We start from the raw sequence: 576,716 nt of genomic DNA, 5'->3' as shown, positions 1-576,716 counted from the left end.
TTAAAATGGCTAATTAGTCTAATGAGTTGCAGATGTTTTTTCCTGCACAGTTAGGCCCAATGTCCACGGGCGGGTTTGATTTGCAGAAGATCCGCAAAACAAGCAGCCCATACGTTTTGCACCGCTGGAGGTCCATTGCACGAAAACGCGGGCACAAACATGCCTGTGTGAGTCCTCTCTTAAGATGCCATTGAAAACAATGGCTGAGGCGTTTTGAGAGAACGCCCACAGTTAGAACTTGCTGCAACTTTTATCCTCACAGCATGGCTGTGAGGGGGGAAAAATTACTCATGTGAAGACTAATGAAGAGAATGGAGGTCATTCGTGAGAGTTGTGTGCTTTGCACAAAACTCAAACAAGATTCTCACCCGTGTGAATAAGCCCTTAGGCTACATTTACAATGGCAACTGTGATATCAGTCTGAGATATCACTTATAGGACAGACTCACACGCGTGTTGGTCTGGAAAATTCGCGTGCACAATACGCAGAGCATGCAACTCATTGATTGCAATGGGTTCAATCTCATAGTTCATTTTTGCATGTGCATTACGCACGATCGAAAAAAATGCAGCATGCTCTTTAGCACGCACCAAAGACCTCATTAGGAGTCTATGGGCTAATGCCCACAAAAGGATTTCTGCGGCGTAAATCCGCAGGCGTATCCCGCTTCGTCCGTGGACATGAGCCCTTAGGAGGTTGCTCAAATGCACATCCGATACCTGCACAATTGTGCAATATGCTGCACAAATCTGCAGGGAACAGAATGCATCAATAACTAATTAGGCCAAATAGGTATTTAACTCGGTCCGGACCCAAGTGAAATGGCCCAGTAATAAGTGCAAAAGCACATGCAAAAAAAAACTCAAAACACATCGCAGATACATTGCGCTACCACGTCTGTTTTTGTGCATACGCCGGTGTGAAGCCGCCCTTAAACATGGAATTTTCACTGCAAATGTGATAACTTTTATGAGATAATGGCCTCATGGTACATGGAAGTTTCACGTGCGTTTTTCACAAACTGTTGAAAATAAGTATGGATTTTGCTCATTGAGGCTAACCGCATTGCAGGCCAGGCCCTATTTTGAATAGTATATGTGAAGCAATTTAAAAAGGTTGTCCAAGAGTTTTCTTTTATCAACCCTTTCCAATCCACTTTCTGATGTCTAAAGACATTCTGATTGAAGGCTGTACAGCTCCAATGTCGGAATATGTTCGGCAGGGTATACTTACTGTATATTACTAGCTGCTCTGTTGTCGGGGCCTCTCTGTCATGTCCCATACCGCAGTACTGGCTCTAACCAGCAGATGGTGCCATTGTATAATAGCAGAAAGAGAAAGCCTCCTAGGAAACCCTGAATCCAAAATTGGATTGCAAACGGTTATTCCCAGCTCCCCCTGCCATATCACAAAGGCTTCTACTCTCCTCTCAGTATCCTGTATCGCTGCTCTGGGTCTCCCCCATGACATCAGGTAATGGCTCTACTAGCCTGTGTATGGGACATAACAGGATTCTGCAGCCAATGACAGCTCAGCAATTGAGCACTGATCTCTGTCATTGGTTGCAGCAGCCTGTGACATCCCATAACCAGATGGGACTGGAGCTTGTAAACAAACCGAAGCAAGGACTGAAGGGCAACGCAGGACACAACAGGGAGTGCGGGAAGGTTAGTATATGTCTATTTATTGTTTTAATGCAGGGATTTATAGAAAACAGAAATGCAGGGACAACAGAAATATTTATGTTCATACTAATGCCAACTGTTAACATTTTCGAAAATTATGCTACAATACAGAGCTCCTCGACTTGCTAGCTTGTGAGCCACTTTCAGATATGACAGCTGCTTCTGTGGTTAAGGGCCACTCTATATATTTGAAAGGAAATTGTCTACTAAAGCAATAACCTAGAAAATAGATTTTACCCTAGTGTTATTTGGCAGAGCGGGTGCCAGTCTTCAGTAATGCTACAACTCCCGGGTAACATTAGTGCAGGATAAAGTGTGCAGCTGCCAACAACGAACCACAAGCAATGAGCCTCAAAGCCAAATGTGGATCCAAAGCCACTAGTTAGAGAACGGAGTAATGGGGCATCATTAAGAGTTAAAGCTTGTAGGACTATGACCAGTGTAACAAATAGTAGCTTGTAGTTAAAATTGGACTCAGGCCTAATAATTAATTTCAGCCATTGTACTGGTTAACTTAAGCAGAACACATTTATAAGGCTTAACAATGGAAATACCCCAACGCTGACTATTATTTTACAAGTCCCTTTATTTCAATTAAGTGATTGGGTAGAAGTTGTCCCTGGGATGGTTGCTTGGTTTACGGAAAGATTAATGTCCTCCCACACATGTGGCATAACAGCACAATGGCAATGGTAGTCCCAATTCAACACGGACAAATGTAGCAGCTTCTTTATATCACTGTTGTCGACGGACTCCTCTGATCTGCCAATGATGTCTTGGTTTCTTCTCTCCTCATTCTTATCATTAATTTATGACCACAACAAAGGTAAACTTGCTTTGGTCATAAATTAGCTGATAAGGACTTCCAGCAGAGGATAGATAAGGGCTTGAAAGTAAAGCTACTTTAACACAGAACTAATTATCGGTCAAAATATTTAAACAACTGAAAAGGAACAATAATTGTAGTGTGAACATGGCCAACGATTGAATGACGATTGGTAATTCATTCACTGATCATTCATTTTATGCAGACATAAAAATAATTGTTGGCTCGTTCACTGACTGTTCAGCTTAAACACCAATCATTGAGTTGTTGACCTTGCAGGAGACTAAGAAAAAAAAGTTAAAATAAGAATTATGTTTTACTAAGTATTAAAAAAGTTAAAGAAATTTGACCCCCCCCCCCTCCTTTTGCCATATTTACAATAAAAGAATCTAAATAAAACAAAAATACATATTTGGTATCACTGCGTCCATAAAAGTTGGATCTAATCAAGTAACGCATTTATCCTGCATGATGGTCATCAGAAAAAATAAATAAATAAGAAAAGCAGAAATGCGCTCTTGGTCACCCTGTCTGCAAGAAAAAAAAATGCAATAAACAGCGATCAAAAAGTCGTATGTATTCCAGACGCAAACTACAGGACGTCCTGTAAAAAAATTAGCCCTCGCACAACTACGTCGACTGAAAAAAAAAAGTTATGACAGTCAGAAGATGGCGGCAGAAAATTTTTTACAAGTACCACCTTTGAACAAAAATAAAAGTACAGCAAGCACTATATAAAGTTTGGTATCGTAATCGTACTGACTCATAGAATAAAGTTATCATGTCATTTTTGTTACAGTTTGTGTGCCGTAGAAACAAGACACCCATAGATGGTGGATTTTTGGAGGCCACACCCCTGCAGATAAGCCACACTTGCTTTATTTAACCACTTCCTGCTCCAGGGCGTATGTTTACATCCTGGCAGCGGGGTACTTTCCACAACAGGGCATAAACTTACGTCCTGGGGATAGCACAAGATCAATTATGATCTCGCGCTATCCCACAGCGGGGCTGCATCGGAAATGCGACCCATGCTGTTAACCCCTTCCCTGCCACGATCTATGTAGATCGCGGCATGGGAGGGGTTCACAGAGGGAGCACACTCCCTCTGGGACGTCACTGGGCTCTCGAGATATAATCTCAGAGAGCCGGGCTGGTTGCTGGCGACACTGGCGTCCTGTATTGCCATAGCCTGTGATCGCTGTATAAGCGATAAGGCATGGCAGGGCAGTAGCCCTGCCATGCCTTATCACAGCGATCATCAGTGCTATACTGTAAGTGTGCAAGAGGGACACATTGTGTAAAAAAAAAAAAAAAGAATGATGAAGAAAAATGTAAGTAAAAAAAACCCTTTTTATGCTTTTTCTCATATTAGCATTAAAAAAAAAGGTTAAAAAAATGAAAACCCCACATATTTGGTATTGTCGCATCCGTAACGACACGTACAATAAGTTGCACATGCTTTTGACTGTCCAGGGGGGAAAAAAAAAAAGTGTAAAAAAAAAAAAACACTAAAAAACTAATTTTTAGCATTTTGCCTCCCTAAAAACACAATAAAAGTGATCAAAATGGTACTAATAAAAACTACAGCTCGTCGCACAAAAAATAAGCCCTCACAGAGCTCCGTACATAGAAAAATAAAAAAAAAGTTACAGGACTTTGAATGCAGAGATTTTGAAAAAAAAAAGACTTCCAAAAAAGGTTTTTATTGCAGAAAAGTGGAAAAACCTAAAAAAGTAAGAATTTTGGTATCGTTGTAGCCATACCGACCCGCAGAAAAAATTGATTGTCCTTTATGCTGCATGATTAACGCTGTAAAAAAAATAAAAAAATCTATGGCAGAATTGATGCGTTTTGTCTATAATAATAAGTTTTACAATATAGTCCATGTACCCAAAAATGGCGCCGATAAAAACTACAGTTCGCCACACCAAAAACAAGCCCTTATACGGCCGCGTCGACGGAAAAATAAAAAAATTAAGACTTTTGAAAAGTGGAGAAGAAAATACGCCAAAAATCGTTGCGTCCTTAAGCCCAAAATGGGCCATATCCTTAAGGGGTTAAAAATAAATTTAACTGATGTAAACGGTGTAAATTTAAAAAATGTCTACATTTTTTGGTGAGAAAAATGTAAACATTTCGGTGAAGCTTTTTGGACCAAAAATGTTATTATACTTTGGGCTATTTGCAGCAGTTTAATTTTTTCCCATGAAGTGGGTGTGGCTTATCTGGAGAGGTGTGGTTAGCAAATCTTGATAGATTTAAGCACTATTTCCATCAGAAGCTGTCATAAATGCCGGCCTCATTAAATCACCCCATAGTATCTTGCTCAAGTTCTTTATATATAACTAAATGAATATGAAATTTGTCTGCTACTTTCTGAAATAGTCAGAAATAAAATTTTCAAATGAAATTTTATCGGCAGCTTGCGGCTGTTCAGAGCGTACAAAGATTCTGCCATAACACAGATCAATTTTTGCTTTTATAAAGGACAGATTCCATATCCTTTGAAGCCACTAAATAGCCACCAATTAGGTTTTTGCCTTTGGCTTTAAATCACATAGAACATATCCTTTAGCATAAATTGATTCTTTCGAAAGACTCAAGTCATTTGTAATGTAACAATTTTCCTTTGAACGTGTCCTATAGATGATACAATCGTATTCTCCTTCTGGTCTCTTACATTCGTATTTGGGGGATGTGCTTTGTTTCTTTATATTGCTTCTTCGATTAATGAAAGTATCGCTCCGTTCCATTAAAACTTTACTTCTAGAGAAGGAATAATTCATGTATTATGGAGTCAATATTAAGCTACTTTGGTCGAATACGGATATCTTTATGTTGAAACATCAGCCGATGCAGAAGATGTAACAATCCAAGTGAATTAAATATGTAAGGGCCATTCACATCGCATTTGGCCATCCTGTTGAAATGTACATTAGATGCTTTTTTATTTGCCAACGGATCATGTGCAGCAGAGGTCCCCAACCTTTTATACTCGGTAAGCCACAATCAACTTTAAAAGTAGGTCTGGCTCACGTTCAAGTCAAAATATGCAGATAAATATTTTAGTTTAAAATTTGAAGTGGATATTTCACCAATAGTGACCTGACAAAGTGCCAACTCGGGCACAAAATGCCTTGTCTGTGATTGGCTGTGTGCTGTCATAATATATGCAGTTATATAGTTACCATATATGACATCTCTACAGAAGTCGCTACCTGCCAGCATTTCCTTCCCTTCTAATAGCACTACATCAGATCGGTAAATAAGAGATTGGCTGGTGCTTGATCCAATCACAGAGCTCGCTTTGCTGGAGGCGTGGTATTCAAAGCCCTATCACCAGAAAAAAGCTGAGATGTCAGCGCGAAGGACACTGTTGCTTGCCGCATTGCCGCCGGAGACCTTTGCGAGGCATCAGGACGCTGCGGACCGAGTATAAGCACACCCCCACTTCCCCCCCGAAAAAAAGACACCGTGCCTCTTTATCACAGTGTCTTATTTTCAGGGAAACACAGTATATTGCAAAAAGTACATGTGGGAAAGGAGTTGCGAGGCTCTAGGTGTGGACTAGTTGTGTATGGGTATACAATGGCACTAACCCATGCTTTACAGTGTCTATTAGCTTCTTATTAGCATGTTTTAATCAAGATCCTTGTTTTCAACACAAGAAACTTCGGTCTTTCACATGAGCGTTATTTCAAGGCTAAGTTAGCCACTCAATAAAATCACGACCATCAGAACCAATGGTTTTCTATGGATTAATTCAAATGAATGATTTTATGGCATGCAAAAAAAACTGGACCAAAAAAATAGCACATAAGCACAATTTCAGCTACCGAAATTCCACGCTGCTGAAAAATATAGGTCCTGCCCTATCTTTGGGCGAAACGCAGAAGGCTCTATAGACTCCTATGGGAGCAGTCCGAAAAACAGAGGGGGAGGGAGTTAAGCAGAGTCCAGTGCTACTAAACACAGTCAGGTGCCTCTAGTTGGGGCATTTAAAGGTGAATCGTAGTTCTGCCGACCGAGGGATTTCAGGGCTGTGGTGTAATTTCCCTGCATTATGTTGCAGCCAGCCATATGAACAAACAGAAAAATCACGAACAGCTGCGACTTGGTCGCGGCTATTCTTTATTCATGTGATTTCAGTTTCGATGGTCGCAAATTTATTGCACGGCTGACTTGGTTTTACTGACTGCTGTAACTTTCTGTAAAAAATTATTATATTAAAAGGGTTTGTTCAGGCAGCAAAAGACTTACCCAATCCAGTCTGCTCCAGTGGTGCCAGCACAGCCATTTTCTGCCCAGTCCCAACATCGGGTCATGTAGTTGCAAGTCTCCCTCCACCTGGACATTTAAGGGGCTGGCTTAGTTATTGAAACTCTCCGAACAGCCAGCCCCCCCTGTGATGACATCACCGAAAGTGAAGAAAGACTGGCAACCACATGACCAAGTGTGTCTGCACTACACCGCTAAGAGTCAAGTTCAACTTGGCTACATCTGTAGAAGCCTATTGAAACTAATCTGTTTCTATGCCCTCCATAGTATCCAATGGGTAAGAGTCAGTGTTCCTTTACAGTAAATACACCATACAATGTCTCAATCAGCAGTTGGCTATACAGCAGGAGGTTTGAATAACCTTCCGAAATCTGACTGCCATTTATATGATATATACCCAATATATACATAATATCCTTGTGGATATTGATCATCAGTATAGAGTATACTAATATTCCTAGGTAGACATGAAAACGTAGATGCATACAATTTTTGCGATGTAGTTAGGAGTATGTTTAAATATTGCGGTTAATTTATGCTGTGCATTATTCAGCAGCGTGTGGATGAGATGTCTATAAAGTTCATTGATAATGCCTGTGCTCTAAACTGCTACAGATTTTTCACAGCCAATTCCACTGTAAAAAATCCACAGCATACGCACATATTCAAAGACTGCAGATTTTACATACCTAACGTCCACATAGAAAGTTCACAGCACTTATAGGATGAGCCATATGGATGACGTTTTAAATGGTGTGGAAAAAATCTGTGCAGAATTGACATGTGATGCAGATTATAAATCCACAACATAACAGGGGGGGATCACAAGATGGGAACATTGTTCTTCCTCTTTACAAGTCATTGTTTAGACCACGCATGGAATATTGTATACAGTTTTGGGGACCGGTACTCAAGGTACTCACGCTGGCTAGACACAATCAAGGTTGACACGAACATGACTGGAAAATCTGAAGAAAGCGGCCAAAGACAGGGAAGCATGGCGTATGCTGATCCACAAGGTGACCGAAAGTCAGCAACCGACTGAACGGATAAATCATCATCACTCAAGGACATATCTGAGCTTGAGCGGGTCCAAAGGCGGCAACCAAAGTAATAAATCGAATGGGCAGACTGCAATCCCCGAGAGGGTATCAAAATTGGGGTTATTCGGTCTAGAAAAGACAGCTGAGGGGCGACCTAATAACCATGTATGAATATATCAAGGAACATTACAGAGATCTCTCCCATCATATATTTATACCCGGGACTGTAACAAGGGGGCACTCTCTACGTCTAGAGGAAAGGCTTTTACACCAACATAAAATGGGGTTCTTTACAGTAAGAGCAGTGAGACTATGGAACTCTCTGCCTGAGGATGTGGTGATGGCGAACTCGATAAGAGTTCAAGAGGAGCCTGGATGTCTTTGAGTTATAAAAGATTATATGTTATAATCATTACTTCAAAACGGGCTGGTGATTCGGGGATTATTCATATTGCCAGATTGAAGCAAGGAAGGAATTTTTTCCCTTTAATGGGGAAAATTGGGTTCTACCTCCCTGGGGTCTTTTTGCCTTCCTCTGGATCAACATTAAGCATTAATAAGCTGAACTGGATGGACAGGTCTTTTTTCAGCCTTACATACTATGTAACCTGTCAATTTATTTTTTTCCCACGGCAGAATCCCGCATGCAAGGAGTGAGTTATTAGGTTCGATACAACCTAATAGCTGCGTTATTCCACCCTGGATGTACACCGTGGGGAACGTGGCATAAATCCATCCGTTAGCATTAGCCCTAATGGATTTTACCCATGTGGTGGTTTTACTGCACAATTTTTTTCTTTACCTACCAAAATTATTTTTGCTGTTTTATCCTGTCACATTGGGCCATTTTGTATATCCTTTTTCACTATTTTTCTCAGTTTTTTGCTTTATTAGAGGTAAAAAGCTAAAAGTTTACATTTATAGTTTATTTTTAAAATAAGTTTACACTAAGTATAGTAATGGGTTCCTCTTTTTGCAGACGTTTTGATATACAATTTGTATAGTCTCAGATTACAGGCCACATGTAGACGGAAAAGGAGAAGGCAGAAGCAGTTAAAAACTTCTCCTTTCTCCTCCAGTTCCTTGGCTGTGTCTGACAGCCCAAGACCCAACCTTCTCCTGCTTGATTGTAGGAGCAGAGGCTTTAATCCCATGCTGCACTTCTACTATCAACCGTGGTTCAAGTCAGCCATATATTTATCACGCTTAGTCCTTAAGGGGTTAAATAAATAGAGAAGTTAAGCAACAACAATCTCATATAATTATATTATACCTGGCGGTCACGCCACACACCCGAATAATTTATTTTCTTTTTGTATATATGGTTTAAACATTAACCCAGTTGGGTATAACAGTACTTGGGGTGGGCTACTATACATAGGCAACCTATGGGGAAAAGAATCCTCAGCTTACTACCCTTTGAAAAAATAAAGAGAGGACAGAATTCCCAACTTCATATTTCCATTTCTTACAAGGGTTGCGTCACCATTTTTTTCTTCTATCCTGCAATCTCCTAAGAAGTGATCAAACACTTGTCTGCTACTATATTCAGCTTCTATTAGATTCTATTGTTACCACTTGTACAATAAATTAGCATTTCCCTCATGTAAAACATGTACATCCTAAATGTTCTATCTTTTATGTCATATTAAAACTGACAACAAGTGCCATCAGGGCTGGGATTAGGCTGCCAGAAATACTGTTATTTAATTTTCTTTCTGGCAAGCGACTGTTAAACGCTGCGTTCATCCACAGAACGCCTATAAAATACGCTTAATACTAAGACTGAATAATGTGATGCCGTGATACAGTTTTCATCTACTGTAAATACATGGAATGCTCATATGGAAGGGGGAGAAGGATAAACACTTATCCTTTTAAGACTCTTTAGTCTGTAAGGCCACTCACGCATGGCATTCGTAAAACGCCACGATTTTGATAGCTGTGTTTTACCACGATTTTTATTGGCTTTTTTCAACACTGGTAACTGCATTCGACAGCTTTTAACAGATACTACCATTCTCATGGGTGGTGAGGTGCGTGGAACGCAAAAAAGAGCCAACGTAGAGGAGACTGCGCTCGAAAATCATGGTGTTACAAACCTCCACGTTTGAGCGCAGGTCTGCGAGGCCCTACTGAAGTCAATGGGAGCGTTGCATCGTGATTAGTGCTGTGTTCAAAATGCCATGCTAATCGCAGTAAAAAGCGCGTGTGAGAGAGTAGTCTTAGTCTCTTACAGCAAAATAATGGAGGATAAGTAATATGCATATCCAAAAGTTATATCTGCTGCTTGCACATATCTGTTATCATAGTATGTAAGACCAAAAAAAAACAAGTCCATCCAAGTAAGGCTATTAAGCCCCAATGTCTTTCCAGAGGAAGGCAATAAGCCAGAATGAGGTAGAAACCAGCTCTTACAGTAAAAAACCTCCTATGTTGCTGTAGAAACCTTTCCTCTAGATGTAGAGAGCGCCCCCTTGTTACAGTTCTGGGTATAAATAGATGGGAGAGATCTCTATATTGTCCCTGGATATATTTATACAAAGTTATTAGAGCGCCCCTCAGCTGTCTTTTCTAGACTAAATAAGTTTGATAACCTTTCTGGGTATTGTAGTCCACCCATTCCATTTCTTTAGTTGCCCGCCTTTGTACCCACTCAAGCTCTGATACGTCCTTCCTGAGTACTAGTGCCCTAAACTGTCCACAATATTCCATGTGTGGTCTGACCAGTGACTTGTAAAGAGGAAGAACAATGTTCTCATCATGTGCTCCTAGACCTCTTCTGATACACCCCATGATCCTATTTGCCTTGGCAGCAGCTGTCTGACCCTGGTTGCTCCAGTTAAGCTTACATCTAACATCCCCCAAGTCCTTTTCCATAAGTGTTCCCCAGTGTTTTCCCATTTAGGCCCCCTGTCCACGGCCGTGACAGAATATCACTAGCGATATTCCGCGCTGCGGGGTATAACTGTCAGGTCTCCGTGCTGAGCCTATCTGACAGATAGGCTCACCGTGGAGAATGGTGGTACGCCGCGATTTGAATCCTGCGAGTGGAAATTCGATAGGATTCTCCCCTCGTGGACGTGGGGGTTGCGCTTTCCATAGTAAGTCTAAGGAGAACATTCACTGCGTTACCCCGTGGCCGGATTATCGCCACAGATAACGCAATGAACTATCGCCTGTGGACAGGCAGCCTTAGTGTGTAATGGTGACCTGTATTTTCCTGCCCATGTGCAGAACCTTACATTTATTAGTGTTAAACCTAACTTGCCACTTTGCTGCCCAAACCTCCAATTTATCCAGATCCTCTTGTAATCTCCTTGCGTCCTCTCTCGTGGTAATTTCTTTACATAGTTTTGTGTCAGCCGCAAAAATTGATATTTTACTGCACAATGTAACCAGCTCATTAACCCCGTCCGGCTCCAGGACATACATTTACATCTTGCAGCTTTGGGATATGTATGAAGAGAGATTGCGGAGAGACCTCTCTTCATACAGCGCAGGCGTCAACTACTTGTTATAGTTGACACCCGCGGGCAATAGCTGCGGCCGATCGCAGCTATTAACACTTTAAATGCCGCTGCCAATTCTGACAGTGGCATTTAAATCCCCTAAATGATGTTTGGGGGTTCCGTACGCCGCTGTGCCCTCCATCCCCCTCACGCACGATGATATTGCAGGGAGACATGCGGGCGTCATAGTTGCCAGGGGGCCTTCTGAAGGGCCCCAGGGCTGCCCATCAAGCCATCGCCGTGGGGTGGCTTGAGAGATTACCTGTCAGATTGCAGTATGATGTAATGCTATGGCATTACATCATACTGCACAAACAATCAAAGCATCACTAGTTGTGATACCCAAGTAGGACTTAAAAGAAAAAAAAAAAAAGTAAAAATAAGATTAATAAAGTTTTGCAAATTGTAAAGAAAAGTAATAAAAGTTAACATTTTTATTATATATTTATAGGGGTAGCACTTTTGCCATATCTAGTAAAAAAAAATCTAACTCAAAGCAAAAATACATATTTAGTATCACCGCATCCGTAAAAGTCCAATCTATCAAAGCAGCGCATTATTTAGCCCAGATGGTGAGCGTCGTCTGAAAAAAAAAAACCCGCCAGAAATGCACTTTGTCACCAGTCTCCCAGAAAAAAAATGCAATAAAAACCGATCAAAAAGCCGTATGTATTCCAAAACTATACCAACGTAAACTACAGGACATCTCGCAAAAAAAAATGAGCCCTCGCACAACTACATCGACAAGATATTGCGTGCAAAAGATGGCAATAGAAAATAATTTTTTAAAAATTAAATGTCTTTGAAAAAAAAAAAAAAAAGTACAGCAAAAAAAAAAAAAAAAAAAAGAAAACTATACAGGTTTGGTATTGTAGTAATTGTGCTGACCCATAGAATAAAGATATCATGTCATTTTTGTTGCACTGAAAGATGGCGGATGGTCTTTTTTTCATTTTACTCCACTTAGAATTTTTTGAAAGTTTTTCAGTACATTACATGGTACCTTGAAAAGTACCATTGAAAAAATACAACTTGTCCCACAAAAACAAGCCCTCATACAGCGACGTCGATGAATAAAGGAATTACGATTTTTTGAGGGGGGGGGGGCGGGGGATGGGGAAGAAAAAAAAACGAGAATAGAAAAAAAAAGGCCATGTCATTAAGGGGTTAAATAAATTCTGTCCTAAAAAACAAAAAAAAAATACTTAGCTATTCCTCCACAGTCAGTATCCTTACCAGATCTTCTGGCACCTTCAGTCCTCCGGGTCACCTCACCTCCAGATCCTCCTCTTCCTGTGACGAAGCGTTCATTGCCAGCATTCTGCTTCCTGCAGGGCAGTGAACACTACACCAGTGATGTAGAGCTCACTCCCTAGCAGAGAATGCCAAATCCTCATCAGCCAGCTTTAGCGCAACTGTGTATGTGCAATGTTTATATACTATATGAAACAATAGTAGCGAGATATCTTGCATGTGCGCTAAAGCCGGCTGCTGAGGATGTGGCATTCCCTGCTAGGCAGTGAACACATCACTGGCAGCGGTCACTGCCCTGCAGGAAGTTAACTGCAGCTAATGGACACTCCCAAACAGGAAGATCAGGCCTTTCTCATGCACGAATATGCTGCAGCAAACACTTGTGTGGCGCCAGCCTAAATAGAAATGAAAACTGAACGTTTTCTCACTTGAGCGAGCCAACGATGTATCTGCCTGTGTGAACTCTGCCATTCACTTATTCAAGTGATCATTTGGTGTAAGCTAAGGCCACTCACCCAGGTGGTTGTTTTATAGTATTACACACCCACTAAAAACACTGTGGAACACCTCCAAAAATTCCAATGGGCCGGCTCAGATAAGCATTTGAGTGCAGCATTTCTAACGCCACAGTTTTCACATGCAGTCTGCTCTAGTTTAGTGTGTTTCAGCAATTTTCAACAAATCTTTTCACCCATTTCAGTGATGGGGTGCAGTAAAAACACTGTCAAACATGATACAAAAAGAAAAAGCTGCAACACGCTACATTTAAACACTCCATTTTTTCTAACACATGTGTGAGCATGGACTAAATGTGAAGCTTCAGATTTCCAAAAGGTCTGCAGCCCTTGCTTTGGTGAAACCAATATGACACTTATTAAAAGCAGCACATCTTGCATGGACAACCCCGTAGAGCTCTTAACTCCGCAACCCCTTCCTATATACAGTCTCTAGAACAGTGACCCTCTGATTGCTGTGTGTGGCCCTTTTATCTTAGTGGAAACTCCCACAATCCTTTGCAGTGTCTCTATAAAATCATTGGATGGCTGTTAGTCTGCCTCATGTAGATTTGGAGCAGATACCTGGCTGCAGCTTCAGCTGTGCTGGCAAGTGATCTCACACGACACACATTGTCTTTCCTCTATTGTAATACACCATTTCATAATAACAAAGCCAGAAAGGAATAGATAGCGCATTAGATGGCCGGGCATATGAGAAAAGAGTTCACACATGAGTTTGTCTAAACAGGGGAACTCCTGCCCTACAACTAATGCCCCATTTAGGCAGGACAAAAAGGGTAAAAGCCTGCAGAGCGCTGATGTCATTGCTACCGTGTTTCCCCGAAAATAAGACAGTGTCTTATATTAATTTTTGTTCAAAAAGGTTTAACTTTTTTACATGTATAGCTGCTTGGACACTATTTAAATTGACTTTTTTAATTAACTGTTAGTAGGGCTTAATTTTGGAGTAGGGCTTATATTTCAAGCATCCCCAAAAAGCCTGAAAAATCATTCTGCATCCTCAAAAATTCAGGAAAATCATGCTATGTCTTATTTTCAGGGTATGTCTTATTTTCAGGGAAACAGGGTAGGATTGTTAGACCTTGCTGGATTGCAGTTTTCTTGCTCAGAGCTTTCTCCCGCTGTGAGAATTCTGTGAGGCTCGCACACAAATAGGACCTGCTGTGATTTGTTTATCGTGTGAGTTTTCACACGGTCAAATCGCGGCTGTCTGCATAGGATTGCATAAACCAATGCAATCCTATGGCAGTGTGCACGGGCGGAAATTCTGTGGGAATTCTCGCCGTGGAATTTTCGCCTGTGTGCTTTCACCCTAACACAGAACAACAAGCTCACCATTGTTTTTGTTTTTTGTTTGGGGTTTTTAATGCAGTCTGAAAGTCAGCAATGACAAATGTTAAATGATTTTTTTTTTGCATTCACACTAGACAATTGCTCATTTTTGTTTGAACAAATTTTGAGTAAGTCATCCCATGTAAATGGGCCTTAAGAGATCTCATTCACAAGCCTATGGCTTCATGTGCACAGGCACATCGGATTCTGCTTGTGGATTTCTGCAGCGAGACCTGCAAGAACTATTTGCAGGAGATTGCGGATGTAACGGTTTTTCTGTGTAGATGCACCGCCGATCATCTGCGCAGAAAAGAAATCTGCAATCCCACCTCCCAGCCTTTTCCCCACCTCCCTAATTGATTTTAACCTTCAAATCAGCAGTGCATCTGCAATTGTATATGCAGATGAACTGCGGATCATCCGCACAGATTGCCTTCTATTGAGCCCATCGGTACGGAATCCGCACTGAAATGGAGCATGCTGCGATTTATTTTCCGCACCAAATGATCTGCAAATCAAATCCATATGCTTAAATTCAGTTCTGGATGCCAATGCTTCCCTATGGGCACTTTGAATTGCGGATCTTTTGTGCGGGTGATCTATGTAGATTCCGCAAATCAAATCCACCTGTGGACATTGGGCAGGGAGTGTGCGGGGCATGACAGCGTATCTCTCACACACGGTCATGCGCAGTGTGATTTCTATCTTTTTTTAAAATAATTTCTCACTCTCATAGCAGTGTTGCGTTATGTATGGTCGCCCATATGCAGCCCATAGAAAAAAAGGCTGTCTTCACCTGCTATGCGGTAAAATAGAGCATGCTGCGATCTTTTTCATGCTTGCATCTACATTGTTCACACGCTAATGTATCAATGAATATTCATTCACCGAGTTTCACGCAGCTGTGCATCGCGTGCATCATATGCGGTAAAATCATGCTTGTGGGAATGAGCCTTAACCCCTTAGTGACCAAGCCTGTTTGCGCCTTAATGACCAGGCCAAATTTTGCAATTCTGACATGTCACTTTAACATGGAAAAACACCAGAAAGGTTTTGCATATCCAAGCGATTCTGACATTGTATTTTCGCCACATGTTGTACTTCATTTAGGCCGCCTGCAGATGGGCGGAAATCCCGCGTCGGGATTTTCCGCGGGATTTCCACCACTAAAAGCCTGCATAGGAGTGCATTACAATATGCACTCCTATGCAGACGGCCGCGCGAAATGTCGCGCGGCAAACAAACCGCGGCATGTCCTATCTCTGTGAGCCCCGCACAGAAACGTCACTTACCCAGCCGGCGGCTCCAGTCTGCGCATGCGCCGGCTGCCTGGCAGCCGGCACATGAAAGAGCCGAGGCCGCCGGGCGCGGGTGAGTACGCGCTCCTGCCTGCAGGTGCTGGGGTCGGGTCCAGCGGCGAGAATTCTCGCCACCGGATCCGACCCGCCCGTTTGCAGGCGGCCTTAGGCAGAAAAAATAGACCGATAAAATATGTGTTTATTTATTAAAAGCGCCAAAATTGGGAAGATTTTGAAAAAATCGTCATTTTTTTCACATTTCCAACTGCAATATCTTAAATATGTGCAAACATAATATAGAAATTTTTGCTGAGATTTATATTTCCTCCCGTTTACTTTATTTTGGGCGCACATTTGAAAAACTCTCGGTTTTTTTAGCCATTTAGGAAACGTACAAATTTAACATTACTTTTTAGCATTTTGAGGAACACTTTGCTTTCCTACACCAAGCCAAGATTGGAAAGGCTCATGAGTGTCAGAATAATAGATACCCCCACACATGACCCCATTTTAAAAACTACACCCCTTAGTGTATTCACTGAGGGGTGTCATGAGTATTTTGACCCCACAGTTTTTTTTCAGGAATTAATTCAATTTAGAGGAGAAAAAGTAAAATTTCATATTTTTGCAAATCTGTCATTTTAAAGACATATTTTTTTCCTATAGTTTACATGAAAATGAGGATTTACACCCCAAAATGGATACCCCTGTTTCTCCCGTGTTCAGAGTCCACAACGGGGCCCAAAATGAAAGGAGTAGTCAGTGTCTTTCAAAACAGAAATTTAGCTTTAAGTCCTTTTAGACCCCATAGCACATATGTAGAGTTCTTGAGCACCCAAAACCATAGAAAACCCCCACAAGTGACCCCATTTTGAAAACTAGACTCCTTAACGAATTTATCTAGGGGTGTACTGCATATTTTGACCCCACAGTTTTTAAATAAATTCAAGCAAAGCAAAAGGAAAAAATTAGGACTTTCGTTTTTTTGGCAATTCTGTCATTTTAAAAACAGCTTTTTTTGTACAGCACATATATGAAGGAAGACTTGCACCCCAAAATGGATACCCCTATTTGTGCTATTTTCAGAAATATACCCATTGTGGTCCTAATCTTATGTCCGCATGCACAACGGGGCCCATAATGAAAGGAGTAATCGGTGGCTTTCAGAACATAGATTTTGCTTGAAGTCCTTTTAGGCCCCATTGCCCACTTGTAGAGTTCTTGAGCGCCCAAAACCATAGAGGACCCCCACAAATTACCCCATTTTGAAAACTAGACCCCTTAACGAATTTATCTAGGGGTGTACTGTGTATTTTAACCCTACAGTTTTTGAATAGATTAAGTAAGAAAAAATTACGATTTTCATTTTTTGGGCTATTGCGTCAATTTAAAAACAGTTTTTTTTGTACAACACACATATAAATGAAGACTTTCACCCCAAAATGGATACCCCTGTTTGTCCCGTGTTCAGAAACATACCCATTGTGCCCCTATTAGACTTACAGGACACATGGCTAGGCCTACAATGAAAGGAATACCCGTTGGATTTCAGGGTACAACTGAATAAATTCCAGGCCCCATTGCCCACTTATAGAGCCATTGAGCGGCCAAAACTATAAAGAACCCCATTTTGAAAACTAGACCCCTTAATGAATTCATCTAGGGGTGTACTGCGTATTTTGACCCCACAGTATTTGAATGAATCTAAGCAAAGCAGAAGGAAAAAGTTACGATTTTCAAATTTTTTGGCAATTTTTTAAATTTAAAAACAGTTTTTTTGTACAGTGTACATAGGAATGAAGACGTTCACCCCAAATGGATACCCCCATTTGTCCCGTGTTCAAAAACATACCCATTGTGACCCTAATTTACTAACAGGACCCATGGCAAGGCCTATAAAGGAGGGAACACCCGTTGGATAAATTCCAGGCCCCATTGCTTATTTGTACAGAATAAAAATTGACTCCCTAAAAATTCCCCCACACACACACACACTCCGCGCCCTTTTCGGCGTTCGCAAATCTTAGATAAAAGTAATAATGTGAACTGTGTAGTATTTCCGAAGACAGGGGTAATTACAGAGGCTGGTTGGAATGGGCCCATGGGGCAATAAAACCGGGTATCCCCCCTCCTCTCATGCTTTTTGGGGGTCATTTCTTAACCTCAGTGGCGGGTATGGGGTGTAAAAAGTGGTGTTCCGTGAGTCTCCGTAAGCTTCATGAGGTGCGGTCTCACATAGAAGGCGCTCAACAAGCTGCTCCTGGAACTGCATGAAGGCGAGCGTTCCTGGGGCTTCTTGTAAAATAGGTATTACAGGTAGCGGTCTGAATAACGCCGGGCTCACGCAGCCGTAGGCGGAATCTGCTTGCGGAGGCCCGCAGCAGATCCCAGCTATGAGCCCGGCTGTGACCCTGCGTACGGCCGCGTAATGTACTGCGCATAACTGCGTACTTACACAGGCGGTCATGCGCAGTACACCTTTTTTTTGTTTGTATTTCCTGCACCGTCGCTTAGCGATGACGCGGGTACCCGCAGCCCGTATACAACGTAGTTGCGTATGGGCAGCGGGTATATCCGCGACCATGGAGCACAATAGGCTCTATGTTGCAGATAGCCACAGTAAAATAGAACCTGCTGCGTTCTCTTTTCTGCGAGTGGATTCTGACCTGCTAATGTGAGCGGAATTGTGTAATCCAATGCGATTGATCTGCGTATTAGCGCGGATCAGACGCATGCGGAATCCATAATTCCTATCCAGTCATGTGAGACTGACCTATGTTAGAGCGCTACTTTTTTATTACGTGACCAGGGACCGCTCAACGAGGCCACCCGTCACTGCTCCATGCTCTCGTTGGTCGCCGAGAGCAAGGAGATTTTAAGTTTTCTGGGCTCTCCGACTCCTGCGCATGTGTCCGGTGTTTTGCCGGCGGTCGCATGTGCAGAATCCGGGTAAGTTCACGGATGAGGATCGCGTCGGAGTGCAAATACGGAGGCCTCTGGTAAAAAGTTTCATCTCCTCTCACCAATCGCATCGGTGAGGGGAGATGAAACTTCAATTGTTTTTTTAACTTTTACGTGATCGCCATTATCCATTGGATAACGGCGAACACATGATCAGGAACCGCTCACCGCAGCCCCCCGTGAAATCTCCAGGCTCTTGGCTCAGTTTTGTAGCCAGGAGCAGGGAGAATTTCAATTATCCTGGCAATCCACAGCTTTTGCGCATGCGTCCGCCATTTTGGCGACGGGCCTGTGCGCAGAAGCTGGGGTAAGGTCTGCGGATAAATCTGGGGGCCTTATGTACGTACTTTCATCCTCCCTTACGGATATGATCTGTGAGGGGAGATGAAACGTACGCTTTTTAAACTTTTTAAAACTTTTTTTTTTATTACTTTTTTACACTTTTTTTAAACTTTACATGATCACTGTCATCCATTGGATGACAGTGATCATGTCCCCAGTGACATCCTTCTGCTCCTGGCTACACATGGCAGCCAGGAGCAGAGGGATTTTGAATTTCCCGGGGCTCAAGCCCCTCTGTGCACGCGCCCGATGTCAATCATCGGGCGCGCATGCGCAGAGGGGGACTTCGGGTCCCTGAACACCAGGGACATCGGCGGACCTGAGGTGAGTATTTTCACCTCCCCTCATGGATCCGATCCATGAGGGGAGGTGAAACTAGCACTTTTTAAAAAACTTTTTAAACTTTTTCGCGATCGCCACTATCCAATGAGCGGTGAGCGGTCCCCGGTAACACCTCCTGGTTCCCGGCTACCTTCAGGAGCTGGGAGCCAGGAGATTTTGAATTTGCCGGGGGCTCCCGGGCTTCTGCGCATGCTCGTGACGTCATCGTCTGACGCGCATGCGCAGAAGAGCGGCGGCGGGTCCGGGAGGACCAGATCTTCAGCGGGCAGCGTGGAGAGGGCGTGTGAGTATTTTCAGCTGAAACTTTAACTTTTTAGGCACTTTTATTTACTTTATTGCGATCGGTGCTATCCATTGGATAGCGCCGATCGCAATGCCGGGGGGTGGTCCCCGCAGCCCGGGATGACAGCTCCATGCTGTCGGCTACCCGCGGGCACCGACAGCATGGAGCTGTCACGTCCATAGCCAACGGGGCTTTATTCCCTGTAGGACGCATGTTTTTACGTCCTCAGAGAATAAAACCCACTTGGGCAGGACATAAAAACACCATGGGCTGGTCGTTAAGGGGTTAAACCACTCTCGCACATGCCCTTTTTACCACCATTACCGTGGCCTCTTGAACACCATAGTGATAGCGGTGTAACACTGCCATTGATTTCAATGGTGCCTCGCAGACATAGATTGAACACGGCGTTTTCTAAAGCAGTGATTTTCGAGTGCTCTCTGCTCTATTTTGCTGCATTTTTGCGCTTTATAACGCACTTCTTCCTCCATCACAATGGTGGGGTGTGTTAAAAACCACTGTCAGCAAGTCCGAAAATGGTAAAATTGCAGCATTTTGCCAATGCTGTGTTTGAGTGGTCTTAGAGTTACAAACGAAACGCCAATGTTAAACAAAGAACAATTTCCTACACACTAAATACGTGAACACAAGTGATTGCTAAAGTATTCATCTTAGACTAGTGGCTCCTACTATTGTGCTAGTGTGTTTGCTTGCATACACTACGATCCTGATCAGGATTTCTTTCTACCTATATTGTAATTACCCGTAAATACCCTTCAATGTTCACTGAACATAAGTATACTGCCCGGCTGTATTAGCGGCGCTGAGGCCGTTTAGTGGTGCCTGGCCTGCTGGGCAGAAATTCTTCACAACTACTTTAGCATTTTGGCTGTTGAGGGATGTGGTTCCTCTACTTGCCCTCTTGTCCCCGTACACTGGTAAGTGTATGGCCGCTGACTATTTTGCTGTATGTTCCCTTTTTTTCAGTGATTTTTAAACTAATTGTAGAGTGACTTACAAGAGAACGAGGACCCTTGATGTGGGCTGTGAGCTTGTGTATTTTGGTCAAAATATTAACCATTGCAAGGCCTCATGTCCACGACACGTGCGGATTCCGTGCAGGGAATCCCACACAGAATCCGCCCAAGGCCAGTGAGCCCTGCCTAACTGATTTCTCCAGCAGATTCCTCCACTTCTGGGTTCGCTGTACTGTTCATGGTCCTCATGGCTTCCCATCAGACATGTACAGTGCAGTTTTGTTTTTAAATCTCCTGCTTTCCCGCGGATCCACGGCATGTCTGCAGTGTCAGCTGCAAGTGTGCCGCGAATTAGACGGCTTCTATTGACTTAAATGGAAGCTGTCTCTGCGATATCCGCAGAAAAATAAAGCACGCTGCAATTTGTTTTCCGGACCACATGCCTCTAATCCATTTGCAGACGACCATGCATCTCCACGGGCAGCTTGATTTGCGGATCTCCCGCAGATCAAATTTGCCTATGGACATTGGGCCTTAGGCTTCTGGCTGCCATGGAAACCTATTGGTACTTTGCGATCACATTGCAGGGTGCCGATTAGTGAGACCCCTTCCCTTGTCATCTGCTTACATGCTGAAGGTGTTAAACTGCCAGGATCTGAGGTTTCTTTGCTACTGGCTGTTATAGCAGGAGCCTGGCTGTCAGTAGTCAGCCAAGCCTTAAAAAGATGTATGTGCAAGTTTAAAGCCAGTTAGTGAGGTCAGTTAAAAAGGCGCATTGCAGTCCATAATGAGTAAACAGTAGAGATGAGCGATCACGCTCGGTTAAGGCAGTTACTCGAGCTAGTATTGCTCTTAAGTAACTGCTTACTGGTCCGAGCAGATTCGGGGGGGGGGGGGGCGGTGGTGGGGAGTAGGGGGGGGGGAGTGAGAGAGATCTCTCTCTCTTCCCCAAGCCACCCCACCCGAGCCTGCTTGGACCAGTAAGCAGTTACTCGAGAAGAGCGATGCTTGCTCGAGTAACTGCCTTAACCGAGCGTGCTCGCTCATCTCTAGTAAAGAGCTATTCTTGTTTGACAAAGTAATGGCGTATGTGGTTTAGCACTAAACCAAAACTGTGGCTCCTTCATACTTGGGATGCCACTATGCAGGGGAAAAATGATTTTTCATTAGTATCAGTAGGGGTTCCCTGGCAATCACTAAATTATCATATCCTAGCAATATATAGACCAATATTAAGGAAATTATGGTGGTTTGAAATTTTTATTTGAGAATCTGAAGGCCATTCTTTCACCGATACAATCGTCAAGGAGGAGCGTTCTTCTAATGCTCTTTGCCAAGCAATAATTTAGATTGAGCACCCAGAACGTGTGTGGAGACACCTAGGGGGTGAGTGGGTCAGGGGATGGTATAGTCTCTCCCCAAGGAGAGCACCCATAAGGGGGGTGAGGACACCTAAAAGATGAGTAAGGAGACTTATAAGGTGATGCTAGCTCCTCTGGGAAATTTATGCAAATAAGAAAGATGGAAAAATACCTCCACAGCTCCATCTATTGGATGGCAGCATTCCTTCAAGTCAAAGTGACTTTATAACAAGTCCTATCAATGATTGGGAATAGGAAACCAAGGCAGAAAGCCATGCACAGACACTGTTTCGGGGCTTAGTCTGTGAGAGGCCTATGATGTGGGTCAGAAGCGGTGTCGTGTCTTCTTAAGGAGAGCACCCAAAAAGTGTGTGGATACACCTAGGGGGTGAGTGGATATGAGGATGGTATAGTCTCTCCCCAAGGAGAGCACCCAGAAGAGTTGTGGGGACACCTAGGGGGCTTGGTTTCCTATTCCCAATCATTGATAAGACTTAAAGTCACTTTGATTTGAAGGAATGTTGCCATCCAATGGATGGCACTGTAGAGGTATTTTTCCATCCTTTTAGCATAATTTAGATTGATGCACAACATCCAGTAGTAGCAACTACTTACATCATAGTTTTACATTACGATCGTGCCATAGAAATGCCTGAATGAAATGCAGGAATCCACATTTTTTCAGCAGTTTTATTTTTAAAACCAAGTTGTAACTTTAAGGAGCCTTCACACTTGCCATAAAATTGCACCATGCAAGTGTGTGAGAATGCATCATTATAAAACCAATGATTTTCAATGGTTTACCTTCACATTTGCAATATTTTCACTCCTGCGATATTGCGAGAGAAAAAATCGCGGCATGCCCTATCCTTTTGTGTTTCCCTATGGAGCCACTTTTTTTTATTGCATTGCAAAGCACGAACTTCCGATTTTCGTGTGATGCATTTTTAACATAAGAAAGTCCTATTGACTTTCGTGCTAAAAAAAATCGTGGCAAAATGGCGAGAAAATCGAAAGCTGCAGTGAAGTTTTTGTGAGAAAAAGCAGCGCTGAGTCTCAGAAATTGCAGGAAAAAAGTTGAGATTTTGCCGTGATATTCTCGCGGCGATCGCCAGTCTAAAGGAGCCCTTACTTACATCAATTTAAAACAATTAGTGTAGAATAATAAAATACTTGTTTCCCTCTTATAATCCATTTCAGTACGGAAAATCTATCTTTAGTGTTCATTAGAGATGAGCGAACGTACTCGTTAGGGCGATTTCGCAATCGCTTTTTTCGAGTAACTAACTACTTGGGTGAAAGGATTCGGGGGGCGCCGGGGGTGAGCGGGGGGTTGCAGAGGGGAGTGGGGGGGGAGAGAGCTCCCCCTGTTGCCCACTGCTACCCCCGGGTCCAGCACGCCGCCCCCGGCGCTCCCCGAATCTTTTCACCCAAGTAGTCAGTTACTCGAGACAAGCGATGCTCGATTGCAAAATCGCCCTTAACGGGAACGTTCGCTCATCTCTAGTGTTCATCAATATTATATATTTACAAATGATATTAGCAGCTTTACTGATGAGGTAAATGCCTCTTTTAGATAATTAGTAAATAAGCCTCTAAAACAATAGGAAGGGTGTTTTTAGCAGTAAAGTTGAAGTACATTATAAATCAATGTTATTTACAAAATATATATTTGCGTCCCTGTGTAATTATATTCCTATTTAACATTAGTAAGTGACTTTTACATCTGGAAGTCCAGAAAACATGCGGAAAAACCAAGTGATGCAGCAGATTGCGTCCCACACTGGGATAATTGTCAGGTATAAAACAGCACATTTATTCATTATATTCCCATTAATACCTCTCTAAGTAGGAGTGATGATGGAACAGATGTCTGCAGGCAGATGAAAACCAAATGTCATGTTGAACCTATCTGTTATGACAAGACAGACCTGCAGCAGCGCCACCACACCTCTCCTGGGCATGCAGTGCCTCGTCCTTGGAAGGCTGGCGTCTGACAATGCTAACTTGTAAGCGCACAAATGACATTTTCGTTTTTACCTCTTAACAGTCACAATAAGTTAGGGGGAAAAAACCCTCCCAAAAATGTCACTTTTTTATTGTAGATTTTTGAATTGTTCTCATAGAAATATATTTGGTGCATAACTTGCACTAAATATGCCTAAATATTGCCTTAAGTGCATTTTTTACCCCGTAATGACATAAGTAATTTTATTTAGCCTTAAAAAACAGTAAATTTTATCCCCTTTTATGTTCCAGTGGTCATGATTCTTTTACTCTTTTAGTCAATGTAACTGTATGACACCTTGTATTTTGCAGGACAAGTTAGTTTTTAGAAGAACTAATTTTCAGTTGCATATAATGTATTAAGTTTTATTAATTTTTTACTGCAGGGAAATGGGGAACTATTTCATCATTGTTTTTTGGTATTTTTACGGTGTTCACCGTGTGACATAAATTTACACCAAATCTATAGAGGTTTTACAAATTTTGCACAATAATTTTTTTTTTTACAAAGACTTATATGGCGCCTCATTCCAGGGCTAAAACATTTTTATTTTGCCTAGACACAGCTGTATGAGGACTTGTTTTTTGTGGGAGAACTTTAGTTTTTATTTTGTGGTATATACAACTCTTTGATTATTTTTTATTTCTGTTTCATTGAAGTGAGATGAACAGAAAACTATTTTATTTTTTAATGTTTGTAGTTTTTAATATACTTTACAGTGTTGGATAAATGTAGTATTTTATAGTACAATTTATGGATGTGGAAGTACCAAACATGTGTTAAGGTTTTTTGTTTTTATTTTTTCAATATTTATAGCCTTGTGTGAGGAGGAAAAAAAACTAAAAATGTTTTATGGAAAAACATTTAGATGCCACGGCAGTATCTGCAGGGTTAAATCATGTAGAAAAGTGACTAAATAAGCAAATTCTCATTTTGTTTTTCTCCATTTCTGGGAAAAACCCCATATGTGATAACTGGAGAGCAAATATGATCTCTGATTGATGGGGGTGATAACATGGACAAAAATTAGTGTCACCCCTTCCCTGGGAGAGAGATGTACATACGAAAATCACAGCTGGGGTAATAAGGAACTTTTTAGATTTTATGTAGACAATGAATAGATCATTCTAAAAAATGATTGCTGAAGTCTTTTAGTCATCCCGCAACTTCTGCTAACCACTTGACTGGAACTATTGCAAGAAAGATTGTCAATGGGCAGATGCTCAATTCTAATTATTTTCTACCCTTCAATTGCAAATTAATCATTAGGAACAGTCTACTATGGGGAAACAGTGTTGTATATGTGTGTGTGTGTGTGTATATATGTGTGTATATATATATATGTATATATGTATATATGTGTGTGTGTGTGTGTATCTCTCTCACAGATTATACAGACAATCGCTTAGCTGCCATGTATGTATCACTAATGTGTCTCATGATCTTATTTACTAGCTTGGTTAAATGCCTAAAGTCCGTAAACAACAATGTTACAATTTGTATCTGTAGACAATCCTTGCAAATTCAGTTTTCCATGACTTATCATTTTTAGGTCTGTATCCACAGATGTAACTAATTTGTACTGGATCAACCAGGTTAGCCACTGTTAAACAAGATCAATTACTCTGTCATTTATTTACTAGATAAGAACACTTTTATTGCAAATTCCCTTAAAGAAGCATTCCGGGTGTTTTTCTTTGAGAAATCCATCACAATATCAGTGACCTCTGCAGTGAAGAATCCAGTTCTGTAGCACACTTCTTCCAGCCTCCAGGTCACATGACTATCACTCTGATAACTCCATGGGGTCAGATTTGTGAACTGGCATAAAGACTGTCTTTCTTGTCCATAGCAACCAATCAGTTCAGCTTTCATTTCAAAGAACGGAATACAAAATGCTCTGTGATTGGTTGCTATGAGTACAAAAGACAGTTTTCCATTATGATGGTTGATGTAAAGTTGACTTATTAATTGCAGGACACAGACCATTGTCAGAGTGCTGGTCATGTGACCTGGAGGCTGGAATACATTTTTAGACTAGAGCCACACAAACTTTTTACTGTTCAAAAAAAATTGCCAAATCGTGCCTCTAGGGATGTATTAAGTCATATGAAAATCTCTTGCAAATCAATGCAGTAAAGTGACACCCTTGTGTTTTGTTTTGGTGCTTGGAGTAAAAATGCAAATTGCCTGAAAATCACTTGGGATTCTTGAAATGAAGTAGATCTGTTAGGTGTCCTGTGATGCTGTATAGGGGAGCAGCATAGGTTAGCAGACGAGATACTAAGCTCAGGGATATGTTTTCTATTGTCTCCCTCAAATTAAAGACTGTTTAATGCTTCCTTCATATGCAAACATTTTTATTGCATTTTTTTACAACCTTTTGTATAGCATTTTAGGTGACAAATAGGAGGGTTTAGCTATTTTCCTATAAGGAAGCCTATGGAAAAAAGGCAGAAAAAAGCCCTACTCAGAGCATGCTGTGATTTTGAAGAAATGCCAGAAAAAATGTACTGTTTGTAGTGCATTTGATAATTTCCTGTTGACCTACAGCTAAAATCTGAATGCAGCATTTTTTTTTCTGCCAAAAACATGAAAAAACTAAAAATACCTATTTGTGATATACACCTAAATGCAGCTTACCCCTCCTACAGAGTAATTGACAGATCTCGCTGCATACAAATTCATACAGCGAAAGCTATAAATCTCTATGTGGGATGGAGGTATACTCTGGCAGCATTTAAATGGCATTCAGGATGCTGTGCTTATCGCGGTAAAAAGCGGCTAGTGTGAGATCGGCCTTACACTTCCTGGTAATCTACCAGCACTCTAAATGAATGAAAAACTCCAATGCCAATATATCTTTATATAGGGGCAGCATGGTGATTAGCACTCTTGCCTTGCAGCACTGTGTGGTACTTGTTTCAAATCTGACTAAGGACAAACATCTACATAGATATTGCATGTTCTCCCTGTGTTTGCATGGGTCTCCTCAAGGAATTTAGATTGTGAGGCCCTATGTTTAGACTAAAGGTTTACCCACATCGTCATGACAGCGTACATTGGAGGTTGTCCTCTGATGCCCTGTGGGGACAGGAAGCTGCAGAGCATAAAAGAGCTTCCTCCTCCACCAAACACCAGTGTCTTCCTGTCCCTACGAGACAGCAACGGAGAACTCCATTGTACGCTGCCTAACCTCCCCAGGGGAGACTTGCCCTCCTGGGCCTCATTGGGGCTAGCGCGGGCAGGGTCCAAAGGAAGGGCCTTCCTGTCTGCTGGGACCGCTTGTCCGGAGTGATCCCTCCACTAAAGCCCAGTTTCAGCAGTGGGTAGTACCTCACCTGGATTCCAACCGGTGATTGTGTGGGCCGGAGCCCAAGGAAGGTTGACATCAGACGCTATGCAAAAGGGGCATACACTAAACTACTTTGTGCATCGTGTACGTCAAAAATTTTGCAGGAGGAGAAGGCATCTATAATGACGGATATTCGGGCTATAGTGTGAGAGGAGGTCCAATCCTCCTCTAACCTCCAAACAGGCCCCTCCGCATCTGCAAGGAGGACAGTTCTTGTGGCATCAGACTCTGAATCTGACTGAGGGACAACCTTTCTATAGGGAAAGTGAGTGAGAAAGTTTAGGAGGAGAAAAAGTATTCTCCTCTGCCGACATGGACCAGCTCCTTAAAGCGGTGTGAGAAACCATGCAAGTAGAGGAGGAGAAGCAACAGCCCTTTTCTACACAGGACAAAACGTTTTCTGGACTCGTGCCACGGCGCAAATCTGTGTTCCCAGTGAACGCAACACTAAGACGCCTGATGCTAAATGAATGTCAGTACGGGGAACATAGTCCAATAATGTCAAAGGACTTTAAAGAGCAACTTCTGTTTTCCGAAGAGGACATAGCTACCATCAAAAAGGTTCCCAAAGTGAACGCAGGCATTTCAAAGATTACCACAAAGTTTGGGTTACCTCTTGATGATGGGTCCCACCTAAGGGACCCCATGGACAGCAAGGTCAATGCAGTTATGCGTAAGGCCCGGACCACGTCTGCCCTTACTATCAAGTCTAATATCGCTGCCACTTCTATAGCTAGGTCAATGTCTGGTCAATGCTAGTTCACGAGAAGGCCGGAAGAGAAGAGATTGCTAACTGTCTCCCACTGCTACAGATGGCCACCTGTTTTCTAGCAGACTACTCGATGGAAGCGGTCCACTTTGGGGCCTGTTTGATAGCCTTGCCTAGCACCACTTAGAGAGCTGTTTGGGTGAAGGCCTGGTCGGGAGATGCCTCATCGAAGAATAAACTTTGTACGCTTCCTTTTCGGGGTCATCACATTTTTGGCCCAGATCTGGATCACCTCTTAGAGAAGGTATCGGACAAAAGTCAGGGGCTACCAGTAGATAGACCCCCCTAAGAGGCCATTAATACCTCGTCCCTCATCCTCTGGATATGTGGGGAAAGGGAAAACTGGAAGATGGTCCTATCCCAAAGTAGGAAGATTCCATCAGACAATCCCGGTCCTACTGCCCCCAACAAGTGGGTGGGAGATTATCCTCATTTCATAGCGAATGGCGACACATTACTGCTAATGAATGGATATTAAGTCTAATTGCTGAAGGGTATAGGATTGAGTTTAGCTCACTGCCTCCTGGGAGATTTCTGGTAATTCCTCTATAATTACCCTCCCTCCAACAAGCCTTGCATACAGGGGTACAGAACTTGTTAGCGCTAGGGGCCATTATTCTTGTTCCTGAACAAGACCACCGGAAGGGGATTTTATTCCCCATTATTTCTAGTACCAAAACCAGATGGTTCGTATCGGACCATAATAAACTTGAAAAGCCTGAACGACTTTATTGTATACAGGAGATTCAAAATAGAAACTATTAAAACTACACACCGCTGATCAGTGTAGATAGCATCATGACCACTATTGATCTAAAAGATGCCTATTATCACGTCCCCATCCATTCCAATTCCCAAAAATATTTGAGATTTGTGTTAAAGATTGAAGGGTTAGTTCATCATTTCCAGTTTGTCGGTTTGCCTTTTGGGATCTCCTCCACCCCACAAATTTTTCTATGGTAGTAATAGAAATGATAGCACATTTGCACATACTGGGGATAATTCTCCCTTTTCTGGATGACTTTCTCTTCGTGGCGGAATCCCTTACAATCTTGGATTCCCAGTTAGAGGTCTTTTTCTTTACTGCAGGGTTTAGGCTGGCTCATCAATTCTCAGAAGTCCAACCTAGATCCTGAACCTAGGAAAAAGTTCTTGTCATCCTAGATTCCCACCTTCAGTGCTCTTCCCTAACCCCTCAAAAAGGCAGCATATTTTAGGTGCATGTACAACTCTATATAAAAAACGGAAGTATCTATTAGGGAAGCCATGCGTGTTCTAGGCTTTATGACATCCTGCATCAATACTGTGCCTTGGGCTCAGTTCCATAGCAGAGACTTGCAAGCCCTTATCCTCAGAAAGTGGAACAGGACTCCTGCTTTGCTAAATGAGATAATCTTAATTTCACCAAGGGTCAAGGACTCCCTACGGTGGTGGTCAGTTGACACTCTCTAAAGTCTCCGAATGGAACCATGACCCTGCTGTAATGGTCAAAACCAATGCCAGCGCTATGGGCTGGGAGGCACATACTGGGCACCTGGGGTCCTTATGAGGTATCTAATGCCTCCAACTTAAGAGTTAAATGCCGTCTGGAAGTCCCTATGCACCCTTCATGCAGAGTTAGTTGGGAGACATGGTAAGATCCCCTCTGAGTATGACTGCAGTATCACTCATTCGCCACCAGAGTGCCAACAGAAATCCTCTTCTCCAGTAATTGGCAGGGAAGATCCTACGCTTGGCAATGCAAGCAACCCAATCTCTGTTGGCCTTTCACATAAGAGGAGCCAAGAACATGACCGCGGATTGCCTCAGCAGAAAGGCAGTGGACCCCGGAGAATGGGAATTGCATCCCGAGGTGTTTAGATCACTCGCCACAAAATGGGGAACACCACAAATAGATTTGTTCGCCTCCAGCAGGAACAAGTGTCAGCTATTCTTCTCTCGGGGTGTCTAGGTTCAGGCAATAGGCACGGACACCCTCTTACATGCTTGGGACTGGGTTCTAGCTTATGCTTCCCCCCTCCCCCCCTGCCCCTGATACCACTCGTATTGAGGAAGGTACAGGGATGGAGGGCTGCGGTAATATTAGTAACTCCCTGTTTGCCCAAGAGGCCCTGGTTCCCTCTGTTAAAATCCCTCTTTGTCAAAGATCCCGTTCGCCTACCATTGAGGCCAGACCTTCTACATCAAGGCCCACTGCCCAGAGGTCCAGAGGTTCAAATTTACTGCCTGGATGCTGAGAGGGTAAAGTTCTTAGGACTAGGTCTATCCAAGAAGGTGGTGTTGACCCTCTGCGAGAGCCTCAAGCCTTCGACTAGGAAGATCTATTCAAAGGTTTCGGGAAAATTTTCAAAATGGTTGGGGCAGAATATTGAGGAATTAGATCTGCCCCGACATCCCCAGGATTCTGGACTTTCTTCAGGAAGGTCTGGATATAGGGTTTAGTCCGAATACCTTAAAGGTTCAGGTTGCGGCCTTAGGGGCATTCTTCGAACCCTCACTAGTGGACCATAAGTGGGTCAGGAAGTTCTTGATGAGTGCTAGTAGGCTTCACCCATTTGTTAGGAACACCTCTCCTCCCTGGGAGCCAACCATAGTATTTTGTGATCCGCCCTTTGAACCCCTGGCGGACTTATCTATTTCCGCCCCTTAGGTATAAGGAATCCCTTCTAGTGGTAATCTTGTCAGCTAGGCGGGTGGGTGAGATCCAGGCCCTCTCATAGACCTCTCTATATGATGGTCCACCTGGACAGAATCACGTTTACATTGGATACTTTCTTCCAACCAAAAGTCCTAATAGACATTCATAGAGGCCAAACAATTACTCTTTCTTCTCTCTGTCAGGATTGCCGGAATGAGAGAGAACAAAGTATTTCATAACTTAGATGTTGGGAGGGCTGTGTTAGTGTATTTAGAGGCAACAAAATCATTTAGGAAATCTGATAAACTTTTTGTTCAATTTTAGGAGCCGGCCAAAGGAAAGGCCACATCTAAGGACACGATTGCCTGATGGGTCAGGTGAGCCATCCAAAATGCCTACAAGTCCCAGGGCAGTTTTCCCTCCTGAAGGACTGAAGGCCCACTCCACTCGAGCCATAACGTGTTCTTGGGAAGGGAAAGCCCACACTTCTACAGATCAGATTTGCAGGGCCGCCACGTGGTCTCGTAGCCACATATTTGTAAAACATTACAGACTTGACCTAGAGGCCAGTCAAGATACGGCCTTTGGACGGAAGGTGTTACAGGCTGTAGTCCCGCCCTACGCCCTTCTTATGACTTGGTATTCCTCCAGTGTATGCTGTCATGATGACTAGAGGAAAATAGGAATTTATCCTACCGTTAGGTCCCTTTCTTGAGGTCATCATGAGAGCATATGGGCTCCACCCCACCCCCCGCCTGTATAATTTCAATTCTCCTCACATGAAAATAATGTGTAGACGTATTTTTTCTGTTGAAGGTGTGCGAATACAATAAAACACACCTTCTGGTTAAGAAACTAGTCACTGTGGTTATTTGGGACACACTGGTGTTTGGTGGAGGGGGGGGGGGGTTCTTTTATGCTTTGCCGCTTCTTGTTCCCACAGAGCATCAGAGGACAAACTCCAACATATGCTGTCATGATGACCTCAAGAAAGGGAATTAACTGTAGGATAAATTCCTATTTTCTACACCAACATAGAAAAGGGTTCTTTAATGTAAGAGCAGTGAGACTATGGAACTCAGTCTAACTGATGGAGAACTCAATAAAAAAAAGTACAAGACAGGCCTGGACACGCCTCTTGAGTGTTAACATATTACATGTTAGTAACTAATTACTTCAGAAGGGTTTATCTGATTGACAGATTGCAGTCTGGAATGAATTTTTTTTCTCCTAAATGGGGAAAATTGGCTTCTACCAATTTTTTTTTTTGCTTTCCTCTGGATCAACATTGGAATGCAAATAAACTCAACTAGATGGACATATGTCTTTTTTTTGGCTTAACATACTATGTTACTAATGTGCTGTAGGATAGGTATGCATCAGTAAAATAAAGTATACGGCATACAGTAATCTGTATGCTCCATGCCTTTGTTTAGATTGAATTGAATCAAGAAGCCGCAAGAAAAAAAAAACATCCTATGTAACTGTAAAATGTCCTAAAGTGTTTTTCTGTACTCAGAATGCACATAATTAGAATAATGTAATTCAAATACCATTCAAGCAAGGCTTGAATCTGTTAATGTTCTAAATATGTATGTCAATTTATCTATATAATAAGCCCGGCGTAGCCGTATCTATACCGGGGTTGACCATATTTGCATGGGTGACATAATTATATAGAACTAAATAGCAATGGTAGAAGCAAAGTTATAAGAGCTGGACAGATTTCTGTCTGCCTTTTTAATGAGTCGTAAATTGAGGAAATGATTTCAAAGGTTTCCATGTTCTGTATGATATTAACAGTGCTCTGTATATTAATGTTTATTAGTAGCAATATTCTCACACCACAGGAGGGGTGGGTGCTGCTTGTGCAGCACTATCATTTGCACCTCATTACTCTGGGGCTGGAGCTTTCAGAAAGCTGATATCCTCTTTACATTTTTACAGATGCTTCTAGTTTACCAGTTCATGACTGCTGTACGAAGAAGGACTTCCTGCCACTAAACTGCTTGCTGGCATGGGAGCTGAATTTCAAAAAGCCAGCAGAAAGTAAACCTTTGTGGCATGCGTTTGCCTTCTATCTGAGGGTTGAAAAAAAAATCTAAATACACACACCTTAAACTAACAGTCTGCATATTGAAGTTTGACTAGTGTGGCCAAAGCTAAATGACATAGTAACATTTCATAGGAAACATCAAGTATGAACCTTATGCAAATTTGTCAATTCCTTCTGAAAAAAAATAGAAGAAAAAGTGCTATACACTAATGTGTTGCATATGTCTGCGTTTGCTACAAATTGCTCCATTTGCCATCAGAAAGTCAATGACAATAGTAGCTAATAAGGGGCCGTCTGGATTAGCAAACCTATGTTCTAATGCCTAATTAGAAAATTATAAATTAAGAGAGGAGCCTTTGTTACAGACCTTCCCTCTATTACTCTAGAGCTTCCTCTGCGGGGCATTACATGTCTTTGCTTTGAATGGACAGCCCAATTCAGTCAATTGTTTAACTGCTTCATGCGTTCCGACTTTAACAAACAAGGGATGTGAACAGGGTTAATATGGGATGGGCTCAGGCTTAGGTTCTAGGATCACAAATAGAACTTATCTTGGCCAAAAACTTTTTACCCCTGTGGGCTGCATTCACACGAACGTATATCAGCTCGGTTTTCACGCCGAGCCGATATACGTCGTTCTCATCTGCAGGGGGAGGAGAGGATGGAAGAGTAAGGAGCAGGAACTGAGCTCCCGCCTCCTCTCTGCCTCCTCTCCGCCCCTCTGCACTATTTGCAATGGGGAGAGGCGGGACGGGGCGGGGCTAATTCACAGAACTTTGCCCCCGCCCCCGTCCCACCTCCTTTCATTGCAAATAGTGCAGAGGGGCGGAGAGGAGGCAGAGAGGGGGCGGAAGCTCAGTTCCTGCTCCTGGCTCTTCCATCCAACCCCCCCTGCAGATGAGGACGACGTATATCGGCTCGGCGTGAAAACCGAGCCGATATACGTTCGTGTGAATTCAGCCTAAGGCTGCATCTGCACGAGCTATAAAATCTTACATGGTTTCCAATGGGTCCTTTCAAAAGAACAATGTTTTGTAACGAGATTTTGTGGACCGTGTGGATGCAACTTAAGGCCCAGGCTGTTTTGTACCTAATTGACCAGACACTTTTTAGGGATTTTACCTATGTGGTGTATGTACTGCCCTTTTTTTCCCTTGACATATGGAGTTATTTTGATATCTTTGTCACTGATTTTTTTTTCTCCCGTTTTTTAGTTTTATTGGGAGTAACAGGCAAAAAAATTGTGTGCTAAATTTACACTAAAATAAAGTATGGGAATGGGTTCCTCATTTTGTTTTAGCCGTTTTGATATATATGTATAGTTTCGGATTTTAGGGCGACTGTTTTAGTTGGCATCAGCTTTGGGTCATTTTGTTTTTTATACATATATTTTTATTTCATTCTGTAATTTCTTTTTTTACTTATTTATGTAACGATTATTTTTACCATCTATGTTCCCCCATGACATCATATAAGACCTCTGAGGGTCATTCACATGGTCTTTTTTCTTTTATATATATTTTTTTCTATTACACACTTTACCACTACAGCTGGGACAATCAATGGAAGCCACATCCATAGGAGCCCCAGTTACAGAAGAAAATATCCTCCTGTAGTGATGGCAGTCACTGTCAAAGCTGCTCAGGGTCAGCCAGGACCCTGCAGCTCTGCTGTAACGAAGAAAACCTGCAGTCGCATGATCGCCTGGGTGGCGTAGTGTAAGAAACACTTCCACTTCTTAGTACATAGCACCCATCGAGCGCTATGTACCTGGGAAAGGGAAAAACAGAAGTGATTAAAAACCACTTCTCCCTACTCTGGGTTCTCAGCTGTGACTAACGGCTGAGAACCCTGACCTGCTTCCTGCTTGATTGCAATATTCCATATTTTTTCTATCAGTTTATTAAGCTCTGCCTGTGGAAGTGCTTTATAGGATTCCGGCAAATATGCTATATAATGTAAAATATATGCTGGCAAGTATTCATTATATTGTGAAAGCAATCAAATGATTGAAAGTTAAAATCCCCTACGAAGAGTAGAGAGAAAAGTAAAAATAAAGTTGATAAAGTTTTATTTTAAATTAAAAAAAAGTATTAGAATTTGAGGAAACTTTTTTCCAGGTTTAGACATAGAAAATAATCACTATTAAAAAGTTAACATAATTGGTATTGCAGCTTCTGTAAAAGTTAATTTTATTGAAATATATTTTGACACAAACTGCACAGTAAAGAAAAAAAGACTATGCAAGATTGGTGCTTTTTTTTAGTCAATCTGGGTCCACAAAAATAAAAAAAAGAAATTAAAAGTTGTATATATCCAAAATGGTACCAATAGAAACTACAGCTTGCCCTGCATACAAAAACAAGCCCTCATTCAGCGCTGATAAAACAGAAATGTTATGGCTCCCAGTAGACAGGAAGATGGGAACAAAAAAAATTTTTGTTCCCTATTAACAATTTTTAGTATTTTTTAGTACAGCATAAAAAACTAAATTAATTAATATTGCCATAATTGTAGTAACCCCCAGAATAAGGTCATGTCACTTTTACTGCATCTTGAACACTCTAAAAACAAAATGACACATTTGCATTTTCTCCTATTTCATTCCACTTAGAAATTTTTCAAAGCTTTCCAATGCATTATATGGTACCAATAAAATACAACTTGTACTACAAACTCTTATAGGGCCAAATCAATGAAAAAATTTAAAAAAAGTTTTGAAAGTGAGAAGGAAAACAATGAAAAATCTCTGATCCTGAAAGCGTTAATGCTGTATTTCTTCCGTGGTGACGTGGAGAGAAACACGAACACTTATTGCCAGGTTTCCCTAAAGATTACAGCTGTTTGGAAAGTAAACCAGTAACAGGACTCCCCATAATCAGGATATTGTTGGGGGCCCAACTAAAAGAAAGGGATTATCCAAAGTAGACCAGCTCTTTAATAGCAAACAAGTGTTCTGTCGCACATCTATAAGGGTGCATTCACACGGGCGAGTGTAATATCGGTCCGAGAGACCCGAACAATATCGTGCTTGTAAATTCCGGATGCTAACACAATGTGTTTTTGCTTGAATAATGCATTTTCGTCTGTGTATGTGATTTTTTTTTTTCACGTGCGTTTTTAAAGTTTTTAATGGTAAAAATGGCATGCTCATGCAAATCACATGGCAATGCGAGTCAATGCAATTTTTTTTTAAGATCACATCGTAAATAAAAGGCGAATCCTCGGGAATTGCCCCAAAATAAGACAATCATTGCAAGCATGTGTTAACACACCCGAGTTCCGTCCATATCGCTATCGGACTCGCGCGTGAAACTTGCCCATGTGAAAACACCCTAATACAGATTTAGACGTGTTACAGATGATGCTGCAACCATATGTCAGTATTTGATCTGTATTTGCTCATTTAAATGTCTACAGGGCAAATATGGATTAGTAAAGGTCTGGATCGGGGGCCACATGCCTGAGTGAGGAGGTTTGGAGGGAAGGAACAGGTAGTTAAGGGGTTAGTTAAATAGAGTGCAGGGGCAAAAGCATTTAGGAGGATGTAGAAGAGGCTCTGAGGGGGAGGAATCAGTGTGGAAGAGGACAGTTGATTAAGTGGAGCACAACCTTCTACATCCTACCTCCTTACTAGGATGGAGACTGACTGCATCCTGGAGCACCTCTGCACTGTTGCGGGTGTCCATGGTAATAACCAGCTGGTACATCACGTGGTGGGGGGCATTAGCAAGCATTCGCATGAATATTTTTGCTGATTTGCCCCAACGGCACTCACACTGGGCTCGGCTTTTCATGAGTCCCAGAGTGGCACCCAGATCGCGTCACCAGCCAAGGAGACCCTCCAAGCTGTGTTCCTCTGTCCTCCAAATTGGGCAGTGTGGGCACGGCCTGGGAGAAATCAAATTGGGCAGGCGAATGGTAGGCCTCCTGGCTGGCCCGCGGTGAGGCCTACCTCCACTAGTTTTTCAGCGGAGGTTCTCCTGGTGTCATTCCAGTCAAGGAGCCTGCCAGGCATTACAGTGTAGTGGTTGACAGCATGGGATCACGGTTTCCGGCCTTGCATTTGTTAATGCAGTGGTCTGTTCCCAGTGAGCATCAGTCGGCTAGCCCCTCCCCCTGAGATGAGCCTCCTCCGTGGGCCCAAAATGTTCAATTTGCTTCCTCCAATTAAAGCTGCTGAACTTCTGCTGTGATTGTGCTAGTGTAAATTCTGCAGCATTTACTGCCTGTGAAGACGGCCTTAGACTACTTGCGCAGAGATGCTTTTTCCTTACAATATTTAGACTAACAAAATTGGTCTGAAAATCAAACAAATAGCATCCATTCATTTGAAGGGGGAGGGGGTATTCACGCGGGGCATTTCTTTACTCTGATGAATAGTTCCATAAAAACACACAGCAAAATAAGTAGGCTACCTGCAGATTTTGATGTGAAATGAAAAATAACGTAAAACCTGCCTGCAATTCCGATTGAAAAAAAATCTGCAGTTAGACCTGCGTATTTTGATGAAGAATTCCGCAGGTGCGGCTTTGGCTGCATCTAGCAGTGTAAGGGCAGATTCAGACGAACGTGGTTTTGCCGCTTATATGGCCATAATCACAGCGGTATAATTGGAGAATGCGAAACACTGATCTCTATGGGATTTCAGTGTTTTGTTTTCACCACCTCTTCTCCTGGCCGTGATTTGGACGGCCAGGAAAATATAGGATCTTACCTTTCTTTCCTGCACATAGTTTAACTACATGTGTAAAAGATCTATCGGCACATATCTTCCTGCAATTATTTTCAAACACCTGCACTCAGTTTTTAAAGAAGGGAAAGGGATTCCCCTAGTTCGTGAGCAATGTTTAGGGATTCCCCTAGTTCGTGAGCAATGTTTAGGGATTCCCCTAGTTCGTGAGCAATGTTTAGGGATTCCCCTAGTTCGTGAGCAATGTTTAGGGATTCCCCTAGTTCGTGAGCAACATTTAGGGATTCCCCTAGTTCGTGAGCAACGTTTAAGGATTCCCCTAGTTCGTGAGCAACGTTTAGGGATTTCCCTAGTTTGGGAGCAACGTTTAGGGATTCCCCTAGTTTGGGAGCAACGTTTAGGGATTCCCCAGGTTCGGGAGCAACGTTTAGGGATTCCCCTGGTTCGGGAGCAACGTTTAGGGATTCCCCTGGTTCGGGAGCAATGTTTAGGGATTCCCCTGGTTCGGGAGCAACGTTTAGGGATTCCCCTGGTTGGGGAGCAACGTTTAGGGATTCCCCTGGTTGGGGAGCAACGTTTAGGGATTCCCCTGGTTGGGGAGCAACGTTTAGGGATTCCCCTGGTTGGGGAGCAACGTTTAGGGATTCCCCTGGTTGGGGAGCAACGTTTAGGGATTCCCCTGGTTGGGGAGCAACGTTTAGGGATTCCCCTGGTTCGGGAGCAACGTTTATGGATTCCCCTGGTTCAGGAGCAACGTTAAGGGATTCCCCTGGTTCGGGAGCAACGTTAAGGGATTCCCCTGGTTCGGGAGCAACGTTAAGGGATTCCCCTGGTTCGGGAGCAACGTTAAGGGATTCCCCTGCTTTGGGAGCAACGTTAAGGGATTCCCCTGCTTCGGGAGTAACGTTAAGGGATTCCCCTGCTTCGGGAGCAACGTTTAGGGATTCCCCTGCTTCGGGAGCAACGTTTAGGGATTCCCCTGGTTCGGGAGCAACGTTTAGGGATTCCCCTGGTTCGGGAGCAACGTTTAGGGATTCCCCTGGTTCGGGAGCAACGTTTAGGGATTCCCCTGGTTCGGGAGCAACGTTTAGGGATTCCCCTGGTTCGGGAGCAACGTTTAGGGATTCCCCTGGTTCGGGAGCAACGTTTAGGGATTCCCCTGGTTCGGGAGCAACGTTTAGGGTTTCCCCTGGTTCGGGCTTTCACATGTGCCAGAATATTTTGCAACACACTTTGGAATAATCTGCCACAGAAATTCAAACTTAAAATTTACATGTCTGACTTGCGGATTTTGACATGGATATGTAGCAGAATTTAGCAATTTTCAAACCCACATCAGGATCCACCTGTTAGACATGTGGATTTTGTAGCAGATTTTTCAGCACAGGGCAATAATCTAGATAGGGAAACATGGGCGATTATAAAAAAAAAAAATGCAGAAAGATGGGACATGCGGCATTTTTTTTTATTGCAACATCGAATGAGTGAAAACAAAGCAAAATATGGAATGTGTTGGAACCTATTGAAGTTAATATGGAGCCCTTAGAGCAGCCCCACATGGTTGTCTTTGCACGTGCAACATTTGTGCACAGAGTATAATCCATTGATAGCAATGGATTGAATCAAATTTCTTTTTTTTTTGCACATGCATTTCTCTCATGTGCAAAAACAAAATCCTGCTCTACTTTTGTGCACATTTGCACACCAAAGATGCCCATTGAATTCTATGGGGGTGCGCAAATGTGTGTGCAATGCACAATGGGATGTGTGAAACACTACGTCAAGAAGAATACACCTAGAACTAAGTAGGCTAAATAGCCATTTAAATTGGTGTGTATCGGTCTGCCATGCGCAAATACACATGTCCTGCGTGCGCAAAAAGTAAAATGTGCCGATACTCGTACAAATACTCTTTCATAGTGCAAAGACGTTGTGCTGAGTCACACACACTGATGCCCGTGTGTAGGCGCCCTATGAGCCTCATGTCCAAGGGCTTCAACAGATGAACGTATGTGCAAATATGCTCGCCGCAATAGAGCGTATTTGCGAATGATCAAGGGTTGTCCACATGGTCACACCCTTCTCCTTGATTTTTTAAAAACTGCCATAGACTTCTATGGCAGCTTTATGAGTAACATGCAGAAAGCTGGGGCAGGGTTTGCGCGTCAAGAAACGAGCTCATGAGAAAGAACCCATTGAAATCAATGGCTTTGCTTCGTCAAGTTTTGCATGCGTGAGTTTCATTATCGTTCATGTATCAAAAAATAAGATATGCAAAAGAAAAAAGTACCTCCTACAAAAAAAAGCAATTTTCAGCAATACAAAACATCAGAAACAAAAGTAACCCTTGTAATAAAAAAATCTATTTCTTTTGATTTACTGCCATATTTATTTATTTTTGGGTCATAAAGAGTTAAGGAAGGGGACCGAAATCCTCTGCTAGAAGAGAATACATTCCAAACCTCCTCGACCCACTCAAAGCCCTAATCCCCTGCAGCTGGAGCGAGCTCACCACCAGCGTGCAGCTAATACATTTTTTAAAAGCTAGTCATTGGTCACAAATGTAAAGCGGACCGCTTCATTCTCCTGCTACAAGAAACCATCAATTCTTCGAAGCACTAAAAACATCTTTTCACAGAATCGAAGCATGTCTGGCTGTCAAACAAACAAAAAAATTTGAAACAAAAAAGTCTTAAAATGCTTTACTGTCCGGATATAAGCCACACTAGATAGAAAAAAATAAACACGGGCGTCCATCAGCTGACTTATCGCTGCCATTTTGAACACAGTGTTTATTTAGACAAAACACATGGCCATCTGCGCGGCGGTATCTCGTACTTGATGGTGTTAAGATGGCTCTGTCTGTGCACTGTCATAATAAATAAGCCTGGAGCGCAGAAAAGAAATGTGTAGTATTCTTCACGGCGTAGAAACTTCTTGGAGAGAGTTATAAAAGTTCCGAGCGCTAATTCAGACTAAGCAAACAAGTGCATATTTTGCTGTTTTTGTCTCTCCAGCTTGTTTTATTTCAAATTCACCAAGCTAAAAAGGTTTGATTATCAAAAAATAAATACACAAAAAGAAAAGTGCGATCCAACTGGCAGACGAGAAGCGGCCTGAAACTGCAGTTCAACCTCTTCACAGATTTATTTAATTTTCCAGTGTCGGTGTAAAGTGAACGTGGGTGAAATGCTCCAATTTCATTGTTTGTGATGCCGAGAATAAAAAATGACTGTACGGCTTTGAAAGAAATGGCTTGGAGCGAACGAATACTAATGACTCAATTAGAACATAAGGGTCTCGTTCACACAAGGCAGTTTTGTAGACCTTTTTTGGAAGACCTAGTGGGATTATAGCCAAAAAGTGGAGGAGGATGTGTTTTACTGTTGAGTTTGCTTTTTGGCTACTACGGTAATACCACAATGACCAGATGCTGCCCGATGGGATTGTTGAGTCGCCTTAAATTGATTTTTGTATTTGACGAGCAGCCAGTGCAGTGACCAGCACAGGGCAGAGGCATCCGAGTAGTGGCTGGACAGGAAGATGAACCTGGCTGCCGCATTCAGGATGGATTGGAGAGGGGAGAGTCTGGTGCAGAGGAGGCCGATCAGCAACGAGTTGTAATAATTGAGTTGCATAATAATGAGGACAACTGTGAACATTTTTAGCGTGTCCACGGTGAGAAAAGGGTAGAAATATGCGATGTTCTTGAGGTGCAGGTGGCACATTCAGGCCTTAGATTGGATGTAGGGGGTAAAGGAAAGATCAGAGTAGAATATAACTCCAAGACAGCGGGCTAATGCAGCGCCAGCTTTCATTGGCTGACGCTGCCTGAGTTAGGCAATCACAGCATTAGCTTTGTGGAGGCAGAGATTTCAAGCCCCGCATCCAGAAAGCAATGCTCTGTCGGTGAGGAGGAGGGAGCAACAGCCTGCAGCAGCGCCGCAGAACGCCGCGGGAGGTGAGTACTGTTTCTTTTTTTCTTCCCACACCATATTCCCAGCGTATAAGGCGACAGTTGGGGGGTCGTCTTATACGCCCAGTCGCCTTATACGCCGGAATATATGGTAATTTATTTTATCTTTTAGTTACCACAAAGGACTTAAACTTGTAATAGTCTGATAATCTGTACAATATACTGCAATACTTCAGTTACCCCTACTGTTTCCATCAATTGATTACCTCATGTAACCGTTGTCTTGTTTCATTTCCCCTGTATTGTAAGCACTGCGGAATATGTTGGCGCTATATAAAGATTATTCTTATTGCAGTATATTCATTTTATGTTAATCTATAAAGCCCTGTCATAGACAAAGCTTATCAGGCTTGCCATGGCAAGTGAGCGACACCCCATAGTCTCATCTAGCGAAGAAGTGATCAGTGACATGATGAAGCTGAGACTTAAAGTCCATTCAGACGAGCCGAATGTTGAGCAAACATTCGCTTTGTGTCCTCTCTCGTGCTCCTGCACGGGAGCTAGTAGAGCTGGCTCACTCACAGAGCGGCAAGCAGGGGGAAATGGCGGCAGCAGGAGATTTCCCTCCTCACGCTCCCCCGCCCATCTCCATTGACTTAACATAGCAGCTGTTCAATACTAAACTGCTGCTATTTACACTGAGCGATCAGCTCATCGTTCATCGCTTATGCAGCATAAATGCTGATCGTTCACTGTAAATAGCAGCCGTTCAGTACTGAACGACCACTATGTGAAGTTGATGGGGAGGGGCAGGGGAGAGCAAGGAGAGAAATCTCCTGCAGCCTCCTCACTGTAAGTTAACAATACTAGTTCCCATGCAAAAGCACGGAAGCAAGTATGTGCGGGGACGAGTGTTGGGCATCGTTTGCCTGATATTCGTCCCGTTTAAAAGAGCCTTGTGTTATTTGATCCTAGCCACTGTGGGCAGGTGTCAAAAGGGTTTAACAGCCAGCACCCATCACACATGAAGTGGACTTGGTTATGGAGCCTACTGCATACCAACCGCATATCCATCCTATGTATATGTATGTTGGGTGGTGCAAAGGGAAAAAGGGACATCCCTACTGAGACTTTCATGACATATCTACACAATATGCCTTGAAAGTCCGATTGATGCAGGTCATTCTGGAACCTGCAGCTTATCTCTAGTTTTGTCCTATACTATTAAAGACCTGGCTGAATGTGGTGGTCAGGGGTGCTTGGGGCATAAAGAAACAGCCAAGAGGGCTGCGCTACACTACTCCCATCACTCCTAAAATAGTCAATGGGAGTTAGAGAAACTTCCTGAGAATATGTTATCAATAGTAAACCCCATTAATGTCAATAACCCTTATATAACACAAAACCACAACATCAATTGTTAAGTTGAGAGATCATTAAGCTTAATTGCAAAAGATACATCTGGAAAGAGAGCCAGGTATAATGACGCTTCAACATTCATGCTGCGTTTACTACAGTGCATGCCCAAAATAGGATTTATATTACATATAATGATACAGACATCTGTAACAACTACACTCAACCAATTTAGAAGACTGGATCTATATTAGATTCTATGCATTTTTACATTTTGAAAATAGTGTATTATTACTAAAATTGTCAAATGTCAAAACATTTAATGTATACAAATGAACAAGAAACATGTTCATTGTCTTTCCCAGTCTGGCACTGTATATGATTTGATATTACTTCATTGTTTCATCTTCCAAGAATCCCTTATATGCCATGTCTTCATGATGGTGGTTATGATAACATATTTCATATTATTCATTACATAATGTTAAAAAATATGAAGTGTTTTAAATGTCTAAACATTAAGGACTATAGGGTAAATAGACACCCTATATAATAAAAGCATATAAAATATTAAAGCGGTTGTCCCAGAATTTAATGTTACATTTCTCTGTTAAATCATCTATTAGGATGAATTTAATAGGTTTTTGCATCTGGATGTGGCTGCTATGAACTTCTGATGCCTCCTGGTGTCCTATTGTTTTTCTGTTAGAGTGCCACCTAATGTGTCTAGTGGTAGTCTCACCGCCCAGATCCTCTTGTACACAGGAAGCAGAGTAATTCCTTCTATTGTGCAGGCAGCCAATAAGAATGCACTAGAAGCTTCTTCTCAACAGCGTTGAAGACAATTTACAGTATGTAGACATTCGAGACAGAATCAAAAGAAGAGCATCTTAAAAAATTATATCAATTACAAAATTGGTGCTCTTGGCCTGATTTAACAGAGAAATTCTTTATTTTATGTTAAGGCAGCGGATATAGACCTTCAGTGCCACAAAACTGATTTGGCTTGGGGTCCCCGGGTTTTCACCCTGCAACTCCACCAATCATTCTGGTCTTCGATGCAGGGATCTGGTCAGGGTTATGGTAATGCAGTACTACAGGAGCAGGCAAGAACCTGGTCGCAAAAAAAAGGCATGGTCAGAATAGATGGACTTTTTGCTTAGCCATGATTTAGGCTAAAAGTCATGGCAGGAAACGGACAATATAAGTATGCTCAATAAACAAGCTTAGGTCAGGAGTGGAGAAGATGAGAAAGCTCCACTTACTGACTCTGGGTCTGTGCTTATTTTGGAGTCTGACATGGGAGTCTGTATTCTAGGTTACCTATTTGTTCAGGAATCTATTCTGTGGTCTACTATGATATGGGGGGCCTGATCTAAATCTACTCTGATCTAGGACTCTATAGTTATTTTTGTGGTTTATTTCGGGGTCTGTTATTATTCTAGTGTCCATATTTATTCTGGGGTCTAGTCTGAAGTACAGTATGTTCTGTGGTCTATATGCATACAAAAAGTTTGGCTGGGATTGATATTCAGGGGTGGTCCTTATGTCTGTTTATACAGGGTCTGGTTTGAGTCCGCTACCATGTTAATGTGATGGTATTCTTGTATATTGACGCTACCAGCAAATACAAGTTGAGACAAGATTGACAGGGGGGTGCCGCCCCCTGAATGTGATTGGCTGGAGAGCTTGAGGGGCTGCAGGTCCTGCCAAGTGACTAAGAAATACTGCAGCTGCAGTACTTTACATCCACGGCATCCGCTCCTTGCCCCGCGAATTCACCCAGGTGAAAGCCCCTTCCCCGATGGTGGTTGTGAAAGCAGCAGCGGTCCTGAATGCCACACCCCACTCTGTTGATGGGCACAGCGGGGTCGGCATCACAGAAGGCACACTGCCGTGAAGCGGCATTGCCAGTGGTGCTGCAAAAGGGCCCCCCTTGTGTCTTTCACATAGCGGTGGGCAGCAGGGAGGACAGATCGCTGGGGGACAATCACTCACACGACGGCCATACATACCAGGACAACACTACGGAGCCGTCAGCGGCACAGGACTGTCTGTGACATGTGTCCCGCGCACAGTTCCTTCCCACAGCAGGGAGCCAACATCGTCGTGGCAACTCAGTTATAGGCAGCACCCACAGACAGCTGCAGGAGGAGCACAGCAAGAAAGCCACAGCACTGGGACTGGGGGACAGGCGGTTAGCTGTAGGAACACGGCTCACTGTCATGGAGGCATGCATACAGTGTAGCAGTTTCTAGGATCTTAACCTCTTGAGCCTATCAGGAGCTAGGGGTGTGACAGGGGCGTTCCTCAATGGAACCCCTGTCAAACCCCTACTTTCTAGTGGCATCAAGATACAAGAATACAGTTAATGGTTGGGGCAACAAACAGCACCGAAATCTGAGGTGATGCATAATCCCCTGAACACTAGGTATTTGACTAGGTAATGTTCCTATCAACTCATCACTTATATAGACAACTAGTGATGTTCCTATTAACTAGTGATGTTCCTACCGATGATCCAATCACTATCATATTGAATTGATTGTATTACTTAGAGGATATCATTTTCCTTATATGTTGGGGCATCAACATGTCTTGCCCTGCCTGTGTTCTTCTATATGTTTTTAGGAACTATCTCAATGCTATCTCAAGCAACCTAAATTCTGAATAGAAACATATTCCTCTATCTGTGTGCTGTCTCTCATACCCTATAGATTGGCCGAGGCAGTTCATGTGCAGAGAGAGACAAAGCACTGCATATTTCTTCCGTCGGTCTTGAATCCTTGATTGACATCTTCCATTCATACTTTTCTCATGACATATAGCAATAGTATGCAATATTTCATTTTTGCGTTTGTAGATCTATGTGGAGGTTCTTCAATGGAATATAATTATCTGGAACTTTTTTTTTAATGCAACTAATAGTTGATAAATAACCTAAGGGATCTATAGTATCTCAGAGGTGTGCATGGCTTTTGTCAAGGAGAATTTGTGGCTATTAATATGCAAGTGTATACAAATACATATGGACACAGCTTGTCAGAATTGTTGTTTTTCTCAGGATTGACCACTAGTGGGTGTCATTTTACTGTGAAGAGTGTGCTGTACCTCTACATTTAACCACTGTAGGCTGCTATTGTGCCCTTAAATTTGCCTTTTAGCAGATGGAAAATGTTGCTGATAAAAGACATCTACATTTTTGTGTGAGCAATGTGGACAATCGACACAGTGCTTATAGGAGTTGTTCCACGTCTACATTGAAAAGTGGCCAGGGTTGGTACTGCAGGCCAAGTCCCATTCACTTCAATAGGATTCGGCCTGCAGTACCAACCTTGGCCACTATGCAGTGTACGGAGCTGTCTGAAAACAGCTAGAATTGGGACAACCCCTTTAACTATTGTGACTTCCATGCTCTTGTGTCTTGAGAACTGGCTTTGCCAGACTAAAACACTCCTTTGCTGGATTTGCTTCTACCTTCAATCCACCTTTCATGCAGGTCATCTGAGATGGGTTTACCAAGTTCTTCACTGCACTCTGTTCACTCTTTTCAGGCCATTGAATTTCAACAGTACATGACCCGTATCATTAAACAGGTACTTGCTAGGCACAGCAAGTGATCCTTTATTAAAACACTTTTATATAACAAATGCATACACCTAAACAATGCAGCCATACAGTCAGCTCACCCAGTCTTGCAATTCCACTCCACCGAGTGCATGGAAGCAGAGAGCAACTAAGCTGTTTATAACAAAAGGAAAATTTTCCAGCAAATACTTTATTTTAGCATTTTAGTAAGAACATGGATTAAAAAAAACAACATAGATGGTTGAACGCCTACATGTTTCGAGCGAGAGCTCTGACATTGCCTGTCTTTTATGGTTTCCAAGTTGCTTGAAAACTTTCATCTTCAAAGAAGCTATGCAGTAACATAAGCAATGGCAACCTTCTTTATACCTAAACCTTACTCTGCACCTAAACTTAAGCATCAAACTATACACTTAAAAGAAGTCGCCATACTGTACAAATAAAAATGGCACCATGTGATGCACATCAAAAGTGCCAATGTAATACACATAAAGAATACAGAAATGCAGTTTTCAAGTAAAAGTATCATGCAGCAGCACCACTTAACTGTTATTTTAGCATACAAGTATTGTCCTGGTGATGTGTAATCCTGCTGGTTGTACCTACTGTGTACATTTCTGGTGATGCACGCTGTCTATGCTCATACTGTATGGATGCTGAAGTTTAAAGACAATTATCTATTTTTATTGATATTTTGAACCTATTACTATTGCGTTGAAAACCCCTTTAACCCTTTAAGGATCAAGCTCCGTAAATTTACAGTGCTTGGTCCTGGGCTTTAATCCCAGCCAATAGTAAAAATTCAGAATTAAAGCTCCTGCAATGTAGCAGGAGTAGTTTGGGTCCTTAGTTCTTAGCCACACCTGAGGACCCAGAGGATAAGTAGAAGCGGTTTTTAACAGTTTCCGCCTTCTCTCTTGCAGGCTACATAGCACTTGATAAGCACTATGTAGTAAAGAGAAAAAACTAGGATTCATTTTACCGTTAATCCCTTTTCCATGAGTCCAACATGACAACACACATTGAGGTTGCCCTCTGACCTTGCTGGGACAGGAAAATAAGAGTTCAAAAGGCCACCATTCTCCAGTGATTTAAAATTCACACATCAGATACATGGCCCAATCTTTTATTGCTGCTAAAAAACGGATTGTGTAACATGCATAGTATACAGTAATCTATAAGGATGGGTAAGTATTTGCAGACATGAGGGAGGGACTCATGTAAAAGGGATTAACGGTAAAATAATCCTAGTTTTACCATTCCGTCAGTCCTGACAGCACACATGGAAGCAATACCAGATTATAACTGTACCATTCGAACGGGCCACGGCCTGGAGGACCTTCCACCCAAAGGCTAGTTCTCTACCAGAATGAAGATCCAAGCAATAATGCTTAGAAAAAAGTGTGCACGCTAGACCATGTTGTGGCTTTGCAAATTAAGGCCTCCTTCCCACGAACGGATTTCTGCCGCGTAATTCCGTTGCGTTGCCCGCAGCTATTGGGTTTTATTGAACCTAATAGCTCAGTGCTCACGGTGCGAAATTCCACCGCGGAATTCCGCACCGTGAATTCACCTGTCCTCACCCGCGGCATGCTCTATTTGCCGCGGGTGTACGCACGGACGGCTTCCATTGCAGTCAATGGAAGCCGTCCGTTCACACTATTTTCCGCTGTAGCACAGCAGATAATAGCGTGAAAACGCTTCGCCGCCCACCGCCGCCGCGTCATGTGACGCGGTGGGCGTGTCACATGACGCGGCGGAGGTGGGCGGGGAAGCATCATGCGGGAGCGAGGACGTCTGATCCGCAGGTAAGTATGGGGTCTCCTGGGGAGGCGCCTGTCACGGCCGTGTGCAGCCGGCCTTACTCTGACTCTTCACTGCGTTCAGCCAATGAGGAGGTGAGACCCATGTAGAGTGGGCTGTCATCCCCTCCGGGTAAGGCAGGTGTTTGGCTTTATTTGCCTCCTGGATTGAGGTTTTTTGATCCATCTAGCGATTGAGTCTTTTAAGGCAGCTTTTTCCTTATTTTGGCCCTGAAACTGAAGAAATAAGTTTTATCAGATCTTCTAAAAATCTGTGAGACCTGTAAATAGGTTAAGACTGCATGTCTGTTATGTAGCCTTGTCATTTTTACTGTCCTGACAGAAGGAAGGTAGAATTATTTCTTGTTCCATGTGGAACTCCGATACCACTTTGGGGAAAAAGGAGGGATCTAGTCTCATCTGTTCTAGTCAGACTGTTCTATCATCAAGCACTTTTAATTTAGTTTTTTTACAAGACAATGCTTGTATCTTACCAATCCATCTAGTGGTTGTAATTGCTACCAAAAAAGCTAGTTTGATGCTCAGGGTTTTTAGTCATACTGATTGTATGGGCTTAAATGGAGGTTTACAGGGACTCTCTAACACGAGTCCACATATAATGCAGCAGAGCAGCAATTTTGGGAAATTTGTTTCCATATATACTCACACGAGGATCATAAGATCAAACTGTTTATTCAAAATATGTGTTCCACAGCACTGCAACGTTTCGACCGTTGTCCGGTCTTTGGTAAGCATATACAAACAGGCTGATAACCATTAATTATATAGAACACAACCACTAATCATCTTAATCTGCTAGACATAGGACAAAGCTATGTCTCAATAACCCACCTACCAGGGAAGACCATAAATTAGGTGGCAGCTGGAATCGATTAACTATCCGGAGAGACGCCCCAAAGAAATCCACCTCAGCGTTAGGGACCGCCGGCTAACACTAGGTTACGATCCCAGGAGGGAACGGATTTCCTAACGAAAGGTTTGAATCTATCTGCTCCTTGGAGAAACCTGTGAACCCACCTATTCTCTTTGGGTATCAAAAAAAAGGACTAAGGACTATTATCTTGGACGATAGTCCTAGGTCTCTCAATCTCTGCCTTTCAGCAGTCAAGCCATCAATTTCATCCATGCGGCCTTTATCTCTTGACTGATTACTGGGCCCTGGGCCAGAAGGTTGTGCCTGAGAGGCAGCAGGATCCTGGTCTGAACTATCAGTGAGGACAGTAATGGGAACCAGGTTCTTGTCCATGCTAGGGTGATGAAGGTTACCCTGGTCTGGCAGTTCTGAATTTTTTGTAGGGCTCGGAAGATTAGGGGGAGAGGGGAAAAGGAATATGGCAAGTCCATGTCCCATTTTTGGGAGAATGTGTCTAGTGCCAAGGGATTGTCTGCTAGGTTTAGGGAGAAGCACCTATGGCACTTTGAGTTCTCCTTGAGGCAAAGAGGTGTATCTGGGAACTGACTCCACTGAGACGTTAATTGATTGAAAACTTGCACGTACAGAGACCATTCCCCTGCGTCTAGTTTCTGTCGGCTCAGAAAATCTGCTTTGTTTTGGTAGCCTTTTAGATGAATGGCTGATAAGGACTTTATTTTGCCGCCTTTGACAGATGGAGACGTGGATGTCTAATGCTGCCCTGATGGCAAGTAAAAGACCTTGTAATATTGTCGAAAAACATTTTAACATGTTGACCACGTATTGTGTTCTATGAGCATCAACATCTCCCATTCTGCTTTAAGTTCTCTAGTGTCTGAGGATTGAGTGCGGACGTGGGAAGGCTAGGAACCTTGAAGTTTCCTATCTGCCTTTTGAGCACCCTAGCCAGACTGATTAGTATCAGTGGTTACCAAAATAGATAGGGATTGGGACCATTGAACCCCTTTTTTAAGGTTACTGGGCGACAGCCACCATTCTCAATCATAACTTTGGAAAACATTTTAGGTGCAGTGGATATACCAAGGGCAGACAAACTGAAAATGAAAGGCTTTTAAACCCATTTTAACTGTAAATCCAGGATATTTTTGGTATGTTGGGTGGATAGTAATATCAATAGAAGCATCTTTGAAGTTCATATGACGCTGTCTTGATTAAACAAGGGAATCATAGACTTGATAATTTCCATTTTAAATTTAAACTCAAAAATGTACTGATAAAGGAACCATTAGGTTTGATAACTAGAAACAAGGAGGAGAAATAACCAAAACCCTGTTCCTCTAAAGGAACTGGGATAACAGCTCCCAAATGTACTTAGTCCCAAACTCCCTGCCCCAATCTCTCTTGCAGAAGAGGGGACTGGTCTGGCATAGCTATAAACCTTTTAGGGGGAAGGGATGAGAATTCTGTACCCACAAATATTATCTATAGTACCCCAGGATTCGCAGTTATCTGGTTCCATCTCCCCGAGAACTGAGAGCCTACCCCCCACAGGCGTTCCATTTTCATCTGGATTCAGGGTGTCTTCGGTGACCGAGGGAGCTCTTACCATTGCTTCCTTTTGGGCAGGACCATCTATCCATTTTGCGTTTGCCTTTCTGATCCCTAAGCTGGTATGCCTGCTTACAAAAGGAAGGATTCCTCCTGGGTAGGTAATGTGTTGTAAAACCTTTTCCCTATCTCCTGCTTTCTTCAGCATATTGTCTAGTTCTGGCCTGAATGAATACACCCCCTGGAAGGGAATGGACCATTTACACTGAAAGATGATTGCTCAAAAATCGTTCAAATAACAGTTTTGAGCGATCATCTTTACATAACTCTTAAGTAGCTAATTAGCTACTTAGAGTTAAATGCAGGTGGAGCGGGACCACTGACAGCTCTGAGAACAGCAGCTGCTTTGTATATGCCACCAGCTGCTTTGATCTTGGAGCTGTCAGCTGGTATCCCGCTGAGCTGATAGGGCTGAGAACAGCAGGAGCTGCTTTGTTCTCAGAGCTATCGCTGAGAGCTCCATGCAGGATATCAGCTGAAAGAATACTATCAGTCGGTATCCCGCGAAGAACTCAGTGTGCATAGCTAATAAGACTTTTAAGCTTACTAAAATTCAGCGATGAATGAATCGTGCACAAAAAATGCACAATGGCCGTGCATTTAGAAGCAATGGTTAATGCTCAAAAGATGGCTGATTTTTTTTAGTCCCCATAGTAGACCTGAATTTGCGATAGTTAAATTGCTCCAGCAATCTGATGTAATGCCATAGTATTACATTATATGGCCAACTGACATGCATGGCTTGATAGGCAATCTGCAATGGCAGACCTTGGGGCTTTCAGAAGGCTTCCTAATCCCATGACAGCTGAACGGCACCCCACAATCTCATCACGGGGGGCTGTTAGAGACCTCCGAACTCTGATTTGGACATTTACATGCTGCTGTCAGAATTGACAGTGATATTTAAAGGGTTAACAGCCGTGATCAGCATGAGAGATTATCACAGCTGTTTCCGGAAGGTATCAGCTGTCAGCAGTCACATTGGAGTGGGATCCCCCTCCATAGAAAGCCCAAACCACCAAGATGTAACTGTACATCATGGAGCATTGATAGACCCTACAGACTTTATAAATAAATAAAATACAAAATCTTGTACTTATTAATTGTATGGCGCTAACTTATTCTGCATTGCTTTCAGGTAATTTATTACCCCCCACCAAGCTGGGTACTCATTTTACCAACCTCAGAAGGATGGAAGGCTGAGTCAAATTGAGCTGGCTACCTGAACCATGCAGGGATTAAACTCACAACCCTCAGGTCATGAACAAGAGCTTAGAACTGCATTTCTGCTGCCTTAGCAGTCTGTACCATGTGGGACTTATTCGTGTAATGGGGTCCACTGTTCCATTGTGGTGTCTGTTTTCTCAGGAAGAATAGACCTCCATGTTTTGCTATTCCTAACATCAAAGCTGGAGTTTAAGATTGAGCTCTGAACAGAGCCTACCATGCAAATATGAACAGTATTAACATATTTTTAATATTTTTATGGTAAAGTTCTGAATTTGTCAGGCTTTGAAAGACTGCACTGTACATAACTCTTAGGGTGAAACAGATGTATGGCTTTTGATGACACTTGAAACATACCTAACTTTTCAGGTGATTTTCCAGGATAAGCTGCCGTGTGTGTGTAAATAAATATTCTGCGGAGATATGGCCAAAATGTGAAATTAGGGTTTTTCCGCAGGTCCATACACATTTACCCCACCCTTCTCTGAATGACCTAAGAGGGGGCAGGGGGAGGTGTGTTCTGGGGAAACTTTAGAACTAGGCTCGCAGAGAAATCCAGTTGTCAGACCTTTGGAGATACACCACAGGGTAAGGACCGTCCCATTGCTTCAGTGACTCCGCACGAATCAGAATCTTGGGCCAAGTTTCCCAAATCTGGTACCTTTCTTTATTTTCTCCTTGTTTTATTTTAAAATACTGTCTGTTGTGTATGCCTGTATACCTTATCTCCATTGTAGCAATTTTTTCTGTATATATTTGTATACTTATAATTATTTAGCACTGTTATTTTTTTTTTTAGAATAAATCTGCAATTTATTAGTCAAGCCTTGCCCGTTTTAAAATGAACCAGAACTCTGAAGATTGTGTTTATAATTCATATTCTGGGTTCCAGCTTACCTTGAACAGCTGGTGGTGGCAGCGAGTGTGTGTGGGTATTGTAGAGTGCGGGAGCCGTTAAACTGGATCAGATGGTGATTTGAGCTTTCATTTTACATGCATGCAGAAGCCCGGGAAAGCTGGGTACAGATCAGCCTATATTCTAGCAACTTAAAGCCTGCAATCCACTAGAGTGAGTGATTGAGGCTCTTCCATGACCAGTGTTTGCAGCGGCGAGAGCGCTCGTAATAGTTGATCTGTGACAAATCGGTGATAGAGGCAGCATCAGTCGGGCCTCCCCCATACGTGAGGAGCAGTGCAGATGCGATTTCAACACTTAGTATTAGCTGCAATAGTAAATCCATGCTTACCTCTCACTTTGCTCCTCTTCACTCTTCTCATCTCCACAGTTTTCTACGGATGAATGTTTGTATTAAAAAATTGCCAGACACCTGGGCCTTTCTGGCTAGACTGTTAGGTGTTGGGACCAGTGGATATCTGAGGAAAAGCATGCAAAGCAAGCCAGCTCAGAACACCCTCAACAAACCCCCTGATTAGAGAGGGATCGTCCGATCGTCCGAAATGCACGAGCAGCTCCAACTGATTCGTCGTTCATCATCCAGAGACAGGTAGGACCATTATTACAGGCCGCTATATCTGTCACAACAGTATTCAGGTGATTGGCTAAATATAATTACATGTAGTACCTTTGACACCCACCCACCGTCAAATTTGTTTGCAGTAGTGCTGTTAATGCTGGGAAGCTGTGATGACTGGGGAAGGAAAGCACATAAAGGCTCTGACTAAGGGGAAAAGGCTGTACATGGGGGCTGTGATGGGATGTGTGCATAATATATGGGGGACTGGGATGACAGGGTGTGCATAGAACATAATGGGATTGGTTGACTGGGCAATGTGGAACCCCATGCTATATGTGTATCTAACTAAAGTTCATATCCCATTCTTTTATATAAGGGAATAGCATACAAAGCATTCCTTTATTTCTGATTATCAGAACTATCCCATTTAACTCTGATAAAATTAGTGTATACTGTATTAACGAATTCTGTATGTGTAAAAAAAAGTTGAAAAATAAAAAGTTGAAAAGAGATTGAAAAGTTTGCTCAGCTCTACGCACAAACAATTACTATATATTATATATAATATATTATATGAGCATTGGATCACCTTTCGTTAAACTATAAGATGGCAGCATGATTCAATGCCTTGTTGATTACTAACAACCAATTATACCACTGCATGCACTATAATCATATCTAGTGCTGTCATAATATATTGTGGAGTAGGTTAGGACTTGTTTTTCATAAGAACCAGATGATTTATTCACACAGGTTATACTGCATCCACTGATGAAGTTATATGCAGCATAATAAGCATTTATCAGCCACCATAAAACACCCTCTAGCAAATGACACATATTAGCTGTTTTGTAATCATTGAAGCCAGGTCTGAACAATAAATAATTAACACAAATGAAATAGAATGAATCACATTTTCTATCTCAGTCATCTATTATATTTAGGGTTCATTGTTTTTCTGTATTTTATTGCATTGTGTAAACTAGTAAAAGCTAAATATTAGGAGGATGATCTGCAATAAGAGTAATCTAAAGTAATGCAATCCTCTGTACATGTTCAGCATTTCTACAGTACAGTATGAATAACAGATACATGATACAGACAAAAGATACAAAGTAACACTGAGCAAATACGAACATGTGACTGTAGGTCTTATTATATACAGTGTATAGTATATGTACAGTGTATATATAGAAGCATCTTCGCTGAATGTATGCTGTAATTAGACTGCTGTATACTCATCCCTTATTAACTAGCCCTCCTCCCTACTTGTACCTCCTTCCCTACTGAGATCCAAGTTGGATTTTGTCATGCAACTTGAAAACCACTGGAGGGAATAGGATCGCCATAACAACTGCTAGAATGATCTTGTGGAATGTGTCTAGTGGCACTAGAATAACCTGAATATGCGCTCCAGATGTGTCCGCTGTCATGGAAGAAGTAAACATGTCTGATGGACAATGTATGACTGGATGGCCTCATGGGTGACTCCTGAGGATTGGGATAGTGGAGACGAGAAGGACTGAGGAGGGGAGTAGAGATGGGAGGGTGGATGAGGGTCTGGAAGAAAGAGAATATAAGAGGATGGGAAGTAGTCAGGAATGTCATGGGCTACGCATGAGTCACCCTGTGGACCTGTGCAGCCTGGCAGACTAAAGAGGGAGCCAAGAGGTGATAACTGGGCTTGATTGTTCCTTGTGTGTCCCTCCTACATGTGGCCTCTCGGGGACTTCTACAAGACTCTGTGAATTTTCATCTGCCACAGTCCTGAGCACTCCGGGGAGCAGAGAAACATGAACTTGCGGAAGAAAAAATAAGAAATGAATATGTTGTGCTGCCGATGATAACATACAGTATTCCAAATAACAGATCTGTGAAGCTTTAAACATCTGTACTCATTTGCTGAAAAATAAGTTCAAAAGAGGTTATTTTTGCAAGTAGCTCTAAAGTTCTTGTCCTGAAATGGTAAGGAATACAATATGCAATGAAGACAGCCTAGTGAAGGTCTCAAGGAATGTACAATAACCAGACCTGAATTTACATATAAGGCTCTGTTCACATTTATACCAGAGGCTCCGACAAATATCCAGCATGAAACGCAGGACTTTTTCAAATGCTAAAGTGACAGACAGGGTGACAGGAGCCAAACTGACCCCATTTATAGTCAATGGGGTTTATTCAACGCTGTTCGGTTCTGTCATAGAACAGAATCATTCAGCCTGGGGATACCATTTTCTTGCTGTTACGACACAGATGTGAACAGTGTCTATCGGTCCTTATAGACAATCTGATTTATTCAGATTGATTTAGCAGTGACGTTACTCGCCCATGCATTTGCTCAAATGAGAAAAGGCTTTAGCTAGGGACATTAATAAGTTACTTTTACATGGACCCGATAATTGCCTGAATATTCACTTAAACTAGCGATTATGGGTGACTGTCAACCCATGTAATCATGGTATTCGACAAAGTTCTGAGTGAGCAGTCGCTCAGTAGTCGCTATTCGTTCCGTTTCAGCTGACAAACAGAACTAGTGAGCAACTTCTTACTCAGAATAAACAGGCAGTTCATCACAGTGAATGGAGTTGGGTGGGACGGCTGGAAAAAATCTCCATCACGCTCTGCCGCCATTCACTGTATGACTATTGCTCCTGTGTGAAAGCCACCCTTAGGCCGCCTGCACATGGTGGATTTATATTGCGGAATTCAAAGCGGGCATCCGGAAGAAAAATCGCAGCATGCTCTGTTTTTGCGCGGATTGCTTCCATTAAAGTCAACGGAGGCCGTCCGATCTGGTCGTGGATTCCGGGTCATCGCTAGGCGATAACACAGGAAAATCAGGAGTTTAAAAAATGTCTGTGCTTTGCATGTCTGGCAGTGAGTCATGCGGACTATCTGCAGTACAGAAAAAGCAAAGAAACTACCGGTACGCGCGGACGCCACTGCTGCTAGGGTCGTATTCTGCTGCGGGATTACGCATATGGAATCCGACCCACCCGCCTGCAGGCGGCCTTAGGTACTCAGAGTGCTGTTGGGAAGACTGTAAAGGATGCAACATGTTATGAGGCTCAACAATATTTTTGCTTCATTGTGTAAAAGCATTTTAGAGCCATACATCATGTAAGGTGTGGCCTGTGCTGGAACCTCCATTCAGAGGTTCCCTTGTAGATCCGTCACAAAACACGGGATGAAATACTGCTACACAGCGCTTTATCTTCCGGGTAAATGCCGGGCAGCTGAGTGGAAACCGAACGGACACCGTTTTAGTTAATCGGGTCCGTTTGGCGCCTTTATTCCGCCATAAGAGAGATCCACTCTGCCCGGGTATTTCCCCGAAGCAGAAAACCTGAACTCTGGAAGCAGATGTGAAAGCAGCCTTAGTCAGTGTTTAAAAAGTGGTGGGTTTCATATGGTTTTAAGTTTTGACTTTAGGGCGCGTTGTATGCCAGAAAAGCAGTCCTAGCAATGCGTCTTTGCGTGTAAGGACCAGTGATTTCATGAGGCAGTAATAACATTTCCAGTTCTTTTAACATGATGATCTGGATCCATTCTCTTCCGTACATCCGATGTTTATCAGGACATAGTCTGAGCACCAGGATTGATCGTTTATGATCTATAGTCAAGCTGGCTTCACTTTTCTCTTGCAACCTATTCTATTCCCTAATATATAGTAAGAAATTCTAATTAAAGAAGTCCTATTACAACAGACAATCCCCTCATTCTAAGAGCCACCGTAGTGATCGCTGCGGGTCTGGGTCCTGAGACCCTGACAAAAAATGGGAAATGCTATAGCCTGTTAGCTGGTCCCTATTCTGGCTCATAAAGGGTGGTACCAAAGAGGATCACCGTTGTGAGGTCCATTTACCCAATACTGTACATTTAAGATCCTCTAAACTGTTGGGATTTTGACCTTTTTGAGACTTTGCAACTCTTGAGTAAAAGAACAGCTCTTATGTTGCTTATGATTTTGTATCACTATTAGACATACACTACTGACATTCTAATTAAAGTAAATGATCCCTGAAAAAACTTTTGAAAACACTTTTTTTGCATTAAAGTGGGCAATAATTAGAGTGGAACAATCAATACAAAACTATATTCTACAAAATTATGTATCTTGATCTAATATTTTTCATGTAAAAATGAATGCTTACTTACTGAAAATAACTGAAATATATCCAAATTGTGCAGATAAATAACGGTTAATTCAGCTAAAAAGTCCATTTCAAGGGCAAGGAGATTATCAGTGGAAATACTGGCACAAAAAAAGACTTTATTTAAATAATGTAGTTTTTAATGTCTTTTTAATTCATAGCCTGGTGCGGCTATGCTCATTATAACTATGGATGGGAGTCATGAAATTGTTTTTGACACTATGTAATTTCAGAGTAACAATATACTTGGTAATGATACTAAAGTCCAAAATCTTTACAGTAGCAGACAGAAGTATTTGGGTTCACATATATAGCGTGTATATGCGTGTGTAATATATATATATATATATATATATATATATATTGTAATATATATATATATATATATATATCAGACGCAGCCCTCTCCCCCATTTATAATTATGGCCAAATACCTTTGGCAGCCAGAATTAGGCTGCAGACAATAAAGGTACCAGCTCCACCTCCTGCTGTGCCCAGGGCAGGCTTCCACCTTCTCAGATATCTTGGTAGTAAGAAATTGTAGGAGACCTCTGGGGTGGTGTTTGGATGAAGGATTTGCATATATTTTCCAGAAGAGAATGGATGGGCCATATAAGTCTCACCCACCTTCTAGGTGCTCTCCTTAAGGAGTGATGATACCCCTCCCAATCCACATCTATAGGCCTCTCACTAGCCAAGCCAGAAACCTACTGCATACTGATGAGGGACAAACACTCCAAAACAGCTGTCTGTGTATAGTTTTTGGCTTGGTTTTCAATTCCCAATCATTGTTGCATAGACTTGTATAAAAGACATTGATTTACTGGAATGCTGCCATCCAATAGGTGGCGCTGCAGAGGTATTGTTCCATCTTCCTTATTTGCATCTATTTCCCAGAGGAACATGGATGGTCTTAAAAGCCTCCTCGTTCACCACCTAGGTGCTCTCCTTAAGGAGTTATGATACCCCTCTAGACTGGATGTATGATGCCATGGAATGTCCTGTATCCTCCTGGGAAAGGCAACAACAGAATACTGCTGCCCTTCCCACAAGAAGCTACACTGTGGGCTGCAGCACACCAACATCTCTATCTTGCTAACTGCACCAAACTAATCCTCCTCCTCGTGAAAATGCCCTAAAATAACCAGCGTCCATAGGAAGGTCTCTATCTTAAGTAGATTTTGTGAGTCACAATGCGATAACATTGGCTTCTGTTAGATTACGTGGTCACAGGGCTACACTGCCATTGTTTGCTGTGTGGCCTGTGTCATGGCCAAAGTTGCCATAGCCTTTGAACCCATTCACGTGGGCACACTTCCTGCCCATGTGCTAGCCATGTATTTCACAGACAGAGCATAAAGCTGTAATAGCTAATTAGTAACTATGCTATTAGGGCTTCACACAGTCATTGCATGGTTATAGCAAACGCAAAATCTGTGTGTGCAAAGCAGAGAATAGAACCATTGATTCCAGTAGGTTCACTCTCAGGAGCGCATTTTGCGCATGCGGAAAAAGTAGGATCTGCCGTTTTTCTGCATTTTGCTCAGCAGGGAACAGGGGGCTGGGTGGTGGCTTGAGATGAGGGAGGCAATGTAGGGCGGTACCGTACTGGTGAGAACTTTGTTGATGAGGCTGGTGAGTTTAAATTGTGTTCTATATTTGACAGGCAGCCAGTGCAGTGACCGGCACAGGGCAGAGGCACCCGAGTAGCGGCTGGACAGGAAGATGAGCCTGGCTGCTGCATTCAGGATGGATTGGGAAGGGGAGAGTCTGGCACAAGGGAGGCAATAATCGAGCTGAGAGTGAATGAGGGCAACAGTGGGCATTTTTAGCATGTCCATGTTGAGAAAAGGGCAGATTCTTGCAATGTTCTTGAGGTGCAGATGACCTGTTCGGGCCAGAGATTGGATGTAGGGGGTAAAGGAGAGATCAGAGTCAAATATGACCCCAAGAAAGCAGGCGTGATGGGAGTTATGGTGCCACACACTGAGATGGAGATGTCAGGATGAGGTCGGTTAGTGGAGGGTGGACACACCAGTAGGTCAGTTTTTGAGAGGTTCAGTTTTAGGTAGAGAGAGGATATAGTGTTAAAGACAGCGGACAGTCGGTGGTGTTCTGAAGGACCAGTGCTGTGATGTCATGGAAAGAGGTGTATAAATGGGTGTCGTAGGCATAGATGGTACTCAAAGCCAAATCTCCTGATGTTTTGTCCAATAGGGCCTGTGTTTGTCAAATACGCAAGGGGAAGCATGAAACACTGTGCAAAACCCTGGAAAGAACACATCTGGACCTAATAACGTTAATTAGCCTTGTAATCCATGAAAAGGGTGTGTTGCGCATGTTAACTGACCCTGCGTGCGCAAAAAGTACAGTGATATGTGCAAATGTACGTCATCCGCCCTCATTCATGTGAAAATATGCTGCACGGCAGCAAGCGTTTTTGAGCATGCATTCATGTGAAACTGCCCTAACATGTTTTTTTTTTGTTTGTTTTTTTAACACTGACCAATGATTTGTGTCAAAAAAAACATCACAGTATGTCCTATCCTGGTGCATATCAGGGATGAAAATCAGACGTTTTATGTCCATTGCTGTGGAAATCGGAAAGCAAACAGACAATGTCCCCGCATGCTGTTCGATGCCAGTCATGTGAATGGGCCCTTTAATGTTATCTAAAGGAACTCTCACTCCTGCAGATGGTAAAGGAAGGCGCTTTGGGAACTTTCACAATGGGCGGAATTGGTAGTGGAATATACAGAGAATTTTGCACCAAAATCTCCTTGTCTTAACATACGGGTGTTGATGCAGAATTGAAAACAGCTTAATTCTGCATCAAAATTTGCATTTGGACTTGAAGAGTTTGGTGCAGATTTCTGGATGTGGTAAATTCTACTATGTTATGGAACAATTCTGTTCTGTATGAAGGAGCCCTTTCAGAGATTCCAACTGTTCACCATGAGACTTGGCATCTGGGATGCTTCAGCATTTCAGCTGACACAAGAAGTCCTTGGACTAATAAACTGCGTTGAGTTTGGTTCTGAACAAAATTTGGTCACTTTTGCCACCCCCCAAACAAGCAGAAAGGAGAACAGAAATAACTTTTATAGCACTACAGAATATTGCAGCAGTATACAAAAATACAATAAATAGCACCAGAAAACTATCTATTATGCTTCGCACTGCATTTGTGTTTTAGACAGTGGGACATAGTTACTTATTAGCTTTAAGCCAGAGCTGGTTTGTGCTCTATTTGCCAGTTTAGGGCGCTTACCTTACAGTAAGTCCAACATGCTGCATGTGGCCTCTCCCCCTAAAGCGAGGCTCCACCCACTTTTTTGAAAAAGTGGCAGCCTGTTGTAAAAGCCCAAAAAGCAGTAATTTTAGTGCATGCACCAAAATTTCAACTTTTGCACGCCAGAAATCAAAGAGTGATAGATGTGCCCCAATGCATTCTGATGAATGGAGCATTATGCAAAATGATTGAACAGTTGCGATTATCAGGCGTAACTCTCCGGACAGTACTTTGAAATCCCATCCGTAGTGTACTGTCCGATGTGCTAAACACAGCACACTGACGTGCTATAATGGTCAGAAAATCGGATAAGAATAGATTTACTGCATTTTTTGTGAGGGAGGGGGAGGAAGTTGTACTCTGGCGTAAAAACTTGGCACCACAAATGAGTGGGTGCCGTTTCCATCTAGTTTTTGAACCAATGTTTCGGTCTAAAAATCGGACCACAAAATAGCCCATATGCAAGTAGCCTTGGTAATATTCCTTCTGAAGAAATAAGCCAGCTTGGTTGGTGTGTAAGCTGTTTTGCAACATTCCTCAAAATAATTCAATACCATAAAAAAGGAAAAATATCTATCCAAAAAGGTCACAAAATAATATCAACCAACGTCCAGCCAAAATTGTGCAGCACGCCAATTTGCTGCAATGTTACTCCTAAGCCCATGATCACCTACTTTCTCCCTGGACTCTCCTCCAATTATAGCCCAAGAATCTGGACAGTAGAGCAGACACCTGAAGATGATGTGATAGCTACAGAGTTGTAGGAGTTAATTCGCCATTCTACGGTACATTTTCCAAACCGTCAAATAATTACAGCTCTTCAGTTATGGACCACACAGCCTTTCAACCCTATCCCTGTCAACATCCAGGAATGAGTTATCAAAGCTTACTGGGAAAACAAAAATACCATCATATAGCAATGCTACTCTTTTCTTCAAAATAATCATTAATTTCACATTTAATTAGAGCTAATTATACTTAGAAATGTGCTTAATCGCATGCCATTAAGGATGATTGTCATCTTAACAAGTAAATTATGCAACAAAACTGCCTAAACTATCATTAATATAGGAGGAACTTATTAATATCTGCTCCTAGGAGATGGCTGGATGATTATAAAGATAACAAGACATTTGTACGGGGCACTGTATAAATTGAGTTTATGCACCTGGGTAAAGCAGCTTTGGAGAGGCACATTTGTGAAGAATGTCTGCAAGATACAATTTGATGCAACTAGTTCATTTGTGTTCTTATATTGTGGTAGTTTTAGCTTACGGTGTTCACTTTCAATGTGGAAGCTGGAGAAAAAGCCTTGTAGTAGGGGGAGTGAACCATCCAAGCAAGAAAAATGTTAAAATAGAGGAATTCGGAGTTATAAATCTCAGATGCTGTGTGGTGGCAATACAGATACTAGTAATTGGAAATTAATAGTAACAGAGTTTTTGTGGTGGCGTAATGCGCCACACAGCTGTGCTACATAGTACATCCATTATGATTCCCACACATCACACACAGCTCTACTACATGCATTCTGATTCACACACATCACACACACGCCAGACATTACCAGCTCAGTAGACTCCAGGATAGAGTGATCAGCCCCTGGTCATGTGATCCCTGACTCCACCCACACAGGTGATCACATGGCGGTGATGTCATAAAAGGTCATGGTGGCTGCTGTCTGCTTATCCATTATACAATCCTTTCTACCAAACTGCACAATGGCTCCTCCCACAACAGTGACATCACCACAGGTCCTTCAGCCCACCTGATCTCTGTGGTGGCGGTTGGTTGGTGTCTTCTGTCAGGACCGCTGAGTTGTGTCAGAGATAATAGCTTAGTTGTATTCTCATTTTATTTTTGTCCTCCCTATCCAAGAGCCATAACTTTGTTGTTCTTCTGTCGGTCGGTCTCTGTGTTTTATATATGTTTTAGGACCTGTGATGATGTCATCATGGGCGGAGCTATGGCATCACCAGGCATGAGAAGCACACACATAAATACATAAAATGGACACGTGATCGTTAGTAGTTTGACTTATACCAGAGTAAGGCCCCCACTATTGATGTGACTGTCTGGGGGAGCCATTGCATTGAACAGTCTGTCATCCCTAGTAGTGGTACGAGGGACCGTGACAGCTCAACGATATTTTCAGGACATCCTGCAGCTACATGTGTTGTGTCTCATGGCTGGCCTTCCAAGAGGCATTTTTTAGGAGGATAATCCTTGCCCGCACATACAAAGGTATCAAAGGAATGTCTCCACAACATTGTCACACTTCCGTGGCCTGCTGAGTCAAAAGATTCATCACCAATAGAATATTTATGGAACTATCTGCCATGTCAACTTTGATAGCCTATGATTTTGCTTGATCTCGAGGTTTCGTTACGGCATATGTGGACTGATATGCTGCAGGATACCATATGGAACCTGTATGCCTCCATGCCCGCCCATATCACATCTTGTATCCAAGCTAGGTGGTACAACAGGGTACTAGAGCCTCCATGCCCACCCATATCACCTCTGGTTTTGAATCTACAGGTTGTACAACCAGGTACTAGAGCTTCCATGCCCAGCAGTAGCACATCTTGTATCCAAGCTGGAGGTGGCCCTACAGGGTGCTAGAGCCTCCATGCCTGCCCATATCGCATCTTGCATCCAAGCTAGAAATGGCCCAACAGGGTACTAGAGCCTCCATGCCCAACAGTATCACATCCTGCATCCAAGCTGGAGGCAGCCCAACAGGGTACTAGAGCTCCCATGCCCACCCGTATCGCATCTTGGATCCATGTTAGAGGCGATACTACAGGGTACTAGAGCCCTCATGCATGCCCGTATCACATCTTGCATACAAGCTGTATGCAGCCCAACAGGGTATTAGAACCTCCATGCCTGCCCGTCTCACATCTTGTATACAAGTAAGAGGTGGTACAACAAGCTACTAGAGCCTCCATGCCCAGCAGTATCACATCTTGCATCCAAGCTGGAGGCAGCCCAACAGGGTACTTAGAGCCTCCATACCTACCCGTCTCACATCTTGTATTCAAGCTAGATGCTGCTCATCTGGGTACTAGAGCCTCCATGCCTATCAGTATCGCATCTTTTACCCAAACTGGAGGTAGAGCTACAGGGCACTACAGACTCCATGCCCACCTGTATCACATCTTATATCAAAGCTAGAGGCGGTAAAAACGGGGTACTAGAGCCTCCATGCCCGCCCGTATCACATCTTGTATTAAAGCTAGAGGCAACCCAACAGGGTAATACAGCCTCAATGCCTGCCTCTATCACATCTTGCATCCAAGTTGCAGGCAGTACAACAGGGTTCTAGAGCCTCCATCCCCAGCAGTAAACATCTTGTATACAAACTAGAGGCTTTGCAAAAGGGTACTAGAGCCTCCATGCCCACCTATAACTTTAATGTGACTCAATATGTAAAGACCACTTCATATCAACCGCTTAAGGACTAGACACTTTTTAGGGATTCGGCTACCAAAATTATTTTTGATGCACTTTTTTTTTTTCCTGTGACATATTGGGCCATTCTTTTTCTCTTCACTGATTTTTTTCCTGTTTTTTTTAGGTAAACATTTTATTTTCTTTCTTTTTAATAGTTTATTTTTTAAATTAGTATACTCTAAAATAAACTACAGGAATGGGTTCCTCATTTTGTGTTGGATGCTTTGATATACAATTTGTATCATCTCAGATTACGGGGTGCATATGGAGACAGTTTTTGTGAATGTCTGCATTTGATCATTTTTAAAGAGAAAATTTTTGTTCAGGCTTTTTTTTTACTTATGTAACTTTTTTTTAAAACATCCATGATCTCCATCGTGTCATATAAAACCTCTGGGGAACATTCACATTGACTTTTTTTTTTTATTTCACACTTTTCCACTCTGGCTAGGGCACCCATAGGAGCCCCAGTTACAGGGGAAAACATCCCCCTGTAGTATCAGTAGTCACTAACAGAGCTGATCTGGATCTGCTAGGACCTTGCAGCTCTGCTGTAGCAGGAGGCACCCAGCGGTCATGTAATTGCCGAATCGAATAGCAAAAGTGAAGGCGCTATGTAGACTTTGAAAGTGAATGCCAAGGACCCAACCTGACCTGCTCCTGCTACATTGCAGCAGCTTTAGGCCTCCCACACACAGGGCGTTTGCAGAAACGCAGCGTTTTTCAACGCTGCGTTACTGCAGATTCCGCCCCGTTTAAGCAGCACTGGCATACTTTATGCCAGCGTTTTGGCTGCGTTTTCAGCTCGGCGAGCGGTTAACGCTGCCAAAAACGCGGGACCAAGTGTTGCTGCATTTTCAGCAGTGCTAAAACCGCTGCCCATTCATTTTAATGGGCGACGCAGGGCTGAAAACGCCCCAAAATAGAACTTGCATCGCTGTCAAAGCGCAGCGTTGCAAGGCGCTGCGTTTTCATCCCTGTGTGAGCAGCCCCATTGAAATGAATGGGAGTGTTGTACATCGTTTAGCTCTGGGCTGAAAAGGCAGCGCTAAACGCTGTATAAAACGCCCTGTGTGAGGGAGGCCTTACTCCTGCAGCGTTTGGCTTTTTTTAACTATCGGCCGGGATTAAAACCCAGGACCAAATGTCATAACTTTACTTTGCTTGGTCCTTAAGGAATTATTATGGACATGTTATGAGGATAAATGGTGGGATACTGTATGAAGGCAGTTGTCATACTACGGACAGTAGAATAAGATGGTGAAATGGATTCTACCAATACAGACTCATTACTAAAAAAAAAACATGCACAGATGCGGAGGTGGTTGAACCTGCACCGTGGCTGTTTTGAAGAGGGGATATTTTACCTTGGAAATGTATACATATTTCACAAGCAGGAAATATTTAGTGAGCAACTCTCTATCCAGAAGCCGGAGCATTTACCAAAAAACCACTGCAACTTATTTCAACAATTTGCTTTTCTTCAAAGCTCACTCCAAGGAAAAGCCGCCGCCATAATGCAAAGAGCACATACGTTATAGTGTTCAGTCACCGGTCAGAAGCTACGCGGGACTGCATATTAGTAAATAAACACCCAACTGGTGACAGGTGCTTACACTCAGTCACATTATAAATATGACTGCTACATATCCCATAGAGAGGAAGAAAGGCCTTGTGAATTAGTAGGCTATGCCCTGCTCATGTTTATCTAAGCTTACCCAACCGCTTTCCCAGCCTGTGCGTTGACAGCAATATGAAAAGCAGAGCTCAAGTTAATGCTGGGGAATAGGTGTTTGGAGGAAATGTCTTTTTTAAAATAAATTGGGTTAAATCATTCTTTTTGTTTCATAATAAAAGAAGTGAAAACGGTTCCACCCAATACCAGCTTCCCACTTTCATCATCTGCCAAGTAATCAAGTATTGGCGTGTTCACCAAAGCCTAGTTGTGGCTACACAGTACAGGTATTAATGAGATATCTCAGCTTAAGAAGTAATGAAACAATATATATTAGGCTGCTTGTGGTTTTTATTATGGTGGTTATAGAGTTAATTGAATGCAGATAATCTATTTCCATTCCATAAATTATTATTTTAAACATTTATTAAACACCTATATTAAAGCAATGTTACGTTGCACTCTAATTAGAGTGCGGCAACTTATTTATCATAATCATTATTATTGTACAGCAATTTGTTGTGTAGGCTAAAGGTACTTTACAATGGAGTATATCATATGCCTCATGCAAATCTGCTAATTGTATTTTGGGGGCAAAAGTTTATGGGCATCATAGACTGAAGTCAATTACTAGATACAGGAAGTTGTGTAATATAATCGGTGCTTATTTACTAAAGGCCCTTTTACACGCAACAATTATCGTTCAAATGCGTGAAAGTGAATATCGTTCAGTCTAAACATGAGCCAATGACTGACGAACGACAATTGTTCATTTTTCGATCGTTTATTTTATGCAGACATAAAAAATAATTGTTGGATCGTTCACTTATCGTTTAAACAGCAATCATTTAGTCTTTCTGAACGATTCTCGTTTAAACAAGCCAACAATGAATCTGCCTGTCTAAACAGGCTGCAAGAGAATGAAGAGCTAGTAAGCACATCGCTTGCTCGTTCAAACAAAAATCTGCTCGCCTGGAAGGACGCTGAAGTTCCTTCACATGGGTGTATTTGCAGTTTTGCCCACGCAGAATCTATGCATGCAATACGCAGAGAATTGCATCTATTCATTTCATTGGGTTTGTACACATTCCTGCATTTTGTGCACCAAAGGTTCCCATGGAAGTCTATGGGCAATGTGCAAATGCATACGCAAGCAGATGGGCGAAAATCGTAATTCTGCCGGAAAACACAAATCTGGAACTCATTAGATTAGCCATTTAAATCAGGGTGTATTTGTGTGCTGTGCGCAAATGAACACGTCCTGCAGGTGCAAATAGTACAGTAAAATACACCAATATGAGAGCAAATATGTAGCACTGATGCAGCATCCGAGGAGCTGGCCCACAGCTGAGGAGATAGCGGAGTAGAGAAAGACTTTGTCACGGGGCTCTAGCATCTCCTCCCCTGGGGGTAGCTCGGGACCCGACCACGTTACTGCTGGGGGAGTTCGTAGGGGAAGTAACCAGGGGTTACCTTAAGTCCATTTGTCACACGTGACGCCACCGTTCCGTTCTCTGCCATGAAACTTGACAATGAAATAAAGTATTCCACATACAGGAAACTTTCTGAAACAAACCGGAAACGGTCGGTAATATCAGTTTACTGTAACTTGACAAAGTCCAAACCGCATCAACAGTCTTGGCACAGATACAACAACTCAGTGTAAGGCCGCCTGCAGACGAGCGGGTCGGATCCGGCAGCGAGAAATCTCGCCGCGCGATCCGACCCCAGAGCCTGCAGGGACGAGCGCGTACTCACCCGCGCCTGGCGGCCCCGGCTCTTTGATGTGCCGGCTGCCGCGCAGCCGGCGCATGCGCAGACCAGAGCCGGCGGCCAGGTGAGTGCGTGCCCCGCAGAAAATTAGAACATGCCGCGGTTTGTTTGCCGCGCGAGATTTCGCGCGGCCAAACCGCGGCCGTCTGCATAGGAGTGCGTATTGTAATGCACTCCTATGCAGACTTTCAGCGGCGGAAATCCCGCGGGAAATCCCGCGGCGGGATTTCCGCTCGTCTGCAGGCGGCCTAACAGAGAGGATTCTCAGGGTATCTCGGATGATCCACAGTTCAAGTTATCTGTGATCCCGCACCCGGTGACTTTCTCTCACTCTACCGGTCCACACTCACATTAGGTGTGCTCTCCTTGCTTTGAAGTGGCTTTTCTCACTGTCAGTACTCAACAGCTGTACCGAGGCTTCCTGGGTAGGCTGGCCCAGGCTAAGCATCAGACCATCACTCAGCCTCCTCCATGCTCCACACACGGACTGATCTCCAAAGTCTCGGACGCTCACTCGCTAACCAACTCAACTTCTCCCTCCATCTGTCAGACTTCTACTCCCCCCTCATTGCATTCTTGCAAACACATATAACAAGCAACATCACATGACTCACAAAACAAAATATTTTAAAGACATGACCCAGACATTAACCCATTCAGTACTGCAGAAGTGCAATACACATAAATCTAATGCATACTAGACATACTGACAAAAAACATTATGGATGGGCCCCACTAACTCTGGGCCATTACTCTGAGGCAGCGCAATTGTGCATATGCTCGTGTGCAGAAGCCCTAAGGCCTCATGTCAATGGGGAAAATCAGGCCCACTACGGATTCTCCATGGAGAATCCACAGTGGGTCCCTCCTGCCCCGCGGACATGAAGGCTGAAAATAAGAATAAACTCACCTGCTGCGGGCCGTACGTGTCTTTCCTTCTTCGCGGCCGGATCTTCTTTCTTCGGCCCGGCGGATGTGCTCGGCACGCCGACTGAGTGCCGGGCACATCCGCCGGGCCGAAGAAAGAAGTTTCCGGCCGCAAAGGAAGGAAGACATGGCATCGCCCAGAGCAGGTGAGTTTAATTCAGGTGCAGGTCTCCTGCGGATCCGGACGGCTTCCATGGGCTTCAATAGAAGCCTGCGGGGGACCCGCACCTAAATGGAGCATGTCCGGATTTTTTTCTAGACGCGGGACCCGCACCTGCAGTACAAAATGACATCCGCAGGTATTTAACTACCTGCGGGTGTCTAATGCATCCCTATGGGGCACGGATCCGCGTGCAGGAAAAACACTGTGGATTTAAATTGTTAATTTGCCAGTGGACATGAGGCCTAAGGGTCAGATGATTACAGCATTTCACTACTACAAACCTGCCAATTCGACAAGTTCAAAATTTTATCAAGACGAAAAAATATAAACTGTGAAATGGTTAACTATTGCCTCATTTGGCAGTTGTAAGGGGATAAAAAGGTTAACAGTACAGTCAGGTAAATGATAGAACTGCAAATGTTTATGGAAAGAGATGACATAGTGCTGTTACTTGGGTAAAGTGATATAAATGAGGAGGATTATTAGAAGAAATGGTGTCGCGAAGGAAGATTATTGCATAATTTACGAGGGATGATATTGCATTGCTAATGTGCATTATGCAACTGATTATTGTAAAAGTCTCTCTTGTGGCCCGTGTGGATATTGTGTGAGTGGTCTTGATCCCAGTCGCTGTGGCCATGAGATGTAAGAGACGATAAAAGGGAAGCTGTCACTACTCAATAGTCTAGATAAATCAGGCTGCACATCATCTTCCACTATGGAAGAAACCAAGACAAACACAGATGTGCAATTAATGCTAAGATTATACTTAACAGCAATCCTCATCCCCTCTGCATACATTAAGGTGTCATATGGATGCACTGTTGTTCTATATTTTTTAATATCTGGAAAAGGTACAGTTTTTCCTGGAAGGATATCCTTGGTATTTATATCACAATCTATCCATCCACAGGACTGTGACTGTAACAAGGGGGCGCCGTCTACGTCTAGAGGAAAGAAGGTTTCTACACTAACATAGAGGGGGGTTCTTTACTGTAAGAGCAGTAAGACTGGAACTCTCTGCCTGAAGACGTGTTGATGGCGAATTCACAAAGAGTTCAAGAGGGACCCGACTCTTTTCTTGAGCGTTACAATATTACATGTTCTAATCACTAATTACTTCAGAAGGGTCAGTAATCCAAAAATTAGTCCAATTGCCGGATTGGAGTCAGGAAGGAATTTTTTTACCTTTTTAAATGTGGAAAATTGGCTTTTACCTCATTGGGTTTTTTTTTGCCTTCCTCTGGATCAACATTGGGGAGGAAACAGGCTTTGAACTGGATGGACATATCATTTTTTCATAGTATGTTACAAACGGAGCTCCAATAGCTTTAATAGTCTGACTCCTAACTCCAATCAGGAGTCTACATGGTTTTCCACAGTTCCCACTATCAAGATATACCTATTCTACAGCAGGTTTCCAGGGGTTCTCTTTTGACTAACGACTCAGGCCCCACCCTGTGACCGGCTGAATTGTTGAGAGTGAGAGAGTAAGGCTGTCTGTCCACGGGTGTTGCGAAGTCCTGCGCCACATCTCCGCCGTGGGAGCCGCCACCCGGGAGCAGGAGCTGCCGCTGAATCTCCGCCGGTCAGCCCTATCTGATAGATAAGCTGGCTGCAGAGAATCGGGGCAATTCGCAGCATTGAGATTCGAGAATCAGAATGATTCTCCGCTCGTGGACAGGGGCCGGCGCTTTCCATAGCAATGCTATGGAAAGCGTCAGCCAGCATGATACGGACAGCGAATACACATCCGTGGACAGAGGGCCTTAAGGCACATTAGACGGGATGAATGTTGGGCAAACGATGCCTGATACTCGTCCCCGTATATGCTCGCTTCCATGCTGTTACACAGGAGCGAGTATCGCCGGCTCGCTCACAGAGCGGCAAGCAGGAGGCGTGAGGAAATTCCACTCCTTGCTCTCCCCCACCCCTCTTCATTCACTTAACACAGCAGCCGTTCAGTACTCCTCCAGCCGCATCTTTTGCCCAACATTTGTCTCATGTAAATGGGCCTTTAGTCCAGCATTTAAAGACTGTAAATGTGCAAATTGTTGAGTGTCCATGGAGTCAAGCCAGGTATAAAATGTGTACCAGTACTAAGGGGAGTGCAGCTCAAATGAGCATCTATAAGAAATCTAAAAAGGCAGATATTACATAAAGGTTTTTTTGGGGGGGGGGGGCACAGAAAAGTTAAACAGGCTCAAAATAAAGAAAAATTCAATACCTATGCCAGTGGCTCTCCGTCCAGCGCTGTAATCCCGGTGCCGCCACACTGAACCCAGAAGAAGAGGTGGATGGTCACATGTCATTCATTGAGGTTTCAATGGCCGTAGAAGAATCACCGCTGAAGCTGAACAACTTGATTAAGCAACATGAGAAATGCACATTGGGGTGAGGCAGGTCGGTAATGACGTATGTGTTATGTGAGTTTGAAAATAGAGTACATTTAGTGGCTGCGTAAGATGTAGTAATCTGCCTACCTGCTTTTTGAATATCTGCTGTTATAAAAAAAATTATTATGGAAATATTTGAATTAAATAAAGATGTGTTGTATGGTTAGATATTGGCCCTATCCTCGGTGTATTTTTTATTCTTTTTTTTTTATGTTAAAGGGCACCTTTCATCTGCCTAATGCTGCCCAAACCAAATGTAGCATGAACCAAGGACAGGTCTGCACTTCTATGAAAGTGGTAGTCTGAAACACTATGGTGTTTCAGAATAAGCCCACTTTAAAGTTTGATTCGGAATGGAGCTCTCCAGTCAGAGTTGGCCACACCAACTTCTCCCTGCTTTAATTATGTAGATTGTCAGCTCTCTCCCCATACACAAGCTAGTCTTCATGCTGAGGGCACAAGCAAGTCGGTATAGCCCACCTTTTTTTCTTGAGTCAAACTCTAAAGTGTGTTCATTCTGAAACGCAGCAGTATTTCAGAATAACACATGGTTGTGTAGTACATATCTGTCCCAAGTTAACATTGCCTGTGGTTTGGGCAGCATGAACCTGGTCACCAGTTCCCTTTAACATAAAAAGTAAGATAAACTAGTAAGTGCCCATTTGATGGATAGCTTCACTTGTGATTTAGTAGATCTCATGAATTGATGAGGTATGCTCTTATACAGCACATAACATGCTTTCTAAGGCCGCCTGCAGACAAGTGGGTCGGATCCGTCGGCGAGGATTCTCGCCGCAGGAGCCGACCCGAGCGCCTGCAGGGACGAGCGCGTACTCACCCGCGCCCGGCGGCCCCTTCTCTTTCATGTGCTGGCTGCCGGGCGCAGACCGGAGTTGGCGGCCCGGTGAGTGGCATTTCTGTGTGGGGCTCTGCGAGCCCCGCACAGAAATAGGACATGCCGTGATTTGTTTGCCACGCGAGATTTCGCACGGCCAAACCGCGGCCGTCTGCATAGGATTGCGTTTGTTAACGCAATCCTATGCAGGCTTTGAGCGGCAGAAATCCCGCGGGATTTCCACCCGTGTGCAGGCGGCTTTAGGCTGCTTTCACATCTGCATCAGTTTTTTATCCACTGAGACAGAAACTACAATTGAATTCTAAAGCCCTTCACATTATAGACTTGACGTAATTAAAATAACCTTTATTATTCTAAATCTAAAACCATGGCTAAAGGCCAATTTACACTGAAAGATGATCGCTCAAAAATTGCTCAAACGACCGTATGAGTGACAGTTTTGAGTGATCATCTTTGCATAACTCCTAAGTAGCTAATTAACTACTTAAATAGTTGAATGCAGGTGGAATGGGACACCACTGATAACTCTGAGAACAGCAGCTGTTTTGGATATGCAAACAGCTGCTTTGTTCTCCAAGCTTTCAGCTGCTATCCTGAGAAGTGCCAGCAGGATACCAGCTGAAAGAATGCTATCGGCGCCACCCGCTGAGAAAATCAGCATGCAGCTCTGATAAGTCATGGGTGATTTCTAGCTTGCTAGAAATCAGCAATGAACGAATAGTGCATGAACAGTGCATGATCGCCTCACATTTAGACAGAACGATTATCGTTTAAAAGATGGCTTTTGAGTGAATTTTGAGCAATATTGCAGTTTAAATGGGCCTTAAGGGCTGACAAATATTTAGCAGACCAAACAATTATTTGGGGGGAATGCAGTAAACAGAGCACTGTCCAGAAGGCCAAAAGTAAGGGGCATATATTGGATAGTGGTAACCCCAAAATTGACACAATGGTCACACACACAGGGTTAGATGGCGAGAGCTATGACGCAAAGGTCAACTTTTTGCTAGCAATGTTATCACCACTCAATTTCATGAACCTGGACAAAAGAAGGGGGCTCAATTAATCTAGAAGTGAAAGAAATACATTTTTTTCAGGTTTCACACGTTTCCCTGCTTGTAAAAGCAGTTTATCAGGAACCAATTAAGCATAAATATGCTGTCCGGAAATCCCAGAAACAGGAGAAATTTTGAGCCAACATAGGAGATATAGCTATAAAACTCTGAGGTGCTCTCAAATTAACTTTGGTAACACAACAATGGTCTACTGGTGTGTGAGGCAATATTAAAGATAGTTGTGATGAGAGGTTAGCTTGCCCAAATGTAAGGATACTGTCAGGGTGTAGACCGTACTATACTGCGATGGAGTCGATATCTGTGGTTAGTACTCTCCCTAAAAGTTTAAGTTCGTGCAAACCCAGATCAAATAAATGGGTTAGTAGTGTCTACATAGTGTGCCCAGCTGATAAATTCTTGCCCTCCGCTGCGACCGTTATAACTTCTCAATTAGCCTAGAAAGGTAGTTACTGAAACTGGCCGACCCGGGGGTACCAGTTGCACTACGCTGCTTACTGAGTGGTGCATAGTGTAGATGGAAGATACGTTCCGTCACTTCTCTACTCTAGCTTCTAAATTCCTTGAGAGCTTGCACTAGATTAAGTCTTTTTCAGTGCTAAGGAGCAATGCCCTGCCTCACAGTATGAATAGTGTCAGAAAATAATAAACCAAAGATGTAGAGAGAGAGCCTCTGGATTTCCAGACGGCATATTTATGCAAAATTGGTTCCTGATGAATTGGATCAGGAAAACGCATCGAACCTGAAAAAAAATTGAACCTCTAGATTGATTGAGCCCCCTTTCGTCCAGGTTCATGAAATTATGAATCCTACACCTTTCTAGTTGAGTAGTGAAAGCATTGCTGGCAAAAAGTTGACCTTTGTGGCATAGCTCTCGCCATCTAACCCTATATGTGTAACCATTGTGTCAATTTTTGGGGGGTTACCACTGTCCGCTATATGCCCCTCATTCTTGGCCTTCTGGACAGTGCTGTTTACTGAATTCCACACAAATTATTATGTTTGTCAGCCCTCAGCCTTGGTTTTGGATTTACAATATTAAAGGTTATTTTAATTATGTCAAGTGTATACTGTGAGGTGCAAATCCGCATCAGGGGTTCGATTTTCCTGCTCTGTTATGGGAGCAGGAAAGGAGAATACCCTGGCCGAACGGATCCATCCGATTACGTCCGGACCACGGTCATTATAGTTGTTTTTTGCTCAGCATGCAGGACTCCCCCCCCCCCCCCCCAGTATCTTATACTAGATCTGCGACAAACTCTGAACGGAGTTTCCAATGCAGATGTGAAAGCAGCCTAAGCCTATGTTTATACAGCTGAAGTCTTCCATAGATAAAGTTGATCAGACCTCTTTGGTCAAACCCACATAATGCAAAAGGAATCAAATTGCCAACTCTAGCTCTACTAGGCTGCAGTCCATACTACATCTATTCCTTGTTAAAGCTTTACTCGGAGTGACAGTGTTCCATACTTTTCCTGTTTCTCCTTATAATTACCTCGTCAATTACTCAGTCAGACATCGTGATGAAAGTAGCTTGCTTACAGCGACATTAGTTCACCATGATTTATTTAGTCACTATAGATGAGATTAAGGGGGAAAATAACATTGCTTTCAGTTTAGTTCCCACTTACATAAATAATGTGGTACCATGAAACTTCCTTAAAGAGCCTTTATAAATCAAAGGGGGAGAGTAAAACTATATTCCCCTGTAAAACTTTCAGTGCATTATGCCGTATGCAAATACTTTAGACCCTAAAGAAATTAGGACCATCAGCCACCAACTTAAAAGCAAAGAAGTTAAAACTAAAGGAAACAACACAAGTAGAAGTCGAGGTTTGCCAATGTGGATGACTGCCGCTGTAGCAGCTTGCAATTTTGCCCTGAATCAGTACATCCTTTGCATGACTTTGGCAGCTACAACATGTAGCACTTGTAAAAAGAGAAACAAAAAAAAGACCTTGTAGCTAAATGAGCATTGCAAAACTGCAATGTTTGTCTTGTTACATTTTACTTACAATATCAGTGTATTTTGCAGGTAAATCAATTGTGCTAAATAAACAGCACATTAGCAGCATTCACAAAATACTTTCCCTGCAGACAAGTTTGCTGTTTTTGTAGCTTCGAAAGCAAGATACATCGACACAGAACAGCTTTTAATGTGGAGATTGTAAATGAGCTGTAAATGTAGAATCAGAACTCCAGCTCTAAGCACGCACAGGCAATGATCATACCTTCCTGCACATGCTGTTACATATACACTGTCATTGTTTGCTGCTCCCTTTATTTCAAACATGGGGACAAGCCAAGATATGTAGATGGCTGTCTCTTAAACCCTGGACTGCCACGGGGAACAAAATAATCACTTCTCTGGAAGTAAATGCTGCCTAGTGCACCAACTAAATATCAGTATTCCTATTCTTGGTAATTATCTTCTCATCAGTTTTATCATTGTTACTGTATATAATGTGGTTTAGCTATTAACACTCAACTGAAGAGGGCATATCGTCTGTACATATTTAGTGTTTCCTTTTTTAAAAAGATGTCAAGTGGTTCCAATTCATAGAATCAAAGTCGTAGAGTTGGAAGGGAGCTCCAGGGTCATCGTGTCCAACCCCCTGCTTATTGCAGGATCACTAATTCCAGACAGATGTCCGTCCAGGCTCTGAAGACTTCCATTGAAGAACTCCCCACCTCCCATGGCAACCTGTTCCACTCATTTGTCACCCCCACTGTCAGGAAGTGTCGTCTAATATCTAAGCAAATGAGAATAGGGCTGATCTCTCTGCACTGTGACAGCCCTTCAGATATTTGTAGACCGCTATTAAGTTTCCTCTCAGCCTTCTTTTCTGCAAGCTAAACATTCTTAGATCTTTTAACCGTTCCTCATAGGACATGGTTTGCTGACCACTCACCATTCTGGTAGCTTTTCTCTGAACTTGCTTCAGTTTGATGTCTTTTTTTTGTCCAGAACTGGACGCAGTATTCCTGATGAGGTCTGACTAAGGCCCCCTGCACACGGGCGGAAATTCCGCAGCGAGATTTTCTGCAGAATTTCTGCCAATGGCTAGTGCCATAGGATTGCATTAGAAAATGTAATCCTAGGCAGACAGCCGCGATTTGTCTGTGTGAAAACACGTGGAAAACAAATCGCGACATGTCCTATTTCTGTGCGGGTCTTGCAGAGGCCAGCACAGAAATATCAGTGTTGACGGGCCTACTCCTCTCTGCGCATGCGCCGTCTGCTGGCACACAGCGCAGAGAAGAGATGCTATGAGCGGGTGAGCCACAGGGCTATGCAGGGGCACAGGTCCGCATCCCACTGCGAGAATTCTTGCAGCAGGATCTGACCCCGCCGTCTGCAGGCGGCCTAAGGAAGAGTAGAGGGGGATAATTACCTCACATGCTCTAGACTCTATGCTTCTCTTAATACATCTCAGAATTGTTTGCCTTTTTTGCTGCTGCATCACACTGCTGAGTCATGTTCAGTCTGTGATCTATTAGACTCTACCAAAGTTTTGTTCACATGTGCTGCTGCTTAGCTCAGATCCACCCATTCTGTATGTGCTTTTTCACTCAGCAAGTGGAGGAGGTCTCTGGATCGCTGGGCCCACCCTCACATGTACAGCATCCCTGTGTATGGGCCGATGTCTAATAATGCGGCGTTCAGCACAGGGGCACTCTGTGATGACATGTCATGCTCCAGTGGTGTCAGCCCAGTCAAATTTTAAAAAAGCAGCAGCTCCACTACCCCAGAGAGCTGTTCCTGTGGGATTACGGCTTACAGTTTACCTCAAACGTTATAAATAGTACGAAGGTGACAGGGGAAACCTACATACCATGAGTAATCGAAAAGCCAGATAAAAAAAGATAAAGAAATGTGCATTATGTTTAAAAAAATTAGACAAATGCAAAGAAATTAATTTGCACTGACTATGGCAAATCTTAAGGAAGGAGCAAGAATTCTTAATGAATAATCTCCGCCAGATGGTCCGAGAAGAGGTTCAAGCATTAAAAGTGGAACCCGTCTCACAGACCCAGCCAGGCCCCTCTGGACCAGTAAAAAGGGCCCATATTCAGGGTTATATGTCCTCTACAGCCAAATTATTGTAGATAGTTATCTAAGGGAGAGCTTCCAAATCAACAGCCCCCCCTGACTGTCGAGGATGATAAAAAATATTATTTTTCAACCATAATATCAAAGAATTGCTAAAGACTGTTCAAAATGCTATAGGAGTAGTTATACGTCCAACAATTGCGGTCGGTCCAGGACAAAATGTTAAGGGGGTTTAAGGTCACACCACAAAATAGTCTTCATGGTGAGCGAGACACTAAAACACCTCTCAACAAATGAATGGGAGAATGCAGAAAAAGGGCTAGCAGAAGATGCAAAACTCTGAAGTGAAGTCCCCAAAGTAAACATACAAGTGACAAACGTAATCAAGACCTCTTTGTCATTTGAAGATTCTTCCCAGCTGAAAGACCCCATGGATAAAAAAAGCCAAACTTCTCCTCAGAAAATCATGGGAGACTACATCTAATCTTCTAGAAACAAATATAGCAGGCACCTCTCTGGTGCACTCAATGTACTTGTGGTACTCACAGCTAGAAATCTATCTAAAGCAGAGGAAGAAATGAAGTGTCATCGCTTAAAATGGCCACCAGATTCCTGGCAGATGCCTCAGCAGAGACTGTACACTTTTCAGCCAAAAACGCAGTGTTGGAAAACTCTGCAATGCATGCCCTACAGCAGTTTGAGTGACAGTTTTGAGCGTTCACTTGTAAATGAAGTGTGTAAATGAAGGCTCACGCTGTATGCAGAAGACAAGCAGGACCGCTATCTTCTGCATACAGCTGTTGTCTTCTCGGAGCGCTCAGCTGATATACAGCTGAGTGCTCTGAGTGGGGTAGACCGAAGACAGCTGGGGCGCTGTCTTCTGCATACTTCTGCTGTGTCCACGGAGCGCTCAGCTAGTATACAGCAGAGCACTCCGAGTGGGGTGTGCAGAACACAGCTGTAGTGCTGTCTTCTGCATACTCCTGCTGTGTTCTCCAAGTGGGATACCAGCTGAAACAAATAGTATCAGCGGTATCCCACTGAGAACTCAGCATGCGGCCCTGATAAGACTTATTGTTGTTTTTCAGCTTGCTCCCAAAACGTTGTAGCAGACTTTCTGAGCCGACAAACTAGACTCATGGGAATGGTTTCTGAACACAAAAGTTTTCAATCTGTTAACATCTCAGCGGGGTCGGTCGCAGATAGACCTCTTTGCATCAAGGAGAAACTGAAAGTGCCACAGGTTGTTCTCCCTAAACCCAGCAGACAATCCCCTGGCACTGGACGCATTCTCCCAAAAATGGGAAATGACCTGTCCTCCACTTTATTTAGACGTGCAGTCTTAACCTATTTACAGGTCTCACAGACCTTTAGAAGATCTAATAACCAGTTTCTTCAGTTTCAGGGCCAAAATAAAGGCAAAGTAGCTTTGAAGGGCTCCATCGCTAGATGGATCAAAACATCAAGCCAGGAAGCATATAAGGTCAGAGACCTGCCTCCCCCTTAGGAGAATAAGAGCCCATGCCATGATGGCTCTTGCTTCCTCGTGGGCTGGACCCAGCAACGCCTTAACAGAGCAAATTTGCCAAGCCGAAGTGTGGTCTAGCCTTCACACCTTCTCTAGGCATTACTGCTTGGAACTCTGTTCTGGTAGGGAACTGGCCTTTGGGCAAAAGGTCTTCCACCCCCACTAATGGTACCGTTTTATAATTTGGTATTGTGTGTTGTCAGGATAGACAGAATGGTAAAACTAGGATTAATCTTACCGTTAATCCCTTTTCCATGAGTCGATCATGTCAGCACATACTGATAGATTACTGTATACTATGCATGTAACAACAATACATTGTTGTATCAGCAATAATAGATTGGGTCACGTATCTGTTCTGATCATTTACAGTCACTGGAGAATGGCGGTCGGAGGTGGCCTTTTGAACTTTCCTCTTCCTGTCCCAGCGGTGTCAGAGGGCAACCTCCATGTGTGCTGTCATGATGGATTCATGCAAAAGGGATGAACAGTAAATTTAATCAATTTTTTACCTCCCATATAAAAAATGTATAAACCTAAGGAAATGAAAACTTAAAAAGAGACGCTTAGTATTTGTATGTAATGTATCAGTTTTCAGAACTGGAGATAAGTGATGTATGGCAGTGGTTAAAGGGTTTTTTCAAGAAAATACTATTTATGACCCATCCTCAGGATAGGTCATCAATAGTCGATTGGGTGAAGCCGACTGCTCACCACTACACACAAGGGTAGAGAGCGGAAGCTGATGCTCCAACCCTTGTGTTGTGGGCAGTGCTGGGAATTGCAGGCACAACTCATTAAAATGAATGACAGCTGCCCTTACAATTACTAGCACTTGCCACTACACTGGGTTCAAAGCAGCAGCTTCCACTCCATACCCTGTGTGTTGTGGATCTGACAGTGGGCACCTCTTTGACCGGAGTACTGAGTGGCAGACCCCAGACGATCAACTATTAATGACTTATCCTGAAAATAGGTCATCAATAGTATTTCACTGGGAAAAAAAACTTTTTAAGGCCAGATGTACTCACCAGAATATTTGAGGACCCTACAACGACTTTAGGCTTACACATAATTATGGGCCTAAAGGTCCAACAGTAGTCAACCCCACTAGGAAATTACTTGAAAGCCAATTACTTTGTCACTAGTGTCTACAGTATATGGCTTTATGCACTGATAACCTTTACTATTAGACCTTATTGATCATATGTCCAGCATGTGCAATGATAACAAAGGTTATGATGCAAATGGATAAGTGGATGTTCAAATGCAAGAAGGTGGCTCTCAGAAGCAGATCATCTAGTGAGTCTAAAATTATGGGGGTCACTACCTTAACCAACTTCCCAGCCCAAAATGGCTAATAGCAAGGAAGAATAGCTTGAATCCAGCTGGGTATCAGATGCAGATATGATGGACTGTACTTTCAGTACTCGGAAGTATGTGGAGTTGCAAAATAATGTTATCATGGGAACAGATTCACTCTGTGAACTAGTGGATTAGGAAGAGGTTTAGCAGAAAGTACAGGCTATCTATTTCAAATGAACACTGACATAACACCTCAGCATCTGTTCTGTGGTCAATAGGACGCTGCACAACTTGTAATTTTGGTAAACACAAGCAGCACACCACAGCCAATTAAAACAGAACGTATTGCGCAACATGTTTGTGGATGCCGCGAACGAGGCTGCTTCTTATACATCGTGCAGCGTTTTCAAATCTCATTCATGCCTCTGCCTTACGGTTGCCTTATTAAGAAACAACATAGCGCATTATAAATGGGTATAAAGCTGGCATATTTGGTCACACACCCTGTACCCATTGAGTAAAAAAACTTCATGACAATTACTTTGTTTGGATGTTTCAGACATCTACAGATTTAAAGCACAAAAGTGAAAATGAACTTTAAGGAGCTGATTGCATCCAGACACAATGTTTCATTGCCTTTAATATGACCCATCATTATAGTGTGTATTATACTGATGTGGTACATCATCTGACTTGCTGGACCCGGTTCAACTCTACGCACACTGTGCTCTGTTGTGTATATACCCTTATTAAAAAAACAGTCCCTCCTGTAGAAGAAGTTGTCGGAATCGAATGAAACTTTCTCTGTGTAATTCTAATGTGGATATAAGTAACTGATTAAAATATCAGAGCAAAAGGATCACTTATTGTGGACAACTGACCCCTTAAAGGGAGGCCCTAGTACCCTGTTGTAGCGCCTCCAGCTTGGATACCAGATGTGATACAGGCAGGCATGGAGGCTCTAGTACCCTGTTGTACCACCTCTAGTTTGGCTACAAGATGTGATACGGGTGGGCATGAAGGCTCTAGTACCTTGTTGGCCAACCTCTAGCTTGGATGTTAGATGTGATACGATCGGAAATGGAGACTCTAGTACTTTGTTGGCCTACCTCTAGTTTGGATGCAAGATGAGATATGGGCAGGCATGGAGGCTCTAGTACCCTGTTGTACCACCTCAAGCTTGCATACAAGGTGCAATACGGGCAGGCATGGAGGATCTACTATCTTGTTTCACCACCTCTAGTTTAGATACAAGATGTTATACAGGAGTGGGGGGCGGCATAGAGGCTCTAGTACCCTGTTGCACAGCCTCAAAGGAGAAGCTTATAGTAGACACAAGTGGGAAAGACACAGTTCCAGTAGTGACATTCTGGGTCATCGGATACATTACATCTAAAAATTGAAGTATAATTTAGTAGTTTTCTATATGTTTATATGCTGTTACACAGTACTATCTCCACCATCATATTCAGTAATGAATAAAGCCAGATGGTTTGTAAGACCAGGTAGAAAAAAGTAAACAAATACTTATTCCTTTACTACTCCGTAAAGTGCACTGTACTGGGCACCTTCCCAGTTTATCTCTAATCTCTCCATTAATCTCTCCACAAGCCAAATCCATGATTTCCTAGATTTCCAGGGATCCTGGCCATGCTTTATTCTGTAAAATCCCCAGTTCTTAGGGGTGCCATTATCTGAGCCGAGTATTTAATGTAGTATATTTTCTATTCTGTGACTAAGAAGCATCTCATTATGTTGCCTTGACCTGGAATATGCTCCCCTACTTGATTGGTGGAGCATGATGACTACAGTCCGTAATGGCATCCAGCTAGTCCATGGCTGGAGAATTTATAGGCTGGTTTCAGGCAAGCGTATTGTAACACATTTATAATACAGGTCCATAGTACAGACGTTTTACAGATGACATTACAACTGTATGTCATCAGTATTTCTTCTGTTTTGGACTCTATATTTACTACTGGACAAACACTGATCCATATTTGTCCAATAAAAAATAGCAATACAGAGGCAAAAACTGAAAAACAGCTATGCTAGTGGTTAACCTAGTGCCTCTGCTGCCTGGGGCAAACTAGAGGAAGGTACTCCGCTCCAAGCAGAGGGGTATCTGCCATGAGGCATGTTGGGCCACTCGCCTAAACCAGTGCCACCTTTCGGGAAGTGGGGTTTGGGTTGGTGGGCATACCTTTATATAAAGTAGGTGCAGTGTCAGTTTGAACTGTTTGTACATAACCAGCCAGTAAGAGCTCCATCTACAGAGCTCCAAGTGCAGCATGTGGGTTGCAGTGGCAACCTAGGGCTTTTTGAAGGATCCTACGCATGCCATATATTCCTGCCCATTAGGCTGCTGGGTAAAGTAGGGTATATTATAGTACAAAATTATTGCAAAAAGTACAATATACTGTAGTACAGAAGTATTGCAGTATATTGTACAAGCGATCAGAGACAAACCCGATGCAGGGACCTAAAAAAAAATCCGTACAGCGCTTACCTGAATCCCCGCGCTCCGGTGACTTCTTACTTACCTGCTGAAGATGGCCGCCGGGATCTTCTCCCTCGGTGGACCGCAGGGCTTCTGTGCGGTCCATTGCCGATTCCAGCCTCCTGATTGGCTGGAATCGGCACGTGACGGGGTGGAGCTACACGGAGCCGCTCTCCGACACGAGCGGCCCCATTCAGAAAAGAAGACGACCGGACTGCGCAAGCGCGTCTAATCCGGCGATTAGACGCTGAAAATTAGACGGCACCATGGAGACGAGGACGCTAGCAACGGAACAGGTAAGTGAATAATTTCTGATAACTTCTGTATGGCTCATAATTAATGCACAATGTACATTACAAAGTGCATTAATATGGCCATACAGAGTGTATAGACCCACTTGCTTTCGCGGGACAACCCCTTTAATTAAAAAAAAGTAAATGAAACCTTTTCCCAGTAGTAGCAAAAAATCGAAGCAAAAAAAAAAAAATTGGTATTGTGACAAATGTGAAAGTCTGAACTATTAAAATTGTATTTACACGGTACACTAAATGTCGCAAAATTGCGCATGTTCCCCACGCAATGGAATAATGGTTTGGTATAAGACAGGGATTCTTAACGTTGATAACTTTGATTAACTCTAAAAAGCATTTAAGAATATATATCAATGCAAAACCAACATTGTAGAGGGGGAGGGGCAGGAGGAAACAGTGCAATACAATATAAGGACTTGGTTGGTATAACAGAGAATGTCACTGTATTTTTTTTTTCTTAATCTTTCCCTTTGATGTTAAGCTCTGGGTTCAATTAACCAGTAAAGTTTTTGTGGAAGGGTGTGAACTTGTATTTTTCGATTCTGCACCACATATTGTATTTTGGGATGATTAGAGTTAGAGATGGTATTGAAGATTAGGGATATTGACTTAGGTGATCCATGAATCCCAAGCAGACTCAAATTGGACTACTGTGTCCTAGCAAATGGCTATCAATTTCTCATTTAGAAGTATCTTGTTAATTCAGGCAATGAGTGGATTGAAAGGTAGTTGTGGTTTTAGACAATTTTGAGCAATGTGGGTACGAGCTGCCATAGTCATAAATTATATAAGCTTAAAGGGTGCGTTGCATGTGTTTTTGGATTAGTAGTAATTAGAGATGAGCGAACACGTTCGGCTCCGCCCCTTTTTCGCCCGAACACCGAACTTTGCGAACACTTCAGTGTTCGAGCGAAAAAGTTCGGGGGCCGCCGTGGCAGCGCGGGGGGTGCGGCGGGGAGTGGGGGGGAGAGGGAGAGAGAGAGGGCTCCCCCCTGTTCCCCGCTACTGCCGCCCGCGCCGCCGCGCATCTCCCCGCCCCCCGGCGGCACCCGGACACTTACGCGCGAACACTGCAGTGTTCGGCAAAGCCGGTGTCCGGGTGCGGATGTGTCCGTAACGGACACGTTCGCTCATCCCTAGTAGTAATACATGTAGGCCTAATCCCAGAGAGGGATCCATGACAGAGAAAATACGGTGGGTAACCTTTTTCCAAGAGGCCTGCACTATGGGACAGGACCACCAAATGTGTAGATGGGAGCCAAAGTTGCACCCTTTAAAACACAAGTTGGAGATCTCAAGGTGGATGGCATATATTCGGTTTGGCACTAAATATGTTGTATGTAGAACCTTTAAAGATATCTTCATAAGACTAACTTGCCAACTATTTTTACTTAGGCTCTCACTGCAGTGGTGTCATTGTTCTATAGTTAAAGGAACGTTCAAGCCTGATTCGCATTGGGTTTTATAGGGCAATTTTTTTTATTGCATTTTATTTAGTGTGCTATAGAACTGTGACACCGGGCCTGGGTAGTTTGGGCCGTATTTACACAATGCCTGCAGTGGGTTCAGCCCCACCTTAAAGGGGTTGTCCCGCGCCGAAAGCTAAAATTCTTTTTTTGCCCAGTCCCCCAGTACCTGTAAAGGAAAAACGCTGCCATGTGTTAGTAAAAAAAAAAATTCCCTTACCTGAATCCCCGCTCAGCTACTTAAAAAATCTTCTGTCCAAGATGGCTGCCGCTGGTCTTCTCCCACAGTGCACCGCGGGTCTTCTCCCATGGTGCACTGTGGATGTTCTTCTGCTGTCTGCGTTCCACTGCTGATTACAGCCACCCCATTGGCTGATCGACACCATGTGACGGGGCGGAGCTACGCGATGACGCTGAGAAGGGGGAGGAGCCAGGACGCAGCTCGTGAGCCCGGAGCCTCCAGGAGATGGTTTTTCTCTGACTGTTGCGGCGACCAGAGAAGAAGGCTTCAGTCGTCGCCATGGAGACGGGGACGCCAGCACCGGAGGGGGTAAGTGTATAACTTCTGTATGGCTCATATTTAATGCACGATGTATATTACAAAGTGCATTAATATGGCCATACAGAAGTGTATAACCCCACTTGCTGCCGCGGGACAACCCCTTTAACTTCAGAAGATAAAAGAGAAGATCAAAAGTGGAATACCTGTAGTATTCTCCACCACTCTATAGGGGGAAGCTCGAATCATCTTGAATGGTACTTGTTGCCATAGCAAAATGGTCAGAGTTGCATTTTTTGAGCACTCCTTCCACCCAAAAAAGAAATGCGAATAAAAAAAAGTTATCAAAAAGTCATATGTACTAAAAATGGTACCAATGAAAACTAAAGCTCACTCTGCAAAAAGTAAGCCCTACCACTGCTCCATCCAAGGAAAAATAAGTTATACGTCTCAGAATATGGTGACAATGAGCAATTTATTTATTTTTTTATAAATCAACATGCGCTTTTTTTTACTCCATAAGAACAAAACCCAAGAATCAATGGCACAATTGCATATTTTTCTATTACAGTCCACTTAAACATTCATTTTTAAAACTTGTACAATATATTTTGTGGTATATAAAATGGTACCAATGAAAATTATAAATTGTCTTGCAAAAAAATAGCTCTAATGATTCTTGAAAAGCAGTAATGAAAAAAATATAAGGGAAAAACCTAAAAAATGTCAGGTCTTCATGGGGTTAAGGAAGCACCTTTGTTTTTTTGAAGATAGTAGCACAGACTTGCACAGTAGCTGCTGATAGTCCTTCAGCCAGTAGCTCTTAGGATCCTTTTACAGGGGAGGACTTGTCAGGAGCAAATGCCCATAAGGTCAGCGCTTTTACACAGGAAAGCGCATCGCTCAGCGGAGCGGGGCTGGGGATCGTTCCAGCCCACCTGTCTCTGTTCACAGTAAACTGACAGCCGTTTACATGGGCCAATCTGTCCAATTTTCTGCATGCATAAACTAAATGGCAAACAAGAAGTGAAATTCACCATTCAGTCGGTGCATGTATTTAGACTGAACCACAGCTTGTGTAAAAGGGCCCTTGGCTGTAATGCAGCTCACTCTGTGACGCTGCAGGGTGCCGCCTGAGGCCGGAGGTTCGAGTTGCCTCATGATAAGAACATTCCTGTTCTGTTTTTTTTTTTTTTTAAATACAGCCATGTGAATAGATGCATAGATTTACATTAGCTCCGCATTACAGTCCACAAAACAGACCAAATAAATTCACTCAACTGAAAGCAGCCATATGGTTAATATAGCCAAGCAATATCTTCACCTTTGAACACTACTGGATAGTGGAAACCATGGAAAGTGTATATTATCAAAGAGTCTTTTTAAAAGTCACTGCCACAAAACAATGTCAAACTTAGTTTTTTAATCATTTCCTAACAGCCTAAGGACCACTTCACACAGCAATATTTTGAGGCCATGTGCTGTCCATGTATTCCGCAGACAGTACACAGACCCATTATAGCCTATGAAACGATTTATATGCACCAATAGTCCGTGTTGGAAATAAAATTGCTGCATGTTCTATTCTTGTCTGTTTGCATAGATAAGACTAGGAAATACAATGTGCCGTGTCCGTGGAGATTGGACAGCACATGAACTGGGGTCCATGTTCTATCCGATGTAAGTTGTGCTTGGGTTTAATGGATTAGATATTATAGAAAACTTTCGGACAGTGAGGGTGATCAATGAGGGGAACAGGTTACAACGGGAGGTGGTGAGTTCTCTTTCAATGGAATTCTTCAAACAGAGGCTGGACAGACATCTGTCTGGGATGATTTAGTGAATCCTACACTGAGCAGGGGGTTGGAATCGATGACCCTGGAGGTCACTTCCAACTCTACCATTCTAGGATTCTTTGAATCCAGGAAGAACCATAGTTTACTGAGATACAATGAAACACTCATAAAAAAGCGGAAGAGTGGTAGGTCCCCTTCAAACTGGATGAAGTCAACAAACTTTCAGCATAGGGGCTCATACTAATCACAGAATGATCATAATTCAGGATAATTTATGCATACAGTTCTATGGTAATTGAAGTGTGATTCAGTAGAACTATAAGGGCTCCATCATACGGGCATTTACGCAGTTGCGCATGCCTCAATGCAACGTATTTGCGCAACGAGAGTTTCTTCAGATGGCCGTATTTGTGGCATTTTTGCACGCACAAAATATATACGTGGAATATGCAGATAATGGAACCCATGGATGTCAGTGGTTTCTTTCACATAAACGAATTTGTGCTCATTATGGTTGCGCGTAATAAAACAGAATCTGCTCTATCTTTCCGCGCAGCAACGATTTCCATTGAAGTCTAAGGGAGGTGCGCAGTTCAGTAAAAAGAACACATCTGGACCTCAAGTAGCATTTTAATTTGGGGCAGAGGGGGGGCCCGCATGTGTACAGGCCCTGCATTGATTAAAATCAATGGGTTCTATTCTGTGTACTGCACCCGTGTGAAGGAGTCCCTAAGGTCCGGGTATTTGGGTGGTAAATTGGGAATTAAATTGGGTCTGTATTCTGTCCGTTTTGAAATCGGCCTCCATCAGGAAGTTCATTTTACAGTGACAGGAAGCCATCGGGTCTAAAAATGTCTATAATATATATGCAGAAGGTGAAACGGAACATTACAGTGATCGTCTAATTGGATTGCACTATTAATATTAGATTTTTCAAAACTGCATGACAGGTACACTTTAATTAGCAAACCCTAAATCCAGCGCATTGCTAATTATAATAACTTCACTCATTCAAGATATTTTGAAAATCTGCACCGCAAGCCAACTAAGGTGAAGTTTACTGGCAATGTGCGTAAAGAAATTATTTGAGTATTTTTCTTTCCTTTTTTTTTTTTAACCAAGCCTCAAACAGTGTGTCCCAAAGTAAAGATTTAATGCGTCCCAAAGTAATAATAAAGTCACACATTTTGTATTATTACACGCAGCTGCATTGCCATAAAAATATAAGTGTTTTTCGAGAAATTGCGATTCTAAATGTTTGTATTTAACCCTGTCCGTCATGGAAGTTCTTGCTCAGAACGGTGATTAGGAAAATAGAGCCTTTCACAATGTTCGTAGGAAAATACAGCAGAACAAAAATGGATATTTTCAGTCTAATCGTTAGATACAAATCCTTGCTTCCCTACGAATTGGCAGTATCCATTCATAAGCATATGTCTAATAAGCTACAGTATATGACTGGAGAGCTCACTGGGTCTCCTGATTCGTCAGCAGGAAAATAATTATTGCATTGAGTCCTATTCTCTTAATTAGCACTATGGCATGTTATCATTCCTCATAATGTCTGTTAAATTAAACTAATGATGACTTATCATTTTACAACCATGCGCTGTGATTCATTGTAGCTTTATACTGTATAAGGGAACAGAGAAGCCGGCCTCCGATTCAAAGGGACAGTGGCTCCAAAATGGGACTGTTTCAACTACACGTTTAGCACTGATTCTCATACATTAAGTTGTAGTAGTCGTGAGTGGGACACCCCTAGTACTCAAACAGTATTATGTCTGAGTTCTCTTCCCAAAAACGAAGAGGAAGATTTTTAAAGTTACGCACCTGTCTCTTGTAGTGGGCAGTAGTAACAAAGAATGTTACGCCGAAAGAAGACATATGTCTATTCAGTACAGCCTGTTACCCACTCACCCCCACCCCCCCCCCAAGGTTGATCCAGAGGAAGGCAAAAAAAAATTTAATTGAGGTAGAAGTCAATTTTCACTATTGAAGGGAAATAAATCCTTCCTGACTACAATCTGGTAATGAGAGTAATCCCTGGATCAATAACATTTCTTATTCTGTGTATGCGGCAGTCAAGGAGTCTCCCCAAGTGGTGGCCACTTTACCTTGCTGCTACTTTCTAGTAACTAGCCATAAGTGACTTTATACCAGTCACTAAGGGGCCTTAGACTAAGTCATCGTAAAACATGGCAGCCTAGTCTAGGGCAAGTAAGGGGGAGCGAGGAAAGGAGGGGGGGCACTGTGCCAGGAAGAGCGAGGACTTGGTTCTCGCTTTAAGGCTGGCTTCATACGGGTATGTTTGCATGCTCACAGAATAGAACCCATTAATTTCAATGGGTTCGTTCACATATGTGTATTTTTCCTGTGCATTTCAGTTGCGCAAAAAAGTAGAAAGTCAATGGGGATGCGCAAATGAGTGCAAAATACACTAGGAGATGCGTGAAACACTATCTAACTTCCTACAAGCAAATGAACATGCCTCGCGCACAGAAAAATTACAGTAAAATAGTAAAATACACCGATGCGTGAAAAAAAAACTTGTTCATTACTCAAAAACGCTTTGTTCATGCTTGCAAATACACATACTCTTGTGTGCCGTAAGCCTAATAGCATGGAGTGGAGGGACTTGCAATCCCAGCTCTTTTAACCCCTTATATGCTGCATCTTTAAGTCCTCTGGAGAGGAAAAAAATCTAAAAAAAAAACCCCAGAAAGTATAAGGGCTCCTACACACTTGCGTTTGCGTTTTTTGTTACCGCAATTGTCAATGGGACTTTCTAATGTTAAAAACGCAACGCACCAAAAACGCAAGTTGTGTTGCGTTTTTAACATTAGAAAGTCCCATTGACAATCGCGTTGACAAAAAATGCAAACGCAACTGTGTGGGAGCCCTAAAAAAGAAATCAGAGTAAAAAACACATTTTTTCCTACAGAAAATGCACTTTTTGTGGAAAGAAATATACATTAGGTATCGCTGCATTCCTAATGGCTATAAAAATATTCTGTCTGTTATCAGTCGTAGTGAAAGGTACAAAAAAAATTACTATTTTTCATTCATCCACCTCCCAAATAAACATAAGTTACTTTAGAGTCACATGTACCTCCAAAAAGGTACCAATGTTGAAACTACAAGTCATCCCACAATAAAGCCCTCACACTGCTCAAGTAGCCGAAAAATAATAAAACCCATAAAAATCTTATGGGTCTTGGAATGCAGTGAGGAAAATACAATTATTTTATTAAAAAGGTTTTATTGTGTAACAGTAGTAATAGATAAAAATATAAACGGGGGTCACTGTAATCCTATTGACCCAAATAATTAAGTTATTTAGGTGAGCGCTGTAAACAAAATGCTAGAATTGCTGTTTTACATTCATCTACCTTGCGAAGAGTGCAAAGAAGACGCATGTAGCCCAAAAGGAGGATGATTAAAACTACAACTCATTATGAAAAAACAAGACCTCACGCAGCTCCCTTGTTGGGAAATGTTATGGGTCAAGGGATGTGTTAATGCAAATACAAGTATTTTGTTTTAAAAAGTTCATTGTGGGAAAGTAGCAACACATAAACATGTTAATTCGGTATCTACGAAGGGGTGCAGTTTTAAAAATGGGGTGATTTATGAGGATTTCTAATATATAGATCTTTCAAATCACTTCAAAATTAAAAGGGTCTCTTAAAAAAATGACTTCTGATAACTTTTCATCAAAATGAGAAAAATTTCTACTTTAGTTATACACTTTCTGACATCCAAAATAAATAAAAGGCTGCTTACAAAATGTTGCCAATATAAAGTGGACATATGGTAAATGCTATTTATTAACTATTTTGTATTGTATGATTTTCAGTCTTACAAGCAGAAAAAATCAGATTTTTAAAATTATGAATTTGTCAAAATGTTCTGTAAAATGAGGATATTTTTCACAAATAAACACACCAACCAAAATTGACTACTAGAATAAAGTACAATTGGGGAAATGTAGTATTAGGGGGATTTTTGACGCTAGTTTTCGGCAGCTTTTCTTCCTTTCTCCAGTTTAAAGATATGACAAATTTATCAAATGTTACACGTTGATAAATTTCTCACACTCCCAGGGAGCAAAGCCTTCTATTACACCTCCAATGCATTCATCCCTGTTACACCCACAGTGGGCTGGAGGATCAGCTGATTAGCAGGGATCCTAAGTGGTAGACCCCCGCCAATCAGCGATTGATGACTTCAGTAGTAAATGCCTGTCAGTTTGTACACCAACTAGCTACTGTAATGAGATTGCAACAAATTTTTCTGATGTCATGGTGCACACACCATGGACCAAGGCTGTGATGACATGGAGAACGTCTCGATATTGGACCAATTGCCTGATATTTGCATGTGGTGCGGGGAAAATAAGTCTTCAGGTTGCAGCTTTGCTTGGCACAGGTTGGACAAAAAATTTTTAAAAACACAAGTCATCAGTGTTTAAATGGTGCAGGCAGATTAATGTGTGAAAAAGTGCTGACAGAATTTTTGTTGTGTAATACTAATGGGGTTCAACACCATCACTTGTATTTGGATGTGGCTCTCAGGTTAAAGTTATAAACTTTTTTTTCAGCGCCAGGAACTCAAAATATTCTGTATGTTTCGTAGGATTTTTCAATGCACTACAGTTGTCTTGCAGGAGCCGGTCAATAAAGGCAATGAGGGGTCCACTATATTCTCCTCCCATTAGGGTGCTTTCGCATTGGCAAATTGTGATATTTGAATAATTGCAATATGATCAGAGATCGCACATGAAAACGACCAATCGATTTCAATTGTTACTTATTTTTGGGCTTTTGTTGTATTAAGACTTTCCTATGGCATGTAAAAAAAATTATACTCACACGTAAACGTGAGTTTCGTAAGAGTGCAATGTGATTTTTCTATCTTTAGTATTGGGAAAAACACAAGATTTTTCATGTACGTAAAAAAGTGTGAAAATGACATGTACTGCGAGGCATTTTCTTGCAAAACACATTGCAGTCGCAGGCAAAAATTGCAGGTTAAAGCATGCGATATCGAACAAAATATTACGCTCACCTTGTAAATGCAGTCTCAGTCAAATGACAATATCTTTCTGTGATTTTGTCTGACAGAATAACAGATTGGCTATAAAAAAAATGACTGCTGTGGCCAGTGATTGGCTGTAGAAGTCACATGTCCAGGTCAGCAGCAACAGGGAAATAAGAAGTGGTTGTGAAGCAATTATAAGTAGTGGGAAAACCCCTTTAAGTAATTGTCTAACATATTTTACTAGTTCCTTTTTTTGTAAATTCAGGCGCATTGTGGGCAGATGAGGATAAATCAACATGTGTCAAGTATGTGTGGAAAAGCTAAGATGACCTCTAATAGCAGCATGATCTTTTCGGTATGGAAGAGATCATCACGTATCCGCAATACAAGAGCGCTGGATGCACTGACAAGCCAGTATTTTCAAATAGTTCTTCTAATTAGGTCAACGTAATGGAAACATATGTTATTTTGTGCTGAGGATTATACAAAAATGGACGGCCTGCATTGCCCGATGTAAAAAGAGCCAATTTGGAGTAAAAAGGGATAATTGTTTAAGTAAAGCTGATAGGTGTTCATGTTTTCAGGTACAGTTTTAAAAAACGGAATAGACATTTTCAGGACTTGAAGTCAAACTTGCTGCCATATTTTTATCTTTGTAGGTGAATAATTGGTGATATATTATAACTTTCTTCTATGAAAGTGCAAAGAAATTTGTCCCAAATATCCCCCACATTAAAGGGATTCTGTCACCCTCTTTATGCTGACCTCTCTGAGGGCTGCATAAGATAGGGACAGGCTCACTGAATGTAGTGATGTATCTGCTAAAAACTATTTTATCAGTATCAGCCACACATACAGGACTACAAGAAGTAGTCCTCGTTATTCATGAGCTGCAGTTAACCCCACTCACCCTCCCTCCAGCCATTGATTGCCAGTCTATTAGGTCGTTCTCACAAGGGTGCATTGTCATTGTGCATCACGGGGTCAATTTTACCCGCATGCAACAGACGGTGCAAATAGACAATTAATTTGTATTTCGCCACTAACACCATCATTTTCTTGTACAAAAAAAATTGCAGCATGCTCTCTCTTGGTGCGTATTGCGCGAGCATATGCACCAAGGTAGTGCATGGGGATTGGCGGCACACAGAGTACAAATGTCATCGCGTACTTACTGTGTGCCCATGTGCAAGAGATTCGCGCATGGCACACTGGCTGTCTGAGCCCAGCCTTATTGTGCATAGGTAGATGGCTGGCAATCAGTGGCAGGGCTGACTGCAGCTCATGAATATTGAGGACTACTTCCTGTAGTCCTTTACGTGTGGCTGCTACTGATAATGTTTCTGAGAAAAATTTCTCAGATACATAAGACAGACATATTGCTGAAATCAGTGTGATTGTTACTACCTTATGCTGCCCTCAGAGGGGGTATCATAAAGGGGGTGACAGATTCTTTTTAACCACCATATAGAGCTCTGCTGAACACAAAATCCTTGCCTCTATGCCAGGAGTGGCCAAAGTATGAGATCTGCATTTTGTGCAGCCTGAGTAAGGTGATATTTGCAAGGGAACAGGGACACATGCATGCATGCAAATTAATTTCTGCACACCTCTTTTCAGATACCCTTCATATCAGTTGCTGCAGTCACAGTTAGGTCTCCCTCACACAGGGCGTTTGCAGGAACGCAGCGTTTTTCAACGCTGCGTTACTGCAGATTCCGCCCCGTTTCAGCAACGCTGGCATACTTTATGCCAGAGTTTTGGCTGCGTTTTCAGCTCGGCTGAAAATGCAGCCAAGGATGCTGAAAAGAAAAAAAAAGCAATACTCATCTAGCCGCTGCAGTCCGGGTCGCGGCCGCTGGTCTCTGCCGCTGATCCGGGCTTCCCCGGCACTCCCAGGTCTATTGCCGGAGGCCAGGTTTGAGAACCCCGCCTCCGGCAATAGAGTGCTGTGATTGGTTGTCGGCGCTTGCTCGATGCCCAATCACAGCCCTTCATTGACTGTCTCAGCCAATCAGAGCTTGCCGGCGCTGATTGGCTGAGACAGTCAATGAAGGGCTGTGATTGGGCATCGAGCGTGCCGATAACCAATCACAGCACTCTATTGCCGGAGGCGGGGTTCTCAAACCTGGCCTACGGCAATAGACTTATGAATGCAGGGGAAGCCCAGTTCAGCGGCAGAGACCAGCGGCCGCGACCCGGACTGCAGCGGCTAGGTGAATATTGGGTTTTTTTTTTCTCCACCTAGCAGGGACTGATTTTCGGGGTAGGGCTTCTATTACAAGCCCTCACCCCGAAAATCGGCAAGCGGTTAACACTGCCCAAAACGCAGCACCAAGTGTTGCCGCGTTTTCAGCAGTGCTAAAACCGCTGCCCATTCATTTTAATGGGCGACGCAGGGCTGAAAACGCCCCAAAATAGAACATGCATCGCTGTCAAAGCGCAGCGTTGGAAGGTGCTGCGTTTTCAGCCCTGTGTGAGCAGCCCCATTGAAATGAATGGGAGTCTTGTACAGCGTTTAGCGCTGGACTGAAAAGGCAGCGCTAAACGCTGTATAAAAACCCTGTGTGAGGGAGGCCTTGGGGGGGGGGGGGTTTCACACCTGCACCAGGAGTTCCGCCTTTCTGCTCTGTTCGGGGGGCAGGAAAGGGAAATCTGTGCAGCCAAACGGCTCCGTCTCAGGACTGAACCGAGAAGCACTCAAGGACCCCTTTGACTATAATGGAGTCCGTTCACTTTCCGCTAAGCTGCCCAGCTTTTAGACAGAAGGAAAACTGCTACATGCAGTGGTTTTTCTTCTGGTATTTTGAGACGGATCTGCGGTGGAACCCGTGACCTGAAGTTTCAACATAGATATGAAACCAGTCTTAGTTGTTCCACAGCCATACCGCCTTCATACCTGACCATGCAGCGCCTTCCCAATCTGCGACAGTGCATTTTGAGCTATGTTCACACTGTTGTCATAAACTCCATCCAGTGCCTTTGTCAGCAGTCCAGGTAGATTTGACAAAGTGAATAGCAATGCATGGAGTCATACTTTATCTGTGAAAATGAACAAAATCATGATGGAACTCACTGAAAGTCATCGAGGTTCTTCATCTACTGTTTGGCCACAACTACTCTACAAGATACACAAGCATAACCTGAAATATAATTCGCAGCGCTTAAATCCTTCATAAGAGGTGATATAATTGGCAAATATGATACCATATGGAAATTCCCAGCCCTCAAGAGATCCAAAAATCGTAGGGAAAAAGACTTTAACCCCTTCCTGCTCCATGACGTACTGGTACGTCATGGAGCAGCGGGGTATGTATGAAGAGAGGTTGCGTGGCAACCTCTCTTCATACGGTGCAGGCGTTAGCTGACACCCGCGGGCAATAGCTGCGATCGGCCGCGCGAGGAAAAAACGAAAATGGAAAAAGAAAAAGGGGCCGCGTCATTAAGGGGTTAATAGTCTTACATCTTCCTCTACTGAAAGTGACAGTTACATAAAGTTTTCTAAGGCTCCTTCTACACTGCACGATTGTTGTTTGCAGAAGCTGGGGAGATCACCAGCTCATCCGCGCCCGTGCAGTTGCTTTAGACAGGCAGATTCATTGTTGACTCGTTCAACAAGAGTCGTTCACTTCTCGATCGGTGTTCACATTCCTTATGTAAAACACTGAATGGGAAGTGTTTAACGGGCCCGACAAGTGAATGAACCAACGATGGTATTTAGTCCTTCAGAAACTGTACGACGCGCGCGATTCTTTATTGTTCAGTCGTTGGCTCATGTTTAAACTGAACGAGTTTTTGAACAATAATGGTTCCATCTAAAAGCACCTTAAGACAAAGTTGTATCTGTTGCCTTAGAAGTTTGTGAGGGTAACAGTGTAGTGTAATTGGTGGGACTGTAGGCTGATGCAGAAAGAATATTTGCCACTCGTAGATTTAAGACTTAAGTCTTTAACATCTAGGACTTGTAGCAGGCTTCATTGTGTTCTGTTTTAGAATTTATCCCATTTGCAGCTAACAATGACCTCTAAATGTATGACCAGTCCATGCTAAACTAAAACTATTACCGGTAATTTTACTGTATTAACACAGATGATTAAGTAAAGCAGGGACATGATGTTGCCCATCTTTGAATATTATTTTGAACTAGAGTATTTTTGTGTAGAAAGTACTACCGTATTTAGGATCCAGGTATCACAGGGTGGTGGCATAGATTGGCATGTAGACCTATATGGGATTTGTTAAGTATTCATACATGGCACTTTGGAGTGAAGAATGAGGGAAGATGGGCAAAAAAGGGACTATTCCTTGTAAGTAGAAAATGCACCAGGTGTTGTAGAATCTTCTCACTGAATAGTAATAGAAGAATGTTACTGGTTACTTTTATTGTTTTATTCCTTAGATTCATTGCATAAAATAATTCTTTGTCTCGGGTTTGCGGTAGCTAGGGGGTGGTCAGATGAAGTAGACAACCAAGAGGTCTTTCTTATGCCATTTCCATGAATAGGAGTTATGTAAACCATGCAGCACAGCAAGCAATGTTGTTTCCGCAGATCCTGAGTCAGGAAAACAGCTTAGCTGGCTGTGCAATGGTGTTTCCATGATTCCCATTCATGGCCTTTACATAAACAGCATAGTGCAACCTGCTTGGCTAATTCCATACTTAGGGCTTTTACCCACTAGTGGGTTTTTTTAACGCTGCAATATCGCTGCATTTTTTAAAGGGACTTTCTAATGTTAAAATCGCATCGCACACAAATCGCAAGTTTGTGCTTTTGCGATTTCTCATTGAAAAAAACACTAGTGGGTAGGCACCCTTATAGCAGAAAAGTCTCCAATGGAAAAATTCACACCAAAATCTGCACGCTTAACCTTTAGATTTCTCCTTATATGCCCAGACTAAGCAATAATGCCCTCTCATGAAACACATTAAGCAATTATGCCCCCACTCAGCTGTAATATTCACCCTTTGTACATTATAATAAAAACAGCTTATACTCACCTCCTGCCATTGCAGTCCACATTGCTCTAGTCCCCTACTGATTTTTGGGTAACATGATCACCAACGCTGAGGTCAAGAATTTGCTGTTCACAGCAATCACATGACCACGCTACCCAGAACTTAGTGAGGGACCAAAGTGACCCATATTGCAGCAGCCAGGTAGCAAGTACTGAAAAAAATTAAACTCTGGGTGGCCCATTTTCCATGCCGGACCTGGCAGCCTGGGCCTCCCTCCCCGCCTAGGCCTCTGTGCAGGTGGACCAGCTGTACAGATGGTATGTTTGCCTCTAGTTTTAAATCATATAAACCTTTTTTCTGGGGCTGGTATGCCCCTTTTAGATCTAACTCTATTGCCAAAATGGACATTTTTTTTGTCATTTGACCCTCAATAAGCTGCGTATTATCAGCATTACCCAATGAAAACATTCTAAATTTGCTAATTTTATGTCCAAATATAAACTTATTTCCAATAAGGAAAAAGTGAAAAGAAGCAAATAGAAGTAATCAATTTTTTAATTCCCTCAATTAATCTTCAAGGAAAGAAGTTGGTAATGAAATTCAATGAAATGTGGAGTGTGTAATTCAGCACTAAATAAATCTAATGCGGATAAAGTGAACTATGAAGAATGTACAACTAGAACTATGAATGTAACGACCAGGTGTGAGGCGACAGGATTCCATAAATACACGTGTGCAGAACAGAAATCAGCAACTGCGGATGACAAATAAAGACCGATTGTTCTTACAGGACCACTCAAACAGTGTTCTCCATAAAACAGTTATTTCATTACCGCTGTCAGTTCCAAGACACTTCGTGATGCCTATATTACATCTAGAGCGAGGTTCACACCTTGTTTGGTTGAGGGAAACATTTATTATGTATTACATTTACAGATACATTTATTACATTGTTTTAGCTTGTGGTTTTCTTCAAACTGAAGATCTATGGTTTGGATACATCTACATTTATTTCCATAATTTAAGAAATATGAACGTTATTCTTTATATTTTTTTATTGTGCTGTTTTGAAAAATTCTGCAACTCGTATACACAGCCAAGAAAGGTATCCAAATGGAAACTTTCCAGATGTAAGCTTATAAGGAGACACTTTTGGCACATGTTGTCCCATAGAAGGCTATGGATACTGGTACAATAGATGCAAGCATATGGAAAAACAAGATACGACTTGATCCTAAAGCAAGTATAAAAAAAAAGTTACTTTAAAACAGCCAATCAGATGACTGCTTTAATTTTCTAGTACAGGTTGGAGAAAAAAAATCTAATTCTTTTCCATGGTTTGAAAAGATATGGATTGTTTCCTGTCCCCACTTTCAAAAAAGCCATAGCTTTTTTAGTTTTCTTGCAATGTAGCTTGTTTTTTGCAGAAGGAGTTGTAGTTATCAATGGTACCATTAAATGTACCGCATACCTTTAAAAATTTGTAAGTGGTGTGAAATAACAAACAAAATGCAATTGAGCCACATTTGGGGGCATCTGGTTTTCCTTTCATCTGGTGTAACTATCACGGAAGCCATTGCTGGCTGTCAGGGAGGCCAAGGCTTACGACAGGCATGCTGTTTGTTGTGCCCCAGCACAACCGGCTAGGTAACATTATTCTTTCTCTGCCTTATCTTCTGCCACGCTGCACTATGTAGCACCATTTTTATTTGATTTAGTTGTTTTTATGGCATTCATAGTACAGTATAAATAACTGTGGGTCATAACATTTACAGCAATATCAAATTTAGTTTGTTGTGCTACAAAATATAAAATACCTTTATTTAGTGTTTATTTGTACTATTTTGAGGGCACATATGACTTTTGATTTTTTTTTTTCCAGTTTTTTTCATGTAAATGGGATGACCAAAAAAGTGCAATTCTGTCACTGTAGTGTTTGCCGATAGTGTTCACTATGTGGAATAAATTAGATATTTTAAGAAGTTAGACTTTTATGAGTGAGGTGATACAAAATGTATTTTTCTAATTTATGTTGATGTAACATCTGGAAAAAATGTAGTTTTTTAAACTTTTACAATTTTTGAAATGTACTAATTAAACTTTCTTAATCCTATTTTTGCTGTTCTCTAGTCCCCATCGAGAACTTGAATTGTTTAATCACTTATGCAATATACTGCAGTATTGCAGTATATTGTATTTCTGCAGGGAATCTATTAAGTCATGCTACTGGCATGGCTTAATAGATAGATAGAAATACAGGCCTTAAACAACAACCCATGATCTTGATGTGGCAAGCTGTTCAGATGACAGAGGAAGTACCCTCCCTCTGTCAAGCCTTTTAAATGTCGCAATTAGAGTTATTTGCGGTCTTGGGAGTTGTGGCTGGATATCAGCTGTGAGAGACAATGACACGTGACATTGACCATACATGTACAGTGGATGTTGGTAAAAAAAGGTTAAATAGAAGTGTACATGGCAGTGTTTACAATCATTTGAATTCTAAAATGTGGAGCGTGTTAAACCTCAACTCAAAACTGCCCAAAACACTCTTTTTGTGTAAACCTACTTAAAAAAGACAACCCTCCTGACATGCCTATTTTAATAAATCATATAAAGAATAAAATAATTTGTTTACAGCGCTATACTGTGAGGGACTCGTCTATGAAAAGGAGAATGGTAACACCCAATTGTCCGTTTACTCTAAATTTCTAGAGTAATAACAAAGAAAGAACATAATAGAGTTCTAAGAAAAGATGCTCCAGAACTGTTATTTTATGGGCAATACAAATATTTATTGCAACAGTCCTGTTACGATGCTTTCACAGAATATTTTGCAACAGCATTGAGGAATGTGCCGTCCTGCAGAATATTCTGCACCACAATCTGCACTGCTAAGCTGTAGTTTTCGATGCAGAATTAAAAAATAGCAGAATGCTGTTGGCAATTTTGTATCAAGATCCTCAAATATGGAGATTTTTACGCAAAATTCAGGGACTGCATATTATGCAACGCTGTTCCGGCATATTCGATCCTATGTGAAAGTATCCTTAGAAATGGCAAATCCTCTTTTAGGAACTTCCTGTAATTTTCTTTTTGTCTAACAGTTCTGAGAAAACAAGAGACTATAAAGAGGTATGACTTTACTTAACAGTAATGAATGCCTATATCTTTCCTGCATGTTGCGCTCAATTGGATCCAGAAAGTTGACATAGGCAGAATACCTTTGTGGAGTTCCCACATTACAAAGCTACAATAGTCACTGTGCCTGCCTCTGACAGAGTGAATACTGTGGCTACATATATTCCTGACAAAATGGGGACCATTACTATGTTAGTCATGAATACTGGTGACCACCTTGGGACAGGAACTGCTAAAGGAGCTTTATAGCATAAGGATCCCAATAAAGTCTACCAAATTTCAGATTCCCGCCCCTTTGAAAATGGAGCATGGAGGAAAGAGGGATATTGGGATTAACTGCAGTCCCCTCTGCATTTTTTTTTTGGCCATTATTATACCAGACAGAAATTATTAGTTGGCGTAATCCAAAAAATTGACACCAATATATGTTGAAGGCAACACTTAAGGCCCATTGATTATCGCTAAAAAGTCCTTCAAAAGACATCTTTTGAGCGATAATCATTGTGTGCATTAACACGCCAAGATGATCAGTCAAACAGTTTTGAGTGTTCACTTTGCATAAGTGTGTAATTGAAGGCTCACACTGTATGCAGAAGACAAGCATGACCGCTATCTTCTGCATACAGCTGTTGTCTTCTCGGAGTGCTCAGCTGGTGCCCAGCTGAGCCCTCAAAGCAGGGTATGCAGAAAACAGCTGCAGCGCTGTCTTCTGCATACTCCTGCTGTGTTCAGGGAGCGCTCAGCTGGTATACAGCTGAGCACTCTGAGTGGGGTATACAGAACACAGCTGGAGCGCTGTCTTCTGCATACTCCTGCTGTGTTCTCGGAGCGCTCAGCTGGTATACAGCTGAGTGCTCCGAGTGGGGGATGCAGAACACAGCTGGAGCACTGTCTTCTGCATACTCCTGCTGTGTTCTCCGAGCGAGATACCAGCTGAAACAATAGTATCAGCGGTATCCCGCTGAGAACTCAGCGCACGGCACTGATAAGGCTCATCGTTCTCTTTCAGCTTTCTGAAAGAGAACGATGAATGACTCGTTCACGAAAACTGCATGATTTCTGTGAGTTTAGACCCAATGATTCTCACTCAAAAGACGGCTTTCAGCTATTTTTGAGCAAGAATCGTTGGGTCTAAATGGTCCTTTAGTAACTTTATGTAAAATACATATAGAGCCGAGATAAAGCAGATCATGAAAGAAGCTTTTTTGGGGGGGAATTGTATCCGGCCAAACATTTTTACTTTTACACAACATAAAATTCAATAGTTGACTACTTGACAATTCTGCCTCCAGAATCAACACTGTAAAATGTATTTGTATTACGCTGACTTCAGCGAGACTAAAAATCTGAAGGGAAGTTTACTGAAAACTGTTCCTCTTTTAACTGTGACATATTTCTTCTTCCCTTTTGTATACTCAATATTTAATGCCACCTACCTTTCCCTGCCAGCGTAGAATCTAGAGAAGTGACTGCATCCCAGATTTCTGACATTAAAACTACATTTTCCAGAACTGCTGACGTGCCCCCATTTTAATCAATAAATATGCAGTTTCAAGAGACATGTATCACGTCAGAGGATAACGGCGAGTAAACCTTAACGTGTGTTTCTTGCACATAAAAAATATCTTATTCTTTTAGTGCTTTGGCTTTGACTATATAGATTATGCCTACAGGAAGATGAAAGTAATACTTGATATATATCTGGATTCTTCCAGTTTTATCGCGTACAACAATAGCATAGGCAGACACTAAATTTAGCAGAGGTGTTGCAAAAAGATGTAAAACCATCTTTGGTTATGTGATACGGAGACCTTTGATTTTCACTTTGTTACTCTACTACATGGACTGTGATCAAATTAGAGTTACGGGGGACATATGACAGGTATAGATGAAGCTCAGCTACAGTTGTTACATTTATCATTGGGCTGCTGATAAACTGACCAGGAATTCTTTAGCTCATTGAAGGTACTGTTTATCATTAAAGAGATGCAGCTGGTGTATGGAGAACTACTTTTAGGCAATGCTTCCTGGGAAAAAGTATGCAAATTAGCTATCCTTCAAAAGGAAGAAACTATTAATATGAGCCAAACTATTGACTTGTCCAAAAGGAAGATGAATCCATCTGCAGACAGACTGTAAGGGTTGTTGCCCCTCATTAGTACAAAGGGAATGGTTTGACCTGGATGGAGTACATTAAATGTGGCTCAGGGGCTTACTGCTGCTCCTTGAAGAAACTGAAGTATTTCCACCTTCTGAGCAGCATCTATGGCACCTCATCCAGCCAACCAATATCCAGCTCTGTACTGATGGGGGCCAATAACCCAGAAACAGCTGCTTGCAGATTGATCCGTCTTCCTTTTGAAGGCGACACAATCTGAAATTAGTTGGAGGGAAGATCATATAAATGTAAAAGTATTATTTTTCTGAAAGAGTAGTAGATGCTTGGAACAAACAACCAACTGATGTGGTGGGAAAATGAATAGTAAGTAAATGTAAGCTTGTCTGGGATAAATATATCTGTTTGACAATAAGCCTCCATACACCAGCTACGTATCTGCAATGCAATCCATTAACCCCCTCATCACCCCAAAATGCTTTGATCGCTTCTGCAGTATGATGTAATGCTATAGCATTACATCATACTGCTATCGGGCAGGCAGTCTGTCAAGCCACCCCACAGGGATGGCTTGATAAGCAGTCTGCTAAGACAGCCGTGGGACGTTTCAGAAGGCCCCGGCTGCCATGACACCTGCGCGGCTTCCTGCAATCTCATCGATGTTCAGGCGATTTAAATGTTCCTCTCAGAATTGACTGCGTCATTTAAAGTGTTAATAGCGCCAATTAGCTATTGCTGCTGGGTGTCAGCTGTAATAAACAGCCGATGCTCACGCTGTGTGAAGAAAGGTCTCCCCCTGTGATCTCTCTTAATATATACCCCCCATACTGCAGGACGTAACTGTACGTCCTATAGCAGGAAGGGGCTAAAGACTGATCGTTAAGTGTTTCACATAGGAATATGGGCCAGGAAGGGTATCCTCTTTCCTTAGGGAGAGCACCTGGAAGGTGTGTGAGGAGACTTATAAGATCATTTATGCTCCTCTGGGAAATATATGCAAATAAGGAAGATGGAACAATACCTGTGCAGTAGGTTCTGTCTTGGCTAGTGAGAGGCCTGTGCCGTGGATCGGGAAGGGTATCGTCCATAAATGGCGCTGGAGAGGTATTGTTTCATCTTTCTTATTTGCATATTTCTCAGAGGAGCATCAAGGCCTTACAAGTCTCCTCACACACCACCTAGGTGCTCTCCCTAAGGTGAAATGATACCCTTCCCGGCCCACGTCATAGGCCTCTCATTAGCCAAGCCAGAATTGATGAAGTGCAAAACCCGAAACAGCTGTCTGTGTATGTTTTTCTGGCATTTGATCAATTCCCAATCATTATTATAAAGACTTGAATAAAGAGACTGACATTTGCAGGAATGCTGCCATCCAAAAAGTGGGCACTGAACGAGAAGCGAATGAGAAATTAACAATTCCCATTGATGATTTGACTGCCTAAACAGGCTGCACAAGCGCAAACGAGCTGGTGATGTCACCAACTTGTTCCCTCGGTGAAATGAGAATTGTAAGCTACTCGTTCAGTGTAAAAAAAAAAAGGCCTATTAGATTGGCGTGTGCAATACCAGTCTAAGTAATTCCAGCCCCCTTGTATCAACAAGGACACTCTGACACTTTTGGTATGAGGGTACTTGCAAGGAATTACAGGGTTGGTAAAAGCAGTTGAGGGCCCCATGTGGCACAGAGTGATAAGGCAGCAGTATGCAGTCTCACTCATGACCTGAAGGTTGCGGGTTCAATCCCTGCCTTGTTCAGGTTGCCAGCTCAAGCCTTCCATTCTTCTGAGGTTGGTAAAATGAGTACCCAGTGTTTTACGCAGGGATAAAGATGACTGGGGAAGGCAATGGCAAACCACCCCGTAAAAACAGTCTGCTAAGAAAACGTCATGATCTGATGTCACCCTAGGAGTCAGTCACGACTCGGTGCTAGCACCAGGGGTCTTTACCTTTTACATAAAAGCAGCTGAGAGCAGGGTTTATGCATGAATAATTTGTGCTCTTAGAGTCCTCATCTATTGTCCCCTGCAGAACTGTCCTAATTTATTATATCCATATATGAGAAAATCAGTCCAAAATCAAAAACAAAAGATATTTGAACAAACAACCCCTGTACATTTCTAGGAAATACAACATATACTAACGGGACTGCTGGAGATAACTTTCTGCACATAACAGTTTAAATCTGAAGTACTAAAATTGTTGATTCTGAAATAGTCACACACAGTGTGTTTACAGACGGCCTGACCGCGTGGTTTTGTCAGTGATTTGTTTGTCCATATTTGGTCTTGATTTTTTTTGTCATCCACATATAAAGCCTTATTTATGTCTTAGCAATGTAAAGGAGTACTCCAGTCATAACACGTCCTTAGGCTGGATTCACACCAGCAATTTTTATGCAAAAGTTCAGTCCGATTGTAATATGGACAGAACTCAGACGTGAAAATGATACATTGAGTTTTCAAAAAAAAAACTGCATGTCCTATTTTTTTTGGCACTTCCTCACAGGGAACTGCCTGTTAGTTCCCATGAGATTGTTTTAAAAAAAAAATCACATGCTGTGCAATTTGCATGCAAGTGCAATATCATTTTTACCATTGCAACTATTGGAATCACTTATGATTTTTTTTTTCACGCACGTGAGAGTTGGAATTACTTAGATGTGATGCAGTGTCTTTTTAAGCAAAAAAAATAAACAGATTGCACTCACAACAAATATTGCATGTTTGCAAGTGAGATATTGGTCCGAGTATATTGGACCAATATTACACTCACCCGGATGAATCCATCAGTATTGTTGTATCTTGTCTCCACCATGAAGAATGGGTGGAAACAAGATGGACACCCACAATTTTATTGGCTGGGCTGGAGAATGGGTGGGCATTATCTCCTTTCCAGCGTTGTGCCACTCAGCCCTCTGGCGCTGTGCCTTGTGCTCTGTGCTGGCTTCTGCACTGTGGGATTCCCAGTGTTGCCTCACAGGCAGCCAAGGATAAGGTTTTTCATGTCACTTTTCAGGCGCTAGGAAATTTGGCCCCCCGGAAACAGCGGCATGCAGCTGCTGATCGTCCCCGTACCGGAACCCCCTGATTCTACTGCTGTATAGAGAGCAGATGCACCACAGTACTGGACCGCTCAGCATGGGAGACTGCAGCAGATGCCAGGGTATGGAGGGTAAATTACATCGCTGAACGCAGTACCGAATGCTCAGCTGGGGGAATGAAGCAGAGGGGAGGGGTGGGGATGTGGGGGCATGGTGCAGAAGCCCATACAGGGCACAGCGCCAGAAGGCTGAGTGACACGAGGCTGGAGGGGAGATAATGCCCACCTATTCTCCAGGCCAACCAATAAAATTGTGGGTGTCGCTTGGGGGGGCGTTCATTTTGTCTCCACCAATTCTTCATCATGAAGACAAGATACAACAATACCGAATTCATCCTTACCAGGAGATATATGAAAATGAATACACAGTGAAATATACCTATACAATTATAAGAAAAACTAAGTGTGCCACCTTTTATTTTTATGTTTTTATATATTAGAACATAATTTAAAAAATCTTTGACAGGTGTTTTGGCCATTGTCAAAGTCACTCAGATCCTTACTTACCTACTCTTGTACCAACAAGGCGACTTTAAGGACTGATTGTTCACTTTCTGCTTATTACAGTGGATATAAAAAGTCTACGCACCCCTGTTAAAATGCCAGGTTTAGGTCATGTCCAAAGATGCGATCTACAATCGAAGGTCGAACCTAGAAGAAATGTATCCCGCACGATGACTGGTGACTGGATTCAGATGATCTGCCCAGCATGGCCGCTACCAGCAGTGAATGTGGGTGTAATTAAATCACCTAGGAAAAGCCTATCAGGCTATCTGCCTTGCCCACCATCTTGGATTTTGGCTACTTAACGAAGTTGAACTAGTTTGATCAGCCAAAATTGGGGATCAAATTGAACCTAGATTTGAAACAAGATCAGCAGCTAAACCCTGTTGGTGCAACATTTTTCTACTTGATCTCAGATTAAAACTTTGCAACGGACTGTTAATGTTGTAGCTTATCGGTATACAATGCAAATATCAGTGTCACTGTTTAATAACATTGTTGCGGTGATATACAGTAATGTCTATTTTCTATGCACAAAAGGATGGATCTCATTGCTTGCTCAGAAGTAGCTTTTTCCGCCTTGGCCATTAGGGATTTTACAGTTTTACGTCAAGCTAAATTAGTGTATGAAAAGTTATACAACTTTCTCATATGCTAACAGTTTCACTTTTTACCATTTTATGATTTCTGTTTGCTGTCAGTGACTGACACCTTTCTTCACATCCAGAGGTCAAATACCTGTCCTGAGTAAATCCAACTGACCCGTTCGTGTGCAGGCGGCCTAAGACCAATTCTTCTAGAAGACCATTTTCGTCCATACAAATAAGCAAGTAGTCAATAGTACGTCTGTGGGGACTAGAAAAGGACCAGGACATAACTGTCACAATAAATGCCTGGTGACAATTATACCCTATAGAAATAGGTGGGGCAAGTGCCCTGATAAGGGTAGCTTCACATTGTCCCTAAAAACCCTCAGACCCTGTTACAGTCCTGGGGCAGACTCTAAGGCTAGAGTCACACAGCCATATGCGTATTTGTATAAGCGTGAGCGCAGCATTTTTGCAGAATAAGCAATAATTTGATGAGTGCATCACTGTACTTTATTGTAAATTTTCCAAGCACAATTTATGTGTATTTGCGCGCCCCCAAAAAATATGCACCGATTGAAATGGCTAATTTAATATGTTCCAGATATATCCTTTTTCCTGCGCAATTACAAGAATAGTAGGGACAGTTATATCCTGGTCCCCTTCTTGTTCCCCAGGTGTACGATTGTCTGCTCAATTCATATGGATAAAAACGGTCTTCTGGAAGAATCGTTCGTCTTGCACAGGAAGCGGTAAGACTGTTTGTATTCTCATGCTATTGTGGCATTCATGGAAGACTTATTTTTAGGGATTTTTTTTTTCAACTGTAATTTTTATTAGAAATTTACAAGGTTTACAATAATTCAGTAAACATTAACTAGAATATATGTCTCAATAATGCAAATCAAAAGCCACTCGCAATTATACAGATTGGGGGGTGAGAGAAGAAAACCTGGCTGAAAATACAAGTTAAATTATAATCTTCTTTTTTGAGTCCCGATCCAATTTTGAAGTTGGACTGTTATAGAAAACAACCAGGAAACAAACGGCCTGGCCAAGGCCTGAATTGAAGTAAACGGATATAGGAAATGTATGGGCAAGGGTAGGGACTGGGAAAAGGGGGGGCTCCTGAGACAGAGGGGGTTTTTCCCATTGGATGAACACTATGAAGGACAGCTTCAGGCTGTAGGGTGAATATTTTATAGCCGTCATATGTTTCTGTTATTGTCAAAGGGAGGCTAGAGATCTATTACTTTGTGGGGGCAGAGTGTATTTTAGCCATGGGGTCCATATTTTTAAAGAATTTTCCATGTTTGTCGGCTAGATTAGAGGTCAGTTTTTCATTTATTAGATACCAATCCATCCTGCGTTTGACCTCAGTAAAGTCCAAGGAAGCTTTGCGCCATGAGGGGCCAATAACTTGTTTCGTGGACAGAAAAAAGAGGGAGATTAGTTCCCTGGAGTCGGAGGGGATATTATCTATATGTTTATTTAATACAGTCTCCAAAGGGTTTTTGGGTATATCATGGCCTGTGACTGAATATATTAGGGAGTAAACTTAAACCCATAGTCTCTTAACCAGAGGACAGGACCACCAAACGTGAATATCATCTCTCCTGGAGCTGAGCATCCACAGAAACAGTTGTGAGAGTGTCCGGGTATTGCATGGGCCGCTAGGTCTGGGGTTAAATACCAACGGAATAAGATTTTTAAGGTAGTTTCTAGCATTAATATATTTCTGGTGCTGCTATTAGTAGACTCCCATATCTGGGCCCAGTCCTCTTCTGAAAGCATTACACCTAGGTCCTTTTCCCAAAACGCAATGTAGGGTAATTGTGTACGATAGATAATTTACTCCTAAGTAAATTTGCGAAATGAGGCCTTTTCCATGTGGGTATTTATAACAGACTCTTTCAAATGGGGTTAAAGGGGTTCTGACATCAAAAAAAAAAAATTGTACTCACCTTGCCTGGCCTGGCCCGATCGCCAGGCATGTCCCCTCCAGCCGGCATCTTCTTCTGTGCCTTTAAAGCAGAGCAGGAGCGGTCAAAAAGACCGCTTCCTGCTCTGGTCCGTCCGTCAGGCACTTCCGAGGTGAACGGACGGGAGCTACGTCACAAGCAGTGCTTGCTGTGGGCGGCCCGTCCGTCCGGCTGAACTCCGGAGTGCTGCGCATGCGCAGTGGAGACGCAGCCCGTCCTGACTCCTGCCAGAGGGCACCTCTCCACTGCGCATGCGCGCGATCCCGGAGCGGCGCGGCTCGTGCAGACAGAAGAAGAGGAGCAGCGCCTGCTGGGAGATGACCCCCCGATGTCAACAACAACAGAACAGGTAAGTGTTATCTTTTTATGCTTTAGCAGCCATTAAACCATGGGTTCCCTGGGTCCATTAGGCAGACCAGGGAACAATGGCTGGTAAAGCATAAAAACATTATTTATGTGAGAACGCCTTTAAAGTCAATGGAAGACCTATTTTTAGGGATTTTTATTAAACCTTATTGCATTTGTTATATTTATGCGCTTTAGTGTATATTAGACCTATAAGAAGTTTTTGGATTATATCCTATGTCGGTTGTATTTTATGAGGGAGTGTCCTGGGGTCTTTATTTACTTGTATACTGTGGGAAGACAACTCGGTAGAGTGCGGGTTTGCGGTAGTCAGAGATGGAGACAAGTATTTAAAGTCCAAGTACAGGCGTGACCTGCGTTTATTTCAATCCAGAAAATCAAAACAAATCCAGCCTTGGCTTCAGGCAAGAAAACAATAGTCCAGCATTAGGATAATAGGCAGTCCCTTCCTGTACAGGTCATGTTCAGCAGTTGCACCACACAGCAGGGCTTTTACCTCCAGCAGGTATCTCAGGTTGCCTGGGTCCAGCACTTTACTTCGATTAACTCCCAGCACTCCTCAGGATTTTTAAACCTATTAAAGATGACTAACAAGTCAATAGGATGCACGCCAAACATGTAGGGGTAAGAGCTCCAGAAACCCCAAAAAGATATACTCCAATGTCTCAATAAAGGAATGGCAGCATCCTGGGCGTAATGCAAAGCAGTAATTTATTCCTCCAAAATCTTGCCTGGGTCCAGCAGCCATCCAGTCTCTCCCTGTGTCAGTGCACACTGCTACTTATATACACCTCTTCCTGGCCCACCCTCAGCACCTATGCTGATTGACCTTGCACATAACCTGGAGTGGAGGAAGTGGAATGGATGGCCCCACTACCAACCTGTCATCCATTCCAAAAATCCAGGCCCAAAGACTTTTAAAGAAAAGATCTCCAGCAACTACTTGCTGGAGATTACATTGCACTCCTGGATTTTCATGGCTCAAACAGCTGGACATGGACTTCCTCCAGCCCCACTAGGCATAATAACGGAACCTAGGGGCGACGTAGCGACCATCCACTATCACGCCCCTCAGTACCTCACAATACACATTGTATAAGGGACTGTGTTGAATATGCCCTTTACTATATTGGCGGTTCTTGATGCATTCAAGATTTCTTTGCTTTTTAGCAGTTTTTTACATTTGCTTCTGTTTGTGTTTGTAGGCATAAATGTAACACCCTGGGCAATTTGGTAGTGCCTGCTTTATACCTTTTTCCGTCTTATACCTTGGCTTTTTATACTGTTCATCAGAATAAGGCCGGATTCAAATGCATGTATGTGTTTTTATAGAATGAACATTGTTTTTTTGCACGTGCATCAGCGTTTTATGCTGTATTTTTCTATGCGCAAGGTATGTTCTTTTTTCTGAGCAATTATGCAGTGTTTCACACATATCCTAGCGTATTTTACACCCATTTGTGCATCCGCATTGACTTCTATGAGGGCTATTCCTGTTATTTCAGCACTTTTTGAAGTAGCACATAATCAGGACACATTTTTTAGCCTCTGACTGTACACAATGACTACCTCTCTATTCACTGGCAGCATGCAGTGATCTTGAAAACTCGGAAAACAATACAAAAACTTTATTAGAAACTTGCCTAACTGTACCCTACACAATGATTATTTTATTTCCATAAACAAGAAGCGCAATCTGTCTTAGGCCGGCTGCACACAATCGGGGTTGGATTCTGCCGACAGCAGAACTAACCCTGTGCCCTACCGTTGAATCCTGCGTACCTGTCTTTTCTTGACCTCTTCTGTACTGCGGATGGTCTGGCTAGCTTTTTACAGATTTTCCCGAAGCCGTTGCCTGGCGATGACGCAGAATCTGCAACCTTTCCGCAATGTTAATTGCGGAAGGGCCACGGGTCTGACGACTTCCATTAACTTCACCACAAAAAATAGAGCATGCTGCGATTTTTCCTCCGCAAGTAGAAAATCGCAATTGATTTTCGCTCATGCACAGGAAAAGTGCTTTTCCATAGCGTGCTATGGACGGTATTTGCTGCGGAGTCCAGAGGTGGACACCCACTCCGGATTCCGCAATGCAAATCCGCCCGTGTGCAGCCGGCCCTACACAACATTCATTGTGCCTCTGGTCATAAAGTAATTTTGTCAGTGCGGCTCTCACATTTTGACAATCTGTTGTGTAGCCCGAGCTTAAGTAAGTTTTGCTTTTATCGCATAGTTATGCTATGTTTTTGCAGAGTTTGGCTACAGCTGTTGTGCATTACTTTTATTCACTAAGACAATATTCTGCTTCGCTGTAGAAACCTTTCAGTGCAAAAAAATGTTAAAAGCAAATAAACATACCTTATTTCATCAAGTAAATGCTTAAGAAGGCAAACAAGGAGTTATACTGGTGAGTGCTTTCATTTTATTGCAAGTCCTCTACAACTTGTTAAGCCGCGCTGATGCTTTATGGTCATAATAAAGGGAACATTTAGGTGGTAATGCTAGCGGTGCATTGTAGATAAAAAACACAATGGTGAAATGACAAGCAAGCCAATAATGGTTTTGGGACAGCTGTATAAATGATAAATGCTACATATATTTGGTGCGATGATGTTTAAAGAAGAAAATGCTTTCGGTTTTATCTTCACAGCTTTGCTTGCAAATGGCTCAGCTGAGGGTAGGACTCGTATTTTCTCACTTTTATATAACCTTAAAGAAGTCACACTTCTTATCATCTTGAATCAGAAACTCAAGTATTACCGAATGTGCTTTGTAATAAACAGCAAGACGCTGTCAGCATTGTGAGCATCAGTTGTGGTCAATAGCACAACGGGGATGCGAGAAGTACAGTTATCCAGTACATACATTATTATATATGGCGCTAACATGCTCCATAGTGTTGTATACTGAATGTATATAAGACAAGCTACAGATACACAAGCATTTTTGGATCGGCTAATGTGTACAGTATGTTTGCTGCTATAGCACAAAGGGCGGTACTTATCTACCGGGGAAACAGAGGATCACTTTGAAAATCTTACATGTCTGATTCTTGTCTTCCATTATGAATCAACTGAACTATAGATTCTCTCTCCATTTACGTTCAGTTTAAAATACTTTGTTCGCATATATCCAAATACAGCACAGAGCAAAAAAATATGTCCGCTATATGAGCTACAGTATATGTACTAGTGATCTCGCTCCAGGAGCAGGAAAAGTCCGACGGAGTCTTTTTGCTGTTGCCCAAGGAGGGTCTACGTCCGATCAGGCCTCTGGCCACACACTTGAAAGTTATGGTTTGGGGTCCTTTTCAAACAATATTGTATAGACAGATGCATATATATGATATGCACTCATTGTAAAAAAAAATATATCAAGCACCTAGTAGTCAGAATGGAATGAAACTTTCTCTGTGGGATTGAAACATTGGTATAAGTCAGTGATTACAATATCAGAGCAAAAGGAGAATTTATTGTGGAAAACTGAACATTTGAAGGAAGGCTCTAGTACTCTGTTGTACCGCCTCAAGCTTGGATACAAGATGTGATACAGACGGGCAGGAAGGCTCTAGTAACGTGTTGTACTATCTCTAGCTTAGATACAAGATGTGATACGGGCATGGAGGCTCTAGTACCCTGTTGTACCACCTCTAGCGTGGATGCAAGATGTGATACGTGTGGGCATAGAGGCTCTAGGACCCTGTTGGGTCGCCTCTAGCTTGGATATAAGATGTGATGCGGGGGCGATCGAGGCTCTAGGACCCTGTTTGGCCACCTCCAGCTTGCTTACAAAATGTGATGCGGGGAACATGGAGGCTCTAGGACCCTGTTGGGTCACCTCTAGCTTGGATACAAGATGTGATACGGGTGAGCATGGAGGCTCTAATAGAAATAATAATTGTATTATTTATATAGCACCAACATATTCTGCAGTGCTTATAAGACAGGGGGAACATAAACAAAACCACAGTTACATCTAGTGATCAGTTGATGGAGACAGTAGGGGTGAGGGTCCTGCTCCTATGAGCTTACATACTACAATTAATGGGGTGATACAGTAGGTAAAGGGGCTGGAGATATGTAAATTATGGTGAGGTGGAGAGTGTGGGATGCTATACACATAGACAATGGTCAAATTGAGCTGTATAGTGGCCGAATCAGTATGACTGCAGGGGGTGGTTGATGGCAGCTAGCAGGGATTGCAGTCACTAGGGCAGGGAGCATGTTACCAGGCAGAGTCAAGAGGTGTTTGGTTTAGATGTGGTATGTCTCCCTGAAAAGGTGAGTTTTTAGAGCACACCTGAAGTTTTGTGTTGGGAATTGTCCGTATAGTATCGGGTACCATGTTCCAGAGGAGCGCTTAATCTGTTTTTTCCTGCTTATTGGGTTAAATATCTGTCTAGCAACAGTGCCCTTCGTGATTGGCTGCCTGCAGCTAATTTTTGGGTTGGGGTCAGCCTTTACACATTAAAGGATTTATGCTACTGAAGGAAAATGGCCGGGTAACTCGAGGAATAAAGCCTCGGTGATTGGAGTGGGAGGAGTCAGCGGCAAGCCTGGAAAGTGAGCTAGTGCGGGAAGGAAAGAAATTGGAGAGAAAGCTCTGGGGAGAGGAGGTGTACGTGCAGAGGAGCCAGCATCGGGTAGTGCAGTGGCCCATGGCTGGGAGCGGACAGAGCCCCGGGCGGGAAAGGAGTCTTCTGTAGCTCTGCCAGTAAGCCAAGCATGAGCCGGAGGAAAAGTCAGACACCACAGCTGAGTTGGAAACATCCTTACACAGCGAGGAGTTAGTTGTCCCTCATGAAGGCCTTCAGTTTCTCCCCTCAGCTCCCCCCAGGGTGTTCAGCACTGCAAGATAACTCCCTCCTTACAGCGCCAGGTCAACTAGTACAAGCATTTCAGAGTTTCAGCAAGAGTCCAATTCAATCTAGTGACCCAAATCTCATCTTGCAGTTGGGGTTGAAGAATTAATGGTGATCATCCAATATGTTAAATAATTATGTGGCAATTTTCATTGTTCACTGTAACTTGAATCTGTGCACTGTATTCCTTTGCCAAGTTTCAGTAAACTGTGTGCCTTCAGTTTTACTGCATTACCATCTGACTTGTCACCTTATTCTGCTAAGAAAAAAAAGGCACTGGCGTCACGAAAAAGTAACTCTAATTTCATTGACCAAAACCCCTTTGTAATCCCACCTGCTGCACGAGCTACCCTTGTAGGCTGAAAAGCCACCACCATGACCAGGCCAGATTTATCACACCTACTCAAGCTACTCCCGCCAACTCCTGCTCACTGCACATTTGTCCACCCCCATAGACTCCGTCGCTGATCCAGCAAAAAATACTGGAAGAAATAGGTCAGCTGAGTGAAATCCGAATGAATCTAATTGTAGTTAATGGGTTCCATTTGGTGCTATTCGATTCCATCATAAGACTGATCCATTCGCCCAGGGGATTCCCCTTTCCTGCTCTCCGAAAGGACGTGAGCTCTAAGATCAAGCAACTTGTGTCTATTGGAGAACATGCTGACTACTATTAGGCCTCATGTCCATGAGCGGAGTCAGATTCCATGGGTGGGGAGCCTGCAGTGGAATCCCACCCTGCCCGCGGCAAGAGGACATCACTAACCCTTCCGGATCCTCTGTGTGGCTGTGTGGGTCTTCCGTCTTCCGTGGTTCATTCGCAGTGGAGATTTGAAAAAAAAAATCTCCTGCTTTCCTGAGGGATCCGCGGCCCATCAGCAGTGACAGCTGCAGGTGTGCTGTGGATCAGACGGCTTCCATTGACATTAATGCAAGCCGTGACTGTGGGATCCGCGGCAGAATAGAGCATGCTGCTATTTGAATTCTGGACCAGGAGGTCCGCAAAACAATTCTGCATGCTTTAATTATGCTGCAGACGCCCATGTCTCCCTATGGGCGGCTTGAACTGCGGATCATCCGCGCAGGTATCCCGGAATTCAAACCTGCCCGTATTCATGAAGCCTTATTCGCAATGCCCGTCATTCTTCATGTACTTTGCATTTCTTGATTGTAAATTGTTGCAGAATATTTTGCTGCTTAAAAAATTTTACAAAAATATGCAGAATATAGTATTGCAAAATTCCATAAAAATCACTTCTATTTAACCTCTATTATTTACATATAAATGAAATATAAAAATGAGGACACTGAAAACCAGTTTGTTTCACAGAATATTAGAAAACTGATGTTTAAGGAATCGGTTAAGTGTATTTCAGTCTGTAAGTCTCTAAGCAACAAGAAGAAACAACATCAACTCCCTCAATTACAGAGCTTTGTAATGTAACCAGATTCAAAGATTGATACTTACAAGCGCCCAAAGACAAGAGTGTTTCTTTGAAAGTACTAAATTCAATTAGAGGTGAATTTAACATAAGTTCCAATGTGTAACAAGTAGAGCTTGTTACTAGCTAGGTACATAATAACTACTATTGTATATTGGGGAAAAGGGGAAATCCGGTAAGTTATTTAGTTCAATTTTGTGACTTCCCGACCAGTGAGTTTATTTTTAATAAGCCCTTTTCTTTCTGCATTTAGTAGTACTACATTGATGAAAGACTTGCCTTGGACTGTGCCAGATACTGTTCAGTTTTTCATAGGTCCCTTTGGTTACCCTATTATGCCATCATCTCTTTGGCATGTGGAAAGGTTCACTTTTCACTTTTTTTGACATACATTTAGGAATATATAGAGTCGTTGTTTTATGAGAAATTAACTTTACTTTGGCTGTAAAGGTTGGAAATAATGCATGTAAAGATTCATCCTTGGTGCCCAGGCTTAGTTACTGTTGAATGGTGTAAAGGTAGCCATCAACTTGGAATATCTACTGCAAATATAGTGTTATTGTCAGACTGCCCCTTTATTAATGGAAACCTATTGATTGCCTATGGTAAGCAGTCAAACGGAGCTGTTTTATGATACGGTAGTAGCCTGCAGTCTGCTGAAGAGTAATCTTATCATTCAAACATGAAATAGGTCATCAATATCTGAACGTTGGGTTGCTGCTCTAGTGTATGGAGCCAATGTATTGCTGGAAGCACGCAGCTCCATAAGCTCTGTAGCTGCTCGGGATGGTACTGCAGGCACAATTCCCATTAAAGTGCATGGGAACTGTGCCTGCAATACCATCCCAGGCCACTGCAGTGTGTACAGAGCTGTGTTTCTGTAAACACATCAACTTCATACAGTTTGGCAGTCAGTTGATGATTGGTGGGGGTCCATCACCCAGATCCCCTCCAGCCAACTATTGATGACCTATATTGAGGATATTATGATAGTTCACTCCTGGAAAACCATTTTAAAGTTACAGTGCCCATTTAAATCAACGTGCTACCTATACAATGCAGGAACAGGTGTGCCAGAATGACATAGGCTCTATGAAACTGTTCAACACTCTGACCAACCCTCCTCTATTGACTCAAAAGTCTCTAATAGAGTATATGAAAATCGATTTTCTAAAACAGACACCCCTTTAAGCTCCTAAATGGAGTAAATCTCATGATGATACAATATTAAGCAATTACTATGTATACGTTTAATTCTAGTAGGGTCTCAAAAGGCAAATTAGAGTGCAAAGAGGTTTTATGAGAATTTAATATTGATGGCCTATTTCTAGACACCTCCACCAATCAGCTAAATAATGGGGCCTTGGTATGCCAGTGCTTGGCATGTCTCCCATTTCTTACCCTGGCATAGCACTATGTAGTTACATTCACTTTAGGACTCAATCACACGAGCCTATTTTTATGCCCATTATACATAGTACTAAAACCCCATTTATTTACATTATACCATTCAGACCTGCGTTTTTCTTGTATAATGCGTGTTTAAAAAAACGCAGCATGTCGTGTTTTCGTGCGTATTATGTGCTATTATAGTCTATGGATGCATGAAATATGCAGTGAATATGCATGTTACACATGTATTTGCTACGCACCGTGTATTGCGCAAGTAAAAAAAGGCAAAATACGCTAATGTGAGAACTTAGCGACAATAATGCCCGTTTACATTGTAAATGCCCGTTTTACAAGTGCGGCCGAGTTGGTGACACCAACTCGGCCGCACTTGAGCAGCGCATTTAAACTACACGATTTTCGTACGCTAATCATTCCCATTTCTGTGAAACCCTGGACATTTATTGTTTAAAGTGCACAATAATTTAGTTTTGCTCGTTTGACTGATTTTCTGAAAAATCGTTCCGTGTAAATGCATTAGAAGTGGCAGTGATGTGAAGGATGCTGGGTTTGGGACCCGACTAATCAAATACCACGAAGAATCTCGAAAACTTCTTCGGAGGATAAACGGCTCAACGCAGCTTGGGTGTCGCTGAATAAGTGAAGAACTGAAATAAACAGAAGTAAAATATTCCCAGTAAACGTGCACTAAGCGCTCTTTCACACGGGCATAAGCACAATTGCGCGCACTAACGTATTTGTCCTATGAACAAGGTGGATTTGAGCGCATGTGTGTACATTGTACTGTACTTTGTTGCCCACGCAAGGCCAGTTCATAGGCGCACGGAACAAGATCTTAAAGGCTATTTAGCCTTATGAGGTCCAGATGTGTTTTTTTCCTGCAGTTCTCCGCTGTATTTTGAACATCCCCTTGCGTATTGTGCGCACATTTGTGCACCCCCCCCCCCCCCCCATAGATTTCTATGGGACCGCTTGGTTTCAAATAAAGCATGACTAATTTTTTTTTTGAACTTGCAAAAAAAAAATCTTTATATATATAGCGCCAACATATTCCACAGCGCTTTGGACCCATTGAAATCGGCAGGTTCTATTCTCTGCGCATCGTGCATGCAAATTTCAGCATAGCATTTTTGCAGAATGAACAATGGTTTTTAGCGTGCGAACTGGAATATTTTACTATACATTTGCGCTCGCAGGACATGTTAATTGTACATGGCAAACAAAGATGCGCCAAATTGAAATGGCTAATTAGTCTTAATGAGTTCTAGATGTGTTTTTTCTCCAGCGCAATTACACAGTATTTCACGCATCTCCTTGAGTATTGCTCACGCATTTGCGCACCCCTCATTGACTTCTATGGGACCTTTGATGCACAGCTATACAGAAAAATAGAGCATGCTGAATTTTTTGTGTACAACCAAAATGCGTGCACCAAATACGGAAATGCGAATGAACCCATTAAAATCAATGGGTCCTATTCTCTGCGCATGTGAAGTGGGCCTGAGGAATGGATTTAATGTTACTGTTTCCACAATATATTCCTAATGAGTTCTGAAACGTTATTTTAGTGTTATCTGCACATCTTTATAGAAGAAAACCCCTAAAGATCCCAAGATACAAAAAGAATGGTTTATGACATGTCGAACAAATTAATAAAGGGCTTTAAATAACTTGACTTCCTCAAGACGTAGATAGAACTTTATCTTCCTACTAGGCTACTTCACAAAAGACAGACTTGGCTTGATCATGTGGTGATGCATGAGCTGTCACATGATTCCGACATCCATTATACCCGTCATACTCTGATTTATACCGTATCTGTTATACATAGTAAATTATAAATATGACATCACATTTCAGAGGACTAGAGAGAAAATCCAAGCATACCAGGATAAGTACAGTTAAGTATTGTGCTCAACAATAGGGTTAAACTAAGTAACCCCTGGATGTGGTCTAACATTACAATATTAAAACTAATATCCAAAAATTATTTTAAAAATGCTGTAAAATATTATATCTAAAGATTATATTATAATATAGCGCAATCTTATTATAATATAGCGCAATCTTATATTATAATATAGCGCAATCTTATATTATAATATAGCGCAATCTTATATTATAATATAGCGCAATCTTATAATGAGAGTATGATGTGGGTGCTGTACGATGGACTGACTTGGGCATACTATGGCACTATTATTTGTGCAGTACTGTTGTGGTACTACACTTTATTGGTCTTTTTACAAAAACGTCCCTGGTTGTTTGGTGACATTACAGATCACTTTTCCTGACACTTTTGCGAAAGCTGGCTCACTACTTCAGAGGATATAGTGCATAACTGATATAATTAGGTTACACTATTACAAACAGAAAAGTAATGCAAAATTACACTTTAATAACACCTTTTATGCCCTGATGACCAACATTTTTTTGTCAGTTTTTTCGTTGTCGCATTCCTAGAGCCATAACACTTTAACTTTCTCGTCGACATAGCCTTATGAGGGCTTGTTTTTTTGCAGAAAAAGTTGTGTTTTTTTAATGCCATCATTTTGGGTACATATAATGTACTTTATAACTGTATAACTTTTATAAATTTATTTTTTGTGGGGGTGGTATTGGGAAAAAAGAAATTCCGGTCAGCATGCAGAATAAATAAGGTGATTACATTATTCTCTCGGTCAGCACAAATCTGGCGATACCAAGTTTATATGTTTTTTTAAATTTGGTTATTTTGTAACACTAAAAACACATTTTTTTCTTAAAGATTTGTTTTTGTGTCCGTTGCATTCCAAGAGCCATAACATTTTTATTTTTCCATTGATGGAGCTTTATAAAGGATGAGCTTCAGTCTTCATGTATGCCATTTTTGGGAATATTTTGATCACTTTTTATTCTGTTTGCTCTAGAGGCAAGATTAACAATATTTGCAATTCTGTTAGTTTTTTTGTATTTTTGCGGTGTTCACAATGTGGCATTAATAGTAATTTAATTCTACAGATCAGAAAAGCTTGTTTTTTAACATCTTGCTACTTTGTTACATTTTACAAAGAAAAAAATATATATATATATATATTTTTTTATGTGGTATTCAAAGACCTCTAACGGTGCTATTTGACAGGATTTTTATTCTTGCGTGATGAATTGTACTTTTTGTTGCTACCATTTAGTGATCCATATGATCTTTTGATCGCTTTCTATTCTGTTTTTTTAGTAAGGCGAGAAATACAAAATTAGCAATTTTCATAATATCTTTATTTTATTTTTTTCACAGCGTGCACCATGCAGGTTAAATAATGTACTAACATTTTTTTCATGGGATATTACAAATGCGGCGATACCAGTTTTCAGATGATTTTTTAATTTTTTTTTCTACATAGTGAAGGGGGAAAGGTGGGGGTTTAATGTATTTATATACACACACACATTATTTTTTTTTTCCTTTTCTGTTCCACCATGGGACTTGAATATCAATACCTTTGATCGTTCTCATAATACACTGCTATACTTCAGTATAGCAGTGCATTATATGGTCTATGAAGCTCAGCATTTTGCATGCCATGGTCAAGGGTTAAACATTAGTGATAGGTGATTTCTCCAGTCCCTGCTGTTAGAGCAGGTGCTGAGCGGTCACTAAACAGCCAGGCCCCTGTTCCTACTGGAACAAGAGGCCTGTATCTTGGTTTTCTGATCCGGCACCGTAAAAAGATGCTGCATCAGAATAAAGCCCATTAGTGACTGCAGTAAAAATGTGTATGGGCAGTCACTAAGGGGTTAAGGTGCTCAAAATGAAAACTGCAAATAATTCACAGATGTAGATTTGGTTAGTTCTACACACATATATATATATGTGAGAAGAATGAAAAGAGCGGTGCTGCTATAATGTATGGTAGAAGAAGCTATTATCAGTAGGTCAAGGCCAGACTAAATTCATGCACTTAGTTTCACTTTCTTCATTGCTGGCCTCATTTAAACTGTCTTGCAGGTGGAGAAAAAATAATGTCATATACACGAGAATAAGAAACCAGAGCCTTTTATAGTTATTAATATCAAATGATTAACATAGACCTTGCTGGGTGGCATTTTAATGACATGCTCATTTCTTCCCACATTGCAGGATTTGAGAATTTTTTAGCATTAGCCGCTTGCTCGGTGGAGTAAAGTACGATTCTTGAGGTTTCATTTCATTTAAAAACGACGATATGGAGAGCAGAATGCAATTTATCATTCAGAAGCCGTACTTCTCCTCGCAGTTCTTAAAACTCTCGAGGACCTGTAAGTGATAAACAAAAAGCCTTGTATTGGGCTCTTGGAAATACGACTCGGAATTATTTGCTGTCTCTGCATCTGGTTGAAAGAATTTGTACAATTCATTCAGATTTTGTATCTCAAAAACATTCTCCCGTTGCCAGACTGGCCTTGACTCTGCAAAAGCAATCTGTTTTCATAATGAACATCAACTAAATTGCCAACATACGTAGATTTAACCCTTTAGCCCAGTAAAGGAGAGGTCGTCTTGAACACTAAATAAGCAATCTAATACGCCGATGACACAAATATAAAATATATGCACGCGTAAGGAAAACTCTTCGGCATAAAGGCCGTTTGTCACTTTTATTGCTGCAGTTTTGCAAATGTGTCATAGGGCTTCATGTAACATTTTGTTTTTAAGAAGTGAAAATCTATAGGGCATTAACCCTTACCCATCCAATTTTCCTGCCACCCGCACACTCCCCAGCTCTTATTTGTTTTGCGGATTACTTAGAATAACTCAACAGAAACGCATAAAAATGAACGGTTATGATGATTTTATTAGCAGTTTTATGAAAATTAACAATTTCTAATCCAGTCGACCCCTGTCCGACATTAAGATTTCCCTACATAGTTCTGATGTCGGACGAGAGCTGACACATGTTTCTTACAGTATGCAGGAGGCTGTTCTGCATATGTATGCTACAGTATGCAGGACAGCACTCCAGCGCATACATATACAGAACAGCCTCCAACATCGGAGCGCTGTCCTGCATACTGTTAGAAACTTGTCAGCCCTTATCTAACATTGGATCTATGCAGGGAAATCTCAATGTAGGACAAGGGCTGATGCTGGATTGGAAAGTGTTAATATAGCATTGTAGAAGAATACTGTTATATGAAATTATTGTCAGTAGTATGTGATATTATAGTTCATCTCAAGATAAGAAAATATAGAGGAATCTCTCATGGAAACAGCCCCCCATGGGCTCTTACTCTGCCTTCATGTGTCTCCTATCATTCAAAGCAGAAGCCCTTTTCGCAAAACTGGTATGTAATCTGTCAGAAGAAAAGGTTTTTGGTTCTCATAAATTTTATTGAATTTTGAATAGAGTAATAAGACATTAAAACATATATAAACAAAACAGTCATTGTTTGATAAACTTCGAATATAGGATATATCAATGAAACTTACAATCCTGATAACAGGCCATTTGTACCTTGTCAAGATATAAAGATAAAAAAAAAAATCGTTAGGAATAATTATCCAGAGTTATGACTGACGAAACATTAACAACAAAGAAAAAACAAAAAAAAAGGAGGGGGGGGAGAAAAAGGGGAGGGGGGTTATTGAGGATAAGACACGAGGTTTGTATGTGGGGCTGGGGGATGGTTAGAAGTTGGGCACCTTCATATCTGCCTGGTCTATAGAGTTCTTCTAATCTCATGGTTTCACTTGAGCTGTGTCCTTTTAAAGTGGGGGTGTAGAGGAGGCACTAATAGGCTGACTCAGATCGCAGGGGGTAGTCTGGGCTACGGCCTTGGGGGTCCAGATCCGCATAGTTAGGGAATATTGATACCAGGATGCCCACGTACGATCGAAGAGTTTCTGGTCCATCAGGAGGGAGGCCAATTTCTCATTAGTCATTATCCAAGATAATTTAACCTTAACGAGGTCAATGCTGACCGAGGCCTCCCTCCAGGGGTGCGCAATAGCCACTCTAGTGGATAAAAAACCCAAGGAGACCCATCGGGACATATGTTTGGGTATGTCAGGTATCTGTCTTCCCAAGAGTGCCTCCCACAGGGATTTACGTAGATTTACATTTGTGATAGAGAATATCAAATTCTAAACTCATATCCAGAATCGTCTTAATCTAGGGCAATTCCACCAAATATGTAAGTACGTGTCCTGCCCGCCGCAACCTCAAAAACATAGACCCGACGTCCCTGGGAACATTTTAGAGAGCCTCTGGGGGGTTAGGTACCACTGCATAAGGAGTTTATATCCTCGCTCTGTTATAGATACGTTGATAGATAGTTTTGCTGTTGTCTTAGCTATTTTATGCCAGTCAGGGACTGATAATTCCTCCCCTAATTCCTCTTCCCATTTAGTCATGTAAAAGAGTTTACTCCGCGGAGTCGCAACATTGAAGTACAGCTTGGAAATGGTTCGCGCACCACCTGGGGTTGTGTTGCAGATACCTTCGAAAATGGACATAGTTGCTAATCTGCGCCTATCCTCTGTCAGGGACAACACAAAATGTTTAATCTGCTGCAGGCGAAAGATTTCCACGCCTGGGATAGAGTGTAGTGCGCAGAAGAGTTCCAACGGGCAGAGTCCTAGTCTGTCTACTACGTCTGCGATCCACGTAATACCTTTTGCAATCCAGCACTTACATTTATTAATATCCTGGCTAGGAGGGAATGCAGGATTACCGAAAAGATTCGACATCGGGAGGTGTTTTGTTATAAATTCATATCTTTTGGCTAGTCTATCCCACATCTTGAGTGAGGCGGAGAGAGCTGGGCACATAACTGCAGGCCTTTGAAGAAAAGGTTTTTGGCATGTTCTGTAGGTATTATATCATGTAGGTATTGTTCCTTAGAACCATTGCTTCTATGGAAGAAGATGGAACTATGGAGACATCATATTGTGATACACCGAGTGCCTATGAATTTGTAATATTTGGCTGCGTATAAGAGGGGCCTGAATATTATTCTTTGAGTTGTTCTCTTCAGTCAAGTTGTTAAAAATTGTATTCAACCATTTCTTAACTGTAGTCCCAAAATGCTGAGTGACAATAAATATGGCCACTATTACACAGGGGTTATCACCCAGCCTTTAGAGCTTAGAGTACGAGTGATTCTAAGCCCTAACAGGGTACTGAGCGAGAAATTGTTGATTAGTCGTTAATTGCTTCATTTCAACTCAATGAAATAAACAACTAGTGAGCAACTTCTCACTGTAAACAGGCAGTCACTCATCTTTGAACGACTGCCTGTTCATAGCAACTGGAAGTAGATGGCCGGAAGAAATCTGATGTCACCAGCTTGTTCACTTGGGCAAATGAGAATCATAAGATTCTCGTTCTGTCTAAATGGGCCATTAGAATGGGAAGTCTGTATACAATAGTATTGTAGCATGTGTGTGTCATAGATTACAAACAAGCTTCAAAACCATATAGATGATGTGTGAGTCGTATGATGTCATATTACTACTAAAAATCTCAATGTAGCTTGCAGTTGATTAAATCATATCATATCCATTTGGGTAGATATACTTAGTATAATTGCCAGCTGACCGCTATTATCTCCAATCTCCCTGTAAACCTGCAAGCCCACAGAGCTTGCATGTTCAGGCCTCACGTCCATGGGCAGATCGGATTCCACATGCAGCAGCTCGCAGCGGATTCCGAACCTTCCCGTGGCCGAGGACATTGCAGGACTTTTACTTACGCGTCCAGGTCTTCTCTTTTCTTCACTGTGGATGTGTGCGGAAGCGCTGGCCAGCATGCGCAGTGGAGTTTTTTGGTTTGTTTTTAATCTCCTGCATTCCCGCGGAATCCACGATCCGTCCGCAATTCAATTGCAGACGGGCCGCGGATCAGACGGCTTCCACTGACTTCAATGGGACTTCAAGCCATGCGTGCAAGGTCCGCAGTGAAATGCAGAATGCTGCAATAATTTTTTTCCGGACCAAAAGGTCTGCTAATCAAATCCGCATGCTTTATTTCACTTGCAGATGCCCATGTATCCTTATGGGCGGCTTGATTTGCCGATCTTCTGCAAATCAGATTTGCCTGTGGACATTGGTCACTACCAGCTATTTCAGAAAGTGGAGTAGCTCTCAGCAAAAAAATAAAAGGATAGGCAAGTTTAGGGGGGACAGCTGTAGGGTATATTTGTTAAGGTACTTTTACCCGGACTGACTAGCTGGAGCATAAGTGCCCCGACATGTTCCAGCAACTTTTGCTCCTGTACTTTACACAGGAGTGATAGTTGTTTAAGGGAATGGAGGTGGGGCGGGCTAGTGATCGTTCAGGACAATCCGGCTCCATTCACAGTAAACAGGAGTTGCTCATTGAGTGACTCCTATTTACACTAAGTGAGAAGCCGCTCAGTAGTCGTTCTGTTTCAGTGAGCTGCAATGGAATGACTAGTGACAACTAACGGACAAGAGTTGCCTATAATCGCTTGTTTAAGCGATTATTCGGGCAACTATTTGCCCATGTAAAGGTACCTTTAGTGCACTCAAAAATACATAATCTTATAAATGATAAATTAGCACAACTAGTCTAGATTAGAGATGAACGAACCTACTCAGCCACGCCCCTTTTTCGCCCGAGTACCGCGATTTTCGAGTACTTCCGTACTCGGGTGAAAAGATTCGGGGGGCGCCGTGGGTGAGTGGGAGGTTGCAGCGGGGAGTGGGGGGGGGGAGAGGGAGAGAGAGAGGGCTCCCCCCTGTTCCCCGCTGCTACCCCCTGCTCCGCCACGCCCTCCCCCCCCCCCGGCGCCCCCCGAATCTTTTCACCCGAGTACTGAAGTACTCGAAAATCGCGGTACTCGATCGAGTAATTACTCGAAACAAGTAGGTTCGCTCATCTCTAGTCTAGATGTATATATGTCTATGAACATAACCATGACAACTGAACATGCATTTTTACGATGTAAATTGAAAACATACAAAATAAAAAGTTTATCTTACAAAGAACAACTTTAATTGTCTCCTATTTTCCAAATGTATATTAAGAAGAGCATATTACGGATGTAGCAGAACTTTAGGGCGCATTCAGACGGAATGATTATCATTAAAAAAAAATTGTTGAAACCAGCAAAAGTAAATGGTAATCATTCAGTCTAAAAGCAGCCAACGGCAAACGAGAATCGTTCACTTCTCACTCGTCATTCATCTTATGCAGCATAAAAGTCATCGTTGGTTCAGTCACTTATCGTTCGGTTTAAACAGCAATCCTTCAGTCTTTCACATTCACTGAATTGAAAGACTGAACAATACTGAATGATTCTCGTTGAATGAGTCAACTATGTATCTGGCTGTCTAAACAAGCTGCACAAGTGTGAACGAGCCAGTAATGACGTCACTAACTTGTTTGCATTGTGCTAACGAGAATGGGCTGGTTTAAAAGGAGTTAGCCTTTGGACAGGCAGAGTGTCACTCACTTCTTGCTCAGTGCTTTGCATTCTATGAGCGGGGAGCGTTTAAGCGCAGCGAGAAGTGAGCAAACCAGCGATGATTTTTATGCCAGTTGAAAGTGAGCAACAAACAAAAAGTAAACTAATAGTAAATGATGACTTTGTATTTAGACGTAACAATCATTGCACAATTTCATTCTTTTGAATCTGTTGGACATGTGCGGTCATTCCAGTGATAATGTCTCCTGTGCTTTTACACAAATCACTCAGTAAATGGAGGCAGAGCGGGCTGAGGATCGTTCCTGTACGCTCACCTCCATTCACAGTAAACAGGCAGTCATTCATAGATGAACTGCCTGTTTACATGGGCCGACCATTGTTCAGTATTTGCGCATGCATAAACTCAATGATAAGCGAACAAATTATGGTTTGTCGTTCAATCAGTACATGCATTTACACCGAATGATCATTGTTCAGATTCCAGCGATCCAGCAAGAATCAGAACCATGATCGGCACTTGTAAAAAGGGCCCTTAAACTTTCTCACATCGATACCATAAAACTGTAAAGCCTGGCAATCATAGCGATCAAATCTCCTGTTAAAGGCAGCTACAACACTGCTTGCATCCTGTTGACGTTTCCTGAATAAGCAGGGAAATGGCAGGGGATTCGCTTTCCCTGCAGCTTTTCAGGCTTACCGTATCAGAATCACTGCCGCTTGTGAAAACAGAGATTCACATAATATCATACAGTAGTATTAGAGCATATCTTATAACAGACTTTACTGGAAAAAAAGCCCAATAACAATTTGTAAAGTGATTGAGACGCTGGTGATATGTAGAAATAGGCAAAAATGTTCCGAAGAGTAAATGCATTGTAGTAAAGGGGTTGTCAAATATTAAAAGACTGCCTGTATTTTTCCACATTTTTACAGTGCGACTTTGGGTTGTGAGTGCTATTGACTTAGTCCTACCTAATGATACTTATAAGCATGTTAAACATACAGCCGCTCAACCACTATTATTTACAGCATACCTTTATATATGACAGCTATTCATGGATGTCCAAAAAGTGCTACATTTCATAACGGGCAGAAACTAAGAAAACAATACAGTATCAACAGAAGTATAAGAATTTATGGAATTACATTCAAGAGTATTACCGGCAAATACATAAATAATATAATATGGGTAATTTGGATTTCTGCATTAGAAATAATTTCTAAATGCATTTCCTAATTCCTCCTTGGTTACCTTTTATACAAATTTCCAAATAGTGTATGTTATCCGTAACTCAGTACAAGATACAGCATGCAGCTGGTACTTAACACGTCACCTCATCTCCACAAAAGCTTCATTGTTGACAAAACAGTGAATGTAGAAGAGCGTACACCTCAACCATGCTGCACATAATGTGCGTTTAACCCTGATTTTTAATACCCTGCCACTAATACGTCTTGCAGAAACACATCCTCTTTATTGCGCACTTTATTTTATAACAGACACCAAGTTGTTTTTCGTCATCGCTGTCTCATGAGGACTAATGCGAAAGAGAAAAAAGATCAATTCACTAAGAAAGATCAAATAAGAAAACTGCAGGGACAGCACCAGGTCAGAGAGCGGGGAACTCCGCAGACCTTCTCTTCTTTAACAAGTCTCTTTGGGGATGTTACATTGTACCTGTCCATAGGCTTATTGAGCTACATAACCCTCCTGTGTTGTATTTCTCTAGGCCCAAGTGAATCACATTCTGCTGCTGACAAGTTTGAGAGGGACTAAGGCAGTAACATGAAAGAACTTTTTCTTTCTTGTTTTAAGCAAACATATTTTTTTCCCTCTTTCTTGAAAAGAGGACATAGTATTGACACGTGACATGGCAAGATGAAATGAGAAGTCCAGGATGGACTTGGAGCAGAGCAGATAAAAGTAATCAAATGACACTCCTGGAATGCAAATTGGCATTCTTCACTACAGCAATTGCACAACCATGAAACATCTCTGACAGCAAGCAGGATTAGGACAGAATGTTATGTAAAGCACAAAGAAAAAGAATCTAGCACACTCCGAAACAGGCTTTAAAAGTTACATCTCACCACTTTATACTTCTACGACTTCTACAACTGCTGCTTGGGAATTGTTCATTTACAAGCACTTTTTAAAAAAAAAACACAAAAATAATACATTTTTTTACTGACTTTTTCCCACTAAACAGTGGGGGTCAGGAGCTGTATAGAGGAAAGCGCTCCACATTTGCAACAAGTCTGTAGACCATTTTATAGGGTTTTTTTTATAGCTACCTTCCAATTATGTTCTACGCGGTACAGAGGTCATCTACTTTTAGTTTTAAAGCTTAAAATTTTGGAAAACTAGGTTAGTTCTTGACAGACATTATATCCAGATTTCTGGACTTCACACTCTCCTTGACAGCAGCAATGACTAATATACAACAACCTGCCTAGGAAGAGGGGACATTCTTATATCCAAGTGGAGACTGACAGATTGTGATTCATTTTGCAATTTTTACTTACTTGTATTTTGTCTTATCTCTAAAATATATAAAATAAGTAAAAATAAATAAAAATAGTGTAAAATTCTCTTGCAGTGTTTGTAAACATAGTTAGCACAATAACATATATGCATTACAGTGTATCCTGCATTAGCTGCATTAACCTGCAGTCTCATTCGTACAATGGACGCCGCTGCTACCCTGGCTAATGTTTTCGACTTAAATTAAACATCCATCTCTGATATAACATTCCTTAACTAAATAAAGACTGGACCCTGGCATAACAGACTTGCTGAGCTATGTAAACTGTGAAAAACACTAGCAACGGACTCTAACGGAACATGTGACACGGGTTGTCTTCCTAGGGACCTGGAAATCTATAAGCAGCATAGAAGATGTGGGGGGGGGGGTGATGGGGGGGCAGGGGGTATGTATAGATGCCGTGAGTCTGTCTCACGGTTGATAGAATCAGAAGATATTGCAGCTGTTGATGCATAGAACTTGGACACTGTGTAGGTTTCCTTATTGTTCATGGCTAAACATTAAGCGAATACATTTATAAGTCAAAATATAATTATAATGTGCCCGGAGAAATAAAATATTTTTGAGCATAGCCTAGTACTATATAAAATACATGTTCCATAAAGCACTGGAAAGTGTTATATATCTAAAACAGGTAATAAGTTATAGTCCTCCTGTAAAAAGCAGTGTATACAGCACCTAGTAGTGTCTATGATATCAGAAAGTACTCTGCATAGTAACTACATTGGATATATTTAAAGATTTTGAGCATTTTTTTCAGCATTTTGCACATTTTGCTGTCACTTTAGTGCATTTTGACGATTTTATGACATCTTTTGTCCATCAAGTTTACAACCGCTTAACTGTGGGGTTAAACTGAATCCATCATAAATCTGAAGTTGCTTTCAAATCCACTTTTATTCCTGTCTGCATTGCTGTGTAAGGGCAGCTCACAATCCTTTCTTTCCCTATGTTTTGTTGCTTGCATTTTTGACAGGCCTATCTCCCGCACTCCACCCGGCCCTTTGATCAGTGGAACAAGACATGTCACATTAAGGAGAGTAGAGAAGCACACAGAAGACAAAAAAAAATCTAAGCCACTGTATCTGGCCTTTGCCACTTAGAAGAAGTGAGAGGAACCCATCCTCCATCCCGGTCTCCTGTGCATTCTACATGAACAAGCAAGCATGGATAAGGGGGGGTTGATTCTGTAAACGGGGCATCAACATCTGACTAAGCACTGGCAGAGATAACCACTATGGCAGAACAGATTATACAACTGTGAAGGGGTGAAAAGATCATTTCAGAACAATGAAAACCGTCAGAGAAAAAAATATCACTTATGCTAAAAATGACTCTTAGCAATGAAATGAAACGTCACCTCCATGAGCCTATCGCGTCAAGAATTTTGCAAGAAGGTGCGATGCAAAAATGATTGCTTATCGATGGGATCTTCATAAACTATCTTGCGCATGTATGGGATGATTGGATGAACTACTAGACACTAAATGTGTTCATCTATGAAAAAAAAATCTGTCAATGTCAAACCCTGATAAACACACAAATGATCAGCAATGACAGAAGACTTTGTAAACTGTGCTGCCACTTGCAGGCTTGTTTATGAAACTTTAGAAAGGCAAAAAGAAATGAAAAGTAGACTGTTGTCAAAAAGAACAGCCTATATGTAGTTTTAATATCTGTCTATCTAATGCATAAATAGAGGACATACTTCTCAGACTACATTGTTACATTGTTGCAGTGTCACAGTGCCCAGAAGTTAACATAGTTACACAATAAGTTGTAAACATTTTACATACCGACAGACACAGAATACATGCTATAAATGTATGCCCAATACTGTGTACAAGTAGGCAAGTTAGCAATGCTTTGCCTATGGTATCATAATGAGGCAGTAGCTTACCATGACTGCATGCTCCTGTGACTTTCTCTGAACTTCTGTGTGACTTCTTCCCAGTAGCTGAGGCAGGAACAGTTTGTCAGTGTCTGTCCCAACTTTTCTCCTGTCAGTAAACTTTCAGATCCTCTCTTGCTTCGAAGGCAAAATTGTTATTAATCTTCAAATATGTAGTCATTCAGCGTTATATGGGACAGGCAAGGCAGGGGCTACCTCTGCCCAAAGGAAAGTTGAAGAAAAGCTGAAGACATCCAACTGCAGAGGGTGAGGGAGAAGGGGAGTATGTAGGAGATGGGCGGAAAAGCAAAGCAATTCCCTCTGCCTGTGGATTTACTCTACCTAGTGTGACTTAAAAAGGATCTGCAGCACATCAGCTCTGGACACTTTCCTGCAATGGAGGATGAGTTTATGTTGTGCACTCATACACTGTATTACTACGATTCAGTAGAAGTATGACTAGGAGAGTATGAATTTGGTGGTGGGGAGGGGGGTGTGGAGGGTTGCTGCTGACACAAGGGGACAATAGTAGGATATTGAGGTCTTCAGTCTGACTCCATGCTGATCACAGACAGACAGACACTTTGCTGAGTCTGTATCCTCCTTATCAGCACAGCTAGTCCAGACAATGCACCATACACAAGGGGATGGGAGGGATAGAAGCTCAGAAACATTGATTGTACACAGAAAGAAAGTTGCCTCCAAACTTGGCTACTCTGAAAGAAGTTTTGGTCCTGTTGCCTGTGGCTTCTCCTCAGCTTCTGTGTCTCAGTGTGTAAATGTAGGTTTTTGAAGAATTTGTCTTTATTTCTTTTCTGTTTTATGCTTTTCCTCTCCTCCTCCTCTGCCGTCACGGTGTAAGTTTGCAGGGTAAAGAGTCACATCTGTGTGTGACACTGAGCCAACCAAACTAACCCTGCCCTGGAGACACAAGAAAAATACAGAGGAGTCTGCATCACAATCTCCTACATACTGTACATGTATTAGCAATGTGCACAACACACCCTACGCTGACACTGCAAGAAGAAAGGAGCTATTATAGTTAATGATAACAATGACATAATAATGAACTGACTCCTCAATGCAACAAGTTTACAGACTATCATACAAACAAAAACATTGTACACTGCAATAAAAAGTTATCTGGCCCTAGACGTAACCTTACAATCAAGGCAAATTTTAGGGAAGATGGGGCTTTGGATGGGACTAATGTTACCATATAGAGCCCACATAATATTGAAATGCAATATCCAACTAGTACTGAAAAACATTGTTACTGCATGGTTCTGGGAATAAATAATCATAATACCTGGTGATCAAGGGTGGTGAAAAGACTGAGATTAGAATTATCAATGATATACGGCACTGAAGAAGTTAATGTTAATTAAAGTGAATTGAGGCAGTGAAGAGGCCAATTGTGCATTTTGTGGTGGTCTCCAGTAATGAATTGATTCCTTATGAATTCCTTGGTAATATAAGGCAGTAAAGGGGTTAATCGTAAAATTCTTGGTGGTCTATGGTGGTGCCGTAGTGGAGAGGTTAAATGGTAAATCTCTGGTGTTCTAGGGCAGTGAAGGAAGTATATGTTACCTCTTCTGGCCATGTAACTAAATAAGACTGCCTTCTCATCTGGGTTGGGGGGTTCCATTATCCTGCTGCATTCGGGGAGCAGGAAAAGTGAAACCCCTGGCCGAACAGATCGGTCTTATGACTATAATGGGGTCTGTTTGGTTTCCACTCACCTGCAGGCATTTAACCAGAAGAAAAAGCACTGTATGCATCTGTATAAGTTGCAGCCACATTTTGGATATACTGCCCTTTGGACCCACCCCAAGGCATGCCCTTTAAAAATGTACATTATGTGTTTCATAATTATTTAATGAAAGTGTTGCTTATCAAGCATGAGAACCCAAAACATGAAAATCATATAAAAAGTAGAATAAGGATGGTTTCACATCTGCGTTGGGACCTCCGGTCAGAGGTTCCGCCATAGATCGGGCTCAAAAGCATGGAAGGAAAAAAGCATCATGCAGCGCGTTTTTGTCTTCTGTCTGAGCTCTAAGCAGCTGAGCAGAAATGTAGTCTATTAAGCGCTGTTCAGTTCCATCATAAGACGAAGCCATTTGGCAAAAGGGATTCCCTCGAATGAAGCAAGAAACCAGAATCCCAAGCACAAATGTGAAACCATTTTAAAACATAGAATTAGATTCAAGGACCTTAAAACATGAGTGCTATGGTCTAGATTTCTGTTCTGTAAAACTGTCAGTATGTCAAGGTTGTAGACATGTCACTTTGCTTATTTACATATATGATATGCTAGCTAATATACCTGGCTTCGCCTGCATTAATCTGATACCGGTGTTTACGTGTTGTTTGCACAGAAAATTTTATGAAGTTGTGGTTACTTCAGAGGAACCGATGAATAAAATATGTACACACATAGAGGAGCATTAGATTCTCCTCAGACTGCATGTACCGATGTCCCTCTGCAGAATGTGCCACCTCTCCCATTCTCCTCAGTTTTTACCCTTAAACGGGGGTAATGCCTCTTTTTATTCAAATTTATTCCCAGACTGGAGGTTGCAGCCCCTTCTTAGCCTTAAAGGCATGCTCCATCCCTGCAGTCCATGGCCGCTTTCTTCTGCTCAGTAAATGCACACAGAGGTGACTTAGATTCATTTTAGTATATACACATAGAGGTGTGGTAGATTGTCCTCAGTATATACACGTAGAGGTGAGGTAGATTCTTCTCAGTATGCAAATCATTTCCCTAGGCTTCAAGGTTTCTGAGAAAAGAACTATGTCAGGTACTGTGGATCTTTTCACGCTTAGAACTGATTATTGACATTGCGCCCCTTTTACTTTTCTTATTTAGGATTTAAGAATGGATGTGGCAAATTTCATATTTGTGAGGTTCAGATGTGTGTTATTAATTACATTACATAAGGGATCACTTAGTTTTGCACTTAGAATTGAATAAGTTGTGACCTCTTTACTTTTTCTATTTAGGACCTAAATAATGCTCGTACCCAATTTCACACTTGTACGACACCAGGAAGTTACATTACATAGGAGTTTCACTTACTTTTGCACTTAGCATTGAATAATTAAGTTGTGACGCCTTTACTTTCCTGCTTAGGACCTAAACAATGCTCCTTCCAAATTTTATCTTTGTACGACACCGGGAAGTTAGAGAATTAGATTAGGTTCCTTACATAGGGGTGCCAATACTTTTGCAATTAACATTGAATGATCGAGTTGTGACCCATTTACTTTTCCTATTGTGGACCTAAATAATGCTCCTGCCAAATTTCACATTTGTACGACACCGGGGATAGAGAATTAGTGGCCTGTCAGTCAGTGAGGGCTTTCACCTTTATATACATAAATTTACAAAACTCTCCAGTAAGCAACCAAATATTGTATAGCCTGATACCTTGACATGCATGCCACTGCTCGGCGCAACCTCATACCTGAATTCAGTCCAAATGAGCTCAACATTAGAACTTTAAAATAGAACATTTCAGTCTTCTTGTAACTAATTATTTATTTTCCTAAGTTAAAACAAGGATTCCTGGCTGTGTTACACATGCATGTGGTTGGTACACGCAAGGACTCTGGATAATGACATCCAGGTGTACAAGGAAAGTATCACAGTAGTTTTCATAAAATAAAAACCTGCTGATGTCTTCTAGGTCAGTGTCACGCAAGAGTATTGTCAGATCCCCAGTCCAGGTCACCCCAAAGAGACTCTACCAGGTACTTTTAGCCTTGTAAGCTAAGCTTATGGGCTCAAAGTAGCTGATATGCTGAGTCCAGTGATGTAAGTTTTAGCCTTACCTTCTCTGCCGTTCCCTCATTGTCCGCGCTCAAACCCGCTGCTAAATGCATTGAGCATGCTAAATCGTTACACGCTAAATAGTCCTCCCATTCTGTGCATGCAGCTAAGTAGTCCACTCAATGCATTTAGCAGCGGCTGGTATGAGCGCGGACAATGAGGGAATGGTGGGGAAGGTAAATATAAAACTTCCGTTCCCGGGCTCAGCATGTCAGCTGCTCTGACGCTATAAGCTTATCTTATAAGGCTCAAAGTAGCTGATTACTTTTTCGGCAGCTGTCTGTGGGCTTATTCACATGGGCCATAGTCTTGTGGGAGTTTTGTGCAATGCCAGACACCTAATACTAGCACTAATATAAAATCCATCCTTTTGAACAGGTTTATTCACATGAGCGATTTTTAGCTGCGACGAAAAAGATTTGCAGTGTGTTTTATTTCTGGGTCTTACCGTGGAAGGAAGAACCCATTGTCTCTTATGGGATCTTAAAAAAAAAATTTAATGTGCATGCAAGTGTGATACGATCAAAAAATTTTTCCCATTGAAGCACTTGTGAGCTTTTTTACGTGCGTGGAAATTTCACAGAAGCAATGCCATTTTTAAACTACAGCACATCATCTCGCGGTGAAAATCACAGGTGTCCAAGTGCGATATTGTGCTCACCCGTGTAAATGTAGCCTATGACAGATACCCAGCAGTACTTTGTGATGTTGGTGAAGTGCATAGAAGAATACAAGCTGCCTGTGAAATGGTGACCACAGAAGTGTGTGGAAATATCTTTCTATAGCCGCCGATAGCGGTACTTTTTATAATTGTTTGTAAGATTATAAATCTTTTTTTTTTTTGCTTTTTGCTTTCAAGTCCTGCGTTTGTCTTTATCCTTTACAGTCAAAAAATGCTATGCTAATTTGACTTAAATTAATTCTCTTCTGTCATTTTAGCTCTGCAGCAAGCAGCTCCTCACACACACCCTCGGGCAATAGAGGAAAGATCTTCTGCGGACACCCTGTCTATCTAAGTGCAGAAGAAGATTTACACACCATCAGTGCAACTACGCTCACCACTATGGAGTGTGCTTGAACATGAACCCGGAAGAAAGGTCCTGCACTATCTTTCCCACACGTAGCACTAACTATGTGCAAGAAAGACAAGGCAAGTCCCATCTTTTCTCACCCGTACTATGTACAGGTGAGAATACCCCTATTGAAAACGAAACCATAGAAAAACACGTTTTTTTCGCTCTATTAGACGGCCATGATTATCACGGCCGCATAACGGGACTAAAACACGCCCATGTGAAGACCTCAATGTGCATTAAATGGTTCTTTATTTCTGGTAGAATAGTCTTCATTCAAAAATAAAAGCTATAACTTGTGGCAAAATGCCCGACTGCTCGCCGGATCTCGAACGGACCCCCATTATAGACAAATAGGGGCCACCTGGCGTCATTGAGTAAGGCCATTCGGTAAGGGGGTGTCGGTTTCCTGTTCCTCGAACGAAGCAGGAAAACTGAATCCTCTTAAGCTGATCCCTGAAGTAGTGACACAAAGGATTCAAGCAGTATGTAGAGAAACAGAATATAAAGTAGATTTAGGGCAGTTTAGGGTAAGTAGAGAAGTAGAATATAAAGTAGATTTAGGGCAGTTTAGGGTATGTAGAGAAGTAGAATATAAAATAGATTTAGGGCAGTTTAGGGTATGTAGAGAAGTAGAATATAAAATAGATTTAGGGCAGTTTCAGACGAACCTGATTTTCTCCCCTTATAATCGGATAAAACAAAAAACCACTTCAATAGGAGTTCAGTAGTTTCGTTTCACAAACTCTTTTCTAGGCTGTTAAAACTACGTCGAGAAAAGATAGGACCTGCCCTATCATTCCCGCATGTAGTGAAAGCATTGTGCGGGAATGATTGGGGAGCACCGATCTTCCTGCTGTTATTTACAAACTGCTGCACTCTGGCCCGGAGTTTGAAAGGCCGGTGAAAAACCTTGTTCAGGCTCAACTGTGCTTCGTAGCAGCGAGTCTCGTTGAAACTGGCCTCAGATTGCAGACAAACAGGAACCTTTCTGATTTATTTTGTGTTTTTCACAAATTCTAGTTAATGGGCAGATCTAGAGGTCTTACGGTGCATCATTAAAAGCTGAAGATATGGAACGTGGATCGTGCTGTAACTGGTAGCACTTGTTATGTGCCGCTTCATAAATTTACAAACATTACTACATGACTGTCAGAACTGATTATAATGGAAACGTTCAGTCCACAAATTACCAGTGCAGCATTGGAATAAGGAAAGCAAATGAAATGTTCAGTTTTGGACTACTTTAAATGACTATTTATTAGCATGATAAATATTTGAAGTGAAATATTTAGATTCTGCTGATATTATCATTATGAATTCCAGAAAAAAAGCACTGCTGAGACAAATAAGGATGGTTCCAGAGATCTCACTTGGAAGGGTAATTTGTTCTACTGAAGCTCCTCACGATATCTGCTTGGAAAAATATTTTGAAGAACCACCACAGTCCTATTGCTTGGAGCCAAAACTATAGTCCTCCACTTCATATACTGTGCAAAAGAAAAAGAGTAACTCAACCCTTTGGGACTAGTGCCCTTTTACACTGACCAATAAATTGTTTCGATTCCCGCATCCTGCAGGAATCTGAATGATTATGATTATCATTCAGAGTAGATTAATTCTTTCCAATCCACTGTCTGACGACATTCTGATTGAAGGCTGTACAGTGCTGATGTCGGAAGATGTGCGGCAGGGTATTCTTACTGTATATTGCTGGCACATCTGTTATCGGGGGCATCTCCAGCATGTCCCATACCGCAGTACTGGCTCTAGCGAGCAGATGGCACCATTATATAATGGCAGAAAGAGAAAACCCCCTAGGAAACCCTGAATTCAAAATTGGATTGCAACGGCAAAGGGTTAATTCTTTTCTTGCTTATCACTCAATTTCTGCATGCACAAAACTGAATGATAGATAGGCTTGTGTCGCTGATTTATGAATAACTGCTTATTTACTGTGAATCGAGGTGGAAGTGTTGGAATGATCTCTGGCCCCACTTCGCCTCCATTCACCAGCGATGCTCGTTCCTGTGTAAAAGTACAGGAACGATTATCGCTGGGACCAACCTGCCGGGCATCTGTACCAGATAAATTGTCCAGTGTAAAAGAGCCCTTCGTTAATTACTAATTAAATGTGGTCTGATTAACATCTAATTCCCAATTCTAGACAAACATAATCATGCTAAACGAATAACGCACCATTGTACTGTTGATGTCTTTTACTGTGCACAGTGCAGGGAAAAAAATTAAGTGAACCTCTATGTTAATAACTTCTCCAAGAACTAACTTGCAAAAGGTGTTCCAGCTGAGTAGATGAGATTGGAAGTGTGTGTTTCACCAGTGCTTTGCTGTTCAAATAAAGGCTCTCAGAGCCTAGTTACTGACAAATCTGTTCTTCTCAAGAAAGATTGTTTTTTTGTGATCCTGATGCAAACAACTTTCTGAAGATGTGTTATAAAAATGCATGAAGCTGGACAAGGCCACAAAACTATTGCTAAAAGAGTTAGATGTACATCAGTCCATAGTTAGAAAATTATCTACAAAAAAACCTGCATTACTAAAGAAAAGGACTGTAAAGAATTTATTTATACAGTACAAGAGAGACTTACTTTGTATTGTATGTCAAAACGTCTTTAAAAAAAAATTAATAAAAATATTTGAATTAAAAAAAGAAAGTTATCTACAAATGGAGAAAGCTCAGTACTCTCCTTAGGAGTGGGCATCCTCTTAAGATACTCCAAGAGCACTCCTGAAAGAGGTGAGATAGAACTCAAGGGTAATGGCAAAATATCCACAGAAGACGCTACAAACTAAAACCCTCTGTACACATGCTCGCTATTACAAAAACACTGAAAAAAATGGTGATAATAGAAAATGTTTTATGGACAAATGAGACAAAAGCGTAACTTTTTAGTATAAATATGAGTATAAGAAAAAAATAATGGCATACCAACACTAAAACCTTGTCCCAACTGTAAACAAGATAGAGGGATAATCATGGTTTCAGGTAGCAGGGCCGGCATTAGTGGGTGGGGGGCAATCTGGGAAACTGCCCAGGGCTCCCATCACCAAAGCAACCCCCTCTCTTCAGGGCCACTACTACCATTCAGCTGCAACGCTGTCCGTTCTTGAAAGGCAGTGGTCAAGCAGTGCTGCAGCTGAAAATCAAGCATTGCGAGAGTCTGTCACAGGTCAACAGAGGAGAATGATGTCACAGTTGCTTGTCCGGACACCTGGGCACCCCTCCAATGTTTTTTTCTGACTTTTTTGGCTCCACCTCCCATCGATGTATGAGAACTTAGTTATGTTGCCCCTATAACGGTGCGTTCAGGTGTAGCAGGATTGGTGCACATTTTCTACAGTGGAAAATCCACAGCAAAATCTGTACTATTGGTGCGGATTTTGAAACAGAGTTTGACGTGGATTCGCAGCGAACTTCACCCCTTCAATTGATAGTGTGAAATCAGCTGTGAATCTATGTGGAAAAAAAGAATCAAAATCCCAAACAAATAGTACGGATTTTGACGCGGCTTTTGGTGCGGATTCACACTAAAGTCCGCTATGTTGTGGAATTTCCTGGACGGAATCTGTCTGTAAATCTGTGGCAGAAAAATGCTGAATTTTCAAAGTGCTTTCACACAGATCTGGTTGAAGAAGTTAAATGTCGACGTGAAAATGCACTGGAATTTGTGCATAGTTCTTTTTGATTGCTTTTTATTCAATTTCTTTGAGGAGCCGAGGTGACTTAAAAAAAGTACAATTCTGGCATTGCATTTCTTTTCTGATAGTGTTCACCCTATGAGATAAATAATACAATAATTTAATAAATCATACTTTTACAGACATAGCAATATCAATGATGTTACATTTTTGGGGGGCATAATTTTTTATGCTTTTAATAAGTTTAATGTTGGAACAAGGCCTCTAGAGCACCACCTACTGGAAGGCAACATTCCTGCAAGTCGATGTTAAACCTTTTAACAATGCCTGGGAATATGAACCAAATGTAGAAGAAAAAGATAACCATACACAGACTTTTTGGGGTGGTTTGCCCCTCATCAGTGTGCAGTAGGCTTTTGGTTTGGCTAAAGAGAGGCCTATAGGTGTGGGTCAGGAAGGGTATCATTTCTCCTGAGGGAGAGCGCCTAGAAGGTGTGAGGAGACTTATAAGGCCATCCATGCTCCTCTGGGAAATATGCAAATGAAAAGATGGCACAATGCCTCTACAGCGCCACCTATTGGTAGACAGCATTCCTGCAACTCAGTGTCAGACCTTTTAACGAGCCTTGTAACAGTGACTGGGAATACAAGCCAAATCTAGAGTCTTCTCTGGATTTCATGAAGGGGCTAATAGCTATTAATGATTCTTTTATTGACCTACCAGAAAAAATGATATTTACAAGCTTTTGGGGCAGAGAGGATCTTCTTTCATCAGGCAATGTTAACGAATGACTGAGCGCTAAGATGTTACATCAAGACATCTCTTAAATGTTATGCTTTTCTCTCAGTCATAAATTTGCTAACATGCCTGATGAAAGAGCTAGTGTACTCCAAAAGTTTGGAAATATAGTTTTTTTGGTTAGCCAATAAAGGTGTCAACTCTGTAATATGTTTATCTTGTTTTTCACAAAAGCATTCATCAGCACATAGGGGCATATGTATTATCTGGCTCATGCCATAATTGTGACATTAATAAGTCACAATTTTGATGCATGTGCCAAAAATACAATGTTTTGAGAATTTTTGTCAGCCCCTGGTACTTAAAAAGTGGGTGTGGCCTAATGCTAGGGGGCATGGTTTTACAGCCGATTTACTATAATTTACTCCAGGAACTAGTTGAAATTATAGCTGAAACTTAAACCAGCTTGTGCACAGGGTTGGTGCCAAAAACACTCTAAGTATGCTGGTATAAGTAAATATGCCCCTTAGACTTCTCTGGCTTAACATGGTGTCATTCTATTTTTTGCTAGAGATCCTGATCAATAGCAAACTTTGGAGAATACTCAACATCTCTTCATCAGGCATAGTTTCACTAAACATCTGACGAGTCATATATTTATACATCAATGGAGATACTGTGGTAAACCCCGAAACAGCTGTCTGTGCATGGTTTTCTGGCTTTATTTTCCTATTCCCAATCATGGTTTTACAGGCTTATTGAAAAATCGTACATTGATTTGAAGGAATGCTGCCATCCAATAGCTGCAGAGATATTGCTCCATCTTCCTTATTTGCATAAATTACCCAGAGGAGCATGATGGCCGTATTAGTCTCTTCAATCACCTCTCAGGTGTCTTCTTACACCCCTTCTGGGTGCTCTCCTTGGGGAGAGATGATGGCATTCCCCAACCCACTCATCCCCTAGGTATCTTCACACATTTTGGGTGCTCTCCTTAAGGAGAGACGACACCCGTCTTGACTAGTGTGGTAAATGAGTCGGTGATGTAAAGCAGAACTGTCAATAGTTCAAGGAGGGGAGTGAACAGCTGGAGCAGTAAATAGCTGGACCATGCCATAAAAAAGGAGAGTAAAAGTTTTATTGTCCTATGACTGAGGTTTACAATCACAGAAAACGGCCATTACTTACTGACTAAGGAGTGCATATAGATGCATCCTCTCACCATGCAGGTAGCTGACTACCAAATGAGGGAGCAAATTACACCTGTCCTCTCCACCCCCTCTCCGCCCCTCTGCACTATTTGCAATGGGAGGAGGCAGTACAGGGGTGGGGCTAAGTGCCGGGAATTAGCTCCACCCCCATCCCGCCTCTCCTCATTTAAAATGGTGCAGGGGGGTGGAGATGAGGCAGAGAGGGGGTGGGAGCTCAGAGCACTGCTCCCGGCTCTTCCAGCCTCCTCCCCCTGCAGAGAGAGACACCGTATATTGGCCGGCGTGAATACCCAGCTGATATACGGTCGTCTGAATGCACCCTCAGACTGTAAGAGCTTCTTGGTATTCTAGTGGTTCTGGAAATTTGCTTTTCAATGGTTCTCAGATGGTAACTCTGATTAAAAAATGTCTTTCTGAAACATTGTCAAAAAGTTACTAAAAAGTTACTAAAAAGAGGCATGTGTGGCAGCAAAGACTTTCTCAAAGGTTGTTATGGTCGAAACATTGCTACACTTCATGAGGAATGAAATTATGCTGCCACGAATGCCTCTTTTTTGAATGTTTACCTGGAGCCGTGATTTAGGCTCCACTGTAGCTATCCATTAAATATTGCCTTGTTGTGAACAGCTTTCAGGCTGTGCTTCTGGCATACTTTCTTCTTTGTCAAAAAAATGTACTGTCCTGTCTTCCAACAGCAAGAACAATTCCCAACAACCGCATAAAATGTAAAACCTGTCCATAATCAATGACTATGGACAAAATAAAGATTCCAAACACACATCAGGGTTACAAGATCTCAGATGCCTTTACTTACAGCAGACCAAATGTGGTCTACTTAAAGGGGCTCTCTAGACTTTAAAAACTGATGGCCAATCTCCTGAATATTATCTGATCTGTGGGGGTTTGCCACTCTAAAACCTCCCAATCAGCTAATTGATGAAGACACTGCACTTGTGAGAGCGCTGTAGCCTCTTTAATGTCTACTGAGTCAGATTATATCAGTGCTCAGAAAGTTGCATTCTTTATAGTGGCCATTCTGAGTACTGCAGGCTTCTCCCATTCACTAAATAGGACAGGTCTGTAGTACTGAGAACAGCCACTATAAATAATACGGCGCTCTGAGTAGGAACAGGATCATACTTAGATGTAACCATTCTTTGAAGAAGCTACATTTCCCCTTAAAATCAACTAATTGGAATGAGTCCTGAGCAGCAGCCCCAACCGATCAGATATTGATGGCCTATCCAGCTCTTTACCTCCTGCTTTCCATGTCCGTTGGTGTATAAACATGTGACGCTAAACCTGCTTGATGAAGAGACCTAATTAGTCTTCAACGCTTGCCATTTGTCATCCTCTTTGATTGCCCCAACATATTACAAGGTTTAACATGCATTGCATGTTATATTAGACTTCTGTATGTATGGAGGTGTTCCCTAGGGAAGAATACCTTCACGGAGATGGGTCCCGACAGCACTTCTACGGCAGTGCAAGGTTGCTCCAGGTCCACATACTAGAGCGCTGAATCACGAGACCGCTTTCAGATTCCTCTTTACACGGCCGCTTTTATCGCACGAGTTTTGTGCGTTTCGAGATGGACAAAAGTCACAGGAAAATAGAAGCCGTTAATTGCAATGGACCTATTTACATGGGTAATTTCTCTTACAGCATGTCCAATTTGTGTTTTTGTTTTGTGCTAACACAATTTTTCATGTAATTTTCATTTTTCCTATAGAAATAGCATGCGATTTTCATGCCAATGAAAAATGTATGTAAAAATCGTATGGTCAGCAATGCAATGCGTTTTTCTCGCTAAGTGAATCACATTTGCATGGAAAATCAGAGGAATACAAGCGCCATATCATGCCTGCTCGCACAAATACGGCCGTAGGCCTGAACTAGCTGACAACTTCATAGTAGTGTAGCTATTCATACAACAGACTCCACGAGAGACACCCCAATACAAGTTCATGAGAACCAAGCCAGTTCCTCAACTTTTCCCATCCACTTAAATTGGACTGTGACTTGAATCGCGCAAATAGTTATAATCTGACCGGGCCTTAGGCTAGATTTACACGGGCGTATTTGTAAGCGCAAAATTTCCATGCACAATATGCGAAGAATAGAACCCGCTGATTTCAATGGGTTCATTCACATCATGTATTTTTGTATGTATTCTAGTCATGCAACAAAAAACACAGCGTGCTCTATTTTTGGTGCATTTCGGTCACGAAAAAACCCACCAGCACACTCTATTTTCATGCACATTTAGGGAAAGTGCACGGGCGTACGCGCAAAAGCGCTCACTGCTGCGCAACGTATTTACGCAGTGAAGGAGCGTTTTTTGCAGCTGTGCTCTCCTTGCACAAATACTGAGCGGCACCGCTTGTTCATACGGGTGGGGGAATCAATTCTGCCCTGATTTAAAAGCGCAATTAACTTTGTGCCCAAATGCGCACAAAAGCAGTGCAAGTCATGTTTTTTTTTGCGCTTGAAAAAAGAACCATGAGAGGGAACCCATTAAAATCAATGTGTTCTATTTTCTGCATATTGCATTCCTTTCAATGCCCACAGTTCACCGTGGAAAGTCGGTGCGGACACTGACCGCGGAATCTGCGATTCATATCCGGTCGTATGAGCCAAGCCTAACCTGTATGAAAAGTAGACTTGGCCTTGGTGTTATATACTACTGTCTGTTGTCGTTAAAGATGTATATTGGGCTCCGAGGACAAGTTTTCTGCTGCTCCCTTATAGCCGTTTGTAAAATACTTTAAGAAATTATCTTTTCTAGACTTGAAATCTAGAAGAAGTTATAGTGAAACCCGTCTGATATAACAAGCGGTTAAATCCAAAGCTGTGAACATATAATCCATATATTACCACAAGAGGGGGACCTTCTTTTACCTAGTTACTGCGAAGGAGATCTGCAGTTTGCTGGCAGCCCGGCATCTTCTCATCTTGTATTAAATAAGAACGCTGGAAAGATGTCTATGTAAATAAGAAAGCAGGTCGGGTTCACACGGACGTAATTGTGCGCAATTTGTACGCGCGAAATACGCAGAGAATAAAACCCATTGATTTTAATAGGTCCATTTACATGAGTGTGTGATCTCGCGTATTTCACAAGAAGGCACAGCATGGTCTATTTTCCTATGCATTTGCGCAACAAAGTCCCCATAGAAGTCAAGGGCGGGTACACAATACGCAAGGAGATGCGTGAAACGCTGCGCCATTCCACTGGAAAAAAGAACACATCCTGAACTCATCAGACTAATCAGCCATTTTAATCGCTGTGTCTTTGTACAGTAAAATACGCCAATGTGCCCAAAAAGCACAATTCGTTCCACAAAAGCACTACACTCATACGCGCTCAAATACACATACGCTTGTGTGAAGGGGGCCTAAAACATGATATCCAAGAGACTTGCTGATTATTGTCAGAAACCAGGAACTCAGCACGATTTTTACCAGACTTGGGGAAAAGTTAGAAACCTTGGTCATAGGCCAGCGTCACACGGGCATATGAATTCTTGCGCACGCCTCGGCGCAACTTTTTTTGCTCACTGAACAAGGCTTTTTACGCCTGTATCGACATATTTTACTGGACTTTTCACACCCACAAGAAATGTTCATTTGCTCGTGGCAAACAGATGCACCAATTGAAATGGGTAATTAGTGTAATTGGTCCCAGATCTTTTGTCAAGCACTGTTACGCAGCATATTATGTATCTCCTTGCACATTGTTAGCGCATTTACTCACCCCCCCCCCCCCCCCCCCCATGGACTTCTGTGGCGATCTTTAGGTGCATAAATGTACAGGAAAATAGAGCATGCTGCATTTTTTTGCACAACCGAAATGTGAGCAAACCCATTGAAGTCAATGGCTTCTATTCTCTGCACATTTTGCACATGCAAAAAAGCCTGTGCAACGCCGGCCTAAAATACATTTCCCCCATTCTTCCCTCTAGATGTAAAGGATGCCCCCTTGCCATAGATGCAGTCAGGACTGTAAATTATTGGTGTCCTATTTAACCCTTTCATAAGCAAGGGTCATTGATGCACCTGCGCCAAGGTCACATTCTGCAGTTCTGAAATTAATATTTGCAAAAATGTATAACTTTTTTTTATTTTTGAGGTAACTTTTTTACATGAGGGCTTCTTTTTTAATGATATTATTTAACATACCATATAAAGTATTGGAAGACCTAACATTTTCAAAGTGGCGCAAAATGGAGAAAAATCTCGTAATTAGAGCAATGGGGGATATTTTTACGGCATTGCATCAGTACAATTACAGTGATACAAATGTATATAGATTTTTACATAGTCATTCTTAAAAGAAAAAAAATCTATATCTTTTTTATTTATTTATTTTTTTTAAGAATTGTTTTCTGTTGCCATATTTTGATCCCCCATAATTTTATTTGCTTTTAATGGCACTGAGAGGTGAAGTGTAGTTTGTATTATTTATATCAGTGTTTACGGTCGTGCAATGCGCCACTTACATTTATAAAATAGTGAAAGGGATTGAAGTTGGTTACAGGTCCTAAACCTGCAGAGCCGGACAGCAGCTGTATGCATACAGGACCTGTGATGATGTCACCATCATGTGATCAGTCACCAGGACTCTGACCTCCGCCCCTGATCACATGATGGTGACATCACAAGTCCTGTAAGCACACGGCTGCTGTCAGGCTCTGCATGTTTTAGGACCTGTGATGATATCACCGCAATGTGATCATGGGCAGCACTCAGAGCCTCGGTGACTGATCACATGACGGTAGAAGCATAAAACAAAAATGGCAACAGCACCAAAATACATTTACTATCAGAGGTATACATACCTATAATCTATGCTCTAACCACATTAAATAATGCAAGGCTCTTGGTATATAATTCGATCGAATCATATTGGCCCATCTACCAACGTCCAGGTGACCAAGCTCTCAGATGGGTCCTAACACTAATACCAGGTAGTAAATCTCAACCTGGGAAAGCTGAGTTCCTACCTCTCAGAATGCTCCTCTCTTGGATCTAAGCCTACAAATAAAACCAGGGAAGGTAGGGTACTATTCAAATGCTCCAGTAGGACGGACAAACGGTAAATGGGCAGCAGGTGTGCACGACCAAGTGAAGGCAGCCAAAACTTCACAATATTTGTACAAAAAAAAGATAAAATAGGTCAGCACTACCCAATGGAAATATATCTCAATAGAAATATATAGGTGCACATTAAACCATGGCTGCAACATACAGTAGAAGCAGAAACCAAAAATGGCAAAAGCACGCAAAATAAATTTACTATCAAAACATCATAACATGTAACTCACACAGTCATTCAGTCACCCACAGACAGGTGGTCATTCGTATTTTGGATAACAGTGATCATGTGACCGGGGACCGCATACCATGGTCCCCGGTGACATCTCACTGCTCTTGGCTACTCATGCTAGCCGGGAACAGGGAGATTTTAAATCACCCGGGCTACCAGTCCTTCTGTGCATGCGCGCGACATTTTATATCTAGCACGCATTCACAGAAGACGGTCTCAGGTCCTGAAAGGACCAGAACGCCGCGGGACATCACAGAGGATGGAGGTGAGTAGTTTCAGCTCCCCTCATAGATCCAATCTATGATGGGAGTTAAAACTTTATCTTTTTTTCACTTTTTAATTACTTTTATGCGATCATTTCGCTGCCCCCCCTGACAGCTCAAGCTTGTCAGCTACCTCAGGTAGCTGTCACGTCCACAGTCCCCGCAGCTTTAATCCCCAGAGCAGGCTGTTTTTACGCCCCTGGGGATTAAAGCCCAGCATGGCAGGACGTAAAAACACTATTGGCTAGTCACTAACAGGTTAAAGTTCATCTGTGCTACAGAATGATGAGTTGTGCAATTGGGACAGATAAGATTAAAATACCAGTGTTGCATTTAGCTGCAATTTGATTGACTGTGCACCAATTGTTTGTCAGAACAGTTCTTGACATCTTCTTCTGACCCCTTTCATCAAAGAGTTGTCCACAGGATTCACTCTGTCTGGATGTTTCTCCTTGATTATGCCATTCTCGGTATACTCTAGACACCGTTGAGTGGGAGAGCCCCACAAGACTGGCATTTTTGACATACTGCCCATAGCTGGTATAACACCAATGACCATTCATCATTTGAAGTTGCTCACATTGCTCATTTTTCCCATTTTAACTGAAACTTGTCCACAAAAAACATACTCACTTGATTTTACGTTGCACTCTATCCAGGTCACATGTCTAATTTCTATGCAGGGCAGCACCAGTCGTGAAAGCGCAGTTGTCTCTAATGTGACCATTCAGTGTGCAGCTTTACTAAGTGGAAAGTAACGCATGTTCTTTGTTAGTATGATCTGTGTTAATATAATTATATTGGATAATGCATAGCAAACCCGTGAATAGATGGAATCAGCCAAGCAAATAACAATGCGGCATACATGAGCTAACCATTAGAAGTCTTTTCATTATGATCCCATTAAGGTTTAATGGTTTCGAGGCATATTTCTGGGATCATTGTCTTTGGGGGTCATGTTGTACTAGCATCTCTTTGCTTATTAAAATAACTAATGCTATGGCCATGATAACTGTAGCTGTCACGATCCTCAGGTATTGTGCAAAAGTTGCTTTGAAACATTAGGTGCCATGGGAGAAAAGTGGCTAAGCCCTGAAGGAGGGTTTATCATAATAAAAATCATCTACCTCTCCCGTAGGAGCTTGAGGGGGGAATTTAAGCACATAGAAGTGTCACGGATGGAGAAGAAGGGTTGTGCATGTTATGTGTATGGCAGAAGCCTTAATGAGCAAGCTGAAGATTCATGAAATAAGGCCTAAAGGGGAAGAATTAAATTAATAGTCTAGGAGGAGAACCTTGACCATAATAGGTGGAAAGTCCGTAACCTGGTAAACTGAGAATATATTAAATGGATCCTAGAAGGTGGGAAACAAAAAATTCTAGTTTAATTTTTTGAGATATGTAGAAATACCATCCAGAACTATATATTTTAAATCTGTTCATTTTTATTGAAATTTTTTTTTAATACAATTATCCTTTATTTCATGACACTTATACATACATAAGTATAATATACATAGAACATAACATTACTCCACAAAGGCAATACAATCAATAAATCATAATTATACTTAAGTAGGGTAGGGGGTATTCTCTCTTCTTAAGGAGAGCACCTAGAAGGTGTGTGAGGAGACATATACATATATTTCTCAAAGGAGCATGAATGGCCTTATAAGTCTCCTCACACACCTTCTAGATGCTCTCCTTAAGGAGTGATATCTCTCCCGACCCACGTCACAGGCCTTCCACTAGCCAAGCCAGAATCCTTCTGCACACTGGTGAGGGGCAAACAACCCGAAACAGCTGTCTGTGTATAGATTCCGCAGTGGTTTTCATTTTTCCCAATCATTGTTCAAAAGACCTGTATAAAGGGTCAGACATTGATTTGCAGGAATGCTGCTATCCAATATGTGGTGCTTCAGGGGTATTGTTTAATCTTCCTTATTTGCATATATTTAAGCAAATCATAATCAACACGACCTCGATCTCAAAAAATAAAAATAGGCACATAAAAAAAAGAAAAGCCTAATTCTTCTCCACCTTCTCACTTTTCTTCCTTACTACCTTCAAATCTTACTAGCTTTTCCACAATACCTCAATGCAACAGCGCTCGACATAAACTATCCCTTATATATATCAGAACATTCTACCCGAATTTCCTCAAACAAAGTGAAAGAGCCTCTTTTTTAATAAATCCCCCTTTCCAAGGATATAACCTCTCGTATTTCTTCAACAAATTCTCCCACTGTCTGGAGGGCAGGCTGCATCTAACGGGCAGTAATCAGCATCCACGCCTGATACAATGCTCTCTGAATTCCCAAAAGAGTATGTCCATCAAGTCTATCAACAATATCCAATATACAAGTTCTGGGATTAAGATCAATAACAATGAGATATTTTCTTATCTCTAGTACTCCATTCCAAAATTCACGCAATCTTTGCACAATCAAAAACCATTGGCATTAAAACTGCAGCATCCATATAACATTTTGGGCAGTCTGATTTTAATCTGCTACCCATATTGAACAACTTTTAATGGAGTACGATGAACTTAATGCAGTAAATACACTTGTGATACTCGTTGACTTTCGGATAGAGAAGTCATTGGAATCATACGCAACACTGCGGACCATTTATCGTCACTAATCTGAACTAAATCTTTTTCCCAATTTTCTTTTAGTTTTTTTGGAAATTGCTGTAAATAGTAATAGTAAGAAAGCATCTGTCTATAGAAATAAAATATTACACCCTTCGTAGCTCCAGAACACCCAAGAAAATTCACCAAAAGGTGTTGAACTACATTTTAGTTTACTGACAGCTCCTTGTTTATAATTCTACTGTATAATATCTTCTAGTGAGGTCAGTTGACTTTAAGGTTTATATCTTACGAGTGAAGGAAGTTGAGACCTGAGAATGGGGGGATGAGTCGGACTCCCAAAGTAGCAGCGCTGCATGAATCAAGGAAGTTGCGAGTGAAGATTCGGACTTGCGGTGTGGGCGCCGGGCCATGGAGAGATGTGAGTTACGTGGAGGCACTGTAGGAGCACAGAGGGTCTGCTGTAGACTGTGGCTGTGTAAGGGCACTCAGGAGCCACTGTGAAGTATGCAGAGGCATGCATGGGCCACTATGGGATGTGTGGCGGGCACCAGGGGTACTACTGTGAAATGTGTGGGGGCACCAGGGGTACTACTGTGAAATAAGTGGGGGCACCAGGGGTGCTACTGTGTAATGTGTGGGGGCACCAGGGGTACAACTGTGGAATGTGTGGGGGCACCAGGGGTACAACTGTGAAATGTGTGGGGTACTGCTTTGGAATATGTGGGGGCACCAGGTTTACCACTGTGGAATGTGAGGGGGCACCAGGTTTACCACTGTGTAATGTGTGGGGGCACCAGGTTTACCACTGTGGAATGTGTGGGTGCACCAGCTTTACCACTGTGGAATGTGTGGGGACACCAAGGAGTACTACTGTGGAATGTGTGGGGGGTACCAGGAGTACTGCTTTGGAATGTGTGGGGGCAACAGGTTTACCACTGTGGAATGTGTGGGGGGTCAACAGGTTTACCACTGTGAAATGTGTGTGGACACCAGGTTTGCCACTGTGGAATATGTGGGGGCACCAGGGGTACTACTGTGGAGTGTGTGGTGGCACCAGGTTTACCACTGTGGAATGTGTGGGGGCACCAGGTTTACCACTGTGGAATGTGTGGGTGCACCAGCTTTACCACTGTGGAATGTGTGGGGACACCAAGGGTACTACTGTGGAGTATGTGGGGACACCAGGGGTACTACTGTGGAATGTGTGGAGGGTACCAGGGGTACTGCTTTGGAATGTGTGGGGGCACTAGGTTTACCACTGTGAAATGTGTGGGTGCACCAGCTTTACCACTGTGGAATGTGTGGGGACACCAAAGGTACTACTGTGGAATATGTGGGGACACCAGGGGTACTACTGTGGAATTGTGGGGGGTACCAGGGGTACTGCTTTGGAATGTGTGGGGGCACCAGGTTTACCACTGTGGAATGTGTGGGGACACCAGGTTTGCCACTGTGGAATATGTGGGGGCACCAGGGGTACTACTGTGGAATGTGTGGTGGCACCAGGTTTACCACTGTGGAATGTGTGGGGGCACCAGGTTTACCACTGTGGAATGTGTGGGTGCACCAGCTTTACCACTGTGGAATGTGTGGGGACACCAAGGGTACTACTGTGGAGTATGTGGGGACACCAGGGGTACTACTGTGGAATGTGTGGAGGGTACCAGGGGTACTGCTTTGGAATGTGTGGGGGCACTAGGTAGGTTTACCACTGTGAAATGTGTGGGTGCACCAGCTTTACCACTGTGGAATGTGTGGGGACACCAAGGGTACTACTGTGGAATATGTGGGGACACCAGGGGTACTACTGTGGAATTGTGGGGGGTACCAGGGGTACTGCTTTGGAATGTGTGGGGGCACCAGGTTTACCACTGTGGAATGTGTGAGGACACCAGGTTTGCCACTGTGGAATATGTGGGGGCACCAGGGCTACTACTGTGGAATGTGTGGGGGCACCAGGTTTACCACTGTGTAATGTGTGGGGGCACCAGGTTTACGACCGTGGAATGTGTGGGTGCACCAGCTTTACCACTGTGGAATGTGTGGGGACATCAAGGGTACTACTGTGGAATATGTGGGGACACCAGGGGTACTACTGTGGAATGTGTGGGGGGTAACAGGGGTACTGCTTTGGAATGTGTGGGGGCAAAAGGTTTACCACTGTGGAATGTGTGGGGGCACCAGGGGTACTGCTTTGGAATGTGTGGGGGCACCAGGGGTACTGCTTTGGAATGTGTGGGGGCACCAGGTTTACCACTGTGGAATTTGTGGGGGCACCAGGGGTACTACTGTGGAATGTGTGGGGACACCAGGTTTACCACTGTGGAATGTGTGGGGGCACCAGGTTTACCACTGTGTAATGTGTGGGGGCACCATGGTACTACTGTGGAATGTATGGGGGGACCAAGTTTACCACAGTGAAATGTGTAGGTTCACCAGGTTAACCACTGTGGAATGTGAGGGCGCCACTGTGGAATGTGTGGGGGCACCAGAGATGATAGTGATAGCAGCAGGAAGACGACAGTGACAAGAAAAGAAGTTTCTGTGGCGGTCTGTGACGGGATAGAGAAGAAAAACTAAAATGGACATAAATCAGAGAAGATGTCACCTGTGATCACTGGAGGTAACTGCACTATGATTACTATCACTGTGTAGCACTGGTATCTTCTTATTATGTGCTCACTGTATTATTTAGAGGTACTAGAGCTACGCTGCTGTATCTGAGTGCATTATGTAAGTAAAAGTGTCTTATATATGTGCTGTCTATGAGTTTATATACTTTATTACTGGGGACAAAAGGGGTGGAATGCCTGTGCTTTGGAGCATGCGCCCCTAACCTTTTAAGACTAACAATATCTCCTGGCTGCTAGTTCTGCATGGACGGGCCTCTTAAAAAACCCAGCAATACAGTGTAAAACTCAGGCGGACCATGGTCAACGACCATGAAGAGCAGGGGATGGCCCAAGCTAAGGTGACCAGCTTTTCCCAGGGTCAAAGCGAGACAAAGGGGTGTGACCATGGGTGGAGCTTATCACGACGTATGATTTTTACCTCCATCATTATAAAAAGTACAGGGCCAGTTTTAAAAAAGACAGGAAGCAAATTACACCACATTTCTGCATCCAAAAAAGTCAAAATTTGTACCATTGCTGCAGATTTTGACTGAATATTGCAGCGTACCAACAGCTGATTTCATACTATGTGGCGCTCTCTCTCACTAGCTTTGTAAGCTTCACGCTGTCAGCACTCCCTAGCTTCCGGTTCCCAGAGGCCTGTAGGGGCCTCACCTGACCAGCACCGCCGCAGCTGGTCAGGCTGCTGGGAACTGTGGAAGCTGAGGAGCGCTGACAGCGGGAAGCCTTTGCAGGAGGTGAGGGGAGCGCCACAAAGTATGAAATCAGCGACGGATACACAGCTGATTTCCGGTCAAAATCTGTGAGCCGCTCAGCTCACTTCGGGGATCCAAGAAAAAGTTAGTATGATGTTTTTTGTTTTATTTTATATCGGGCCTAGCTGCTGAAAAAATATATATATATACTCATGATAAAAAACCCTTTAAAAGTCTTTTGCTTCTTTTTTTGTGACATTCCGCATTATGTGCTGGGAGATAATTTTGGATCATGAGACTTTCTGGACTATCAGATAATGTAATAAGGAAATCTCCCTGTATTTTATATGCAGTGGAGTAGAAGCTCGGCATCTGAAATGTGATATTATTCTTTTAACACAGCAGTCAGTGAACCTAAAATAAGTGTAAAAAGCCATGAGGGGTGTCTGCTTCTCAGGACAGTGATACAAATGTATTCATACTTAACTACCCTAACTAAATCTGTATTGCGCAAGTGAAAAGTACACAACATGCATTATTTGCCACCAGGCTTGAAAATTAGAGACTGCTTGATCCATATGTGAGTCCTAAGGGAACTCCCTGCAGTGACCATTCTCACTAACAAGCTATGGCTAATAACAAAAAATGGACATAAGATTGTCTTTGTGTGGGTTATGATAAGATATCTAGGCTGCTTCAGTGATATTGATTTTTAGCTCGGATGTGATATGTCTGTATTATTTCAGTGCTGCTGGAAATTAAAATAGATCCCATCACACATGGGAGAATATATTGTGGAAGAAGTTGCTGGAAGCTTTTGTGCCCTGCTGCTCCTTGGGACAGTCTTACTTAGAGCAAAGCAATATTTTGTCTAATGAGTATAGTTTTTACAGGTGTACAGAGGCAGGATAGCAGTGTTATCCTGTCAAACAGGACGTGAAAACCTGTACTTATTTATCCATGCTGTTTGTTTGGAGTAATAAAGTTTTCTGTAGTTACAGTTTCAAAACATATCATTCAAAATTGTTAGAAATTGTTAGTTTTTAAAAAAAATATTTTAAATAGAATAATGCTGTCTTGTACTGTAATTACAATTTAATTAGGCCAATGATGGTAATATATGATGTATTCCTTATGAAGCATAACAAGCAATCAGGCATCTATGTACGGATCTCATACAATGTTTTCCCGAAAATAAGACCCTGTCCTATATTAATTTTCAAGGTAGGTTTTATTATACTTACCTAGAGGGCTCGGTCAACATCCCCACCCATCTGCTCTCCACAGCTCTAAAACATTTCCCACAGTCCTTAGCCGCTCATGCAACATCACTTCCTGGTTACGGGATTCATAAATCCCACCTCCAGGAAGCGATGGCTGTGATTGGTTCTTCGACTGCTGCTCAGCCAATCAATGCAGCGCAGGATGAACCAATGCGATGGCTGTGATTAGTATATCCAGCGCTGCATTGATTGCCTGAGTATCAGAGGAAGAACTAATCAGCAGCCATTGCGTTGAAGAGGCGGGATTTATGAATTGGCTGAGACACTGCCAATCACAGCCATCACATTGGTTCATCCAGCGCTGCATTGATTGGCTGAGCAGCGGTCGAAGAACCAATTACAGCCATCGCTTCCTGGAGGTGGGATTTATGAATCCCGTAACCAGGAAGGGATGATATACGAGCGGCTGAGGACTTCAAGAACCGCTCCGAACCTCTAGAGAGCAACAGGAGGGACTTAGACCAAGCCTGCTAGGTAATGTATTCTTTTTATGTGGTGTACTAGGACTTATTTTTGCGGTAGGGCTTATATTTCAAGCCTCCCTAAAAGTTAGGCTAGGTCTTATTTTTGTGTAGGTCTTATTTTCAGGGAAGCAGGGTATCTATCATGTATGGATCTCACATCTATCATCTATTGATCTCATTTATATAATCTATCGATCTACCTATCTCATATCTATTACCCTCTCATCTAAAGAATGTAAGAAGTCATTTTTTGGTTTTACTAAAAACATAAGCATCTTTGACTATGTGTTTAAGTGTGTAAAAATTTCAATAAAAAAAAATATTAGACATAAAAACATAAGCATATCAGATACGGCTTCACTCATGCATCAGTATTTTGCATAGCTATTTGTAAGCTGAAACCAGGAGTGGAAACATAATACAAGTACCAATGCAAAATATTGGCCAAAATGTTTTTGTGTGCACCGTATAATAAATATTAGGGTACTTTCGCATCTGTGTTAGAACTTCCAATCAGAGGTTTCATCACAAATGTGTCACAAAATACTGGAACAAAAAGTGCTGCATGGAGCGAATTTTCTTCTGGTTAAAGGTCAGGCAGCGGAGTGGAAGCCGAATAGACCCTATTATAGTCAATGGGGTCTGTTTGGCACTGTTTAGTTCCATCATAAGATATATCCGTTAGTCTCAAGGATTCCCCTTTCCTGCTACCAAAATGGAGCAGGAAACCGGAACCCCCAACACAGATGTGAAACCACACTTAGCATGCCATTTTAACCCTTTGCAACCCAATTTTGGATTCAAGGTTTCCTAGGGGGCTTTCTCTTTCTGCCATTATACAATGGTGCCGTCTGCTGGCTAGAGCCAGTATGGCGGTATGGGACATCCTGGAGTGGCCAATAATATACAGTAAGAATACTCTGACAGATGTCTTTCGACATCGGAGCTGTACAGCCTTCAATCAGAATGTCTTCAGACATCAGACAGTGGATTGGAAAGGGTTAATACCATATTATATTATTGGAAATCATCACTAATTGATCGATATGTAAATACGGTGGGACTGTAACTGTAAACCGAGCACCTCGCAGGACACAAAGGGAGCAGGGAGGGGTGAGTATATGACAATTTGTTAGTAAAAAAGAGGTTGTACCAAGATTATACAACTCGGACAACCCCTTTAAAGGACAGAAGCTCTATGTCACTGTAATGAAGGCAGTCTGATACTAAACTGCAGAACTTGGCTTCACCTTTAGTATTCACCTTTCCTGGATACTAACAATGTCTTGTAGTATGCAGAGTTATAGCAGAGCTGAATGGCATAATAACCGGACATTGCAAAGAATATATATATATAATATATAAAGTACGTATCGACAGTATCTGCTGTTCCAGAGGAGAGGAGAGTAATGAGGATATTGCTCAAATAAATCATCACAAATTAACATAGGAAATCTCTGTACACATCTTTCCTGAGAAAACGAGGGTAAGGTCCAGACAAGAGACTAAAGAAGCAAATGCTGCAATAACCCAAGGCAGACAGAAACAAACTATGAGAAATTAAACTACAAACTAGGAAACATAGGATGGACAAGAAAACCAAGGAGCGAGATACACTGACTGAAAAGACTAGACAATACTAGACTAGAACTGGGTTCTTGAAAGTAGAATAAGCAACACTGCATAGAATACATGTTGTCATGACTATCAACTGCACCACACTGTAGAAATCAAAAGTATTTAAAGAAAGGCTAACCAATCCTATATTCTGTGTAAAAAAGCTAGGTAGAGAAGTGTGTGGTCAGCTGATATCTTCTAATGGGTTACCTGTGGTAGCAGTTGCATAGCAACTCCTCCAGCAACAAATTAAGGCCATTAACATGGAGCGATGATCGCTAAAAATCGCTAAAAGGCGATCGTTTTAGCGATAATCGTTGAGTCTAAATGTGCGCCAATCGTGCACTTTCTGTGCACTTCTAGTTGATCGTTAAATTCAGTCCAACCTAAAAATCGTCCTGCAGCCTTATCAGCTGTTCTCCACAGAGAGTGTTGATAGCATTGTTTTTCCCTGGAGAACAAAGGATCTGAATGCAGATAATAGCCATTGGGCTATTAACTGGTTTCAGCTAAGGCTTCATTTGCACACTTAATTGCCCTTAAGTAGCTGAGTAGCTACTTAAAAGTTTATGCAAAATGATCGCTGAAAGCCGTCACTCAAACTGTCCTTTGAGTGATCTTTGAGAGATCATCAGCCCATGAAATGGGCTTTTAGAAAGCAGGAGATACCATATCAATGCAGCAGGGTTTCCCCTGCTGATTGTACAAGTCACTGATCTATCCCTTGCTGAGGACTCATAGCAGAGCGAGTGTAGTGTTATGAAAATCCACCCCATTGTTTTCTGAAAAGCTGTTAACCCTGTAAATGCTGCAGTCAATTCTGACAGTGGAATTTAAACGTCCTGATCGATGTTAGCGGGTCCTGCACTGCCCTCCACGATGAGATTGCAGGGTGCTGTGCGGTTGCCATGGCAGCCAGGGGCCCTCTGAATGATACCAGGGCTGCCATTGCAAATTGCCTATCAAGCCATGCCTGTGGAATGGCTTAACAGACTGCCTATCAAATGGCGGTATAAAGTAATGTTAAAAGGCATTACATTATATGGCAGGAGTGATCAAACCATCACAAGTTCTTGTTCCCTGTTGGGACTAAAACAAAACCTAAAAATTAGTTTTAAAAAGTTTTACTAATTGCTGAAAAAATAAAAGGTAAGTTAAAAAAGCCCCCCATTTGCGGTATTTATAATAAAAAAATCTAAATAAAACAATATTTGGTATGGCTGCGTCTATAAAAGTCTGATTTACCAAAGTCATGCATTATTTAGCCTGTACGATGAACATCATCAGAAAAAAAAACGCCAAGAAAAAATGCAATGAAAAGCAATCAAAAAGGCGTATGTACTCCAAAATAGTACCAGTAGAAACTATAGAATGTCCCACAAAAAATGAGCGCTCGCACAACTATGTCGACGAAAAATAAAGTTATGGCTCTCAGAAAATGGCAGAAAATAATGTTAAAAAAATTAAATTTTTGGAAAAAACAGCTACAAAAACTATATAAATTTGGTATTGAAGTAATTGTACTGACCAATAGAATAAAGGTGTCATGTCATTTTTGTTGCAGTGTATACTGCAGAATTAAGACCCTCCCAAAAATCGCTGAATTTCTTTTTTTTTCTATTTCATTATACCTAAAGTTTTTCAGTACATTATGTGGTACATTAAATAGTATTGAAACATTCAACTCATCCTGCCATAAAACAAGCCCTCAGACAACTACATTGATGAATAAATAAGACTTAATTTAAAAAAAAAATCAAAATAGGAAAAATAGGGGATAAACTAAAGAAAAATAAATTATGTAAAAAACAAATAAAAGCAACGAAGGTGGAGACAGAGACTTATGGTAAGGGTAACCCTAAACTGTTCTTCAATAATATAAATAGTAAAAAGATTAATAATGAAAGTGTTGGAAAATTGTAGAGGCTGATGAGGTCAAAGCAAATCTATTAAATAGTTTTTTCTCTAGTGTATTCACAGAGGGGAAAAAGTCAGATGAGATGCAGAATGATAAAGTAAACTATCAAGTAAATGTCACCAGTTTAACCCAGGAAAAAGTGCAGAGCCATCTTAAAAATATTAAAATTGACAAATCACTAAATCCCAATCGCATATGCCCTCAAGATCTAAGGGGAATTAGATAATGTTGATAGGCAAACCATTGTTTCTTATATTTAACCCCGTAAGGATGAGGCCCCTTTTTTTCCCCATTTTCCTTTTTTCTTCACCACTTTTGAAAAATCATAACTCCTTTATTTATCCATCAACATAGATGTCTAAGGGCTTGTTTTTTGTGGAGTGAGTTGTATATTTCAATGGTACTATTTAATGTACCATATAATGTACTGAAAAACCTTTTATAAATTATAAGTAGAGTGAAATGGAAGAAAAATGAAATTCCACCATCTTTGGGTGTGTCTTGTATCTATGGCGTACACACTGCAACAAAAATGACTTGATAACTTTATTCAATGGGTGAGTACAATTACTACGATACCAAATTTATATCGTTTTTCTTTTTGCTATACAGTGGTGCCTTTGGTTAAGAGTTTAATTCATTCCGTGAAAGTCAAACCAATTTTTCCTGGCTGCCATGACAACCACACAGCAAGCCGCGATCTTATCACATGGGCGGCCATACGGGACCACCGAACATTGGTCGGGGCATTTAAATGCTGCTGTCAGAATTGGCTGTGGCATTTAAAGGGTTAATAGCTCTGATGAGCGGTGCGGCTTTTCGCAGCTGTTGCCGGTGGGTATCTGCTGTAAGAAACAACCGGCACCCACATTGTATGGAGCGGGATAAGGACTCTATAATGACAGGGTCTGCTCCACTGGATTGTCACATAGCCAATGTGGTGCCGATATTCGGAAAGAGATCAAAAAATGAACCTGGAAACTACCGACTGGTGCTTCTTACTTCTATTGTGGGTAAAATGTTTGAAGAGTTTCTAAGAGATGCTATCCTGGAGGACCTCAAGGAAAATAGCTGTATAACTTCATCTCACCATGGGTTTATGAGGGGGCACATGTCAAATGAATCTCATCAGCTTCTCTGAGGAGGTAAGTTCTAGACTGGACTGGGGAGAGTCATTTGATCTTGTGTATCTGGACTTTTCCAAAGCGTTTGATACTGTGCCGCATAAAAGGTTGGTATTAGAGATGAGCGAACACGTTCGGCCCCGCCCCTTTTTCGCCCGAACACCGAACTTTGCGAACACCTCGGTGTTCGGGCGAAAAAGTTCGGGGGCCGCCGTGGCAGCGCGGGGGGGTGCGGCGGGGAGCGGGGGGGAGAGGGAGAGAGAGAGGGCTCCCCCCTGTTCCCCGCTACTGCCGCCCGCGCCGCCGCGCATCTCCCCGCCCCCCGGCGGCACCCGGACACTTACGCGCGAACACTCCAGTGTTCGCTAAAGCCGGTGTCCGGGTGCGGATGTGTCCGTTACGGACACGTTCGCTCATCTCTAGTTGGTATATAAAATGAGAATGTGTGTAAGTGGGTAAGTAACTGGCTCAATTATAGAAAGCAGAGGGTGGTTATTAATGGTACAGAAAAGTGCAAAATGAGGTTTAACACGGGTAAATTAAGTTATGCACATTGGCAGGGGAAATACCTGTCACCATTACACACTAAATAGGAAACCACTGGGGAACACGGACATGGAAAAGGACTTGGAGATTTTAGTTTACTGGAGCAACCAGTGTCAGGCAGCTGCTGCCAAGGCAAATAGGATTATGGGGAGCATCAGAAGAGGTCTAGAGGCACTTGATGAGAACATTGTTCTTCCTCTTTACAAGTCACTGGTCAGACCACACATGGAATATTGTGCACAGTTTTGGGCACCGGACTCAAGAAGGACATATCAGAGCTTGAACAGGTACAAAGGCAGGTGACTTAAGTAAGAAATGAAATGGGCGGACTATAATACCCAAAGAGGTTATAAAAATTGCGGTTATTTAGTTCAGAAAAAAGATGGCTGAGGGGCGACCTAATAACTATGTATAAATATATATGGGGACAATACATAGATCTTCCCTATCATCTATTTATACCCAGGACTGTAACAAGGGGGCGCCCGCTATGGCTAGAGGAAAGAAGGTTTCTACACCAACATAGAAAGGGTTTCTTTACTATAAGAGCAGTGAGACAATAGAACTCTCTGCCTGAGGATGTGGTGATGGTGAACTCTATAGAAGAGTTTAAGCGGGCCTGGACACGACTCTTGAGCATGACAATATTACATGTTATAATCAATATTACTTCAGAAGGGTCGGGGATCCGATGATTATTCTGATTGCCAGATTGGAATCCATAAGAATTTTTTTTCCCTTAAATGGCAAAAATTAGCTGCAGATTTTTTGCCTTCCTCCGGATTAACATTGGAGGTGTGTCGGGGGGGGGGGGGGGGTGTTATAGGCTGAAGTGGGTGGAGGTATGTCTTTTTTCGGCCCAACATAATATGTTACTATGTTAAAAGACTATACTGCACTATATAGACAGAAATAAATTGCTGGAACTCTTCTTTAATAAGCTTTTAGTTCAAACTAAAAGATCTTTTAGGGACAAATCGGTGTCCTTGAATGAAATGTGTGAGAAGCAAAGGCAGACAGAGACCTTTCAAGGCCTTGACGTTAGCCATGAGAATTTTTAGTTTTTAGAGTTCATTTACTGCTACAGTAAGTTCTGTACATAATATTATAATTGATATCTCAGGGGTATATTTATAGGAGCACAGCTGGAATCAATCATAGATACCCACAGCCATATGAAGATAAAAAGGGTGTGTATTGGAATGAAGATCTAGATGTATATACATGTATAATTTATACATAATCCATGTAGGGAAGTAGACAGTTTTAATAAAGTTGCTATCTCCTTGTTGTAAGTATAGAGATGCACTAACAGTATAGATCTTATAAGGACCACTGCTCCCTGAAAGCCATCTTGCGGCATCACATGACAAACATAGTGCAAATGCAGAACAGTTCAGCACTTAAAGCAGAATACTCACTTTGAAACTTATTTATAATACTCTTTGTCAAAAAAAGTCAAGCACCTAATAGGAGAGGAGTATTGCTGTAAAACTCAGCATGCAGTTACATTTCAGGCAGATATAAAAATGATTAGAGCTGTGGTATTAGATGAACGGTCTTGCTCCCTGAGGTCCTAAAAGGATTTCCACCCTTATCCTATAAAAAGTGCTCTGAGGCTCCTTGAGTGTAATGAATCCTTTTTCCGCTTGTGTAGAGCTTGTTGACCACTAAGACGCCTCTATGATGCAATCCAAGTGACTTCACCCAGTTAACAAAGTTTGAGAGAGGCACATTATTGGGATATGAGAAGCTGGATAGTCGTATCGATGAATTGCCGCCACGTGGACCATTCTGACCAGACTGTTAGGAGGTGTTGGGACCAGTGGATGCATGAGAGCACAGGAGGCATCTGGGCTTGGGACCCTCTCGTTATGCCACCATTAGAGAAGATTGTCTGATCGTCCAACACACATGGGCAGACGCCTGCGTCTGCCAGAACCATTTACAGGTGCTTTGATGAAGGATATTTGGTCTCACAATATTACTGCCTTTGACACCCACCCACGGTAGCCTTCGTTTGCAGTGGTGTCATGAAGAAGGAAACAGGACTGCTGCGGAGTCTGAGTTGTCTTCAATGACAAATCCAGGTTAATTTGGGCACTGATGATGGCCGTGTTCGTGTCTAGGGACCTCGGGGTGAGCACCTCAATCCTGCCTTTACTGTGAAGTTGCTGGTGTGATTGTCTGGGGAGCCAATACATATGACAATTTGTCACCTATGCTTGTGGTGTGAGAGACAATGACAGCTCAGCGATATGTTCAGGACAACCTGCAGCAACATGTGTTCCTCTCATGGCGGCTTCAAAGAGGCATTTTCCAGCAGGATAATGGTCAGCCGCACACACAAGGGGGTCACAGAAATGCCTCCACAACATTGCCCCACATTTTCGTGGTTTGCTCTGTTACCAGATTTATTGTTCAATAGAACATGTATGGGACCATTTGGGATGCCTACTTTGATAGCCTATGAGTTTGCATGATCCAAAGACTCAGTTAAAGTAATTGTGGACTGATATACTATAGGATACCATATGGAACCTGTATGACTCCATGCCCCCCATATCACATTTTGCATACAAGCTAAAGGCAGTACAACAGGGTACTGGAGCCTCCATGCCCCTCATATCACATTTTGCATGCAAGCTAGAGGTGGTACAACAGGGTACTAGAGCCTACATGCCCGCCTGTATAACGTTTTGGATCCAAGCTAGAGGCGGTACAACAAGGTACTAGAGCCCCCATGCCTCCCATGCCTCCCATATCACATCTTGCATCCAAGCTAGAGGCAGTACAACAGGGTAATAGAGCCTCCATGCCCACCCATATCACATCTTGCATCCAAGCTAGAGGTGGTACAACAGGGTACTGGAGCCTCCATGCCCGCCCGTATCACATCTTATATCCAAGCTAGAGGTGGTACAACAGGGTACTGGAGCCTCCATGCCTAACTGTATCACATCTTATATCCAATCCAAAGGCGGTACCACAGAGTACTGGAGCTTCCATGCCCTCCTGTATCACATTGTGTATCCAAGCTAGAGGTGGTACAACAGGGTACTAAAGCCTCTCTTCAAGTGTGGAGTTTTCCTCAATAAATGATCGCTTTGCTCTGATATTGTAATTACTTACTTTAATCAATATTGCAATCACACAAAGAAAGTTTCACTCGATTCTGACAAGTCCTTTTCGGTGGTTGTTGTTTTTTTGTTGTTTTTTTTTACAATGAATGCACATATGTGGACTACTTTAACTTCTGGTCCTATCACTACATCTCTGGCTGACACCAACTCTTAAAGCTAATCCCAGCATAACTCGCCTAATGCTACTTATAAAATTCTGATTGGGACTTATTTAACCCGATTAAAAGTAGATATCCACTTGCATATTATTTTTTTGCTTTTATCTAAATAGGCAAAAATTCTCTGCTGATTAATTTTTTATATCTATAGTGAGAGTTAAAGACCACAAGTCAGTGATTCTTGAGTTGTGATCAATGCTATGTTCCAATATATTCTCATTTGACCAATCTGTTAAATAACACCTCCTATACTTATAGAAAACTTTACTTATGAGTCTAAGGGATTTTCTTTTAGAGTGAGTCTAACAGTTGGAGCTTCATCAATGGCTTTGAGCAAAAACTGTTGCACAGAAAAAATGGGTGGTCACTTGTCTGGCGAGTCAGCTCGGAAGTTAATTTACACACTTGAAATCTGTGGAAACCCTGATAAATATTGAGCAGTTAAAGGGGTTGTCCCGCGCCGAAACGGGTTTTTTTTTTTTTTAACCCCCCCCCCCCCCCCGTTCGGCGCGAGACAACCCCGATGCAGGGGTTAAAAAAACAAACCGGAGAGTGCTTACCTGAATCCCGGCGGTCCGGCGTCTTCATACTCACCTGCTGAAGATGGCCGCCGGGGTCTGCTCCCTCCGTGGACCGCAGCTCTTCTGTGCGGTCCATTGCCGATTCCAGCCTCCTGATTGGCTGGAATCGGGACGTGATGGGGCGGAGCTACACGGAGCCGGCATTCTGCACGAGTGGCTGCATTGAAGAGGGCAGAAGACGCGGACTGCGCAAGCGCGGCTAATTTGGCCATCGGAGGCCGAAAATTAGTCGGCACCATGGAGACGAGGACGCCAGCAACGGAGCAGGTAAGTATAAAACTTTTGATAACTTCTGTATGGCTCATAATTAATGCACAATGTATATTACAAAGTGCATTAATATGGCCATACAGAAGTGTATAGACCCACTTGCTGCCGCAGGACAACCCCTTTAATTTAATTGAAGTACTTAGGTGAAGTTCAGCTGCATTACAGTGTGAGTTTAATGAAAACAATCTTCTTATAGTGCAGAACCTACTCATTGTATTACTCTTCTAAAATAATTTGTCTAGAAATATATATTTTTAAAAAAGCATTTTTGTGACAAAAACATGTACAATTCCGTCTGTGTGTATGTCACAGGATACGGAGCACGACGCAGGTTTCAGGATACGATGGAGCCAACAGAGAGATAAAAAACATATAAGGTTTATTCAATAATACAAAAATGTAAATAATACCGGTAAGAGTAAATAAGCAATCTGACTTTCACTGTTATTACTGCAATACTATCAACACAGTATGACTAAACACAAACACAGCATTTTTTCTCCAAGTGCTCACATCGGTGTTTTGCATCTGGATATCTTTCCTTTACTTGCAAAGAGTATCCCTTTGCTGCCCTAACACTCTGCGCTCATGACCTGAAGCTTGCTAGTTCAATCCCAGCGTGATTCAGGTAGCCAACTCAAGATTGACTCAGCCTTCCATCCTTCCGAGGTTGGTAAAATGAGTACCCAGCTTGCTGAGGAGTAAAAGATGACTGGGGAAGGCAATGGCAAACCTCCCTACAAAAACAGTCTGACAAGCAAACATCACATGTGGCATCCCCCTTGGAGTCAGTCATGATTTGGTGCTTGCACCAGGGGACTTTACCTTTACCTAGTGTCCCTCTGTATACAACAGACCTGTTGTGAGTCTCTATCAGTGTGCACATTTATAACCTGTGCTGCAGTCAGTCTCACTTACAGTTTGTCGCTTGAGATGGAGTCACTGTCCCAATGTTTCCTTAACCAGTTTCTGATTGCACAGTCAGTAATTCATGGGCCTTGTTGGAGCACCGCTAGCAACTGCCTTCTAGCAACTGCTTCCCTCTCTGCAGATCATTGCTTTGTTACACACCATTCACAAGCAATTCAGAGGGGATTCCATTGTCTTTCTCTTATGAATTCGTCTTACACCCAGAAATGTGCTAACAGCATTACTTTCATCAGCAATTGAAGTCTCTGCTCTGATGTGTCACAACAAACAATACATTTTATAGTCCCAGCAGTCCATGCTCTCCTGAGCATGTTCAGTGCAAGTGGTCACAAAAATTGTTGTACAAATTGTCGCATCCCACAGTTTGTTGTCACGGCGACCAGTTAATCCTTTTTGGGCAGCCCCTTGTATATAGACACTAGAGATGAGCGAACGTACTCGTCCGAGCTTGATGCTCGGGCGAATATTAGGGTGTTCGGGATGTTCGTTATTCGTAACGAACACCACACGATGTTCGGATGTTCGGGTTACTTTAACTTTCTTCCCTGAGAAATCATTTCTATATGCGCTCAATGGGGCCGGCGGCAGCAGCGCCAACCCCATTAAGAACATATAGAAGACAAATCCTTCTTCTCTGCCACAGCTGTAACAGCTGTGACAGAGAAGAACGATGTTTGCCCATTGAATTCAATGGAACCGGCAATACAGCCGACTCCACTGAATGCAATGGGCTGCCGGCGATCGCGGGATGAATTGTCGGAAAGGGGTTAAATATATAAGCCCTTTCCTGCAATTCATCCAGAAATGTGTAAAAATAAAAAATATATATATACTCACCTGGTGCCGACAGACGGAGTTCAGCGCGGCAGGCTGCAGTTCTCCTGAACTGCTCTGAACAGCTGTGAGTAGTATTCAGCAGCCGGGGATTTTAAATCCCCGGCTGCTGAATAAGATGCCTCTGAATGGTCACAGCCTGACCAATCAGAGGCCAGCCCTCACTCACACCCATTCATGAATTCATGAATGGGTGTGAGTGAGGGCTGGCCTCTGATTGGTCAGGCTGTGACCATTCAGAGGCATCTTATTCAGCAGGCGGGGATTTTAAATCCCCGGCTGCTGAATACTACTCACAGCTGTTCAGAGCAGTTCAGGAGAACTGCAGCCTGCCGCGCTGAACTCCGTTTGTCGGCACCAGGTGAGTATATATATATTTTTTATTTTTACACATTTCTGGATGAATTGCAGGAAAGGGCTTATATATTTAACCCCTTTCCGACAATTCATCCCGCGATCGCCGGCAGCCCATTGCATTCAGTGGAGTCGGCTGTATAGACGGCTCCATTGAATTCAATGGGCTAACATCGTTCTTCTCTGCCACAGCTGTTACAGCTGTGGCAGAGGAGAACTTGCTGTGTGGTTCCCATCATTTTCTTGAATTGCCAAGATTTTCACACATGAAAACCTTAGCGAGCATCGGCGAAATACAAAAATGTTCCGGTCGCCCATTGACTTCAATGGGGTTCGTTAATCGAAACGAACACCCGAACATCGCGGGAAGTTCGTTGCGAATAACGCGAACCCGAACATTTTGGTGTTCGCTCATCTTTAATAGACACCAGTTGTGAAGAAAAGGACCTCACTGCTTGCCACTCATATATTGAACATATGTTTAATCTGTTTGTGATGTTTATTAATATTTCTAAAAATCTAACAAACAATAAGAATACACAATTGAGTGCATGCAGAGTAGTATACACAAATTTTAGACACAAACTTCAGTAATTTCTCCTGATGTGGATGTCTCAACAAAGTATCCACTGGAGGATATTATCCAGGATCATGTCTCCAGGAAGGAAGACCAAGAAGACCAGCCATCCAGGTTATGTGAGTCCGGTGAGTCTTTAGCTATTCTTCCAAGTGATTCACCTCCCAAACAAATTCTACAATGAGGGGAGGATGAATATTATGACAAAGTCTAGGGACAAGTGCCCTTGCTGCTGTAAGAAAGTGACGTTAAAGACCTTTTTAACTAATAAGAAGCTGCATGGGATGATGGAGATCAAAGCGAGTTGTGGAGACTGCATGACAGGGTACTGGTGTATCTTGTCTACACTGGAAGCGAGGGCTTTGACAGCCCTCAGCAGGAGGGAACGCCCCTGTCCGGCCCCTAGCTGACAATTGGCTGCATTGCTGTCCGGCTGGTAACACACTTACAGCCCAACCCAGCACACTGTGGAGGGTGAGGGGGAGACTCACTGCCTGGCCGTCAACAGTCTGCCGCGAGTAGATGAGACGGAAGTGTGCCATTCTGCTTTCGGCCTGTCCGGCCAGGGACAGGCTAACAGCGGACCAGGGACCACACTGTGGAGGCAGACAGTTACAGCGCAGTGCCCAGCAGAGTTCAGAGGCCGACAGGGGGAAGAGAGATTGTCTACGTGTCAAGAGCCTGCCACCAGTAGCAGCGAAAGGAAGTGTGCAGGCATTCTGTGTCTCCCCCCCCCCCCCTCCCCCCCAAGGCAAGCCATCCATCGCTTAGAGGCTTTCCAAAAAGGCTTTGTGTTTAGACACTCCCACGAAATGTGCAGCATCATTCACACCGCAAAGCCACAGTGCCAACACAGATCAGAAATTGTTGGGTAGATGCGGTACCATCTAGAGAGTTTGGATTTTTTTTTTTGCTTATACTGTACATTCTACAGGCAGTTTGTGCAAGAGTGTAAATGCCCTGACCCACTCAGTTTGGAATAGAAACGGACAGCTCCTTCTCCTATCGAGAAACAAGTTAGGGGTTCCAGGGGAGGTATTTGACAACAAGATATTGTACATACTCAAGAGGCTATGGACAGGGAGGCCTTTTTGTTGCAAGAACAAGATCTCTATCTCTGTAGGTGGGGCCTGTAGTTGGTAAAATTCATGATGGGATTTCAGGAAGGAGGTCAGCTGTTGGTATTCCATCCAGGAGAGACACCTTTCGGGATAATTGGACTGGAGTACCAATAAAGGAGGTAGGATGCCATTCAAGATCAAGTATATCAACCAAACGTTGTCTAATGACTGCCATCATAAAAACATATTTACTTTACTGGGGGAACGCCAAATTGTGTGAAAAGGGGGGCCAAGGATTAAGAGATCCCCTTGGCAACAAGACTATCCCAGGTGTCCAAACAAGTAGTCGCAAGGAATATTGTGAGATTGAAGGGCATCTGTCCCTGGGAGAAAGCCATGGCAATCTGTTAATGTGAGGCCAGGTCAGGACCACTTCTAATCACACCCATTGTTTGGATTGCTGGCAGAAATCTGGTAAGAATATCTGCAAAATGATATAACTTGAGATCAGGTAACCCCACACCACCTTTGGGCAAGACAGTGTTTGATAACTCAGTTTAACCTTACACACACACTCTTATAGAAAGTTGTCCGAATCTGTTTGAAGAACTGAACAGGAAGTTTAATGGGAAGCATTTGGAAGAGGTATAGGATTTGTGCAACTATGGCCATTTTGAGGATGTTAATCCGCCCAAGCCAGGACAAATGCTGCTTGGTGTACGTGTTCAGGTCTTGTATCATCCATTCCAATAGGGGGGAATAGTTGAATTGATATAATGGAGACAAGTCAGCAGAGACATGAAGTCTGAATATTGTATTTAGGATAATCTCCATTTGAAAGCAAAATGGCTAGCTAAGTGTTCAACAACTTCAGCTAAAAGGGACACACTCAACATCTTGATTTTATCAAGGTTCACCTTAAAATTATGTAAATGGCCAAAGCATGCTAATTCATGAAGGATGACTGGAAAAGTTATACGGGGCTGGGCAATGTTTATAAGGAGATTATCTGCATACAGAGCCACCTTGTACTGTTGCTAGATAATGGTTACACCATTTTTAATGCAAAATGGTTCGGATGATAGGCCATTAATGTGAATCTAAGCTATGGGGTCATTATACAGAGCATAAACTTTGTTTGGGAACTTGGGACCTAAGTTGATCTGTTCAAGGGAGGACCACAGAAAAACCCTGCGACGTCTACCAAGAGTAAGCAGAATGACTGTTTGAAAGGATTGGATTATTGTAGTGAGCAGGGATTGGGAGATCAGCTTGGGCTTAGGATAGCTAGAAATTCTGACTCCCATCCACTCCCACTACAAGTTGAAGAGGTGAAATAGTGGGCAATGGTGGTTGTAGTTCATGATGCCAGTCAGCAACAGGCTGGAGTGAAGGGTAGCTTGATAGTTGCACTTCCACCCAGTCATGCTATAAACAAAGTTCATGGTTGGTGGCAGGCTTTCTCTAGTAAGAAGGATCTTCAGGAGTCCAAATGGGACCAAATGTTTTTGTGTGCTGTCTCCAAAGTGTTGAGCTTGGACAGCAAATCAGTTTTTTTTAACGTATATTTTCATTCTTCAATCATGTCCCATGTTTAATAAAAATTATTACTGGGGTTGCTTGCATCGCAACAATAGTCAGAGTGGAGGTATTCTCAAACACTGGAGGTGGGGATAGCGACCGTTGCGGTAAGAAATTCAGTCCCCCAGAAGCAGAAGATTGATCCTGGCTCAGGTCTCCAGGCCCACTAGGGCCAGAATGCTGGTGAAGAGGAGGGGATCATGAGGTGCTGTGGCTGCTTGGTCATCACTACACTGTGGTCTCCTCTGTGCTTCTGATAAGTTGGTGAATGGTGCTAGCAGGACAGGGGATTTGAGAGGTCTTCCAGAATCCCTTGGTCATTTTGTGGTTTCCCATGATGCGAGAAGGGTCCTTGGAGTGTACAGATGGCATAGTTCTTGGACTAGGGCCAGTAGTTCAAGCCAAGTGCATCCTCACTCCTGCATAGACAGGCTAGCCCCCATAGATTGAACTTAGTAATAACACAGTATGCAGCAAACACCTGTGCTCCTCCTAGTGGTGGCTCGAGGTAGCCAAAATGTAAAATGTAAACTTATACCAATGTAAATGATTTGGACCTCCATGGAAGAAAAATATGGAGTTTTTACAGATGTTGTAAAGTTTAACTCTCTGCCACTGTAATGATAGTGGTTTAGATGGCTAATTGTAGCCTCCATTTCGTATGGTTACAGCCATGTATGTAATTTCTATAAACTATGCTTTGTAGGTAGCTTGTTGTATATTTCCTAGGACCTTGAAAGCACCTGGGCATAGTGCCATTCTTGTCTGAGGCTAGTCTTGTGATCCTGATTCCCTCCCAACTAGTAATTGGCCACTAGCGGGTGCAATGGCTTCGGTAAGCAACACATTAGCATTGATACGTAAGCACTTGGTTCAGTGTAAAATAAGCTGCGAAGCCCCGAATGAGTTACAAGCTCTGTACCCGGGGCCGGAGACGTCTGCCCGGCTTTGTGAATTTCCCAGGGGTTCTCTGTCTATGCTGGTGCCTCCCCAGCGGATGTTCCAGACAGATGATGCTTGTAACTGCCCTTGGTGATATGTAAGTAACTAGTTAACCTTTGCTAGAAATTATTGTAAAAGTGTCCGCGATAACATTTACTATATGCATGTGTATTACAGCTTATTCTAGTAATAAAATTGCATTCGATTTAACTCCTTGTCCTTCTTAAAGGCGCATCAGAACCTCAAACACAAACAACTTGGCAATACAGCCACAAGTTCTTATGCCATTAAAAAACTATTGTCCTCTTATTTTAATACAACAGAATTCATTGCGAAGCAATCAAAAGGATAAGAAAACTGTGTCACAGAAAGTTATCATAAGGTATTAAATCTCTACTACATCTACGCCTCTGTAAAGATATATAATTAAAGTCACCAGTAAAGATTGATGGAAGTAAAAATGTGATGCTAAAATGTGGGTGGTTTTTAAGGTTTCTTTGTGCAAAATATACACTTTTTCATAAATACATATTCAGTATTTTTAGGGGGGGTTCACACAGCGCAGATTCCCGTCGGAAATCTCGCGGTTCGGCCGCAGCAAAAACGCGGTGGCTTTGAAGCGGCTCGACTGCATGCTTTTCCGTTGCGGCCGTCGCTCCCATAGAGGAGAGCGCGGCCGCAACGTAAATAAACAAAAAAGGAAAGGTAAACAGACATGCTCAATCTTTGGAAACCGCGGCTGCGGCCGCCACAGCCGCTGCTTCAACCGGATTTACCGCAGCGGATTAGCCGTCCCGTGTGGACGAGATTTCTGAGAAATCTCATCCACATGGCTGGCTAATCCCGAGCTGGCAAAACCGCGGCAAATCCGCCCTGTGTGAACCCAGCCTTAATGTTCATGTTACCACAAAAATCAGCTGAATGCAAGAAAAACTGTAAGCAGAGCATAGCAATAAATCACGATAAATTAGAGGAGGTGCTTGCATGCTTTTAGAAAGCAGGTACACAGGCCGCCTGCACACAGCAGTACCGGATCCCGCATGCGGGAGCCCACAGGACCAGATTCAGCATGCGGGGGCCCGCAGCACCCGATTACGCATGGGGGAGCGCACAACGGAATCAGACCCTGAAAGCAGTGTCTGCGCGTACCTATCTTTTTTCCTCTTCATCCGTACTGCGGATAGTCAAGGCGAGCCACCATCAGACATGCGCAGTACAGATTTTTTTCCCGAAATGTTTATTTTTCCTGCGCCATCACTAGCTGATGACGCAGGAATCGCGGCTTGTCCGCAATGTTAACTGACTTCAATGCAAGCCGTACACGTGGAATCCGTGCAAAAATGGAGCATGCTGTGATTTTTCTTCTGCCGCAGAAACTGCAATTTGTTTCCGCGAGTGTGCAGGAAAAATCGATTTCCCATAGCATGCTATGGACGATGTTTGCTGCAAATCCGCGGTGCAGACACCTGCCGCAGATTCCACAGCAAAAATCCGATCGTGTGCAGGCAGCCTTATGCTTAGTCTTGCTGTTTCTAGTGATTTTACCTGATCGTTACTAAAGCAGCAGTTATGTGTGATTTGTTTGTTGTTAGACACAGAGCAAACTTGTAGACTTTGACAATGGAAACGCATTGTGTTTCCATAGCCTGCATTTAATGTCACTGCCTAGAGAATGATCCCTGTTGTGATTGAAAGACTTTCAACCTTTATAGTAGCTTGCAGCTGTAACAAGAAATACACTTATTTTCAAAACAAGGGTACAAAGCAAAGTTGTTAAAGTTTGTAGAATTCTTTACAGTGGGTTATGTCTATCAAAAAATGTTTCTTCTTTCAGAACAAAGTGGAAATGCTGCAGAGTAAGTGGGACTAACTGGAATAATGATCGCAATGTTCTACTACAGTATCTGTAAAATATAATAGAAACCAAAAATTGAATTCCAATGGGTCTCATTTATCAAATCTGATGATAATCAATCAGAGCTTAGCTTTCCTTTCTTAAACAGCTCTAATATAATGAAAGCCAAATTGTGATTGGTTGCTATGAGCATCAAGACCAGATTTTTCAGTTAAATTAATAGATCAATACATTTTGATAAATAGGATTTACTATTGTATATTGATGCATTGCATTGGATTATATTGAATTTACACTATGCGCACCATGCCATATATTCATGATGATAGTATGATGTTCTCACAATTTAAGCAACATTGCATTAAACGGTACATACTTATGGCTAGGGTAAGAGTTAGTCAATAAGATGCCTTGTTGGCACAATTTCAGGGAGGGAAATTTATGGACTTAAGAGACCAAAGCAATCCTCTGCCTTTTTATCATTGTATATGACAAAAATAAAGAAGAATGCTAGGGATTGGTGTAGAATGATGCAGCAGAGGTCAGATGATTGTTTGACTGTCTATTGGAGAGCTGAATTTCATGGTGATGGTGAAAACTGTCACCTTGAGGGTGCATTCCCACGAACGTATATCGGCTCGGTTTTTACGGTGAGCCGATATAAGTTGTCCTTGTGTGCAGGGGGGAGGATGGAAGAGCCAGGAGCAGGAACTGAGCTCCCGCCCCCTCTCTGCCTCCTCTCCGCCCCTCTGCACTATTTGCAATGGGGAGAGGCGAGGCATGGGCGGGGCTAATTCTCGGAACTTAGCCCCGCCCCTGGCCCACCTCTCCCCATTGCAAATAGTGCAGAGGGGCGGAGATGAGGCAGAGAGGGGGCAAGAGCTCAGTTCCTGCTCCTGGCTCTTCCATCCTCCCCCCCCCCCCCCTGCACACGAGGACAACGTATATCGGCTCGGCGTGAAAACCGAGCCGATATACGTTCGTCTGAATGCAGCCTAAAGGGGTGACCTATAAACATTACCCCTATCCATGGGACAAGGGGATAGCTTTCTGATTGGTGATGATTGTAGCAGTCGAGGCCCCACCAAAGAAATAGTTTTCCTGTGGATACGAGATAACTTATTACAGTCACAGTCCTGGGTATAAATAGATGATGGGAGATTTCTGTATTGTCCCCTGATATATTTATACATAGTTATTCAGTTGTCCACCAGCCGTCTTTTTTCTAAATGAAATAATCCTAATTTTGATCACCTGTCTGCAGCACCACCTCTTGGAAGGCAGCATTCCTGCAAGTCAGTGTCAGACTTTTTAAAAAACATCTTAAAACAATGAAAGGGAAATGTAAGTCAAAGCCAGTATAACCATGCACATGGTTATTATGGCTTTGGCTTACAATTCCCAGTCATTGTTAATAAGCCTGTTTAAATAGTCTGACATTGACTTACAGGAATGCTGCCTTCCCATAGGTGGTGCTGCAGAGGTATTCCATCTTTTCATTTGCATATTTCCCAGGGGGAGTATGGATGGTCTAAGTCTTCTTACACACCTTTTAGGTGCTCTCCTTAAGGACAAACAATACCCTTGCTGACCAGCATCATAAAGTTGTATGTATATATATATATATATATATAATTTCATATTATTTCATTTTTATTTTAATGACTCTCTAAAATTACCTTATTTTCTGACTATTTCAAAACTTAATTCGTTCCTATGTAACAAACATTTCATTCCCAAAAAAATAATTTAACATGGGTGTTTTACAAGAAAATCATTCCTTCCTGATCCTAATTGAAAGAACATGTAGATATCTAGATTGAAACCATCGCTGCATTAAGGCTATAAAGTTCAACCTCAGGCTGATTATCAATATGGCTTTTTCCTTTATGTTTGGCAGATCATTTCCAGATGCAAATCTGCTTTGTCCAGTTGTTATTGTCTTGCACTTTAATGCTCTAGCAGGATGCAAGATTAATGCAGATAAAAGAGGTATTCCAGGAGACCATTATAGATTGAAGTTACAGATGCGGCAATGCTTTTATTCTACAAAATTCATTCAGCTTACCATATAAATGCTCTTTTTCGCTGTTATCTCACAATTTCATGCATCACTGCACAAGATTTGTCAAAAATCTGGAATCTAATTTGTTGCTCTGCAACTGTTTCATAGATCTGAATAGGGTTTGCAAAAAAATCGCATTCCCATTCACATGTATGAAACAGAATTTTAGTCACAGAAATTATTGCAAAAACATTTGTCACATGTGAACATAAACGTAACAGCAATTATGTCTTTCACTTTTTTATGAAGTCTAAGTGGTTACACACAGTGTTTTTTGAAAACATGGCACTGCAGTTTTTGAGCCAAATCTAGAACTGTATCCAGCAGGAAGGAGAATACATTTTTCCTTTATAATTCTCATTTCTCTTGAATCTACCTCTGGCTATTGCTTTAAAAAAAAGGCATGGAAAGCTTCCACAAAAACAGAGGCATTTAAAAAAAAAAACACGGTGTGTGATACCACCATTAGGCCAGTTTTACACAAGCAGATTGTCACACGGCCATAATACAGATACGTAATACGGATGTGTTATAGAGGACATTGCAACTGCATGTTATCAGTTTTTCATTTTTGCTTGATCTGAATTTGCCTTTGTATTTGCTGTCATTGATTTTATTTTCTACTGGGGCAATACAGGTCAATATTTGCCCAATAGAAAAATTCAAATATGGAAGGAAAAATGCACAAAAGTAGCACATGCTATGTTTTTAAGCATGGTAATAGCTTTGACACACTGCAAAATTGTTCAGGAATAGTTTAAAGGGGTTCTGTCATTAAAAAAAACTAATCTCATCTTCTCCTGTCTCCTGCAGTCCCGGGGTGCTCCCCTCACCTCCAGCTGACTGTTTCTTCTGCTTCTTGTAATGAAGTGTACATTCACAGGCAGTCTCCTTCTTGCCTGGCAATGTACACTACGTCACTAAATCCTAGTCTAGCAGGGAGTGCCGAGCTTTTGCAGAGACTGCTCATGCCCGCTGTCTCTGCAGTAGATCAGCATTCCTCCCTAGCCAGTGAACGCTATGTCACAGGGATGTAACCTTCACTGACCTGCAGGAAGAAGAATGCGAGGAATGCATACTTCATAACAGGGAGAAGAGGATCCAAACGGTTTGCAGTGAGCTGATTCGAGGGACTGGAGAAGATGCGGTAAGGAGTCTGCCTAGGAAAGAATAGGTGAGTATAGATTTTTTTTTATGACAAAACTCATTTAAGGAACATGACAAACAGTTTCAGGTGTTGGCTAGGCCTCCAAATTTAACAGATATCAATACAATCAAGCATCTATGGCATTTTCTGGAAACATAAGTCTAACACCATGAGGTCCACCCTAAGCAACTTACAGTGCTTAAAGGATCTATTAGTGCCAGATATCCCAGGATATGTTCAGAGGTCTTGTGAAATCCATGCCTTGATTAATTAGAGCTGCTTTGGCAGCACTAGGGGGTCCTAAATAAAATAACCGATTGGTTGTAATGTTATGACTGATTGGTGTATATTGTAGGCAGTCGGCATAAAAATTACCTAATGGTAGGCACTTGCAACTGAGGCTACTATTCTCAGTAGTGTGATTGCGAGAAGGATTTGGTGCCCAAGAATGTTAAGTTGTGGTGTTTGGGTGGATTCTAGGATCTGGGATTGAGGAATGACTGTAGCGAATCATTACCACAAATACATTCTATGCTTTTGCCCTGCTGAACTGAGTGTCCAAATAGGGTTCGGAAAACAATATAATAAGGAGGTTGTCTGCAAGCAATGGGAATGAATGTGTGGGTTTTAAAAGAAGTTGAAAAGCTGAGTTCTGCTGTAGAGACTACTGTGTATAATATACCCCTGCCTGGCACTGACCTGGTTTCTGGAGCACAATAATAAAAACATATAATACAATGCCTATGCTATTTGTATAGAGCAGCGGCCATTCAAAGTGAATGGCAATGGCCACACTAAGCAAAAAGCATATAGATGATTACTGCAAGCCACACTATTTGGGTAGTACAGTATGTGAGTGATTAAGCTGGCAAGTGCTTCAACTATATGATATGTTTTGCTAAAGAAAGCTTTATTTCTGTTGGACTTTATTTGCGGCTGGACAAGCCTCCAGTTCTTTTGCTTTAACGAACCCTCATTTGTGAACTTTATCCCACCTGTGTGTTGCCTGGTTGTCATCTCTGGCCCATGAAAGCATGGACTCTACAAGACCTTTTAAGGTATTTGAGTTACAGTAGCTCCTATGGGATAGGGCCAATCAGGCTAACATTTGAACCTCACAAGCATCAGTGAGCCTTGGGTGCCCGTGACTCTTGCTGGTCCCTAGTTGTCCTCCTTCAGGTAGGTACCAACCATTGCTCTGACCAGTCATCTAGTCATCACAATTTGTTTGCCGAATTTGCTCAGATCCTTACGCCTGCCCATTTTTCCTCCTTCCAACGCATGAACTTCAGCAACCGGTCCAGGTATCATTGAAATGAAATCAATGTTAAGTAGTTTTCTTGTGTGTTTACTGGTCGCAGTAAAGTCCAAGAGGATTAAAAAATCTCTCCTTATATATTTATAAATTTTGCTGCATTGTTGCCACCTATTTCATCCATTAAAACATAGAACTTTTTCTATTTAATTACGACAGCTTTTGAACACTTGTGTAAATGGAAACTCTTATAACTAATCTAAAACCCCTTCCAAAGTAATTATCTGCATTCTTCTCTCAGTATAACAGAGTATGAGGCATGTAATGTTCTTCTTTCTTAACAGAGATCAATAAATTCCCCAGACCCTCAAAACTATATTAAATTCAGTAAGGGCCTTATAGAATATTGTGCCAATGGCAAAAGGAAAAATAATCCCCCAATGAGACGCCTTTAAATGCAACTTAACTATTTTGGCTCCAAGAGACGATGCAATTGCCTTCATCACGCCAAATATTTGGAAGACTTGTGTAAAGTATAGTATTCGGGTTATGTTTCCAAGACAGAAAAAGAAGCCTTTTTTGCAGTAGGATTTCCATGCACATTTTACTGTCAAACAGCTCCTTCCTTTTTTAATCTAGCAGGCTGGTGTAAAATATCTCAGTGCATACAAAACATAATCACAGGGCCAGGGGGATACCAGACATTTTTGGAATAGCAGTGGAATAAAGCCAAGTCTGTTCTTTTGTGAATGGGAGTTTAAAGAGTGTGTCCTGAGTTTTGTTCCGCTTGGCGTTTACCTGCCTTGGCACAAGGATGACACAAACTGTAAATTATCGCCTCACACTGAGGAGCTCAGAGGATCACAACAGAAAATCTGTTTGCATTATTTAAAGAACAAAACGGAAGAAGCAGAACTTTTCTTAACTATACAATAGGGAGAAAGTTAAGCAGTCAGTTGATAGCGGTAAAGCCGTATCAGTAACATAGATAGAGATCACAGGAACGGCTGGAAAAAAAAGAAAATAGGTAAAAGTTTACTTAGTGAAAAGTATCTTTTCTACTTGCTGTATTTTAATGGGCTAGATTTGCACTGTGTAGATAGTTTTTCCAATTAAACTATCAGGACCAAATTTAAACCATTCAAAATGTGAACTTTTTAGCCCCATCTATAGTAAATGATGCAGCCCCGTTTTCATAGTACATAGTTTGTAGAGTGAATCCATTTTTTCCATGTTCAATGTAAACCACAAATCTGATAAAGCTGATTCCTCATATATTGGAGCCGATTTATAACTAGTGTCTAAAATAAAGAGCATAAACCTAGATGAAGCAAGCAGGAAATGTGCCAAATTTATCACAGTAGCTCATGATAGAGAGAGATTTGACGCGTCTTGATATATCTTTTAGACACTGTTCTGTAACTTACGCCACCACTTTGACTTATTTTAATCAGTATCTTGTACCACAATTATGGAGCACATCATTAATGAATTTGGTGCATTTTAGGACTCAACTAAGCTGTGCCTTGTCTCCTACAAGTCTTTAAAAACACTGTCTAGTGGGATGCAAAAAAGGTAAAAAATGTAGCAAATCTGGGACATAACGTGTACACAAGGTTTTTGAGGCAATTTATACCAGAATTCTGGTATATTTGCCATAGTAAATCTGACCCACTATGTTTAAAGATACATTATGAAAGGCAAAATTAGAGAAAGGATGGTTACACATCTGCATCTGAACCTTCGGACTGAGGTTCCATCCCAGATATGGCTCAAAATATCGGAAGATAAACAGCTGCATGCAGCACTTTTTCTTCCATCCAAAAGCCAGGCAGCTGGGCGGAAAGCGGACAACTCAATGGGGTCCATCCAGTACTGTTTCATTCCGTCCTAAGACGGAACCATTTGGCCGTGGTGATTCCCCTTTTCTGCTCCCCGAACATAACAGGAAAACAGATTCCCCAATGCAGGTGTGAAAGCACCCAAAGAAGCTCATCTGTTCCCAGTCTAAGTCTGTTCTCCTAAACAACTGTCCTATGACATTTATTTACCCCATATCACGATCAATATCATAAAAATTGCTAGTAGATGAGATTCTTATGTATCTTAACATATTCCTTTGAACTTTCACAGTCATATGATTTCAGCTATTGTGCAGCAAAATGCATGTATGGAAAGTGCAAAATGCAGGAAAGGTTAAAATCTTTCCATTATAATTATTCTCTGTGCAGATTCTAGTATTGGCTCACAAACGGGCATACCTAAAGGCTCAAGAGAGCTTTTGCAATTTAGCAGAATTAGATTTCATTCGATGCAACACATAGGTAGGCTCCATAGAGAAACATTGGCTACAAAACCTCGCAAATCGTGGCAATATTTAGCAACCTGCGATTTTTTTTTTCCTCGCAATGTCACATGCTACAAACCATCAGCTAATGTGAAGGAACCCAAAGGAAAGCATGAGCTTCTCAAACATGCGATCTGTAGCACTGTCGCATCGTGAGAAAATCATGTGATTTTGTTGCCTGTGTAAAACCGGCCTTACAGAGCCTGCCTAGTGTTTGTTCAAAATGGCCGCACCGATTGTATATTTGTGACAGACAGCAAAAATATCTCTTTTGAATTTGTATTCCTCTGATTCTCCAACTAGTTCATAATTCTCAGACTACTAACATTTATTGGTTTGATCAATTTTTGAGATTTGCTTTTGGTGATTTTAAGAGAATGATAGGAAAATTATTTGTCTAATTGAATTCTATGTCCGGCAATATGTGAACTATTTGTCGAATATGCGAAAAGCAAAACAGGCTCACCTTCAATATTTAAACACTTGAGTGTTGTGGAAGAGAGAAAATGTTAAGCAAAAAGTTTGCTTTAAAATCATGTCCATTGTAACCAAGCTTCAATGGCAGCAAGAAAAGAAGTATATGGAACCTGTAAAGCAAACCGAAAGAGGTTGTCCAGCTCTTCGTAGTCGAAAAGTAAAAGTTTTATATTTAATCTAATTGTTCATACAAATATAACCAGGCAGACAACTAAAACATTTTGTGATCGCAGCCGGTTTATTTTTGTGTAACCAATTGTATTAAATGAAGAACTTTTATTCTTCTACTCTGGAGTGATGGAAAACTCTTTTGGTTTTGGTTTGCATCTCTTAACTACTCCTTAGGGACATCTGTATTCGGAAGAAGTTGAGGTTACAAAGGTGTGCTAATGTTTGGCTGAGCTGATCTTTTTAGGTTATATTATGCATATGATAAAGTAAACTTGGCTTCACATCTAGAACTGGTCATCAATTCCACAGGTAAAGAAGTGTCTGTTCTAGGTTGTACTGGAAGAATGTTTTTCTGTTGAATGCTATTTTTGTCCAGCTATTTTATCATGAACCCAGTGAAGTTTTATTTATGAAATGTGATTCAAAGAAGAACTGGTGCTGCTGCGGCTTTGAGGTTTTCTAAACTAGAGCAGAGGTCCACAACCTTTTATAGGTTTCAAGACACTTTTCGATATGACTGATGGTGTTGAGCCACACTGGATATTAACTCCTTGTTGACATCTGTCGTACATGTGCATGGGGTTTCTATGGAGTGGACCTGGGGGCTGAGTCAGCCCCTTACGTATTGGGTGTTGGTTGTCTTTGACAGCTGACAACTGGCCACTCCAGCTGAGATGAGAGATAACCCCTATCTCAACCGTTAACAATTTAGTGGTCACTGTCAGTTTTGGCAGTTGACTTTAAAAGGGGCTGTCTGAGTTGTAACATCTGTGGACAGCCTCTTCCGCTTGCAGTAAGATAACAAACAGTGATATACCTTCCTCTTCCTGCTCCTACTGTGTCCTGCACCAATGCTTCGGTCTCTGTTTAAGGGACGCCAAAGAGGCTCCAGCCAATAATACAGTTCAGCAATCAATCATCCATATATATTACAACTCGGACAAGCCAACAGAAGGATGGGGCTGCCCCGGTCTCCCAAATGACTGTAGCTCGATATTATGAGGTGCCATTTGGGTATCCTGACAGCCTGTGGTCTTGTGAAGTCCGAAAGAGCTGCCACCAATTTTTGCCTATTAAGCCCTTCCACAAACTGGGCTTAAAGTGACCCTCCAGGTCTGTAGAAACAAATATGGTCAAATTGCTTCTCTTGGCACCTGATGCACTGCCACAGCACACCGCCACTGTTTTGGTACGTGTGTTGCCTGCCGTGACTCAAGCCTGTTTAGTCAGTTGAGGCCTCCGGGTACCATACCTTGGCTCAGTGCAGCATCAACAGCCACAGAAACGGGACTATCTGTATGTGTAACAGCTTGGGGACCCCACAACAAAGCCGCTATCCCACTTGGAGGGATAAATAATATATAAACATCTTTCAGTATCACCACATGCGTAAAAGTCAGATCTATTAAAATAATGCATTATTTATCCCACACAGTGGTCACCCTTTCTCCAAGAAAATATTTAAGAAGAAGCAATCAAAAAGTCGCATGTACCCCAAAATGGTACTTATAGAAACTACAGGTTGTCTCGCAAAAAACACACCTCTACATAACCCAATCAAAGGAAAAATTAAAAATGTTTTGTTGGTCTGGAAATGGAGAGAGAATTTTTTTTTCGAAAAGGGATATTTTTTGAAAGTAGTGCAAGGTAAAGAACTATAAATTTGGTAACACCATAATTGTGCTGATCCAGAGAATGAATTTAACATGTCATATTGGCCGCATCAGGACCAAAGGGTCTGGGTGCTTATATATAGTCAAATCATATCCTTTTGTTAAGCCACATCCTCAAAACCACACCCCTTTTTTAACTTGGCTGGTATTTTGGGGGAGAAAGTTGGCAATCCTAGTTGTATAGTTTTAATCCTGTTAAAGAGTTCTGTAATCTGTGCAAAATAAAGAACTAAGTTGCATCACTCGCACCAGAACAATCAACTGGATGAAGACCTAACAGCCCATTTACACGCAAAGATAATCTTTCAAACGACTGAAAAATTGAAAGTTTTAGCAATCATTTTATATAAAGTGATGATGGACACTAATGTCCATTAACACTATCATTTTCATTTGCATGTAAAAGGGCCTCCAGGAGCTTTTTGCAGAGCCCACCATGTGGGCTGGGCTCTGCACACAGCTGCATTGTTCTCGTTGGGGCTGCTGGCAGAACACAATGTAATCTCCTATCTTTGCATGCTGCTGAAAACACAGCATGCGGCCTATTGAGAGATACTTTATCTTTCTGTGGCTGATCAATGCATTTTAAGCTCACCTTAAAATCATCATTCAGAGGAAAAGTGCACAATGGCTGAGTTTACACGCAACGATTATCACTGATTAGTGGTCGTTTGAACGAATTTTGAACGATAATCGTTGCATGTAAATGGACCTTAAGGCAGTGCATAGCTATCGAGAAAAAGTATGCATCTGTAGTGAGATATAGAGCTGAAAGATGATGCAAGTTATTACATTTTCCATGTAGTTTGTCATGAACAATACTTTATTATTGTACATGGCACAATGATACAAGAACAAGTAATATAAAAATGGTTCATTTAACAAATGTCAAGTATACAGGGTGGGCAATGGGAAAGTGGCCTGCCTCTGATCCCAGAACTATATCTAAGGGCTTATTCACACGAACACATTTGTGCTGTGTGTTACATGTGCAAAATTTGCATGCCTAATACACAGCAAATTGAACTTCTCACTGCCTTTCCTGTGGAGCGGCACATTGCCCCCACTGCTGGTGTGATGGTCTGGGGAGCCATTGCATACAGCAGTTGGTCGCCCAATGTATTGCCAATAGAACATGTATTGGACCATCTGCAATGCCAACTTTGACAGCCTATAAGTTTGCACGATCTAGAAGCTCAGTTTTACCAGATGAGGACTGTACTATATGTGACCTGTATGCCTGCAAGCCTATCCATGTTGCATCTTGCATTCTAGCTAGGGGTGGTACAACAAGGTACTAGAGCCTCCATGCCTGCTCATATCACATCTTGTATCCAAGCTAGAGGCGGCCCTACAGGGTACTAGAGCCTCCATGCCCACACGTATAACATCTTGTATCTAAGCTAGAGGCAGTACAAAAGGGTACTAGAGCCTCCATGCCCGCTCATATCACATCTTGTATCCAAGCTAGAGGTGGTACAACAGGGAACTGGAGCCTCCATGCCCACCTGTATCACATCGTGAGTTCAAGCTAGAGGCGGCCCAACAGGTTACTAGAGCCTCCATGCCTGCCCATATTACATCTTATATCCAAGCTAGAGGCAATACAACAGGGTACTAGAGTCTCTGTGCCCGCCATATCACATCTTGTATCCAAGCTAGAGCCAGTACAACAGGGAACTGGAGCCTCCATGCCCGCCCGTATCACATCTTGTATTCGAGCTAGAGGCGGTACAACAGGGTACTAGAGCCTCCATTCAAGGGGTCAGTTTTCTGCAATAAATTCCCTTTGCTTTGATATTGTAATCACTTATATCAATGTTACAATCACACAGAGAAAGTTTCATTCCATTCTGAAAACTCCTTCTACGTGCTCGATTTTTTTGACAATGCGTATATATCTAAAATATAAAATATTATATCCACATCAAATACATACACATATGTTTCAGCTATACATTTATACTACTTTGGATGATTTCCAGTTTATTTTCCAGGTTATTTATGTATTTTTTAAACCCTTCCCTCAAATGACCCCAGTCACCCCTGATTGCAGGTCCTAGCAGTCAATTAACAAGGGTGACTCTAACCACAGTTCATAAATTGCCAGGTTAAACAAGGATACAGCTGAAAAACAACTGTAGATCGTTGAAAGACATAACAGAAAGGACTGCAGCGGTACAATTTTCGAGGAATATCTTTACTAACAGAGGAGATATGACGGTTACTGTTTCTAGCTTACTTTATCTATTTCCGAGATTTAGATTCCATGTTCTGTTAATTCACATTGTCTCTACTACTTATATTTGTATTACATAATGAAGATTTATAGCTGCAAGTACTTTTTACCAACTTTGCCAGTAAAAATAAAAGCAAGTGAAGTAAGTGAGGCACACTTATGGTTCAATTTGATAATCTACAGCAGGGGAACCCAACATTTTGGCATCTCAGGACCACATTGGAAGAAGGAGGAGTTTGGGCCTATACATTAAATACACTAATGATGCATAGCATCGTCCTGCACAGTTTTTTCTCAAATACATTCATGAGAGAAAAAAATGTCACATAACAGGATAAAATGACCCCCCCCCTTCCCCCATTAAATATTACCTGCCTAACGCAGGAGGAAGTGCAGAGTTGGCTAAAAAAATTTGACAAATCACTTGCCCCAGATGGAATACATCCAAGTATTCTAAGGGAACTAAGTGACGTGATAGCTAGACCACTATTTTTTATATTTATTGTCCCTATCCAGACCGGGGTTGCACCACTGGATTGGCACATTGCCAATGTGGTTCCAATATACAAAAAGTGATCTAAAAGAGAGCCTGGTAACTACAAGCTGGTAAGCCTCACTTCAATAATTGGCAAAATATTTGAGGGGTTTCAGAGAGACGCCATCCTGGAATACTTAAAGGCAAACAACAGTATAACCCCTCATCAGCACGGGTTCATGAGGGGTCGATCATGTCAGACCAATTTGATCCGCTTCTACAATTAAGTAAGTTCTAGGCTAGACCTGGGAGACTGTATTGATCTTGTATATCTGGATTTTTGGAAAGCATTTCAGCATTTGGGATCCGCAAAAAAATAGAGCATGCTGCGACTTCTTCCCGCATGTGCGATCCACACGCCAGAAAAAAGAATCACATCCGCATGCTTTAAATTGCTTTGCGGATGCTAATGCATGCCTATGGGTGGCAAGAGCTGCAGATCTCACACGCGGGAGACACACACGTATTTAAAGATTAAAATCCACCTGTGGACATTGGGCTTTAAGAGTGTGGTGTCAGCCAGATGCTATGGTGATGATGATTGAGTGTAAGGCATAGTGTGTAATTACATAATGCATATACATAAGTTTTTTGATTAAAAAAAAACATACAACATCAGGCTAAGATGTGTGTTGTAAAAAAAAAACATGCATTTAATAGGAGTTGTTATTTTACTGCAAAACTCGGCATACAGTTCCATCTCAGGCAGATATGTAAATGATTAAAGTTGTGGAGTGATTAGGTAAACGGTCTTGCCATCTGAGGCCCTAAAAGTGGTTCCCCCCTTGGCCTACGAAAGGCTCTCGGAGGCTTCTTGTGTGTAGTGACCTCTTCTTCCGCTTGTGTAGAGCTTGTTGACCACTAGACGCCTCTACGACGCAGAGAAGAGATTTCACCCCGTTACCAGAGTCTGAGAGGGGCGTATTATTGGGATAAGAGAAGCTGGATGATCGTAGCGATGAATTGTCCCCCACCGGCCGTTCTGTCCAAACTGTTAGGAGGTGTTTGAATATGGAATATAAAATTCAAACATTCATCCATTAGAGTTGGTGGGAGACTCTGGCTATCATGTTCTGTATGAGCAAGGTTGTTCTTAATGTATTACTTTGATGCCAATTTTATTTTTGATAGATCCTATCCAAGATGACTGCTGTACTCAGCATGCAGTATGGCTGATGTGCAATTCAGTGAGATATACCATGATGGCTTATTTAGATGGGCTGTGTAGGGATATTTAGCTCTCTATGTGTGTAATATAATGAGGGCTATGTAATTAATTATTTATATGAAATTTAAAGTACTTTAGGAGTGACATTTGCAGAATTGTTTTTCAAGGGGAGTAGATTTGGCTCTGGGTTATATGTTATCCTAATATAAGTAGTTTTAACAAAATCATTAAAAGTGGGTGTTATGATAATTGCCGGTTCATTGCCCATTTTTATTGTTCACACATTTGGAGATAGATCTACCTATAGTATTTTCTTCATGCCCTGTTACATAGTATGTTAGGCTGAATGAAGATAATGTCCATCTAGTTCAGCCTATTTTAACATCTCCATTGTTTGTCCAGAGGAGGGCAAATTTGGAATAAACAACCCCGCTGGTCACGTAATGTCTATATTCTGTAATATCATTGAGTTCTAGAAAGACATCTAGTTCCCTCTTAAACTCCTCTATGGATTTTGCCATCACCACATCCTCAGGCAAAGAGTTCCACAGTGTCACTGCTCTTACAGTAAAGAATCCCCTTCTTTGTTGGTGATGAAACCTGCTTTATTCTAGATGTAGCGGATGCCCTCTTGTTACCGTCACAGTCCTGGGTATAAACAGATCATGGGAGAGATCCTTGTACCGTGTTTCCCCGAAAATAGGGCACCCCCTGAAAGTAAGACATAGTAAGACATTTGAAGAACTCCCAAATATAAGGCATCCCCCCCGATAGTAAGGCATAGTAAAGTGTGTTTGTATGTAAGCATGTCTGCCGAACAGAACACCAGAGCATGCAGCTGTGATGCTTTTTAGCCCGCCCCCGCTGTTCCCTACCTTCACCGTCCGTTGCAGAGCAGCTGCATGCAGGACATGAAGACAGTCACCTGCCGCTGATCCCGATGTTCCCCTCCGCGGCCATCACTTGTAAATGTGCAGATATGTCAAGAGGCCCGTCCCCTGCTGCCATCCCTGTTGTCTCCTACCTCCAGATGTATCGGTAGATCTGCAGACAGTCTGCCGTTACCCCTTCTCCTGCCGCGCTGTACGAGTGTGCTGTCGTGGGCTCCCCCTGCTGGCCGGAAAATGCCATACTGTACATTCTGTTCCTGCTGTACACGTCTGCTGTGATGAGCTCCCCCTGGTGGCCGGAAACTGCAATACTATCCCTGATTACAAGTGGTACAGAACCTTTTGTCGGTGATATGGTGCCGGTAATTAAAGTCTGCAGACAGGTACGTTACTTTACAGCCCTTATTTTTTTAAGGCTCTGTGTGTGAGTCAGGCAACCTGTGTGTGATTCTTAAGGCTGTGTTCTCACAGAGCGTATTTCCAGCGGAAATCTCGCGGTTTGGCCACAGCGATAAACAGCGAGATATCCGCCAGGAAAGCGCTGCTTTAAAACCCACGGCACTTAGCCGCGGGTTTTGAAGCGACCTAGCCGCACGCTTTTCAGTTTCTGTGGCCGGTGAATCCGCACCACAACGCCGGCTTCTCCCAGCTTTGCCTTGACAGATTCGCTGTCCCATGTGGACAAGATTTCTGAGAAATTTCATCCACAAAGCTGGCCAATGGAGGGATTAGCGGTCACAGACGGATTTGCCGCAGCTAAATAAGACACCCCCTGAAAATAAGACGTAGCGCATATTTGTTAGCAAAAATTCATATAAGACACGTCTTATTTTCGGGGAAACAGGGTATTGTCCCCTAATGTATTTATACATAGGTATTTGATCGCCCCTTAGCCATCTTTTCTCCAGAGTAAATAATCCCAATTTTGTTAGCCTCTCTGGGTATTCCAGTCCTCTCATTCCGTTTATTAATTTAGTCGCCCTTCTTTGTACACCCGCAAACACTGCAACATCTTTCCTGAGCACCGGTGTCCAGTACTGTACCCAGTATTCCGTGTGCCTTATATAGTGGAAGAATAATGTTCTCGTCCCTTGCCCCTATACCTCTTTTGATGCACCCCAAGACTTTATTTGCTTTTGCAGCAGCTGACTGGCATTGTTGCCACAGTTAAGTTTACAATCCACTAGTACCCCCAGGTCTTTTCCCATATCACTTTTCCCTAGCAGTACCTCATTTAATGTATATTGGTGACATCTGTTTCTCCTACCCATGTGCATAACCTTAAATTTATCAATATTGAACTTCATTTACTATTTTTTTTACCCACGCCCCCAGTTTATCTCGGTCCTTTTGTAGCCGCACATTATCCTCCATTGTAATAATTGTCTTCTATAATTTTGTATCACCTGCAAATATTGATATTTTACTGTGCAGTCCATCTATCTGGTCATTGATAAATGTATTGAACAGAATGGGGCCTAATACTGAACCCTGTGGCCCCCACTAGCGACGGTGGCCCGATCAGAGTATGATCTATTAATTACCACCCTCTGCTTTCTATCTCTAAGCCAGTTCCTTACCCAAAAAGAGATGTTTTAGCCCAGACTGAGCTGTCTCATTTTATATATCAGCCTATTAGACGGCACGATGTCAAATGCTTTAGAGAAATCCAGATATATGAGATCAATAGACTCTCCTGGGTCCAGCTTAGAACTTACTTCATCGTAGAAGCTGATCAAATTGGTCTGACATGATCAACCCCTCATGAACCCATGCTGGTGAGGAGTTATTCCGTTGTTCTCCGTAAGGTATTCTAGGATGGCGTCTCTCTGAAACCCCCTTGAATATTTTTCCAATTATTGAAGTGAGACTTACTGGCCTGTAGTTACCAGGCTCTCTTTTAAATCACTTTTTGCATATTGGAACCACATTGGCAATGCGCCAATCCAGCTGTGCAACCCCGGTCTCAATAGTGTCCATAACTATAAGAAATAGTGGTCTAGTTATCACGTCACTTAGTCCCTTAGAACCCTTGGGTGTATTTCATCCAGGCCTGGTGATTTATCGAATTTGATCCTCTTTAACCGATTCTGCCTTCCTCCTGTGTTAGGCATGCAATATTTAGTGGGCGTGTTCGTTTTATTCCTCTGCATCTCGTGTGGCATTTCATTTTCATTCGTGAATACACTAGAAAAAAAAACTATTTAATAGCTCTGCCTTCCCCCTATCGTCTTCTATGGTTTCTCCTGCATTATTTCTTAGCGGGCCAGTGCTTTCTGTTACCATGCGGCGGTTGCGGCTCCTCCCAGGGCGGCGGGGTACTGGGTCCTGCGGTCGGGGCGCGTCCCCCCGGCTTGTGGTCTGGCTGCCAGGGACGCGGGTGCCTAGCCGGTGGTGTGCTGGTGGCTCGTGGGGCCGTGCGCGCACGCACCCGTGAGTGCAGCTGCCATGCACTAGCTTCCTTTTTATATTGCCTGTTGGGAGTTAGCTTCTCCCTCTCTCTGCTCCCAGGGTGGAGGCTTTTGTTTATAAGTCTGGAAGTGACTTACAATCACTGCCAGTTATTGGTTTCCCTCAGTGAGCTAGCTAGCCTGCCTCTGTCGGTCTCCTGCTCTTGTCAGTTTGTTTGCTATTTCTGCCAGGTTATTCCATCTGCCTCAGGTCTGCTTTGTATTTTTGTCTCGGTTTATTACATCTGCCTTATCTGCCGTTATTCTGCCCTTTCCATCAGGTACGCCAACGTCCCTTCTCGGTCCATAGCAAGAGTAGGGACCGCCGCCCAGTTGCCTGCCTGGGGTTAGCCAGGAGTGAAAGCAAGTAGGCAGGGACAGGGGTAAGATCAGGGCAACCTGCGCTGGCATATCAAGAGCAGTATACCATAACATAATAACTGGCACTTAAAATTGCCCTGCGGGGTTTTGTTTTTGCCCTCCAATGGAGGCCATGAGTACCCTTACAAGTCAGTTGCAGGATTTAGTGGGCGTGATCCAAGACCTGTCTGGTTGTATGGTGGCCCAGGAGCAGTGGGAGTTTGTGCATGTTTCTGACGACCCTTCTATTCCTGAGCCCAAGTGTCTTCTTCATGAGGTGTTTTCAGGGGAGAGGAGCAAGTTTTTTGTTTTCCAGCATGCATGTAAATTGCACTTTCGGATGCGGCCTCGCTCATCCAATTCAGAGTCCCAGAAAGTGGGATTGATTATGTCCTTACTTCAGAGTTCCCCCCAGACATGGGCCTACTCCTTTCTCGAGAGTTCGGTTTGCCTGCAGTCAGTTGATTTATTTTTTCGGGAACTTGGAGGTATTTTTGATGAGCCGGACTGTGCAGGCTTGGCGGTCTCTCATCTCATGTCTCTCTAGGGTAGCAGTGGGTAGAGGACTACTGCTCTAAATCTAGACAGTATGCAGGTGAAATCTCTTGGAACGATGGCGCCCTTGGAGACGTATTTTTGTTGGGGCTGTCTGACGCTGTCAAGGATCTGCTCATTTCCCATCCCGCACCCGTAGCACTCAATGATGTGATGGAATTGGCAGTCAAAGCAGACAGGAGGCTAAGATCTAGAAAAGAGGAACGTCAGGCCCGCAATGCTAGGGAATCCAGAAGATCTGCTTCCACTTTTCCAATGCCACCTTCTGGTGCCAAGCCTATGGAAGTGGACCAGCTAAGTCTTGAGGAATGGTGATGGTTCCGGATGGCTCAGCATCTCTGTCTCTATTGTGGGAAAGCCGGACATCTGGTAGCGACCTGTCCTCAGAAGCGAATGCAACATCAGCCTGAACCGACGGAAGAACTTCAGATCCTAGGTGACTGTCGGGAGGGTTGCCTAGGATCACAGGTACTCCCTAAGTTGTTGGTGCCTTGTCAGATTGGCTTCCGGAATTTTACTCGGTCTGGTCAAGCTTTTATTGATTCGGGTGCTGCCACCAATTTGATTAATTTACATTTTGTCAGACCTCTGATAACTGAATTCTCAGCGTTAAAGATGCCCATATGCTTCACTAGTATTGATTCTCCCCCTCTGTCTGCAGGTGTTATACAATGGAGGACTTCCATTTTAAAGTTTACTGTGGCTGCTCTCCATTCAGAGAAACTGTCGTTCCTCATAATGGAAAGGATGTCTGTTGATGTAGTGCTTGGTATGCTCTGGTTGGCACTGCGCAATCTCCGATTTGATTGGTCCACTCGGGAATTGACACATTGGAGGTCGTCCTGTCATAGTCACTTAACTACTATACCTATGTGTTCAGCAGATGCCGTACTTATCCTGGAGTATTTGTCTGATTTTCATGACGGATTTTCCAAGAACCTGTCTGAGACTTTGCCTCTCCATAGGGAGTGGGACTGTGGCATTGATTTGATCCCCAACAGTCCTATCCCTATGGGAGCCATTTTCAATTTGTCGGGGCGTGAGCACGAAGCCCTTAAGTCCTATATCTCAGAGTCTCTGGCCAAACAACATATCAGGCCGTCCAGGTCCCCTGCCGGGGCAGGTCTCTTCTTTGTAGAGAAGAAGGATGGGACTTTGAGGCCTTGTGTGGATTATCGAGCTTTGAATAAAATTACAGTGAAGAACCAGTGCTGCCCCTGATTCCTGACTTATTGAATCAGGTGGTAGGGGCCCACTGGTTTTCCAACTTGGACTTAAGAGGGGCTTACAATTCAAATCGCATCCGAGATGAAGATGAGTGGAAGATCGCGTTCAACACCCCGTTAGGACATTTTGAATGTCTGGTCATGCCCTTCGGACTTTGTAATGCCCTCGCTGTGTTTCAGGGTTTTATGAATGCGGTCTTTCATGACTTCCTGTGGGTATTTTTGGTCATATATCTCGATGACATTCTGGTGTACTCCCCAGACTGGGATTCTCATGTGCGGCATCCTGAAACATGGACTGTGTGTCTGGTTTCACCTTATATGCGGCTTGAAAAAGACCTTTAATGGTCGAAACGTTGTCTTGCCATTTTAAGATGAAACAAAGTCGATGTTTTCCATGATACTGTGAAGCACCGTTTATATGCTGCCGCCCTCCCAATCTACAAAATTACCTATTCTTTGGTTGAAGATCCACAACCTATTTGGTGGCTTTGCATGTTTTGTCACTTTGTTTGACGCAATTTTTTCTCTCCCCCCCACCCCCCACCCCCCATCTTGACGTGTTCAGTTGGGGGTAATCTGAGTGCTGCTGACCTTTGTTTGTTATATACAACACCCCATTAGGACATTTTGAATGTCTGGTCATGCCTTCGGACTTTGTAATGCCCTCGCTGTGTTTCAGGGATTTATGAATGTGGTCATTCATGACTTCCTGTGGGTATTTTTGGTCATATATCTCGATGACATTCTGGTGTACTCCCCAGACTGGGATTCTCATGTGCGGCACCTGAGGCTGGTTCTGACCCTTTGCGTGAGTACCAACTTTTTGTCAAGTTGGAGAAATGCAATTTTGGCACTAAACAAGTGTCTTTCCTGGGTTATGTGATTTCACCGACGGAGATTCAGATGGAGTCTGATAAAGTGGCAGCAATCTCCCAATGTGTCAGACCAGATAACCTGAAAGCTCTCCAGCGGTTTTTAGGTTTCGTGAATTTTTATCGTAAATTCATTAAGAATTATTGTGTTATTGCACAGCCCCTGACCCATCTGACCAAGGGGACCGACTTGGTAAGATGGTCGCCAGAGGCCCTAGAGGCTTTTAGTCATAGTAAGAGTGCGTTTACTGCTGCCCCGCTACACGTACAGCCTGACAAGCAGTGACCGTTCTTCATTGAGGTCGATGCGTCTGAGGTAGGGGCGGAGGCTGTACTGTCTAAGGAAATCAGCGAGGGCTCTGGGTATAGCCCATGTGCGTTCTTCTCGCGGAAGTTCAGTTCGGCGGAACATAACTATGGCGTGGGTAATCGTGAGTTATTGGTGATCTAGTGGGCTCTAGAAGAGTGGCGTCACCATCTTGAGGAGGCAAGGCATCCCATTACCGTATATACCGATCATAAAAACTTGGTATATCTCGCCAATGCTAAGAGACTCACAGCTCGTCAAGCCAGGTGGGCATTGTTTTTCGCCAGGTTTAACTTCATCATTATGTATATTCCAGGGGAGAAGAACGTGAAGGCGGACACCCTCTCACAAAGTTTCGGTTCGCCGGAAAGTAAGACAGTGGCTCCCGAGAATATCTTGGCACCTGGGGTGGTGGTGGCAGCTGTAGAATCTGATCTCGTTCCTCGTCTATGGAGTTGTCAGCAGGAAGCTCCCTCAGGGGTGCTGGAGGGCAGATGGTTTGTGCCAGAGACCTTGCGTTTCAGGGTCATTGAAGAGTCTCACTCATCTGTTCTCGCACGTCATCCGGGGTCTGTGCAGGCACTAAAAGTCGTCAGCGTCATCTGGAGGGGCCCCTGAGACTGTTACCCATGCCGTCTCATCTGTGGTCGCATTTATCGGTAGATTTTATCACCGATCAGCCTGAGTCTCAGAAATTCACCACGATTCTGGTTGTGGTGGACCGCTTCTCTAAAATGGCACATTTCGTGGCACTAAAGAAGCTAGCTTTTGCTATAGAGTTTGCCAAGATTTTTGTAAAAGAAATCATTCGTCTACATGGGGTTCCTGAAAAATTGTATCTGATTGCGGGGTTCAGTTTGTTGCGCAATTCTGGCGAGCCTTCTGTAGGAACCTGGGAACGTTGCTACCCTTCTCGTCAGCATTCTACCCGCAAACTAATGGTCAGACTGAGCGGAAGAACCAGGATTTAGTGCAATATTTACAGTTGTTTGCTAGCGAAAATGCTCATCAGTGGACAGAATTCCTGCCGCTGGTAAAGTTTGCGCTAAACAACCGTACCTGTTCCTCCACTGGGGTGTCTCCATTCCGTTGCGTATAAGGTCAGCATCCTCGCTTCCTTACAGCTATTTCGACTCCGTCTGCCTGTCCTGCAGCTGATGTCGCCACAGATGTGCTGCAAGAAGTATGGAAAGAAGTACAGAAGAATCTGGAAGCAACGGGGGCTCATATGCAGTTGCGTAGTGGGAGGAGTCTGTCAGTATCTGAACCATATTGGGTGGGACAGAAAGTATATTTGTCTTCTAGAAATCTCAAATTGAAGGTTCCGTCATTGAAACTGGCACCACTTTACGTGGGTCCCTTTGTCATCACGCGAGTAGTAAATCCGCTCGCTTATGAACTTGAGTTGCCAGCTACATGGAGGGTTCATAGGGTCTTTCACAAGTCATTATTGAAACCTTTTATCCCTTCGGTGAATAGTTTTGGGTTATGTTTGCTCTCTTTTGGCAATCAGTCTTTCTGCCTCCTCCTTAGCAATTTTGATCTTTTCTTTAGATGATTTGGTTTTTTTTCCCTGTACGATTTTAGTGCTGCTTCGCTGCCTTCTTGTTTTAGCAGTTTAAACACCTTCTTTTTGTAGAGATATGTATGATTTTTCCAATCATGTGACACATTGGGGGCAGCTGACTGGTGTTGGTAGGTGGCCAATTGTGTATCTTGTCTAGTAGGTACTTGATATGTAGGCATTCATAGTATTATGGGAGCTGATAGTTTGTGCGCTCTTGTGATTGCATGGACATGATGCGGTGTGGTCAGGGGAGCAATCCTTGCTAGGACATCAGCAATGCATATCGCTCATTGGCCTGTAATTGTGCAGGCACTCTCAACAGAGGGCCAATACCAGCATGCTGATGGGACATCGGTCTCCTGGGGGCAGGTAAATGTGATTTTATAATTGTACATGCATCTGTGAATATGTACATGTATTGGTTGACTGTTTTGATTTATTTTGGTATTTATAAGATGCATATACTGCTTGCTTTTATGCTTGATAAATACCTGTGAGGTCGAAACATCGTACGTGAAGGAGGAATGAAGTTTTGCTTTTAACTTCTGCACCTGACCTGCTGTGGTAAGAACATTCTTTCACTCGCTGTTACACTTAGACAATAGGATAGTAACAGCATGAAAAAAGACATATCTCCATCCAGTTCAGCCTACCCCCCCCCCCTCCCAATGTTGATCCAGAGAAAGGCAATAAACCCCTCAATGAGATAGAAGCCAATTTTCCTCATTCAATGGGAAAAAAATCATATCCAACTCCAATCTGGTAATCAGAATAATCCCTGGATGAACAACCTTTTTGAAGGTATTATAACATGTAATATTGTAACGCTTAAGAAATGCATCCAGGTCTCTCTTGTACTGTTTTATCGAGCTCACATCACCATGTCCTCACGCAGAGAGCTCCATAGTCTCACTGCTCTTACAGTAAAGAACCCCCTTCTATGTCGGTGTAGAAACCTTCTTTCCTCTAGAGGAATCACCCCTTGTTACAGTCAGTCCCGGGTATAAATAGATGATCATCCATAATGCCATTAGAAAGAGTTCATATAATTCAAAAATAAACCTATACGTAGCTCTAAATAATTTTTACATAATCTACAATTCATTCTGCTTAAGTGAGTCTCACAGCTGTGTAATGTAGATTAAAAAGAGTTATGGTTGACAGAACGAGTATGACAAAACGAGTATCCCCCGGTATGAGGGATTGTTTTTTCCAGGAAGCCTTGTAGTTTTCATTTAGTGCACATTTAGTTGTGTGCCTAACTTTCCAAAATTTTTAAAGGGAAAAACACTACAGTTCCGCCATTGTTCTTTGCACGCCATACATCATGAGGTGTACATAATATGTTAACTTTATTCTACTTTATCTTTATATTATTGATTTTTTTAACTTGATTTAACTTTTTTCTGCCTTCCTAGTTGAGTCGGAGACCTATGTAATCCCTGTGTGAAGTCAAATCCTGCAGTCACGTTTTAGGGTGTTTTTAGACTAAACAATTATCATTCAAAATATCGTTCAATCGAGCAAACAAATATCGTTCAATACAAACACGAGCTAGCGACGAACAACAATCGTTCGCTTTTCATTTGCCGCTCATTTAGGCAGGCATAAAAATCATCGTTGGCTTGTTCACTAATCCTTCAGTCTTTCACATCCGCTAATGTGAAAGACTGAACGATACTGAATGATTCTCGTTGAATAAGCTGACGATGAATCTGCCTGTCTAAGCAGGCTGCACAAGATTGAAAAAGCGATCGCTGATATCACTCTGTCATTCGCTCGTGCACTTGTTCCATCGGAAAGGAGCCTTACTTTACACCCTCTGTCTTTCTCTATTGTCTGTTGATTAGCAAGAGTAGGCGGATGGAAGAGAATTATAAGTTTACATTGCGGAAACTTCTGTAATTAAAAAAAAACTGGCCAATAAACAGCTTTAACAAGGATTTTTTTGTGGCTACAACAATCACAATTATTTCTGGCCCACTGTGTAAATAGCGTAGGCATGCTATGATCTTTATATTTGCATAGTGTGGTCATTGCCATTCACTCTGCATGGCCGGTGTGCAATATAAATGGTGTGGGCTCACAACACCATCATCGTAGTATGCCATCCAGTAAAAAAGAAAGTGACGCATACATTTTTTTAACATAGATGACCATTGGTGATGGATGATAACCATTACACCAATCCGATATAAAAGCATCCATTGAATGTATGTGTTTTTTCACATTTGTTTAACTCCTCACATCATACATCTCCCGATGTTTTACGTTCAGAGACAAGATAAGGATGGACGCGTCTGCATGTAGCAGATTTTTCATTCACAGAATATTCTGCAATGAATCTGACATGTGAATATAACTATAAGATCAGACTACACACACTGAAAGCTCTTTGCAAAGCTATTTACATTTTTTTTAGCTGTGTTCTGGCAATAAAACTTCTTACAAAAATTCAGATGTCACTTAAGTAGATTATGTGAATCATGCTGTTCGTATGGACAGGTCGTTAAACTTAATGGTCAGTCAGCATATCAGTAAAGTTGAAAAGGTCTAAGGCTATAAAGTTTTGCTTACGTGATACCTGAGGACTCCCCATTCTGACATTATAGCAGTGAAGGAAAGGTGTTGGTAAAGTAGTGTCTGTCACAATGATACATGTATGCATGAGTGAGATTATAGGTCTATATGTATGTGTGCATGTCTACTTCATTTTCATGGGTCTTGGCATGTGGATTTGTTTGCATATTCTGCAAGTTCTTATGTATTTATTTTGTGTATGGGTGGCTTCAGACAAGCATAAGTACAAATATGCTCGCCTCAGCGCATGGTATTTACGCAGTGAACGAGGCTTCTTTGCGGGTGTGCCTGCATACTTAACTGTAAGCTTTTACACAGGCACAGTATGTTCACATGGGCCCCTGCTCTCATTTATATGGCTTTAAAGCCTAATGAGGTCTTGGTGTGTGATTTTAATTTTTTTTTTTCCCAGCGGGTTTGCGCAGCGTATTACGGGCACATTTGTGCACCCGTCATAGACTTCTAGGGGGCCTTTGGTGCACAAATACGCAGGAAAATAGAGTAGGTTATATGTTTTGTGTATGCGAGAAATTAGAATGAACTCACTAATATCAATGGCTTCTATTTTCTGTTTATTGCATTCATATATTTTGCATGCGCAAATATGTCCGTCTGAATCCGCCCTATGTAATAAAAGCTGCTTTTGCTCAAGCCATAGCGATCAGTTTAGGGTTTCCATCTCTTTGCTCACTTTTTGGGTAAGAAAGACTGAAATAAAACAGAAAAAACTGAGCCCCTTTTTCCGATTGATTTCAATAAAACAGAAAACAAAGAGAAAGGGACGTGTTATTTGTATAGCAGCAACTTATTCTGCAGCGCTTTCAGGTAATTTATTTATTACCCCCCACCAAGCTGGATACTTATTTTCCCGACCTCGGATGGAAGGCTGAGTCAACCTTGAGCCAGCTACCTGAATCACGCGGGAGTTAAACCTGCAACCTTCAGGTCGTGAGTGAGAGCTTAGGACTGCATACTGCTGTCTTAACACTTTGTACCACACAAGGCTTCAGTTTGCTTCCATTCCATTATGTTTCCATTTTTTTGGGATGGGAGTATAGTGCATACCACAGCGTTTTTTTTAATATATTTATTTTACGTTATCTGTGTGTATGTACACTACCGTTCAAAAGTTTGGGGTCACATTGAAATGTCCTTATTTTTGAAGGAAAAGCACTGTACTTTTCAATGAAGATAACTTTAAACTAGTCCTAACTTTAAACAAATGCACTCTATACATTGCTAATGTGGTAAATGACTATTCTAGCTGCAAATGCCTGTTTTTTTGTGCAATATCTACAAAGGTGTATAGAGGCCCATTTCCAGCAACTATCACTCCAGTGTTCTAATGGTACAATGTGTTTTCTCATTGGCTCAGAAGGCTAATTGATGATTAGAAAACCCTTGTGCAATCATGTTCACACATCTGAAAACAGTCTAGCTCGTTACAGAAGCTACAAAACTGACCTTCCTGTGAGCAGATTGAGTTTCTGGAGCATCACATTTGTGGGGTCAATTAAACGCTCAAAATGGCCAGAAAAAGAGAACTTTCATCTGAAACTCGACAGTCTATTCTTGTTCTTAGAAATGAAGGCTATTCCATGCGAGAAATTGCTAAGAAATTGAAGATTTCCTACAACGGTGTGTACTACTCCCTTCAGAGGACAGCACAAACAGGCTCTAACCAGAGTAGAAAAAGAAGTGGGAGGCCGCGTTGCACAACTAAGCAAGAAGATAAGCACATTAGAGTCTCTAGTTTGAGAAACAGACGCCTCACAGGTACCCAACTGGCATCTTCATTAAATAGTACCCACAAAACACCAGTGTCAACATCTACAGTGAAGAGGCGGCTGCGGGATTTTGGGCTTCAGGGCAGAGTGGCAAAGAAAAAGCCATATCTGAGACTGGCCAATAAAAGAAAAAGATTAAGATGGGCAAAAGAACACAGACATTGGACAGAGGAAGACTGGAAAAAAGTGTTGTGGACGGTTGAATCCAAGTTTGAGGTGTTTGGATCACAAAGAAGAACGTTTGTGAGACGCAGAACAAATGAAAAGATGCTGGAAGAATGCCTGACGCCATCAGTTAAGCATGGTGGAGGTAATGTGATGGTCTGGGGTTGCTTTGGTGCTGGTAAGGTGGGAGATTTGTACAGGGTAAAAGGGATTCTGAATAAGGAAGGCTATCACTCCATTTTGCAACGCCATGCCATACCCAGTGGACAGCGCTTGATTGGAACCAATTTCATCCTACAACAGGACAATGACCCTAAACACACCTCCAAATTGTGCAAGAACTATTTACAGCAGAAGCAGGCAGCTGGTATTCTATCGGTAATGGAGTGGCCAGCGCAGTCACCAGATCTGAACCCCATTGAGCTGTTGTGGGAGCAGCTTGACCGTATGGTACGCCAGAAGTGCCCATCCAACTAATCCAACTTGTGGGAGATGCTTCTAGAAGCGTGGGGTGCAATTTCTCAAGCTTACCTCAACAAATTAACAGCTAGAATGTCAAAGGTGTGCAATGCTGTAATTGCTGCAAAAGGAGGATTCTTTGACGAAAGCAAAGTTTGATGTAAAAACAATGTTATTTCAAATACAAATCATTATTTCTAACCTTGTCAATGTCTTGACTCTATTTTCTATTCATTTCACAACGCATGGTGGTGAATAAGTGTGACTTTTCATGGAAAACACAAAATTGTTTGGGTGACCCCAAACTTTTGAACGGTAGTGTATATGTTAATATCTGTGTATGACTGCATGCACGTCATTTATATGTATATTCCAGAATATAAAATAAGTTTTACTAATAAATGTCTTTGCTAAATCATTTCCAGAAAACATGGACTATATATAGATGCCTATAACGTGCTTTAGTTAAATTAATGACAAGTTATGTGTGTACCGTATATTTAGTGATTTACCCCAACCCGTCCCAAGTTTATGTATTCATTATAAAAATTATGCTCAGGTGATTTTTAGCTTTCCTTGCCCACAAATTTCAGCGGAGCTGAAGAGAGTACAAAATAATATAAATATTACATGGCCAAATGATTTCATATCTTGAATACCCAGCTGTAAAATGAAGCCGCACATTGTCAAGTCTGCTAGTAGACAATCCTAGAAATGGAAATGTGTATTTTATACACAGATAGATAGCAGCAGGAGGGTTAAAAGAGAACAGAATGGAATAGTTCATAAATAAAATGTCCATACAACTAACTTGAAGAAATAAAAAACATGAGCCTTGTAGAACACTGGATCATTCTTAGCGGGTTAGATTAGGGGAAAATGATGGTTATGTTCCAAATTCCTCTTGTCCAGATCAGGATTCAGATTTCCAGCTAATTTAATACAGCAGCCATTTCTACAGTTACCAACAGAGGCACACAAAATGCTCAAGACAAATATCCAAGTCGAGATAATTATGACGGGGGGGAAAGAGCCGGTCACAGAGCTGCACACGAGAAGCAGGCTGCATGCCACCAAGAGGAAAAGTAATACGGCTAGTAACTGACCTAGCCATCCATCATCACCAGGATAAAATACAGCCTGGCATCAGATATCCACACTAGAGCCTACTGTTCTCCAGCGCGGTTTCTCAGCTTCTGGCAGTGGGTTAGCAATCACAGATGTGACATCTGACTGTTCTCAGGTTCATAATTCTAGTGGGGCAGAATTGTCTCCCTTCATTCGAGTTCCTTCTACAACTTATTCACACTATATATTTTATCATGAGATCAAGGATGATACTGGATGATGGCATTCATTCATGTGCTTGATATATTATGTAACGGATGTCTAATAAAATGTGCTAATGTCAGGGCTTGTAAGATAGAACCATGTCCAATATATACATTCTGAACCCTTTACTGCTGCAAGCGAATGATCTCTCATATACCTCATGGAATGCGGAAAGGTCCGTAAGAAGTAGCTTTGTTTTGCTGACTGGTGGAATTTCCTTGAGCCCGGTTTTCGAAAATGTACTATTTGGGTTCATCAAGCTGTATAGTTTTTGCAGTTACATTAACTAAAGAAGCTAATGCTTTGATGATCTGTACTAAAAGTAGAACTTAGGTTGGAATGAAATGCATTCTCTTCTCAAGCGCTCTCCCAGTGGGAAGCATTGATTTCTTTGTTCTTGGAATTTCAACAGAAAACATTCATCAGCTATCCGCTGGATATGTGATAAATGTTAGTTTGGTGGGGATGTGAATGCTGGAAGCACCACCTATCTAACATTTATCACCTATCCTGTGGATTGGTGCTATGCTTTTCTGCTGGAATCCCCCCATTTAAAAGTGCAATTCTTATTATTCCTACAAAACCCAAAATCATGTGGGGCTTTTAAGTAATTGCCGACTAGCACCTTCCTAGAGACATTTACCTGAAAAAGCACAAAAAACCCAAATCAACTAAAAAGTGTCCACAAAAGCTACTGGCCACCCTCTAAGGCTCTTTTACATCACATTTTCTACAAGTCCCCTCTGGATTTGGTCCTCCATGTAGGGGTATGAAAAATGGACGGAACCATAGGCTGTAATAGGTAGACGGAGACCACTTTCACTATATTTCCATCACTGTAAACTTTTTAACAGAACCTAAAAGTGCTGAGGTAGGCTAGGTCAGAAACCTAGTGAACAGAGAACAAAAAGGTCTCTAGCTCCCCTATTGCAGCCTATGGTTGTTTCAAGGTTCATCCTCGTTTCTGCCAACATTTTTTACATAAGGAGTGAAAACCAAAACAAAACCAGCACTGCATCACAAAGGCTTCATGTTATAAGAGCCTTACCAATACTATTAGTTACACAATTTCCATTGGTAGGTTATGCTAGTAATTGTGGTATATCGATCTCTGTGTGTCAGAGCTATAACTAGTTTGTCATGCCTTTTCCTGTAAAAATGTTCTCTAGGCCTATCAATGTTTATTTATCAGGTACAAGGATCTGAACATCAACTTCATATCTGATAGGGCTGCAGACTCTGTCTCCTTGTGTCTTTCTCAGTCAAAAAGCCTGCATGATTGCATCAGCAAGGTCCTTCAGTTCCCAACCCCTTTTTTCTCATGTTTCTATCAGAAAGTGTTAAGGCCTGGATTCTGAGTTGGTTTTCAATTCCCAGTCATTGTTATAAAGACCTGTATAAGGGGTCGAACATTGATTTGAAGGAATGCCCCCAACCAATAGGTGGCACTGTAGAGGTAGTGCTCCATCTTCCCTATTTGCATATATTTCCCAGAGGAGCATGCATGGCCTTATAAGTCTCCTCCCTCACCTTCTAGGTGCTCTCCTTAAGGAAAACCGATACCCCTCCTGACCCACGTCATAGGCCTCTCACTAAGCCAGGATCCTACTGCACCCTGAGAAGGGGCAAAACCCCCAAAACAGATGTCTGTATATGGTATTCTGGCTTGGTTTTCAATTCCCAATCATTGTTAATAAAGACCTGTTTAAGGATCGGACATTAATTTGAAGAAAGGCTGCCATCCAATTAGTGTCGCTGTAGAGGTATTATTCCATCTTCCTTATTTGCATGCCTTCCAACTGGCATACCCCCTCTGCAGACATGTCAACTCACCTGGTTTTATAGGGAGTAGAGATGAGCGAACGTGCTCGGCCACGCCCCTTTTTCGCCCGAATACCACGATTTCCGAGTACTTCCGTACTCGGGCAAAAAAATTCAGGGGGCGCCGTGGCGGCACGGGGGGTAGCAGTGGGGAGTGGGGGGGAGAGGGAGAGAGAGAGGGCTCCCCCCTGTTCCCCGCTGCTACCCCCCGCACCGCCACGCCTCTCCCCGCCCCCCGGCGCCCCCCGAATCTTTTCACCCGAGTACTGAAGTACTCGAAAATGGCGGTACTCGGGCGCGTAAGTACTCGAAACGAGTACGTTCGCTCATCTCTAATAGGGAGTCATCCTATTTTCAGCCTCCCTCACCCAGTCACCGTGTGATATCTGCTTTTCATATCTGCTTTTTTGCCAGGGAAGAAGGATAAAAAATACTTTGCAGGTGCACAAAAAAAGAAATGTACCAGATCCCTAACTTTTTTTCAGACCTCAGATCAGACAAAAATAATTTCCAGTCCCTAGACTAGACTATATTTTCCCTCCTTGTTCCTGTGTCTTATTAAACTCTGGACACTGCTGCACTAGGTCTTGACTCTATCCAGCATCAGGACATAGAGTGTGAAGGTACCCACAATATCCTGCTGCTATGTGGCCATCAAGACCCAGGGCAGTGGTGTCCAGATTGGAGCAGGAGCTGGGAGCGAGGAGAGGAAGTATATAGTTTGATTTAGGGGCGGAATATTATTTTTCTCTGATCTCGTGCCTGAAATTAATGCAGGGCATTCTGGTTTGGAGTGTGAATACATGTAAGGGTTTGGCTTGGGTTCTGAATTAGGTTAGCGTGGTCTGATATAAATATAGGTGGTCTGAATGTATTTAGGTGGTCTGAACTGGCGCCAGCTCATGTGTCACCCTGTGAAGGTATCTCCTGGGTTGACATCTCTGCCTGTGCTTTCTATTGAGTCCAGCAAGATATGTACAACTTGTACATGCACAAGGAGAAACAAGTAGTGTCCACTTTTTTCAAGAATGGTGAGCCCCACTCCAACTTGTGCAGTAGTAGTTGTATGGCAATGTTATTGATGGGGACTAAGATCCTAGCATGGCTGTACTTTATCTCCAGTTGCAATATCTGTAAAAATCTGTGAAGCACATACCTTGGAACTAAAACTCTTAACTGCTATTTTTTCATGTGATGTAATATGTCACAGGAACTATAACAGGAGGGTTGGACCAGATGACCCTGAAGGTCCCTTCCAACTCTACCATTCTATGAAACACTATAATATTATGGCACAACGATAGAGCAGGCACAGGAGATGTGTCTGGCCATCACTTGAATTTGCCAGTTGTATAATATAGCTAATATTTTTGCTCTAATGCCAGAACCACAATAATGCCAATCTTGGCTCTTAACCCCTTGGATGCTATGGCTTCTGTCACCCCATGGACTCCTGGACCCTCTCTGGAATGTGCTTGTGGAGTGCCAATAGATTGCTATGGCATCTTGGGGCATAACTATGGCCACCAGGTCTGCCATGTAGTACTGCCTGTCAGTTTTATACTTACTATCATAACACACTGAAATACAGAGTTACTGCAGTGTATTATGAGATCAGACATTCAAGTCTCCTATTGAGACTAAGAAAAGTGTAAAAAAGATATTAGAAAAAGTTTTAAAAAGTCACTTTTCTTGAATTACACAGTCTTAAAAATCTAAAGGACTATACATAGCTGCTGTCACCACATTGATGACAACCCATACAATAAAATGAACACACTATAACACAATGCCAAATTGCTGTTTTTACCTTCACCCACCTTCCAAAATCAGAATAAAAAGTAAACAAAACATCAGATGTATCCCAAAATGGTACCAATGAAAACTACAAGTCATTTTGTAAAAAACAAGTCCTCATACAGTTCTGCTGACCAAAAATAAAATAATGTTATAAACCTTTGACTGTACCAACACAAAGAAATAATTTTTAAAAAGTTTTTTTTATTGTGCAGAAGTAGAAAACATATACTATATATTTAAAAACACAATTTGTTGTACAAAAAAAAAGCCCCCATAGGGCTCAAGCAGACGGTCGGGTCGGATCTCGCTGTGAGAATTTCACAGCAGGACGCGACCTGTGCCCCTGCAGTGACCTGCGACTCACCTCCTGCGGCATCTCCTCCTCCGCTCTCCTAAGTGCCGGCTGCCGCCCAGCTGGCATATGTGCAGAGCAGAGTCGGCGCATCAGCGTTGCCGTTTCTGTATGGGCCCCTGCGAGGCTCATACAGAAATATGACATGGCGCAATTTGTTTACCGCGCAAGTTTTCACATAGTCAAATTGGGCCGTCTGCATAGTATTGCATAAAGTAATGTAATCCTATGGCAGCGTGCACGGGCGGAAATTCTGCGGGAAATCCTGCTGCGGAATTTCCGCCTCTGTGCATTCACCCAAACACTTAGATCGACATGCAAATGACAACGTTATGGCTTTCAAAATGTGAAGATGAAAAAATAAAGCAAAACAAGAAAAAAAATCATTGCATCACGTGTGAACTGTATCTTTAAGCGATTAAACACAAGTTAGAGACAATAGTTTCTCTTAACAAATATTAAAACCCACAAATTTACATGGAAACTTTTTGGAAAGCCCTAAACTATTCTAGAAACGCGCTGTATTCAATATATAACACGATTTATATTTTTTTCAGCTCTGCAAATATACCCTTAAAAAAAAATCAGCAAGAATTAATGATATGTAAAAAGGTCAGCTCTCCATTTACTAAGCAGATGTTGACATCTTAAATATGTTTCTACTTAAATACAGAAAAAAGGAAACATTTTATTATAGCAATTGATTGCAAGTCTGTAACAAATATATAGGAAGAATATCGGAGTACATAAAATTAAATTATTTTAAAAAGTTTAATCTTCTAGTGAAGCTGGAGGCTTCATGCTCATTAAGTGTACAAACTAGATAGCAAAGTCTGCCTATATTTTAAGGATTAAAGTATTTATACTGTATGAACTTTATGCCATACAGAGGTGTTAGGCTACCAACTCCCCACAGAGCCAATACCTGGGGCATAGCAGAGTATTTCCACAGATGCAGTCAGCACCGCAATAAGATTAACAAAACACAAATAGCAATAAAATCACGTATGCAAGAGCTACATAATTATGTAGAAACATACAAAAATGTGTCCATAATGTGTTGTGTGAAACTGGCCTCAGCATTCCCCTTGATAAAGGGGTGTGTCCACACAGTATGGCATTGTCAGAGCTGATTGGACAGTGTCCAACTGTGTAGAGACACGCCCCCAACTGATAACACCTAGTTGTCAATTTAGTCATAAATTTCTCAGGGCAGTAAGAGACATTTCACACTGGCGGCATTTGCCACATTTCACAACGAAATTTGAGGTAAATTCCAAACAGAAATCTGCATGGTTCTATGTGGGTTTTGATGCAGAAAGAAAATGGCTTAAATTAGCCCGTAATTCAGGATTAAAATTAGCAATTACTCCTGTGGACTTAGGTGCAGAATTCCACAGCGGCCTGGCGGAATTATTCCGCCATCTGAAAGGTCCCTAATAGAGAAGCAACGCAATTCAGAGTTCTAGAAGAGATGCTGTAGAAATATTATTCAGGCTAGATTCACAAGGACATATTTGTGCACACAAATGTTACGCATGCAGTACGCAGAGAATAGAACCCAATGCTTTAAATGGATTCACTCACATTGTAATTTGCGCACGCATTTTAGTCACGTAAAAAAATGAAGCATTATCTACTCTTCTGTGCATTTGCGCACCAAAGGTTCACATGGTAGTCAATGGGGGGCGGGGGGGGAATTTGCACACAATACACAAGGAGATGGAAAAAGAACACATCTAGAACTCATAAATAAACAAGCCCTACGGGCAGAAAACATACGTCAATGCGCGCGCAAAAAAAGCCTCATTCAGTGAACAAAAAAGTTGCACTGAGGTGCACACAAATGTGCATAGGCGCGTGTGAATCTAGCCTTTTTGAAGACTACAAGTATTTACTAAAATATTGTTCATGTGAATAAGTCCTAATACAAATTTATTAACACGTATGGCATAAATAAAGTTATTCATCCCGCAATAAATATTGGATATGTCAGGTCAGTGATGACAGCAACTTTATGGCTGTGCCCTAAGCTTTAGGCTGGATTCACACGAATGCATATCGACTCGGTTTTCACGCCGAGCCGATATACGTCGTCCTCATCTGCAGGGGGGAGGGGAGGATGGAAGAGCCAGGAGCAGGAACTGAACTCCCACCCCCTCTCTGCCTCCTCTCCACCCCCTCTCCGCCCCTCTGCACTATTTGCAATGAAAGGAGGTGGGGCGGGGCTAAGTTCCGAGAATTAGCCCCACCCCTGTACCGCCTCTCCCTATTGCAAGTAGTGCAGAGAGGAGGCAGAGAGGGGGCGGGAGCTCAGAGCACTGCTCCTGGCTCTACCATCCTCCCCCCTGCAGATGAGGATGATGTATATCGGCTCGGCGTGAAGACCGAGCCGATATACGTTCGTGTGAATCCAGCCTTAGAAAGATATACTATGACTAGAGATGAGCGAACGTACTCGGATAAGCACTACTCGTCCGAGTAATGTGCTTTATCCGAGTACCGCTGTACTCGTCTTAAAAGATTCGGGGAGCGCCGCTGCTGACAGGTGAGTTGCGGGGGGGAGCAGGGGAGAGCGGGCGGGAGAGAAGGAGAGAAAGATCTCCCCTCCGTTCCTCCCGGCTCTCCCCTGCAGCTCCCCGCTCCGCGGCGCTCCCCGAATCTTTCAAGACGAGTACAGCGATACTCGGATAAGGCACATTACTCGGACGAGTAGTGCTTATCAGAGTACGTTCGCTCATCTCTAACTATGACATTAAAGTTAAGGCTTACACAGATGGGTGTGATTTAGTCCCATTATGCAGGCGTGAAAATCATTGATTTCAATGGTTTTGTTTCCACGATCGGGATTCTGTGGTGTTATTACCACACACAAGAAAGATAGGGCAGGACTTATCTTCCCACTTTTTTTTCGCATACGCCCGTGTGAAGCCCTTAGATTTTATAAAATGGTAACTACACACACATGATAAAACATTGTAGACATGTTCATATGTTTAGAATATCATATGCATGGAAATGGTAGCAATTAAAATGATGGAAAACAGGGCTTTTCTCTTCCTGAAGACCACTGAATGCTACTCATCTGATAATAAATAATCCCTCACACAGCGCTATCAACAAAAACATAAAAATAAAAAAGCTACAGCAACACAAAAGCAAATTATGCTGCATTTAGATGGAACGCGTATTGTTCACCTTCACCCGTTTGAACGATTTTTTGAACGATAATCATTCAGTTTATAAAGCAAGAGAACGACGAATGAGAATGGTCCACTTCTCGTTCATCGTTAAGTTTCAGCAGGACTGAAAATCATTGTTGGCTCGTTCACTTCTCGATGCGTTTAAACACTCCTGTTCAGTGTATCACATAGGAATATGAAAAACTGAATGAGAAATAAAAGAACAATTCTCAACAATGATCTGTCTGTCTAAACAGGTTGGATGAGAGTGAACGACGTTACTCAATCATTGGCTTCATCTTTAAACGAGAATCTGTTTGTCTAAAAGAGGTGTTTAAAAGAAAAATTAAGTGTTTTTATTGTTCAGAAGTAGTAAAATCCTGTTTAAGGGCTTATTCAAAGGAGCGTATATTGTCCGCCGTTTTCACGGCTGGACGATATACGCTACTATCTGAGCTGTGTTCCCTTTCCCTCCCCCTCGCTGACTCTCCACCTCTCTCCTCCGCTCTGGCTGTTTGCAATCGGAGGGGGTGGAATGCGGGCGGAGCTAAGCTCCCAACCCCTCCCCTTGTCCGCAGCCAGCAATGGAGGGGGCGGAGCATAGCTCCACCCCCACCCCGCCCTCTCCTATTGCAAACAGCCGGAGGGGAAGAGATAGGCAGAGAGACGGCAAGGGGGAGGAAAGGGGAAGGCAGCTCAGATGGTAGCGTATATTGGCCGACCGTGAAAATGGCGACCGATATAAGCTCGTGTACATAAGCCCTCAGAAAAAATGTGAGAAATTGTTGTTCACATGTGCGAGTGCAATATTGGGCAAAGAAACTGAGCCCAATATCACGCTTGCCAATGTGCGATTTTCACAGTGATGCAAAGTGTTTTGATTAAAAATTGCAGTGTTTCTGTGAAATTCCAATCGTCATGCGCTTGTTCAACGCGCATGACAGGGTCGCATTGGTTTCATTGGGAAACATTGCATCTAACTTCCGAGGGAACACCAAGGATAGAATGTGCTGCGGCCTATCACATTCAAAAGAATGGATTTCACATTCATGCCAGGTTTGTGCGCATCTTACAAAACACGCGCAATAATAGTGTTCATGTGAATAAGCCCTAATACAAATTTTTTAACACGTATGGCATAAATGAAGTTATTCATCCCGCAATCAATATTGGATATGCCTACAATAATATTATGACTCTCAGAATGGGGGGAATGAAAAAGCAAAAAACACCCAAAGTGTCATAAAAGCTAAAACTGGCTGCAGCAGTTAAGGGGTTAACTGACATTCCAAGTTTAAAAGTTACAAGATTAAAAGTTGCTAGCACTGCTATTAAACTATAGTATTTCACAAGTTCTAAAATGCCATTAAGTGATGGTGAACACTGCAGAATCCAGTCAGTACAATCATTCTCCTTGCATGCTGTGTGCCTCTTTCCCCTTAGAGCAGAGGTCATACCAAATGAGGGCACTAAAAAGTATAAGATAATTAAATGAGGGGCTGTGTGGCTAAACTACCGTCAGTTTGCGCTTATCTAAATGTTACTTTCTTTCTTAAGCCTCTTTTCTTTTGTGCCATATTCCCCTAAGCACCTTTCTTCTGGAATTCCTATAAACTTTTTTCTTCATCTCTTTGGACAGGAACTCTTCATTGGCCTTGAAGCCTGACAAAATAAACTGACTAATTAATTGGGAAACATTAATTATAATGCTGCCACGTACGCTGGATATTTAGCATACACAAGCCCAGTCTATAAAAAGTAAAGTTAGTCATAGTTCAAACCTAGTGTTTACAAAGTAGCTGCTAGCACCCAGCAGTCCCCTCTGGGTACAATTTCTGGCAAAAATAAATAGAATCATCACACTTAGCGGTCAGATGAGTGTGGGGGTTTTTTTGCGCGTCTATGTGCGCAAAACAATTTGCGTCTATTAGAACCATTGGTTTTGTATGAAGTTTTTACGTGTCCCTTTTTAGAGGCGCAAAATACTCACACCTGCAAAAAATGGGACATGCGTGCCTATAATGTGGGCCGGTAAGGTCCGGGGTGCATGTAAAGACATTGTGTGCTGTTACAGAGGTGAAAGAAGATGAGAGGACTCCCAGAGGGTTCCATTAATCCCAGCGGGGAATCCCATCAGCACTGTCACAGTGTTCAGTGAGGAGGGGTCTGCAACAGGAACGAAAGAATTCCCAGTGACAGAGGACAGCAATGCTATCCCATTGCTGTCAATAGGACCGGCACTGCTTCCGCCCCTTTGAAAGCAATGGGATGAAGTCAACCCTAGAGCAATGATTTTCAAGGGAGGAGGAGGGGGGGGCTTGAAATATAAGCCCTACCCTGAAAATCATCCCTAGCTGTTGAAAAGATTAACCTCACCTAGAAGCGCTGTCCGGCTCTTCTCCCCATCCCCTTCAGTCTTCATCTGTCTTCTGGTGGCAACGGATCGAAAAATCCATGCCTCCAGAAAGCGCTGACTCTTATTGGCTGAGCGCTGTGACCAATCAGAGGCGGCGCTCAGCCATTCATTGAGCTTTTTAACCACTTACACAGTCATATGCACAATGGCGCACACTCCATCGCTGCGTTTTTGCATGACAAATTAGGCTTTTTTACAGGTGTATCTGCTTATTTACTGCACTTTTTGCGGGGCTTGGCTTTTTGCAGACTGGAACAACAACACCTCAAATAAAATGGCTATTTTTCCTAATGAATTCCTTGTGTTCTTTTGCTCACTGAATTGTGTGGTATATTGTGTATCCAACTGCGCATTTGAACCCCCCCCCCCCCCCCCCCCACACACACACACACACACACCTGTAGGCTTCCATTGGAAACAATTCAGGCAGCTACCAAGCATGGGTGAGCATGAAAAATGCTCCGGTCTCCCATTGACTTCAATGGGGTTTGTTATTTGAAACGAGCTCTCGAGCATTGTAAGAAGCTTGGCTCGAGTAACGAGCACCCGAGCATTTTGGTGCTCACTCATCTTTAATTAACCCACAATGCTCAACTAACTACTGATCAACATATCAAGTACCTCCCTATCATCTGTAATTAATTGGTAGGTATATTTCATTTTACCTTAGCTGACCTTCAAAAATAAAACAAACCCCAAATGCGTTTCCGACGCAGCCAACATCCTTATTCATGGTCAATGAGTAGCTATGGGTAGGAGCGTTGACTGCATTAGTAAAATATTGCCAAGGATTTTTTTGGTTTACATTGTATGGGAGGACAGCTCGGTAGGGTGCGGGTTTTGCGGCAGTCAAAGATGTAAACAAGTTGGTAAAGTCCAAGTACAGGCGTGGCCTGCGTTTATTTCAGTCCAGAAAAATCAACACAACTTCAGCCTTAGCTTCAGGCAAGAAAATAACAGTCCAGTAATCGGTTAACAGGCCGTCCCTGCCTGTACAAGTCACGCTCAGCAGGTGTACCACACAGCAGGGCTTTTACCTCTAGCAGGTTGCACAGGCTGCCTGGGTCCAGCAGCCATCTTTTCCTTCCCCCTGTGTCAGTGCACTCTGCTATTTATATACACCTCATCCTGGCTCAGCCTCAACACCTGTGCTGATTGACCTTGCACACAACCTGGAGTGGAGGAAGTGGAATGGATGTCCCCACTACCAACTTGACATCCATTCCAAAAATCCAGGCCCAACAACTTTTAAAGAAAAGACCTCCAGCAACTACTTGCTGGAGATTACCTTGCACTCCTGGACTTTCATGTCTCAAACAGCGGGACATGAACTTCCTCCAGCCCCACTAGGCATAATAACGGAACCTAGGGGCGACGTAGCGACCATGCACTATCACGCCCCTCAGTACCTCACAATTATTGAAATACTTAAAAAATCAAAGCTACAAGTCTTTATATTCACATTTCTTGTGGAGTTGGGTCATTTCTGGTTTGCTTCTACAAAGGTTATCCTGAGCCTACTCAGCACCCAATGCCAGCCCTGTAGTGGATAAATTGGGGCCACAATGCTGGGTTTGAGCATCAGAAAGGGGACAGATTTACCATTCAGGAGGGCGAACACTAGCTAGTGTTAGCGCAATTTATCGCTATTCGATATACTGTGTGGTCCAAATTAGATAATATGTGCAGGCCTGGAGAGCCTTTCAAAGACCACACATCTCTACATCATGTGTCCCAAAAGAGTCTGTCTTTATTAACGCGCGTAAAAGTTTTAAATGTTTCAACACAGGAAGTGAAGTAATTTAGGATACAGTTACATTATTTAGCGTGCTGATTGGTCGTTCTCAGAGGGAGGTATTTGTGAGGTAGCTTGTGATGTCATCCATCTGGGAGGAACTTCGGTGAGCACGCTCAGTTCATTTTTGAATTTGGTCTCATGAGAAGAACATCCTGTTTCTCCTCTCTGCTTGTCCAAGAAACATTCCTAGATAGGTTTTTGCCAGTTAGAACTGGTTTGACCAGTTTATGGACACAAAGCACTGCTCTTCCAATTCTTGTGGAGGTGGGGGGGGGGGGTGATGTTCTCTTCCCCCAGAGTTTCAGACTGGAAACACAACATAGCATCTTCACAGTTGACAAAAATACAGAAAATACATATAGGACATCTCCCACAATTCCCTTCTTTGTTGTCTGTATTTTCATTCTCCTGGATAGTTTTTCCTTCCTATTTGTGTTCTCGCGCCTTTCCCTACCGCCTACAGGGGTCCCTAGCTGTCACCTCCGCCAAGGGAAATGCCTCCCGCAAGGGTGACAACCCCCCTTTCCCTAGCTCCTACTTTATCCCTTCCTACTGCTGTGTGATATCCAGGATAAGGAAAATACCTCACAACACGTTAAGTTTTCCCAACGATTATTTTAGGTAGATGGCTCCTAAAAGATTGATCTTTTTCACATTTTCTGCATAAGCCACCTTGTTCATAGTTTAGATGCCATAACATGTCTATTGTGATCGGCTTACCAAGGTGTGATTTTAGGTTATATTGTTTGTTACATGTTAACATTTGTCTGATTACACAATATGGCTGAATCATTGGTAGATTTACTGCTACCTTATTGTAGCTGTTGACATTTTCCGATCTTTGACACATTACCAGGGGCGTAATTATAGAGGATACAGGGGATGCGGTTGCAGCCGGGCCCAGGAGCCTCCGGGGCCCATAAGGCCTCTCTTCTCCATATAGGGATCCCGGTACTATAAGTAAAGCATTATAGCTCAGGGCCCTGTTCCAAGTTTTGCATCGGGGCCCGGGAGCTTCAAGTTACGCCTCTGCACATTACATATGAAACAGTAATAACCCTCTTCACAGGATGTACGTCTTCTGTTACCCTTATGAGGAAGAAGAGAAATGACAGCCCACTGACCCCAAGGGTCCTACATATAACAAAGGATTATGGGCCACATTTGTCTCCTCCCTTGGTAGTCTTTATTAAATGTCTGACATGAACCCAAATTAGCTTTCTTCAAGTTTCACTGAGATTGTTGTGATTAACAGCACTTGAAAGGGTTCTTTGCATTTTGATCTGGAAACACAGAGAATACACATTTATGACTGACAGATGATATAACTCCCGATGTTAAGCACTCACATGGGAGGTAAGGCCCTCCTTTTTGGCCTGGAATAAGCGTAGGCCTATTACAGCAGCATTACCAAACAAAACCTTCATAGGGACTCAACTTAGTCTTATATTTAGGCGTGGCTCTAACCGAGTAGATGACTATTAAAATGTTTACCTCCATTATTTATTATTACTTCTGGCGTATCCAAATATTCAAAATTACTTTCATAAAACATATTTTTTTTTGTCATATTCTTGGCATGTTAAAAATTATTTTTATTTTTTTATTTCTCAAGCCACGCCTCCAACTAACATGAAAAGAGGTCTATGCAAACAACAACTCCAAACACCTACCTTTGGTAGATGTATGCTATCATCCTGCAGTCACTGAAACAGATAGTCTGGCTTGCAACGAGAAGGTACCTTGACCAATTGGCCTGGATTGTAACGGGCACATATCATGCATCCCTGTACAAACCCTATTGCAGCAGGGTTGAACCCTGGGGTAAGCCAAGCAGAAGACACCATACCACACATTACCTCCTTGGATGAATGGGTTAGCTCATAGATCAGGTGTGACATCATGGAGTACAGCATGCAGGGGGGAGGTACAGGCTTTTACCTTTCTGCCAGACCCCAGTAGCATTCCGCTCGCTTTTCCACTCCTCCTTTTTCTTCTTTTGAAGCCTGTTCCTGCAATTCAAGCAACAGAGAAATATCTACACCTGTTTCAGGTGCAAGCAGGTTACCAGCTGTTACCTCATTCAAGGGAAGTCAGGCTGCTTTTCCACTCCTCCTTTTTCTTCTTTTGAGGCCTGTTCCTGCAATTCAAGCAACAGAGAAATATCTACACCTGTTTCAGGTGCAAGCAGGTTACCAGCCGTTACCTCATTCAAGGGAAGTCAGGCTGCTGCGATGCCTGCTCTCTGGTTCCTGCCAGCCTCAGTAGTTGTCTCTTTGACATAAGCCTGGATTTTGATGATGTCACCTGTGCGGAAAGTGCTAAAACCCTGTAACACAAAAACACTGCTTCTGCATTCTGGATTGGCTTACTCAAGGACCCCATGAAACTTCCACTGCGCCACATAGGATGTGAAATCGTATACGATTCCAAATGTGTACCTTAAGTAGGTGCAGACATAAACAGTCTTACCTGCAGCCAGCTTACATATTTCAGTGAGCGCCATCACCTCTATTTCCTGAGTAACTGAGTTTCTCAGGAGAAAAAGAGTGGTTTCTGTACAATTACCTCTTTCTGCTGGTTACCATTGCATAGCCTGTTTTGCTTGTCATTTCACCGATATTTGGAACCATCTATGGGTAAAACTCAAGATTTACATTAATCATGGCAGTTACAACATTATTGTTAGGACCCCTAGTTTCTGTTTTCATTAATCTTCCGACAATCATACAATCATGTGCTTGCTATTTAATGTCATGGTCTGTGCCTGCTGCCCCTTCCTCTCAACCTTCTGAATTCAGTAAAAGACATGAAACGGCATTTGAAACTATACCCCTCTTGATTGCGATATGTGAGGGTGCTAGCAGGGCAGTCTCATACTTAGCTAGTCTGGAAGCTGAAAGATGTTTAATTTGCACTCTATGCAGTATTTTATGACCCTTTGAGGGAGCATGACGTTAAGGGGCCCCACACCATCTCTGGTACCTGCACAAAAACATACTGCAAACAGGAGAGGAAATATTGTTATTACAATCTGCAACCATAACAACGGCACAAATGATGGTTAACTACTGGTTTACTAAGGGACTGGTATCCCTGATACCATTTGGGATATACTCAATTACCGGCATCCAAAATTTACTTATTTTTCAAATGTAACTATTTTCACGTGAAATACTGTTGTTAATTGAAAATGAGATACACTCTAAAATAAAACTTTTGTTACTAAAGTACTTATCGGGTGTTTCAAGTACACAATTTTCTCATTTTAGTATCTTAATTCAATGATATTCAAATTAACACAACTCAATATTTTTGAATTCTCCACATACTCCAAGAACTTATAATATAATATATAATATATATATATACACACACATACTGTGGCAATCCTGGGCTTTTATCTCACACAACTAGTGAGAGACTTAACATGGAGTCTAAGAGTGACCTTCCCTCTATACATTACCACAATATATATATATATATATATATATATATATATATATATATATATATATATATATATATATATATACACCAACATCCACTTAAATGGAGACACACTTCTCACCTAGGCTGGTCTGTGTTGAGGGTGGAGCAAGACTTCTTCCTATTGTTCTTCCCTCCCATCTCCTTAAATCACCTAACTCCACCCCCTGTGGCCTGGCTCAGCGTTTGGTCTTTCTTGCCTCATTTCATTTCTAGCCACCGGACAGTACACACCATATAACACAATCTAACTCTCATACGGGCCCTTCCATTTATACACACAAATTCACACTCACTGGGGTTTTCATTCACTCATGCACAGACTGATAAGTATCTCATGTGAAGTAGAAACTGGGATTGTATTTACTGTACATAGAACTCCCCATATTGAACAAAGTATATATATAAGAAAACTCTTATGTACCACGGTTTTTACATATTTTGTTCAGCATAGGCTATCCAATGACAAATACAATACAACTTATGCCCATTTCCACCCACATACTTATATTCACCACTCCAGATAGCAACCATTATCACCGTTCATTGTTAAACCTTCTACCTTTCCTTAACTCATTGACTTGCTTTTTCCTTTCCCATTTTTGTGTGTGTAGTTGTGTTTACAAACATCATCTCATTGAATTTGCTTGCGAGTCTTTGATTTTTCCCACACCTCACGACGCAGGTTTGGCTTATCTCACTAATAAGCACTTACAGTTTCGACCCTGCACTCTCGTCGTAATTGAAAAAATCCTTAATTAATTGAGATTCTCTACTCCTGCACCTCATGGCACAGATCTGTACTTTTGGCACCACATTGTGGAACCTCAACAGTCCATTCGGCCTGCCATAATCGGAGCAGAATCTCTGGCTAGCCCACATCTTTACTCCAAGCCCAAATCCCTTTGAGTGGATGTTTGCTAACATGGCAAATACAAGCATTCCATGTGTACCCCTCCCCCACATAACAAAGGGAGACCTCATCAACCACATGTTGAACAATGGAAACTCTCTCACCACATGGACACACTACTGCTTTTAACTAGCAACTTTAATGACTACTATAACCTTTAGCTAAAATTGCTTACATCAACTTTCCTTTTTCCTTTCTTTTAATAAGTTATCCTACACATTTCTTGTTCCTTATTAACCTGCACAGTCTGTTCACACCATTCACTGCTACAGAGACAATATAAACCCCTCATAGCTCACACCTTCGTACACTCAGGACATTACTTCACAGACAACATAAAAACCACACAGTATATCTACTTCATAGTTCTTTTTAATACAGACTTATCATATTTCAACTTACCCGGCCTGGGGCGGATCATAGCAGAGAGGGAGAGATGGTACAGGTACAAGAATAACTTATTACCTTGTTTGAGCTCATTATCTGTCCGTCTCTGCTTCGAAGTCCCCTTGTGTCCGGATAACAATGAAATATCTTCATATCTCTGTATCTTTATTATCTCAGCAGTGCCTCCAAATTTGTTAGCGCAATTTATCGCTATTCGATATACTGTGTGGTCTAAATTAGATAATATGTGCAGGCCTGGAGAGAGCCTTTCAAAGACCACACATCTCTACATCATGTGTCCCAAAAGAGTCTGTCTTTATTAACGCACGTAAAAGTTTTAAATGTTTCAATACAGGAAGTGAAGTAATTTAGGATACAGTTACATTATTTAGCGTGCTGATTGGTCGTTCTCAGAGGGAGGAATTTGTGAGGTAGCTTGTGATGTCATCCATCTGGGAGGAACTTCGGTGAGCACGCTCAGTTCATTCTTGAATTTGGTCTCATGAGAAGAACATCCTGTTTCTCCTCTCTGCTTGTTCAAGAGACATTCCTAGATAGGTTTTTGCCAGTTAGAACTGGTTTGAGCAGTTTATGGACACAAAGTACTGCTCCTCCAATTCTTGTGGAGGTGGGGGGGGGGGTGATGTTCCCTTCCCCCAGAGTTTCAGACTGGAAACACAACATAGCATCTTCACAGTTGACAAAAATACAGAAAATACATATAGGACATCTCCCACACTAGTGAGTTGTTTCCCCATTAGATTTTTTCCCTACTTCTCAGGAGGATATCCACTCCTCTTTCAGGACAGGAAACCACATGAAAGTCCTTAAAATGGCCCCTCCATGTACATTCTGCAGTAACTCTCTTAGTACCTTGAGATCCTAAAAGGATAATTTCCCAACCACAAACAAGTAGACAAAAGGCTTAACAAAAAGTAGACCCAATCTGAGTAGTGTATATACCACCATGCTGTTGTAGGCGCAGAAATGGTTATTGTTGAAACAGCTCTAACGATACGGAGGAGGCCTGTCCATGAACTGATAGCATTTTTAAATAACTAAAGTAATCCATCTGGCAATGGTGACTTTATTGACTCTACATTCTTCTTTGGGCCTTTGACACTGAATAAAAAGATGATCATGTTTCCTGAAATCCTTTGTCTTATTAAGCTATTGCAGGACACATCTTCTAACGTCTAAATTGTGGAATAGTTTTTCCTTTTTATTTCTTGCATCTTAACATAAAGTAGGGAGAACTGGAAGGACACTAACTGTAACTGCTCGTTATAATTTGTCCTAGGTAGGATGAGTAAATGAGCCCCTGAGTTATAAATTTGAACTGCATCTCTTCTCTAACTCAAGCGGTATGTGCATTTTATATGATACATAAATTGAGTATGTTCTACCTTCTCCCAAAGTTTCCAACACATGGACTCTAACGTCTACTCCCATGGTTACTATATATACAATGTACTTTGCATGTGTAACATCTAATTAATATCCATATTTATGTTTGTGACAGAACCATAAGAAAAAAGTTGAATTTAATGGGATCTAGATCTAAAAGAACCAAACAAAAACAGAAGAATGGTCTCAGGGGGCTAAAGAGAAAAAAATCATGGGGTGTGAGTGCATGAGAGTGAAATTCAGTGAGATATCAAAAATCTGCATTGATGCAGGAAATTGGTGCCAGTGTAAGAAAATATATATAAGTGACTGTCTAAAGAAAACAATCAACTTACCCCACTCATTTATGATATGCATTATTAAGCGATGTAAAGTGCTGCGTAATATGCATGCGCTAAATAACTAAAGGTGATTAATGATATAGGGGCTAAAATGTCAGATATGGAAATGGAAATGATTACCTCAGTAGTCCATGCACAGGTGTACATAGAAGTCTTCAGCACTTTTCTCATTCCTTCAATAGAAAATAGGTTTAGCAATGAAGTCATTTTTCAGCATGACAATGCATCTTGCCACAGATGCATGTAAGGTTCCTGCACATGGGCAGGGAAATACATGTCACCATTACACACTAAATGGAAAACCACTGGGGAACATGGAAAAGGACTTGGGGATTTTTGTTAACTGGAGCAACCAGTGTCAGGCAGCTGCTGCCAAGGCAAATAAGATCATGGGGAGCATCATACAAGGTCTATGGGGACATGATGAGAACATTGTTCCTCCGCTTTACAACTCACTGGTCAGACCACACATGGAATATTGTGTACAGTTTTGGGCATCGCTACTCAAGAAGGATATATCAGTGCTTGAGCAGGTACAAAAGCGGGTAACTAAAGTAATAAATGGAATGGGAGGACTGCAATACCCAGGGAGGCTATCAAAATTAGCATTTAGTTTAGAAAAAAGTTGGCTGAGGGGCAACCTAATAACTATATCTATATATATTGGGAGTCAATACAGAGATCTCTTCCATCATCAATTTAGGCTAATTTTACACGAGTGAGAGCGATATCGGGCTGTGAAGCTTGGCCTGATATCTCACTTAGGAACGTGTGATTTCCCCGTGGATGTGAGGCAATTTTGTGTCAAAAACGCCTCAAATCACTTTAGAGAAGTAGCGATCCAGGGAAACCACACATCGCAATGGAATGCCCAAAGATAGGGCATACCGCAATTTTTTTCCTGCACCACAATGCGGGGAAAAAATTGCTCATGTATGGGGTTCCTTTTCGAGCGAGATCTGTGCATCTCACAACGCACAAATCTCATGCGATTTTGTTGCCTGTGTGAAAGTGGCCTCATACCCAGGACAGTGACTGTAACAAGGGGGCACCCTCTACGTCTAGAGGAAAGCAGGTTTCTACACCGATATGGAAGGGGGCTCTTTACTGTAAGAGCAGTGAGACTATGGAACTCTGCCTGAGGACGTGGGGATGGTGAATATAATAAGAACTGAAGAAAGCCCTGGTTGCCTTTCTTGAGCAATACAATATGAGATCTCTCTCACTCTCCACTCCGCCCCCCCCCCCCCCCCGACCCCCCTCTGCATGGTGCTCATATGAGTAATCAGTTACTCGAAAAGACCGATACTCGCTCGAGCATCAGCCTTAAACAAGCGTGCTCACTCATCTCTACTGCTAATCGAAAGCTGAAGGTACAAAAATAAATTCCAAGAATCCTAGAACATGAATACAACAAAAGTTTTCTTGCGATGAGATGTTCCTGGACATTCATGCTGGATGTTTCACCAGTAGTCCACCATCATATGTGTATCCCATCGTGCACAGCACTGTTCTTCCACAGTTCTTATTTTCTGGGGAAGTTGTTGACCCTGTTTATCACCTACATCACCAAGACAATCTGGAAATCCATCCAAAATGACTGCAGGTCCTACAATCTGATAAAATAGAGAATGACATCAGGATTATCTCAAAAACTAGAAATCCTAGACGAAATGGATGTTGTTTTTGGAATCTGCGGCACAAAAATAACCAGAATAAGATTTAAAATTTATTTTTTTTGTTCCCCAGTGTAATTGTTCACTTTTTGTTCATCATTCATTTTATGCAGAACTAAAAATCATCCTTGGCTTGTGCACTCATCATTTAAATACCGATAGCTCAGTCATTCTCATTCACTAATACAGTGAACATGAATCACCAAATTATTTCTTACTTGAACGAGCCAACGCTTTATCTGCCTGTATAAACAGGCTGCCAGACTCATAGGGAAAGGTCCTGAACGGATGTTCATCATGTATAACGTCAATATGACCTAGTAAGTCTTATGGACAGGGGGTATTTTCATTAGAAAACCCTTCTAAATGGTTTATATTAAGAATACCGTATATTCCAGCGTATAAGGCAACTGGGCGTATAAGACGACCCCCCAACTGTCGCCTTATACGCCGGGAATACAGTGTAGAAAAAAAAAAACAATACTCACCTCCCGCGGCGTTCTGCGGTGTTGATGCAGGCTGACGCTCCCTCCTCCTCGCTGACAGAGCAGTGCTTTCTGGATGCGGGGCTTGAAATCCCTGTCTCTAGAAAGCTAATGCTGTGATTGGCTAACTCAGGCGGCATCAGCCAATGAAAGCTGGCGCTGCGTTAGCCAATCACAGCCATTCAAGGACGTCACACAAAAATAAGTTTAAAAAAATTACAGAATAAAATAAAAATATAAGTCTAAGGGCCTATTCACACGAGCGTAGGCGTATTTACGTTCGCACATCCGCAGTGTATAATCACGGCCAGAGCTAGTTGGCGTATATTCGCCTGTTCATACTTTCAGAACTGTCTTTTTGGCAACCGTATATGCGTCGGCACGTATTTCGGATATTCTATTTTCAGCAGGTCAACGTTTTTACACGCCGTATAATCGCTCCTGTGAACGAATACATTGGAAACCAATGCCTCAGATGGTCGCGTATATACGGTCAGGCGTAAAAACACGCCGTATATGCAGCGTGTTTTTACGCCCGACCGTATATACCCTCGTGTGAATAAGCCCTAAAAATGATGACCCACTGTTCATGCTAACCAAAACCATCGCAATATGCGCCCTGTAATCCAAGATTTTACAAATTTGTAAAACATCCGAAACAAAATGAGATACCCATTCCTGTAGTTTATTTTAGCATAAATACTTTTTTTTCAAAACAAACTATAAATATAAAAAACTTTTTATCTTTTCACCTTTAATAAAAATAAAAAATAAAAAAAAATGAAGAAAAGATATTAAAAATAGTCATATGTCACAGAAAAAAAAAAACGCATAAAAATTTTCATAGCTGAAGAAAATAACATAGGGCTATAAAAAACCACTACATGGGTAAAATCCCTAAAAAGTGTCTGGACCTTTTGGACCAAAACACCAAGTTCCTTAAGTGGTTAAAATAATGCCGTCCCTATGGAGCCTATGAATTGCGCACCGCTGTATAGAATTTCATGTATGTACCTGTAAACTTTACAGAGAGGCTTTTTTGCGGTGGCCTGTACATTGCACAATGAGGGGTGCAGTGGGCAATGTAGGGAGGGAGGGCATTTACCCACAAAATATCCCTCACAAATAAGAGGGCTAAAGACAAAAAACATGAGAACCATATAAGCTGATTGATTGCCAGTATTATATCTTTTTCACAAACTTTTTTTTTGTTTTTTTTAGTTTTATTGGAGGTAAAAAGCTAAAAAAAATGATTTTTTTTAAACAATTATAGTTTTTTTCATATTCATATATTTACACTAAAATAAAGTATGGGAACAAGTTCCTCATTTTGTTTTGGATGTTTTGATATATAGTATGTATGGTTTTGGATTACAGGGCACATACAACGATGGTTTTGGTTGGTGTCAGCTTTGGGTTATTTTGGTTTTTATGTATATAGTTTTATTTTACTCTGTAATTTTGGTTTATTTATTTATGGAATTTTTTTTTTACAATCTATGTCCCCCATGATATCATATAAGACCTCTGGGGGACACTGACATGTTTTTTTATTTTTTATTTGACACATCCATGGGAGCTTCAATTACAGGGAAACATCCCCTGTAGTGACAATAGTCACTTACAGAGCTGATCAGCTGATAACAGGGGATGCCGATGGTCATGTGACTGCCAGCGCGTGTGGTTGAAGATATATATATATATATATATATTTGCCCTTTCACTTTTTGGTACATAGCACTCATTCGGCGCTGTGTACTTGGGAAAGGAAAAGGCAGAAAGGGTTAAAACCCCCATTCTGTCTTCTCCAACGGGTTATCAGCTGTCTCTAACGTCTGACAACCCGGCATGCTTTTTATTTATTGCAGAAGCAGAAGCTTTAATCCCACACTGTATTTTTACTATCCTCTGGGTTTAAAGCCCATGACTAAGCACTGTAAATTTACTGTGTTTGGTCCTTAATGGGTTAATAAAACATACAGGGGTGGACAAAAATATGGAAACACCATATGAAATGCATGGGATTTAAATCATTAGCACTGAGCTGCCCTTTTGACTGCTGCTAGGCTGAGAGCTTTCCTGCCTAATTTGTGTTTGCTTCACCTCTTGCCCTGCTCTGGGTGACTTTGGGTTCTAGCTGGTAATAGCAGCTGAGTGGCTCAAACCCCTGAACAATGGTACCATGTTGCTCAGGCAGATGTTCAGTTCTACCCGACAGCATCTGTGTCATATTATCTCCACTTATAATCAGTCTCTACTTGTCTTATAAAAATATGATTTATGTTCCCATGTAAAGGCCCATTTAGACACAACGATTATCATTCAAAAGATGTCTTTTGAGCAATAATCATTGTTTGCATTTACAGGGCATGTTGATCAGTCAAGCGTTGAGCGATCACCTTGCGCTCCGAGCGGGGGATGCAGAAGACAAGCGGGGTGGCCCGGTTGTCTTCTGCATACAGCTCTTCTCTCTTCGGAGCGCCTGGCTGCTATACAGCCAAGGGATCCGAGCGGGGTATGAAGAACGCAGCTGAACAGCTCTGTTCTTCATACCCCAGCTGTGTTCAGGGAGCGGGATACAGCAGAAATAATAGTATCAGCTGTATTCCACTGTGAATTCCTGATAAGGCTCATTGTTGTCTTCCAGCGCGCTAAAAGGCAACAATGTGAGCGATGGCTTAACGAAAACTGCACGATGTCCGTGCAGTTAGACACAACGATTATCGCTCAAAAGGCAGCTTTTGAGCAAATTTTGAGCGATAATTGTTGCGTCTAAATGGGCCTTAACTTAACATTTCGTGCAGTGTTTCCATATTTTTGTCAACCCCTTGTACTTAATACGCTGCTGTTGCTTGTGTCACTTGTTATACGGCAGTAGCAAAGATGTTTCATAAATGCTCCAGATTTAGGCCTCCTTCCCACGAACGGATTTCCGCCGCGTAATTCGCGGCGAAAATCCGCTGCGTAGCACGCAGCTATTAGGTTCTATTGAACCTAATAGCTCCATGCTCACGATGCGTAATTCCACCGCGGAATTACGCACCGCGATTTCTCCCGTCCTCACCCGCAGCATGCTCTATTTTCTGCGGGTGAGGACGGGCTGTACGCACTGACGGCTTCCATTGCAGTCAATGGAAGCCGTCCATTCACGCTATCTCCCGCTGTAACCAGCGGGAGATAGCGTGAAAAAACGCTTTCCCGCCCACCGCCGAGCGTCATATGACGCCAAATGACGCGGTCCGGCCGCGTCACGTGACACGGCTGGTGACGCGAGAGCGGTGGGCGGTGACGAGCGGTGACGGGCGGGGAAGCGATTTCACGCTATCTCCCGCAGGTAAGTATAGGGGCTCTGGGGGGCGCCGTGACGGGCTTCACAGCGGAATATTACGCTGCGGAGCACGTCACGCTCGTGGGAAGGAGGCCTTACAGGCTTACAGAAGTTGCGGGCTACGAGCGTGTGCTTTTAGCTGATCAGGCCCTGTTTACTAGGATTACGTATGATGCGCTTGCCGCCTCGGCTATAAAAGTCAGAATCTTTTAACTTAATCTTGGTTTTTAAAAGATCACCTTCCGTTCTTCGTGTTTGACAGATATTTTATGTTTAATCTAAAGTGTTGATGTGGTGCTGCACAATAGAAGGGAATTCCAGTCACCCGCAAGTGTCATCCGTCTTCATAAAAGCGCAGCCAGATGAACTGCGCGCCAGATGAGTGACTTCTACCACAGCGCATTGTAGATTTTATATGTTGCTGCATGTAACCTTAACCGTAAGACATTTCAGGGGGACCGAGCATAAAAGTCAATGAAGAGGCCATACATGATAACTTTTTATTACAATAGAATCAATTTTACAGCTTGTCAAAAATATTCTTTTGCAGGTAATAATTTGTAAGGCTCTGAGGCTCGCTGGTTACGACTCCGATCCCCCCGCCGCGCCCGCATCTCGCCATATAAATTCACACTGACTAAACAATTATTACGGTGGCATACAGAGGGATAGAAGAGCCGTTGGTAGTGTTATATGGCTGTGTTCATGAGGCCTGCAGCTAGTTAAAGCGGCTATCCATTGAAGACTATTACGCTTATTTAACCCCTTAAGGACCAGGTTCTAAAGGACCAGACACTTTTTAGGCATTTTAACCATGTGGTGGTTTTACTCCTCTGTTTTTCTTCTTCTGCTACTACAATTATTTTTGCGGCAGTTTTTTTCCCATGACATATCTTTTTTTCACTAATTCCCCCTCCCCCCCCTATTTTTTAGTTTTTTGGGGTGTAAAAAGCTTTAAAGAAAAGTTTTTTTTTCTTTTTCTTTTTAAAATGAAAATAAAGTACCGGACGGGTTCCTCATTCTATCTCGGACATTTTGATTAGAGATGAGCGAGCCTACTCGGTAAGGCAGTTACTCGAGTGAGCATCGCTCTTTTGAGTAACTGCTTAGTGATTCAAGCAGGCTCAGGTGGTCTGTGGGGGTGGGCTGCGGGGGGGGAGAGATATCTCTCACACTTTTCCTCCCGCTCCGCTCCCCCACGCCCCCCACAGACTCGAGTCACTGCCTTACCGAGTAGACTCGCTCATCTGTAGTGTTGATAAATAATTTGTATAGTCTCTGATTAAAGGGCACATATGGCGGCGGTTTAAGTTGGTATCGGCGGTGGGTCGTTTTCTTTTTTTTCTGTAATTTTTTAACTTATTTTGATGAGAATGCATATTTTGAGTTGCAGTAGAAATTATAAGTGTCAACGTTACAGAGTACTGTCGCTTTAAGACTACAGTCACTTTCAGGGGTCTTTCACACGAACGTAAATATGCAACGTATTACGCACTTATTTTTTACACACATAATATGCAGTGAATAGGGCTCATTCAATTCAATGAGTTCATTCACAGCTGCGTATTTTTCATGAGACTTTCGATGATCGCAGGATGTAAGCAGTTAAGAGCAGCAATCGATGTTCTCATCCAGTTGTAGCGGGAGGCCGGCTATCAGTTACAGCTAGCTGCCACTGCTGGATGGCGTGGGCTTACTTCTGAGCCTGAGATGTCCATAGCAAGGAAGTTTATGTCCTGTTGCGTTAACTACTACCCTTCCAGGATGTAAAATTACGTCCTGTGATGTTAAGGAGTTAATGCCAGGTATTACATAATGTTAGAAATAACCAAACCCTCCTACGGAGTGCAATTATGTTTCTGTAAAAGTTCAGTAAATGTTGTTTTTGGGGAAAAAAAGTGCCACCTCTGATTGTCATCGCCGCACCATCGTGAATCTGTGTCACACCACCACCCGCCACTGGTTACATCCACACCAAAACCCACAGCAGATGGTCAGCCATCTATGAAAAGGGTTAGCCAAAAGATAATGAAAAAAGATATTCTTTAGGACTCCTTCAGATGAGCGTGTTTCGCAATACGCTCGCTCCCGCGCAATTTTTTTGAATGGAGAATGAGTGTATTTTGCATGTGTGTCTGTACAAATACTGCCCATAATTGCGGAGACAAAACTCATTCACACGGACGGGAATCACCCTGCTCTGATTTAAATGGCTAATTAGCCTAACGAGGTGACGATGATCACAGGTATGCGCAGCATTCAGCGCATACCTGCGCGTGCAGATGTGTGTGTGCTTGCGCACCTCCCATAGGCCTTTATGGGGTGCTCTAGTGCGTAAATAGGTACAAAAGAAGTCCAATTTTTTTGCACCCATGAAAACAGCGAGCACAAAAGAAAGAAGTGAGAATGGTCCAGTTCTCCGTGTTTTGCAGGTGGGATTTTCCCAAACACAAAAAAAGCAAAAACAGTCTCATTCTAAGAAGCCCTCGGGCTAGAAACGCTGCAAATTAGATTAAAACAGCTATTACTAGCCCTTCTGTACGCCGTATACTGAGTGTATATGTAGCATTCTCTTTATATACTGGGACTTGGAAAGGAATGACTAATAAAGCAAGAATGGGTTACCAAAAACAGGTTAGCATAACATATCATTTTTTTTTTTGATCCACCATGTAAATTAAGTAGCAGTATACATTCTCAGCCTTATGGGAGCTGAACTGCTGGATTTCATCCATTGTGATATATTTTCAGTCAGTAGATGGCGTTTGGTGAATTAATATCTATTTGACCTTTTGTACCTGATATTTTGGCTTCTGCCACTGACACATTTTGGGAAAATATCTCCAATCTGTATAAAACATAAAGTACTCACTCAGTGCGAACATCACAAACAACTGTCAGCTTTGACTTGTTTTTCTACTCAACTGGATTTCGTTTTGTTGACTATCAGCAGGAAGGTGTATCTCCGTTCTCCGTTCATACTAGATGCCGAATTGGGCAGGAAGCTGAGTTCAGTTTATAGAAATGATAATAGTAACATTTCAGTTTTGTACAAATGGTTGAATGACAATAAATATGAACAGATCTTCCAAATAAAGAAAGGTTAAGGCCGGGTGCACATCTACGTTTGGAGACAGTAAGTTTGGGGGTTCCGTTGCAGATTTGGCATAAAATACAAGAAGAAAGAGTACTGCATCTGGCGCTTCTTCCTCCGGCTAAAAGCCATACAGCTGACCAGAACCCAAACAAAGCCCATTATGGTTAATGGGGTGTGTTTGGTGCTGTGGGTTCCGTTTGGCCAGGGGATTCTCCTTTCCTGCTCTTGGGTGCGTTCACATGTGCGTATTTTGCGCACACATTTCTGCAGTGTGAAAAAAAAGCAGCATGCTTTTCTTATCTATGCATTTGCGCACCAAAGATCTCCAGTCAATAGGGGGTGCACAATTACGTAAGGAGGATATGTGTGATACGCTGTGCAATTCTGCTGGAAAAAGAACATTGTAACATAGTATGTTAGGGTGAATGAAGACAATGTCCATCTAGTTCAGCCTGTTTAACCTCCTTGTTGATCCAGAGAAAGGAGAAAAAAAAACAAGAGGCAGGAGCCAATTAGCCCTTTTGGGGGAAAAATTCCTTCCTGACTCCCTAATGGCTGTCAGACTAATCCCTGGATCAACCTCTAATAGTTTCTACCTGTCTGTATACCCGGATCAACAACCCGCTGGTCGCCTAAAATTTATATCCTGTAATATCCTTCCACTCTAGAAAGACATCAAGTCCCCTCTTAAACTACTCTATGGATTTTGCCATCACCACATCCACATTTATTATGTGTTTTAGACAATTTCTATCTAGAAAAAGCAATGTGGCTAATACTGAGATTTAACAATGTTGGTGTGGGTGGCAGGTGACGCAGGTACTACAGTAGGAAGTGGACAGCAGAACTACAAAACTATACATTTTTATTGTTACAGACAGTTGTAAAAGGATAGTGGTTTTGCAATTGGAAATAATGAGAAAAACCACATAACTTATTTGGTTCTGTTTCTCAATCCTAACTATTATTTAGTAGCAGCAACAACTACTGTAGAAGACGTTCCACAGTGCAACACCCAATCAGTGCAGCACACAAAGAACCAATCACAGCCATCACTTTGTGGAGGTGGGATTTATGAAGTGGCTTAGCGGCATTCGTCTTTGCATCTCCGGCGGCGATAGCAATCTCTGCTGAAGAGTGAGGATAATCCGCCGCTGGAGATGCACAGAATCCGCTGAGACGAACATCACTCAGCCAATTCAAAAATCCTGCTTCCACAACGTGATAGCTGTTGATTGGCTGAGCAGCGCTTTAAGAACCAATCAATGCAGCACTCAATGAACCAATTACAGCTATAGCATTGTTTCATTGAGTGCTGCATTGATTGCCTGGCAGCACTCAAGAATCAATCAGAGCCATCACTTTCTGGAGGCGGGATTTATAAAAAAAATTTATGTAATTCATCTAGGGCTTATTTTTAGGGTAGGACTTACATTTCAAGCCCCCCGAAAATCCTCAAAAATTAGGATAGGGCTTATTTTTAAGAAAACACCCTATATCCATTATTGAAACCGGCACACCACATGTCACGTCAGACAAAGATATCATGTTGCATCGCATTCCGTCTTACACCAATATGGATGTATTGTGTTTTTACCGTACTTTGCAATGGTTGTTGATTCTGTTTTACTGCAACTAAAATCACTGCAAATCGCTTTAAAAACTGTATGCGGTTTTCTTATAAGGGCCAATTTACATCTGTGTTTTAAGGCTTTTCATCTCTCTGTTCTGTTTTCTACTTTTTTACTGGAAGGTATAGCCCTGCATGCAAATGCTGCTGACCGGTCCGGTGGGTAGACCATCCAGTCTCTGCTGACTTTATTATTACCCATAGACTCGCTCCTCTAATCTGTTGTGATATGGATGATGTAATAGAAGTCATCCATGGCGCGATGCAATTCTCTGGTCCGTGAACTAGTGGAGCATGCGTGAGATTTGCTGAGATATGCTTGCAAGTTTTTTGAAACATAGTTTTCAAGTTACAAGATGAACGTTTTAAAGTTAAGATTTTTAAACGTCAGCTGTAGGCAGCAGAAAAGAAGGAATCGGGAGGAGAAAGATGCAGGGCACACGGTAAGTCTTACCTTGTCTAACATTAATTATACATGTAATTACATTTGTCAACAAAAAAATTTAATTTAGCACCTAAATTCTTCAGTCTAAGAGACGATGGCTGCTAGCTAATATTTTTAGTCCAGATCCCTGATAAAATGTTGGTGAGCTTTTCCCACAATGCTCCCTGTTTAGAAAAAATACAGGAAAAGTCTGGCTGTGGAAGCCTCCATGATGATGGAGTCAAAGCCATGATGAGCGGTAGCCGATTGCTTGGGGCACCAACTTGGGGACACTTGGGGCACCAACTTGCAAGTAAAGAAGAGGGTGGAATTCGGTTAAAGAAAAATTCCTTGGGGTGTTGCACCACTAACTTTATCTTCTTGGACTCCCCTTCTGGTCAGTGTGGCTGTCGCCGCTGAAAAATGCTTTCCTGTTTGCACCCTTGTCCCAGCCTCAACTTTGTAACTGCCAATCTTACAAAAGCATTGCAAAGATTCAGGCACGGGTTCAACAGTGTAAGGCAGGGGTGTCAAACTCATTTTCACCAAGGGCCACATCAGACTTATGGTGACCTTCAAAGGGCTGATTGTAAGACAGTATAGTAAGGGCTCTTTCACACAAGCGTATTTGCATACATAATATGCAGTGAATAGAAGCCATTGATTTCAATTAGTTCATTCACATGACTGTATATTTTCACACAGCATGACCTATTTTGTTGTGTACTAGGCACCCCAATAGGCCATTGAAGTGAATGGGCCGCGCAAATATGTGGTGAATGCGCAGGAAACCTGTGTATTCACTGCATATTTGCTCACCATTTCAGTGGGCCCATCTGCATTCTTTTTTGCGTGCCCAAATATGCAGGCATAAGCGATTTTCGATCGTGCAAATACGCAGCGTATTTGTGCGACTGAAATACGATTACGCCAGTGTGAACGAGCCCTAATAGTGACCCCTATAGTGGTCGCAGTAGTAATAGTGACCCCTATAATGGTCGCAGTAGTAATAGTGACCCCTATAGTGGCCCCAGTATAAATAGTGACTCATAGTAATCCCAGTAATAATATTGACCCCCACAGTGGCCAAATTAGTAATAGCGACCCCCACAGTAGCCAAATTAGTAATAGCGACCCTCACAGTGGCCAAATCAGTAATAGCGACCCCCACAGTGGCCAAATTAGTAATAGCGACCCCCACAGTGGCCCCAGTAATAATTACAACCCCCACAGTGGCCCCAGTAGTAATAGCGACCCCCACAGTGGCCCCAGTAGTAACAATGACCCCCACAGTGGCCCCAGTAGTAATAACAACCCCCACAGTGGCCCCAGTATTAATAACGACCTCCACAGTGGCCCCAGTAGTAATAGTGACCCCCACAGTAATAATATTAACCCCCTCAGTAGTAATAACCCCACAGTAGAATTATCCTCCTCTGAAATTTTAACCCCCCACATAGTAATATTAACCCCCCTCAGTAATAATATTATGCCCCTTAAGTAATATTAACCCCCCCCCCCACAGTCATATTACCTCCCCCCTCAGTAATATAAATCCTCCAACCCATATACTTAACTCCTCTTTGCTGTCAGCGCCGCTCCCCTTCTGCTCACACTGATCCCCAGGTGCACACTTTTGCCACAACACTTCTGCCGTATTCAGCAATTCCAGCAACCTGATTGGTTGTTTGGTGAATCAGCCAACCCAAACAACCAATCAGGTTGCTGGAATTGCTGAATAGAGCAGAAGTGTTGTTGAAAAAGTTAATATGCGCCTAGCATGCTTCCTCCCTGAGTCCTCTGAAGAGCAGGAACTGAACAGCAGGGGACTCAGGGGAGGAGGTTCCCGGCTGCACACTGATGTCAGAGTGTGCGCCAGGATCAGCGCTAACAGTGATTACCAGCAGGGAGCTGCGGCACCCCAGCTGGTAATCGTTTCAGTGGTGATCGGCCGTCAGCACTCCGCGGGCCACATAACATGAGGCAGCGGGCCACATAACATGAGGCAGCGGGCCAGATTCGGCCCGCAGGCCTTGTGTTTGACACATGTGGTATAAGGGCTAATGCCCACAGAGGGATTTCGGCCGCGTTTCCGGCAGCGTTATTTCGATATATTAGGTTCTATTGTAATAGATTTCTGCCCTCCAATGCTCACACTGCGGAATTCTACCGTAGATTTCCGCAGTGTGAAAGAAATTGCGGCATGTTCTATCTTCTGTGGAAATATGCGCGTCCGGCTTCCATTGTAGTCAATGGAAGCAGTCTGTCCCGCGATACCTCCACTGTGAGCACAGCAGAAGTATCGCGAGAATACATGTCGCCGCCACCGCCGGCGTGTCGTGCGCTGCACTGCGCATGCGCGCCATCTCATCAAATGGGACTCTCGTGGCAGATCCAGAGAGGTGAGTATGGGGTCTTTGGGGGGGGGTTCCATGTCGAACTCTGCTGCAATATTCTGCTGGCCGTGTCTGACACGGCCATGGGCATGTGGCCTAAGGCCAGCTGTCCACAGGCGTTGGGGATTTCTGCTGCTGGAGCCTCTGCGGGGGAGCACTAATGTCACGCGATTTTCCGCGATGAACCCATCTTAATGATAGAGCTATGTTATCCTATGGAAAGTGGTCATTGCGTTACCCGCGGGAGTAATGCAGTGAAATATCGCCCGTGGACAGGAGGCCTTAAGCCAACCAAACACTTAAAATCAGTGTCTGTTTCACTTCAAGTGGAAGGACGGTGCTGGAGGCTCAGTATTATAGTTTTAATTAAAGGGGTTTTCTGCCATTTTAAAAAATTCTCCACCAAGCAGATAAGTGTGCAAAAATGAGAAAAAACCATAACTGACCCTTTAAGTGTTCCTCTTGCTTTCCCACTCTGATCCTGGAAGCTCCTGTAGTGGTCATTTGTTGTTTACGTGACTGCTGCAGCCAATCACTGTTTAGATGCTGGGAGTCAGGAGAACGGCATGAGTCCGCTGCAGCCTTTGATTATCTGCAGCGGTCAGGTAGTAGCCATTCGCAAAGAAAGACCGGGAGGACTGCTGGAGCTGCAGCGCTGGATCGCAGGTGGAACAAACTGGTGAGAAAGTATGTCTCATTGTTTTAAGTGGAAGTGAAAGAAAAATGGCTCAAGGTGCAACAACTCCTAAAAATGGTGATGATGGTACGCTATAAGAATATTTTATGATATTAGGAGTATAACCAGTGGAAAATGCTGCTGGTTCTCTCCCTGTAGTTTCCCAATTGGCCGTGCTGGTATGACAACTTATGTAAATACTCACCGTTGCCATCCAGCATGTTATGCCCAAACATTTACTAAAGAAGATGTTTTTCCTCGAAATGCGTTTTTCTACTGGTTACACTCATATAATAAAATCTTCTTATAGCGTACCATCATCACCATTTTTTGGAGTCGTTGCGCCTTGAGTAGAGATGAGCGAGCATGCTCGGATAAGACAGTTACTCGAGCGAGCATCGCTCTTAAGTAACTGCATTCTCGTCCGAGCAGGCTTGGGGGGCGTGGGGTGGAGAGTGAGAGATATCTCTCCCCCGCTACCTCCCGCCGCCCCCCTGAGCCTGCTCGGACGAGAATGCAGTTACTTAAGAGCAATGCTCGCTCGAGTAACTGCCTTATCCGAGCGTGCTCGCTCATCTCTAGCCTTGAGCCATTTTTCTTTCACTTCCACTATGTACTTTTTGACCTGCCTTATACAGGTCTACATCTGGCGGCAGCACCTCCCACGTACACTTGTGCCACTATTCACCAACGAACTTTGTCTATCTACCCATGGAGTAGCTCCACCACTCTCCTTTTTACCCTCCTATCTCGTATTGTTTTAAGACATGTATAGCCATTAAAAAAACTATCTATCTATCATTATATGTATATTAGAAAATGAAGATTTTTTTTTTTAACGGTACATGATTGGTCTTCATTGTAAAAAATGTTAACTGCTTACATAACTTCCTCATGACTAGAATGTTTAATAAAAGTAATACTTGCAGTCTATGGCAATTAGTGAATCCGCATCCCTATAAACAGAGGCAAAAGGAACTTTGTACCTTGATGGAAATGATAAAGATGTACAAAATCTTTTTATGAAATTTGCTTGCAGGCCAGCTATTTTCTGAAAGTCATAAAAATGTGTTGTGCTGGAGGCAAGTTTCAGCACAAGCGCAAATGTTTAGATGATGATTCTTGAAGGTTTCATGGGAGACTTTTTATTCATGTATTGATTGGAATGCCGCAGATTGGGACTGCAATCAAGTGGAGGTGTTCAATATGTTTTCTACAATTTTGAGATACCTTGAAAAATCCTCAGAGAGCTGATTTATAAAGGTTGGTGAAAAAAAATTGCCTGAGCATGGGGAAAATTTGCTGTAGGGCAAAAAGTAAGGATTTATCATTGTTGTTGCATCACATTTTATATCAGGCCAGTCCCTTGATGCATTGCAAGTTTATCCATATTACCATTAGCAGTAACTATGTGACCGTAATCTAGTCTACTGTGCACCCTGCCTCATTAGCGTTCTTACAGGAAAGTATCCTGCAATTGTGGCCCTGGCTCAATCTCATTAGTATTTTAATACAACTATATATTTCTGTTATCGTACACTAATGCTAGCTGTATCAGAATGTGAAATAGTATAATCATAGGGAAATAGCTGATATTTCAGTCCAATATAATAGTGTAAATAGGGTAAGGGGAATTTACAAACTCACTTGCACCATAAAATCACAATTTTGGCACGCACTGGGTATATACGCAAAAATTTGCAGCTTTTTACAATTTTTCACATCTCTCACCACTCTTCCCAAACAAATTTATATAGTTAGAAAAATAATTTTGTCCGAAAATGACCATATTGGCTGCTGTATAACTTTTTGATAAGGGTGAACGTACTTTAAGGGTAGACAATGCTACAGCTATGGGGTCCTTAAATAGTGGGTCTCATCCCCTTTGCTATTCAGGACAGGTCCTGGGATATGATGGTGGCACCCACTCACAGGCCCTAACAGCGAGTCAGCTACACTCTGTGGCACATATGTATGCAATCTCAGTTCCCTAGGCATAACTTCCTCTCGCAGTAACTCCAGATACCTCTCTATCAGATGGACACTCTCTCTGGGTTGTTACCACCATGCCTCTGGACTGAAGCTGTGTCTTCTGATCAATTGCGTCATCAGTCCCATGCCACCACATCTCATCTGTCATGTACCATTTAACACTGCATGGAGGGAGCCTCATTCTCCTCCCACACGTGGATCCTTTACGTAGAGTATGCCGCGCGAGATTTCACGCGGCCAAATCGCGGCTGTCTGCATAGGATTGTGTTTGTTAACGTAATCCTATGGCAGCTTCCAGGGGCGGAAATTCCGCGGGAAATCCCACCGCGGAATTTCCGCCCGTTTGCAGGCGGCCTTATAAGAGTATATCCGTAACATCAGCTGCATGTACGTTGGTGAGCCCACTGCAGGTTTTGCATTGGAGCTTAGGAACTTCAGTGGCGCCCAATTCATAATTCTACTTTACTGAACAGTCGAACAATGAAAGCAAAAAAAGATAATAGCAAAGAAAGTAAAGCATGTGTCATATTTAACTTTATTAAGTACTTTTCAATCATTCTTCCTTAATGTATAAGAGAAAAGTAGCTAAAAATAAGCGATTTCACTTTAAAATGCATCCTAAGGGTATCAGTCAGACGAGCATTTTTTCCCGCATCTATAGATGTGAAAAAAAGGCGGCTTTATTAGAACCAATTCTTTCCAATGAAAGCAGTCACATTAAAAACATAGTGAGAAGATCACGGTCCTCTCCTACGGCTGTGGCAGAGGACCGCTTCGTCCCCATTGGGAGTCCCTTTATCACTAAACACTGTGACAGCACTCTCAGTGTTCACTGAGGAGGGAACTTCCTGCAGTGTTGAAGGAATTCCCTGCCACAGCTGTGGAAGAGGACCGCGATGCTATTCCATTGCTTTCAATGGAGCCGGCGGCTGCTGCCTCCCCATTGAAAGCAATGGAATGAAGGCAGCCCCTACAGCGATGATTTTCGGGGGAGGGATGAGGGTTAGGCTTGAAATATACGCCCTAACCTGAAAATCATCCCTGGCTGCAGAAAGAAAAAAAAATCTTAACTCACCTAGAAGCGCCGTCCGGCACTTCTCCACGGTCCCCGGCACCCTTCTTCTGTATTTCTGATGGCCTGGGATTGAAAAATCCTGCCTCCATAAAGTGCTGCCTCTGATTGGCTAAGCGTTGTGACCAATCAGAGGTAGCGCTCAGCCATTCATTTTTTTTTCTGCAGCTAGGGATGATTTTCGGGGTAGGGCTTATATTTCAAGCCTAACCCCCATCCCCCCCGAAAAGCATATGCAGAATAAACAATGGTTTTATGCGGGTGCATCGGCATATTTTACAGTACTTTTTGCCTCCGCAAGGCATGTTCATTTGCATGCGGCAAACCAAAATGCACCATTGGAAATGACTAATTAGTTTTAGTTCCAGATGAATTACGCAGCATATCTCGCATCACCTTGCGTATTGTGCGTGCATTTGCTCACCCCCCACTGACTTCTGTGGGGACCTTTGGTGCACAAATGTGCAGAAAAGTAGAGCATGCTGAGTTTTTTTGTGTGACTGGAATGCACACACAATATATGAAAATGTGAAAGAAACCATTGCAATGGGTTCTATTCTCTGCACATTACGTGCGCACAAATACGCCTGTGTGAAGGAGCCCTAACTATGCGAGAAGCAGTATTACTGTCTCCGAGTTAGGCTTGGCTCACTCAAACGGGTCTGATTCCGCATGCAGCAGGCCTGCAGAGGATTCTGGCTGTGAGCCCTGGGTACTCCCATTACTTCCACTGCAGATGACCGCGGCAGACCGCAGGCGGTCATGTGCAGTACAATTTTAAATTATTTTTGGGGGGTTCCTGCTCCATTGTTATTTGTGTATGGGCTGCGGTTCAAATGCATCCATTGAGCATGCAAAATAGATTTTGTTTGCGGAATACGCAATTCGTATTTGCGAGTGTGGACAAAAAAAATCGAAAATGCATGCCTTTCAATGCCCACGTTTTACTGCGGAATGTCCACGTGGACGGTGATTGCGGAATCTGCTATTCCAATCGCCCGTGTTAGCCCAGCCTTAAAGAGATAAACAGCATGAATGTTTTGTGAGCGCCGCAGCCGAGGTGAATGCCAATTCCCAGGGTTCACTTGATTAAATTTCACTCTATAACATTTATCAGACACTGTCGCTGTGAATTAATTTGCAAGAGATAAGTCACCTGCAAACTCGAGCGGAGTGATAGCGTAATGATGAAAGCTTAGAAGAGACCTATGTAAACATTTACAACATCTGCTGAGTGAGTAGCAACAAAATGCCACCATGGAAACTCTCAGGGCTCTATTACCGCTGCGCTGCTTGTTCTGACACTCCGCAAGCTGCACAAAGGGGATTACTCAGCTCCCTTCACAATTCTCTGTAAGAGCCCTTTTACACGGAACGTATCGTTCAAAAACCGTTGGATCGTGCGAATTTGAATGATAATCGTTTAGTTTAAACACGTCCAGCGATTGAACGACTAAAGAGAATTTGTTAGCTTCTCGTTTGTTGTTCATTTTATACAGACATCATTCGTCTGCATGTCATTGCGTGTGAACAGCGATTGTTTAGTTCACATTCCAAGTAGATCCAGATGTGTTATTTTCCCCGTGGTCTTGGGCTGTTTTTCGCACAACCCTTTGCGGACTACGTGCACATTTACGCACCCCTTTGGACTTCTATGGGGCCCTAAGATGTGCGAATGCACAAAAAATGGATCATGTTTAGGGATGAGCGAGTATACTCGCTAAGGCTCTACTCGCTCGAGTAATGTGCCTTAGCCGAGTATCTCCCTGCTCGTCCCGAAAGATTCGGGGGCCGCCGCAGCTGACAGGTGAGTTGCGGCGGGGAGCGGGGCAGAGCGGGCGGGAGAGAGAGATCTCCCCTCCGTTCCTCCCTGCTCTCCCCCGCAGCTCCCCGCCCTGCGGCGGCACCCGAATCTTTCGGGACGAGCGGGGAGATACTCGGCTAAGGCACATTACTCGAGCGAGTAGTGCCTTAGCGAGTATACTCGCTCATCCCTAATCATGTTCTATTTACTTGAACACGAGAGAAATGCGGGTGAAAAAAGGGAATGTGAGTGAACCCATAGAAATCAGTTTTGCGTGCACAAATACGCCCATATGAAGGAGCCCTAAGATTATACTGCTCAGAACCTGTTAAGTTTGCATGGCAACAAACTCCCAATACTGCTTTTTAGGCCAGATTCACATGTGCATAAAAACGTTTGCAGACGCATGAGCGTAGCGTTTTTTCAGAACAGACTATGCTTTTTTTGTGCGCACATCCACATATTTTACTGTACTCTTTCTGCAAGCAGGGGCATGAGCACCGATTGAGATAGCTAATTAGTCTGAGTTCCAGATATCTTTTTTTCCTGCATAATTAAGCAGTGTTACGATATTAACGACACAGGGCGTAAGATTACGTCCTGCACATTCAGGGTGTGTATGGAGCGCAGCGATCTCCCTCAACACAACGCGGGCAACGACTGTTTCTTACAGCCGACACACGGTGGCAACAGCTACAATGAACTGCACTGCTCATCGGAGTTGTTAACCCTTTAAATGCCGCCATCAATTCTGACATCAGCATTTAAATCCCCAGGCCGATGTTCTGGGGTCCCATACAGTCCCCTCGCGATGAGAGGCCCCAGGGCTGTCATGGCAGAATGCCTATCAAGCCATGCCCATGGGGTGGCTTGATAGACTGCTTGCCCGATAGCAGTTTGATGTAATGCTATGGCATTACATAATACTGCAATAGCAATCAAAGTATCACAAGTAGAGATGAGCGAGCATACTCGCTAAGGACAATTGCTTGATCGAGCATTGTCCTTAGCGAGTATCTCCCCGCTCGGAAGAAAAGGTTCGGCTGCCAGCTCGGGTGACAGGTGAGTTGCGGCCATGAGCAGGGGGGAGCAGGGGGGAGAGAGGGAGAGAGAAATCTCCCCTCCGTTCCTCCCCGCTCTCCCCCGCCCGCCGTCGGCAACCGAATTTTTGCTCCCGAGCGGGCAGGTACTCGCTAAGGGCAATGCTCGATCGAGCAATTGCCCTTAGCGAGTATGCTCGCTCATCTCTAATCACAAGTTGTCGCATCTGGGGACTAAGAAAAAAAATAAAAATAAGATTCATAAACTTTTACTAATTATTAAAAATAGTAATAAAAGTAAAAAAAAAAAAAAACCTTTTGCCATATTTATGATAAAATAATCTAGATAATAAAAAAAAATACATCTTTGGTATAGCTGTGTCCGTAAAAGTCCTATCTATCAAAGTAACGCATTATTTATGATGTACATTGTCAGAAAAAAAGAAAGAATGCCAGAAATGCACTTTTTTGATCACCCCCTCTCCAAGAAAAAATGTAATAAAATGCGATCAAAAAGTTGTATGTATTCCAGAATGGTGCCAACAGAAACTACAGGACGTCTCGCACAAAATGAGACATCACACAAACATGTCGACGAAAAAATAAAGTTATGGCTGTCAGAAGATGGCAGCAGAAAATAATTTTAAAAAATTAAATATCTTTGAAAAAAAATTAAAGTTGCACAGCAAAACAAAAAAACTATATAAGTTTGGTATCGTAGTAATCGTACTAACCCATAGAATAAAGTTATGTCATTTTCGTTGCAGTGTGTACGCTGTAGAAACAAGACGCACCCAAAGAAGGCGGAATTTTTTTTTCCATTTCACTCCACTAAGAATTTAAAAAAAAATTTTCAGTACATTATACGGTACATTATATAGCACCATTGAAAAATACAACTCGTCCAGCAAAACACAAGCCCTCAGACACATCGATGAATAAATAAAAGTTATGCTTTTTTTAAAAGTAGTGCAGAAAAAACTAAAATGGAAAAAAAGGGGGACTGTTCTTAAGGGGTTAAGCGTGTATCTCCTAGCGTATATTGCACGCATTTGTGCATCCCCGTTGACTTCCATGCAACGTTTTACTTCCACAACGCAGGAAAATAGAACATGCAGTGTGTGGTTTTTTTGCATGACCAAAATGCGCAGGAAAATTCCCGCATGTGAACAAACTCATTGAAATACGCCAGTGTGAAGCCAGCCTTGGTGTTATCATTATCTCCTAAACTAGCTCCAGTGGCTTATAAGGCATGCTGCCCGAGCTGCTTTATGATGGCTAAACAGAAAAAGTAGTGCAAATTGATGCAAATCTAGTTCACAGCAGGCAGCGATTTAATCTCCTGTCTTTAAGACAGTCAAGACGTGCCACATTTAAGACGTATGTTTTTAATAAATTTGGAGCATTTTACTCCAATGTACTTTAGATTAAGATGGCCATATGAAATGCTAATATTAATTAATCTCCTCCTGTCTCTTCTGCAAATATATATCCAATTAAATAGTTACCTAGCTCTTTAAAATTGATGACCTATCCTTAAGAAAGACCATCAATATTAGGCCTCTTGCACACGGGTGAATGCTTTTTACACTGGCTGCATTGCCATGAACAGGAAAAGGCCGCAATAGAATTCCGGATAAAATCAGTCTTTTCACACGGCTGGTTGTAGTGTATATACGCTGCATCCCGGAACTCCCCCGGTCGTCATAAATCCTCGGAATTACTTCTAATACCTAAATAGAGGCACCTGTCATGTTTTAGCAGTGCTGACCCTAGTAATATTTGTTATAACACATCTTTCCTGTGTGCTCCAAGACTGGTTGTCAGGATGATCATAGGATTGGGACATGAACCAATCAGATTTCGGTGACATCAGCAGGACCAGAGGTTGTTAGTAACATCACAATCTGGGTATTGGTGCTGCTGCGTGGGATAATCAATAGAAATAGCATGCAAGTATGGACTACATTTACAGTGGGTAATTCTGAAGTGGTTGTAGGGGTATTCCAGGCACAAGCGTATCACCTATCCATTGGATAGGTAATGAATGCTAGATTGGAGGGGGTCCAACTGTTGGGATCCCCAGAATAGTAGAACCCAGGGGTCAGACCCCGACGAATCTAGCATATATTACTTATTTAGTGGCTACTGCAGAAATCCTGTATGGCTTAGATGCACCAAGATTTTGGCACAAAGTAAACCAACCAGTAAGTGGTATTAAGATAGACAACTGTGTCTAAAACATATTTTAGATATTCCAAGATATTTGGAACATTTTAGAACTAACCTTACACTGTCTATTGTTTTTCCATCCCTGTCTTCCTTTTTCCATTATATATCATTGCTTGTTTTTAGCAGGATGAATTATATTTTTAATGGTATCGTTTAACATGCCAGTTCATGTACTGAAGATCTTTGAAAAACATGTAAATGGGGGGGGGGGGGGGGAATGCAATTGTACCATATTTTGTGGGGTCTAGGTTTTACAGTGTTCAAGGCGCAGTAAAAATAACGTGAACTTTATTCTGTTAGTACAATTATGGCAATAGAAAGTTTATAAAGTTTATTTTATGTTTTACCACTTTTAAAGATTAAAGAAACTTTTTTACAGCAAAAATTGCTTTTCCCTACCATTTTCTGAGACACACAACTTTGTAAATTTTTTGTTGGTGATTAATTGTGTGACGGCTGTTTTTTGAGGGGTGAAATTTTTTTATTAGTACTGTTTTGGGGTTCATATATCTTTTTAATCACTTTTTATTCAATATTATTGGGAGCTTGGGTAACCAAAAAAAACACAATTCCGGCATTATGTCCATTTCTTACAGTCTTTTCTGTGCAGGATAAATAGTGTCAATAGTGCAATATTTTAACAGTTCAGACTTTTACAAAAAAAAAAGGAGATACGAAATTAGTGGGTTATTTTAGTCTAGGTTTTTTATGAGCAAAATAAAAAAAGTGTTTTTGTTTTCTTTATTTTTACATTTTTTTACTGCTTTTAATATTTTCTTAAACTTTTTTATACATAGGAGACTTGAACTTGCAATCACTCGATCACTCGTGCTACATACTACAATACTTCAGTGTTGTAATATATATTAATTCTCAACGTGCCCTGTTAAGCCCTGCCACGGGCAAGGCTTAATAGACATTCATGCATGACAGCCAAAGGAGCCTTTACTATGTTCCAAATTGCCATGCTAACCCATTAGCTCCTTTGCAATTCCATCCTTGACGGGGTCGATGGGGTGTTAGAGGAGGCTCCCTCTTCAGCTAGCTATTTAGATGCAGTCAGTTTTGACTGTGGTATCTAAATAGTTAACTGCTGCTATTGAAGCTAAAACCGATTGCAGCATCTGCCGGCTGTCAAAAACAGCTTTGAGCTACCAGGTATGCTCCCAAGCCCACTCCATACAATGTTTAAGACCGCATGATGTGTATTTACATGATGTGGTCCGGAATTGGTTAAACACTATTAGTCAATCCACACCATTGTATATTAAAAAGTTGCAGAATTTTTCATTGTACAGTGAATATGAATATGCTATACATAAAACCTCACAAAATAAATGAGAATAAACGTGAAAATGGCCAAAGGATATATTGAATATATAAAATCAATGCTGAGCAGGCAGCATTATGAATGGTGGAAAGTCGACGCTGTGCCAAGAGCAAGTGTTGTAAATAAACCTTGTTTTATGGTCTATTATTACCCATTAAGATAGTGTTTATTCAATGAAACAGAATAATCTTGAGCCAGAGCTTGTCTTTGGTATATTACTGGATGTCTCTTATTCCATTAGCAATACACAACAGGCCATGTCAAAGGAGATTAATATTGTATCCATTGTTACCCTTCAGACTTAGCTTCAGCAATGTATCAGCTATTTCAATTCGACATTAAAGGGTTTTGTTAGGAAAAGGGTCTTGGCTCCTGCGGAATCTAATACTAGGGAAGTCACCTGCATTGTGTAACAGTGATAATTAGTAGCAAAATGTACAGCAACGTCTTTTAAACTATGAAAAGGAAGAAAATAATCGTGTTTCTCTTAGGTCAATTGTTGGTTGAGCTCATTCTTCGAGGGCTAAATTGGATGATAATTGTTCCCTTTATTATAACATAATTGCTTAATTACCGTAAGTAGCGATGTTTTAGACTTACAGTTCATTCTATATGGCTTCTGTTTATCAGGTTATTAAAAAGAAAGTTATTAAGTAAATAACATTCAGGCAGATGAATAACTTTGGCTTCAGAGCAGCGTTTCGCTGTTGCTGCCATCAGAGTGTGACAAATACAATACATCTCATCGTGACCTATAAGGAAATTATCACACAATGTAAATAATGTCTAACAAATAATTAGGGAATTAGTGAGCTAACAATTAGGCGGCTTTCACACCTGAGTTGGAATCAGTTCAGGGTTTCGGGGTTTTTTTTCTCGTTTTTTTGAAACCCCATTGAAATCAATGACGAAAAAAATGCCATTTTTATTTTCATTTTATTTCAGTTTCTCTCCACCACAAATGGAGTAGAGAGATGAAAACCAGAACTGACCTTAATGCAGGTGTGAAAGAAGCCTAAATTGTGTATCATTAATTTTGAATTGTTGGTTTACTCTACATTCAAGTGTCAAATGTGTGTACCAGGCTTGTAGAGCTTCCACTTTGTAGAAAAATGCAGCAGGCATGGATTCTCAGTATGGTTAGCATGTAATTCAGATGACAGCAAACCTGGCACAACACACTGTAGCAAGGATGCTCACATTCTACATTTAGGCCTTTTGCACACAACCATGTATACCAAAAATCGGGCAAAAATTACAACCATCTGAAGCATTGGATTCCAATGTATTCCATCAGATGAGCGATTTTTTAGCTGTGTAAAAAAATCACGCTGACAAAATTGAAGTTCGGCGACTGAAAACGGTCGCCGATTTTAGATGTTGCATCCAAAGATAGGTCGTGTCTAGAGATGAGCGAGCATACTCACTAAAGGCAATTACTCGAGCGAGCATTGCCCTTAGCAAGTACCTGCCCGCTCGGAAGAAAAGATTCAGGTGCCGGCGGGGGGTGGGAAGCGGTGGGGGAGAGCGGGGAGGAACGGAGGGGAGATCTCTCTCTCTCCCTCTCTCCCCTCCTGCTCACTCCCGCAACTCACCGCTCCCCCGCGCCGGCAGCCGAATCTTTTCTTCCGAGTGGGCAGGTACTCGCTAAGGGCAATGCTCGCTCGAGTAATTGCCCTTAGCGAGTATGCTTGCTCATCTCTAGTCGTGTCCTTTCTTTGGTTGATATATGCTGGAAGCTTAAAAAAGGGAGGGAGTTTAGCTGCGTCCAACGCTGGGCAAAGAGGACAGCTGCCCTTTATTTAAGCATTAGCAGTCATTCCAAGGATTTCTGCTGACCGAGGGATTTTCGCACTGCAGCGTATTTTTTTGCCGATACGCTGCAGGCACCCATGAGAACGGCAGAAAATACGCGGCTAAAAATCAGAACTTTGATTGTGGCTGTTCCTCCTTCATGCAATTTTTTAGTGCATATTGGTGAACGTAAAAATGCATACAGTCGTGTGAAAGGGGCCGGAGGGTGAATGCACATGGGTCCTGTTAGCTGCAGACGGAAGTGGCGAAGCTCAAGTGACCAGTTCTGGAAGGAGTACACAACTACGCTGAGAAGTGGAGCGGGAGGTAAATGGAAGAGGCCATACGTTTACTTCCAGCTGATGTATCTGGCATCAACTCTGGAACTGCGTCCGTAAGTACAATGTAACATAATAAATGTATTACGCCTAGTGCCAACCTGCAGATATACAGAGCCTGCACTACGACCCGCCTGCTAGGTTAAGGAAACGTGGTCAGTGTAGGTAATTTATTTGCTGCAAAATTTTTTTATTTGTAATTGTTAAGACATTTGCGCATCTATCCTGTTCCATGAAAGATATATGCGTATCGCATAGCTTTCCCCAACACTGTTCTGACTGAGGCCGCCTGCAGATGGGCGGGTCGGATCCGGCTGCGAGGATTTTCGCCGCGGGACCCGACCGAGCGCCTGCAGCGCGTACTCACCTGCGCCCGCGGCTCCGGCTGTTTGATGTGCCGGCTTGCCGGGCAGCTAGCGCATGCGCAGACGAAGCGGTCCGCCGGGCACTGACGTTTCTGTGGGGGCTCTGCGAGCACCGCAGAGAAATAGAACATGCTGCATTTTTTTTGCCGCGCGAGATTTCGCGCAAACAAACCGCAGCCGTCTGCCTAGGATTGCGTTTGCTAACGCAATCCTATGGCAGCTTCCAAGGGCGGAAATTCCGCGGGAATTTCCGCCCATCTGCAGGTGGCCATAAGTAGTATGTTGCTGTATTGCTGTTAAGCCCTTTGAGACATATTGAAAGACACCACACTTGATGTGATTGCATGCCAGAGCTACACTACTTTTTAGATGCCCGAACGGTGAAATTAGTAGCTCAGGATGGCGGTGTTAGTATTACTCCGCAAAACGTTATACTGCGGCCTTGCTGCTATATAGCTTGTTCTTTCCTCTCTATGGCGTCATTCGTGTAGTGTAAAAAGCATTACGATTACCAAAATGTCAAATTTTGTATAGTGGAACTGTATCCTAGGTCTTATCTTGTGTCTCAACCCCACCCCACATACCTTCATCAGGCTCTGCATAGTATCCTGCTGCATATCCCTCCACATTTGCTATAACTGAGCCTCTACATTTTGCAAACACATTGGCTGTCGATCCGGAGATTTTCTGAACGCTAATCATTCAGAGTAAACACTCCTTATGACCACCATACTGTTACTGAATAAAAATCACTAGAAAGACAAATGTTATCAAAATAACACTATATGAGAACCACATAATAACCCCATTCTGTGACCACAAAGTACCACCATACTGTTACTGAAAAAATAGTATACACAGTTCAATATTACTATTACATGGTAGATATCAGCTCTACATAGGCATTCTACAGACCGTATAAGCTACTATAATAGAGTAAAACTATTGACTCACTTTTCCTTTGCTTCTTCATCTGGCTCAGGTCAACATGGTGACTTTCACACTCAAAAATAATGCCCCCTTTTATGTTGCCACTCAGTAAAAATGCCCCCTTCATGCCCACACTCAGTAATAATGCTCCCCTTTTATACTGTAAAAAAACATAGTTTGCTTACTTCCTAACTCCCCCCACACTAGCCCCCCCCCCCCTCCCCTCCCAACCCCCATCCTTCTGGTCCTCCTTTTGCTTCCTGGCAGTAGGACACGTGGCATCTAAGCACTTGAATGCTGAGGCTAATCCTATGGCCTGTGACTGGCCAAGCAGTCACAGTAATAGTGAGGGATGGTTGCAGCAAATTCCTGGTACTAGATCTGCAGTAACAGAGTGCCTGGGTACATCTGACCAGTGACTATACCTTAGTTTTCCATTTTGTGCCCTCCCCGACTACTTTCTTTTTTACAAGCATTAGAAAACTCTTTTTTTTAAGCTGCTCAATTGTTTAAAAAATAAGTAGAAGGGAAATGTTTATACCCATGTGGCTATATGTATGATGTGCTACTGAAACCTCTGGACATGCTCCAAAAGTCTATTAAGTTGTTGAACAGTGATTTCAAGCAAGCAGTCTCTTTAACCTATTAGTGAGGCCAATATGCCTTTTTACTGACCTCACTAATGGGCTTTAAACCTGTACATACATCTTTTTAAGGCAGTGGCCTAGCTGACTACTGACAGCCAGACGCCTGCTCTAACCGCCAAGAGTGGAGAATCCTGGCAGTTTAACCTCTTACATGCCACAATCCATAGCAATTACAGCATGTAACCAAATAACAGGTGGAGTGGGTTCCTTTTGTCCTCAATCAACAAGGCAGTGTGATAACAAGGTACCAATGGGTTTCCATTGCAGCGATAAGCCTGACAATGGCCTTCATATCTGCCATGTAACTCACCCTATTTAGTCCCGCCTCCTGCAGAGTCTTATAGGCTGCTGTAATAGGCTTAGTAGAATGTACTACATTAGTAAAGCAATGTAATATCCTAATGTGATCTCATCTTCAAGTCCCCTTCAGGGACTAAAAAAATAGTGTTAAAAAAAAACAGTTTAATGGCTTATATACGCTTCCATCTAAGCAGTTCCCCCCTTCCCTCCCCCTCACGGGCTCTATTCCTCTGTCCTCCATTCCGGCATTTGCAATGGGGGAGGGCGTGATGGGGCAGAGCTAAGCTCTGCTATGTCCCGCCCACTCCTATTGCTGGCTATGGACAAGGGGTGGGAGGGGCGGAGCTAAGCTCACTTCCGCCCACTCACATTGCAAACCGCTTGGAAGGGAGGAGAGAAGCGGAGAGACGGTGAAAGAGAGGGAAGGGGGGGACTGCTCAGATGGAAGCGTATATCGGTCGGCCGATATACGCTAATGTAAATAAGCATAAGCCCTAAAAAAATACACATTTTCCTCACAAAAAAACCCATTTAAAACAGATAAAATCCCCCAAACAATTTTAAAAAGCATGACATAATAAGTATTACTATGTTCGTAACTACCCAGACCATAAAAATATTGTTATTTATCACACATGGTAAACACTGTAAAAAGTATTTTAAAAAGTAATGCCAGAATTATTGTGGTTTTGTTTGTTTACCAAAAAATGCAACAAAAAGCAATCCAAACGTCACAAAATGGTACCAACAAAAACTGCAACTCTTCCTGTAAAAAAAACAAGCCCTCACATAGTCAGAAAAATAAAAATGTCATGTCTCGTAGAATGTAACGCTGCAGATTCAATTGTTTTTCTGTAAAAACACATTATTATTGTGTAAAAGCAGTAAAACATTAAAAAACCTATATAAACTTAGTATCACAGTAAGCGTTATGCTCCAGATAACAAAATTCTAATGTTTTTTTTACTGAAAGGTGAACGCTGTAAAAATAAAATCTAAAACACTTTTGGAGTCTCCAGGGGTGTTTTCCCATCCCCCAACGCCCCCCACCTCAACAAAAAAAGTAGATAAAAAGCTATATAACACATGTACATTAATGTGGTGCCATTAAAAATGCAACTCGTCCCACAAAAACAAGCCCTTGTTACGGCTATGTCTACAAGTCATGGTTACAGAAATGTAACAATGAAAATCGCTTGGTCCTTAAGGCACGCGGTAGGCTGGTCACTAAGGGGTTAAAGTGCTCCATATACAGTATCAGTAGATTTCTAGCTTTTAATTGTTCAGGACAAGTATGCTAGTCACAAAATCTTATGCATACAGATATAACAGATCAATAGGGCTACACATTGGATGTGTCATCTTTATACTAAATGTGCGGCTGAAAAAATATGCACAGTCCATAGGGAAATTACAGAAACCACCTGTTACATTATCCGGCTCTGAAACAAGACAAATGAATACATTATGTATATTTTATCTGCTACTCAATGTTGGCGATATTGACACCCACAGCAAGCTTTGATTCTATGAAAAATCCGACTGATGTATGACTTAAATGTGCTTTGCATAGTAAAGTAGCAGATATATTTTACTCCAATAACAATATGCAGCGTTTATACGCTATATTAGTTTACATAAAACTGGTTTATACCAAGTCTTCAGTAAAACATGATACATTTTTTCCATGTCAGCAGATTAAAACACGTTTATTTGTGTGTGTCATTTCTAGGCCTGGTAAATAGAGGTGTGCCTTGCATGCAAGAGAAGGACCTGCTGAAGATGTTCTTAGCAACTATTGTGTTTCCCCAAAAATAAGACCTACCCCGATAAGCCCTTCCCTGATTTTTGTGGGGGGCTTGAAATTTAAACCCTACCCTGAAAATAAGACCTAACTACACTACATGGAGAAAAAAACAATACTCACCTAGCTGGTGCAGTCTGGGTCTGTCCTCTTGGGCTGTGGCACTCTGGCAGGCTTCCATGTAGTCCTCAATGCAGACAGAGCATCTCCTGCTGGTGACAGGGCTTGAATTTCAGGAGCACCGTCTCAGCCAATCAGAGCCAGCGCTCAATGAACCAATCACAGCTATTCATTGAATGACATCATTGAATGGCTGTGATTGGTTCATCGGCTTTAATTGGCTGAGGCGGTGCTCCTAAACCAATCAGAGAATTCTCTTGCTGGAGGTGGGGTATTCAAGCCCTGCCACTAGCAAGAGATGCTCCATTGGCATTGAGAACTACACGGCATTGGCAACTGCTAGGTGAGTATAAGACACCCCCCAACAATAAGACCCTGTGCCTCTTTTGGGGCAAAATTTAATATAAGACAGGGTATTATTTTCAAGGAAACACAGTAGTTCCAAGTTCAGCCACAGGGTAAGTAGGCCAGTAAGTTACTGTAATCTTCCAATTTCTTCATTGGGACCTAAAGAGATAGGATCCATCTTTCTTGGAAATGCACCCGGTTGTACTGTAGCTTTGTGAGGTGTTGACCAGATTCTACAATAATTTGTAATAAGCCGAAAATGCTTGAGCATTCCTGGACGTTCCTTCTGGTGATTGAAGAAGTGCAATATTCATTTTCTGGGTGGTCTCCATGTAGGGGACCTCCTGCACAAGTAAGTCACCTGCATTTGAAAACTCTCCAAGTACTTTATTGCTTCTTTAACCCCTTAAGGACCAGGCTGCGATATAATCACTGACAGAAGTCCTGTAGTGCCTTATCATAGCGATCATAGGTGCTATTGTACAAGTCCCCTACAGGGACTTAAAAAGTGTGGAAAAAAAAAAAAAAATAATGTAAAAAAAAAAGAAAAATGTAAAAAAAAGCAACCTTTTTTTTGTGCCTTTTCCCAAGTTAGCATAATTTAAAAAAAAAATTAAAATCCCTTATATTTGGTATTGTCATATCCGTAACAATGCGTACAATAAGTTGAACATGCTTTTTATCCTGCATGGCAAAAAGCGTAAAAAAGCCCCTAAATTACTGAGGCAAAATGCAAAAAAACGCCCTATGTACTCCAAAATGGTACCAATAAAAACTACAGTTTGTCTTGCAAAAAACAAGTCCTCTCAGAGCTCCATCCATGGAAAAATAAAAAAGTTAGAGGACTTTCAATGCAGCGATTTAAAAAAAAATTCTAAGGAAAGGTTTTTCTTGCAGAAACGTGAAAAACCTAAAAAAAATATAAGATATCTGGTATCGTTGTAATCATACTGACCCACAGAAAAAATGTATTGTCATTTATGCTGCATGATTAATGCTGTAAAAAAAAAAAATCTGCTAGCATTAAAAAAAATGAATCAAAGTTTTACAATACAGTCTATGTACCCCACATTGGCACCAATAAAAACTACAGTTTGCCATGCAAAAAACGAGCCCTTATACGGCCGTGTCGATGGATAAGAAAAAACGTTACAGCTTTTGAAAATGAAGCTGAAAATTCACCAAAGATCGTTGCGTCCTTAAGCCCAAAATAGGCTATGCCCTTAAAGGGGTTGTCCCGCGGCAGCAAGTGGGTCTATACACTTCTGTATGGCCATATTAATGCACTTTGTAATATACATTGTGCATTAATTATGAGCCATACAGAAGTTATAAAAAGTTTTTTACTTACCTGCTCCGTTGCTGGCGTCCTCGTCTCCATGGTGCCGACTAATTTTCGCCCTCCGATGGCCAAATTAGCCGCGCTTGCGCAGTCCTGGTCTTCTGCTCTCTTCAATGGAGCCGCTCGTGCAGAATGCAGGCTCCGTGTAGCTCCGCCCCGTCACGTGCCGATTCCAGCCAATCAGGAGGCTGGAATCGGCAATGGACCGCACAGAAGAGCTGCGGTCCACGGAGGAAGAGGATTCCGGCGGCCATCTTCACAGGTAAGTATAAAAGTCACCGGAGCACGGGGATTAAGGTAAGCGCTCCGGTAAGCTTTCTGTACGTCCCTGCATCAGGGTTGTCTCGCGCCGAACGAGGGGGGGGTTGAAAAAAAAAAAACGTTTCGGCGCGGGACAACCCCTTTAAGGGTGGCTTCACACCAGCGTGTTTTTGTGCGTGCTGCTGCCGGCGGCTCCATTGAACACATTGATCTGCCGGCACCCTGCATTCTTTTTCCAGGGAAGAGCTTATATGTAAAGCGTAAAAAAAATAAATGAAAAATATACTTACCTGTCCGCCGCTGCCGTGACCTCCGCAGGGATGAAGAACACATCTGCTGCGTGCGGCAGATGTTTCCTTCATCCCCGCTAGTTAAAAGAATTCCCTGCTGCTACATCTGCCACATCTGTAACAGATGCAGCAGAGGAATTCTTCAATTCTCTACCGCAGCTGTCACACATGTCAGCTGCAGTAGAGGATTCTGCTGCTGGCAACCCCTTCAATGAAAATCCAGAAAAAGGTATAAAAAACAAAAAAGATACATACTTACCTCCCTTCGGCGGCCGGGCCTCAGCCACATCTTCTCCTGGCTGTCCCCAACTCTCAAGTGCTGATCTATCAGCAAGCGGTGATTTAAAATCCCCGCCTGCTGAAAGAGCTGTTTGTGATTGGCTGACGTGCTCAGCCAATCACAGGCAGATCTCGCTGAATGTACCTATGTACGCACAAAAACACACTCGTGTGAAGCCACCATAAGGGCTCGTTCAGACGAGCGTATGTGCTAATCCGCGCACAAATGCGCGCATTTGAACGTGCGCGCAAAAATGCACGTGAACGAAGGCCCGTGCTTTACATATGCGTGTTAGCAAATGTGATTTTGGCTGCATGGAGCCCATGTAGATGCGCTTCATACCTGGAGCTGTATCAGCATCCCAGCCAATATACACGGTGCCAGTATTTTAAGTATTGATAGTTGTGAGACACACGATTTTTCGCGCCCCAGCGAACTTTGGATTACTAAGTTTCTTCCTTTATATAACAGGCTGCACATCGTTTATTGGTGTTTACAACCAAACACATCCGGAACACAACATGGAGTGCTTTATGCCAAGGGAAAGACACAAAAGCATTTAGCTTTAGCATAAAAAAAAAAATTTACATTGCTGTCTATTGGGTCGTTCACACGAGCGGACTCGCGTGCAGCGTGTCCCATAGGAGCCAATGCTAAGAGCAGCGCAGTACGGACCAAACTGCCACACATGTCCTTTCTTCATTGCTGCGCGTGTTCGCACGCAGTAAAAACATGCCCATGTGAACACTTCATAGGAACTCCATGGTTTTAAATAGGCGCGCAGTTTTGTGCGCGCGTATTTGCGCGCGAAAACACGCTCGTCTGAACGAGCCCTAAAGGCTTAAAGACCAGACACTTTTTAGGGATTTTACCCATGTGGTGGTTTAACTGCCCTATTTGCTTTCTTTCAGCTACCAAAATTATTTTTGCTGTGTTTTTTTTCTGTGACATATAGGGCTATTTTTTTTTTTAAATCGGTGACGGTTTTTATTGGCGTCGACTTCGGGTTATTTTTAGAGATGAGCGAGCATGCTCGGATAAGTCAGTAACTTGAGCGAGCCTCGCTCTTCTCGAGTAACTGCATTCTTGTCCGAGCGTGCCCGGGGGGGGGCGGCGGGGGGTAGCGGGGGAGAGAGTGAGAGAGATCTCTCTCTCTCTCCCCCCCACCCTATCAACATATTCATTGATCCTCGCTGTTGCAGTCGAGAGGCTGGCTATCTGTCACAGCCAGCTCCCACTGCGGAATGATGCGGGCTCACAATCCACAGGGTGTAAGTTTGTGAATCGCAAACATCATTGTCAAATCCTACTAATAGAAATGAGCGAGTACCAAAATGCTTGGGTGCTCGTTATTCGAATCGAGCTTTTCGTAATATTCGAGAGCTCTATTCGAGTAACAAACCCCATTGAAGTCACTGGGAGACTTAAGCATTTTTGTATTGGACCCGCTGGGTGCTGAGCACTTTTTAAAATTTTTTTATTTATTTATTTTCTCTCTCTCTCGCCTCTCTCCCCCCCACATACTGCTGTGGATGTGCGCATGCTGGCACGTCACAGCAGGAAGTGGTAATGCGGGGAGCGGTCAAACACGGCGTGGTACTCGCTCGAGTAATGAGCACCATTGAGTATGCTAATACTCGAACGAGCATCAAGTTCGGACGAGCACGTTCGCTCAACTCTACCTACTAAAGATTTTTCAAGGGGTTCAAGTCAGATACCTGCATCGGCCACTCCAGAATCTTCCAGGGCTACTTCTGAAACCAAGCTTTGATGGATTTTGAGGTATTCTAGGGATCATTACCTGATGGCAAGTACTAATAACCTAATCACTGTAGCATAAATAACATGATATATTTATCCTGCGACTGGGTCAACTATGATAAAACCAAAATTATTACTCTTTTTTTGACGTTTTTCGACTTTTGAACAAAACTACTTTTCTTTAAATCGTTGCATTTAATGTCCCATAACTTTTTTATTCTTCCATGCAGGCTCCTTCTTCCTTCCAAGAGACATATTTTCTCTTAAGATTTCCTGATACTTGATTGAATCCATCTTGCCCTCCAAGACACTGCAGATTTCTACTGTTTAAAACAAAAAAATCACAGAAAACTGCCAAATATACTGATACAAAGATACAAGGGCAAACACCAGTTCCCAGCAGCATGCTGCAAGGCAAAATGCTATATTGGGAAGTTAGCAGAAGTGCAAAATAAGACTTTTCATAGGGTGCTAGAGGAAAGAAAGCAGCCCCAGAGCATCACTGAGCCACTCCCACGCTTCACTGTAGGCAGGGTGTTTTTTTCCGTGTATGACTCATTATTTCCTTCCCAAACATATCAGTGGTCCGTAGGCCCAATGCTCCACTGAACGGAATCACAAAATTTCTGTGGCTTGCTTATTTGGTTTTGAGCATATTAGAGCCAACTTATCTTTTGCTTTTGGATCAGTAGATGTGTTCATTTTGAAAGTTAGGCATGAAGACCGGCAGTGTTTAGTATGTGCCTTACTTAATTCTGCCAGGTGAGCACAACACTCAAGCATGGACCTGCTCCAAGGAACAGCTGTAGAGCTACCAAAAAATGTGCCAAGATGCTTTAAAAGCAATGTCATAAATGTTACAAGGACAAATTCTACCAGGTGAACGTAACATTCAAGCATGGACCTGCTCCAAGGAACATCTGTAGAGCTACCAACATTTTTGCTAAGCAAGAGAGCAGATGTGCTGCTTTTTTTAAAAGCACTGAGGAGAGCAGCAGCACCTTGCAGTCACAATGTTGTCTCTTTTTATAAATCTATGTCAGTTATCTGTGAGTAAAAGTGACAGTGTGCTAACTAATCAGTGGAATCTGAAATGGAGGTGCAGAAGTCAGGTGAAATCCATGCCTGGTTCACTTTTATAAACATTAGGCTATCCACATTGTTTATGGACAGGCAGATGTGTCTGTCAGTTATAACTCAAGCTGTGCTGAACACTCTTTTGCAGTGGGGAAGGCAAACACATCTAAAGCATATTGTGCAAGCTCCAGCCACTCATCCAGCTTAGACATACAGAAGTCAAAGGAGCCAACGTCATGTCTGAATACATTCACGTGGGATCAAACTTAAGGCCCTCTTACAGGGGACAAACTGTAGAGTAAACTATGCCCGACAGTGCGTCCCAGAGAAGCTCGCTCCTGTGCTGTGACACAGGAGCGAGTATCGCTGGATCGCTCACATCATGGCCAGCATGAAGGCGGGTGGCTTGGAAGTGTTCTCCCCCCACCCGTCTCCATTCACTGTAAGCAGACAGTCCTTCAGTCAGTCTCAGTATGTGTTTACATGGGACTACCATCGCTCAAATACCTACGGAAGTGTGAGTATTTTAACAACTAGGAACTATAATCGTCCTATGTAAAAGGGCTTTTACTCTTGGACCATCATGGATAAGTGCTGCCTATGACTGTGAGTCCTACCTTGTGCTCTTGTCACAGGCTGCGATGGTCTGTGGCGGCTTCCTGCTTGTCCACCATAAGCTACAGATTTGCAATCCATTGTGGATACATCCATGCAGCCTTCGGGAAATGCTCTGCTCAAGCTGCTTAACTGTCTGTCCTGATAGTGCTGCATTTTGAGGTCCCTCTGCACTGCTGGAATGAGAGTTGATATTTTGGTCCTGTAGCTGGGATCTAGAAGGGTGATGTGTAGAGATGAGCGAGCCTACTCGGTAAGGCAATTACTCGAGCGAGCATCGCTCTTTTCGAGTAACTGCTTAGTGATCCGAGTAGGCTTGGGTGGGCGGCGGGGGGGGGGGGGGGAGCGGAGTGGGAGGAAGAGTGAGAGAGATCTCTCCCCCCCCCCCCCCCCGCCGCCCACCCTAGCCTGCTCGGATCACTAAGCAGTTACTCAAGAAGAGCGATGCTCGCTCGAGTAACTGCCTTACCGTGTAGGCTCGCTCATCTCTAGTGATGTGATGTTTTAATGTGGGCTATGTGACGTCCTTCTGCAAGAACTGTAGCATAAAAGGACTCAAATGCTTCAAAGTGCCTAAGAGTGATGGCCTATATTCCTCATGGACGGGTCTAAGAGTATCCTCAGGCATGTCACAGAGGAAGCGGTTGGGTGGTAACCCAAACTGTTGTTCCACCTCTACCAGGTAAAAGGTGGCTGGTTGTGAATGCTGAAACTGCAAGCACAATTTCCTGGCTTTTTCCAGCAGTGGATGTAAGGCTGGGTAATTATTTAGGAAGTGCTGCACTACCAGGTTCAACACTTGGGCCGGGCAAGGTACATGCATGAGATTGTCAAGGTGAAAGTCTGACAACCGGTTGGTCCCATTATCACACACAACCATGCCTGGCTTCAGATTGTGCAGGGTCGGCTACGTGTCAGCCTGGATCTGCAGAGCCATCAAGAGCTCTTCACCTGTGAGACTCCAATCCCCTAGACAAATAAGTTTTAGGACAGCATGATGGCTTTTAGCATGTGCAGCACTGTATGGAGACCTCTGTAGCAGGCAATATGGAAAATTGGATTTTACCACAATTTTTGCCAAAAATCACTTCAGACTTACCCGATCCCATTTAGTGAAAATCGGGACACTTTTATCGCTCGACTGAACGAGACAAGTGACACTACTCCTCAGGAATCTGGTGTCAAACGGTGATAACTTCCTCTTTCTGCCGTGTCCAGGTACTGTAACCAGTGTTCCTTTAACCCCTTAGTGACCACCGATACACCTATTGACGGATTGTACCGGCGGCCTATGTATGAAGAGAGATCGCGCTGCGATCTTTCTCCATACAGTGCAGGTGTCGGCTGTTTCCTACAGCCAACATTCAGTGGCAACAGCTCAGATTAGACACGAAGTTAACCCTTTAAATGCTACTGTTAATTCTGACAGCGGCATTTAAATCCCCTGAACCATGTTCGGGGTCCCTAACGGCCCCCCGTGATGAGATCGCAGGGAGCCGTGTGGGTGTTCTGAAAGGACCCAAGGCTGACATGACAGAAGGCCTATCAAGCCATCCGCGTGGGGTGGCTTGATAGAATGCCTGCCCGATAGCAGTATGATGTAATGCTATGGCATTACATCATACTACAGAAGCGATCAAACCACCGGAAGTAAAAATAAAAATAATAAAGTTTTACTAATTATTTAAAACAAAAAAGTAATAAAAGTTTAATAAAAGAATCTAAATAATAAAACAAAAATACATATTTGGTATCGCTGCATCCCTAAAAGTCCGATCTATCAAAGTAATGCATTATTTACCCTGAACGAAGAACGTCAGGGAAAAAAAAAGGATGCCAGAAATATGATTTTTTTAAGTCACCTTGACTCCAAGAAAAAATGCAATAAAAAGTGATTAAAAAGTCGTATGTATTCCAAAATGGTACCAACACAAACTACAGGACGTTCCTCAAAAAATGAGCCCTCGCACAACTATGTTGACGAAAAAATAAAAAAACTATTGTGCGCCGAAGAAGTAGTACAGCAAACAAAAACTATGTAAGTTTGGTATCGCAATCGTACTGACCCATAGAATAAAGTTGTCATGTCATTTTTGTTGCAGTTTGTGCACTGTAGAAACAAAACGCACTGAAAGATGTTGGAATTTCATTTTTTTTCCATTACTCTCCACTTGGAATTTTTAAAAAGTTTTTCAGTACATTATGTGGTACATTAAATAGAACCATTGAAAAATACAACTCCTCCCACAAAAAACAAGCCCTCATACAGCGATGTCGATGGATAAATAAACGAGTTAGGATTTTTTTAAAAGGGGGAGGAAAAAATGAAAATGGAAAAACGAAAATAAGCTTGGTCACTAAGGGTGCATTCACAAGAGTGTGTGCGTACATAGGTGCGCACAAAACTGCGCACCTACGTACGTGCAGAAACCTGCATGAATGCAGGTCCATGCAGCATTACTTTCAATGGGGCCGCAGCTGCTGCCGGCGGCCCCATTGAAAGCTGTAGGATGTTGTCAACTGCTGCAGTGATTTTAAGAGAAGGGCTTGAAATATAAGCCCTTCCCTTAAAATCATCCCTGTGACAGCTGTGGCAGAGGATCGCAATGTTCTCCCATTGCTTCGATGGGACCAGCGCTTCTGCAGTCCCATTGAAAGCAATGGCTTGCCGGCAAGCCCTGCAGGGAGTTTTGGGGAAAAGCTTTAAATATAAGCGCTTCCCCGAAAATCATCCCTAAAATGTGTTAAAAATAAAAAAAATATATACTCACCTCTCAGCAGCTGCCGGGCTCAGGCGCGTCCAGCAATGTCTTCTACCTGCACTGCTCTGAATCTCTTTCAGCAGGCGGGCATTAAAAATCCTCGCCTGCTGAAAGGGCTGTATCTGATTGGCTGAGCACTCAGACAATCACAGGTAGCACTCAGCCATTCAGCTATATTTCTAACATGCAATTAAATGTCATAGTCAATCAAGCCCTAACCAGCACAGGGATATGATTAGAGATGAGCGAGCACCAAAATGCTCGGGTGCTCGTTACACGGGACGAAATTTTCGCGATGCTCGAGGGTTCGTTTCGAGTAACGAACCCCATTGAAGTCAATGGGCGACCCGAGCATTTTTGTATTTCGCCGATGCTCGCTAAGGTTTTCATGTGTGAAAATCTGGGCAATTCAAGAAAGTGATGGGAACGACACAACAACGGATAGGGCAGGCGAGGGGCTACATGTTGGGCAGCATCTCAAGTTCACAGGTCCCACTATTAAGCCACAATACCGGCAAGAGTGGGCCCCCCCCCAACAACTTTTACTTCTGAAAAGCCCTCATTAGCAATGCATACCTTAGCTAAGCACCACACTACCTCCAACAAAGCACAATCACTGCCTGCATGACACTCCGCTGCCACTTCTCCTGGGTTACATGCTGACCAACCACCCCCCCCACGACCCAGTGTCCACAGCGCACACCAAACTGTCCCTGCCCAGCCTTCAGCTGCCCTCATGCCACGCCACACTCATGTCTATTTATAAGTGCGTCTGCCAGAGGAAGAGCAGGCACACACTGCAGAGGGTTGGCACGGCTAGCCAGCGACCCTCTTTAAAAGGGGCGGGGCGATAGCCCACAATGCTGTACAGAAGCAATGAGAAATATAATCCTGTGCCACCGCCATCAGGAGCTGCACACGTGGGCATAGCAATGGGGAACCTATGTGCCACACACTATTCATTCTGTCAAGGTGTCTGCATGCCCCAGTCAGACTGCGGTTTTTAATTCATAGACACAGGCAGGTACAACTCCCTATTGTGAAGTCCCTGTGGACCGACAGCATGGGTGGCTCCCTGGAACCCACCGGCGATACATAAAAATATCCCATTGCATTGCCCAACACAGCTGAGGTAGTAATGTCGTGCTTAATGCAGGTGGGCTTCGGCCCACACTGCATGCCCCAGTCTGACTGGGGTTCTTTAGATGTGGAAACAGATGCATTTATAATTCTCTGTGGACCCACAGCATGGGTGGGTGCCAGGAAGCCACCGGCGGTACATAAATATATCCCATTGCATTGCCCAACACAGCGGATGTAACGTCAGCTGTAATGCAGGTGGGCTAAAAATTCATTTGATTACACTGTAGGCGAGGGCCCACAAAAATTGCTGTATCAACAGTACTAATGTACATCCAAAAAATTGGCCATGGCCAACCAAGAGGGCAGGTGAAACCCATTAATCGCTTTGGTTAATGTGGCTTAAGTGGTAACTAGGCCTGGAGGCAGCCCAGTTTAACGAAAAATTGGTTAAAGTTAAAGTTTCAACGCCTTTAAGAGCATTGAAACGTATAAAAATTGTTTAGAAAAATTATATGAGTGAGCCTTGTGGCCCTAAGAAAAATTGCCCGTTCGGCGTCATTACGTGAGGTTTCAGGAGGAGGAGCAGGAGGAGGAGGAGGAGGAATATTATACACAGATTGATGAAGCAGAAATGTCCCCGTTTTGGATGGTGAGAGAGAACGATGCTTCCATCCGCGGGTACAGCCTACGTATTGCTTAGGTATCGCTGCTGTCCGCTGGTGGAGAAGAGAAGTCTGGGGAAATCCAGGCTTTGTTCATCTTGATGAGTGTAAGCCTGTCGGCACTGTCGGTTGACAGGTGGGTACGCTTATCCGTGATGATTCCCCCAGCCACACTAAACACACTCTCTGACAAGACGCTAGCCGCAGGACAAGCAAGCACCTCCAGGGCATACAGCGCGAGTTCAGGCCACGTGTCCAGCTTCGACACCCAGTAGTTGTAGGTGGCAGAGGCGTCACGGAGGACGGTCGTGCGATCGGCTACGTACTCCCTCACCATCCTTTTACAGTGCTCCCGCCGACTCAGCCTTGACTGGGGAGCGGTGACACAGTCTTGCTGGGGAGCCATAAAGCTGGCAAAGGCCTTGGAGAATGTTCCCCTGTCTGCGCTGTACATGCTGCCTGATCTCTGCGCCTCCCCTGCTACCTGGCCCTCGGAACTGCGCCTTCTGCCACTAGCGCTGTCGGATGGGAAGTTTACCATCAGTTTGTCCACCAGCGCCCTGTGGTATAGCATCATTCTCGAACCCCTTTCCTCTTCGGGAATGAGAGTGCAAAGGCTCTCCTTATACCGTGGATCGAGCAGTGTGTACACCCAGTAATCTGTAGTGGCCAGAATGCGTGTAACGCGAGGGTCACGAGAAAGGCATCCTAACATGAAGTCAGCCATGTGTGCCAGGGTACCTGTACGCAACACATGGCTGTCTTCACTAGGAAGATCACTTTCAGGATCCTCCTCCTCCTCCTCTTCCTCCTCCTCAGGCCATACACGCTGAAAGGATGACAGGCAAGCAGCATGGGTACCCTCAGCAGTGGGCCAAGCTGTCTCTTCCCCCTCCTCCTCATCCTCCTCATGCTCCTCCTCCTCCTCCTGAACGCGCTGAGATATAGACAGGAGGGTGCTCTGACTATCCAGCGACATACTGTCTTCCCCCGGCTCTGTTTCCGAGCGCAAAGCGTCTGCCTTTATGCTTTGCAGGGAACTTCTCAAGATGCATAGCAGAGGAATGGTGACGCTAATGATTGCAGCATCGCCGCTCACCACCTGGGTAGACTCCTCAAATTTTCCAAGGACCTGGCAGATGGCTGCCAACCAGGCCCACTCTTCTGTAAATAATTGAGGAGGCTGACTCCCACTGCGCCGCGCAAGTTGGAGTTGGTATTTCACTATAGCTCTACGCTGCTCATAGAGTCTGGCCAACATGTGGAGCGTAGAGTTCCACTGTGTGGGCACGTCGCACAGCAGTCGGTGCACTGGCAGATTAAACCGATGTTGCAGGGTCCGCAGGGTGGCAGCGTGCGTGTGTGATTTGCGAAAATGTGCGCAGATCCGGCGCACCTTTCCGAGCAGGTATGACAAGTGGGGGTAGCTTTTCAGAAAGCGCTGAACCACCAAATTAAACACATGGGCCAGGCATGGCACGTGCGTGAGGCTGCCGAGCTGCAGAGCCGCCACCAGCTTACAGCCGTTGTCACACACGACCATGCCCGGTTGGAGGCTCAGCGGCGCAAGCCAGCGGTCGGTCTGCTCTGTCAGACCCTGCAGCAGTTCATGGGCCATGTGCCTCTTCTCTCCTAAGCTGAGTAGTTTCAGCACGGCCTGCTGACGCTTGCCCACCGCTGTGCTGCCACGCCGCGCGACACCGACTGCTGGCGACGTGCTGCTGCTGACACATCTTGATTGCGAGACAGAGGTTGCGTAGGAGGAGGAGGAGGGTGGTTTAGTGGAGGAAGCATACACCCCCGCAGATACCACCACCGAGCTGGGGCACGCAATTCGGGGGGTGGGTAGGACGTGAGCGGTCCCAGGCTCTGACTCTGTCCCAGCCTCCACTAAATTCACCCAATGTGCCGTCAGGGAGATATAGTGGCCCTGCCCGCCTGTGCTTGTCCACGTGTCTGTTGTTAAGTGGACCTTGGCAGTAACCGCGTTGGTGAGGGCGCGTACAATGTTGCGGGAGACGTGGTCGTGCAGGCCTGGGACGGCACATCGGGAAAAGTAGTGGCGACTGGGAACCGAGTAGCGCGGGGCCGCCGCCATCATGCTTTTGAAAGCCTCCGTTTCCACAAGCCTATACGGCAGCATCTCTAGGCTGATCAATTTTGCAATGTGCACGTTTAACGCTTGAGCGTGCGGGCGCGTGGCGTCGTACTTGCGCTTGCGCTCAAACTGTGGCGCTAGCGACGTCTGGACGCTACGCTGAGAGACATTGCTGGATGGGGCCGAGGACAGCGGAGGTGAGGGTGTGGGTGCAGGCCACGAGACGGTAGTGCCTGTGTCCTCAGAGGGGGGTTGGATCTCAGTGGCAGGTTGGGGCACAGGGGGAGAGGCAGTGGTGCAAACCGGAGGCGGTGAACGGGCATCGTCCCACCTTGTGGGGTGCTTGGCCATCATATGCCTGCGCATGCTGTTGGTGGTGCCTCCCCAGCTGATCTTGGCGCGACAAAGGTTGCACACCACTGTTCGTTGGTCGTCAGGCGTCTCTGTGAAAAACTGCCACACCGTAGAGCACCTTGACCTGTGCAGGGTGGCATGGCGCGAGGGGGCGCTTTGGGAAACAGTTGGTGGATTATTCGGTCTGGCCCTGCCTCTACCCCTGGCCACCGCACTGGCTCGGCCTGTGCCCACACCCTGACTTGGGCCTCCGCGTCCTCGCCCGCGTCCACGTCCTATAGGCCTACCCCTACCCCTCAGCATGGTGTATTACCAGTGATTTGATTTCCCAGGCAGGAAAAAAATTGGCGCAAGCCTGCAGCCAAAATAGAATTTTTTCCCTTGTTTTTCAGAGGACAAGCCACACTGCGTGTATTCAATGAATACTACTAAGTTTAATAACTGTGTTGTGGCCCTGCAAATGTGTCAGAGAACTGCAGTGATGCAAAGTTATTCGCTACAGCAGATCAGGGATTTCCCATGCAGGAAAAAAATTGGCGCAAGCCTGCAGCCAAAATAGAATTTTTTCCCTTGTTTTTCAAAGGACAAGCCACACTGCGTGTATTCAATGAATACTACTAAGTTTAATAACTGTGTTGTGGCCCTGCAAATGTGTCAGAGAACTGCAGTGATGCAAAGTTATTCGCTACAGCAGATCAGGGATTTCCCATGCAGGAAAAAAATTGGGGCAAGCCTGCAGCCAAAATAGAATTTGTTCCCTTGTTTTTCAAAGGACAAGCCACACTGCGTGTATTCAATGAATACTACTAAGTTTAATAACTGTGTTGTGGCCCTGCAAATGTGTCACAGAACTGCAGTGATGCAAAGTTATTCGCTACAGCAGATCAGGGATTTCCCATGCAGGAAAAAAATTGGCGCAAGCCTGCAGCCAAAATAGAATTTTTTCCCTTGTTTTTCAAAGGACAAGCCACACTGCGTGTATTCAATGAATACTACTAAGTTTAATAACTGTGTTGTGGCCCTGCAAATGTGTCACAGAACTGCAGTGATACAAAGTTATTCGCTACAGCAGATCAGGGATTTCCCATGCAGGAAAAAAATTGGCGCAAGCCTGCAGCCAAAATAGAATTTTTTCCCTTGTTTTTCAAAGGACAAGCCACACTGCGTGTATTCAATGAATACTACTAAGTTTAATAACTGTGTTGTGGCCCTGCAAATGTGTCACAGAACTGCAGTGATACAAAGTTATTCGCTACAGCAGATCAGGGATTTCCCATGCAGGAAAAAAATTGGCGCAAGCCTGCAGTAAAACGTAGCTGACTGCGTCTGATTTTTTTTAACGTTCTGCACGCAGCACACACGTACCCAGAGCCCTGAGGACTGTCAGAGGCAGGCAAAATAGAATTTTTTCCCTTGTTTTTCAAAGGAAAAGCCACACTGAGTCTATTCAATGAATAATGTATGTCTTCTGGCCCTGCCTACACAATTCTATCCCTGTAGTATTAATGCCGGGTGCAATGGTCTGCACAGTCGGTTTTGAGAAGAAAAAAAAAATATGCAACACTGCTAACAGCAGCCTGGACAGTACTGCACACGGATAGATGTGGCCCTAGAAAGGACCGTTGGGGTTCTTGAAGCCTACACTCACTGCTAACACTCTCCCTGCCTAACCACCACTTCTGTCCCTATTGCAGGGCGCAATGCTCTGCAGATCCAATTTTGAAAAAAAAAAAAAAAATACAGTGCTAACACAGTACTGCACACTATTAGATGTGGCCCTGAGAAGGACCATTGGGGTTCTTGAAGCCTACACTAACTCCTAACGCTCTCCCTACAGCAGCTCCAGCACGATAGCACTTTCCCTCAGCTAACTCACAAGGCATCTGAGCCGAGCCGCGGGAGGGGCCGATTTTTATACTCGGGTGACATCAGATCTCCCCAGCCACTCACAGCAGGGGGGTGGTATAGGGCTTGAACGTCACAGGGGGAAGTTGTAATGCCTTCCCTGTCTTTCAATTGGCCAGAAAAGCGCGCTAACGTCTCAGAGAGGAAACTGAAAGTAACCAGAACATCGCGTGGTACTCGTTACGAGTAACGAGCATCCCGAACACCCTAATATTCACACGAATATCAAGCTCGGACGAGTACGTTCGCTCATCTCTAGATATGATGTATTTTATCTCAAGCACACCTGCTGCAAACTACTAAAACCCTTGATTAGTTCACTCAGATGTGCTTGGGACAACATCTGATTTGCAAATGTGTGATCGTATAATGTATTCTATTCAGGGGGTTGAATAATTCTGAGACAGCAGTAGTCAGTAATAGTCAGTAAAAGTGGAATTCTGTGCTGAATTTGGAGAAGCCACTTGTTATATTAATTGTGTTGAGCTATGTAAATTGTTCTTGTTTTTTTCTTCTTGTAAACAGTTGACAGTTTTTAAATTTGGCAAATAAACCTAATTTTTAATTTTGATTGCAACCGTAGATGGTTAGAGTATAAAATCTTAGACGCTTTTCTATTACCTCGCCTGTAGCCTTTCAGGGCCCCTTTAGGGTGAAACAGTTGAACAGTACTACAAGGATTTATAGAATTCAAATAATAAATAAATGGATTCAGTCAGTGTCACATAGCTTCCCTGTGCTCTACAGTAGACCTCTCCTGCTGTCATCTGAAAACAGCCACTGCTGAAACTCACTGGAGTTCAAAGATAGGCCTCAAAGATTCAGCCAAAATACACTGATCTTTCCATATGCTCTTCAACAAGCCCTGCTGTGATGATAGAGATCAGCCCTGGGCAAGAAGTGAACATGACCTAACTATGTGCTGTAATGTAGAATTTAGTGCTGTGAATGTAGCAGTTATGCACAGTTTGCTTTTTTTTCAAGACACTTTTGAAATACTGGTCTGTGCAAGTTCCTGTTGCAGAAATACAGATCGCAGTTACCCGTGTCCAAAGTGTTCTCTTTTGTACTACCCCCATAGAATTAGCTGAGAATTGGTATTACAGTGAACTGGAATATAATTCTAGTTTTTGGGAATTAGAAATAAGAGAAAAGTTAATACTGTGCTCTTATATAAAGTGGAAGGGCGCTCATCTACTGGGTTACCACATATGTATAAGAAAATACACCATCTGAATGCTTCAGAAAAGACAGAGATCCAACCCCAATTCCAAAAACGTAAGACACTGTGAAAAATGTAAATAAATAGAGTTGAATAAACATACTCTGCCGAGATTGATGCGCGTTCGAGTATTAGCGTGCTCAATGGTGCTCGTCACTCGAACGAGCATCAAGCCGTGATCGACCCCGTCCCAGTTTTTGGCTCGTCCCTGCTGTGACGTGCCTGTTGAGAGAGAGAGAGAGAGCGAGCGCCCACTAGGGGAAAAAAAAAGCAAAAAGTGTGGCACTCGGTATCCCACATACAAATCCTCAAGTCTCCCATTGTAGTCAATGGGGTTCGTTACTCGAATTTTACAAAAAGCTTGACTCGAATAACGCGAACTCGAGCATTTCGGTGCTCGCTCATCTCTATAAATAAATATAAAGAAAAAAAGGATGCAATGATTTGGAAATCTCATATAACCATGCTTTATTCATAATAGAACACATATCCGTTGAAAGTGAGAAATTTTTTCCATTTCATTCAAAAAATGATAACTTCCGTATATACCAAGTATTAGCCGAGCTGAGTATAAGCCGAGTCAATAAGTTTTACCACAAAAAAATTGTAAGCCTAGCAATACTCGAGTATATAGTAGGTAAAAAAAAAAGCAATACTAACCTATCAGCCCGCGTCTTTGTCCCTGGCGTGATGCTCTCCCCGGTGGTGTGACCAGCTGCTGCAGTCTTCTCCCCGCTGTCTTCTCCCTGGCTTGCTTTTGAAATCGCCGCCCTCAGCGCTGTGATTGGATCGAGCACTGGCCAATCACAGCCGGCGCTTGATAAACCAATCACAGCTATTCAGAATGACCACTGAATAGCTGTGATTGGTTTATCGAGTGCTGGCTGTAATTGGCCGGCGCTTGATCCAATCACAGCGCTGACGGCGGGAATTTCAAAAGTAAGCCGGGGAGAAGACTGCAGCAGCTGACCGCACCGTCAGGAGAGCATCGCGCCAGGGACAGCATCGTGTCGGGGACACAGATGCCGGCTGATAGGTGAGTATTGAGGTTTTTTTGTTTTTTTTTACCTCACTTGAGTATAAGCTGAGGGGGGCTTTTTCAGCACATTTTTTGTGCTGAAAAACTCTGCTTATACTCGAGTATATACGGTAACTTAGAAATTGATGGCAGCAACACGTCTCACAAAAGTTGGGACAGGGGTAACAAAAGGCTAGAAAAGTAAGTGGTATACTAATGCAAAACAGCTGGAGGGTCAATTTTCTACTAAGTCACATGACTGTATAAAAAGAACATGTTAGAGAGGCAGAGTCTCTCAGACGCAAAGATAGTTAGAGGTTTTCCAATCTGTGAAAAACTGAATCTAAAAATTGTGGAACAATTTCAGAAAAATATTCCTCAATGTAAAATTGCGAAGAATTTAAATATGCCACCATCTACAGAAAATAAAATCATCAAAAGGTTCAGAGAATCTGGAGAAATTCAAGTGCACAAGGGACCAGGCTGATGGTCAATATTGGATGCTCAAGATCTACGGGCCCTCAGGTGGCACTGCTTTTATCACTGCATGGGCTCAGGAATACTTCCATTAATCATTGTCTGTGAACACAAATGCAAGTTAATGCTGACTCATGGCAAGGAAGAAGCCATTTATCAACACAATCCAGAAACGCCGCTCTTTTCTCTGGGCCAAAGCTCATTTAAAATGAACTGGGGCTAAATGGAAAACTGTTATGTGGTCAGATGAATTAAAATTTAAAATTATTTTTGGAAACTGCGGGCACCATGCCCTGCACACTTAAAGGGGTTTGGTCATTAGAAAACAAAAAATCAATACTTACCTATTCCTCCCCATGCAGCCTACTTCTCCTCGCCGATCTTCTCCTGACTCCTGCAGTCCCCTGGGTCATGTCACCTCCAGCTGACTGGATCCACTTCTTCTGGTGACGAAGCGTCCATTCTTGGCAGTCTCATTCCTACAGGTCAGTGTACGTTACTAGTGATATAGCATTTTTTGCCAAGCAGGGAGTGCGGCGCTATTGCCGAGACTGCGCATGGACGCTGTCTCACTGTAATACTATGTGAACACTCACAGCGAGACAGCGTGCATGCCCAGTCTTGGCAATAGCTCGGTATTCCCTGCTAGACAGTGAACTCTACATCACTAGTGACGTAACATACACTGATCTGCAGGAAGGAGGATGCCGAGAATGGACACTCCAAAACAGGAAGAAGAGGATCCGGCTGGAGGTGACGTGACCCTGGGGACTGTAGTAGCCAGGAGAAGATCGGTGAGGAGAAGATGCAGTAAGACGGCTGCCTGGGGAGGAATAGGTAAGTATTGATTTTTTTTTTCTAATAACAGCACCCCTTTAAGAGGACCGGGTCCATCCAGTTTATCATGTACAGTTCAAAAGCCTCTCTAATGGTATGGGGTTGCATTAGTGCCTATGGCATGGGCAGCTTACAGAATGTAAAAGGTTTTATCAATGCTATGCTGTAAATAGGGACAGATGCAGACAACATCTCTTTCAGGGAAGGCCTTGCATATTTAAGCGAGACAATGTTAACCACAAACTGCATCCATTACAACAGCATGACTTCGCAGAAAACGAGTCCAGGTGCTGAACGGACCGTCTGCAGTCCGGATTTTTCACCAATAGAAAACATTTAGCGCATTATGAAACGAAAAACGTGGCGAAGACGACCCTGGACTGTTGAGCAGCTAGAATCCTACATCAGACAAGACTGGAAGCACATTTGTCTCCCAAAACTCCCAACACTTCCCAGACATTAACAGACTGTTGTAAAAAAAAGTGCTACACAATGGTAGACATGACCATGGCCCAACTTTTTTGAGCTGTGTTCTTGTCTTCAATTTCCGAATGACTTCATTTTTAAAAAAAATGAAACAGAAAAATGTCTCACTTTCACCTTCTGATATGTTCTATTGTGAATAAAATATGGTTATATGAGATTTCCAAATCACTGAATTCTCTTTTTTTTTTACATGTGTTTTTTTGAAATTGGGGTTGCAGCTCATGCTTGCCTCAAGCACTTTAGCCAAAACTGAATCAAGTTTTTTATTGGAAGAGTGTATTAAAAGGAGTATTGTACTTTACATCACTTCTTATTTGGTTACCACTGTAGTAGTAACATAGTTATTTTTACCTGGATGGACATCCTTTTAATATAACCTACACACTTATGAATGCTTTCTTAGGAGCACAGGTGACAGAATGTTTATGCACAAAAGTCTGTTAATGCTTCCATTATGACCCCAGAGAAAGCAGTAATGTAGAGAAAATTTACATTTCTACCACACGTTTGTTTTCATCCATACCCTGGGGAAACTGCCATATGCCATCATAAGGCCCCTGTGCAATAAAAAAAAATACTGCATGGTATAGTCGCATATACCTGACTGGCAGGCCTATAGGTGTCAATGTACTGTACCTGTTCACTGTTTGAACTGGTAGTATTTCTCTATGCATACGCTGAGCTGTCCCACAAAACATGATGTGAATATACCTTTAGGAGGTCAGGAGGACAATAAAATACAGTACAAGTTGTAAACCTCATTATTTTTAATTTGAGAATGTATTAACACTCTGGATCTATACCTCCGACTCACATGTGCTGTCAACAGAACCTAAGCTGTCAAGGTTATTTCTGATGACAAGTCGGTCAACTGTTTCCAACAACCAAAGAACTGTGCAAACTGCCACCTCGGAACAGCACCATAAACTTAGTTATTAGAGATGAGCGAACGTGCTCGGCCACGCCCCTTTTTCGCCCGAATACCACGATTTCCGAGTACTTCCGTACTCGGGCGAAAAAATTCGGGGGGCGCCGTGGCGGCACGGGGGGTAGCAGTGGGGAGTGGGGGGGAGAGGGAGAGAGAGAGGGCTCCCCCCCATTGGCTGACGCTTAGCCAATCACAGCCAGTGCTCAATGAATGGCTGTGATTGAACCGATCACAGCCATTCATCAGGTGCTGGCTGTGATTGGCTGACGCTTAGCCAATCACAGCCAGCGCTTTCAGGAGGCGAGGATTTTGGAATCCCTGCCCAGAAGAGAAGAAGATGATCCGTGCTAGGGACCCGGGGAGAAGATGCGGCCGGGCTGACAGAGCGCGAGAGGTGATGTATGTGTACTTTTTTTCTTCTTCAGCTACAGCTTATTTTCGGAGAAGGGCTTATATTTCAAGCCTCTGCCGAAAATCTTCGCATGTGGTGCTACAAAGTTGTGCGGCTTTGTAGCACCACATGGGACTTTGTACAAAATTGCGGTATTGCCGTGAAAAGACACTGCGATATCGCACGGACCAGCAATGCAATATCCTCGCGGCAATAACCGTGTGAAGGAGGCCTAACGTGCAACAGTGCCTAAAGTAAAATGTCCAAGCATATAATGAGGCCAAAGTAATTATGTAATGTAAGAAAAAGATTCCACTCCAGGAAGCTAGCAGGTGACGTAACTATGAAAGTGAAAAATACTTAGATATGAAAGGTATATAGAATCCAAAATCCATACAAAGTCCTACGGATTAGAGAGAAGCATTCGAGTATAAGCTGCTGTGAGAAGCCAAGCCAATGTGTATTGCTGTGCGCACATAGCTTCTTCAGCTGGTACTAAAACCACAGTATGGATATAGACTTTCTCGTATATAGTCCATGACTATGACTGAAATGACCTGATAGAGGTGTGGAACAGCAGCATACGGAGGACAACAAACAGTGTATTTATGGTAGCTATCCATGCATGCTCCATAAGCATGGCACATCTACATTAAGGCCTGGCTTACACGAATGGTTTAGATTCCGCATGTGGATTTCCGCAGCAGAAGACCTGCAATCATTCACAGAAAGTAACTGCGAATGATCGCGGAAGATTGCGGATGCGAGCGGTTTTCAGCACGGTTGTACACATAGTAACATAGTATGTTAGGCTGAATTAAGACAATGTCATCTAGTTCAGCTTGTTTTAACCCCCACTCCCCCTTGTTGGTCCAGGGGAAGGCAAAAAAAAACCCCAATGAGCCAATTTAACTCATTTGGAGGAAAAAAATTCCTTCCTGACACCATAATGGCAACCAGAGTAATCCCTGGATCAACATTCAAGATCAACAAACCCGCTGGTCACCTAATGTCTGTATCCTCTAATATCATAGCGCTCTAGAAAGACATCTATTCCCCTCTTAAACTCCTCTATGGATTTTGCCATCACCACGTCTTCAGGCAGAGAGTTCCACAATCTCACTGCTCTTACAGTAAAGAACCCTCTTCTATGTTGGTGACGAAACCTGCCTTCCAACCTAGAGGATGCCCTCTTGTTACCCACGCAGTCCTGGGTATAAACAGATCATGGGAGAGATCCTTGTATTATCCCCTAATGTATTTCTACATAGTTATTTGATCACCCCTTAGCCGTCTTTTTTCCAGGTTGAAAAATCCCAATTTTGATGCCTCTCTGGGTATTCCAGTCCTCTCATTCCATTTATTGATTTAGTTGCCCTTCTTTGAACCCCCTCAAGCACTGTAACATCTTTCCTGAGCACCGGTGACCAGAACTGTACGCAGTATTCCATGTGAGGCCTGACAAGTGCCTTATATAGTGGGAGGATAATGTTCTCATCCTTCGCCCCTATACCTCTTTTAACCCCTTGAGTGGCAGGTTTCCTACCACCCTGTCATGCCCACCAGGGCAGGTTTTTTAAAATGGTCTAATCATTGAATTTCAACTAGTTTTGCAGTTGCGTCTCAAGAGCCATAACTTTTTCATTTTTCCATTGACATGGCCATATAAGGGCTTGTTTTTTGCGGGACAAGTTGTGATTTTTTAAACAGGGGGGAGGAAAAAAAGAAATGGGGAAAAAAGAAAAAAGGGGCCATGTCATTAAGGGGTTAAATAATGTATTAACTTCCTTCTCTGGGTCATTACGACGCACACGGATACCACATGTGTGATTGTATTTTTGATTTTTTACAAAGTAAAGGGAGACAAGTGTTTTTTTAATTTTTTTAATAATTTTTTTACTTTTTTTTTTTTAATTTTTAAAAATTTTTTTATTTTTTTTTGTCTCTTTAGGGGACTTCCACAGGGACCCATCAGGACCCCTGATCACATTCCAGGGGTCCGATGGTGACAGCCCTTTACATGCTGCAGTGACAGCCCTTTACATGCTGCAGTCACATAGACTGCAGCATGTAAAGGGTTAACACAGCAGAGATCGGAGGTTTTCTCTGATCTCTGCTGTAAGAGCTAGAACCTAGCTGTCCTCTGACAGCTAAAAACCAGCTCTCCCTGCCACAGAGACCATCCACTTGCTTCTGACAAGCCGATGGTCTCTATGGCAACCTGTAAACAAAGCAGGACATTGCCGACATGTCGGCAATATCTTCTGCTGGTTTTTCAAAGCCCTTGCTGTGTTCTCTGTGGGTCTGTGCAGGCAGAGCACACTGTCACAGCTTGTGGCATTGTGCTCTGCAGCTCCCATAGTGATACATAGCCCGGAAATCTTCCGGGCTATGTCACTATGAGCAGTGGAGCTCGACACGGAACTTTTCCGGGCGTGCCACTCAAGGGGTTAAAGCACCCCAAGACTTTATTTGTTTTTGCAGCAGCTGACTGGCATTGATTGCTCCATTTCAGACTACAGTCCACTCGTACCCCCAGGTCTTTTTCCATATCACTTTTCCCTAGCATTTAATGTGTATTGGTGACATGCGTTTCTCCTGCCCATGTGCATAACCTTACATTTATCAATATTGAACTTCATTTGCCATTTTTCTACCCAAGCCCCCAGCCTATCTTGGTCCGTTTGTAGCCGTACATTGTCCTCTGTTGTATTAATTGTCTTGTATAATTTTGTATCATCTGTACATATTGATATTTTACTGTGCAGCCCCTCTATCAGGTCGTTGAATGCAGAGAGTATTATTCACACGGAAGAAAGATATCTCTCTCCACTCCAGCTGGCATTCTGGCTTTTCGATCTATTTTCCTCTGAAGTTGCGAGCATTTCTACTGCTCACACGCAATGTTAATTGTGTATGGTCAATGGAACACTCACATGCATTGACCTCAATGGGGAGCACCTTAATGCAACCTTAAGCAGATGAAGTGTATGATTAGACCAGACCCACTCCAGGCCTCACACAGCTCCTTCTTGGCCACATGAGCAACTCATAATAAATGCTAGCAATGAGTTCATATTGGTGTTTGATCTAGAGAGATGTATCATTTATAATCTTTACCATTCATTGATTTTACAATGTGTCAGTAAAAAATATTTGTCCATGATTTTTGGATAAGTTGTCCAGAAAACAGAATTCAGATTGGTAACCCTGGCTGGGGACCGTGGCTCTGGATCGCAGACAATCAGCTGATCGAGCGCCGACTGTAAGCACCACAATACACAGGAGTGGTAGCTTTCAGCTTTGACCCCTGTGTAGTGGCCAGTGGTAATAATTGCAGGTGCGGCTGTCATTGATTTTAATTACCAGTTCCCCCCAATACACAGGGGTCAGAGTGATCTGCTTCTGCTCCATCCTCTATGTTGTGGACCTGACAGTGGGCACCCGATTAGCTGAACTGCAAGGGTCCCAAGCACTGGACCCCCTCGATCAACTATTCATGACCTATCCCAAGGACAGGTTATCAATAGTATGTGCCTAGAAAACCCCTGAATGGACACAGACTATTTTAGCCATTAGGACCTGACAATTTTGGGGGGGTTTTCATCTTCTCTTTTCAAAAGCCATAACTTTTGACAGAAATTTTTCCGTCGACATGACCATTATTTTAAATTTTTTTTGGAGGGCCGGGAAAAAAACCCACATTAATGCTACCATTGTTTTTTTGTTTTATTACATTTTTTCACTTTTGCACAATAAAATCCATTTTTTTGTGGGGGGGGGGGGGGGGGAGGTGGATTGATTTTTTTCTTTAAAAATTAAAGTTCTATAATTTTTGTATTTTTCTCTCTCAGCGGAGCTCTGTGAGGGCTTGTTTTTTGCTAGATGAACTGTAATTTTTTATTAGTATGATATTTGGGTACATACAGCTTTTTAAATCACTTTTATTCTTTTTTTGGGGGTGTGAAATGAACAAAATAAGCATTTTTTTTAACCAGTTTTTGCCGAGTAGGATAAATAGTGTGTTCAACTTACGCAAAGGTTTTTACACATACAATGATTTTTTTTTGTTTAATTTTTCATATACAAAGAGGGGAAAGTACACAAAAAAAAGGTCTTTCACAGTGGTGACTTGAATTAAAAAATATAATTTTTATTTTGAACTTTTTAAAAATGCACATATAGGGGCACAACACATAAAACAACAAAAACAAAAAAAGTAAGTAAGGGGCGTGGTAAATACCATCCAACCACACCGTCACTAAAGATGGGCATCCAATTGTGCTGTGTGTGTGGGTGTTTGTGTGATCTGGTCACCGGCGACCACGAAGTTTTTTTGTCCTGCTTAAAGCCGGTAATGTATGAGGCAGGGGTATATTGGTACTTGGGGTTTGTAAGATTATCCCCAGTTGTTTTGGTCTTTTTTATTTATAAAGCCCACACACCGTAGATGGATGCAATTTTTAGTGATTTGAACGTTCGTTTCTTCACAATTCTTTTTTGCCCCCCCCCCCCTTTTTTTTCCAAAGGAGGGTAGAGGTACCTGACCAATTCCTAAATGGATAGTCGGAATTGGCCTTGGCCGTAGGGATCATCTCCCGAGGTTGCTAGATATGTATGATGCCAACCTCCAGAGAGAGTCTCCCGGTTAGTATAGGACGGCCTCGCCTCTATAGATAAGGGTCGTAGTGTAAATACTTGACCCAAGCGTATTCGAATTTCCCTTTTTAGTATGCTGATTCTCGTATTTAATTGCTCGACGCGTTTCACCACTTCAATTCTCGTGGATCATCAGGAGCATTATAAATCGGGATTGAGTAGAGACAGTATAGATGATATCATGAGGTCACCAATAGACCAATTGATAAAGAAACGAATATCTTAATTTTTGGAGGGCCTGTTCATGCAGCAGGTTTCTCAAAGGATCGGGTCTAGCCTGGGTAGAAAGTTCGATACTCAAATTTCTCTTATTGACAAAAGCAATAATTTGAGATTTGCCAGAGATAGCGTATCCTAATGACCCAAATCAGCCTTGAATGCGAATGTCTGGCGTGGGGTGTTCAGGACTGATACGGGAATGTTCAAGCTGCTACTACTCACAGAAACATACCATAGGGATGCAGTATTATGCTGTGAGTAAAGCAGTATTGGAGCAATCCGTCTCTGTCCAGAGATTGGATAGCCGGTTCGTCCTATGCAATATGCATACTGGGACGCTAAGCCGGTATCCATTCCCTAGCCTACCATCTGGGCTATGGACACCAACTTTTGTTATTTTCATCTTGTATCCATCCTTTTCTTCTGTCAATTCTGACACTCTGGGAAAAGAAACTCGGGCGGGTTCTGTTAGATAAGCTCCTACACGTAACAGGCTAGTAAATCACTAGTCTGTTTATGTGATAGCTAAAGAAGCAGCAGATTGGTAAACGGGGTGTTCTCTATAGAGAAGCAGGGGGCTAGTGCTTCTCTCCTTTTCCTCACCTGGGGATATGTGTCCTGAATAAGCACAGGCACAAAAACCCTTGCGATACCGGCTTAGCGTCCCAGTATGCATATTGCATAGGACGAACCGGCTATCCAATCTCTGGACAGAGACGGATTGCTCCAATACTGCTTTACTCACAGCATAATACTGCATCCCTATGGTATGTTTCTGTGAGTAGTAGCAGCTTGAACATTCCCGTATCAGTCCTGAACACCCCACGCCAGACATTCGCATTCAAGGCTGATTTGGGTCATTAGGATACGCTATCTCTGGCAAATCTCAAATTATTGCTTTTGTCAAAAAGAGAAATTTGAGTATCGAACTTTCTACCCAGGCTAGACCCGATCCTTTGAGAAACCTGCTGCATGAACAGGCCCTCCAAAAATTAAGATATTCGTTTCTTTATCAATTGGTCTATTGGTGACCTCATGATATCATCTATACTGTCTCTACTCAATCCCGATTTATAATGCTCCTGATGATCCACGAGAATTGAAGTGGTGAAACGCGTCGAGCAATTAAATACGAGAATCAGCATACTAAAAAGGGAAATTCGAATACGCTTGGGTCAAGTATTTACACTACGACCCTTATCTATAGAGGCGAGGCCGTCCTATACTAACCGGGAGACTCTCTCTGGAGGTTGGCATCATACATATCTAGCAACCTCGGGAGATGATCCCTACGGCCAAGGCCAATTCCGACTATCCATTTAGGAATTGGTCAGGTACCTCTACCCTCCTTTGAAAAAAAAGGGGTGGGGGGGCAAAAAAGAATTGTGAAGAAACGAACGTTCAAATCACTAAAAATTGCATCCATCTACGGTGTGTGGGCTTTATAAATAAAAAAGACCAAAACAACTGGGGATAATCTTACAAACCCCAAGTACCAATATACCCCTGCCTCATACATTACCGGCTTTAAGCAGGACAAAAAAACTTTGTGGTCGCCGGTGACCAGATCACACAAACACCCACACACACAGCACAATTGGATGCCCATCTTTAGTGACGGTGTGGTTGGATGGTATTTACCACGCCCCTTACTTACTTTTTTTGTTTTTGTTGTTTTATGTGTTGTGCCCCTATATGTGCATTTTTAAAAAGTTAAAAATAAAAATTATATTTTTTAATTCAAGTCACCACTGTGAAAGGGCTACTCAAGTTAAATTTGGAGACTTTTTGCTCTGCCTACTCTGTGAAATACAAAAAAAAAGGTATAATTATTATAAATTTTTAATTTTTTATAATTTTTTTATGACCTTGTAGGGAACTTGAACCAGAAAACCTATGATAATGCATTGCAGTACTTCTGCTTCCAATAGCCATCACGGGCCATGGCAGGCCCTGATGCCATTGTCTGGTGTCTAGTTGCCATGTCAACCCATCGGCCCTCTACGATTACATAGCAGAGGTCCGATGACATCACAAGGGGAGCACACTCTGTAAACCCTTTACATGCTACGATCTATATTGTTTGCATCATGTAAGGGGTAAACAGCAGGGATCAGTGTTTTCACTGATCTCTGCTGTTGTAGCTAGATGCCATCTGTCAATCACAGCTGACTCCCGTTGTAGGATGGCACAGACTCACTTCTGTGCCTGTGACATTCACAGGATGTACGTTTACGGCCTATTGCGTTAACTACCATGCGCCCAGGACATAAACTTGGCATCAAAGGGTTAACACGTACTAAATATATACACTAGGGACATCAATAAGCTTTAAAGACTGGTTCTGTCACGAAATTGCTTTAATAATGAGGTAATAATCTAAAAAGAGGATAGGTACACGGTGTGATCTTTGAGGTGCTTTTACTTCCCCAGAACATATGCAGACTTCTTTGCACATACTTATTTCTATCTACCAAGTAGACCATCGAGGTGCTACAAATGCAAGTATTCTGCATTGTTCTTTAAATGTATGTTGTAAATGAAGATTGCCCGCCGCTGTACAAATATAACTTAATTATCATCATGTAGCACATGCTTTGCCTCAAGGTGCCACCATGTTTAACATTCTGTATTATTTCCTAGGCCCAATTATGACACAATGTCTAACCACGGGAGGGATTTCTTTTTAGTCGGGGTGATGTTAATATAAACATTGCACTTGAGACAATTTCTTTAGCAAAAATGCACCATCAGTGCTAGAAGTAGCCACGCTGCTTAATAATTTAACTACATTGTATATTCATGTAATCCGCTGAGGTTTGAAAGATATGTATTGTGGCATTGATGTTTCTAATACTGGATACTTTGTGTAGCATAAATTGCACAGGAAAAGGGAAAATGTGACAACTAAATGTTCCATATTTCACAAACCTATTGCAAGAGACACTAATCCTTAACTGACATACCAAGATCTGAACTGTCTCAGTGCTTCCTAATGTCCGTGTATTTCCTAACAAATAAAATTGAATATGGATTTATATGCTGATAACTACTGATACCATCAGAGATGTCGCAGGAGGTCGGGGTCAGAAGTATAATGGACTCTGTATGCAGGCAGGAACAAGTTTTGTACGTGAGTTCAGGAAACCAAATGTTGCCAAAATGAATACATATATATTTTACTTCCATGAAGGCGTGTACCCTATGTGTAGTTAGGAAGAACTCCAGGAGGGAGATGGGAAATCCTTTTGCCTACATTGAAAAATCTCTTTGAGGTAAGCTGATCACATCTTGCTTTGGGGATAGGGATCTCCAGCAATAATGTGTCCTACAAAAGGGAAAGGGGAGCAATACCCAGAGAAGTTATCAAAATTGGGATTGTTTAGTTTAGAAAAAAGACAGCTGAGGGGCGCTCTAATAACTATGCATATATATAACAGGGAACAATACAGAGATCTCTCCCATCATCTATTTATACCCAGGACTGTAACAAGGGGGCGCTCTCTATATCTAAAGGAAAGAAGGTTTCTACACCCACAAAGAAGGGGGTTCTTTACTGTAAGAGCAGTGAAACTATGGACAAATGCACGTTTTGCGCAACTGTTTTATGGTCATGAAACAAAACTAAAGATGTCGGGGATAGAAAATGACATTTTCAAAAATATTTCAACTTAAAAACACATCATATGTTGAGATTAGGGGCGTAGCTAAAGGCTCATGGGCCCAGATGCAAAAGTTTATCTTGAGGCCCCCGAACGTCTCTTAACCCTTTAACATCACTTTGTCTCCAACTTATAAGTGTAATGCCTCAATCCAGAGACATAACTTGAAGCTCCTGGGCCCCAATACAAAACCTGTAACAGGGCCCACAACTATAATGGTTTATACATAGTACTGGGCTCCCTATATGGAGAAGAGAGGACTTATGGGCCCGTGTGCAACCACATGCTCTGCATCCCCTATAGTTACACCCCTGCCTCACTCAGTTACGCACCCCAGGGAGAAGTGTGACAACTATTAGGCCTCATGTCCACGGGGAAAATCAGATCCGCTGCAGATTCTACATGGAGAATCTGCAGCGGGTCCCTCCTGCCCCGCGGACATGAGCGCCGAAAATAGAAATTTAAAAGCATTTACCTTTCCGTAGCGGGCGGCGAAGGTCAGCTGTTCCTCACGGCCGGATCTTCATTTTCAGCCGGCGGATGAATTCCTGACGCCGGCGGCACGTCGCCGGCACGTCGTCAACGTGCCGCGCGCATGCGCCGGGCACATCCGCCGAGCCGAAGCAAGGGAGATGCGGCCGTGAGGAAGAGCAGAGCTTCGCGGTCCGCTGCGGGTGAGTAAATGCTTTTAATTCCTATTTTAGGTCTCCCGCGGATCCGGACGGCTTCCATAGGCTTCAATAGAAGCCCGCGGGAGCCGTCCCCGCGGGAGACCCGCATGAAAATGGAGCATGGTCCAGATTTTTTCATGCTCCATTTTTTTTAAAATGCCTTTTATTGACGATCCGCGGGTATTTATCTACCCGCGGGTGGTCAATGCATCCCTATGGGATGCGGATCCGCGCGCGGGAGATCCGCTGCGGATTTTAAATCACATTTTGCCCGTGGACATGAGCCCTTAAGCTGGGTTTCCACGAGAAGGCTTCACCGCAGAAATCTCGCAATTTTGCCGCAGAAAAAAAAGTCAGATTTCCGTGGGATAATTGCAGCTTCAAAACCCGCGGCACTTGGCTGTGGGTTTTGAAGCTGCTTTTCCGTTGCGGCCAACTCTCCCATAGAGAGGAACAAGGCCGCAACGGAAAAAAAAAAGAATTGATATGCTGCGCCCTGGGAATCTGCGCCGTAGCACTGGCTAATGTCGGCTTTGCAGTGATGGATTGTCCGCCCCATGTGGACGAGCATGGCTGGCTCATCTCAGGATTAGAGGCCGCAGGAGGATTTGCTGCAGCAAAATTCCGCAGCAAATCCACCCAATGTGGACCCAGGCTTATGGTGCGCTAATCACTTGGGAGCTGCCGCTGCTGCGGAGTGTCTGTAATGTACCTGTTCTGCTTTAACCACAGAGATCAGAGAAACCCCTAATCTCTTTTGTATAACCCCTTGCATGCTTTTTACCCCCTCTTGTTCAAGGGCCTCCTTCACACTGGCGATCGCAATGTCGCCGCAAGAAAACCATGGCAAAATCGCAACTTTCCCCCCGTGATTTTCGTGCATCACCGCTGCTTTTTCTCGCAAAAACATCACTGTTACTTGCGATTTTCTGGAGTGTTTTTTTTTTCCACAAGATTTTTTAACACGAAAGTCACTAACACTTTCTAATGTTAAAAACGCATCACACGAAAATCGAAAGTTTATGCTTTGCGATAAAAAGGAGGCTTCGTAGCGAAACATGGGAGGTAAAAAAAACCCGCAAAACGCAGGAAGAAAGGACAAACTGCGATTTTTTTTCTCTCTCGTAACATCGCAGGAGTGAAAACCGCAAATGTGAAGGAAACCATTAAAAACCATTGGCTTCATAATTCTGCGCTTTCACTCGCTCTCGCATCGCTCCAAATACGTGTGATTTTCTCACAAGTGTGAAGGCGCCCATAGACCGGCGTCACATGGGCATATTTTTCCTGCATTGATGTCTATGTGGACTTTAGGTGCGCAAGACACGCCAGGCGATGCAGTAAAATACGCCGCTGCGTGTGCAAAAATCGCACGTTTTTATTTGTCTGTGTGCGTGTATTGACAACTTTTACTGTTCTGTTTCAGCCCGTAGGATGTGATCGCTTTCCAGTGGAATTGCGCAGTGTTTCACGCATCCCCTTGTGTACTGTTTCGCATTTGCACATCCCCATTGACTTCTATGGGAACCTCTGGAGAAAAATAAGCGCACGGTTTATCTTTTTTTGCGTGACCGAAATGCGCAGGATTATACGGAAATGTGAAAAGCTGTATATTGCGTACACAAGTGTTGTGCGTGTAAGCACATCTGGCTTTAGTGTTCATTTAAGGGGTTAAAGACCCCTTCCTTCTCAGCATTGTTAGTGGGCTCAGAGCTCGGACCCCACCAGTAATAAAGTGATCACTTAGTAGGATGGAAACCTCTTTATGCCTGGTTTGTAAGGGGTTAAACACTAAAGTCTATGTAGTTGCAGATGACCCCCAGAGCAGTGAGGGCTTCCATAGTGTAAGGACTGTGCCGGGCTGACGGTGGAGCAGCTCCCGTCCGCCGCCTTCCACCACAGCCTGACAACCGCCGGCGTGTAACCATAACAATGCGCTCTCAGCCAATCACAGCTCCCCGCTCTCACTGACTGAAGACGAGAGCCGAGCTGTGATTGGTGAAGAGAGAAGCGTCCTGGCTGCTGATTGGCTGTACGGAGGCGGGCTGGACGAGCGGGGAACTGGAGTCAGTGCTGACTGGAGCAGTGTCTTCCGGCTCGTGCTGACTACTGTGCCCGGTGTCCGCGGCTGCCCGGAGAGGTAACGGTGCCGTAGACTAGTAGAGCCTTGTCAGCGGAGGGGCGGGGACGGCTCCGCTCTCGCTGAGGTGTATGTGGGGTTTTGCTCAGGTTGTCGCCCTCAGTTTGTTTCTTAAAGGGGTTTCCACAGGGTAGGTGATAAGTGTCTGATGACTGAGGGCCACCTGCTGCAACCCAGAGATGATGATGATGATGATGAAGAAGAAGAAGGCACACCCCGATTCATCTTAATCTATTCAGTGTCAGCCTGCATGGCGGAGCATCGCTCCATTCACTTCTATGGGACTTGGGGGACTAGTCCAGCACATCGCTTGGAAGTCCCCATAGGGCTCATTCACAGGGGCGTATCAGCACTGCATATGCACTCACGGTTATGGATAATGCTCAGCCGCACACACTAGGGGGTCACAGGAGCCCCCACAACATTGTCACACTTCCATGGCCCCCCGGTCACCAGATGTATCCCCAATAAGACATGTATGGGACCGTCTGGGATGCCAACTTCCACAGCCTATGGGTTTGTACGACCTAGAGCAGGGGTGTCAAACTCATTTTCACCAGGGGCCACATCAGGTTTTTGGTGAACTTCAAAGGGCCGATTGTAAGACAGTACAGTAAGGGCTCGTTCACACCAGCGTATTTGCGTACATAATATGCAGAGAACAGAAGCCATTGATGTCAATGATTTCATTCACATGATGTATATTCTCACACAGCATGACCTATATTGTTTCAAACTACGCACCCCGATAGGCCATTGAAGTGAATGGGCCGCGCAAATACGTGGTGAATGCGCAGGAAGCCTATGTATTCAATGCATATTTGCGCACCATCTCAGTGGGCCCATCTGCGTTCTTTTCTGCGTGCCCAAATACGCAGGCATAAGCGATTTTCGATTGCGCAAATACGTAGCGTATTTGTGCGGCGGAAAGGCAATTACGCCCGTGTGAACGAGCCCTAATAGTGACCCCCATAGTGGTCGCAGTAGTAATAGTGACTCTGATAGTGGCCCCAGTAAAAATATTGACCCCCACAGTAGACCAGTTAGTAATAGCGACCCCCACAGTGGCCCCAGTAGTAATAGCGACCCCTACAGTAATATTACTCCCTCCCAGCAGCAATATTACCCACTCCCAGCAACAATATTAACCCCCCCACACAGCAACATTAACCCCCACCAGCAATATTAACCCCTCCCCCTGCACCAATATTAACCCCCTCCCAGCAACAGTATTAACCCCCACCCACCCAGCAGCAATATTAACACCCCCCCCCCCTCCTCCCCTTCCCAACCCGGCAGCAATATTAACCCCCTGCCAGCAACAATATTAACCCCCTCCCAGCAGCAATATTAACCCCCACCAGCAATATTACCACCCCACCCGACCCCCGCAGCAATATTAACCCCCTGCCAGCAACAATATTCACCCCCACCAGCAATATTACCACCCCACCCGACCCCCGCAGCAATATTAACCCCCTGCCAGCAACAATTTAACCCCCACCCCCCAACACACCAGCAATATTAACTCCCTCAGCCCCGGCAGCAATCAGCATTATTAACCTTCTCCCAGCAACAACAATATTAACCCTCACCCCCCAGCAGCAATATTAACTTCCCCCTTCCCCAGCCATGTGCTTACCTCCTCCTTGCTGTCAGCACCGTTCCTCCTCGGATCGTGCTGAGCCCGGGTGGCATATGAACTTTTCCCACAAGACTTCTGCACTATTGAGCAATTCCAGCAACCTGATTGGTTGTTTGGTTCTCTGGGTTGGCTGATTCCCCAATCAGATTGCTGGAATTGCTGACAAGTGTAGAAGTCTTGTGGAAAAAGTTCATATGCGTCCGGGTGTGCACTGACATCAGTGAGCAGCACGGCACGCTTCCTCCCTGAGTCCTCTCCTGCGGAACTGAAGAGCAGGGGACTCGGGGGAGAAGGGATCAGCGCTGTCAGTGTAATTACCAGCGGGGAGCTGCGGCGCCCCAGCTGGTAATCACTACAGTGGTGAGCGGCCGTCGGCACGCCGCGGGCCACATAACACAAGGCAGCGGGCCGGATTCGGCCCGCGGGCCTTGTGTTTGACACATGTGACCTAGAGGCTCAGTTACAGCAAATGTGGAGGATACCATACGGAACCTGTAAACCTCCATGCCCGCCCGTATGAAATCTTGTATCCAAACTAGAGATGGTACAACAGGGTACTAGAGCCTCCATGCCCACCTGTATCACATCTCGTATCCAAACTAGAGGCGGTTCAACAGGGTACTTGAGCCTCCATGTCTGCCTGTTTCACATCATGTATCCAAGCTAGAGGCGGTACAACAGGGTACTAGAGCCTCCATGTCTGCCTGTTTCACATCATGTATCCAAGCTAGAGGCGGTACAACAGGGTACTAGAGCCTCCATGCCCGCCTGTATCACATCTCGTATCCAAACTAGAGGCGATTCAACAGGGTACTTGAGCCTCTATGCCGGCCCGTATCACATCTTGTATCCAAGCTAGAGGCGGTACAACAGGGTACTAGAGCATCCATGCCAGCCTGTATCACATCTTTTATCCAAACTGGAGGCGATACAAAAGGGTACTAGAGCCCCCATCTTTCCCTGTATTACATCTTGTATCCAAGCTAGAGGCGGTACAACAGGGTACTAGAGCCTCCATGTCTGCCTGTTTCACATCATGTATCCAAGCTAGAGGCGGTACAACAGGGTACTAGAGCCTCCATGCCCACCTGTATCACATCTCGTATCCAAACTAGAGGCGGTTCAACAGGGTACTAGAGCCTCTATGCCCACCTGTATCACATCTTTTATCCAAGCTAGAGGCAGTAAAACAGGGTACTAGAGGCAACATGCCTGCTCGTATCACATCTGGTATCCAAACTAGAGATGGTACAACAGGGTACTAGAGCCTCCATGTCTGCCTGTTTCACATCATGTATCCAAGCTAGAGGCGGTACAACAGGGTACTAGCGACTCCATGCCCCCGTATCACATCTTGTATCAAAGCTAGAGGCAGTACAACAGGGTGCAGAGGCTCCATGCCCGCCAGTATCACATCTGGTATCCAAACTAGATGTGGTACACATGGAAACTAGAGCCTCCATGTCTGCCCGTATCACATCTTGTATCCAAGCTAGAGGTTGTACTATGGTGTACTAGAGCCTCCATGTGTGCCCGTATCACATCTTCTATCCAAGCTAGAGGTGGTACAACAGGGTACTAGAGCCTCTATGTCTGCCTGTATCACATCTTGTATACAAGCTAGAGGAGGTACAACAGGGTACTAGAGCCTTCATGCCTCCCTTATCACATCTTCTATCCAAGCTAGAGGTGGTACAACAGGGTACTAGAGCCTCCATGTCTGCCTGTATCACATCTTGTATACAAGCTAGAGGCGGTACAACAGGGTTCTAGAGCCTCCATGCCCCTCGTATCACGTCTTGCATCCAAGCTAGAGGCGGTACAACAGGGTACTAGAGCCTCCATGCTGTCCGTATCACATCTTATATCCAAGTCAGAGGTGGTACAACAGGGTACTAGAGCCTCCATGCCTGCCCGTATCAGGTCTTGTATCCAAGCTAGAGGCGGTATAACAGGATACTAGAGCCTCCATGCGCCTCGTATCACGTCTTGTATCCAAGCTAGAGGCAGTACAATAGGGTTCTAGAGTCACTCCATGCCCGTCCGTATAACATCTTGTATCCCACCTAGATGCGGCTCAACAGAGTACTAGAGTCTCCAAAAATTGTCATTTTTTTCACATTCTCAACTGCAACATGGGAAAAAAAACTACAAATTTTTTGATAAGATGTGTATTTCCATCTGTTCACCTCTGGAAGCTCATTTGAAAAACTTTAGAGTTTTTTTTTTTTTTTTTTTAACCATTTAGGAGACGTACAAATTTAAATATATTAGTTGTCAAAATTTTGAGGAACACTTTGGTTTTCTACACCAAGCCAAGATTGCAAAGGCTCATAGCTGTCAGAATGATAGCTACCCCCACAAATGACCTCATGAGTATTTTGACCCCACATTTTTTTTTTGCAAAAATGATTAGAAATACATTTCATTTTTTCTCACAAATATGTCACTTTCATGATGGGGGAGACAGACGCCAAATTTTATTGCACGGGTTCTTCATTGTAGTTATAGGACACATGACTAGGCCTATAATGGAAGGATCACCCATTGGCTTTCAGGACACAACTGAATAAATTCCAGACCCCGTTGCTCACTTGTGCAAAAAAAAAAAATTGACCCCCTTCCCCCCTGTTTGCATTCCCTAAATCTTAGATAAAAGTAATAATGTAAACTGTGTGGTATGTCTCAAAACAGGGGTAATTACACAGTCCTGGTTGAGATGGGCACGTGGGGCAATAAAACCGGGCATCCGTCCTCCCATGCTTCCTGCAAACCCGACACTTTCTTAGAGTGGATTTCTTGACCTCAGTGGCAGGGATGGGGTCTAGAAATTGGCGCTCTGTGAACCTTCCCATCTTGCTGAGCTGCGGCGGTCTCACACAGAAGGCACTCAACAAGTTTCTGGGACTGCAGGAAGCTGAACGCTCCAAGGGACTTCCTGTAAATTCCGTAGGCGTTACAGGTAGCGATGTGTACGAAGTAGACCGCTATCATTTTACCATGGGATAATGGCGATAATGTGACCGGGGCCTCCGCTCACTGCTGCAGACTCTTGGCTATCCTTGTTAGCAGGGAGCAAGGACATTTTAAATTTCCAGGGCCTTTCCCGGCTTCTGCGCATGTGTCCACTATTTTGCTGGTGGGCAAATGTGCAAAAGCCGGGGAAGGTCTGTGTAGGATGATTGCATTGGTGGAAAAATCCGGAGGCCTCCGGTAAGATGTTTCATCTCTCCTCACCGATCGCATTGGTGAGGCAAGATGAAACATAAATGTTTATGTACGTGATCGCCGTTATCCAGTCACTGCTCCAGGCTAGAAGACTTTTAATTTCCTGGCCCTCCCCGGTTTCTGCATATGCGTCCGCCATTTTGCCTGGTATATAATGTGGTGTTTCCTGTATTAATTACAGCAATGTACAGCAGATGTGACCCGGCATACGTTTGTCGTATAATTTACCTCCGTTTCTGTTATAATTATATGAAAATGTGCGCACCTTTATAGTGAAAGGGGGCCGTAACGGAGCAGGAAAACAGAACCCCTGACCCAGATGTGACAGCAGCCTAAGTCATGTATAAAGTCACCTATTTTGGCATGCTAATAGAAAAGATGAATAAATATATATCCCTTATTCTTCATTTTTTTATTTTATTTTTTATGTATAAAATGTTCAGCCATACAATACTTACATGAATTTAAATGCGTTTTTCCATTTTTTTTCTTATTTAAATACTACGTAGACCCGCCTCAGCACATTAGAGCAGTAGTGCGAATACATGTTTCTAGGATCCTCTTCATCGGCTCAACAGAAGGGTTCTACGACTCAGTACGCTTGTCTAGTTATCTCTTCACTCTGGGCAGTATAAACTGTTTTGACTCTTTTGTGTCAACTTGGATTTCCATGCGTGTGCGAGCCGCGGGGAGTTTGTATGGATAGAAGTCTTGAGTTTTTGCAGGTCTTTTTATAATACATCTTGGAAGTCAAAGTTCATTCGTGTGCCAAGAGTTATCTAATTTGTATGTCAAGTTTTATGTACCGCTTACACGGGACAACAGTCGTCTAAACAGCTGCATGAGTGCTGACGTCACCGCTAAGGTCGTTGGCGCTCGTGCAGAGTGTTTAGACAGGCAGAGTTCACCGCTGGATCGCAGGTTTCGCACTCAGCGCTACACCTTCTATGTGAAGCACTCGGGGCGGAGCCTTTATACGGAACAAAAAGCCCGCGATCCAGCTGAAAGTCAGCTGGATAGTGAATGAATGGTAAATAATGTTTTTGCACTTATACTGGATGAATATCACTTAAATTCAGTCATTTGAAAAAATTTTGAGCGATAATCGTCCTCTGTAAATGGTCCTTTCTTTTGGAAAAATTGCCATAGTGGACAGTTTTGGGCACCGATACTCAAGAAGGAGATATGAGTGTTTGAGCAGGTACAAAGGCAGGCAACTAAAATAATAAATGGAATGGGCGGAGTACTATACCCAGAGAGGTTATCAAAATTGTTTTTTTTTTTAGTTTAGGAAAAATACAGCTGATGGGCGACCTAACAGCCATGTATAAATATATCGGGGGACAATACAGAGATCTCCCTCACAATACAGAGATCTCCCCCATCATCTGTTTATACCCAGGACTGTGACTGTAACAAGGGGGCGCCCTCTACGTCTATAGGAAAGCAGGTTTCTACACCGACATAGAAGGGGTTCTTTACTGTAAGAGCAGTGAGACTATGGAACTCTCTGCCTGAGGACGTGGTGATGGCTAATTCGATAAAAGAGTTCAAGAGGGGCCTGTGTCTTTTTTTGGCTTTACAGTCTATGTTGTCAGACTATAGTCTGCCGCTAACCATTGTAAAAGATTGATCAATCGCATTTTTTCTCAAATGATGGTCAACCTAAATTATCAAAATTGGACATTTTTGGGAATCCTTAATCACATTTATATATATTTTTAGAGCATAATGTATATGCATAGTGCATATTCTAAGTTATGGTGCTGTTGGGGGATGTGACAGGGAGCCTGGTGGTATATTTTTTATTCTCACACGCTCCTGCAATCCAGCGGTGTCCTCCTCTGAAGTTTGAGCGAGGCGTGAGAATCTGACTTTTTTCAGACTTTAAAGGGGGAGCCCACTGGATTGCGGAGCGGGTGAGGATAAAAAAAATCTATCACCCTCCTCCCTAGTTTGTGGGGATGTGGCAGGGTCACTTTAAGAAGCCACAGTACATTTTGTGCGGCCACATAAAAAATGCACCAAAACACATAAATAAAATAGAATATTTTTTTGTTAAGGTATTGTTAAGTATTTTTGGTCTAAAAGTCTTTTCAGATCAGACATATTTACCAAAAACCTCAATCTTAACATATGTATATTTTCAGCTATTCAACTACTTGCTGCAGGCCTTCATCCTTCTTATGTCTATGCAGGTGCATCTAAAGTAAAAAGAAATGGCCGCAAAGCCGAATGCTGAAGAGCACACACTACAACTTGAGGAAGAAGTGAGCCACCTAACAGAAGAACTGTCCCAATGCCAGGTAACTTGTGCAAAATACTAGTTAATGCACGTTGATATTTCCACACCATTAACTTTAATGGCATATTGGTGGGTCTAATTAATGAGACCCTAAAGGTCCATTTAAACACAACGATTATCGCTCAAAAGCCATCTTTTGAGTGATAATCAGTTGATGTAAATGTGCCCATCTTTCACTTTACTGCCGAATGATGAATTTCAGTTCGGCAAGAAATCCATCATGAGCAGAACAGCTGATAAGAAGGACCGCACGCTGTGTTCTGCCCGGGGAGCGCTGATTACATTGTCTCAGCTGTCGGCCCCGTGGCAGAACAAAGGGAATTTATTCAGAGAACCACTACTAATTGGTACCGAGTAGTAGTTTATGCAAAATGATGGCTCAATGTAAATGCACCATAAGCTATCACAAGAATGGGGGCCACAGAAGCTAAGAGTTGGGCTCACACTTTCCATTTTAGTCTTTGTCATTATGAATTTGTTAATTATTGGAACCTTCTAGTAAGTAAGGTCTTCCATTCATTTACGCTGTACCCAACAAGACTGAATTCATCAAGAGATTGATCAGAATGATATTTCAGAGCAGTGATGTTGATAGTGATACAAAGTTACGGACTATTAAGAACGACGGCAGCCGTCTCGGGCTGCTGACTGATCGGCCAAGTCTTATAAACCTTGTCACTTTTATTTTCTGCCTCATTTCCATTGTAGCGTTGGAACAGTGGATGCAAGGTGCTACGTATAGTAGGGGAACAATTCCTGCTTTTTCAGTACATTTTGAGCAGCCGCAGTACTTTTGTAGCACGCGTGAGTACTGTTTAACCTGCGCAACAAAGGAACAATGACTCTTCTCTTGACAATGTCCTATTTTTTTTTTATTTTGCGTATATCTGCTTTCTTAACCCGAACCATTGAGTAAACAGGTAGCTGCCATAAACGATTACAAAGAACGCCTTTTCTTCTGCTATAATCAGAATGTGCACGAAGACGTCTGTGATCTCAATCTTCCAAACTTTCTTTAAACTGCCAGAGCCTGAATAACAATCCAGTCTCAGTGGTACGGCTGCGTGCCTAAGCGTCCCTCTTTTGTCAGTTTCCATTCCACAGTAACTCCTTCTTTAGCTGCATCCATTATTAATGGGAACAACACAAAGGGAAATTCTTTAAATGGAAATGATGAAAGGGAAATGTTCTCTCATTTATTATAATTCAATATGATGATGCGCCTTGTGGATGAACTGCTAGAGCCGCTGGTAGCGGGTGACATTCACAGCCGCTGCTCTAGTTTATCTAATAGAGTGAGTTTTATCTGCAAACTGTCTTGTGTTTATTTCTGTATGCTGATAAGACATATTCTTTTGCAAATAATGTCATTCAGGAAAAGACTTGTGAAACGATTTTTTAGTCTAGTGGATGGCGAAGTAGTGGAAAATGAAATTCTTGAAAAAAAAAAGAAAAAAAATTAACCTCAAGTAATCATACGATGTTCTTCTTTCTTTTTTTTTTTTATAATTCACAATTTCTGAGAAAAGCATCCAGATTCTATATTTTCTTAATACGCCTCGATGTTGAGTAAAGTACACATACTGTATAACACTGACTTTAGTATTGGGGAGTTTGTAAACTTAACCATGTAGTGTACCCGTGGAGTGTGAGCTTGGTGTTAGTTTTGTAACTATTGAAAAGCATAGTCGTTGACCGCCCTTTTTTTTATACTTGTGGATCCTGCATATGTCAGGTCATATTTTTGGCTTATGCCTTGTCGTGTGAAAGGAGCCAGTCGTACGTTTTAAAGCGACCCTCCTATTTTGGCCATACAAAGATGGCAGCGCTGCTTCTTTGACTACGTGATGCACAGTGTACATTAGTATGCATCCGTAGTCTAATGCCCCCTTTACATGGGACGACGGTCGACACGAGCTGGTGACGTCACCGCTAGTTGTTAGCACTAGTGAAAAGCATTTAGACTTGAAGATCAGTGCTGAGTATCGCTCACTTCTCACTCAGCTCTTCACATTCTATGAGTGTTTAGACACAGCGAGAACTGAGCGAACCAGCGATGATTTTTATGCTGGTTTTAAGTGAGCGACAAACTAAAAGTAAACAATGGCTTTCCATTTGGATGTAACAATTTTGAGCCATAATCGTCTCGTGTAAATGGCCCTTCAGACACTGTATGGTGATCTGAGTGGTCACATGGGAACCGCTGGCCAATCAAAGCAGCGTGTCTTTGACCAACGAAGCACACTAACACACTGTGTATAGGAAGTCAGAGAAGTAGTGCGGCCATCTTTGTGATTTTTCAAGTCGTTAAAGTCGTGTTTGCACAGTGCAGTTTTTGTTGCATTCTTTTTAGATTGGCTGCACTATAGAGAGGTACAGGCCTTTCCTTTAACTCCCTTTTAGGATGCACCCCTGACTGGTTTAAAGAAAAATAAAACTTCAGACGTTCCTGTATGAATCTGGTCTGAGGCTGGTGTCACTATTGACATAAAGGCAGTAATTTTTGGTGTTTTGTCATTTTAACTCTTCACCCGCACGCAGATCCGCACCCCATAGGGATGCATTGACCACCCGCGGATGGTCAATAAAAGTGAATTTAAAAAATCATGGCACATGAAAAAAAATGGATATGCTCCATTTTAGTGCGGGTCTCCCGCTGGGACGGCTCCCGCAGGCTTCTATTGAAGACCCGCACCTGAATTACACTCACCTGCGCCGGGCGATGCAGATTTTCCTTCCTTCGCGGCCGGATCTTCTTTCTTCGGCCCGGCGGATGTGCCCGGCGCATGCGCGCGGCACATCCGCCGGGCCGAAGAAAGAAGATCCGGCCAAGACGGAGAGAAGATCAAGCCGCGAAGAAGGGAAGATCTGGAGCGTGCGGAAAGGTGAGTAATTGTTATTTTAATGCCTCATGTCCGCGGGGCAGGAGGGACCCGCTACGGATTCTCCATGCAGAATCCGTAGCGGGCCTGATTTTCCCCGTGGACATGAGGCCTAAGGTTGGGTTACATGGAACCGCATGGAAATTCTGCGAGATTTCCGCAACTGAAGTCCCACTGGGAGGAGAGAGTCTGCAACGGAAACAGCTATAAAATTGACATGCCACGTCTTTGAATTCCATGCGGCATGTCAGTTTCAGCGTGGCTTGGCCGCAGCGTGTGGATGGGATTTTTGCAAATCTCGTCTACTTTGCTGCGGAATTTTCATGCAGAAAGTCGGCACAGAAATTTCACGGCTATACCACCTACGGCTGGGTTCACATGAGGCGCAATTGCCAGCGGTTTGTCATCACGCTGCGGAATGCATGCCTCCAGACCCACACCATTTGGTACAGGTTTTGAAGCTGGTTTCATCGTGAATTCTTAGGTGGAATTCACCCCCCTTTCTGAAAGTGGGCGAGAGCAGAAACAGCGTTACAATTGAAATGTCGTGGATTTGAATTCCGCACCACAAGGAAGTTTCCACACGAGTTTTGTGCAGGTTATTTCGCAGCATGCTGCTACTGTAAATGCAGCTCAATTTCCGTGCTGAGGGTCCGCACGGAAATTCCACCCTGTGTGAACCCAGTCTAATATTTTCCTCAGGATTGTGCTCAAAAATAGTCTCTGTGTGTTACTCATAAGTTTTGATCTGTGAGATTCTGTGTGCATAATGCCACACTTGATTGCTGGGTGAAGGGTCAGAAGTGTTGTGTCCTTCTGCTTTTTTCCCCCACTCTTCTGGGAGGGTCTGTGGTTAGTGTAATACACACTATGCGACTCATTTCTGAAAGTTTTATGACAATTTCTGCAGTAAAATAAGTTGCAAAATTTGTGACTTTTTAGCTATCTCTGCTGGCCCTGCCACCTTTTTTGAAAAGTGGGCAGGGATTGTCGAGACGTGGCATGACCGGTATTATTGTATCTTGTCACCATTGGAAGCTAGGGGTTTGACAGCCCTTACATGGAGGAACGCCCCTGTCACGCCCCTAGCTTCCGATTGGCTGTATTGTTGGCCGACTGGGAGGATACTTTGACTGGGCTCGCTGCCCAAGTGCAGTGAAGACATCAGGCCGCTCACCTGCGCTGACTACTTGGCCTCAGGAACTGCAAGTGGCGTATGTCTCACAGCCGATGGGCGAAGTGCTGCGCTGCTTCTGCTTGGTTTGTAATTAGCTGTGGTCTTGTGGTCCTCTCCTCGCTTGCCAAAGTGCCATGTGCTGCGGGCGTCCGTCTCGTCAAACTCCTCCGCCCCTTGCTTGGCAAAGTGCGCTGCTCCTCCACTGAGCACACTCTGCACCCGCGGCGGTCAGCTGCCCTGCCACAACGTGCGGGTGCCGGGTAGCAGTTGCCCAGGGGAGATGGAAGGTGAACGCCTGCTTTGGGGACAGTGATAGTAGCAGCGTCTGTATTGATTTTTGGCTGGGCTGCAGGGTTTGGGTTTGTTTTCCTGTTAAGCTTAGATTATTACCTCTAAATGGTTCCTTGTTACAGCTGTAACATGGAAGCATTTAAAGCTCATAATGTAAGCCTAGCAGAAAAACGAACCCTAACTCTAACCCTCCGGGCCAGGCAAAAATCACTATAGACACTGCTATGACCTTCAGGAATTCAACCAATCGGGAGCTAGGGGTATTACAGGGGTGTTCCTCCATGCAAGCCCAATCAAACCCCCAGCTTCCGGTGGTGACAAGGTACAATAGTACCAGCATGAGCACCCCAGATTTCCAGATGTATGTATCATTTACGCCAGAAATTAAGTAAATGTACGCCGGACCTGGCATATATTTCTTAGAAGGTGCACAGAGCTGCCAGGATGCGCTAAATACATGAAGAGGTGCATAGTAAGCAAAGATGATCAGAAGCAAAAGGCTGAGTACTTGTGACCGTCCATTGCGGCTGTCGGTGGGGATCCCTAGCTGTCATCATCTACAGTAACCTCTCACTACATGTAAGACATTTTTGGAAATAGCCGGTACCATTTTAACATAATTTTGATGTTTTACTGCTAAGCATATACAGCATCGTTGGCGCTGTATAAAGTTTGTATCTTTCGCCGTATTACATGTTGTATTAAATACATCCCTACATTTATGCTCTTTGGTCAGCACAGCGGGCGCAGCAAATGTTCTCCTTCTAATCTGCTGCTGGTAAACTTCTAGCATGCAGACCTGCGCTCTGATCAGCAGGCGTGAAACAAGTATGCTCGGCAATCCTTAGGTAGGCTGCAGATTGATTCCTCGCAGGCCTGGACAGCTGGAAAACCTGCTTCCTGTGCCAATTTCAGACGGGATATGAAGCTTTCTTTCAAAAGATGTTGTTTGGCTCTTGTAACCATTCAGGGAGCAATTTTAGCGTCTCTATTAATTGTGCCAAGATGTTTGAAAAGCTGTTTAATAATTAAGCGAAATAAATACTTGCATGCCAGAGCTACTAAAGATGCCCATTCACAGCCAGCTTAGTGTATTGACTTGTAAAAAAAGCATTTAACTTACTTTTGATTAAGATAGCTGAAATTGCTTCATTTACAGTGGGAGCACATACTTGAAGATGTCTGGCTGCAGAAAAAAAAAACATTGTAACAATGGACTGGAAAGATTTAAGGAAAAAAAAGCACAAATTCCTCAAGGCCTTAATTAAATATTGTTGTTTTATCAGAAATTTTGCATAGATCCCATTTCCAACTAATTATTGACATTTTTTTCTCATATAAGAATACTTTTTTTTTCTACACCGAATTATAAATTCTTTCAGTCTGTGTGGCGTTTTGGGAGCTTCGTAGAGTAATCTCTGCCATCGGAGTTCCCTCATAGCTCATCTAATCAAAGCTACAATGACTCAATTCTGGTGGGAGGAACGACTGCAGAATGAGTATAATGTCACCAATATTTGTCTGCCTGCGGTAACGAACCCCGTGTAAAGAATACACAATTGATTTAGCTTTGTTGTGCTCTTAAAATGAAGCAACGTCTTGGAGTCGCTTCCAGAAAAAGTTTCAAAATTTGATAATTGCAACTTCAGTAATATATTATTATATTAGCAATAATTTGAGCCAATTTGTTACCACAATGCAGTGCTCCCCCGACTCTCATACTCAATACCAATCTTTGGCTGAAGCACATTTGGTCTCACGTCGCCCATTACATGTACTGTCTTTGACACCCACCCACCATTGCCTCCATTTGCAGTGATGGCATGAACGACTAAACTGGACTGCTATGGAATGGAACCCGGTTGTTTTCAGTGATGAATCCAGGTTTAGTTTGGACACTCACGAAGACCGTGTTCATGTCTGGAGACTTAGGGGTGAGTGCCCCAATATTACCTTTGCAGTGGAGCGGCACACTGCCCCCTGCTGGTGTGATGGTCTGGGGGACCACTGCATTGGAGAGTCGGTCACCCCTAGTAGTAGTACGAGGGACAATGACAACTCAGCGATATGTTCAGGACATCCTGCAGCCCCATGTGTTCCTCTCATGGCGGCTTCCAGCAGGATGATGCTCGGCCGCACACACAAGGGAGTTACAGGAATGTCCCTACAACATTCTCACACTTCCGTGGCTACCTGGTCGCCAGATTTATTACCAGTGGAACATGTATGGGACCATCTGGGACGCCAACTTCAACAGCCTACGAGTTTGCATGATCTAGAGGCTCAGTCACATCAAAAGTGCAGCGATATGCTGCAAGATATCATATGGAACATGTATGCCTCAATGCCTGCCCGTATCACAACTTGTATCCAAGCTAGAGGCGGTGCAACAGGGTACTAGAGCCTCCATGCCTGCCCGTATCACATCTTGTATCCAAGCTATAGGTGGTACAACAGGATACTAGAGCCTCCATGCCCGCCCGTAACACATTTTCTATCCAAGCTAGAGGTGATACAACAGGATACTAGAGCCTCCATGCCCCACCCCCACCGGTATCACATCTAGCATCCAAGCTAGAGGTGGTACATCAGGGTACTAGAGCCTCCATGCCCACCGGTATCCCTTCTTGTATCCAAGCTAGAGGTGGTACAACAGGGTTCTACAGCTTCCATGCCCACCCATATCACATCTTGTATCCAAGCTAGAGGCGGTACAACCAATCTAGAGGCGTGTAAAATAGAACATGCTGTGTTTTTTTATTTTCCGCTTGCGTATTATGCAATTCCGACATACTAATGTGATCCGAACTGCGTAAGGCAATGCAATTAATTGCCTGCGAGCTACCACGTATCACACGGGCGGACAGAGCTGCGGAATCCCCAATTCCTGTTCGTGTGAGACCAGCCTTAATATTCAGTATATTCTTGTATAAAAGGTAATCTGGAATTTGAATACATTTCCACTAATGCTGACTCCCCAGCCCTGCTAATATATGTGATACAGCTTGCTGATGGACCAGAAGCATATGCAGCATCCTGCCGCTTTTCACCCACTGATGCATACAGCACCACATCCCTCAAAATCCCATTGCATACAATCTGTTATATGTACATGGTGTGAACAAGGCCTCAGTAAGATTGCTGTGTTTAAATTCAGTTATGTTTAAGTTTTGACTTTCATTCTTTTGAAGATTCAGAAGTGACTTTAGTTTGAATGCCTTGCTGTATTTAGGTACTGTATTTTCCGGACTATAAGATGCACCCCAGTTTTAGACAACAGAAAATGGGAAAATATATTTAATACTAATTTAAATGTATCTGGGGGTCTAACAAAGTGGGGGGCTACCATCATTAATTTTGGTGTTCTAGTATAGAAAAGGGGGCTAATAGTGAATAGCTCCTATTAAATCTAGTGTATACATTCAAGCAATGGCATAAGTTCATATAGTACACATACACAGCTCTGCAGCATTCACATAGTCCTGCTGCATGAGCGCACACACAGCTCTGCTGCATGGACACGCACACAGCTGCAGCTGGCATATTAAGCACTGATTTTTATTTTTTTTTAACACTAAATCCCCACAAGTGTAGTAATACATGATCACCCCACCCCCTGTAGCTGCTTCCTGGTCACGTAGTTAGGACAGCATTAAACGTTCTGCTACAACTGCAAGACCTGTGATCTTTGCTTTTGCCTGTCCCTGTGTGTAATGAAGAGGACCTGCACCTGGGAGGAGATATGTGAGTGATTTCCCAAGTTATCTGCTGGAGGGGACTGCTGCTGCCCAGCACTCATCAGGCAGGGAGAGGGAGGTCTGTGAAGTTGCTGTATGTAAGGCTGCAGAGTTCTTCTGATGATCAGGCAGCCTGTTATATCGCCGCACTGCCGGATCATTAAGGTAGCGGTCAGGGGTCTCTGGATCTATCAGAGCCCCCTGCCTCTGGAATATAAGGTGCCAGTACTTTTTAGCATGATTTTATCTTGCTGTAAACTTGCTCTCGGAGCTTATTCACACGGGATGAGACCCTTGTTCGAGTTTTGTGTGTTACAGGACGCATAGAACTCGCACGAATATGAAATTCATTCTTTTAAATGAACTTATTCATGTGAGCGATTTTTGGCAAAAAAATTTGCAGAACATTCCATCTTCAGGCATCCCCTCGGAACACATTGCCGATCATTTTTAGTTGGACCTTAAAGGACCTCACATGGCACTTGCATGCTATGCTGTATGATGTGCGTGTCTTTTAAAGTGCCACTGAAAACAATGGTCAAGGTGATCCTTGTGACGCACGTGAAACACTATTTCACAGGAGTAATGTAAAGCGTTTTCGAATGGAAAACTCCTCGCATCAGCATAAAAACCACAGGTTGGCAAGCGCGGTATCTGGCCAAGTTCCTCGGCCTGATAGCGGTCTCACCCGTGTGAATTTAGCCTCATAGCCATGATCCTAGTACCGTATTTTTCTGACTACCAAATGGAGGTGATGTGAGACTCCAGTATGCAGGAGAGTCTAATGTAGAAAAGTGAATGCTATGATTGGCTTACAGCACAATCCTTCAATTTGTGCCATAGTATTGAGTAATTTTTTCTCCTCTTCTAATTTACTTATGCTTTCCTCTTTTGAAGGCTGACAAAGAGTTTGTATGGTCACTGTGGAAGCGCCTTCAAGTATCCAATCCAGATTTAACGCAAGCTATTGCATTGGTTGTTGACAGGTGAGTTTGTGACCTTTTGCAAGCTGTTTCAGCTTTTAATGGGAATGTTAAGTGAATGCATTTCTCCCATTGTTATTCATTAAGAAGCCTAAAAATATTGATACATGTGCCTCTGTCATTTGGAAGCCTGTTTAAATAGAAAACATAGTTAAAGAGGCCCTATCGTGAGAATTTATATATCCATTGTAATCATGTTTTATTCAAATCTTCCTAAAATAAATACTTTTTAAAGTGCATTGTTAAAAATTTTCAAGAAAAGACCCCATATCTCCATGCAAGCTGCCAGATACTGATCGGTAACTACTATAGTGTTACTGATTGGTATCCTCAGGCAGTGGTGGTTTTAGGGAAAGCTGCGAGATCTTGTCGTGTGAAATACTTCTCTAGTAACTGAGACCGCATCATGGAAAATGGTAGGTTGAGAAGGGTGTTGTCTCATACTGCCCTTAGATGCCTATGTAGAGAGATGGAAAGGAGGAAGCTGCTGTAGGAGCGAGAGGATTATCATGCAAATCACTTATTACATGAGTAGCACATGATTATGGTACAGTGTGAACACATGCAGCAAAGATCAATCAGCAAATAATTGCTGATGGGATCTTTCATGTAGACCATAAAATTGTCGTCAGTCTGCCACTGCATCCTCACGTTTAACAGGCAATTGCTCTTCTATGAACGATTGCCTGTTTACTGGGAATGGAGTCTGGTGGGCTGGAATGATCCCCCGCCCAGTCCACCACCATTCACTGAGCAATGATCCTGTACAAAAGCACAGGAGTGAACGTGGGACAGCTGTCAAGTGCTTCAGTACAAGAACATGGCTGCTGCTGCTGCTGATAGTGATTTACTGTGTCATAGCTACTGAAATAACCTCTCCACTGTTCAGTACTGCTGTTTAATGTCCTCTATTATGCTGTCACTTGTGTGTTTGTGCTACAGAGACATAAAGAAGCTATTCTGCTTTACAAAATACTTAAAGGGGTTGTCCAGGATTAGAAAAGCATGACAGTGTTTTGTTTTTTTTTCAAACACAGCGACACCTTTGTCCATAGGGTTGTGTGTGGTATTACAGCTCAGCTCTATTGAAGTGCTGAATAAGAGCTGAGATGCAATAGCAGACACAACCCACAGACAAAGGTGGCACTGTGTTTGGAAGAAAGAAGACATGTGTTTTTAACCCTGGACAATCCCTTTAACCTCTTCGCGACAGCCAATATGCATTTTTATTGGGCTCACTAATGGACTTTAAACTTGCACATACATCATTTTAAGGTGATGGCCTGGCTGACTACTGATTGCCAGACTCCTGCTCTAATCCTCAGAAACCTCAGATCTTGGCAGCTGAAACCTTTACATGCCACAATCCGTAGCAACTGAAGCATGTAAACGGATGACAGTGATAAAGGGCTCCTTCTATCACCAATTGTCATCTCACAGTGCAATTGCAAGGTACCAATGGGTTTCCATGGCAGCCGGAAGCCTGCCAAAAAATTCCATGTCTGCCATGTAACGCAGCATATTAGGCCCCACCTCTTGTAGAATCTAATAAGCTGCTATCTTAGGCTTAGCAGAATGCCCAACATCAGTAATACAGTACTATCCTAGAAATTGAACAATCGCATCTTCAAGTCCCCTTGAGGAACTACAAAACCGCCTCAAAAAACATTCAGTAAAGTTTATTTAAAGGAAAAAAGAAAACTAGTATACAAACAAATATACATTTCTTGTCTGTGTCATTGGGGGACAGAGCTTGGACCATACCTATAGCTACTGCCACTAGGAGGTGACACTAAGCAAAAAGTATTAGCTTCTCCTACCAGCTATACCCCTCCTGCAGGCATCAAGCTAATCAGTTTACCGATCTTCAGTTTTTTTTACTCTTTATTACCGGTCTTGTTACTCCAGGAATACAGGGTTGGCAATAGTCTTTCCTTGGTACCCCGGCATGACTTGCTGTGCAGGATCATCTCCTGGTCCTGGTTTGCTGTCAGGAAAAAGGGGATGGTTGACACCGTTACCCACTGACTTGTGCTATTATAAGGACCTTTTAGAAGCTTAGGCGGATTACTACTCTAGTGTCCCAATTGGTTTCTACATTTCTAGTGGGTGGGCTCACAGGCTCTCTTCAAACTATCAGGATGCCCCTGCAGGGAGGAGGTGCTTCCTAGGTGAATCTTTGAATCACTGCTCTTGGTGCTCTTTTCCTGTGCTTTCATTGGTTCCATGCTTCTTAGGCCTAAAGCCTGCTCTCGGGTCCTTTTTTTTCCTGGATCCTTTTTCTCTTTTCTTCTGATCTGAGCATCCTCTCTTTCCTTGACTAGAAAACGTGGTACCTCTCATGGCATTTCTTTTCACAGAGGACTAGGACCACCAGCGCAGGCTGTAAGCTCTGCCTGACGGCTAGTTTTTAACTTGTGCCTTTTCTGCAGCGTCCATAGCAGCAAGCGAATTAGACCCTGGCACCATGTCTGATCACAGGGCAGAATGCTCCAAACAGGCTGCAGCCAGAATCGTACCAAATTTTCACATGGGCATACTAAATCGCTCTGTGCTGATTGCCTCCCATCGAGACATGCTCCCAGCGATCTGCCTACTGGACCCCTTCCAGCTACAGCTTCACCAACCTCTGAACTTGGATTGGCATTGGTAGACCCTCTAGTGTGATGCTTCGCAAAACACACTACTCTGGTGGAGGCCTCTTCTGTTGCAGACACCCACGATAAGAAACTAGAATCGCTGGCCAAAACATCTTTTGAGGCAGTAGGTTTGGCCTTATGACCTCTCTGTGCTTCTATCTCGGTCAGCAGGGCTACTTCTGAGTGAGCCAAGCAATTGTGCTTTGGCATTCTCTACGGTTCTTCCCAGGAAGAACTTACAGATATTGTGCAACAAATCGGTCATGCAGGCAAGTACCTCTGTGAGGCCTCCCTGGATGTGGCCAGACTAATGGCTTGGGCTTCAGCGGTTCCACAGGAACACAAAGGACCTTGTGGCTGACATCCTGAGTCACTGTTGCAGCATCTAAAAGGTCCTTAACTGGGCTCCCCTTTCGTAGGTTCCCGCCTTTTCAGCGCTTATAGAGTCAGAGCTACCACCTACTTTAGAACAGCTCTATCAGAAAGAGGTCTTAGAAGAGGTGCTCTCGATTTTGTTCCCTTTGGTGCTCCAGTCCATGTACTGTGGATACCAAGAAAACCACTCAGGATCATAGGAAGAATCCTTCCTTTAGACACCGACCCTCCTGTTGTCCCCATCCACAGGCTCTCAAGACTTCCTCCCAAAAATCCTCTGCATTAAGGGCGGCTCCATACCCCAGCCACTTGGGGTGGAGGGGGACGGGGACTTTACAGCTTCTTAGATATCTGATTTTTGCACGTCTCTGTCGTCTGGCTTCAGTAGATCATCTCTTCAGAGTATGCAATAGATGGGTCACCTGCCCTTCGGACCATTTCTTCAGGTCTAGCATCTGACGTCTTCTTCATGGATCAATGATTTGGATCAAGCAATATGCCAGCTACTTGCTCTTTTGCAGATCGATTCACACTTCTTTATTCAAACCTTTTCATTGTTTCCAAGTAGTACGTGTCCATTTGCCCTGACTTGAAAACACTCAATCAATATGTGAAAGCCTGGCATTTCCGCATGGAGTCCCTGAAGTTGGTCATCACATCCATGGAACAAGGCAAATTCCTGGAGTCCATCAACATCAAGGATGCATACCTCAATGTGCCCATCTTCAGAGCGCATCAGTGTTTTTTGAGCTTCACACTTCGGTAGGAACATTGCCATTTTTCACTCCCCCTTTCGGGGTTGCCACAGCTCTGCAGGTGTTCACAGAAGTCCTGGCAGCAATGATGGCTCTTCTACAATCCAGTCGGATTATCACTATCCCCTATCTTGGCGACATCCTAGTGAAGAGACCTTCCCACTCCGCCACTCTGAAGAGTCTCCTCATCACCCCCAAAACACCCTCTATTGTTATTGTTTTGGGTGGATTATCAACTTCTTCAAGTCCTTCTCAGCGTCTGGAATTTTTGGGCCTGATCGTCGACATGGTAAGTTCAGCTGTTTTGCTATCATCGTAAAAACTTCTAAATACCTTAGACACAGGTGAACTCCTTATAATTTCAAACTTTGATCCCCATTCGACATTGTATGAAAGTCCTAGGGGTTAATGGTCTCTTTGTTCGAAGTGATTGCATTCAGACAATTTTCTTGCCCAACCTCTCCAGTGGACAATCTCTCTAGATGGGAAAAACCCGCACATCTGCTGGATCTGAGAATCCAACTTCCCTGGACCCTTTGTGACTTCAGCAACTACTGTCTGGAATCCCTCCAGTTCAGCAAGGACTATTCTTCCTGACATTACCAATGGTTGGTGCTGACCACAGACGCCAGTCTCCTCGAATGGGGAGGGACGTTACGCAAGCTCACAGCGCAGGGAAAGTGGACAGTACAGGATTTGTCGCTCCCAATAAATGTGTTAGAACTTCGGCCCATACTATTGCCGCTCTATTACTTTGGACAACAGCTGTCTGGGTTCCCAGTTTGTGTTAAAACGGACAACACAACGTGTCATGTACATAAATCATCTAGGTGGAACACTCAGCTCAGCAGTCATGAAAGAAACCGAAAAAAAATCCTAGCCTGGGTGGAAATGCACCTCTCAGCTATCTCCGTGGTCCACATATCAGGTGTGGTCATCTGGATAGCAGACTTTCTAAGCAGAGAGAAAGTAGACCAGGGATATCTTTCAAGACCTGTGCCACAGATGGGGTCTCCCAGGCGTCGACATGATGACATCCTGAATCAATTGCATGATTCTAACCTTCGTGTCCAGGTCAAAGGTTCCTCAAGCACGGGCGGTGGACGCTCTTGTAATTTACGTTCTCCTACATATTTTTCCTATTCCTGCTCATTCCTCACCTTCTCAAGAAGATCAAACCGGAAGGTCTTCCAGTGGTACTCGTGCCTCCAAACTGGCCTAAATGCGCATGGTATGCGGACCTAGACAACCTACTAGTCCACTCTCTGTGGCGCCTTCCACTTCAAGACGATATTCTCTTGCAGGGACTCCTCTTCCACTCGACTTTAGCCACACTTAGTTTAATTGCGTGGCGGTTGAAGCCCCTTTCGTTAGGGATCAGGGTTTTACTGAACCTGTCATTCAGACTGTGATAAAAGGTAGAAAATGCTCCTACTCTTGGGTTTACCACCGGGTGTGGAGAGCTTTCTTCCTCTGGTGCAAACAGTATGTTTTTCATCCCCATCTCTTTCCAACTACTTTCTTTTCTCCAATCAGGTCTAGACATGGGCCTTCACTGTAGTACACGAGGATAAGGTGGTTCTTAGTCCTGTGCCCCCCTTCTTACCAAAGGTGGTGTTGTCATTCCACATCAATTAGGTCATTGTACTACCATGCTTCTGCCCTGCAGACTCTCATTTGAGTGCAAGCGCTCTCCATAAGCTTGATTTGGTTCATGCTCTGAGAACCTATTTGGCTCAAGCTTCCATTTTCAGGCACTCTGTTTTCCTTTTCGTGATTCTGGATGGTTCTAGAAAAGGCCTTGTGGTCTCCAAGATAATAATTTAATGCTGGATCAGGTTAGACATGGTAGAGGCATACAGTACAAAGGGCAGAGATCTGCTCTTCCAGGTTACTGCACATTCGACTCAGGCTGTGGGCTCTTCTTGGGCAGCGCGTAATGGCGCTCTTCAGATCTGCATAGTAGCCACATGGACCTCTTTACATACTTTCACAAAATTTTACAAGGTTCACACTTTTTCATTCTCTGATGCCTCTCTCGGTCGGTGCCTTTTGCAGACGCCCATATAACTGAACGCATATCTTTTTACATATTTTTCCCACCCTCGGGGACTGCTCTAGAACGTCCCACAGTCCAAGCTGTATCCCCCAATGACACGGATACAATTGTAGATTTTTGTACTTTGAATAAAATCTTTTTCTCGTCTCATTCATTGGGGGAGACACTTCACCTGCCCATCTTTTTTCTATTTTGAGAATTGTTTGATATTTCCCTCCATGTTGGACTGTTTTCTTGGAGTTATGCATGGTTCTCCACTGTGTTACAGTTTAATTGTTAATGTTTTATACTTTATGCTTATTGTTGTACGTTTCCATATTCTACTCCTACCGCTTGGATACAAATGGATTAGCTTGGTGTCTGCAGGAGGGCTATAGCTAGTAGGAGGAGCTAACACTTTTTCTGCCTACTATCGCCTCTTAGTGGCAGTAGCTATACCTACGGTCCAAGCTGTGCCTTTCAATGAACGAGGCAAGGAAAAAATTTAACGGTAAAATACAAAACTCACCCCCCCTCAAAAAAACATTTTTAAATGCAAGAAATACCCCCAAAAGTCTAAAATAAGCAAGACTTAATAGATATTTCGACATTCACAACTACCCAGACAATGAACATTTTTGTTATTTACCATGCATGGTGAACGCCGTAAAGATAATTTTGAATGTAGCGCCCGAATTGTTTGTTTGCCTCCCAAAAAAATGAAATAAAAGCAATCCAAAAGTCACATGATCCTCAAACTAGTACCAATTAAAACTACAACTCTTCCTGCAATAAAAAGGTCCTCACAGTGCTCCGATGTCAGAAACCTAAAAATACTGTGGATCTTAGAATGTGGCTTTGCAGATTTAATTGTTTTTATTGTCTAAAAGTAGTTAAAAAAATGTAAAAAATAGAGATGCTCGTTTAGAGCAATTACTCGATCGAGCATCGCTTCTTTTCAAGTAACTGCCTAATCGGGTGAAAAGATTCGGGGGGTGCCGGCGGGGGGGGGGGGGGGGGGGGGGAGAGAAAGAGAGCTTCCCCCTGTTTTCCCCCTTGCTACTCCCTGGTCCACCCGCCGCCCTCCGAATCTTTTCGCCCGAGTAGGTAGTTACTTGATAAAACTGATGCTCGTTCGAGTAATTGCCCTAAACGAGCACATTGGCTCATCTCTAGTAAAAAATCTTTATAGTCTTGATATCGCAGTAATCATGCTGATCAAGATAGTTATGTTAATTTCATCAAATGGTAAATGCTGTAAAAATGAAAAAAAATTGAAATTTTCCACAGATGGGGTCTCATCTCCTCACCCCCACCCCATCAAAATATATATAATATATTAGAAGTTATGCAACACTTTATATGTACTCCAGAGTGGTGTTATTAAAAAATACAACTCGTCACAAAAAAAACAAGCAATCATACGGCTCTATTACTGAGTTGTAGCTCTTGCAATCATTCAATGAAAATGGCTTGGTCCTTAGGGCAAAAAATAAGCTTGTCACTAATGGGTTAAAGAACCCAATTTTAATAGTCTGGGGGAAAGAAGAGAAATGTGATCAAACCCTTTAAATATGTTCGAAAGAGGTATAAATAAGGTTCAGGAGGGAAATGTATTTTTTTTATTAGTAAGCTAAACACATGAAAAAATCTGAGATTAGTTGGGGGGGAACATCAGAAGCAACGTCAGGAAATAATATTTTACTGCAAGAGTAGTAGAAGCTTGGAACAAACTTCTAGTAGACGTGGTTGTAAAATCAACAGTGAATGAATGCAAGCATGCCTGGGATAAGCATAGATCTATCGTAAGAGAGAAAAGTAAAAAGGAAATAGTAGATACTAGATGGCCCATGCGGCCTTTTGTCTACTGTCCGTTTTCTATGTGTGCAGTGTACAAGAACATCATAGCAGCTAGTCTACACCCACTAGTTCATGGAAGACTGAGAATCAGAGACGCAGTCTGCAGAGGGGAAAGCTGGTGATAAATGCAGGATGCAAGTAATATAATAGCCATTTTTAGTGTTCTTACTCATGTGCACACACTTATTCTGAAGAGTTGGGTGAAAGTGTGGGTATGGTTTAATTTACAGATTCGGCTTTGCTGCACCTGTAATGTAGAACACGATGCAACAGTTCCTGGACACAATATAAGCTTGTTTTTGGAAAGGTGAAGAACATTTATTCTTCCCCTGATGTATGAGAAGTTTGCCAAGTTTTCTACCTCTTTTGTTTGGAACAAGAGGACAGATATTGATATCTCCATTAAGAGTATTGCTGCCAGGAACATTTCCACACAAGCTCTCTTTGGCCAGTTGTGTTTCGGTCATTTAGAATTGAAGCAATTTTATCAGCACACAGCCTTCTGGCAACTTCCAGTAGAGTTCAGTGAGCAGCTGCTAAAATATGTTAGTTTGTGACTTGCTTGAATATTTAGTACAGGGAGAAAACCAGTTCCAGTATAGCCTTCCTGCGAATAGTTAGATTGAATATTCAGAAATAAATAGCAAAACAAGGAACGTCTTTGCTGTGCAAATGAGTGGAAGCCTTGGGGACACTTGAAAACCTCCAGGTATTTCTATCAAGCCATTGTAACAGTCTTATAATGTACTTTCCAACTACTTGATATACTATTGATCTTTGTAATATGCAAACAGGGTCACTTGTTTTCTTTGTTGCTTTGTGATTGTATCATAGAAATAGGTAGAGGGAAGAGCTAACGTAAATCCACCTGGACTGTTCTCCTGCACAGGAGGCTTTTCTAGAAGTACTCAGCTCAGCCCTTATTCGTTTTTTATCCTAATTTGAGAAATCTATGACAGTGTGAAATCTGCATTCATTTAGAGTCATCTGCATACTCCTAACTTGGAAGGAAAACTTCTGCATACTTGTGAACTTATTCTGCTTTTATACATTTCATAAATTCTCTATATTATATCTTTCAAGAAAAGATCCAAATCTCTTTTTTTTTCTGCAAAAATCCAGTTGTCTCGTGGAATCTTTTCAACAATTGCTGATTTAAAGGAGTATTCTGAGCACGGATTAAGCCATATTTGCTAGAACTGTCTGATAGGTGGTGGTCTCGCCTCTGGTAGTCTTTAATGTATTGGGAAAGCTGGCCATGCATGTGCGCGGCTCTGTTCGCGCGCCAGTATATTGCATCAATATTTGTAAACCAAATCCTGGAATCTAGGAGAAAATATTGAATGTTTTTCTCTGCGTAGATTCTACTTTTGGTTTCAGCTTACAAATACTAACATGAAAATGGTTTAAGAGTGAAGATCGCTGGCGCAGAGCTTGTGATTGTCTGAACTGTTTGGACTATTACAGACATTTATCCTCAGTCGTGTGGCATTTAAAGGGGTTTTCTGGATACCAGACAACTAATTTTCAATTGCACTGCCTTAAAGAGCAGGGTGTTTTCGTCCAATGACCTAATTGAATGGCTGTGATTGGTTAACGCAGCGCCGGCTTTCATTGGCTGATGCCGCGCTGAGTTAGCCAATCAGAGCATTAGCTTTCTGGAGGCAGGGTATTCAAGCCCCACATCCAGAAAGCAATGCTCTTTCGGCGTAGTGGAGAAAGCGACAGCCTGCAGCAGCACCGCGGGAGATGAGTATTGATTTTTTTTTTCTACAGCGTATTCCCAGCGTATAAGTCGACAGTTGGGGGTCGTCTTATACGCCGGAAAATACGGTAGGTCTATTTTTAAAAGCCTTTTATCACTGATATTTTCTCCCTTTTTCTTATTTTATTCTGTATAATGTGTACAAAAATTGGTTTGCCATTTTGTTTCGGATGTTTAATTATATAATTTGTATAATCTCAGATTACTAGGGAGATATAGTGACTGTTTAGGTTGGCAGTGGGTGGTTTTCTTATATATATGTATTGGGCACCATATACTCTGTAAAAGAGAAGGTAGAAACAGTTAAAAACCACTCCTGTCTTCTCCTTCGGATCCTCGGCTTTGACAGCTGAGAACCCGACCTGCTCTACTTGATTGCAGGAGATTTAATCTCGCATTGTATATTTTCAATCAGCTAGAAATAAAGGGTCCTTTATGACTTAAAATAAACTGATATATACTTACACCTTCAATGAGCGGCTGCAGCGTCACGTTCTTGAGCTCCTGGCATCATGGCGCCAATGGCAGGAGAATGAGCAGTGACTGCTGCAGTCAGGAGATCTCCTCTGACATCATCTGTCACAAAGCACTAAGGCTGCATTCACACAGGGTGGATTTGCCGCGGTTCTGCCGCAGCAGATCCGCCCGCGGCCGCTAATCTCGGGATTAGCCAGCCATGTGGACGAGTTTTTTCAGAAACCTTGTCCACACGGGACAGCTAATCCGCAGCGGTAAATCCGGCTGAAATCGCGGCTGCGGCAGCCGCGGTTTCCAGAGATTGAGCATGTCTGTTTACTTTCGTTTTTTTGTTTATTTATGTAATGGTCCCGCTCTCCTCTATGGGAGAGCCGGCCGCAACGGAAAAGCATGCGGCCGAGCCGCTTCAAAGCCGCGGCGGTTCTCCCGGCGGAAATCTCGCGGTTTTTGCTGCGGCCAAACCGCGAGATTTCTGACGGGAATCCGCCGTGTGTGAACCCTGCCTTAATATTGGTGGCCACGGGGGGACGGTGTGGTGAAAGTATATGTCCGTTTTGTTGAGTGCCCCGGTAACGGGGCAATCCATTTTATATATTGCACAAACGTCAAATGAGTGAAATTTTTTACGTTGTGACAGATCGTATTCCTCTGACATTATTGGCACACTGTACTGTATACTGGAAAGCTAATTAACTTTTTATTGTACAGTGATTTAGCTTAATTTTTTATAAAACCCGAAAGGTGGGTTGATTCAGTTAAGGGTGTTTTCAAGGTTTAAACTATTGATGACCTATCCTCAGGATTGTTCATCAATAGCAGGTCATTGGGAGTCTGACATCCAGTAATCCCGGCAATTATAATTAACTATTTGTTACAGCTGCTGTGCTAGTGCATGGAGCCGCTGTGTGCTGGGCTCTTTTTCAAGTGAATGGGAATTGTGCCTGCAGTACCCTTACAGGCAGCTGCAGAGTGGATGGAGCTGTGTAGTTGCTGCACACAGCCACTCCAAACATTAACACAGCAGCTCTGGCAATGGACTGATTACCAGAGGTGTTGGACCCCTACTGTACTATTGATGACCTATTCTGAGGATAGCTAACCAGTAGTTTCAATTCCTCACTTTCACCTTTTTGGACTCCTTATTAAACCATTGTTTTTATTTCTTTTCCAACCCCATTGTTGTTATATAAATTGTATGATAGTGTGTTTCCAGTGAGACCGAGGAAGAGGCGTGTTTGTCTCGAAACGTTTTGCGTTTATATAAAAAAAGGTGTGCCTGCCTTAGAACGCTGTGCGTATTATTTGCTGGCTTCCATTTTAAGAAAATACATTTTCCCTCAAAACCTTTAAGCTTCCGTACGTCTGTCCGAACAGGTTGCGCCATTATACTAATGTTTTTTCTCCTTTCCTCTCCACTTCTATACTGGCCAACCCCAACAGGTTGTACAGTCACTGATCTGGCAGCGCCAGGACTAGTAACGTACGCATCTTTTTCACTTACTACCAGAAGACATCACCCACTGGAATCTACACTCGGCTCTTCTCCACACCAAATCCTCATCAGAGTAGCTCCACCTCCTACCTTTTTTCACCACTGCATCTATCAGTAGTTTAAAGGGGTTTACCATTTGTAAACTTTTGATGATCTATTCTTAGGATAGGTCTGTTCTTGAGGTCAGACGCCTCAGACCCTCACAGATTAGTTGCTTGCTAGCAGCTTAATTCTTCAGGAAGTAGGCGGCTCCGCTCCCACTGCAGTGGTGAGGCTTGGTATTGCAGGCCCAGTTCCCCATTGAAGGGAATGGGAACTTTACCTGTAATACCAAGCCTGGCCACTGTAGAGAGAACAAAGTTGTCTGCTCCTGCCAAAATCACCTCAGTGCACAAACCCCCTTGCCTGGCGAACAATTGATCTGTGGGGATCCCTGACACTGGACCACCACTGGTCTACCATTGATTGCCTGTCCTGAACATAGATCATCAACAGCTTACAATGTCACAACCCTTTTAAAACTTGAAAACTCTAGTAGCCTTTACTCATAGCTAAAGTTTTCCATGCCCTGAATCCACTTGTTTGTCCTCCTCCATACACTGTCCAGGGCAGCATTTTCAGGATTGAACAATTTGTTCGAGATGCAGCAATTACATGAGGCTTAGCGATGATGTGGCTACCCCCAACCCATACGCAGTATAAGCGGAACGGCGTACTGCAATGTATTTAAATAAACTGCGTATTACGATGGATCATACAATCGGGGAATCCGCAATTCAAAGCCGGTCGCCTAAGTCAGTCCCTTACTACCAAGCTAACACACCAGTTAAGATGCAGCTTGCATGAATTTATTAGACCACAGATAAATACTAATGTATCAGTATTCATGCTATGTTGCAACTTTTGATACGCTGTGATGCTTGTGGTCTTTTTTTTTGTACTAAAAATGGCTCGCTCTGCATATCAAATGTGTGCAAAACAAATACTTTTTATGGATTATCATCAGCATTTTTTTTTTCTTAAGACTTTTGCTTTTCAGGAAAATAGTAACAAAAGAGAGAATGAAAAAGACACTACTCTACTCTATAAAGGCAATTGTCTATATCCTATGAAATGTTAATATCTCATTTCATTAAAAATTCCCCGAGCATCAAACAACCAGTCAACATTCCATGGAGAAGCGAAGCATTATGCAGCCCGCATGTCTGCATATCTGCATATTGGAGCACAAAATATTGACATGATAATTGCAGTCAAGCCTGAGTGAGCAGTGGCCACTGGGATTTCAGCTGGTGTTGTACCAACTGGATGGCTGCTCAGGACACAGTTTGAAATTCAAGGTGCAAGTTAGCACTTTATTCAGCACAGGAAGGCATCATTTAAAATTCCTCAGGGGATGCCCTGGTGAAGCGCAGATGTTAAAGCAGTCTGTTCGCAAATGCTGAGGTTTTTTTTTTCTGTTTTATTTTTTATTTTTTTCCCAAAAACTCTTCAAGAGGATTATATTCTTGTATTTAAAAAAAAAAAAATGCTCATCACCCAGGATGGCAACATGATATTTCTATTTTATGGGGATTCTTGACATTTCACATTTAAAGGAACTGTGGCTGTGTATCACAGCGCTCTAATGCACTCTACGCTTTTACTGTGACGTACAAGCCTTCTCTTTAACCAGAATAGTAAAGCAGTGCTTGGGGCTGTAATTACAGGATTTGCATGAAGATAGTTTGTGTATAACAATTCTTGACATGTGGATGGCAATTCCGCTGTAGTACACTGGTAAGATAAAGTTACATGATTTTTGGTATGTCTTCTGGGGTATTTAAATCGAAAGCGGAATAGAGATATCATGACCTGGGCACTATGAAATCTGGGGATCTGCAGCAGATTATGGTGTTCTTGTTCTCTGCGTCCAGTTATTCAAGTTGCTCATTTGATGAAATATACATTGCATCACAGCAACTCTTATACGGTTTTCTGTTACTTCGGGTACTTGTCTGTATATTATGGGTTTTATAAGGATGAATAAGGTTTAAGGGGATAAAGACATACATACAGTATATTCATTTTTGGACTCATATATACATATATATATACGGTATATTTATATTTTGTTATGTTGTGGCCTTGTGCATACATAAAAAAATAAAAGTTTTTCCCTACCATTCTGCACTCAATACCCATAATGAAAAAGTGGAAACAGAATGTTAGAAATCTTTGTACATTTTGCATTGACATAAGTATTCAGACGCTGTCCTCAGTAGATAGCTGAAGCACCTTTTGGCAGCGATTACAGCCTGTGGGCTTCTTGGGTATGATGCCACAAGGTTTGCACCCCCGGATTTGTGGATCTTCTGCCATTCTTCCCTGCAGATCCTCTCAAGCTCTGTCAGATTAAATAGTGACTAGGGGTGAGCGAGTATACTCACTAAGGCACTGCTCGCTTGAGTAATGTGCCTTAGCCGAGTATCTCCCTGCTCGTCCCTAAAGATTCGGTGGCCGCCGCAGCTGACAGGTGAGTTGCGGCGGGGAGCGGGGCAGAGCGGGCGGGAGAGAGGGAGAGAGAGATCTTCCCTCCGTTCCTCCCTGCTCTACCCCGCAGCTCCCTGCCCCGCGGCGGCACCCGAATCTTTCGGGACGAGCGGGGAGATACTCGTCTAAGGCACATTACTCGAGCGAGTAGTGCCTTAGCGAGTATACTCGCTCATCCCTAATAGTGACCATATGTGGACGGCCATTTTCAGGTCTTTTCAGAGATGTTCGATTGGGTTCAAGTCTGGGCTCTGGCTGGGCCATTGAAAGACATTCACAGAGTTGTCCCTAAGCCACTCACTCCTGTGTTGTCTTGGTTGTCTGCTTAGGGTCATTGTCTTGTTGGAAGGGGAACCTTCTGTCCAGACTGCGGTCCCTTACGCTCTGGATCAGGTTTTCAGTAAGAATATCTTTGTACTTATAATTGAGGCAAAAAAGTCAGTCTTGTTTCATCAGACCAGAAAATCTTGTTTCTCACAGTCTGACAATCTGTTCATGTGTTTTTTGGCAAAGTCCAGGCGGCTTTCATGTGTTTTTTGCTGAGGAGAGGCTTCTTTCTGGCCACTCTGTTATAAAGCCCAGCTTGCTAGAGGCTGAAATGATGGTTGACCTTCTGGAAGTTTCTCCGATCTGCACACAAGATCTTTGGCGCTTGGCCAGAGTGACCATTGGGTTCTTGGTCCCCTTTCCTACCCAAGCCCTTCTTCCCTGATTACTTAGTGAGTCGGCACCTCTAGGAAGAGTCCGGCTTGTTTCAAACTTCTATTTATGAATTATGAAGGGCGGTGCGCTCTTGGGAACTTTTAGTGCAGCAGAATTTTTTTTGTAGCCTTCCCCAGATCTGTGCCTCCATATCCCATCTCTGAGCTCTGTAGGCTGTTCTTTTCTCCTCATGGCTTGGCTTTGGCTCTGATATGCATTGTGAGCTGTGAGACCTTTCATATTAGGGGTTGTATTTTAAAATTATATCCAATCCACTGAATTTACCACGAGTGACTCCAATGAAAGTGTAGAAACATCTCAAAGACGATCAAGAGAAATGGGCGGCCCACAGAGTTACATTTCGAGTGTTGTACAAAAGGGTCTGAATATTTATGTCGATGCAAAATGTTAGCTTTCTATTTTGAAAAAATTACAAAATTTCTAACACTTTGTTTTACTTTGTCATTATGCAGTATTGAGCGCAGAATAGGGGGAAAAACTTGAATTTTTTTTAATTTGCACAAGGCCACAACATAACAAGATGTGAAAAAATAAAAGGGTCTGAAGACTTTCTGAATGCATTTTTGTGTGTATGTAAGGCTGCTTTCACACAGGTGACAAAATCGCGTGATTTTCTCGCGATGCAACAGTGCTACAAATCGCATGTATGTGAAGCCCTTGCTTTCCAATGGGTTCCTTCATATTTGTAATGTTTTCTCTGATGCTATGTTGTGAGAAAAAAAATTGCAGCCTGCTCAATATTTAAGCGATTTGCGATTTTTATTTGGTAGCCTAGTTTTTTTATGGAGCTGGCTGTCCTGCAGTCCTCGTCCGCCCACAGATCGTCACTTCCTGGTTATGGGATTTAAAAATCCTGTGTCCAGGAAGTGATGGCTCTGATTAGTTCATTCAGCGCTACTCAGCCAATCAATGCAGCGCTCGATGAACCAATGCGAGGGCTGTGATTGGTTCATCCCACTCTGCATTGATTGGCTGAGCAGGGTTTGAATAACTAATCATGTTGTGGAGGCGGGATTTATGAATTTGCCGCAGCATTGATTGGCTGAATAGCACTTGATGAACCAATCAATGCCGCAGCTCAGCCAATTCATAAATCCCGCCTTTACAAAGCGATTGGTTCTTCAAACCCTACTCAGCCAATCAGTGCAGAGCAGGATAAACCAATCACAGTCCTCGCATTGGTTCATTGAGCGCTACATTAAATGGCTGAGCAGTGCCAAATGAACCAATCGGAGCCATCGTTTCCTGAAGGCGGGATTTTTGAATGGTTTCTGTGACATCACAGGCTGCTGCAGCCAACGGCTGAGCTCAGTGATCGAGCACTGAGCTTTGTCATAGACTACAGCAGCCTGTGACGTCCTGGACTGCATTCTGTAAACAAACAAAAAAATCTAAGACACCCCCTTAACCCCTTGAGTGGCGGATTTCCTACCACCCTGTTGTGCCCACCAGGGCAGGTTTTTTAAAATGGTCTAATCATTGAATTTCAACTAATTTTGCAGTTGCGTCTCAAGAGCTATAACTTTTTCATTTTTCCATTGACATGGCCATATAAGGGCTTGTTTTTTGCGGGACAAGTTGTGATTTTTTAAACAGGGGGGAGGAAAAAAAGAAATGGGGAAAAAAGATAAAAAGGGGCCATGTCATTAAGGGGTTAAATAATGCATTAACTTCCTTCTCTGGGTCATTACGACGCATGGATACCACATGTGTGATTGTATTTTTGATTTTTTACAAAGTAAAGGGAGACAAGTGTTTTTATAATTTTTTTATTTATTTTTTTGTCCCTTTAGGGGACTTCCACAGGGACCCATCAGGACCCCTGATCACATTCCGGGGGTCCGATGGTGACAGCCCTTTACATGCTGCAGTGACAGCCCTTTACATGCTGCAGTCACATAGACTGCAGCATGTAAAGGGTTAACACAGCAGAGATCTGAGGTTTTCTCTGATCTCTGCTGTAAGAGCTGGTACCTAGCTGTCCTCTGACAGCCAAGCACTAGCTCTCCCTGCCACAGAGACCATCGGCTTGCTTCTGACAAGCCGATGGTCTCTATAGCAACCTGTAAACAAACCAGGAGATTGCCGGCATATCGGCAATATCTTCTGCTGGTTTTTCAAAGCCCTTGCTTTGTTCTCTGTGGGTCTGTGCAGGCAGAGCACAATGTCACAGCTTGTGGCATTGTGCTCTGCAGCTCCCATAGTGATACATAGCCCGGAAATCTTCCGGGCTATGTCGCTTTGAGCAGTGGAGCTCGTCCCGGAAAATTTCCGGGCGTGCCTTTCAAGGGGTTAATGGATACATCCTGAAAAGTTATTGATAAGCTCATAACATAATATGTTTAATGGATCCATATAGTGGCATCTTATACTCATAGGCTGCCTGACTAATGAGGTGTCCTTTTTGGCCTCCGTCTGACTAGTGGAGCCCTATAGACACATTTAGCGTGTATGCCAAGAAGTTTCTTGGCGTACAAATAAAAATGTAAACAAAAATTGTGATGTGAACAGCCCTAACGTGAAATATATGGGCTGCTAACTGCGAGAGAACGCAGCAAGATAGGGGAGCACGGTATTTTTGTGCCCAGTCCGTTTCTTGTATTACAGAAAACGGGAGACTCTTCTGATCTTAGTGGCAGGGTTCTCATGGAGATTGGAATTTGGGTTCATTGTTCTTCTATGCTACATGTAACTTTGTTCTGTCGCATTTTAATGACCTAGACTTTTATCTTATTTGTTGGCTTTACCTGCTAGACAATTAGTGAACAAATAAAAGCTGTGAAAATAAAATAGGATTGATCAGTCTTCAATGGTCATACATTCAACGTATTTATATACGGTAGATATATTTTTAAACCATAAGCAATATGTTAGTTCATTATATCAATATTGTCGAATGACAGGGTTTATTGTCTTGAGGCCAAAAAGCTTAATTAGCTTCTATTCCGCTACACTTGGACTTTTTAAACACACTATGATCCCTGGAGAGAATAGTGACTTGGTAATTTGGGTAGCAGTGTAGAGATAAATCAATAGCCAAGAAAGTCAGGAACATTATACAAGTCCTGCAATGCTTTATCATAGCGATCATAGGTGTTGTGGTACAAGTCCCCTACAGAGGCATAAATAGTTAAAAAAATAAATAAATAAAAATTGTGTCAAAAAAATAAATAAATAGAAAGATATGTTAAAAAAAAACATTTTTATTAGTGTGTATGTATATATGTATGTGTATTATTTATATATATATATATATATATAAATATATATAAATTTTTTTTTAATTAACCCCCCCCCATATTTAGTATTGTTGTATCTGTAGTGACTCTTACAATAAATTGAACACACTTTTTATCCTGCACAGTTAAAAGCATTAAAAAAACCTAAAAAACTGAGAAAAAAATTTCTTTTTTTTCCAGTTTGCCTCCCAAAAAACCAAATGTACCCCAAAATGGTACCAATAAAAACTACAGCTTGTCGTGCAAAAAACAAACCCTCACAGAGCTCCGTCCATGAAAAAATAAAAAAGTTATAGGACTTTGAATGCAGCGATTTAGAAAAGAAAAAAGTAATAAAAAGAATAAAAGGGGTTCTTATTGCGGAAAAGGGGAAAAACCTAAAAAAAATAAGAATTTTCGTATTATTGCAATCGTACTGACCCGCAGAAAAAATGTATTTTGTCATTTATGCTGCATGAGTAATCCCACCCCACCCCCAACCCCCGAAAAAACAATGGTAGGATTGATGTGTTTTCTCCCTGCTATCATAAAAGAATAAATAAAAGTTTTACAATATTGCCACCAATAAAAGCAACAGTTCGCCACACAAAAAACAAGCCTTCATACGGCCATGCCGGCAGAAACATAAAAAAGCTATGGCTTTTGAAGAGTGGAGATGAAAATCCCCCAAAAATCGTTTTGTTTTTATGCCCAAAATAGGCCATGTCCTTAAAGGGGTTTTGTTATAAAAAAAAAATCTGTACTCTCCTATTCCTCCTCCCCCAACAGTCTCCTTACCACATCTTCTGCTGGATGAGCTTCTACAGTGCCCTGGGTCACCTCACCACAGGCAGGCCAGCTTGTTATGAAGGCTGGCTCACATTCCTTGCTAGGAAGGAATTGTAATCTATTTCACATCTCATGAGCAATCTCTGAAGCAGATAGGCACTCCCCCTGCTGGCCTGTAAGCTGTGACGTAACGTACATTGGCTGGCAGGAAGAAGACTGCCAGCCAATGTACACAATCTCACAGGAAGGAGAAGAATCAGGTAGCTGGAGGTGAGGTGAACCCCCCCGGACTGCAGGAGACAGGAGAAGATAGGTGAGGTGCAGATCTGGTAACTAGACTGACGGGGGAGGAATAGGTAAGTATAGAATTTTTTTTTTTTTAATGATAGAACTCCTTTAAGGGGTTAAGGTATGCAGCATTAATTTAACAGATAGTGACTCGTATTTACAAAATGATTTATTTTGAGCAACTAATTGAACATTAAGCAAAATAGATGCATTAAGCAAAATAGATGTAGAAATTCTGGCTCTATGTCCTCTAATTAACTACTTTAGCCTGAGACAAATTTTCACTCCCTAGTGACCAGCCTACTTTTTGCCTTAACGACCAAGTGATTTTCATTGTTGCATTGCAAGAGTCATAACTCGTTGACATAGATATATAGGGGGTTGTTTATTTTATGACGAGCTGTACTTTCTAATGGCATCACTCTAGGGCAGGGGTCCCCAACCCCAGTCCTCAGGGACCACCAACAGGTCATGTTTTCAGGATATCCTATGGTAAGAACCCCCATGGCAATGTCTGAGGCACTGACGGATAATTACACCACTCATGCAACACTGAGGAAACCCTGAAAACATGAGCTGTTGGCGGTCCCTGAGGACAGGAGTTGGGGAACACTGCTAGGGTACATATAATTTGTTATAGATCTTTTATAACATTTTTTGGGGAAAAAAAAGGAAAAACACTACAGAAATTCCATTTTTGTTTTTGGGTTTTGTTTTCATGGCATTCACCATTTAGTGATAATAACAATAATTTCTAGAATAGTATGATTACTGTGATTCCAAGTTTACATATATGTTTGGTTTTTTTTCTACTACTTTTGAACAATAAAACATTTTTAAAGAGAAACAATTGAATCTCCATCAGTGCATTCTGGGGGCTTATTTACACGAGTGTATATCGGCCGGCCGATATACGCTTCCATCTAAGCAGTTCCCCCCTTTCCCTCCACCTCACCGACTCTCTGCCCCCTCTCCTCCATTCCGGCGTTTGCAATGGGAGTGGGCGGGACGGGGGCAGAGCTAAGCTCCACTCTGTCCCGCCCACTCCCATTGCTGGCTATGGACAAGGGGTGGAAAGGGGGCGGGAACTTAGCTCCTCCCCTGTCCTGCCCACTCCCATTGCAAACTGCTCGGAGGGGAGGAGAGAAGTAGAGAGCCATTGAGGGGGAGGAAGGGGGGGGGGACTGCTCAAATGGAAGCGTATATCGGCTGGCCGTGAAAATGCCGGCCGATATACGCTCGTGTAAATAAACCCTAAGACCCATAACATTTCTATTTTTCCAGCAACTGATCTATGTGGGGTCTTGTCTCTTGTGGGTAGAGTAGCAGATTTATTTGGTACTATTTTAAGGTACATGTGGCTTCTGGCTTGCTGCTTTTTGTGTTTTTTTTTTTTTTGGGAGAGGCGAATAAAACAAAAATAGGAGTTACTTTTGAAAATTATTTTTTATGGCGTTCACTATGCCAGATGAATCACAAAATATTTTCATTGTTTGGCTCATTAGTGTGATAATACCTATTGTGCTGCTTTTTCTAAAGCATTTTTGGGGTATTTTCTTCATTGTGGGGAAAATGTGTTTTTGTTTTTTCTTTTTCAATTAAAACAGGATTGTTTTTTCTTTAAAGTTTATTGAACTTTTTTTACGCCATTTTTTGTCCCCAAAGAGGGGTTGAAGATGCCATCGTTCAATCACTTGGATAGCACACTGCATTATCTATGTAGTTCATTCTACTAAGGTTATGACGGTATCCTATTAGGCCGCCTGTCCATGGCCATGACGGAATATCGCTAGCGATATTCTGCCACGGGGGAGGAGGGTGGAGTACTGTAAGGTCTCCAAGATGAGCCTATCAAATTGAGAGACTCACCGCGAAGAATCGCGATATGCCACAATTTTAATCACGCGAGCGGAGAATTGCTATGATTCTCCGCTCGTGAACGTGTCAAGCGAGCTTCGCGGGCGATTTATAGCCACGGATCTTGGTATGACATCTTGCCTGTGGACAGGCAGCCACTCTGTGTGAGGCGGGGTGTAATAGGCTGAGTTACATGACAGACAAGAAGGCCTTTGTCACACTTCCAGCTGCCATGGGATCCCATTTCTACTTTGCAATCGCACTGTTATCTGCTTACCTCTGTTATCTGCTTACATGCTACAGTTGCTATCGAGGTTTCTTTGCCCTTGGTAGTTGGAACTGGAGCCTGGCTGTTAATAGTCAAGTCAAGCCACTGCCTTAAAAAGATGGGCTTTAAACCAGTACATACATTACTGAGGTCAGTAAAATCTGTCACTAAGGGGTTAATTAGTAAGAAATATTTTTTTACCTATTTTGGGCTGTCTATGTGTCTTTTAGTTTGAAAGATATGGTAACCAAAAAATATTGCCCTGTAACTTGTGGTAGAAAACCAAGTGCAATATTTAGAACCAGTTAAGTCCATATTAGTGTCCAACCCATCTGGAAAAAGCATTTCCAATCTAAATAGCCAGTAGGTTTCACACAAAATTGTACATGAAGTTCTATAATGATCCTTATCTACTTCTTCTGTCACTAGGTCTATATCTATTACCTTCATCACAGTGGTGTTTTACCAAAGAGTAGTATTTTTTTATTTTTCACATTTCTGCAGTTCTCAGTTAATTAGTCCTTTTATCCCTTCATGCAAGAGGGCGTACATGTATGCCCTCTAGCGGCAGGGGGGTGTATGGAGTGGGCTTGTAAGCTGAGCCCACTTCACACGTGACGAGTCTTTCACAGCCGGCAACCAGCCGCAGCAGCTGCAATCGGAGATACCTCCGATCGCAGTTGTTAACCATTTTTTGATGCCCGTGTCCATTTAAATTGCCCAACAGAGGGAGGGAGCTGCCACTATTGCCTGTACAGTGACAAGAGCGCAAGGTGCGATTTGTGTGTCAGGGCAGTCTGGAGCTTTGTGAAGGCCCTCACGGCTGCAATGCATTTCTGCCTGTTAAGCCCTGCCTATGGAATGGCATAATAGAATGCCTGCAGACAGGGCTGGCCTTAGGTGGTATCTTGTGCAAATTGTTTTTTTTCTCCCCCATCCCTCATCATAGTAAGAAAAGATTAGGTAAAACGGTGTTGGGACGTCATCTCATGGAACAGAGATGAGCTGCAGCTTTACCAGCTGTGAGCAGTGCAGCACAGTTGATGGCTAGCAAATTTTAGTCTGGAGGGCAAACACAAAACACTGGCCCACCAGTGGCCACCCTTAGTGTATGTTCACAGCAAATCTACACCAAAATCTGAAACGTTTTGTGTGCACTCTGAAGCTAATTTGGCGTGCAGCCGCAGCAGATTTCCCTCCTACTGTTGAAGGTGACCCCACTTAGTAGTACCCCCTGGGTGACCCCACTTAGTAATAGGACTCTCTTGAGTGCACACACTTAATATGTTCCCCTTTGGAAAAAAATATAAATACAAATACGGTGGGACCGAAAAATAAGGTGCAAGCCGCGGTAAGAGTCTGGATCCAAAGACTCAACAGTAATGCAGATGAATGAAGTCCACGGCAGCACAGCAGGATGCAAGTAAAAAACTTCTCTTTATTCCTCCAAGTCACCCATTATGCAACGTTTCGATCTCATAGAGATCTTTGTCAAGCAAGATCTCTATGAGATCGAAATGTTGCATAATGGGTGACTTGGAGGAATAAAGAGAAGTTTTTTACTTGCATCCTGCTGTGCTGCCGTGGACTTCATTCATCTATAATATGTTTCCCTTTGTTGCCCCAAATATTAATAATGACTCCCTCTATGCTCCCCACTTAATAGGACCCCCTGGGTGCCCTCATGCATTTTTAGGGCTGCCTGCCCCACTTCTAAAGATCACACAGCTTCAGAATAGATGGCAGTCTGTGTGTAAGTGTGTTCATTTTAACCCTTTCAAGCAGCCAGACTTTTAGGAGCGGGACCAAACAGCCCTAAATCAGAACAGGGCATCTGCTGGAGTCCCCTTCATCTAGGTAAGTGATGCACACTCCAAAAGCTGGCCCTGCCAGTAGAAATATAATATACTGCAAGTATTGCAGTGTATTGTATAAGTGATCAGATGATCCCTATGGGGGGGACTAAAAATAGTTACTATAAGTGAAATCAATTTTTTTTTCATTATTGCCAAAAATATAAGTTTTTAAGCCCTCTTCCATTTTACCATTTTAACATATGCAATGTCAGTTACATCCCGGGACTCCTGGAGAGGTGAGTATACGCTTGTTTTTTTTATTTTAGCTAGGGTCCAGCTGGGGAATGGGGGTTTGTTTTTATGGCAAAAACCCTTTAATCACTCCTGTGTCACTTTTTTGTCCTCTTGTTTCCAACCCTGTTGTATAAATACCATGCATCACTGAGGGTAAAAATCTACCATTCCACAAAAGTTTATGAACATCTGAAATGGTCTGGTTGGGAGCTGGGAAATAAGGATCTGTCAATATCCTGTGTAAGGCTTCAGATCACCCCAGGAAAAAAAAAGGGAAGCATGAACTTTTGACTATTATCACCCATCACTCCCCTGATCAATCAGAGAGCATACTTGCTCTCTGATTGTCACATGTGTGAGTTTAGAACAGGAGTGATATGCATTTGTTCATCTTATTCACCTCCTACACGTAATTAGTGTGCCTTCACATGGGACATAATATTTCACAATACTCTGCAGAATATTATAATGTCAAAGTTTGCAGGTCTAAATGGCGGTTTTGATGCAGAATTGCTAGCTAATTTTACCATTTTCAATTTCACATGCGAATTTTGGTGTGGATGTTTCCACTGCATCATGTGGAATATTGACTTTCTTTTTATGTTCATTTTGCTTTCCAGAAACAGAAATGAAAAGTAATTTAAAAAGTCATATGTACCTCAATAGGGAAGCAATAAAACCCCCAGGGTGGGCCATGGAAAAGTAGCCCAGCACCACGCACTTATGAGAGCAGTTAAAAAATAGTTTATATTTCCCATAGCAACTAATCGCATCACAGCTTTCAATTCCTCTACTGCTGAGGTAAAACAAAAGATGTGTTGTGATTGGTGGCCAGGAGCAACAATGACAGTTTTTCTTTTAGACAACTTTCATTAGAGTGCGGTGCTTCTTCTCCGTGGTTGACGCTGTACAAGTGATCCCGCAAAAGAACAAGCCTTTATGCAGCTACCTTGATCTTAGAATGCAGAAAAAGTAAAAATGGAACAAATGAAGTGTTTTTCATTGTGTAAAAGTACTAAAATATAGCAAAAAGTTTATACATTTGGTATCATCATAATCCCAACAACCCAAAGGATAAAGTTAACATTGTTTTTACTGCACAGTAAATACTGCAAAACACAATGTAATAAAGAATGTAACCCAATATAAGTGTGAATATAACTTGGTCTTATCTGGTAAGGTCCTCACACTGGCCAAGATCTCGTTGCATGAAAAGATCCCTATTGGGGTGCTCTCATCTTTGGACAGGGTGCCATATCTGTCACCTAAAGCTGGTTCCATATGAAGACTGATGCAGATTTACAAACTTCAAAGGAGAAAGCAGATAGACATTTGCTATCCAAATCCAGCTTTGGGGAGAAAGTATAAGAAGATGGACTGTTTAATATTTGTTGCATTACTCTCATTACCCCACTGTCAATCTTAACTCAGGGATTTGATTAATGAACTAATGGGCAGTTCTTCAAACTGAGCCAGGGACTGAAAATGTTAAAAGATGAGTAGGACAATAAAAAAGTGCCACATTCGATGAGGGCAGCCTGCAGCAGAAATGTGCATTATTTTCTTATCCACCCTCAGAAATACATAGACTTTAGAATGCCAGTAAGTTTAGTTTTCTGTGTGTTTCGCCATTTTATTTTCATAAATGTTTTGCATTTATTGTACTTTGCTTTATTTTGTTTTCTTTTTCTTTTTTTTTATCCTTTTTTTAAGCACTGCATTTTTTTGTATTAAAAATTTAAAAACTTTGATAAGTGTTGTCCCTGTGGCTCTGATCATAAGCCTATGGTGGTGTTAACCCTTTGATTGTTGGAGAGCAGTATTGGTGTTTGTAGGTCCCTATTAGGGTTTGATCTCAGTTGTCAGCCTGAGCGGACTGTGTGCTCACGATTGAGTGGTTGAGATAGACTAACCCTCAGCTATTGCACATGAGTCATGTGCTAGGAAATTGTGCATATGACACAAGCCAGAATATGTCCTATTTTTCAGATTCTTCAAAAAGTAGCCCCCTTTTGCTTTGATAAGAACTTTGCACACTCTTGGCATTCTCTTTCAGCTTCTTGTTTGTTTTGTTTAACAGTCTTAAAGGATTTCCCAGAGGTGAGCACTTGTAGGCCACTTTTCCGTCATTTTTTGGTCCAACTCTTCCCAAAGCATCTTAATTGGGTTTAGATCGGGTGATTGTGGAGGACTTGTCATCTGATACAGCACTCCATCACTTTCCTACAAAGTCAAATAGCCCTTACATAGCCTGGAGTTGTGTTTGGCATCATTGTCCTGTTTAAAAACGAATGAGGATCTCACTAGGCTCAAAGCAGATGGTGGATAGCATGTCGCTGCAGAATGCTCTGGTAGCCATGGTGGTTACCTTGGATTTTGAATAAATCACCAGCAAAACAGTCCCACGCCATCATACCTCCCCTTCCATGCTTCACGGTGGGAACCATCCGCTCACTTTTTCTGCATCTCACAAAGACATGGCAGTTTGAACCAAAAATCTCATCAAGCCAAAGTATAGATTTCCGCTGGTCTAGTTTTCATTTTTTGCATTTCTTGGCCTAAGCAAGTCTTTTCTTGTTGTTTCCTCAGTATTGACTTCTTTGAAGCAATTTACACTTAAAGACCTGAATAGCAGAGTCTCCTCTGAACAGCTGATGTTGAGATGTATCTCTAGTAGATCTCTGTGAAGCATTTATGTGGTCACTAATCTGGGGTGCTGCTAATTTGTGGGTTCTGAGGCTGGTAACTCTAATGATCTTATCCACTGAAACAGAGGTAACTCTTGGTCCTCCATGAGAACCAGTTTCATCATAGCGTTTGATGGTTTTCATGACTGCTCTTGAGAACACCTTCAAAGTTCGTAATTTTTTTGAGCTTGGCTGACCTTCATGACTTCAAGTCTTGATGGACTATTGTATCTCTTAGTTGAGTGGTTCTTTCTATGCTATGGATTAGAACAGTAGTTAAATAGAGCTAAACAGTGTATGGAACTGTATAACAAACCTATCTCTACAACTGCTGGTCTCAAATAGAATAAGAAGGCAACAAATTCCACAAATTAACTCTGAGACCAGTGATTGGCTGCAGCAGTCCTATGAACAATGAACAGCACAACACCGCTGCTGCAGCAGGTAGTACTGAAGGGGCAGGATATTTAAACTAGAGGATTACCATAGTACTCAAAAAATATCAACATTGCTGAAGCTTTTCGGTGCCATCCAGCTTCCTTACTGACTGCAAATAATAAAGAAAAAAATGGATTTTTGCACAATTTACTTGGATTTACTGCAAGCCCTTTTGGATCCTAGAGGAGTCTCACTCACATAGCGGACGTCTCTACGAAGTAAGTAAACGTTATTTTTTATTTATTACATTTAGCTAGAGTGCGGGGATTTTATTTCCTTTGGTTCTGTTTCACAAAACCGAGGTGTTCCTTATACCCTGGGATTCCCCCTGCGACGCTCTCCCTGTGTGTTGAAGGGGTCATTAGGGATTTGGTATTTTGGACACTTTAATACATTTTAAAGCCGACTTGGACCGTTGGTGTGGACGCCTCTCATCCGACGGCGTTCCACACCAGGTGACTCCTCTTCCACCCAACTACTTTATTACTGTTTGAAGCGCTATCCATATATTTAATTTTGTACAAATAAACTCTCGACAAGGCATACCTGCTCATTGAAACCCATTCTAGGAACTTCCTCAAGAAGCTACTTGGGAGAATGCCAAGAGTGTGAAAACATAGTCATCAAATCAAAAGGGGCTAATTTGAAGGATCTAAAATATTAAACCTATTCTAGCTTAACACGTTTTTCTTTACTACTCAATTCCTTATGTGTCCCTTCATAGTTTCCATGTCTTCAATATGAATCTACAATGTAGCAAAAACATAGAATGTAAGGCCGTGATCAGACGTTTGACTAGTTCTGTAAATTAAGTTCTACAATAAAGTTACGTTTTCAGGAGGGTTTTTCCAATTTTAATGTGACTGATAGGGGGATGAGCAGAAGAGAGGGGGGTCACTGGAGCGCAACAACCTCGTCACTGGAAGCTGGATAAAACCCAGGTCACTTGGTTGCATTAGTGACTGAAGATAAACCCTGGTTACCCTAGTTTTGGGTTTATGCATCTAGCTTGGTGGCTCCACTCAATGCTGTCGCAGCTGAAATGTGTGAGCTTTCTTGTGCTCCTGAACCTTTTTTTTGGTGAATTAAAAATTTTTTTTTAATAAAGTACTTACAAGGAACTTTTTCAAGTACTGAACAAAGTTTTATTAGCCATAGTTTCTGTCTCCCCACATTTAGCGCTGCATTCTAGCTTTGTCCAAGTCTGCCTTCTGCAGCCGTGGAGTCAGTAAATCAATGGCTGATGGATAATAAGAACACATTTACCGTAGTAAAATAGTAACATCAGGCTTAATATAGTGATAGACCATATTTTATTTGGATTTGGTATATTTAATCTCACCCCACAGCCCTGCTGCCATCACTGCAGTCGTCAACACAGGGCCGTTGTCATCCAGCTGTATCTGGTACTGCTGCCTGCCTCCAGGAGATGCGGTTTTTCACTAGGGTTCTGTCATTTACCACTATATATGGCAGATATTCCCCAGCCATAGACTGACTACAAAACATTGTATTCAGCTCTTTTGGAAAAAGAATCTTAACATATTATACAACCATTTTTTTTGTCTAAAGGACTTTGCATAAATAACAACATTTTTTTTTCTCATGCACCTTTTTGTTAATGTTTTTGTCAACATCCCAACCCATCTTCACTAGTCATTCACAAATAATGATTATTCTATGTCTATAATATTTCATCTTTGGGCATCTCATTAAAAATGGGCCAAGACCCAGGAAAACCTGATGCGATCTTGTCTGTGAACTTCTAGCGTGTGCTAAAACACTTAGAAAAATAGTCTGTTAATGATGTGGAATAAATTGTCAGATTTGGGGAGATGATGAAAACTAAATATGGATATTTCTTGTGGCTCAGTGCAGCTCAGTTAAATGTTTAAAATGTTAGCCTCAGGGGAAAGTGATTGGTGCTTAAAAGTTTTACAAATTGACAGCATCTCCTTACTCCATTTTTCATCCTAAAGAAGTCTGCAAATATCCGTAGCTCAAGTCATTATGGTACATCAGTGGTTCTAATTAGCTAAACAGGAGTTTGTTTCAGTCATTGATCTTCATAAACCTCTTGACAGAGCCTAATTTCTTGTTTTTTTTCCCCCCCTAATCTCTCGGCCTTTTTAGTAGGACATGTAGGATTTTACTTTGAAGCAATTGTATAGACAATGTAATTTGGTTCCATAGCAATTCATTTCATGATAGTTTGTAAAAATCAAACTCTGCAGTTTTTTTTTTTTGCAAGGTATTTACTATCTTGGAATCAGAAAAAATGAAAGAAGAAAAAACATCTCAAAGGACACATCACACCCACTGATGTCACTCATAACTGGTTTGGGTATGACTCTAGCTCATGTGAAAGCACTGAGATTAAGTCACTGAAGTGTCATCGATTCATGTTCATAGCACAGCACCAATACTCTACCTTCTGTTTCTGATTACAAACAGGGTGTACAGAGGCTTTCAGTAATACAGTGCCTTGCAAAAGTATTCATTTCCCCCCGGTGTTTTTCCTATTTTCTTGCATTACATCCTGGAATTAAAATTGATTTTGAAGGGTTTGTACTACCGGTACTTGATTTACACAATAGGCCGACCACTTTGAAAGTTCAAAATATTTTTTTTACTGTGACACAAGGAAAGTATGGGATGATTGGCTTGCTAGGAAATTCAGACATTCTTCAATGACTTTTTTTTTGTATGGTTCCCTATGGAAATTTGACACGGACGAAGATTATGGAGCAGATTCCCAGTTTCATGAAAATCACACAGCAGCTTTAATTTTTCAAGAACACTATGGCTATATTCATCATTATACTCTTGGATATTGTTGCAGCAGTGCTGGGATCGCTGCCGGGTTAACGGAGTCCGGTGAGGGTTTTAGACATGGTTCTGTACCTTGTAGCTTAGTAGGTGTGACGCAATGTGCTCACATCTGTGGATGATTAGCTGGATATTTAGCTGGGATGGATAGGAAGCTACGGTGCTGTAAATTGTCAGTCGCTCGCTGTCTAAGCTGGCAGTTGGTGGCTCCCGTGGACAGCGTGGTGCCCACTGTTCCTTACTCCAGGCGGCTCTGTGTGCTGCGGCTTATTCTACCAAAGCTAGGTGCTGTGTTTTACTTTGTTTTGTCCTTTATCAGTTTGGCCAAGAAGGGTTACTTAGGTCCCAGGAATAAGTGCAGGCCTGCATCTATCGACGCGATCAGTCTGCCGTGTCAGGCAGGGCCCTCTCCCTCATTCGTTACGTGTTTAGGGAAAGACTTCCAATTTATTATTTGTTGGTTTGTTTTGGCCGTTGCACTGTGGGCAATTATTGTGCATGTCTGCAGGTGCTGGTCCAGCACGCCCTTTGCAGACGTAACCGATCTCTTGCTTTCAGAGATGCCCCTGACAATAATGAACAGCCAAAGCATGTTTTCTGCATTCCGAGCATGCTCAGAGTGCAAGCATGAATAGGCCTAAAGAGGAATGACAGCTGATTGGTTGCTATAGGCAACAAAGATCGTTTTTTGTTTTAGACAGCTTCATTAAGCTCTTCCATATGTCTATCGAACCATCAAACCTCTCAGAAGTGGACTGTACCCGTGACATTGAGACACAACCGCCATACAGGCTTATGACTCAGTGTGCCACAAATGTGCTTAATTGAACAAAGTTTGCTTATTGTTCATGAATACTTACAAACCTTTTTAAAAATTAAAACATTGAAAGTTATTTTCGGGACCAATTAATATAGAAAATTCTGTAGCTGCCAAGATCACCAGAGCTGAAGCCACTTGACAACTACTGGTTTACTGAAAGGCCTTGTATACCGCAGTAAGCTGCAGAAAGTTGAAGGCCTTAAAGATGCAATATGGCGAAAGGTTGCTGTGATTACCAATTAGCAGATATTAGCAATAGGCAGACTCGCATACAAACCTGCGTGGATGCTGGAGGGACCATTTTCAGCATATGCTCTAGGCAGGCCTTGTTTGCAACATAAAAAGTAAAAACGTGTCAACCACATAGAAATTAAAGAAGTTTTTAACAATGCTTAGATTTCCTAGTGAGAAAGTAACCCCATATAACACAAAAGAACCGAACTTAATTATGCATAAGTGATTATCCCCTAAAAGTCAGTACTTTGTGGAGTCACTTTTTGCTGCAATTCTAGTCTCTGGAGGTGTATATCTATTAGCTTAGCACATCTAGGCACTGGGATTTTTGCTGATTCTTTCAGACAAAACTTTTAAGTTAGATGGGTTGCGTTGGGGCTTTCACATGAGAATTTTTTACCACGTACTACATATGCAACAAAGACTGCAAAAAGCACTTTCTTACACGCATGCATACATGCCAAGATAATGTATGGGGATCTGTGGACACGTGTTCCCCGCTTGTGTGAGAGAGCCCTTAGTGTACAGTAGTCTTGTAGTCACGCCACATTTGACTAGGCTATCCTGAGAACTTGAAATGATTCCTTGTAAACCACTCATGTGTAGCTTTAGGCCCAATGTCCACGGGGAAATTAGAATTTTCAAATCCGCGCGGGTGACCCGCACGCCCGATCCGCGCCCATAGGGATGCATTGGACACCCTCAAGTAATTAAATACCTGCGGATGTCATTTTTTCCTGACGCGCAGATCGCACCTGCGGGAAAACACCTGCAGCATGCTCCATCTTCGTGCAGGTCCCCCGCAGCTGCCATTAGAGCCTATGGGAGCCGCCCGGTCCTGCGGCACATCTGGCCGCGACGGATAGCAGATCCGCAGCATTCGGACAGGTGAGTATATGGAATTTTCTGGCCTGCGGTAATGGAAGGACCCGCTGCGGGATTCTGCATGGAAAATCCGTGCAGGCCCGAATTTCCCCCAATGAGCCTAAGGGCTATTGTCCTACTGGAAGGTGAAGCTCTTTCTCAGTCTTGAATCTCTGGCAAACAGAAACAGGTCTTCAAGAATTGTCCTGTATTTACTGTCGTCCATCCGTTCTTAAATCCTGGTAGGTTTTGCACTTCTTGCTGATGAAAAGCATCCCCACAGCATGATGCTGCCACCACCGCGCCTCACTGTGGGAATGATGTTACTGTGGTGCTGGAAAGTGTTGGGTTTATGCCACAGATAACGATTCCAGTGACAGCCAAACACTTCAATTTACTTTCATCTGCCCAGAAAACCTTCTTGCATGTGTTGGGTCAGTCTCACACGACCGGATTTGGATTGCGGATTCTGTGGGCTCTGTCCACACATGTGATACGCAGTAGCCTGCAGGCAATGTATTGTGTTGCCTTACGCAGTTCTGATCACATTAGCGTGTCGGAATTTCATAATTCGCGAGCGGAAAATAAAACACAGCATGTTCTATTCTACTGTGGATATATGCGACCTAGAACCCTTTGTTTTCCAGAAAGAAAAAAAAACCTGTTGTACTGCACATAACCACCTGCTTGAGTAAGCAGGCATGCGCAGTACAATTTCGTGAGCGTACACACGGTCATGACCGGGCTACTTCCATCTCCGCTTTGGATCTTTTAGAGTCACTGTCTTCATTGAATCTTATAAATGCCCTCCTTGCCCGCTCTGTTAGTTTGGGTGGTCATCCTTCTCTGGTTTGTAGATGTGTCATATTTTATGGGATGTTCCAAGTTGGTGATATTTTTTATAACCCAACCTTGGTCTATATTTATTCACAACTTCGTGACTTTTCCTTAGAGCGCGTTATGTCCGCCGGGCACACCTCGCCACAGCACAGACGCCCTAGTTCCGAAACCAGAAATATTTTGCAACTGCAGACACGGAACACCAAAGGGACAGTGAACTGCGTACTAGACTCCTGGACAGACATAAGGACGGACAAACGGCCAAAGCACTTGCTTACATACCCGCACGCATAACCAGAGAAATTGCTATCATGAGTACAAGGTATTAGTTCGTGATTTGGCCAAGTCCCTTAAGCCCGCAAGCCCACTTCAAGGGTCCTCGATGTCTCGCGGGTCTCTACTCTAACGAGACAACATCCACATGACACCTGCCTGCAAGCAGGACGGTCGTCCCGATAAGGACGGCCCCGCACTGGAACCTAAGGACCTAACTCACCCAGGGATGGTAAACTATCCACAGCAGGACAGGACACAGCTCACGCCAACACGCTAGGGATAGCATGCAACACAGAACAGAACTGTTCATACCTAATGTCTGGCCACCTGCACAGACACTCCAAACGCGCTGCTGTTCACACACATATACACTGAACATGCCTGTTCACACCTGATTTCCGGCCATCCGCACAGACACTTTACACGACACTGTTCACACCTATACACATGCACAACACATAACAGGCATGAAAGACAGCCAAACCCTAGAGTGAAGGGATATCAGCTTCCTCTTGCAGAGGGATTGGTATATATGCAGCAGACTAGTGGAGATTGGCTGGTAGGAGAAGTCCACACCCTAGCCAGTACAATTATTCCGCACCTGTGAAGGTGTGCTCCTGGAAACCTGTAGAACAACAGATCCCAGCAGCACAAACCTGACAGAGCTTCTCGGTCTTCATATTGCTTGCTTAGTGTTGCTACAGACGTGATCCTTTCTAGACAGGTGTATTTATAATTCTATCATGTGACACTTAGATTGCACACAGGGGACTACTAATTACGCGACTTCTGAAGTTGATTTGTTTGTTTAGTTGTTATTTAAGGATTTCATAGCAAAGGGGGAGAATACATACACAAAACATTTCAGGTGTATTTATTAATCCAGATTATAATGCCACAAAATAGAAAAGCACAGTTCAGCATGGCACTGTATCTAGCAACAACTACCATCCTCGGAGCCCAGCGGTGCTTTGTTCCACCTTTTATGTACTTCTAATGCTTTGAAAATAATTGGCCAAAGGTAACTCTGCGTATAGTACAATAATAATGGTATTCCATATTTGATCTGTGGACACAAGCTTAAAGGGGTTGTCCCGCGCCGAAACGTTTTTTTTTTTTTTTAACACCCCCCCCCGTTCGGCGCGAGACAACCCCGATGCAGGGGTTAAAAAAACAAACCGGGTAGTACTTACCCGAATCCCGGCGGTCCGGCGTCTTCATACTCACCTGCTGAAGATGGCCGCCGGGATCCTCTCTCTCTGTGGACCGCAGGGCTTCTGTGCGGTCCATTGCCGATTCCAGCCTCCTGATTGGCTGGAATCGGCACGTGACGGGGCGGAGCTACACGGAGTCGGCATTCTGCACGAGCGGCCCCATTGAAGACAGCAGAAGACCCGGACTGCGCAAGCGCGGCTAATTTGGCCATTAGAGGCTGAAAATTAGTCGGCACCATGGAGACGAGGACGCCAGCAACGGAGCAGGTAAGTGAATAACTTCTGTATGGCTCATAATTAATGCACAATGTACATTACAAAGTGCATTAATATGGCCATACAGAAGTGTATAGACCCACTTGCTGCCGCGGGACAACTCCTTTAAGTATCATGGCTTTGGAATCCTATGTAAAAATTATTTTTTGTTTGTATGTATTTACAGTATGCAGTATCACTTTTGCTGTGAACGTCGAGCACAAATTAAGTTGTGTACATTAAAAACTGGGGCACAGTAATATATGTTGAATGGCCACCTTTTTAGAGACACCTGCTCTTTCACGATTGGGGCCTACCTATATGGGAATTAGATATATCACCCTAAAGTGCAGCATTATATTAAGTGAGCACGTTAACTGTAGATCAGTGTCAGTGCGAATGTGCATCAAGTGATCTGAGAGACTTTGAAAGAGTCATGGTCATTAATGCCAGGGGCAATATTTCAGAAATCTCAAACCTTGTGCGGTTTTTTTTTTTCTCTTTTTTTTTTTCTTCGAGCAACTCTGTCAAGAATATACTGAAAATGATATTGAGGGAAAATATTCTACAGAAAGGGTTCCTGTGAATGTAAACAACTAACCGATGAAAGGTGTTACAGGGGGATGTCAAGAATTGTTCTGATGAGCAGGCAGTGCACAATCAAGCAGATTGCTCCAACTAATGTGTCCAAATGCACAAATATTTCCTTAGCATAGTTGGATAGACATTACCTTGTCAGATGAATCCAGGTTTCTGTTGTACCATACTGCTCTGAGTATCTGAATTTGGCACAAGCAACATGAATTGATGAATTCTTCCTGGCAAGTGTCAATAGTTCAGACTGCTGGACGTTGAGTAATAGTGTGGGGATGTTCTTCTTGGCACACCCTGGGTCCCATGATGATGAAAACCTTTATAAGGTTCAGGCAGGAAGTTTTTTTTTGTTAGGAAATTAAACCATAATAAAGGGGCACAATCTGAGATTAGTTGGGGGAATCAGAAGCAATGTCAGAAAATATTATTTTACTGAAAGAGTAGTACTCTCATTGTCAAAAAAAACAACCCCAATTCTAAAAATGTTGGGACACTGTGTAAAATGTAAAGAAATGAAAAAAAGAAAGAATGAAATGATTTGGAAAACATCAGAAGCTGAAAGTGAGACTTTTCTCCATTTTATTTCATTTACATTTTTTTTAAACTAATTTAAAAAAATTAATGGCAGCAACACATCTCACAAAAGTTGGGTCAGGGCCATGTCTACCATTATGTAGCATCCTGTCTTATGTATAGAACAGTGTGTAAACATCTGGGAAGTGAGGAGACTGATTACTGGAGTTTTGGTAGAGGACTGTTGTCCCATTCTTGTCTGATGTAGGATTCTAGCTGCTCAACAGTCCTGGGTCGTCTTTGCTGGATTTTTAATTTTATAACGCACCAAATGTTTTCTATTGGTGAAAAATCTGGACTGCTGGTGGCCGACTAGTTCATTGCTTGGACTCTTCTTCTGTGAAGCCATGCAATTGTGATGGATGCAGTATGTGGTTTAGCATTGTCTTGCTGAAATATGCAAGGCCTTCCCTGAAAGAGATGTTGTCTGGATGGGGCATATGTTGTTCTAAAACCTCTCTATACTGCTCAGCATTGGTAGTGCATTTTAGGATGTGTAAGCTGCCCATGCCATAGGCACTAATGCAACCCCATACCTTCAGAGATGCAGGCTTTTGAACTGTGAGCAGATAGCAAGCTGGATGGTCCCTCTGCTCTTTAGTCCACAGGACACTGTGTTCATGGTTTCCAAAAAGAATTTTGATTCATCTGACCACAGAACAGTTTTCCATTTAGCTTCAGTTTATTTTGAATGAACTTTGGACCAGAGATGTTGGCATTTTTGGATTGTGTTGATATATCACTGACATCTGAGAGAGCCTGTAGATCTCTAGCATCCAATATTAACCATCATCCTTGTCTATTGTGCTCATGAATCTCTCCAGATTATCTAAATCTTTTGATATGCTGTATATAATGGTAGAATATTCAAAGTCTTAGCAATTTTGTGTTGAGGAACATTTTTCTGAAATTGTTCAATTTATAGATGCAGTTTTTCACAGATTGTTGAACCTCTGATGATCTTAGCTTCTGAGAGACTCTGCCTCTCTAACATGCTCTTTTGTGCACAGTAATGCGATTTGAAAATTTACCGCTGATTTTCATTAGTACCACTTACTTTTCCAGACTTTAGTTACCCCACTCCCGACTTTTCTGTTGCTGCCATCAATTTTTATTAAAAATTAAATGAACCTTCTGATATGCCTACTATGTTCTATTATGAAAAAATATATTTAGAGGACATTATTTTATTCTTTACATTTATTTACATTTTGCACAGCATCCCAACTTTTTTAGCATTGGGGTTGTAGGTGGAGTCTGAATCGAATGAAACTTTGTGTGTGATCATAATGTTGATTGAAGTGGTTACAGTAGCATAACAAAAGGATAATGTATTGCAGAAAGCTGAATACTTGAAAGGAGGCACTAGTATCCTGTTGAGCCGCCTCTATCTTGGATGCAAGATGTGATATGGGCGGGCATGCCGGTATACAGTTTCCGTATGCTATTCTGCGGCATATCGGTCGACATTTGCTGTAACTGAGGCTCTAGATGGTGCACATTCATAGGCTGTGGAAGTTGGCTTTACAGATGGTCACGTGTATGTTTGTTTTTATTGGTGATGAATGTGACGCCTGGGCAAGACACAGAAGTGTGGCAATTTTGTGGAGTCATTCCTGTGACACCTTTACTGTGTGCAGCCCAGCCTTTAACCTGCTGGAAAATGTCTCATGGAAGTCCTGCCATGAGAGTCAACACATGTGCTGCAGATGTCTTGAACATATTGCTGAGCTTTCATTGTCCCTCATACCACTACTAGGGGGGACAGACTGTTGTATGTGATGATCCCCTACAGACCATCACACCAGCAGTGGAGTTAGTGTGCCGCTCAACAGCCAAGGCAGGATTGAGGTGCTCACCACTAGGTCTCCAAACACTAACAAAGCCTTAGTCATTGCCCAAACTTAACCTGGATCCGTCACTCAAGCAACCCAGTTCCACTCTGTAGCAGTCCAGTTTCATCGTTTGTGACACCACTGCAAACTGAGGTGACAGTGAGTGGATGTCAAAGGCAATGGGCGCCCTGAGAACAAATGTCCAGCTAAGCGCCTCAAAATAGTTTTGACAGAAACAGGGGCTTGTAATGATTCTGCCACCTGTCTCTAAAAGCCGGATAATGAAACATTTGGAGTTGCTTGTGCTTGTCAGATGATCCTCTCTACTGGTGGTCTCTCAAGGGCATCCTGAGCCTGGTTGCCTACCCCTAAACTGTTCTTCAACAATATAAATAGTAAAAATATTAATACTGAAAGTGTTTGGTCCTTAATAAATAATGTGGGAAAATTTGTAGAGGGTGATGAGGAGAAAGCAAATCTATCAAATAGATTTTTTTCTCCTGTGTAGTCACAGAGGAAAATGAAATGTGGAGTGATAAAGTAAACTCTCCACAGCATGGCTGGCTGAAAGATCTGAGCAATTTAGAGACGTTCTTTTGCTAAACTCCAGGGCTCATCTTGATAGTGCATACCTCTAAATGTTGGGAGAACCATCACCCTCTGAACCCCCTTGCCTCCTCTCCTGGGGAACAGAGTGCTCTTGCTGACAGGCTACCTATTAGCTCTTATAACAAGCAAGCACAGACAGGACACTATTTGAACTGGCTGCTGTCTGGTAGCTTAGCTTGAGGACCCAACCCGCAGCTGATCAGTGTACTCTGCAAATATCCTGCTCTCTGCATATTCTACTTGTGTGAAACTGTTTTTAGCCCACTGTGATAGACACTTACTGCAGCACCTATTAAAAACCTCAAATTCTGTTTCCCTTGCTAAGATGCCAATTATGAGACTACAACATCACATAAAGCCATGGTCAATTGAAACCTGCTTTCTTGATCATTCATGCCTCCAAAGCAGATCATATTGCGACCATGCAAATCAGTTTTTGTCATTTTTCGCAATATCTAAAATGTACATTCTTGACTCGTTTATTGGTGCGCCATGAGAGTAACTTGCTGGAGATAAATATCCTATAAGGAAAAGGAAAGGAAAAACTACCACTCTGCAAAAAAAATCTTGTTATTCCCAGCCTAAAATGGTACAGATAATCCTTTAACCGCTAATACATTTTAAGAGCTGCTTTTGACTCTTCAAAAGGACATTTCTTAAGATATGCAAAAAATTTCAAATCCGCTCCAATTCATTATCGACTACCTTGCCATAGGTGCAGCCCATGTTGAACAAATAATGGATGAATTCTTCACTGCCAACAATGAGTTGGTAGATGCTCATAATGTCTTGGAAGAAGAGATCTACCGTTTACGCAAAAAAGATTATAGACCTTGAAGATAGGTCACAAAGAGTCAATCTAAAATTAGGCGGGATTCTTGAATCTGTATCCCCAACTGACCTTCCTCGATACCCACTCCAGCTCTTTCAAACTTTAATATCCATTGGGATATACCATTGATAGGGCACACAGAATTACTAAAGTTCGATACGTCCTAGAGGCTGCTCCACAGGATGTCTTAGCTCAATTCCATTTTTATCAGACCAAGGAGAAACTTCTAAACGAAGCAAAGAGGATCTTTACCAGACCCATATAATGCCACACTGATGTTCCCTGATCTCTCTCCAGCAACTTTGCAACTGCAAAGACAATTCTCATCAGTTAGCTCTACTCTTCATGGTGCCAGCATTAAATATTAATGGGGCTTCCCTACTAAGCTGCTCATCTCAGGAAATGGTGCATCCTATGTAGCAGCTCTATGACGGACGGACTGGTCCTTCTGAAGAAGTGGAACATTCCTATTGATCAAGCTGCACCTCCTTCAACAAGTAGACCCCCACCTTAGATTACACAAAAATGGGCCCCTGCTGGCAAGAATGGTCAACATAACTAAATGAGAAGTACTTTAATGATAATGTTATCTTTTTGTATTTTTTGTAATTTTTTCTAATATTTTCTTACGGTACTTTAAAACTTTATTCGCATTATGGAGCCATTCATGATTTTTTGATATGTTAATACCCCTAAATTATTATTCGCTTCTACTGCTATGGGCACTAGGTGAACACAATTATATTGCTTTTTATTTTTTTTCATTTGTTTTTCTGTTAGTTTTGCTTTTGTCATATTAACGAGTGGTCGGTCTTCATGTTACGTGTCTACCACGCTCTGTCCAACATGCCTATTACTATTTCTTAAAATGTTAAGGGTTTGTTCAGTCTATTTAAATGCAATTCACTGTGATGTGAGGCCCTCAAGCTAACGTATTTTATAAAAGATAAACACCATAAGTGCTCTCATCCTAAATTCCTGTATCTTTTTGTTTTGCTTGAAACCCCAATAGGAAAAAAAAAGAATCATTAATTGCAAGCAGTAATTCGGTATCATTTTCTCAGCAGGACTTATATGTAGATCCTTTAAGTTGTTTCATAATTCATGTCTGTGAGATTAATAATGCCCCTTTCAATTTAGTGAATGTATATTTCCTGTATAAGTGACAAGCAAATTTTTTTTAAAAACATGTTTAGGATTAAACTTCTAAGATACAAAAGGGCACTTTGATAATTGGGGATGACTTCAATGAAGTTATAGATCCGACTTTGGATTCCATTTCTGGACTTAGATTATCTTCTCTTCTAGTCCCGCTTCTGCAGAGAGGAACTGTATGATGATTGGCGTTGTTTTCGTGTCTCTGAGAAAGACTATACCGTTTTGTCTTTGCCTCTTTCTTCCTATTCAAGAATTAACTTTTTTCTCTTGGATGCCAGAGGATTGATTAAGGGAGATTATACAGACCAAGATCATAACCATCACCTGGTTGGATCAAGCCCCAGTGTTTTTAACACTACACAAGAAATTGCCCTATTCTCCTTCTTTACCTTGGAGACTTGATGAATATATTATTTCCTACCCAGAACATGAATCCAACTTAAAAACAGAGTTAACTTTTTTTTTTCCAGTTTCTAGCGTCTTCTCCATTTGGAATGCCCAGAAAACCTATATGAGAGGTTTATTTCTAAAATACTTTTCTAGGGCTAAAATAAAGAGAGAGGTAGAATTAACTTCTGACCTCTCAAATTAATACCATTGACTCCATAAATACTGCTAATCCCACACCTGAAATAACGGAAGAAATATTTAGGTTGCAGGCCAAGCTTCAGAGTTTTTTTGGTGGTAAAACATCATATTGTTTTTAAAAAAATGTATATGCAATTTTACTCACATGATCACCATACTGGGGCACTATTGGCCTAAAAATCTAATGAAAGGGTAGATATCTTTTAGGCTATGGCAGGCATAAAATTATTCATCCCCAAGAAATTGCTTATGCATTTGCCTCATATTCCTCCTCTCTTTATAATCTAAGAGAAAATAAAAATATGCATCAACCCCAGTTGAAAGAATTTTTCTCCAGAACATTAATGCCTGTCACCCGACCAATTAGTCTCACTTTCTACATTGATCTCTAGGTCTGAAGTTCTAGAAGCGATAAAAACGGAAAAAACTTTCAAATCTTCCAAGCCAAGATGTCTTCTCTATCGGTGGTTATAAAAAATACTCTTCCCTTCTGGCCCCTTATCTGGTGATAGTGTTTAATGAGGCAATGGATGAGGGCTCATTTTCCTGTTAGAGGCCCTTATTGTTATTTTAGACCGCTTTCACACCAACTACAAAATTGCAGGATTTTCCAGCGATGAGACAGCGCTACAAAACCTGTTTGTAAAACCCATGCTTTTCAGTGATTTTTTTCCCTTCACATTAGCAATGTGGCATGTTCTATCTTGCTGCGATGTGCGTTTTTTTTTTGTTTTTTTTTAAATCTTTTTTTTTGTTTATCCTCCATGTTTGATTGTGAAACCTCCTTGTTTTTCACATCGCACAAACTTGTGATTTTCGTGCGATGAGATTTTAACATTAGAAACTCCTATTGACTTTCGCAATAACAAATCGCTCAGTTTTATCATGGGCGGCAGTGATGCGAGATTGTTGCCGCGATTTTGTAGGGTCAGTGATGCTTTTTCTTGAGAATAAAGTGGTGAAACTGACGCAGATTTGTAGCGGCAATATCGCTGTCTCCTGTGTTAAACTGTCCTTACCCAAACCTGCCAGAGAAGCCCCTTCCCCGGCTAATTTTCATCCTGTTTCCCTATTGAATACTCATGTAAAAATTTATGCTAAGATCCTCAGCATCTGACTCTTTTTTCTTTTCTTGCAACATTGGTTGCTGCAGATGAAGTAGGTTTTGTCCCACAGAGACAGACTCCCGATGCAACTCGCGGGTTGCTGAATCTCATCAAGACTGCTGAGTTTGGTTGTACATCTTTCTTTATTCCTAGCCGTAGATGCGGATTCACTGGGATTATTTTGAGGCTACCTTAGGGAAATTTGGTTTCTCTCGTCCTATAAAATCTGCGATCCTGATGTTATATTTGGAACCATCTGCACATTTTTTCTTTCATCTGGCTGGGTGCATTTTGTCTTTATTTACCATTTTTAACGGTACTTTACAGGACTGCCCTCTCTCGAGCCTTATTTTTGCCCTTCTTATGGGACCCCTAGCTGAACAGATCAGAACAAATAATATCAAAATAACTAAATTAAGACATCAGTAGCACAAAATAGGACTATATGCAGATGATGTCATCTTAGTTTTCATGGACCCTATCTTCTCTTTAAAACGAGCCCAATCTGTAATTTCTGATTTGGGAAAAATGTCATATTATAGGGTAAAAAATACAAAATCTCAATTGCTGGGTGTTGGGTTTGACAATAAAACAAGGCAACATATAATTAATTATTTTCCGCATGCATGGAATGATCATTCCATACCTCATCTAGGTATTCATTTAACAAGCCCTAGCTCCTATACATCCACCAAAATTATTTGCTTATGCTTACCTACATTTCACAACTCCTAAATAATTTTTCGTAAACCCTTTATTTCCTGAGCAAGAAGGATATCAGCGGTTAAAATTACGATTTTGCCACACATTCCCCATACTTCTAGAACTGTAAACATTTCTATCCCTATCTCTTTATTCACTAAACTGCAGACTTTTCATAACATTTTCATTTAGGGCGGCACACATGCAAGACCTAATTTTCCACTTTAGCTAAGCCCTACGAAATAGGTGGCATGAAAGCCCTTGACATTAAATGTTATTTTCACTCCAAATTTTGGACCAAATGTTGGTGTCCATCTTCAAATAAAAGGTGGGTATCGATTGAGTCCACCATTTTAGGAGCCCCTCTGATTTGTTTTTTGGGGGTTAAATCTTCCACTTTATCGTTTCACTCCTAACCTAGCTTTCTAATCTCGGCCTATGTCTGGTAGTATTATGTTTCCTCATCAGTATATCTGGTTCAGATCTCGGTTCTTCCTTACATTTTTTTTATCCTCCATCCTCACAGACTTCGAATTTGGAGCTTGGGAATCTGAGCATAAGGAAAATTGGGGATTTATATAAAAATAGTTCTCTATTCTATTTTGCTACAATTTTTAAGTCTTGTCCAATACCTAGTAGTATGATTTTTGCCTTTCTAAGATTGCAATCGAAGATTCGATCCCTAGATGTTCATAAGCCTACCTTTCCCAGGTAGACTTTTATTTTATTTTTTTCTTTGCCTACTCAGGCATCCAAGGGCATTTCCATCTTTTATAATGATTTTTCCTCCTAACTTCTCAATGCAACTCTCTTCATATGCAGCTATGGGAACAAGACTTTAAACATCAATTCCAACTGGAGGAATGGAGGGCGACTGTCTTGGACTAAAAAAGTTTTACTCAGAATCAGGCACTGGGAGTCCTTGCAAAAAAATATTTATGCGTTGGTACCTAAATGCTTCTAGACTCGCCAAATTGAATACTTCTATGCCTCAAGGGTACCTACTTCCATATGTGGTGGTCCTGTTCTGTCATTTTTCTGGAATATGATTTTTGACTTTGTTTATACTGTACCACGTCATTTTGTGGCCCTGGACCCGGCACTGGGTCTTTGCTTTCTGTCTACAGATAAACTCATATCTTTTTATACAGTTATTATATTCTGTATCTTTCTTGCATCTCGCTTGGAAATATAGATCTTTAGATGCACCTTCTTAGAACGAAATTATAAATTCCATTAATCTTGCGTATCATTTGGAGGAATTATATTTTTATAGATATGTTACTAAAATCTCCTCCTTTTCTACCTGGGCAGCTTCGACGGCATATTTGGTTTAAGACCCGCCAGTCATGTACGCATTACCTACATTGTTCTTTTTATAGAGTTGCCTTGCCTGTGCTAGGCCCGCATGCCATGGGAGACAATATGGGCTGTTGTTTTGACCTGTTCAACTCCCGATTCTTTGTTTCTATTTCTTTTCATTGGTGCTCGGTGATGATGGACACTTTACTCCTATTATTATTTTTAATCTTTACTCATCTTTTTGTACACTCATGTAATTATTTTAAACGTAGAAACTCTCTTTAACACCCGTTGTTTGCATATGGTGATATGTCTTTGCTTTAGACACAGGCTGTTATCTCTCAAATTAAATTTATTTTTTTCAAAATAATTTCAATAGAGAAATAATTATTTTTTAAAAAAGCGTGAACTCTCCACTCAGACTACTCTCACACAGGCGGTCTTTTACAGCTTTTAGTGCGCGTTTTCACCACGCGCTATAAACGCTTCACTGAGCCTGCATTCATTTTAACAGGGCCTCTCAGACAAACACAGGGTTTTTAGCACGTGCTACGTCGAACGCTGTATTTTTCTACGTTGCAGCACGTTTTTGCTGTCCTACATCGCCCATTGAAATGAATTGGGTGTGTTTAAAAACGAAGTAAAATGTGATTGTTCCCAGTAAGAGAAACCAAGTAATCTTGTAGATATGATACCTTTTAATGGCTAACAAAAATACATGAAGTTATAGCAAGCTTTCGGACTTTTCAGGATCCTTCCTCAGGCATAATGAAACATATATACATAATATAATGCTATATTGAAGTATAGCATTATATTATAAGAACCATCGAAGGTAGAGATATTAAAGTCCCCTAGTGGGACAAAAATGAAAAGTTAAAAAGTAAAAAAAAAATGAAAGCTCCACCTTTCCTTGTTAAATGAAAATCATCACAAATCTCGTATCGCCTCATTCGTAATGACCCACAGAAAAATAAAAAAAAGTTATGACTCTAGGAATGTGCCGATGAAGAAAGCTGAAAAATTCATTGGTGGTTAGGGTATAAAATGGGCCTGTCACTAAGGGGTTAATTTAATTTTGTGTGTGTAATATTCTATATTATGAAAGTAGACTAGTGTTAACAACACTTTGAGGTGGTCAAGAAGGATACTCTGTGCAGTAACATATGTAACCTTGGTATTTCTACACACTAAGCTAAAACTTGCTCAAGAATGCCCCAAACCCCCAGTTTTTAACACAATTGCACTTTTTTTTTAAGTGAATCTCTATCTTGAAGCCAATTAAAACTTTGCTACCTCTTGGAGTAGACGAACATCAAGTAGTTTGCAAGAATGCTATATAAATTGTTCTCTGCACATTTTGCATTTAGCACTGGGTGCGATGGCCATGTTCCATATAGACCATTGCAGTCACTTGCTATACTGCATGGAAGCACGGAGGTCATCCATAGTGATGCTTGCTCTTAGGCATCGCCTCAAGACCATGCTTTGATAGATGTATTCATAATGGAATCTGCAGTATAAACATACAATATACAGTGGCTTCAGCCATATCTTGTCATTTTTGTGTTTATTTTATAAATCCCTCATGCCAACTTATGATTGATGTACATTATGTATTTTTGTAGTCGGCTCTATTAATCATAATGAACTAATACATGAGTCAATAGAAAAAAATGTATAAAACATGCTAAAAACTATCTAGCGAACTGAAGGCATTGGATTTTCTTATGCTGGCCTTCTAGTTCCAAAGCCTGTCTGTGAAGAGAGAAATAAAGTTGTCACTTGTAGCAGATGAAGTAATTCGCTGCTACTTGCCATATGCACGATGATTAATTCTGCGGGGGCTATTGGTCACAGATGATTTTATTCACTGCTCTTAAAAATGGCATTTATTACGAAGCATTAACCAATTCAAATGATAAAGTACAAATTGGATTTAATAAAGTGGAATATAAATCTTCTTTGCTTTTCATCAGGGAAAAAAATAAAGCGGAGACCAAAGATAGAAAAGTTTTGGAAATCTTACAGACGAAAGATAGCAAGATACAGGACCTAGAACAGGTTTGTATTGCCTACTGCTATTGTATATATATGCTTTAAAGGAGTTGTCTCGCGGCAGCAAGTGGGGTTAAGCACTTCTGTATGGCCATATTAATGCACTGTGTAATGTACATCGTGCATTAAATATGAGCCATACAGAAGTTCTTCACTTACCCACTGCGTTGCTGGCGTCCCCGTCTCCATAGCTCCGTCTAATTTCGGTGTCTAATCGCCCGATTAGACGCGCTTGCGCAGAAGGGTCTTCTCCCTTTTGGTCGGTCCGGGCACGAGCGGTGTTCTGGCTCCGCCCCTTCTAAGCGTCATTGCGTAGCTCCGCCCCATCACGTGTGCCGCTTCCAGCCAATCAGGAGGCTGGAATCGGCAATGGACCGCACAGAGCCCACGGTGCACCATGGGAGAAGACCCGCGGTGCATCGTGAGTGAAGATCCCGGCGGCCATCTTGGAGGAAAAGAAGGAAGAAGTTGCAGAGAGGGGATTCGGGTAAGTAAAATGTTTTTTTTTTTATTTCAACACATCCCTTGGGTTTGTCCTGCGCTGAACGGGGGGCCTATGCAAAAAAAAAAAACAAAAAACCCCATTTTGGCGTGGGTCAACCCCTTTAACACAGCATGAGTTACTGATTCACATCATTTAGACCCCCTGTCCACGGCCGTGACGGAATATCGCTAGCGATATTCCACCGCGGGGGAGCATGGGGGAGAAAAGACAGGTCTCTGCGGTGAGCCTGTCTGATAGATAGGCTCACCGCGGAGAATCACGGTAAATCGTGGCATGCCGCGATTTGAATCCCGCGAGCGGAGAATCGCTATGATTCTCCGCTCGTTGACGTTGGGCTGCGTTTTCCATAGTTAAGTTAATAGAAAGCGTTCACTGCGTTCCCTGCGGCCGGATTATCGCCGCAGATAACGCAGTGACCTATTGCCTTTAGAAAGGAGCCCTTATGCAATGCTGGTTATGTAACTTTTCAATGCTTTGCCATTGCAGAACTCAACAGTGGACGGATGGGCTTATTGATCATACTATATAGTTAAATGGTTATCTAACAAAGAACATTTGTTACTTATGCACAGCTTACAGAGACCCACATGAACAGTACTGCAGGACAACTCCAGGCCTCTTACACGTTTTCTCCAGCACTATTACTTCCACTGTGACATGGGATATTTCTATAGATTCAGGACTCTTGTACTTGTGATCGTGGGGCCTTTAGCAATATAGGGGGTAAATGCTCTTTTGGGAAAACCCCTTTAATTCCTTAATTTAGCAATCAAAACTGCCCTATCTGAATCAAAATAGCAGTATTTCTACTACTTCACATTTACTGAATTATTGAACACAAGATCAGGAAGGGTATACTTTCTCCTTAAGGAGAGCACCTAGAAGGTGTGCGAGGAGACTTATACAGTCATCCATGCTCCTCTGGGAAATATGCAAATAGGGAAGATGGAACAGAGGAGCATGGATGACTGTATAAGTCTCCTCGCACACCTTCTAGGTGCTCTCCTTCAGGAGAAAGAATACCCTTCATGAGCCAGCTCTATAGGCCTTTCAGTAGCCAAACTAGAGACCTACTGCACACTGATGAGGGGCAAAAACCTTGAAACAGCTGTATGTGTATGGTATTCTGGCTTGGCTTTTAATTCTCAGTTATTGTTATAAGGCTTGTCTAAAGAGTCTGACATTGACTTGCAGGAATGCTGCCTTCCCACAGGTGGTGCTGCAGAGGTATTGTGGTATTGTTCCATCTTCCCTATTTGAACACAAGATGTGATGGGTAAAGGAATACATTTCCGTCTATTTGGTTCTTTTTGGTTAACTGAAACCACTTTTCGCTTTAAGTTGTTCTAGTGCTATAATGATGCAAAGTATTTTATGCAGGTGGGCTACAATACACAATGATGATCCATATCAATTATTAATTAGCAAGTCATAAATATATCCAGTGGATCATCCTTAATAGGAGTTGTCGTAGGGGAGGTCTCTGAAATGGATCTGTTTATGCATGGCTATCAATAAATAATTTGCTTTACTGGATGTGGTGTTCACAGACTAATTATACCTTCTTTTAATTGCCGTTAGAAGCAGCATGAGTCATTGTAAGCATTATCTGCATCATTCAGAATGCTTTAGGAAAAAAAGACCACATTCAAGTATATTTTATTATCACATATAGTTATTACCTCGTTAGTGTTTTGTTTTAATCTGCATTTGTGTTGTACTCCTACTGGATATAAATAAGAACAATGTAATGTGACTTTTGTTTGTTCTGCATAGTAAAAGTCCTGCTTTCTGGAATTAGACTTAAAATTGCATTTTTAGAAATGCTGTATGTCACAAGTTTACTACTGTGTTTCCCCTAAAATAGGCCCTAGCTACACTACATGAAAAAAAAAGCGCAATACATTACCTAGCAGGCATCGTCCGGGTCCCTCCCGCTGGTCTCCGCAGTTCTGGCAGGCTTCCTTGCAGTTCTCAGCGCCGACAGAAGATCGCTAGTTGGTAATGGGGTTTGTAAACCCCGCCTCCAACAAGCTATTGCTTTGATTGGTTCTCAAGCACCACAGCTCAGCCAGTCACTGCAGCGCTCGATGAATCAATCACAGCCATTTAATTTTGATTGAAGCGTTAGTCCGTTGATCTAAGAGTAGTCAGGGTATGGTTGGCTATTGCATGGAGATTTGTTTGACCCTTCTAGGATTCAAAAAAGGAAACGGTTCAGCACACCTCATGTAGGATGCACGGAGAAACCCGAAGCCCTGGACTGCACATGCAGCAGTGAAAAAATTGTATCCAGCATCCAAATAATACGATAAAACATGAAATTTATTGCATCACATTAAAAACCACAGCCTGTGTGCATTAGTCATAGCATACTGAACAAATGTACATCAAGTCTATAAATAAGCACAGGAAATAACGTCCTGTATGTAAATGACTCCCATCAGGTGTGAATTTAACCCCCTGTATATCATTTACAAAAGGAACAGACAGTCAGGGGAAATCAAGCAAAGCATTATTATAGCAATGTCTCTTGCAACCCCCAGTATGCAACCAACCAAGACTAGTTGATGCATTGGAGAAATTAAAATGGCTGCAAAGGTGTAAATGTATTTTATTAAGGAAAAAGCTGAGCAAGTAGCAACCAAAGTGAAACATTGCTTCACTAGATCTGCCGCTACTCGTTTCTAGCAATTGGTAGAAGTCCTAACAGACAGCCTCCAATCAGATGTTGTTGGCATATCGTAGCAAACTACCATCAATATCTATAGGAGCCAACCTTTAGAGGGCCCCCCAAGTGATTTTTTAATTAATTCATTATGTAGCTAGCCCCCCACCCAGTGCATATATGCGAGCTAGTGTTATTCTGTCTGAATCTCCGGTGTTTTTCCCAAGATGGTCATGTGGTCTCAATTCTGACCAGCTCGTATTTACTTGGGTTTATGTGTTCAGTTTCTAATCAGAATTTCAGTTTATGTGAAAGACACGGTCAACCGTTTCACAGTTATTGATGATTATATCACACTCCCATCATACAGAAGGATGAGCTGTGATCTCATCGGACTGTATACTTATGCTGAGTAGCTTATTTAGTTGGATTAAGAGGGTAATGATGATTAAACTGCCCGCCTAGTATGCAAAATGGTAGAGCCTAATGCTGTGTTGATGCATCATGTGGGTATTGTTGTATCTTGTCTCCACCGAAAATATGGGTGGAGACAAGGTGTAGCTAGTTTGACAGCCAGGTGACGCCCACAGGTCGTGATTGGCTGCTGGAGTCTGTGACTCTAGCCGATGGGCGATGTCCTGGCACCCACGCTTTTGACAGAGATGCTGGAGCTTCCTTGATAGCCCAGTTGAGAGAGCTGCTGACTGGAGTGCTAGAGGTCCTGGGTTCAAGTCCTGACACATAGTTTAGCAGCGCTAGCTGCTGCTAAACTCCCTCCCTCTCAAATCCTTGATAGCCCAGTTGAGAGAGCTGCTGACTGGAGCGCCAGAGGTCCTGGGTTCGAGTCCTGACACATAGTTTAGCAGCGCTGCTAAACTCCCTCCCCCTCCGACAAACTGCTGGACGTGCTGCTATCTATCTATCCTCCTTAGAGATGCCGGAGCTGTGAGTGTGTGACTGATAGTGAGTCTTCTGTAAATTATGCTACTCTGACTCTCCCCGCTAGGCAACCCATCAGCAGTCGCAGTTAAGGTCCCCATAGCATCGCTTGCACCGTGTGTCCTCCTACATGTTGCCCGGCTACATCCTCCCTGCCTCCAGCCTCCCTGCAATGTCCCCTGGTGACCTCTCCCCTCCCGGCTGCTGTAAGACTTACACTGGCGCTTGTGTTCTGCAGACTGGGTTTCCTGTCATAGACCTTCTCCCCGTGCTGCTCGTTGTGCCATAGTGGTAAACCGCTACCCTGAACCGCTAGTCTTATTGTGCTGAATCGGCTCCCGCGATGTCGTTGTGGTTGCTGCTGGCCTCTGCTCCTCCTGCAGTGCAACTGACGCTGGTGGCGGTGTCAGCATGGCTGCATGCAGGGATTGTGTATGTGTGGGGGACAAGGCATGACACGCTGTGACATAGAACAGTGAGAGCGGATGCAGCTCCGGCTCACTCAGTCCACCTGCGGCGGCAGATGATGATGCAAGGTCCTGAAGCGGGATCCGTCTCTTTTCCCGGCTTACCCTGACCGAAATCCTAACCCTAACCCTCCAGCTGTGGCAAAACCACACCCTAGCCAATCAGCAGCTTGGGGGCGTGAAATGGGAGGATACTTATTCACTAGGTCTCCACCCATCCTTCTGGTGGAGACAAGATACAACAATACCCATCATGTAATAGATCTGAAAGTGAAAATTAAAAAATTCTCAACCTCAACGTGGTGCCTGATAAGCATCACACAGGGAGGCTCCATTGCAGAGAAGTGGCTGGAATACAAGGAGCAGATGTGCAGAGTAAGAGAGGCAATCAAGTGACGGGCAGAGATGCAAAAATGTGTTTTTCTCCGGAGTGGCCCTTAAAGTTGCAAGGTAATTCCATGCAAACTATGTGTGCTCGCATAGCTAGATAGGTTTTACCAAGGGTGAGTTTACATGGAGAATTGGGGTGGGTTCTGCACCAAATCCACATCTCGTGCATTCGATTTAGAATATCTATTTTTCTGCCGCAGATTTGAAAATCTTCATGCACTTTATTTTTATTATCCATTATTATAACAATTATTGACCACAAATAAGAAATCGTGCTAGCAATATACACTGTGACTTTTCTAAGTGTATTATCTAGCACATAAGCATTGCTGTATACCCTACTACACGCAGATGAGATATTCTGTAGTTATAGATGTGCCTTGGGCAATGTTACAGGTAGAGCTGCTATACCCTCTGCTATGACAGTATCACCAACTGCACAAGCCTTGAAGTACTATTGATATTTTCTGCTATAATTTAGTGTCTGGGGCTGCTGACAGACTTCTGTTACATGATATATGAGTAACTTTTTTCATCCCCTGTCTTACTGATATTTGTTGCATCCAATCTTTTGTATAAGCGGCACTCTCTATCACTCTTAATGTGCAAGGACTGGTTGTCCAACTGTCAGGGGCCCTAAAGTACTCAGAAACCCCCAAAACAGGATAGCACATAAGAGTTTGTATGCTGTCCTGCTTTTTTTAACTTCTTGTATTTGGTTGCATGGCATGAAAATCTCATAAAGCCTGCTTATACGTCTGCCTTTAGTGCAAATGTACGTATGTATGTGTGTGTATATGTATCTGTGTGTGTGTGTGTGTGTGTCTGTGTATATATATATATATACACGCACACTCCTTATGTCCAAGACTGTCATGTGGCAGATGCTGTCATACGGGTATAGTCCCGGTCTGAAAAGGTTCCTGTTTTACTTTCCATATTTTATCTGTTCTTGAAACTGTATCCAAATTAAAAGTGACTGCACCTAAAATGCATATAAAAGATAAAAAATGAGCGTCCTAAGTAGCTGATACCTTTTAATGGCTCACGGAAAAAAGAATGACATGGCAAGGCTTGCAGAACTACTTTAGGTCTCTTCATGCATGGCTTCACGCAATAGCTGTCACTTACTGGGTTATTGCAAATGATCTTCCGAACTTAAAGCACCCAAGACTCACGTTTAGTAACACTCAGATACATAAATTTGATATCAATGGAAACAGAAATGCAAAACTATCCAACAGTGAAACTGTCCTTGTTGCCCAAGGTAACCAACCGCAACACCGCTTTTATCCCTCAAGCTGCTGAGGTAATATGAAAGCTGCGATGTGATTGGTTACTATGGGCCACAAGGACAGTCTTACTGTTAGATCGTTAAATGAGACCCAAAAGGTTTTATCCTGCCGTAGTCATCACTAGGAGGATGTGAGACAAAATGGCTGCCAACGAAGACAGGAGAGCAGTTTCTGTCCTTGATTTTCACGTTTACTAGTCTGTTATTAGTGTGCAACGTCCTTTTCATACAAAGTTGGGTGAAGATCCACCCAGCGGGCGCATAATTCGTAAGTGGTACTCCAATTTTAAGGAAAAAGGCTGCATCTCTAAGTGAAAATCATCCGGCCATCCACCAGTAAGCATGAAAATAGTGGAGCGTATCTGTGCAAGATTCGCACGAAGTCCTCGGAAATCCACTGTTAGAAAAAGCAGAGAATTGAACATCCCGCGGCCGACTGCGTAGAAGATCCTTTGCAAGCGCTTCCAATGTTATACTTACCAATTGTTACCGAACCTGAAACTGGAAGACAAAGTGAGGCGACATTCTTTCTGCAAGAGCATGCAAACTCGAATGAAACCAATGGTTTCATGGAATCTTTAATGTTTAGTGATGAAGCCGCCTTCCACCTTTAAGGCATAGTCAAGAAATGTAAAGTCAGAATCTGGGGGAGAGAGAACCCACCTGCCTAAATGGAGCGTATGCGCGACTCCCCCAATGAAATTGTATTGTGTGCTATAACCTGTAGTAAAGTGTACGGCCCTTTCCTTTACCGCGAGGAAACAATCACAGGGATTTCATACCTGGACACTAAAGATATGGCTTCTGCTGCAACTGGAACAGGAAATCCAAGGTTTTATCCTCCAACAAGACGAGCCACCACCCTATTACCATAGTGAAGTCAGAACTCCGCTAAGTAGGTGGCTGTCAAACAGATAGATTACCTGTGCAGGTCGTAAGGATAGTGAACGTCTTTCTTGGCCGCCACATTCCCCGGTGCTTACACCTTCAGATTTTTTTTCTCTGGGGGAGTATTAAGAGTCCCCATGCTCCCTGTACCACCCACCATGCATGATCTGTGAGTACACATCCCAGAAGCCATTGCATCAGTCAGCCATACCTACAACGTGTACGGCAAGAACTTGACTACAGGCTCAATGTGTGTGTCAAGTAACAAAGGGGGCCACACCGAACACCTCTTATGGGGAAAACATTTTTGATGTTCAGCAACAAAATTTTTGAGTTTGTTTCCATTGTTTTCAAATGTATGTATCTGAGTGTCCTTAAACGTGAATTATGAGTGTTTCAAATCGAGAAGCTCATTTGTAATAGCCCTGCATTTATACACCAACAGAGATAGGTATAGTGTGGTAAATAAGACCATGATGTAAAGCAGAACTATGAATATGAGGAGCGGAGTAAACAGCTGGAGCAGCAAATAGTTGGAACAATTCATAGATAACGAGTGCAAACATTTTTATTGTCCTCTGACTGAGGTCTGGTCCATGATTGTGATTCCCCCCACAAGGTCTGAGGGGCACATTCCTTATGTGATGAAGGGGGACATAAATCCACGCAACACATTCATTCCTGATCTGAGTGTCAGAGGTTATTGTTAATTTGTACTCAGACTCTTCTGTCTTTCTGGGATTTGAAATGACCTTTTAATACAAATACGTCATTCCAGGAGAAATCACCGAAGGGGTAACAGCCGACCATCTGCAATTTTTATGAAACTGTGCAAATTTGCTTTATACTAGAATATATATAAAAAATTCAATATTCAAACCCATCATGTCACGGGGTCAAGAAACACCGGAGGGTCAATTTTCTGAGGGACATGAGAACCATCATTTTTTTATAATTCATATCTTGGAAACTGTTGGGTGTAGGATGATGTGGGAGGTGTCATTCTCTTCGTTATAATATGCAGATTTACATTGATCACATATTTTTCTAAACCCTGTGATTCCTATGCAAGTTGAAGTTAAATTGGAACAAAAATTTTAAAAAGTCCCAAGGCTGCCATAAACATTTGCCCATTAAAGATGTGCCTGTGGCAGGTCTTTACTAGGAAGCTTGTTAAAATATAGTATAATGCAATACCATAGTATTGAAGCTACAGATCGCCCCACAAAAAAAAACCCTTACACAGCCATATCAATGGAAAAATACAAATGAGGGTCAAAAGATGGTGAGAGAAAGCAATGCTTTTTTTTTTTTTTTTCTTTTAAAGAATTTTTTTTAAAGTATTCGTATATAAATGTGGTATTGCTGTACTCGTACTGACCCTCAGTATAAAGACATTGTGTTACTTTTACTGCACTGTGAACACTGTAAAATTTAAAACCCTTAAAAAATAGTTAGATTCTGGGCTTTTCCCAACTTAAAAAATGTAAAAAAAAATCTTCCAATACATCATATGAGATGTTAAATGGTAACGTTAAAAAATGCAACTTGTCCTGCAAAAAACAAGTGAGGATACCAAAGTTGCAGAATGTGACCTGGACGCTGGCACATCAGTGTCCCTTGGTCAGGAAAAGTGTAATCAAGCAATCGGTGAATCACCCCTGACAACTAGCCATTTGAAGGATGGATGTGGGGAATCCCCATCTAACTGACCTTCAAAACATTTCTGGGTTTTTTTTGACCCCATGATCCAATGGGTCTGAAAATTTGAGATTTGTATATGCATTCTAGTAAATAACAAATGTGCAACGTTTCATAAAAATCTGAGATGGTCAGGTGTTATCCCTTGGGTAATTTGTCCTGGAATGACCCAAATATGTTCATATCTAGGGTGTTTTGGCCAGGGATACAAAAACCGCTTTTTCCACAAGTAGATCTGTTTTTTGTTTAATGATGAGAGTTCATTCTCCTGTTAAGCGTCTGCCCTGTTTCACCTATATAGAGACCTCCAATAGGACATTTGATACATACAATATAGGCGCTGTTCACATTTTTGTTAAGAGCCTTCAGCCTGGATGTCATAACTGTCAGAAAATGTAGGGCAGCATTATTGTCCCAAGTAAAATGATGGAAACTCGATGGAACCCATTATGGGTAATGGATTCTATCAGGCATCTCTGGTGTCTGCTATTTGTTACATTCATCACGCTTTTATTTTTGTTCTTCTGTCCCCCCCCCCCCCCGCTCACCTCTGCAGCCCACCTGAGCCTGCTCGGATCGCTAAGCACTTAGTCGAGTAGAGCGATGCTCGCTCGAGTAACTGTCTTACCGAGTAGGCTCGCTCATCTCTAGTGGGCAGCACCTTTCATAAACAGGAAAACTTCTCTATCTCACGGCAGCAATTTAGCTCCCTACTTCCATTTTTTAACCTGTTTCCTCTCCACCGGGGTGGCTCACCCTTTTTTTCTCTACTTCTCTATACTAGCAGAGCCCAAGTAGTCCACATTTGGTGAGGTGCAGGTGAAGGTACCTGGGATCAATCATGTAATCCTGATGTGTTTTGTATAGTCATTATGTATGGACAGGTTTTAATTTTTTTTTTCTAGTTGCCGGAAAATGTTTTATTGTCGAACAGGATCTTGAGCTTATGATGCTATTTGTCAGGTTGCATACATGAAAATATTGCTATTAAAATGCCAAAAGAATCTATGAGTACAAATTAATGACGACATCTGGCACTCAGATCACGAAGGAGTGTGTCACATGGATTTATGTCATCACATAAGGAATGTACCCCTCAGACCTCATGGGGGCATCACAAGCATGGATCAAACCTCAGTCATAGAACAATAAAAGTTTCACAATCGTTAGCAAAGGGAAAAAAAAATTCTCTATATAATGTTATGGCCCTTTTACACTTAACAATTATCGTTAAGATTCGTGCGCTCTCACAGGAATTTGAACGATAATCGTTCCATGTAAATGCGTGAAGCGACTGAATGAGAATCGTTCAGTTTCTGCATGCAGAAAACTGAACAATATGTCGTTCACGGTTGAACGACTGTCTGCTTACTGTGAATGGAGGCGGGGGGTGGGGGTGAGAGGAGGGAGAACGCTCCCCAGTCCGCTCCATCTCCATTCCGGCAGTGCTGTGAGGGATGCCAGCGATACTCGCTCCTGTGTAATAGTACAGGAGCGAGCAACACTGGGACATTCCGGGAAAAAAGGGCCATTAGCCAATTGATATTAAAAAAAGAACAAAACATTTCTTATCTATCTTTTTAAGCTGGTTGTACCAAATAAAAACAGAGAAATTTTAATGACAAAACAGCTGTGTATTCACATGTCCATTTAGGGGCTGCGCCTTATTCCCAGCCTCCTCCTTCATACCATTCCGTTCTTCATACGTCTACCCTTGGGTTCTTTGTTTACTGGGTTGGCTGCACCCGACCTTCCATGCATGTACCTTTCTTGCTACTCCACCATATGGATACCTAATTAGGACCAAGACCTACTCGTTACCACTGTACCCGACTCCACTGAAGTAGCTCCACGCCATATCATCATTCCTTATCTCTGAAGTACTCCATTTATTTATTTACTGCTCCAGCAGTTTACTTTCCTCTCCACACTACCAGTTCCGCTTTACGTCACTGTCTCATTCACCACACTATTCTCTGTCCGTTGGTGTATAAATATGACTTTTTGGAGTAGTCTTGAAAACTTGCCATTTGTTATCAAAAGTTAGCAACGACTGAGGAATCTCTCATGTTCTCTTTTCTCTCTACTGGCTAGCATGCTACAACAATTTTTTTTCCCATTAACAATATTTATATAAATAAAAACACATGAAATGGAAAATGGGCGAAGTACTGCAGGCAGCGTCTGTAATGTGTGTTTTATATTGCAGAGAGCATCGGCACAGCAGCAGGAGATAAACAACCTTGTGCAGAGAAAGATTGCCGTAGATGAAGAAAATGCTTTACTCAGAAAGGAACTCGATGACCTCCAACAAAAATTAAAAGATAAAAGTCGGGAGCTTAAGGTACCTTGTCTTGTACATATTTTCCAGTTGTCTTGCTGGGAAGCGATGTGCTTCACGCTGTGTCAACGAGTGCGACACAGAAAGGGACATATGCTGCAGAAGAATTGCCTGAGGCCTCGCTGTGCCTTTGCAGTTCTTCCTCCTCCAGTCAAGTCGTAGCGCTCCTTTAAAGTCGAAAAATCTGAAGCTTATAACTTTCAAATAAATACTTAATGATGGCTATGGAGCTGGTGAAAGTAGTGTGAATATGTGGCTTCTTTTTAATTACATTCTGATGGGACTGCTATTATTAATTGATAAACCCGAGGTCTGGAATGATATGTCTGCGCGGGTCTCAAAAATAGCTGGGGACCATCATCAAAGGCATCTTGATCAATTAAAGGATTCCTTGCATATGTGTGCTCATCAGAGCTGTCAAGTAGTTAAAGAAATAAGTCCCTTCCACCTGCATGACTATAAAAAAATAAAACGATAGAAGCGGAATCTGAAAAAAAAAAAAAAAAAATGGACTCGGGCCCCGTGGCGAGGGCCGATCTGTTGTTTTATAGCATTTTGGGATGATGTGATGACTTTTATCGAACAGATTACGAAGGACAGCTCGCAAGAAGAGGAGGAGCAGAGGACGACCGGTTTCAAAAATTTGGAGAAGGAGAAGGAGAAATTAAGTAAGAAATGTGCTGACCTGCTTGGTGACCTGGAGAAAGCAAGGAAGCAGGAGGCACAGTGGAAAGCAGAGAAGTCTGGCATTGATGCCAAAATAAAGGTATGCGGCAGAGCGGCTGGATTCCCTCACATGATTTTTCAAACTACATTGTGGCGTGCACTTATGCTTCGTGTTATTTGCTGTGATAACAACTTATGTATTCAAACATGCCAGCTGGGACCTGCATTCATTTGAATTCCTACACTTAAAACCCACAGCTCTTTAAAAATTGATGCGGCAAAGCAGGAAGCTGACATCAAATAGCCATTCTAAAGTCTAATCATTAAACAGTATAACAGACTTCATTCTCACATAAAACTTAAAGAATACATATGTTATGAATGCAGATTTGGAAGGAATCGAAAAGATGTTTTTCGCTTTTTAAAAAATTTTTTTATTTTTTTTTATTTTACTCCGGTGCAATTTATCAACGGTGTTTAGTCACAGATGGATTATTTTGGTTAAGAAGTAAGCAAAATGATAGATTTAGCGGCTTGTGGAAGGTGATTGAAATACACTTTATGTATGAAATATACATATATTTACACTCTCTTGTGTACCTATCATATATTTTAGATGAAGTCGGTTTCAGCATTGGTAAGCTTAGCCATTGACACATTAGCTATATTACTTAAGAGAGAAAATAGAATTTCAACTTCCTCTCATTCTTTTATTTTTTTTTTCTCCTACTTTACATAGGCTTTAGAATTGAATTTAAAAGAAGCCGGTAACCAGATGGAGACCATGCATAATAAAATAAATGGTCTGTCATCACAGGCTGCTGTTAAACAGACTGAGCTGGCACAGAAAGAACTGGATGTGGCCAGACTTAGGTGAGTAGATGTTTGGTATGACATCACAACTACATATGATTGTGTGTGTGTGTGTGTATATAGAATATCACATAAACAGTGCCGTGTGAAAGTTTTAGGCAGGTGTGGAAAACATGTCGCAAAGTTGCAATGCATTCAAAGATGGAAGGTATTAATGTTTTATTTTTTTTGTGAGCAAAAGAGAACTAAATCGAATACCGTATATACTCGAGTATTAGCCGACCCGAGTATAAGCAGAGTCAGTAAGTTTTACCACAAAAAACTGGTAAAACTTATTGAATCGAGTATAAGCCTAGCTATACTCGAGTATGTACTAGGTAAAAAAAAAAATGCAATACTCACCTCCCAGTCGGCGTCTGTGTCCCCGGTGCGACGCTCTCCACAGCGGTGCGGCAAGCTGCTTCAGACTTCTCCCCGCGGTCATCTCCCTGGCTTGGTTTGGAATTTCCCCCGCCGTCAGCGCTGTGTAACTAAGCACTGTGATTGAATCAAGCACCAGCCAATCACAGCCGGCGCTGTGGAACAACCTCCCTGCCGAGTTTCCTCATAAACTGTGCAAGTGTACCTAGAAGAATGATGCTGTTTTAAAGGTAAAGGGCGGTCACACCAACTATTGATATGATTTAGATTTCTCTTTTGTTCATTCACTTTGCATTTTGCTAAGTGACAAAAGTAAACTATTAACATTTCTGTTTTTGTAAGCCTATGTAGATGTAAAGATGCTCCAGAATTGTTGCTTCATGGAGACTGAAAGTCCAGGTGGGGTGACCGGTCTTTATAAATAGACAGTGCGCTTTAAAGTATCTTGTGCTTATGTGATGGCAAATAAGATAACTAGCAAAAGTACAAATCTCTTTTATTTAACTAAAGTTATGGTTTTGTGCTGAAAAATCTGTATAAACTACTGGCCACTAGGGGTCTCCCTTTTAATTTGCTGTGCACTGCTTGGCTGTCAAGTGAAGTCTCTAGTAACATAAGAAGTAGAGGAGGGAGATGACTCATGCTGTCCTTAGAAGTCTATGGAGAGAAGAGGAGGGGGAGGAAGCTTCTGCAGATGAGGAAAGTAGAAGATAGACTCAGACAGATATGCTGCTGCAGCTAATGTTAACTGTGTCACAGCTACTGATACCACATCTACATTGCTTAATACTGCTGTATATAGTCTTCTATGATGCTGCTATTTCTCTGTGTGTCCTGCAGAGTGTTTGGGATTGGAATCAGCTATTTTTTACTTGTGCAGTATATAGAAGATCTCTTAACAGCAGTCTCCAACCACCAGGGGAAAAGTGGTAATTAGAGATACAGCCTGCATAGGGGAAAACTGCCATATACAAGTCATGTATGGTGCAGAAATAGTGTTACTCCTTATGTATATACACACGCTAGCTTATTCGGAAAAAGTCACCTGAAAGTGTAGGAGCAGTCTGTTTACACAAGATGTAGCTCCACCTCGGCTCTTGCTTGTAAATGTTAAAAGATCTGCTCCCTAATGTTTCCCTCTCTCTCTTGAACATCGAATTTAGTTGCTGATTTGCTTTTTCTGAATAGAATTGTTGAAATGCCTCAAAATGTAAATATGCTATTTTACATAGAAATTTATGAATAAAATGACAACTGTGTTGCTCTGTGCCCCTGCACACACTGACAGGACTGATTGGACGGAAACTCCCCCAACTGGTAATATCCAGTTACCTTAGTCATACATCGCTATGCAGAATGAGGGATGGCAAAATGTGGAGTTATAAGAAAATGCTCCAGAATTGTTTTTTATGGGGGTTGGGGGTGGTGGTACAGTTGTTTACTAAGACAAGATAGCTGGCAGGTTCTCCTCAAATTAGCAATAAAGTTGACGCAGTGAGGAATTTTAGTAAATTGAGAAATGTTGTAAATTTATATAAGGGTGATTAAATAAAGTGAGGGGTATAACTAGAGTAGGTTGGAGTCCCATAACAAACTTCTAAATAGGGCAAGTAACAATGAAAACAATTTTTTAAATTTTTTTATTTTTCACCTTTTACTGTATGGCATAAGCAAAAAATGATACTCTTCCTGACCCACGTCTGTAGGCCTGTCACTAGCCAAACCAGAAACCTACTGCACACTGGTGAGGGGCAAACCCCCCCGACACAGCTGTCTGTGTATGGTATTCTGGCTTTGGCTTGCAATTCCCGGTCATTGTTACAAGGCTTGTATAAAAGGTCTGACATTGACTTGCAGGAATACTGCCTTTCAATAGGTGCTGCTGTAGAGGTATTTTTCCATCTTACCATTTGTATGTTTAACAGAGGAACATGAATGGCCTTATAAAGGCCCCTTTAGACACAACGAGAATCACTCAAAAGCCCTCTTGAGTGATTATTGTTCTGTCTAAATGCAGGGACATCATGCTGTTTTCGTCCACGAGTCGTTGATCGCTGAATTCTAGCTTGCAGGAATTGAGCGATCAGCTGTTATCAGCAGAGCAGGCTGTTATCAGCCAGCTGCACTGATAAGATTCCCTGTGCCTGTGTCCTGCTGTGAATTCACAGCGGGGACACTGGCAGTCAGCTCTAAGGAGAATACATCTGCTTGCTTATGCAAAGCAGCTGTATTGTACTGTTAGTGGCATCACTGTATAGCTCTGCAGTAGCTAATTAGCTACTATAAAATATGCAAAGATGATCGCTCAGAACTGTCACTCAAACTGTCGTTTGAGCGAGTTTTGAGTGATTGTCTTTAAGTGTAAATGGGGTCTTAGTCTCCTCACACACCTTCTAGGTGCTCCCCTTGAAGAGAAACGATACCCTTTCTGACCCCTGTATGGCATAAACAACATGTAACCTATATGCCATGAGTGTGTACGATTTCAGGGTTACAAAATATATATGTATATACGTGTGTGTGTGTGTGTGTATGTGTATGTGTGTGTGTGTGTATATATATATATAAAATAGCTTTTTATGTTTTATTACTGTTGCACAATAATATTGTATCTCATAGGGAAAATATAGATATTATGATACCCCAATCCTAGAACCATAAGTGTATTTTTCTGTCAATGTAGCAATATTTTATATGATAAAAATATACCATTTTTTATCTTCTCAAAATGGCACTGTCAGTGTACTGCTTTTCAGAATACAGTAAGTATACAATTTTATAATGATGCATTAATGAGGAAGAGAAAGTAAAGGTTTGAATCTGGTGCTGTAGAGCAGGGGTCCCCAACTCCAGTCCTCAGGACCACCAACAGATCATGTTTTCAGGATATCCTATGGTAAGAACCCCCATGACAATATCTGAGGCGAAGACAATAATTAAACACCTGTGCAACACTGAGAAAATCCTGAAAACCTGACCTGCTGGGGGTCGGAGGACGAGAATCGGGGAATACTGCTGTAGAGGGTAAATTACTAAAAAGATCCTGTGTTTGTTGCTTACATATAATCAGAAGCCAAGGTACACATTTGAGAGCAGTGACCCAAATGAGAAGTTGACCCCTTATGTCTGTATTCCTTAAGTGTATGTGGCCACATTTTCATATTCCTTTCCTAATATTCGAACCTCATAACAATTACAAAATTATATAAACTACATATGAGGCTTAAAGGGATCAGTTACAAGAAGTCTATATTCCCAGTATCCTGGAACGGGCACTCAGCTAGATGCAAACTATGCAGAGAGATGGTGTAAAGAAAGATTATGGTTTCAGGAATATAATCTCTTACTTTTTAATATTCTGTGCACTTTGATTTTAAGCTCCTCGCTACTTTAACTATTCCCAGCTCATTGTATTCTTATGCTTTTCAAGATACTTTGAACCAATAGAAAGACCTATTGTGTAAAGTTTTGTATAATAGAAAGAATTTTATTTTATGAAAGTTTACTTTTCCCATTATAACAATCTGTACCTGACGTAGGTACATTTAGAAGTGTAAAAAATAAGCCTGTATGGACAAGAGATCAATTATATGGATTAATTATATTGCTTTTAATAAGCATGTATATTCTTACTTTATCAAAACATGGCCTCATAAGGCTGAACTATAAGGGCAGGCTCACACGAGCGTAATTTAATAGCGTATTACGCGTGTATAATACAAACAGTGAATGGAATCTTTGAAAGTACATTGATTTTCATTGTTCCATTGACACTTGTGTTTATACCTTGCGTATACTATGCGCGTAAAAAAGAACGCAGTATGTTCTACTTTACTATGTGGGTCAGGAACGCTATCTTTTCTGTCTAGGGAAAGCACCTAAGAGAAGACTTCTGGGTAATATGCAAATAAGGGAGATGAAACAATACCTCTACAGCGCCACCTATTGGAAGGCAGCATTCCTGCAAGTCAATGTTAGACTCTTTATACAATCTTTGTAACAATGTCTGAGAATTGAAAGCCATGCCAGAATAACCATACACAGACAGCTGTTTCGGGGTGTTTGCCCCCTCATCAGTGTGCAGTAGGTTTCTGGCTTGGCTAGCAAGAGGCTTGTGATGTGGGTTAGGAATGCTATCTGATCTCCTTATGGAGAGCACCTAGAAGGTGACTGAGTGTGTATTATGTGCGATGGAGCCCTATTGTTTTCTATGGGCGCTTAATAAACACTGTACATATGCAATTAGATTGCATATGTGTGAGGTTTATATGAAACGTCGCTAGGTGACAGCGGGAAATGTAAAAAAAAAAGGAACAATGTGCATGCAACGTGCGTTAGATATGATGTCATGCGCATTCAAAAATCACTGCCATACATGGCGATAGGCCGGTTCAGCCAGCGGTAAAACAGTGCGTTATACATGCAGCCTTTACCAAACGCTCATGTGAGCCCAGCCAATCATAAGACTGCAATATTGTTTCTCATATATGCTAAACAGCATTTACTGCAACGTCTGTCCTTTTTCTGAATGCTGCTTATAGTACAGTTACTGCTCTAAGGTGGCCATACACATTAGATGAATGTTGGTCGACCACCTACTGTGTGTAGGGGTATCCGGACTCTTCACCGTGACGGCAGATGTGGAGGAAAGAATGGTCAGGCTTGCTGAATTTCAGCAATCCATTTGTTCTGTGGAGCGATAAGCTTCTTTCTATTTCCCTCTCCCTATTTGAGAACACATGCATGCGTGACCAGGCCGAATATGCATATTATTGGGAGTTCAGAAGGAATAACTGTCACTCGGCTGACAGCTAATGAAGGTGCATGGCCAACTTTTAATTAAAACCAGACATTCTGTTGAGCAGTGAACTTTTCACATGTTCAACTTAAGTTTGCAGTAAGGTTCAAGGAAAAAAATTAAGTTTATAAATATTTTTTTCCTTAGTTTGAATGTTGAGGATTTTGCACTTGATATGCCACAAGAAGTCCAAACTATTCCAAGTGACCTACCAATAAGATATAGGATAAAGTAAGAGTAGGACATTTACTTTATTGATGACTAAAGTAGAGCACTGCAAAATGCAACATTGCTCACATTAGTTCGCCAAGGTTTTATCCAGGCAGGACGTGCGTTGTGCCAGTCCGAGCTTCATGATGAAAAGTATTGCTGCACTTGTCCAATTGGACTTGAAATGTGTGATATCTTGATACCTTACTGACCTTGCCGTAAGTTGACACATGCGGAATTAACTTTGGATTTTTCTATGTGATTCCACCTCAAAAAAGGTGGTTAAAATCCCGATTTTTGCTGCGACTGTTCAATTATATGGCTGCAGAACCGCATCGGATTTAACTCTCTTCAAGGGGAAAATCCATGTGAGCAAATCACATTCCCAATGAGGCATCCGCATCAAGAAGTGACGTGTCCCTTTTTACCCACATGCTAATTTCAAATCCATGTATGTAAAAATAACTGCACCATCTAGACTACGGCGTGGACTCCCATTGACAGCAGTGCAGATTTTATAGGGATTTTGCATCAAATTTACAGCAAAATTGTGCCGTGTGAGCATACCCCATTGTTGTAATAAGGCTATATACAATGCATTGCTGATTTCTGACCAAGGTGTTCTTGGCAGTATCAATATGTGCTATTTGGCATATTTAACTGTTAATATCCCTACATCTGAGTATTTTTATGAAAAGGTGATTCAAACTAAAGGTGCTGTCTTACCAAGTCAACCCCTCTTCATTTACAGTGTACTTAACATAGAGGCGGCCCTCCTACTTGGGATCCCCCTCTAAGTCAGACAATAAAGCTCCTATTATGACTCCTGCTCTAGGAGAAGCAATATGTCCATGTATTACACAGACCGAATGGTCACCAGGCTATACTAACTTGCGCTTGTAATGATGGCTGCGAAGGAAATGTATGACCGATGCAAATGACTAGTTCAAGACAGACCTTCTGGAATCAGCTGGTTGCCAGGCCTGTTTCGTCTTTACAGTGGGTTTATTTTATTAGACCAATGCCTTTTTTCAGTATATGTCCAGTTGTGGTCTTAAGCATTGTATATTCAAGCCTTTTGGTAATGGCAACTTGGCTGGTAAGCGTACGAGGTAGTCTGAAAACAACCTCATGTCTCATCAGTGGCTCAGTCTGTTGCTTTACTCCTTTGCTACGCATACACATTGTCAAATAAGCTTCAATAAGGGGATCCTGGAGGTTTACTTTGGGCTATTGCTTGAGATTTGGTTTGCAGAACAGGAAAATTACTCCAATAAGAGTCAGGAATCAAAAACTTTAATAGAAGGCACTAAGAGGAACTGTAAAAACTTTTGGAAAGGCCATGTCAAATCTGTACAGCATGTGGCGCTATTTTGTCTAGCAAAATACTGCAGGGCATGATGGAAGCCAGACAGATCTCATTGCAGTAAATGGAGACTTTATGACCATTATTCGGGTGCTGGTTTTAGCACTTCTGTTTTTCTATTGTTTGGCTGCGTTCTAGTGGCCATACAATGAAAAGCAAAGTGCTGGTTTGAACCCATCCTAAGAGTAAGTCCGGGCTCACATGGACAAATCGGATTTCGCATACATGGGTCCCGCAGCCGGCGACCCACCTGGTGTTTCTGTATGGCGTATGACTGCGGCGGCTCGCTTTCGGTCATGCGCAGTACATTTTTTTCCCCAAAATTTGCATGTGCCGTGCCGTTGCTAAGCGATGACATGGGTACCCGCAGCCCATACGCAATGTTAATTGCATATGGGCTGTAGGATTGCATTTTGGACAGATGTCCTGGAAGTATTGAGTGGCTAAGCAACCTATTATGAGCATGCATATACTGTAAGCTGCATTTAGTTAATATAAAAGTTCTGAAAAAACTGCTGCTCTTTTGGGTGTTGGAAGATCAAAAACAAACTTGTGAAATATTTACCTTTTGATGTTATACTATACTTGAAAAGGAAAAACCTTATTAGTATGTGCAGTTTTTTTTTAATCGAGCTTAGCCATTTAAGCAGAAACGGACCAAAGAATATATATGGCCTAAGCATCGCTATATAAAGCCTGTGTTGTAGACTCGAGTTGCAATTAGCACTAATTTTGGAACAACTTTCAGCCAGTTATGGTAAATGCTTACAAGAATAGAGGCACTGTTCACGTCTTTATCTAATCATTCCCAATAGTAATATAAAGTAACCTCACTGTTTCAGGTTGAAACTAGATCTAACGTAGTGTAAAGCTTTTTTTTCAAATGTCTTTTGTACAAAGTTCCATTAAAGCTGGTATGATTTGACAGGTTTCCTCCGATTAGATACAGTGTCCTGCTGTTTGGCCGCTCTTCTGCTTTGTAGAATGTAATGACTGCTCTCTGAGAAAGTTCACCCTATACCGAGAGGCCTCGACTTGAGCAGCAGTACGGATGGCCTGTAGAAGCTCAATATTATAAAGTGTACGTCTGAAAATCTTTTATGGGCACATCTCCACAGCTTAAGATCTTTTCATGAGATGAAATTCCAGTGGAATAGAGATTTTTCTTGCTCTAAAGTCTTGGTCTGCTTTACCTTTGCGAACAGAAAATAGCTTGAAACTCTTTACGCGTGGAACCCGTTCCATTTCATTAGAAAGATCTACTGTATGTCGCAATTTTTCCATCAATACTTGAGACAGATTTAACACTTGAGACCCGGTATGTTGGCGTGAACATGTAGGGTAGAGCATGCTATCGTGTATAATTATATTTGAGGGTTCTGAATTCACCTGATGGAAAATACACAAGGAGATGTTATTAGCCCTCCTCACTGAGCACCAGCTAGACCCGGTTTCACACAGCCGAGAATATTGTGCGAGTTGGATGCGTTGCGAGGGTCACATGACTTGCACAAATATGAACCCTATTCTTTTGAATGGAGTCATATACATGAGCGATGCGGTGCAGAAAAAAAATTGTGGCATGTCCTATCTTTTTGCGTTTCTCCGTAAGCATCGCCAATTGCTTTCTATGGGACAGTAAAACACATCGCACATCGAGATTTACCATTGAAAGCAATAGGAAACACTTACCGAACCTCTTAATGTGCCTGAAAGCCGTGCTGGAGGATCGCTACTTCACAGAAGTGATGGGAGGCGTTTTTGCCGGAAAAACTCCTCGCAGCGGCGTAAAACAAACATTGGCCCGAGATTGTGTTCGCCCGTCTGTAGGTAACCTTTGGGTACTGGGCATATATACAATTCCTGTAGGCATTGAGCAATCGTGTGTGTGTCTGTGTGTGTCTGTCTGTCTTGCGCCCCACCCCTGTTGATTTCATTGAAGGTCCTACAACATATATAAAACACAGAGTCTGACCGACAGAAGAACAACACAGTTAGGGCTCTTTAAAAGGGGAGGAGAAAAATAACAAAAGGAGAATACAACTAAACCGCTATTATGTCAGACACAACTCAGCAGTCCTGGCAGAACACACTGACCTACCACCACCACAGAGATCCCGTGGGCTGAAGGACCTGTGGTGATGTCACTGCTGTGGGAGGAGCCAAGCTGTGTTTGTCTTGTGTGGTAATCAAGCTACTGTGAGTGTGATGGGCCACCAGAAACAGTGGTGCTATAATTTCCTTATAATTACAAGTCTTATTTACTACAAACCATTGGGGCGTCTTCAACGGTGCAAGTCCCTTGAAATGAATGTCCTGAAACACGTTCCATTTCTAAGCAAGACTCTGTTCACACTAGTAACGATGGTTATAACGCTAGTAACAATGATTATAACGCACTCACAAATTCATCATACAGAGGATCCAAATGATGATCGGCAGACCCTTTTGACTTTGTTATTCTTACCGTCTAAATAGACAGGACCCCCAATGGAATATCCTAGTGCAGGTGTGGACATAACCGAATAATATCTGACATATTTTAATTTCAGTCTGTTTTAGCAAGTATTAAGAAATAAATGAAATTATTAAGCTATAATTATCGGAGATATAATTTCACTCCAACTAAATTACATCAAATTTATTCTTCACGTTCAGCATAGTGCTGGAGGAACTGTGGTTGTACAGGATATTATATTATGTGGGAATACAAGTTTATTCAACCTCTCTGGCATGCAACTAACACTAATTAATAACCTCACTAAACTGGATATAAAATTAACACCATGTCTAGCCCTACTTTTTATAGATATGGAAAACCTCCCGCCACCTTATAGAACGGTATTGGCCCAACTCCTCATGTCTGCAAAACTAGTGCTGACTAGACATTGGAAAAAAAACGATCGACCACTTGGCAACGAGGTCATATACAAAAAAATGCTGGCCATTCGACTCAATACAATGGAAACATTTCATAAAGAATGGAAAATTTGGAAGGATGGCCTATACTATTCCAGTTAAATATTGAACGGAGGGTATATGTAGCGGTCTTTTTTTTACACGTTAGTTTGTTTTAAAGCTCTGTAGTCTGTTTATGTAGATTATAGTTTTTTAAATATACTTGTTCACAAAGCTAAACCTTTTTCTATGACATGACAAACTTTGTTACCATGTTATAAGTTGTCTCTTTATGCGATATATGAAAGTACCGCATGGAAATACCATTTCATGAGTCAGTACTGTGTATATGCTTGTCTATTAACCCATATGTGACCACCCATACGTGTTTTCACGTCCTGGATGTCTGGGCTTTAATTCCCAGGTCCGTAAAAACACGGTTGCCTGAAGATTAAAGCCCCGGGGTCTGTGCGAGTGACAGCTCCCTGCTTATCGGCTGCCGGAGGTAGCCAAGAGCCTGGAGCTGTCATGGGGAGCCACGGTGAGCGACCCCTGGTCACTTGATTGGCTTTTATTCAATGGATAACGGCAATTGCATAAAAGTAAACAAAAAGTTAAATAAAGTTAAAGCTTCAGCTCCCCTCACGGGTCCGATCCATGAGGGGAACTGAACTACTCCCCTCCATCCTCCGTGATGTCCCATGGTGTTCTGGTCCTGCCAGGATCTGACACCATCTTCTGTGCATGCGCACTAGGCGTAAAATCTCCCTCCTTCCGGCTAGCATTAGTAACCAAGAGCAGGAAGATGTCGCTGGGGGCCACAGTATGCGCTCCCCGATCACATGATTGCCATTATCCAATGGATAACGGCGAACATGTAAAAAAATGTAAAAAGTTACTGTTTCATCTTTCCTCACAGATTATTTTTAGGGAGTCAAATGTGCAATTGAGCCTGGAATTTATTCAATTGTGCCCTAAAATCCAATGAGTGTTCCCTCCATTATAGGCCTAGCCCTTTGTCCAGTAAGTAGATTGATGCTACAATGGGTATGTTTCTGAACTCGGGACACTATGGTAGGAAATAATGTGAAGCCCCACCCCCTTAAACATTCGGGAAGGTTCTAGGCGCAGCAGGTGCCACATATAAAAGTGGTGTACTGCACACAGCATCAACGCACACCACAGAGCAGCAGCACAGAGACCAACTCTTAAAATGGCGAAGGCATCACAGCAGGCCGTATGCTCAGTGAGCACTTGTCAGCTAGGGTAGTGGGCATAGCTGGAATGGCCAGTGATCAAGTGACTGGACACTGAGAGAGCCCTGATAACCTGGGGGGCCGAAACTGACACACTACATGGAAGCAGAGGGAAACTTCCTTCCCACACACGAGACACAGTTCTAGAACCCGATGACAATGTTATGGACCTGGAACAAGGAGCAAGCTGCCAGACACGTGAGTCTGGTCTCCAACGGACTAAGTGTGCCCACTTTAGGGACTTGGATGGACCACTGTAGAGATAGATGTAGATTGGGGAGAACTTCCCCACAAGGGACTGTGATATTAGTTGATGGTATTAGTAAATGGCAGCATGTGAAAGCAATGCCTTCCTATGGTTAACTCTAGTTAGCAATGTTTTGTGTAGATATGGTCCAGGCTGACAAGGCACTTGGTTATGATTTTATGCACCAACCAAAATGTTTTTTTTATGGCTTTATACACGAACAATGATGTATGTTAGACATGTGTGATGATTTGCATCCTGTTCAAACGTTTGCACCTACGGTGCTTTAGGCCACGATGTCTGCAGACCTATGAGAGTACAGTAGGTTAGTTATGAGTGACACTCGATCAGCAAAGTGCGTTACCTCCCCTATCGTTTCCCTGGCGTGAGTGCTGAAAACTGCCGCCCAATACATTCAGCGGTGCTGCTAAATAGCCTGCCCTTTATAAATTTAGAACAGGCGGACTACTTACCAGCGCTGCACAGTGCATTGAGCATGAACTTCCAGCGCTCACACCTTTGGGAGGGGCGAGCATAACGCTTACATTCCCAGACTCCAAAAGCCACCTACTTTCAGCCTATAAGCTTAGCCTATATAGGGCTAGACGTAGGTGACAAATTCCCTTTAAGTAACTCGTGCCCTCCTATGTAGTGAAACCAACCATGTTAGTAAAGTCTTTGCTATCGGGGGAAAAAAAACCTGCCTCTGTCTCCGTCTGTCAGCCGCTGTGCCATCACGTAAGCTGCCACCTGGGCTCCTTGTCAGCAACCTGTTTCAGAACATTATTGTGCTCCAGTGATTTTATTATAATAGAAGTGGCCAATTTCATATACATTATGGTTGTGTTACTAAAGTGTAGCAGATTAACTAAATAAAAGATGAGAGCTGCTGCACACTTGGTATAATGCTGGAATTGATACTAAGTGTAGCATTGGCAAATCATCCTTTATCAGTTTACTCAGATTTATACAATAAGAAATAAGGATAGCTTTAGCCTTTTAAGTTTCAAAAAGCTTGATTTCAAGTAGTACACCTAAAAGTGTCCACTTTTTTTTTTTTTCAATTTAACAAAACCAATAGTTTTTATTTTTCCTTCACTGCTCACTTTAAACCATTTATCAGCTGTTAAGGTACTAGGGCTCAAGACATATCCATTTGTCTCTAATGGTATTTAATGATTTCACGGATACAGTTTCCCCACTGAGTATTGACGTTTGGTGACATTTTTTGCAGGTCAATGGACCTGCAAAAGAAGAGTGGAAATCAAGCTTTAAATGTAACGTGTCAAATGCCTTACGCTACTAACCTTTATTGAGAGAAGTTGTCTTTTAAGTAAATGCACTTTTGGTGACATCATAGAAAGAGTAGGAGCTTTTGAAAGTAGAGCTTAGAATATACACTAATTAACTTGTGACCTATTAAGTAACTCCTAAAAGGAATTGCTATATAGGTATAGATATATTGACAGATCTTCCACTTTTACATCGCTGCCTTCTTTACATATTTTAATATTCCTAGTTAATCCATATGTAGTGAAACATTTCTGTCAGTCACCTATGCTCCCCTTTCTTAAGGCTGCATAGGATAGAGGGGGAGACCTAGAAATTATGGATATGTACATTTTCTTATATTTGATTAAGTAGTTTCATGTGAAAAAAATGTTTAGGCGCTGACCGGAAAGAAAATGGGAGCCTTTGAGTCCTACGCTTCCCGCCCACACTGATTGATTGTCAGCTCTTTCGGTAGATACACTCATAGAAGAAACACTCTCAATGTTTTTGTGTGGGCAGGGAGAAGCAAGTTGCAAATACTTCCTGGCAGAATTTATACAGCATTTCCATCAACTTCTATGAGGAGATAAGTTCCAGACTGGACCAGAGTAAAGTTGAATTCATACGATCTGATAAAAACTTGCCCATGTTGCGTCCACAAAAAAAAAACCTTTTTCCATCTGCGTGCACTTTCCCATGCCATCTGTATGCAATTCGTGTGTTCCGGCAGTTTTTACTTGCTTTTTTCAGTTTTGAATGCAAGTTTTTTACACCATCCATATGTCATTGTGAAAAAACTGATGTGTGCATTGTCATATTGACTATTATGTGTCCATGTGTCAGAGTGTAGCTAGTTGTAAACTCGCATAGCACATGGCCTGAAAATACGCTCGTAGGAATTAGCCTTTAAGGCTGTTGTATATTTAGACTTTTCAAAGATGTTTAGTGCAGGTACAGAAAATGAGTATGCTGGGACTAGGGGCAAAAAAGTTTGAATGCGTTTACAACTGGCTCAGTGATGGCAAATGTGATTATTTATCCATCTTCAGATTGGGTCAACAGGGAGGTACCACATGGGTTAATATTGGGTCCTCTTCTCTTCAATGTTTATTTACCACCCTGTAGGGGACTTTCAGAGTAGCATATATTTGAACTATCAATACTTAACACCTCAGTCTGTAACCAGGACAAGAGGACATCTTCTATGTCTAGAGGATAGAAGGTTTCACCACTGTTACAGGTGGGCTTCTTTTCTGTAAGAGCAGTGAGATTATGGAACTCTGCCACAAGATGTTGCGATGCTTGATTCCTTGTATAAGTTTAAGAGGGGCCGGGATGTTCTTGAAAGTAAAAAAAAAAATCAAGAGTTGGGATGTTGATCCACGAATTTATACTGACTGTCGCATTTGGAGCCTGGAAGGAATTCTGTTGGGGCATCCATCTCATGGCGGGGGTTACCTCCCTGTAGATCAGGATGGTTTGAGCCTGAAGAGGAACCCTCCGTAGTTTCGGAAGCTCGCATTAACATCATGTATTTTTTTTAGCCATTAAAAAGGTATCATATCTACAAGATTACTGGGTTTCTCTTGCTTGGAGCAATCACATTTTGATCTACTGGCTTAGGGTTCCTGTCCACGGGCGATTGTGCATTGCGCTACTCGTGGCAATAATCCGGCTGCGGGTAACACAGCGCATGCTTTCTATAGCGTTGCTATGGAAAGCGCAGCCTCCTGTCCATGAGCGGAGAATCATAGTCAGATAGGCTCACCGCAGAGAACTGACAGTTCTCTCCCCTGCTAGCGATATATTTCGCCTCGCCCATGTATAGGGGGCCCAACACCGTACCAAAACTTTGTTTTCATTATAAGTAAGATATAAACACTAGGATATGGTTATGTCCTTGTATGTGAATCTGGCCTACAGAGGCCTTTCAGCTACAGTCACTACATAAGTGATACATTTTATAGTATGTAGATCATTTGCATATTACTTTTAAGACTCAAAAAGCTGCATCAATTATTTTTGTGTCCATAACTCCGCCAATAATAACTTTAATACATTAACAAAAATATATTCATAATGTGCTTCTCATTAGTACGCATAGTTATTACATATTATTGGGTTATATCTTGCATTGAAACTGGAGATGTGACAGTGACTCTTGGGTCCAACACGCCTATGGTTATGTGCTGTCCGAGCACCAAGCCCCACATATTGCATGCCCATAAGTATGGGCAAGAATAGGACATGCGGCACATGTGAATAGCCTTACTAGCCATTACTGGTCTGTATGTTGTCTGTGGAGTAAACAGACAGCACATGGATAATATTCATGATCATCCTCAGATGTCCAATATAGTCAGAGGAAGGTAAAGCTACTTGCATCATGGTTTCCTCCGACAGTATTGTATTGAAATAGTGTAGTTTGTCTTTGGCATATATTTCTGCATAGAGGTGATGTGTTGTGATACGAAACAGGTTGCAGTCATACAACAAATGCTGTCAAGGTGTATAAACCAGTATTTTTCAACTCCAGTCCTCAAGTACCCTCAGCAGGTCAGAAGTTGTAGATGTTCTATAGAGAGAAGTCCTCTGGCAATTTTTGAGGCACTAACAATAGTTGCATCATCTGTGCAGTACGACCTGTAAGTAAATCCTGAAAACCTGACTTGTTGGAGATACAGGAAGACTGGAGATGTATAGTGATGTAGAAAATCCTGTGAATTAACTATTTTTTTTTCTCTTTGACTCCTTGGGTCCATGATGCTGCTAACAGAAAAGAGTTGCAAGAACTACAGAATCTTTACAAACAAAGCAACGAGCATGCTGCACAGCAGGCTGAACTTGTCCAACAGTTACAGATGCTCAATACGGATACACAAAGAGTACTGAGAAGTCAAGAAGAAGCCCACATCACTGAGACCTTCTCATATCAAAAAGTATGCCTTTTTTATCTAAAGTAAATCAAATACTAAATCATGTAAACTTTCCGATGCCATGAGGTATACTAATTTAATTCAGTCTTACTGTGCATGCTTATAACCAGTAATCATATTGTACATATAGGAACACCCATAGCTGCTTGTTGCTTTAACATGACACTGCTCAAAAAAATTAAGGGAACACTTGAACATAAGCTATGCTACAATATGCAGGACAGAGCTCTGATGTCTGAGGCTTTTCTGCATATGTGCGTTACAGCATACAGGACAGTGCTCCATCGGTAATATACATATGCAGAGCAGCCTCCGACATCGGAGCTCTATCCTGCATACTGTAGCATAGCTTAGGAACGTGTCAGCCCTCGTTCGACATCGGAGCAACGCAGGGAAAATAGTCATGTCAGACAAGGGTCGACATTGAATTGGAAAGAGTTAACTTCATTGTGATAACTTTCTGCAACACGTCATTTTATCTTAAGGTTTTCAAAAGCTATTCTCTTAAGACAATAAGACCCATGGTAAAGAAATTGAAAGGAGGAACAAACTGTGACACACAAAGTTATCGTAATACATTAAATGGCAAGTTAAACATTGCTGCATCTGTACTACCTCAAGAGAAAAGTGGAAAATAATAACCTTTAAAAAAAAACAAAAAAAAAAAAAACATTAATAAGCAAAATGTGTCTGCTGTTAAATCGGTAACTCCATAGTAGATTGTGTCAATGTGATATCGTAACCTCCATATTAGGTTTTGTAAATGTAACATCTTGGCCTCCTTAGATGTATTTTACCCCTTAGTGACGGGCTGTATGTCTTTATATGGTAGTCACTAAGGGCCTTATTCCGATGCATATGCCTTTTTACGGTACTGCATCAAAAGCCTGTCTTGCATCTCCCATGCCAGAGGGAGCAGCAGATCAACTGCCATGAGACAGCCAGACTCCAGCTCTAACTGCTGGAAGCAGAGACACATGTATAAGACTGATGGAAGGGGATTCACTTTGTCACACATTGGACCCCCATGATGTGATCGCATGGTCCCGATTGGTTGCTATGGAACCTAGAGGCTTGAAGATGGCCTCCGCATCTGCCATCTACTGTGGTATATGAGGCTGTCTCTGATTGAGCCTCATAGGCTAATATAATACACTGCGATACTGAATTATTGCAGTGTGTTTTAGTAATGATCAAAAGTAAAGAAATTGAAGTCCCCTAGTGAGACAAAAATAGAAGGCAAAAAAAAGTGTAACATTTTTTTTTAAAAATTGTCAAAACCCCACCTTTCTCCCCTTTGTAAATAAAATAAAACCTCACTAAAATAAATCACTAGTATTGCCCTCCTAAAAAAATTTAAAATAAAAAACATGGTGAAAAAGGTTGAAGTTTTTGAATATGGTAGGAATTTAAAAAATCCTCTTTTAAAACAAACTGAAAAAATAGCAAAATTGAAAAAAAAGAAATATTTTAAAATATAATCGTACTGAACCGCAGAATTAATTTAACGTATTATTTATATGACACAGTGAACACTATAAAAAAAGGAAAAATGATGCCAGAATTGCAGATTTTTTAAAATCTTGTCCCAGAAAAAATGAAATAAAAAGGGATCTAAATGTTATATGTTCTCAGAAACAGGATCAATAAAGACTAGCAAATAACAAGCACTCTTAGAATTCTGTTGATGGAAAAATAAATATGCAAATCTTTAAAAATACAAGTTTTTATTCTACCAAAAAGAAGACCAATTTAAAAAAACTGTATAAACTTGGCATTGCCGGAATTGTGCTAACCCAAAGAATAATGTTATCACGGTATTTATTCTGCATGCTTTACACTGTAAAAAATTACCCCCCCCCCCCCAAACAAAAAAATCAATAAAACTTATACAGTAATACTATATGTACCCCAAAATGATGGCATTAAAAATACAAGTTGTCTCGCAAAAAACAAGCCCTCATACGGCTGCTGACAGAAAAATGATGGCTCTGGGAACGCCATAACAAAAACTGAATAATTAGGAAATCATTAAGGTGTAAAATGGGCCAGTCATTAAGGAGTTAAGTGGCGTTTCCTGATAATAAAAGAAAAAAGGTCAATGCTAGGTGTTTAAAGAAAATTCAGATGAAAGACTACAATTCTTTTCAAGTGTCTTACGAAGTGATACATTAGTCAACATAATGAGTGCTCTTCTATAGTCTTTCCATTTTTTTCCTGAAACCCTTCATTCCTATGTGTACTAATCATTACTGTTTTCCCACTGTCAGTTTTATAATGACTTGAATGCATGTTACGAAACGGCAAAGTCCAGTGAGACTCAGCTGCGGCAAAGCAATATTGCTCTTACCGAGCAGCTACTTCAAAAGGAACAGCATATTAGTCAACTGCAAGTGAAACTGCAAGAGGCCCTCAATGCATTACCCAAGTCACCTCAAGAACCTCAGGTACAGTATAAGGAACTGCAGTGTGTTTATATTTTATGAGTGGTTCACCAGAACGGCCATATTACAGGATATGTGCTCAGTCATTCCAATAGTGTGTATTGACTTACTCTTTTAGGGCTCATGTCCACGGGCAAAATATGATTTAAGATCCGCAGCGGATATCCCGCATGCGGATCCGCATCCCATAGGGATGCATTGACCACCCGCGGGTAGATAAATACCCGCGGATCGTCAATAAAAGGGATTTAAAAAAAAATGGAGCATGGAAAAATCCGGACCATGCTCCATTTTCGTGCGGGTCTCCCGCGGGGACGGCTCCCGCGGGCTTCTATTGAAGCCTATGGAAGCCGTCCGGATCCGCGGGAGACCTAAAATAGGAATTTAAAGTATTTACCATCCGGCGCGGGCGGGGAAGGTCAGCTGTTCCTCACGGCCGCATCTTCCTTGCTTCGGCTCGGCGGATGTGCCCGGCGCATGCGCGCGGCACGTCGGCGACGTGCCGGCGACGTGCCGCCGGCGTCAGGAATTCATCCGCCGGCCGAAAATGAAGATCCGGCCGTGAGGAACAGCTGATCTTCTCCGCCCGCGCCGGATGGTAAATACTTTTAAATTCTTATTTTCGGCGCTCATGTCCGCGGGGCAGGAGGGACCCGCTGCAGATTCTACATGTAGAATCTGCAGCGGATCTGATTTTCCCCGTGGACATGAGGCCTAAATCTCTTGACTGTGCAAACAGCACACTGAACTGAATAGTCTGTGCAGTGGCTGTAAAGTCCTTTAGCTGTTCTTTCCTTAATGGCTGTCATACTGTACTAAATAATCTCCCTTAGGCTACATTCACACAGGCGAGCGCAATATCAGTCCGAGAAACTTGGCCCGATATCGCACTTGCCAGCGTGCCCTCCAATAGCTGGTGCTGCAGAGGTATTGTTCCATCTTCCTGTGTATCAGTTTTCCACCTTCAGAAAAAGAAAAAAAATGCATGAAGGCCCAATTTCACTGCCTCCTGGCACAAGCTCCCATAGACTCTCATGGGCGATTTTGGTCTGTGATTATGGACAAAAATAGGATGTGCTACATACAAGTGCCATGCATTATTTTTGAAGATCCCATTGGAAACAATGGGCGAGGCATTCCGAGGGAACGCCGAAAAGTAAAACATGCTGCGATTTTTAACCTGGCAACATCGCTGTGAAGGAAAAAAAATCGCTCATGTGAATAACCCCATTCAAAATAATGGCGTTCATATTCGCGCGAGTTTTGTGTGCCTCGCAACGCACAAAATTCGCGTGAGATTCTCGCTCTTGTGAATGTAGCTTAAGTGTGATTGTAGATGGAACGATTATCGTTCAAACAATTGTTCAAGTGAGTGAAAGGGAACGATAATGACCGCGTTTTAAACCGGTAAGTGAACGAGCTACAAAGATTTTTATGCCTGTATAAAATGAACAATGAAAGAAAAGCGAACGAGTATCATTGGCTGTGTTTAGACTGAACGACGGATGATACCTCCTCTTCTCTTCATAGACTTCTATGGGCAACATGTAACCTGATCAATCAGTGAGCTGTTTTGCTTGAGACTGATTTTAGCAGTATTTTAGATCGAATGATCTATGCAGGAAACGGGGAAGAGAAAGAAGAGGCTCATAGGTGGGGAAAGGGGCATTTTTCTCCAGTAAGATATATCACAAAGCTTATAATAATCACTTGCACCATTGATTTATGCAGCATTTTTTTTGAAACGGCCGTGCCTTTTTAACCCTTTCCAATCCACTGTCTGACGTCTTCCTACTTTCTGATTGAAGCTTGTACAGCCCCAATGTCAGAAGACGTCCGAGAGGGTATTCTTACCGTCTATTGCCAGCCACTCTGCTGTCGGAGCCTCTCTGGCGCGCACACACTGGCTTTACCCAGTAGATGGCACCGTTGTATAACAGCAAAAAGAGAAAGCCTTTTAGGAAACTCTGATTTCAAAATTGGATTGGAAAGGGTTAAGCCTTCTCCATACTTATAGATAGGCATATGTGTCTGAGACGGATTAATAGACCAGCGCAGTTCATTCTGCTTTAAAAGTCTGTTATTGTTTCCTTTAGTAAGAGAGAAACGGCATTTAAATGAATTGCATTACAGTGTTGGTTAGTGATCGCATCAATAAAGTCAGCAGCGCTATTTCCTCTCCAGCTTCCTGATATCATTTTGTATAACGGCCACCTGTTAAAATAGAATTTAGTGTAAAGTCACTGAATGGGAATTACTTAACCACTTAAGGATTTGCTTTACGTATTTGTTTTGTCTGTTTTCTTCTGACATTGCTTGTGAACCTGTATTTGGAAATCTTTTACAATGGCAGTGCCAGAGTAAACCGTTGATTTGGGATTAGAGGGAGTACAAGGAGTGAGACTTTCTTGGTAATGTACAAATACAGCTGTAGTCCAACTCTGCCTCTGCAAATCACAGAACCCAAGAGCTCTACAAAGAATGTCAGCAAGGATTACCTCGCTGTCTCCAAGTGCGCTGTATTACAAGATGTTATTAGCAGATTTAGCCGTTTATTGTTGTAGACAAATCACGTGAATATCAACAGAGAGGTTGCTTACACATCTTCTGATTTAAGTTTCCAAGTTATGCGGCCTGAGGAAATGCAAAACAAGAGTTTTAGGATTTTTTCTTCTATGTGCACTGCTTTATAACTTCATTACATTTCTGTGCAATGGCACTTTATGGCGCAACCCTCACTTTAAGGACTTATTCACACTGTGTGTTTGTGTGTGTGTGTGCGCGCATGTTGCATGTGTTTTCGTTTCATATATGTTTTCTTTTTTTTTAATCTGTGTGTCATTAGCTTTCCAATGGGTGGCGCTGCAGAGGTATTGTTCCATCTTCCTTATTTGCATATTTCCCAGAGGAGCATGGATGGCCTCACTCATCTTTAGGGGTCTCCTAACTCACCTTCTAGGAGAGATGATACCCCTTCATGCTCACGTCGACAGGTCTCTCACTAGCCAAGCCCAAAAGCTACTGCACACTGATGAGGGGCAATCACCCCAAAACCGCTGTCTGTGTATGCTTTTTGGCTTTTGGTTTTCAATTCCCAGTCTATTATAAAGACTTCTATAAAGGGTCTGCAATTGACTAGCAGCAATGCTCCCTTCCAATAGGTGGTGCTGCAGAGGTATTGTTCCATCTTCCTTTGTATCAGTTTTTCATTTACACAAAAAGAAGTAAACCGCATGAAGGCCCAATTCCACTGCCCCCTGGCAACACACTCCTATGGGCAATTTTGGTCTGTCATTCGGGACAAAATTAGGACATGCTGCTTTTTTTTCCTTATGTGCAACTTCGGCGCTGGAGGGCGTATATGTACACCCTTTTGCATGAAGGACTTAACGAGGTACCAATGGCTCTAGAAATGAGCTTTTAAAGTATTGTTTCTCTAGCTAGAGCGATACTTCAGGGCACCTGGTATCTAAGCTGAAATTCCTCTCCTACAAGCCAACTGTAAGAATGTAGCTACATGTTTCTCTTTGTAACCTGACAATGCTAAGGAGTGAGCATTTTACTTCATAGACTGGTGCAGACATATACATTGCTAAGTTCAGCAGGTTTTGTCTGGCTTTTTTTCACTTTAAGGCCGGTTTCACACGATTTTGTAGCAATACAACAGAGCTACAAATTGCATGTATGTGAATCCCATGGTTTCCAATGGGTTTTCTTTCACATGAGCGATGTTTTGTAGCCTGTTACATTGCAAGACTATTAAATCGTAGCATGCTCTTTAAGCCGCATCCACACTAGGGACCTGATATAAACGCGAGAAAATTGCAGCGATATCGGTGGTCCGTGTGATATCGCTGCGTTTTCTTGCGGCAATAATGCAATTTTTTTTCTTTTTGTCGCTACAAAGTCACGCGACTTTGTAGCACCAAGTGCGGGGGCAGGAAATATAAGCCCTACCCTGCAAATAAGCCATTGCTGCAGTAAGAAAAAAACACAAAAATAATACATCCCCTAAGAAGCGCTGTCATCTCTGGCGTGTTTTTTCTCCTGAAGCTCCCTGGCACTAGTCATCAGTCTTCTGCCAGCCCTTCCTGGATTGGAGGATCAAAATGCCAGCCTCCTGGAAGGGCTGGCTGTGATTGGTTCCTCGAGTGCTGGCTCTGATTGGATGAGCATTGCACTTGGGAACCAATCAGAGACAGAGCTTTATGGAGGCGGGGATTTTCAAAGTCTTGACCAGGAAGCTCTGCAGAAGAACTTCAAGCAACTACCGGGGAGCTCCAGGGAAGACGCAAGATGACAGCGCCGGAGAGGTGATTTATACCTGTTTTAAATTTATTTTTTTGCAGCCAGGGCTTAGTTTAGGGCTTTTTACAGTAGGATTTCCTACTGAAAAAGTTGCATTGCACGAAAACTAACGATGTAGCACATAGGAAGGCTCCATAGGAAAGCATAGGCTGTGTAGAGCATGCCACGATTTTGTTGTCTCGCAATGTCGCAGGCTACAAAACATTGCTTGTGTGGAAGAACCCGTTTTCCATAAACCTGCTCACTCTGCAGTAGTAACATAAAAGTAGTCATACTCTACTTTCCCACTCCCCTGCCACTCTCTGCCAGCATCTTACAGTTGTCTGAGTAGAATGTGGCTTCCAGTATACATTCTAGTAAGTGTATGTGGTTATTGAACTGGTTTGCTTGAGTGCAGGTTTTCCAATTCCCATCGCTTCTCAGCAGGACAGTTTTCATAATCATGTTGTTTTGGCTTGAGGATTGAAAAAAAAAACAACAAAAAAACCCCCTAATAGATTAATGAAAATCCAGTCCAAAATATCTTCAGATCATCACGTTGAGAAGATCACATTGTTCTGGTTTTAGAAAATGATTTCCAGAATGGGACAACCATATATAGTTACCAAAATCCATTTGATCTTACTTTATGGATCACAGTTACTGACAAAATCCTCCAAAACATTCCAAGTGACGTGACTGGCTCTGTGCCAGGGGTGCGCAACTCCAGTCCTCAAGGGCCTCCATAGGTCATGTTTTCAGAATATCCCAATGGAGAGACAGGTTCTTGTGATTTGATGTGCCGTTGGGTCTAAGGCCTCATGTCCACGGGGAAAATCAGATCCGCTGCAGATTCTACATGTAGAATCTGCAGCGGGTCCCTCCTGCCCCGCGGACATGAGCGCCGAAAATAAGAATTTAAAAGTATTTACCATCCGGCGCGGGCGGAGAAGATCAGCTGTTCCTCACGGCCGGATCTTCATTTTCGGCCGGCGGATGAATTCCTGACGCCGGCGGCACGTCGCCGGCACGTCGCCGACGTGCCGCGCGCATGCGCCGGGCACATCCGCCGAGCCGAAGCAAGGAAGATGCGGCCGTGAGGAACAGCTGACCTTCCCCGCCCGCGCCGGATGGTAAATACTTTAAATTCCTATTTTAGGTCTCCCGCGGATCCGGACGGCTTCCATAGGCTTCAATAGAAGCCCGCGGGAGCCGTCCCCGCGGGAGACCCGCACGAAAATGGAGCATGGTCCGGATTTTTCCATGCTCCATTTTTTTTTAAATCCCTTTTATTGACGATCCGCGGGTATTTATCTACCCGCGGGTGGTCAATGCATCCCTATGGGATGCGGATCCGCATGCGGGATATCCGATGCGGATCCGCATGCGGGATATCCGCTGCGGATCTTAAATCATATTTTGCCCGTGGACATGAGCCCTTAGTGTCTGTTTTCTTTCCTCTGCCCTCTTTCTCCCTCTCCGTCTCTAGGGATTGGAGTTGTTCGCTTTCGATATGACATATTTTTTTGCATCGTCCTTATTTTTTTCCTCTTTTTTTTTTAATGCCATGCCCCATATTTATAATGTAAGATTTCAATAAATGAAATAAAAATAAAAAAGAACAGTAGAAATGTGATGGAAAAGTACTAAAACAAGTGTCAACCGGCTACTTACCTACCAAAATATATTATTTTTATTGTTTATTGTTAAAATTATCCCATTGCAATTTTTTTTTTACACCTACCGTAAGTGAATCATCTACTTTTGCAATTTACCATTATTAGATGAGAAGTAATGTCAACTACATATTTCAACAGAAAGTCTATAGCTTTTTTTTTTTTTATTCCAGATCAGGACCAAAAATCATATTGCAGTCTATTTTAACAATGGCCTCCCAAATATTAACATTTTCAAGTCTATTTCATTTAGGTACTTATCATTCGGTTGCAAAAACTGTGTATTCCACATTGTAAAACTTTAATTTGAGAATGAATTCTCTTTTGAATATAAATTTTACCTACGTGATTAATAAATATTTAATTGTGTTTACTGAACAAATGCAGTCAGAGTCTAGCTGTCTTGTATCTTAAGTTTGTACATGTACCTGCTGACATCAAAGACTGGTTTAGTAGTCCAGACATCCATGGAAGCACTGTAATTAACTTGAATTGAATATTTTTATTTGTAATGGAAGATCTGGCAGGTGTACCATTTCTCCTGATATAGAATTCTGTTGCAACTGTTAAAACATTCTTTTAAACTCTCTCCTGTTGTTCAAGGATTGACCTCAGCGAAAAATTGCTACTGAAATCTTCAAAGGGTTTATCGGTAGGGAGTGCAGCAAGTTGCAACTTGGACTCTAAACAATAACGTGGGGTGTGTATATTAATATGTGTGTGTATGTATATAGAATATAATTTTATTCCTGGAGTGCTATAGACTTGTCCTAGTTTTAACTTCCTTCCATATTGCTTTAACCGCTTAAGGGCCAAGCTCCGTAAATTTATGGTACTCGTTCCTGGGGTTTAATCCCTGCCGATAGCAAAAAATACGGTGCGGGATTAAAGCCTCTGCTTCTGAAATCAAGCATGAGCTAGACAGGTTCTCAGCCTTTGTCCCAGCTGAGACCCGGAAGAGAAGGGAGAAGCGGGTTTTGACCACTTCTGTCCTCTCTATTCCCTGGTACGTTGTGTCAATGAGTACTATGTTTCTTCCACTACGCGACCTGGGAATCACGTGACCGCCGGGTCCCAGGGTCATAGCGGACCCAGATCAGCTCTGTTAGTGACTATTGTCACTACAGGGGGATATTTTTCCCTGTAACTGTGGCTCCTATGGATGTTCCACCTACAGTGGAAAAGTGTGTAGTAATAAGAGAGAAAAAAAAAAGACAACATGGATGACCCCCAGAAGCCTTATATGGCGTCATGGGGGTCATAGATGTTAAAAATAATAGTTACAAAAATTTGTAATAATTTGTAATAATCAGAATAAAATAAAAATAATATACATAAAAAAGAAAATTACCCAAAACCGACGCCAACCAAAACTCTAACCATATGTGCCCTGTAATCCAAAACTCTACATATTATATATATTAAAATGTCCAAAACCAAATGAGGAACTCATTCCAGTTCCTTTATTCTAGCGTAAAAATACTAATTAAAAAAGAAACAAACTATACATGTTAAATAAATTTTTCTTTTTCTTTTTTTTTATACCCCCAATGATACTAAAAAACAGGGGGGGGGGGGGAGGCAGTGAAAAAAGATATTCTTCCCTGTATGAGTTTACGAACAGTGATGACCACTGGACTCCTTAGGTCTTTTGTGGAAAGAGGTCCAAAATGATATTCAAATTCTTCTTAATTAGTTCTGTGCCTAGTAAAATTGAGTGTTAGCCCAAAAAGTCAGTGCTCCATTTCTTACAGAGGTTGTCGCCCTTCTTTACCAATGACAGATATGTCTAGTTATGTAATACTGTGCACAAGATGTAGGCAAACTTGTCGTTCACAAGTCAAGCTACCATGTTATCTAGCTTAAGGTCAGATGTCAGTAGCTGTATTTACCCCTTGTGTTTTATTTGTATGAAATCCATCGACGTAAGTGGAGACAGTAGTCTGTAATCTGCTTAAGAGTCTGTGCTGGTGCCTAATATTAGGTATCAGCACCCTATCCTCTATGAAGCAGACAGATTGGTAAAATCACTTACCAGCGCTGGCTCTCCCACTCCACTTAGCAGCTCTTGCTCACCTTGACTTGGCGCTTTGTTAGGTAGATATATATTTCTTTTCATTGTTTTGTATATTCTATATATAATGCAAAAAATGACTTTCAATTATATTTGCATTTTAAAGATGATTGCTTCCCTGTGGGCAGTTTTAGGTTGTCTGGTATGATGAAGGGGAGGCTAGAATGGGGGCAATCATATTCTTCTACTGAACAGAAATTCAGTGTTTCCTGTTTGAATAAAGCAGCGGTCCAGCATATGTCCTGCTGATCCAGTCAAAGTCTATAGGACTGTCTGACAGCTGAGCAGCATACTCTATACACTATAGAATTTGAAAGAAAGATATATGCTCGACTACTGCTCCATTCAGACGAGGAACCCGGGACCCCCTGTTATCTGTGGATAGGTGATAAGTGTTGATTCAGGTGCAACCCCTCTAAGGAAGTGGAGTGTAACTAATTCCCTGTTTTGGGGTATGCACACAACATAAGAAACACAAACCTTTTTAAAATACAGTTTTCACACTGACCACTAAGCCTTATATATATATATATATATATATATATATATATATATATATATATATATATATATAGCATACATGCCGACAGCACCCTCCCATAGAAGTCAAAGGATGCGTTCCTGTCTATTGTGTTAATGGTCCATAAGTTCTACTGTGAAGCATATCTGTAAATATTAACTGCACTTTTGGTAAGCAGGCAGCCTCCCATAGTCGTGTATAGGCAATAGAATAAAAATCTATAATCGGAAAATAAAAACGGATTATAAAAAGGTAAATGTGTCACTATCTGATTTTAATTGGTTACAAAAAACCCCAAAAAAACAGATGGTAAATTTCCTTGTAAGGCCGGCTGCACACGGCTGGATTTGCATTGCGGAATTCGGAGCGGGCGTCTGCTTCCGGGTTCCACATCAAATACCTTCCATAGCATGCTATGGAAAAACGCTATTTCCTGCACACGAGCAGAAATCAATTGTGATTTTCCGCTTGTGGAGGAAAAATCGCTGCATGCTCTATTTTTTTCAGGCTGCACACAGGTGGCTTCCATGGAAGCCATCCGACCCGCAGCAATTCCGCAATGACATTGCAGAAAGGTCGCGGGTACCTGCATCATCACCTAGCGATGGCGCCAGCAAAGCGGGGGTTTAAAAAAGAAAAATCTGTACCAAGCATGTCCAACGGCGAGCCGTGTGCGGACCATCGGCAATAAAAATCTAGATACAGAAAGGCAGGTATGCATGGATGCCGGCCGGGTACCGGTTGGGAATCCGCTGCTGTCTCCCGTATGCAGAATCCGACCCAGTCGTATGCAGCAGGCCTAAATGGGTATATTGCAGAATTTCAATGGATGAGGGTTAAAGATACTGACTTGATCGGAGATCGCAATTTGCACCAAAAAGCTAGCCCGTTTTCAATAACAAATCTACCCCATTTTTTTTCCCCCATAGTAAAGTAATCGCTTTTTAAGTATTCTTTATGTATGATCGGTGACTTGGCATACTTTTACATGGCATGACTATCGCTTCTGCCCTTTCATAGTGGGGCGATAATCATTCAGTGAATGGAGTTGGAACACAGGATTTTCTGGCCACCCACCTCCATTCATAGTGAACAGGCAGTCGTTCAAAGATGAGTGAGAACTTGCTCACTAGTCTTTTGACTTCAGTAAAGGTGAAACAAAGCGGCTAGCAACTAATTAGCGATTTCTCGCTCAGTACCCTGCCGGGTCCCTAATTTACATGGGACAGCTATCACTCGGCCAGAAGTCGGCCCGTGTAATAGTACCTTTAGATTCCTTGTCAGGCCAACAATACTTTGATGAACCCATAGTCCTATTAGAATTCATGCTGCTCAGTGACTTTAGCAGAAATCTCTTTCTCTGTAACTTCATACGGTTTATAAAATAAATAGTAATATAAATAATTAGCTAATATTCTGCTTAGCGAAAAAGTCAGCTGCAGTCCAATTCTTGCAGGTATGCCCATCATTGTTAGCATAACTAGTGAAGAATAATTACCATTTTATATTGTGCACTATAGTATTGGATCTATCAAAGCGTTTAGTTTGTGTGGCTTTCGGTAAGCCTACAGCAATGCATTGTAACCGATGCGTGCGCGCCACTACCTCACAACAGGGTAATTAGACGGAAGTTTCCCCTACCTACTTTGCAGTTGAGGTTCTGCTTTTGTTTCGCTAATGAAATTCAGAGCATTTTTTTGTATGCAATTATTCAAAATGTTATTACCCATACTGAACACTCAATGACTTAAGGTGGATTAATTAAACTGTAGCTGGTTTGCCATCTGGGTGCAACATATTTAGCTGCTTTTCTATAAGGAAGATTTTTCATTGAATAAAGTGTTTTTGAGAAGGTGGTTGCCAGGTTGTGTTCTCTCAAAGATAAATGTTAGACCCAGCTTCAATTAATGCCATAATAACAGCAATAAAAGGCGGCTGCTTGTGGATGTTTTTTCACCTGCCCGCCGTTCGCACGAAAAAAAAAAAAAAAAGGGCTAATACATTATTAGGGAGATGATGTTCTAGCTTTTTTACAGAAACACAGACAAGTCCATTTAAGTTCGGTAATACTCATTTCACACAACAGCCGAGGGGGTTGGGGGGTAGAGAAGAGATGACAGGCATAAACCTAATCTGATTTTTATGGCTCAAGCGGATTCATTAAATTAGAGCGCTTGGTGTTCATGTTCATTAATGAACTGGTGCCATATGCTTTAACTACCCTGGTCAATAGCTGATAAAGAAAAGCTCTTGTATTCCGAAAGACTGGAAAAAAAAAAAAAAAAAGGAGAAACAGCTGGATAAAAATATCCTTGTTTTTGGACTCGTATCAGAGGAGTTGCTTTGATTTTCAGTAAACTACAACCGAGGCAATATGGCTCACAATTTGTGACCCAAAGGTAGTCATACATTACTGGAATACAGCCTACTGCGCCTCACATTACACAGATGTGAAGGCCTGATTATAGCTGCTTCATAATTAACAGTGATCCGATTTGTTTTGTGGCATAAATGGTGCATGTGTAGAACATTAGCCATGGCACTCTCATTCAAATTCAACTCAAGGGCTCAGCGGCAGGCGGGTCACGAGCTTCAGGGAGTTGAAGCACAAGCTCCTCCATATGTTCTTGCTGCATCTTACTATGGCTACGAGTGCAAGTTAAGTTCCCTAAAGAACCTAATCGTGTTCTGTAATTACAGAGCGGCTTTCTGCTGGCTAGAAATGAGGGAAAAGCTAAAACACTCCCTCATCAGATAATTTGTAAATTACTTTACATGGCGGATGCCTAACTCAGTTGGTTTTCAACTGCTGAAATTATAAATAATTGTAACAGATGTGGCAATATGGCTGGTCTCCAATAAACGAGGCCCTTGGTAATTTGGCCGACCCTTTGACAGGCCAATTTAATAAAATGTGAACAAAATCTTCTTGCTAATAATTTATCATCCTTTTTCCCCACTGAATAAACTTAATTACCCTAGCAGTTAACAAGGTCACACCCAGATGCCAAACTCTGCTACAGTTTTGATAATGCAATCAGGAATTGAGAGGTGATGACAGTGTTGTTGTTTTTTCATTACCTGGCTCCATATAAACACAGGTGGCGTAGCTTCCTTGTCAGTTTTTAATAATTGCAGGCTATTATGGAATGCATAGTTAGCAGATTGAAAACCACACTTTAGTGAGTTTCTTTGAGTATGATTGAGATTTTACTCTATGTAGAGATTAGAATACCTGGAAATTCTCCCTCGAATTGTAGTGCCCATCTAGGAGCCTGTAAGGGACATCAGGAGTATTCTGGTAACTTTTTACACTTTCGCATCGTGTCGGTAAATCCTGACATTTCCGTGGCCCCGCGCGACGTAGCCTTTTATCGTTTAACGCCTGTAGAACGGTTTAATTGGCTTTAAAAGTGACACGCTTGAAGATGGGGAATGGACACGGCGAGGTTAGAGGTTGAGGCCTTCTAATGGAGGCGACTTGCACTCTATACCACTGTATATTATTGTGATGTCTGAGAAAATATCTCAATGCATTTTATGTTTTTATAGGTTTTTTCAAGATTGCACAAATCTTTTTTGTTTAGTAAAAGGCATTTGTATTACGTAAGTGATAGAAAACAAAAACTAAACCTATTGGATAATTGTGGGTCAGTTCTTTAAGGTTGACGGGATATAGTTATCATTTTGTAGATTAGGGTTAAAATCTCTGTCTTATGTCATATAACTCTCATTCAAATTCAAGTCAAGGGCTCATATAAGTTTATCACATACGTTTTCAGCTGCATGAATGGACAGGCCACTAATTTGAACTCGCTCCTCTTATGTCTGGCTGTTTTCAGACTGCATCATGGGCTGCACTCACGTTCTCAGTCTTGGGTTTACGTCTTTTATGGCAAAAACAACATTGAGACAAGCCTGGATGGACCATTATTAACCTTTAGGGGGAATGCCCATGAATGGATTTGTACAGTGGTTCCCGTGTGTGAATTCCGCTGCTATTAGGTTCTATTGAACCTAATAGCTTTCTGGCAGCCAATGCCGATATGCGGTATTCCACTGCGGATTTCCATGAGTGGTAAAAAAACGTGGTATGCTCTATTTTCCACGGTTTTACACTGTGGGAGGTCTATATTAATTAGCATTAATGGAGACCGCAGAAAAACGCCAGCGTGAGTGTTTTGTTTTTAATCGCTGTACTCCCACGGCGTAAAACCGACCGGCGTATCCTGAGACGCTCGTGGTCATGAGCCTTTAATGTGTGAAACAGAGACCTCTTTGATCTCTGTTTCAGGTTTCTGTCTTTGTTAGTCTTTTTAGCTGGATAGAAAACAACAGTTGACAGCTTTTTTTTCTATTGAGCTAAAAAAAAAGATGGGCAGATACCTTGTGAAACGGAAACCAAGGGGGTCTCTGTTTCACATACTAAAGGCTTTGATTCCTTATAAGCCCCTATGTCAATGCTGTTTTCAGCATATGCTATGGGAACCTGAGACGGAGATTAGTAGCATAGCCTAAAACACAATGTAAAAGAAGCCTCTTTGTAGCTCAAATAGTGATATGGAGTTAAAGGGGTTGTCCCGCGAAACAAAGTTGGGGTATACACTTCTGTATGGCCATATTAATGCACTTTGTAATATACATCGTGCATTAATTATGAGCCATACAGAAGTTATTCACTTACCTGCTCCGTTGCTGGCGTCCCCGTCTCCATGGAGCCGTCTAATTTTCAGCGTCTAATCGCAGTCCGGTCTTCTCCCTTCTGAATGGGGCCGCTCGTGCTGGAGAGCGCTCCTTGTAGCTCCGCCCCATCACGTGTGCCGTTTCCAGCCAATCAGGAGGCTGGAATCGGCAATGGACCGCACAGAAGACCTGCGGTCCACCGAGGGTGAAGATCCCGGCGGCCATCTTCGCAAGGTAAGTAAGAAGTCACCGGAGCGCGGGGATTCGGGTAAGTACTATCCGTTTTTTTTTTTAAACCCCTGCATCGGCTTTGTCTCGCGCCGAACGGGGGGGCTATTGAAAGAAAAAAAACAACCCGTTTCGGCGCGGGACAACCCCTTTAAATCATGAAGGTGTTTTTGGCGTATAGAAGCTAACTCTTGCGTTATTCATAGTAACATTTTAATAGTCCTTCCTTCGCTATAGTGTGTGTAAGTAGCCATCTTTTCTCTATAGCTGTGTTTTGTAAGCAGCAACCAAACTTTTCATTCCTGGTGTTTTGCTTTAATGTTGTCGGCGTGCACATAAGTTTAGATGTATGCAGTTTGAATTTGACACCCCTTGCACTTCCATTTTTAAAGCACTTTTGTGAATGTAAGGTCTTTTAGCCTCCGATTTTCAATCAAATGTCGAGGGTGGTGCTAATGCGATGCAGGATTTAGAATACAATGCAGCAGATGGAGTAACCAAAAGGGAAAAAAAATATTTACAAATGAAGAAATGAGAGAACAAGATTATGATTATAATTTTGACAATTAAACGTTCTACCTTGAAATAACATGTCACTGGTGATGGCTAACTAGATCCTAAGAATAATAGTACTTTGTGCATGATGTGACGTAACAGCGGTTCCTGAATTACAATAATAACAACAACGCTTGAGAAGACCAGGTCTTTTACACAGAAACATAGATCATGTAATATAGCAATCAGTTTCTCTTTAGAGGTTAGTGATCTCAATGAGAGCCATGCCTGCAGTTACAAGCGGCGGCCACTACATGCAGGTCAGCTGAGGCTGAGGCTTCTGCTCCAATCTCTGTGTTATTGCAGTGCTGACAGCATGGGCCAGTTCAGCTGATCGGTGTGGGTCCCAAGTGACGGAATCCATCTGATCCTTTGTTGATGACCTATCCCGAGGAAAGGTCATCAGTAATATTTCTTTGGAAAACCCCTTTAAATTTGCAGCTCCCAATGTTGGTAATATTAGTTTTGACAATTTTGAATACATATCTCCGTGTCGATAAGTGCCAATTTAATTTATTTTATAGTTTACGTTTTATTTGTATATATCAAAAGTATGAATATTTTCTCAGCTACCAGAGGTTCAAAATGTCCAGAAACCCCTGGTAGGTCAAGTGTTAAAGATCTCAAACGATATAAAAGTGTCTTAAAGAATTGCTGTCAAAGGGGTCTTCCCATCTCACTAGAAGACATAGCACTAGAATATGTAATCACTATATGATTGTGGTGTTCTGACTTCTGGGACCCCCACGGACCCTGAGAATGACCCCCACTGACCATAAAATGATAGCATACGTTAGCTTATATGCCATCACGTTATGAGATGGGGAAATCCCGTAAATGCAATTTCTGAAGCTGTAAAATGAAAACCCACTTCTGGTCAGACATTTAGAGTATTTATCCTCTGCAAATGAATAAAGCTGAAAAGTCCAAGCCTTGTACATAATGGGCATCACTTTTGTAAATGTAGTTAGAAAGGTTTTAAACCAAGCTAACAAGTGTACAGCGCATGCTTCCAACAAATAGTAGTTTGGAAATAAGGGCCCTTTACAGAAATGTGTGCGATCTATTAATTGCGCAGTGTAATTTCCTCTTTAATTATGATTTTAATTACTGCAGGACTTGGAACATCCATCCCTTGTGGAACTGGAACTCATAATCGCTTCACAGAAATCAGAAATAAAATTTCTACAGGACAAACTTAAAGCAGCGAATCTCAAGTTAACACAAGTAAATAATTGTAGAAGGGCTGCACTTGAGAGCAGCATCCTGAGGGCTGGGATAACACATGAGGTAAGAAGTCTTTTATTGTCTGGTGCATTTGTGTCAATTCGAGGTTATTCGAATCAAAAATCTTTTCCCACTAGGATTTCAGGAACTAACTTTTTAATAAGTCTACCTTTTATAATTTTTGCAACTGCTTGGAAGAATGATTAAACCATTTGCCAAAGGCTTGTTATATTTTCTTACATGACATGATTATAACATTTAGAATGAACATTCTCTGAAGCTGCTACTTCCTGTCTGCACACCCTACTGTCAATATTTTCCCTTAAATCCCATATTTTTTCTCTACTGTATTGAACTTTTTTTTTATCATTTAGTAATTGGTATAGGACTGGACAAGTGGTAATAGTCATTGGTTTATACTAAACTCAAATAACACAGAGGGGCAATGAGAAAACGCACAAACTATTGAGTTGAATATACACTGATTAGCCATAAGATTAAAATCATGTCTAATATTGTGTAGATCCACCTAATTGCCATACGAATTGCTCCACTCTGTTGAGACCTCTGAAGGTGTTCTGTGGTATCTGGCACCAAGACATTAGTATTAGATCTTTTCAGTGCTGTAGATTGTGAGTGGGGCCTCCATGTTATGGACTTATTTTTCTAGTACATCTTTTGGAAAATAAGGCAACAACTAGTACTTTTTGTCATGTTCCTTAAACTATTATACTACTGAAAGAGGCCACTTCCATAAGGGATATCCATTGTCTTGAAAAGGTTTATTAGGTCTGCAATAATGATTAGGTAGTTGGTACATGGCAAGGTTGCGGGTTTAATTCCCGCTTGGTTAAGGTAGCCAGGTCAACGTTGACTCAAACTTCCACTCTTCTGAGGTCGGTAAAATGAGTACCCAGCTTGCTGAGGGGTAAAATATGACTGGGGAAGGCAATGGCAAACCACCCTGCAAAAACAGCCTGGCAAGAAAACGTCACAATGTAGGAGTCAGTCATGACTTGGTGCTTGCACCAGGGGACTTTACCATTACCTACATGGCAAACCACCCTGCAAAAACAGTCAAGCAAGAAAACGTCACAATGTAACATCACCCTAGGAGTCAGTCATGACTTGGTGCTTGCACCAGGGGACTTTACCTACATGGCAAGTTAACATCCACGTGATTGAATGTCTGGACCAAAGATTTTCCAGAAGAACGTAGACCAAAACATGACGGTGACTCTGCCAGCTTGCCTGCTTTTTGTACTGCATTCTAGTGCTATCTGTTCCCCAGGTATTGGCATGCATGCACCTGGCTGGCCATAGGAGCTGTGATGCACTGTGTGTTCTGTCATCTTTCTTGAAAAAACGGTACTGCCAGGTAAGAAAATACTTGTTCTACAAGTAACTCTTCTGTGGGATCGGACCAGGCGGGTAAGCCTTTGCTCCCAACAACTATCAGTGAGTCTTGGGCAACCATGACGCTGTCATCCGCGTTGTTTTTCCGTGGACTACTTTTGGTATTTACTGACCACTGCATACTGAGAGCACTCTACAAGACCTGCTATTTTTGGAGATTCTCTGACCCAGTCATCTAGCCATCACAGTTTGGCCCTTGTCAGAGTCACTCAAATGTTTATACGTACCCAGTTTTGATGCTTCTAACACATCAACTTTAAGAACCGACTGTATTTTTTAAACCCAATTTAACTTTGTCCCCTTGTCAGGTGCTATTTCATATATTATGTGTGTAGTGTAAGGTGGTGTGTGTGTGTGTGTGTGTGTGTGTGTGTGTGTGTGTATATACACTCATTGTTAAAAAAAAATCAAGCACCTAGAAGGAGTTGTAGTTTTCCTGCAAAATGCAGCATGCAGTTATATCTCAGGCAGATATACAAATGATTAGAGTTGTGGTGTGATTAGACGAATGGTCTTGCCACCTGAGACCTTAAAAGTGGTTCATCCTTGACCTATAAAAAGGCTCTCAGAGGCAACTTGTGTGTAATGGACCTCTTTTCCCACTTTTGTAGAGCTTGTTGACCACTTGACATGCCTCTTCAACGCAATCAAAGGGATTTTGCCCAGTTAACAGAGTTTGAGAGGGGGCGCATTATTGGAATGTAAGAAGCTGGATGGTCGAATTGACAAATTGCCCAATAACTGGGCTGTTCTGGCCAGCCTGCTAAGAGGTGTTGGGACCAGTGGATGCGTGAGGGCACACAAGGTGACCAGGCTGAGGATGCCCCCTACAGACCACCAGTAGAGAGGATTGTCTGATTGTTTGACAGGCATGAGCAGCTCCAACTGTTTTGTTGGCTGCCATCCAGAGACAGGCGGCAACATCCTTTCAAGCCCCTGTGTCTGTTGGAACCATTTCAAACGGGGTGTACCGCCTTTGATAGCCACCAATTCCTCTGCAGTTATGTTGTGAACGACAAAACTGGACTGTTATGGAGTGAAATTGGGTTGTTTTCAGCAACGAATCCCAAGTTTAGTTTGAGCACCAATGATTGCTGTGTTCGTATTCATGCCTTGGAGCGGTACACTGCCCCCACTGCTGCTGTGATGGTCTGGGGGGTCATCGCATATGACAGTCGGTCACTCCTAGTAGTGGTACAAGGGACAATGACAGCTCAGCGATATGTTCAGGACATCCTGTAGCCACATGTGTTCCTCTCATGGCGGCATCCAAGAGGCATTTTCTAGCAGGATAATACTCAGCTGCACACACAAGGGGGTCACAGGAATATCTCCACAACATTGTCACACTTCCATAGCTGCCCGGTCACCGGATTTATCACTTGTGAGACGTGTCGGACCATCTGGCATGCAAACTTCGACAGCCTGCAAGTTTGCATGATCTAGAGGCTCAGTTACAGCAAATGTGAAACAATATGCCCACCTGTATTACATCTTGTATCCAAGGTGGCCCAACAAAGCGAAATAGCTAATTTCAGCAAATTCTGTCCTGAATGGTTCAGAGGCAACATATGATTGTAGGTCCAACTCATTTCAGCACAAACTCTGGCTGCTATCACATGATTTCTCTTAGCCAATCTGGCTGAGGCACCGTAATTGGCATACAGCCTTTGGAATGGAAGATAATTGTTTTATTTATTATTTTTTTATCACAAGTAGACCTAGTAGTGATAAGCTAAAAAAAAAAATAAATTAATGGTCAGATACCAGAGAAAGCCACTAGACCAGGGAACAAACATGACGTACATCTGTAAAGGTTTTTTCTATATTTTTAGCATTCTCCACTATTCTCAGCAGCTTTATCAGCCTGGTCAGCTTGCTTTTTCATTTTATCCCTTTTCCTGTGATGATTTCCCAACATAGAATTCAGTTCAAATGTCCTCAAAGGATATCCTCTTACAAAGCACGCACATGGAAACAAGGTCCCGTTCAAATTGCATAGTAATTAGAGATGAGCGAACGTACTCGTCCGAGCTTGATACTCGTTCGAGTATTAGCGTGTTCGAGATGCTCATTATTCGAAACGAGCACCACGCGATGTTCGAGTTACTTTCACTTTCATCTCTGAGACGTTAGCGCGCTTTTCTGGCCAATAGAAAGACAGGGAAGGCATTACAACTTCCCCGTGCGACGTTCAAGCCCTATACCACCCCCCTGCAGTGAGTGGCTGGCGAGATCAGGTGTCACCCGAGTATATAAATCGGCCCCTCCCGCGGCTCGCCACAGATGGGTTCTGACAGAGATCAGGGAAAGTGCTGTCTTGCTGGAGTTGCTATAGGCAGAGCGTTAGGAGTTATTTTAGGCTTCAGCCTCCAACCACAGGCCAATAAGTGGCACATTTAATTACAGCGTTCTGTTTCTGCACTACTGGTAATACAGCATGCTGAGGGGTAGGGGTAGGCCTAGAGGACGTGGACGCGGGCGAGGACGCGGAGGCCCAAGTCAGGGTGTGGGCACAGGCCGAGCCAGTGCAGTGGCCAGGGGTAGAGGCAGGGCCAGACCGAATAATCCACCAACTGTTTCCCAAAGCGCCCCCTCGCGCCATGCCACCCTGCAGAGGTCAAGGTGCTCTACGGTGTGGCAGTTTTTCACAGAGACGCCTGACGACCGACGAACAGTGGTGTGCAACCTTTGTCGCGCCAAGATCAGCTGGGGAGCCACCACCACCAGCATGCGCAGGCATATGATGGCCAAGCACCCCACAAGGTGGGATGAAGGCCGTTCACCGCCTCCGGTTTGCACCACTGCCTCTCCCCCTGTGCCCCAACCTGCCACTGAGATCCAACCCCCCTCTGAGGACACAAGCACTACCGTCTCCTGGCCTGCACCCACACCCTCACCTCCGCTGTCCTCGGCCCCATCCAGCAATGTCAGCGCAGCGTCCAGACGTCGCTAGCGCCACTGTTTGAGTGCAAGCGCAAGTACGCCGCCACGCACCCGCACGCTCAAGCATTAAACGTGCACATTGCCAAATTGATCAGCCTGGAGATGCTGCCGTATAGGCTTGTGGAAACGGAGGCTTTCAAAAGCATGATGGCGGCGGCGGCCCCGCGCTACTCGGTTCCCAGTTGCCACTACTTTTCCCGATGTGCCGTCCCAGCCCTGCACGACCACGTCTCCCGCAACATTGTACGCGCCCTCACCAACGCGGTTACTGCCAAGGTCCACTTAACAACGGACACGTGGACAAGCACAGGCGGGCAGGGCCACTATATCTCCCTGACGGCACATTGGGTGAATTTAGTGGAGGCTGGGACCGAGTCAGAGCCTGGGACCGCTCACGTCCTACCCACCCCCAGAATTGCGGGCCCCAGCTCGGTGCTGGTATCTGCGGCGGTGTATGCTTCCTCCATTAAACCACCCTCCTCCTCCTCCAACACAACCTCTGTCTCGCAATCAAGATGTGTCAGCAGCAGCAGCACGTCGCCAGCAGTCGCTGTCGCGTGGCGCGGCAGCACAGCGGTGGGCAAACGTCAGCAGGCAGTGCTGAAACTACTCAGCTTGGGAGAGAAGAGGCACACGGCCCCCTGACAGAGCAGACCGACCGCTGGCTTTCGCCGCTGAGCCTCCAACCGGGCATGGTCGTGTGTGACAACGGCCGTAACCTGGTGGCGGCTCTGCAGCTCGGCAGCCTCACGCACGTGCCATGCCTGGCCCACGTCTTTAATTTGGTGGTTCAGCGCTTTCTGAAAAGCTACCCACACTTGTCATACCTGGTCGGAAAGGTGCGCCGGGTCAGCGCACATTTCCGCAACTCCAAGACGGACGCTGCCACCCTGCGGACCCTGCAACATCGGTTTAATCTGCCAGTGCACCGACTGCTGTGCGACGTGCCCACACGGTGGAACTCTACGCTCCACATGTTGGCCAGACTCTATGAGCAGCGTAGAGCTATAGTGGAATACCAACTCCAACATGGGCGGTGTAGTGGGAGTCAGCCTCCTCAATTCTTTACAGAAGAGTGGGCCTGGTTGGCAGCCATTTGCCAGGTCCTTGGAAACTTTGAGGAGTCTACCCAGATGGTGAGCGGGGATGCTGCAATCATTAGCGTCACCATTCCTCTGCTGTGCCTCTTGAGAAGTTCCCTGCAAAGCATAAAGGCAGACGCTTTGCACTCGGAAACGGAGGCGGGGGAAGACAGTATGTCGCTGGATAGTCAGAGCACCCTCATGTCTATATCTCAGCGCGTTGAGGAGGAGGGGGAGGAGCATGAGGAGGAGGGGGAAGAGACAGCTTGGCCCACTGCCGAGGGTACCCATGCTGCTTGCCTGTCATCCTTTCAGCGTGTATGGCCGGAGGAGGAGGAGGAGGAGGATCCTGAAAGTGATCTTCCTAGTGAGGACAGCCATGTGTTGCGTACAGGTACCCTGGCACACATGGCTGACTTCATGTTAGGATGCCTTTCTCGTGACCCTCGTGTTACACGCATTCTGGCCACTACGGATTACTGGGTGTACACACTGCTCGACCCACGGTATAAGGAGAACCTTTCCACTCTCATTCCCGAAGAGGAAAGGGGTTCGAGAATGATGCTATACAACAGGGCCCTGGTGGACAAACTGATGGTAAACTTCCCATCCGACAGCGCTAGTGGCAGAAGGCGCAGTTCCGAGGGCCAGGTAGCAGGGGAGGCGCAGAGATCAGGCAGCATGTACAGCGCAGGCAGGGGAACATTCTCCAAGGCCTTTGCCAGCTTTATGGCTCCCCAGCAAGACTGTGTCACCGCTCCCCAGTAAAGGCTGAGTTGGTGGGAGCACTGTAAAAGGATGGTGAGGGAGTATGTAGCCGATCGCACGACCGTCCTCAGTGACGCCTCTGCCCCCTACAACTACTGGGTGTTGAAGCTGGACACGTGGCCTGAACTCGCGCTGTATGCCCTGGAGGTGCTTGCTTGTCCTGCGGCTAGCGTCTTGTCAGAGAGTGTGTTTAGTGCGGCTGGGGGAATCATCACGGATAAGCGTACCCGCCTGTCAACCGACAGTGCCGACAGGCTTACACTCATCAAGATGAACAAAGCCTGGATTTCCCCAGACTTCTCTTCTCCACCAGCAGACAACAGCGATACCTAAACAATACGTCGGCTGCACCCGCGGATGGAAGCATCATTCTTTATCACCATCAAAAACGGGGACCTTTTAGCTTCATCAATCTGTGTATAATATTCCTCCTCCTCCTCCTGCTCCTCCTCCTGAAACCTGACGTGATCACACCGAACGGGCAATTTTTCTTAGGCCCACAAGGCTCAGTCATATAATTTTTCTAAACAATTTTTATACGTTTCAATGCTCATTAAAGCGTTGAAACTTGCACCTGAACCAATTTTTATTTTAACTGGGCTGCCTCCAGGCCTAGTTACAAATTAAGCCACATTAACCAAAGCGATTAATGGGTTTCACCTGCCCTCTTGGTTGGGCATGGGCAATTTTTCTGAGGTACATTAGTACTGTTGGTACACCAATTTTTTTGGGGCCCTCGCCTACAGTGTAATCCAATTAATTTTTTGCCCACCTGCATTACAGCTGACGTTACATCAGCTGTGCTGGGCACTGCAATGGGATATATTTATGTACCGCCGGTGGGTTCCAGGGAGCCACCCATGCTGTGGGTCCACAGGGAGTTGTAACTACATGTGTCCACTTCTAAAGAACCCCAGTCTGACTGGGGCATGCAGTGTGGGCCGAAGCCCACCTGCATTAAACATGACATTACCTCAGCTGTGATGGGCAATGCTATGGGATATATTTATGTGCCGCCGGTGGCTTCCTGGCACCCACCCATGCTGTCAGTCCACAGGGACTTCACAATAGGGAGTTGTACCTGCCTGTGTCTATGAATTAAAAAGCCCGGTCAGGTTGGGGCATGCAGTGTGGGCTGAAGCCCACCTGCATTTAATCTGACGTTAGCTCTGCTGTCCAGGTCAATGCAATGGGATACATTTATGTACAGCCGGTGGGTTCCAGGGAGCCACCCATGCTGTGGGTGCACACGGAATTCCCATTGCGGAGTTGGGGATTCCCAGTTGTACCTGCCTGTGACAATTTATATAAAAACGCGGTCTGACTGGGGCATGCAGACACCTTGACAGAATGAATAGTGTGTGGCACATAGGTTCCCCATTGCTATGCCCACGTGTGCAGCTCCTGATGCCGGTGGCACAGGATTATATTTCTCATTGCTTCTGTACAGCATTGTGGGCTATCGCCCCACCCCTTTTAAAGAGGGTCGCTGCCTAGCCGTGCCAACCCTCTGCAGTGTGTGCCTGCGGTACCTCCTCATGGCAGACGCACTTATAAATAGACATGAGGGTGGCGTGGCATGAGGGCAGCTGAAGGCTGCGCAGGGACAATTTGGTGTGCGCTATGGACACTGGGTCGTGAGGGGGGGGGGGGGTTGGGCAGCATGTAACCCAGGAGAAGTGGCAGCGGAGTGTCATGCAGGCAGTGATTGTGCTTTGTTGGAGGTAGTGTGGTGCTTAGCTAAGGTATGCATTGCTAATGAGGGCTTTTCAGAAGTAAAAATTGTTGGGAGGGGGGGGGGCCCACTCTTGCCGCTATTGTGGCTTAATAGTGGGACCTGGGAACTTGAGATGCAGCCCAACATGTAGCCCCTCGCCTGCCCTATCCGTTTCTGTGTCGTTCCCATCACTCTCTTGAATTGCCCAGATTTTCACAAATGAAAACCTTAGTGAGCATCGGCGATATACAAAAATGCTCGGGTCGCCCATTGACTTCAATGGGGTTCGTTATTCGAAACGAACCCTCGAGCATCGCGAAATTTTCGTCCCGAGTAACGAGCACCCGAGTATTTTGGTGCTCGCTCATCTCTAATAGTAATCAATCAAAGAAATGCGCTGTGTGAAATAGTTTGATTTTCAAGGGCTTTATATATTTATATCAATGAAATACAGGTAATTCAAGATATAATCACCGAAGTGCTCACGATGATTCTTTCATTTCTTGTGAGAGGCACCTGAGTGAAGTGTTTAAAGAATGATGTAAAATTGGAATTTTTCCCCCCCAAAAAGGGCTTAACTGGCGTCTGCCTCATGTTATTTTTTAGCCTTCCTCTGGATCAAAAAGGGAGTGGTATAAACAGGCTGAACTTGATGGACATTGTCTCCTTTCAGCCTAACATACATGTTATGTATAGAGTTTGGTATCTGTTTTCTTGCCAAAGAAGTAATTTGTGTCACAATAGTTTTTTTTTAACAAAAAATATGATTTGCTTGCTGTTTCAAAAATGGTTAAAGTTCTGTTAATTTCCATTGGGACTGACTGTCGGTGAACAGGCATTTTTAAAGAAAATGTTTAGACACAAAATAACCTATTTGTTTAAACCAATTTCAATGCTAAACTTACTATAATATTTGGTGATTTGTTTCCTAATTTTCCATATTATCTATATTTAAAAATAATCCTGAAATCTTGCAGTTTTCATGTCAGCTGCTGAGCCCCATAGTAGACTTGTTTTTAGCTCCCATAAGGGATATGAACTTGCTCTGTACATTTACAGGCTTTACTAGTAAGCCTTGCCACAGGCATTTTATCGCAGGAGGCCATTTGGAAGACAGAGGGAACCCCACTTCTCTGTCATTTAAAAGCTGCTGTAAATATTGACAGCTATATCTAAATGGTTAAAATAGCGGTGCGTCTGTGGTCAGACAGCAGATACTCACTGCATATAGAGTGGGCTCAGATCTCATGCCCACTCTATATACCAATACTCTTCATCCACCATGCATGTACAGCGAATGTTGGTAAGGGATTAATAAATCTGATATGTATCAATCTATAAAAACATATCTGTTTTATGGTTAAAGAACAGTGAATAATGTAAAATACATTGAAGGGCTGGTGATGTGCTGCAGTTCGGTGGCTGAGAGTGCTACTACTAATGGCCCCTTTACACCAAACGAGAACCTCTTTTATCCTATTATCATTTGCCCGAACGAGCGAGCTGGTGATGTCATCGGGTAAAGCATCGTCAGGAATTGTAAATGTCCTTATGTGAAACGCTAAATGATCAGAGTATAAATGTAATGAGAAACCTGACGATGATTTTTATGCTCGCTGAAACTGAATGACTAACAAGAAGCGTGCGATCCTCATTCATTGTTCAGTTGTTGGCTCATATTTAAACTGAACGATTATTGTTCACTTTCATTTGAGCAATTTTTGAAACAATAATCGTTCCGCCTAAACCATAAGGCAGTTTTCCCCAAACTCTGGTCTTCATGGCCCCTAAATAGGTCATGATTTGAGAACATCCTTTAGAGAGAACACCTTCAGCAATTTCGGAGGCACTAAGAATAATCCCATCACTGCGTAGTACTATAGAAATCCCAAAATCCTGACTTGTTGGGGGGTTCATGAGAATTGGAGTTTGGTAAATGCTGACTTTAGCCGGTTTCAAAAGGCCGAAATTCTTGCGCGTGTTTGGTGCTCACCAAAGTCGCACGAATATGAACCCCATTCTTTGGAGTCATATACTGGGCATGTCCTATCTTTTCACGTTCCTCGGAACCCATCACCCATTGTTTTCAATGGGACAATAAAACACATCTCACAATGCGAGGGTTCCCATTGAAAACACTTGTTGATCCTCTAACGCGCTTGAAAGCCACGCTGGATGATCGCTACTTCACAAAAGTGATGCGAGACGGTTTTGACAGGATAACTCTACGTATCGGCATTAAAAAAATTCACGTTGGCAAGCGTGATATTGACCCAGTTTCTCGACCTGAGATCGCACTTACCCATGTGTAGGTAGCCTTAGCGTTAAAACCTAATGGTTGAGTCTAGAACTACACAGCAAGTAACTTTGAGATTTACATCATTCTTCGATAGATCACAGTATAGCTCAGTGGCACTGCAAGCTAATGAAGTGAATGCAGTTATGTTGTGGTCTTCAAGTTGCTTGATGTTCATAAAGAAATCCAAATTGGGCCACATTACCCAGCTGTACTTCATGAGTCAAAAACCAAACAAAAACATTGCATAAACATAATAATGGCACCGAAACAAAGAAGAAGAGATTGGAGTAGCAGCAGTAAAATCATTTTGTTGCTGAAATGGAATTGGTGTATGTGTTACATATTTGGTGTGATGTAATTAATGTGGATACAGAACTATTTCCAACTCGGCATGAAATGAATGGCTAAGTAATGTCAAAGATTGTAGGGAAACAACAGTTTTAGTTACCGGTTATCTGTTCAACTATTAGACTTCTATTTCAGTAAATACGTTACCAGATTGAGAACCATTGTTTATTTTGCACCCAGTTGTTATACTGTGCAGAGGCCAAATATTTCTAGTCGGACACCTAATTTGTGTCCATTGTTAAAATGAATTGTGCGCCAAAGGTGACCAACATTTGGCTGGGAATATCATTGGCAGGCCAGGTTTAAACAGTTCATCTGCATGTATTCTTCTGTAATGAGCTTAGCTGTAATGAGTGCAATTTGCATTTGTAAATCCCAATCTGTTTGTGACACCGCTGTTCCAAGGCACGGTCACCATTACTGTAAAGTCAAGCCTTTGTTTTCCTTAACTTTATTTCACATTATTAGTATCATTCGTTAAAAATGGCGAACGCTCATAAATTTATCAAATTAGTTGCAGTCAATTTTTGCTTCCATACCAAAAACACTTTCTAGTTTTCAACTTTTGCTAATTTTACTATATATTATTTTTTACTTTAATATTGATAATTGTAACGGGCAGAGGTTGCCACAATGCCTGTACAATACATATAGATCGGGGATTTCAAAGTTTCACCCAGAAGTGTAGGCTAGCGCCATATAGTGACTCATTTTGCGCAACATCTAATTGTATTCAGGCTGCAGTTGACTGCTACTTTGATTTTGATGTGATGCCATTACTTGTGGTCCTATTCAATTCAATTCAATTCAATGAAAGACATTTCCTTCCTTTGTCCTTTCACAGATGTGTGTCTGATTGAAATGAACTTAATTTTGAGACCCGAAAGAAGTTGCGGGAAGTGCATGTTAAACATCACTGCATATACCAAGTTTCTTCTCTTATTGACATTAGTGTAATGTTTTGCTTATCATCTTGATTGCCTATTGGATTTTCAACAATTGTTCAGTGACACGAATTGTGTAAATCTTGCATCGGGCTCCTGTGTTGGGCATTGTTCGGCAGAAATTGCCATCTATTAACCTAGGCCTGGCAAGGAATCTGTTTGCTACCACTCCCATTGCTTGTCTAACCCTAGTCATAATTACCTAAACTTCCTATTTATGAATGGCTAATTATGCAAGCATTGTTAGAAGTTACAGTAATGCTTTTCTGGATAAATACCAAGTTTTTAACATCATGTATGCCTATGTATTATTATTTTGAATTATCGACAATTACATACTCCTCCTTAGCCAAAAATATTCCTCAAAAATGTTGCGAACAATGTTTTTGCTCTACTGAAAAATATTCGCTGTGACTTCTGATAACAGGTATAACTTAGAGTGTACCTAACTTTTCAAATGACTATATAAAGGTTTATAGCTATTTCTGGCCAGTTTGTCTCGCAGACAAACCAGTGTATAAGAGCCCCAGGTCAACTTCTATTTTACTCCACAGTCTTGAAAAGAAAATAATCTCACATAAAAGTAACTGTCTATTAAGGCGTTGAAACATAACCTTTATTTAATATTTTAAAACCAGGAACACTATTAAACCTTAATAGACCCTAAATACTAACCTCAGTTTATAGAGTACCTGCCTAGAAAGGGTGACCCTGTCCGGAAGCAAACCCTAACCTCTACTATTATACCGTATATAGGTGGAGCAGGGCTTAATTGATTAGCAGCCATTAAATATAGTATCCATAGAGGATACCTTATATTACTTTCAAAACAATAACACCAATGATACTACCATATTTTCTTTTTTCCAAATAGATTTTTTTCCCTAAATCTTATGCGTTTCACCTTTCAATTTTAATCAACTCATCAAGGAACTCTGTAACCGTGTGTCATGGCAATAAAACAATAATACATTTCTCATACTGTTTATATATGTTAGCTGTCCCATAACCAAAGGAAACGCAAAGCAATGCACTGACTCCAAAGCCAAATAACTGATGAATGTAATGGATATGTCACACAAAGATAAGGCCACAATAGGAACACTACTTTATTCACAAAACATCTTAATTAGCCCAAAACTCTCTGAAAAACTCATGTGCCTCATGATGGAGGTGCTGGTTCCATGTATAAGCAGATCCGAGAACAGATCAGGAGCAGAGCAGCAAGTCTGGAGGTGAGTGTTGGAGCTGTTCGTTACAACAGCATCTGTGCAAGTCTCTCTTCCTCCAGCAGCTTAGTCCCCCCCCCCCCACCCTGCAGCTCCCCCTTCATAGACTTCTATAGGCAGCATGAGTCATCCCCAATCTCCACTTTCTGTTAGCAGTTTTGCTATATCTGTTACAAGAGGCGGGCATTACTTGACAATGGGCAGTGGGCAGCAAATTAGAAGAAAGAGGGACACCCCCACCCCAGTGACCCGTGCTGTGGGGGGTTTTTCAGCCCAAAAACATCATTTTAGGTAAATAAAGTGAATTGCACTTTTGCTAGTTTATCACCATGGCTATCATAGAAGCACAAATTGTTTGATAAGTTAGTGACAACTTAAAAGATTGAATATTTAAATGAGTGCTATTGCTTGCCACAATGTTTCTCAACTCCAATCCTCAATGGTCTCCAACAAGTCAGGTTTTCAGGATGCCCTTAGTATTGCACTGGTGATGTAATAGTAGTTGCCACAGGTGTTCTCTCTATAGGGTATCCTCATATCATGACCTGTTGGAGGTATTTGAGGCCTGGTGTTGAGAGACACATTTTCTTAGCATAGATATTCCTTCCTGTAATATCCCACTCTACCACACTCTAAAGGTGTTCTATTGTATTGCGACTATAAACTAAAATAAAGTCCTTGCCATGTTCATAGAACCACCTTTAGATAATGTTTTTTCGCATAGCATTTTACATACTGATATTAGCCAGTAGAAGGTAAACAATGGCCATAAAAAGACAATTCTAAAGTAAAAAAAACAAACTGATTCTGTAGTTGGCAGTGGGAAATCTAACCATTTAAGATGGGGGGACATTTAAAATGGTTAATCTTCTCTTTCCTCATAGTTCCATGACTATCATCAATTTGTGAGATGTTCATTACTCATTCGCAATTTATGGGAGTTTCAGAAATTTTAGGAGTAGCAGTGAAGATGTAGTGCGATCCTAGATGTTTCCAGTTTCAGACCCTCCACTTTAGAATTTCAATAGCTCCTCTAGTTTTCATCAAAATAGTAGCAGAAATGTCAACTTGTATCTAAGAGACTATCTTTTTATTCCCTATCCTGATTTTCTGATCACTCGGAGCACAGGACAAACCTGCACAAGCTCAGCCCTAAAACATGATTGTAACCTTCCGTAAGGCGCAATGCCAAAGCCCGCCAGTTCGAACGTAATGTGCCTAACAGGCACATGTTTTAAAAAAGGTGATTAAAGCCTAAATTGTTAATTTAAGCAATCTGCAACTAATCAACAACATTTTGAGGGATTTTTAAAGATGGAAAATCCAAATTAAAAAACTAATATAATTACTTTTAACTATCACTTATTAGAAAATTGTAAGTACATCTGATACCCAATACCAAATGCCATGGTCATGTAAAAAAAAACAAATTCAAGTTAAGAAAACGATCAGATCAAAACTACAATAACTTCTGGAAAAGACCGAGAGCAAACTGGTGAACACTGTTAAACAGCAAGTAAAAAGGGAAGGCTACTAGACGCAACAGTCGCTAACGCTCAGTAGCGTGGGAAAACTAAACTAAAATGGAGGCGCTGTGCCTGACAGATAGTTTTGCTATTTAATCACACTATCACTTAAGCACAATTGTGTTGAAAAGTTAAAGACCATTTAAATTACCTTGTGTCACTTGCATACATGCACTCAATAGTTTTAATGGGCCCATGGCCACACCAGGTCCTCAAAATGTGAGATCTTGACATACTGGGACAAGAATTAAGGACATCTGGACAGGATTCCTACTTAAGAAAAGACACTACAAACCCTGTTTGTATCTCAGACTTTGATGGAAAATCCCCTTGCCTGTGGTCATCATGCCTGATACCAGCCCGTCATTTTGGGACGCTTATGAGAAACCTTGTGTTTCAGGGTCCATGGAAGGGATCTTTCTGATCAGGCTCATGGGACCTGAAGGAACAGGCAGCAGTCAGGATAGCCTTGACAGAGAAATTACCTTAGATATGAAATCAAAATGTAAAAATGTCAGACAAAAGAACAGCTATTTTTTACATTAACCATCAGCAATGTGTTAGGTCAGAATCCCTTATGTCAGAAATGGAAAAAAATTCACATCATGGGAATTGAAAATCCAGATTTCTTAAAGGAGTTTTCCCACCACTTAAAATTGCTTCACAGCCACTCTGCACTTCCTGGTTGCTTCTGACCAGCACATGTGACTATTGCAGCCTATCACTCGCTATAGAAGCTCACTACTGTGGCCAGTGATTGGCTGCAGCAGTCACAGGTCCTGGTCAGAATCAGCCTGGAAGTGTACAGATGGCTGTGAAGCAATTTTAAGGAGTGGGATACCTCTTTAAGTTGTCATCAACTAAGACCAATGGTGTTAAAAAGAAAAAAAAAATTGGCCTTTGTGAGGCCGTCTGGATATGGATCTTTTCATAACCAGAGCAAACTTTTCCCATTTTTGTTAGATTTTTCTAAATTGCACCAGCGCTTATTGTACATTTTATATAATTACCAGCATTAGCAAAGGCACAGGACTTCAGCATTAATGTACATAGCATGTCAGCTAATAGGATTGTGCCCATGCCGGTTATTCAGATGATTCTGTATAAGGACAGTGTGTAAGGCAGAAAAAGTTATGTGTAGTACAAGAAGCCATTGTTGTTTAATAGCCTTACTTTTTTATATATCTGTTAGCAGATTGTTATACAAAGCTGTATATAATGGATACACATATTCATGTCTCTAGTTAGCTACATTATAGTTAATGACCATATGGTCATTACACTATAAGATGCACTGTCTGTTGTATTTATATTCCTCAAGCATATTGTTCCTTCTTCTTCACAGTGTGTTAAACTATTTCAAAGGGAAAAAAAATCCTTTCCCTCTTGTTTCCGGTTGTCCTATCAAGTGTAACCTTGGACCCTTATAGAGCAATTAGACCATCCTCTATCCCCTCCTTTGTAATGAGGTTTCTTACATTCCTGAGTCTATAACCCTTTAGTCTTCCCTAATGGGACATCATTATTCTGAAAGAAACAATGTAAATGTAAATGAATATTCTCATTAACGAGTCACAGAGAAACCTTTAGCGGTAGCACTGTGGTAATTCTGCTTGTTATTTCTCCAGTATTCCAGGCAGGATTTTTTTTTTATAATTCATTATTAGTATTCTCAATTACTTGTTCTTTAATTTTGCATGTCTTTCATAATCCAATGTTCAACTCCTTCAACCATGTCCTTGTTTTATTCTCCAGGTGCAACCTGTGAAACGTTCAAGGTCTTTGTCCCCAAAGGGCTTTTCCAGAGAATCAGAAGAGTTAAAGAAGCTTAAGATAGCAGAAAAGCGGATTGAACATTTAGAGAAGACATTGCAGATTAAGGTGAATGCTATAAAGCCATATAAACCTCGGCCTACCTGCCTAAAACCTGCAGTTCTGCATTTAGTCAAAAATAGTTTTCTAATTGAGCTAGGGGCGTTTCATTAGGATAAACGGTGGACTTAGGCTTTCGCTGTATTTTAATGCCGCTCCAAGTACAATTACTTCTAGAATATTTTGAGTAAGAAAATGTACATTATAAAAAAAAACAAAAAAAACTATTCTTATCAAAAAGTTATGCAAGAGTAAAAAAAAAAGTAAGTACCCTTTTTGCAGCCCATACTACGCTACCATGTGTTTTCCATTTGCACACAAAAGGTTTTTCCTGTATTCTATGAGATTCTGACTGCATGGCTTCCAGCTGAATCTATCCCCTTTTTTTTTTCTCCTTCATAATCACATTAGGTCCGGCTCCTGGCACTGTCCGTGTGTCAGCTGTGTAGTACCCATAACTCAGTGTCATAGGGTGACGATTAGAGATGAGCGAGCATACTCTGTAAGTATGCATCGCCTTTTTCGAGTACCTGCTGGCTCGTCGATGAAGATTCGGGGGCAGCGAGGGGGAGCGGGGAGGAGAGTGAGAGAGATCCATCTCTCTCTCTCCCTCCCGATTCCCTCTGCAACCCCTGCTCACTTTGCGGCCCCCCCCGAATCTTCTCTCGAAGAGGTGCTGCTCTCTCTCGAGTATATCACTCTACCGAGTATAATCGCTCATCTCTAGTGACGATGGACTTAATTTGACAATTCAACGTCATCTATCGGCAGTGAGTGGTGGGGACCACCTACTTGACATTGAGAGCGTCAGTAGCTGGACTTATGAACAGCCTGTTCTGGTATATAGAGGGGAGTATGGCAAAAACGTCATGGGATACAGTCCGCCTGCTGGCTGTATCCCATGACTAGGCCTCTTCAATTTCATCACTGTCATATCTGTTCTACTTTAAATGTGAGGTTCTTTGTACAGTGTTATTACAGATGATCTTTCCGATTTGAAACACTCATAACTCACGTTTAATGACAATCAGAAACATAATTTTTTTTGTTAACAATGGAAATACAAACTCAGAAAGTTTTGTTGCACAACAAAAATGTTATCCACATCAGCTGTGTTCAATGTGAGCGCCCTCTGTCACTCAACACACATCAGGCCTGCAGTCAAGTTCCTGCCATACACGTTGTAGCATATCACAATTGACCAATGCAATGTCCTCTGTGATGCGTACTTGCAGATCATGCATGGTGGGTGGTAAAGGAGGCGTGAAGGCTCTATCTTTAACACTCCCCCAGAGAAAAGAATCACAGGATTTTAGGTCCAGGGAACGTGGAGGCTAAGGAAGAAGTTTACTATTGTCACAACCTGCACATCCAATCCATCTGTTTGGTAGTCGCCTATTGAGTTCACTTATGACTACATTGTGAAATTGGGGGGTGGATGGGACTCCCTCTTCCAGATTCTGACATTATGTTTATTAACTGTGCCTTTTAAAGGTGGAAGGCGGCTTCATCACTAAACACTCAAGATTCCATTAAACCAAAAGTTTCTCGCTGAAAGAACTTTGCTCAGTTTGTTGTCTGTTTCCAGGCCTGGTAATGATTGCAGTCAGTAGGGATAACATGGCAAATGTTTGTGCCGAATCAGCCACACGGTCGGCTGCAAGATGCCAATTCTCTGCTTGCTCTGACCATAGATTTCTCAGGACTGTCTGTGAATTTTGCACGGACACGCTCCACTGTTTTCACCCTTATTGGTGGCCAGCCGGGTGATTTTTTTTCTTACAAATGCAAGCTTTTTCCTTAAAATGGGAGTACCACTTATGAATTGTGTGCCCACTGGTTGGTTCATATCTCCCTAGCGATGACTACGGAAACAGTTAGCTCCATATACTTTGTAGCAGCTCAGGTTGGCATTGTATTTGTGGCTTCCTTTTAATTCAATGGGAACAGTGCTTACAAGATCAAATTTGGTGCTGTAAAACATACATTGCTTCCTGCTTCTGGCTTCCTAAACTGTGGTAGCAAACCGGGGACCCAGATAGACACCCACCATTCAACTATTGGTAACCTATCCTGAGGACATGTCATCAGTAGTTCACAGATAGACAAACACTTTAATTCTGCTCTAATTAAAAAGACTCAGTCAAAAAGGAGGAGTTCACGTCCTAGATGGAGACAGTCACGATCTGCAAAAGGCAATGCAAAAAACAAAGTTTGTCATAATCTTCTTTACATTTGCATGTACTCAGGTGGGTTAAGGCTAGTAAGGGCACTAGCTGTAAGAAAATTATGGGACCCCTGACTAAAGTTCTAAAACAATCTGACATTTGCAGATTACATGGATTAGAAAACAGAACCAAATTTACTACATAGATATTGTGGTGGAAACCCAATATAGCTATATTGGGTTTTGGGCCTTTTGTAGTGGACATTGGACCTGTATTCATGAGTTAACACTCGGTATAACCAAATGTCATGTTTGCCTTCTGTTCTTACATTTACGCAATATGCAATACTTCCTTTAATGAAACTTCTGTTCTCAAAACGCTGACAAGATAATATATAGTGTAAACACGTTACATTTTCCATCTGTTTTGTAAATTTAGAAGTAGGATCAGACATAGATAACCGCACTTGAGACAAGTACTGCTCTTAGATACCGCAATAATTACCCAAGCAAATTTACTGGAAACTTATGCAAATAACATGGGAGGTTTGTGCAATTACTAATTCATGATGTAACATCCAGTCATATCGAAGGAACCACACGTGGGTCCAAGACAACCCACTCATCCCATCCACCACCTGATGGCCAATCACAGATGACCGGAGGATGGAAGAATTGCAAGATGCTTATCCAATAATTAAACAATACGTTGTATCTATGTAATCTTTTGACCTGCCCAGATGGGCAGATATGTTAAACTCTTTTAAAAGAGGCTGCGCCCCCAACATTAAAGCAGAATTGAGGAAGCTTATACATGCTGAACCTGTGTCAGTGTGAAAACTTCTTATGCGCATTATCAATTCAGAATTAATATGGAAGGGTGTAAACATTCCTAATTGAGTAAGTTGTTGGACACAAAGTAAATCCACGACAATATGAAAGTAGAACCACAATTACTATATAGATATAACAGATACAAGGATACTACACAGAGACGATAATAGAACCAAGCTTATTATATAGACGCAATAACAGAACTGACCTTACTATATACATGCAATAACAGAACCAAACTTACTACATAGATACATAACAGAACATAGTACATGGATACAGTTCCACAAATATACTTACGTTTGCATTTGTAAGAAGTGGGCTAGAGTTGCGCAGCAAGTTTTGGCCACAACATGGGGGTCACATGACCAAAGCTTGCCGTGTATCTCTGCGACCTCACACTTTAAGGCCAGTGGGGTCACAGTGCGACTTGCAAGTTACCTTGGCCCATTACTATTGCTTCTGTTTTTCTGATAGCTCTCTACTTCACAACTGAACAGCCAATTTCCACCTTCAGTGTATTCTATCCACAGCCTGTCACCCATACACAGGTCACACACGCTCTTCACTGTCCTAAACTGCCTCAAATCACCTGACCTCGCTGTTAAATAGAAGAGTTGTTCCCACAAATCTTTCAACCGTCTGCTCAATCTCTCCTACTACTAGCTGCAGAGGACATCTCTCCTAACCTCAGCTCACCTTTTGTCTTCACTAGTGAACTTATCTGCCTCTCCTAAGAACCCCCACCCCTTTCACTAATCCAGTTACCTTTTACTGTTCACTCTTCCCTGTCTCCTTTAAATTTGCGCTCTGGAACTGTCAGTCAGTGTGCACTAAACTCCCCACCATCCACGATGACTTCATTACAAAATTTCTAGTCCTGCTGGCTCTCACAGAGACATGGATTCAAGAGTCTGACACCATCTACCTTTTTGCTCTATCCTATGATGGCTCTATACTTCTCCAATACTCGCAGACCTGAGAACAGATGTGGGGAAGGAGTAGGAGTTCTCTCTCCACAATGCAACTTCCAGGTCATTCCCCCAGTACCCTCGCTCACATTCCTCTTATTTGAGGTCCACAACTCTGACTCTTTCATCCTCCTCCATCCTCTGGCACTCCCAGTCTGTTTCTCAATCGCTTTGCTGCTTGGCTTCCCCACTTTTTAAGCTATGAAATTCCAATTCTCATCTTGGGCTACTTCAACATCCCCATTGACGACCCAATATCTACTTCTCAGCTTCTCTTCTCATCTTCCCCTTGCTGTTGGGGTTCCCCAAGGTTTGGCCCTCTCCTCTTTTCCGTCTACATGGCCCCCATTGGAGAAACTAGCAGTAGATATGGGTTTTGAAATCATTTCTACGCTGAAGACACCAAATTATATACTAGTTCCCATGATATCACATGCTTGCTTCTACAAAATGCAAGTGATTGTCCTCTGTCTCTAACAAAGTCATCTCTCTAACTAAAATCTAAGCTCTCAAAAACTGAACAACTTGTGTTTCCAGCATCTACTGATCGACCTAAACCCAATATCTCCATCTCAGTTTGTGGTACCACCATAACTCCTCTGCAGCATGCCTGCTGTCTTGGGGGTCATATTTGATTCTGACCTTACCTTCAATCCCCATATTCAGTCACTTGCTCACTCTAAAACATCTAAATCTGCCCTTTCCTCACTGTGGAGTCTAAATTTGTGTCAAGTTTATTATTGGCCTTTGCCAGTTTTTAGGCGTAAATTATTGGTCTAAAGTAAGTTAACCTAGTTAGCATAAGTAATACAAAAGTGTCTAACTTCATGCAAGATGTGCCATATCCATTATATAGTGTTGTGCCATGATGATGAATTTGTTGCACCTTTTGACTACCTGAGCTATAGAACACCATACATATTAGACTTCAGTCGTCCAAATCCATGGATTTCATTAACTTTACCCCATTAGATGATGTGGATGGAATGAAGGACTGGGCACACTAAATTTCAGTGCCCAAAACTTCTGTTCCCCCTGGTGATAAACTGTCTAAGGGTCACATTGGAATCACATCTCTCCTTCACCCCCCACATCCAATCTCTGGCCTGAACCTGCCACCTGCACCTCAGGAACATTGTAAAAATCTGCCCGTTCTTGACCACAGACACGCTAAAGACACTGGTTGTTGCCCTCATCCATTCCAGACTCGACTACTGCAACTCTCTGCTAATTGGCCTTCCCCGCAGCAGACTCTCCCCTTTCTAATCCATACTAAATACGGCAGCTAGACTCCTATTCCTATCCAGCCGCTTCTCAGATGCCTTTGCATTATGCCAGTTGCTGCACTGGCTGCCCATGTATTACAGAACTCAATTTAAACTCCTCACTCTCAGTCACAGAGCTCTCCATGGCGCTGCGCCCCCGTAAATCACCTCCCTCCTGTCCATACATCGGCCATCTCGCACATTTTGCTGTGCAAACACAGTCAGACTAGACGTCCCCCAAATACGAACCTCACGTGCTTGCCTCCAGGACATTTGGGCAATCCCTGACGTGCAGAATTTCAGACGTGCCCTCTTTAAGACCCACCTCTTCAAAGAAACATACCAACTCTCCTGATTTAGTCCCCCCCTCAAATGACGCCCCCCTGTATACTCCCTGTGCCACATCCCCTGTACCACTCCACCCCGCTCTGATTGAGCTCCCTCATGCATCAAAGTGCTGCGGAATAAGTTGTCGCTATACAAATAAGAATTATTATTATTAACTGCCACCAGAACTATTCAGCTATGGCTTTCTCTACAAAACACAAGATTGAACAATACCTCTGCATCGCCACCTATTGGAAGGTAGGATTCCTGCAAGTTAGTACCAGACCTTTGGATATGCCATATAGCAATGATTCCGGCTTTGGCTCACACTTCCCAATCTTCTCCAGCAGAAAAAAAACATGCACAGACAGAAGGTTTTGGGTGATTGCCCTTCATCAGTGTATTTTAGGTTCCTGGATTGGCTTATGAGAAGCCTATAGATGTGAGTCAGGAAGGGTAGCATTTCTCCTTAGGATGGGCACCTAGAAGGTGTGAGGAGGCTTATAAGGCCATGCATGCTCTTCTGGGAAATATGCAAACGAGAAGATGAAGCAATACCTCTGCAGCGCCACCTATTTGGACGCAGCATTTCTGCAAGTCAATATCAGACTTTTTAGCAGGCCAACACGTTTAACTCTTTCATTCTTGACTGAATTGTTAAAATGTTTTTATACTATGATTAGACTTTAAACGTTGCTGAGAGTTTATCTGTAGATAACTTATTTTACATTAGTTATACCCTTTTATTTCTGCTTACAGTACTTGTTGCTTCACATTGTCATTGTGTTCAGTGCATTAATATCCAGAATAACATTCTATTGTTCAAGGTTCAGGAGAATGAAGAGGTACGTAAAGCGCATGAACAACGTAAGCAGAGGTTATTGGCATTGCAGACGGCATACAGGACAGTTAAAGAGCAAATGGAACAGACTGAAGGCGATGGAGCAAGGTGAGTTAGCATAATACACCAGTTCTGTTAAAGATTGCTACATCTGTATCTTTAATTGGATATGGATCTAGTTCTAGGTTGTTTTCAATTGGATTTTCAGTTCATAACTACTTTTGATGCTCTTGAATATTGGATGAATTGAGGTAGATCAGTTGCCTCAACTTCTTCTACGTGTATTTATCGATACATTCTATGTGCCACCCAGGGCTGCAGCTTCCAAAATGGTAACTACTGTATGCAATCCATCACCCACTGCTTCAATATTTCTGAAAAGTTACTTGACCAATGCTTCACTTTTGGGGTAGTATTACACGGCTGAAGATTTGGTAGAAATTGTAGAACTGATGCAACTTTTGAAAGTTGCAAGACTGTTGCAAAAAAATCAGAATGACCAAACTTGCGCTAATTGAACCCTATTTACTATACAGACGGTCCTCGACTTGCGAACGTTCGATTTACGAACTACGCAAGTTACGAACAATCTGTCCTGCACAGTATGATGTAATGCTTCGGCATTACATCATACTGTGTAGGGACCGGGCAGGCTTCTATCAAGCCTGAGAGAAGCCTGTCCGGTCACATCGCGGGACACTGTGCAGTTGCTTCTGAAAGGCCCTAGGGCTGCTATGCAGAGCGCCTATCAAGCCGTGAGGCATAGGCAGCCCTGAGGCCTTTCAGGAGGCCCCCGGCTGCCTAGCAACCGTACAGCGTCCCTCGATCTCATCGCGGGACACTGTACGGGCCCCCTGAACGTCGGGTGCAGGCTGTTTCTTACAGTGGGCACCCGGCGGCAGCAGTTCCGACGAGCCACGCTGCTCGTCGGAACTGTTAACACTTTAAATACCGCTCTGACAGCAGAATTTAAAGTGTTAACAGTTCCGACGAGCGTTGCGGCTCGTCGGAACTGCTGCCGCCGGGTGCCCGCTGTAAGAACAGCCTGCACCCGATAACGTATGGAGCTGGATCCACCCACGATCCCGCTCCATACAAACATTTGTTCAGACTTGCGAACAGGTTCCTGGAACAGAACCTGTTTGCAAGTAGGGGAATATCTGTAATGTGATCTCAGGTCTTCCAATATGTTTGGCAAGATTAGCACAATAAACTATGCTACTTTTGCATCAAAAAGACTACAAATCTAGATTGAAATCCCCAAAATGCAAGTATGAAATTACAGTATGTTAAACTTTGCAAGTGTTTTTTCTTTTGGATTAGTTGTGATATTTTAGCCAACCTTTTGTAAATAGCCTTATGGTCCTTTTACACGGGACAAGCTGTTGGGCAAATGATGTCCGATAGTGCATCCTAGTGATGCTCGCTCCTATTCTGTTACACAGCAACAAGCATCGTTGGTATCGCTCACAGCGCTGACAGAATGGAGTCGAAGCGGGTCGGGGTTCTTCCCAAACCTCGCAGTAAGCAGACAGTTGTTCAAAAGTGAACGACTGCTGTTTACACTGAACGACGTGTCATTCACTTTTCTGCATGCAGAAACTAAAGGACTGAATGATTCTTGTTCAGTCGCTACATGCTTTTACACGGGACAATTATCGGTCAGATTCCCACTCTGTATTCTGAACGATCATCGCCCCGTGTAAAAGGGCCATTATTTCTTGGGGCTTTGTTACTGTGCATTTGTTCCTGTTATGTAAATTATAAAGATTCATTGAATAAATAGTGTTTAATTAGAGGGATTAACCCAGAGATTTTTCATTTTTTTTAAAGTTTTTTTTTATTTTTCTATTGGCATAGCTGTATAAAAGGTCTTGCTTTTTGTAGGCCTCATACAGTGCAATTCTGTTGTGTATCTTTTTTTCCTCTGACAGCGTTCACTATGCAGGATACATAATGTGATATTTTAATAGACTGAATTTTAAGGACACAGCAATACAAATTGTTACATTTTTTATTGTGTTGATATTTTTAATGTGTATACTGGAAAAATGTTTTTTTTTTTTAATGCATTTATTGTTTATTACTCTGAAAAACTTCATTAATCTTTTGCTTTTTTTTGGTCCTACTGGGTGACTTAAACGCACAATCGTCTAATTGCTTGTACAATATACTACAATACTTTTGTATTGAAGCACATTGTACTTTTAACATCAGCCTATTAATAATGTAGGCTGAAATCCAGGACGGAGGGGAAGAGGTGCACAGTAGAGGTTCCCTCTGTCCAGCCACTCAAATGCTGGGGTCAGCTTGATCCTGGCATCCCAATGATTAAATGGCCAGGATCGAAGTTGTCTCTGACCTTGCCGCATATAGAGCAGGCTGGGCAAATTGAGCGCACTCTATACTAACCCTCCGTACATTCCACATTAATTAACGCTGGATTGTGTGAAGCGGTTATAGTACTTCTGTTGCCTTCACGTTTATCATTATTTTGATAGCGCTCTCATGCCCGTATATCTGTCCATAATACACTTTTGTCTTAGAAAAGTGATTTAATTAGGATAATAAAAATAGAGAACCTAATTAAAAATATGACTTCCAATCACTGTATTTAGTTTTTATTAGTTGGTGTAACCATATTTACATTTATGTAGACCTTTATTGGTCACATTTCCCTTGTTATGGGCATTTGAATGAATCTGTGTTGGATTCTTAAACTGTATAGGAAGAAGTTTCATAAGAGTCGGCTTAGTCGTGCAGATCCTTCTCAACTTAGACAAGAAGACTCGGATGCGGTTTGGAATGAACTTGCCTACTTTAAAAGGGAAAACAAAAAGCTACTGGTTGAAAAGTAGGTACCGTTCTTTATCTGAGCTCTCATGGATGCAAATGTTTACATCTTTGTGCTCTAATGTATTATGGTTTTTATTTATGCTGCCTGCTCTTGGCAGTTAATTGCACATGGGTTTTATTGTATCCACCTACATCGTTAACCTACTGTTTTTTAGTGTCGTTTCTCCTGCACCTATCTATTATGAGGGTGTCCTCATTTGTGTTTCTGCAACAGGTTAATGTCCACCCACTCAATTAAATTGAGTATATCTAGGTATTGCCAGAAAACAGAATCACCAGAGTGAGCAGTCTTGAACGTATTCATCTGGTCGAGTAATGCTGCTACCCATTCCTTTAGCAGACTGAGGGCTCACACCCACTTGCGTTTTTTTTGCTCTGCAATGCGACAGCGATGATAATGAAACCAATGATTTTCAATGGTTTCATATTCATTTGCGATGTTTCAGCAGAGCTTCACATCGCAGAGAAGAAATCTGTGATATCGCTCAGTGCTTTCAATGGGGCCAGCGGCAGCAGCGCTAGTCCCATTGAAACATGGGGAGAATATCGCGGAATTCTGCCACAGCTGTCACAGCTGTGGATCCCCTTTATCAATGAATAGCTAAGCACTGCCTGTAATTGGCTGAGTGCTCAGCCAATCAGCACAGCCCTTTCAGGAGGGGGGGGGGGGATTTATAAATCCCCGCCTGCTGAAAGTGCTGGACAGCAGTGCTGGGGAGCCAGCTGGAGGACGCGTCTGAGCGGCGGAGAGGTAAGTAAAGTCTTTTTTTGTTTTTTTATAACCAGCTTGGGATGATTTTTAGGGAAGGGCTTATATTTTAAGCCCTTTCACGAAAATCATGCTGCAGGGGTTGCCACAAAACCACTGCTTTCAATGGGGCCCGCAGCAGCGCCGACCCTATTGAAAGCAATGAGATGGCATGCTGGACTTCTGCCACAGCTGTCACAACTGTGGCAGAAGTGCGCGATATTCTACCTATGGTTTTAATGGGGCTAGCGCTGCTGCCGCTTGCCCCGTTGAAAACACTGGCAATATCGCAGCGTTTTCACTCGGTCTCGCAGCACAAGAAATATAAACGCCAGTGAGTGTGAGCCCTGATGCAGCTTTGTTTTTATTAAAGATGCATTCCAACAGTTTGTTTGCCTATATAGAGCAGCATAAGCCATTATGAAAGAATAATGTACTGACTCTTTTGTATGCTTTGTTTATACCTGATTTAGTAGATATAGATGATGTAGAAACCCGCATTACAAGGATCCAAACCCATTCACTCCACCCCTGGCCTTAATCACATTAGCAGCAGTTGCACATTCCCATTCCCTAGTCAATTAAAAAAAAACAAAAAAACAGGCTACCCCTTCCCCCAATTGTAATAAAGGCAGCCATCATGCTTCCTTCACCAACAATCACCAGAAAGAGCTAGGCAATTTCTTCCCTCACTCACAGTAAAGATGGTCAGGTGCCTCACCTCCCCAATCACAGAAAAGACTTCCAGGCGCCCCACCTCCCCAATAAAAGCTTCATACGTGCCCCAGCTCCCAAATCACAATAAAAATGGCCAGATACCCCATGCTTTCCCTATCACATTAAAACAGCAAGGCACCCCTCTCCCTCAATCGCAATAAAGACAGCCAGACACTCTTCTTCCGCATTCAGAATAAAAATGGGCAGACACCTTATTCTCTTCCAGTCACAATAAAAATATCCAGGCGCCCCTCTTCCCCCAATCCAATAACAATGGGCAGACATGTTTCCCCCACCCCCAGCTGATGACGTGGGCAACTTTTATCACTTACAGCAGGCAGTTAGAGGAACACAGTAGGGCAGACAGCTTTAATGTAGATCCCTTTCCAACCCCGGTGGGCAGCATTTTGTCAAGGGGATAGATCAACTAGCAGACGTGCGGCACTTCTTCTAGATGAAGAAGAGAAACTTCTTCCATTACCGCTACAAGGTGACGGGGCTAGTTGGATAAGCTTGTCACGATTTCCAATATCCTGGGCAGATTGGTGACTGTTTTGTTTGCAATCTATAGCCCTATATAGATTCTGCACATACTGTTGCCCATGATGAAAAGGCTTGTATGGAAGAGCCCTACTGCTGGAGTTAATGAATATTTTGGTTCTACGCTGAAGTGCGTTACCTGGAGTCAGTTGAGGGCCATCTGACACCTACAAAAATGTGCATCAGACCACACAATGTGTGCAGCCTAAAGTTGTGTTTAATGCCATCTCCACCATAATATCCTAGGTACCCCGCCATGCCGCCTGCTCGACAACAGTGCCGACCCCTCCAATTCTATTATAGAACGAGCTTTAAATATTGACAATATGCAGGTCGTCCTTCTCCACCCCATCTCTGTTTGCACACGTTTCTCAGTGTGCAGCGCCTCCTTGGTTCAGCCAGTTATCTATTGTCTGAGCTGAAATATATTTTAATTCCACTTACTCGACTGTAGAGTTAGGTACATTTGTGTGATAATCTAACTATTGATAATAAAGTTTTCTCCCCCCCCCCCCCCCCCCTCCTTTTAAACCTTGTTTTTTCTCAGTTCAGTGACACATACGGCAAATCAGTAGCTGAAATAATACTGCAGTATTCAGGGATTGTGTTAATTAATGTGGCTCTCATCTGTTGGAGGTGTCGCTCTTCATTAGTCTGTATTTTACACACTGCCTTGCTTCATTTCGGGAACGAGGTGGTGAGGGGATAACCTAGGCAGCCATGCTCGTTTGATCTCCCTGATACATACGCAATGCAGAATGCCTCAGCTCTCTTGGTTCCCTGCCCTGTCCTGCTAATCCCAGCTGAGCTCATTATGATGTTGCCTTGCTGCTACTCTCCGAGCCAGATCTGCCCAAGCTAATTACTGCTACCAGCAGAGCTGCCTGTTAAGGGTCTGGTGTGGATCTGCTAACATGGTCCTTGGTAGTGACCTGCAAAAAGCACCAGGGAGTTTGCTTTCTTTCTTACTGCGTACCGCCTGTCCTTTGGGGTTATTGCTTATCCCCATCACACAGATATCTTAGCTGCAGTCAGAGGAAAAGTTGGGGAAGAATACTCAACGCTTGTGAAAACATGATACTCCCCGCTTTGATCTACCATAAATCTGAGAGTTTTAAGCACATCCCGGAAAAGGAGAAATACTTTGTTATTTTAAGAGACCTCAACGGAAAACAATTTTCCTCTCACCGATGTGTATTAGCTTAACTTCCTTCATAATTTATATGTGTAAGGTGTGCAAACTAATTCTTCTGACCATGCAGTCTTGTAGCGGTCAGCGAGCTATAGTTGCACATGCAATATCACTATAACGGTCTCTCTGACAAGCTGCTTAATTTGCTTTATGCTCATTGAACCTCCTCCCATTCTATATTCTCCCTTCATTCTGCAGCATTGCATTGCTACTGTATATTTCTTGACTGTCTGCAAATTAACAGAAAGTTGGTAAAATTAGGGGACTTTTAGCGAACGCCCGTGCAAGGCTTTCACCACCCGATTTGTATATTTAAATTATAATGCTGTTTGGCCGGTATTGGTTTAACAACTATTTATTTATATTTGCTGAAAACCAGAAACTTTACTTGTTAATCTCATTATTCGGTTCATTCCCAACTCACATGTCACACTAGACGAGCCGATTCTCGTTTGAACGAGCGAGTAACATCACCGCTGACTCGTTCGTGCAGAATGTTTAGATAGGCAGATCATCATTGAGAATCGTTCACTTCAGTGTTGCACAGTCCTATGTGAGAGCGGGGAGTGTTTAAACCTAACGAAAGTGAACAAGCCAACGATGATTTTTATGCCGACTGTAACTGAACGCCGAATTAAAAGTGAAGATTCTTGTAGATCGTTCAATCTTTGTCTTGCGTTTAAATAATTATTCTTTAAAAAATTGTTAAGATGGGCAGCAAAGAATGATAATTGTTACGTCTAAACGTTTCTTAACGTGGAACAATAAAGCTAAGATGTAGGCATTTGTTTGGTTGGATCATCACAAGAGAGAGAGCTTGTAAACACTAAGGCCACTCTCACACGTGTTCAAATAAACGTCACTCGAAACCGCAGCAGTTTACCGCGATTTCAAAGGGCACTTTTGAATGCATGGCATAGTGTTTGACAGCGCTTTTTAACATAGTAACATAGTTTGTAAGGCGCTTTTTAACATAGTAACATAGTTTGTAAGGCCGAATGAAGACAATGTCCATCTAGTCCAGCCTGTTTATCCTCTTGTGTTGTTGATCCAGAGGAAGGCAAAAAACCCCAAGAGCAGAAGCCAATTAGCCCATTTGGGGGAAAAATTCCTTCCCGACTCCCTAATGGCAATCAGACTGTTCCCTGGATCAACCACTAATAGTTCCTACCTGCCTGTGTATCCAGATTAACAGTTAACCTAAGATTTATATCCTGTAATATCCTTCCGCTCCAGAAAGACATCAAGTCCCCTTTTAAACTCCTCTATGGGTTTTGCCATCACCACATCCTCAGGCAGAGAGTTCCACAGTCTCACTGCTCTTACATTAAAGAACCCCTTTCTGTGTTGGCGATGAAACCTGCTTTCCTCTAGACGTAGCGGATGCCCTCTCGTTACCATCGCAGTCTATAAACAGATCATGGGAGAGATCCTTGTATTGTCCCCCCATGTATTTGTACATAGTTATTTGATCACCCCTTAGCCGTCTTTTTTTCTGTAGTAAATAATCCCAATTTTGATAGCCTCTCTGGGTAGTCCAGTCCTGTCATTCCATGTATTAGTTTAGTTGCCCTTCTTTGAACCCCCTCAAGCACTGTAACATCTTTCCTGAGCACCGGTGACCAGAACTGTGCACAGTATTCCATCACCTCAACATTGTAGTTAGGTTCACCCCAACATTGTAGTTAGGTTCACCCCAACATTGTAGTTAGGTTCACCCCAACATTGTAGTTAGGTTCACCCCAACATTGTAGTTAGGTTCACCCCAACATTGTAGTTAGGTTCACCCCAACATTGTAGTTAGGTTCACCCCAACATTGTAGTTAGGTGCATTAAAAAAAGGAAAAAAATACAGGAGACAGCGCTCAACAATTGAGCGCAGGTCTGCGAGGCCCCTTTGAAATCAATGGGAGCGTTGTGCCACGATTACCACAGTGCTCAATGTGATAGCGGCCTAATAATCTGATAAAAATATGTATGTGACTTCTTAAACCTGAAAAACTCATATTATGTGATTTTCCAGTACGTAAGTATCCAGTATTGTTTCCACCCCTGTTGTAAATATTCATAAGTTTGCATATGACTTCATCTCCATACAAACATTCTAAACCTCACAGATTGAAGGGACACGCCACTGTTTTTTTTTTTTTTTTTTTTTTAACGCATTCATTATGTAGCTATTCATCAGTGTATATATAAGTCGACGAGTGCTACCTTAGTAAGTTATTTCTTTCTGTCTGAGTCTCCCAGCCTCTTTCTCCTCAGATTCTCAGGTGATCTCAATTCTGAAAACTCAGATTTACATGGGGGTTATGGATTCATTTTCTAGTTAATTTCATAGTCTATGTGATGTTCTACCACAGAAACTGTGTTGAAGGGGAGATGAACACTCCTGTTACAGTTATAGATGATGATCACACAGTTTCTGTCATACAATTATAATAGAGGAGATCACAGCTCATTCTCATGACTGTATATTTATGGGTTACAGCTTATTTAGGTGAATATAGAAGGTAATGATAATTAAATTACCCCCATGCAGATAAAATGGTATAAGCCTGGCTAATTCTATGATCATTGAATCATGGGATAGATGTGAAACTGAAAGTAAAAAAATTAACTCTCAAGATGGTGACAGACAGAACGCTATACAGCATGAATGTACCCGAAATATACAGAGGAGAACTGCAGAGTGTGACAGGCATGGAAAAATGAGTTTTCTCGTCCGTATCATTGGGGGACACAGCCAGACCATTGGGGGACACAGCCAGACCATGGGATATAGCCACTGCCACTAGGAGGCGACACTAAGCAAAAGTGTTAGCTCCTCCCACCAGGCTATATCACCCCTGCAGGCACTCAGCTAATTAGTTTTTAGCTTAGTGTCTAGCAAGGAGGCAGACATGTCAGGTCCAGGAGGACGTTATGGCAGGCATACGGGGAGTCGGGGCTTTTCCCTGGCTTTCCTGTACTCCCGGGGAGGGCGCAGGCAGAGGGTGTCTCCACCACTCTGCGGCGCCCTACCCAGCGAAGATAAGGTGGCACGACCCTGCCTATGTGCATTGGCGTCGTTGGCGCGCCAGCAATAGGGTTCCCCCCTCTGGAGCAGCGCCCCTCTCGGACGGCGAGCGCAGGGGGGAACACTGCTGGAGCGCAGAAAGGGGAGTAGGAGCGTACCCGGGTGGAACAGAGCGGCACCTCAAACCCCCTTCAAGTCTGCGGTTGGCTGCCAGGACCCCCACCAGATTGCAAGGCTTCAGGTGTCGTTGGTCCTTCACCCTCCTCACTCCTTCTCTCCACCCTCTATCTCACCCAGGCATGTGCTTATGCCCCCCTCCCTCCTGTTTCCCTCCCCCCTTTTCCCTTCTGTACATTAAGGGATTGGGGGCTGGGCTCTTACCGGCAGGGCTGGGAGGGGGAGGATGCTGCTGCTAGCCATTGGAGTCCTGCTGACGGCGGCGGCGGTACGCACGCTCCTGCGGCTGGTCTGCACACTACAGTCTGCAGAGTGAGCTGCGGTGCCGCGGGGGCGGGGCGCCGGCCGCGGGGATGCTTTTGTGCGTTGCACATGGCACTTCCGGTTACGTGGCGGGACTTCCGTGCAGGCCACGCCCACCTCACTCGGCTGGTCTGCACTCTACAGTCTGCACAGTGAGCTGCGGGGATGCTTTTGTGCGTTGCACAAGCCACTTCCGGTGCAGGCCATGCCCACCTCGGACGTGCGGGACATTTAAGGAGGCGGCCAGCAGGGAAAATGGCCGCTCACAGTAACAGGATAGCAGTTCCCCAGCTTTTGCAGGAACTGCTTCCCAGTGAGTCGCCCAGGTCTTTCCAGTGGCATTTACTGCAGCCAATCGGCAGCATTTGTCATCCACATCACCAGGCTCCAGCAGCACCAGTCACCTGCGGCGACAGTCACCTGCGGCGACAGTCTCCAGCGGCGGCAGCTTCCAGTGTCGGTACCACCGAGAAGGCCGCCGGGACCCAGAAGCTCCAGCTGGGCCAGGACAGCCGCAGGACGGGGTAAGCCCTGCCAAGGCAGCTCTCCCCTGTGTTGTTTCCCCCCTGCGGGTACTCGCTTGCAGCAGTACACAGAGACACCCTACCCCTATTCCCACCACCCCTTGCGGTTATATATAGGTGTGGATTGCGTCATGTCTGACCCTAGACCAGAAGGTTCCAGTCAGGCTATGGGGAGGGCGAAGTAGTTCCCCAGCGGTCAGGCGGAACCCCGCTGTGTAACCTGTATCCCAGTGCGATCGGCTCCAGGGACCCCGGTGCCCCCCGCCGCCCCTGTAGAGCAGGTAGCCGAGCCTGAATGGGCTAGATCCCTGGCCGCAGCAGTGTCAGGACTAGCCAGCTCGTCGGCAGCAATATTGCGCCGTTTGGAATCCGGAGGTGTCCTCCCCGGAGCGTTCGCGGGGAAGGTCACACAAGAGGCGGAGATCCCGCAGCTCTGAAAGGGTTTCCCACAGGTCTCGTCGGTCCAGAAGGTCGTTCAGATCCTCTAGGTCGCGCCACTCTAGAGAGTCTTTTCACGCTCCTCATGGTTCCAGGGGAACATCCCGGACGTATCCTAGGTCCAGGGAAGATTCTAAGCCGTCTCGGCATACAGGGAGGTTGGTTAGGTCCCATCCGGACCTCTCACGGGCCTCATGCTCCTCAGCCTCTCAAGCCTCTCACTTTAATGGGCAGCTTGGTGTTAGCAGTGAAAGACACGCTGCAGGTAGCCGAGACTCCAATCGAGGTACCACAAGCTACCGTATCATTTAAACGGCAGAAATGCATTCGCCAAACATTTCCTTTCCATCAGGATTTTGAAGAAGTCCTGGGGAATGAATGGGAGAGTCCGGACAAACGTTTCAGGCAGCCAGGTAAATCCTGGGACGCCGCCTATCCTTTTTTTAGAGGATCTAGTCAAAAGCTGGTCGGTGCCTCCGGTGGTAGACCCGCCAGTATCGCGCTTATCAAGGAGCACGGCGTTGCCTTCAGCCGAGGTTGCGGTTCTAACCGACACACAGGATAGAAAACTTGATGCATTGGCGAAGACAACTTTTTTAGGCGGCAGGCACCGCCTTGCGACCCACCTTCGCTTCAGCCTGGATGAGCAAGGCGTCGGTGGCATGGGCAAAACAACTACGCAAGAATATTTTGGCAGGCGCCCCACCCAGTGAGCTGTTAGACGTCACTGAAAAGATCATACAGGCAGGAAGATTCGTCTGCGCGGCGAGTTTGGATACAGCCAAATTTGTTGCACGCGCATCAGCAGCGTCCGTGGCTACACGGAGGACGCTATGGCTGAAAAACTGGTCAGCGGATGCATCATCTAAAGCGGTTCTGACGAAACTGCCATTTGAGGGCAAGAGACTGTTTGGCCCAAAGCTCAACGATCTAATTAAGGACGCTACGGGAGGGAAGAGTACGTCTCTCCCGCAAGGGGCTGGAAGATCAAGAAAGGCGCCATCTAGGAAGAAATGCTTTTTTCATTCCTTTCGGCAGGTTACATCCCGGGCCACAACAGGACAGTGGACGCAGCCAGAAAGTGCCCCAGCAGAGCAGAGGAAGAATCCTTCCTTTAAGACCAGGCCAGCCTGGCGAGCTCGCTCCAAGGCACCTAGGGACGCGAGGACAGGAGTATCAGCATGAGGGTCTTCTCCCACCCGCTATTCACAGGGTGGGGGGCTGGCTTTTCCGGTTCCAGGATGTACTGGCACACTGGAACAGGTCGCAGTGGACGTTGGACCAGGGAATCCCCATAACGCCAGGGGTTCGCCTTGCCCTGAGATGGTGGACAAGTCTCTGGAGAATCCAGGGGGGTCGGTCACTGTTTCTCAAGAGGTAAGGAGGTCCAGCAATCCTGGTGGCTCCGGATTGGCCGAGGCTAGTAGGGTATCCAGACCTGATCGAAATGCTGGCCGACGCTCCATGGCCACTCCCAGAACAGGAGGACCTACGATCACAAGGACCAATCTTCCACCCGAATTTAAGGTCGCTTCATTTGACGGCCTGGCCGTTGAGACCACGATATTAAAGAAACTGGGATTCTCGGAAGCAGTTATCCGAACTATGGTCCAAGCCAGGAAGCCGACATCATCGAGAATTTATTACCGTGTATGGAGACGCTTCTTCAGCTGGTGTGAAGACCGCCAGATACATCCCATGCAATTCTCACTAGCAAACATTCTAGCGTTTCTACAGGCTGGACTAGAATTATGGCTGAAGTTAGGTTCACTAAGAGGGCAAGTATCAGCCCTTTCAGTGCTGTTCCAGAGACCTATCGCTAGTAGGTTGGCGGTGCGGACTTTTCTTCAAGGGGTCGCACATACGTCACCCCCGTTCAGGCCACCTACTCCGGCATGGGACCTGAATTTGGTGCTGGATGCTTTGCTATCACACCCTTTTGAACCTCTCAGGGACGTACCCCTGAGACTGCTATGCTGGAAAGTGGTCTTTTTGGTGGCGATCACGTCTATACGGAGAGTATCCGAATTAGCTGCACTATCAGTCGAACCGCCCTTCCTGACTTTCCACTAAGATAAGGTGGTGCTGAGACCGGTTCCGGGTTTCCTACCAAAGGTAGTATCAGCATTTCACCTTAATGAAGATATTGTACTTCCATCGTTTTGCCCGGTACCGGGACATGCGAGACAGAGAGCACTGCATCGGTTGGATTTGGTAAGGGCCCTACAAATTTATGTGGCAAGGACCAAAGACTTTCGGAAGACAGAGACTCTGTTCATAATCCCGAAAGGGCCGCGTAAGGGTTTTGCGGCCTCGAAGGTGACCATCTCGAGGTGGATTCGGTCGCTAGTGACTGAGGCTTATCAAGCCAAGGGGAGGTCACCACCATTCCGGATAATGGCCCACTCTGCAAGGGGCGGTGGGGGCTTCCTGGGCGGTTCAGCATGGAGCCTCAGCATTACAGGTATGTAAGGCAGCCACTTGGACGTCCCTGCATACATTTGCGAAATTCTATAGGGTCCATACATATGCGTCAGCGGACGCTGCATTGGGTAGAAAGGTTCTACAGGCGGCAGTCCCCTGACTGCTGGGGACCCCTTTTTTTTTTCTGGGAATTCCCACCCTTTTATTTCCAGGACTGCTTTTGTACGTCCCATGGTCTGGCTGGGTCCCCCAATGATACGGACGAGAAACAAATATTTTTGGTATAACTTACCGTAAAATCTCTTTCTCGTCGCGTTCATTGGGGGACACAGCACCCTCCCAAGGATTAATTTCGTTATAGCAGGGCAGAGCCCTTTGGTCTCGGGTCACAGATGACGAGATATATATCCAGAAGACTGGTATGTCTTTACTTGTGTACGTTAAAGTGTAAATAATTTTTTTGTGTACTCCCACTGGCTGTTCCTACTGCTTGCATACAAACTAATTAGCTGAGTGCCTGCAGGGGTGATATAGCCTGGTGGGAGGAGCTATCACTTTTGCTTAGTGTCGCCTCCTAGTGGCAGTGGCTATATCCCATGGTCTGGCTGGGTCCCCCAATGGTCTGGCTGTGTACCCCAATGAACGCGACGAGAAAGAGATTTTACGGTAAGTTATACCAAAAATATTCGTTTCGCCATAGTGGTCCTTTAAGTATGAAATTTGCAGTAACATATAATTATTACACTTTTGTTTTCTTCTAAAATAATCCTGCATATCTTTAAGTGCTCCTAAGCTACACATTCATACACAGACTAGGGTGTAGAGTTTTCAAGCATTCATTAGGTATTTATTAACATGTACATAGCCCCTTTGCTTCAAAGCATACATTTTTAATTCCGACAATCTACGCTGTCAGTTCTAATATTGCAGTGATTGTATCCTAAGCATTCAACCGTTTTGGTATGAGCTTATATTTATTGGTAGAAGGAATGATTGCTAACTGGATTAGCCACTTATCTATATATCTATCTAATATATATCTATATCTATATTGTGGCAAGTTGGGGTCTGCTTGCCTCTGGATTGCCATCCACACGGTCAGGAAGTGGCGCACCTTGCATACAAATATGCTCCAGAAACAGAACTTTTTCTTTAAATCTGGCTCCTGCCAGCCTTTATTTACAGCATACAACGAGATTATATAAAGCCAACATAAGCTTGGGGTTCACAACCCACAGGGTTCTGTCACTAACCCCTCCTGGGGTGTCTGGAGGGCATCTCTTCCTCCTTCAGACCCGGTGACAGACCCAACTGGTCCACACTGGACCTCTGTTTGCAGACTGTCCTGCACTGCCAAGCTGTAACTTCCGCCTTGCTTCTGGCAGGAACTGGCTTTTATGCAACCAATTTCTGCTACACCCATTAGGTGTTAGAATGCCTATCTAGCACCCTCTGTAGGCTAGTCTGACACTGCCCTGTTACTATAGGTGAAACCCTCACTGACTGACTGATTCATTCATTCACTGACTGACTGACTTGCCACTAATTAACTTTCCAGTGTCGTACAAACTTAAACCATTCTTTAGATCCTAAAAGTAAAGGGGTTGCATTATGATTATTCAATTCTAAGTGCAAAAGTAAGTGCACCCCTAAATAACCATCTGCTCACCCTCGCTATCTTGCTGCTACTAGCAGCTGGGGATATCTCTCCCAATCCTGGCCCATCCTCCACTGATCTTAACTATTACCCCCTACCTGACTCACTTAGACACCCCTCAAGCCCAATGTGCGCTCTGGAACTGCCAGTCAGCATGCAATAAACTCACCACCATCCATGAATTTTTTTTACTGCTAAATCTCTAAGTCAGCTAACTCTCACAGAAACGTGGATACAGCAGTCTGACACGGCCTTCCCTGCTGCATTGTCTTATAACGGCCTGCAGTTCTCCCATACCCCAAGACTGGAAAACAGGCGTGGTGGAGGAGTAGGTGCTCTTCTCTCCCTGAAATGTACCTACCAGGTCACCCATCCCCTGTACCCTCACTCACTTTTCCATCGTTTGAGGTAAATATGCTACGGCTTCTCCGTCCGCTATCCATGCGAGTAGCAGTCATTTACCGCCCCCCAGGTGCTCCTCGCCTGTTTCTGAACCACTTTGGCACCTGGCTTCCCCAGTTCCTATCCTGCGAAATTCCAATCCTCATCTTAGGTGTTTTTAAGATCCCCATTAAGGACCCCCATCTGCCTCTCGGTTTCTATCGCTCACCTACTCCCTTGGTCTCTTACAACTCACAGCCTCTCCCACTCACAAGGATGGCAATACTCTTGATCTGGTCTTCCTCCATCTCTGCTCTGCTTCCCACTTCACTAACTGCCCTCTCCCGTTCTCTGACCATAACCACCTCTCTTTCTCTGTCAAGCTTCCTAGTATCTCCCCAGACCCTCCTACCTACCGTACATACAGGAACCTTCAGACCGTTCACAACCAATACTTTGCTGACTCCCTACAGTCCTCTCTGTCCCCTATCTCTCTGCTCTCCTGCCCCAACTTGGCAGCTGCACACTACAACACCACTCTGAAACATGCCCTAGATAAAGTGGCGCCCCCCCATGACCCAAGCCATCCGATGCAGACCTTGGCAACCCTGGCTCATGCTTCATCCTGCAGTGCTCTAAATGTGGTAAACGGCTGTGGAGAAAGTTGCAAATGTCCACAGACTTTCTTCCTTACAAATTCATGCTCAGAACCTACAACCTAGCCCTCCACTAGGCCAAACAAGTCTACTTCACCACTCTCGTCTCCTCACTGTCTCACAACCCTAAACGGCTCTTCGATACTTATCAGTCCCTTCAAAGCCCTAAACTGCAGCCCCCTGTGACAAATCTCAGTGCTGAATTGCTGGCTGCTTACTTTAAAACGAATATAGACAACATCCCTCAGGAAATAACCTCCCAATCCCAGACTAGCCTCGACCCTAGTCTCGTCAATACCAATTCCTGCTCACTCTATGTACTCAGACCAACAACAGAGGAAGAAGTCTCCAGATTGCTTTCCTCTGCTCGCTTCACCACCTGCGCTAGCAACCCTTTCTCCTCACATCTCCTCTGGTCCCTCTCCCCGGTGGTTATCTCCCATCTCATTCAACCTCTCACTGACCTCTGGCATTTTCACCTCCTCTTTCAAACATGCCATCATATCCCCACTGCTAAAGAAACTGACTCTTGATTCAACTGATGCTGCTAACTACTGACCAATCACAAATCTTCCCCTCAAACTACTAGAACGCCTGGTTTACTCCCGCCTTATAAGCTATCTATCAGAAACTCTCTTCTCGACGCCCTACAGTCCAGCTTTCGCCCCCTTTACTCGACAGAAACAACCTTTACAAAGGTGTCAAACGACCTTCTCACAGCCAAATCGAGGGGCGATTACTCCCTACTAATCCTCCTCGACCTCTCCACAGCATTTGACACTGTTGACCACAAACTCCTGCTCAGTATGCTTTGCTCCATCGGCCTTAAAGGGGTTGTCCCGCGCCGAAACGGGGTTTTTGTTTTTTTTCACCCCCCCGTTCGGCGCGAGACAACCCCGATGCAGGGGTTAAAAAAGAACACCGGACAGCGCTTACCTGAATCCCCGCGCTCCGGTGACTTCTTACTTACCCGGTGAAGATGGCCGCCGGCATCTTCTCCCTCGGTGGACCGCAGGGCTTCTGTGCAGTCCATTGCCGATTCCAGCCTCCTGATTGGCTGGAATCGGCACGTGACGGGGCGGAGATACACGGAGCCCCATTGAGAAAAGCAGAAGACCCGGACTGCGCAAGCGCGTCTAATTTGGCCATTAGACGGCGAAAATTAGACGGCAACCATGGAGACGAGGACGCCAGCAACGGAACAGGTAAGTGAATAACTTTTGATAACTTCTGTATGGCTCATAATTAATGCACAATGTACATTACAAAGTGCATTAATATGGCCATACAGAAGTGTATAGACCCACTTGCTGCCGCGGGACAACCCCTTTAAGGACACTGCTCCCTCCTGGTTCTTCTCCTACCTATCTGACTGCTCATTCAGTGTCTCCTTGATTGGCTCTTCCTCCCCTTTTATTTCCCTTGCTCTTGGGGTACCCCAGGGCTCGGCCCCCTCCTTTTCTTCATTTATACAGCCCCTATTGGACAAGCCATCAGGAGATTGGGCCTCCAATACCACCTCTACACTGATGGCACACAGTTATACACCTCTTCCCATGACATCTCTGCACTTTTCCGCCAAAACATCACCAACTGTCTGTCCACTGTCACTAACATTATGTCCTCTCTTTACCTAAAAGTGAACTTCTCAAAAACTGACCTACTGGGGTTTCCGCCCTCTACTAACCAACCTCATCCTGCCTTTCTAATGTGGCTTGTGGCGGAGGTAGTTTTATCAGAAATGCTATCTGCACCATAAGCCACATTAGAAAGGCAGCAGGATCTTAGGGAGGTAAAACAAGCGGTTTCGGAGTTGGTGTAAGAAGGAGGGGTTTGTGTTCCTGGAAAACTGGGCTGACTTTGCTGTCGGCTTCAGGCTCAACCATAGGGACGGGCTGCATCTCAATGGGGATGGACATCTGTACATGCAGCCTCAGGAGAATCTAACGTTCTATGTGTATACATGTTTTATTCCTCAATTCCTCTGAAGTAACCATGACTTCATAAAATTTTCTGTGCGGTAAACACCTGTACCAAATTAACTCGGTTGAAGCCTGGTATATCAGCTAGTCTATATATATAAAGCTGAAAGCCCTCACTGACTCACTCACTGACTGACTGACTCGCCAAAAGTTCTCCAACTTCCCGATGTCGTAGAAACATGAATTTTGGCACGAGCATAGATTATCTCCAAAATAGGAAAAGTAATTGGGTCCCAAGTCGATTATTCAATTCTACTGCAAAAGAATTGGCGTCAAAATTTAACGTACATAATCTAAATCTCTCACTTCCCAATGTCATAGAAACTTAAAACTTGGCACGGGCATTGAATATGTCATAAATGGGAAAAGCTAATGGGTCCCAACTCGATTATTCAATTCTATGCGCAAAAGAATTAGCATCCAAATTTTACGTACGGAATCTAATTCTTTCACTTCCCGGTGTCATAGAAACTCGAAATTTGGCACGGGCATTGATTATGTCATAAATAGGAAAAGCTAATGGGTCCCAACTCGATTATTCAATTCTATGCACAAAAGAATTAGCGTCAAAATTTTACGTACGGAATCCAATTTTCTCACATAGAAACTTAAAATTTGGCACGGGCATTGAATATGTCATAAATAAAAAAAAGCTAATGGGTCCTAACTCGATTATTCAATTCTATGCGCAAAATAATTGGCATCAAACTTTTACGTACGGAATGTATTTTTCTCACTTTCCAGTGTCATAGAAACGTGAAATTTGGCAGGAGCATTGATTATGTCATAAATAGGAAAAGCTAATGGGTCCCAACTCGATTATTCAATTCTATGCGCAAAAGAATTAGCATCCAAATTTTACGTACGGAATCCAATTTTCTCACATAGAAACTTAAAATTTGGCACGGGCATTGAATATGTCCTAAATAGGAAAAACTAATGGGTCCCAACTCGATTATTCAATTCTATGCGCAAAAGAATTAGCATCAAAGTTTTACGTACGGAATGTATTTTTCTCACTTTCCAGTGTCATAGAAATGTGAAATTTGGCACGAGCATTAATTATGTCATAAATAGGAAAAGCTAATGGGTCCCAACTCCATTATTCAATTCTATGCACAAAAGAATTAGCGTCAGAATTTTACGTACGGAATGTATTTTTCTCACTTTCCAGTGTCATAGAAACGTGAAATTTGGCACGAGCATTGATTATGTCATAAATAGGAAACGCTAATGGGTCCCAACTCCATTATTCAATTCTATGCACAAAAGAATTAGCGTCAAAATGTTACGTACGGAATGTATCTTTCTCACTTTCCAGTGTCATAGAAGCGTGAAATTTGGCACGAGCATTGATTATGTCATAAATAGGAAAAGCTAATGGGTCCCAACTCCATTATTCAATTCTATGCGCAAAAGAATTAGCGTCCAAATTTTACGTACGGAATGTAATTTTCTCACAGAAATTTAACATTTGGCACAGGCATTGATTATGTCATAAATAGGAAAAGCTAATGGGTCCCAACTCGATTATTCAATTCTATGCGCAAAAGAATTAGCGTCCAAATTTTACGTACGGAATGTAATTTTCTCACTTTCCGGTGTCATAGAAACGTGAAATTTGGCACGCGCAATGATTATGTCATAAATAGGAAAAGCTAATTGGTCCTAACTCGAATATTCAATTCTAGCGCAAAAGAATTAGCGTCCAAATTTTACGTACGGAATGTAATTTTCTCACTTTCCGGTGTCATAGAAATGTGAAATTTGGCACGAGCATTGATTATGTCATAAATAGGAAAAGCTAATGGGTCCCACCTCGATTGTTCAATTCTAAGTGCAAAAGAATTAGCATCCACATTTTACGTATGGAATCTAATTCTCTCACTTCCTGATGTCATTTTATATAAAGGAAACGTCGCATGGTTACGTCCCGTGGTGTTTCCTGGGTAACACAGAGAACTACGCAAAATGGTGAACATATGTCTTTCCGGTATCTCTAAAGTAACCACGACTTCATAAGATTTCCGTGTGAACACCAGATAAACACCAGTACCGAATTAACTCGGGCGAAGCCGGGTATATCAGCTAGTCAATATATATAAAATTGAATGTATGCGTGTCTGTCTGCGTGTCTGTCTGTTTCTCCTTTATGCGCTACTACACCATTCATCCGATCACCATGAAACTTTGGGAAGTTGTTGAGTACACTCCTGGGAAGATTATAGGCATAGTACAACTATACTATGATAAATGGCGTGCGTGCGAGCGTCGCCGACAGTTATGCCCCCCCACGTAGATCGTTCGATTTCCATCATTGCCACTAATTCTCTCACTTCCCGATAGCGTAGAAACATGAAATTTGGCACGAGCATTGATTGTCATAAATAGGAAAAGCTAATGGGTCCCAACTCGATTATTCAATTCTAAGCGCCAAAGAATTAGCGTCCAAATTTTACGTACGGAATCTAATTTTCGCGCTTCCCAATGTCATAGAAACTTGAAATTTAGCACGAGCATTGATTATGACATAAAAAGGAAAAGTTTATGGGTCCCAACTCAATTATTCAATTCTAAGCGCAAAAAACTTAGCGTCTAAATTTTACGTACGGAATCTAATTTTCTCGCTTCCCAATGTCATAGAAACTTGAAATTTCGCATGAGCATTGATTATGTCATAAATAGGAAAAGTTAATGGGTCTGAACTCAATTATTCAATTCTAAGTGCAAAAGAATTAGCATCCAAATTTTACGTACGGAATCTAATTTTCTCACTTCCCAATATCATAGAAACTTGAAATTTGGCACGAGCATTGATTATGACATAAATAGGAAAAGTTAATTGGTCCCAACTCAATTATTCAATTCTAAGTGCAAAAGAATTAGCGTCCAAATTTTACGTACGGAATCTAATTTTCTCGCTTCCCAATGTCATAGAAACTTGAAATAAGCATGAGCATTGATTATGTCATAAATAGGAAAAGTTAATGGGTCCTAACTCGATTATTCAATTCTAAGCGCAAAAGAATTAGCGTCCAAATTTTACGTACGGAATCTAATTTTCTCGCTTCCCAATGTCATAGAAACTTGAAATTTGGCATGAGCATTGATTATGTCATAAATAGGAAAAGTTAATGGGTCGGAACTCAATTATTCAATTCTAAGCGCAAAAGAATTAGCGGCCAAATTTTACATACAGAAGCTAATTATCTCGCTTCTCAATGTCATAGAAACTTGGAATTTGGCACGAGCATTGATTATGACATAAATAGGAAAAGTTAATGGGTCCCAACTCGATTATTCAATTCTAAACGCAAGAGAATTGGTGTTGAAATGTTACGTACGGAATCTAATTCTCTCACTTCCTGATGTCATATATATATATATATATATATATATATATATATATATATATATATATATATATATGAATGACTGTCTGTCTGTTCTTTATTAGAGATGAGCGAACGTACTCGTCCGAGCTTGATACTCCTTCGAGATGCTGGTTACTAGAGGCGAGCACCATGCGATGTTCGAGTTACTTTCACTTTCATCTCTCAGACGTTAGCGCGCTTTTCTGGCCAATAGAAAGACAGGGAAGGCATTACAACATCCCCCTGCGACGTTCAAGCCCTATACCACCCCCTGCAGTGAGTGGCTGGCGAGATCAGGTGTCACCCGAGTATATAACTCGGCCCCTCCCGCGGCTCGCCACAGATGCATTCTGACAGAGATCAGGGAAAATGCTGCTGATGCCGGAGCTGCTATAGGGAGAGCGTTAGGAGTGATTTTAGGCTTCAAGAACCCCAACGGTCCTTCTTAGGGCCACATCTGACCGTGTGCAGTACTGTTGAGGCTGCTTTTTGCAGTGTTGCACTTTTTTTTTTTTTTTTTTGTATATCGGCCGTGCAGAGCATTGCGTCCTCAGTCTGCAGTCATTGTACAGAGTATAGGGCCAGTACTGGTGAGGCAGGGAAAGAGATATTCAGGCTATATAGGCAGTGGGCTTTTTCCAAAAAATTGGGGAAAAATACTATATTTGGGCTGCCTGTGACCGTCTTCAGTTTACTGCGTGTCTGCTGGGGGTAGTAGTCCTACTTAATACGCAGCTAAGCGTTACAGCAGGCTTGCGCAAAATTGTTTCCTAGATCTGCTGTCTCTGTTACATCAGCGCCGTCATCCCGCCAGAGGAAAACAGTATACATAATATTATAGGCTGCCTACAGTATCTATCTGCTGGGGGTAGTAGTCCTAATTAATACGCAGCTAAGCGTTATAGCAGGCTGGCGCAAAATTGTTTCCTGGATCTGCTGTCTCTGTTACATCAGCGCCGTCATCCCGCCAGAGGGAAACAGTATACATAATATTATACGCTGTCTACAGTATCTATCTGCTGGGGGTTGTAGTCCTAATTAATACACAGCTAAGCGTTACAGCAGGCTTGCGCAAAATTGTTTCCTGCCTCTGCTGTGCGTTCCGTAAGGGAAATCAGCCTCCAACCACAGGCCAATAAGCGGCACATTTAATTACAGCGTTCTGTTTCTGCACTACTGGTAATACAGCATGCTGAGGGGTAGGGGTAGGCCTAGAGGACGTGGACGCGGGCGAGGACGCGGAGGCCCAAGTCAGGGTGTGGGCACAGGCCGAGCTCCTGATCCAGGTGTATCGCAACCGACTGCTGCGGGATTAGGAGAGAGGCACGTTTCTGGCGTCCCCACATTCATCTCACAATTAATGGGTCCACGCGGTAGACCTTTATTAGAAAATGAGCAGTGTGAGCAGGTCCTGTCGTGGATGGCAGAAAGTGCATCCAGCAATCTATCGACCACCCAGAATTCTGCGCCGTCCACTGCTGCAACTCTGAATCCTCTGGCTGCTGCTCCTCCTTCCTCCCAGCCTCCTCACTCCATTACAATGACACATTCTGAGGAGCAGGCAGACTCCCAGGAACTGTTCTCGGGCCCCTGCCCAGAATGGGCAGCAATGGTTCCGAATCCTCTCCCACTGGAGGAGTTTGTCGTGACCGATGCCCAACCTTTGGAAAGTTCCCGGGGTCCGGGGGATGAGGCTGGGGACTTCCGGCAACTGTCTCAAGAGCTTTCAGTGGGTGAGGAGGACGATGACGATGAGACACAGTTGTCTATCACTCAGGTAGTAGTAATTGGAGTAAGTCCGAGGGAGGAGCGCACAGAGGATTCGGAGGAAGAGCAGCAGGACGATGAAGTGACTGACCCCACCTGGTTTGCTACGCCTACTGAGGACAGGTCTTCAGAGGGGGAGGCAAGTGCAGCAGCAGGGCAGGTTGCAAGAGGCAGTGCTGTGGCCAGGGGTAGAGGCAGGGCCAGACCGAATAATCCACCAACTGTTTCCCAAAGCGCCCCGTCGCGCCATGCCACCCTGCAGAGGCCGAGGTGCTCAAAGGTCTGGCAGTTTTTCACTGAGAGTGCAGACGACCAACGAACAGTGGTGTGCAACCTTTTGTCGCGCCAAGATCAGCCGGGGAGCCACCACCACCAGCCTCACCACCACCAGCATGCGCAGACATATGATGGCCAAGCACCCCACAAGGTGGGACGAAGGCCGTTCACCGCCTCCGGTTTGCACCGCTGCCTCTCCCCCTGTGCCCCAACCTGCCACTGAGATCCAAACCCCCTCTCAGGACACAGGCACTACCGTCTCCTGGCCTGCACCCACACCCTCACCTCCACTGTGCTCGGCCCCATCCACCAATGTCTCTCAGCGCACCGTCCAGCCGTCGCTAGCGCAAGTGTTGGAGCGCAAGCGCAAGTACGCCGCCGCGCACCCGCACGCTCAAGCGTTAACCGTGCACATAGCCAAATTTATCCCCCTATAGATGCTGCCGTATAGGGTTGTGGAAACGGAGGCTTTCAAAGGTATGATGGCGGCGGCGGCCCCGCGCTACTCAGTTCCCAGTCGCCACTACTTTTCCCGATGTGCCGTCCCAGCCCTGCACGACCACGTCTCCCGCAACATTGTATGCGCCCTCACCAACTCGGTTACTGGCAAGGTCCACTTAACAACGGACACGTGGACAAGCACAGGCGGGCAGGGCCACTATAGCTCCCTGACGGCACATTGGGTGAATTTAGTGGAGGCTGGGACAGAGTCAGAGCCTGGGACCGCTCACGTCCTACCCACCCCCAGAATTGCGGGCCCCAGCTCGGTGGTGGTATCTGCGGCGGTGTATGCTTCCTCCACTAAACCACCCTCCTCCTCCTCCTATGCAACCTCTGTCTCGCAATCAAGATGTGTCAGCAGCAGCACGTCGCCAGCAGTCGGTGTCGCGCGTCGTGGCAGCACAGCGGTGGGCAAGCGTCAGCAGGCCGTGCTGAAACTACTCAGCTTAGGAGAGAAGAGGCACACGGCCCACGAACTGCTGCAGGGTCTGACAGAGCAGACCGACCGCTGGCTTGTGCCGCTGAGCCTCCAACCGGGCATGGTTGTGTGTGACAACGGCCGTAACCTGGTGGCGGCTCTGCGGCTCGGCAGCCTCATGCACGTGCCATGCCTGGCCCACGTCTTTAATTTGGTGGTTCAGCGCTTTCTGAAAAGCTACCCACGCTTGTCAGACCTGCTCGGAAAGGTGCGCCGGCTCTGCGCACATTTCCGCAAGTCCCACACGGACGCTGCCACCCTGCGCACCCTGCAACATCGGTTTCATCTGCCAGTGCACCGACTGCTGTGCGACGTGCCCACACGGTGGAACTCTACGCTCCACATGTTGGCCAGGCTCTATGAGCAGCGTAGAGCTATAGTGGAATACCAACTCCAACATGGGCGGCGCAGTGGAAGTCAGCCTCCTCAATTCTTTACAGAAGAGTGGGCCTGGTTGGCAGACATCTGCCAGGTCCTTGGAAACTTTGAGGAGTCTACCCAGATGGTGAGCGGGGATGCTGCAATCATTAGCGTCACCATTCCTCTGCTATGCCTCTTGAGAAGTTCCCTGCAAAGCATAAAGGCAGACGCTTTGCACTCGGAAACGGAGGCGGGGGAAGACAGTATGTCGCTGGATAGTCAGAGCACCCTCCTGTCTATATCTCAGCGCGTTGAGGAGGAGGAGGAGCATGAGGAGGATGAGGAGGAGGGGAAGAGACAGCTTAGCCCACTGCTGAGGGTACCCATGCTGCTTGCCTGTCATCCTTTCAGCGTATATGGCCTGAGGAGGAGGAGGAGGAGGATCATCCTGAAAGTGATCTTCCTAGTGAGGACAGCCATGTGTTGCGTACAGGTACCCTGGCACACATGGCTGACTTCATGTTAGGATGCCTTTCTCGTGACCCTCGCGTTACACGCATTCTTGCCACTACGGATTACTGGGTGTACACACTGCTCGACCCACGGTATAAGGAGAACCTTTCCACTCTCATACCCGAAGAGGAAAGGGGTTCGAGAGTGATGCTATACCACAGGACCCTGGCGGACAAACTGATGGTAAAATTCCCATCCGACAGCGCTAGTGGCCGAAGGCGCAGTTCCGAGGGCCAGGTAGCAGGGGAGGCGCAGAGATCAGGCAGCATGTACAGCACAGGCAGGGGAACACTCTCTAAGGACTTTGACAGCTTTCTGGCTCCCCAGCAAGACTGTGTCACCACTCCCCAGTCAAGGCTGAGTCGGCGGGAGCACTGTAAAAGGATGGTGAGGGAGTACGTAGTTGATCGCACGACCGTCCTCCGTGACGCCTCTGCCCCCTACAACTACTGGGTGTCGAAGCTGGACACGTGGCCTGAACTCGCGCTGTATGCCCTGGAGGTGCGTGCTTGTCCTGCGGCTAGCGTCTTGTCAGAGAGGGTGTTTGGTGCGGCTGGGGGAATCATCACGGATAAGCGTACCCGCCTGTCAACCGACAGTGCCGACAGGCTTACACTCATCAAGATGAACAAAGGCTGGATTTCCCCAGACTTCTCTTCTCCACCAGCAGACAGCAGCGATACCTAAACAATACGTAGGCTGCACCCGCGGATGGAAGCATTGTTCTCTCTCACCATCAAAAACGTGGACCTTTTAGCTTAATCAATCTGTGTATAATATTCATCCTCCTCCTCCTGAAACCTGACGTGATCACGCCGAACGGACAATTTTTCTTAGGCCCACAAGGCTCAGTCATATAATTTTTGTAAACAATTTTTATACGTTTCAATGCTCATTAAAGCGTTGAAACTTTCACCTCAACCAATTTTTATTTTAACTGGGCTGCCTCCAGGCCTATAGCAAAGCGATTAATGCGTTTCACCTGCCCTCTTGGTTGGGCATGGGCAATTTTTCTGACATACATTAGTACTGTTGGTACACCAATTTTTTGGGGCCCTCGCCTACAGTGTAATCCAATTAATTTTTTGCCCACCTGCATTAAAGCTGACGTTACATCAGCTGTGATGGGCACTGCAATGGAATACATTTATGTACAGCCGGTGGGTTCCAGGGAGCCACCCATACTGTCGGTCCACACGGAGTTGTAACTGCATGTGTCCACTTCTAAAGAACCCCAGTCTGACTGGGGCATGCAGTGTGGGCCGAAGCCCACCTGCATTAAACATGACATTACCTCAGCTGTGATGGGCAATGCAATGGGATATATTTATGTACAGCCGGTGGCTTCCTGGCACCCACCCATGCTGTCGGTCCACACGGACTTGTAACTGCATGTGTCCACTTCTAAAGAACCCCAGTGTGACTGGGGCATGCAGTGTGGGCCGAAGCCCACCTGCATTTAATCGGACGTTACCTCAGCTGTGATGGGCACTGCAATGGGATACATTTATGTACAGCCGGTGGGTTCCAGGGAGCCACCCATGCTGTGGGTGCACACGGAATTCCCATTGCGGAGATGTACCTGCCTGTGACTATTTATAAAAAAACGCGGTCTGACTGGGGCATGCAGACACCTTGACAGAATGAATAGTGTGTGGCACATAGGTTCCCCATTGCTATGCCCACGTGTGCAGCTCCTGATGGCGGTGGCACAGGATTATATTTCTCATTGCTTCTGTACAGCATTGTGGGCTATCGCCCCGCCCCTTTTAAAGAGGGTCGCTGCCTAGCCGTGCCAACCCTCTGCAGTGTGTGCCTGCGGTTCCTCCTCATGGCAGACGTACTTATAAATAGACATGAGGGTGGTGTGGCATGAGGGCAGCTGAAGGCTGCGCAGGGACAATTTGGTGTGCGCTGTGGACACTGCGTCGTTGGGGGGGGGGGGTTGGTCAGCATGTAACCCAGGAGAAGTGGCAGCGGAGTGTCATGCAGGCAGTGATTGTGCTTTGTTGGAGGTAGTGTGGTGCTTAGCTAAGGTATGCATTGCTAATGAGGGCTTTTCAGAAGTAAAAATTGTTGGGAGGGGGGGGGGCACTCTTGCCGCTATTGTGGCTTAATAGTGGGACCTGGGAACTTGAGATGCAGCCCAACATGTAGCCCCTCGCCTGCCCTATCCGTTGTTGTGTCGTTCCCATCACTTTCTTGTATTGCCCAGATTTTCACAAATGGAAACCTTAGCGAGCATCAGCGATATACAAAAATGCTCGGGTCGCCAATTGACTTCAATGGGGTTCGTTACTCGAAACGAACCCTCGAGCATCGCGAAAATTCCGTCCCGAGTAACGAGCACCCGAGCATTTTGGTGCTCGCTCATCTCTATTCTTTATGCATTACTACACCATTCATATAATCGCCATGAAACTTTGGGAAGTTGTTGAGTACACTCCTCCGAAGATTACTGGCATAGTACATCTATCCTACGATAGGTGGCGCGCGTGCGAGCATCGTTAACAGTTATGACCCCCAGACAAAGATCGTTTGAGTTCCATCTCAAGCACGAAAGCAAAAGGCATTACGAGCAACGGGGTGCGTGTTCAACTACAAAATTATGCATCCGCCGAACGTTTCGTAAGAGAATTGCTGGATATTGAGAATCCTGAGGTAAAATGAAAGCTGTGCTGTGATTGGTTGCTATATATTATACTGCTGAGGTAACTTGAAAGCTGCGCTGTGATTGGTTGTTATCTAGATATATAAAAATGAATGTATGGATGTCTGTCTTCGCAGCAACGGGCGACGGGTAAGCTAGTCTATATATATAAAATTGAATGTATGTCTGTCTGCGTGTCTGTCTGTTTGTTCTTTATGCGCTACTACACCATTCATCCGATCGCCATGAAACTTTTGGAAGTTGTTGAGTACACTCCTGGGAAGATTATAGGCATAGTACATTTATGCTATAATAAATGGCGCGTGTGCGAGCGTCGTCGACAGTTACGCCCCCCCCCCCCACGTAGATCATTCGATTTCCATCATTGCCACTAATTTTCTCACTTCCCGATGTTGTAGAAACATGAAATTTGGCACGAACATTGATTATGTCATAAATAGGAAGAGGTAATGGGTCCCAACTCGATTATTCAATTCTATGCGCAAAAGAATTAGCGTCCAAATTTTACGTACGGAATCTAATTTTCTCACTTCGCGATGTCATAGAAACTTGAAATTTGGCACGAGCATTGATTATGTCTAGAGATGAGCGAACGTACTCGGATAAGCACTACTCGTCCGAGTAATGTGCTTTATCGGAGTATCTCTCCGCTCGTCCTGAAAGATTCGGGGCGCTCCGCTGCTGACAGGTGAGTCGCAGCGGGGAGCGGGGCAGAGCGGGCGGGAGAGAAGGAGAGAAAGATCTCCCCTCCGTTCCTCCCCGCTCTCCCCTGCAGCTCCCCGCTCCGCAGCGCGTCCCGAATCTTTCAGGACGAGCAGAGAGGTACTCGGATAAAGCACATTACTCGGACGAGTAGTGCTTATCCGAGTACGTTCGCTCATCTCTAATTATGTCATAAATAGTAAAAGTTAATGGGTCCCAACTCGATTATTTAATTCTAAGTGCAAAAGAATTGGCGTCCAAATTTTACGTACGGAATCTAATTTTCTCGCTGCTCAATGTCATAGAAACTTGAAATCTGGCACGAGCACTGATTTTGTCATAAATAGGAAAAGTTAATGGGTCCCAACTCGATTATTCAATTCTAAGCGCCAAAGAATTAGCGTCCAAATTGTACGTACGGAATCTAATTTTCTCACTTCCCAATGTCATAGAAACTTGAAATTTGGCACAAGCATTGATTATGTCATAAATAGGAAAAGCTAATGGGTCCCAACTCGATTATTAACCCTTTCCAATCCATTTATTTTTTCTCACCCATTCTCCCCAGCTCCAAATAAATTGGAACTGGGGAGAATGGGTGAGAAAAAATACATTTTCCCTACACCCTCCTGAACTGACAGAGTTCAGGAGGGTGCAGGGAGGGACCTGCTTACCTGTCCGGCGTCTTCCGCATTCTCCTTCTGCCTCCCGGCTCGGCGATCATGTGACCGCTGGGGTCAGGTGGCACTGGCGGTCACATGATCGCCGGGCCGGGAGACAGAAGGGAGAATGCGGAAGACGCCGGTCAGGTAAGCGGGTCCTCCCACAGTGCAGGCTCCCGGCTTGGCGTTCATGTGACCGCTGGGGGTCAGGTAACACCGGCGGTCACATGATCACCGGCCGGAATCTCTGTGCATTGCATAGCGCTAATTGAGTGCTATGTAATGTGTAAAGGAGAAGGCAGAAAGGGTTAAAAACCCTTTCTGCCTTCTCCTCAGGGGTCCTCGATGAGGACCAGTGCAGGAGTGTATCTACACCCGATGTGTCTGACGATCGGGTGCAGATCCACTCCTGCACTGCAGTGTCGAGCCTGCCCCGACATCGGAGCTGTGGAGGGAAATTATGATGTCGGGGCAGGCCCGACATTGGACTGGAAAGGGTTAAATTCTAAGCGCAAAAGAATTAGCGTCCAAATTTTTTGTAAGGAATCTAATTCTCTCACCTCCTGATGTCATCTATATATAAAAACGAATGCATGTATGTCTGTCTTCGCAGCAACGCGCGACAGGTAAGCTAGTCTATATATAAAAACGAATGCATGTATGTCTGTCTTCGCAGCAACGCGCGACAGGTAAGCTAGTCTATATATAAAAACGAATGCATGTATGTCTGTCTTCGCAGCAACGCGCGACAGGTAAGCTAGTTAATTATATATTTTTAAAACCTGGCATTTTGTTAGTGAAATTGGCTTCATAGTCAAGAGAACCAAGACTGCTAAAATATAGGTTTGGTGTTAGGTCGCATTCACATGGGTGGACTGATATCGCACTTGTAAAATCGTGATTCTAGATCCGAGTACAATGTGTTTTTGCTTAAAAAAAAACGCATCGCAACTACATATTCAAGATTTTCACGCTCATGAAAAAAAATCACAAGTGCTTCCAATAGTAAAAATTTGCATGCAAATCGCATGGCAAGGGAACGCCATGCGATTTTTTTTTTTTTTTTTTCAAAATCCCATGGGAAATAATGGGCAATTCCTTAGATTAATGAACAGTACTGGGGCAAAAACTACGCTTTCCAGAATTCAAATCACTAGAGTAAACTTTGTGTAGATGCTCTGGAATATAATATATCTAAAAAGTTAAGCCAGATTCACATGCCCATTTGCATGTTGAGGCACAATTGTCATTAGACAGCACATGGACAACTGTCTGTGTGCTCCCTAATCTGAAGAGGCAGTGGGCATTGCATGTCCTGTTCTCTTGCATGATACAGACAGAAATGGGGCACCCTGCAAAATGTTGGTTTTTTTTTTGTTCACACAGAGCATCAGTCCGTGTGGAAGATCTTTGGCCTGAATACTCTCCTAGGCTATGAACTCACAAACCAATTATATGCCCAATTTAATAAGCCCATATGCAGCATTTTATGTATATTCTATATTTTAATTTGCAAACTGTGTTTGTCATATGGTATAAAGAAGCTTGAAGTTCCACGGGTTTTGGGATAAAAATTGAAGACTGAATTTCTGTGCAGAGAGTCCGCTCGGGAATTCTGCAGCAATTGCGCCCATGTGAACCCAGCCTAAAATATTTTTGGAATCACTAGTCTGAAACCATCCATGAAGACCAGAGGTTCCCTAAGCATTTGTACCTTTCGAGACACTTTCAAAATTGAGCTTTAACCCCTTGAGTGGCGGGTTTTCTACCACCCTGTCGTGCCCACCAGGGCAGGTTTTTTAAAATGGTCTAATCATTGAATTTCAACTAATTTTGCAGTTGCGTCTCAAGAGCCATAACTTTTTCATTTTTCCATTGACATGGCCATATAAGGGCTTGTTTTTTGCGGGACAAGTTGTGATTTTTTTAAACAGGGGGGAGGAAAAAAAGAAATGGGGAAAAAAGAAAAAAGGGGGCCATGTCATTAAGGGGTTAAATAATGTATTAACTTCCTTCTCTGGGTCATTATGACGCATGGATACCACATGTGTGATTGTATTTTTGATTTTTTACAAAGTAAAAGGAGACAAGTGTTTTTATAATTTTTTTTATAATTTTGTTTTATTTTAATTTTTTTTTTGTCCCTTTAGGGGACTTCCACAGGGACCCATCAGGACCCCCTGATCACATTCCGGGGGTCCGATGGTGACAGCCCTTTACATGCTGCAGTCACAGCCCTTTACATGCTGCAGTCACATAGACTGCCGCATGTAAAGGGTTAACACAGCAGAGATCGGAGGTTTTCTCTGATCTCTGTTGTAAGAGCAGGTACCTAGCTGTCCTCTGACAGCCAAGCACCAAGCTCTCCCTGCCACAGAGACCATCGGCTTGCTTCTGACAAGCCGATGGTCTCTATGGCAACCTGTAAACAAAGCAGGAGATTGCCGGCATATCGGCAATATCTTCTGCTGGTTTTTCAAAGCCCTTGCTTTGTTCTCTGTGGGTCTGTGCAGGCAGAGCACACTACCACAGCTTGTGGCATTGTGCTCTGCAGCTCCCATAGTGATACATAGCCCGGAAGATTTCCGGGCTATGTCGCTATGAGCAGTGGAGGTCGGCCCGGAAAATTTCCGGGCGTGCCACTCAAGGGGTTAAAGGTAGATTAGTTATGTGAGGTACCTGCGAAAGGAAGAAATCATGATTTCAGACATTTGGCGGTAAATATATCCTTGTGAAATCTTACATCCTATACCAGATTATCACTTTTCAAGGAACGTTATTTGCCCACATTGTTTGTTTGCAATTGTTAATTGATCATTTAATTACTTCTGGACTTTTCAGATGTTTTGCAGTCTTTTTTTCTCCGATATCTGTGTCAGCCTATCCTGACTACAGGCGTTGTTTTTGATGGTCAGGGAAATGTTATTTTCCTAGTTACATGTTTTTGTATTTGGTTTTTATTTTTTGCAACTTTTTGTGTTTTTCAAATTCAAGGAAAAGGCCTTTGAAAAACCGCACACGTTTCATCATGGATTGAGATTTGAGCGTAATAGTCATTTTTTTTTTTTTTAACCGGTGATATATCCTTCAAAAATGTTGCATTGCTTGTAAAAACTGCACACCATAGTGAAATGCATGCATTTTTTTTCAAAAGCATTTTATCTTGAACTTCAAAAGCATAAAAACATGGAAATAATGCAATGCATGATCCCAGCCTTATAGGTTTCAGTAATGTTGTCATGGAGTTCTTTGGAGATTTCTGTAGTCTAGCCTGTTCACACTTTTTGAAACTATTGAACTATTTTTTATTATTAGCAGAGAGATGTGGGGCATTTTTGCCACACATTTTCACATTGCTGTACTTTACCGCAATGAATGCATTTTATGTGGCGTGAAAGGACTTACTTTTATCCCATTTATATAATGTGTATGCAGTTAAACACTGCATGTTATACACAGTGAAGTAAAATATTTAAGCCTTTTTCTGCATACTTCCTTTTACAATATACTTACAACTGATTTGTGCAAAAGGAAATAAAAATTACGAATGTGGGCATGGCCTCTGTGTGTCTGACACATTTATGAAGCTGAATGTCAGAAAAGAGGTGCAAAAATTAAGCGCAGATTAGCCCACATAAAACTTAGTCTAAATGGCCTAGGTAGTAGCTTGGCGCATTTTATATTATATACTGCCCTTTTTTATGGCAGTCGCTTTGTATTTAGTGTAAAATATGTCAGCCTCTGAAGTAAATTTTGAGTTCAATGAAAAAAGCTTTGCTTTTGGCGCATCTCTCATCATGTTGGCACTTAGATGGCTCTTGTTTTTATAAACTTTTCAAACCTTTTTTTATTATTTTACTGGGATTCCATTCTTTATATTGCTTTATATTGCTGTCAATCTAGACGCTGAAACCACTCCGGTGTAAATATCACTCCGTAGTAAACTTTGAACAAGTAAATCAAATTTGGCTCAGGCTCATGGAGGACCAAGATGACTTGGCTCAGGCTCACGGAGGACCAAGATGACTTGGCTCAGGCTCACGGAGGACCAAGATGACTTGGCTCAGGCTCACGGAGGACCAAGATGACTTGGCTCAGGCTCACGGAGGACCAGGAGGACCAAGATGACTGGACTCATGCTCACGGAGAATTGAGATGACTTGGCTCAGGCTCACGGAGGACCGAGATGACTAGGCTCAGGCTCACGGAGGACCGAAATGACTGGGCTCAGGCTCACGGAGGACCGAGTTGACTGGGCTCAGGCTCACGGAAGACCGAGTTGACTGGGCTCAGGCTCACGGAGGACCGAGTTGACTGGGCTCAGGCTCACGGAGGACCGAGTTGACTGGGCTCAGGCTCACGGAGGACCAAGATGACTGGGCTCAGGCTCACGGAGGACCGAGATGACTGGGCTCAGGCTCACGGAGGACCGAGATGACTGGGCTCAGGCTGACAGAGGACCGAGATGACTGGGCTCAGGCTCACGGAGGACCGAGATGACTGGGCTCAGGCTCACGGAGGACCGAGATGACTGGGCTCAGGCTCACGGAGGACCGAGATGACTGGGCTCAGGCTCACGGAGGACCGAGATGACTGGGCTCAGGCTCACGGAGGACCGAGATGACTGGGCTCAGGCTCACGGAGGACCGAGATGACTCGGCTCAGGCTCACGGAGGACCGAGATGACTGGGCTCAGGCTCACGGAGGACCGAGATGACTCGGCTCAGGCTCACGGAGGACCGAGATGACTCGGCTCAGGCTCACGGAGGACCGAGATGACTCGGCTCAGGCTCACGGAGGACCGAGATGACTCGGCTCAGGCTCACGGAGGACCGAGATGACTCGGCTCAGGCTCACGGAGGACCGAGATGACTCGGCTCAGGCTCACGGAGGACCGAGATGACTCGGCTCAGGCTCACGGAGGACCGAGATGACTGGGCTCAGGCTCACGGAGGACCGAGATGACTGGGCTCAGGCTCACGGAGGACCGAGATGACTCGGCTCAGGCTCACGGAGGACCGAGATGTCTCGGCTCAGGCTCACGGAGGACCGAGATGACTCGGCTCAGGCTCACGGAGGACCGAGATGACTCGGCTCAGGCTCACGGAGGACCGAGATGACTCGGCTCAGGCTCACGGAGGACCAAGTTGACTCGGCTCAGGCTCACGGAGGACCAAGTTGACTCGGCTCAGGCTCACGGAGGACCAAGGTGACTCGGCTCAGGCTCACGGAGGACCAAGGTGACTCGGAGTTTGCCAAGCAGGGTCGTTAGAAAAATCTATAATCCTTTTACAGAGCAGTAGCAAAAGAAGATCTGGTTGCCCAACAACACAATGACTCGATACTGTCAGAGCTGATACTGCCATAGATATCAAACTACTGAAAGAAGCAGTGCAAAACCTAAAAACCTACAGGTAGCTCGCCTTTAGGGTTGCCGAGGGTCGTGAACGACTACATGGCTAACAACAGTGTCTTTCTTTTTTCTTTTAACTACATAATCCACTCATTTGCTTTGATTTTGTCATATTTGATATCTCTAGCCAATTGACATTAGTAGGGCCACAAAAGTATAATTAAAAGTTTTAGAATCAGCCCTAGTATGATTTGCTACAACTGCTGTTCCTGCTAACAGTGCGGTGACAGCCACATTTATTAATACACACTTTTTTTTTAGTGTTGTAGGGGTGTGGCTTGGTCAGGCCTTTTGTTAATGCACTTTAAAAATTGTGTATTTCTGTTAATTAGGCCTAATTACTTCCTTAGTTATTCAAAGTTGTTACAAAAATTCCAAAGGGTAGAATATTTTATAGCCACTCTAAGTAAGAGATTCTATTTGAATCCTCGTATGGCATTATTTGTCAGCAGGCTTTTTTCCCCTATTGATCATACAAAGCTTACGTGTATAGTGTGACAAAATTTTAGGTTTTGTCTTCTCTTTCTGTAACAAGATCTATTGCAGCCTGGAATCAAAATACACATTAATCCACTATCAATAAGAAAAATCATTGCTCAGCTTGAAAAATGGTGCCCTACCGAGTGTGACCACTACAGACATGATTTCAGACTTTGAATTTAATGAAGTGTAATGCATTTTTATATGCTCATTTCCAATTCATCTAGACTGCTAATAGGTATTAGAAGTAATAAATCTCTGTTGCTAAAGTCCATAGTGAATATTTTGACTTTGCATAATTCTTGAAACCATACTGTTAACGTCAGTCACTTTAGGGTTTCATGAAGATGAAGTTGAAAGGAATTAAAGACCTCTATGTATGTGTCATACATAATAAATGATATGCATGGGCGTATTCTTACATATTAGTTTCTGCTAAAGATAACTCAGTAGAGTTACCTGCAGTTCTGTACAATGTAAAATGTAGGATAAAAGCCGAATAATAAAAACATTTCCAAAAAACAATGACTTTTGAAGCAACGGGATATGATCAAGGAAAAATTTTAGATGAAGTTATGTGGACCCAACCTTTTGCAGCTCAGTAGCAAATTCTCCGTCAGATCTGTCCAAATCTGAAAAGGGTATTTTATTGATTATTATTTTTTCAAGCACTGCTCCATGTTTTAAGGGAACTTCTCACGCATCCATTGATACTAACTAAGCTCATTGCTATGGAGCTGCAACGAAAACCAGTTAGTATATTCCTTCTGTTGCTTTTATAGCACCAATATATTGTAACAGCATTGTGTAGAGATTGTTATCATTTACATCAATCCATGTCTCTAGTGCAGTTCACATTCTAATTTCCCATGTCACAATAGGGCAATTTTTTCCCTTGAATATTAGAAGAAACTGGAGTACTCTTGGAAAACCCACACAAATGCGGAGAGACTATACGCTCGTGACTGATGTTAACTGCACGCAGATGCTGTCTTTGGTTGAAGTCAATTCTGGGCCCCCTGTGCTGCTAGACAACAGTGCTAACCACTGAGCCACTGTGCTGGCCAATATTTTAGCTCAGTTATCGCATACACCCCAGCAGCAAGGCCCACAGAGATTTTGTTTCTGGGATTATAAAGTTTTATCCAGACTGGACTACTGTGAATAGTGGACTTATCCAAGCTGATAAATCTCCAACAATATTGCTTAGAATGTCAGAACGAGACTAAATTAAATGACTGTTGTTTATATGGCTACCAATAATAATTGGGAAATTATAGTGCCACTGTTTCTGGTGGCGCAATGCGCCACACAGCTCTGGTACATGCACCTCACACACACAGCTCTGCTACATAAATTTTTCATCCCATACAACGGGGATCACAACCAGCACAGCAGAATCCTGCACACACTGATCACCCCATAGTCATGTGACCACTGACTCTTTCCTCATATGACTGATCACATGACAGTGACATCATCACAGGTGCTGTAAAGACATGGCTGCTGTCCAGTTCTGCAGGTTTTTAATAAAGTGAAGAACCTGTGATGATGTCACCATCATGTGATCAGGGACGGAGCTCAAAGCCCATGACTGATCCCATGACGGTAAAGAAAATATCCCAGCAGCACTTGAATTACACCACTCCTGTGGTCGGATCAAACATCAAATGAATGCACCAGCCATCCAGAGCCAGACCACCTCCGTCATGTATCGTCAATCAATAAAGAGTATGGCAGCATCCATGGGTGTGTTAAAACGTAATGAGTTTTATTCTTCCATAGTAAAATGAAGCAACGTTTCGGTCAGCAATTTGACCTTTGTTTGCTTGACAAAGGTCAAATTCCTGACCGAAACGTTGCTTCATTTTACTACGAGAGAATAAAACTCATTACGTTTTAACACACCCATGGATGCTGCCATACTCTTTATTGATTGATCCCATGATGGTGACATCTTTACATGTAACTTACAAATTCACTCACAGACAGGTGGTCGTTGGTATTCCATAGCATTTGAGGCTGCAGGGGTTTGTAGGGAATGTAGTGTGCCTGTAATCTGCACAAGGATGAAGGACCTGTGATAATGTCACTGTCATTTGATCAGGGGCGGATCAGGTAACTCACTCACGGACACAGAACCTAGGTGACTGATCACATGACAGTGATAGCGCAGGTGCTGTAAGCACCCAGCTGCTGTCAAGCTCTGCATGTTTTAGGACCTTTGATGTCATCGTCATGTGATCAGGGGCGGAGCATGTAACTCACTCACAGACAGGTGGTCCTTAGTATTTTGAAAGTGCTAAAGCACAATGGTGTGAGGGAAATATTTATGTCTGTTTCAGCAACCTTAGAGAGATGGAGACTTAGTGCTGTAGCTTGGGAGGGTCTTAAGATCTACTTGTTACCAGGTTATGAGAGCACCATGGAGGTACTGGTGTGTAAGTTCAGTCGAGGATCTTAAGGTACATTGCGCCTGGATGAATATTACGGTTTACATTAGATTCTGTGCTACAGACCATACAACAGAGTACAGCACTACACAACACTTACATCCAGAAACTCACAGTGATATCTTCCCTGATAAGAGTTCTTTTTTTTTTTATTTTCTCAATTTAACACAGATCTCAATGACACCTTCTTCCAGCCACAACTCCTCTATGAGAGTTTGCTGTTCAGGCATCTTTGGCCTCTTAGTTTTCTGTTTTAAGCTCCCAATCTTCTCCCACAAACCTTCCATCCTAGTGCCCTGATGTATTGTAATTCTACTGCTACTTCTAATACATGTGACATAACTATAGCCACTGCAAAAATATGGCCACACTACACACTTAGTGGCAGTAATTACTACCATAAATACCACCCTAAAAAAATTGTGTACAAATGTTGCCCCTGACAACACTTACATACAGTGCTCCCTACAGTAATAGTGCTAAGCATATAGAGCTTCAGCAGTATTGGTGGCACATACTATCAAACAAAAGTAATTGTAATCAGGAGATATTGCCCTCAATCCGTAATACTACCCACAAAATAATTGTGCCAGTTAGATTACTCCCATAGTGCCTAGAAGTGTGACCCCAAACAGTAATTGCCCACATAGTATACCTCAAATACCACTGTCAACAGAGGAGTCACAGCAGGCGAAGTGCCAGCCATGCCCCCCAAATACTGATAGGCATAGCATCCAGGACTTTACTACGGATCACTTATCTACAGGATACACCATCAATAGTTTGGCGGGGATCCAAAGTGACAGACCCCTGCAAACAACTGATTGCTGGGACCTCTGTGATTGTAGGAACAGCTTTGAGTGAATTCAGTAGGAGCTATACCTGTATTACCAAACCGGGCTGCTGAACTACGGACAGACCTGTCTGCTGCAGGCTTTGTAGACAATTACAGCTGGCCCGATATTAGCTGATAGGTGGGGATGCCGAGGTGTCGACCACCATTGATTAGCTATGGTTGATCTATCTTGAGAAGAGGTCATCAGTAGTAAAATCTGTAACAACCCCTTTAATAGTGCCCAAAATGTGGCTTCAAAATAATTGTGCCCAAGCACTAGTTTCCTATAGTGCCCCCATGTGTTCGCCATAGTGCCTTTAAATGTAATAGTGTCACCAATCAGAGTGCCTCCTTCTCCTGCTGACTTTTTTCCCTTCTGCTCCTGCTAACAGACCTCAGTACATCACTCATTCTGCTAACAGTCGCCTATTAGTCGCTTCTCCTGCTGAAAATGTCCTCTGCTTCATGACAAATCCAAACCTCCTGATCTTGCTGGCAATCTCCTCTGCCTAATACCCCTCAAGAGCCTATTCTGCTGACACTCTCCCCTGCCTAATACCCCTCAAGACCCTATCCTGCTGGCAATCACCCCTGCCTAATACCCCTTAAGCCCATATCCTACTGACAATCTCCCCTACGTAATACCCATTAAGCCCCTATCCTGCTGGCAATCTCCCCTGCCTAATATTAGCCCCTTAAGCCCCTATCCTGCTGACAATCTCCCCTACGTAATACCCCTTAAGCCCCTATCCTGCTGGCAATCTTACCTACGTAATACCCATTAATCCCCTATCCTGCTGGCAATCTCCCCTGCCTAATGCTCCTTAAGCACCTGTCCTGCTGGCAATCTCCCCTGCCCAATGCCCCTTAAGCCCCTATCATGCTGAAAGACATATTCTCGCATCTCAGCATTAAGTCATCCTGCAGACAGACACGTTATTCAACTAGATGCTATAGAGTAGTGCAGGTAAGGCTGAGTGCATTCAGATTTGCGAGTGCAGGACTGCAAAGGTAAGCACGTTGACATCATCATACTTGCTAATGCTGGAGACAGGCCCTCTTGCAGTCCTTAAGCCTAAAATGATCTTTGAGGATGAATAACTGGGCACAGAGCTGATGGTTTCTGAGTTCCACCATAGCTTGCAACTTCATCCGTGTCTTGAGGATGTGAATGAAGTTGAAAGTGGCACTTGGCCTGCAGTCTACGTGGGACCCATTGGCAATCGACATATTGATAAAGTTCGATAGGTTGCTGACCTTGATTTATGGTATTCATGTTTGTCACTATTTGTAAGTTACAATTCCATGTTATGGCCTGTAAAGAGCTAGTGATATGCAGTAAATCTTATCAATCAAAGTCATTGATACATTATTTCCTTAGAAATTAAACCTGTTTGTCACTGCATTCAATTAAATATAAACTTTTGAGTTCTGTGGTATGGATAACCTTTTTATCTTGAAGATTTGAAGGAAAAAAATGTCTTTTATCATGTGAAATAATCTGCCATATATCTTACACTAAGTAAAGAACATAACTGTTTCATATTCTACATGTTCTGCGCTTAAAATTTTATTGCCACTTTGCAGTGATTTAATGACCATTATGTGAAACTCTTACAGATTGAACTTGGAAGAAGAAATAGATCAGCTTAAAGTACAGATTTCAGTAGACAAAGCCACGATACAAGAATTAAATGGTTGTCTTCAGCAAGAACGAGAAGGTACAGTTCTTATGTTTGTACACAGAGCGTCATTCCTCTTGTAGCTCACGATATAAGCCTGAACATATGACTGGCCTGTCATGTGACCTCACTTTTCCTGTCAAACAATAAATTAGATTTATTATAGCCCCCCCTCCAGCTTATAAAAATATCTACTGTCAAGGATATCTGTTAGTCACGGATAACTTAAAGAGAACCTGTCACCAGGTATGAGCACCATAAACTAAGTTATGGTGCTCATACAATAGGTTCTTTGAAGTCCGGGGAGGTATTTCTTATACCCACCCAGGTCTCCAATTTAGTTATGTCATGCCCGAAAATCAGCATGGACCATCCAGTTGGGCTGCTGGCTGCATGCACTCCAGTTGATCTCTATGGGAGTGTGCCAAATGTCCGGCTGCACAATCTGCAATGACATCCGGTGTTGACATCGCGGGATTGGGGAACTGGCTAAATATAAAAAATACCTCCCCGTCCTCCAGGGAACCTTGTATAGTTTATGGTGACAGGTTCCCTTTAATAAAAAAAAACAACCCAAAACTGGGAAACCTAAACACCGTAACGTATTAAGATATGTGTAACTTCCTAGTATGCTTACACTAGCAGAATAGCAGTTCTTTAACCCCATAATGACAGGCCCATTTTAGGCTTCAATAACTATCCAACTTTTCTGTTTCCTCCAAAGCATTCCTAGAGCAATGACTTGTTTATTTTTTGTCAACACAACCTTCTGAGGTCTTGTTTTTTGAGGAAAAGGTTTTATCTTTTTGGGCTGGGGGGGGATTTGGAAAAAATATTCCTCCACGGTTTTTTGGATTTCAGGAAGCAGAATAAATAATCTAAAATTATTCTCGGGGGCAGCACAATTATGGCAATACAAAATGTATACAGTTTTTATATGTTTTGCTATTTTTCTACACTAAAAAACACTTTTAAAAGTGTGCTTATGTCTCGCCACATTCCAAGAGCCATGACGGTTTTATTTTTTCCATCGACTGAACTCTATGAGGGTTTGGTTTTTGTGGGATGAATTCTAATCTTCATTAATCCCATTCTTGGGAACATGTAACATTTTGATTACTTTTTATTTCACTTTTTCTAAGATTAACAATATGTGCAATTCTGGCCTTCTATTTTATTTATTTGCGCCGTTCACCATGTGGGATGAATAAAACATTAAATTAATTCTTCAGGTCGGTACTTTTATGTTATTACCACATTTATATAGTTAAAAAAAAAGATACAAACATTTTTTACTCTGCATTAAAAGACCCCTAACATTTTTTTCCCATCAGCAGTGCTTTGTTTGTGTGGCAAGTAGTACTTGTTAATGGTACTATTTGGTAATTCATATCTGTTTTTGATCCTTTTTTATATATATTTTTTTCTGAGGCTATGTATGCAAAATTAGCTATTTTGGCAATGTTTTATGTTTTCAAGGCATTCAACTTGTGTGCTAACCTTTGTTATATGGGTCATTACAAACACCGTGATACTAAATTTATTACTTTGTTTTAAAGATACTAATGTGGGAAAGGTTAGGGTTTTTTTTTGTGCTAATAAAGGACTTAATTTTAATTATAAACGCTTGTTCCTATAAAATGCTGCAATACTTTAGTATTGCAATGTATTACATCAGTTTTTGAGAAGTTGCTTCATTGGCCACTGTAAATGTTAGACCGGGAGACCATTTTTAAGTCTCTGGGTCCCAGACAAACTCCTAGGCACCCTGCCATCACATTGTGTGGTTCCACTGAGTGACACAGGGAGCCTTCTTGCACTTTCAGATTTTTACAAGTTGTGGTGGCATTGACAACAGCATATGAAGGGTTAAATGGCAAGGGTTCACAGGTTTCTCCACTGCTAGCCGTTACAGCTGGAACATGGCTGTCATTAAACAGCCGAGCCACCGCTAGCCCTTTTATGTGAGACCTGTGCCAGCCTTATTCTGGAGCATGCATCAGAATAATGTCCTTTAGTGACTGCTGTAAAAAGGCGTATTGGCAGTCACTAAGGGGTTAATGTGCATATATTAATTTATTGTGTTATAATAACTTAACTATAATGTAATACAATGCTGTAAATACAGTTTCACGATGCACCAATCATGTTAAGAATTGCTGAATCTGTACCGTTATCGGCCAAATCCCTTTTGAAAGCAAGAAAATAACACTTTCCCTGCTAAATGTAGACGACTATTCTCTTCTTCATGTAGTTAGGAGAAGCAGCTTTATATCAGCGGCTACTACACAGCCTGTGCAGATCAGGGTATCTCCCCACCTCACATCAATGTCCAATAATTGTAGCCACGACACAGAGAACTATTTCTACTTTATATATCAAATTTGCATAGTTAATACAGCATAATCGTATATCCATTGCAAATCCGTACATGCATCATGTTTGTTTCCAGGAGAGTTTTAGTTTGCTACATGCCTGCTGTCTGGGGTCATCTGAACTTAGATCATCCAAGGTGTCAATCTTGTGACTGTAATACAGCCATTTAAAACCGGCCTTACTCTCCACTATAAGGCAAACTTCACACGGGTGAAGGCAATATCGGGCTTGATATTGCCCTCGCCATCTATGTGAAAACCCTGTGGATGCGGGGCGTTGTCATGTGAAAACAGCCTTGCATCACTGTGGGGATGAGGGAATCGCCGCTGCAGCTTTCACAGCTGTGGCAGAGGATCACAAAGTTCTCTCATTACCTTCAAAGGGGCCGGCGCTGCATTGAAAACAATGGGCCTGCGATGCGAGATCTCGCACCTAGATACAAATGCTGCGATTTGTTTCCTGCATTGCGGTGTCATGCTGGAAAGCATCTCTCATGTGTATGACGCCATTTAAAAGAATGGGGTTCATATTTGCACATCCCGCAATGCATAAGTCTCACGAGATTTTCACGCAATTGTGAAGGCCGCCTAAAGGTGCTTTCACATTTTGCGCTGGGGATTCTGCTTTCTTGCTCCGTTCGAAGGGCAGTAAAGGGGAATGCCTATGGCCGAACGGTTCTGTCTCTGTATGGAACGAACAGCGCCAGGCAGACCCCATTGACTATAATAGGGGCTGCCCGCTTTCCTCCCAGCATGCAGCACTTTTTCTTCCGGTATTAGCGGCCGGATCTGCGACGGAGCCTCCGACCGAAGGTTCAGGCACTGATGTGAAACCACCCTATCCCACTCATAAAGACGGTGGGATTGAATAATAAGTATATATTATGCGATTGTTTTGATGAAGATTTCTAGTAACGAATAACTAATGAACAGCGGGGACGGTAACGCCTGCATTGCTTATTGTTTATTTAAATTACCAATCGCATTCTCATTGAAAGTTTTCAAACAGTGAACTTGAAAATTAACAGCTAAAATGAATTAGCATGGATTGTGTAAGATGTAAATGTATTCAGCTGTGTTTAGCTGTGGGACTCGGCTGAGAAACCCAGTACCTTAGAGATAAACAAAGGATATTAATGTAATGGTACCTGTTGTAGCCTGCTGTGTGTTTAATGTTTTACCTGTGTTAGATGGTAACATCTCTTGAATAATGCTTAATTTACTTCACTCACATACTTTTTTAATTGGCTTTGACATGATCCCGAGACAAAAGAAATCTCTAATTCAGTCTAACTAACACAGTGACTGTTTATACCCAGAGGACAGGCAAATCTGTGGAGCAAAGTGATACTTTCTTCTGCTCTGTCTCTCCGAAATCTCATGGAAATAGACGGCGTGAATACAGGAATTGTGATTCAAATTATTCTTTAAGCGTAAAGTTACAGTAGAATAAGGTTCTTGTAACTGAGCAAATGACATAGGTTATCTAACCGGCATTGGCATCGTACAACCTCTGTGTTACAATGCTTTTGCTTTGCTTTTAAGTTTTCTTGGCTGAATTGTTACTTTGGATAGTTGAAATTGTGCATCAAGTTTAAAGAATGTCTGTCAGCTAAATTTGCTCTTTTAACCTCTTACACTGATACATACTCGCTGTCATGACAAACCTTTATATTTTGGCAAAGTGTCTCCTCCACGAAGATATCAGCGTATAAGTATCTCACGTGCTGTATGCTAGTGAATCCCGGACTGTCCAATGGGCGTTCCTTCTCCTGTGAGCGGTTTGGGGCTTTTCTAACCCTTTGTCTTAAAACCCGCCCTTTTTCCTGTTGAGTGACGCCTCCAGCTCTTCCCTCTGAGGACGTCACGCCTTCCACCTTGTATGCACCTTACTGTGATCTAACTCAGAATAGCAAATTTTCTATTTAGAGTTAGATTGTGTTTTGATCTCCTTGGCTGGTTGTAAGGAGAGTTTCTGTGTTTACCAAGCAGAAGACTATCCCAGATCTTGTGTAGAAGTCTGAGCCCAGGAGAAATACAAATCACACCAGCCTTGCTGCGGTATCAAATAATTTCTAATTTATTCTAAGGTGTATGTGGTTTATATACCATAAATGACATCACAGGAAATTTACATACCTCCAAGATTAATAATAATACATGATAGGGTACAACTGAAATGTTTAACATAAGTTACACCTTTAAGGCTGGGTTCACACAGGGCAGATTTGCCGCAGTTTTGCCGCGGATTGCCGTTGCATATCCGCACTGCGGCAAAACCACTGCGTTTGCAGTGCAATGCAGCACAAATGAGATTTGCCAAAAAGCTGTTCTCACAGGACGGATTTTTTCCGCACAGCCGCAGTGCGGAAATGCAACTGCGTCGCGGTTTTAAAAGATGCAGCATGTTCATTCTTTGGTCTTTTCCGCAGCGCTTTTTTGTCCATGGACCTCTATGGACGCAGCCAAAACCGCACCAAATATGCGACAAAAAATAAAAAAGCGCTGCGGAAAAAACACTTGCGGATTTTTCCGCACGAAAGTCTGCAGCAAAATCCGCAAGCACAAATTAACCTTTTATAGCAGTTTTGCCGCAGAAGCAGTTCTTCTGCGGCAAAACCGCAACGGAAAAACCGCGGCAATTCTGCCCTGTGTGAACCCAGCCTTAAAGTGTAACTATAACATACAATGAAACTGTTATGAATTCAGTGAAAAGGAATGCAAGGTGGGGGGTCTGGGAGGCTCTTATCTTCTGTCTGTCTCTAGCAGTACCATTCACTGGTATAGAAAAAGTTTAATTTAACCCCTTCAACACTTACACTAGCATCATGCTATATCTTTTTCTAGTCTACTATCTAATAGAAAAACAGTTAACTGATACATTAATCCACAATTTTCTTAACACTGGTGCAGTAATACGCATGCAAGGTGGTATCGAATTATATAAATTACTACTGTTAAACTACGTCACATTTGCTTTTGTGTACCATAGTCTGTAGTCCTTCTGCTTGCTTCTATAAAACAAGTGGCACGTGTTTTCTGGTTAGCAAGGCAATGATAATGATTTTGAAATTCCCTGCATCATTATTACCACATTTACAGATAAAACTGTTTTATGGGAAAAAATGCAAATACTTTATTAGGACATTGTGAAGTAAATGCATTGTCCCATCAGAGACAACCCCTTTCCGTGTACATCACCCTTAGGGAACAGCTGATTGGTGTAAGTACCGCTTGTGATGAACAGTGAAAGCTGCGATCCCCTAGTTATCCCCTCTGCAGCATCTTTGTAAGGGGAATGTAGTATTACATGGCAGCCATCCAGATGAATGGCCATCCTTTAGTACAAGGATAGATCAAAGTCTACCAGAATGGCACCATTTCTGACTCAGAGTGGGATCTTCTGCTTAGAACCTCCCCTCTCTGTGTTCTTAGTACAGCCCCCTTAAACCACAATTCTTTTTTTCATGCCTCTATACTGGTTAACCCCGCAGATATTGCTAGCTATGGCATCTAACGCTTTTACAGAAAGAAAAGGAAAAACTTTTACACACAAGGTTTTAAATATTGAAAATTAGTAAAGAAAACAAACTATACATAACTGGTATGGCCACATCCATAGCAACTCAGACTATAAAATATTACATTATTTATCTGGCATGGTAACATCTGTTAAAAAAAGCCAAAATAGCTGTTTTTGAACAGGATTCAAAAAAATATTTAAGTTGTATATACCCGAAAATGGTACCAATGAAAACTACGAGTTGTCTTACAAAAAACAGGCCTGTTATAGATCTGTCGACTGAAAAATCAAGAGGATCTGGTCTCCTCCCCCAAAATTCCTCCAATTCGTCAAAATTAAGGTTCGTTTGCTTGCTAAAAACACAAGAAAGGAAGATCTGTAATGATTTTAAGAGCTAAATGTGTATGGAGTGGAATTGTGTAGAAACATGCTTTGTTTGATTGCCTGATTTGGTACTAATCGCTATGTTGTGGGTGTCATCAGGTGTCATTTCAAATGTTTTGCTGCACAGAAGAGAAGTCATTTCACAATTTTATCTTTTTTAACTTTTTTTTCCTTAAGTGTGCTCTATGTTATGATAAAATAGGTGTAAATTAATATATCAGGAAATCATAGATGTTGTACCAGTAATTTCACATCCATTAGTGGAATAGGATGGATGCCAGTTATAATGTATTGTAGCATTAACAAATACTTTCCCTCAGTATTGTTGTTTCTACATCACTACACATTCACTAGTTCTTCTAGATTTGCCACTCATGTATATACATCCTCCATTATAGAGATCTGTGATTACCTGAGTGGTATTTTAAGGGAATTTCTGACCTTTTTAACATTGCTGCCAGTGGGGGAGTGGGGGGGGGGGGGGCAGGGTGTGTGTAAAATAAAAAACACACATGTTGCAGATCTGGTCCTCTGTTAACGTCGGCAGCAGTGGGGATGTGGGTTGTTTACCCATGTGACCGCTGCAGTTAGGCTGGGTTCTCACAGGGCGTAATCCCGACGGAAATCATGCGGTTTTGCTGCAGCAAAAAACGAAGAAATTTCTGCCGGGGAAGCGCTGCGCTGGAGTGGCTTAGCCGCATGCTTTTCCGTTGCGGCTGGCGCTCCCATAGAGAACAGCCCGGCCGCAACGGGAAAAAAAATAGACATGCTGCAGCCAGGGAATTCACGCCACAGCACCAGCTTCTGTCGGCTTTGCAGCGAAGGATTGGCCATTCCGTGTGGATGAGATTTTTGACAAATCTCGTCCACATGGCTGGCTGATCCCGGGATTAGCAACCGCAGGCGGATTTGCCACAGCGAAGTTCCGCACAGAATTTCCGTGGCAAATCCGCCCTATGTGAACCCAGCCTTAATGGGAGGTCGGCAGGGACGTCCTATAAGCCTGCTTTGGGCCTTGTTCATTAGAAGCCCATGTGCCAGTTTTATGGGAAGACCAAATCTACTGGCTTTCAAAGAAATAACTTGGCAAAACCCCTTTAATATTATTGTAGTAGTTCATGAGTCAGTACACACGACACAATAATGCAGCAGAAAAGAATGAAAAGGTATTATGTAGCAACCTGTTTGCCAATCGTCTTCTGAAAGTGACAGGTCTTGTTCTGGATTCTAAGGAACCCCTGACCAGGGCTGAAGGAAGCTGATATTTTTGGCACATAGTGATTCTCTGTTTATTCTACTGTCCTGCACTAGATCTTTTCTCGATACTTGTAAAGTTTTGGGCTTTATATCTTTTAAAATGTTCTTTAATGATGAATGCACCTAATTCTAGTTTTAAGATGCTGCTGAACACATTGCGATCCCTCTCTACTGTTTGTTATCCCTTTTGGAGGTCTAAATTGTCCGACGTAGGCTGAAGCTGCTGCGCATGCGTTATACTAGATGTGACATCATTCACTACATTGTGAATGGCTGCGCATGCACTTTATCACGTGTGATGTGCCACATTGTGGTTGGTTGCCCTCCAGGATGTCAGCCGGGTCTGCGAGTGATCTTGCGATGCTTTGAGATCCTGCGCATTCGCGATATGGTGATAGACGCATCACACTGTCGGTAGTCTTGCGATATGTCGCGCAACTAGCACATGCTCAGTAGACACACATAGACGCTGTTAACCACTTGAGGACATAGAGTTGGCCACTTGAGCTATGGATCTACATTGCTGACTATATATGGTGCAGCTGCAGGTAATTTATTGTCTAATTTGGGGGTCGCTGTTTGTTCATGCCTCTGATTGGGGTATTGTGTGATGGGATATTGTATTTAAGGCCAGAATGTTGATGGCCTCTCAGGCTTGAAAAAGACCGCATTGGTCGAAACATTGCCCGTTTTATTTTTAAGCATGGAGCAATAAAGATTTTCTTATTTTAAACTACACCACTGATGCTGATACTTCCTTCATTCTATACTGGACCTTGTTGGAACTGAGGTTTCATGGTTCCTTGAAGTGGCTGTGCATTCAATCACCTCATCCATATATTGGATTGTTTTTTTGTGTGCTGTTGGACCAGATAGCATTTATTGAGACTATCATGTACTCAAAGGGTGGTCATAAGTGGCTGCATATCCCATTGGAAGAATGTATCAAGTGGGGTACCACAAGGCTCTGTCCTAGGCCCAGTGTTGTTCAACATTTTTATAAATAATCTGGAGGATGGAATTGATGGGAAACTGATCAAATTTGCAGGTCTGCAAGAAATTTTTTTTTAGAGCTCTTTTGGTTATTTTACGTAACCTTTATATTTTTCGGTACGCTGAATCTGAAAATGACTTCCGTTTTGTCATAGGACACCACGTTTTCTGACAATTCAGTTATCTATGTTAAATAAAGCAATACATCAAAATAAATGAAAATAGTCTAATAAAATTAATTTTTAATTATAAATTTTACATGAAAATCATTTTTGAACTGAAATGAGCTCACTAAGACACACTATAATCATTTCTGCTTCTCTGTGAGGCTCCTCTTAGTACATTTACGCTTGTGAGTAGCATCTGGAATGTCTCTCTGAAGCATCCAGCAGTAGTCTGCCATCATTGTGATGCTCCATTTTCCCTGGTATCTTCTTTCCATCTCTTTAATGTCCTGGTGGAATCGTTCACATTGTTCTTCACTCACAGCTCCCAAATTTTCAGGGAAATAGTCAAGGTAGGATTGGAGGAAATGCACTTTCAAACTCGTCAGGCAACCTAAAGCTTGAAATACTTTCAGCATTCGTTCAATGATATTTTTAGAGTCAGGATCTTTCTTATTGCCTAAAAATTTCTCTACGATTTCTTTAAATGCAATCAGCCCCATCATTTTGAGAATCCGTCATGGTATTGACAAACTCTTGATCAACTATAAGCCTTCTAATGTCTGGTCCGACGAACACAACTTCCTTCAATTTTGCCTGGAAACTTGGTGACCAAATATTTGAAACATTCTGCGTCTCTTGAAAGTGATTTCACGAATTGCTTCATCAATCCCAATTTTATGTGGAGAGGTGTTGGAAGACCAAAAGTACCAACATTTCTCAGAGGACTCTTTTTGACCGACTGTGAGCACCCTCGGCAGCCAACTCTTCTTGGTCCAGTGATTTTGTCGGTCTGGACTGTCCCATAGACACAGAAAACAAGGGTATTTGGTTGCCCCGAGCAGCATGCACGAGACCTCTAGGATTTTTATCAATTTTTTTTCCCGTTTTCAGCACAGCAAAATACATGGAAAGTAGTTGAAAATATTCAAACAGCTTTTTAGTCGCAGATCTGTGTAATTAAAAGAAATCTGGTAATGACCCACAAAAAAAAGTTAGTACATTATTTAACCTGCCCGGTGCAAGCCATAAAAAAAAAAGTTAAAAAACCTGGCAAAAATAGCTCATTTTATAATCCATGCCCCACAAAAAATTTGTCCCACAAAAATAAAGAACCTCAAACTGCACAGTTGATGTAAAAAAACAAAGTTGTGGGACTTTGAATGTGCCAATACAAATACATCTTAAAAAAAAAAGCAAATGTATGAAAAAGAAGCAAGGTATTCAAAACTATATAAATTTGGTATTGATGTAATCATACTGACCCGCAAAATTAATTTCATTTATCATTTATGCGGCGTGGTGAACACCATAAAAAAAAAAACCTGACATGAGTGCGGATTTTGTTAATCCTGCCTCTAGAAAAAAATGGAATAAAAAGTCATTTAATATTATATGTTCCCAAAAATTGGATAAATGAAGACTAAAGCTCATCCTGCCAAAAACAAGACCTTATAGAACTCAATTGATGTAAAAATGAAATAAGTATGGCTTTTGTGATCACCCAAGAACAAAAAAATGTGTTTAGTGTGCAAAAATATCAAAACATAAAAAAACGCATAAACTTTGAATTGACGAAATCATGCTTACTCAGAGAATGTTATCACATTATTTATTATGCATGCAGTACAAAAAAATATGGCAAAATGTTTTTTTTTCCGCTCAATCTCCCGCGGTTTTTAACCCCTTAGTGACGGCCAAATAGTCGCTGTCTCCCTCCATACAGAGCTGGCGTCAACTGTTTATTACAGCTGAAACCCGCGGGCAATAGCTGCAATCGGCCGCACGCCCAATCGCGGCTATTAACGCTTTAAATGCCGCTGTCAGTTTTGACAGCGGCATTTAAATCCCCTGAACGTCCCGTACAGCCCAACCGCGGTGAGATCGGGGGAGCCATGCAGGTGTCATGGCAGCTGGGGGTCTTCTGAAAGGCCCCATGGCTGTCTTGGCAGACTGCCCATCAAGCCGATCCTGTGAGGTAGCTTGGTAGGCTGCCTGTCAGAATGCAGTATGATGTAATGCTATTGCATTACATCTTACTGCAGGAGTGATCAAAGCATCGCTGGTTGTGGTCCCCCCTGGGGACTAAAAGAAAGTGTAAAAATAAAAACAAAGTTTTATTAATTATATTAAAAAAAAGTATTAAAAGTTCAAACCCCCCCCCCCTTTTGCCATATTTGCAATAAAAAAATCTAAATAATTAAACAAAAATACGTGTTTGGTATCGCAGCGTTCGTAAAAGTCTGATCTATCACAGTAATGCATTATTTACCGCGCATGGTGAACTACGTCTGAAAAAAAAAGAGCGCCAGAAATGCGCTTTTTTTGGTCACCCTAGCTCCAAGAAAAAATGTAATAAAAAGCGATCAAAAAATTGTTTGTATTCAAAAATGGTACCATCTGAAACGACCGGACGTACCACACAAAATGAGCCCTCATACAACTATGTTGACAGAAAAATAAAAAAGTTATCCTGCGTAGAAAATGGAGACAGAAAATAATTTTAAAAAATTAAATATCTTAAAAAATAAATACAAGTAGTACAGCAAAAACAAACTATACAATTTTGGTATTGTAGTAATCGTACCGACCCACAGAATAAAGTTATCAGGTCCTTTTTGTTGCAGTTTGTGCACCGTGGAAACAGAACACATCGAAAGATGGCGGAATGTCGTTTTTTTCCCATTTCTCTCCACTTATAATTTTTTTCAGTAAATTATAAAATACAGTAAATAGTACCATTGAAAATTACATCTCGTCCCGCAAAAAACAAGCCCTAATACAGCGACATCAAAGGATAAAGGAGTTAAGATTTTTTAAAAGTGAGGAAAAAACGAAATGGGGAAAAAAAGCAAAGAAGCTCCGTCACTAAGGGGTTAAGTACTATACAATACATTATATCTGCCCGAAAATGATGTTATTAAAAAATACTACTTGTCCTGAAAAAAAACAAGCCCTCATAGGACTGTCTCAACTGAAAGATTAAAACGTTATGGTTCTAGTAATGCAACAGCGGAAAAAACTGAAGAATTGGTTGGTCATTAAGGAATAAAATGGGCCCATCACTGAGGGGTTAAATCAGTCGGAGCTTTTGCAAAAATGTTGTCCGATAACAGGATACCCCCTTATATTTGTTGTGAAGTGTTAATAGTAAATCAATAAACACCGGGATCATGTACTTGAAAGCTGGTGCCTTTTACATTATTGAGGAAGATATCTGTTAGAAGAGGAAAAATAAAAAGTTCTAGAGTATAGAATCAGTTGTTTTCAAAATTTTTAATTGATTTATAGTGAACTTTTCTCTTATTCAGAACACAGACTGATACCATCTCATAAACCTATATTCATGTATCACAGGGAACTGGAAATAATGGGCAGTAGGTGCAACTCTTAGAACAGAAAGCTTATTAAAATGGGGGAATTATCCTGATTACTCTTTATAGATTTGGAGGTCTGCTTTGGGTCGTTGTCGTGCTGAAAAATGAAATCTCAGCTTTTTAGCAGAGGCCTGAAGGTTTCGTGCCAAAATGGACTGATATTTGGAACTGTTCAGAATTGCCTCCACCTTGACTAAAGCCGCAGTTCCAGCAGCAGAAAAACAGCCCCAAAGCATTATACAGCCTACACCATGTTCACTGCGGGTTGGTGGTCTTCTGGTGATGCGCAGTGTTGGCTTTGTGCCAAACATACCTTTCGGAATTATGGTAAAAAAAAGTCCAACCTCGGTCTCATCAGACATAACAGGTTTTCCCACAGACTTTTGGCAGACCTGATGGAGGTTTTGGCAAAATATAACCGGGCTTGGATATTTTTCTTTGTTAGAAAAGGCTTCTGTCTTGCCCCCCTCCCCCACAGCCCGGGCATATGAAGACACGGGAGATGGTTGTCACATGATTACATAACCAGTATTTGCCAGAAACTCCTGCAGCTCCTTTAATGTTGCTGTTGGTCTCTTGGAAGCCACACGGACCAAGTTTTTTCAGTTTTTTTGAACAATTTTTGAGGGTCATCCAGTTGTTGGTAATGTCACTGTTGTGCCAAAATTAATCCCCTTCTTGATGACCGTCTTCACTGTGTCCCATGGTACATGTAGTATCTTGGAGATATTTTGGTCCCCTTCTCCTGACTAATAGTCAGACCCCTTTTGATGTGCTGTAAGCTCTTTACGGCTTTTGCTGAAAAATGCAACAAAGAAAATGACAGGAAAATCCTCTAGAAGAGCTGAACTTTAAATGGGGGAAATCAGAATAAAAATAATGGTAACTTTTAGCATCTACAACGCTCTCCCTGAGCTCCGAATACATCGCGCTGTCATCGCACCCCGGCACGGGCTTCCCGGCAGTCTGTAATGGGCGCTGAGCCGTTCGTCAGGTGATGCGGAAGTGGAATCACCTGACGCTAACGGCTTGGGCTCATTAGAGGCTGCTGGTTGGCCGATGCTGTGGTGCTCTGGCAGTGCGATATATTCAGAAGTGAGGGAGAGCGCTATAGATGTGAAAATCAGTTGCGGACAGGCAACTGGTTCCTGGTCAAAATCCGCACCTACAATGCATATTTAAACACGGTTTTTATAATGTGGGAATACTGCGAGATTTGTTGCAGAATTTTCTGCCGTGTTTAGACCCCGTGTGAACATACCGTAAATGTGTCCACAGCCTTTACATGAAAACAACCCTTATCCACAGACTTCTTGTTTATTTTACAATACCGGTTTTTAACGCCTTTGGTTTTAGAATATCTTACAGTAGGCATTTTGGGTACATGATAAATATTTAGTTTTAAATTTGCATCATAGTATTTTTTCTATTCCACATTAATTTTTTTAATGTAGTTTGAGCTGCCTGCAAGCAGGAGTACAAAGTGAATCTGCCCCGCTGTGTGACGCTCTTCACTGTACCGCTGAGTCCTACATTGTACACCGGAAAATGATGGAGATAGCAGGAGCATTGGGAAAAATAGTTTTTTTCCCTCTATATATCCCGGCGGTCAGTTGCGACCATTTAGACTGGGGTCACACGGGACGGATTTCCAGTGGAATTCTTGAGGATCGGCCGCACCAAAAATCCACGAGAATTCTGCTAGACAACCGAAGCTGCGGGTTTTGGAGCCGCTTTGCCACCTGCATTTCCGCTGCAGCCATCTCCCATCATAGAGAGGAGAGAGGCCGCTACAGAAAAAAAAATCGACATGCGTCTTAATTTCCACGCCGCATGGCCGTTTCCGCACGTTTTGGCCACAGAGCGCGGACGAGATTTTTGCAAAATCTCGTCCATTTTGCTTTCTAATCCCAGGATTAAGAGACGCGTGCGGAATTTCTATGTGGACAATCTGCACGGAAATTCCGCAATCGATCCGTCCCATGTGAACCCAGCCTTACAGCCACATGATTGTTTTTATGCATTCACTTACTTGGCAGGCATATACTGTACCACATCCTCCAAAAGTCTGGAAACGCGCTATTCTTTAAACGGCAAGTGACTAGTCATCACCAAGAATGGAAACCTATCCCAACCCAAAAACTGGAAAGTTGATCCACTGCCTGCTGATAATATACAAGGCTGTCATACAGGCTAAGGCTGGGCACACAGGAACATATTTCATTTGCGTACATAATATCTAGTGAATGGCGTCAATGAAACTAGATCGATTTTCACAGTTCCACTCACACTTGCGTATATGTATTACGTATATTACGCAAGTAAAAAAGAATGCAGCTTAAAAGAAAGTAAAATTACGCACGTACACCCCATATTTTTACGTGGCTATTCCAAACTTAAATATGTGCACGCTTCGTTAAAAGCAGATTACCAATTCTTCTAAAAGCTTTTACTGGTCTGCAAGTAATTATGGATGGGTAAATCTAAACCCAACATCTTATCTCATGCTGTCCCGTCTGTTATACTCGTCCCTAATTCCAAGTATTTGTTGCTATTCTGTGTTTGTTGAATGGGATTGTGGAATGTGAAGTTTCAGCGGCTCCGATTTGTATCAGACAGCTGAAAATTCATGGTTGATAGTATTAACACTATCGAGATTCATTCACTTTGCGACCACAAATATGACCTGTCTGACGACCGAGATCTGCCTATACTTTGGTCTTACACATTTCTTAATCGATGTGCTTTCCCACAAAGCCATGATTTATCCTGCAAAGTGCGAAATATTTTAACTGAACATGAGAAGAAAAAAAAATAAGTTTAAAGTTTCACTCCATCCTAATTCTGTTACTATTTGCTTTGTTCAACAATCACTCTGATCCTCCTAGCAGGGGAACAAGACCTATAGAATAAAACTGGCCAAGACTATAGATAAAAAGGCAATGAATTTTGCTTTCAAGGCAAAAAGACGGTACAGTCTATAAAGGAATGAAAACAGGAATAAAAGTACAGTATCTTTAACCTGCAAACGCATTGTACCTTTGTAAAGTTCGTACTGTATAACAAAAAGAGGAAATCACTGTGATGTTCCAAAGGCTTTGTAATTGTATGGCACTAGACTTTAAAAAAAGGTCAGTGCTTAAAGACTGTCCAAAAACTTGACAAGAAAATAGATCAATTTATTCAGAATAGGTAAAGTAGAGTGCGCTGTGTTTGTCCACGACATGACAAATCTGTCATTGCTGGGTCCTTGGGAGGGGTCGTTTTTTTGATATGTTTAGTGTTTTTTTTTTTCTTACAGAACTGCTGTTCAGACTCGGAAAAGAGGAAGATATCCAGAACAGTACTCCAAGGAAATCTGTAGAAGACAATGCACAGAATACTTTGAAAAAGGTACTTCCTACATTATTTCAATATGGTAATAAAGGGAACCAGTCAACCAATTTGTAGCATGGGCGGTATAGTGACTGATGTTTATTAAAAGCACATTTGGAATGTTGTAAATAGTGTTTCCAACATGCCCTTATTGCCCTTATTGAAAATCAATGAATTCGTCATCATGGCAAAAAAATAACTTTTCGTGGGCTCTGTATGCAAACAACACACATGGAGTTGTACTGCAGTTACCGCATTGCACCGCTCTTACAACACCCATTCTTTTGTCATTGGCTTTTCCCCAGGCTTTTGACATCGGCACTAGCTGCTCTGAAATTCCACACATTTCAGTTGCACTCCCTTCACTATTACACCCCAGGGCATATATCCCTATTCAACACCACCTCTACTCGAGCCAACCTAAACAACCAATCACCAAGAATCAGCCAAACCAACTAACCGATCACGATGAATCAGCCAAACCAAATAACCCATCACCGTGAATGAGTAAATCCAAGCAACCAATCAGATTGCGAATGGTGTGGAGGTGGGGTGTAAAGAGCTAATATGCCACCCCAGGCATGCGCAGTGAACTGATGTGTACTAGCTAGTAAACTGGAAAGAACAGAGCATTTAGCGCTGACCTCAAATGCCTGCGGGTGTTACTTATGGAGGAATGGGTATGATATGGTCTTCACTGCCCCGACGACTCCTGGTATACAATTAATATAATGCACAACAATTTAAAACATGTTTTTCTGCCAGAATGACAAACGGATAATTTGATTGGTGGCTAACTTTTCAAAAAACTTGTGTTTATTTAATAGTCAATATGATAACGAGCAAAACTGCTATTTACTTTTGTTTTAGGCTAAAAAAGCAGTCAATTAAAGTGCTAGGGGGTTTCTCTTCTTCTTCGATTGCTATTGACTGCAGATGGCATGATGGCAGAACAGGAAGTAGAGGGAGAATAAGTTGTTGTGTTTGTTGAAGTCTATGAGAGCAGAGAGGAGGATGAGTGAGAAACACTCATACACAGACTTTCCACTGGAGCTTATAGTAAATTATTTGCTTCTATTTATTCACATCTCCCCTGCTGTACAGTGTCCTACATGATGATATTATGTCTCTATGTGTGTACAGAGAGACAGAGAGCGCAATTTGCAGTTTTCTGTGCAGAGTCTATAGAAGATAGCATAACAGCATCTTCTCCCAGTAGTCCAAAAAGAAATGAGAATCACAAACGCAGGTTGCAGAGGGGGAAATGGGGGAAAATGCATGATGCAAGTCATATAATGGACATAAAGCTTGTTAATCCTTATTTACACACAGCAGCTTATTCTGCAAAGTTACGTAAAGGTTAATAAGGGTGTGCTTGGAATGCTGTTTACAAGTAAGTGCTATAGCACCACGCTCCAGAAATGGATGTAGAAGGTGACCACTGCTGCAATCGACACATGCTGAATGAAGTGTTCCTCATACAGTGGGTTTAAGTCATCCTCTTTATCTCAGGTACACAAACTACGCGTTTCACACTCAGACAAGTTCCTTCGTCAGGAAGTGTATGATACAACAAGACCAGAAGGGGACATTTTTTTTTAAACAAATGTTATTACACTAGAGGAATAGACTTAGTCGGAATTACTGAAACACATGCAAGAACTCTTACAATTCATTATTAAAAGCCAAGCATGGTGTTACTACAGCATGTGTCCATAATTTGTGAAATAGTATTTTTAACCATGCTAATGATGTTTTCCAATGGTTGGCGGTATTACTACAGCATGTGTCCACACTGCCATTTAGCATGTGTCCACGTAAGGTTTTTGATGAAGAATCCGTCAAGAAACAATGTCAAACAACAAGAAAACAAAAAGAAGTTCTTTATAAAAAACCTTACGTGGACACATGCTAAATGGCAGTGTGGACACATGCCGTAGTAATACCGCCAAGCATTAGAAAACATCGTTAGCATGGTTAAAAATACTATTTCACAAATTCTGGCTGTGGGCTTATAGGTATATATTACAAATATAAGGCATAAAAGTTCAATAATTGAGTGCAATACTTACCCTCTACTTTTACAAAACTATTTCCTGGTCCTGCGCATGAGGCACTCATTCTGTTTCCAGCACCATGGGTTTAAGGACTGCTTAGGTGCAATTATAATGTTAATGATTGTGGATGTTCAATAACTATTATTGTCCAGTATGAATTTTCTATACAATCAGCAATAAAAGTACTGTTGATACCATATTGCACCATGTTACTAGTTTGATCTAATATGCAAATAAAATTCTGTGTAGCATGTATGAGGTGATTGTGTTAAACATCCCTTTTATCCCTAGGAATTCATAAATGAGTCAACTATTGTTGAGGTGCAAGGAATGTACATGGAAATGTACCGTGTTTCCCTGAAAATAAGACAGTGTCTTATATTGATTTTTGTTCAAAAAGGTTTCACTTTTTTACATATATAGCTGCCTGGACACTATTTAAATTGACTTTTTTAATTAACTGTTACCATGGCTTAATTTTGGAGTAGGGCTTATATCTCAAGCATCCTCAAAAAGCCTGAAAAATCATTTTGCATCCTCAAAAATTCTGGAAAATCATGCTATGTCTTATTTTCAGGGAAACAGGGTAGATGTTTCCTTAGTTTTGTTTTATCACCTTCATTGGTGCTACTGAATGAAGCTCCAAATATCTAACAGATAATATCTAGTCAGCGGGCTTTACCCATCGAACGTCTCCCCACTGAGCATTTTCATTGTTTTTCAAATCAAAGGATCCTTAAAAGCATTAGGGAATGGGGACACAAAGCGGATGTGGTATGGATTGTCCACAGCAAATCTGCACAAAATTTCACATTTTACATTTCAAACAATTTAAAAACTGCACCGCATGTTAATTCTGCTGTGGATGCTGTGTGGATTTATCTGCATCATTTGGATACGATTTTGGTAAATATCATGTATATGTAACACAAAAGCTGCGGATCTTTATCATTCAGTTCCAGTATGGGAAATCTGCATAGCTTTACATACCTTGTGAACATACCCTTAATGGTCCAATCTCCTGCCCAAGCTGACATTAGCACGCTGGGCATTACAGGTGCCAAGGCATGCATGCATCATAGAGATCTCACATGTGGCAGGAATTATAAAGTGGAGGTATATTTTGTGGCAAATTTTCAGAAATATGGGTGTGCATGCAATTCTAAAAAAAATAGGCTGCAGCCATTTACATGTCTTATTTCCCAGAGGTCTCCTCACACCAACTTGGTATTTCCAACAGGACAAACAGTAGTTTCCCTGACCCATGATCAGCCTTTTACCATCAGAAGTGCGTTGAACTCACGTACCTATTGATTGACTGCATATAAATCGCTGTGCCATGTCCAAAATGTTGCTACAACTGTAACTTGCTCCAAATATCACCAGTATATTAATATTCGTTCATTTAGAGGGCCACTCCAGCTAAACCACTTTTTTTTCCTATCCCAGCCCCCTCACTTGCTTGCCTGTCACACTCTGGAGGTCTCCTATGCATATAGGAGTCACTGCCATGCAGTGCAGCCTCCTGTCTGGTGCTTACCAGGCAACATCTTGATATTGAGAGTTTTACTTTCACATCAATCTCATGATACATCAGTACAGCATTACATGAGCAGCTAGAGACTGTACAATTTCTGCTGCAGAAAAAACACTGACATTGCATTCTGTATTCACCTAAATAGGCTAAGCGCCATAAATACATAGTCAGGGGGGTGAGCTGTGATCTCTCCTATTATAACTGTGTGACAGGAGCCCCTAACCATAAGCAGTAACTGTGACAGGAGTGTATTTGTTCCCCCCTCTCTAAGCAGTTTCTGTGATAGAATCATCACACAGACTGAGAAACTGACTAAATACTGAACACGTAACCCCAAGCAAATTTGAGCTGGTCAGAATTGAGATCACATGACCACCTTAAGAGAAAGAGGCCAGGAGTTACTAATAAATGAGCATAATGGCCCATTTACACGCCAAAATTGGACAGCTACTTAATGAAAAAAAAGGGAGTGGCCCTTTAAATCTGTAATGTTGTTCAAACAAGAGATTGTAGTTACTGGACAGCCTTTTAAATATCGCTATTTATTTTTGGCTAAAACATGCTATACAAATGGTAAAAAAAAACCCACATAAAATCAAGTAAGACCTGTGATGTATCTGCAGTGAACCCTAGTGAGCAGATCTTCCACTAATTATAGTAAATGTGCAGCAGAAAAGTGGGCAGTCAGCGGAGTTTTTGTGCTCTCCTGAGAAGTGTACATAAGCATACAATAAAAGTGTACACAGACAGTAATTACATACCTAAAGATCCATGCAGCGTCTTCATTTATGTATGAGCTATCTGGTGGAAGGAATACAGTAATTTAGAGCAAATGATTTCATTGCTTGTACTCCTAACAAATGCCATATGGTCAGGTAATGAATGCTGTCATCTTGTTATTATGGCATGACAAACATCATGTTAAAATAATAACCCGGCAAACAGGAAGTGCTCACATTCATTTAGGCGAAGGTGCACTGAGTAATTGGAATCATTTCAGTGCCGCAGTTTGGAATGTCACCCGGTTTGCTGTAAGTTATCGTCTTTATATCCCATCTCTAATTTTATTTGCCAGGTATAAATTTTCATCTCTGCAGATGCAAAGTGCTACACCGCTACGAAAGGGTCTAAGCCCAGAAGGCATGTTCTATTTCCTTTTAATCATCTTGACTGACTTGTAGTGTATAACATTATGCAGATAGAAAAAAAAAAAAAAGAAAACATTGAAGCGAATTTAAAATACCAATAGCTTAAGGGGACAGCATTGTGGGTTAACGATTCCTCCAGTTTTTGAAGGATGCGTTGCCACAATTCCAAGGGATCTAATGTTCCAGGTTCTCTTTCAGGACTGCTACGCTTCCTTTTAAATATTGTAATTTTTTATTCTTGATCAATAGAACTAATAAATCCTAGACAGAAAAAGACTGGAAGGTGTCTTCTATGTAGGACTCAGATTTTCATAAAGGAGTGGCTGATTTAATTAGCTTTTCTGTCCGTTTGCTCTAATAACAGTCACACAAAAGCAAAACCTGAAGGTGAGAAATAATGATAAAAAAAAAAACAACTTTCATTCAAAGTGTAATTAGTTGTGCTGTATGTACAGATGTAGCCAACGTTACCTTGACACTTAAGGCTTAAGCTTACATGTACACATGGCAGATCAGCTGCAGGTTGTCCGCACCATAATCGGCAAGGGTTACTGTACATGTGGGCTCTCTAAATCTGCACCCCATTAAAAATACACAAGAGCAAAAAATCCAAAACGTATAGATGAGATTGTTAATGCTCTTTTCTACTTTGCCGGTACTGTATGAGGCTGCATTCACACGAACGTATATCGGCTCGGTTTTCACGCCGAGCCGATATACGTTGTGTCCTCATCTGCGCGGGGGGGGGGGGGGGAGAGGATGGAAGAGCCAGGAGCAGGAACTGAGCTCCCGCCCCCTCTCAGCCTTGTCTCCACCTCTCTGCACTATTTGCAATGAAAGGAGGTGGGAGGGGCGGGACCAAGTTCCGAGAATTAGCCCCGTCTCTCCCCATTGCAAATAGTGCAGAGAGGAGGCGGGAGCTCAGTTCCTGCTCTTGGCTCTTCCATTCTCCCTCCCCCCCTGCAGATTGGCATGAAAACCGAGCCAATATACGTTCGTGTGAATGCAGCCTTATGTTGCAAATTTTCCGCACACAACTCTGCATACTCTAATGCTGTAAATTGTGTTATCACAGTACGCCAGTCATGTTAACTGGTGCAAATTGGTGGGTACATTTATTAGAAATACAGAAGTTAATAGATTGATAGAATCGGTAGTGTCCAGGTAGCTGACCAGTAAATAGTTTATAGAAGCGCAGAAAGTATATACACTGCGTGTGCAAGACAGTGTAGCTTAGGGCTCTTTCACACTGGTAATAAAATCACACGATTTTTGAGCGATGCAAGAGTGAATGAAAATAAGGGAGATGGAACAATACCTCTGCAGCGCCACCTATTGGAAGGCAGCATTCCTGCAACATAATGTTAGACTCTTTTTACAAGGCTTGTAACAATGACTGGGAATTAAAAGCCAAGGCAGAATCCATACACAGACAGCCATTTCAGGGTGTTTGCCCCTCATCAGTGCACAGTAGGATTCTGGCTTAGCTAGCGAGAGGCCTGTGTTTTGGGTCAGGTATGCTATCTTTTCTCCTTGGGGAGAGCACCTAGAACGTGAGTGAGTGAGGAGACTTATAAGGTCATTCATGCTCTTCTGGGTAATATGCAAATAAGGGAGATGGAACAATGCATCTGCGGCACCACCTTTTAGAAGGCAGCATTCTTACAAGTCAATGTTAGACTCTTTATACAAGCCTTGTAACAATGACTGGGAATTGAAAGTGAGAGCGAGTGAAAGCGCAAAATTATGAAACCAATGATTTTCAATGGTTTCATTCCCTTTTGCGATGTTTTCACTCATGAGATGTTGAGTGAAAAAAATCGCAGCATGTCCTTCTTTCTGTGTTTTTGCTTTTTTTAAATTTGCCATGTTTCCCTATGAAGCCTTCTTTTTATCGCATCGCAAAGCACGGACTTGTGATTTTCCTGCGATGTGTTTTTAAATGAGAGACTCCTATTGTCTATTGCAAGAAAATCGCAAGCAGCAGTGAAGTTTTTGCAAGAAAAAGCATTGCTGATGCTCAGGCATCCCATGAGGCTTTTTTTGTGCATGCATTGGCATATTTTACAGTACTTTTTCTGCCCACAGGGCATGTTCATTTATTAGTGCGGCAAACAAACGCACCAATTGAAATGGTTAGTTCCAGATATGTTCTTTTTCCAGTGGAATTACACAGCATATTGTACACACGTTTGGGCCCCCCATTGACTTCTATGGAGATGTTTGGTGTGCAAATATGCAGAGAGTGATTTTTTTTTTTGTGCGCGACCAAAATGTGTGCGTAAAATACAGAAATGAGAATGAGCTAATTGTTTAAAGGGCTCTACTCCCTTCGTATTGCACGTGCAAAATTGGCATGCGCAAATACGCCCATGTGAGGCCGGCCTTAGTTCTATATACTTATCCCATAATTAGGTTTTCGCAGGCATTTGTGGAATAGATGGACCCTGAGTGTTGGTTGACCTGCAAAGATATGTCCTATAACCCTGTTACTAACTTAATTCCAGTGGGAGGGAGGGTCACATGACATACGCCATATTTAACTCTCTTAAGGGCCATTTACATGGGGCAATTATTGTGAAAATTTGTATAAACGAACGAAAATGCACAATATTTGTTATGTCTAAATTCAAAGCCATTGCTTACTATTCATTTACTTTTCAATTGTCACTCTCTTACAACCAACATAAAAATCATCGCTGATCCGCTCATTTCTCTCTGCGTCTAAACACCCCCCATTCATAGAATGTGAAGCACTGAGCAAGAAGTGAGTGATACTTAGCGAGGATCAGCCTGTTTAAACACTCTGCAGGAGCGCTAACAACTAGCAGTGACATCACCCGCTCGCGCAGATCATTTAGTCCACAGTCGTCTTGTATAGATGGGGCATTAGTTACGCAGGATTGATTCATATACTATATTATTCTGCTGCGCACACGGGGGTCAGCTGTACGGATATCATAGAATGGTAGAGTTGGAAGGGACCTCCAGGGTCATCGGGTCTGACCCCCTGCTCAATGAACACTTCCATTGGAGAACTCGCCACCTCCTGTGGTAACCTGTTCCACTCATTGATCCCCCTCACTGTCAAAAAGTGAGGGTGATCAATCAGTATAAGAAACGTGTCTGAGCAGAAGTTTTGATCAAGTATATTAGAAAATTGTGTGACTCCTGTACTATAGACCAATAAAGAAAATACAAACTTGAAACTTGTCCCTCTTACTTGACAGACAATCCCTCTAGAAGACGACTTTTCTCTTGAACTTTACATACCAGTTGTTGAGTTATTAATCAATTGTGTGCGTAGATCAGATGTTCTTCAGTTATTGGTTTGTGTTTCTTGTATTTAAAATTAGACCTTCTATGGTATACTAACTTGCTTCTACAATTGTGAATACTACCCGGTTTCCCCCAAAATAAGACAGGGTGTCATATTAATTTTTGCTCCCTGAGATTTGACTTTTTTACATGTATAGCTACCTGGACACTATTTAAATAGGTTTTTTTGTGTAAGTGTAACTAAAGCTTATTTTTGAAGTAGGGCTTATATTTCAAGCATCCTCAAAAATCCAGAAAAGCCATGCTTCAATCTTGTCTTATTTTAGGGAAACAGGGTAGTATTATTAGCGTGACGCAGGCTGTTGATCAAAATCCTAACATCGAATCCCTCTGATTTGTAATAGGTAAGCCGTTTGGAAAAACAACTGATTGAACTAGAGCTTGTGGCTAGGAAATTGAAGGAGGCAAATGAAGAGTTAACAAAGCAAAATACCTTCTTCAAGAAATCTATCAATTGCCTTCAGAAAGACGTAGATTTAAAAGAGCAAAAGATGCAGGAAATGAATTGGGAAGTTTTGCAAGTAAACCGCACTAAAGAGGCTCTAGAGAAGAGGAAAGATGACCTGAACAGGGAAGTCGCATCCCTGAAGAAACTTTTGGCAGGCAGCAACAAGCTGGGAAGTAGAAACCGGGAACTGGTAAAGCAAGTTCATTTCCTACAGCATACGCTAGACAAGGCCATAGCATCAGCGCCGGCTGTCCCAAAAGAAGGGAATAGGCAAGGCCGAAGAAAAGAATTGGGAAACAAGGTTAAACAAGACGAAGCCAGGAAGATCTCCCTGAGACGTCACCAGGCTTTTCTTAATCAATCTATCAAGGTTATGAGCAGCGTGTTTGAGAACTTTAGCAAAGACGGCTGGGAGGATGTGAGTGAAGACAGGTACGGCTCTCATTAACTCTGCTCTGTGGAGGGGACATTGTGCATATGCAAAGTACAGGCAAATGGAGATTGAATTTCAACTACTGTCGATTTGGTATTCAGAAAAAAACGCTGTCAGATCCTTTGAAATATCTTGGGAGGTCTTGTTCTGAGCTTATTGACTGAAATTTGCATGCAAAATTAGCCACAACTGTATGAGCAGTTGAATAGGTGCCAGGAAGCCCAAAAGAAGGCAATGCTTGATTTCTTCCAGTGATGCTATTTTCATGCAGTCATGAGGCTTGAAATTGACAGTTTGGCAGGTTGATTTAATTTGCTGGCCCTTTGCATATTCACCACTGACAGCTAAGGATTCCCAGGCAAGCCTAGTAAGTCCATTTAGTTATCTTGTGACATGTCGATCCTGGAGGAAATGCCGCCTCCCCCCTTAATTTAGTTAGATAAATTTTAAATGACCCATTTCAGCTTGCTACCAGATGTCTACAAGCTGTTTAACATCTCTTAAATTAAGACCCATCCACACTAATTATTTCATGTATGTTTTATGCACAGTCATTGTACTAACTTTAATTAAACATTTCATTAAAAAAAATACTTTGATGAAGTTAGGGCTGTTGCTTCCTTCAGGAGGCGCTTCCACAAATAATTTTTTCCTCCAGTTATTTTTTTTTTTACCATTTCTTTTAGATGTTTTTATGCCTTAACATAAACATGAAGGTCATTATGGCTGACTGAGAATTTCGATAGACTGATACTATTAGTGATCGCAGGTTCTGAACAAGTATACACTGAGTGAATGTGAAGACGTGTTTGACACAAATTACATTTAAACATGGATGCAGCCTAAAGGGGTTGTGCCAGAATTTCAAGCTATTCCCTATCTACAAGATAGGGGATAACTTGCTGATCGGTGGCGGTTTCACCCCTGAGGCCCATGCTAATGTCCAGAACAGGACTTCCATGTCCCGCCCTCCTGTCACTGTGGGGGGCATTATTTTACTGGACAAAGTTGCAATGCATGCTGCTCTAATCTGTCTGGGAATTTAGCTGAATCTGCTAAGGAGACCCTCAATGGAGTCTTTGACACAGATGTGAACAGACCTTTAGGCTGGGTTCACACGGGACAGATTTGCGGAAATTCCATGTAGGATTTTTTGTGCGGCAATTCCGCCCGCGGCTCCTAATCCCGGGATTAGCCAGCCATGTGAAGGGAGATTTTGCAAAAAATCTCATCCACACGGGGCAGCCAATCCATCGTGGCAAAGACGGGCGGAACCAGCGATGTGGCAAGGAATTAACAGCCGCAGCATGCCAATTCTTTTTTTTTTTTTCTGTTGCGGCCTCACTCCTCTTTATGGGAAGAGAAAGCCACAAGGAAATGCCGGTGGCCGAACAGTTTCAAAACCCGCAGCGAAATGCCGCGGGTCTTTGAAGCTGCGGCTGTTCAGCGCGGCCACGTTTTCTGTGGGATTTCCATGCCGTGGGAACCCAGCCTTTGGCGGTCTACCTAAAATGTTGGTCAGTTACAGTAATTGTTTTCTCAATACAGAAGTATGCTACACTACAGTGAGGATATCTTTTCCGTACCGATGGAGTCATTCAGTAATATACTATAAGGGCTCTTTCACCTTGGCCTAGGCGCATTTGCGCGACTCAGCACTGCATTTCAAGTTTTTTTTCCATGTGCATCCGCGTATTTTACTGTGCTTTTTCACCGGCAAGGCATGTTCATTTGCGGGCGGCAAACAAGACGCACTGCTTGAAATGGCTAATTATTTCTAGATGTGTTCTTTTTCTAGCAGAACTACACAATGTATTCTGCATCTCTTTGCATATTGCGTGTGTAATTGTGCACCACTCATTGATTTTTAAGGGGGCCTTTAATATGGAAATGCACAGAAAAGTAGAGCATGTCACGTTTGTTTTTGTGCAGCTGTAATGCATGCGCAAAATACAGGTTCTATACTCTGTGTATTGCACACACAAATTTTTGCGCACAAATATGTTGTGTAAAGGACCTCTAAGACGGAAGACCAAAAGCGGCCATGCCCCTTTCAGTTTAAGTTTCAGGCCATATTCACACGGCTCATATTCTTGCGGAAGTTCTGTTCGTGTCTGAGAAGGACAGAACTCACATGGAGAATGGACCCATCTTTTTGAATGGGTTTATTCACATGATCCATTTTTTCACTTGGACTAACGTCCCAAGTTTGAAAAATCGCTGTATGTCCCATTTTCGTGAGAGTCTCGGACAAGAGTGGGACATGTAACGTGCAGTATCGCACAGCTCGCCAACAGGGTGTCCCTGTGATGGCAGATGTGCATGAGCATCTCTGGTGCAGCTCGCTCTCGGCCGCGTGAGTTCAGCCTCATAGGAATTAATGGAGAGCATTTAGGAGCTTGTTCGAAAGTGACCGAACATTAGACCTGGGCATGATGGCAGGGCTGCTTTTTTCTAAAGCCTGTCCCTAACCAGAGGTCAACGGAAATTGGCTCATACTATAAGTTGGCATGTCCTCACAAATATCCTCATATTCATCTTTTGCATCTTGCTAACAAAGCTGAGTAAATCAGAAACATGTCTACTGTTGAAATAATTACCCACATAAGTGTTATAAGTAGATTTATATAGCACACTGTGTGCTATATGTAGACTTTTATCACATATATCTGATTGAGAATATGGTAAATAATGAAATCTCTCTCCAATTTGTTCCTTAGTGATGCAGAGAGCGAATCATCTGAGAGTATGGGGCAAGTTATTACACCAACTACGAGCTCTTCAGCGGAGGAAGGCACCGCCGTAGAAGAGAGAAACCACGAGGAATGTCAACCTGCTCCTTGGAGGATGCAAGTAAGTGCATTTTGCTATAGAACAGTATAATATGTACATAAAGGAATAACAAAACCCTCACTCATCTGCTCAGTCTGCTTGTCCAAAAGACTCTAAAGGGGAATTGAGGCCCATTCAGTTTGCCAAATATGGAGCTCAAACCTGTAAATTTGCTTTTGCCCCATCAAATAAATTTGGACATTACAAAAGGTTTGTTTGATTTGACGACTTTTTCGGTGTTTTTTTCCCCTTTTCTAAAGGATGGTCTGCCTGGCAGGGCATCCAAGAAGCTAAGCCGAAAAAGATGCAATTTCAAATTGAAGTGTAATCCATCAACAGTGCGAGGTTTGTATGATTCCACTTGTCATTGAGTCTCAGTATTAATATAAATTGATGTATTAATTTAACATGAACTGTTGAAAAATTGAGTACTTGTTTTAGGAGGTATGTAGATGAAGAAAGAAAGTACACACAGGTCCATGAATATACAATATGAATTGGTTCTTGGATGACCATTGTATGTTGAGAATATTGTATGGTGAAACAAAGATCTATAGAACGCTGGTAATTTTTTCCAAAACCCACCAAAATATCAACCAAAAGTAATATGTAAAGAGGATTTAAAAAAATTGTACATTTAACTAATGAAAAAAGTCCTTATGTATAAAAGTCAGAAAGAGCTGCTGGGAGATGTAAGTCACTTTCTATGTAGAGGATAGGAAATACTTCAGGATCCTGAACAGTACACAATGTACCAGAAAAATAAAATGTAGTCAACCTCATCTGGAGTCCAACGGTGCAGTCCAGCGCATCTGTTATCGTACTATACTGTAGAGAGGTGCTTCAGTAATACAGGTGACACACCCATGCTGATTGGCTGAACTTTCCAGCAAAGTGCATGAACTGCAGATCTAAACTGGCTTTGATCTTGTATGTTGAATCTGGTTTCAAGTTACAGCGGCTTAGAAAAGACCATTGTATGTTGAAAATATTGTATCCTAGGCCATTGAAACTGGGAAGCAAAATCAATAAAAATTTGCTAATAGTTACCCAATACTACGCCAATTATACTGTGTTCCCTGATAATAAGCCCTACCCTGATAATGAGCCCTACCCTGATTTTCATGGGGTTGGGGAAGGGGGGGGGTGAGTTTGAAATATAAGCCCTCCCATGTAAATAAACCCTAGCTACACTAAAGTAAAAAAACACAGAAAAACAATTCTCGCCTAGCAGCCGGTGTTTGTGTCACTCGCGCTGGGCTGTGGCGCTGCTGCAGGCTTCCGTGTCCTCCTGTACGCCAACAGAGCAGTCCTTTCTGGTAGAGGGGCTTGAATACCCCGCTTCCAACAAGACAGTGCTGAAGATAGGTCATCGATAGGAAAAGTCCCAGAAAACCAAAAACATGCCACAAACATAAATCAAGAACTTCTTAGGGCAAAGTAATAAAATATTTTTTAAAGACCTCATTGTTCTTTTTATTTAGTGAATACAAAACTAGCAAAAAGCCTCTTAGCCAAGTAGTATCTGAAGCTGGGTATAGTAAAGGCCCGGCACAACAACTCAAGTAGTATCTGAAGCTGGGTATAGTAAAGGCCCGGCACAACAACTCAAGTAGTATCTGAAGCTGGGTATAGTAAAGGCCTGGCACAACAACTCAAGTAGTATCTGAAGCTGGGTATAGTAAAGGCCTGGCACAACAACTCAAGTAATATCTGAAGCTGGGTATAGTAAAGGCCCGGCACAACAACTCAAGTAGTATCTGAAGCTGGGTATAGTAAAGGCCCGGCACAACAACTCAAGTAGTATCTGAAGCTGGGTATAGTAAAGGCCCGGCACAACAACTCAAGTAGTATCTGAAGCTGGGTATAGTAAAGGCCCGGCACAACAACTCAAGTAGTATCTGAAGCTGGGTATAGTAAAGGCCCGTCACAACAACTCAAGTAGTATCTGAAGCTGGGTATAGTAAAGGCCTGGCACAACAACTCAAGTAGTATCTGAAGCTGGGTATAGTAAAGGCCCGGCACAACAACTCAAGTAGTATCTGAAGCTGGGTATAGTAAAGGCCTGGCACAACAACTCAAGTAGTATCTGAAGCTGGGTATAGTAAAGGCCTGGCACAACAACTCAAGTAGTATCTGAAGCTGGGTATAGTAAAGGCCTGGCACAACAACTCAAGTAGTATCTGAAGCTGGGTATAGTAAAGGCCCGACACAACAACTCAAGTAGTATCTGAAGCTGGGTATAGTAAAGGCCCGTCACAACAACTCAAGTAGTATCTGAAGCTGGGTATAGTAAAGGCCTGGCACAACAACTCAAGTAGTATCTGAAGCTGGGTATAGTAAAGGCCCGGCACAACAACTCAAGTAGTATCTGAAGCTGGGTATAGTAAAGGCCCGTCACAACAACTCAAGTAGTATCTGAAGCTGGGTATAGTAAAGGCCTGGCACAACAACTCAAGTAGTATCTGAAGCTGGGTATAGTAAAGGCCCGGCACAACAACTCAAGTAATATCTGAAGTTGGGTATAGTAAAGGCCCGGCACAACAACTCAAGTAGTATCTGAAGCTGGGTATAGTAAAGGCCCGTCACAACAACTCAAGTAGTATCTGAAGCTGGGTATAGTAAAGGCCCGGCACAACAACTCAAGAGGGTTAACACATTTGGTGATGTCTATATGTTCCAAACCTCAAACATTCATTAACTGCAATGTATTTGCAACCAGGTATTCAAAAACAAAAAAAACCCTTATTCATAATTTTAATTTGTCTAATTACTTTAATATGGAGGAACTGTGTAAAAGATGTCTGAAATTCCTAAACAGTTAATGCAAGAATTTTGTTACTCTGCCTGAATTAAAGCTGACAGTCTGCACTTCAATCACATATTGATGCTTTGTTTCTCACCTATTGTGGTGGTGTACGGAGGTCAAACTATGGAAATTGTGTCACTGTCCACATACGTCTGGATACAACTATATGTTTGTTGACGAAAGCTCCTTTGTTCGATGTGAAATTTTTAAATGACTTCGCAAGAATCTATTAACACTGCAGAAAGAATGGGCGACAGTATTTGTGATGGCCAGAATACAGCAATCATCCTTCAAGTAAAGGAACTTTGATGGAAGTAAAACTGAAGGACCCTTTTGAAGACAATAGGGTTTGTCAGGATTGTTTTTTAGATCTTTTTGAAAATGAATCCAACAGATCGGTAATCTTTCCGTCCTCAACTAAAGCCATAGCGCTGTGTGAACAGAGCCCGGTATGGGCAGCAGTCCTATATTATGAAGTACAAAAAGTTACAATTCTTTTATGGCTAACTTGTCACACGGAAAGCTCATCTGTGTGTCAAACTGAAGAGCATAGCAACCACTGATTTACCGAGTATAGAAATTAAGATGTAGACATGTTGTAAAGATAAATACACATACAGCAAAATATAAAGAGACAGATTTGTATTTAAATTGTGCGTTCATCTTATGTGATCTTGTATTTAGTACGAAAACAAATGAAGCAGAAGAGCTGCCCGGGCGCCTCACTGACATCACTGCTGGGAAGAGTCGCATCCTTACAGCACAAAGTCTCCGTATTACATAAAGGGAAAGAGGCGGCCATTGCTTCTATGAACGAGTTGAAGAAAGATAAAATAAAACTAGCGTCTGAACTGCAGCTGGCGCACCAAAGACTTCAAATCAGTAAGCAGATGGCAAAGGTAAGGAATGTACTTTGCTTAGCATGTAACAGGAAGATTATCACTGAAATAATTACCATGCTTAAATAAGACACCGCGCACATCAATATTGTTCTTTTTATGTTGGGGTCTGTAGTTCTCTGCTTCTAGCAAGCAAAAGAATATTAATGTGAACCTGTACTTTACTCCCATCAAACAAATGAGTAGATAATTGACCCTGGTGCTCTAATGTAATACTATATAGCGTAATAGCGTCTTATGTAATGCTATAAACAATGCTTTTTAAGAATCCTTGCGCACGTTTCCATCTGGTAACAGACACTCGTCTCCCCCGTTGTAGTCACGAGAATGGATGGTCTCCTGAGGCAAATCCTATTTGGTGGGCAGCTGTTCTTTCTTTTGATGGTGCGCTGAGGCTGCACTTTGATAGGGAACAGTAGCGCTACTGATTACGCACTACAGTGCGGTGTCTTCTATTACGATAGATGCCAGATCAGTACATATTACAGTGGTGACTGTAAATTCTAAATAAAATAAAAAAAGGGGGTTGGGGGGTGGGCGGTAATTTATTGCATCGAAAGGCCTCCATATTCAACAAGATGTTAGTTTAAGAATGCTTTTCAGAATTTCAACAGTTTTGTCTTTTCATATACAGGGTGGTTTAAAGGTATAGAGACACCTGGCGGCTTTCAAAATGGCCACCATGTTAGACACCGCCTCTCGCAGATTTGCCGCCTTCCCCTTAGCAAAATACCACACACAAGATGGCGTTCCCAACCACCGGTTTCCGTGTATTCAGGTGTCTTCATACCTTTGGACCATCCTGTATACTATCAGTTTATATGGATAATTTCATGTTGAACGAGACACAAAAGCAGATAAAAATGTAAGTTCTGTCAGGTCGTTAATGTTAACACTGACATCATGGTTCCACTGAAAGAGAGATTAGTGTGGCTTGCTGCACTGTGCTGCCCGGTGGAAAAATGGGAACTTAATGGATCAATTACTAGTCAATGGAATCCATTAGAATCTCATGCAAAATAGATCTATTAAATACTTCATGATCCCTTTAAGAATAGAATCCATATGAACAGAGCCAACTTTGTTAATACTGGCATCATAGCTTCTATTTTTACTGAACCCATAATGGATCAGGCAGATTTATCATGATTCATTACAATTTCTCTCGTCTGCCATTTTTTTCCTTCCTATTCATTTATAATGGGTCCTTTAGATTTTACTTTTTTTTCTTTCCACTGAATAAACAGGGAAACCAGCCTTGCTATTCTGACCGTCAAAAGAAAGTTAGAGGGAATCTGTCACCTGCTTTTAGCCCTCATGAACAACTGCCTGCTTACTGTGAATGGTGGCAGGTGGGCCCAAACTAGCTCTGCCCGCTCCGCCTCCATTTAGTCAAATGTTCCTGTGGATATGTACAGGGATGATTATTGCCGGGCTGGCCAGTTGGGCATCTGTTGCCCGACAGGTCGTCCTGTGTACAAACACCCTTACAGCGTATCTCTGGCTGCAGCTTCCTCCAGTGATGATATCTGATCCGCAGGAGTTCTGATTGCAAAGCTGCATTTATTATAAAAGGCGTTATCTTGGTGAGATGGCCCCTTTAAGCAGAAACAACCTATTACACTAGTGGCCAAAATTGTGGAAACTTTTTGAAAAAAAGGCATTTTTAGGTTCATAAAACCAGTTTTGCTTTAGTTTTGGGGCAATAATTCTATATCTTTTGAACGAGAATGTAATGTAGCAAATTGTATGAAAGAATTTATAAGTAGAACAGCAGTTGTTAAAGACAAGTAGACATAGAAAAAGAAAAGGAAATACTCAAAAACGTGTCAGAACATCAGTTAGTACTCAGTTGAGGAACCCTTTAGCCTTACTTACAGCCTTACAAAACCTTCCTATGGAGTAAATTAAGTTTTTTAGTTCCTCAGGTACTATAATGTGAAACCAGGATTATATTACTTGTATTGTATTTTAGTCCTTTGTTACTTCTATCTTACAAGTTTCTTCAATCCATAGATTGTCAATGGGGTTTAGATTGGGGCCAATTCCATGCCATTCTACCAGTATATTTAATTTATGTATTTTTGGCATTCACAGCCCATTAATCCCACAAATACTCTCTACACCTTTTGCTGTCATACAGCCCCAGATCATAACACTATCTGGTAGCTGTAAGGCAATCATGATGAAAAAAATCTTCTCTAGTTCTATTTCTTACATACTTTCTGAACAATGAATATGGAGATTGTGGTGTCATCACTACAGAGGATTCTGTCCCATTGTTCCTCTGTCCTGTTAAATCTCTTTGTTTTTTATTTGAGCAATTAAAAAGGATTTTCTTTTCTACCATTTAGACCATATTCTTTCAGTCTTCGCTGAACAATACTTGCACTCAACTTCCTACAACATTGAGACAGTTCACTTTCTATAGACTCAGATGATTTTCTTGTGTTAGCCAGATAAGTTTTTTAATTTCTCTATCACCTCTGCTGTAATGCCCCTTTTCCTGTTTTTACCAGTTTGGTTTTGTAGTGACTGAGTCTTCTTAGACCACTTCAAACGTTTTGATATACCGTATATACCGGCGTATAAGACGACTTTTGAACCCCGAAAAATCTGCTCTGCAGTCGGGGGTCGTCTTATGCGCCGGTAATTAAAAAAAAAAAAAAGTGTAAAAAAAAATTCAGTACTCACCTCCCCCGGCGTTCTGTCGCGCTCCGGCAGGATGTCGCTCGCTCCTCGTCCCCGGCGCAGCGTTGCTTTCTGAATGCGGGGCTTGAAATCCCCGCTTCCAGAAAGCTAGTACACACGCCGGCAGCCATGACAGCATTGAATGGCTGTGATTGGCTGAAGGCGCACGTGTGTTAGCAATCACACCCATTCAATGATGTCATTGAATAGTGTGATTGGCTGAAGCCACGTGTGTTTTAGCCAATCACAGCCATTCAATGATGTCATTGAATAGTGTAATTGGCTGAAGCCACGTGCGCCTTCAGCCAATCACAGCCATTCAATGCTGTCATGGCTGCCGGCGTGTGTATTAGCTTTCTGGAAGCGGGGATTTCAAGCCCCGCATTCAGAAAGCAACGCTGCGCCGGGGACGAAGAGCGAGCGACATCCTGCCGGAGCGCGACAGAACGCCGGGGCAGGTGAGTAAGGATTTTTTTTTTCTCCTCTGTATACCGGCGTATAAGGTGAAAGTTGGGGGGTCGTCTTATACGCCCCGTCGCCTTATACGCCGGTATATACGGTACTTTCTTTGTGACGTTTCCACACATTTTTTTCTTTCTTCTAATTTCATTCTAAATGTAGCCTTGTTCAATAAAAAAGACTATTTTATATCTGGGGTGACCCATTTACATGCAATGATTATCGCTCAAAATTTGTTCAAAAGATGGCTTGTGAGCGATCATCGTTGTGTGTAAACGCTTTCACTCTTCGGCTGAACAATGATATTTAGGTGAGCATAAAATCTACCATTCAGTCGGAGAGAGATAGCAGGGACCGCACACTGTGTTAACATTGTATTCAGCTGACAGCCCGCAAGAAGACAAGTGCAAAGTCCAGACCACACACTGGGATTTGCAAACAGCTGCTGGAGGCTCATTTACATGTAAATGAAGCTGATAAAGTGCTAATGGGCATTAGTACCCATTAGTCATTTATGCAAAATGATCACTAGAACTGTCAATCTTTCAATTGTTTGAAAGATTGTCTTTGTGTGTAAATAGGCCTTTACTCTTTTCACTATTTTGCATTCTACTAGATTCTACAAGCTCACTCCACTAAGGAAAACAAAAAAGAAACCAATTTGATAACAATCACACAATGCAAAGACAGATGACCTACTGTTAGAACCAATACATGACCTTGAGAGTTGAATGCTACTGTGACTTCATTGGATCCTTGCCACGAACCACAATAACACCCGATTGACTCTCTAAACCAGACCTGGGCAAAGCACGGCCCGCGGGCCACATCCGGCCCGCTGAATAGCTCGGACCGGCCCGCAAAGAGTGTCCTGGTGACTCACCAATGAGTCCGGTGTCAGCAACGGGAAGCAGCGAAACTATGCACTCCGAAGCCTTGTCCATTTTGTTCACTTCTGTGCTGTGCTAATAGTTATTCAGGCCTTACTTATTCAAGCACCTCTACCAATGACGTAGGCTTGAATAACTTTATTAAACAGCACATAAGTTAACAAAATGGACAAGGCTTCGGAGTTTGTAGTTTCACTGCTTCCCGATGCTGAGTAAGTGATGCCACTGTAACTTCTGAGTGCCAGGATGCTCGTTGCGGACCTTGGGGAGTGCCAGGACAATCGTTCCACGCTCGTCATTGGTAAGTGTCAGGACTTTTCCCTTTGCATTGTAATTAGAATAATAATACTAATAATATTCACTTTTTAATCTCTCTTCTTGGGGCAGCTCTCTGTGCCCTCTCCTAGGAGCATACTACTGTGTATTAAAAAAATCTATTTTCCGAGGTTAGCTGTTAACCCTTAAATATGGCGGCTAACATTAAAAAAAGAAAAATTGATGCAGAATGCCGAGTTTTTAACAAAGAATGGACTTCTAAATATCTATTTACTGAAACCAAAGGTAAAGCTGTGTGTTTAGTTTGTGGAGAGCAGATAGCTGTATTTAAAGATTACAATTTGCATCGCCATTATGAGACTAAACACGGAGAGAAATACAAGAACTTGACGGAGGCAGAGCGGGCACGGGTATCTGAAGATTTGCTAGATATTACAGCGCCATTCATTTTCAATGGCGGCCGTATTCTGGCCGCAAATCGGGCGGCTGGAATACGGCCCCATTAAGGCAATGTGCATGGAGCCTTCGTATGTTGGTCTGGCCCTCTAAAACCATTCCAGTTTCTCATGTGGCCCCATGGGAAAATTAATTGCCCACCCCTGCTCTAAACAGTTATGCTCATTGGTTACATTCCAATCAAGGAAAGCCGGTCCATATCAATCTGAGGCTGTTCTAACTAAATAACCTGAAAAAGAAAGTATAACTTTGGATATAATTCAGATTATTGAACATTTGTTGCATTACATTTTATACTAAATTATGTTTCCAGAATATATATCCTTTTATGGTATTCTTGCAAAAAAAAACAAAGCGACAATCGAACATCAAAAATGCACTTTTTTCAAAAAGTTTTCCACAATTTTGGCCACCGGTGTAGAAAACTGTAATTTATTCTACAACCATTTATAGGAGCTGCAAATGTATTTCCAGTGGGTTGTATGTTTTCTTGTCGGATCCTTACACTTAAAATGTATTATTCTTGTTCTTTATGTCCTACTGTTTATCTGGAGTCTTACTAATGTCTGTGGATACCAGATGGTATTTTATCATATGGGCTATAAGACCTTTTCTATTCCACATCTTTAGCTTTGTTGGTGACCAACACTTAGTTTTGCTTTATTGCCATTTACATAATTTTATCCTTAGCATTCATATTTAGTGTATTTGTTTCTCCTAAGGTATTGGACTTTCCCTTTAAAATGGTTTAAATGAGCCAAAGGGAGCCGGCTATTCCATGGAACATGGCGCGTTTCATTTCAGGTTTATTTGTATCAACATACGCGTCTTTCATATCAAGATCTCTCAATGATACCCAAATGATTGTTTTTTTGGCAGAAGCTAGAATACTACAGACAGAGACAGATGTTTTTCTAGTCAGTACTTTTTAATCCACTAAAAGTCCCTTAGGGCAAAATCACATGGAAATGGTAGATTTATAAATATTCTAAAAGTTCTAACATGGATTTTGTAGTTTACTCAACCTGACTGATCGCCAGCATCTGGCGCCCCATATATTGTAGGCTATTTATTAATAAATTATAGATTTTTTTTTCTTACATTTCAACCTTTCTTTTCTTTACAACTTATTTTTTTAATATTTTTTACTAAAAGTACGGCATTATATCGTTATATTTGCCTTTGTTTACATTTAATTCAAGCATTCGTGAAATTTGTGATTTTCGTAGCAGCAGGCCATAATATGTATTTTGTTTTTGTGCTTTTTAAAAAAAATGTTTTGTAATCTGTTAAAGGGGTTCTGACACGAATAATGTTTTTATGCTTTAACAGCCATTGTTCCCTGGTCTGCCTAATGGACACAGGGAACCCACGATTAATGGCTGTTAAAGCACAAAAACATAATACTTACCTTGTGTTCTGTTAATGTTGTGCAGCGGGGTCATCTCTCAGCAGGCAGTCTTCTTCCTCCGACGAGCCAAGGACAGGCCACCCCCCTCCGGGATTCCGTGCATGCGCAGTGGAGAGGTGCCTTCTGACAGGAGTCAGGACAGGCTCCACCTCCACTGCGCACGCGCAGAATCTCGGAGTTCAGCCAGGACGGACGGGTCGCCCACAGCAAGCACTGCTTGTGACGTGCTTGCTGTGGGCGGCCCGTCGGTTCACCTCTGAAGTGGCTGACGGATGGAGCAGAGCAGGAAGCAGTCATTTTGACCACTCCTGCTCTGCTTCTAGAAGCCACAGAAGAGGATGACAGATGGAGGGGACATGCCTGGCGATCGGTCCTGGCCAGGCAAGGTGAGTAATTTTTGGTTTTTTTTCATGTCAGTACCCCTTTAATGAATTCGATATCTCTATACCAGAACTGAAACTGTTTAAAGTTTTAAACACCTTGCAGGAGATTTACTCATCTAAATGTCCAATATTTCTAACCCAATTTGTGAAGAAAACACCTTGCTAGAGATTTATTATGGGTCTTTTTTTAGACTTGGTGAACTTAGACCAATTATCAATGCAGAACATTCCCAGTTCCTTAGTCAACAATCTATTTGAATACCCTGCCCGAATGTTCTTTTTGCCAACACTACCTCGATAACTGTACTGTACCAGGACCCCTTCCTACCTGTGTGCCCATAACTTGATCAGAACATATTTTTAAGACTGGCAGAATAAAAAATGTAACATTCTTTTACTTTCAGTTGGGTGCATGGCATTACTAAATAAGGATGCAGGCATTTTCTAATGACACTTGGATTTCTCAGCCATGAAGTTTTGCTTGCAAAATTGGCCTTTTGTTACATCCATATGTTCATTGCTATCCAATGTAACATGCAACTCTGGGTGTTTGTATTTGTTTTAGTACCTGGTAAAATACTCCTCGTGTGTTAATAAGCCTGTAGTTACCAATAATGGTTAACTGCTATCTTAAAAAAGAAAAAAAAAACTTTTGATAGAATATCTGCAAATCAACCTAATGATGCGTTTGGTAAAGTGTAAGAATTCAGAGCAGGCTTCACTTGATCGGCTCTATCCCCCTGCTTTCTTTGCTACTTAATCTCTTGCTTTACTCTGCCTGCCACACTTTGTCTAGGATTTCTGTTGGTGTAATTGGTCTACTCACGAACGTTGAACCGTATGACTTTGAGAGGAGCCAAAAGATTTAACATGCAAAGCGCTGAATTTAAATAGAATGGAAATAGTCTCACCTCTGCGCATATTATATTGTACAGAATCTTTAAAATGTTGTTGAAATACTTTTTCTCCTGAAGTTACAAAATATGTATAACCATGTAGAAATAATTTTGTCCTTTTTAACACCTTTGAGTCTGCAAGCTGTAAAGTTAAGTCGGCATTTTGATGGCTGATTACTTCTAATAAAAGGCTGCAGTTCTCTGGGCCAGGCTGTCGTAGTGAGAAGTTGACCTTTTTGATTTGACAAGTGAAATAATTATGGTTGTTAATATAATTGCAAAAATGGCACCAAATGTAAGTACCAAAAATAAGCCTGTTTCTCTGTCCTACAAAAAGAAATATCAGAAAATAAAAAAATACCAAAGCTCTTCATCTTCTAGTGCAGGCACACATTTATGGCTTGAGACCCGTTTCTGTATGGCTCACTTTAGTTACCGTATCAATATTACAGACACCTCCTATACCTTGAACAGTGCCACTATGAAGGCATAAAAAGTGCTGCAAATTTCAAATGGAAATGTCAACCTCCCAATGTTGATCAAGAGGAAAGCAAAAAAAAATAATGAGGTAGAAGCCAATTTTCCCCATTTAGGGGAAAAAAATTCCTTCCTGACTCCGATCCGGCAACCGGAATAATCCCTCGATCAACAACACGTGATTTTATGTGTCACCACTTTTAATAGGTTAACGTTTTTTTTTACTCAAATGTGGCTCCTAATTATCGCTCAAAGTTGAATTTTGGTCACAAGGTTTACAAGTTGGGAACCTCTTCCCTATCAGAATGCCACTGTCCCATGGCACAATGTGTCCACATTATGCAAAATTGAGACCTCCAAAGCACAAACACTGCTTTTAAACTTAAAGAAGCACTCGGGGTTCTGTTTTTTTTTTTTCTTCTTCTGATCCCTCTGCTGTGAGAAATCCATTTCTGTAGCTCGTTCTCTTTGGCTTTGTATTCTGCATATTTTTTCTAGCCTCCAGGTCACATGACCAGCACTCTAGCAATATTCTGTGCCCTGCAGGTAATGGGGCAGATTTATGACAACTGTTGAAGAGAAAAACTGCCTGCCTTACCCATCGTAACCAATCGCTGCAGTTTCCATTTTCAACAGCAGAATATAAAAATGAAAGCTGTTTTGTTATTGGTTGCTAAGAAGTAGAAAATTGCAGAATACCCAGCCTGGTGGGGACTAGCTACAGAACTGGAGAGGCCAGTGATCTTGTTGTTAATCCCCTCCTCCCCTCCCTTTTGTCACCAAGCTGCTAAAAAAATGAAATAGAAAGTACACAAAAAGTCAGGTGTACCTATTAAAACTTCAATTTGCCCCCCAAAACAAGGTCTCGCACAGCCCCATTGACCGAAAAAATGAAAATGTTATGGGGGCTCAGGCAATGATGAGCAATTTTTTTTTTCTTACTGTAATTTTTATCTGAAATTTTCAAATTTTACAATAATGCAGTAAACATCTAACTAAAATACTTCGCAGTTTTAGTAGTACACAACAAAAGTAGTTTCCAATTATATAGATTGGGGAGAGAGAAAAAAGACAACATGGCTGGAATTCAATTTTTGAATAGTCTTTTCCCTATTGTCCCTGTCCAATCTTGAAACTAGACTGTAAATTGAGAACAGCAGAATACTAAGGCCTCCCTCACACAGGGCGTTTGCAGAAATGCAGCGTTTTTCAACGCTGCGTTTACTGCAGATTCCGCCCCATTTCAGCTGCGCTGGCATACTGTGTGCCAGCGTTTTGGCTGTGTTTTCAGCTCGGCTGAAAACGCAGCCAAGGATGCTGAAAAAAAAAAAAGCAATGCTCACCTAGCCGCTGCAGTCCGGGTCACGGCCGCTGGTCTCTACCGCTGATCCGGGCTTCCTCTGCACTCCCAAGTCTATTGCCATAGGCCAGGTTTGAGAACCCCGCCTCCAGCAATAGAGTGCTGTGATTGGTTGTCGGCGCTGGCTCGATGCCCAATCACAGCCCTTCATTGACTCTCTCAGCCAATCAGAGCTTGCCGGCGCTTATTGGCTGATACAGTCAATGAAGGGCTGTGATTGAGCATCGAGCGCGCCGACAACCAATCACAGCACTCTATTGCTGGAGGCGGGGTTCTCAAACCTGGCCTACGGCAATAGACTTGGGAGTGTTGGAGAAGCCCGGATGAGCGGCAGAGACCAGCGGCCGCGTCCTGGACCGCAGCGGCTAGGTGAGTATTACTTTCTTTTTTTCCTCTAGCCTAGCCGGGACTGATTTTCGGGGTAGGGCTTCTATTGCAAGCCCTCACCCCGAAAATCGGCGAGCGGTTAACGCTGCCCAAAACGCAACACCAAGTGTTGCCGCGTTTTCAGCAGTGCTGAAACCGCTGCCCATTCATTTTAATGGGCGACGCAGGGCTGAAAACGATCAAAAATAGAACATGCATCGCTGTCAAAGCGCACTGTTTGATGGCGCTGCATTTTCAGCCTTGTGTGAGCAGCCCCATTGAAATGAATGGGAGTGTTGTACAGCGTTTAGCGCTGGGCTGAAAAGGCAGCGTTAAACGCTGTACAAAACGCCCTGTGTAAGGGAGGCCTAACGGCCTGGCCAGGGCCTAACTTGAATAAAAAGGGGGATTGGGAAGATTTGGGAAAAGGTAGGGACAGGGGAAGGGGTGACTTCTGAGACAGGTGGAGTTTTTCCCATTGGTTGGACGCTACAAAAGACAGCCACAGGCTATCGGGTGGTAATTTGGTAGGCATTTATTATTGCTTTTGTTTTCACAGGGAGACTAGGGATCTATTACTTTGTAGGGGGAGAGTGTATTCTAGCCATGGAGTCCATATTTTCAAAAATTTCTCATGCCTATCAGCTAGAATAGAGGTCAGTTTTTCATTTATTAGATACCAGTCCATCCTGCGTTTGACCTCGGTAAAGTCCAGGGAAGCTTTGTGCCACGAACGGGCAATAGCTTGTTTCGTGGCCAGAAAAAGGAAAGAAATTAGTTTCCTAGAGTCGGGTAGGACATTACTTATGTGTTTGTTTAACAACACATCCCAAGGGTTTTTGCGTATGTTGTGGCCTAAAAGCTTTTTGGTTCTTAAAAGTAGTATAACCCAAAAACCATTGTGAATTTGATAGCTTTGTTTCCATGTCACCCCACTTGTAATGTAAAACTTAAATTCTAATATATGGTACATTAAATGGTACCATTATAAAGTACAACTCATTTTGCAAAAAAAACAAAAAAAACAACAAGCTTTCATATGGCTGTGTTAATAGAAAAATCTTAAAGTTATGATTTCTAAAAGACTGGGATGATAAGATGAAAGCAAAAAGGCGAAAATTGGCCATGTCTTCAAGGGGTTGCCATTTGAGTACAAGGGTAAAAAAGCGAGGAAAGTTCCTTTTTTTGGCCATTTTCCCTATATAATTTTTACAAATCGAAAAGATAGCGATTCCATAGAGATCCTATAAGAAAGGACTCAAGGTCCAGCAAAAAAAATATATATATATTAGTACACCATGAAAGTTTAGAAGTATTGAACTTTAGAATTCATTAGTACAAAATGCTTTAATAATAGAGATGAGCGAACGTGTCCGTTACGGACACATCCGCACCCGGACACCCGCTTTGCCGAACACTGCAGTGTTCGCGCGTAAGTGTCCGGGTGCCGCCGGGGGGCGGGGAGATGCGCGGCGGCGCGGGCGGCAGTAGCGGGGAACAGGGGGGAGCCCTCTCTCTCTCCCTCTCCCCCCCGCTCCCCGCCGCACCCCCCCGCGCTGCCACGGCGGCCCCCGAACTTTTTCGCCCGAACACTGAAGTGTTCGCAAGGTTCGGTGTTCGGGCGAAAAAGGGGCGGGGCCGAACGTGTTCGCTCATCTCTATTTAATAACCATTGGGCCTAAAAGGGTTAAAAAAGTGTCCTGTATTACAGAACTTCTGTTTTGAAAACAAGGTGCCATAATTATTCAGCATTATTTTGACACTATTAAGTTGTTACTGGAAAATATGCTTATAGATATGAAAAAGCCTAAATAGGCACAGTTGTTTTAATAAACTTAAACAATTTATGTAAGAAGCTTAGTAGAGAAAATCTTATTAGAGCAATCTTTTTTAGAGAAAATGCATCTTTCCCGGTCGTCATCCCGACGGACCCATTTACATATGGAGGTTGCCCTCTGACCTCTGTAGGGACAGGAAGAGCCCTTAAAGCACCTCCCCTTCCACCATCTCCTCAGTGCCTTCCTGTCCCTATGGTGGCCAGGTGGAGTAAGCTCCGGGGATTACTCACAAGGGGCACGCTGTGCTGAAGATCCCCTGGAGGGAGGAGGCCGGGTCTGCGCACCGTGAGTGGCTATATGCCAAAAGGAATATGCAAAATGTCACTGTGGTTGATTTTAATGCATATGTTTTCCCTTTATTTCTCCTCCTCCCCCATCCTTTGCGTGGGGAAGGTCTGAAAAGCAAAACGGGGCTAGAAAATGCGTTATCTGCAATAAGAAATTGGAAGATAACTAAAAAAAATCTCTATGCGAGAATGTACGGGGAAAATTCTAGCAGAAGAGTGGATATTAGGGGAATGGAGAAACTACAAGCTTCTATGTGCAAGCGGTCTGGTGTTCAAATCCCAGACGAGCCCATGCAATAACATTGTTGGTCTTAGAGGTGTGGCTCTGCTCGTGTTGTTTTAAAAAAAAAAAAAGTGTCCCTTCCCCATCTGCAGCCTGGTCCGTCAAGACCCTTCAAGGGTCAAGGGCAGCAGGGTTGCTGAGTTCCATCTAGGAGGAGTCCTTGTCAGAAGGGGAATTAGAGGACCCGCTTCCACAAGCTGAGGATGAGAAGAAATATTATTTCTCTTCAGTCGATATGGAACACCTCATTAAAGCGGTGAGAGAGACCATGCAGGTCGAAGAGGACCGTCCGTCCAGAACCGTCCAGGACGAGATGTTCGGGGGACTCCAGTCCAGGAGGAAAACTATCTTCCCAGTAAATCAGACCCTGCAGCAAGTCATCTCGGATGAATGGCAGGATCCATTTTCAGGTCAGCCACCTCCAGAGACCAGAGGGGAAAACAGGGAGGTGATTGTACCCCAAAGGAGGTCGGGGTAAGGAAATTTTGGAAGTTGCTGATCCAACGGTGGGGGTAGACTGTCACGATATCTATGCCAGTGGCGGCGGGTAACATCCAACCCCTGGGTACTACAATTAATCAAAATTGGATATCAAATCGAGTTTAACTCTCTACCCCCCAAGAGATTCTTCCTAACCTCCCAGGGGTCCCCACAAGAAAAGGAAAATTTGATAAAGGGCATTCAGGATCTAAAAGACTTTGGAGTCATTATGCAGGTTCCCGAACAGGAAAGGGGCGAGGGCTTTTATTCCCCCCCTTTTCTGAATCAAAAAAACAAATGGCTCTTTAAGAACCATATTTAATCTCGGGGCCCTAAACAATTTTATTTCCTACAGAAAATTTAAAATGGAAACTGTCAGATCCATTGTACCTCTAATAGATCTCGACAGCGTCACGTGTACCATAGACCTTAAAGACGCGTACTACCATGTCCCAATAACTGGCGCCCATTACAAATATCTAAGATTTGCTCTGCAAATGGGCAATGTAATTTATCACTACCAATTTATGGCTCTGCCGTTTGGTATCTCTACTGCCCCTAGAGTCTTCACAGAAGTAGTGATAGAAATGATAGCCTACTTTAGGAGAAATCAAATCCTTATCTTCCCTTATTTGGACGATTTCTTGCTAGTGTAAGATCAGCAGAATCCATATGTACAGACTTGTCAGTAGTCTTGTGTACATTAGATGACTTGGCGTGGATAGTAAACCAACAAAAGTCAGACCTGATCCTGGGTACGCAGAAGATATATCTAGAAGTACTCCTAGATTCCCGCACCCAGGAATCACAGCTCCCACCGTCCAAGAGTAAGGACCTTATCCAGTCGGGTTCGTCCCTATGTCAAGCAACAACAGTATCCATTAGAGATGTAATGAAACTTTGGGCCTATTAACAGCTTGTATACAAATAGTCCCATGGGCCCAAGCCCATACCCGACAGCTGCAATGGTTTATCCTTGGCAATTGGGACAAACGGCAAACCTCCCTAGATAAAAAGATGAGGCTGACCGCTCAAGTCATACAGTCCCTGCGCTGGTGGACTTCCCAGAGTAACCTTAACAAAGGTACCCCTTGGTCACGAGAACCCTTTATATCCATCACGATGGATGCAAGCAAGAGGGGGTGGGGAGCACAAGTAGCTGACCTTACTTTTCAGAGACCGTGGGACTCTCAAATAGCTGCACGCTTATCCAACTATTGGGAGCTAAGGGCAATATGGGAGGCGCTTTGTGTAGCAGAACCCCAGGGAACACGACACCCACACTTTCAACAGCGGGCGGCAAGGATACTACGCTGGGCAGAATCCACAGTGCTATTCCTCTCAGCGATCCACCTGAAGGGGTCTATAAATACCTTTGCAGATTTCCTCAGCAGGCAAAGCATCCTCCCAGGAGAATGGCGTCTGAATCAACAGGCCTTCGTTCTCCTAACGCGTCAGTGGGGGCAACCACAAATCGACCTCTTTGTCACAAAAACAAATACTTTTATTCCCTCAATCCAAGGGACAATCCATGCGGTGTAGACGCCCTGTCTCAGAGCTGGGACGTAGATCTGGCGTATGCGTTTCCCACCTTCCCACTGATCCCTCATATCCTCAAAAAGGTTCAGGTCAGCCGAGCAGCGGTAATCCTAGTCGCCCCTATGTGGGACAAGAGACCTTGGTATTCCCTACTGAAGACCCTAGCAATCCAGGGCCCGCTCCAGCTACCAGTCAAGGAAGATCTCCTATTCCAGGGTCCACTAACTTACTCGGGAGTCGAGAAACTGAAGTTGGCAGCCTGAATGCTGAAGGCATGATACTTCGGGGGAAAGGGCTCTCACAAAAAGTAATTACTATTTCGGGTAAAAGCCGCAAACCCGTAACCACAGCTATTTACAATAAAGTGTGAAGGAAATTCTCGGAATACCATAATCTAGATCCGAGTGAGCCCCTAAACATAGATATAGGGGCGTGGCCAGCACATGGCAGGATAGGTCACAGTTTCTGAGAGCTCCCGCAGCACCTACCCTGTGAAAAGCCCTGAGGCACCGGCAAACTTCCTCAGAGAGATCCCCAGCAGGAGAGATGGGTCGGCGGAGGACTGGCAGACCCGATTCAGCAGCAGAGGAGGGAAATAGTGAAGGGTTGGAGCTCTTTCTCAGCACCCTACGCTCTGCAAGAGAACAATCCAAGATGGCGCTGGAACCTCCAGGATGCCTAGTGCAGGAGACCCACGTGGAGGGACCAGGAGAAGAGCTTTTCCCTGCTGACACAGCCAGCGTGGAGAGAGAGAGGGGATCTCCCCCACAAGGCCAGGCAGATAACGGCTGCTCCAGGGACTCTGACGGCACTACAGTGAGTAATACAGGCAGCAGCCTCTCTGCACTTCAGGGACACTCGCCGCCCCCCCGACCCCTCCCCAATAAGAAGCAGTGCCGAGCACAGCCGGCATGGAGGGAGATAGGGGATCTCTCTCACAGGGACTCTGCCGACACCAAGTACCAGGCTACAGTGAATAACACAGGCAGCAGCAGCCTCCCTACACTTCAGGGACACTCACCTCCCCTCCCCCATAAGAAGCAGTGCCTGGCATCTGAGAGGGGTAGTAGTCCCCCTTGGACAGTCACACAGCCTTCACCCTCTGCTTCAGCTATGGCTGCATACACCACAGAACAAGATTCAGCAGCAGTGACCCCAAGCAACAGAGGAGAAGAAGCCTGGAAGGCACGCATAATGGCCATTCCTACTAAGGATGAGTTGAGTGCTTTATTTGCTAAATTTGAGGCTTCCAATAAACAGGCTCTGGAAGCAATCCACAGTGAGGTGCACCAGATTGGTCACAGGTTACACCAGGTGGAGGAGGCACAGGAGGAGACTGCGACCATAGTAGAGTCACACAAACAAGCTATACAAGCGCAGGCAGACCAGATTGTGAGCCTCACTCTGCACCTAGACGACCTGGAAAATAGACATAGGAGGAATAATTTACGTATCAGAGGTCTCACTGAGGAGATAGGAGGGAACCAGCTGGAAGCCTGGGCACAAGACCTCTTTCAGCGCCTGTTGGGCCGACCGCCTGAGCGTCCTATTGAAATTGACAGGATCCACAGGGCGTTAGGTCCCAAGACCTCCGATATCAACCGTCCCAGGGACATAATATGCAGAATACATTTTTACAGGGACAAAGACGCCATACTCCGCAAAGCAAGAGATCAGACAGAATTTCTTAGGTTCGACGGCAAATCAATCATAATATTGCAGGACTTGGCACGTCATACCCTTCAGCTGCGGAAAACATTGAGACCCCTCCTGTCTGCACTTAAAGAGCGGGATATTCAATTCCGTTGGGGCTTTCCAGTTTCCTTGTCAGCGAAAAAAGATGGCAAAGTGGCTGTTTTCCGCACATTAGGCGACCTCCCCAAATTCTTAGGGGTGTTTGAATTACCCATGGTCGCGCTTCCTGATTGGCCTACACCTCCTACTCTGCTCACGCAAGCATCGCAAGAGCAGTGGCAGATAGCACAGCCCAAGAGGCAACGGGATCGTCGCAGAGGAAGAGAGCATCCCACCTGAACTTGAACTGTGAGGCCCTGATAGGTCGCAAATTAGACCTGATGGTTGATTGAGGGGGCTAGCACCTGTCCACCTCCCTCTCTCGCACTGTTTCTGTGGTGGGGAGGGAGGAGTCAGAATATGCGTTTATTCAGATTGAGTTCTAAATTGTGGGACCTCTCACCCACAGGGTGGAGTGCGAAGTTATTTCAGGGATTATATTACAAGTTTTTTCTTCTTGGGCTGCCGGTGCCTGGAAATTATTATTGAAGACCTCTTGGAGGTCAGTTCATCTACATAAGTTTGGGGGTGGGTGTAAGCGGGGGCTGCGTTCCTTCTTGTGGTGTGCTCCAATTCCTCCTATTGGGTGACTTGTCACACGACAGAGTGTGACCTCTAGCGAGTCGCTAGCAAGCAGGGCTCACCGTGAGAGCAAGAGCGGCTGCTATATGCCGTTAGCAATGTTCTTTCCTACTTTCTATTTCTTTTCTCTTTTTTGTCTTTCCCTTTCCCATCCTTTTGTTTTTCATTCCTGGTCCCTTATCTGTCCAGCTACAAAGGAGTATCACACGACAATAACATAATGGCAAGTCTCTCATTCGGCACCTTTAATGTAAGGGGCCTAAACAAACCAGCAAAGGGGGGACAGATTTTTGATTACTTACACAAACACAAAATTATGATAGCGTTATTTCAGGAAACGCACTTTCAGACCGGGAAAATACCCGGGCTCGCACATCGCCATTATACCACCTGGCATCACAGCACCCACCCGGAGAAAAAAGCTGGAGGTACTTCCATAGCCATTCATAAACAACTTCCACATAAACTCATCTCGTCTGAGGCAGACACAGAGGGGCGTTATTTATTCCTGAAAATACAACTGGGTACTGAAATATTTACGATTGCAAATGTGTATTTTCCAAATCAGGCACAGGTCCGTTTCGGGATCCGGATGCTGGGGGCTTTGGCGACCTTCGCGGACGGCTCCAACATAATCCTGGGAGGCGACTTCAACATGGGTATGATTCCTAACCTTAACTCGTCAGGTGGTAAGTCAGGGGTTTCCTCCACAGCAACACGTAGACTACAGAGGGAGCTGACCAACCTATGTCTGGTGGACATGTGGCGGGTCTTACATCCTAGAGAGAGGGATTACAGTTTCCACTCACCGGCCCATAATAGTTACCATCGCCTGGACTACCTCTTCATTTCCCATAGATTACTAGACCGCAGCCCTAAGTGTTCCATTGGATCCTTTTTGTGGTCAGACCATGCTCCGGTCTGGGGGTCACTGGAGGGGGGCAGGGAGGGAGAGTTAACCACAATTGGAGGCTTAACGACAACCTGCTGAATGATGCGGTGTGTCTTCAGGAGATCCAGCGGGTGATAGAGCAGTTTAAAAATGATCACGCTCTAGATGCCACCCCAGCACCCTTTAAGTGGGAGGCGCTTAAGTGCGTATTGAGAGGTATCTTTATCTCTCACGGGGCGAGACTAAAAAAGGACAGAGTTAACGCCCTGGAGGGGCTTTCTGCCCGGCTGGGTCTCTTGGAGTCATGTAATAAAGCTATGCCCACAGATCAAAAAAATGCTGAAATCTCAGACGTTCGTAACAAGATCCTTCTCCTCCTGGACCAAGCCTCGCTCTGCCAAAGAGACAAAGCGAAAGGGAGTTTTTATGAATATGGCAACAAGTGTAGTAGGGGTCTGGCCAGGATCCTCAATCCGAGATCTTCACAGACTTACGTCTTTTCTATACAATCTCAGAGGGAGGGACAGGTGCACGCCAATACTAAAATATTAGATAGTTTTCACTCATACTACCACAACCTGTACAACCTGTCTGGGGGTCAGAGGGAGACCAGCGAAGAAGAGAACAAAGCGAGGGATACATACTTATCAGATTATGCCCCTGAGGGCATCCCAGATGCTGAAACACGCATGCTAGAGGAAGACTTCTCTCTAGAAGAGGTGACTGACATTATCCAGACCCTCAAGATAGGCAAAAGCCCCGGACCGGACGGTTTTACACCATGCTTCTTTAAAGTTTGTGGGGAAGCATTGGCGCCGGTAATGCTGGACGCCTTTAATGCCATTGCGCAGAGGTGCCCTTTTCCTCCACAGGCGTTACAGGCTATTATAACCGTCATACCTAAGCCGGGGAAGAATCCATCCGACTGCGGCAGCTACAGGCCGATCTCCCTGTTAAATATCGATAATAAAGATTTATTCTGGAATGCTTGCTGCCCGTCTCCGGCCTCTTGTTCCCTCGTTGATAGATAAAGACCAGGTGGGATTTGTTCCTGGGAGGGAGGCAGGGGACAACACCATCAGAACCTTAGCCATAGTGTCAAGGGCACGTCAATCAAGAGAACCCCTATGTTTGTTATCGGTAGATGCTGAGAAAGCGTTCGATAGGGTTGACTGGGAGTTCCTTGAGGCGACATTGAGGAAAATTGGCATAGGCCCAAAATTCTTGAGTAAGATTATGGCCCTTTATCATGGCCCAACTGCCAGAGTCCGTGTTAATGGACAGCTATCGCGCCCGGTGCAGATTAACAATGGCACCAGACAGGGGTGTCCCCTGTCCCCCTTCTTGTATATCCTGGTGATGGAGACGTTGGCGAACGCGTTGCGAGCTAATCGCAGTATTCGGGGGATCGAGATTGGCCGGACGGAACATAAGATCGCACTGTATGCAGACGACCTCTTGGTATACGTCGCCAACCCTAGAATAGCACTTCCCTGTATCCTGAAAGAATTTGAGACGTTTGGTAAATTATCTAACTTTAAAGTTAATTTAAACAAATCCGAGATACTTAATGTGACGCTACCTAGGACTGACAGGGAGTCTCTACAGTTGGCATTTCCCTTTCTTTGGAAAGAAGATGAGATTAAATATCTGGGAACTGTGATTACAGCAGATATTGATAATCTTTTTGAGAAAAATTATAGACCACTGTTGAAGGCCCTGGAAGCAGACCTTGACAGGTGGAAGACCCTCCCGCTGTCGTGGTTCGGAAGGATAAACACAATTAAAATGAACTCTCTCTCCTAAATTTCTTTACATGTTCCAAACAGTTCCCATAAAGCTAACAGGAGCGTTCCTGTCTCAGATTAGAAGATCAATAATGAAGTTTATCTGGGGAAATCGTAGACCCAGGCGGAATTGGAGATCCCTCACTAGTACCAAAGAGATGGGAGGAATGGGTGTTCCAAATTTCGCTCTGTACTATAAGGCATCCCTGACCAAATGTGTACTAGACCTGTTTCACAGCAGAACTTGCAAAAAGCGGGTGGTAGCGGAGCAAGATTCAGCTCCATTCGGGGGGTTGGGGTGCATCTGGTTGCCGGGTAGTGAAGGATATAGGAAATTGGGGTTCTCTCCTTTTTTAGAGAATATACTGAGGGCTTGGGCTGCCATTAAGTCAGGGCTGATATCCACTCCAGGCCCTCTTACTCCGCTGGTAGGCAACCCAGATGCATCAACCTTTTTTCGTGGTACCCCATTGACAGCTATGATAGCGAGTCAGGTCCCCCGAGTTCAGGATGTTATGATAGGCCATAGGTTGAAAACCTTGCAAGAGATTTTAGATGGAAGGGACCCCCCGACTGGAGCATGGTATCAGTACTTGCAGTTGTGTCACTATGTGAGGTCACTTGGCAATTTACAACACTTGGGGAGACCAATAACTACTTTTGAGAAGACCTGTTTATCAAGTCCTGACGTTCCGCTGAAAATCTCCCTCTTATATAGAACCCTCTTAGAGACTGAGACGTCGGAGGGAAGCAGGACACTGGAGTTGGCCTGGGAGAGGGACTTGAGTTTGGGCCTCTCGGGTGAGTTATGGAAAAAGGCTTACGTCATGACACATAAGATGAATATATCCAGCAGGATGCAGGAACTTAACTATAAAATCCTGAAACGGTCGGCCAGAGTGTACCCCCAGTATCCGGATCTGTGCTGGAGGTGCCTTAGAGAGAGAGGGACTTTAGTACACTTGTGGTGGTCCTGTGCGCTAATTCAGCCACTCTGGCAGGAGGTAGGAGCGCTGTATTCAACGGTCTGCAAACAGGTAATCAACCTTACCCCTGAAATCGCCTTGTTATCTATGATCCCGGGCTCGATGTCCCACATAAAAGGCTCCTTGTTGCGCTTTTTCTTGCTAACCATGAGACAAATCATTCCTAGGAAATGGAAGTCCACGACTCCCCCCACGAGATTAATGTGGTTAGAGTCTCTAGACAATCTAAAATACATGGAGGAGCTGTGTGCCAAGGACAAGATGCGTTTCACCAAATTTTACTCAGTATGGGCGGTGTGGCTTCAGTTCCGCTCCTCCCCAGAACTGAACACCTGGTTGGATAATGGTGCCCTTATTCCCTGATTGGCCTGAGATACCCCTTGCCAAATGTACTAGACAATGATAGGACTGAGAGAACAAGCTGGAACCATGGTCAATGTGGACAGATTATCCCTATCCCCTTCCCTTACCCCACCCCACCCTATGTTTTCTCCTTCCTTCTTTTTCTTTCCTGTCTCTGTCTATTGTTTCTGTCGTTCTTCCTTTTCTCTTTACTTTCCCCAGGCGGTTGGTTCCTTCGGAGGAAGTTGTACTGGGGAACTATATTATAACTGCTGCCTAAAATGTGGTTAGCTGAATAGCAAAACAGAAGGGTATTGTATTGCTACTTCTTTATTATAATTGTATTTCCATTCTGTATGCTTCGATATTAATGTGGCAGTAAATAAAATATTTTTTTTGAACCTAAACATAGATATACCCATAATCCTGGATTTTCTGCAAGTGGGCCTAGGAAAGGGCCTAAGTCCAAGTACTCTTAGAGTACAGATGGCAGCATTAGTATCCTGTTTGGACTTTCCCTTAGCAGAGAAACCTTTCCTACGTGGGACCTAAACAGTTTTGTAAGCCACCCTTTAAACCCCTCTCCCAACTTTACATGAAGTTGCTCACGCTTAAAATCTCTCTCCTGGTCGCCATAACCTTGGCGCGGAGAGTAGGGAAATTACAGGCATTATGTTGTGTGGAGCCACATATGATGGTACAAGAAGATAGAATCATCTTTAAGCTAGATCCCCCCTTCCTTCCAAAAGTCGTGTCTAAATTCCACAGAGAACAGGCAATTACCCTACCTTCTTTTTGACAGAACCCCCGTAACGACAAAGAAATAGAATTCCATAGCTTAGATGTCAGAAGGGCTGTTCTAGCATATCAGAAGCTACCCAATCCTTTCGGAAGCATAATAACCTCTTTGTCCAATATTAGGGGCCGGGCAGAGAAAAGACAGTGTCTAAAAGTACCATTACAATATGGATTAGGAGGGCCATCCAGGGGGCCTACAAAGCCCAGGGTCTCGACCCTCCGTAAAATATCAAAGCCCACTCTACAAGATCCCTCTCCTCCTTGTGGGCAGAAAAAGCACAGGCCTCTGCTGAGCAAATCTGTAAAGTGGCTACCTGGTCCAGTCTGCGCACATTTATTAAGCACTATCGGGTTAATGTGCAGTTTGACAAAGACCTGGGATATGGACGGAAAGTCATCCAGGCAGTAGTCCCGCCCTAAAATGCTTATAATTTGGTATTACTCCATATGTAAATGGGGCCATCGGGATGATGACTGGGAAATTAACGGATTACTTACCAGTAGTCCTTTTTCCGGGTGTCATTACGACGGCCCATAGTTTTCTCCCCTATAGAATATTTATGTTCTTTTACCATTGTAGAATATGACCGAATAAAAGAAAAATTTTGGGTTTAGTGTACATTGTCCACCGTGATAATTTGAAAGTCACTGAGGAGATGGTGGAAGGGGAGGTGCTTTAAGGGCTCTTCCTGTCCCTACTGAGGTCAGAGGGCAACCTCCATATGTAAATGAGGCCGTCGTGATGACTCACGGAAAAAGGACTACTGGTAAGTAATCCATTCATTTCTTCACTTCTGAGCTGCTGCTGCTTCTCCTGCCTCCTGCAATAATTATTCCCCCCAAATACTGCTGAGATCCGTCTAAAGATACATCAGCTTACTTGAGGGATCAGGTTACATGCTGCTCATAAATGTCTATGGAGAGAAGGAGGTGAGGAGGAAGCTGCTTAAGTTTGAGATATAGAAGCAGAGAAACTCAAAAAGACACTGCAGCTGAAGGCTCTAGTAAGTGTTTTATCTTACTCCAGTTTTGGTTTCACAGCTCCACTGCTTTGTACTGCTGTATAATGTCTCCGAAACTGCTGCTGCTTCAGTAGGTGTACTAAAGAGAGATAGAAGAGCCAGACATGAAGCTCATTTACATGCAAAGACAATCTTTTAAAAGATTGAAAGAGTGACAGTTCTATGGATCATTTTACATAAAGTACTAATGCCCATTAGCACCTTATCAGCTTTATTTGAATGTAAATGAGCCTCCAGCAGTTATTTGAAAATCTGAGCATGTGGGCTGGACTTTGCACTCAGCTGCATTGTCTTCTCATGGGCTGCCAGCTGAATACAATATAATCAGCTGCTCCCGTGGAGAACACAGCGTGCGATCCCTGCTATCTCCCCCCAGCTGATTGATGTATTTTATGGTCACTTAAAAATCATTGTTCAGCTGAAGAGTGAAAGATGGAAACGTTTACATGCAATGATTATCGTTTAAGAGCCATTGTTTAAATTAATTTTGAGCTATAATCATTGCGTGCAAATAGGGATTTACTTTTCTTTCTGTGTGTGCTTTGTATTGGAGACATCATAACAACTAGTCTACACCCAACACCTCAGAGAGAACTGAAAATTTAAGATACAGTCTGCGTGGGGGAAAATGTGGGAAATAGTCATATAATGGTGTTATCCCTCATGTACACACAACAGCTTATTCTGAAAAGTTACCTGAAACGTCAGGTACACTTTAAAACAAAAATAGTAAAAGTTGAGCCCTAACGGCTAAAGCCCATGGCAGGATTTATGCCGCGTTCCCCGTGGCGGAATAACGCAGCTATTAGGTTCTAATGGCTCAATCCTCACATGCGTGATTCTGACACAGATTTACGCGGCGGAAAAAAAATCAGGGCATGTTCTATTTTACTGCGTCTTTCCGCGGCGGGAGGTCTCCATTAATATATTTCCGCGATCGCCAGCGGGGACTTTTTTGTTTATCCCCGCAGCGTACAACCGCCGACGTATCCCTGTCCGTCCGTGGGCAGGAGGTTTAAAACTTATGAATATTTGGTGTGAATTCTATTAAAGGGGTTGTCCCGCGGCAGCAAGTGGGTCTATACACTTCTGTATGGCCATATTAATGCACTTTGTAATGTACATTGTGCATTAATTATGAGCCATACAGAAGTTATCAAAAATTATTCACTTACCTGTTCCGTTGCTGGCGTCCTCGTCTCCATGGTTGCCGTCTAATTTTCGCCGTCTAATGGCCAAATTAGACGCGCTTGTGCAGTCTGGGTCTTCTGCTGTCTTCAATGGGGCCGCTCGTGCAGAATGCCGGCTCCGTGTAGCTCCGCCCCGTCACATGCCGATTCCAGCCAATCAGGAGGCTGGAATCGGCAATGGACCGCACAGAAGCCCTGCGGTCCACAGAGAGAGAGGATCCCGGCGGCCATCTTCAGCAGGTGAGTATGAAGACGCCGGACCGCCGGGATTCGGGTAAGTACTACCCGGTTTCTTTTTTTAACCCCTGCAAAAAAAAAAACGTTTCGGCGCGGGACAACCCCTTTAAGCTTTAAAACTTGCGTTTTTACAGTATTTGAGTCCTTTTGCAGAACTTGCCAATCCTATAAAAAAAAAAAACCTCTCTTCTGGTAAATGCAGATATCAGACTGATGTCCAGAAAATGTATTCGTCACATTCCACCAATGTTAAAGAAAAACATCTATGCCCTTTGAGTTGCAGTTTTCCATTTCTTATAAGGATCTTAAACAATGAAATGTGCCAAATATTGTAGATATACGCTATATATTCAGCATATGTGCATGTGTGTCAGCTACAGAAGCAGAAAACACTTTTAGAAGACACACAAACCTAGATGCTGTATAAAATGTAGCGGCACTGGGGATGTAACTTGAATATATTTAGATTTTTTTTCTTTCGAGAGTCTTATTGAAGTTAGCTGTGTAAATTTTGGGGGCTAATATTATGATTTATTGTATAAATGGTGTAGATATTGCTACGAATCTTAAAGGAGATGTCCCGCGCCGAAACGGGTTTTTTTTTTTTTAAACCCCCCCCCCCGTTCGGCGCGAGACAACCCCGATGCAGGGGTTAAAAAAACCACCCGCACAGCGCTTACCTGAATCCCGGCGGTCCGGTGACTTCAATACTTACCGCTGAAGATGGCCGCCGGGATCTTCTACCTTCGTGGACCGCAGCTCTTCTGTGCGGTCCACTGCCGATTCCAGCCTCCTGATTGGCTGGAATCGGCACGTGACGGGGCGGAGCTACACGGAGCCCCTCTCTGGCACGAGCGGCTCCATAGAAGAAAGCTGAAGACCCGGACTGCGCAAGCGCGGCTAATTTGGCCATCGGAGGCCAAAAATTAGTCGGCTCCATGGAGACGAGGACGCTAGCAACGGAGCAGGTAAGTAAAAAACTTTTTATAACTTCTGTATGGCTCATAATTAATGCACAATGTACATTACAAAGTGCATTATTATGGCCATACAGAAGTGTATAGACCCACTTGCTGCCTCGGGACATCTCCTTTAAGCTAACCATCCTGCAGCTTATGATTTTCCGGCACAGCTATGTGCGCTAGACATATTTTATAGGTCACTTCATTTCTATATGTCAGATTCTCTAGGGTCATGGCTTTTGCCAGACAGTGCACTCCTTGTATATTGAAGCTGATATAACACAGTGCTATTATTGATCCGTACATGACACAGCCTGTCTTTGCCGGTTGAGTGTAGCAACATTTATCCAGGAATTTGTGAAATGTCACTCGGATCATGTTCACAGGGTAAACTGTGCACGAAACAGGTTGCGAGTGGTGTATCCACGTGGAGCAGGACGTGACTGCCCTAATCCAGCATCCTATTAACTTGCCAAGACAAGGTTATTTGTTAATGGAATGTCAATGCTTTCTGCTGGATCCAGAGAGAAAAGCATCATAAGCACTCAGACTGTCATGTTATGTCAGGGCTTTTGATTCACATCCATAACCTGGTTCTGTATTGCTACAATGAGACAATTTTTAGGGCTTCTTAATGCATAAGTTTTCCTTAGGTGTAACCGAATCAATGTTCTCCGCTTCTGAACTTATTACATTTTAGTCATAATCTATAAAATAGGTTTGTTTTTTTCCTTTAAATGTATCTACTTTTCCTGTAGTACTGCTGTTACAGATGGAAATGCCATTTCTGGAATTGACACATTGGGGAACATTTATTTAGGAAAGTGTCATTTTGAGGTGTATTATATCATCAGTAATGATGCCTAGAAGCCTTTGTGCATGTTCTGTATATTGGAGTCTGCTCAGGTGAGCTTATGCAAGAAAGAGCTTTAGCACGCAGAAATAGAAGGCCAGATTTTGATCTTCATAATAAGACTTGTTTTTCTTCTCGGCAAGTTGCTGTTTTATTCATTTCACACAGTAATATGCGACAAACCAGTTATCTGCAGTCTCCGTACAATTAAGCTGGCATTAGATAGGGGAATGTCTCCTCTAATTGGGACATTTCCTGGTCCTGAGGCCCGTGCACAGCAGGTTGTCTTTTTGTATTTCTAAGGAAAGGGCTGCATTATCGCATATTACATATTTTGGAAAATCTTCTTGAGTGATATTGAATTCTGTGCGAAATACTTAGTATCTGCCATTTTACAGCCCGGTTTTTCCTGATCACTGTAAATGAATCATATTTTAAAAGACGGCAGGTAATAATAATTATATTGAACAACATGGCAGCCATTCAATAAATAAGCTGTTTATGTAATGCACAAGTACAGTGGTCTACCAGAGGAGAAATCGCTTACAGCTCTTTATCCTAGCTCATAAAGGGAGATTCTAAGTGGGGGAACCCCTTCTATGATGACCGTCAGTCCTAATAGACCATACAGGCACTGTTATTTTCACGAGACAGACTTTTTAAATCATTTCATATAGGAATCCTAATATAGCTGTGACTGCAGCCCTTAGGCTGTATTTACATGGCCGAGAAATTAGCGCAATTTCGGCGCATTTGCATTTCTCTGCGCAATCTATTAATACCCATTGTTGCCATTAGATTAATTTACACAGGCTCCTTTCTTTTTGCACCAAAGGTGAGAGATGGAAAGCCTGAATCCGGTCGCATTTCCGTGCGATTCACGCAGGAGAATAGGACTTGCAATGTCGCGCACAGCACACGGACGGGGTGTTTGAGTGCTGTGCGAAGTGAGTTGCGCCCAGGCACAACTCACCATCGCCCATGGAAATCCAGTGTTATGTGGAAAAAAACAATAGTTACAAATTAATTTCCCTTGCCAATACAAGAGGTGGTCTGTAAGGTGCGGAGGAGGTAAACATTAGATTTGTTTGGATGCTGAAGAGCCATCACTTTGTTAGATGCCAGTATTTCTTTCATGTTGGTTCTGAAGACAATAGGACAGCTAAAGATTTCCTGTATGAACATTCTGCAAACATCAATTACCCTGGGGAACAAAAAGAAATGTTATTTTATGGTGGGTGGAATTTTAGACCTTATTCTGGGTATTTTTATGCCACTGATTCAGAAAATCCCATCCATTTCATTCTAGGAGCTTTAGTCTGAGATATTCCTGATGTCATTGTCTATTTTTGATATATTTAGTTAATTTTCCCGCCAGCACTTGCTTACAATTAGTACATATGGTACATATCGCCACCACTGCAATGTGTAAAGACACTGGAGAGAAATGGAACATCTAGAAAAATTTTTGAGATGAGCGTGGAGAAGCTAAAAGCAGGAAAAGCACAAATTTCAGAACTTATGAAAGACCAGCATTTCCAAAATTCAGTGGACAACTATGAGGCACTGTTGTTGTTTTTGTAGGGTTGTAAAGCTTTTCCTTGGGAAGTATAAGGCCGTAAACTACGGTGAACTTGTGGAGAATACGCTCACTTCTGCTTTTGAAAACGTAGTCGCCATCATCCCTACACAATGAAATCACGAGGGGGCGTTCGGTGCCACGGCAACTGGAGGCATTAAGGCCTCATGTCCACAGGACACTCTTCTTCACTGCGGATATGTGCGGAAGCGCCCGTCGGTGCGCCACTGCACATGCGCAGTGAAATTTTATTAATTTTTTTTAAACTCCTGCTTTCCAGCAAAATCTGCGGCTCGTCTGCAATTCAATTGCAGACAGAACGCGGATCGGATGGCTTTCATTAACTTCAATGGAAGCCATTCGTGCAGGATCCACAGTGAAATTGAGCATGCTGCGATTTTTCTTTTTCCGGACCAAAAGTTCTGCAAATCAAATCCGCATGCTTTATTTCACTTGCCGATGCTCATGTATCCCTATGGGTGACTTGATTTACGCATCTTCCACGCTGGTGACCCATGCAGATTCCGAAAATCAGATCCGCCCGTGGACATTGGACGTTACAGTGGCCTCCAGGTACTGCCAAGTACTGGCAATGAGTGTTCTCTGAGCAGTCATACAATCGTATGTTCAAGAGGCATAAAAAAAAGAGAAAAAAATAAGAATGGTAAAAAAATGAATGTTCAAAAATTACTTTTTTGCTCATTTTCCCTTTTTATTTGTTAAAAAAACATTTGCTTGGTATCGATGCACCCGTAACAACCCATACAGTAACATTTTTTATCTTGCAAGGTAAACGTTATTTTAAAAGAAAAAAGCACAGAGGTGAGAAAAATGTACAAAGACAACTCACAGAAAAAGAAGCCAGATACAAGAGATATACTTCAGGGAAGGCTCAATCGCCATATACCCTAATAGCATGCGGCAAGCCAGATTGCAGTATAGAGGAGCAAAAGTGTTCACGTGCAGACTAATGAGCAGCCACTCAACTCAACCCAAGGTGGGGGAGTGGTGACTGCTGACAAGCCTAATCTGCACAATATGAATTGATACCAAGAATGACAGCCAGAGATAAGTGCGCCACACCATACAAGAGTACAACCCACACTGACAAAGCAGTGGATTGCCCTGCATTAACAGAGTGTGCCACACTAGCATGCCATCCTGGGCTCCTCCAGCAGCTGTTGCAAACCGCATGCAAAAAAACCCCCAAAAACACACACTGATAAATGCTGGTGTTCGTTATTTTGGTCAAAAAACATAAGCTGACGGGCCACGGCAAGGTCACCACGCATCTGTCAGCACCTACACTATCTCACAAATAACTACATAAAATCACAGAGGTGAGAAAAAAATGTACAAAGACAACTAACAGAAAAAGAAGCCAGATAAAAAAGATATACTTCAGGAAAGGCGCAATCGCCATATAACCTGGTAGCATGCAGCAAGTCAGATTGCAATATAGAGGAGCAAAAGTGTTCATGTGCCGACTAATGAGCAGCCACTCAACTCAACCCAAGGTGGGGGAGCTTGCTGCACGCTAGTAGAGTACATGGCGATTGAGTTTCCCCTGAAGTATATATATTTTATCTGGCTTCTTTTTCTGTGAGTTATTTTAAAATAAGGAGCCAAAAGCCTTTTTTTTTGTTCATTTCACCTCACAAAAAACGCAATAACATGATAAAAAACGTCATATGTACCCCCAAATGATATCAGCAAAAACTTCAGCTCATCGTGCAAAAAACGAGCCCTTACACTGCTATGTCCATTGAAAATTACTAAACTTATGGTACTTTGGGTGCAGCGATGCAAAAAAGAAATGGGAAAACCTAAAGAAAAAACGTATAATTTTGGTGTAATTGCAATCTTACCTACCTGCAGTTTTTTCACCTTGTGCCCCCCACACCAAATAAAATAAATAAACACGTTTACATAATACAAAAAAAAAAGTAAGTAAACCTAAAAGAAATGGTGTCAGTGGCACCAGAATCAGCTGATTGGTGGTGATCCAAGTGACCTGTCAGTCATCAATAGAAAAAGTTAAAAATGTCCTTGCATACTTTAATTTCAAGCTACTGTACAACTACACAATAGCTTTGGTTGCTCAACACCAAGATCAGAAGGTCACATTGTGATGTTGCAAGTAATGATTGTGAATGCGGTTGAGTTACTATACTGGACATAATGCAGCTTTAACATGGCAGTCATAAGAACCCAAATCTGCTGGCTTTGCTTTTAAATCTCCGATTGCAAATAATTTTTCCAGCGTAGAGGTGTAAATAGTGACTGTGACTTGCTCTCTGGGACATAGCGATTTTGGTGATTACCGTTGGCTCAGCTGATTACAGTTGCCCATAGAAGTCTATGGAGGGGGAGGAGGAAGCAGCTTCAGAGTGAAAAGGGCATACAGAGACTAACAAAAATGCTGCTGCTAAAGGTTCTAGTAAGTTTTTAACCTAACCCCAATGTTGGATTCACAGCTACACTGCTCAGTCCTGGTGTATAATAAATCTCTGTGCTGTTGTTACTGTTGCTAAAATAAAAAAGGCCTAAAAAAAAAATAAAAAATTGTAATCTCACCCCAAATCCATTCGCACAGTCGGGGCCCATTCACTGTGACTTCGATACCTTTTAACACTGGCTTCATGAATACATATCACACTGTGTCCATGTTACTGTATATTACAACCACACACAATTGTCAGTACTTTGTCTCAGTAACTCACCCATCTACGTTAATGATGAAGTGACCATTACCTGGTTTATTGAGATAATTACTAGACAGTTGCAGAAACAAAGCTGCACAACTTGATGGCTGCTCTGTAAGGACCCCTTATCCGTATGAACCTCACATGGGCAGAAAAAGGGTTTCATCACCTGAAAGTTTGTAAAAGCCATGAAGAATTCATACATAAACTTACGGCATGATAGAAATCTGGTCAGATTTTCATAATAGAATTACGGAAAGAGTAGGCATAGAAGAAAAGGCCAGGCAGCACCCGAATACCAAGATCCCTTATTCACCCATGTGTGATAGTTCATCTCAAGGTGAGTTTTTCTAACATATATGTAGCACATGGGTAAATAAAGGATCTTGATATTAGAGTGCTGCCCCGGCCTTTCCTTCTATATTACATACAGTGCTGCTTCATTATTTTCTACACTTCTTTTCTATGGAAAGAGACCTTTTCCTAAATATGGAATTATATTTTTTTTTTTCACACTTCCCGTTATATTTCCCATAGATTGGAACTTGAAAACTGCATTTTGTCCATTTTCAGCACGAGATTCCCATATTCTGTGGTTGCTGGATTAAATAATTTGAGATAGATGTCTCTTATATTCTGTATTCATATCTATCATTTAAGTGCCTTAAGACAGGGGAGCATTGTTAGCATTTTGGACATATTTCAACAAGCCTACTTTAATTGCCTCTCCTATTTAAGGTGACCTCTTAATAGTTCTGCTGATTTCAATGGTCATGTCTATCCTGAGCAAAACATCACAGAGGCGCTCAACTATACTAGATAACTGCATTTAAAATGTTAAAATATATATATATTTGATAGGTGATTAGCAGTAATTAGGAAGAATCACATCAATAAGTTGTCAGCGTCAGATTGTTTAAGATAAATGTTCAATGCCGGTAGTTAAAGGTTTTTTTTTTCCGGTTTGACACTTAAGTATGACATGAAATGCTAATTTAACTTTTTATTTCTCCTTATTATGCATGCTCAGTATTATTGTGTCATTCATACGCTGTTCTGACAGAGTGCAAAGGGTGTTAAAATAGTGCTGTTAAGTCAAAAGAGAATTAATCTACCAATGTCCAATTAGTTCAAGGGTTCTTAATGGTCTCTACAGAGTGCTCAACTCTAACAAGTAGTTATCTTCGTTGGTTGGAACTTTTTTTCTATTCCCATCATTTTCTTAACATTTTGGTGGATGTGGCTGCGGGATCCTCCTATCTTGGTGCGAGAGCAGACTTTACATGAGGATTAGCTTTTCATAGATCATACAAACTTTCAGTGAATGAATAATGTCTTGTACTGCAGTTGCCGGATAGCGTGTTCTTCAGGACCATAGTCTTCTACAGATGATATAAGCCGTAAGGTCATCACATTAAAAAAATACCCTTGGAAAATCCCAAAATGCAACAATTTCATATTTACATCAGGGTTCTTATTTCTTAAAGCAAACTAATTGTTCCCAATGAAGCATAAAGCCAGGACTTCAACTTTCCAAATGAGAGCTGCAGTTACATGCGACTCAACGTAGTTCTCTGGTCTGCGACCCTATAGCTTGCTTGAATTGACAATAAGTTGCTATGGATAATAGATCCTTGCAGACCATGGCAGAACATAATGGTTTTGCCAAATTCATCCTGAACCCTGTAAAATCAGAGGCCAAGATGCTTGGTGGGAATAGACCTTTCATCAATTGTAGCCATATTGAGTAGCACTTTTGAATACACTTTTCCAAATCTGATGACAACCTGTCTTCCTGTCAGCCTGCACTATCTTTAACAAAGCTAATTCCAAAGTGACAACTAATTGCTGCCATTTCTGTTGTCCCTTTTTGTAAAAATGTTTGCCACCACAAAATATAAAAATGCCAGTATCGCTGTAAGTAGAAATAAAAGAAACATTTTTTATAGTGTTCTAACTTCTGAATTGCTGGTGTATATGGATATTGGGTTGAAATGCTTGTTAAATAATGTTTTATCATGATTTAACTGTCAAAACCCACCACTAAACATGTTATTTATGCTACCGCTTCTTAGGGTGCTTTTAGGTGGAACGATTATGGTTCAAAGAATGGTTCAAACAAGCGAAAGTAAACCATAGTCGTTCAGTCTAAACGTGAGCCAACGATAGACTATGAACGAGAATCGGGCACTTCTCGTTTGTCGTTCAGTTTCTGCAGGACTGAAACTCACCGTTGGCTCGTTGACTCGTCGTTCCTTCTATACAATTCACTTCTCATTCAGTGTTCACATTCCCTATGAACGAGAACGGTTCTCATTGAAAGAGTCAACAATGAATCTGCCTGTCTAAACAGGTTGCTCAAATGAGCTGGTGGTGACATTGCAAGCTCGTTCGCTCATGCAAGCGAGAATCACACAGTGTGAAAGGAGCCTTTTAGTGGAGGGTTTATTGAATAGCTTCAATATCCAGAGCCAGCCACAATGCCTACAGCAACGGTACCTCTATAAGATAGTCAGTCACTTCACACTTATTATAGTGCCCCATTACAGAGTAGGTCATAATGCCTAAAAACAGAGACAGTCTGAAAAAGCGCCTACATAACGTAGACGGTCTACAACTATACCTTGCACAAACATCAGTGGTAGGGAATGAAGAAATACGTGAAATGACCCAAAGGTGGGGGGGGGGGGGTACATGCATCCTCTAGACCTATGGCTGAACACCCCACTGTTAAGCCTAATGTTTCATTATCCACTTATCGTTATCTAAAAGTAATTTCATATAACAAGTATATTTTCCTCTAATGTATATGGAGTCTTCGGCATAATTATATGGCGACATATCCCTTCCAGCAGTCATTGTAGCCTTGTCAATTGAGCTTTAGTTAGCAGCAATTAGCTGATTGTAGCCATTTTCATTGCATTTCTAATAAAAGTAGTCCCTAAACACCGCATTTGTGCAAATGAATCAGAAGCACTTTGGCTGCTACATAAGTTGGTAAGTCCTACTCAGTGGAGATAAACAACCAGCATCTGTTATTGTATCCCTTTCCAGCTTGGCTTTTACCTTTTAAGTACATCAATCCCCAGTCAAGGTTATATAGAGTGAGGTTCACTGGCCATGATGTGTACACAGGAGATGAAACGCAAAAAACAACCGAAGATCATCCAACAAAATATTACCCACAACAGCTGCTCCATTTTATTCCTCCTCTACAAGACCTACAGAATCGAGCTCTAAAACAATACTTGTATTACTAGACATAAGAAATGTTACAAGATAAAACAGTATATGAAGTACACGACACGTGTGAGTCCTCAAATATATATATATATATATATATAAAACAGTTTATAGTGTTAAAAAATTGTATTTGTGTGTGTGTATATATATATATATATATATATATATCTCAACAGCAGCTTCAATGCGCAAATAGCGTAGATCAACCTGTCGCATGATTTATTTTACAGACCTCATAATTTCATCAAGAATCTCAATGTTGTTTAATGGTATTGCTTTGGTAAGGGTAATATGTAAACACACGCTATGTAACAGCACTTATGTTTGTTTACTTTACCATTTCCCTGTAAGATTTAGAAAATAATTGCATGTTCAAAATACGATATGCTAATTCATCATGTCAAAAATGATGATAATAGTCTGGAGAGAGTCTCTTTTTGGTACTTTTTAGATTAAAAAAAAAATCTACAATATAGTGTGGAGGCAGGACAAAGTGAGCCGCAATATCGGTACAGTCCTAGTTACTTCAGTCTACCAGAAAATCCTATATCTGTCGTAGGACCATCAGAGGTTAATCTGTTCTGCAGGCATCTTTGAACTGTATTAGCAAGCTGTACAGGATAAGCGAAACGTGGCAAATACTTATCTGCATATCCTAGAAGTGCAGACTGTCGATCTATGGACTACGCTCAAAATGTCTTAATACATCATTAAGAGACACGGTGAAATGTACTTAGTTAGGATTTACAGTAAGACTGTTGAAATGTCAACATTGTGCTGCTTGTGAGTAATTGTATCACACAGATATAAAAAAAAACCCAACTTACCAAAAAAAAAATTACAAAAAATGTGAAAGCTGATGAGTGTGTGTCTGTATGTAAGTGTGTACATATAATGTGGATGTGTGTGTGTACAGTTGCGAGAAAAAAAGAACCCTTATGGAACTACCTGCATTAATGACTAATAAAGTTTAGTCTAAGTACTTTGAATCAAGTTGCATCCCTCAGTGTCTGTTCGTCTTGAGTTCGACCGCAGCTTCACAGTTGGGACAAGGTTTTGGTGTAGGTGTACAATGTTTTTTTTCCCTCAAACACAGTTTCTGCATTTATGCTAAAACGTTCCACTTTTGTTTTATCTTTCCTTAGAACTTTTTTCCCCAGAAACATTGTAGAACATCTAGGTGCTGTCAGCAAACTTTAGCAGCAGCAGCAGCTTCTTTCATGGTGTCCTTCCAGGAATGCCATCGGTGTTCAGTGTTCTGTAATAGTATATACAGTTTGTAGAGTCTTCAGTAGGTATTTTGCTGATAACCTTGGATTCTGTCTTCAGTAGAGATGAGCGAGTATACTCGCTAAGGCACATTACTCGAGCATCTACCCGCTCATCTCTAAAGATTCGGGGGCCGGCGGGGGGGAGCGGGGGGGGGGGGAGCGGGGAGGAATGGAGGGGAGATCTCTCTCTCCCTCTCCCCCCCCCCCCCCCCCCCGCAACTCACCTGTCACTCGCACCGGCCCCGAATCTTTAGAGACGAGCGGGGAGATACTCGGCTAAGGCACTACTCGCTCGAGTAATGTGCCTTAGCGAGTATACTCGCTCATCTCTAGTCTTCAGGATTTCCCTTTCACACTATTGGAGTGATCTTAAAAAGCACTCATCTGAGTGTTAAAAAAAAATTATATATATATATATATATATATATATATATATAATGTGATAGAACAACAAAAGAAGCATTGGTTACCTCTCTTCTTCCCCTGGGCAACAGTGGAGCATCTCCAGTGAAGATCTTGCTGTCAGCATCGGCTAGAAGTTAGGTGACTACTGCAGCGTCACCTTTCCGCACTCCTGGCTGGCTTCAAGGTGCCCTGGATGTGCCCAACCTTTTAAAATGTTTTTTTTTAGTACTCTGACTACCCCTTTAAGCACTCTCAATCCTAGGGAGAGTAACAACAGTCCTACATTTACTTGATTTGTAGATACTGTATCTAATAGTGCATTAATGTACACTCAGGTCTTGAGCAATGCTTTTGTACACTTTTCCACACTCACATGTCCCTATAACTCGTCTTATGAGGTATTTTGAAATTTGTTTGCATCATGGCGTAGTTCACACTAACCAGTCTTTCTTGAGAATAGCAAATTTGTCAGTAACCAGGCTTTGAGTGCCTTTTTAATGGGCAAAACACTGTGAAACCTACACTTTCAGTCTCAACTCCTTAACTGCAAAAACATTTGTCAATTAGCTCTGGGAGGAGTGTTTTAACACGGAGGTTCATTCACTTTTTTTCCCTGCACTGTGGATGTTTACTCGAAATGCTCAGTAAATCTGTCTGCACATCTGGGCTTAGATTTCTGCTGTTCAGTTTTGCCAGAGGAGCTGAACACAGACTGGAATAGTGCCCAACTGACCCAATTGGTATTAATTAGTTCTGTCGAGTTTCCCTTAACCTCCAAGAATGCTGTGCTATTTTGTTCATGATTTTGGACCAGATCTGCGGTAGAGGCTCTAACTGCAGGCATGAACAGTGCAACTGTTTTTGTGTTATTAATTTAGTTAGACCACATTTTATTAGTAATCTGTGCAGAAACACATGTAATTCCAAAGGATTCACTTCTTACTGCAAATATACATAATATACGGAGTCTAGTCACATTATTATGACTTACTAGTTAATATCCAGAGTAACCACTGTGTGCCGCGAGACGGGCTGGGAGTGACCCAATAAGGTGTTGGTAGGTTGTTTCAGGTATCTGGAGCTGTGCTGACTGCAGTGGATCGCACAGTTGCTGGAAGGTGTGTGGGGGAGGATCTCGTTGAACACAACAAGCGAGGTGGTCCCACAGATACTCAATTGGGTTCAAGTCTGGGGAATTAGGGGGTCAGGGAAATACTTCAAAGTCATGGTCGTGCTCTTCCAACCACTGTCAAGTATTTCTAGTTGTGTGACCTGTCGTATTGTTTTTCTGTAAGATCCCATCTGCTGCAGGGAAGATACACAGCATGTATGGGTGTACGTGATCTGCAAGGATGGATTCATAACCAAATCAGTTCAAGTGTTTTCCACATGGATAAGAGAATGCCACAGAAAAATCTCCCAGACTATAATGCTGCGCCACCAGGTTGGGTTTAGGTTGAATAGAGGGTGTTCATCCTTATGTTTCTCGTCTGACACACCAATATCCATCCATTCAATGAAGCAGAAAACGTGAATCATTGGAGAAGGGAACCATTTGGCAATCAGCTGTGATCCAATTCCAATACTGCCATGCAAATTGAAGCTTTTTCTTCCGATGCACCTATGTTATGGTGCAGTGACTTCAGAGCCCCATACACAATAGGGCTCGTTAAAATATTGTTTTAGACACACGTCCGGTAGCCCCTGGTTCATTTTCATGATGAGCTGCTCCACTGCAGCGTATCGGTCAGCCTTAGTGCACCTCTCACGTCAATGGCACCTGCTGCTCTACAGTTTCCACGTCAGTTCACAGTAGTGCCACTTGTCCACTCATGATACACCTTCACCATTGGAGCACGTGTGCGCTGTTTGAGAACTACTACTACCCTTGGCCCGAAAGCCAATAGTCATCCCTTTTTGCAACTTTGAAAAATCACCCTTTGTACCTATGATAATGAGTGATATCTGAGCAGACAGCCTATAGCACACCGTATATACCGACCAAGCCAGCTCACAACACGTAACGTCCTTCATGGGCTCCGCGCAGCCGACGTTGAAAGTAGGAGGTGGTCCTAATAATGTGAATCGACTATATATACTGTGGTCCTTCAACATACAGTATGAATTTGTTCTGGGATAACCATTGTATGTTGAAAATGTTGTATGTTGAAACCCTAACTCTATGAAACACTGCTAATTGGATCTGAAGATCTCAAAATGTCAACCGAAAGTGATACAAAGTATAATTAAATTAAACATATAACTAATGCAGATAAAGTAAATCATTACATATAAGAGTCAGAGCTGATTTAAGCTGTAAATCACTTTCTTTGTTGAGGACAGGAACTACTTCAGGGTCTTGTATAATGTACCAAAAAAATAATAGGAAGCCGCTTTCACCTGGTGTCCAAAGGAGCAGCTCATGCTTTACAAGAAATGTAGTGCTGTACTATAGAGAGGTGCTACTTGATGGGTAATGCAACGGCTTTACCAGTGAAATGCCCATGCTGATAGGGTGCATTTTCTAGCAAAGTGCACGCTCCATAGATCCGGACTCTTTTTGATATTGTATGTTGAGTTTGGTTTAAAGTTAAAATATACATGCAGAAAATCAAGAACACAAAGTTCCATCATTTTTTAATTGTGATCAAAATTGTATTGCAATGGAATGTCAGATTAAGACTCTAAATACATTCTGTTTCTACTTGAATCAATAGACGTTATGTTCAGATATAGCGGGCGTTCAGCGGGAAAAGGAGAATTTGAAGCAAACATTAGAACAGATGACTGAACAGCTGTCCCAAGCCAAAAGGTCACTAGAAACGATGAGCCCTGTAGCCTTGGATCAACCTGTAGTGACTCCGATAACTCCTTCTAAAGCCACAGATGTGGAAGTGAAGCAACTCCAGACCAAACTAAAGGTAAAAATGAGGATGGTGTTACAAAGTGGCCTCTACCATAATTGTGTCATAGCACTGTATCCATTTATTGATACAATTTTGCATGTAAGGTTCTACTACGGTAGGTGAGAGCACTTCTGGTTTTGGTGGTATCTCCTTCCATAATCTCTTCAAGCGGACTTCATATTAGCTCACATTGCTTTACGCACGCCCATTACTTATTTCACTGCTAACAAGATCTTGTTCTGAAAGAAAAATCGTACTTGTAGATGAAGTTCAGGGGAAAAAGTCAAGGAGGCTACTTTCCAAAAGACTGAATGAACTCCTACCTTTAAGAAGCAGTTCATGATCAGAGGGCCAGAGACCATAGTAGCAAGTAGGGATATTAGGCTCAGGAGGGTGGATTTTCTGGTTTCAGTACTCATGGAGCTTTGGCTACCATGTGATCTATGATCTTGAGTCATGCCAGTTTCTTAAGAGCTCCTTACTGATACTGCTAACCAGGACTAAAGGCTTTGCAGGACATCTGAGAACAATGGAAAAGAAAGCTGATGTGAAGGAAGAAATTGGACAGCGGCTCATACATGTGTTGGGGTCATTAGTAAGGTTATAGTTTTGATCTAGTATTTTCTTCTTCTTTTCTTTCTGCAAAAGCTTTCAGGTTTCAGATTCTTTCATGTCTAGTTTTGATCTTGAGTTAGCTCATTGATTGTTCCAACACACATGATCCCTGTTACTTTTGTCCCTTTAAACATCTGTTCTCGTTCTTATTAAAGCATCCCCAGTCTTTTACTTCTGTCTATGAATAGTGCCAGAATGCCCGAACAGTATAGTCAGAGTACATGTCAGACTGCCGCAGATCATTTATTCATATAATTATCATAGATGTTTTAAAAGCCATGGTCAAATGGCAACCTGATTGTCACTGCTGCGGCACAGTGTTTTATCTCGGATTCATTTTTATAACGTGAATATGCCTGAGAGCTCCGTACAGATGAAATATTTGAACTTTAGGACTTTAAATTTTCAGGTTTTTTTTCTTTTCTGTATTCCTTCAAAAGAATCATTTTTAAAAAAGGGCAGAGGCACAAAAATGATAAATTACACCCTGGGGCTGCCTCTGTAGAATCATTTCCCTTAATCAAATATATCCCAATTATTTATAGATCGTTCCATATTGTGGTATTTAGAGTGGATATTCTGTGTATTAGCTAGGAAATATATTACGGTGTAGATACTTTTTGGATAAAAATGAACGCCAGAAATGCGCTCTTTTGGTCACCCAGTCTCCAAGGAAAAATATAATAAAAAGCAAAAAGTTGTATGTATTCCAAAATGGTACTAATCAAACTACAGGACATCCCGCAGAGAAATGAGCCATTGCACAACAGTGTGGACGGAAAGAAAAAAAAATTATTGCGCGCAGAAGATGGCGGTAGAAAATAATTTTAAAAAATTAACTGTCTTTGAAAAAAAATAAAAGTAGTACAGCAAAAAAAAATCTACATAAGTTTGGCATCGTAGTAATCGTACCGACCCATAGAATTACGTTATGTCATTTTTGTTGCAGTTTGTGGGCCGAAGAAACAAGACGCACCGAAAGATGGCAGAATTTTGTTTCCTTTGTTTCATTTTACTCCACTTAGAACTTTTAAAATGTTTTTCAGTACATTATATAGCACCATTGAAAAATATAACTCCTCCTGCAAAAAACAAGCCCTCATACAGCGACATCAATGGATAAATAAAGGAGTTACAATTTTTTTTAAACGGGGGGAAAAAAATGCTCGGTCACTAAGGGTTAAAATAAAAATGAGAAGTGCTGCTATTATTCAGTTTTACCTGTATAATTAGCAGGTTTTAATGTTACAGAAACAAATCAATTACTTTCGTTTATGAAAAAAATTTTAAAATTAGTTGCACAGTGTAATATTGCATGTAACCAAGGCCTTATGGTCTCATATAACAATAAAGACTTTACACTGGTAACTCCAGAATGTATTCTACAATGAAGAGTCGCTGGACAACAGCGTCTACAATTATGTTAGATTAAAACCAGTTCTCCACAGTGCATTAGTATATAAAAGATAATCAGTAAGGGTTAAAGGGTCCCGAACAGTGACTGCTGTTTGTATGTAGTAAACGCTGACCAATCTGCGCAGAGGCATTTCTAAACATCTTCAGGCTGCATTTACACAGGGCGGAATCGCCGTCAATTGTATCGCTGTTTCCGCTGCGGGGTCTCTTCTCTCTATTGGGAGAGATAGCCGCAGCAGATTAAGCAGTTTTCAAAACCCGCCAAATGTCTCTGGACTTCAGCTGCGGAAATCTAGCGGAATTTCCTTGCGGTCTTGCTGCGGACATTCCACAGGATTTCCGCCCCGTGTGAACACAGCCTTAGAGAGTCTGCAGCTGCATGGAAATTGCGCAGCAGGAAAGGGGGCTGGCAGAGACCGCTGAGCTGCCTTCCTGATTACCATATACAGAGTGCTCAACTAGCACTATGTATCTAGTTTAACCAGCTACCTGCCTCAGTCTCAGAAGCTGTAAGAGCTGCTGGAACTTAGAGTGTATTGAGGCAGGCGATTTTTGCATGCGACTATTGGAAGAGAATAGAGATGAGCGAGTATACTCGCTAAGGCACATTACTCGAGCGAGTAGTGCCTTAGCCGAGTATCCTCCCGCTCGTCTCTAAAGATTCGGGGTGCGGGGTGGAACGGAGAGGAGATCTCTCTCCCCCTCTCTCCACCCTGCTCCCCCCAGCTCTCCGCCGCAACTCACCTGTCACCCACGCCGGCCCCCGAATCTTTACAGTCGAGCGGGAGGATACTCGGCGAAGGCACTACTCACTCGAGTAGTTAGCCTTAGCAAGTATACTCGCTCATCTCTAGAAGAGAACCAGGAAGTGCAGAGCCTGTGTGTGTATGTATGTATGTATGTGTGTATATATATATATATATATATATATATATATATATAGTGTGTGTGTGTATATGTATATATAATATATATGCATGCATGCATTTTTAATTAATGAGCAGATGGAAATCGCGCATGAAAAAACTGACATTTTTTTTTAGAATCTCAATCGCCCATGTTAATACATCCTTAGCCGATCAATTAAAACTGATTTTAGTGGCACTTTTTCCTATTAAAAAGATTAAATTACCATTTCCCCCTTATATAATGACCCCCCCCCCCCCCAAACAAAAGAAGCCTAAACTATGAGGGCAAATAATGCAAAATTATTGTAATACCTGAAAGAGGAAAAACTTTATAGCTTTTAAACTCGTGTGCTTAAAAAAAAAAAGTGCTGGTGAGGGGGTTGGGGGGCAAGTCTTGTACTGGTTAAGGTGATGAATGTTTTGTATCTTTTCCTGGTTCACTATGGCCTACAAAACCGCCCCTACAAGTAAAAATTGATTACACTGAAGTCTCAGGACCTCAGAGGCCACATCACATGATAAAGGTTATACACGGTCATACACTCTTTTTGTTAAAAAAGATATATATAAATCCCGCTCAGGTAGCAGTTATATCTCAGGCAGATATGCAAATTATTAGGGTTGTGGGGTGATTAGATGAACAGTCTTGTCACCTGAGGCCCTTAAAGTGGTTCCCCCCTCGGCCTATAAGAGGCTCTCAGAGGCTCCCTGTGTGTAGTGAACTCTTCTTCCGCCTGTGTGGAGCTTGTTGGTTGTATTGACGAATTGCCGCCACCTGGGCCGTTCTGACCAGACTGGTACGAGGGACAATGACAGCTGTGTAGTACAGGATGTTCAGGACATCCTGTAGCCACATGTGTTGCCTTTCCTGGTGGCTTCCAAGAGGAATTTTCCAGCAAGATGATGCTCGACCGCACACACAAGATTTCACAGGAATGTCCCCACAACATTGTCACACTTCTGTGGCTGCCTGGTCATCAGATTTATCACCAATACAACATGTATGCAACGATCTGGGACACCAACTTTGACAGCCTACGAGTTTCTATGATGCTCAGCCACAGCAAATGTGGACCAACATGCTGCAGAATACAATACAATCTGAATGCCTCCATGCTCGCCCGTATCACATCATGTATCCGAGCTAGAGGCGACACAACAGATAACTAGAGCCCCCATGCCCACCTGTATCAAATATTGTATCCAAGCTAGAGCCTCCATGCCCATCCGTATCACATCTTGTATCCAAGCTAGAAGCGGTACAACAGGATTGTAGATCCTCCCTTCCCGGGTTCAGTTTTCTGCAATAAATTATCCTTCTGCATTAATTTTGTAATCACTTATAACATCGTTACAATCATACAGATAGTTTCGTTCAATTCCGACAACGTCTTCCAGGTGAGGAATTTTTTTTTTTGACAATGAGCACATTTAGGATGGGTGTAGTATTTCAGCTCCGCTCAATTGAAGTGAATTGGGCTGAATTACGATACCACACACAACCTGTGGAGAGGTTGTAGCACGGGTTAAAAACCCCCTTTATGTAAATACCAGACCTCAAATAGAAGAGTAATCTAGCCATGCAGTAAAGTACTGATTGTTGACCAATTCCTGCCGGCCTTCCTATGATGATTACACTTCCAAGAGCCATATCTTTGCTGCAATTCTATGATGACAAACACACTCTTAAAAGCAAGTTGCTTTGAGCCTTTTTAAATATCTTCAAGAGTAACATAAATGGCCATTCCTTGATATGTCCTTACCGGTATAGTCCTGTGTTCTTAGGGGCTGAGAGGCCCTAGGTATGTCATACAGAACTTGTCAGCATATATCTACTTGAATAGGCAATTTATATTCGGTCCATGGACTGATTTATAGGGTGGGCCTATATAAGGATACAACCCTCTTCAGAATATTCACCCCAGACCCTAGAAAGGAGTAACTGCACCCTCTAACTTCTATGTTGTATTCCGTGCATAAAGGTGCTACTTGATGCGTATTATTACTAATGTACAACTAGTGGGTTTGGATGGAGTTAAGAGTAGAATACATTTTGTACGGCTCATATTAGCTATGTTGGAATGTTTGGGGAGAAGGAAACGTACAATTACTTCCTTTTATAATGATCAATAATATTCTGCTCTTTGCAGAGTGTCTGCCGAGATGGTGAATGGAGTTCTTTTTCTTGCTCAGCCAGCTATAATGGGAGCTCTTGTTATTGTTTGTAACGTTATACCTTCTTTCCATGTATTTCTAGTTCTTTTTATGATGTGATTGTATATTTAAACCTTCTAGCACTTGGAGGCAACTACTACATGGTAAAAGACCTCCCAGATAGATTAAACCAAGCTCACAAGTGTTCATACTTTATCTGTGCCTTTTTAGAATATGACTGTTGAAATGGCAAAACAGTCCGTGACAATTAAAGCCATGAAAAATGAAGTACAGGAAAAAGAAGAACGAATTCGGGAACTGCAGGAAAGGTACTGTATCATTTATTTACTTTTAATCCAGAGGTATGCCGAGATCCATTGAGTTTGTCGCCACCTTGTGGCGGTAGTTTACTTTTCTTTCGTTCTTTCTCTTTAATTCTTGAATGTTCTCACAGATTTTAACGCTTACGAAATTTTGGGTCAGGGGAGGTAGAGAGTTTGAGGTGTTAATTCTCTACATTTGTTTTTCGTTTCTCTGTTTTAAGTTTAATATCACAGATGGATTTTCTGCTTTCACAAGAAAGCTGGGAAGTGCAGCTGAAGGTCACAGATTGTGTGAACTCATAAATGATTTGATGGAGTAACCAAAGTTAGATTGAGACCCCAGAGTGGACTTAATCACCCTTGATGTAAATTCAAATCAGTGCCGAGAGGAGAGGAATCTTTCAGATACAGTAATTCTTTGCCTGGGGGCTGAGAGACGTGTCAAGGTTTAGCTGCTTAAACTGGATTAAGCACCAAAGCTTATATGTATAACAAGTGCAAAAGGACAGTTTTGTTTGTTTAGATTTGGATTGATTTGGGCCTTTTTAAATGAGAAGAATTTAAGAGTACTGTAATAGTTTACAAATTATAGCTGCTTTTTTTTTTTTTTCTTTCTTTCTTTTGGGTTATGGGACTTTGATGTAAATTGGTCTTGCGGTATCTTTTATTCTATATAGAATGGTTCTTTGCTTGCAATTGGCCTAATTAGAGATTACTAATTACATTTTCATCCGGTGTACGGTTTCCGCAAATTAATCCTCGATGAGGTCACCAGAAAAATGGCTAAAGATATCCGGTTGAAAAGGTCATCTTTTGAGCCAATTTTTAGTTGTTTTTGTCCATTTTATTTCTGCCTGATTAAAGAAGAAGCCATATACTTTTAAAGCTGAGCTTCAGGAATATTGTATTCGTAAGCCTTAGAATATTTACAGTTGATCCGTACATCGTAACATGTTGTTCTATTAACAAGGCAAAGCGTTTTTGCACCGGTCGCGTTGTGTACCAATGTCACACTCGCTTCACGCATTCTTACAGCAGAGAGTTAAAGGGAAAATGGTATGCAAACACTTAGTAGGTATAGTACGTGGGAGCAAAAAAAGTTAATGACTCTGTAGACCTATAATAGCTAAATATATGCTTATAATGATTAATTACCACTTGAAAAGACCTCTGCAGTCTCAAAAGGTTATGCATAAAATTGTGTATAAATGCTGTTCCTGGAAAAGGTAAAAGCAACCTGCAGCTGCAACACGGAAAACAGTGCAAGTATGTATCAGTGTAATTTATAAAAGAGGAGTACAAAATGCCACATATTACAATGCCATGTGTGGTCGGTTTCTTCTGGAACAGCATCAGCTCATTAAACATTTCCTGATATAAATCTGGAATGGCCATTTCTTGTTGTTCAAAATTGTTCATTTTTTAACTTTTCCTTATTAGAAATCATTTACAGTATATTATGTATATTTTATTTTTATTGTTACATTTTTGCCACATAACTTAGGTCTTCAATGTGAAATAGACACTTATAGGACGACTTACATTCACTTTCAACACATCCTTTACATTCTGATACCTCGGTAGCCATAGAATTTGTTTTCATAAGTTCTTTATCATAAAGCAGATCACGATGTATCACATCATACAGCTATTATGATCCTGTGCTCTTTTACACTAGTTTTATCCATTTCTCACTGAGAATCTAAAACTCTTAATGGTAGAAATAGTTTTATAAATATACTGTGAACTATATAAATTACTAATAACATAAATTGATACTTTTCATTTAATACCTGCTTTACGTTTTCACCATGAAGTGTTATGTGTCACAATGATCCTCTTCACTCCCGATTATCAGTCTGACAAGTTATAAGCCGAAAGGACCAAAACAAATACTACTTGCTATATTCACTTTCCATTGTTGCAAAAAAAGAGTATTTTCGATGTTAGGAATCCGTAATGGGATTTCCTGAAGAGTGTGTTCATTGGCAGATGGTCCTGCTGAATGGTGTGTGTACGGCATTGTGTATGTGAGCGTGTTTTTCTTTTTCCTCCTACATACAAGCACCTTTAATTAATATAACCTGATTTTCACATGGGTTGCCCTAGTTTTCATAGGAAGATATATTCCTACGAGTCAAAGATTATCCAGAGCCCTTCATCAGAGTAACACTCGGTGAATCCCAGTACTTTTATTTCCCGTGCCCGAGGGTCAAATTTTCAAATGTTTGTATGCATGTTTTTTAATTATTCGTCTCTCTTGGATTTTTCCTGCAGTGTGTGTTGGCGCTGGGTGAATTAGAGGATCCTATTAACGATAATGCACACAAATTCATCAGTAAACCACATTGACCATCTTACAGTTGGATTGCCCTACTTTTCTTGTTGGATCCCTTGAGATGTCATGTTTTTTTTTCGTATAAATTTCGGTCAATATAAACGCTTACTTTTTAGACTGTTTTTCTGTTTAATTTGATCCGAAACCATATAGGCTACATTCACACATGTTGGATTTTCCTATAATAAATTTGTCATGGGTTTTTCGAAAAATCCAAGACTGAAGCTTCGATTTTTTTCCTGGTGGACGTCCCAACGGGTCTGCATGCAAATTATCTCCATTGTAATTCAGGGGGCTAATCCTTGGCTTTTCCATGTGGAGTCCACAGCCGTAATGAACATGCTGAGGTTTTTTAAATTCTGCTCTGTGTTTGTTCGGGGCGTTTTTTTTTACCTTTGCTGAATATGGATGGGGTATAAAATACCTGATTCACTGGCATTAGCTGTGGAGTGTAGGTAGATTTTGTCAGGATTTAGACATAGAATCCATGCCTTTACAACAGGTCTGTGTGAATCCTAACGAGGTTTACGAGCCAACAACAAATATTAGGCATCAATAGTGATTTGACAAATAACACAGTCCTTGGCTGAGAAAACGTTCTTTGTTTTTATTTAATGCACAGCAAAGTGTCCGAGTAGGACTCTGCCCCCAAGGACGTCTCAGCAGAGCTTCCCCTTCCCCAATTTAATTGCTTACATACTCTCCTGGCAAGTATTTACATACAAGCAACAATATTGTATAAGGGCTTGTTCACACTTGCTTTTTTTATCTTCGTTTTGGAACTCTGTTTCTCTTTTTCGTTTTTAAAGCCAATAAATAGACGTAAAATTAAAATAAACTTGTCATTTTTCCCCAGTGATTTTAATGAGTTTTCCAAAAAACTTAATGCTTTTTGTTTGCATCTGTTCTGTCTTACTTTAGTTTTTTTTTACAAGAACCAATAGAGCAGCAGACTGCATTAGGGTTTGTTCAAATCAGTGTTGGAGGCTCCGTTCAAAACCTCCATCGCTGTTTTCCGCTAGAAAATGGGACAAATTAGCACTGCAAGAAATGCTATTTTGTCCTGTAAATTCCAGCAAAATGCCATGCTGCTGGCTGGAAATCGAAAGGACCCCCATTATAGACCATGGGGGAGGGGTGAGGGGGTTTGGTTACATTATAAGATGGAAGCATTTGACCAGGGGGGGCTGTTTTCCTGCTCGTACAGAACAACGAAACCTCTAACGCTGATATGAAGAGCCCTTATTTGTTCACGTAAAAAAAAAAAAAAGGGAAATGGAAGTGAAGCAAACTGAAAACATTCATTTTAGAAAACCTATTGAAATCAATGGGGAAAAAAATTAGTTCATTTCAGTTTACTTCTGTTTCTCTGCTATGAAAACGGAACCGAAAAAACAGAAATCCAAAAGTGAGATAAAAGCAAGTGTGAACGAGCCAGTGATTTCCCTACCTGGCAGGAGCAGTCTGTCTGTTTCTGCAATGAGAGATGGAACTAGATGGTTGTTGACAGAGCTGACTTTAAAGTCCAAGAAGAAGGGTTGAAAGCCACGTCACTCACACTTAATGATCTTTTAAGAAACAGTTTCTTTATTCTGTATAAAACTTGGTTACAAAACCTGGGGTGGTGGAGCAGTTTTTGTAACCAGTTCTTCGAGCCTTGTGTGAGCGAGGCGGTCGCCTTCTTTTGCACCAGTCCACCTCCTCGTTTTTTGTAACCACGTTTAATACAGAAACTCCTGTTTTAATGCTCCTCAAGGGTTTGTAACGTGGCTTTCTACCTATCTTGTTTAATGTTTACTGGCCACATTTCTGGTTCCTGGGCACCACCTGGCTGAGTACAGACGCGTGGTCCGTTACTTCACGGATTGGTAGGAGTAGTGCAGACTGATTCTTTGTTCTTGCACTGCTGATTTTAAAGTCGCTTCGGCAGGCAGGATTTGCCTAGCTCTGCTTCAGGGCGGTTTTTACACGTAGCATTTTGTGTTTTCATGGAGTTTCTTTCAGGAAAAATTGCCCCCGGCAGACATTGACTCTAGGAAATATAAAACGCGCTACACGTTTTTCCTTCTTATGTGGTGTGTCTCCTCACTTGTCTTGTGATTTTTGGGTTACTGCTGTTTGTTTGTTTTTTTTATTTTGTTATCAAATACAGTGTGATCTCTGGGGTTGATTATTTTGTCTTATATCTAACAAAATCTTATTGATTTTGTAAATTTTTGATGATACAAAGTTTATAAAAAGCAAATCACAATAATAAAGTATATAATAAGACAAAAGAGCTGTTGTAGTGAGTCCATTGCTGAGCTTTCCATTGTTTCCCAGTGGTAATATGTCTAAATTATCTTCCAGATTATTTGAAAGATGCGAATTTGGCCAATTATTACATATTGTATTATTCTGTTTACATAATCTAATTCTTAATTTGGTCCTGGAGTTACCGAAGTATAATATGCGTGAAGACTAATCTTAAAAAAAGAAGAACATGGTTCGAGATACTTAATAATGGATTGATACGTTTGTAGCTTTGTGTATAAATAAATTGGAAGATGTAGGCCACAAACATTTCCCCAAAGTGTAGCAGTCCGAATCGGTACAGCCCCTTTTTGAATACCCAATAAATGTTTGCCAATTAGAGTAGCCAACGGGTACATCCTGAGAATTTAAGCCACTTCGCCCATTGACTCTTGAATTTATCCAATTTATGCAACTTGGAAGCAATCAAATCTTCCATCAAGCATCTACGCTGAACCTCTAAGAAGATTTCAGTTGAAGAGGGAACATTTGTACTTTTCCATTTTTTTTTAGCTATGGCTGTTCTGGTTGCCGTTAGGATATGGGAGGTAATAAGAAGATCTGAGGAGGTGTAGTCTTCTATTCCCAATGACAGAAGAGCAACGTTTAGGCCCTGGTGCACATTAGTCTGCAAAATTGATCATAGCGCGTAATGAACTTTATCCCAAAGAGGTTCACACGGCCACCAGATATGTGATAACAGCAGATTTATGACATTTCCGGCATATATTAGAATGTTGTGGATAAACTCTAACTAAACAATATGGCGTTAAGTATCATCTGTATAGTAGTTTCCTATTAGTTTCTAAATGATTCGCACAGTGAGAAAACTCAGCGCTAAGCTGACGTACTTGTGACCATTGGTCTGCGGTAAAGGCTTTCTGGAAGCTGTCTTACCATCTAGTATTAAAGAGAAATACAATTTTAGGAGAGCAAAATGATAATGCTATATATGATTTACTAATACCCTAGAGGTTGTTTCCCAGAGACGACTTTATAGAAAATAACAAGTCTGTGCATTAAAAAACAGCAGTCAAAAACCACTTTTAAGAAATGCACAAAATTCTTAGCATTTTTTACAAGCCTCAAAAAGCTTGAAGGAAACCTTAAAATGTAGACTCTTCTACCCTAATATATTGAGGATTTTTTTGTGATTAAGTGGTGCCTCATGGATTCTCTGTAAGTCTGAAAACACGAGAGCCCTTTTCTGACCAAATTCATTTACCAACTACATGCCCCAATAAGTTACAGCCTGCAGTTTGCAGGCAGTTTTGCAAAGAGTTTTAAGCACCTTGTTTTTGTGCCATGCTCCTGCAAGCTGAAATGTAGAAATTCCTCTAATATTATATATATGAGGAAATGACTAATTTAGCAGTTCTTTTACATTTAGGCATGCACATTATGTAAGGAAATGCATGCAGTGTGAGCCCTTCATATCGTAGAATGTACCCAGTTTTGGATATCTAAAATGTGTGAAACAACTTGCTGCTTCTGCTTCTTTGGGGAAAGTATAAATCTGAATTGTATAGTAGTAATGTGGGCCTTTTGTCTCTAGAGTGGCTCGGATGGAAAGGGATGTCAACATGAAAAGGCATTTGATAGAGGATCTGAAAACACGTCTGAAAACCTACCAGGAAAATGAGAGACCGAGCAGAGAAATGTTGGAAAGTCTTGAAAGGAAGGTAATTCACTCTGTATATTTATTCCCCGAGCCTATTATTCACAAAATCACCTTGGAATGTGGTGCAGCGCATCGCATCTGCAGCATAATAATACCCCGGAGACTGACTAACATCTTCCCACGACAGCCATTAGCTTGATAGAAAAATAACATGTAATAAGGATCAAAAGTGATGTTGCTTTAAGTACAATCAGTTCAGAAACAGAAGGGTAAAGTGTTTTGTTGTCGCACCTTGACAGGCGGAGTGGTGTTTGTCGACACGGAAACTGTAATTCACTTGTAACAGATAGTCTTGGTTTAACTTGATCCAAATGGAGATCAACGTGGAAGTTGGAGCAAACGGTTAACACTTGCATCGTACCTTATAGGCAGCGGCATAGAGTGATGCACACGGCGGAGACGCTCTTACGGGTTTTCTTTGCAATTCATTAATGAATGCGTAGATGCAGCAGAACAAATATGTCGCATTAACTATTTCAGGTTTGTACATGCCGAGATTCATTCAGGCTCAGTTTTGTCCCACATATGGTTGCAAATCATGGCCTTACCCTGGGTGTAATGACCCAAACTAACAGCATGATAGATCTCCATGATGCTATCATTCATGTTGTTAGACTCCTAGTCAGTCCAGTCCTAGTCATTACTGTAATGCAGGTGCCCGCTTTACACTTGTATTAATCTGGGGTTAAGGTAATACCCTGAGTCCGCCTGCAGTATTATGGGAAAACTTCTGATAACACATAAAACAAGCACAGTGAGATGAAAATCAAACATTTAACTTGCATCAATAAACTCCTTCCCCCTCTTCCCGCTTATTAGGCTACCGGTTATATGCTGTAATGAATGTTGTCCATCGTACTGTATAACCCATGGGCGACATTTATCAGAAGCCTATGTGTTCCCCTTTTGCTCTGAGTCTATGATCGGATGTTTTTTTTTTATTAACATTTGGTCCTCAACATGTTGTTGAACATTAATAAAAGATTAAGATCCTATAATTTGCCCAGGGAGCAGACCTAAGGTGATTTATGAGTGATGTCAGGAGCCTCTGCCCAGTTTGCACTTTTATTGTCTGCACATTCATAATATAGCACCTGTAATTAGACTACAGATCTTTGTAAAGGGAAGTGTGCGAAGGCTTGATTAAAATATTTCCTGCAACACATTGGATTCTTAGTATAATTCCTGGTGTTATACGGTATGCGAAATAGGGCTTAAGCTTACTGTACGTCCATTGCTACAGTGTGTTATACTACAGGCAGTTGTCCAATAGACTTCTAGTTAATGATCTAACATGAAGTATAGTTAAAATCTTCTCAATCATTTCTTCCCCCCCCCATACCGACCCCCTTCCCAATCATTTCTTTCCCCCCGATCCCGACCCCCTTCCCAATCATTTCTTTCCCCCCATCCCGACCCCCTTCCCAATCATTTCTTCCTCCCCCATCCCGACCCCCTTCCCAATCATTTCTTCCCCCCCATCCCGACCCCCTTCCCAATCATTTCTTTCCCCCCCATCCCGACCCCCTTCCCAATCATTTCCCCCCCCCATCCCGACCCCTTCCCAATCAGTCCCCCCCCATCCCGACCCCTTCCCAATCAGTCCCCCCCCCCATCCCGACCCCTTCGCAATCATTTCTCCCCCCCCCATCCCGACCCCTTCCCAATAATTTCTTCCCCCCCATCCCGACCCCTTCCCAATCATTTCTTCCCCCCATCCCGACCCCTTCCCAATCATTTCTTCCCCCCATCCCGACCCCTTCCCAATCATTTCTTCCCCCCATCCCGACCCCTTCCCAATCATTTCTTCCCCCCATCCCGACCCCTTCCCAATCATTTCTTCCCCCCATCCCGACCCCCTTCCCAATCATTTCTTCCCCCCCATCCCGAACCCCTTCCCAATCATTTCTTCCCCCCCCATCCCGACCCCCTTCCCAATCATTTCTTCCTCCCCCCATCCTGACCCCCTTCCCAATCATTTCTTCCCCCTCCATCCCGACCCCCTTCCCAATCATTTCTTCCCCCCCCATCCCGACCCCCTTCCCAATTATTTCTTCCCTCCCCCATCCCGACCCCCTTCCCAATCATTTCTCCCCCCCCATCCCGACGCCCTTTCCAATCATTTCTTCCCCCCCCATCCCGACCCCCTTCCCAATCATTTCTTCCTCCCCCCATCCTGACCCCCTTCCCAATCATTTCTTCCCCCTCCATCCCGACCCCCTTCCCAATCATTTCTTCCCCCCCCCATCCCGACCCCCTTCCCAATTATTTCTTCCCCCCCCATCCCGACCCCCTTCCCAATCATTTCTTTCCCCCCCCATCCCGACCCCCTTCCCAATCATTTCTTCCCCCCCATCCCGACCCCCTTCCCAATCATTTCTTCCCCCCCATCCCGACCCCCTTCCCAATCATTTCTTCCCCCCCATCCCGACCCCCTTCCCAATCATTTCTTCCCCCCCATCCCGACCCCCTTCCCAATCATTTCTTCCCCCCATCCCGACCCCCTTCCCAATCATTTCTTCCCCCCATCCCGACCCCTTCCCAATCATTTCTTCCCCCCATCCCGACCCCCTTCCCAATCATTTCTTCCCCCCATCCCGACCCCCTTCCCAATAATTTCTTCCCCCCATCCCGACCCCCTTCCCAATAATTTCTTCCCCCCATCCCGACCCCCTTCCTAATCATTTCTTCCCCCCATCCCGACCCCCTTCCCAATCATTTCTCCTCCCCCCATCCCGACCCCCTTCCCAATCATTTCTTCCCCCCATCCCGACCCCCTTCCCAATCATTTCTTCCCCCCATCCCGACCCCCTTCCCAATCTTTTCTTCCCCCCATCCCGACCCCCTTCCCAATCATTTCTTCCCCCCATCCCGACCCCCTTCCCAATCATTTCTTCCCGACCCCCTTCCCAATCATTTCTTCCCCCCCCATCCCAATCATTTCTTCCCCCCCATCCCGACCCCCTTCCCAATCATATCTTCCCCCCATCCCGACCCCCTTCCCAATCATTTCTTCCCCCCATCCCGACCCCCTTCCCAATCATTTCTTCCCCCCATCCCGACCCCCTTCCCAATCATTTCTTCCCCCCCATCCCGACCCCCTTCCCAATCATTTCTTCCCCCCCATCCCGACCCCCTTCCCAATCATTTCTTCCCCCCATCCCGACCCCCTTCCCAGTCATTTCTTCCCCCCATCCCGACCCCCTTCCCAGTCATTTCTTCCCCCCATCCCGACCCCCTTCCCAGTCATTTCTTCCCCCCCATCCCGACCCCCTTCCCAATCATTTCTTCCCCCCCATCCCGACCCCCTTCCCAATCATTTCTTCCCCCCCATCCCGACCCCCTTCCCAATCATTTCTTCCCCCCCATCCCGACCCCCTTCCCAATCATTTCTTCCCCCCCATCCCGACCCCCTTCCCAATCATTTCTTCCCCCCCATCCCGACCCCCTTCCCAGTCATTTCTTTCCCCCCTTCCCGACCCCCTTCCCAGTCATTTCTTCCCCCCCGTCCCGACCCCCTTCCCAGTCATTTCTTTCCCCCCCCCGTCCCGACCCCCTTCCCAGTCATTTCTTCCCCCCCCGTCCCGACCCCCTTCCCAGTCATTTCTTCCCCCCCGTCCCGACCCCCTTCCCAGTCATTTCTTCCCCCCCGTCCCGACCCCCTTCCCAGTCATTTCTTCCCCCCGTCCCGACCCCCTTCCCAGTCATTTCTCCCCCCCCCCCGTCCCGACCCCCTTCCCAGTCATTTCTTCCCCCCCCCGTCCCGACCCCCTTCCCAGTCATTTCTTTCCACCCGTCCCGACCCCCTTCCCAGTCATTTCTTCCCCCCCCCGTCCCGACCCCCTTCCCAGTCATTTCTTCCCCCCCATCCCGACCCCCTTCCCAGTCATTTCTTCCCCCCCATCCCGACCCCCTTCCCAGTCATTTCTTTCCCCCCTTCCCGACCCCCTTCCCAGTCATTTCTTCCCCCATCCCGACCCCCTTCCCAGTCATTTCTTCCCCCCATCCCGACCCCCTTCCCAGTCATTTCTTCCCCCCATCCCGACCCCTTCCCAGTCATTTCTTCCCCCCATCCCGACCCCCTTCCCAGTCATTTCTTCCCCCCATCCCGACCCCCTTCCCAGTCATTTCTTCCCCCCTTCCCAGTCATTTCTTCCCCCCATCCCGACCCCCTTCCCAGTCATTTCTTCCCCCCATCCCGACCCCCTTCCCAGTCATTTCTTCCCCCCCCATCCCGACCCCCTTCCCAGTCATTTCTTCCCCCCCATCCCGACCCCCTTCCCAGTCATTTCTTCGCCCCAATCCCGACCCCCTTCCCAATCATTTCTTCCCCCCCATCCCGACCCCCTTCCCAATCATTTCTTCCCCCCCATCCCGACCTCCTTCCCAATCATTTCTTCCCCCCCTTCCCGACCCCCTTCCCAATCATTTCTTCCCCCACTTCCCGACCCCCTTCCCAATCATTTCTTCCCCCCCATCCCGACCCCCTTCCCAATCATTTCTTCCCCCCATCCCGACCCCCTTCCCAATCATTTCTTCCCCCCATCCCGACCCCCTTCCCAATCATTTCTTCCCCCCATCCCGACCCCCTTCCCAGTCATTTCTTCCCCCTCCATCCCGACCCCCCCTCCCAATCATTTCTTCCCTCCCCCATCCCGACCCCCTTCCCAATCATTTCTCCCCCCCCATCCCGACGCCCTTTCCAATCATTTCTTCCCCCCCATCCCGACCCCCTTCCCAATCATTTCTTCCCCCCCATCCCGACCCCCTTCCCAATCATTTCTTCCCCCCCATCCCGACCCCCTTCCCAATCTTTTCTTCCCCCCCATCCCGACCCCTTCCCAATCATTTCTTCCCCCCCATCCCGACCCCCTTCCCAGTCATTTTTTTCCCCCCTTCCCGACCCCCTTCCCAGTCATTTCTTTCCCCCGTCCCGACCCCCTTCCCAGTCATTTCTTCCCCCCCGTCCCGACCCCCTTCCCAGTCATTTCTTCCTCCCCGTCCCGACCCCCTTCCCAGTCATTTCTTCCCCCCCGTCCCGACCCCCTTCCCAGTCATTTCTTCCACCCCGTCCCGACCCCCTTCCCAGTCATTTCTTCCCCCCCCGTCCCGACCCCCTTCCCAGTCATTTCTTCCACCCCGTCCCGACCCCCTTCCCAGTCATTTCTTCCCCCCCCCCGTCCCGACCCCCTTCCCAGTCATTTCTTCCCCCCCCCCGTCCCGACCCCCTTCCCAGTCATTTCTTCCCCCCCATCCCGACCCCCTTCCCAGTCATTTCTTCCCCCCGTCCCGACCCCCTTCCCAGTCATTTCTTCCCCCCCGTCCCGACCCCCTTCCCAGTCATTTCTTCCCCCCCGTCCCGACCCCCTTCCCAGTCATTTCTTCCCCCCCGTCCCGACCCCCTTCCCAGTCATTTCTTCCCCCCCCTCCGTCCCGACCCCCTTCCCAATCATTTCTCCCCCCCATCCCGACCCCCTTCCCAATCATTTCTTCCCCCCCGACCCCCTTCCCAATCATTTCTCCCCCCCATCCCGACCCCCTTCCCAATCATTTCTCCCCCCCCCCCCATCCCGACCCCCTTCCCAATCATTTCTCCCCCCCCCCATCCCGACCCCCTTCCCAATCATTTCTCCCCCCCCCCATCCCGACCCCCTTCCCAATCATTTCTCCCCCCCATCCCGACCCCCTTCCCAATCATTTCTCCCCCCCATCCCGACCCCCTTCCCAATCATTTCTCCCCCCCATCCCGACCCCCTTCCCAATCATTTCTCCCTCCCATCCCGACCCCCTTCCCAATCATTTCTCCCTCCCATCCCGACCCCCTTCCCAATCATTTCTCCCTCCCATCCCGACCCCCTTCCCAATCATTTCTCCCCCCCATCCCGACCCCCTTCCCAATCATTTCTCCCCCCCATCCCGACCCCCTTCCCAATCATTTCTCCCCCCCATCCCGACCCCCTTCCCAATCATTTCTCCCCCCCATCCCGACCCCCTTCCCATTCATTTCTCCCCCCCATCCCGACCCCCTTCCCAGTCATTTCTTCCCCCCCATCCCGACCCCCTTCCCAGTCATTTCTTCCCCCCCATCCCGACCCCCTTCCCAATCATTTCTTCCCCCCATCCCGACCCCCTTCCCAATCATTTCTTCCCCCCCCATCCCGACCCCCTTCCCAATCATTTCTCCCCCCCCCCGTCCCGACCCCCTTCCCAATCATTTCTCCCCCCCCCCGTCCCGACCCCCTTCCCAATCATTTCTCCCCCGTCCCGACCCGACCCCCTTCCCAATCATTTCTTTCCCCCCCCCACGTCCCGACCCCCTTCCCAATCATTTCTTCCCCCCGTCCCGACCCCCTTCCCAATCATTTCTTCCCCCCGTCCCGACCCCCTTCCCAATCATCTCTTCCCCCCCCCCCCGTCCCGACCCCCTTCCCAATCATTTCTCCCCCCCCCCCCGACCCGGCCCCCTTCCCAATCATTTCTCCCCCCCCATCCCGACCCCCTTCCCAATCATTTCTCCCCCCCATCCCGACCCCCTTCCCAATCATTTCTCCCCCCCATCCCGACCCCCTTCCCAATCATTTCTCCCCCCCATCCCGACCCCCTTCCCAATCATTTCTCCCCCCCATCCCGACCCCCTTCCCAATCATTTCTCCCCCCCATCCCGACCCCCTTCCCAATCATTTCCCCCCCCATCCCGACCCCCTTCCCAATCATTTCTCCCCCCCATCCCGACCCCCTTCCCAATCATTTCTCCCCCCCATCCCGACCCCCTTCCCAATCATTTCTCCCCCCCATCCCGACCCCCTTCCCAATCATTTCTCCCCCCCATCCCGACCCCCTTCCCAATCATTTCTCCCCCCCCCCATCCCGACCCCCTTCCCAATCATTTCTTCCCCCATCCCGACCCCCTTCCCAATCATTTCTCCCCCCCATCCCGACCCCCTTCCCAATCATTTCTCCCCCCCATCCCGACCCCCTTCCCAATCATTTCTTCCCCCCCATCCCGACCCCCTTCCCAATCATTTCTTTCCCCCCCCATCCCGACCCCCTTCCCAATCATTTCTCACCCCCCCATCCCGACCCCCTTTCCAATCATTTCTTTCCCCCCCCCATCCCGACCCCCTTTCCAATCATTTCTTTCCCCCCCCATCCCGACCCCCTTCCCAATCATTTCTTTCCCCCCCCATCCCGACCCCCTTCCCAATCATTTCTTCCCCCCATCCCGACCCCCTTCCCAATCATTTCTTCCCCCCCATCCCGACCCCCTTCCCAGTCATTTCTTCCCCCCCATCCCGACCCCCTTCCCAGTCATTTCTTCCCCCCCATCCCGACCCCCTTCCCAATCATTTCTCCCCCCCATCCCGACCCCCTTCCCAATCATTTCTCCCCCCCCCCCTTCCCGACCCCCTTCCCAATCATTTCTTCCACCAGTCCTGGTTACTTCTGTCTTATCTTTATTCTACAGTTAAAGACAATGACGGATGAATGTTCTCACAAGAAGACTTCTATAGATTCATTAAAACAGAGACTGGGTGTCATCAGGAAGGAGAAGACACAGTATGAGCAAATGTACTACAAAAGGAAAGATGACCTGGACAAAAGGGTACGTAGCACACTTCTATCCTTATATGTTTTGTATATTTAGGTGCTCAACCGAAAATGAACAATGGGATTCACTAGAGAACCTGATACGTGTTTACTGTCTCTCTATAGCAGTGAACTAATGTTGAAAGAATTTGTCTTACTAAAGACATTGGCATAGCGGTCCACTTTTCTCTGAGGTGGTTGGCCATTGACTGCAATGGACCAACTGTGCTGACTCCCCATATACCCCCAAAAAGCTGCCTGGAGGAGTGATACATTGCTTTCTTAAAGCTACTGCTACTCCGCTCTAGCAATGACTGAGAGGTCAAAACTTCACCAATCAAGCATTCATAGGACATCCTGGCAATATGTTACCAAGGTATTCAATATAGCTAAATATGATAAACCTGTAAGAAAACAGAAGGGGAATTGTATAAATAGCAAATGTCATGTTTTCACCTCTAAACATAATACTGGTTTCCCTTCATACGGTTTTACATATAAATGCTAACAATATTTTCAGTGGTTCACATTCTGCAGGCAACCACAACGTTATTGTTTAAAGTGACCCTTCAGTCCGGGCAAAAAAAATCCAAAAGGGGCAGAGGGGGTGTTATATTACCTGTTGGATCCTGGGGCCCTCCTGTAATGATCTAAGATAACCTCGCCACTTCTTAGACTACCTGGTGTACACTGAACACTGGTAGTGCATCAGTAGTCTCAGGCATTACACACTGCTCTGATTGGCCAGCACTGTTCACACGAGCAGCTCTGGGCAATCAGAAAGCAGTATGCAGTAGCTTATTACCAAAGTGTAGTATGAATTGATTAGCAACAGGAGTACCGTGGCTATCTTGGATTATCGGAGTGAAGCACCAGGAACTGGCAGATCATGGCTGCACTAGAATGAAAACAGTCACCAAGTAATGTAAACACCTTCTCCCTCTGGTCTTCGGACCAGAGGGTCGCTTTAAAAGTAATCTGTCAGCTTGAACATACTGTCCAAATTGCAGGCATCATATTACAGAGCAGGAGGAGGTGAGTGGATTGATATATAGTTTTATGGGGAAAGATTCAGTATAACTTGTATTTTATTCATTTATCCCTGCACAGTCTGAGCTGAACAGTCCAGTGGGCGGAGCTATCAGTGATTGACAGCTACCCCTATATGTGTACAGTCATACACAGACAGCTGTCTTTCACTGATAGCTCCGCCCATTGGACTGTTCAGCTCAGAATGTGCAGAGATTAGAGATGAGCGAACGTACTCGTTTCGAGTAATTACTCGATCGAGCACCGCGATTTTCGAGTACTTCCATACTCGGGTGAAAAGATTCAGGGGGCTTCGGGGGGCGGGGGGAGGCGTGGCGGAGCGGGGGTAGCAGCAGGGAACAGGGGGGAGCCCTCTCTCTCTTCCTCTCCCCCCCACTCCCCGCTGCAACCCCCCACTCACCCACGGCGCCCCCCGAATCTTTTCGCCCAAGTACGGAAGTACTCGAAAATCACGGCGCTCGGGCGAAAAAGGGGCGTGGCCGAGTAGGTTCGCTCATCTCTAGCAGAGATATGAATGAATAAAATACAAGTTATACTGAATCTTCCCCCAGAAAGCTATATATCAATCTGCTCGGCTCCTCCTGCTCTATAACATCATGCCTGCAGCAGCTGACAGACTCCCTTTAGCTCTATAAGTATGTAGGTTAATTGGAGCTCTGTATGGGAAAAATGGGGCTAAAATTGGTAAAGAAAAGTATCTGAAATGAATCAGTTCACAGTTTTAGACCTAAAAACTACATGATTATAAAAGAGGGACATTCTGCTAGAGGTCAACATTGTCTGCCAATTATAGACTATTAACATAAGACTATTTCTTCCAGAATGCAAAAGTCACTGACTTGGAAAGTAAAGTGACTGAAGCTGAACGTACAATGTCTGAACTGGAGAAGACGGCTACACAACAACTGCACAACTTAGCAATGCAGAGCGAGCAATCCTTGGAGGTGTTACAGAACAAGCTTCTGCGTGGCAATAAAAGGATTGATGAGTTTGTCATGTTTGTACAGGTATGCTGTGTAGGTGCCTTTAGTCCATCATTTCTGCTGCTGTTTCTCCATTTTGACCAACATTTGATCTCTTTTCAGAATTGAAAATTGAATTCAGCAGAAATGGAGAGGTCAAATGTAATTGTTCCCCGGGGTTCCTTATTCGTACTTTAGTGTTTGTTTTTGTGTATATTTGGTTGTTTTTTGTTGTGTTTTTTTAGGTGTTTTTGGCAACATGTAAGTTCACCCATGCGTTTGCTCTTGCCATTTGAATTCCATCTGGCTGTCTGGGTTTGGGGAGCGAAAAACTGAATTCAATCGGAAAGAAGTGTTTCCATTTTTTCTCCAATTATTTTAATGGGTTTTCAAAAAAACAAAATGGTTTTTGTTTGATTTCGTTCCGGTTCAGTTTTTTTTAAATGGAACACACAACGCAGTGTTTAAAGATGAACCGAAATGAAATCAAACGGAAAGACTTTTTTTTTTTTAAAAAACCTAATGCAATCAATTGAGAAAAACGAAAACACTTATGTCCATTTGAATTCCATTTTTTACTCCAAAAATGGACCAGCCAGATGGAATTCAAACAGAAGTGGCAAACGCAGGTGTGAAGGGGGCCTTCGGTATACGTGCTGGAACAAGTAAATCCGTCTACTGCCTAGATGAGAGATGCCTAAGATCTTTGCCTTTCCTCCTTTTCCTGTGTTAGGTTAATTTTTTAGAAGTAGCGTTGATGGTAGAGGATGCCACAAAGTAATGTGTGATATGCTAAACCGTATATGAGGGCAGCGCTGTGACATCTCTTTATTCCCTTTATCTGGTTTGTTTTAACCCCTTAAGGACTAAGCACAGTAAATTTACGGCACTTGGTCCTGGGATTTAATCCCAGCCAATAGTAAAAATACGGCGGGGGATTAAAGCCTTTGCTTCTGCAATCAATCTGAAGCAGGTTTGGTTGTCAGCTGTTAATCACAACTGATAACCCGGAGGAGGAGGTTTTTAACCCCTTCTGCCTCCTCATTTCTTTAGTACACAGCGCTCAATGAGTGCTATGTACTAAAAAGTGAAAGTGGAAGTGTTTCTCCCACTACACATGACCGCCGGGATCCCCTGGCACAGCAGAGCTTACAGGATCCTAGCAGAAGAAAAAAAAGACCATGTGCATGTCCCCCAGAGGTCTTATTTGACGTCATTGGGGACATAGATAGTAAAAAAAATTATTACATACAACAGTAAAACAAAATAACAGAGTAAAATAAAAATATATACATAAGAAAGAAAATAACCCAAAGCCGACGCCGACTAAAACTGTCGCTATATGCGCCCAGTAATCCAAAACCATACATACTATATATCAAAACATCCAAAACAAAATGAGGAACCAATTCCCATACTTTATTTTAGCGTAAATATACGAATTTTAAAAAAAACAACTATTAATAGTAAATAATTTTTTTAGCGGTTTACCCACAATAAAACTAAAAAAAACAGGAAAATAAAAGTCAGTGAAAAAGATATTAAAAAATTAGTCCCATATGTCACGGGGAAAAAAACGCAGCAAAAATAATTTTGATAACTGAAGGGAAAAAAATAGGACAGTTAAACCACCACATGGGTAAAATCCCTAAAAAGTGTCTGGTCCTTAAGTACAGAACAGCTTGGTCCTTAAGGGGTTAAAGTTGAATTTCTAGTAGTTAGTCTTGTGCACTTCCCCAATAAGTAAAGGGGGAGAGTTGAGGTCCATTTACACACACAGATGATCGCACATCCTATGGGATTCCATGGCAGCGGCCGTAGGTGGGAGGGAGTTTAGCAGCATTGCTGCTAAACTCCCTCCCTCTTTTCTCCTCCCCCCCCCCCCCATGCAAGCTCACCTCTCTTCCTCCCCGCTTGATCTGTGCAATGGGAGGAGGCGGGGTGGGGGTGTAGCCAAGCGCCGGTCCGCTTCGCCTCCACCCATTCATGCTATGGACAAGGGGTGGGATGGGGCGGAGCTAAGTGCCCGCCCTCTCCCCGCTCCTTGTTAAAGGGGTTGTCCCGCGCCGAAACGGGTTGTTTTTTTTTTCAATAGCCCCCCCGTTCGGCGCGAGACAACCCCGATGCAGGGGTTAAAAAAGAAAACCGGACAGTGCTTACCTGAATCCCCGCGCTCCGGTGACTTCTTACTTACCTGGTGAAGATGGCCGCCGGGATCTTCACCCTCAGTGGACCGCAGGGCTTCTGTGTGGTCCATTGCCGATTCCAGCCTCCTGATTGGCTGGAATCGGCACGTGACGGGGCGGAGCTACAAGGAGCCGCTCTCCGGCACGAGCGCCCCCATTCAGAAAAGAAGAAGACCAGACTGCGCAAGCGCGTCTAATCCGGCGATTAGACGCTGAAAATTAGACGGCTCCATGGAGACGGGGACGCCAGCAACGGAACAGGTAAGTGAATAACTTCTGATAACTTCTGTATGGCTCATAATTAATGCACAATGTACATTACAAAGTGCATTAATATGGCCATACAGAAGTGTATACCCCCACTTTGTTTCGCGGGACAACCCCTTTAATAGCCATCATTGGGAGGAGGTGGGGCGGACCAGTACTTAGCTCCGCCCCATCCCACCCCCTCCCATTGCACAGAACAAGCAGGGAGGAAGAGAGGTGAGCCTGCGATGGGGAGGGAGGGGAAATGAGAGATGGCCTGGTGAGGCCAGCGCATTTGCGCCGGCCTTACCAGGCCATATGAACGGACACACAAACGTTTGATTCGTGCGCCCCTTCACCAGCTTTTTCTCCCCCAACGTACTGAATATCGGCCGGCCGTGAAAACGGACGGCCGATATGCGCTCATGTGAAAGAAGCCTTAAGCTGAGCTGAACTCGGCGATGGACAAAAGGTGCATGGTAAGTGCTCAACGGGCACACGTTTACACACAACGATTATCGCTCAAATGATGGCTTTTGAGCGAATTTTGAGCCTTAACATTTACTGCTAATTAATCTCATGTTTGTTTTTTTTCAGTTCTCTTTAAGCCAGCATGGGTCGATTCCCATTTGAACAAGCGAGTGACGTTACCTCTAACTCGTTCAATTTTGTGCAGCTTTTTATACAGCCAGATACATCGTGGGCTCGTTCAAACGAGAATTGTTTAGTCTTTCACATTTGCCGTATAAGTGACGGAGATCGACTGAACGAGCGCAGTTTAAACCGAACGATAAGTGAACGAGCCAACGAGGGTTTTTATGCTGCAGAAAAAGCACAACGAACAAAAAATGAACGATTATCGTTCAGTCGTTGGTTCGCGTTTAGACCGAACGATTATTATTCACTTTTGCTAGTTTAAACATTTTGTTTTTTTTTTAAACGATAATTGTTCCATCTTAAAGCCCCTTTACACAGAGGACAGATCTGCATCAAAGGAAACAAACTTAAGGGGGTTGTCCCGTGCCTAAAGAGAAAATTTTTTTTGCCCAGTACCTGTAAAGGAATACTGCTGCCAGGTGTTATTAAAAAAAAAAAATTCCCTTTAAAAAATCTTTTTTCCAAGATGGCTGCCGCTGGTCTTCTCCCATGGTGCACCGTGGATGCTCTTCTGCTGTCTGCGCTCCACTGCCGATTCCAGCCACCTCATTGGCTGATCGGCAACATGTGACGGGGGCGGAGCTACGCGATGACGCTGAGAAGGGGGAGGAGCCAGGACGCAGCTCGTGAGTCCGGACCCTCCAGAAGAGGATTCCTCTCTGCGCAAGCGCGACTGTTGCGGCGACCAGAGCAGAAGTTTGGTCGTCGCCATGGAGACGGGGACGCCAGCATCGGGAGGGGGTAAGTGAATAACTTCTGTATGGCTCATATTTAATGCACGATGTATATTACAAAGTGCATTAATATGGCCATACAGAAGTGCTGAACCCCACTTGCTTCTGCGGGACAACCCCTTTAATATCGGAGCCAAATCACTTCTTGACGAATTCACATTCATAGATTAAATTAGTAGTTTTCACAAGCTAATGCCTTTCAAGGAATCTACTCATTAGACAAGAAAATCATGCTAGTAGCAGTTCTATAGAGAAACATGTTTGCTACACTGAGCTGAATTGGAACCCGAAGAGAAATGCTTACTTGATATAGGGATGTGAAATTTTCAAGTGTCGTAACACACACAGTTTTCTTCTGCTGCATTCTCGCTACTTCTTCGTTGTACTTATTGGCAGTGTCCCAGACATTGGCCCATCACCGATCTAGCATCCTACAGAACATTTTATCTCACTTTACCTATAATACATTGTTATATTTCTATGTGCTTGTCCGTAGAAATGACAGGCATTTACCATAATAACAACAGGCATTGTGCTACTACAATGGTTAGAGACAGCTATCTAAGACTATAAGCTATTTATCATGAAGCTAGGACATGACTGTCGTTGCTACTCTATCCTGGTCTCCTTTAACAACCTACTGAAGACTCCTTATTGGCATCAGTGCTAAGTTTTAATGACATAATGTAGTATATAATACAGACATCAACCAAAGGGGTTTTCCAAAATAAATTATTAGATAATTTAGCTGTTGTCATTAAAAACAATAAAATGAACTAGCGTATACTGGCCCTTCCGAGGTCCCTGCAGCTCCAGGGCCACCGCTCCATTCACCTTGCTGTGTCTGTTTATAAGGTGCACTTAGGAGATACACACACCCCTTATGGATCATTTTCTTATGGCCGGGCACAGTGATGTCATTCACTGAATGGCTGTGATTGGCTTATCAAGCGCTGGCTGTGATTGGCTACTAGCGTTCGATTAGCCAATCACAGCGCTCGCTTTGCTGGAGACGGGGTATTCAAAGCCCCGTCACCAGCAGAAGGCAGCTGTGAGACGAGGAGGACCCTGCGCTGCTGCAGCGCCACCGAAGACCATCGGGACGCCGCTGACCTGGTGAGTATTGCTTTTTTAAAAAAAAGTTTTGAAACACCTGAGATAGGTCCTATTTTCAGAAGAGGCCTTACATTTAAAAGCCTCCCCCGAAAACCCGATAGGTCTTACTATTTTCAGGACCTATTTTCAGGGAAACACGGTATGCTGTTCTTTCTGAGACAAATGACAGAAATTAACGGAAACATGCTGAAATAGAGACCTATTGTTTTTTATTAATGGACATCAGTACCAAGAGCCTTATGTATAAGTTTTCAGACTCTGTTCCAAAAGTTTAATAGCTCATTGCATGTCCGCCATACGTGAGCAATAGTAGGTCAGGAGGGGTAACATCACTCCTTAGGGAGAGTACCAAGGAGGTGAGTGAGGAGACTTATAAGTCCTCTGGGTAATATGCAAATAAGGGAGATGGAACAATACCTCTGTAATGCCAACTATCGGATAGAATTGATTTGAAGGATTGCTGCTATCCATTAGGTGGCGCTGCAGAGGTATTGTTCCATTTCCCTTATGAGCGATACTAGGTATATGTAGTAGCATAATCCTAGTAGAGCAGCTAGTGCAGCTAAATAAGTAAGACCAGGTTCATTGAACGTAGCACCAGGGTAACCTTGTCACTTTAATTCCCTGACTTCATTGCTTGGAATGTTGATAGCATGCATTGAATGATGTGGGGGTGTCTGACTTGCTGGGAGCCTCTATCTAGGCACGACTGACTGATTCCCTCCTTGCTTCCTTCTACAACTTCTCGCCATCCCACTCTTTAGTTAGGCACCGCTTAGGTCCTTCATCTTTATTACTGGTAGTGTTTTATTTGGATAGATCACTGACATATTACAACAAGGTTAATCGAGAGGGATAGACAGGATTATTAGCGTAGGAAATATTAGATGCATAAATGCAAACCGGCATGGTAATCAGTCCGTGCCCTTGAGCGTTTAGTGCTAGCTTATAAGAAAGATTGAAGGATCACTTGTTTACAGGAAGGAAAGCAACTCCAAGCTGTGTAACATACTCTGAACTTTTTTTTGGGACTTGGCTTTAATGGGGGAGGTTATTTGCAAATAGCTCTGTGGGCCACAATGGAATTTAGATATCCGATATCGGTCCACTGTGCTTTGATGAATTTTAGACACTTTCTCTGTAATAAAAAGAACATTTGTGTAATTTATAGGAGATAAGGGGACGTCTCCTTCTGTCATATAAAATATTTTATCTTGCTTTGTTAGACATGACAGAGCCACTCATCTGTGCTGTATTATCACCAGCATTATTCAACATGACATCTCCTGGGCCCCCGAGACGGCTCACATTTTACTTTATCAGTAAGCTGTGACTATCCACCTCGGTGCCCTGAAACAAGCAAACTCTTGAGTGCTTGGTTTTGAATTATACTCAGAAGACACTGTTTGCATTTTACATGCATCTGGTTCATTGATATTATAGGCTGCTATGCACAAACACGCTCACACAGCTCTCCTGCAGCTCTGCACTTGTTTGGTTAAAGCCAACTCAATTTAAGAAAATGAACCATTGTCCTCTTTTGCTTCTTTTCTTTCCACGCTGCTAATTGTCATCCATATCCTAGTTTTTCAGCTTTCTTCTGCATAATGTTTTAACAGACTTTCATTTTAAACTGGATATGCTGTGTGTAGTCCCAATATTATGGCATATTCACAGTATATAGCATCCCACCTATGGGACTTGCATGTATGGCAAGAACTCAGTCTGTTGTCCCACCTGATGAGGTGGCGGTGCCTAAAACTCTGCCGGTTACATATAGGCTATGTGGTACGCAGTGGATCGCACACTATATAGCCGTGCAGCGCTGGCATCCTGGGTTTGATTCTGAGTGAGAGTGATGTCTGCATGAAATTTGTATGTTCTGCTTGTGTTTGCATGGTTTTCATTGCACACTTCAAAAACATACAGATAGGTTTATTGGCTTCCTCTGAAGCTGACCTTGAGGCCACCTTACACGGACCGATGATTAGTTTGCACAAACCTTTGTTTGCCTTATCATGGGCCTGTGTGAATATGCTCATGATCAGCTGATGAACATGAAAAGGTTCGCTCATCAGCTGATTGGTACTGCCACCCTAAAGGAACCAATGTGGTTCACTGATGGATATGCAGGGCAACCCGCCAAATTATCATGGCGTCATTAATAGGTTGCTGGTCTGCATGGTGAACTACAAATATCAGAATGGTCTGGCACCCTGTATCCACTATGTGTGAGAGTGTACAGCAAGCATCCACCCCCCTCATTATCAGGAGGCAGTGTGAGTGGGTGTTTTATCGGTGCCCTCACAGGTGTTATTGGCTCCTCCATTTGGTAGTCAGCTACCTGCATGGTGAGAGGAGGATGCATCTATATGCTCTCCTCAGTCAGTAAGTAACGGCCATTTTCTGTGATTGTTTTTAATTCTTGATTTCCCCTTCTGTGATGCGTTCCTTTAGGCTACCTTCAAAGGGCTAGTGCAATATTGGGCCTTGAATTTACTTATATAGTGTGGTGCCACCTGGTGTTCGAAGTGTATAGCAGTGTGCATGTCCACCTACTGAGTTAACTGTTAGTAGTCATGCATGCTTAGTTACTCTCCCCATTGCTGGATCCCCTGATCAGTGAACAGCAGCTATCAAAAATAACTTCTACCTTGCTTATCAGGGGAGGACCAGGACATGTGCAGTAGCACAGCAAAGACTGCTTCTGAGGATTGACTTGTCAGCAAGCAAGTACTGTTAGTTTTCACAGCTTCAGACTCACTGGTACAATTTAATCTAACTACAGTGTTTGCTGGTGAACATACTGGGGAGTTTAATTGTTGCTGCCAGAAGGGGAAGGACACTGATAAGTGAACTTCCTGGGGACAATATTTACAGTTTGCAGAAGGGGAATGAGACTGACTGGCGGTGATGTTAAGCAAGGGTGAAGTGAAAGACTTACAGAGTGTATGTAAGGGTTTTGGGGAGTTCTAAGTAGAAAATTGAGAAAAATATGACACTATCAAGTAGAATTTCCACAATACCGCAAATTAGTAGCGATGCAGAAGGAAGACTCAGAGAAGTACTAGATGAAAAAACGTGATTTTTTTAAATGTGGAGACCATGCAAAATGCCGTAGTTTATAATAGTAATAACCTCTTGGGATTTTTTTATATGAACTTGATTCATGGGGTGACCCCTTCAAGGTGTGCAGAACAGGGGAACAGCCTAATACCAAAGAAGGGGCACGATTATTTCATGATCTAGGTGCGATTGTAACTTTAGAACTACTTCAAGAAGAATAGAAGAAAACAATATTTGTCCAAGTTGCTCTTTACCTGTTCTAACCACATCGGGCGAAGCCTCGTTGACAGTATGCAGGCTCTAATGGGAATTTATAGCTAGATCATCATCATCGCTTCACTCTGTCCTTATTGTAAAAGCAAAAAGAGCGTGTCACCTTTTGTGAAGCAGACAACACTTTTATTACAGATGATACTCTGCAATAGATATTGGTGATAAATTAGCTTAATCTCCATCAGGATTACTCTGCAGCTGGGATTTAGGCAAATTGAATCAGAAGCCTGAACAATGACAGTGAATATCTATTAGACTGTAAACAGAATAACACACTCTGTGGATTTTAATGAATGAAGCCGGGAGCCGAACGCTCACTCTTCGCATTTGGCATATGGTTACTGATGCGTGCACCAGGAACAGCACATCATATGCAGTGAATGTCTTAATGGGTGGAAGCTTCATTATTAAATCTCTCCAGTCAAATAGTCTGTCCCTGAGACTCACAACCGCTGATTTACCTAAAGACACATTTTATTTAGAGGATTTGGAATCGTATCGTTAGTATTTTAATACTAAGAATAGGGATGACCTTCCCATAGGTTCAGGACAAAAATTGTAGCTGCAGCTTTCTGATGACAAGTTTCCATGTTGGTCTGTTAGTGCCCTTTCTCTACTTATCTGACATGGCGAGTCGTTACTACTTTAATTTCATATTAGCCACTCCAGCGTGTTTAGAGAGCGGGTTACGGCAGCAAACTGAATATCGGTGAAGGAAGATCTAGCTATCCCTCTATATCCTGTACAGGTCAAAAGCGGAGTGTCTGTGATTATCTAACGGCTTATCGCTGATCATTCTTTCAGCGTTTACACCTTACAATTATCATGCAAACCGCTCAATCTAACAATGAGTTTGCGCGATAATTATGCCGTGTACTGAACAAGTATGAACTGCTGTAACGGCTGATACGGGCTGAGTTATGTATGGCTGCTTCAGTGTAATGGTCTTTAAAGAGCTGATCGTTCATTCAATGGCTCCTCAACTATCAACCTACTTTAATCTAATGTTAATGGTCACCTTAAGAGGTAGGTGTGACGGCAAGAGGTGGTAGTTGTTGGACCTACGTTGAGGGACAATCACGGTAAAAGGGAGGACAGCTGCAGCGGGCATTAGTGGATGAGATTTAAGGGATCATGTACTCAATAACTAAAACTGCTTCATTTTTTCCTCCTATTTGAACAGAGTTTGGCAAAAGATCTCCAAGTGGATGTGTGTGAAATGAGAAATCACGTTAGACAAGCCAAAGTATCTCAAGAGTCTGAAAGTCGGCCATCCAAAGAGTCTGTACACAGAGCCCAGTCACTGGCAGCCAGCATCCTGAACATCTCACACTCTGACCTCAGCGATATACTGGAGGCCCCGGATGAAGAGGTGAGGAAATAAAAAGCATCTTATTTTCTTTTAGAAATATGACTTATTAACCCCTTCCCGCTCCAGGACGTACATTTACATCCTGGAGCGTCGGGGTATGTATGCAGAGAGGTCGCGGGATGACCTCTCTGCATACAGCGCGAGCGTCAGCTGTTTACTACAGCTGACACCCGCGGGCAATAGCCGCAATCGGCCATTCGCGGCTATTAACCCTTTAAATGCCGCTGTCAATTCTGACAGCGGCATGTAAAGCTCCCGAATGACGTTCGGGGGTCCCGTACGGCCCCCCCGAGGTGAGATCGTGGAAGCCGTGCAGGTGTCATGGCTCCCGGGGCCTTCTGAAAGGCCTCAGGCTGCCTTGAGAGACTCCCTATGAAGCCATTGAAAATGTTCTATCATAAAGTTATATCTAACCATCTTGGACTCTGACAGATAAATGTTTGGCAGATACCAAGAAAATGCCAACTGTGAGGTTTAGTGGAAGAAGGATAATGGTGTAGCAACGCTATTTATTTTTGTTTAGCCTCGGCTGTACAGGCCCAGTAAAGAGCAATGCGAATACTGCAGTATACAGTGATATTCTAGGGAATTGTCTGCTTTCCATCCTAGGAAATGAGAAAGCGAGGTCCATGCAAAATAGTTATGGTTTGGTGCGAGAACGATGGGTCTGCACAGAGCACTGGCATCAACCCCATGAACTCCCTCGGCATAATTTGGAAAACATTTGCAAGTTACATATCTGTGTCAGCCTTCCCTGATGCTGTTGTGGTTGCAGGGTGCCATAGGAGGTAGTGAGTTCTCCTTCAATGGAAGTCTGCAAACGGAAGCTGGACAGACATCTGTCTGGGATGATTTAGTGGTCCTGCATTGAGCAGGGGGCTGAACCCGATGACCCTGGGGGTCCCTTCTACCTTTCTATGATTCCATGTTCCAAAATCTAGTAGAACGCCCTGACAGAAGAATGGGAGAGAATGTGGGAGAACACATATTTCTGCCTATAGGAGTTGATAATAGTTTAAAACGTACATATGGATGTAATGTTTAGGTATCCATGTAGTTTACATGAAAAGTTTATAGCCAAAGACACCCAAAGTGCTAATCTACCATACATGTACGCACCGCCATATTCCTTACAGTAATTTCGCACATAGTATCATACTGCAGCCTAGTATTTCCACTGCTTCTCTGTAGCTAATGTAATGGAAAGCTTAGACGGCTCAGCATTTTTCGAAACATGCCGCACGACCTTTATGTAGCCTGGGTAAAACTGGACCCGGTCCATGTAGCCATTTCACGCTTTTATGGAAGATACAGGGATATTGATTGTTCCTTGTTATTAGCAAAATAAGGATGTGTAATGTATCCATGGAGCACTCTGGTCACTTTTGATGCAAGGTGTTTTAAACGCTATGTGCTCTTTTATTCTATGTCCATAATGCTTTCATAAACCTGTCATAAATTACTGTGTCTGCTTTACTCCCATTAGGAAATAGCAAATGTGAAGCGGTCAGTAGAATATGATAAAGAATGGATGAACCACATAATGAAGCTTCTTGAAGGACAGGTACTGGAAAGATTACTCTAGTGTTTTTTTTTCTATTTGTTTTCAAGCTATTTACATAACGAACGTCTTCTGTTAAATACATTTTTCTCAGTATTTCATCTGAAGAGGACCACATATATGAGGGATATACAGGGAAATTACAGTTGTGATCCATATTCTCTTTTGACATGCAATAATCCCCAAAGTGTGATAATCCAACTTGTTTCCACAACTAAACTGTGATATAAAGGAGACTGCGCTGACAGAGCCAATTCAGAAGGAACATTGATTAAAAATGTTTAGCATTAGTATTCCAGGCGTGGGATGGAGTGAAGCCACCAGGTATCCCTTCTAAATTATGTTGTTTAGGGCATTGGAGTTTTGTGATTTATGGTTTCATAGGACAGACTATGCAGCAGATGTCTTCTCTTATTAGCATTAATATTCGAGTATTCTCCACAAAAAGGCAGCAGCACAACGGAAGACGTGTCGGAGGAGTCCGTCGAAGTAATAGTAAAACCCACATCATCATCGCCATGGTCTGTGGTGTTAGAGATGTGGGTGCCATCTTGCCTTGACACTTTCTGTTGGTCACTTAGATTGCCTGTGCAGGTCGGTGTGGATATCTATCTATCTATCTATCTATCTATCTATCTATCTATCTATCTATCTATCTATCTATCTATCTATCTATCTATCTATCTATCTATCTATCTCATATCTATCTATCTCATATCTATCTATCTCATATCTATCTATCTATCATATATATATATATTTCTATATATATATATATGAACAACATCGCCTTGTGTACAACCTTTTCATTCATTGGCGTACAAAGATAAGAATGCCCTTTTTCCTGCCTTAGTGAAGCATTTCTGAGCTTATAAACGCTAATGTTTGAGACCAATGAAACACATTACTAAGACCTGAATAGGGAACTATTTTATCTTCATCCTCAGGATCATGGCTGCTTTTCCATTCGCTATGTTCATTGAAAAGACTGGTATTTCTTTGGGCTTACATACTAAGGCGATTAGTATAGCTGTTTTCTTTGTATACTATTGTATCACAGGGTTATACATGATGGGTTCCACCTTTTGCATACATTGACATCTCTTCTGAAACTTAAGGCCCTTTTCCACACAACGATGATCGCCCAAAAGCCATCTTTTGAGCGATAATCGTTGTGTGTATATGTTTGCCCATCATGCACTTTATGTCCATCGCTGAGTTAAGTTCAGCTCAGCTTAAAATCCATCAGGACTAATAAAACGGACCACACGCTGAGTTCTCTGCGGGCAGCGCTGATAACATTCTTTCAGCAGCTGTTGTGCTGGAGAACAATAGTGATGTATTTAGAGAACAGACCACCCACTGTTCTCTAAATACATGCAAATGAAGCCTGTTAGAGACTAATGGACTGATTAACCCATTGTTAGCTAATGCAAAATGATCACGCAAAACTGTCATTTTCTGGCGATTTTTGAATGATCATCTGTGTGTGTAAATGGTCCTTAAGACAATAACAATTGAGTGTATGCAGGATGCGTGACCGTTTATCAGAAATTAACTGAGTATTATTATGCCAAAGCTGCGCACACATCAGGCTGGTTTCACACACTAGGCCGTAGTCAGACGTGGACTCAAAAGACATGGAAAAAATGAAGGACTTCTCCTTTCTGCTAGATCCACTTACCCGGCTCAAAAAGCTGCATCAAAAAGACCACATTATTTTAACCCCATCGTGACAAAGTTTTTGTTTATTTTTATTTTCGCCCCCCCCCCTTTAAAAAATTAGAACTCCTCTATTTATCCATCGCCGTCACTGTATGAGGGCTTGTTTTTTGCGGCATGAGTTGTATTTTTTAATGGTAATATTTAATGTACCATATAATGTACTGAAAAACTTTAAAAATTTTAAGTAGAGAGAAATGGGGGAAAAATGAGATTTCGCCATCTTTCGGTGCGTTTTGTTTCTACGGCGCACAAACTGCAACGAAAAAGAAATGATAACTTTGTTCTATGGGTCAGTACGATTAGTACAATACCAAACTTATGTTGGTTTTTTTGCTGTACTACTTGTATTTTTTTGCAGAGAGGTTTATTTTTTTTTTTTTATTACTTTCTACCACCATTTCCTGCTCGCAATAGCTTTTTTATTTTTCCGTTGACGTAGTTGTGCGAGGGCTCATTTTTTGTGGGATGTCCTGTGGTTTGCGTTGGTACCATTTTGGAATGCATACAACTTTTTCGTTGCTTTTTATTGCATTTTTTCTCAGAGACAGGGTGACCAAAAAAGTGCATTTCTGGTGTTTTGTTTTTTTTGACAATGTTCACTGTGCAGGGTAAATAATGCATTATTTTAATGGATCTGACTTTTACGGACGCAACGATGCCAAATATGTATTTTTGTTTTATGATTTAGAATCTTTTATTATAAAAATGGCAAAAGGTGGGTGATTTAAACTTGTATTCATTTTTTTTTGCAACTAGTAAAATTTTATCGATCTTCTTGTTTTATTTATTTTTTTAGCCCCACTAGGGGACAACAACCTGCGATGTTTTGATCGCTCCTGCAGTATGATGTAATGCCATAGCATTACATCATACTGCGATCAGGCAGGCAGTCTATCATGTCACCCCACGGGGACGGCTTGATAGGCATTCTGCCATTACAGCACTTGGGCCTTTCAGAAGGCCCCCAGCTAGCATGGCACCCACACAGCTCCCTGCGATCTCAGAATTGACAGCGGCATTTAAAGGGTAACAGCCCTGCTGAGCTGTGTGGCTCATCGCAGCTGTCGCCTCCAGGTGTCAGCTGTAAGAAACAGCCAACACCCAGGATGTATGAAGAGAGGTGGCCCCGTGATCACCCTTCATACACGTCCTGCATCTGCAGGATGTAAAAACACTATAGGGCCGTCACTAAGGGGTTAAAAAACCCTGGGTGTAAAACCATCCTTAGGGTATTTGCAAACAGTGGAAACCAACATGGATTTTTCTGCTTGGATTACGCCTCTGAAACTGCGACTTGTCACTGCCTAATGCTGATCTGCATAGAATCGCATCTGAAATGATGTGCGTGGATGTTGCCCATTCGAGGGTTAAACCTGCATGTGGATCCACGTCAAAGTACCTAGCAGAAACGTTCTGCTTAGCCACTGATTTTTGGTGAAGTTTTAGAGGGCTGAGTCTACATGGGTTCCACTGTGTGCACGTACTTAGCTTTATTCAAGATTCTGAGGGGAGTCACCGTACGGGGGGGGTTGTGTTCCTGTAATATTCAGAAAAATATAGTCTTGTAGAAATTCTGCTAAACATGAGGTTTAATTTCCTGCTAGTCTCTCGTTAGAAGCTGGTAATAAACTGGAGAACGAGGCTTACGAATATTGGTGCCCTATTGTAGACAGAGCCTGCTAGTTGTTTTACATCTTGACACGAGGGGGAAATGATTGATCTCCGAATACAGTATGAAGGACTTCTTTACGCTGTATGCAGGTGATGCGGTTAAAAATCAAAACCGCACTAGATGAGTCACACGATTGAATGGAATTTGCCGCGGTTTTCGATTCTATTGAAGTAAAAACTGCAACAATTCACAGTGCAGACGTGTGCGCTTTATCATTTATCATATTTGAAGCAAAATATATACTAATAAAAGGAGGAGAATAAGGGAGGAACTGCTGTTGTTTTTTGTGTATTTTCTGTGTTTAGTTTTCGTTTAACCTCTTTGGGACCTAGCACTGTAATTTAAGGTACTTGGTCCTGGGTCTAATCCCAGCCGATGGTTAAAAAAACCAAACAAAAACATTGCGGGATTAAAGCTCTTGCGATCCAGCAAGAGCAGGTCAGGTTCTCTGGTGTTAGTCACAGACGAGGACCCAGAGGAGATAGCAGAAGTAGTTTTTAGCCACTGATGTCTTCTGTCTTACAGTCTAAATAGCATTGGTTGAGCGCTATGTAGTGTAGAGAGAAAGCTGAAGTGTCACTGCCACTCTTCGACCCGGCGGTCACTCCCTGCTACAGCTGACCTGCAGGATCCTAGCAGACCCAGCTCAGCTCCGTTAAGGACTGCTGTCACTACAGGGGGATGTTTTTTTCCTGTAATTGGGGCTCCTATGGATGCTCCAGCTATAGTGGAAAAGTGTGAAATAAAACAGAAAAGACAATGTGATAGATAACCCCTAGAGGTCTTGGGGGACATAGATTTAAGAAAAAATAGTTACAAAAAATATATAAAAATAGCCTTTATGTCGCAGAAAAAAACCTGCAAAAATAATTTTGGTAGCTGAAGAAAAAAAAATAGGGCCATAAAATCCCTAAAAAGTAGCTGGTCCTTTAGGACAAAAACACAATGGTCCTTAAGGGGTTAAGTCAGACAAAATCTACATCACTACTGCATTGAAGAAAAGTGCAAAAACTCCCTCACTCTGGCAATCGCAATATCGTTGTGTAAAAATCGCAGCGATATTGCAAATGTTTCCCAGGATTTTCTTGCAAAAACATTGCTGCCACTTGCGATTTTCTCGCACATTTTTTGAGCAATTTTGCCGTGTTTTTTTAGTGTGAAAGTTAATAGAACTTTCTAATCTTAAAAACGCATCGCATGAAAATCTCAAGTTCCTGCTTTGCGATGCAAGAAAAAGGAGGCTCCACAGAGAGATAAAAACAACACAAAACGCAGAAAGATAGAACATGCTGCAATTTGTTTTTTCTCGAAACAACGCATGAGTGAAAGCATCGCAAATGTGAAGGAAACCATTGAGAATCCTTGGTCTCATAATTCAGCTTTTTTACTCAGTCTCGCCATCACACCAAAATCAAGTGAGTACAGGCGCCCTAAATGGTGCCGCTGCCGTCATCGGTAGTTGTAGGAATGCTGCTATGACAAACTGCACGGTGGTGCCGTGGGTAAAAGCTAGCATTTGCAGTTTTCATATGTGGTTCTTCTTACCATTGAAGTAATTGAGGAAAATGTGAGCACAAGGGTAAGAGGACGGCGTACTACTCTTCACAGCAGCACCTCGTGGGAGTTGTTCACTACATCTTCTTGCTGTGGTAAGCCCGTGAGCCAAACACAAAAAAGTGTCATAACTGCGCCTTGACAAAGACCCCCAGACTATGAAGGTTCACCTCATCCGCCATAGTATTCCTCGGCACTTCGCCCCACAGCTACCATTATCCAACCATCCCAGCATTCAGGTCCATATCTAGATCTCATTCCGGAGGTAACCTCGTTTGCCTAATGCTGTTGCCGATTGTGTGCAGAGCCGAGGGGAAATGTGTGTTTTAGTCAAGCCAAGCTGTGCAGCGTGTGTCAGGAGTACAACGGGAACTGTCGTACCTCAGGCAAAAGTAAACTGATAGTAATAACTTTTTTTCATATACAGCAGAATAAAAGAAGTCTGCTGAATGAAAGACATGACTTCTAAAAGGAACCTTCAAAGTTTATTTTCACTTATTGCTTCATAGAACTGTATTACTGATAAACTATGCAGGTTGTTGTCAGCAAATGTGACATTAAGGCCGAATGCCCACCGATGATTGCGATTTTTCTGCACGGATGCACTGTGGATCATCCGCCCGGAAAAGATCTGCAACCGCACCTCCCGGTCTTTTCCCCACCTAATTGATTTTAACCTTCAAATCCGCAGTGAATCTGCGAATGTATTTGCGGATGCATTGCGGATCGTAAGCTCCCATAGAGATGAATGGAGTGCATTCCCAAGTGATGCGCTGTAAAATGGAGCGTGCTGCGATTTATTATCCGCATGTGGCATCCACAAATCGAATGAGGACAAATCCGCAGGATGCCCAATGCTTCCCTATGGGTGACTTGATTTGTGGATGCCACACGTGAATTCCGCAAATCAAATCCTCCTGTGGACATTGAGCCTTACAGTAGCTGCAGTCCTATGTAAAACCATACAAAACACATAGGTGACTCGCCGTACACAGAATGCAGGTTATTACAGAGTCATGGCTGCGCTGTTACAATAAGGCTATGTTCAGACACCGGGGCGTTCTTGTGTTCTATACAGATCTGTTCATTGCAGGATACCCTAAAGTCTATGCAGAAGTGTTTGACTTGTTGTGGATTCTCAGTGCAGATTCTGCGAGGTCTGAAGGACACTATTTCTCTCTGACATGTAGTTGGTTTCGGTAATGCTGTTTTATGATCTGTTTGTTGCTGCTTTTTGCATAATTATTAGTTTTCATTTCTAGAATTTTAATCTCCTTCCTATTCTCATAATTATGCCCAGCACACCGGCTTCTGCCTCTCGGTCGCACTGGACATGGGTGAATGACTTGGTATCCAGTGATATGAGGGAAATTTATATATCAAATGGATACAATATTCTCTGCCCAGAACCGCATTGTGTGCCATTAATACAGGGACGGTAGTATTATTCAGTGGTAACCGTGTTCATATTTACCAGGCACTCTGCCCATTGGTACATCAAAAAGAAAAGACCACCGCATGATGCCATCCATTACATATACCACTTTATTAAATAGTGTATAAAAAAACACCACAACATTTCTAAGGAGGATTCCAAGAAACCGGTACTGAACGTACCTGCAAGTAGTATAGGAAAGTAGCAAGGAATAATTAGTTACTACAATAGCAAATAAGTTATGTAAATGAGCCCAATAATATATTGTACGCCCAATAGCCTACAGCTTAATATCACACTTGATACTCATCATATATTTCAATGTGACCTTCTCAGAAGCAACACCTACCTACGATGCTCAAACTAGCCTACCAATGTGTGAAGGGATCGCCCTGATGTGCGTTTTGCATCTTCCTCCGCGGATAAAAGACACTGAATCCACTTCAGCCTAAATACGCTCCCAAGATCCCATGTGATCATCTAAAATGTTACCGCAAACAGAGGGACGCATGTATCGGACGTCTCAGAGGAGGATAAACACAGCATCCAAGCTATTCAGAGTGATCGCCGACTGTGCGGACCCTGTTAAAGGCCCCATGCATGCACAGAGTGATTAATGAAGCGGCTCATTGTCCATCTCTACAGCCTTGGTCTGGCGCAAGCCAATTATATATATAATGACAACACAGCCCCAAAATACATGCCGTACTAGACTCCTTCAGATCCCAAGATCCCCATGTGGTCACCTGTCTATTGTTATATATTGGTATATAAGATAGCCGAGCACATTGATTTCCCCCCCATCCCATGGGAGTGAATGGAGTGATGCCCACGCATACCCACCAATCGCTCCATTCACATCGGGCATTCGGGATGCATTGCTCTCAGGATTACGGATGCTCCTAGTGGTCGGATCCCCAGTGATCAAACATTTGCCCTCAATTCTGGGGATAAATGTCTTTAGTGTGAAAATGGTTTTTGGAGCAGGCATATGGAGGCTGACGCCACCGACAGGTGACATTTCTAAGGTGTGCGACCGTCCCACCAAGAGGGAGCTTCATATTTATTTCACATTATCTACTTCTGTAGTGTAAATGTAGGTAAATATACAAGAAGTGTTTCTGATTGGCGCTCGGTTCTCGGCGCCCTCTCCCTCCCTCATGGCTTTCTTAGACTTTTCCTCACGGCAGCAGCTCATAACATTGGGGCTTCAGGACAAACTCATTTAAGGTAAGTGACAGACCCAAAATCATTGTCCAAAAGGTGAGCGAAAATCAGATTAATGTCATGGAATAAAGTAATATTATATTCTGGAGGTTATCGGGGCCGTGACAGAAAAAAAAAAGGGTATTCGTATTGTAGTGCTGCAAGGAGTTAACCAAACAGAACGGAGGGGAAAAGCAAGAATCTTAGCAAATTGACTAATGTAATTATGTAGCTGGCGTACAAGCTGCAAACAAGGATGCATCTGCCCCCCCACCCCCTCCGGAGCAGGTTCTTCTTTAAAGTCAGTAGTTGATAGGGACACCTGAAGAGTTCATGGGTTTCAGTGACCTTTTACTATGGACCTGCTTCCAGTCAATTCATGTTTTCCTCACAGTCAGACAGCTGTTTATTACTGTGTCTTCCCGCACTCTCTGCAATATTTTCTACTGAGACCTCGAGCAGCTTGTTAGTGGGAACTAAATATTGATTTGGCATCCTGTCGATGCAGAAAGAATGAAAAAATTTCCACCAGAGGCCCCTCAAACATTTTCCTATCGACATTTTCTGGGCAGAGTGGAAAGCTGCATAGAGGATGACAAGGCCGAGACTAGTTGAAATCCCAGAGGGTTCAGCTGAGACTGCTGCTGTGACCTGTGTGATACTTTTTCTTCCCTTTCAAGTATCTCTTTTTCTCCGCACATCTAGTCAGCTGGGAGGATCCCCTCTCGCAAGTGATCAAGGGCAGTTTATTGGCAGGTGAGAGCCCTGCTTTTCAAGCCATAGATTTGCTTTTGTTTTGACATCATTTATAAGAATGCTCAAAACTTTTTCTTCTGTTTCATGTAAGTTTTCTCCCGTCTGTGAAATAATCCCACATAGTGTGAAATCTATCGAAATATCTGATATGTATCCATGATACATGCGGCTGTTTACAGGGGGAAAATTAGGCAGCAGATGTCATGAAGCTGACTGTAAATCATTAGTACTACACCGTGCGGACGAGCAACGCACTCTTGTACATCGCCTGCCGCTGCTTACTTTACATCTTCCTTCTTTTGTTTGCAATCGAAGATTCCATTCTAGAATCCTGTGATTCTTTTCAAATTTTTTTCTGCACCTCGCAGTTAAATACCACTACGGAGCATAGCAGAAGTATACAGCATGTGTCATCCGATGGAACGTGTCTTACAGTATTAGCAGCATGTGACACGGCGGGGTTTCACTGCTAGGTCCGTCTTGAGTGCTTCGGCTCCACATTTGTCATGCGAACATTGATTTTTAAGCTTTAGCCTTTATTTCGGACTTAGACTCTTTAAATACTTCTAAAAAACAAATAATAAAACCGCAAGAACCATCATCAAACCACTGGAATTTCAGTTTCCCCTGCGGCTTCATGACATATATATTTCGGATTTAATTTCTGACATATTTTATGGAATCTATTAAAACTTTTAATATTAGTTAGAAATCTAAACCTAGAATATGAATCTGAAAGCCTCCCCAATTTTTGTGCCTCCACGGTACAAAATAATAACTCCCTTTTTGTTTTCAACATTATTGTCTTAAATTGCAGCGGTGATATTAGTTGTTATTTTCCTCTTGGCGTTGAATATACATTCTCCGTAGATGGGGGTTTTACGTCAGATTTCTCCAGGTCTGCTAATGAGAAGCGTGAGAATGTTGGTTGTTGCACTCGACCATTTAATGCAGCTATGTAAAATATAGCGTCTTTCTGAGTGAGGTCTACGCAACATAATTGTCCAGTAGTATTGATTTAATTGCCTGCGTTTATTTGTGGACTCCTAATTATTGACTGGAGGTAAATTTAATAGAGCAGTCTTTATGAACACTAGGAAACCACTGCCGTTGCTGTTTAACATAATGAACTGCATCATATCCCTTTAGATCATTTTCAAGCTCATTTTATTCCTTGGTGACAGAATAATAATGTTTTAAAGACTTTTAATTTTTTATTTTATTTTTTTTTTACAGCCTAGCCTTATGGGTTTAGGGTGAAATAAAAAATGGGGAGTGGGAAGTTACCATTTACTAATCAGTAATTGCTCTTTACAGTTTAACTGCAGGGAGTCTGCAACCTTCGGTGAACCATTAGTTCATTTATTGTTACCTTCCATTAAGATTTATTTTGGGGGGGATCACATAGTACTTGAAATGTGAACTCTTTAATTGAAGAGGTTTATTTCTCCTTTAATTAGAATTTTTTTCTACATTTGTTTTATGTGTTGAGCTCTCCGTATCCAACCATTAATATTCAAAATGTGCACTCCGGTATGCGGCTAGATGGAAACACTAGCGAGCAGTTATCAGGCAGCGGTACAGCAGGGAAAGCCTCTCTGGTTCCTGTGTTCTTAGGTTAACTATTGCCTGTATCATAAATATCAAGATCGAGTTTCTGGTAGTCTACCCTACTGCCGGACGGAGGAACCAACATTATAGTATGGGGGTAACTAATACTACACAGCGGGTTCCAAATACAGAAGGATTGCGAAGATTTGTATTATAGTTTCTTTTCTTATCAGGTTCCACTTCTGGGTTTGGCTTACAGATAGTGAGGCAAAATATTACCGTCTGAATGAGGCCTTAGGGTGTATTTGTAAAAGCGAGTTTTGTGCGTTGCAAGAAACACAAAACTCGCACAGAAATAGCCCCCATTATTGTCTATTTACATGTGATTTTTTTTTTTGCTCGCAGCAGTGTTGCGAGATAAAAAAAAAATCTGTTCTATTTTTCAACAATTTTGCAGAAAAGTCACCCCCGATTATCTATGGGCGAGTTAAAAATTGCATCACACTCACATGTACATGCAAGTTTCATGCTATGCAATTTTTAAAAAAATTAAAAAACATGCGCATAAAGAATAGTTTCTCAAACCTATATTGCGCTCGCCCATGTAAATACTGCCTTAGGCAGATTTAACACAACTGAAATAAAGAAAACAAGTTCATATATGCTTTTAGTTAAATTAAAAAAAAACATCACCTAGAAGGCGTTGCTTTGCTGCAAACTCGGCATACCGTTGCAGATATATAAGAGTTGTGGTGATTAGATGAACGGTCTTGTCACCTGAGGCCCTTAAAGTGGTTCCCCCCTCGGCCTATAAGAGGCTCTCAGAGGCTCCTTGTGTCTAGTGGCCTCTTCTTCCGCTTGTGGAGAGCTTGTTGACCACTAGACGCCTCTACGACGCAGAGAAGAGATTTCACCCCTTTAAAAAAGTTTGAGAGGAAGCGCATTACTGGAATGCGAGAGGCTTGATGGTCGTATCGACAAGTTGCCGCCACCTGGGTCGTTCTGACCAGACTGTTAGGAAGTGTTGGGACTAGTGGATGGGTGATGGCACACAAGGCGAGTGGCTCTGGATGCCCTCAACAGACTACTAGTAGTCTGTTGATTACTTGGGGGTAATCACATACAACATCCTGTTACACGTAGGATGGGAAGAGGGGTAATGACAGTTCAACAATATGTTTAGAACATCCTTCCACCACATGTGTTGTCTCTCTTGGCAGGGCTTCCAAGAGGCATTTTCCAGCAGGATAACATTTGGCTGCACACAACAAGGGTGTCACAGGAAAGTCTCTACAAAGTCGCCACACTTCCAGATCACCAGATTTATCACCACTAGAATATATATGGGAATATCTGGAACACAAGCTTTAACATCCTATGAGTTTGCATGATCCAGAGGCTCATTTACAGGAAATGTGGAGCGTTATGCTCCATGTCTGCCCATATCACATCTTGCACCCAAGCTAGAGGTGATACAATAGGGTACTAGAGTCTCCATACCCACCGATATCACATCTTGTATTCAAACTAGATGTGGTACAACAGGGTACCCACCCATATCACATCTTGTATCCAAGCTAGAGGTGGTACAGCAGGGTACTAGAGCATCCATGCCTGCCTGTATCACATCTTGTATCCAAGCTAGAGGCGATACAACAGGGTACTAGAGCCTCCATGCCCACCCGTATCACATCTTGTATCCAAACTAGAGGTGGTACAACAGGGTACTAGAGCCTCCATACCCATCCATATCACATCTTGTATCCAAGCTAGAGGCAATACAACAGGGTACTAGAGCGTCCATGTCGCCCGTATCACATCTTGTATCCAAGCTAGAGGCGGTACGACAGGGTGCTAGAGCCTCCATGCCCACCGATATCACATCTTGTATCCAAGCTAGATGCGGTATAACAGGGTACTAGAGCCTCCATGCCCACCTGTATCACATCTTGTATCAAAACTAGAAGTGTTACAATAGCGTACTAGAGCATCCATGCCTGTACGTATCACATCTTGTATCCAAGCTAGAGGCGGTACGACAGGGTGCTAGAGCGTCCATGCTCACCTGTATCACATGTTGTATCCAAGCTAGAGGCAGTGCATCAAGATACTAGAGCTTCTCACAGTGATTACTGTTACTACAGGGGGATATTTTCTTTTCATTTTTTTTTTAAAAAAAGACAATTTGAATGACCCATGGAGGCCTTATATTACATTGTTGGGGACGTAGATATTAACAAAAAAATAGTTACAAAAACAAATTTCAAAAAAATTACAGGCTAAAATAAAAATTATTTATAAAAAAATCACCCACCCTCAATGCCATCCTAAATCGTCATCGTATGCAGCCTGTAATCCAAGATTATACAAATTAAATATCCAAACGTCTGAAGCAAAATGGCAAACCCATTCCTGTACTTTATTCTAGCGTAACTATGATAATTTTAAAAATAAGGAACAATATATTTAAGAAATCCTTTGTTTTTGTTGTACACATTTGCCCCCATTAAAAAAAAAAGAAAAAAGCTTCCATGAAAAAAGGTATAAAAAAAATAGCACTATGTGTGTCAGAGGAAAAAAAAATGTAAAAAAATTATTTTAGCAGGCCAGGAAAAAAAGGGCAATAAAATCACCACATCAATAAAATCGCTAAAACTGTCTAGTTTTCAGGACCAAAACACTGGGAGGGTCTAATACATCTGTCCTGTGGCTCAATTTGTATAAAAAGTGGGAAAGTACACCTAATGAACATTATCATTATTAGGGAATTGATGTAGGTACAAAGTGTAAGCAGAAATAATGATAATCATAGAATTACGCTCATTATAAGGTAAAGGTAAAAACCCCCGGTGCAAGCACCGAGTCATGACTGATTCCTCGGGTGACGTCACATTGTGACATTTTCTTGGCAGGCGGTTTTTGTGGGGTGGTTTGCCATTGACTTCCCCAGTTATTTTTTAACCCCTATCCAGCTGGATGCTCATCTTACTGACCTCAGAAGGATGGAAGGCTGAGTCAACCTTGAACCGGCTACCTGAACCAAGCAGGGATTGAACCCGCAACCTTCAGGTCGTGAGCGAGAGTTTAGGACTGCATTTCTGCTGCCTTGTAAAGATTGCCATGCAAAATAGATTACTGTTGGCCGAACCCAGCAATATCAACGGGATTGCCCACCATGTAGTGTGTATGCCATTCCCCCCCACAATTCGATTGCATTTGTCAGGGGAGATAAGGAATGGGCAAGTCAATCATGCATGAATGGGGGGAGTGGGGGTTCAGGAAAGAGAGCTGTCAGCAAACAGGTGCCTAAAACGTATGGCCAACTTAAAGGGAACCTGTCACAGTACCATAAACTAAGTTAGAGGACGTGACAGGGAGTCAGTCAGGTGATGTATTTCTTATACTCGCTCGCGATCTAGCGGTGCTATCCTGTAAAGTTGGCACACGGCATGGAAATCTGACTCTTTTCAGAGTCCCGTGTTTTCCCTTACAAGTCTATGGGAGAGTGCATGCAGAGGACTCTAAAAAGAGTCCGATTTTCATGCTGTGTGCCAACTTCAGAGGTGGACAGCGCTGGATCACACGAGCTGGTGAGTATAAAAAATACATCACCCGACTCCCTGCCATGTCCTCTAACAGCACCATAACTTAGTTTATGCTGTGGGGATATGACAGGTTCGCTTTAAAAGCAAAAAATAAAAATCAGACTTTTGGAGCTTTGTAAATTCTTAGCAGTTTTACAGCCAGCCCTTCATCTCATGAACAGTAGTCTGTAATCCGCACATAGAAAGCAGGGGGCCTGCCAGAGGTTTGTGATTGTTCTCCTGTGTTCCCTGCTCTACTTTGTAAGCAAGGTAATCCGTTTGTTAATATTCTATAAGTTCTATTATTTTCTCAGCAGCGTGCCACCAAACCTGATATCCAATTTAAAGGGGTTGTTTAAATATAAAAATATATATATATATATATATTATTTTTTTTTTAAATGGCTGGGCATAAAATAATCAATATTTACCTATTTCCTCCTCCTGGGAAGCAGCGGAGCGACTCCAGGTAATTTCCCACCATCAGTGCTTGCCAGAAGTCAGGTGACCACTGCAGCCAATCAGAGTCCACAACATCATCTCATGATCTCCTGGCATCAGTGCTCAAAATTCTGGCCGCCATGATGCTAGGAGTTCGGAAAAGGTTGCTGAGGCCTCTGATTGGCGGCAGCAGTCACTTGACTTCCAGCCTGTGCTGACAGACGGAGATTCACTGGTGCCGCTGCACTGCTTCCCAGGGGGAGAAGAAAGGTTAGTATCAATTCTTATGTTATTTTATGGCATGCCGGGCCATTTATAGAAAAAAAAAACGTTTTTTCTATTCAGACAACTGCTTGTCTGACTCTGTGCCACTTTTCATTCTCTTTATCGGTTTCTTGTTTTGGATGGTCTGTACTCACTAAAACTTTACAAAGGTTTTTTGCTGGATTTTGCCCTGTGAAAAATTTACCTTGGCAGAATAGGTTAGAATTTTTTTTCTCACCCAATAAATACTTTACTCAATCAGCCATGTAATAACGAGCATTGCAGCAAAATAAATCTGTACTTTACCGCATCGAAGGGACCACATTCCAGTAGAATAAGTAAAAACAAAAAGTTATAATATCTATATTGACATTTATTGGAGGTGTCAAGTTAGACATAAACAAAAGCTGTGACCTCTGAGTGATGCACCGCGGTGAGAGATAAAGAGCAGGTAGTTTTCTGTCATACTTATAAAAGTAGCAGCAACGTTCGTTTGCTCAATTATTTTTGGGATATTGTAAGTGATGTTTTCAGTTGACTCGTCTTTCTGCTGCGCCACTGAAACAGGAGATATGGGTGAAAATAAGTGGCTTTGTAATCATTGTAAAATAGAGAATACTTTAACTTCAGCCTTTAATCAAGTGGGAGCATCATGGAAGAAACACTTATACTGCAAGAGACAGTTGTTACTAACATGCGGCGTTCCCCTATAGAACTTATGGAAAATGTGTGTCAGAAAAGTGGCACAGAACTTAGTAAATAGTGCATTTTGTCCGGATTTCAGTATGTTATTGTAACTATACCAGACAACAGGCATAATAACATAGATAACTCTGCAGCAATGTGTTATCCGAGCGCAGGAACTACTGTATGGGGTTTATACACTTATTTTTGTACTTTATCTTTTCTCTGTATGTTAATTCCTTTTCAGGTTATTCTCTATAGAAACACAAAAGAATCGGACATTTAATATAGTGTTTTACACTTCGTATGTCTTAGACATGTCTTAAGGTTCTCATTGTGCTTAATTTATCCACTACCACCACCTACTGGTAACCTGACATTACAGCATTTCAAATGGTTAGAAATATTTAGCTGAATATACTGGAAGAAAACTCCTTTAATCCGGCATCCGGGTGCAAAAATTCTGCCACTTGTTTCCAGCAAGTCATAGCAATCGTATCTGATAAGCCAGAAAGTGTGATAATTAGTTTGCCATAACTTCCCTTCACTGCCGGACTAAAGTGATTTCACTATTGATTTTTAATAAGCAGAATGTAATGGATTTCTACTTCACTTGCAGGAGTCCCCTCGGCGGGCATTATTACTGGGGTATTATTACTGGGGTATTATTACTGGGGTATTATTACTGGGGCATTATTACTGGGGCATTATTACTGGGGCATTATTACTAGGGGTATTATTACTAGGGTATTGTCCAACAAGGCTGAAAACCCACAGTGGTATAAAATGGTTTGTCTTGTGGACTTTATTGCAGAAATGCTGCCGATTCGCTCCAGGTTTCACGCTGCATTGTAAACGGTGAAATCTATAGTGAAAAGCCGCAGCATAAATTGACAAATTTAAAATCTGCCCCTGAAGTCAGTCTCCTCACAGGTTTTTTTTTTTTCCTCAGCATATATAAGATTTCTTGAAATATCATGCACTTGGTCTATACTATAAAACGCTACAGATAATCCACAGCAAGTCCAATAACTAGAGTATTTTACTTACCATCCTATTAATCTACTTTATAAGGACACGGACATCTAATTCAGTGAGATCTGAGAAGACTTTCACAGTATAGTGATTGAAGGGCTATTAACACAGGATGATTATCGCAAAAGTCGTTAAAAACGAATGCGCAATATAATAGTTACATCTAAATGCACGGACATCATTTACTGTTCGCTTTCTTTTCATTTGTCGCTCACTTTCAACCAGCATGAAAGAATCGTCGCTCGTTCGCTCACTTCTCGCTGCAACTAAACACTCCCCTCTCAGCGCTTCACATAGAAGTAGTAGCGAGTAGTGAGCGATACTCATCAGTGATCTGCCTGTCTAAACGTTCTGCTCGACCGCTAACAATTAGCGGTGACGTCACCCGCTCATGCAGATAGTTCAGCCAACAGTCGTCCCGAGTAAATAGAACACCACTGTAGCTTAATGTACCTTTATATGGGTTGATTTGCCGGAATAATCACCGCAAACAGCAAATTCAGGTGATAGTCGTACCACATAAACACGGCTGCTGACCGCGCACCGGGCGAGAAATCACTCACTTATCGGAGACTCTTGGTTTTTAGCTGGGCTAAAAACCAAGCGAGTATCAGCCCATGTAACAGGCAGATGTTCATCTATGAATGACTGCCTATTGGAAGGGAATAGAAGCGCAGCTGGAAAAGATCCCGGAGCGCTCCGCCTCCAATCTCTGAATGACTATCGCTCCTGTGCGAAAGCACAGGCTGTCAGGAGCTTACGCATCCAACAGTCCCCCCGTATAAAGAGACATTGAGGGTGAAACAATAATGTTGTGCACAAAGCTGAGTTTCCATGTAGCAGTAATAATTCTGATCCATGTAGTTTTCCAGCAGCTATGAGGGGATGTCAGATGTTGTCAAAATTTTCTCTGCAAATTTTGTCACTTTAAATATTTGCAACAAATCCATCACCTCTAATCATGGCCTAGCAATTATTGCCAAGTGTAAATACTTGATTGTCCAAAGCAGTTTCTTTGATGGAAAACGATTGTGCATATCTGTTATCCCCTTAAGGACTGAGCGTGGTAACTATACGACGCTTGGTCCTAGGCTTTACTACCCACTGATAGCAGATGTATGGCACGGGATTAAAGTCTCTGCTCCTGAAATCAGGCAGCAGGTCAGGTCCTCAGCTGTCAGACCCAGAGGAGAAGGGAAAAGAGGTTTTTAGCCGCTTCTGCCTTCTCCTTTCCCAGGTACACAGCGTTCAATGAGCGTCATGTACTAAAAATTGGAAGGATTACTTCCACTATATGACCCAGCAATCACGTGACCACCGGATGCCCCCTGTTACAGCAGAGCTAGATCAGCTCTATTAGTGACTATTGTCACTACAAGGGGATGTTTTCCCTGTAACTGGGGCTCCTATGGATGCCCCAGCTACAGTGGAAAAGTATGAAATGTAAAAAAAGTAATAATAATGACAATGTGAATGGCCCCCAGAGGTCTTACATGACATCATGAAGGACATAGATGTTAAAAAAAGTTACAAAAATAAGTAAAAAAATTAAACTAAAATAAAAATATATACATAAAAAAGAATATAATCAACCAAAACAGTCGCCATATACACCCTGTAATCCAAAACTATATAAATTATATATCAAAACTGCCAAAACAAAGGGACCCATTCCTGTACTTTATTTTACTGTAAATATATATAAATTAAAATAAAACTTTTTTTTGCTTTTCAACCCCCAAAAAACTAAACGGATAGAACAATCAATAAAAAAATAGCCCTAAGTGGCATGGGAAAGAAAAATGTAGCAAAAATAATTTTGGTTGCTGAAGGAAAAAAAATAGGGCTTTAAAACCACCAATGGGTAAAATCCCGAAAAAGTGTCTGGTCCTTTAAGAGCAAATCAGCCTGGTGCTTAAGGGGTTAAATGATACTTATCTGGCAGGTGCAATATAAGTGGCAATTGAGTTGATCAAGCATTCAAAAATGGTAGCATACGCTTGGTATTTGTACTGGTGGGAGTGTCCATCAGATACTCGGTATGATTTTTGAAGCCACTCTGTACGTGTAAATGGGCCTTCATTAAGCGTTGCCTGGAGTTGAGTGTGTTGTCATTGGCTTGCACACTGACTATTGCACTGGGTATACGCTACATTCAGAATGCACCTCCAGTTGTTTTCTGCACAAGTTGGGCACAGATGATGGCAGAAGAGGAAGGTTTCTAAGGAGAAGGCAGTGAGTGTCCAGGACAGCATCTCGGGGTATACAGAAGATCAGTACTCCTTAGTGTATGCTCACATGGTGTATTGGATGGGGCAAAAAAAATCTGTCAGCTGGGTGTTTGTGGTCAGATACATTTTTAACCTTGTCCTCAGGAAAGACCATCAATAGTAGGTCCGCTGGAGCCTGCTGCCTAAAACCCCCACAATTGCTGGGCCAGTGCTCCCAATGTGTGTGGAAGAAGACGGCTCCATTTCCACTGCAGTGGCCCAGCTTGGTATTGCAGACCAAGTCCCCATTGAAGTTAGACGAAGCTGAATGCATTTAGCCTGAGATAGTTGGCTTCGTGTCATAGCAGGACATGTATGGAGCCTGGAAAATAGAACACTAGGAGCAGCGGAGGTTTAAGCATTACTCCCTACACTATCTTAACCACCAGGTACGTTGACTACCACTTTCCATATACTGTTTGCACGGATGAAGAACCCAGGATGATCAGCAGCCCTAATTTGAAAGGAGTTGTCTTTTTTAACTCCTTCACTAGACAACCAAGAATGTTGACATTAGCATCTTCACTGTCCTAGACCACCAGGGATGCTAATACTTACCTCCTTACTAGCCTACAGCCTGAGTGATATTAATAGCCATAAATCCACCATTAACCATTTAAGCCCCTTCTAACCACCAGCAATTAATCCATAAGCTCAACAGGGACATACATTAATGACCCTAAAAATGTGAATATAGGCTCATCCTTGCTTGGCTCCAGTTTTCTGATGTGTCAAATTTCCCAGAGCACCCCAGACTTTACAAGATGGAAGTGAGAGAAGAACCAACATCTTTTGTACATCAGGGAGCCCAGAGATTCTACAGTATTGACTACCTTGACTATCTGTATCTTCACTTTGCGCCTCCTATTAGACGTCTTGTGCCTGAAGAGGTTTGCATTTAGTGGGAATTGGTCACTTACTGCATGCTGCCCGCTCTGAGAACCACATGCAGTACTGACAGGAACACATTGACTTAAAGGGGTTTTTCCAAGGCATCTTTTATTGATGACCTATCCCCTGAGTAGTGGTAATTGCAGGTGCAGCTCTCAATGACTTAATGAAACCACAGCCACTACACAGGGGTCGGAGTCATCTGCTTCCGTTCCGTAGGCTGTGTGTTTTGCTGGTGACAGCGGGCACCGGAGATCAGTTGGGGTCCTGAGCAATGGACCTCAGCCAATCAACTATTGATGATCTATCCTCAGGTTGGTCATCAATAAAAAAAAAAAATACCCAGAAAATCCCTTCAACTACATGTTTTTTACATGTGAATATGGCAGTTTGGCTAGACTTTGTTTATTGCTTGCTATGTGCACTGTACATGTTGTGATCCAGGAGCCCAGCAAATTCATGAGCTGCAAACTCCACTCGCCCAACGACCCAAATGACTGCTTTTCTATTATTATGCAGGAGCTGATAGTTATGAGCACGGTGGTGCATGAGCCCCTAGCTCGGACTCCTGGATCACAGTGTGCGCAGCGTACCACAACTAATCAACTGCAAATTTAGTGACAGACACACCGCTAAAATCAGCATTCCGTGTGATCAGTGTTGTTCCTACTTACTACAAACTAGCCCATTTCCTCTACATCTCATTTAGTGATGACATACTGCTGTCTATTAAACTACTAGTAATTATTAGGAAATTATTGTACCAGTGTTTCTGGTGGTGCACGTCTCATACACAGCTCTGCTACATACATTGTTCATCCCATACAACAGGGATCAGAAGCAGCACAGCAGTGGAGATGAGGGAACTGTGATGATGTCACAGTCATGCTCCGCCCCTGATGACATATCATCATCCCAGGTCCCACATGCTTGTGCAGATTTTGGGTGGACTACAAACCCCCATGTGGCCTCAGTTGCTATGGCATACTAAGGAACACCTAGCAGGACAGCAGCCATGTGCGTACAGGACCTGTGATGATGTCATGGTCATGTGATCAGCGGCGGATCATGTAATTTACTCACAAACCCACTCACTCACAGACGGACATGTCGTCGTTAGTAGTTTTGATTCCAGGATTGAGCGCTTCCTTGGAAACTGGTAAGTTGGCAGGCAAAGCAGTCAAAAAAACATGGCAAGTATATAGAGCAGAGATTTCTTTACCCACTTCTAATCGAGGTTCTTTGGGATATGTGTAACTCCTAATCCCTGGGAGTATATTGGTTGAGGGATTTACTTTTGACATAGTTAGAGATTGGCTGCAGAGGATATAAGTTTAACGGTTGGCCAGATCACTCACACAGGTAAAGGGAGCAGTGCTGGTGGTAATAGCATAGATATATCAGCAAACTACTACTTAAACATCATCTTAATAATTTAACCCCTTAAGCACCAATGTGTTGTGCTACAAAAAGGACCAGGCACTTTTTAGGGATTTTACTCATGTGGTTGTTTTACAGCCCTATTTTTTCTTCTGCAGAGACGCTGATATATGTCTTTCCTGCTATTTCTATTTTATTTTTAGTTTTTTTTGTTTTACTTTCTCTATTCTCTACATAGCCCTCATGTGCCAACAGCCGATGACCTGACATGCTCCTGTTACATTGCAGGAGCTTTAGTCTTGCGCCGTATTTTTACCATTGGCCATGATTACATGTACGGCACTTAGTCATTATAGGGTTAATGTTAGTAGATAAAAGAGCAGCTGAGCTTAAACCCTTGTGTAGAAAGCATGTTAGGGCTCATGCACACGGCGTATGGGAGTTGCACCTGCCATTCTCTGACGCAACTCGCATGCGGACCCACGTCTGTGTGCTGTTTAGTGTGAATGCCCATGGACGGATTTTTACCGCGTTTCCTGCGGCGGAAGTCCGCACATGAATTCCGCAGCTATTAGGTTCTATTGAACCGAATAGCTTTCTCCCTGCCAATGCTCACATGTGAAATTCTACCGCGGATTTCCGCTGTGGGAAATAAAATTTGCCGCGGATTTACGCTGCGGGAGGTCTCCATTATTATAGCATTAATGGAGACCGCAGAAATCCGCAATCACGAGCAGGCACTTTTTAGTTTTTAATCGCAGTACTCCCATGGTGTAAATCCGCGTGCGTATCCCTCGACGCTCGTGAGCATGAGCCCTTAAAACCTGCAGACAGCGAACATTGCATTTTGTATTCCGGTCTGTGATACGGACCAGAATAGAACATGCTGTGATTTTTTTTTCTCAAACAGACCGGTGTGTGAAAAAAATGTACACCCATGTGTAGAACGTCATTGGTTACAGTGGGGCCGAGTGCCATATGTAAGTTACACGGACTGAATATACGCTCGTGTACGTGAGCCCTTAGAGGTTTGCAGCTATTACGTAGCTGTTATATGTTTACGCTATGTAAGGAAGCCAGTGGCTGCAGTCCCCTGTTATAGTAGACAGCGTATTATTAATAAGCAGTTAGCAGCCGTCTCTTTGCTGTGACTGACCCGCAGATGACTGTAACTTCATATTGATCATCTGAGTGAGGATGCACGGCCGCCCTGCTTGGATTGCAAATTGCATCATTAAAATAATCACTAAACCATGACTTCTTCAATAGTGTGTTTGTCTTAATTCATTTCTGCACTTGGATCATTTTTAAGATAAAGCACAATACCCTCCGCTGTAACCAGGCGATCTGTGCAGAAGGGATGTGAAGGCAATATTTCCAGTAGCTTCAAGAACAAACAGGGATTTAATACTTGGAGTAAAGTTATAAACGCTGTCTAAGCTGAAGCGCGGGGCGGATTGAATTGTCACTTCTCTTCCTTTTACTATGTTGCAGACTCCATTTGCATCATTCCTAATGGACGCAATCAGAACTAAACTCAGGGAGAAAGAGAGGCTGACAGAAGAGTACAATGTGGTGAGGAGGAAGGATTTCAGGTGAAGATTGGAAAAATGAAGTGATGGATACAGAAGAAAGTCAGCTGGAAGCAAGAGAGGACTGCGCTGCCCATTACAGACGTACTTATAGGATATCTGCGCTGAACATCGGTGATCACTGTTGCTGCTCCTTAGCGTTTGATATTCAATCATTATTTTCCCCAATCGTTTCTGTAAAACAAAGGGGAAACCACGGAGGAACAGCCCCGTCCTAAGCATTACAAATAATCTCATACCTCTGTGAAGCGTGTCTGGGGCTTAAATATAAATATCCTTAGGATTGGTCATCATTATCAGATAGGTGGGGGGTGGCATCCCGCCCTGCAGGCGGATCAGCTGTTTGAATGGGATGTGGCGCTCTGATGAGTACTGTAGCTTCTTCATTGTATCCCAAGCACGGCGATGTACGTTGCATAGCAGCAACGTATTGCAGCTTAACCCCTAACACTTTTTAGTGATTTTACCCATGTGATGGTTTTATGCCCAAATTATTTTTGCCGTAGGTTTTTTTTTGTTTGTTTTTTATATACATTTTTATTGTATTCTGTTCTTTCTTACTTATTTTTGCAACTTTTTACCATCTATGGGTCCCATGACGTCGTATAAGACCCCCGGGGGTCAATCACGATGTCTTTTTTTTTTTTTTTTATTTCACACTTTTCCACTGTAACTAGGATATCCGTAGGAGCCCAAGTTACGGGGAAACATCCTTCTAGTTCGACAGCAGTTACTGTCAGAGTTAGTCAGGGGTCTTCTAAGATCCTGTAGCTCTGACATGCTGGGGGTCACATACTCGCCAGATCCCATGCAGGAAGCAGCAGTGCCGCTTCCTGCATTCTCACCATAGCGCTCAGAGTGCTATGTAGCTTTGTACAGGAGAAGGCATAAGTGGTTAAAAACCGCTTCTGTTTTCTCCTCCGGGTCCTCAGCTTGTAGGAGCAGGCGTTTTAATCCTGCGCCATATTTTTATTGCTAGCCAGGATTAAAGCCCATAACCAAGTGTTGTAAATTTTACGATGCTTGGTTCTTAATAGGTTAATCACGTTCTGTTGAATTTGACCGAGTAGTAGCAAGGCTAAGTGACCAATGACTGTGACATCACAGAATGAAGAATGGGCCACAGTACTTACCGAAATGCCACGGCCTCTTCAAACATCAGCATTTTGAGGAGCTATCCTTAAAATGGGTCATCAGTATTTAAATCCCAGAAACCCCCTTTAATGTGTGTATATTCATGCTTTCACACTGACTACAATGTCTATTTTCTAAGTTATTTTAGGTAGTATTTATTTAATTTTTTTAAAATTTTATATGCAAATAAAATCCTAAAGTTTGTTGTTGTTTCATTCTGGTCCTGCAAGCTGGTAAAAGACAGAGGGCTCTGAGCAAGAGCAGTGTGACAACGCTTTCTATCAGCTGATTTGCTGAGAGCAGGGGGCTTATTACAGCAGGTCAGGGTAATTGGGCACTAAATCTATATCCAGCTAGGATTGCACATAATTACTATCACCGCCATCGAGATGAGAATGTTTAGTTGTAGCAATTGTATTATTATCCACAAGATTGTATATTTCTGGCCTGCCTATAACATTTTCCCAAATAGGATCACTCTTATCTCTACAATTGTACCCCCTTTCCCTGAAAATAAGACTTACCCAAGTTTTCTGGGAAGGCTTAAAATATAAGCCCTACCAGCATTACATTTAAAAAAGGAATACATTACCTAGCAGGCTTGGTCCGGGTCCTCCCACTGCTCTCCAGAGCTCCGCCGAATATTCTGCAGTCTTCGGCCGCACACAGAAGATCACTTCCTAGTTGCAGGATTTAAGGCAGCAGTAGTTCTGATTGTTTCTCGAACGCTGCTCAGCCAATGCGATGGCTGGGATTAGTTTATCCAACGCTGCATTGATTAGCTGAGCAGGGGTCAAAGAACCAATCACAGCCATTGTGTTGTGGAGGTGGGATTTATGAATTGACCAATCAATGCTATGGCTCAGCCAATTTATAAATCCCGCCTCCACAACACAACGGCTGTGATTTGTTCATCAAGTGCTGCACCCAGTAGTAATACTGGGGGCAGTATCGGCGGGCACTATTACTACTGGGGCAACTATTGGGGGTCCCTATTACTGCTGGGTCAATTATTGGGGGTCCCTATTACTGCTGGTTCAATTATTGGGGTCACTATTTCTGCTGGGTCAATTATTGGGGTCACTATTTCTGCTGGGGCAACTATTCAGGGTCACTATCACTGCTGGAGCAATTATTGGGGGTCACTATTTCTGCTGGGGCAACTATTGGGGGTCACCATTACTGCTGGGGAAACTACTAGGGATCCCTATAACAGCTGGGCAATTATTTGGGGTCACTATTTGTGCTGGGACAATTATTGGGGGTCACTATCTCAGCTAGAGCAACTATTGGGAGTCACTATTACTGATGGGGCAATTATTGGGGGTCACTATCACTGCTTGGGCAATTATTGGGGGTCCCTATTACTGCTGGGGCAATTATTGGGGGTCCCTATTACTGCTGGGTCAATTATTGGGGGGTCCATATTACTGCTGGGTCAATTATCGGGGTCACTATTTCTGCTGGGGCAACTATTCGGGGTCACTATCACTGCTGGAGCAATTATTGGGGGTCACTATTTCTGCTGGGGCAATTATTGGGGGTCACCATTACTGCTCGGGAAACTACTAGGGATCCCTATTAAAGCTAGGCAATTATTTGGGGTCACTATCTGTGCTGGGACAATTATTGGGGGTCACTATCTCAGCTAGGGCAACTATTGGGAGTCACTATTACTGCTGGGGCAATTATTGGGGGTCACTATCACTGCTTGGGCAATTATTGGGGGTCACTATCACTGCTGGAGCAATTATTGGGGGTTACTATTTCTGCTGGGGCAATTATTGGGGGTCACCATTACTGCTGGGGCAATTATTGGGGGTCACCATTACTGCTGGGGCAATTATTGGAGGTTACTATTACTGTTGGGGCAATTACTGGGGGTAACTATTACTGCTGGGGCAGCTGTGGGGAGGTAACTATTACTGCTGGGGCAACTGTGCGGGGGTCTTTTTTTTTGCTGGGGCAACTACTGGGGTCAGTATTACTGCTGGGGCAACTACTAGGGGTCTGTATTACTTATGGGGCAACCACTTAGGGTCAGTATTAATGATGGGGCCACTACTGGGGGTCATATTTCTTCTGGGGCAACTACTGTGGGTCAGTATTACTGCTTGGGCAACTATCAAGTTGATGCTGTCTGCCGAGCTGATGTATCTAAGCCGATCCTGTGTGATCCATCTGCTCAGCTGACGTATAACCCAGGATCTGCTTCGATACAGCAGCTCAGCACACCTATCACCCATGAATGGCTTAGATACATCGGCTGTGCAGATGTATCATGCAAGTTCAGCTTAGATACATCTGCACATTCAGCTTAGATACATCTGCACATTGAACTAAAGATGTATCTGAGCCGACTGGACGATGTATTTAGACGGGACGAATGTCAGGCAAATGATGCCTGACACTCGTCCCTGCAAGTACCTGCTCACATGCTTTTGTACAGGAACAGGTATCGTTGCTTCACAGCGGGGCGGCTGCAGGAGATTTCTCTCCTCACTCTTCCCATGCCCCTTTCTATTTACCTAACATAGAGGCCTTTCAGTACTGAATGGATGCTATTTACACTGAGTGTTGATAGTCTCTCCTGGCCCCGCCCCCTCTAAGTTCACTCTACAGCAGGAGAAAATCCCGTACTGTAGAGGATTCGGGAGCTGGGCGGGGCCAGGAGATACTGTTGATTAGTTCAATAGAGGTGGGCTGGAGCTGTGCGGGGCCAGAAGACTGCTTTTTATCTCAATGCATCCTGCCATCATCGGGAGTGCGCATACAGAGGGGGAAGGCGCAGGGCATTGTGGGAATGCAGCACAATGGCGGCATCTTTGAAAGTTGCTTTCAGCATCAGATTACAAAGTAAGGCCCCCTGTCCATGGACATAAATCGCCAGTGAATCACGACGTCTGAAGCCCGGCCCCCTGTCCACGAGCTTGCAGCCAGCAATGCGCAGCATGCTGCGAATTGCCATGATTCTCCGCAGTCAGTCTATCTGTCAGCCGGCTTCTGCTCCCGGGTGGCGGAAATCCGCAGCGCCCGTGGACAGGGGGCCTAAGAAACAGACATTACAGCTTATATTCTTTCTGTTTTGAGCCCATGTATGCTGTGTTTTACAATGCTCAGTAATAGGTAAGCTTTATTATTATATTTTCACCCTGCGTGGCGGGACAACTCCTTCAAAGTTCAAGCCAAATCTTGGAAATCTAACGTGTCACTCTAACATAGCATAACTCTAAGGCCTCATGTCCACGGGGAAAATCAGATCCGCTGCAGATTCTCCATGGAGAATCTGCAGCGGGTCCCTCCTGCCCCGCGGACATGAGCGCTGAAATTAGCAATTTAAAAGAATTTACCTATCCGGCGCGGGCGACGAAGATCAGCTGTTCCTCACGGCCGGATCTTCATTTTCGGCCGGCGGATGAATTCCTGACGCCGGCGGCACGTCGTCGACGTGCCGCGCGCATGCGCCGGGCACATCCGCCGAGCCGAAGCAAGGGAGATGCGGCGGTGAGGAAGAGAAGAGCTTCGCGGTCCGCTGCGGGTGAGTAAATGCTTTAAATTCCTACTTTAGGTCTCCCGCGGATCCGGACGGCTTCCATAGGCTTCAATAGAAGCCCGCGGGAGCCGTCCCCGCGGGAGACCCGCATGAAAATGGAGCATGGTCCAGATTTTTTCATGCTCCATTTTTTTTAAAATGCCTTTTATTGACGATCCGCGGGTATTTATCTACCCGCGGGTGGTCAATGCATCCCTATGGGGTGCGGATCCGCGCGCGGGAGATCCGCTGCGGATTTTAAATCACATTTTGCCCGTGGACATGAGCCCTAAAGGTTTTACATATCCAAGTACTCTGACATTGTTTTTTCGCCACATATTGTAATTCATTTAGGTGGTAAAAATAGACTATATTTATTAAAAGCGCCAAAATTGGGAACATTTTGAAAAAAATTGTCATTTTTTTCACATTTTCAATTGCATTTCATTGCATCTCAAATATGTGCAAACATACTGTACAGATTTTTGCTAAGATATATACTTCCATCTTTTTATTTTATTCTGGATGCACATTTGAAAAACTTTAGTTTTTTTAACCATTTAGGAGACTTTCAAATTTAGCATTGATTATCAAAATTTGAGAAACACATTGTTTTCCTACACCAAGCCAAGATAGCAAAGGCTCATAGGTGTCAGAATAAAAGATACCCCCACAAATAATCCCATTTTAAAATCTACACCCCTTAATGTATTCACTGAGGGGAGTCATGAGTATTTTGACCCCACAGTTTTTTTTTAGGAGTTAATGCAATTTAGAACAGAAAAAAATAAAATTTCATATTTTTGCAAATATGTAATTTTTTAACAGTTTTTTTTCTATTGTGCACAAAAGTGTGCAAAATGCATCCCCCTGTTTGTCCTGTGTTCGGAAACATACCCATTGTGGCCTTAATCTTATGTCTCTATGCACAACAGGACCCAAACTAAAAGGAGCAGCCGGTGGCTTTCAGAACAGACATTTTGATTGAAGGTGATTTAGGCCGCATACCACACTTGTTGAGCCCTTGAGCTGCCAAAACGATGGAGAACCCCCACAAAATACCGTTTTAAGAACTAGACCCCTTAACGAATTCATCTAGAGGTGTATCGCATATTTTGACCCCACAGTTTTTGAATGAATCCAAGCAAAGCAGAATGGAAAAAATACGATTTCATGTTTTTGGCAATTGTGTCATTTTAAAAACTGTTTTTTTTTGTGCAGCACACATATGAATGAAGACTTTCACCCCAAAATGGATACCCCTGTTTGTCCTGTGTATATAACCATTGTAGCTCAAATCCACTTATAGGGCACATGGCTAGGCCTAGAATAGAGGAAACACCCATTGGATTTCAGGGCAAAACTGAATAAATTCCAGACCCCATTGATCACTGTTGCAGAAAAGATTGACTTTCTAAAAATAATCCCCCTACCCCTTTTTCAGCGTTCCCTAAAGCTTAGATTAAAGAAATAATGCAAACTGTGTGGTATGTCCAAAGACGGGTAATTACGGAGGCCCAATTGAGATGGGCACATAGGGCAATAAAACCAGGTATCCCTTCTCCTCCCATGCTTTTTTGAGGGGTATTTCTTGACATCAGCAGCAGGAATGGGGTGTAAAAACTAGCGCTCTGTGAGGCTTCGTAACATTGCGGAGGTGTGGTGGTCTCTAACAGAAGGCGCTCAACAAGCTGCTCCTGGGACAGCAGGAAGGTGAGCGTTCCC

The 576,716-nt window shown here is 42.9% G+C and overlaps 2 protein-coding genes across 4 annotated transcripts in view; one reads left to right on the top strand and one right to left on the bottom strand.

Moving 5' to 3' along the window:
* The window catches only part of BNC2 (basonuclin zinc finger protein 2), a 553,266-nt gene extending 422,501 nt beyond the window's left edge, over positions 1–130,765 (bottom strand). The window contains exon 1 of one of the 3 annotated variants that reach the window (XM_066604361.1): positions 129,990–130,765. In XM_066604361.1, coding sequence (XP_066460458.1) covers positions 129,990–129,992 — 3 coding nt within the window. In that variant the 5' untranslated portion in view covers positions 129,993–130,765. The remainder of the gene's footprint in view (positions 1–129,989) is intronic. The other 2 variants (XM_066604357.1, XM_066604358.1) reach the window with 2 other exon arrangements.
* A 146,978-nt stretch (positions 130,766–277,743) lies between these two features.
* Positions 277,744–571,602, top strand: CNTLN (centlein). The gene is made up of 27 exons (XM_066604356.1): positions 277,744–277,822; positions 284,894–285,001; positions 293,985–294,073; positions 338,972–339,056; positions 350,112–350,246; positions 350,830–351,009; positions 351,649–351,782; positions 366,966–367,128; positions 369,396–369,572; positions 384,709–384,882; positions 400,850–400,975; positions 407,358–407,479; positions 410,100–410,225; positions 447,091–447,191; positions 462,527–462,618; positions 471,026–471,561; positions 474,283–474,415; positions 474,655–474,739; positions 477,888–478,102; positions 515,560–515,763; positions 521,073–521,170; positions 527,350–527,476; positions 534,941–535,078; positions 536,934–537,119; positions 546,536–546,724; positions 548,211–548,288; positions 570,228–571,602. The coding sequence occupies exons 2-27, from the start codon at positions 284,915–284,917 to the stop codon at positions 570,330–570,332; spliced, it is 3,885 nt and encodes a 1,294-aa protein (XP_066460453.1). The 5' UTR covers positions 277,744–277,822; positions 284,894–284,914; the 3' UTR covers positions 570,333–571,602.
* The last annotated feature ends 5,114 nt before the right edge of the window (positions 571,603–576,716 follow it).

Source organism: Eleutherodactylus coqui, chromosome 5 (assembly GCF_035609145.1).
Source record: "Eleutherodactylus coqui strain aEleCoq1 chromosome 5, aEleCoq1.hap1, whole genome shotgun sequence".
Classification (NCBI taxonomy): Eukaryota; Metazoa; Chordata; class Amphibia; order Anura; family Eleutherodactylidae; genus Eleutherodactylus; species Eleutherodactylus coqui.
The sequence above is the reverse complement of the archived record's forward strand: the minus strand, read 5'-3'. Positions and strand labels throughout refer to the sequence as shown.

Coding starts and splice junctions, on each gene's coding strand:
- CNTLN (XM_066604356.1), top strand. CDS start 284,915: ATGGCCGCAAAGCCGAATGCTGAAGAGCACACACTACAACTTGAGGAA. Junction 285,002..293,984: donor AAGAACTGTCCCAATGCCAG/GTAACTTGTGCA, acceptor CCTCTTTTGAAG/GCTGACAAAGAGTTTGTATG. Junction 527,477..534,940: donor TGGAAAGTCTTGAAAGGAAG/GTAATTCACTCT, acceptor TTTATTCTACAG/TTAAAGACAATGACGGATGA.